This window comes from Hippopotamus amphibius, chromosome 1, assembly GCF_030028045.1.
Source record: "Hippopotamus amphibius kiboko isolate mHipAmp2 chromosome 1, mHipAmp2.hap2, whole genome shotgun sequence".
Lineage (NCBI taxonomy): Eukaryota > Metazoa > Chordata > Mammalia > Artiodactyla > Hippopotamidae > Hippopotamus > Hippopotamus amphibius.
Window position 1 is genome coordinate 94,154,071 of NC_080186.1, and position 566,640 is coordinate 94,720,710.

The following is a 566,640-nucleotide window of genomic DNA, read 5'->3' on the forward strand; positions in this document are numbered from 1 at the left end:
ACAGTTTTACTTCTTTTCCAATTTGGATTCTTTTTATTTCTTTTTCTTCTCTGGTAGCTGTGGCTAAAACTTCCAAAACTGTGTTGAATAATAGTGGTGAGAGTGGGCACCCTTGTCCTCTGCTTGGTCTTGACAGAAATGCTTTCAGTTTTTCACCATTGAGAACGATGTTTGCTGTGGGTTTGTCCTATATGGCCTATATTGTGTTGAGGTAGTTTCCCTCTATGCCCACCTTCTGGAGAGTTTTTATCATAAATGAGTGTTGAATTTTGTTGGAAGCTTTTTCTGCATCTATTGAGGTTATCGTATGGTTTTTATCCTTCAATTTGTTAATATTGTATATCACATTGATTTATTTGCATATGTTAAAGAATCATTGCATTCCAGGATAAACCCCACTTGATCATGGTGTATGATCCTTTTAATGTGCTGTTGGATTCTGTTGGCTCGTACTTGTTGAGGATTTTTGCGTCTGTGTTCATCAGTGATGTTGGCCTGTGATTTTCTTTTTTTGTGACATTTTTGTCTGGTTTTGGTATCAGGATTTTGGTGGCCTTGTAGAATGAGTTTGGGAGTGTTCCTCTGCTTTATTTTGGTAGAGTTTAGTAAGGATGAGTGTTAGCTCTTCTCTAAATGTTTGATAGAATTCACCTGTGAAGCCATCTGGCCCTGGGCTTTTTTTTGTTGGAAGGTGTTTACTTACAGTTTCAATTTCAGTACTTGTGATTGGTCTGTTCACTTTTTCTATTTCCTCCTAGTTCAGTCTTGGAAGGTTGTAGTTTTCTAAGAATTTGTCCATTTCTTCCAGGTTGTCCATTTTGTTGGCATATAGTTCCTTGCAGTAGTTTATCATGATCCTTTTTATTTCTGTAATGTCAGTTGTTACTTCTCCTTTTTCATTTCTAATTCTGTTGATTTGAGGCTTCTTGTATTTTTTTCCTAATGAGTCTGGCTAATGGTTTATCAATTTTGTTTATGTTCTCAAAGAACAAACTTTTAAGTTTTATTGGTCTTTGTTTCCTTCATTTCTTTTTCATTTATTTCTGATCTGATCTTTATGATTTCTTTCCTTCTAACTTTGGGGATGTTTTGTTGTTGTTGTTATTGTTCTTCTTTCTCTAGTTTCTTTAGGTGTAAGGTTAAATTGTTTGAGATTTTTCTTGTTTCTTGAGGTGAGATTTAATTGTTATAAACTTCCCTCTTAGAACTGCTTTTGCTGTGTCCCATAGGTTTTGGGTCATCATGTTCTTGTTTCATTTGTTTCTGTGTATTTTAATTTCCTCTTTAATTTCTTCAGTGATCTCTTGGTTATTTAGTAGTGTATTGTTTAGCCTCCATGTGTTTGTGTTTTTTTGTTTTTTGTTTTCTGTAACTGATTTATAATCTCATTGAGTTGTGGTCTGAAAAGATGCTTGATACAATTTCAATTTTCTTAAATTTTCTGAGACTTAATTTTTTTTTTAAAGTTGCTCTACCTTTTTTTCTATAAATTTATTTATTTTATTGGCTGTGTTGGGTCTTTTTTGCTGTGCGTGGGCTTTCTTTGCGGTGAGTGGGGGGGCTACTCTTCATTGTGGTGCATGGGCTCCTCATTGCCATGGCTTCTTTTGTTGCGGAGCATGGGTTCTAGGCATGTGGACTTCAGTAGTTGCAGCACATGGACTCAATAGTTGTGGCTCACGGGCTGTAAAGCGCAGGCTCAGTAGTTGTGGCACATGGGCTTAGTTGCTCCGCGGCATGTGGGATCTTCCTGGAGCAGGGATCGAACCCGTGTCCCCTTCATTGGCAGGCAGATTCTTAACCACTGCGCCACCTAGGAAGCCCTTGAGACTTGATTTTTGAACCAAGATGTAATCTATCCTGGAGAGTGTTCCACGTGCACTTGAGAAGAAAGTGTATTCTGCTGCTTTTAGGTGGAATGTCCTGTAAGTAACAATTAAATCTATCTGTTCTATTGTATCATTTTTTAAAATAATTTTTTTGATGTAGACCATTTTGAAAGTCTTTATTAAATTTGTTACAATATTGCTTCTGCTTTATGTTTTGGTGTTTGGCCATAAGACATGTGGGATCTTATCTCCCTGCCCAGGGATCAAACTCACACCCCCTGCATTGGAAGGCAAAGTCTTAACCACTGGACTGCCAGGGAATTCCCTACTGTGTCATTTAAAGCTTGTGTTTCCTTATTTATTTTATGTCTGGATAGTCTGTCCATTGGTGTAAGTGGGGCATTATAGTCCCTCGCTATTATTATGTTACTCTCAATTTCCCCTTGTATGGCTGTTAGCATTTGCCTTATGTACTGAGGTGCTCCTGTGTTGGGTGCATAAATATTTATAATTTTTATATTTTCTTCTTGGATTGATCTCTTGAACATTATATAGTATCCTTTCTTATCTCTTGGAACAGCCTTTATTTTAAAATCTGTCTTATCTGAGTATTGCTAATCCAGCTTTTGATTTTCATTTGCATGGAATATCTTCTTCCATCCACTCACTTTAAGTCTGTATGTGTCCCTAGGTCTGAAGTGAGTCTCTCATAGACAGCACATATACGGGTCTTGTTTTTGTATCCATTCAGCCAATCATTGTCTTTTGATTGGGGCATTTAATCCATTTACATTCAAGGTAATTATCAATATGTATGTTCCTGTTACTATTTTCTTTGTTGTTTTGGGCTTGTTTTTGTGGGTCTTTTTCTTTTTTTGTGTTTCCCACCTAGAGAAGTTCCTTTAGCATTTGTTGTAGGGCTGGTTTGGAGGTGCTGAATTCTCTTAGCTTTTGCTTGTCTGTAAAGCTTTTGATTTCTCCGTTGAATCTGAATGTGATCCTTGTTGGGTAGAGTAATCGTGGTTGTCGACTTTTCCCTTTCATCACTTTAAGTATATCCTACCATTCCCTTCTGGCCTGCAGAGTTTCTGCTGAAAAATCAGCTGATAACCTTATGGAGAGTCCCTTGTATGTTATTTGTTGCTTTTCCTTTGCTGCTTTTAATGTTTTTTCTTTGAATTCAATTTTTGTTAGTTTGATAACTTTGTGTCTTAGCATGTTTCTCCTTGGGTTTATCCTCTTTGGGACTCTCTGCACTTTGTGGACTTTGGTGGCTATTTCCTTTACCATGTAAGGGACATTTTTGACTATAATCTCCTCAAGTATTTTCTCAGACCCTTTCTCTTTCTTTTCTTATTCTGTGACTCCTGTAATTCGAATTTTGGTGCATTTAGACTCAGAGGTCTCTGAGACTGTCCTCATTTCTTTTCATTGTTTTTTCTTTATTCTCCTCAGCAGTTATTTTCACCACTCTGTCTTCCAGCTCATTTATTCATTCTTCTGCTTCAGTTATTCTGCTACTGATTCCTTCTAGTGTATTTTTCATTTTAGTTACTGTGTTGTTCATCACTGTTTCTTTGTTCTTCAGTTCTTCCAGGTCCTTGTGAAACATTTCTTGTATCTTCTCTATCCATCACTGCATTCTATTTCCAAGATTTTGGATCATCTTTACTATCTTTACTCTGAATTATTTTTCAGGTAGGTTTACTATCTCCTCTTCATTTATTTAGTCTTTTAGGTTTTTGTCTTGCTGCTTCATCTATAACATATTTTTTTGTTGTCTCTCTCTCTCTCTTTTTTTTGATAGATGGGGCTGTGTTCCTGTTTTACTGGTTGTTTGGCCTGAGGTGCCCAGCACTGGAGTGTGCAGGCAGTTGGGTAGAGCAAGGTCTTTGTGCCAAGATGAGAATCTCAGGAGATGTTAAACCATTTAATATTCCTTGGGGTCTGAGGTTCTCTGTTAGTCCAGCAGTTTGGACTCAGTATTCCCACCACAAGAGTTCAGGCCTGACCCCCACCCCACAGTCATGCGGGGTTTCCTTACATCCCCTTAGGTGTCCAAGGTCCCCCACCAGTGCCTGGTCAGTGCCATAGTTGTGAGAGACATGAACTGCACATCCTCCTACTCTGCCATCTTGACTTTGCCCCAGCAGATACTTTTGATAAAATTTGGAAAATGAAGCCTTCACTCTTCTCCTTACATAGTAGGCAATAAATAAAATTTTATTGAAAAAATATTCCCTCATACTACTTTTTCGAAGTAATCATCACAGTATGTTGTGATGCGTTTCTGTTCATTGTCAGTCTCTAATCTTGTGCACTTCTGTACCCCAGATCTTGACATAGTAGGCTCCCAGGGAATACAAAAGAGGTCACATGTATCTTTTAGAATTATGTTTTCTCTGGATATATGCCCAAGAGTGGGATTGCAGGACCATATGGTAATTCTATTTTTAGTTTTTTAAGAAACCTCCATACTGTTTTCTATAGTGGCTGTGCCAATTTACATTCCCATCAATAGTGTAGAAAGGTTCCCACTTCTCCACATCCTCTCCAGAATTTGTTTGAATAGTTTTTGGTGATGGCCATTCTGACTGGTATGAAGTAATTATGAAACCAAGCAGGATCCTGTGGGTCTCCTGGTCACGGAAGCCTTTCTGTCCCCCACTTTTTGTTTGTAGGCGACAGACTTCAGCCTCCATGACCTTTCCTGAGTTCCAAAGGGTAGATTTGAACAGTTGCTAGTTAGGGAAGGAAGAGAAAGCAGAGACAAGGGAGGAGCAGCCAAGAAACCACCTGAGGCAAGATTAAAGGAACCAGAGAAGCTCATCAAGGTTAAGAGACCACCTGAGATGAGATTAAAGGTGTGCAGGTCCTGTGCGCACCCTGATCTTATTGGTAACCCCACCCTTGAACCATTGCTATAAAAACTCTTTACTCCCAGTTGGGACATAGCTTTTTGGGGCAGGAGCCTACTGTGTCCCCCTTTGCCTGGCAAAGCAGTAATGCTATTCTTTTCTACTTCACTTGAAGCTCTGTCTCCAAGATTCGATTTGGCATTGGTGCACAGAGGCCAAGTTTTTGGCATGGTTGCCTCATTGTAGTTTTGATTTGCATTTCTCTAATAATTAGCATTGAGCATTAACATTGAGCATCTCTTCATGTGCTTTTGGCCACCTGAATGTCTTCTTTGGAGGAATGTCTATTTAGACAATATCTTCTGCCCATTTTTAGAATGGGTTGTTTGTTTTTTTGATAAGGAGCTGTATGAGCTGTTTGTATATTTTGGAGATTAATCCCTTGTCTGTTGCATCATTTACAAATATTTTCCATTCTGTAAGTTGTCTTTTCTTTTTCCAAAAGGTTTTAAGTTTAAATAGGTCCCATTTGTTTTTTTGTTTGTTTGTTTGTTTTTATTTCCATCACTCTAGGAGTTTTATAGTATCCTGTGTTTAGGTCTTTAATCCCTTTTGAGTTTATTTTTGTGTATGGTGTTAGAGAATGTTCTAATTTCATTCTTTCACATAGAGCTGTCCAGTTTTCCCAGCACCACTTATTGAAGACACTGTCTTTTCTCCACTGTATATTCTTGCCTCCTTTGTCATAGATTGATTGACCATTTATGTATGTGAGTTTATATCTGGACTTTCTATCCTGTACCATTAATCTATAAGTCTTGTCTTCGTGCCAGTGCAATACTGCTTTGATTACTGTAGCACTGTAGTGTAGTCTAAAGTCTAGAAGCCTGATTACTCCAGCTCCATTTTTCTTTCTCAATATTGCTTTGGTTTTTCGGGGCCTTTTGTGTTCCCATACAAATTTTAAGATTTTTTTGTTCTAGATCTGTGAAAAATGCCATTGGTAATTTGATAGGGATTGCACTGAATGTGTAGATTGCCTTTACAGTATTGATTCTTCCAATCCAAGAACACATTTGTTTGTATCATTTTCAATTTCTTTCATCAGCATCTTATGGTTTTTGGAGTACAGGTCTTTTGTCTCCTTAGGTAGGTTTATTCCTAGGTATTTTATTCTTTTTCGTTGCAGTGGTAAATGGGATTGTTTCCTTAATTTCTTTCTGACCTTTCATTGTTAGTGTATAGAAATGCAACAGATATCTGTGTATTAATTTTGTATCCTGCAACTTTACCAAATTCATTGATAAGCTCTATTAGTTTTCTGCTAGCGTGTTTAGGGTTTTCTATGTATAGTACCATGTCATCTGCAAACAATGACAGTTTTTCTTTTCCAATTTGGATTCCTTTTATATCTTTTTCTTCTCTGATTGCCAAAATGTTGAATAAAGTGGCTAGGGTGGACATCCTTGTCTTGTTCCTGATGTTGGAGAAAATGCTTTCAGCTTTTCACCATTGAGTGTGATGTTAGCTGTGGGTTTTTCATATGTGACCTTTATTATGTTGAGGTAGGTTCCCTCCACTTTCCGGAGAGTTTTTATGATAAGTGAATATTTAATTTTATCAAAAGCTTTTTCTGCATCTAGAAATGCAGAAATGACCAATGATCGTCATTGATGATCATTTTGTTTTTATTCTTCAATTTGTTAATGTGGTATATCACACTGATTTACAGATATTGAAAAAGACTTGCATTCCTGGGATAAATCCCCATTGATCATGGTGTATGATCCTCTTAAAGTACTGTTTGATTTGGTTTGCTTGTAATGTGGAGGTTTTTAGAGGACATTTTCGTGGAACCTTTAGGTCAAAGGTCAGGTTGGAGTGTGTTCAAGAGAGACTAGAGGAAGAATTAATGGCAGCAACTTTAGCTGTTTTGAGGAGTGTTGCTTTAGAGGACATGGTAAAATGGACAGTAGCTGGAGGGGGACATGGCATGTAAAGGAGCTTTCCTTAATTTTTTAAAGAAATTTGTATCCTGAGGGATAGGGTCTGATAAAGAAATGAAGTCTGAATTTTCAGAATGGAGAGAGATAATCACTGGAATGATGTCCTTGAGCAAAGGAGAGAAATGGGATTCCATGTTTAAGTGAATTGGTGGGCTTTGGACAGGAGCACGGACAGTTCATGTAACAACAAGAGGGAAGGATGTTGGTGCAGATGCAAATAGATGAGTAATTGTGATGGGGAAAGTTTGTGGTTGGTCTTCTGTGACTTATCTCCAATTCTGGAGTCTTCTCCACCCCAGCTGTAAACGCTGGAGTGCCCCAGGGCTCAGTCATTGACTTGCTTCTCCTACATTCATTTGCTAAGATGATCTCATTTAGTCCCATGACTTCAGATATGCTGCTCATTTCCACATGTTCTTATCCTCCCTCAACCTCTCAAACCATGGACTCATACCCAACTGCCTACCTAGTATTTGTGCTTAGGTGGGTAATAGGCATTCTAAGCTTAATGTATCTATAGCTGAAAAATGGACTTCTCATCTCCCTTCCTACTTCAGCTGCTTAGCCTTCATCGTGCATGCATAACACCATGAACGTGGTTAAATACCATTTAAGCCAAAATGTTAACAACAGCCTTAATGATTCTGTTTTTCTCATCATTACACATTCACACTGAAAGCAAGGCCAGCAGTGACTTCAATATATAGCTGAGATCCCAATAGTTCTCGCAAATCCTATGATATCATCCCAGTATGAGCCACCATCATTTCTCACCTGGATTACAGGATCATGATTTTATGGTCTCTGCTTCCACTCTTGTCTCCCTTTAGTAAAACTTCCACCAATAAGCCAGAATGACTCTTCAAAAAGAAAATTGGATCATGCCACTTCCCTGCTCAGAACTCTCCAATAGGTTTTTCAAAATTAAATCTCAATTTCTTTCCATTTATCTGCAAGGCCCTAGGTGATCTGGTTTAAGATTAGCTTTCTAACCCATCATCTGCCCACCTTTCCCTTGATCACTCTGCTCTAGAAACACAGGTCCATTTGCTGTCACTGGGAAATACCAAACCAAGCACACCCATCCCAGGATTCTACACTGGCTCTACCCTCTGCCTGCAGTGCATTATCCTGATATTCACATGGAGACCTCCCTCTCTTCTTCAGGTCTGTGTTCAGATATTCCCCAGAGAGGTCTTCCATAGCTACCATGTCTAAAGTAGCACTTTCCTCCTTCTCTTTCCTCTGCTTTGATTTTCTTCATAGTACCTGTCACTTCCTGAAATTGTCATATGTATTTGTCTGTCTCCCTGTTCTTGCCAATAAAAAGTAGGCTCTACCAGAGCTGAGAGTTGTCTTTTTTGTCCAGCACCCATGCACACAGGTCATACTCGATACATGCATTGAATGAATGGGAGCTGATGAAAATTTTCAAAACACGAAGTGATATAATCATAAGATTGGATGGAGGCAAAAATAGGAGGAGGGATGCCAGTTGGAGGTTCTTGCAGTTGTCTTGGAGTAAGGTAGAGGGAGTAGAGCTATTAAAAAAAAGACTGATTTAGGTCTTCTGCTTTTCAAAGTTGTACACCCCAATTTTGTTTGAGCCTCACTTCTCTGACCCATTTACAAATTTGATTCCTTGGCCAAATACCTATCAAATGTCTTGGCACAGAATGATAGAATGCTAAAATTGGAAGTAGGCGCAGAAATTATCAAATTTGATGCCTTCCTCCTACAGATGAGGAAACTGAGCCCCAGAGAGATTAGAGATTCAACTCAGAGTCTCTTGACTTGTTAGTGAAAGGAGCTGAGACTAAACCTGCTTTGCTTATTCTGATTCCTGTGCTCTTTCACCTCCCTACTCATGCATTACAGAATTGTAAAAAAAAAAAAAAAATTACATGTACTTCTAACATCTTAAGGACTTTGAAACTGCTAATTGTTTTAAAAATAACTTGCTATGTGATTACAAGTTCAAGTTTTGCTTTTTTGCACCATTTTAATTATACTTTGGGCTGTGCTGAGAAGTCCCAGGAGAGTATATCAGATTTTTGTTGGAGTCTTTTTGTTCCGTAGCTTCAGGCTGTGCTGCAGCACCCAAGGCATCATTCCAGGGTTGTGTGTCCCCCCTTTTCCTTTATGACCCTCCTGGATATCTACTCAATGTCATCTTTGAGGCTGGATCTTAAAAAGTGGGATCATGTTCAGCGTTCTAAGGAAAATGAAAAGTAAACTGAGCAGTATCAGTAGACCAGACAGTCTGGATAAAGGTAAAGAAGGTAACTTTTTTCACACTAATGTAGATTCATTTCATCACATATCATTAAGTAAATTTTCACTTTCAAAGCATCCAGGCAACAATATTGTCAACATTAAGTGTAATAAATGCTGAGGGCGTTTTCCCACCTCTCTGCAAAACCACAGCACACTTTTCCTCCCTCCTTCATATTATGCAGGTCTAATTTGCACAGGATTCAGGAGCATTTCACTAGTTCATTTAAATAGGTTGCTTGTTCCTAATGAGCTCATCACATAAAAGTACTTACAAGCTTTCCTTTCCTGGGTAAGATGATGTGTGATCCTGACACACAGGGTGAGGAAAAAAAGGGGTCATTCACTTGGGGCTGATGGCCTGAGAAGCTGAAAAATAAATGGGTGTAAGTAGTATTGTTTCTATTGGCAACTACTTTAATTTCTACCAGAGTTTGTCTTTGGTTTGCATTCCTTGAACCTGAGTAGTACAGGTTTTGGACATGTGCGAGAGGTGTGGCTTTGTACTCCCTTTGGCACACTTTATCTTCCCATGCTGCGCCCTCTCCCTACTCAGCTCTGCTGAAGCTGTTTATTTTTTAGGAAGCTCTTATAATTTGAGAATATAAGGAAGAGAGCTGTTATGGGTTGAATTGTCTCCTCCCAAAATTCATATGTTGAAGTTCTAACTTCCCAGTACCTCAGTGTGACCTTATTTGGAAGTATCCTTGCAGATATACTTACGTTGAGGTCATACAACAGAAGGGTGGGACTCTAACCCACTATGACTGGTATCTTTATATAGTGGAAATTTGGACATACACAGGGAGATTAGCATGTGAAGATGAGTGTCACAAACCAAGGAATTACCAGAAACTCGGAGAGAGCCCTGAAACAGATCCCTCTCTAGTGCCTTCTGGGGGAGCATGGCTCTGATCATACCTTGATCTTGGACTTGTGCCTTTAGAACTATAAAACAATAACTACTTGTTGTGTAAGCCACATGGTGTGTGGTACTTTTGTTACAGCAGCCCTAGCAAACTAATATAGGAGCTACTAATGGAGGAATGGCAGAGTGTTTATTTCACAGGTTTAACTCTATCTCAGGCCAAACCATTCACTGCAAGCTTCTGAAATGTACACGGGATCATGTCACTGCCCAGCTTAAAACCCTCCAGTGGTGCTCACCTCCCTCATCACCAGGCCTACAAGACCTATCCAATCTGCCCCAAGAAGCTCTGACATAACCTCCTGTTACTTTCTTCCTTCTCACTCTCTCCAACCTTACTACCCCTTATGGTTCTACAAACTCTAAGCACTCAGGTATTGATGTGGTTTTCTTCTCTCACTTAAATTTGGTTTTTGTTCAAAAATAATTTCCTCGACCACCCTGTGAAGAATAACACTTATTTTGCCTTTTCTCCCTTCAATAACACGTATCAGTACCTAACTTGATGTTTCTCTTTATTGTCACCATCTGCAAGCATGTAAGCTCCTCAAGTGTAGGAGTTGTCAGGTTTATCGTTGTATTCTCAAAGCCTTGGAACGGTGGAGTACATCACAGGAGCTCAAGGTATATATCTTGAATGAATGAACGATTTGCCAGATACTTGGATTTTGTAAGTTTAAAATTTCAACAGCTGTATTTCCAAGGCATGCCAGTTGCTGCTTTCACTTTTCTGTTAGTGTGAGATTGATTCCACTTCCTATGTGTCTGAAAATTCTCCTTTCTCATTCTCTCCCAACACTTTGAGTCTCAGGAAGGGCATTTCCTACATGAGAAAGGAAAGAAAATGAGCTCCTCTGAGAAGTCGTTTCTCTCTCCTTCTTTCCTGTATCCTCTGCAAAGCCTGGCACACAGTAAATATTGATTTAAGGAATCAACAGGAAATTGTTGTTTGTTTCTTTTTTTAACAAAACTAAATTTGAATCAACTATATTTCTCCAGCGTAACCCACGCTTTCCAGGTGAACCTCATACTTGGCTTATATGCTCTTTCAATTTACCTATGGGTGGTAAGCAGCTGCTGCAGTGGCCCCCAGTGATCCCTTCATCCTGGCATTCACGCCTTGGCTAATCCCCTCCCCTTGAGTGTGAGCTGATTTAGTGGCTCACTTCTAAGGAATAGAATAAAGCAGAGTGGGCTGTCACTTAGGAGATTAAGTTATAAAGAGACTAGCTTGCACCTTGAGTGCTCTTGGTTGGTACGATTTTGGGAGAAGCCAGCTGCCAAGCTGTGAGGCAGCCATGCCGAGAGGCCCCCGTGAACGAGCGTGAGAGCTGATGCTCACCCACTTGGGTGGTGAGATGCCTGCAGCGCTGGCTGACTTGATTGAGGGCTCATGGGAGACCCAGAACCAAAAACCCCCACTAATCTATTCCCTGATTCCTGACCCACAGAATCTGTGGGATAATCGACATTTGTGGTCCTCAGCTGATAAGGGCTGGACTAATTTGTTACATGGGAGTAGATAACTAATATACCATGTTTGATTTGCTTTCATCATGTCTAAAGCACTACTAATGTGCAAACTTATCTTAAGATGTTTCTTCCAAAGGCTAATATACATACAATAGGTTTTTTTCTTTTCATGTCTGAGTTTAGTTTGTAACATTTATTTTTGTATGTTAAATGGCCAAAATGCAAATATAAAAGTTCTGTTTATACATGTTATGCCATTTAATCCTCATGAAAACCATCTGAAATAAGGAGCTATCATCACCCCCCCCTTTTTTTTAAGAACTTTTATTGAGATAGTTAACATACAATAAACTGCATATATTTAAAGTGTACAATTTGGTGGGGTTTTTTTCTTATTAGTAATGTGTGTATGGCAATCCCAATCTCCCAATTCATTCCTCCCCCTCAACCTTTCCTGCTTTCCCCACTTGGTGTCCATAGGTTTGTTCTCTACATCTGTGTGTCTGTTTCTGCCTTGCAAACCAGTTGATTTGTACCATTTTTATGTATTCTGCATATATGTGTTAATATATGATATTTGTTTTTCTCTTTCTGACTCATTTCACTCTGTATGACAGTCTCTAGGTCCATCCTTGTCTCTACAAATGTCTCAATTTCGTTCCTTTTTACAGCTGAGTAATATTCCATTGTATGTATGTACCACATCTTCTTTATCCATTCATCTGTTGATGGACATTTAGGTTGCTTCCATGTCCTGGCTATTGTAAATAGTGCTGCAATGAACATTGGAGTGCATGTGTCTTTTTGAATGATGGTGTTCTCTGGGTATATGCCCAGCAGTGGGATTGCTGGGTCATATGGTAACTCTGTTTTTAGTTTTGCAAGGAACCTCCATACTGTTCTCCATAGTGGCTGTATCAATTTACATTCCCACCAGCAGTGCAAGAGCATTCCCTTTTCTCTACACCCTCTCCAGCATTTACTGTTTGTAGATTTTCTGATGATGCCCTTTTTAACTGGTGTGAGGTGATACCTCATTGTCGTTTTGATTTGCATTTCTCTAATAATTAGTGATGTTGAGCAGCTTTCCATGTGCGTCTTAGCCATCCGTATGTCTTCTTTGGAGAAATGCCTATTTAGGTCTGCCCATTTTTTGATTGGGTTGTTTGTTTTGTTGATATTGAGCTGGATGAACTATTTATATATTTTGGAGATCAATCCTTTGTCTGCTGATTCATTTGCAAATATTTTCTCCCATTCCGAGGGCTGTCTTTTTGTCTTGCTTATAGTTTCCTTTGCTTTGCAGGAGCTTTGAAGTTTCATTAGGTCCCACTTATATATTTTTGTTTTTATTTCCATTACTCCAGAGGGTGGATCAAAAAAGATCTTGCTGTGATTTATGTTGAAGAGTGTTCTTCCTATGTTTTCCTCTAGGAGTTTTATAGTGTCTGGCCTTACATGTAGGCCTTTAATCCATTTTGAGTTTATTTTTGTGTATGGTGTTAGGGAGTGTTCTAACTTCATTCTTTTACATGTAGCTGTGCAGCTTTCCCAGCACCACTATTGAAGAGGCTGCCTTTTCTCCATTGTATATCCTTGCCTCCTTTGTCATAGGTTAGTTGACCATAGTTTATCTCTGGATCATCACCCCTTTTCAACTATAGAAAAACCGAGGAATGAGCAGTGTAAGCAGCTTGCCCAAGGTCATCCAGCTCATAAGTGGTGGAGCCCGTCAGTCCAGTTCTAAGGCTGAGGCCTTGACCACTAATCTTTGCTGCTGCTTAGATGAAAAGGTTGATTATAATATTAAAACAGGTCAAATTGCCTTAAAAACTAACTCAGCTCTAGTGTAGAAGAGTTATTCTCCAGGACTAGAGTTTTTATGATTCAAAGATGGGATGTTACCAGTCTTTGAATTCTCAGAATTAAATGAAATTTTAATAAAATATCCAAATGAGAATAGACAAATCCTAAGTTATCATTGGAAAAACAAAAACTTCTCCCTCTGTGAGGCGAGGTCATTCAGATCACTAGAAAATCCAAAAGCATTTGCTGATCAGACTTGAAGTCCTTATCAGATTTGCTGATGCATCTTAAACTCATCAGTACATGCTGACAGCAAGAGGCACGAGGATTTTGACCTGGCTGCACTGCCACCTGACCTAGGACCTCAGCAAGTGCCCATAGTGTAGGCAGCAGCTCCCCAGAACAAGTGTCTGAAAAAAGGCCTTAGGAATTCTGAAAAATTGGAAGCTCCTGTGCATTGTTATATCATAGATGACGGTTGCCCTACCTGCCTTTCAGGGTTGTGCTGCTCCAAATTCAATGAGGTGAAGTATGTGGAAAGACTCCATGAGCTATAGATTGCAAAGGAAGAGATACTTATTTTTACTTTTTTATCCTTGGCAGAAGGAAAATATGACTAACTGCAGATCATTTGTATTCGGCCTCAGAGCAGTAACAACTGAAATGTACTGTTGGGGTGGCAGGGGTGGTGTGATGTCCAGAGCACATGTGCCAATGCAATTACTTCAGAAAGAGAGAGAGGTGGCTGGTGTCATGACAGCAGCCAAGAACTAGCCCGTTCCAATGTGACCATGAGCAGCTGTGGTTTCAGGGGTTCGATTGTAACCATCCACACAGAACTCAACTGCTAGAGTCAAAGTCAAAGCACATTCAGCTGTGCAGCTGTAGAACCTAGAGCTAGTGCCCACAGGTCCCCACACAGGCATGCTGGGGACTCGTTCACTCTACAACGTTCCCTGACTTCTGGCATGTGCCAGTGGATAGGTGCTAAGGGTACCAGTGTGAGTACAGCAGCCCCACAGAGCTGCCCCCATGCCAGTTACAGCCATGAAATGATTGTGCAAAGAATTGTGCATACAACTTGACAGATATGTTTTTTTTGGGTAAGGATTCTTTTTTTTTTTTTTTTGGCTGTGTTGGGTCTTTGTTGCTGCGCGTGGGCTTTCTCTAGTTGTGGCGAGTAGGAGCTACTCTTCATTGCGGTGTGTGGGCTTCTCATTGCAGTGGCTTCTCTTGTGGAACACGGGCTCTAGAGCACAGGCTCACTAGTTGTGGTGCATGGGCTTAGTTGCTCCACAGCATGTGGGATCGTCCTGGACCAGAGCTCCAACCCATGTCCCCTGCATTGGCCGGTGGATTCTTTTTTTTTTTATTCACATCATACAAAAATACTCTGCATGGCTGGTGGATTCTTAATCACTGGACCACCAGGGAAGCCCTGGACAGATATTTGACTTTCATAGTTAAGTGCTAGCATATTTTAAACCTCTACATTTTGATAAAGTCTTTGAATTTCTTTGTGTTTCCTCCATGGTTCAGAATAATTTCACAAAACCATGAAGCTAGGATGGAATAACAGTTTTCAACCAGTTAACCCCTTCATTCTCAGAGACAAAGACAAGGGGGCTCTGTGTGCTTTGCCCAGGGTCCCTCACCTGGTGGAAGGCGATGGCTCTGCCATTCTGGAGTCAACACGGACCCCAGTGTCCATTAGTGGGCAGGGCATGGAGTGACTTTTGTGTTCGTTCTATTTCTGCCCTAAGGTCTCTTGATGTCTGGGTCACTGTGATTGTATTGTGCCTAGAAATTCTGGAACTTTCTGACAGGGCCAGTGTAGAGTACTTCAAGAAGAGAAGTTGTTTGCTTTTCTGTCACTGTGTTCCCGAATCCTAATTGATGGCATCTAACTAGAGAAAGGATTCCTTTTTGAGCTCCTTTTCAGGACTTGTTCATTACTTACAATAAGGTATCTTCCAAAGTCTGCCAGACAGAGGGCATAACATTTCTAATCAGAGTCCAACCAATCCCAGAAAACTAGTTTCAGTGAAAAATGAAGTGACTAATGGACTAAGTCTAAATGATGATGCGCTGGGTGAAAATCCCATTTTCCTAGTCAAAATAATGTGGAGCTGTTAAATTCAACTTCTGAGGTTGTTTGTGGGTTTGAATATTGATCTTCCTGAACACACACCTTTTTTTTCCATCTGTAATTTGAATGCTCAAAATGTAATCATGTGTAAGAAAGCATGAGCTCTAGTATTCAAAATAAAAGCTGCCAGTCCATAATTTGGTTCCTAAGTATTTTATAATTCATCAGGGGAAAGGGACCAACATTTCTCAAGCACCTACCATGTGCCAAGCTCTTTACTGGCATCTTTTTTTTCATATGTTATGGTTTATTCTTCATAACAGCCCTCTCAGACACTTATAATTATCTGTTTATTACAGAAGATGAAATTGGTGCTCAGAAAGTCACTGGCAGGGCTGGGGTTTGAACCCAAGTGTGACTGCTAAAACTTCCACTTTCGGTGATACCAAATGATTTAACTTCCTTCCTGGAGACACTGTCTAATGGAGAATATGTAGTTTTGCCCCTTAATCCAATTAGTGAGCCTAAATTATATGGAAGGATGCAAAGATTAACATAGCAGCTACCCAAATTTGCCAGCAAATCCATCTGCCAAGAACAGCCACGATGGTGATAAAAGTGGCTTCATGTAAGCCAGGCACAGTTCCACCTTATGTTGTATGTATGGTCTCAGTTGAGTCTCACAGCCATCCCGTGAAATACCTGCTGCTATACTAATTGGCTGAGGCCCTGTGTGGCAAGGATGGGATGTGAACCAAGACACGCAGCCTTATGTCTGGGGCTATGCTTTCATCGCTCAAAGAGAGCAATGCAAGGCACCTAAAGACTAATTACCAACATATTTTACTTCAGTTACTTAATGGAAGACAGAATATTTGAATGTTTTATAAAGGACATTCTCATGTTAACTAATAAGTAAAGAGGGCGTTATTACCATGATTGGCAGTGGTGGTGAGAGCAGTGATAAGATACAAGGTCTAAAGTCACATAAATGTTAACACGTCGAAGAGAATTCCAAAGGAATCAGCCCTTCAAGTGAAGGGAGTTCAGGGCTGGGATAACCCACTGCACTATAGTAAAATAGGGGAGATTTTATATTTCTGAGCATATTTGTGCTGGTGACATCAACCAGAAGCTACTACCATGGAACTGACCTTTCTGCTCCTTAGAAGGAATGGGCTTCCACGCTCTCCTAAGCCAGCCTGCCTCCACCACTGTGGACAACCTGCGGGCCTGCTCTGCCAAGGGAAACTTGCCTCTGAGTCTCCCTGGCTTAGCAGTTCATTATTTTCTGTGCAAAAGTTGAATCAGAATAGAAAAATAAGGTCAATCTCTGACATGTGTCTCTCCAGGCAATATCTGTTTGAGGCTTCCTTTTAGGAGGCAGAAATAGGAGAACGTTTCTGAATTCTGTGTTCATCTTCAATCATTTAAACCACTCTCTAGTATTATATAGCTTCTCAGCTATGCAATCTTAGAAACATCCCTAATTTCCCTCTTGACCCGTTAGGTGTGGTGGTACAGGCTCTGGAGCTAGACTGCCCAAGCTGGAACTCCATCTCTGACACTTGCCAGCTCTGAGAGCTGGGTCGAGCTACAGCCTTTTGAAACGCGTGTTTCTTCATCTGAAAAGTGGAGATAATATGGGTTTATACCTCCTGGGGTTATTGCAAGTTAGAGCACATAAAGCATTTGGAACAGTGTGTGGCACATGGTAAGCATGTCAACAATATATTATTTGCAACTATTGAGTATGTCTTATAGGCCACTGTTCATAACTGTTCAAGCAGCAATCCTGAGCTAAACCAGATCAAAATTAGGGCTTCTAGTCCTGTGTTTATAATATTGGTACATGTTGAATTATGTATGGAATTGTTGTATGGAAAGACTCTTCAACTATCAATCGATGTAATGCAAGTAGTGACTATTTATTATATTGACATATTTACAAAATATTACAAAGTGAAATACCACTCCAATTCACCATATTACACAGGGCTGCATACAGGCAAGACAAAGTATGGAAAAACATTTACTTCTGTCTTTGGTATTAGAAATCTACACAAATTCGCAGCATTTAAAGTTTCCAATATGAAGTATTAAACATAGACAAAGATGTAATTGGTAATGTCATGAAAAGGGACTCTGATATCCTCTGCTGGGAAACCCCCAGGTCCATGAAATGCAGCAAGAAAGAGAGGGAGTCTATTGGCTAAAATAACAATAAAAGAAACAGCACAAGCTACAATACTGTACACAGGAGTGTTTCAATTTGTATGAAGCTGCTCTCTCCATAACATTTGGCAGACAGTAACAGACAAAACATTCCCCAGACACAGTGTTGCAGATAAGACTTTATGGGAAAGAATCCACTCTAAGATATACCTTTGGGGGTATAACTTTACTATACAGAACATCTTATAAAACTCAATTTCATGATCATTTACACATATACAAAAACTTAACTGGTTTTAGCAAATAATAACTTTTCTAAAACACAATCACAGTTTACATAATTCTGAGGTAAAGGTCCTGAATCTATCCTATTTGAGAAGCCCTAGCCCACGAGGGTCTCTAAAGGGAGACATGTCCACTGAACATCATGTTCTGGCCCTCAAGTGGGTTGGGGAGAAGACAGCCACACCCACCTCATTTTAGAGATGATCCAAAATTTCAGAACTAAATGTTCCTAGTTTGGATCTATTAAGTTAATGCTTCTAATGTTTTCTGCAAACACTCTCTGAGTCTTGTCAGAACATGACTTCTGCTATGGAGAAAATATTTCATCAGGAAAGGGCCAAGTTAGTGTCTTAACTTGACTGTCTTGACTGGGCACTCTGTACATCCCAGGAAAAATGTACGTAGACTCCTCACATAAACAGTGAAGACTTGGTCAAATAAATGTACTGCAGATTGACCTTCCCATCAGTTAATACACACCTGGAAATGGCCTCAGATGGGAAGAGCCTCAGTGAGAGCTGGGAGTCCACAGTGAATAAGACCAGAAAAGTCTAGCGACCCTCCTTCTGTCCCTGAAATGCATAAAGGACCTTGCTGTGCTTTCCTTCAAAAATCCTCAACAAGTTTATTTGTGCTACTGTAAATCCTCCAGGAAAATGTGGGAATCAGCAAGTGTATTCCAGGTCTTTTTTTTTTTTTTGGGTGGGGGGCGGGTAGTGGGGGACAGGAGCATCGGGGAGAAAAAGGAATATGTTAATAGATGTTGCTTCTCTAAAATGACTTACTAAAAATCATAGCCCTTGGTCTGTTTCTGTAAACAATACCACCTCAATTCAGGTTATTTGTAACTACCTAAAACATACCCAACCAAGGTTATCTCATAAAGTGAAGTACTACATTTCCAAAATAACCCTATGAAATCATGAAGGTTGTGAAGATTTAACATGAAGATACTCTTTTACACACTCTTTTGTACGTCTTCTTTTTATGAAGATGTTTGCAAATCTCATCAGGACTTCAAATGAATAATTAACTCCCCCCCTCCCATATGTATCACTTCTGAAGCAAACCTGAGCATTTGCTTCATACTTTAACATAAGTAACATCGAGGGGTAAGAGTGTTTGCCAGGCAATGAGTCACCTTGCGAGGCAATTTAAGACAAGTGATGCTGGACCTTTCCAGTAAGCTGCCCCAGTGGCAGAACTCCCATTTTTCTTCACGCTGGGCAAGGCAAAATTAAACTTCTGCTTCTCTGTACCATCAAAACTTCTGGTGGATGGCACGTGAGAAGAAAGTAAAAATGCGTTAAACATTTACTAATGGCTGGCAGTCATGGGGTCTGACTGGACGAAGTAAAAAGAGACATGAGCCAATGTGTCGGCAGGGCTCTTTGGGGAAGAAGAGCTTTTGGCTTTGCCCTGATCCCTGGCGATGACAGACGGGCAGGCTGTTTCTTGCGCAGCTCTAGGCGAGCCATTAATCTGTCACTACCAGCATCTTTAGAAATCCCAGCATTAAGACTTAGGAGGGGAAGAGGAGGGAGGATGTTGAGTAGCCAGAAAGGCAGCTTCTTAAACATGTCAGGAAATTCAAAATGCTGTGCAGGCTTCTGTTTATCCCGTCTCTGAAATTCCTGGTGCGGGGCGCAAGGCTGGGTGGGGGTTATTCATCCTCTTCCACGTACGTGGAGGGGAACCAGCCCACCTGAAAAGGAAAAGCAAGCAACACAGCAGTGTGACTCTGTATCTGGCACTTCAAAGGTCTCTGCAAACAGGGCATTTCATTTTCCTAACACCCCGAATCAAGCTGGGGTTTTATGCCCCCGCAGGTGAAGAGGATTGGTTTAAACTGCTCCTAAAAGTCCCATAGAGTGAGTGATAGAAAGGGTGGAATAAAATATGCTTAAACAGTGTTCTGATACGCTAGCACGCAAATACATATGTAAATGAAGGGGCTCTACTACCTAACGCTTCCTGTTTCTGCTGTAGAACAGGATATAAAGACAAAGGTCCTATGCCCCACTCTTTCCAATTTAGAGCAGCAGCTCTTACAGATAGTTCATACTTCACATAAAGTTGATGCTCTAGATTTAAAAGAGGCTTAGAGACTCAAAAGAACAGATATGCTCAACCCTTTTCTCAACAGGGAGCCACTGAACTTGCCCAGGTAAACTTCATGCCGCTCCCATATTCACTCAACACATTTTTCTAGAGTGCCTATGTTCAGTAAGGAACAGCACCCTTGCAGAGCCAGGGCTCTGGGGGGTTGAGGCTGCCTTGCAGTGTAGGGGTTCCCCCTGCCACAGTGGGCGCCCGCGGCTGCTCAGCCCCCTCCCTTCACTAGAGGAGCACATGGAGAGGGAGGGCTCACCCTGCCGTTTACTTCTCCTCTCCACCAGCCGTTGGCACTCATCTTCGTGTAAATCTTCACCACATCTCCTTTCAGCAAGGACAGTTCTCGCATATCTCTCGCACAGAAGTCATACCGAGCGATGGCAATGCCCAGCACCTTCGGGCTTAACACTGTGAAGAAATGATGGGGCGTCAGAATTGATTTGCAGTTTACCAACCGTAAGAACCTCATCAGATGGATGTTATAGATGCTATCAAAATGCACGGCCGTGATTTCATTAGAGGCTAGTGATGATGGCAGAGGGGCTTGAAAGCAGCAGAACTGCCGTTTCAATTCAATCAGGTGTAGTCAAGTTCCTTTCACAAAGTTTAAAGAACCATTGTTCTGTTTTCACATTCTTCATAGGAACTTCAAAACAGGGACTGGTTTTCATAGTTTAAAAAAAAAAAAAAGGCTAATATCTAAGTTACTGTCTATATCTCAGTTACTGTCTAAGGAGATAGACTCTCAAATAACTATCCTAAATTTCCTATTGATGGCATAGTAACCCATTTTTAACTAGAAACTCTAAGGTAAAAGCTTTGCATTTTTATCTTACAACCTTTCAACTAAGACTCAAAACAACCAACTTTTTTTTTTTTTTTTTTTTTTTTGCTGTGAAGGCTCCTGTTGAATCCATGTCATCACTTCTAGTCAAATGGCACTTCCTCCCTCCTACCCCCAAACAGCCTTTTCTTAGTTAAAACTATTTAGGGACAGTTACTGTTTCATATATAAGCTCATTTGTGAAGAAGCTTAAATCAGAAAAAATAAACACCATCCATTTATCTTTTGTGTTTCAAACGAATACCGCCTTATAGAAAACCTCTACTGAAATACGTAATCAAAAACAAGATTCAGGGTGTTCACCTCCTATATTCAGACTTTTTTGTGTTTTTTTTTTAAAGGTAGGAGAGGAGCTAACCTCCTGCCTGCCCTCACCTGCCTGTCCTGAAAGGAAAACTCTGTTCAAGCTGTAGGTTTGTTTGCCTCAAGTTTCATAACACATTGTATATTAACATCTCCACCTGTTGCTCCTTGGGGTTATAAAGTGCTTTCAATTATATGTTTGGTGATTCTCCGAATCACTCACCTGGGATTGGTGGGACTTTTATAAACCTTAAACGGTAGAGAAACTGAAGTATAAGAAAAAAACGAATGGGAAATGCCACACATCTGTATTTTTAACAGTTCCCAGTGCCCAGGCAGCTGCAGTTATGGCCTGTGTTCGCCTGGAAGAGCCTGCCAACTTGGGAGACTGGGATCTCTGGCCTATTTTTCAGGGCTTTGCAATGACAGAAATTTTTTTAGTCTCCAGGTGTCCATCATAAGATAAACGAATAGCAATGCTGTAGATTTCAGAATTGTAAAGGGAGCAAAAATAGGTCATTTTATTTTACTGTTCAGACACAAACCACTTTAATAGTTTTCTTACTGAAAACCATCCCATTACAGGGGCACTACTCTCAGAGTCGTGCACGTAAAAACACCCTGGTGATGGAAAAACCCATCATCAACTTAACTGTATGACCTTGTATAGGTCTCTTAACCCCTCTGGGCCACATTCTCCTCACCTATAAAATGAAAGGTCCGTGCTAGGTGACTTGTAAGGGCCTTCTAGTATTGAATTTTATTATTCTGTTGGGACGTACAGGTTAATTTTTAAAAATCTGTAAGAAAACATACTTTATCCAGCCATCATGTACTCCTCTACGTGTCACATAAACAGCCCTTACATTCTCTGGCTAATGAAAGAAATCAAGACCAGATTACCCTGCACAAACCAGTGGGCACCGTCAACCTTTAAAGCAATCGGGACTGAATTTTATTCTTATATTTGGAGATAAAGTTGGGATTTTGGTCCTGTTTATTTTCTTAATGGAAATACATGAACGCTGGCTTTTCTCAACTAAAATTTCTGATCCTCAAGAAAACTAGTTTTATAGAGTGCTTCATTCCCCCTTTATACTTTTGGCTCTCAACTCTTTCCAGCTGATGAAAGAGAAAATGTCTTACCGAAACACGTAACATGAGTGCACACGCAAAACCAGAGGAGTGAGATGGCAAGACAAACGATGACTTGATGACAGAGAAAAGGAGAGTGCGTGGTGGGAATGTGACTCGAGGGGCTGTTTGTGAGGAGATGTATCTACATGAGAAGCCATACACAGAAGAAATAAAAATATTTTATTTGCAAACAAAAGCAAGTTGAAAAGACATATAAAAGCAGTAAAGCAGTACCTGACCAGAAAGGAGTGGAAGAAGGGGGAACAAAGCTGTAGTCTGGAGGAGTTACAAAAGAAAAGCCACAGAACAAAGAAGGGGCTTAGAGAAGGAAAGAAAAAGAGAGAAGCAAAGAGCATTTAGGTGTTGGCAAAACATATCTCAGTACAGCTACTTCGTTGTCTATAACCTTAAGAAAACTGTCACATAAACGTTGAAATATCAAGCTTCGTTTTCACCCACTTGCCTCCTATCACCATTCCCAAATGAAGAACAAGCCAGATTTTTACATTTTGATTGACATGAACTCTGCAGTTCAGAGCAGTCTATCCCTTTACAGGTGAACACAGCATACCCACTCCACCCAAGGATGGCCTTCTCCTCTTGATGTGGTGCACAATTCCCACTTTGTCACATCAGTGGAGAGGGGGATCCTGTAAATTCTTAATGTAAAATACGCTTCACATCAAAACTGATATAAAGAAGTGAGAGCCTATAGGGTGGTGTCAGTGAAACGTGCAGCACCCATTGAAATTTGAAGATCACGCGTACAATTTGTTAGGAACCACCCTCGCCCTCCAGCCAAGCATGCACATGCTAGCTTACTTCCAGAAATAAAATATGAACCACTCTCAGTCTTATATCTGGAAAAGAGAGTAAATATATCCCCAAATTGTAGGAATGTACAGGAAATTTCTATGCATTTGGATGCTCAAAAGCTTTTCACTGTACTTTTAATAATAAGAGCTAACAATTATCAAATGGTTTGGAAGTGTTAGACGCCATGCTCAATGTTTTGTATTCATTTAATTATCACAGCAACTCAAAGAGGAGGGTACTCACACTATTTCTTCTTTATATCTGAGAACAACCTAGATTCAGACCTAGACAGTGTGACTCGGGTCGAGGCTCTTCACTGCTGCCCTGCTCTGCGTCTACCCCTGTGCTCCAGGCATCGCCTTTGTTTCAGAACTCTCCCTGCTGATACCATGGTGCCATTGCAATGGAAAAGGAAGGTGTGGTTATAGACTTTCTCTCAATATTTATTCTCCCCTTAATCCATGTCATAGGTTATTTGGTTGGGCGATGTTTGCCCAGAAGGGAAACTGTTACTAAGTTCTTGCTACTGGGATATGAGCAAAGGTACCATGAAGCAACTTCTGGTACCTTTCCTGGGAAGGCAGCTGGCACACGCCTTCACCCTTCTCTTTGGCTCTTTGTTCTATCCTGCTGTCTGGGATGTGAAAGCTACCGTTCTGGTTCTTGAGAAGGCAGACCTCACCTTAAGGATGAGCTTAAAGGAGCCTGGGTTACTGAAAATTTTATGGCAGAGATACTCTTGTCAGGAAGGGGTTCTAGAGATACTAAGAATAGTAGTAGCTCATTAAGGGGATACTTAGATTCCAACCAAAGAGACTGGACAAAGGAATTGGAAGGAGGGGTTCAGTTTTTTGGTTCATATATACTTTGATGCATTCATGACACTATTCTCATAAATGGCCTCACATATTTACTTTTAAGCTACCCTGAAGTATATGCTTGTTGATAATCAAGGTTCTTTTCTAAGCCATTTCATGTTCCAGGTTATACTTTTTTATTTTAAAATGCAGCGGTACATGCCATTACAACGAACTTCACAGTCTGCGCAATTCACTTATTGGCATGCAGTGTAACTGGTTTGTTTTATTTTCCTCGAGATCATGTTATACCCACTATTAGAGAAGGGGATGCTATCTCTAATGATGGAAATGGCACCCTAACTCTACTATTGGCAGAAAATCTGGTGCCAAGATTCCTATCCCATGTTTGTGAGAACTTAAATCAGAACTCTTCCTTCTACCCGTTACTTCTGTGTAATGAGAATTTTTTCTCCTCAAGCAGTTTTCTCAGTGTCCATCCTTGATTCTCTCTCTGGGACTAGTTATCCATCAAGTAATAAAAGAAGACAGTATTTCCCCAAAATATCTAATGAAGGTAATTTCAAGACTCTGAAATATAACGAAAGATAACTCTAGAAGGAAGAAATAAGAAATCAATGAAAACACAATTAAATGCTATTTAAATCTCAAAAATAGGTAGATTAGATTAGATAATCTTTCTCTATTCTTAAAATATCTAACATTCCTGAATGTGGACAATGCCTCACCAAAGGGCTTGAATTTCTGTTTCAGATAGAGAACATTAGTGTGCTACCCCTCTCTCCTTACTCTAAAAGCCTTACAAGTATTTGCATTCATGTCAAGCACCTATAATTCAAACCATCTTAAATCTTATCTAAAAATTATCATCTTTACTGAATGGTAGCTATTCCCACCATGGTTAGGCCTTGGCTCCTGTGCTGGCTTCACTCTCATTTTCTTTCCCCAGTGCATGGAACGGATTCTTGGATATGCCTTGGCTCCCCACCTGAATTCCAGTCTCTGATTTCACACATTTTCATGAGGTACAACCATGACCTCTGATTTAAGTTGTCTGAAACCAAGCTCACCGTCTTCCTCCGAAATATGAAGTTATTCCTTCACTGAATTCTCAGCTCCACCATCCCAATTCAGATACTTATGACATTTCTAAACTAGACAACTGCCTCCCAATTGGTCTTCTTTCTTTTGACTTTCTGTCTACTCTAAATACTGCCTCTCAGCTACGTACCATAAACAGACTCCTCATTCCTTTTCCTATGTTATAAAATCCTAACTCTTGACCTGAATTCCATGGCAGTTCATAATCTGGCTATATCCTGCCTTTCTAACCAAATCTTCCATCATGTAGCCACCCATATGCGTTTCATCCAGACCAGCTTCCTAACACCTCCCCCCACCTCCCCCCCCCCCCACACACATGCCATTCCGACCCTCATTCTGGGATGCTGCCCCTTTACTCTGCTTCTGTGAACCTTAACCTCCCTGTCTCTGAAGCTCAGCTCAGGTCCTTCCCTGACCAATCCAGATAACACTGGCCCCCTTTTCTGTCCTTTGTAGCCATCTGTTAGGCACTTATATCATGGGGCTCTCCGGCCCTGCTGTTTAATTGCTGTATGTGCTCCTGTGTTGTATCTCACTGAAGCGCTGGTTCTGGAGAGCAGGGGCCAGCTCTGACACTGCTTCTGCATCCCCATGGGGTCAGGCCCAAGGCTAAGCAACCGAAGCTGCTGCACGCAGGACTCTCTCGGCAGGGTATTTAATTCTGCAAGCTCCTCGTTTCTCCTCCTCCTATTCACTGAGCTCATCTTTTGCTCACTTAACTGCTCAAAGACTTCCAACAAAGGCTGGCACAACCCAAAGTAAAGGACGTGAAATGTGGTCAGGTGTTATTGTGCCGGATCCCTGAGAGCCATAATCTATCAATGATATTCCTACCATAACAATACTTTTATTCTGAGATGCTGAACAGCTATGAAATACTGTATGTCTCATGGCATTAAGCATACTGTACACTCCAGGAATCTCCTCAGGAGAAACTGATTAACCTTTTACTCCTGTCACCGAGGATGTAGCTCTCAGCCAAACGTTTTAAGGGTTGGTAAGATGCTTTCTACTTTTCTACATATTGTAGCATGACTTATTGTTGTCACTCTTCCTATACATCAGTTTTCACTGCCCTTGGGTCCTTAATTCCTGTTAGGCTGGCAAAACAGCATTCGAATGCCTGGCACCTATGGAGACAACAGTATAAGAGAACGTGTTTCCCTAGGAAAGTATGGATTTAAATCTAGATGTAAGCAATGTCAGAATAAGGTATTTGATAAAAATATTTTGCACAATGGTTTAACCTGCAAAATATATTTGTGTCCATACGGAGAATGTCCATACATCCACCTATTTCTACACACATGTACAGAGACATGTTCTCTTCATCACAGTCCGCTGACTATACCAGGATGCCGCTCATATAAGAATTATTGGTAGGCGCCTATCCGGGAGTGGAACAGAAACAGCTGAGTAACAGTGACATTCAAATGGGAATGTTGAGGGGTTATTAACTCCTATCCTTCTCACTTCCTGGCGTAATATTCACTTCACCATCTGATATTACAGGAAGCCTGCTGCTAGTACATCACATTATTCTGGGAAACCTCTTGAGAAAAAGAACTTTTATTCACATCTATATCCACTGAGATACTATTAAATCTACATTGAGACCTTTTTCATTGAAGTAATCATTTGCAAACTGCAGTCTTTAGTTAAGGGCCTAACTTTCCTCCTTCCTCAAATACTTTCGATTCCTTATTAGCACAGACGAAGGAGAACCTTGCTCAGGGCGACCATCACACTCAGGTAGGGGCTCTGGTTATTCTCATGTGATACCTGGCACCCAGATGGGTTAATGTGCATGGAACATGAGCAAATAAGTGGCGCATGGTTTACTGACTTCATATTTCTCATTAGGAGTTATTAAAAATACGGTCGAATATTCACTTTTCCAAGGTAAACAAAACTTGAAGGACTAACATTCTCTAATAGAAACAGAAGCTATCAGCATAGTCATAATAAACTGGCAAATCATTAGTGAATATTATTCAGTTCTGAGACTTGACTGAGAGGATGGATCCACGCAAGCGTGCCAATTAAAAGAGGCACACAGTGTTCACAAGAGAAAAAAAAAGGACTAGTGAATTGGTATCTGACACCTATACTTCTGTTGTCAAGGTTAACGAAGCATTGCTTTAAAGCATTAAGCTCTGCCCGGATTACGCGGTTCATGTTCACCAGCAAGTGAAAATCCACTCAGTTTTCAATAACGTTTGAAATTTGTGCACAGCAGAGACCAAGCTTCATCAACACTTGTCCTTAAGATACTGGTTATCAAATCGAAGTACTTTTGAACTACTAACACTTCATTATCCATTATATGTATAACTGAACATGATGCTAAGCATTTGCTAATTATTCTCTGGGACAGACGTTACCAAATGCTCAGCCTTAAATTGTAACAACCACATGTGTTCACACTCATTTATGTTAAAAAAAAAAAAAAAGTCACTAAAAATATCAGTCAGTTGTACCAATGGTACCATCATCAATACAGTTATCTCTGCGAGTTTGGGGCCCAGGCGTGGCTTAGAGATTTTTTTGAAGAACTGTGTTCCTATGTGGGGCACTTTGAGGGATCCAGGAGGTTCCTTTTACCAAGATTGTCTACAGATGGCCTAGCAGCAGAGAACATGCTGAAAATTTAATGTGTAATTTAAATTTGTGATCCTTAACCTGGTTTTATTTTAGAACCTAGCCATATCTTCTTAGACTCCCAGCAACATTCACAGACATAGTATCAAACATCTGCTCTCCCATCTCCCTCAAATATATAGTGTTTATTGTATATTTTATATATTGTCACTGAAAAAACTAGGAATGATTCAGATTGCTTTCATTTAATTGAATACTGACATCTGGTAAATGGACAAATCTCTTTTCAACCTAGAATTCAAAAAGATGACAAGGAAAACTTAGAATTATTGTGAAAATAAACAGCTACTTTGAATTCAGTACTGCACTGTCTAACTATATAGCCATTAACAAAGAAACAAATGAGTATAAGGCCTTATCGTTATGCTAAATTAGATCATTTGATATTTCAAGGGATTTCAAATTATTTATAGGCATCTAGTTTATCAAGATGTGAACTTGATTCTAAATCTGTATCCTTTAAAAATAATTGGCAGACATTTATTAAATAACTACAAATGTGCCCAGGACTGTGCTAAGGTGCTATTGGAGATATAATAGATAAGACAGAGCATTGGACTTCAAAGGAGCTTACAAATTAGTAAAGAGACAGACACAGAGATGATACAGAGATATGGAAATTACTCATCTTGGCTAGAGAATGCTATGACCAGACATTAGGCTCCATTTGAGCCCTTCCCTACAAAAATCTCCAGTCTTCCAGTTGCTTGGGCCAAAAACCTTACTCACCCTTGAATCTTCTCTTGCTATTCTGTCTCACATCTGATGTGTCAGAATGTCCTGTTAGGTGATATATGATGAAGGTGACCTATCTGCCTACATGTTTGGTCCAAGCTGCTACCACTTCTCACCTGGATTGCTGCATAAGCCTCCTAACTGGTCTTGCTATTTCTACACAGACTCTAGAACAATTCTATTAAAGTCAGACCATGTCTCTCCTTTGTTTAACTCTTCCCAATGGCTTCCCATTTCTTCCAGAGCAAAAGCTTTAGTCCTGTAAAGCCTCACATAGGCTGGCTTCCCTTACCTCTCTGACTCCATATCTGACGCTCTGGTCACATTGCACATGTCATATATGCTCCTTCCTTTGCCCAGGCTCTTCTGTTGCCACTTCCTTGAGTCTTTACTCGTGTTACCTTCACAAGAGGCCTGCCCTGATGCCCCATAAAAGAGTCCTGAACACGCACCACTTGTGCTATGTGGTGCAGAGAAAAATCTGGGTTTATTGGGAGTGGGGGTGTGTGATACACAAGCAGAGAAGTAGGTATAGGACACTCGATCCCCCAAACTCCCACTGTCCTACCGCTGAGGTTGGGCATGAACGGTCCTTACATGCCACGGTCAAAGTTGCAGTAGCTTGCTCTTCAGAAGGATGGGGTATTTATGTGAGTTTATAACAGTAGACACTCCCTGTTTGCTATGGACTGGATATTTGTGTCCCCCTGCACATCCCCAAATTCATATGTTGAAGCCTAATGCCTAACGTGATGGTATTAGGAAGTTGGGCTTTGGGGAGGTGCTTAGGTCATGAGAATGAAGCCTGCATGCCTGGGGTTAGTGCTCTTATAAAAGCAGCCCTGCAGAGCTTCCTCACCCCTTTCCACCATGTGAGGACACATGGTGCCTGCTGTGAACCGGAAAGCGGGCTCTTACCAGATACCAAATCTGCCAGCACTTTGGCCTTGGACTTCCCAGTCTCCAGAACTGTGAGCCATAAATTTCTGTGTTTATAAGACATTTGGTCTATGGTATTTTGTTATCACAGCCCAAACAGACTAAGCCAGTGGTCATACAAGTGACCTTGTTAGAAAGGGGAACTTCAGGAGCCACTGGTTGGTATTAGCCTGTTCTGCTGTTGAGAAAACTAAAAACTGCTGAACTGGCTCTCTGTTATGCTGCCAAAAAAAAGGAAAAATGAACCTCTAGTTTTGTCCCTCATCATCTGACCACCTCAGTTAAAATCAGAAACCATCCCCAGCACTCCTGAGTAGCATTATATTGTTAAATGATTTTTTTCCAGAGTGCTCATCAACTTCTAATATGCTATATAATTTATTTTTTGTCTATTATCTGCCTTCCCCACTACCATGTGAGTTCCACAAAGGCAAAGACTTGTCTTTTTTTTTTTCCCCACTGCTGTGTATCCCCAGCGATTTGAACAGTGCCCACCCTGCAGTAGGCTCTCATAAAGATCTGTTGAATGAATGACTGTGGGGACCTGTGGGGGTTATTGGTGAGAATGTAATAACTAAAGGAGAGATGAGGAGAGAAGTTCTTGGAGAACTGTCTTGTGAGGAAGAAGGATAAAGAAAAAGGGGGAGACTTCCTAGGTGGTGCAGTGGGTAAGAATCTGCCTGCTAATGCAGGGGACATGGGTTCGATCCCTGCCCCAGGAAGATACCACATGCCGTGGAGCAACTAAGCCCGTGAGTCACAACTATTGAGCCCATGTGCTGCGACTGCTGAGGCCCATGCACCTAGAGCCTGTGCTCTGCAACAAGAGAGGCCGCTGCAATGAGAAGCCCGTACACCACAATGAAGAGTAGCCCCCACTCGCCACAACTAGAGAAAGCCCGTGTGCAGCAACGAAGACCCAACGCAGCCAATAAAATAAATAACTAGATAAATAAATTTATAAAAAAAAAAAGAAAAGGGGAAGATTAACTGGGGAAGCTCGAGCTTTGAATAGAAAGACTGAGCTTTGAATAGGGAAGGATTTGAACAGCAAATCAGATAATGTTGAAATGTTTATGCTCAATTCTGACAAACCTGAGTGTATTCATAGCAGGGTGGCCCGGATGGTGACAGATTTGGCAACCATATGTATGACAAGGGACTGATAAATCTGAGTAGGTTATTGAAAAAGAAAGAAATACAGTGGGGAAGGGGAAAAAGCACATCAAATGAAACGTTATCATGGTAGAGTGTGTATGTGGTCTGTTTCACTTGGAGTAGTTCTGAAGAGATGAACTAATAATGATCGTCAATAGCTACAATAAGTCGAGTTTCTGGATCCACATAAGCATGTTTAAAATTTCGTTCAAAAAATAAATTGGGTGTTTTGTGTGGCTATGGACGTAAAGTCACCTGAGTGTCAAGGGAAGCCTGGGGATGATCTCTCAGGAATGTCACAAAAGATACTTGTTTGAAAAAGCCTCCACCCCTGCGGTCCTGTCTGTTGTTCAGCTGTTAAGCTAAACTGAATGTAACACCCAAGGGATGTGAGCGACAGTGTTTAGTGCAAGTAGATGCTCAAACTGTACTCAACTTCTCATGCTATTAGGACAGATGAGAGTTGCAGAGTTAAGACCTGCTCCCTTATGCAGATGTGGAATTCAGTAGGAGAAGCTGCATATCAGTGGTATATATGAGGAAAAAATGAGCTCTCAGCACTGTTCCTCAAAGCTAGGAGCCTGATCCAAATTTTAGCAAGAAAAAAAAGAATCCATCTCAATTTATGTTTGTTTTACAGGAAAGAGAGGCTAGAAAAACCAAAGCCTTGGATCAGGGCTGCCACACGAGGATACTATAGTCAATTAGGGAACATGACACATATTGAGGCCAGTTTTTAATTCAGAAAATAAGGTTTATAGAAAGAACAGTATACAAAATGAGACATATTAAAACATAAGGACTGCTTTTTGAGCTTTGAAACATGAAAAAAGACAGCTTTGAGTGAGGTTATTTGAATCTGAAGAATTTCAATCTGCAAGCTATAGATTTCTGAAGGGACCCTGGGTACTGGCTGCTAATTCTTAAAGCTGTCAGGTTCAGGATAAAAATGTCTTACAGTAGCCAGTAAAGCTCCTGAAGTAAGTGAAAAAGGGAAACGCAACAAGACCTAATAATGAAGATGTGTAATTGTAGTTGATTAGTTGCCCAAGAACAGTAAATTCTGTGGGCATGATAGACATCCTGAGGAAAAGAATATAAAAATGACAGCAATATGTTAGAACCACCTTAGCCCCTAGAAAAGTGTACGTAGGCTGCTTTCCATGTGCCAGACATTGTTCTAAGTACATCACATACACTAACTCTGTTCCGGCTCATGAATGTGAACATTGCACACTATGAGACGGTGCTGCAGGATGAAAGAAACGAGGGAAACGCATCACTTTCCTATATTGTACAAGCAGTACTTCTGGTGTATCTGTTTAACAAATGAAACCTTTCATGATGCTTCTCAGGGCCGGTGGTTCATGAAATACTCAGTTGGAGATGTTAATATAAGTGAGAGGGGTTTGAAAAATATAGTGTTCTTTTAATCATCAAATTATTGAATATCAGACAGAATTACTACATTCTTATTCTGTATCAAGTATTTTATATAGTGTTTCAGTCGGTCCTGTAGGTTTTTGGAGGAAACATTCATTGGCTAGAAGTGCTCTCTCTCAGGAAGACAGTGCGTTTCTCTGTAGGAAAGTTAACGAGCCATTGAAAACACTTCATTATATAAAGGTAATGTTTCCCTTGTAACTCCCCATCCATTGACTACCTGTCTGCCCTAATAATGCAAAGTCCTTTTATAACTCCAATAAAAAAATATAAGGATGGAAAAATTTGGAGAAAAATTTAAAATTAGTATGATGAGATTATAGTGAGTTGAATGGTGCCTCACTTACCCAAAAATATGTCCACCTAGAACCTGTGAATGTGATCTTATTTGGAAAATGGGTCTTTGCAGATGTAGGTTAAGGATCTCAAGATGAAATCATCCTGTATCAGGATGAGCTCTAAATGAAATAAGTGTCTTTATAAAAGAAGAGAAATGGAGATGACACACAGAGGAGGAGGTGATATAAAGACAAGGCAGAGACTGGAATGATGTGTCTAGAAGCCAAAGGGCAGCAAGAATTGCCAGCAGCCATCTGGAAACTAGAAGAGAGGCATGGAATGTATCCTCCCTCAGAGCCTCCAGTAGGAGCCAACCCTGCCAACACTTGGATTTCAGACTTCTGGCCTCCAGAACAATAAGAGTAAATTTCTGTTGTTTTAATCCCCTTCATTTATGGTCGTTTTTATGGCAGTCCTAGAAAGCTATTACAATGAGATTAAAACAAATATTTAAATTACCAGAATAAAATTAGATTAAATCAAATCCAAATGCCAAATGACCAAGGAAAAAGATGACAAAAGACTGAGGATAAAATTAGATCAGAATAAGAGTAGATGAATAGGGGTACATTGAATTACAAGAGCAAGAAGGTAAAAACTAAGTGGATGTTTGAGGAGTTTGTATGAAGTAGATAATAAATATTACCCACCATTACACTGTGATAAACTAATAAATAGATTGGTGATGACTTAGAGGGGTGGAGTAGGGAGGGGATATGGGGATATATGTATAAATACAGCTGATTCACTTTGTTGTACAGCAGAAACTGGCACAACAGTGTAAAGCAATTCTACTCCAATAAAAAGCAAAAAAGAACCTAATAAATAGTGGTTAGGGCATTATCAGGATGTTTCAAGAATTATCAGGAATAAGCAAGTTTTATATAATGTTACAGTGAGTTAAATAAATGGGAATGATACACATTCTCCAAGTTTCTAAAATACTGGCTAAAATGAAGCTTATGCACCTTGTTAGATGGCTGACAGAATAACGAGGATACCTGCATGAAAGGAAAGAGACCACACTAGGGAGAAGTGGCCAGGCCCCTGTCTGGCTTTTACTTTTTCCTACAAGGTCATTTGCATGGTCCCAAAGACCCAGGAAGACTTTGTCAGTTTTTGAAGAATTGCTATAATATTTGTCAGCACATCAAAAGGATCATGCTGTTCTACATTTTGTTTTCAAACCCACCCAGTACCTTTCCATGCTTTGTCGAATAACTACACATAGTGTTTTAATACCTGCTATGTATCCCACAGACCTGAGGCTCTGACTCCGCTCATTTAGTCCTTTCTGAATGCCTGTTTCATGAAAGGCACTGTGCAAAATGCAGTTTGGGAATGAGGAGCAAAGCAGCCTGGTTCCTAAGGCTTCAGGAAGCAATACACCAGAAAAAAATCATTAAACCTATATACAAATAATACTATATTCTATGTAAACTATGAACCGAAGTGTGAATGATTCATAAAACTCTATCTTCAACCCCAACCACTCTTAGTGTAAATTGCCTGCTGAACCATTGAGTATACACAGGTACTAAAAATTTGTGCAAAACTGAATGTATTACCTTCTCCTCTATACATGTTATGTCTCCTTTGTTTCTTGATCAGTCCAATGGTTTCACCATTTGCCACTCATCCAAGACAAATACTTGTGTATCATACATATACTACTTCTACCTCAATTCCTTTATCTAGTCAATTCGACTTTGAGATTATATCAGAATCTGCCCACTGTCCTGCTCCACTGTCTGTATTCAACTTTTGTCCAAACCTCCATCATCCCTCTCTTGGACGTCCGAAGTAGTTTCCTCACTCATCTCTTTTGTCCATGCCTCCCTCCAAGCCACTCTCACAGAATAGGCAGTGATCTTTCAAAACAATGTAAATCAGTTCATATCATTTTCTGCTTATTAAGCTTCAATACATTCCCACTGTATATATTAGAATCCACTCACTGTGCTTCAAACATTTCGACCTCCTTCTGATTCCTTAAGCATGCAAAGTTATTTCCCATTAAGTGTCCTTCACACAAGCTGCTTCTTCACTGTGGAGTTTCCCTACCCACTACCAACCCACACCCTGCCAATCCATATAGATCCTTTAAGTTTCGCCAAGATGCCACTTGCACAAAATGTCCTTCCTTGACCCTACATAGGTTAAATAGGCCCTCTTGTTGTACCCTTTCACCTGTGCTTCTGCTTCACAAGACTTATCAAAATTTCTGATTATTTATGAAGCTATTTGCTTTTGTTTGTTCCCATCCATCTTATTCACTGTTATATTTGGCATCCAAAACAGGGCTTGGCACATAGTAAGTATTAAATAAACATATGTTGAATAAAAGAATGAATGAATGAATTTAAGTAAATACAGTGAGGTCACAGGTAAGGAAGAGATGGTTTCAAATATGACCTACTCAGTACACTATATATCCAAAAATCAGTCCACCAAGCTCTCCCTGCTCTTGGAGCAGGTGAAAGAGGAGACTGCTGCCATTTTCTTCCAATTCTGTTAGTCCTCTGCAGCTAAAGGGATCATCTCTAAATTTTAAAACTTTTACTTCTGAAATAATTCAGACTTAAAAGTAGCAAGAATAGTACAAAGAATTCTTAAATTCTTTTCACTCAAACTCCTCAAATGTTATATTTTACCACGTTTACCAGTCTCTATATTTTTCCTGAGAATACGTTGCAGACATAATTCCCGTAAGGGCATCTCTAAATATTTCAGTGTGCCCTTCCTAAAAACAAAGGCATTTTCTTCTCATATAATCACAGTACAATTATCAAAACCAAAAATTTATTACTTAATCTAGAAAATTATGCAAAATGTGTTCATTGTCCCATGTGTGTCCTTTATAGCAAAAATAAATAAATAAATCCAGATCCAGGATTCACCCCAGGATCACGTGTTGCATGGAGCTGTCATGTTTCTTTGGTCTCCTTCAATCTGAAACATTCTTCAGTCTGTCTTTGTCTTTCATGACATTGACATTTTTGAAGAGTATAGGCCAGTTATTTTGTAGAATGTCATTGAGTTTGGGTTTGTCTGATGTTTCCTCATGATTAGATTCAAATCATGTACTCTGAGGGGCAGGAATTCCACAAAAGTGGTGTTACATCCTTCTCAGAGCGTCACATTAGGAGGTACACGATATCTAGCTGTCCTGTTACTGGTGATGTTAACTTTGATCACTTTCAAGGTGCTTCTCTTTTCCCTTTAGTAATTAATAAGTTCTTGTGAGAAGACACTTTGAGATCATGTAAATATAGTGATAGCCAACATTTTTTTTAAACATTAGCCAACTCTGGTCCAACTAATTCTCCATTTACTTGGGAAAATGCTTAAGGTCTATTAATAGGTAATGAAACAGCTAATTGTGCAACTTTTCCAAGTGTAATGGTCCATTACCATTCTACCTTACTTCCTTCTCTCACTCATACAAAGAAAGGAACCCAGGATGCTATTTTTAAAAGAACATAATAAAATATCTAATCTCATTCCTTATTCATCAAATGAGAAAGCCAAGGCCCGGACAGGCTAAGTGACTTGCCTAAGGTCAGATAGCTACTCAGTAGCAGACCTGAAAATAATTAAGTGCTCACTGTAGAGCAAGAAAGGCAAAAGTCAATTCAGTGCCCTTCAAATATACAAGCCCTAGGGGTACACCTGCAGCAGTCTAAGGCAGGTTTTCTGCAAAAGTAATGGGATTCTTACACAGATCCACAGAACAGGGCAGAACATCTTCCACGGAGCCAGTGCAGTTTCTAGGGAAGCACAACAGCTCACTGCTGTGCCTTAGTTCTCTTGTTCTCTTCCTTCCTCTCTCATCTCTCTTGGAAACACTCAAGTCATTGCAAAGGCAAAAATAGTCTTACAGCCCTAGGAAAGAGCCTTGCCTACAATGGGCTCCTCACCTAGAAATGCTGTACATTCCTTGCCCAATACTCTGGATGTCTGTTTAATTCTACTTAGTATCTTTATGTATGTTTACAGTTGCATGAGGTAGGCCTGTCATAATCATACCATATTTTACAAACTTGAGAACAGTTTTTAATTCACCCAAGAACATCCTAACCTAGACTAATACAGAAGCAGGCAGCCTCTTCTACAGTGCCCTGGGACTTGCTTTTCCAAGGTGACTATGTGTTATTTAAAAGAATAATATTAATAAATAGTAGGTTTCAGGGGCTGGAACTCCAATCTCATTGTCTGCCCATAACACAGGGTGTCCTAGGTTTTGGCTTGCCTGCTCTGCTTCCTCCGTTACTTAGAAGTAACGGAGACACCATGCCCTGTCCAATCCAGTATCCCAAGGTACTACTTCTTCGTAAAAGTTATTCTGAAATGATATTTAGCTGTACACCCAAAGCTGTGAACCAGAGGTAATTAAGGACTCTAAAGACATCCCACACAATCTTTCTATACAGGATACGTAGATTTTCCTCTTTACCACTTCCTAAGAGACATATGCATAAAAATTGAAGGAATGTTTTAATTAAGGGTTAACCTTTAATCAGGAGTTGTTATAAAATGAGCAAGGGATATGTAAAAAAAATCATAAAAGTAAAGATGTAAATTGCTCTGAGTTAAAACTAGTGATTCAACTATTAGAAATACAGGAAAATGTTTGCTGTGTTAGAGGAGTGACTAGTAGCAGTAGGAATAGCAGCAGCTGTGGTAGAAGTCAGCTGCTTCTGATTCTACCACTTTTATTGGGTGTTTACCATGTTACCAGCACTCTGCTAAATGTTTTATGTATAGCACCTCACTTAATCCTGAGAATCATCTTAGTGTTCTTCTCATTTCATATGAAAGTCAGCATCAAGTGAATAAAACACTGGGATAATATACATTTGATCTAAGATTATAATCCTGCTGAATAATCTTGGAGTGTAGACCATCGAGAAATTATTGCTGACATAACAAGTCATGCCCTCACTTCTTTCCGGTCAGTTTAGGAGTGAGATCTTCCCTGATCATCCTGTATAAAAATATCAGACTCCTAACCCAGACTTGCCAGAGCTGCCTCATTAAAATATACGCCCCCTAAGGACAGGGACTTTGTCTTCTCAACTGCTATATCCCAGTACCTAGAACAGTGCCTCGTTTGTGTTAGGTAATTATTGTATGTTGAAGGAATGAATAACTGAATAATTGAGGAATAAAGCAAAGCTCTAACAAAGATTGCATTTTAAATGAATGATTTGCTTTTACTTCTCGATTATAAAAGAGTTCTCGCAGCATGACTTGTCAGAGTCTCTTAAAAAGACTGGGTTTAGGACGTTGGAATTCATAACTCTCAAAATCTCCCTGTAACTCACATGGATGTTCAAAATCATGTTGTTGGCTATGTTTTAAAAAAGAAAAAGAGCCTCAACTCTATCCCTAGTGACTAAACAAATTTTGAGCATTAAATATTTGGTTAAACACTAGAAAAAAATTTAAACTAGGCAACTTCATTTGTGGTTGAACAATATTCTCTGAGCACCCACATGTGCCAAGCATAAGAAGTGCCTAAGAGTAACCACCTAGTGAAACAGAGGGTTAAGGACCTTCTACTGACATCTGGCTCTCCCTGACTGCCAGCCCCTCTCAACCGGGCTTTCTAAAACTAACTGAACAACTCAAACAGGACTTTTAGTGTAACTGACCTTGTTGGCAACTTTATCTCCTGCTACTGGGAAGGCAAAGTGAAAGAATTGAAAATTATACTTTTCATGTAGGGGAAAATGTCATATCCCTGGTAGACTTTCAAGAAATTTTTAGAATTGTTTTTGAAGGGAGAGCTGCATTTTTGAATGAGCAAAAATTATGGCCTATATGAGCATCTAAAATAACTGGGTAACAGTCGGCTAAAAACATAGATAAATTTTAATGTATTTACAGTTTCAACAAAAAGTAAGCTCTGACTACTCTCACTGCACGAGCTTGTTAATTTATCACTGATCTTTGTGAGGAGAACAGCTATTAAGTTATTCAAATTAAAAAAAACCTGTCAGTTGATGTGACAAATTACTTGTATATTTACTTTATGGAAGTGTTATGAAATTTTATTGGTGGTGTTAGTGCCCTGAGCGTTTCTTGTTTCCCTTTGAGTTTCTGCTTTTAGGGGAAAAAAGTTAGTTATATTACATGATGCAAATTCTTTTTTTCAAACACCTCTAGATTTTCCCGTTTTGCTTAGGCTAAATATTCTGAGGGTAATAAAATTGTACTCCTTTCTCCTCTAAAAAAAGTTTATTAAGAAAATGCTACTAAAATAAGGGGATGAAATCACACTTTGTTCATAGCATTTTTCATCACACTGTTCTCTGTACACGCTATATCTACTAACAGGAAGATTCTGTGATGTTAAGTGGTAATGGGAGAAAAGTTTTTGACTTGAACTCACACTCAGACTATAACATGCTTTCAGTTTGTGTGCTAACCTTTTGTGATTATTTGTGGCACAGCGCTCGTTCTAAAAGGAAGTGGCTGATGTATACTTTTAAATATTGGATTCAGAGGAAACATGCTTTTAGTTATTTCAAAGTTCCGAAAGTAATCACGGAAATAGAATCTATACGCAGACTTGGGATACAAGGTTAGATGGGAGAGCTGTGCACCAGCCTTGCTTAAATATGGTTAATCAAACAGGATCATGACCATAAATGCGTCAGTTAAAAAGAGCTTGGCTAATATAAAAGTCAGTGAAAAGTACAGAACTTACACATTAACATACCCTACATTTCTGATGGATTTAACACAAACATGATTTTTAATTTGGCACAAAGAACCAAATCCAGGCATGTTCATAAACCTGTTGGTCCATCTGATTCTGCTTTGCTCCAGGAAAACTCAGCATATTAGTTGGCTCTATTTCAAAATTTGGAATGAAGATGTTTAACGTTAACATGCCTTCAATCCTTAAGTGACAGCAAATTGTATTCTAAATTACAGTACTCACAGCTGTTGCCTGCTCTATTACCCCTCTGTCCAGTTGAATGTTCTGGCTCCTTATATGGAAACTGCAGAGTTGTATCCAAGGTTCTGAACCCTTCTTTAAGAGAGTGATGCTTGTAGTACTCCACAAGTTCCTTTAGGGAAAAAAGAATCAAACACATGAACTCCTTGACACATAATTAGATACAATATAGGGATGATCAATTTATCGCTAAATTTCCATAAGCCTATATCAGAGTAAGTAAATGGTCATCTCTTCCCGCTGCCTGGATGTACATGACACCTAACTAGTAATAGTCCTTGCTACCCAGGCCATTTATAATGTGAGTTACCCCCTATTGTTGCTCAGCGTCCTGTTAGTCTTCAGTCAGTGTAGTAAGTAAAAAGAAACCATACTAAACCTCAACTTCAGAACAGTAATTATTGTTCTTATTTATGAAATACTTCCCTTTATTTTTGTTTAGAAAGGCAACAGCTGTTTGATGAATATATAGCAATTTCTAGCTTCCTGCGTTTTCTTTCAGCATAGTAGAAAAACAAACTCAATCCTAAATGTACTTTTCCATGGTAAACCAAAGCTATTAAACCACAAATGCTACTTACTTGACTTTGTTTCTGGCTTACAAGGAAGTGTTAGTGCCCTTCTCATAGCTCTGTATGTCATCTGGTACTTACAGAAGTCAATAATGTAGTTCTTTCCAATTTTCTCTTATACTTAATTTGTCCTAAATATATCCAAGCCTACTATAATAACCACCCACCATCTTTCATCCTAAAATTTCAGGAAATTTCTTTTGAGATGTTGTTTTCATAGATTCTGCATAAATCTCAATCCCTCTACTTTAAACAGAAACTGAATAATGATTGTCATACTGAAAAATGCATATTATCATTAGATGAGTACTGTAGATATGTCTTTTAGAAAAACCTGAAGTGAAAATAAAAGCATAATCACTTTCAAGCTAATTATTCAGTGCTTCTACTACAGCACGATTGTTTAAAACAAACATTATAAAAGCAATTCATTTCTTTAAAAAATCACACTGTCGTCAATTCAATATTGCCATTCAACGGTTATGTTCAAAGTTCCCAAAACAAATCAGTCGGGCCAAAAACCACCCGAAAGAAGGGAAAGAGAATCATCAATGATTTATTTATTATTTATGACCAGACTCCGATGAGTTGTGGAATGCATTGTGCAGGGAGTTCCAGGGGTCACAGAGATTATGAAGATAAGGCTCCTAGGCATCCTCACCCTTGAAAGAAAGTGAAGGGTTACAGGAGGTCAAAGGCAAGAAAGAGAGCTTCCTTTTCTGAGTCCAGTGGGGAGGATGAGGGAAGAGTTCATGATGGAGGTAGCTTGGCATCAACTGAAGAACAGGTAAAATTTCAAAAGCCAGGAAGGAGGGAAGGATTATTTTAAGTAGAGCAAGTCAGGCTGGGAACAGACAAAAAGAAAATAAAGACCATGTTCATAAACTAAAAGCAGCACGGTTTGGCTAAAGTGTTGGATAAGGCAAATGGAGATTCTTCACCTTTCACATCTGTAAAATGGGGATAATAAATCATTTTAGCAAAGAGTGTACAAAGTGCCTGGTACCTGTGAATAATCATGAGAGCTACCATGGTCCCATGTGCCAGGCCTTTTATATAGTTTCTTAAAACCTTCAAACAAGAAACAAGAGATGGGCCTTGACCCCGCTGACGCTCAAGGCTCAGTGAGATTAATCCACTTGGGCAAGGTTGTATAGCTGGTGTCTGGCTCCAAAGTTTGTGCTCTCAACTACACCATATTATTGGCAAATAGTACCTGGCAAATGTAAATATGCAGAAAGGGATGCAAAGGGAAGGAGCATTTTCTAAGTATCTGTAGTATACCAGGAATTTGTTTTCTTAGACCCAAGATGTAGTTTTACACGTTATAACTTAAATTTTTTCCCCTTCCATCCTTTCTTGCTTGTTTGGGCCCAGATTATGGGTGTCCTTGATGAAGTAAAGGAATGTGGAATCTGACCAACTTAAAAAAAGTTAAAAAATCAGAAGTTTATATCTTCAAAATGACTTCACTGATCAGAATATGGCATTTATAGTATGGTGATCTTAACATGGTTTGCAAAGGCAAGGTCTGGAATTAAATTTTACATAGAGACCAATATTATCATTTAATTTTTTAAATGCAAAATTTTGTAAGGTCTCTGAAAGAACTGTACATTTTATTATCATTTGCATCAGCAACACTATATATAAAATCATTCTCTTAGTCTTATCACTTAAACTGAGTGAAATGTGTTCTTTTCTTTAGCAAAAATGTGAAAATAAACCTGAGAGTAATTATAAGCAATAATTTTGAACTTCAATGTAATTTTGTTATAAGTAATATGAATTTTAGGCATGACATCATGAATTAGTATGAATTAAAGTTTATGTGAAGTTGGCTAGACACCACAGAATTATCATACTGAAAAGGACTTGGTGATCATTTAATACCTACCCACCTCTGAATTTTATGGAAGAAAAAAATGTCTTCCAAGGCTTAGAGTCATGTGCCTTGGTAAGCTGCAAAACACTCTTTTATCACTCAGTAAGCATGGGAGATATTTTAGTTGCATTTTTACAGCCTTATGAGGGTAAATCTTCCTACATGTTTCTAACTGGGTAGAATTAAATAGTGCCTCGGTGGATCTCTTCCAATTTATGCCTTTCTGCTTTCTGTATTTTAGTCTAATCCACCCCTGCTTTAGCAGTCATTGACCTTCAGGTACTACAAGTAAATAAGAAGACTCTAAACAATGGAAATCGCTAAGCTTTCCTTATCTCACACTGACACAGCAGTGTCAACAATTCAAGGCTCTCTGAAAAATAATGAGTGAGAGCCAGTCATTCCAATTACCAAGGAAACAGGCAATGGAGATGGTTTATAAACAGCATTTGGACATGGATTGTCTGGCATACATGAAAATTAGAACAAAATTAATGCCTTGTAATCCGGATACAGAAATTCACTTAGAATTTGAATTTAATGACTAAGAAAAACAAAGATTTTGATTAACCAAGGCATTGAAACCTGAGGGAAAAAGCTTAGGTCATAACCACCTGAGGCCAATCATCTCTTTAAGAAACTGGCTAATTTAAAACAAACTCTGGATTTTGTTTGCATTTTACTTTCTTTCCAAATTAAATTCCAGACCTTAATGAGTGTCATTAGGTAGATGAATAGAACTTTACCAGCCATGATGGGAGGGTACTGAACTAAAGAAACAACTCCACGAATAGACCATTATGTACTTAAAATGGAAACTGTGTTATTTGACACCAGCATGATAAAAGGTAACTCTAACTCCCGGAGGCTGCAAGGTGCAGGCTTAGAGAAGCCCCTATATCCCGGGAGAGAAGTCAGAGGTGCCTATTAACCCCTTATCTTTCTCCAGAAGGGCTAGGTACTGAGATAGGAGCCATCCGTTCTGATCAGGTATCCATGTGGCATTTCCCACTGTAGAATCAAAGGACAGCACTATTGTGAGGTTCTTGGTACAGAGAGATTTACTAATTTGAAACCTTTTTTATACCGGTTGAGTCCTTTTTGAATTCTGCAAAAACACAGTGACTTCACATAGTGAGGACTCAATATAAATTTGTTCAACAAATGAACAGAAACAAGGATGAGGTGGTAGGTCCAAACGAATTCAATGGTCTCTCCAGCAATTTTTTCAGTGGTTTTCTAGACCTGACAAAAGTATTTATCTAAGGCTGAGATTTTTCAGCTCCTTGTCTGTCTTTTCACAATCATATCCTTTCACTAGTTTTTTGGGGTTTTTTTTGTAGTTTTGCAGTTAATTCTTAATCCCCTCCCTTCAACCCTCTGCACTATGTACCCCCTTACCAAAGATCCCCAGATATGGAGGTAAAAACCTATGCATGTGTCTCTAGCAGTGGCACTTCTGATATTTTACACATACCTATAAGGGGAGTTTTATTTTAGCTCTGTGACAAGTACTTTTAATTCCCTTTCCAGAACATCATTGCAGAAACTTTTACTGCTCTCTGGTACCAATTAATTGAATTCTGGGTCTTTATTGCTTATACTATAATCACAGCTTTACATGCAGATAGGAACCTGAGGATCTGTGTCCACTGATCCAGGTCATGCAGTATTTACTGGCTTTTCACATCTCACCTTAAAGGACGGGCAACTTTCTTGGGCTGAATCCAGGTGACACAAAGCTGAACTGATTGGCCCTTTCCAGTGACTATTCCTTTGATCCTCTTTGCTTATCTCCTGTGATGGGAGTTCCTTTTGTTGCTTTCAAAGTCAGCAAGGCTGGTAGTCAACTTTGGCCCCACGAAAAAGCCTCATATTTACTGTAATACCGTGGAGCAGCTTCATTACCAACTGTCCTAAGTTCTGCAGGTGAGAGTCAAGCTGATGTGTCTTGCAGCGATGTGGAGACCCCCTGTGCATGCTTTTATCATGTCTCAGCTAGGGCTGTCACTCATTATTTATGCATCTACTTGCCACCTCCCTGCTAGGTTTACCTTTTAGGAAGAACCTCCTCAGGCCCAGCTCTCTCTGTGCACAGCCTGCTTATTCTAGCAAAACGTAACTCACTGCCGGCAGGGAGGATACCTGGATCTGGGTTGCCAATTTGACAGGGTTTACATTTTCCAGGACACAGTCGTGCTACCCATCCTTAGCTTTTGAATTGGGAATGTGATATTTATGTCCAGAAAGGTTTTCTTACTTTTCTTTCAACTCAAGATGCTTTAATTTCTTTAAAACACTGATTCCCGTCTTGAAGCAGTGCTAAATTTTTAGATAAGGCTTTCAAACTGGGCTGTTTTGTAAGGCTCTCTTACACTCAGTTTTAACTGTAATGTTAACATCTGCAAAGTGCTTTGAGATGTTTTCCGGAAGGATGCGGTATGTATCATTTGATTGATGGTTCAATCAATGAGTGGTCCTTCCCAGTGTTACTCAAAGTACTTAGCAGAGCGCAACAAATGCATCTTATGTCCTACATCCAAATTCTTCTTTATCTCAAGAAACTCTTTCAAACTTGGGAAACAGACTTGAGACCACTTTTCAGGAAGTAAGAACTTTACTATCAGCAATGCATGTATAATGACATATAGATATATGTATTGTTTATATGACATATACATAATATTCTTATATGCTAAGTTACACTTTTAAAATAATCAGAATTAATATTTATTTGAAACAACTTGGTAACAACATACCGTTCTATTTAAATATAAAATTCCTATGAAATATCACTGTCATGTGGTAAAAATGCCACCTTATTAGTGTTCAATTGCCCAAGGTAATGAAGGAGAACTGTGGCATAGATCACTTAAAAGAGCAGAAAGTACAAAAGAGGTTTTCCATTTGACAGTATATTGTATTTTGCATGAAATGAACCTACATGTGGGGGGTATTTTACAAATTACATCTTTTTAATGTTATAATTTAAAATATCTTCCTCGACCTAAATGAAGAGATAGAAGCAGAAGAGGAAAGAGAAGCATGTTAAAACTTTGCTGTGAGGGAATCCCTGGTGTCCAGTGGTTAAGACTCCGTATTCCCAATGTAGGGGGCCCGGGTTCCATCACCGGTCAGGGAACTAGATCCCGCATGCCGCAGCTAAAGATCCCACAACTAAGACTCGGCGCAGCCAAATAAATACATAAATGTTTAACAAAACAAAAACAAAACTTTGCTATGTGTCATTCGAACAAGGTAAAACACAGTAACTGAAAGTTGATTGTTTTGCATGTGTCTGTGGCTCTAGGAATCATATAGTGTGGACTCTGAAATATTGTCTAAAACTTGCAAACTTAGTTTATAATAAAAATTATGTCTAGGGCAATATACAACTTAACTAGAATTCTTAAAATTTTCAGGATTCTGCTGAAGGTTTAATGTTAATCTTTAAACAATGTTTCAGTGAGCAGAATTTCCAAGAAACTAGAATTAAACTGACCTTTTTAATAAGAGAAAAATAAGGACCACAGATTGAAAAGAACTAATCAATGCTTACCATTAAACTTTTAAACTTTCTATTTTCTGCAATGTGAAAAAAGCCATCTCTTGTTAAAATCTTGATGTGCTTTGCTTCATTATTGTACCTGTGGGCAATGGATAACTTATGAATATAAATGTGTTTTTAATCAGTAGAAATCAATAATTACCAGAGGGCATGCCCCAATAACATTATAGGAATTAATTCTGAAGACAAAATATATACCTATGCCAATACACTGGTGACAGCTAATTAACAAAATATATTCACTAGATTGGTTGAAGATACAACCAATATTTGAAGTGAGATGGGGGTGGGTTAGATCTGACCAATCATTATGCCCAATTTACTTACAAGATCAGTTTGAGAATACAGAAAAACAAATAAAATCTAGTAATTTATAATTCTTAGGATTTGCTAGAAACACACATCAAGTCACCAAAGTACAATGTTATGAAAGAAATCTAGTATGCCAATTAGCAGCCTATAACACTTAATACCATTTTTTCTAACAGATATTTTCAGGTATTAATGAACTGTCTGGAGAGATGATGCATTATTTCTGCTGCAATTAAAACCTTGTTTTTCAACTTCAGTGTTATACATGTCAGATGATCTATGCAATTATGAAAACAGAAAAGCTATTTCTGTAAAAGTACTTGTCCTACTTACTTAATGCTAATTGCATATTCTCCTGACTCTTTGGTCCTGTGCCTCACAAGGTAAGTACTATTTACCCTGTTAATAAGTTCAGTCTCTGCCTGCAGTCTTTCCATTGCTCCAGCATACCTGTAAAAAACAAAGACACAGAAAATTTGGATAATGTACCTGGAAGAGAACAGAGGCTAAAAATGAGTATCTGCTAGGATTTTAATTTAGTGGCAGATCTGAACTGTTTTTTGCTTCTATACTAATTATATTAATTTAAAAAAATGCAGAAAGAAGCCCTTTAAATATGTCCTAACACAAATGCTCTACAAATAAAACAGTGAAGTGAACAATGCCTAACAACAGTAAATATTTGTCAAATAAATAAATGGTACAAAGAGAGGAGTTAATAGGTATTGGGTTAGAGAGGGAGTTGTGAGGAGTTTAGGGACAAGAAGGAAAAAGACTTGTAGGGAAGGATTGCCCTGTGCAACACATACACAGATATATTATACACGTGTACACACATACACACTCCTCCAAAATTTCACCTTTTCTAGGTAAAACAGTATGAAATAAAATCTCCTTTGAGTATTAAGAAAATTGAGAAACAATTTAAATTATTTTTAAATAATTATTTTTTGGATATAAGATTAATTCTTGTAGTCCACAATTTTGATAACCAATTTTCTTAAGAAACTAGTCATAGTGATTAAAATTTTCAAAAGGTGGATATTTTCAAAACCAGAATTCAATCCTCCCTAAACTTTACTGGCCTTACGCATACCCAGATTCCATAACAATAACAATAAAAGGCCCAAATTCAATGTTAAAATATTCTTTAATGACCCTTCGCATCAAATACAGGTTTAGCATTTATTGACAAAATATATCAGAGATTATGGGTAATAAAAGTTAAAGGAAAAACTTTTATGTTGAGATTGGCTATCTTTCAAATCAATATTCTAGAAAATTTTCTGATTTACATATAGACTCTTATAACCCAGTTTAAATACCCACATCTATAATCTATGCTAAATATTGGGTTGGCCAAGAAGTTTGTTCCGTTAGTGAATACATTCAATAAAGTTCTTCGTGAAAATGAAAAATGTCTTTTATTTTTACTTAAAACCAAACTAACTTTTTGGCCAAACCAGTATTTATTTAAAATACACATGGTAAGCATTCAACAAGCTTGTTGAGGGGGGACATGTGAGGTTTCCACCAAGTATAGAGGAAAAGCTAAGGGTATTTTATGTAGATGGTACCTTGGGTTAAAGTTGGGATAACTCATGAACTATTAGTACCTAGTATGATCTGACTCACATCTTCCTCTTCAATCTTATCTCTAACAAGCCCCTTCTTTCAGGTTCAAGGATTCTAAGAGTCTTTGCATAGATTATATTCCCATGTTAGAAAACTCTCACCCTCTATCAACACACATTCCTTCTCATCCTCAGGTTTAGAGTCTTCTCTGACCATCCCAGCTAAGGAACACTGTCCTGTATCTGGCACTCTCCATTATTATCATTACAGTATCGCTAATGTCCTTCATTGCATTTATGGCAATTAGCATATAGTATAGCATTTTTATCAAAGTAACACATGAACATAGTTTTTAAGTCAACTCGTACTATAAAACTATAATGAAAAAGCAACACTACTGCATCTTATCAGATTCTACCCCATGTCCCATTTCAAGTATTTCACCTATATTTCCTTCTTATTTTTTTAATATCTACTTGAATATTTTTAAATAACATGATTAAACTACAATTTATCAATTTTATTTTTTAAAATTTTAATTTTATTGGAGTATAGTCAATTCACAATATTGTGTTTTAGGTGTACAAGCAAAATGATTCAGTTATACATATACATATATTCATTCTTTTTTAGATTCTTTTCTTTTACAGGTTATTACAGAATATTGAGTAGAGTTCCCTGTTCTATACAATATGTCCTTGTTGGTTATCTATCTTATATACAGTAGTGTGTGTATGTTTATCCCAAACTCCTGATTTATCCCCCTGCCCATGTTTCCCCTTTGGTAACAATAAGTTTTCCATATCTGAAAGGCTGTTTCTGTTTTGTAAATAAGTTCATTTGTGTCACTTAAAAAAATTAGATTCTACATATGAGTGATACCATATGATATTTGTCATTCTCTAACTTCACTTAATATGATATATCTAGGTCCATGCATGTTGGTGCAAGTGGCATCATTTCATTTTTTAGGGCTGAGTAATATTCCATTGTATGAATGTACCTCCTCTTCTTTATCCATTCAACCCCTGATGGACATTTAGGTTGCTTCCATGTCTTGGCTATTGTAAATAGTGCTGTAGTGAACACTGGGGTGCATGTATCCTTTTGAACCATGTTTTTATCTGGATATGTGCCCAGGAGTGGGATTGCTGGATCATATGGTAGTTCCATTTTTAGTTTTTTAAGGAACCTCCTTACTGTTTTCCATAGTGGTAGTACCAATTTACATTCCTGCCAATAGTGTAGGAGGGTTCCCTTTTCTCCACACCCTCTCCAGCATTTATTGTTTGTGGACTTTTTGATGATGGCTATTCTGACCAGTGTGTGATACCTCGTAGTTTTGATTTGCATTTCTCTGATAACTAGTGATGTTGAGCATCTTTTCTTTTAATTAATTAATTTGGCTGCACTGGGTCTTAGTTGTGGCATGCGGAATCTTTTGTTGCAGCATGCGGAATCTTTTGTTGCAGCATGCAGGCTTCTCTCTAGCTGTGGCATATGGGTTTTTATCTCTCTAGTTGTGGCACCTGGGCTCCAGTGCATGGGCTCTGTGGTTTGTGGCACATGGACTCTCTTGCTGAGGCACAGTAGTTGTGGCACGTGGGCTTAGTTGCCATGCAGCATTTGGGATCTTAGTTCCCTGACCAAGGATCGAACCCATGTCTCTACATTGGAAGGCAGATTCTTTACCACTGGACAACCAGGGAAGTCCTGAGCATCTTTTCATATGTCTTTTGGCCATCTGTATGTCATCTTTGGAGAAATGTTTCTTTAGGTCTTCTGTCCATTTTTTGATTGGGTGTTTTGTTTTGTTTTGACATAGAGCTGCTTGAACTGTTTGTATATTTTGGGGATTACTCCCTTGCCAGTTGCTTCATTTGTGAATGTTTTCTCCCATTTTGTGGGCTGTCTTTTGTGTTTGTATTTTTATGGTTTTTTTTGCTGTGCAGAAGCTTTTAAGTTTAATTAGGTCCCATTTGTTTATTTTTGCTTTTAATTTCATTACTCTAGGAGGTGAATCCAAAAAGATATTGCTGAGATTTATGTCAAAGAGTGTTCTGCCTGTTTTCCTCTAAGAATTTTATAGTGTCTGGCCTTACATTTAGGTCATTGAACCACTCTGAGTTTATTTTTGTGTATGGTATTAGAGAATGTTCTAATTTCATTCTTTTACATGTAGCTGTCCAGTTTTTTTCCCAGCATCAATTACTGAAGAGACTGTCTTTTCTCCATTGTACATTCTTCCCTCCTTTGCCATAGATTTAAATTTTTTCTTTTTAATTTTTTGATTGTACTGCATGGCACATGGGATCTTAGTTCCCTAACTAGGGATCGAACATGTGGTCCTTGCAGTGGAAGTGCACAATCTTAACTATTGGACCACCAGGGAAATTCCTCCTTTGTCATAGATTAATTGACCATATGTGCATGGGTTTATTTCTGGGCTTTCAGTCCTGTTCCCCTGATCTATATTTCTGTTTATGTGCCAGTACCATACTGTTCTGATGACTGTAGCATTGTAGTATAGTCTGAAGTCAGGGAGCCTGATTCCTCCAGCTCCGTTTTTCTTTCTCAAGATTGTTTTGGCTATTCGGAGTTTTTTGTGTCTCCATACAAATTTAAAAATCTTTTGTTCTAGTTTTGTGAAAAATGACATTGGTAATTTGATAGAGATTGCATTGAATCTGTAGGTTGCCTTGGGTGGTATTGTCACTTTTACGATACTGATTCTTCGAAGCCAAGAATGTGGTACATCTTTCCATCTGTTTGTGTCATCTTTGATTTTTTCATCACTGTCTTAAAGTTTTCAGAGTACAGGTCTTTTGCCTCCTTAGGTAGGTTTATTCCTAGGTATTTTATTCTTTTTTGATGTGATGGTAAATGGGATTGTTTCTTTAATTTCTCTTTCTGATCTTTTGTTGTTAGTATATAGAAATGCAAAAGATTTCATGAATTAACTTTGTATCCTGAAACTTTACCAAATTCATAGATGAGCTCTAGTAGTTTTCTGGTAGCATCTTTAGGATTTTCTATGTATAGTATGATGTCATCTGCAAACAGTGACAGTTTTACTTCTTTTCCAATTAGCATTCCCTTTATTTCTTTTTCTTCTCTGATTGCTGTGGCTAGGACTTCCAAAATTATGTTGAATAAAAGTGGCAAAATGGACATCCTTGCCTTATTCCTGACCTTAGAGGGAATGCTTTCAGCTTTTCACCATTGAGAATGATGTTAGCTGTGGGTTTGTCATAGATGGTCTTCTTATGTTGAGGTAAGTTTCCTCTATTCCCACTTTCTGGAGATTTTTTGTCATAAATGGGTGTTGAATTTTGTCAAAAGCTTTCTCTGCATCTGTTGAGATGATTATGTAGTTTTTATTCTTTAATTTGTTAATGTGGTGTATCACACTGATCTGCACATATTGAAGATTAGGTTATTTATTTGAAATTTTTCTTGTTTCCTGAGGTAAGATTGTATTGCTATAAACTTCCTTCTTAGAACTGCCTTTACTGTGTCCCATAGGTTTTGGATTGTTGTGCTTTCATTTTCATCCGTCTCTAGGTATTTTTTGATTTCCTCTTTGATTTGTTCAGTGATCCTTTGGTTGTTTAGTAGCATATTGTTTAGCTTCCACTTGTTTGTGTTTTTTACAGTTTTCTTTCTTGTAGTTGATTTCTAGTCTTGTAGCATCATGGTCGGAATAGATGCCTGATAAGATTTCAATTGTCTTAAATTTATTGAGATGTGCTTTGTAGTCCAGCATGTGATCCTGGAGAATGTTCCACATGCACTTGAGAAGAATGTGTATTCTGCTGCTTTTGGATGGCATGCTGTATAAATATCAATTAAGTCCACCTGGTCTAATGTGTCATTTAAGGCCTGGGTTTCCTTACTGATTTTCTGTCTGGATGACCTGTCCGTTGATGAAAGTGGGGTGTTAAAGTCCCCCACTATTATTGTGTTGCTGTAAGTTTCTCCTTTTATGGCTGTTAGTATTTGCCTTGTATGTTTAGGGGCTCCTATGTTTGATGCGTATATGTTTATTATTGTTATAAGTTCTTTGTGGATTATTCTCTTGATCATTATGTAGCGTCCTTTGTCTCTTGCAACACTCTTTATTTTTAAAGTCTATTTTGTCTGGTATGAGTATTGTTAATCCAGCTTTCTTTTGATTTCCATTTGCATGGAATACATTTTTTTTTTTTTTTTACATATTCTTACTTTCAGTCAGTATGTGTCCCTAGATCTGTAGTATTGCTGCTACAGCTTTCTTTTGATTTTCATTTGCATGGAATATCTTTTACCATCTTCTCACTTTCAGTCTGTATGTGTCCCTAGATCTGAAGTGGGTCTCTTGTAGACACTGTATATATGGGTCTTGTTTTTGTATCCATTCAGCTAGCCAGTGTCTCTTGATTGTTGCATTTAATCCATTTATGTTTAAGGTAATTATCAATATGTATGTTCTTACTGACATTTTTTTAATTGTTTTGGATTTGGTTTTGGTGGTGGTTTTTCTCCACTTCCTATTTTGTTCTCTTCTCTTGTAATTTGATGACTAAATTTAGTGTTGTATTTGGATTCCTTTTTCCTTTCTGTGTGTGTCTCTATTGTAGATTTTTATGTTTGCAGTTACCATGAGGTTTTGATATAGCATTCTATATATACACAGGATTGTTTTAAGTTGCTGATCTTTTAATTTCAAATGCATTTTCAATATCCTGCATTTGTGCTCTCATCTTTTCACAATTGGTTGTTTTGATATATTTGTGTGGTGATGATTTCCTACCTTTCTGTATATTTGCCTTTACCGGTGAGTTTTTCCATTTGTAATTTTCTTGATTCTAGTTGTGGCCTTTTCTGCCTAGAGAAGTTCCTTTGGCATTTGTTGAAAAGCTGATCTGGTGGTACAGAATTCTCTTGGCTTTTGCTTTTATATAAAGTTTTTGATTTCTCCATCAAATCTGAATGAGAGCTTTGCTGGGTAGAATATTCTTGATTGTAGGTTCTCCCCTTTGGTCACTTTAAATATATCATGCAACTCCCTTCTGGCCTGCAGAGTTTCTGGTGAAAAATCAGCTGATAACCATATGGGAGTTCCCCTGTAGGCTATTTATTGCTTTTTTCTTGTTGCTTTTAATATTTTTTCTTTATCTTTAATTTTTGTCAGTTTGATTACTATGTGTCTCAGTGTGTTCCTCCTTGGGTTTGTCCTGCCTGGGACACTTTTTGCTTCCTGGACTTGGGTGACTGTCTCCTTTCCCATGTTAGGGACGTTTTCAGCTATTATCTCTTCAAATGTTTTCTCAGATTCTTTCTCCCTTCTCCTTCTGGGACCCCTATAATGTGAATGTTGGTGCATTTAATGTTGTCTCAGAGGTCTCTTAGACTGTCCTCATTTCTTTTCATTCTTTTTTCCTTAATCTGTTCCATGGCAATGATTTCCACCATTCTGTCCTTTAGCTCACTTATCCATTCTTCTGCCTCAGTTATTCTGCTGTTGATTCCTTCTAGTTTATCTTTTTATTTCAGTTATTGTATTGTTTATCTTTGTTTGTTCTTTAGTTCTTCTAGGTCTTTGTTAAGTATTTCTTGTATCTTCTCGATGTGTCTCATTCTTTTTCCAAGCCTTGGATCATCTTTATCATTACTCTGAATTCTTTTTCAGGTGGACTGCCTATCTCCACTTTACTGAGTTGTTTTTCTGGGGTTTTATCTTGTGCTTTAGTCTGGGACATATTCCTCTGCTGTCTCATTTTGTCTAAATTTCTGTGATTGTGGTTTCTGTTCTACAGGCTGCAGGGTTGTAGTTCTTCTTGCTTCTGCTGTCTTCCTCCAGGTGGATGAGGCTAAGAGGCTTGCTTGTTCCTGGTGGGAGGGACTGGTACCTGCCCACTGGTGGGTGGAGCTCAGTCTCATTCCTCTCATGGGCAGGGCCATGTCAGGGGGTGTGTTTATCCGGCAGCTGTTTATTCAGGAAGACTTTAAGCAGCCTGTCTGCTAATGGGTGGGGCTGTGTTCCTGCCCTGTTGGTTGTTTGGCCTGAGGCATCCCAGCACTGGTGCCTTCAGACTGTTAGGTGGGGCCAGGTCTTGTTGAGAAAATGGCAGCTTCTAAGAGGGCTCATGCCAGTGAGTACTTGCCAAAACTGCCATCACCAGTGTCTTTGTCCCTTCAGTGAACCACAGTCACCCCCCACCTCTGCAGGAGACCCTCTAATATTAGCAGGTAAGTCTGGCCCAGTTTCTTATGAGGTTACTGCTTTTATCCCTGGGTCCTCATGCACACAAGACCCTGGGTGCACCCCCTAAGCGTGGGGTTTCTTTTCCCCCAGTCCTGTGGAATTCCTGTGATCAAACCCTGCTGGCCTTCAAAGCAAAATTCTCTGGGGGCTCCTTCTCCCATTGCCACACCTTCAGGCTGGGGAGCCTGACGTGGGGCTCAGAACTTTCACTCCTGTGGGACGACTTCTGTGGTATAATAGTTTTCCAGTTTGTGAGGTTCCCACCTGCTATGTATGGGATTTAATTTTATTATGATTGTGCCCCTCCCACCATCTTGTTGTGGCTTCTTTTTTGTCTTTGGATGTAGAATATCTTTTTTGTAGGTTCAAGCATTTTTTTGTTGGTAGCTGTTCAGCAGTTAGTTGTGATTTTGGTGTTTCCATGAGAAGGGGTGAGCTCACATCCTTCTACACTGGCATCTTGTCTCCTCCCATTATATATCTCCCATGAGGTTTTGATACAGCAGTCTATACATGTACAAGCTTGTTTTAAGTTGTTGATCTCTTCAGTTTAAGTGCATTTCCAACATCCTGCATTTGTACTGTCTTCTCATGATAGCTGGTTTTGATCTCATACTTGTGTGTGGATGATTTCCAACATTTACTTTATATTTGCCTTTATTGATGAGCATTCCCATTTGTAATTTTCTTGATTCTAGTTGTGGCCCTTTCCATCTAGAGAAGTTCCTTTAGCATTTGTTGCAAAGCTGGTCTCATGGTGCTGAATTCTCTTACTTTTGCTTATCCGTAAAACTTTTGATTTCTCTGTCAAATCTGAATAGGAGCCTTGCTGGGTAAAGTAGTCTCAGTTGTAGGTTTTTCCCTTTCATCACATTAAATATATCATGCTACTCCCTTCTGAACTGCAGAATTTCTGCTGATAACCTTATTAGGATTCCCTTGTATGTATTTGCTGCTTTTCCCTTGTTGCTTTTAATATTTTTTTCTGTCTTTAATTTTCATCAGTTTAATATGTCTCAGCGTGTTCCTTCTTGGGTTTATCTTGTATAGGACTCTCTCTGATTTCTGGATTTGAGTGAGTGTTTCCTTTCTCACGTTAGGGAAGTTTTCGTCTATAATCTCTTCAAATATTTTTTTCAGGCCCTCTCTCTCTCTTCTCCTTCTGGGTCTTTATCAATTTTAGATATCAGAATGGAAAATCACTTTCTCAACCTATGCTCATCCTTCATAGTGCTGGTTCTCATTCTTCCTTCTGTAACCTCTCCACAGCTAAGCCATCATCTGACATTAGAATGGACAGAAGAAAGAAGCCTTTCATTTATATTCTCAGGATTGAGATGACAATATATCCATAGAAGTGAGTTTTGTCACACTGTCACATTTGAAGAACATCTGACATCAAAGAAACAAATCCTCAAGTTTTTGTTTGATCAAGCTTCTTTGTCTCTACCACAGATTTTTTCCAAATTCTCCAAGAATTATAAACCCCTCAAGGATACCTTTTCAACACCATGTACTGTACCTATTAATTTTTTCTGTGGAGATATTCATTTTTCCCAAGTCCTCCACCCTCTTGGTCTAATTAACACTGCTTGTTCTCTAAGCCTGCCGAATTACTGTCATCCTGGACATTCCTTTGCTCTCATTTCCTAGATTCTGTATCTTGCTCTTTTTCTTGGTTTACTAGCTCATCTTTCAGATTCCTATAAATGAATACATGGATGTAATACTCAGAAGGCCTCACATCTATGAACATATTTTTATTTTATTTTTTAAAATTTATTTATGTATTTATGTATTTATTTTATTGGCTGTGTTGGGTTTTTTTTTTTTTTTTTTTTTTTTTTTGCTGTGCGCAGGCTTTCTTTTAATTGCGGTGAGTGGGGGCTACTCTTCATTGCGGTGCATGGGCTCCTCATTGCCATGGCTTCTCTTGTTGTGGAGCATGGGCTCTAGGTTTGTGGGCTTCAGTAGTTACAGCACATGGGCTCAATAGTTGTGGCTCATGGGCTCTAAAGGGCAGGCTCAGTAGTTGTGGCACATGGGCTTTGTTGCTCCGTGGCATGTGGGACCTTCCTGGAGCAGGGATTGAACCCATGTCCCCTGCATTGGCAGGCAGATTCTCAACCACTGCACCACCTAGGAAGCCCTGAACATATTTTTATTTTACTTAATAATCCTTAATTCACAATTTGGCTGGATATAGAATTCTAAGTGAGAAATCATTTACTTCTCAAGTTTTAAGGCATCGCTCTATTGTTCTAACTTCCAATTCAATGCCATCCTGATTTCTGAGTCTTTGTAATCTGCTTTTTTTTTCTCCCTGGAAACACTCAGATTCTTTGTTTTCTCTATCTACCAAAATTCCATGATAATATGCCTTCCAGTTATATGCTGTACTGAAAAGTTCAATATTGTCCTGGGTTCTCGGTAGCATCTTTGATTTGGAGACATACACCCTTCAGTTCTAAAAAATTTTTGTATTATTTCTTTGATAATTGTTGTTCTCAGTGTCTCCTTCTGAACTTCTGGGGTCAACTGTCTATCTTTTCTCATATTATCTCTCTTTGATTTTCTGGAGGATTTACTCAACTTTATTTTCTAGTTTCTCTACTCAGTACTTAACTTAGAGGAGCTCTTTCAAGTTCTCTGTCCTTTTTATAAAACATGCACCTCACTTCTATGGATATATTATCTTAATTCTGAGACTATAAATTAAAGGCTTCTTTTTCTGCCCATTCTAATATCTGTAATTCTTCTAAGTTTCTTTTTTGCATTTATTCTCTATTTCAAGGCTTTTCTCAAATGTCTGGTTACTCCTTGTTGTCTGCTCATGTTTAAGAGGAAGGCATCCAAGAACTGACTGGAAGCTCTCTGTGGGGAAAGCAGGGGAGGCTCATTGGGTAGGAACCTGATCGTTTGGCAAGAACCTGATGATGGGGCTGGATTTTAGGATTTTTATTCTGAGTCCATTGAGTTTCTTTAGAGAAAAATCTTCCAGACTCCTATCTGGATGCAAGAAGAGAGTAGTACATGTGTGCGAGATGCAGCTATCAGAGTATTGAAACTGAGCTACACAAAGGAACTGGGAACATCATCAGTCTTTATGTTGACTTTCCTTAATTGGACCCATCTGTTTTCAGTATGGGATCTCTCCCAACTTCTGCTGGGCCTGCTCTTTCCAAATGTAGGCCCCATATGGCTCAATTTTTCCATGTAATATACCTTCTTACTCATGTCTCCTGCTAAGGTAGGGAAAGGTAAGTTGCCTGACTACTTGGAGGCTGAGGTAGGGACTTTGGCATCTGTATCCTTTTCTTCATAAGGATTTTCAGGCAGTTCCCAAAATTTAAGCTCATGCCTCATCCCTGCCTTCATAACACCCAGAAACATAAGATTGTTGAAGATAATCATCTTGAATTCCATTTTATTTCATGGCCTATAAAAGAGACAAAATTTACCTTATGGGAACAACTTGTTTTAAAATGTGAAAATAACATAAATACACCATACAATTGGTAATATTCAACTTCTTAATGACTTGAGAACCACAATATAATTTTTCTCTAAATAGTTTAGTATTTCTGAAATTGAAGGTTTCATTTTGTGGTATAGTTGATCATTTTGTTCCTTAGCAGAAAGCATTTCACATGAAACTGCCAGCTTAGTGTGAAGAAATTGTCCAAGTTGCTCAGAAAAGAAAAAAAAAAGTAAATTTGAAATTCGACTATATCTTTATTTCTTACTCTTTTCAAGGGTCTTCCCTCATCTGAACATCTTGATTTTTTTTTTTCTAATCATTAGGAACAATACTATTCTAACTGGTCACATTTTCAATGGAATTTTACAGTTATATTGGCAAGGGTACATTTGGAAACAAAGGGTTCAAAAGCTAATCTCCTGTGCTCTGAATGGTTCCCGGGTACCTGATTGGTTTATTTCATAAAATTCAGGGCAGTAGTATTTCTCTAAAATCATTACTTTTGTAACTATTATGCCTACTTATATGAAAAACAGTAAAAGAAAAGAGAAGGAAACTATCATTACACTCTCATGATTTGACCAGTTCTTGATGATTTTCAGTTTGATTGTCTATGCTATCAGCTCTATTCTCCAAATTTAATTTGTCAGGGTTATAGTCTTTAATTCCACAAAAACTAAGACTTCAGATTTGTCTTAAACTGGGTAAACATGTCACAAAGATTTACAGTTCCATCACACACCTGCTACAATTTCTCCAGCAAGCTCAGTGCTGAAGCCCAGGGAGGGATGTCAGAGAAAGCAGACAATGACTACAGAAGGCAGATGTAGCTGGGGATGGATAGCAAGATGGCTGAAGAGAGGGTCCTATACTATGGACAACGTATTCCTACAGTAACCTGACATTTTCCATGCTTTGGTTATTTAACAGAAAATGACCAGAATTTATAATATCAAATAACTCAGGTGTTAGCTACACTTGCAAACTGAACTAGTACTATATACTCTCAGAATATCTCATATATATACATATCCTGATATCTAATTTGTATGCATATATTTCAATATCAAGAAAATATAAACAGATGTAGTCATTTTAAGAGGAGCCAACTCAAAAGTCAGGAAACAAATATAAATAAGTAAATATGCCCATGTTTTGTACTTTGACAGGTGGTGTACAAACAGCATGACTTGGAATCCTGGCTGTACCACTTACTAGCTGGTTGGCTGTAACCTTTGTTTCCTCATCTGTAAAGATGATAATAACCTTCCTTATACAGATATTGGAAAAATGAAACAAAATGTGTAAAATACTAAGTACATATGTTAGTTATAATATGATAACTGTAACTATTCTAGATTCTAAATAGTTTTTCCAGTTGATATCATTTCCCCTTAAACTAATAATGTCTAAAAAACAGTAATCATTATCTGCTGTTTCCTTGTTTCTGTTAGTGATAATGCTAACCTCCAAGTGGTAAGTGAGCTCCACACAGACCCAAAACTTTAGACGTGGATACATTTTGCTCCTCTCATATTATGTGTTGTAAAATGTATTTTTAGGATCTACTGTCATTTCTGGGCTAAGTTTTAGTTTCAGACAATGGAATCATACTTTTTTTCCCTCAACTTCATGAAATCCACTCTTCTAAAATATAGTATACATATTTGCCCATGTCCCATTCCCCTCTGGCTGTTACAAACTTTGGATTTATAAGCCAAGTACATGCTTGTACATACACACCACTCTCTGATAAAAAATATGAAAAGGTCAGCAATATATAAATTCATTATGGTGTTTTGTTGCATGTGAAAACATCTTTAGCCGGGACAAATGGAAATAGAATGTAGTTTACTACTCCCATGTTTAAGGAGTCCTCGAGCTAAGGGTATGGTATTTCAACTCAGCTACATAAACATTTTTAACACTTACCAAGGTTGGCAAGAATAATCTACTGGTTTGGGCACCTAGAATATAAAAACGCAAAAACAGATTAAGTTTACTTAAGGGAAGCTTTTAGAAATCAATCATTAATTCAGTTCAGCTGACTCAGCTCTATAAAAGCCTAAGTAGCATAGTCCTAGAACTATCCATTGGCAATATTACACAGAGAGAATCATAGCATATGTCAGATACGTAGAAAATAATTCATTTTTCTTTAATTCATTCTTTCATTCATTTTACTGTCACTGTACCTCTAAAGGGAGAGAGAACAGGAAAAATTGAAATCTTTTGGTATTTATTATCAAGGTAGTTGATTCCTAGAATAGAAAATTAAAACTAAAATATTAAGAAAACCAAATAGCACTCTGCTTTCCTAAGACATTGGAAAAAAACAGACAAAATAAACAATATACACTGGACATAGACTCTTATTTTGTAACACAAAACTCTGATTTAGAAATATACCAACTGGAAAATGTTTTCTTTATGAAAAAGTCATGGGAAATATCCATTTTCCCCTTTTTTTCCTATGGAGCTTTGCAAAAGAGGAAAATCGCATTTTCTATGCAAATAAAAAAAAACTTCTAAGTGCTGACTGCAACTAGAAAATGAACAAAACCAAAGAAGCCACACTAATGTTCATAAAATAACAAATACAATGCATACTACATAATTTCATGAATCACCCGAGTCTTTGATACATACATTTAATGGTATTCCTGGGCCTTTGTTACCCTCATTTGTAACTGAGGTCTGGTCAATGTGAATATATCTCTAGCTATGTCTATTTTCATAATGGGCTGCTACTATTTTGACCTTCCAGGTTAAGAGTTATATATAAAAATCTATCTTTCTTGTCAGAACATCTCTAAAGTTATTAATATTTAAATATTTTATCCTATGGATCGCATTTTAAATTTCACCACCATGTAAAATCCTGATACCCAGCAAATAATATTGAAAGTAAATTACACCATTCAAATCCTGCAAATATTTTCTTATACCATTTTGTTTTTGCAAATATAAATCAATCTTCAACAGTTTCCCTTTTCATAAGATAAATATGGCCTCCGAAATCTGATGGGGAAAAAAATTTTCCTCCTTCCCTGTTCTTCAAATGTATGCTTATACCTACACCAGTGTCTCTCTTCCTGGAGAACAACAGCAAAAAGAGGAGAGAAGAGGTAAAAAGCCTCAACATATTTTGCCTGTGGATTTTCTTAACTGGGAAAGATCCACAAAAGTGAAGGGTGACATAAAATTCTAAAGCAGAGCAGAGATTTAAGCCTATTTCATTCCAATGTGTCCTTCTGGAGCTTTTTCTCTCTTTGGTGGGTACATTTTGATGTGTGACAAGCCAGGACTGTCTTCTCAGCTATGATCCCCATCATCAGAGTAGGATCTTGTCCTTTTCCATCTGACATGGGCCCTCCCCATTTCTTTCATGTGCACTTGGGGCCCCTGTCTGGATGAATATCTCAGATATAAGGCTATAAATAATTTTCTTCTCATCTTTGACAGTTTTTCCCTAATGCCTTTTTCTACCTTCATCATAGGCTGTTTACATTGTTAACCTTCGGCTATGGTTATAGAGTTTAAAAAAAATTTATTGGGAACATAGCATACATATAAAATTATATAAGATATATGCTTTTTCTCAAGTACATCTTATAAAAGCTAGATGAGAAGTGAACTTTCTGTGTTTGTTAGGCTAGAAATGTTATTTCATTCTTATTGAGGAAAGATATATTTCTAATTTTCTTTCAAAACTTTGAATATATTATTCTTACTAATTCAAATATTTAAATTTCACTGTATGGAATTTCCATTTGGTTCTTTTTTATACTTCCTATTTTTCTGCTGAGGTTTCCTATCCATTCATTACAAACATACAGTTAACCCTTGAACAAAATGGGTTTGAATTGCATGGGTCCACTTATATGTGGATTTTTTTTTCAGTGGTAAATACTGCAATACTACACGATCTGCATTTGGTTGAATCTGTGGATGTGAAACCACAGATATGGAGGAACTGTGGATATAGAGGGGCGACTATAAGTTATAGGTGGATTTTCCACTGCTCGGAGGGTCGACACCCTAACCCCTGCATGTTTCAAGGGTCAACTCTATTTTCCTTTATGTCCTTGAGCACAGTTATAATAGCTACTTTAAAAATCCTTTCATGCAAATTCCATCATTTGGGACATCTGAGGGTTGTTATCCTTTAATTGTCTTTTCTTTTGAGTGTGGTTCATGTTTTCCTGTTTCTTTGTATACTGGCTGATTTTGGATAGCATCTTGGATGATTTGAATGATATGCTGTAGAGGTTCTGGATTCAGTTATGCTCCTACAAAGAGTGCGGTTTTTCTTAGAGTGGGCAATTAACTTGTTTGAACTCCAACTGCAAACTCTGTCTTCCGTGTGGTAAGAGGCAACTGAATACTTCATTTAGTTCTTTTAGCCTAACCTGAGCTACTTGAAGTCTGCACCATTCAGAGACTGAGGCAACATTTATACCATGTTTCTTTTTTAAAATTTTTATTTTATATTGGAGTATTGTTGACTAACAACATTCTGTTTCAGACATACAGCAGAGTGATTCAGTTATACATATACATGTCTATTCTTTTTCAAGTTCTTTTCCCCTTTAGGTTATTACAGAATATTGAGCAGAGTTCCCTGTGCTATATAGCAGGTCCATGTTGGTTTTCCATTTTAAATATAGAAGTGTGTAAATGTCAATCCCAAACTCCCAATCTATGCCTCTACCCCACCTTTCCCCCCTGGTAACCCATAAGTTCATTCTCTAAGTCTGTGAGACTGTTTCTGTTTCGTAAATAAGTTCATTTGTATCTTTTTTTTTTCAATTCCATATGTGATATCATATGATATTTGTCTTTCTGTTTTACTTCACTTAGTATGATAATCTCCAGGTCCATCCGTGTTGCTTCAAATGTAATTATTTCATTGTTATTAATGACTAAGTAATATTCAGTTGTATATATGTACCACATCTTCTTTATCCATTCCTCTGTCGATGGACATTGAGGTTGCTTCCATGTCTTGGTTATTGTAAATATTGCTGCAATGAATATTGGGGTGTGTGTATCCTCTTGAACCATGGTTTCCTCTGGATATGTGGTCAGGAGTGGGATTGCTGGATCATATGGTAGCTCTATTTCTTGATTTTTAAGGAACCTCCTTACTGTTCTCCATAGTGGCTGTACCAATTTACACTCCCACCAACAGTGTAGGAGTGTCCTCTTTTCTCCACACCCTCTCCAGCATTTATCCTTTGTAGACTTTTTGATGATGGCCATTCTGACTGTTGTGAGGTGATGTCTCATTGTAGCTTTGATTTTCATTTCTCTAATAATTAGTGATGTTAAACATCTTTTCATGTGCCTCTTGGCCATCTGTGTACCTTCTCTGGAGAAATATCTATTTAGGTCTTCTGCCCATTTTTTGATTGGGTGGTTGGCTTTTTCATATTAAGCTGCATAAACTGTTTAAATTTTGGAGATTAATCCCTTGTTGGTCACATTGTTTGCAAATATTTTCTCCCATTCTGTGGGTTGTCTTTTCATTTTGTTTATGGTTTCCTTTGCTGTGCAGAAGCTTTTGAGTTTAATTAGGTCCCATTTGTTTGTTTTTATTTACATTAAGATGAATTGAAAAAGATATTGCTGCTATTTATGTCAAAGACTATTCTGCCTGTATTTTCCTCTAAGAGTTTTATGGTATCCAGTATTACATTTAGGTCTTTGATCCATTTTGAGTTTATTTTTGTGCATGGTGTTAAAGGATGTTCTAATTTCATTTTTCTTACATGTTGCTGTCCAGTTATCCCATTTATTGAAGAAACTGTCTTCTTCTCCAGTGTATGGTCTTACCTCCTTTGTCATAAACTAATTGACCATAGGAATGTGGGTTTATTTGTGGACTTTCTATCCTGTTCCACTGATACATATTTGTTTTTGTGCCAGTACCATACTGTTTTGATGACTGTAGCTTTATAGTGTAGTCTGAAGTTAGGGTGCCTGATTCCTCCAGCTCCGTTTTTCTTTCTCAAGATTGCTTTGGCTGTTCAGGGTCTTTTGTGTCTCCATAGAAATTGTAAAATTTCTTGTTCTAATTCTGTGAAAAATGCCATTGGTAATTTGATAGGGATTGCATTGATTCTGTAGATTGCCTCGGGCAGCATGGTCATTTTTACAATATTGATTCTTCCAATCCAAGAACGTGGTATACCTTTCCATCTGTTTGTGTCATCTTTGATTTTTTTCATCAGCATCTTACAGTTTTTAGAGTACAGGTCTTTCACCTCTTTAGGTTTTTTCCTAGGTATTTTATTCTTTTTGATGTGATGGTAAATGAGATTTTTTCTTTAATTTCTCTTTCTGATCTTTCATTGTTAGTGTATAGAAATGCAACAGATTTCTGTATATTAATTTTGTATCCTGCAACTTTTACTGAATTCATTGATGAGTTCTTGTAGTTTTCTGTTAGCATCTTAGGAATTTTCTATGTATAGTATGATGTCATCTCCAAACAGTGACAGTTTTACTTCTTCCTTTCCAATTTGGATTCATTTTATTGCTTTTTCCTCTTTGATTGCTGTGGCTAGGAATTGCAAAACTGTGTTGAATAAAAGTGGCAAGAGTGGACATCCTTGTCTTGTTCCTGGTCTTCAAGGGAATGCTTTCAGCTTTTCCCCATTGAGTATGATGCTAGCTTAGGGTTTGTCATATGTGGCCTTTATTATGTAGAGGACATCCAGACTGGTCTTTTCATATTTTCTATTTCCTCCTGGTTCAGTCTTGGGAGATTGTGCCTTTCTAAGAATTTATCCATTTCTTCTAGGTTATCCATTTATTGGCATATAGTATCTTGTAGTAGTCTCTCATGATGCTTTGTATTTCTGTGGTATCTGTAGTAACTTCTTTTTCATTTCTAATTTTATTGATTTGAGCCCTCTCCCTTTTTTTTCTTGATGAGTCTGGCTAAAGGTTTATCAGTTTTGTTTAACTTTTCAAAGAACCGGCTTATATTTTCATTGATCTTTTCTATTATTTTCTTCATCTCTGTTTCATTTATTTTTACTCTGATCTTTATGATTTCCTTCTACTAACTTTGGGTTTTGTTTGTTCTTCTTTCTCTAGTTGCTCTAGGTGTAAGGTTAGGGTGTTTGAGATTTTTCTTGTTTCCTGAGGTAAGACTGCATTGCTATAAACTTCCCTCTTAGAACGACTTTTGCTGTATCCCATAGGTTTTGGATTATTATGCTTTCATTTTCATCTATAGGTATTTTTTGATTTCCTCTTTGATTTCTTCAGTGATCCTTTGGTTGTTTAGTAGCATATTGTTTAGTTTCCACGTGTTCATGTTTCTTTACAGTTTTTTTTTCTTGTAGTTGATTTCTAATCTCATAGCACTGTGGTCAGAAAAGATACTTTATGTGATTTCAATTTTCTTAAATTTACTGAGGCTTTCTTTGTGGCCCAGCATGTCATCAATCCTGGAGACTGTTCCACATGCACTTGAGAAGAATGTGTGTTCTGCTGCTTTTGGATGGCATGCTGTATAAATATCAATTAAGTCCACCTGGTCTAATGTGTCATTTAAGGCCTGCTTCCTTATTGATTTCCTATCTGGACGATCTGTCCATTGATCAAAGTGGGGTGTTAAAGTCCCCCTACTATTGTGTTACTCTCAATGTCTCCTTTTATGGCTGTTAGGAGCACCTCAGTATATGAGGCAAATACTATGTTGGGTGTATATATATTTACAATTGTTATAAGTTCTTGGATTGATTCTTGATCATTATGTAATGTCCTTCTTTGTCTCTTGTAGTGGTCTTTATTTTAAAGTCTATTTTGTCTGATATGAGTATTGCTGCTCCAGCTTTCTTTTGATTTCCATTTCCATGATATACCTTTTTCAATCCCCTCAGTTCCAGTCTGTATGTGTCCCTAGATCTGAAGTGGGTCTCTTATAGACAGCATATATACAGGTCTTGTTTTTGTATCCATTCAGCCACTCTGCGTCTTTTGGTTGCAACATGTAATCCATTTATGTTTAATGTGATTATTGATATATATGTTCTGCTATGTTTCTAGCTTAGCATTATTTAGGTCACAAAGCTAATATGAATTCCAGCCTCACATGTGGGTGGTTTTTGGATCTAAAGTTAAGAATTCTCAGGGGAGTGAGACTGTGTTTTTCTTCTCAACCAAGATCCAAGACAAAGATAGGCATATCTTCTTCTGTGAGACAGTTTTCTTCTTGCTCACCCACTGAGGGCTCTGGGATTCACAGAGAGATACCCAAGTTTGCGCTGTGCTGTAGCTCTAGGCTTCATCTCCAGTAAATATATTGCCAGAAATGAAATTGTCTTTTATGTTTCTCTTGTGTTTTCCCTCCTGCTTACCTTCATTCACCTAACTTAACTACAAGCAACAAATGAATCTATAATTTTGTTAAGCAAGCAGTAAAATTTTAATAGCAATTTATTAACTTCAAGCTATTAAAAAAATCATATTTAGTTGGTAGTCCTGCCCATAATTATGTGTTCCTCTACAACTCTTTATCAGCTTAAAATTGTAAGCATATTTCTTTTTATAGTAACTAACCAGATCACCAAATATCATTCAATATGATTCTATAAGCTGATTTAATTAGTATCGTCCATTGTTAATTACCTACATTTAGTTAGGGACTTTTGTTTGCTTTTTCACTCCGTTGTTCATTCATACAACAAAAATTTATTAAATACCTACTATGTGCCAGACTATTCCTAAAATAAAACTTCAACTGCTCATTCTATGCTATTTTCAAGGAGTTGTGAAAAGAAAACAGTACATGGTACATGAAATGCTTAATAGTTTTGATGTCTTTAGGTTCCCAAAGTCTTAATTTTCTGCTACCTGCCTAATATAAATATCACTTCTTTAAGCATAGGAAGCCTTAATCTTATTCATATAAATGACAGAAAACTATCTAAAGAATCATTTTTGCTTATCTAATTAAATGAGTGGTATGACACTTCAATGATTTTTTTCAAGATTATAACATAACCTGAATAATAGGTGGCATTATATCATAGAAGCAACAAAAATAGCAAGAGCCTTTTTTGTTTGTTTTTTGGATTCCCTTTGCTTTTGAAATTAATTAAGCTTGAATGAGTCGAGTAAATTATTCTTCAGACTACATCCAAGGTTAAGGATGGCAGACATTCCCAATTATAATATTAAAAATAAAGAATGTTCAGTTTAGAAATCTGGGAAGGACTGAAATATGGCAAGAAAGATAGTCCAAGAAGGTTTTTTGTTCTGTTTTCCCCCCTCAAACCATTAACTTCATTATATTAGTAAAATAAGTTCATTTATTTAGAGTTAAAAACTTAAAAAGTTTCATAGAAAAATCTACCCTAAATACCAAATTACAGTGATACAATATCACCCTAAACAGAAATTTATAAATTTCATAAAGTAACAGAGAGTACATTTTGTTATATTCATCCATAATAATATTTGAGTAAATACTCATTCTTCCCATATCTGCCTAATGTGTTTGAGGTTTTCAAAAAATGTCATTATGACACTATATAAACAGTTATTGCAAACTAAAGCACAGAAAAATGTATTAAGAGATTTGACTGAGGAATATGTGGAATTTCATGCTTTCTAAGAAGCAGGCTTTCAGACACACTAGTTGAAGTGCAGTATCTCTTGGTAACCCAAAGTGACTGGAAATATATTAGACCATACCATTCTTACCTCAAAGGGAAAAGGGAAATTTGTACAATACATCTGATCAGTTGCTTTAGTTTATTCCCTTTAAAACCTTAGAAGAATTTACAAAATTAAAATTTTTATAATTTCCCTCTTGAATGTATTCCCTTAACATTTAAAAATATTTTCTGACAATAGAATGATCATGATTTTGGAATATAATATTATTAGTAAGAAAATATTAATAAAATTAATGAGGGACCAGACCAGTAACCTTTGTATATTCCTGACAATTAATTACAGCATCAAAAGACAAAGTAGAAAGAAATAAAATACTCATACTTACACACGGGCAAGGCTTGACAGCGTCACTCGGAAAAAGTCCAACCTCTCCAGATGTTAAATTTCTACCCTAAATTAGGGGAAAAAAATGCCAGTGTTGAGAACAGGTTTACCATAATGATAATCCATAACAGTAGATATGTGATGTTATTGATAGAGATCCTCAGAATTACTTCCACATTGTATCCAGTCCTAAGCATTATCTTACTATGGCTCAGGAAAGGGAAGCATAAGCAGAAAGGTTTTAAAATTTAAAATTTACATGTGGCTTCAGATCATGATTATAAGATAAGAATTCAAGTTTCACTTCCCAATCTACCATTCAATGTTTTTAACTTCACACCCCTCAATCCTATAATAGAGATAATAGCATACTGTATATTTCAAATTTATATTCATAAATACAAGTAGATCACACTGGTTTTGTGCAAGCTCATAATGAATCAGGATATTGATATCCCTAACAGAACTCATGAGAATGTTCCTCCAACAGATAAAACATTTCAGGATATGTGGAAGTGGAAAACAGAGCATGATATGATGTTTTAGATAATTTTCAAATTTAGGAGAAAGAAACAGGATATTGATTAAGGGAAGAGGACAGTTAAGATGTTGGAGGAAAGGATTATGACTCAATGGCATTGTAAATGAGAAAAGAGGGAAGAAATTAACAATAATAAAATTATTTTTGGAGACCTTTAGCCAAATTCCTCTTTAAAACAATCTCATAATACAGTCGTTTCCCTTTTCTAGAAAAACTATACTCAAAACATACTGCAACAATCAAAACGTAGTTAAAAAGTTCTTGTGAGATTATTTCTCCTTGTCCAAATACCGGGCTTGTTTTTATTTGCTACTTTAACAGTTGCTTGCTTCTGAGTACCTCAGATGAGTAAGGTGCATTATAAGGATGCTACATGCTCTAGTACTTTTGACAAGGAAGAGTAACAAAAAATGATCAGAAAACATCTCTCTTGAAGCAGTATCCCTTTGTTCCCATGGGCTATGAGTTTGTAGAGAAAATTTTAAAAAGTGGGAATCCAGAATTAAAGACAATGATAAGGAGGAAGACTAAGAGAAAAGGGAAGATGGGGGAAGGGAGAGTGGGAGAGAGAGAAGGTAAGTGGAGCAGAAAAGGGGGGAGAGTCAAGTATGGGGAGAAAAGAGAAGGGCAAAGGGTGGGGTTAGGATAGCGGGAGGTCAATTACATAACCAAGCACAGAGAAGATATTAATTTTGGCAAGGTTCTCAAACTGCACTGCACTTGCATGTTAGGGAAAAGGTAAGTGAACAGGTGGGGTGTTCATCCATTTTGTCAACAAATAAAGATTCTAATGTTTGGTTAGACACTGAGGAAAATGCAACAGTTCATAAAGCAGTGCTTGTTTCCTCCTGTATTTTCAGAAGATAGGTATACATATAATACAAAGTAGAAAGGGTTAAATACTGTTAAAGAGGTACAGGAGAGACTATGGAAATTCAAAAAATAGATGGAGGATTGGGGGGTTGCCTGAAAGCTACATGGAAGAGGGGGCACATGAATGTAAAATGTGCAAGGTGTAAACAAATAGATATGACATGGAGAACGTTCTGAAAACGGAATATGTCGTGAGAAAGGCACAGGGCTAGGAAATTACAGGATGTGCACAGGAAATGCAAATTGTTCCCTTTAAGTGGAGTCTAATAATAAGTAACACTTATTGTACCCCTACTGTATGCTAGACACTGCTCTGAGCGTTTCTCTTAGTCCTTACAATAATCCTTTGTGGTAAGTCCAACTACAATGCCTATTTTAAAGGTGAGAAAAATGAGACCCAGAGAAGTTAAGTGATTTGCCCATGATCACAGAGCCGGCAAGGGATAGAACCAGAATTCAGAGATTTGCACTGCTCTCCCTATGGCATAAGACTCATAAAAAAGCTAAAAGGTACCAAGGAACCAGTTTGATTGTGATATCTGAATTTATCATTAGCTATGGGGTTTCAGTAAAGGGGTTATATTTTATTTTACTTTTTAAAAATGTATTATTTTTGGCTGTGTCAGGTCTTAGTTGTGGCACGCAGGATTTTTTGTTGTTGTAGCATGCAGGCTCTTCCTTGTGGCGCACGGGCTTCTCTCTAGTTGAGGTGTGCAGTTTTTTTTCTCTCTAGTTGTATTGCAGGGGCGCCAGAGCTCAGGGGCTTAGTTGCCCCACAGCATGTGGGATCTTAGTTCCCTGACCATGGATCGAACCCACATCCCCTGCGTTGCAAGGTGGATTCTTTAACCACTAGACCACCAGGGAAGTCCCAAGGGGTTATATTTTAGAATTATGCAAGCTAGCTTACAGATGGGCATACTTTGTAGGTGAGAATATCATTAAAGAAATGGTGTCATAGAAAGGGAAGGAGGCCTGGAGGAGGGGAAATAAGTGCTAGAGACATCATTTAACTGCAGTGTTTGGGACCTGCCTGTGGATTAGATACAGGAAGAGAAGACTGGGAATTAAAGACTAGGGGGAAGAGTCAAGGATGGAGGTGATTATGTAATCCATCCAGTAACACAGATTTAGATGGCAGTCATGTAGAAGGGAAACTTGAAATCATAGGAGCAAGAATGTTGTGGAAGAAAATGTAGAGAGAAGAAAACAAAACTTGGAGAAATTAGCCTAACTAGAAGGAGGAAGGAACCACCAGGAGGGAGGAGAATCAGAGACTAGAGTGTGAGGGCAACACAGTAACTGTAAGGTTTCAGTGATGTGTTTATCATTCAGCTGTATTTACTGAGTGCTTCTTGGTGCTTTATTTTAAGCATGACACTGAGATACAAGTAAATAAGTATAATATTTGATTAGCTAGACCCTTATATATAAATGCACTGCAATGCTACCTGAGTACAAAATATAAGGCTCTGCAGGTGGGAACCATATACTGATGGAGGGTCAGAAGAGAAAAAAATAAAGGTGATTGTTTTAAAGTAAAATAAGACCTCTGAGAGTACACTAAAGGAGGTAATTCATTTTTCAGGGGAAGGGTCTAAGCAAGAGCCTTATAATGGTTTTTTAAACCTATATTTGAAGATGTATCAACAAATTGGAAAATTGTGGCAATTATAAGAATGGTGAACTGTCAATTCTCATTCTTCATCAGAAAAAGAACAAAAGGTCTTAGGTTATTGAAATCAGAGTTCGGGAAAAGCAGTGATATTCTGTGACAGTGCATTTAACACTATTGGAGATCTCCCAGGAGAAGGAATTTTTCACTAAGCAGACTACTAAGGGCATTCTGAATTTTCTCCTTATTGAAATGCCCTAGCAGTGCACGTTACAGTTCCTTAATGGTCACAGGCAGATGACAAAGAGGTGAGAGATAATTTAACATATCTTAACAGATGAATAAAGTTACATTTCCTCACTAAATTCTATGAGATGTCAGTTGTAGCTACGGGAGACAATACGTGCTGTACTTAATGATTTTTCCACTTATTAAGGGAGTAGCCATCCTACAACATTTGGAAGATTAAAAAACAAAGTAGTGTGTAGGTGGGGTGTCTTTGGTTCCCTGGTGGTTGTGTGTGGGCTGTACATTGATAATTCATTAATACTAATAGGCGGAGCAGCTGTCAATCCCCTACGCAGGGACGGAACTGCAGACTTTGGCTATGAAATCAACCATTTTCAAAGCCAGTGATTCTGTGCACTTTATGTGATGATCTATTTATGAAATTTTTACTAACCTTGATAAGAGACATGTAGCTGAATAACCTCCTTCTTTACTTTTCCTGTGTGGGCATTTTATTCTGGGTCAGATAATCAACTTGTCATTCCTTTTATGCCTATTACAAACGCCAGAGATAGGGAGTCTTCTTTTCGTTATCCTCCTGTCTGGTGTTTGTTGTTGTGAGTCCCTTAACATCTTCAAGGTCAACTTGAAAACATTTACAGTTATGTGCCATCTGATGCACCACACAGTGCTGGCTTTATACACATTTATTCTACAGGGCATTCTCTACATTATGTGATGGGATGTGTGTAAATCTAACAGTACAGGTTGGGTCATTCTTATGAAAATATTCTCTTTGGCAAGTACCTGAGAAAATAGGTTTATAGGCAGTGTATGGCAAGAAAAGATGCACCTTTACAGCTATCATTAAATAAATTGTATTTTGTCAATACAAAACAGTATTAAATTGTAATTCATAAAATAATGCGCTTTTCCCTGAAAAGCAAGTTGCTTCCTATATAAAAATGTATCAAACTAAAATTGACAACTATCTCTGAAATTCCTCAACGTCATGAATATAAATGCATTTTCAGACATTTATTCCTAACTGACCTTCGGTTATAAATATTTTTCATTTTTCTTCAATAGGAACCTACAGAGAATCATAGTGAATTAAAACAACTTATGAAAGGCTGGTAGAAATGATATTTACAGCCTACCTATACAGAGAAAAGCATTAATGTATGCTAGAACAGCAGAGCTAAAACTGCATTTTTTAACTCATAGACAAGGATGGCTGAAAATGATAGAGAATATCCTCCAAAAATCTTAATCGTAAATTGCTTGGCTCCTAACTTTGTACAAAGGAGAAAGAATTGGTTTGAGAAAAATACAGAGTGTCTTTTCCCTGTGGCTCATTTATCCCCTTAATACCACCCTGGATTGGAGCTTTAACGCACTCCTGGAATAGCACTGAACAATTTGAAACAGATGTGGAAAGCTGAATGTAAAAGGGACAGATTAATGGTTATTTATGAAAGATTGGAAGTGTTCCCAAGTTACAGTGCCCTAAACACTTCCAACGTATGCATGATGGTGCTGTGGAGATTACTAAGCGATTCATCACACATGTGTAAGGGCCAGAGCAACTGTCACCCTGGCCAGTCACTCTCTCATTGTCAGAAATACACAGTCTGGCAGGGGTGGGGGGAGGGAGGGAAGGAGATGTATAGGGTGGCCATGGATTATGAGAATACAGGTGCATATACAAATAAGTTTACTGACTGGATGGATAGCTTTTAGCAAGCACTATTTTGGGAATTATTCTGACAGGCTTCTTTTTTTTCTTCCTTTCACTTTTTGTGAGTACCTAAAATGGAACCAAAGGACCAGAAAAGGAGAGAAGACCATGACAAAGAAGCTGTCTGAAACTGGCCTTTGGTAAGGAGCAATCTCTGACACTGTAGCCAGTGTCATCAGTTAGATATACATCAGTGCTCGCTCTTGGAAAACAGAAAAAGGCAGTATCAGCCACCAGGGATGTGGCATCAGAAGAGCTCATTCTCTTCCTAGCTCTGCTACAAAAACCTGCACCACCGCAGGCAAGGCTCAATGATAAAACAAGGATGAGGACAAGCTCTGCCACACAGGTCTCACCAGGGTGTTACAAAGATCAAAGCATGAGCCTTGTGAAAGCATTTGGTAAATGCCAAAAAATCCCTATTTTCTGTTTTATTTTACAAGATTGCTTTTTGATTTATCTCAGTTTTTTTTACTCCCAAATTTTCATTTTTTTAGTTGGCCTATTCACCTGTTATTAAAATAGAAATGCCTGGTTCTGTGTATAATCCCACCATCTTCCTTATTTATATTTATGCAAGTTTGCTAAGCCACAAGTAACACAGACTCTCATGGTTCACCTGAACAGGAAATAGTTACATTGCAGATAGTCCATTTCTTTGTCTCAATACTTTCTTGCAAATACATTTTTTCATTGTTAATTGCTTCTTATATGATAAGTGAGATAAGACACACATTTTTCTACCAGTGAACACCTTGAAAATTTGCCAAACATAATTGCATATGGTTATACTGAGTGGTCATGATAGTGAATTCCAAAACATCCATGCACACACACAGACGAACAAAACCATAAACCATGTGCCTTTACTATTTCTCAGTCAAAAGAGAACAGGGTCTTTAACTTTTGTCTAATGTATAAACAGCAAACATGAGGTTTTTCAAAAGACTGTACGAAATTCACATTCCTGGCATAGTTCATCTGTAGGTAAGTGGCTGTCATAGGCTTAGAATTCTGAATAAGTGTAAAAAGAAACTTGCATCTTGATCTAGGATCTTTGAAAGTAAATTTATCTTCAATTTGTAAGGATTTATAATTGTATCAAGTCATCAAAATATACGACAAAGGCCTCTATTCTATTTAATGGTTTTTCCAACGCACACAAAATTGTTTATGTTTACTATATCTCTGAAATTTTGGCAGATGAAAGTGTCAAAAACTAAAAAAAAAGAAAAAAAGTTGTGAAATGTACGCTAAGAAAAAACCCACTAAAAAGTCATAAGCTGTATTTCTTCACTTATTAGATGTGAGATAAATATAACAGCAAAATAAGATTTTGCAGGATATTTTTCTTGTTATCCAAAAAATGTATCCTTTGAGGTTCCTGGATTTCTCCAGCAGGGGAGGGAACTCTCTAGTTATGGTTGTCTTGAGGCTTTTTCTCCAAAGTCTCACTGGGTAAGATACTGTACACAGTGCTGTCCGGAATCAAAATCTTATAAGTGATGAAATAAAAATTAACAAGCACAGACCAATCTGCATGTAGGTAAGCCAAATCCCAATGATTACTCAATACAAAATCTGGAAAGCAAAATAAGACTCTACCACATCTTGAAAGAAATCCTATTTGAGGAGAAGCCACATAACTCCCAAAATAAATCAGGATTAGCAAAGGTCCAAAATATACGAGGGTGAGTCAAAAATTATCCCACTCCAGTTATATTAAAACTTCTGTTAAAACTACAGCCACAGTGTGGGTAATTTTTGACTCACCCTCATAGAAATGTGTTTTTCTAACCCTAACAGACAATTGATGAATATTCTCCTATCCTTGGTGATTTTAAGTAATCACGAAGTAGTCTGAGTAAAAGCACCATGCAGATTAAATGCTCATGGCAGCATTAGGCATTTTTTAAAAATAAATTTATTTTTGACTGCATTGGGGCTTTCTCTAGTTGCAGTGCACAGGCTTCTTATTGCGGGGGGTGGGTGGCTTCTCTTGTTGTGGAGCACGGTCTCTAGGCATGCAGGCTTCAGTAGTGCCGCACACAGGCTCAGTAGTTGTGGCGCACGGGCTTAGTTGCTCCACGGCATGTGGGATCTTCCCGGACCAGGGATACAATCCATGTCCCCTGAATTGGCAGGCGGATTCTTAACCACTGCACCACCAGGGAAGTCCCAGCATTAGGCATTTTTAAAGAATTTACTATTCTACTAAGAACAGAATACTTTATTAAAAAGTGTATTGGCTTCTTAACATGTACTTTTAAACATTTACACTATGCTAAGTTCCAGGGGATTAAAAATGAATAACATGGCTACTCTCTTCAAGGGTCCCATTCAGATCATGTCTTTTCCTTAATTAGCTTTTGATTTGGTTATCTTCATGGAGTTTTATACAACTTTGGATCAGAAAAAAAAAAACTTATGTGGTAATAATTTGATATGTATAGAGAATTAGGAGCCTGGTATTCTCTTTCTGGCTTTCAGACCTTCAGTAAGTCATTTAACCATTCTTGGCTACAATATTCTCAGCTGTAGAATGATAGACTTTGACCCATGAATTTCTGAGGTCTCTTTTACTACCAAAATTCTTTGTTTATATGATCACTTTTCCAAGAACCTACAGTTCTCCAGTCAGTTACTGTTACCAAGGAATAGCTGATCCACAAATTCTTAATTAGGGATATTGTGTGTTGGTAACTTAATCTGGTTGTACTTACTTATAGAAGAGAAGGATATTTCAGGTCCTTAATGACTTTCATTCTAACTCAGTGTGAAGTCCTCCATTTTCTAGGGTACATAGGATTGACTTGTTGTGAATGACATTCCTTCATTTATTCTTCAGGAATTCAGATTACCATGAATAATTAAAATTCAGTGTGTGTTATCATTTGATAAATTATTTGGCCCAAAGCCTTAAGGGCATGTGCACTCTATTGAAACCCCTCATGGTATCAAATCAATTGCAGATTGATGGCCCACTGACGGTATTCTGTGATTGACACAAACTTGTAATTATGACAGAACATAGCTTATATGGTGATAAAAGAATGGAAGGAAAAGGACCATAACAGCTTTCCTCAGAAGTTTTTCCTTAATAATGTTACTCTTTATTTGGAAAAGAAGAGGTAACGCTTCAATGTTGGAATTTCTACTTAGACAGCAGAGTCCTCATCTAGTTATATTATAATCTACATTTTGCCCTGTACCAAATGTAGGTTATAATGGGAAACATGGGAAAAGTACCAGTAAGAACTGTTAACCAAAAATGCCCGTCTTGAGAGTTAACAATTAGGACCTCACCCACTTTGTCAGGAGGTCTGCCAATTCCCACAATACAGTCTGTACACTTGGAAACATTCCTGCAAACTCAGTTTATGATCTATTCAATCAAAGCCAGTTGGCAGTCACCCAGGGAAAACGTTTCTTACAGGCCCTTACTAATGTCTATTATCTTCTGTAATCATCTCTCCCGGGCCTCCCTTGTTCTATTACAGTCACACTCTGCCTCTTTCTACTTTCCTGTAATTAGGGACCCTGATTTAACTCAATATTTTGAAGTAAACACCTGTCAAAATAAAGGGCTCAGAATTACAGGACATACTTATACCAAATCAGCCTCTACTCTTTTCACACAGCTTCCAATTCCCATATCCACAATTTCAATTCTGCCTTGGTTTCCCCTGATTTTACACAAGACATGAGCCAGTGGTGAGAGGCAGTGTAGAAGCAAAGCCAAGGTCACTGAGGAACACCTTGAAACTGCTCCAGTACTGCCTAAAAAGGTATCACTACCATGATAAAAACCAAGTTTCAGATTTCACAAAGAAATGCCCTGGAGTAGGAATCTGACCTAGGAAAAACAGGTCCCAGAGATGTTTACTCTCTGGTTTATAACACCAAAGCAGTGAGTGTTTTGATATCAGGAATCAAGTTTTCTTAACAAGGGAGATTTGATTCTTCTAAAAATATTTCTTTTGTGTTCTCTTTGCTTCTGTGATGCAGTCTGACACTCGAATTTTAGGTCAGGAGAAAAAAATACATAGTTTTAGAAAATTCTATTGCAGCTAATATTCTTGTGTGGCCTAGAAGGAATCAGAAGTCTCCTCCTAACTTAGGGCAAAGGGAAAGAATCCTTTGAAGTGATATGACAACTAAAGTTGCAGGCAGAGGTGTTGGGAGTAAAGATCCACAGAGGGTGTCTGGGTCAGGTCCTGTGTTATACAACAGATGCCCTAAGCACGAAAGGTCAATGTTCCACAAGTAAGCACACCATTCCCTAGGCAAAGTCTGTTTTCTCTAACCCCCCCCGTTTCCTTCCCACTCTCCCTGAGGTATCTAAGGCCTTCCTGGTCCAAACCTGCTGTGAACAAAGGGCTCATGATTTTATCCTGTATATATCAACTATCTCCTTCAGAATTTATCATTTGTGCTTTTATGTTTAATTATAAAAAGCTCAATATCTAATTAAAGAAATTTCAAGAATTGGGGGAGCAGAGTGGTCTTCTATGAGCCTGTGTATATTAGTAGGACTCTTCATATTAAATATGGGGAAGATGAAATTTTTAAAGTTCTTTGAAAACAAAACTGATAATCATTTTCCCACTTTTGGAAAAGTGAAGCATATTTTTCAAAATCATTAATCATACAGAAATATACTTTTTCTCCTTTTCAATTTTCTTTCAAGTTTACTTCCTGTGATTTTTATAACACCAGCACCCTTGTGAGTCATTTAACTATTAAAATCCTCATTTTATAAAGAATTTGAGGACACAAGGTTAAATAGCTTTCAGACTATTCTGAGAGAATAAAGGTGAATTTAAATATGACAAGATGAATGAATACTTTAACAGCATAACCTGTAATTTGTGTTAATAAACAATAAATCTGAAAACTTATAAATAACATATGTATAATGGAAATAGGAGCTCTAAACAGTTATTCATTCTAAACCCATGGGCTGAATGCCTCTTTTGTTCTAGGCACTAGAGATGAAGATGTGAAAGCCAAGGCTCTTACCTTTCTGGAGTGCTCTAACTGGGCAGGGGAGAAAGGTGAATTAGCCATTAGGGTACAGTATGATGAGTTACAAGACAGAAGCCCTTTTGGCTTAGAGAAGGAGACCCCCAAATTGAGTCTTGATGGTAAAGAAGGATTTATCTAAGAGAATGGGGGTAGAGGGGAGATTTCAGGCAGAAGGTAACATATATGTCAATGACTGAAGGTTTAAGAAAACATGTCTCCTATGAAGAAGATCCCTTCAATTGAGCCATCCATTTTTTTCCCCCCAGGTTAGTCTGAGAAAAAATGCACCTGTAACAAAATCACCTGGATTGTTGTTTGTTTGAACACTAGCAGTTATGTGGGGAGCAAAAGTTCTTGACAAGGTGAAATAAGACAAAGGTTAACTTCCTGAAATCACTACCTCTGCATCTTGAGGGCTCAGATGGTGGTAAAGGGGCCCCGGCCAACCCCACCCCTCCCCAACCCCAGGCTCCTTGCCTCAGCACTCAGTATGGGTAGGAATGTTTCCCTCCTCTTGAGAATCTCCCTAAGCTCAACTCATTTTCTGACTTTTTCTTATTTCCTTTGAGGCAAAGAGTTAAAACAATTTGAAAAGCAAAAACTTCTACATAAAGCAATGTTTTGTTTCCTGATTGTTCTACCAAAACAAAACTGCCTTTAAAAATATGTTTTCCTTAAAGGTGTTAAAAATTACAAGTGATTCTCCCAAAACAAAGGGAGGACGGTCTAACGTATAGAACTAAAGTAGGAGACCAGAAGTCTGGCAGAGAGTCTAATTCTGCAAATGCCATCTATAGATGGATGATAAATTTGGCCCTTTAAAAACCACAGTTATAATTTACCTTTTTTATGGAGATTTCTGTGAATTAATCAAAATGCGTGTAAAAACATTTTCACTCCTTTGAATAAAGATCATGTAGGTGCATGATTTCTAAGTGTGAAGTATTACAACTATTTTCTAGGTTATTTAACTTTCATTGTGGATAAAAATATATATTTTTGGCACACTGATTACAGTTCTACTGCTTCTAATTGCCTTTTGGTTCCAATTAGCTTACAAAATTCTCCCTGTGGAACATTTGGGTATTCATAAATGGCACTGAAGCAAATAAAACGCCATGATATAGGACACAGGATCTTCATTGTTTCCTAAGCTTTACTCCTAGAAGAAAACATAAAAAGCACTACATTGTAACGGAAACCATAGACAGCATGGCAGGACTGTATATTTGCCTATTCCTCTCTCCCTCTGTGAAGTAGAATCTGTATCTTTTGATTCTTTTCCACTATGAACAATCTCTTTCAGCCTGAAGGATACTAAGTTACTAAGCCCTTATTATCACATTGCACCAAGTTTATCATCAGTCCAAGGACATGATCAGGATTGTTCCCTATGTTACACTCAGTAGACTGCACCTTACACCTGCGCTAGGAAATGTACCCTAAATGGCCAATTTCCTATTTTATATTCATTTCACTTGAAGACAATTTTACAGAACTTTCAAGGAAAGAAAGAAAAAGCTGTGAAAATGAATCCCTTCAATGCAAAGATTGAACAGAGAACATTTTTACAGCTCAATTGGCAAACTCATTGTTTGAAGGAAGTTATAATGAAAATGCAGATAGCCCACTCATTTCAATAGCATTAGAAATTACTGTTATAATCACAATACAGACTAGACTAATAGCTATTCAAAGAAAAAGTTACTGATAGATAGTAGAAGATAATTTGTATTCTCTAGACATAGAGTATGTAGAAAACATGACAGTCTACAATAAAATCCAACTTTCTACACTAATGAGTGAAGTAACTCACTTGGAAAAAAAGAGGAGAAAACAGTTTAGTTTAGAAAGCATAATTTTTTGAACATTTCCAAATAAGCCAAAGTGCTTAACTAGTACAAAAGACATTTCTGGAATGCAAATGCAAAGCCACTGTACCATCCCAATAACAATTCTAGATTAATATCCTCAGGTTTAACTCTACATATATTTGTAACAATATGATTTACAAAAGCTCTTACTTAAAAACTTAAAATGGAAACCAGCTGCATCACTTTATCCTGAGCTTTGATCATTCTCCAGATCACTAAGGGCACAAAGTTAGAAACCAGTTGTCTTGTTTGTGGTCTTCCTTGTACAAAACACAGTCAGATACACAGTAAGCAATTTATTAGAATCTGGATAGATGAATCGGTAGATCATTCATCCGTGAATTGATGAATGGGTGAATAAGTAGAAACTACTGTTTAATGAGCACTGCTAGCATGAACTCTTTCATATATTATTTATTTTACTCTATATGCACTTTACAGATGATAAAGCTGAGGCGCACAGAGTAAGTAGTCTGTAAAGGTTATGCTTACTAGATGGCAGAGTCAGTAACTAAAACTCAGCAAAATGAGCTATAATTTCCTAAAATTCTAGCACAGGAAAGAAAAACACTTAACTTACTTCTCTGGCGCTAATTATGTACAGTCTCAAGTGTGACCCAGCCAGTTGGGTAGAGACCAAAGAGAGGTGCTTAAAAACTATCTTCTCAGAAACAAAAAAGAAAAACTCCCTAGTGCAGGAGTCACATCCATTAGGATGCAGACCATAAAGCACTCGTCACCTTGAACATGAAAGCTGGCAAATTACTGTACATGATCCAGGGACTTCTCTGGTAGCGCAGTGGTTAAGAATCTGCCTGCCAATGCAGGGGACATGGGTTCGATTCCTGGTCTGGGAAGATCCCACATGCTGTGGAACAATTAAGCCCATGCGCCCCAGAGCCTGCGCTCTGCAACAAGAGAAGCCACTGAACTGAGAAGCCTGTGTCCTGCAATGAAGAGTAGCCCCCACTTGCCACAACTGGAGAAAGCCGGCATGCAACAATGAAGACCCATCGCAGCCCTCTCCCCCCCAAAAAATTGTACATGATCCACTGTAAACACACCTCCAGACTCACATGACTTCAGAGAATCAAATCAGCAACATTCTTTATGCATTTAGACCCACCAAAGAGGAAAGAGTTTTGTTCAGAAGTCTAAAAAACATGTCACTCTAGATCATGCCACTGAGTACACTTTCAGGCCAGTTTCCTGCCATACCTCCCACATGTACAGCACATAAAACAAAAGCTGGTTTTATCATGACAGCTTTAAAGTACTGCAAGATCTGACGTGCCTTTTGTATTAGAGAAAACAATTATATCAAGTTCAGTATGAAGGTTGTGGCAAGTATGTTTTAATAGTATTCAAATTTTTTGAAAATGTACCCTTCATTTGGTCTCTATCAGAGCCAACGTATTGAGTGCAGTTTAACACCATATTTTGTAGCTGTGCTTAGGAAGTTAGTTTGAGATAAATGACCAAATAATGAGCTGGGAATAATGCCCTAATTATCATAGAATCTTACCAATTGGATCATGCAGTCAGTGACTCACATTAAATTTATCTGGGACTCTGTACAATCTTACTCATGCCTGGGCTCAACCCAGACTAACTGTATCCTAATCTCTAGAAGTGGAGTTGTGTGTGGACATTTTACAAAGCCCCCCAGATGACTCAGCCAGAGTTGTGAGCTCTTTTCTGGTCCAGCCCCCATCTTGTACCACATGAAGGAATTAAGCCACATAGTGATTAAGTGACTTGACCCAGGCCATAGCTATTTGGCTACAGATGCATGACTGCCACTACTCCTTTCAATAAGGCTAGTATTTGATAGCTAAAATTCCTTTGACGGGCTTACAGGTACCCTTAAGACCATTCTGACCCACACTATATCCTTATCATAAATACTTGATGAACTTGTAACATATCTTGGAAATTTAAACATAGCACTAACTGCCAGCAAGCATGAAGGGTTCTTCTAAAGACAGGACCTAATGTCAAACCAACGATTGGAGTTGATAATTGAAGTGTGAGCTCTGTCTGAGTAATGAGTACAGAGTTGATACTCAATACACACTTGCTGAACTGAACTAAATGTGCTAATTGTTTTTCTCTGTTCTAGATATTAGCCTTTCTTGTTCCTATCATATATCCTCCCCTCTGCGGATATACACACACATTTTGTCATCCAATGGTTCTCATTTCTCTTGAGAGTTTCCAAAGCCATTATACCATCATGCTAGAAATGCTTCATGTTTCCAGGCTGCTGAAAGGAAATGACAATAATGTCTTTCTTATTGTCTAAAGAGAATCAAAAGCAGCACAATTTAGTAAAAGAGTACTGGGGCTTGCAGTTGGTCACTCTGTCCTAACAAGAAAGAAGCTGAACGGGCTGAAAAATCAACAACTCTTCTTGGATCCATAGGAGAGGGGAGGACACAGGACAAACCTCGGCCCCCAAGACTAGAGAGAAAGACAGGCAAACACAGGGAGTCACAGCTTAGGAGAGACTCAGCGGCAGAGACAACTCCAAGGCCCAGTGCTGAGGCCGGGGCAGGAAAACCTGCACTGTCACTGACGAACAGCTGGAGGCTCAGTGTCAGCAACCCTAAGGGTTAAAAGTTCCCCAGTCACTGGGGGACCCCATCATATTAGAAAGCTTACCTTAAGGCGCTCAGCCAGATGCCCACAGTAAATATGGGAGGAAAAAACCCCTCTTGGCTTCATGCAGAGGGCGGGCAAAAGGCCTCCCCCGCTTAACAACGCCTGCCCTCAGAGGAAACTAATTAACCAGAACACAACCTGCTGGGGTATTTTCAGAGCCTACCTGAACTGGGGAAGAAAAGAGATGGCCAGCCCACTCTAGCCATCCTGTCCCACCTTAGAGGGGAGAAAGAAGACAGACAGACAGACAGACAGACACACACACACACACACACACACACACACACACACACACGTGTGAAGTTTACCATCCAGAGGCACAAGCTCACTAGAAAAGGAGAACCAATCACAGGACAAAGAATATTTCCCCTCCCCCCACACTTCACCACAACACTAAAGGGCTATTTACAGCCGTTCCCTTTACCCAGTACATCACACCTAGCTACCCAAGAAAAGGAAAACAAGACATAGCAAAAGGCTGTTTAACCTCACAGTGCCTTAGTTCACTCATTTATAAAATGGAGATAATAACAGTATTTTATAGAATTTTCATTAGCATTATATGTGTTAATATATGTAGAGTATGCTTAGAACTCTACCTTGTACATAAAAAAGGTATAATAAACATTAGTCATTAGGTCTATTGTTATCACTATTGCAAGAAAGGAATCAATAAGAGGGAATTCTGCCGGAAACAGGACTAGGAGTAAGAAGGTAGGTGGGACAGGAGAGGCTTCACAGAGAAGGCTCCGAGTGAGCCGGAATAGCAGCAGGAAGGGGTGCACGGGAGTGATGCAGGGCACACAGCATGTGTGCTGCCCAACGAGAGATGAGGTCAGAGAAGCAGGCAAGGAGTGGACACTGACCTTCGGGTTCACAAATGCTTCCATTCAAACTAAGAAAAGTGAATTCCGTATGGTTGAAGGAAGACACTGGAAGACTTTAACAAGGGATTATGTAATTCACTGCATGTGAACTTTGCAGTGGTGAGAGGGTAACAGGAAGACAAATTTAGGAGATGAGACTAGTTAAAAGGCGATCTCAGATGTCATGGAACAGCTGATTAGAGTAGAAACTAGGCAGTGACAATAGAGATGGAGAGGAAGAAATGCATTGAGAGCTAGTCAGAGGATAAAATGAGGAACATCTGATGACTGAGGAGATGAGGAGGGGGTGAGAGAATGGAAGGAATAGAGAATATATCAAGATGCCAGACCTGAGTGTAGGACGGTGGATGGATTGGATGGTTACATCATCAATCAATAAGGATACAGACACTTGAACAACAGTATCAATTACTAGGACTTAACTGGCTTCTGTAGGACATCCCACCCCAAAAAGTAGAATACACATTCTTTTCAATTGTACACAGAACATTTCTCAAGATAGACCACTTTCTGGGCCATAAAATAATTCTTAATATATTAAAAATGATTTAAGTCATGCAAACTATTTTCTCTTATGATATGGAGTAAAATTAGAAATTAGAAATGTATCTGGGAAATCCCAAGTATTTGGAAACTAAATAATGCACCTCTAAATAAACCATAAGAAGAAAGTGAAAGGGAAATTAGAAAGTATCTTGAACTGACTTAAAATACCAAATAACATAGCAAAATTTGGGGGACAGGCAGCAAAAGTTGTACTTAGAAACTTATAGTGCTAAATGTCTATATTAGAGAAAGAAAAGAAAGTTCTCAAATCAGCAAGCAAATATTCTCCCTTAGGAAACTAAAAATATAAGAGCAAATTAAACCCAAAGTAAGAAGAAAGGAAGTAATAACCAGACCAGTTCTAGCTACTTTTGCTGTAAGCATTTTTGTTGCAAACATGTTTGCCACGTAACTAACTGGTCATAAGGCAACTTTGCAGCAAAAGATAAAATAACTGGTTGACAGTTTTTGGTTTGACAGTTTGGTTCCAACTGGTTGAGATGTGTGAGCATTTCTTCCAGTCAGCAATGTTTTTGATGGCTTTATCCAGCTGACAAATGAAGTTGATAAGCCCCAAGAGTTCTTATTTTGAAACACACTACATTGGAGGAGAGAAACTGAGGACCTCGAAGGTACAGAGTTGAACTCACATTTCCTGTAGAAATTCGGAATGTCTATCAACAAACAGGAGACAATATACCAAGAACAAACAACAGTGTAGAGGCTTTTACAACACAATACAAATAGGCATTCTAGTGTTTTGAAACTGATACCCCTCTTAATGAAGGAAGAAATTTTAGTGAAAAAAGAAAAAGGATAATGGCAAACAAGGAGACAAATCAACAAACAAGCCATATACAGAATACTATGAACAAAAGACTTGGATGACAAGTGTTTAGGGACAACCCACAAGATAAAACTGTTTATTTGCGCAGTACTGTCATGAATCTACTACACATATTTTATTTTCCATTATTTCATCTTTTATGGCCAATTAGTTATGAGGCAAAAATGCTTGTGGCAAAGATGTCTACAGCAAAGATGCTTAAGGCAAAAGTGCTAGACACAAATTAGATCAGAGCAGAAATTAATGAAATGGGAAACAGAAAAACAGTAGCGAGAACCAATGAAACCAAATGCTGGTTCTATGAAAAGATCAACAAAATTCATAACTGTTACAGGCATACCTTGTTTTTAGTGCACTTGACTTTATTGTGCTTTGCAGATACTGCATTTTTTACAAACTGAAAGTCCGTGGCAACCCTGTGTCAAACAATTCTATCAGCACAATTTTTCCAACAGCATTTGCTGACTTCATGCCTCTGTGTCCCATTTCGGTAATTCTCTCAATATTTCAAACTTTTTTTATTATTATTATACTTGTTATAGTGATCTGTGATCAGTGATCTTTGATGTTACCACGACTCACTGAATGCTCAGATAATAACATTTTTTAGAAATGAAGTATATTTTAATTAAGGTATGAACTTTTTAAAAGACATAATGCTATTGCACACTTAATAAACTACAGTATAGTATAAACATAACTTTTATATGCACTGAAAAATTAAAAAATTGTGTGACTTGCTTTAATTGAGGTGGTCTGAAACCAAACCTGCAATATATCCAAGGTATGCCTGTAGTTAGATTGACCAGAAAAAAAGAAGACACAAATTACCAATGGCAGAAATGAGAGAGATGACACCACAGATTCTACACACAAACTACCAAAGCTCACTCCAAAGGATAGACATAACCTGGATAGCTATATATTTATTAAAGAAGTTGAATTTGTAATTGAAAAAAATCTTCCTACAAAGGAGACTCCAGGCCCAGATAGCTTCCCGGTAAATTCTACGAAACAATTCAGGAAGAAATAATAATGCTGATTCTTTCAGAAGATTTAAGAGAAGAGAATAGTTCCCACTCCATTCTTTGAGTATTAAACTATTACCAAGCCCAGACAAAGACATTACAAAAAAATAAAAGAAAACAATACCACAAAGGACAATATATCCTTACCAACTGGGGTTTATTTCAGGAAAGCAAGATTAACATCTGAAAACCAATGTAATTCACCATATTAACAAATTAAAAAAGAAAACCTATAAAATCATTTCAATTGATGCAGAAAGAACATTTGACAAAATCCAACATACACTACTGATAAAGACTCTCAGCAAACCAGGACTAGAAGGGAAAGTCTTCAGCTTGATAAAGGGCATCTATGAAAAACTACACATAACATAATATCTAACGGTAAAGGACTTAATGCTTCCCCCCTAAGAGCAAAAATAAAGCCAGGGTGCACTCTTTTACCACCTCCATTCAACATTTTACTGGAGGTCCTGGCCACTGTCATAAGGCAAGAAAAAGACATCGAAGGCATCCAGATTGCAAAGGAAGAAGTAAAACTGTGTTTATTCCTTGACAACATGATTGTCTAAAAAACCTGCTTTAATCTATAGAAAAAAGCTACTAGAACTACTGTGTGAGTTCAGCAAGGTTTCAGGATAAAAGATCAATTTACAAAAATCAATTTATTTCTATATACTAGCAATAAACAGTAGGAATTGAAATTTTAAAACTACCATTTAAAATAGCATCAAAATGACATATGAAATAATCATAGACAAATATAACAAAAGGTGTGCTGTCTTCCCCTCTGACAATGACAACATACTGCTGAGAATTTAAAGACCTAAATAAATGGAGAGATATACCATGGTCAATAGTCAGAAGACTCAATATTGTTAAAATGTCAATTCTCCAATATTGATCTACAATTCAACAGAATCCCAATCAAAATCCCTGCAAGCTTTTATTGGTGAAATTATCAAGATGTTCTAAAATTCATAGGAAATGCAAAGCACCTAAAATAGCCAAAGCCTCTTTGGATGAAAGAAAAAATGTGGAAGACTAACACTATCTGATTTCAAGACTTACTATTAGCTGCAATAATCAAAATAGCATCGTAGTGGTATAAAGATGGATAAAAAGATCAGTAGAACAGGGAGTCCAGAGACAGACCTACACATATATGAAGAAATTGTTTTCTACAAAGTGCAAAGGCCATCCAGTGGAGAAATGACTTTCAACAAATGGTGCTGGAAAACATTGACTCGTATGTAAAAAAATAACCATTATTACTATACACAAAACTAGCTCAAAATGAATGATAAACCTAAATGTAAAACCTAAAACTATAAAACTTCTAGAAGAAGACACAGGAAAACATCTTTGTAATCTTGGGGAAGGAAAGGGTTTCTCTGACACAATGCTCAGTGGGTGATTCGCAAAGGAACAAATTAACAAACTGGATTATGTCAAAAGTAAACACTTCTGCTCTCTGCATAACATTATTAAGTTAATAAAAAGGCAAGCCACAGGATAGGGGAAATATATGGAAAAATATAATTTGTCAAGGACTCATATCCAAAATATATAAGGGACTCTCAAAATTCAAAAATTAGAAAACAGACAACCCATTAAAAAACTTGACAAAATATCTGAACAGACGCCACATCAGTGAAGTTATATGCATGGTAAATAAGCACAGAAAAAGATGCTCAATATCAGTAGTCATTAGGGAAATGTAAATCAAAACCACAATGAGATACCACTACACACCTGTCAGAACAGACAAATTTAAGAAGACTGGCTAGACCCAACGCTGGTGAGGAAATGCAGCACCTAGAACTGTCATATACAGCTGGTGGAACTGTAACATGATAAAGTCACTCAGAAAAATAGTTTGCTAGTCTCTCAAAAAATTAAATGCGTATATATTTATGATCTCCTTTCAGTATTTATCTGAGAAAAATAAAAGCATGTGTCCACACAAAGACTTATACTTAAATGTTCATAGCAGCTTATTTGTAACAGCCCAAAAAAGTAATAACCTGAAAGCCCGTCCACAGGCTAATGGATAAACCCATGCCTGGAATAATAATCAGCAATGAAAAGAAAGAATTTATCTCACTTAGCATTCTCTTGCCCAGGTTCTTCCATGTTTTTGCAAATGGCAGGTTTTCTTTCTTTTCAAAGTCTAAATAGTATTCCATTATGTTGTATACCACATTTTCTTAATTTATTCATTCGTCCATTGATGGATATTTAGGTTGTTTCCAAGCCTTATATGAGGAATCTAAAATAGTCGAACTCATAGAAGCAGAGAGTAGAATAGGGGTAGCCAAAGATTGGGGGAAGGGGGAAATGGGGAAGGAGTAGTCAAAGGGTACAAGTTTCAGTTATGCAAGATGGGTATGTCCTAGAGTTCTACTGTACAGCACAGAGTTTATAGTTAGTTACACTGTAATATATACTTAAAAATTTGCTAAGATGATAGATCTTATGTTGCATGTTCATTACAAATAAATAAATAAATAAATAAACAGGATAGGAGGAAACTTTTAGAAGTGATGGGTATGTTTATGGCATAAATTGTGGTGATAGTTTCTCCAAACTCATCGAGTGTATACATTAAATATGTATAGCTTTTTGTATGTCAATCATACCTCAGTAAAGTGGTTTAAAAAAACGATAGAACTATTGTTACACAAAGCAGCACAGTTTAATCTCAAGACAGTTAAGTGAAAGAAGCCATCCAAAAAAAGAATACCTACTATATGAGTGTACCATATAAAATTCTGAAAAAAATCAAACTCATAGTGTGAAAGCAGAGCCATGGTTGCGTGGGGTTGGGGAAGGACAACAAGTAGATGCATGAGGGAGAGATTACAAAGGGGCACACAAAAACTTGGGGGGCTGATTTTATCATCTTGATGGCAACAGTGTTCACTTTATACATTTGACAAAACTTAATCAAATTCAACTGCATTTTAAGTATGTGTAGTTAATTATATATCTCAAAGGTGTTTGGTTTCTTTTTTTGTATTTTTTCATTGTTTTTTTTTTTTTAAAGTGGCATTAGTAATCCAAGTAGGAGTAGTTTCTGCAGGAGACTGCATAATGAAATAGGACATAAGGAGGCAGAGACTGAGTGCAGACTACTCTCTCAAGAAGCTCAGCTGTGGGAACAGGAGAGGGAGAAAATGAGAGGGAATAAGAGACTGACGTAACTAGACAAAACATTGAGTTATGTGTATTTTAAGATGGGAGGAGCTTGAGCATATTTATAAACTGTAGAAAGGAAGCCAGTAGAGAGAATGAATTGAAAATGCAGGGGTCAAGAGCCAGCTGATGACATGTGGGATGAAAAATCCAAGAAAAAAGTAAGTCTTGAATAAGAGGAATCTTATGGGTACACAAGGTATCTTTAGAGGTTGGGCTGGGAGATGCAGGAGTGGATGGAAGAGTTAGTAGAATTTAAGTCTGTCATTCTCTGTTTTCCTTTTTTGGGAAGGATGAGGTATGAGAAGAGTAGGATACTTAAGAAGGATAGTGGAGCTCTGGAAAATCCACTGGCTACAGAAATTGACATGTGGTTGGAGCTAAATGTTCAACTTAGGGGCATTCTTCTGTAACCAGATGGCAGACAATAAGAGAGTTTTGTGCAAACAAAATATCTATCATTTACACATGTGCACAATGGATTACTATCCAGCAGTCCTCTTCTGCTCTCTTTACCCCTAGAAAATTTCACTCCTGTGCTAAGCTTCTGTTGATCATACCCTTTTCTCCCTCAACACACAACAGACTTTTAACACTCTTTCTAAGTTTGTTGGGAAGTATCTCTAACACATACATGAAAATACAGAATAACTCAACGAAAAGCAATGTTCTACCATCAAGCTCTATCAAATCTTAACACTATACCATATTCACCCCAGTTAACAAAACCCTTGCACCAAAGCAGGCTAACTAGACAAGAGAGATTTCATCACCACCAAACATCAACATACTCACTTTTCACATTTTATTTATTTCATAAATAATGCCCAGAGCACCTCTGATAACTTCAGGTATTACCGGGGGTAGACACAAATGAAATATGGCCACTGTCAAGCGAATTAGGTAGTTCCCCTGAAGTGAAGTGCTAATATGTTAAAGCCATGTGAATTAGATCATACCCAAGGTCTTATGTTTGGAAAAAATCCTCTGTCAAAGTATGAATTTTTAATATAAATGGTAATTCTGATTCATGGTACAGATACTATTTTCTTTAGTGTTCTAACACTCATTGCCACTTTAGCATTGGTAAATTTGAGGGTGGTTAATAAATATATTTCCTCACATCATGTAAAATTTCTGAAGCTGAAAGCATGCAATCAGTTTCTAAAGATAAGAGCTTTATTCTCCAAGTGGTAATAAATCATCCGTTAAATCTAAAAAACTGTAATGTGGATAGTACCTGCCAAAACAGACTGTGTGCATCTCCTCTCAGAAGTTCAACTGTATCTCCTGCCTGGATGTGTAACGGGGGTCCTTCATGAAGAGCGGGGGCTGGCGTTCCAGTGTAGTTCCTAATGGCCTGCATCTTTGGTAAACCTGAAAATAAGCAACACAACTCTTAGAATTGAGAAAATAATAAAGTGTGAAGTCCAAATGTACTTTAAAAAAAACCAAAGCCATTATCAACATTAAAGAGTTTTAATAGCACCAAGTCCAAGGAAACATCTGAGGTAACCACAATGGAATGCTTTTCAACTTTCTCATTATTAGAGATGGTAATAGAATAAGACACATTTATCCCCCAATTCCTTACACACTTTTCCTCTCCCTCACCACCAGTCTCTTTTTAGTTGAAAAAATATTTCTCTTTCAGCTGATGCCTGCTTCATAAAAAACACATCACGTACAGTTTAATGGAAAAGAATCAATTTTTTCATCAACTCTATCCTTTCTGCCTATTACTTTCCTCTTGGGCATTGGCTGATTTCATCACTAAGGAGGCTCACCCTTTCTCTGTGTGTATCACACTGCCCAGTAGAAGGCTCATATCTTAAGGTTATCTTTGTAATTCAAAAGCAAAAAGGTGATGGATGTGCCACTGCAATACTTAAGACATTTACAGGGAGAAATTCTTCAGGCTCAAATTTAGGCTTGCAAAACAGACCCAATAAAAGGAACATGTCTAAGCCAATAGCATCAACAAGACTTGAAATACAGATCCAGGCCTTTTCATTGTATTTCTTGGAATGGGCGATGAAGGCCTCAGTTCGGTATTTCATGTTTGCGAACAGCAGCTTCAGTTGCACCCGGGCCTGACTGCACCGACACTGGTCTCAAGTGGACCACCTCACAGTCAGCTTTTCATCTGGAGGTGAAACTGCCCCTGCCTACAAGACAGATCGCTCATTAACGTGATACCTGTTGCACACGGAGGCACTTAAGTCATTGCTTATTACATGTCAAGACTTTTTATTCTAATGATGGAACACGGTGAAGCCATAATTGGCCGGAAATGTGGCACTAAATAGAGGAGGATGAACGATGGTCTTTCAGTTCTAGGTGTCCAAGATACCTTGAAAGGACCTCGATGTGTAAATGAAATCCTCCAGCAAACAGTTTAATAAAGTCCTCGAAATCCTTTCTCAGTAACCACACCAGGAGGGGAGAAAACAAGTGTGTCTACAAACAGAACTGAAAAGTTTTAGTCGACACTTTGTTATCTACCCAGTCAATGAGAACGCAGAAGGACTGAGAGAAGCAACGCGCCCTTCACCCCAGTTTAACAGCTGTAACTGCCGAGACATGTTAGGAGTTGGCACATCGCCCCTTTTGTCACTGCTTGTGCCACAGAACCCTGGAGCGATGACTTTGATCCCATCTCTCTCATGGAGCAATTCCCCACCGGGTGGTACAAGGTGGCGGCACCCTTACACAAACAACAGACTTTGTCTTGTCCAAAACAACAGTCGAAGAGGGCTCTTCTCAGTCAAGTGTTTATCAGACTCAGTCTTAACACACTGAAAATGCCTCGCGTTATAGAAAGAGCTTATTTTTTATTAAGATACTGTTGTGAATATAAAATGGACCCTAAATAACCTATGCACACCAAAACGGATTTAGAAGCTCAATATATAGAAGAGGATGCCGTCTAAGGTAGAATTTTTTCACTGGAGCCTGGTTTGTATGATAGTACTTCCATGTGCAGGGGCCAGAATTGCAGTTAGCCTTGGTTTTACTGAGCATTTCTAAAGCAAGGAAAGCATTTTGTTCAGTAGGCTCCCTTGATAATTTTGTTTTTATGTCAATTTTTAGATAAAGGCTGAAGACAAGAAAGAAGAGGTTTTAAACCTGAAAGAGCTAATGTGGCCTTAAATACTGGGACCAGGTGAGCTGTGGGAAGGGCCCTGGCTTTCACTGCAATTGTCTCTGTAGACAAGACCCACAGGGACAAAAAGAAGCAGAACCCTGTGACAAATGGTGGAAACAGTAGTTCTATTATTGCCGACATGCCCAAGTTACTCATTCTTAAGAAGAAATGATTGAAAATGCATAGAGTATTTGAGAAGAAAGATTAAGCGTGATGACATTTCACCAACCAAATATAGATTAGGGATTAAAATACCGAACACCCAGGCCACATACAAAGGCTGTGAAATGTCGGGTATAGAGCAATGCTGCCTTATTCATCTTTTTTAATGGACTAGAATGCCCATAACACATGACCCTAGTAAAATCATATACTTAAAATTGAAAATAGTGCATATGTTAACATACTTTGATCGAGAAATGAGAGTACTAGTACTAAATCTTAGGATTTACTTTGGACTAAGCAATCTTCAGAATGATGGACTTGGTTTTCATTGTCTTGTTTATTCCTGATTTTTTCATTGACTCTACCTTTTCTGCTATTACTTTCTTCTTGGCTATGAGCTTCATTTGGGAAGTTGATTCAGTAGCACACTAGCACAGGGTGTGTTGCTGGTCTCAATCCTAAAACAGAAATTGTGTGCCCCTCGCCAAGAATTTTAGTTGAGCCCAGGTAATAGTCAAAAGGATGTTGCTACTGGCCTGTGTTCAGCCATACATGATTTGCAAAATACAACGTTTATTTGACTCACATGCTTTTTTGTGGGATGAGTTTACAATATAAAGAAATTTATATCTTTTAGTCATTTGTTAGGATCATCTTTGGCTATTTATTTCTGATTGGTCAGCATGTCTCATTTCAGGATGACCTGTCAGCACTCCAGGGCTACAGAGATCGAAAGATAAAAGGAATGAAGTCAGGGCACAATGACACAATGAATTCTGTCACTCTGCTCCTTGCCTCTGACACCTGCATGTAGTAGGAGTTCTATAGTATTGGTGGGATGAATGGTTGCTTTCTAAAAGGCCCCTTTATATTCCTTCCTTTTATTAAAAAAAAAAAAGACGGTGACATTGCTAAGAAGATAAACATAATCACAGTAACTGATAAAAATGCAATTAAAATAAGAAGAGAGGGAGTGGGGGAGTGGGTTAAACTTCGTGTCAGCACTCAGCCATCAATATAATTGTTGACACAATCTCCTGCCACAGCAGGCATTCACACCTCGCAAATGAGATCAAGGATGGAGAAAAAATTAGATTTACAGATGCTCATATTTCGAACAGCCATTTAGTGTTGATTTAGTGTAGGTTTTCTCCTCTCCTTATACAATATCTCTGACAGGTTTTAACCTCTGTTTAAAAATGTCCAGGACAGAATATTCACTACATGACACCCTAATATTCACCCTATGACAACTCAGTCACTGTAGCATATAGTTTAGTAACAAGTTCTATGTATCTGAAACTTACTCAAAACTCTAATGTCTTTCCGTTGACCTGCCTCCTTCCATCTGGAATTATGCTGAAAAAAGCAAATCTCCTTTTTATAGATTACCCTTTCAAAATTTGTTCAGGCTTAAAATTCCTAGTTCCTTATTAAAAAAAAAAATCTTATTTTGCTTTGGTTATCAATACTTCAAGGGATTCTGAGATGCAAAACAGTATACAAACTACAAAAGCAGAACTGTAGTTTCCCTCATTGATACTGACCAATCAGAAATAAATAGCTAAAGTTTTTCTAAAAGTTGATTAAAATATATAAATTCCATTATATTATAAACTCATATTCATCCCAGAAAGCTACTTTTTTCTTCTTGGGTAAACATGGACCCAATAGTTGTTTAGTTTCTTTCGGATCCAGAATTGCATTTATAATGGATATGTTGGTATAATTACAAGGCTGCTCATCAAAATCTGAAAAGTTATACTGCAACTACCTTCAGATATTAAATGCAAAATAATCACATGTAATGCCAACGTGTACAGGTAAGCAATCATGGAAGTTCCCCAACTTTATATAATCAATTATCATTATCCAAGGGAAGATAATTTAAATGGCTGAGACAAAATTAGATCTCCTGCCAAATGTTTAGTTATATCAGCCTGTTTTATTCAACAAATGCTTTGCTGTATAGCCAGCTATATCCTTAATGTATAACTCGTGGACAACTGTGCCCTTTAACATTTGTTCACACTAGCTATTAGGCTTAGTCTAAAATCAAACAGAGTCCCCAAGTCATTCTCATGCATGAAGAATTAAGAAACAGAAGAATCAGCAATATTAAAATGATGGTTATACTGCAGTAATAGTCATGGGTTCTGGTTAAATAAAACTGAAGCCAATGTAATTATGTGGAACGCTAGACTTTCCTAAAACAACACAGACGTGTTTTTAAAAGGGGGATCTGAAGCAAGATTTCCTTTCAAATCTGAATTCAATGCCACTAAGAGTGACATATGCCAATAAATGATTTTAAATGGACTTTTTAAAAAGGAGTTAATTCTAGGTAGAATTCTACTGGAAAGTTGCTGCCTATAAACTATTTCACTGATAATTTTCACATAAATCCTCAGTGAACTTAGCCTACTGTACCTGCTGTGGCTTCTGAGAAGAGTGATTGCCACAATAGAGATTAGTATCTATTCACAAGGCTCATATCACTGCCCTAATGCAATGGGCTTCCCCGGGGCAATAACTTAGAGCAGAGTGCTGTGTACTAGATAAATGAGCTGTCAGTAATGTGCTGGCCTTTCACCTCTGAGGCCTAATTTAAAATCTAAAACAACAGCCACATTAAAAAATAATTTGTTTTGCAAGATGCCAGAGGATGTGTTACTGATCATAAGCATACATACTCATTCATTCCTTAAATGTCTCAAGCTCTCCCTAAGTGCTGGCCATGGTGGTCTGAGAACACAGCAGGGCCAGGCTTCCTGCCCTCAACGAGCCTACAGTCCCCTGAATAGATGGTTGAATTAAAGACAACAACACAACTGGGCATGGGCTCTTGTCCAGGGCCAACTTTTTCCAAATATGTCTATTAGTAAAAATTTCAGGTAATTGTTTTGGTAAGTCTTCAGTAGACCCTGAAATATGTATTGTATCTTTTCTGTAAGTCTCCTAGGTGCGATTTCCAAATCCTAGACAGGTGTGGGAATCATATTCTCATGGGGACACGAGCATGCACTATGACCAACATCCACCACTTCTGAACTTGCTTTTGAGAAAGTTGCAGTGAAAAAAGTATTGTCTGGCATCTTGCCAACTAGATCCTCTTTAACAACTGGGTTCTTCCAGACACAAGTTTGCCTTCTAACCAGCAGGTCTGAGGACCAGGCTGAGTCTACAGAACCACTGGCAAGTGAGGTGGACTGGGATGCTGGATGCTAGGCTTCCCCTGCCCATCACATCTTCCAGGGCTCTTCCCAGCGAGGCAATGCACTTTCATTCACTTACTGCTCTTCATAGAGGAGCACAAGGAGCCTTTTAATGGGAACCATCTGTTACAACAGAAGCAGACAATTTGGTGGAAAACAAACTGGTCTAAAGAACTAATTGTTCACAGAGGAAACACTCCCCATCAATGATTTTGAGAATTTTCGCCCAGAGAATCCTACTTTACTTTTATAAACAATGATGAGTCAGATGAAGGAAACAGCACTGTCACTGCTCATATAAAAACAAGTATTAGAGATACTTTCCTCCAGCTTTATAGACACTGACTCTTTGGCACTATCTACTGAGTATTAGTAAATCAAGGGTGAAAGATATAAAAACTCCTTTTGGAAATTTCTTCCATTTATCAACAAGTTTTTATAGGCTACCAATTATTAAAGAACTATACAATTTCATGTGTTATTTTAAAATCCATGCAAATTTAACATTCTGTTAGGTTGAATAAGTATGTTTTAGTGACCAAAAAATGAGGTTTCCCTAAAATCTTAAATAAAATCAAAGCTGTAAAAGCACATGCCATTTGTCAGACCCCTAGGAAACAAGCACTTCTCGGGGTGGGAGGAGAGCTGTCTGAGGAGCACAGCCTGAGCTATCACAGGATCTTCCTTAAGAAAAAGAACACAATTATACAACTTCAAGGTAAGAGCTCTGTCACCTAGTCCAACCCCCTCAGCTGCTACCTTATAGAACTCTTAGACTTGCCTCCTACTACAGCCCACCAGGCTGCAGGCTAGTCATTCTCTGCAACCTACAGGGAACAAGGCTGTAGCAGAGAAGAGGTCTCCTGATATCAACTGATAGGTGTTTGGGGGTCATCTGAATCCCTGCTGGGTGTGTAGTGTTATCCTGAGGAGCAGGAAAAGAGGAGGAAGAACCCTCCTTCAAGTGGGGAAAGATTGAGAGCTCCCCAAGATTTACTAAGTTCTAAGAGGAGAGTAATAACTCCCGCTGGTATATTCGAAAGACAGAGGCTTGAGCGCCTCACCTTAAAAAAAAAAATTATCCTTGACAATCTATGGAACTCTGTGCCTGACACGTCCCCATGCAGTTCTGTGGACAAGTGGCCACATGTAGTTCTTTCAACAATAAGTTGTCATCACTTAAACCACATCATTCTGCTATTCTGACCACACCCGAGTGGATTATGGATGGTGACTAATCCCAAGGTTGCAATGAATAGGCTGCCCATGTGAGACACCGGCGGCTGAAAGGGAAGCTTGAAGGGAGGCTGTCCAAAGGGGCAGTCGTCAGTGGAGGATGAGAAACAAGACGGTCCAATTTGCTCTTACAACATGAAAGCAGGAGGCAGATACAAGTCGGCAGGGAACAGTGGTTTCCGACTTCAGAGAAGAAGAGATGACTGGGATTACTAGCTTCCAGAACTGTTGGTCCTGAGAGATTCTTATATAGCCTGCTGTACCTTTCCCCTTCATGGAAAGTACTGCGATCTGGAGTGACTACTGAGATTTCCTCAGCTGTTTTCTTACCCTCTGAGCAGAAACCCTCATCTCCCAAACAACTCAGCATATTTCTTTCTTGCAACCAAAATAAACCATTAATAATCCAGTCCTAAAGGATATCTAAGGAATAAGATAAAGTAAAAGTAAAAATGATTAAGGGCACTCTGCAATAACCTAGTTTCTATTTGTTCTATGAGTTCCTTTATCCAACAGATATTTACAGATTATTCATCATGTGCAGGTACTGGCCTGACCACGGGAATTGCAGCTGTAAATAAGAATGAGTTCATAAAGCTCATATTTTAGTGGAGAAGACACACATTAAAACAACTTAACAAATGCAATAATATCAGACAGAAGTTATATAAAGAAGAGTTTAGAGAAAGGTACTGGATGAGAGAGTGACGAGGGTATGTGTATGTGTAGGGAGGACTCTATTTCTTGAGAAGGTGATCAGGTCACGTTTAAGACCTGAGGAGAAAGCAGTGATCATTTGGGGTCCAGCTGGGGGGTTGGGAGGTAGAAGATGGTAATTAAACAGGCAAGAGAAACAATTAACATGGAGACTCAGACCTGAAGTACTTGAGGGACAGAAGCATGGCCAGTGACACTGCATGAAATTTAAAATTGATATACGCAGTCTTGAGGGTCTGGCCCATTTCATCAGTCCTTTCATACATGCATCCTATTGAATTATTTGAAATTTATTGAACATGTCAAGTTCTCATTAACATGCTGCCCCTTCTTCCTGGCATATACTTGCTGTTGTCTGTACACCCAGCTTACACCACACCCAAAGGAGAATCTAATTTACTCTGCTCATTTTTTTTAAAACTCAGATATGACTTCTACTAAAAAACCTTCTAACATTCTCTTAAGTATGAGTTTAAATGCCTGAAACATGCTCCCTTAGCTGTTCATGCTTCCTGCTTCAATATCACTTACCGCACCAAAATTACTTCTCTAGCTAGTATAAAATGTAAATACTAGACCATAAGCATCTTCCTATGTACAGTCTTTGTATTAAACTGTGACCACCTTGATGACAAAAACTGTGTTATCTTGATGAATTCTTTTGGAAGAAAGAAGGAAAAAGGTAGCTATCCTCTCCCAAAAGCCACCCTTCCAAATACACACTGAATTACACCCAAATCAGCTCTCTATTCAACCATTTCTTCCCATCTTTATTTCTACTTCCCATTCAAACTTTGTGTTTCAAACTGGCCTTTCCTCATCCACTCTTATAATCCTTGACTGTCCTGCACAAAGCCACCTGAATGATTTTTTAAGATATAAATTATGACCTCTCTCGCTTTCTGAGATGGACTGCATTCTGCCTATGGAATGTGTATCTCTCTGAATAACTTGCTTTCACTTAAATATATATATTTAAATATATAAATATGAATATTAAATATATATATATATTATAAAATAGCATTCTCCTCTGTAAAACCCTTCCCACAGCACTCAGAATTAAATCTGACCTTCTGGCCACAGCCCATAAACCCATATATTTTCAGGCCCCTGATAACTCTCCAATCTCATCTTGTTCCAATCTCACACTTGCTCAGTTTTCCATCCTACTGACCTTTTTATAGTTGCTTAAACACACTGAGCAAGTGGGTCCAGCCAAGAGAGTCTATATTATGAACCCTAACTTGTAATTCTGTAGTTACTCATTTACTGGTTACCTGCCTCCTCTCCTTTCATTTTCTATATATTTGCACTGTCTGTATAATAAACATTTATTATTTCCATAATCAAATTTAGTTTTAATAATAAAAGTATTCAGTTTTTATTGAACAAACTACCACTTCATTTTTAGTTTTACTTGCTTTGTTTGTATTTTGTGCTTTTATCTACAACTATCAATATGGTACCTGTAACTGAAATTTTGCAGGAAATAAAATTATTTTTAAGGTACAAAATTGCTAATATATTTCCTAAAATCCCTTAATAATGACTCTCTTAATACTTTATAGTCATCCTGAATATCTTTAAATTAGGTGACTTGCATCATTTATGAGGAAAAAATACTTTTTTTATTCCTATACAACACCAATTGCTTATCAGCATAAAAATAACACAGGTTCTAGCATAAAATGTAGCATATACTTTCTCGAACAGTCTGCCCTAGCTTCTTCCTTTTACTTCCTGGCTCTTCTCTATTATTCTCTTTTCTCTTGACCTCCATCTTCCTGCGATCCCTTGCTTGAGTAGCAGAGAGCATATTCAATTGCATGCCCAAAACATTCAGATGTGTGCAGACAGGGTTTATTGATTTGTAAGTTAAAATGAAGAGTATTCCTGACTGGCAGTTTCAGAGAAAGCAAAGACTCTGGATCATCATTTCGATGTGCTGATTATCTTTTTAAGAGGTCAGTGAGCCCTTAGGTCAGAGACCAACAATCAACACATCTACATAAAAATGCACATAAATTGAACAATCTCTTTACCCTTCTTATGAACATTCTTCTATAATAAGCTTCAGAAACAGGAAAAAGGAAAATTAGAAAAGCCTTCTCCTCTTTCTAAAACAGCACTACACTGAAATTATTAACTTGAAAGAACTTGCAACCTACTAAGTCCTTATAAACTCTTATGAGCCCATTTTCAAACTCTGAGAATCACAGTATAAGACAGGGAACTCTGAGGTTTAGTCTCTCCTCTGTTGTTTACCTTGATTTTGTTTCCTCTTTAAACTTTTCCTGAAATAAAAGTAATTCAGTTCAGATAGAACCATTTAGTTACAATCTTATGAATTCAGATGTGCACTGAGTATAAATTTATCTGTTTGAAATCAAATGATCGTAGAACTATTACTCAAAACCAGCAGTGTTTCATAGGAGCAGGCTGGCTATATATCTTCATTTTAATGTGGGAAAATTGTTTTTGTTTACATTCCTTTTCACTGGGTCTACAGATCAACAACCACCATATCTACATAAGAATGTACACAAAATGAAAACATTGTCCCCTTCTCAGGAACATTCCTTCTTAACAGGATAACAAGCAGAGGGAAAGATAATAGAAACCACACTGAATTGTGTATTCTTTTGAAATAATACTGTTTTAGCAATGCAAACACTGCACCCTAACATGGAATGTGATTTGATCAAAGAAGGTTCTTAGGATAATTTAGTCAAACATTTTCATTTGCATATAAAACAACTCAAGTCCAGTTGCTTACAGCCAACTAAAAGCAAAAGAACAAACAAAACGAAACAAAACAAAAATGGTGTTCTTTCCAAAAACAATCTGTCACCCAGAGAGGGCAACTAGAAAAGACAAGGGAACCTTATGGAAAGGTCATATATGACTGTTTCAGATTTAAGTACTTCATGAATAAATCACTACCTTTCCCCAAGAAAGCTGGGAAAGAATCAGATTCAAAATGTTCCAATGGGAATGATAATTTTATATGCAACAGAAGACCAAACTATTATAGGAAGTTCAGAGATTCCATTTCAAAATCTCTATAGCCCTGAGGTTACCATACTGACAGTATATATTCTGTCTCCTTACTACACATTGACTGGGAATACTAAAAAGTTAAGGTATTAGCCTATAAGCTTTTGTCCTTTATAATTTTTCAATTTAAAATATTTCAAATATATATCGAATATTGACTTTAGAAGTAGTACTGGGGTTTTTTTTCGGCCCTTAATTTTTTTTTCTCCCTCTCCTATCAATTCAAAAGCTATTACTTCTCTTCCTACTCTTTTTTTTTTCTGTTCTTACTTTCCTTAAGGTTAGTCATATTCTTTTCCCAAATTTTTAGTTTCCTACCTTTTTTTTTTTTCCTACATAAAGAGCTTCTTTCATCAACCTTAAATACCAGAATTATGTTATGGTTTCAACTTGTTCAAATTTAGCATAATAGGCTATTTAAATGGTTAGATACCATTGCTTCTAATCATCTAAAAAATGGTAAAAATTTAATGAAACCTATATCCTAAGGGTATAATAAAAACATAAAAGTAATAATTATTAAAATGTAAACTGTGGACTGCAAAGAAAAAAATATAAATGTTAAAAATAATAAGAAATTGTGCCAAAAAGTTGTGAATCATCTGGAAGGCAGTTATACAGCTAAAAACCAGACTGTGCAAAGAAAAGACATACTGAGATAGAATGTTCTGCCTCACTTCTCAAAAGACCAGAGACGCTGAACACAAAGCTCACATGCAGTTAGTTTACAAAAATGCCTGAATATAACATATACCAATATGGCACATAACTCTCAAACCAAACCACTGACTTCTTATCAACTTTATGTATCGTGACAAAAAGGCTGCTCCTAAAGATGACTTTTTCCTGAGTTCTTGGACAGAGTCTGATCACTTCATGTAGGAGTTCCTTGCTTCTCAATCAAGACAAACTCCTACAGAAAAATGCACAAAACTTCTCTTTGCTTGCCAACATCCCAGTGTTCATCCCATCATAGAAGTGTGACATACACTGGATTGAGCCATAGGAATTGGCTGCTGTTGACTGTTTCTGAAGTACAAAAAAGACAATTTCCTATGGCTTAACCTAAATGTGCCAAAACAGTTCTTTCAATGAACATGTACTGAATACCTAATATTAAAGAAGTCGCAGCATAAAGGCCTTCTCAGGCTCAAATATGACAAAAAGCAGGCATAATTCTGTGCAGAAAAGAACACTTCATGTAAATCTGTACTTGGGCATTGGCTCTGTGAAGCAGCATTAATTAGTAACTCTGTTCAATAAATTCAGTAAACATTTGTTGAGGCCCTTGTTCCCATCTACCTTAGAGCCATAACTCTTTTGAAAAACCTAGATACAGAATTTTTTTTCAGGTTTCAACACTAAGGATATCCTATTTTGTCCTTTGAAGCAAGGGAGTATAATTTGTGACAGCAAAGTCTCTATTTGTTTTCTATATAGTGGGAAAAATTTTTTCCCACTATATAGAAAAAATTCTTTTTATCTATTACAAAATCACAAAATAATTTATGTTTGTCTTTAAAGCAGAGACTGCTTAAATCATTCATCTTTGTTTTATTAACTTCAAGCACAGTGCTTGGCATGAGATAACTTGGTAATGAATGATTTAATTTTCAGGAGAAATTTTTGAGTGTTAACTTTAAAACAAACATATATGGTAAAACCGAATTAATATTTCTTCTTACTCTTATCTTCAAGGATTTAACAATTTATGATACTTGTTCTTAAAAGCACTTTGATTTAACCACTAAGAAGTAGAAATTAAGGCAGTAATGTCTGCATTTTAGTTATCAAGTTTAATTAAACATCCAAGAAGGCATGGTAAACATAAAGTCAAAAAAAAAAAAAAAATCCAGTGTCCACTGAGCAATTGAAGCAGTGCATTCTTTCTCAAATTCTAAGATTTCTCTAGGGACTATTTCATCAAACAGATAAACTCATAAGCTGCTTCTCCAGTATACCAGGTATATCAAGCTTTTCATTGTCTTCCAAATTGTTTCCCCTTTTTCTGTCTCCTGAATAGAAAGATCCTTATAGAATAGATCTCTGTTTTTGTCAAATTTCACCAAGACCAAATAAAATGATTTCACACAAAACAAAGAAGTTAAGTTTAAAAATGCTTTGAAAAGTTACAAGTACTTTCCCACGTATATAATACTTTGGAATCTACAGGTATTTAAAACATATTCATTGACAAGTTTGGTAGATTCCCTGACTCACTGGTTGTCTCATTTTGTCGTGAATGTGAGAGGTATCAGAGATGCAATAGTGAGTAAGAGATAAGGTCCCTTTCCTTAAGGAGCTTGACATCTTGTAGGGATAGGGAGGAACACATGCACTCCTACACAGAGTGACACTGCTGTGAATGTGACAGACATGTTGCTATGGAAATGCTCAGCAGGAGCACCTAAACCAGGGAGTTTGGAAGACTTTAGAGGAGAGAAGACTCTAAGCTGAAACTAAGGTATAGGTAGGCATCAGCCAGACATAGGAGTAGGGTGTATACATCGCATCCCACTTAAACAGGCACAAATCTTTGTGCTTGTATGACTTCCTTCAGCAGGACTCTGCAGTTCAGCTGCATGAGCAGAGACAGGCTGATTCAGAAAACAGCACATGAAGGGTTCAAACGTTGGACCACAGAAACTAAGCTGATCAGGCAAGGCAGCGAACGCAGGAGGGGCTGTTGAACAGAAAGGCAGCAGAGGGGCCGAGGACTGAGGTGAAAGAATGAGATATTTGAATTTAGTGTTTTAGAAAGAGCCCATAGGAGAGAGTAGTACATGTAATGGTCATGAACACAGGCTTTGTATCAAACAGGTCTAAGGTTGAATACCATAAATACTTCATTTCCATGTCTGGAAAATAGATATATTGATACTACTATGATTTTTGTGAAATAATATGCATTTAGTACACTGCTGCCATGTGATGTGAGTCAGTAGATGTTTGACCCTTAACTAGTTCCATGTAATCATTTTTCTGTATTAAGTTATTTTCATTAACCTAGTTTACCTAAGTAACTTAGATCCAATATTCCTATGCCTCAAAATGTTGCAAAAACAAGAAACATTTATATTTTATAATGATATCAAGCAATCTTCGCACAAGATACTTTTCATTTCAATGTAATTACTAAAAAGTATAGTAACTAAAATTTTGTGGTATTCATATAAAGATAGAGAAATAGGCCAATGGAACAGAGTAAAAAGCCTAGAAACATGTCATCTATGTAATATCCAGATGAACTAGAGATGAAATGTGAAAAGCAAAACTGTAAAGCTTTTAGAAGCCAATATATTAAACCATCCTTATGAGATTAGGTAGAGAAGGATTTCTTTTGCAAGACATGGAAAGCACATAATGAAAGATGACTAAATTTGTTTCCATTAAAATTCGAAATGGAAAAAGAGAACACTAAAACAGCAGATACATACAATTAAGGTAATCAAAGGATTGGTACCCCAAATACACAAAGAACTCTGAAGCCGTCAGAAGAAAAAATATAAACAGCCCAACCAAAAAATGTGAAAAGAATATGAATAGGGAGTCCCTCCCATCAGGAAGCACCCACGAGCCTCCTAGATAGCTTCCCCCACAAGAGGGCAGACAGCAGTATCAAGCAATATCAGCAGTATTTCATCTTGTGGAACTGAAAACCACAGCCACAGAAAGATAGAGAAAATGAAAAAGCAGAGGACTTTGTACCAGATGAAGGGACAGGATAAAACCCCAGAAAAACAACTAAAGGAAGAGGAGATAGGCACCCTTCCAGAAAAAAGAATGCAGAATAATGATGGTGAAGATGATCCAGGACTTTGAAAAAAGACTGGATGCAAAGATCGAAAAGTTTACCAAAGACCTAGAAGCATTAAAGAGCAAACAAACAGACATATGCAGCACAATAACGGAAATGAAAAATACACTAGAAGGAACCAATAGCAGATTAACTGAGGCAGAAGGGCGAATAAGTGACCTGGAAGACAGAATGGGGATAATCACTGATGTGGAAAAGAATAAAGAAAAAAGAATGAAAAGAACTGAAGACAGCCTAAGAGACCTCTGGGACAATGTTAAATGCAGCAACATTCGCATTATAGGGGTCCCAGAAGGAGAAGAGAGAAAGGACCTGAGAAAATACTGGAAGAGATTATAGTTGAAAACTTCCTAACATGGGAAAGGAAATAGCTACCCAAGTGCAGGAAGCACAGAGAGTCCCAGGCAGGATAAACCCAAGAAGAAACACACCAAGACATATAGCAGTCAAACTGACAAAAATTAAAGACAGAGAAAAGTTATTAAAAGCAACAAGGAAAAAACAGCAAATAACATTCAAGGGAACTCCCATCAGGTTAACAGCTGATTTCTCAGCAGAAACTCTGCAAGCCAGAAGGGAGTGGCACGATATATTTCAAGTGATGAAAGGGAAGAACCTACAACCAAGAATACTCTACCCAGCAAGGATCTCATTCAGATTCGATGGAGAAATCCAAAGCTTTACAGACAAGCAACAGCTAAGAGAATTCAGCACCACCAAAGCAGCCCTACAACAAATGCTAAAGGAACTTCTCTAAGCAGGAAACTTAAGAGAAGAAAAGGACCTACAAAAACAAAAACCAAACAATTAAGAAAATGGTATTAGGAACATACATATCGATAATTACCTTGAATGTAAATGGACTAAATGCCCCAACCAAAAGCCAAAGACTGGCTGAATGGATACAAAAACAAGACCCATATATATGCTGACTGCAAGAGACCCACTTCAGACCTAGGGACACATACAGACTGAAAGTGGGGGGGTGGAAAAAGATATTCCATGAAAATGAAATCAAAAGAAAGCTGGAGTAGCAATAGTCATATCAGATAAAACAGACTTTAAAATAAAAAATGTTACAAGAGACAAGAAAGGACATTACATAAAGATCAAGAGACCAATTCAAGAAGAGGAGATAACAATTATAAATATATATGCACCCAATATAGGAGCACCTCAATACATAAGGCAAATGCTAACAACTATAAAAGAGGAAATGCAAGGCAGAAATAGAGACACAGATGTAGAGAACAAACATATGGACACCAAGTGGGGAAAGCGGGGAGGGTTGTGGGGGAATGAATTGGGAGATTGGGATACCAAATTTTACACTCTAAATATATGCTGTTTATTGTCTGCTAACTTGTTAACTGTATCTCAATAGAAGTTCTAAAAACAAAACAAAACAAAAAAAATCCATGCAGGAATAGGTGATGAATAAGACTCACCCCCCCCCCCCCCAAAAAAAAGGCTGGACCACCACATACATGTGAGAAATTAAATATGAAACCTTTAAACTCCCAACTAGCTATTTCCTAGGCTAGTTGCTATTGCATACAGTACCATAGCTCTACCTGGTTTCTATTCAATAATAATTCATCCATGACACCTTGCTTTTGGAAAAAAAAAGAATATGAATAGGTAATTCACAGATAGGAAAAAAGACTGAATGAACCTTACACATGTGAAAAGATGCTCATCGTCAGGACCAGGTATTTATTTCGCCGGGGCGGGGGAGGGGGGGAGTGGGGGGGCAAAATTTAAAACAATGAAATTGCAATCTGTACTCTTTGTATTGGTAAAATCTTACAAATCACTAACACTGAGCATAGTTGAAGTTTAAGGGAACAGGAACTTTTTGAACAGGATCTAACAAATAGCAAAATGTTAATATCTATTTACTTTTAGTAGTAAGTATATCTGCATCTATCATATTATTTTTGGTGTTTGAAATGTTTCACAAATGTATTTTTAAATTTTATTTAAAGGTCTTTGATCTAACAAAATACTACTTTGAAGAATTTTAAATGATCTTAAAAGTAGTTTATCCTGTATTTATCATGAATGGTATAAGAACCACAGAAACAAATTGTATTTTCAATGAATGTAAACTAGCAAACACAACTAGCTATGCACTGCAACAGTGCTATTGCTACTTTGAACTTTATTTAAATCTTTACCATTTGAGTATGTCTGAACTTGTTGAATACGATGCTATGAATAACAACAGAAAGTACTAAACTGCTAAGGAATGGGAGTTCCAATTATGCAGAAATTATCCGAGCTCCCTGCTCTGGCTGCAGTGTCTTTTCTCCTCTGTATACACTCTGACTGCCTGTGACAATCCTTCAGTAACTCTCTCAACAAGGGTCCCCAGAGAGTGGAAGCTGAGTAACTGTTACTCCCGCATACAAGCCTAATCTCCAGCCTCAGTGTAACCTATCACACATTTTTCAGGGAAGACAATCATTTCTGTTTCTTGAATAATTAATGTGAGACTTCAGTTTATGAAACAAAACAATCTAACAAAGGTCAGGTCAATATGGTAGAAAGGTGACATTTTTGAGCAAATTCCACATCTATAAAGCCACGGCCTAAAAATAAGAATTATTTTTTTTAAGCAGAACTTCAAATTGCATAGCCTATGCTCTTTTTACTTGTCCTTTCTGGCTATCTCAGGTAGTAATGAGTGTTATAGAAGAGGGCAGCTAAGAGAGAATTGTCATACACGGGACTTAATCTTTCTCAACATTTTGTCCTCAGACTGGCCTCTGGGCATATATTCTCTTCGACACTGCAGTGGTTCATATAACCTTGAACACATTACTTTTGATATCACCATGACACTGCTCCAGAGGTCAATTGCAGTTCCACATAGCTGTAAGAGGCAGGGCAAAACACACAATTCAATGCAAAAATTGCAACAAAGTGTTTTCTGGGATTCACAGAATACATCTTATGATGAAAGGTCTATTAACTGTAAACATGAAAACAGAGCTGAAAATTAAAACGGCATTTTCATATTTGCTATTCAGTGATATTTGCAGATGTTTCCAAGAACTACTGAAAATGTATGTCCAGCAACTTAAATACTTAATCACTTTATCAGTACAGTCACACAAGAGAAATTGCCAACTGACTGCTATTAGTACAGCTACACAGGAGAACTATAACTAGAAAATCTATAGTTTGGGTCCTGATTTTTATTTTGGCATAGAATTTATATGAGGACAGGAGCATCTCATTAAATGTCATTTTCCCTCAATTCTCCTACTGGGCACAATACTTCAATATGTCTTTTTAGTAGAAAAACACTCCTGTTCAAATAAATGGCCTCAATAAAGTTACTAACAGGTAAATATAGAGAACATAGCATTATAAACATATAGCTAGAGAATAAAAGGTTTGATTTGTTACTTAAAAGCTATACATAGAAAATACGAGTGGGGATTAGATACATTCATCAAAGAAATTCTCTTGCATAAATAAATAAATGGCTAACAGATGCTCCTGTCAAAAAGAAGAACCACTTACACTTTTAGGCATCCTACAGATTCCAGCACTTTACAATATCCATAAGGAAAACCACCTGGGATTTGGAAGTTTCTTCTTTAAGTACTCAGGAGTACTGACAATGCCATTGCTCTTTTATGAGGAAGCACTTAAATTTTTACGTAAATATAACTACATATAAGTACTAAATATAAAAAATATTTTCTATTTTTACATAATATTCTTAGAATCTATAGAAATGTATCACACATTCTTTTTTTTCTTTCTTTTTTCTTTTTTTTTTAGGAAATACTTACTAAGCAGCTGCTATATATCACCTACTGTGTTAGGCCTTAGGAATACATGATTACCTGTTCTTTGTTTTCTGTTGAAGGTTTCTTTTCATACATGAGTTTAAACACACAACTAGTTTTCTGTAAAATCTATTGACTAGGTAATGAACCCTCTAATGAGGGGGGAAAACGGTGATGAGGACTAAACCAGACCTTTTCTAAGGCCCATCTTCACAAGCTTAATTGACAAACAGCCAGAACAAATGTAAAAGAGCAAACATACTTTTCTTTCCCCCACCTCTATACAAAGGAAAGCTTCTAAAATGTCACCATGTATGAGGGAAAGCTCTCCTACAACTGAAATTAAAATTCTTTGGCACCTGAAAAGTATTCCCACAGATAATCTGATTCACCTTTAATTTACGCACTTCTTTCCCCACTCCATGTTTTATCTTTCCAAGTTTATTCTCTCTTTAATTTCAGGTTATAACACACTGAAAACTCTGCAATACTTAGAGAGGGAGGATTCCTTTCCTTGAAGACCTCTTTCCTGTAGCTATTATTCTTTGAATAGCAGCAGAGACAGTGAACTCCACTTTCAAGGTGCTAAACTTGAAGATTTCTTTTTGCTGGGCTGTTGTATAATTGTTATTTTCATGTTAATTATCTCCAGTGAGTGGGAGGCATGTTGAGGTTTAGCTCCCTTGGCTTTGAAACATAACTAGAAAAGAAACTAATGCACGTGCCAGTTTTTCCAGACATCCATCTATCTCTTCACAGAAAGACAGAAATACACATCAGGTCACTACAGTGACCGTGGCTTTATGGCGTCCCTCTCTGACACACGGTGACTCTCACTTTACACCCATTTACCCCTTTATGAAGCACATCACTCACTGTGGCTGTAAAGTGAAGAGACCTTAGGAGGTCATTTATTTATTGGTACTTTGGCTTTCAGTTTCTTTTATCTTTTCCTAAGGTATCCATTTTATCCTTGTATTTATTAATTAAAAAAAAAAACCTTCCAAATGCTTCCTTTATGCTTAGAATGGGAGTAATAAATAAAACAGGCGTGCCCTTCCCCTATAAAACTTGGAATATAACACAGGAAAAGAAAAGTATGCAATTATTATAAAAAATTTTGGGTTTTATGGTAGAAAAATTGCAAATGCTATGGAAAAGGCAAGAGGGCATAATCTCATCAGGGTTCAGAGCAGGAACCTATGATGGGGAAAAAGCCCCGTTCCTGTGAGAGCTTGTCAGCAGTGACTGTAGTTTATGCAGTGTGATGCGGATGAATTTTTTTTTCTATAAGAAATGGGACTTTAAAAAGTGCTCTTATTAAAATTATAAAAATTTATAAAATTTTAAGTAACAATTTAAAGTATATTTCTAAAAGCATAATTAGGATTATCTTTCAAACATTCATTCCAGTACAGTTTATGATATGAAAAAACTGGAAACAATCTAAATGAATAGCAATAGGGAACTGGTTAAATTAAATTTAGGGTACATCCTTATCATTGAATAGAAAGCTTAAATTTTAAAATAATGTTACATAAGACTGCCTAATGATATCGAATCATGTTCAAATATGTTGTTGGAAAAACAGCAGGTTGCAAAACAGCAGTGTCATAGGAGACCTCATTTCTTTGACAGAAAAAAACAAAACAGTATAGAGAAGCACAGAAGAGTCAGTGAAGACACTTACCACAATGTCAATAATAATTATATTAGCATTAGAAAATTTTGAGAACTTGTTGCTTATCTCAGTTTTCTATAGTTAACATCTGCTTCTTTTATAAAATTTTTTAAACTTTTGTTGTTGTTAACAGAATCCTTCCATGCCCTGACACCCAGGTAGCCTTAGAAATAAAGGCCAAAACTCCTTGTGTTGACCATATACCCAGACTCCGCCCAGCTCTCTCCCACCCTGCTGTTCCAATTGCCATCCTCCAGGGCCACCTCTAGTCAATACCGTACCCTTATGTGACTCACGGTGAGCACCCTCTCAGGGCAGGCCTGGCAGGCACATGGCACATTTACACATAGAAAAAGCTCTCCTGAGATGCTCTGGGAAGATACTTTCCCGTGCCAGGACCTGCAAGGCCCTGAGGAACTCGGGTTGGAACTCCCTTCAGTAGGCACCTACGTGAAGAGCACCCAGGCTGCACCACCCTTTGCCGTTCCCTGTGATGCACCCAAAGTGCACATGACCTTCCTCTGCCAGGTGGACCAGGCACTTCCACAAAGCAGGAACCTGCTAATAATTCTGTGATCACTGCAGTCCCCATGGGCACCAACTCTGGGACGCCTTCCAAGCCCTCTCAGGCAGATAGATGCTCCCCTCTGCTCCACTGTGTTTCCACAACCTTTTGAATTACTGCTACAGAAATGACTGCGTTTAGCATAAACTGCATATTACTATTTTGTTTCCTCCCCAGTGGAATATAAACTTCACAAGGTCAGGGACCATGAATTACTTAACTGTCTATCCTTAGTATGGTGGGTGGTACCCAATAGTATCTCAACAAATGTCTGTTGAATAAATAAAAGGCTGTGTGAGTGTTCATCATTAAAGAAAAAATTTTTAAGAATAATTTTAGGATGGCGGCGAAGTAGAGAGACGTGGAGTGCATCCCTCTCCACAGATGCATTGGGAATGCACGGAAGGACACAGTCATTCCCACAGAGAACCAGCTGAACACCAGCAGACGGCCTCGGACACCGGAAAGGGCTGCGGAGAACCTGACATAGCCGACTGAATATTCGTCTACTCCAATACTTGGACATTAGTCTGAGGCTTGGACAGTCTTCTATAAACACCTCTATCACCAGGACAAGCAACCCCAAAAGCTTGGACAACCATGAGGAAACAAAGAAACACCATGCAGGCAAAGGAGCAGGAAAAAAACCCACAAGACCAAATAAATGAGGAGGAAATAGGAAAAATGCCTGAAAAAGAATTTAGAGTAATGATAGTAAAAATGATACAAAATCTCGATAACAAATTAGAGAAAGTACAAGAAACAGTTCATAAGAACTCAGAAAAACAAACTGCAATGGATAACAAAATAACTGAAATTAAAAATACTCTAGATGCTCTAACCAGCAGAATGACTGAGGCAGAAGAACGAATAAGTGAGTTGGAAGATAGAATGGAAGAAATAAACGCCACAGAGCAGGAAAAAGATAAAAAAATAAAAAGACTAGAAGACAGCCTCAGAGACCTCAGTGATAACCTTAAACGTACCAACATTCGAATTATAGGCATCCCAGAAGAAGAAGAAAACAAGAAAGGGTCTGAGAAAATATTTGAAGAGGTTCTAGTGGAAAACTTCCCCAACATGGGAAAGGAAATAATTCACCAAGTCCAAGAAGCACAGAGAGTCCCATACAGAATAAACCCAAGGAGAAATACACCAAGACACATATTAATCAAACTAACGACAATTCAACACAAAGAAAAAATATTAAAAGCAGCAAGAGAAAAGCAACAAACAACATATAAGGGAAAACCCATCAGGATAACAGCTGACCTTTCTACAGAAACTCTGCAGGCCAGAAGGGAATGGCAGGATATACTGAAAGTCCTGAAAGAGAGAAACCTACAGCCAAGAATACTTTACCCAGCAAGAATCTCATTCAGATTTGAGGGAGAAATCAAAAGCTTTCCAGACAAGCAAAAGTGAAGAGAATTCAGCACCACCAAACCAGCCTTACAACAAGTGCTAAAGGAACTTCTCTAAGTAGGAAACACAAGAAAAGGAAAACACCTACAAATACAAACCCAAAACAATTAAGAAAATGGTAATTGGAACACACATGTCAATAATCACTTTAAATGTCAATGGATTAAATGCTCCAACCAAAAGACACAGACTGGCTGAATGGATACAAAAACAAGACCCTTCTATATGCTGCCTACAAGAAACCCACTTCAGACCAAGGGATACATATAGACTGAAAGGAAAGGGATGGAAAAAGATATTCCATGCAAATGGAAGTCAAAAGAAAGCTGGAGTAGCAATACTCATATCAGACAAATTAGACTTGAAAGTAAAGACTATTAAAAGAGACAAGGAAGGGCACTACATAATGATCAAGGGATCCATCCAAGTAGAACATATCACAATGGTAAATATCTATGCCCCCAATATAGGAGCACCTCAATACATAAGGCAAATGCTAACAGCTATAAAAGGGGACATCGACAGTAACACAATTATAGTGGGAGACTTGAACACCCCACTTACATCAATGGACAGATCATCCAAACAGAAAATAAATAAAGACACACAAGCTTTAAATGACACATTAGACCCTCTCGACTTAATTGATATTTATAGGACATTCCATCCAAAAAGGACAGACTACACTTTCTTCTCAAGTGCACACGGAACATTTTCCAGGATAGATCACATCTTGGGTCACAAATCAAACCTCAGCAAATTCAAGAAAATTGAAATCATATCAAGCATCTTCTCAGACCACAACGCCATGAGACTAGATATCAATTACAGGAAAAAAACTGCAAAAAATACAAACACATGGAGGCTAAACAATTCACTCTTAAACAACCAAGGAATCACTACAGAAATCAAAGAGGAAATCAAAAAGTATCTAGAAACAAATGACAACGAAAACACAACAACCCAAAACCTATGGGACGCAGCAAAAGCAGTTCTAAGAGGGAAGTTTATAGCAATACAGTCCTACCTTAAGAAACAAGAAAATGATCGAATAAACAACCTAACCTTACACCTCAAACAGCTAGAGAAAGAAGAACAAAGAAACCCCAAAGTGAGCAGAAGGAAAGAAATCGTAAAGATCAGAGCAGAAATAAATGAAAAAGAAAGGAAAGAAACCATAAGAAAAATAAATAAAACTAAAAGCTGGTTCTTTGAGAAGATTAACAAAATTGATAAACCATTAGCCAGACTCATCAAGAAAAAAAGGGAGAAGATGCAAATCAACAGAATTAGAAATGAAAAAGGAGAAGTCACAACGGACACCTCAGAAATACAAAACATCATGAGAGACTACTACAAGCAACTATATGCCAATCAATTGGATAACCTGGAAGAAATGGATACATTCTTAGAAAAATACAACCTTCCAAGACTGAACCAGGAAGAAATAGAAACCATGAACAGACCAATCACAAGTACAGAAATTGAGGCAGTGATTAAAAATCTCCCAACACAAAAAAGCCCAGGACCAGATGGATTCACAGGCGAATTCTATCAAACATTTCGAGAAGAGTTAACACCTATCCTTCTCAAACTCTTCCAAAATATTGCAGAAGGCGGAGCACTCCCAAACTCATTCTATGAGGCTACCATCACCCTGATACCAAAACCAGGCAAAGATGTCACAAAAAAAGAAAACTACAGACCAATATCACTGATGAATATAGATGCAAAAATCCTCAACAAAATACTAGCTAACAGACTGCAACAGCACATCAAAAAAATCATACACCACGATCAAGTGGGGTTTATCCCTGGGATGCAAGGATTCTTCAATATACGCAAATCAATCAACGTGATACATCATATCAACAAATTGAAGGATAAAAACCATATGATCATTTCAATAGATGCAGAAAAAGCTTTTGACAAAGTTCAACATCCATTTATGATCAAAGCTCTCCAGAAAATGGGCATAGAAGGAAATTACCTCAACATCATAAAAGCCATATATGACAAACCAAAAGCCAACATTGTTCTCAATGGAGAAAAACTGGAAGAATTCCCTCTAAGAACAGGAACAAGACAAGGGTGTCCACTCTCACCACTGTTATTCAACATAGTTTTGGAAGTGTTAGCCACAGCAATCAGAGAAGAAAAAGAAATTAAAGGAATCCAAATTGGAAAAGAAGAAGTAAAATTATCACTCTTTGCAGATGACATGATACTATATATAGAAAACCCTAAAGACTCTACCAGAAAACTGCTAGCACTCATTGATGAGTTTAGTAAAGTAGCAGGATACAAAATTAATGCACAGAAATCTCTTGCATTCCTATACACTAACAACGGAAGAGCAGAAAGAGAAATTAAGGAAACTCTGCCATTCACCATTGCAACCAAAAGAATAAAATACCTAGGAATAAACCTGCCTAAGGAGGCAAAAGATCTGTATGCAGAAAACTTTAAGACATTGATGAAAGAAATCAAAGATGACATAAACAGATGGAGGGATATACCATGTTCCTGGATTGGAAGAATCAACATCGTGAAAATGACTGTACTACCCAAAGCAATTTACAGATTCAATGCAATCCCAATCAAATTACCAATGGCATTTTTCACAGAACTAGAGCAAGAAATCTTACGATTTGTATGGAAACGCAAAAGACCCCGAATAGCCAAAGCAATCTTGAGAAGGAAAAATGGAGTTGGTGGAATCAGGCTTCCTGACTTCAAACTATACTACAAGGCCATAGTGATCAAGACAGTATGGTACTGGCACAAAAATAGAAAGGAAGATCAATGGAACAGAATAGAGAACTCAGAAGTAAGCCCAAACACATATGGGCACCTTATCTTTGACAAAGGAGGCACGAGTATACAATGGAAAAAAGACAGCCTCTTCAATAAGTGGTGCTGGGAAAATTGGACAGCAACATGTAAAAGAATGAAATTAGAACACTTCCTAACACCATACACAAAAATAAACTCCAAATGGATTAAAGACCTACATATAAGGCCAGACACTATCAAACTCCTAGAGGAAAACATAGGCAGAACACTCTTTGACATACATCAAAGCAACATCCTTTTTGACCCACCTCCTAGAATCATGGAAATCAAATCAAGAATAAACGAATGGGACCTCATGAAACTTAAAAGCTTTTGCACAGCAAAAGAAACCATAAACAAGACTAAAAGGCAACCCTCAGAATGGGAAAAAATAATTGCCTATGAAACAACGGACAAAGGATTAACCTCCAAAATATACAAGCAGCTCATGCAGCTTCATACCAAAAAAGCAAATAACCCAATCCACAAATGGGCAGAAGACCTAAATAGACATTTCTCCAAAGAAGACATACAGATGGCCAACACACACATGAAAAGATGCTCAACATCACTCATCATCAGAGAAATGCAAGTCAAAGCCACAATGAGGTATCACCTCACACCAATCAGAATGGCCATCATCACAAAGTCTGGAAACAACAAATGTTGGAGAGGGTGTGGAGAAAAGGGAACTCTCCTGCACTGTTGGTGGGACTGTAAGTTGGTACAGCCACTATGGAAAACAATTTGGAGGTTCCTTAAAAAACTACAAATAGAACTACCATATGATCCAGTAATCCCACTCCTGGGCATATACCCAAAGAAAACCATAATCCCAAAAGAAACTTGTACCATAATGTTTATTGCAGCACTCTTTACAATAGCCAGGACATGGAAGCAACCTAAATGCCCATCAACAAATGAATGGATACAGAAGATGTGGCATATATATACAATGGAATATTACTCAGCTATAAAAAGGGATGAGATGGAGCTATATGTAATGAGGTGGATAGAACTACAATCTGTCATACAGAGTGAAGTAAGTCAGAAAGAGAAAGACAAATATTGCATGCTAACTCACATATACGGAATCTAAAAATGGTACTGATGAACTCAGTGACAAGAACAGGGAAGCAGATACAGGGAATGGACTGGAGAACTCGAGGTATGGGAGGGGGCAGGGGGTGAAGGGGAAACTGAGAAGAAGCGGGAGAGTAGTACAGACATATATATACTACCAACTGTAAAATAGTCAGTGGGAAGTTGTTGTATGACAAAGGGAGTCCAACTCGAGGATGGAAGATGCCTTAGAGGACCGGGGCAGGGAGGGTGGGGGGGAATCGAGGTGGGGGCGTCAAGGAAGGGAGGGAATATGGGGATATGTGTATAAAAACAGATGATTGAACCTGGTGTACCCCCCAAAAAAATAAAATAAAATAATAAAAAAAAAAAAAAAAAAAGAATAATTTTAATAAAAGTTTGAAATGTATTTCTTGACTAATTCTGCTAATACAAATATAACAGCCACATAGGGCCATTTTGTACGTATTATATGTGTTGCCAGATTCTCTATTTCAACTGAGTCATGACTTAAGACTCTGAGGACTTAGAACAAAGATCATGAACCTGGAGTTCTAGTCTATACGTAACAAACTCTGGGACTCAGCAATATCCGGTTTTTCCAACTGGACATGACAAGAAAATTAAAGTTGGCGCCCCAGATTGGTCGGGAGAAGTATTTTTCTCTCCTAAATGAAAAATAATTATTTATATTTTCTAGTCATTATGTTCTGTAAGCAAAAATTAAATGGCTCTGAGAGAAAATGAAACTATAATTCATAATGTGACTAACTGCTTACATGGTATAGACCTGAAATTTTAAAACCAGAGCACTGTGTTTAAAGTGATTGTGTCATTTAAAAAAAAAAAAAGTTATTTTTTTCAGCATTGAATTCACTTTGCAAAATGAGACTGTCAACAAATTTATATGCCCATAGCATCATCAATACAAATGCATCTAGTCCCCTTTATCCAATTAAAATTATATTTAAAAACATGACAGTGTTTTTAAAAAAGGTTACAGTCAAAGCTGAAACATTAGAGAAGCTCAAAAAACATGTACAGAAGAATACCTTCTCAATTTTTACTCTGCTCGTTTTGGATTTTTCCTTAAAGAATTTCTATGGGGGGGAAAGGTATCTGCCTGATGTAGGGATGATAAGGTCACTGGGGCATAAGTTTTCTCAGATACACACAGAGCGTTTCCAGAGCCCAACTGCTGCTGTTCCTCAATGATCAATGCTGTGGATGGAGGTCCACTAGTTATCTCTTCCAGTTTATTAAAACTGAGAGTTGAATGGATTTTATTCAAGGCCACTGGTCTTCAAGTCTCTTATGTCCCCAATCCAACCAGACTGACAGGTTATATGACAAGGTTTTAGCAAGAACATTTACTAACCAAGTGAAAACCCTGCAATATACTATGCTTTAGAGAAAAATGCTAACAAAAGCATATTCTCTGTGTACCTAATAGGTAGAAAAAAACATATTTAGTCATATGAGTAATGGGCAAGGAAATGAAGCTAAAAGTATCTAACTCTATTTAACCACTGTTTAAAACACGGGCAGTTACAGGCACTTTGAGAATTGGGGTGGATGTCAGTCAGAAAGCAGGAATTCCCCAACATGGAGTGAGACACCTACTATTTACAGCAATGTCCTGCACATCTGTTTCTAACTGCTGAGGCTGCTTTGTCCTCCTGAAGCTTCCCTGGGTTTTTCAATCATTGCTCCTTATAAACTAATCATATTTTAAATATGCCTAGGAATTTATGTTTTAATGAGATCTGTGGTAACTGCTGTATAAACCAGGGAATGCATTTATAATCGGGACACGTGTTACAGCAGCTCAGCCAGTTAGGAGTCATTGGAAGCCTCTGGGGAGGTGGTAATTACCTAATGCAAAGTTCATTCAATGACTTTAAAATATACTTTCCATTTGTGAATATTCAAGTGGCATTTTAATATATCAACTTTTATATTGTCTTGTGTGAACTGGAGTTATAAAGAAACTTTTACAATAAAAAAAGGGTTGAGAAATGCATTGTCATAAACCAAGTATTTCTGGGAGAAAAAAAAAATCCTCCTAACAAAATAAATATATAGACTGTTCCATCAGAGGGGTTTTGAAATATCTCTGGGTCTTCTGTAACCTCTACAGGTTAAGCTTAAACTTTCTCTAGATTTTTGAGCTTTAGGTACATTTGGATTGAAAATAAACATAGTACAAAAAACACGATCATATAAATTCCTCTTTCACCAAACTTATTAAACTTAGAAGAATGTAAAAGGCAAAATTACATGCAACTTGATTTAAGATAATTGCCAATAAAGTGGTCAGAGTTTCCAAAAAAATACCAATTTGCAAAATGAAGAGTTTACTGGTATTTTATCTCTGCTGAAAAATTGGATTGTCTTGCTTTTCTGTACCAGCAAATTCCCTATTATAATTCCAGCAAATAATGTTATAGTGATATTCTATCACAGATATTATAGATCCTAAATGAAACTCCTATTGTTTCAATTTGGCTCTGAGTGGTTGATATTAGAAACAAATGATTTCAATTGAAGATTCTTGTAAAACTTATCAAAATATCACTTTATACACATGCCTGTGTTCTATGAATATATTGCTATGGGTTTAAAATCTTTTATTCATTGTTCTTGTGGTCTGAAAAAAAATTAACAAAGCTAGTGTAGACTCACTAATATTCAATATTTTTATTGTTTATATACAACTAATCTGAAAAGTAAGCATTATTAAATGCATTAAAATAGGATTGCTGACCTCACTAACAAACCATTTTCTTAATTTCCAAAGTATATATTAAAAAAAGAAGCATACAGCAATTTGCCAAAGAGGTTAGAGGATCTGCACACCAGAAATTAGTGTTGCTTTTCATAAAGTTGAGCATACAATTCAGTTCAACACAGTTTTACCGAGCATCAACTATGTTCCAGATACTATGGGTGTAAGTATGAAAAAGATGACATTATCTAGCTATTAATTAAGGAGATTATGAAAATTTTAGAAATAGACATGTACCCAGATAATTTCCAAAAACTTAAAAAATACTGTGGTGGGGTTGTCATGGGAGAGGAACCCATAGAGCACACCAGCTGTGAGATACTGCAAGATGAGTTTCTTGGACTGAGTTTAGATAGATAAATGATAGAAAAATGAATAAGAGTTAACCAGACAGAGAAGGGGGGTAAGGTTATTTTGGCCAGAAGCAAGAGTGGGAGCCAAGGTACAGAGGCAAGAAAGAATTCTGTGCATGTAGAAAGTGACCACATACATCTCTGCTATTGCCATAGAGCAGAGGAGTAGGATTGAGTTCAGTAGGAAGCAGATCTTGGGAACCTTATACACGTAATATCTTGCAGACTGGTTCTGAGGATGTGCTGAACAGGAGAAGCAGGGGGACCATGTTCTCCTCTAGGTTAATAATTTTTCTGATAGAATGGAGGAGGAAATAAAGGAAGGATTAGAAGCAAGAGGAGCAGCTAAGACACTATGACAGTAAATAAACTGAATAATAATTTACTATATACCTGTGGGGTGTGTGTGTATGGGAAAGGTTGCAGGAAAGCAGGGGGGTTGGGAGTGTTCCACACCAGGCCACATAATAAGGGGGGAGAGGCATTGTCTAAGGAGAATTTTAAAGCAATAATAAAACTGACTAAAAGTCAGTTTCATTTTCCTTATCACCATGGGCCAGTGATTCTAAGCAATGTCAGTGATAAAATATTCCTGCCGCCACTGGGTGGACCATTCCCACAGCACCCGCCTCCTTGGTGCATCACGGCTAAGTGCTTCTGTGCAAGGGGTCCTGCACTAAGACTCTCTGGGAGCTAGAAAAATAAAGACCAGGTGCTTGCCCTGAAAGGAGCTACCAGCTTATCAGGGGAGATAAGGCACACGCCCCAATAACCATAACCCACAAACAGACCTTCTACAAACCTGTCCTTCTCCCGTTAGACCACAGGATCAAGGGTGGGAGCCAAACCAGTCTTCCATCCCCTACCTGCACACGGCCATCCCTGCTGAGGGCAGAGCCCGTGTCTTTCAGGTCACTTCTGGGCCCCCTGTGTCCTGACCTGATCCAGAGGGAGGGTGTGATCTTTCTATATCAAGTCCTGCTGTGCACCAGCCACATGACTCCCTTCTGAAAAGTCACAGAGCCAGAAGCGCACGGACGCTTTCACGATTACTGCTTTGTACCCACACTAGCGGTGAATCAACAAGGAAACAAAAGGCAATGGATATTATCTCTGAAGGCACTGTTCAAGGGAGGTGGCTGTAACGGAGAGGAGAAGACGGCACATTGCAGAATCAAAGAGGAAGAGGGAGGAGTGTTTCTGGAGAAGGCTATTGAGGTCTCCGTATTCATAAGCAGCACCAAGTGCCCCGCAGAGGACAGGCTTTTATGGCAGTATTTCTCCCCCCACCTTCCTCTGCAAATATCTTAGGATACTAAGACTAGAATAGGCATTGGAAATCACCAAATTCAACCCAATTTTTAGAAGTAACATAAAGCCCAGAAAGTTTACTGACTTGCCAAAGTCACTCACATGGCCCTCAGGAATAACTAAGAAAGTGCTTACTCTTGAGGGGGAAAAAAAAACAACCAAGAGTTAATGTCTGATGTCTCAAAAGCACAGGCCCTTGGAGAATACAAAGTGACCTGAAGCAAGACAGTGTCTACAGTTTGGGAAGGGCTGTGTGGGCCTCTGGGACTGCAGTGACCAACCCCCGCTCTAAGCAAGGAGGTGAAATACTCGCTGCCTGGACACAGGCCACCATCCCAAGAGGCGGCACCGTGTGTCACCATAGCTCCCAACTTCCCACTCCGTCTTTTGTACTCCTGTAGCCAGATCACTTGTTGAGATCTGAATGTGTACGTGTTCTGCCAGTATTTTCCCTGTCTCCCTCTTAAATTAGGTAGCTCAGGGCTTTGTTTTCTTCCCTTAGTGAACACTGCAGGGTAGAGAGCAAAGGCTCTCAGAAATCACTGATTCTCCCAGCCCTTTGTAAAACCTGCGTGACGGAGGAGATGATGCTCGGTGTGCTCCAGAGGGGAGAGGAAAGAAGAGTCAGCCTTTGAGAAAACCAACAGAGGAAGGAGGAGGTTCCTGGGATGGGAAAGAGGATGGACACGTGTGGATCCCAGAGCGCCCAGCAACGGCGTACTGCTCTGCAGCTTCTCTCGAGGGACAGCAAGACTTCAGAGCCACATGGACACCTAGGAAGGTCGGCCCTAAGCCTCAGACACCCTCCTGGTCAGGAATAGACAGTCTTCCAGCATCAAGGAGAGGGATAAGGCTGTGGAATTAAGCTGATTTTAAGAAAAAAAAAAAATCTAAATGGTGTCATCTCTTGCACTCAAATTTATGGACTGAAATTTCCACCAGCTACCTTCTGAAGTGTGTCATTCTGGAGACAGAGTAGAGGGCTCAGTGTCCTCTAAGACAGTCAAGCTACACCTGGATTCTTATCCTGAAAATGTTACACTACCTGCCTGGCACTGTCGGCTCTCTTTAAATATTAACCTACAGCCTTTTAAGTAGTATAATTATCTCTATGTATGACACACTTCTACCACTATCTCCTGATAACTGAAAATCTTTTACTTTTAAAAATAATAGTGGCTAACACGTGCATCGTACTTACCATGTGTTAGGCCCTAAGAGCTTAATACCCATTAACTCATGTAAGCCTCATAATAATCCTATGAAGTAAGTCTTATTATAATCCTCCTTTTAAAGAAGAGGAAGTTAAGGCATAGAGGGGTTAAGTGACTTGAGCAAGGTCACAGAGCTGGCAAATAGTGGATACGGCGTTGAAATCCAGGCAGCCTAGCTCTGGAATCCATGTCCTATTGATTTCCCCCAAAACATTATCAGTCAAACATGTGGGAGCTAGCAGCTTGTTCTGCTGCCTCTGCTCAAATGGGACTGGATTCTTAAAAGCAGCGCAAACAAGACCACAGCATCGCCACCAGCCTCAGGAGTCTGAAGGCTGGGCCCTGCCTCTGCAGGTCTCAGCTCGCCTTCCACACCTGCTCAGGTCCAGATCCTGAAGACGGTGATGATGACAGCAGGGATGATATGTGCATTGCACACAAAGAGCCAGACACTGGGCTAGTGCTCTACAAATACCTCCTCTCAGTTAATCCACATACAGCAATTCTGGAAGCTGGGTACCCCCACTCAACAGAGGACAGAATAAGGCAAAAGAGGTTGAGTGGCTTCCCAAAGGGGCACTGCTCAGTGGCAGAGCTAAGCCCTGGGCTGGACAACCCCAACAACAAAGCCTTATTTCTTAACTGCTTATACTGGTTGGCCTCCCACTCACTGCACGTAACAGCATACCTGTGAGGGGGCAACAAAGCGGGAAATATAATCCAGCAAGGTCTCCGTATTTGCCTGGGAAATTAGATGCAATGTATACGCAAAATAGTGTAAACAGATTTATTATAAGGAATATTACCATAATTGAAGAGTGAGACCCTTGACTGATGACAGTTTGTTAGGATTACACACACAGAGACATAACCAACAATAGAGCACAAGATGGAAAAACATAATCAACCTCTGTAAATTATTTAAAATACCCAAATCATGCCCGAATCCTGTTTTCTACACAAAACTAATGAAGATATTAAGGGAAAAGACAGTATGTATAGAGAATAAACAGAAGCAGCATTTATTACATTTGTTTGGGGTCACTTCCTGATATTTTGCTATGATTTTATTATCTAATCCTATTAAGATCAAAGCAAAGACACAGTAATGAAAGCTCTAGAGTGCTGTAGGGAATGAACTTCCTTCCCTGGCTGGAAATGTAGTGACCCTAGGTTGGCAGGGACCCAAGAGGCCATCAGTGTGCCTACTTGCCTTGCCCTCCTTGCCCAACTGGTGGTCCTCCTTCATCTAGGACCCAAATATTCATCCATGCAACAGCAAAACTCCCCCTGCCCAGAAACCCTGACATCAAGATCCCACTCCTCCTTTCTCTTGAGATTAGGAATTCAGAGTGCATACCCTTCACTCTGACCAGAATTACCTCCCTGAAGCCTTCCTCAGCCCACTTCCTCCCTCCCCTGAGCACTGGGTGGGATCCCTGGCTGAGGCCATCCTGGATGCAACATAAATCTCCTTGAAATGTGCACTGATTTAGTGAATGCCGTCCCCCCACCCCACCCCACTTCCCACAATAAGAATCCTAATATTTAGTTAAAAGCATTTAATGCTTTTACTGGTTATGGAAACACATATATAAAACTTTGATAAAACTATGATTGAAAGCTAAGCTTCAGTCTTTGCCGTTTATGGAACTCAAACACATGCCTTAAACTCTCAGGGCACCTTCCTCATCTATAAAATAGTATAAAATCTACCTCAGAGGTTCTGTTGTGAGAATTAAAAATAAAGTATGTAGAAATTCCTGTACATGAATAGATATCACTAACATTCAGCCCATGGTGTATGTATGCATCGTATACATTAAGAATTAAAGCTGTGGTATACAATGAAATGCATAGCACACCAGCAACTTTTCCCTTATTGTACTAAGAGGAGGAAAAATTGAAAGCAAGGCCCTGGAATCTACGTTTGTGCAGATGGGAAAAGAGGAAAGTGACAATTCTAGAAAAAATTTACTCTCAAAGAAATGTAGGTGGTTCCGTAGGAATTTCTAAGGTTTAATGCTAACTTTAGTTTATATTTTTAAGTGAACCTACAATTGAGCATGCTACATAGGAAATGGAATTTTCGGCTTTCAGTTGGCAGTGCCTTATTCCAGAAGCATCCTGTAACAGTTCCCAAGCTACTTATTGCAACATATTTGCATTCTCTTCAATTCTTTTGTAATAAGGGTGTGGTGCTCAGGATTTCTGAGGAAGTCAGTGCTCACTGTGCAGAGAAAATCTCAGGGAGAAAGTCAACAGCTGATAAGAAGGTCTAGAGAACACAGGGAAAAAAGAAAGACGGGTGAGGCTGGTTTCTTTAAAACTGAAGACAGAAAAATTCTTGCCTGCACTTTAATTCTACTTCACCTTAGGAAAACCTCTTGCTATTCTGCTCTGCTCAACCTCTTCTTTCCAAACTATTTGACTTAAAAAATGAACCAAGCCTTGCTGCATATCCATGACTTATTTCTTGATCCTTTACTGTTTTATGGGGACAAAAAGAGCTACCTCTGCTATTACTGCTGCTGGACACTACCCTTGCCTGTCTCCTGGGAATTTCCAAAGCCTCACGGCTGCATCTTCAACCATAACCTTAAAATGCCTTGTCCTTCTTTTGGCTTTTAACAATGTTTTTAATAGCAGGGGCCATAGAAATGAACAAGAAAGGGCAAGTCTTCTGATAGCGACAAGTAAGAAATCAACTAGTTTTCTGAAGTACCTGAGAACTTCACCATCCATTCATTGCTACCCCTGACACTTGGTAGCCAACGGATTGTAAACAAAAGCAGGCAGAAGCCACTTTTTCTTGCATGTAAGCTTTTTTTTTTTTCTATTTATGATTGTTGGAATTGGTGCATTTGTCTTCTCACATGTGATTTGTATTATTCTTTTTTTTTAAGATTGTCATCATTTTCATCTATGGGCTAAGTATCTTATTATTCAATTTTTCTTATTTGTAAATAATTTTTAAAATTAGGAGACAAAAAAAAAGATGTAAAAACATACCAACAAAGGAAGAACAGTAAAATTTTCAGTAAGTGGTAATTTAAAAATCGCATAGAGGATGTAACAACTAGATGGCTGACCCTAAAATTCCATCAAAAAATAAATGCAAATGTAAAATTCCATCAAAACTAATCAGCTACATAATTCTAACACTGAGAGACTGAAATATATGGCCAAATGATGAAGATTTCACCACTTGGCACTTATTTTTTACTTTACTACACAAGTTTGTATGTCATGACTAGATTCAGTTTTCTATCTTGATTAGGGCATTATCTCATTTGTGCCAATTGATAATCCTGTGATGTAGGTTAGGCAACTATTTCTACCCCCCCCCCCCCATTTTACAGGTGAAAAAACTGAGGATATTCACATGCCCACAGATTTACACCGAAGCCTGGAATGAAACCCATCTTTTCAAACTTCAAGCCCATACAGCTTCCTACCAGTGAGGTAAGAATTTCTGTCACTGCCAGTTATTAGCCAGTTACCCTGTGCCAAGCAGTGTGGCTGAAGTGCTTTGCATGTTGTAACCACACAGTCAAGTAACACAGCCAGGAACCTGTATCCAGATGTCTCTGATTCAGAAGCCTAAAGCCAATCAATATACGCTACTGCTATATGCTATTCATAGGCATCCTCAGAGCATGTTAAATTTACACAACATTATCACAAATTAAATAACAGCCAAATTAAAACCTTTTCAAATGAAGATAAAAAGTAGGAAAATAGAGGGATTTTTTTGCCTTTCAGAAATGTTATTGAAAAAATTGGCAAGAGACATGAAGTATGTTTGTTCTTGCGCTTCGATGATGATTAATGAACTCCGTTTTGGAGAGGCAAGATCTGCACTTGGCATTAATATTATAAACTTTTCTCATCCCAGTAGCTTCTCTTTAGGTGGGAAAACTGGTTACATAAGGCAGTGATTAATGAGATGCCACAAATGTTGATTTAGTCCCAGATAAGGATTTTTTTTCTCTCTCAAATCTAAATGCTTCACCAAAATTAATTTCAAGTCACACTGCAAATATGAGTAAAGTGCCGATTCAGGTTGAAAATACATCATATGCTCAACCTGAGTCCATATGCTTTTTTCCAATTTCTTCCTGTTTTGCTAGAAAAAAAACAACCTTGAACAGTCTGAGATTCCAAGAAGGTGTTGCCATTTTGATTTTTCAAAACCACTGGCCACATTCTGTTCTTGAATACTGTTGGAATTTACATGGACGATACATAACTTTTAAAAGATGGGATCCCCACACCATGGCAATATGGTTTTTAAATGGCAAGTAACTTCTTCTTCTGGGAGTTAACAGTTATATTAGCAATACGGTAGTAGGTGAACTGGAGAAACATGAATATTTTCATTTTTCATCTATCTAATCCTTATGACATGCTCTAAACCAAGTGAAGGAAGAATTCTTAGTCCCAAGAGGAACAGTTCTGTCATGAATTAAAAGTGGCATCACATGATTTCTTTGGGCCATTTGAAATAGGAAGAAGCTAGGAGCAAAATTGTTGGTATCTGAACACCCAGAGGCACGTTTCTTGAACAGATCGTTAGGAGCAATGTGCCAGGTAGGATATCAAAGGCGCTATTCTGCCTGCTTACAGTTGGGTCCCCCAAGAAAGAATATTTATTAAACACCTAATGTTTTCATGGCAATATATAAAACTTCCTGAATTAGAGCTCTGAAACACAGAATTTCTACATTGTTTTGGAAATGAGGATATAGCTATGGCATTTTTCAAATATAGTAGAAGTGAAATTTTCTTACTTAGATGAAAAATAATTAAAACCAAAGATCTTTTAAAATAATAGGTTTAGGCTTAGCCTTGGGAGCAGCTGTGTAAATTAAAATGAGAAAAGATTGTAAAATTAAGAAATGTATATTTACAAGGGGAAAAGAGATCAACGGGAGGTGGGAGATACTCTGAACTCAAATGCATAGCTACAAAATATTTTGTCCTCCTACTTCCAGAGAAAGCTTAGGAAAGGTAATCTTAGTTTGTAATAGTTTACCAACGAAAAAGCCTGATTATCTCAATATTAAATACCTGTATTTGTTTAAAATATTATTCCCTGTGTGTACAGAGCATATATCGTGACACATTATGCACAAGATAACTTGTGATCGGAGCAAAATATATGTATAATAAAGCACCAAATAAAAAGTAAACAATGCAATATGGTTGTCTGGCAACATATAAAAAAAGTAAATTTAAATTTTGTAAAATGTTGTACTAAAACATTTAAACCCTTAAAAATATTTTGATGTACATCTTGGAACTGCTCACAGAATTTTCATCTATTACTTAAATAAAAATAAATTAAATGGCATGGGTCAAATGTTACATAAATTAAACAATAAGACAAAGTAAATATTTAACAAAATTCAGAATGGGAGGATTTTCTAAGCATAAAAACAACAACAACAACAACAACAACAACAAAACCATAAATAAAATACCAATAACTATGACCACATGGAAATTTAAAACTTTATATAGAAACAAATAATAAGCTAGAAAAAGATTTTGATAAATACGACCTTTGCTGGAGCAACCCTCTTGTCTCCATTCATGTTCTCTTGACCCCCTACTCACAGCGTGGTTTCAGTTTAGACACCATTTCCTGATGTTCACATATCTAAAGTATGTGTCCCTTTTAAGCATAAGCCCTGCATTTCCCTGATCTCAAATCTTACACTGTTACCTTTGCTTCATGACACTGTATGTTGTGTGAGGGAAGATATTGAATATATCTTGTTCATCCTTGTAAACTTCACACCAAGCCTGCATACTTGTCAAATGGTTGAACAAACAAATGAATAAACAAATATTCTCATAAAACAAAGTCAAGTGATAAAAGCAGGATACTAAACTGAAAATACAGACATTTAATAAACATATGGCTACAAAGGAAACCAGTGTTAGAAAAACGTGTATAATAAAAGTATAAAGGGTGATTATCTGAGTGAGGGGATTACAGGCAATTTGTCCAGGAAACTTTTCTATACCTCCTTATGTTTTCTGAATTCTTTAAGAATAAACTTTTCAAAGTGTAAAATTCTTTTTCAATTGAAGAATAGTTCATTTACAATATCATATTCATTTCAGGTGTATAGCACTGTGATTCAGTATTTTTACAGATTATATGCCATTAAAAGTTACAATAAGATAATGGCTCTAACTACGTATGCTATACAGCATATCCTTGTTGCTTATCTAGTTTACACATAGTCGTTTGTATTTCTAAATCCCATATCCCTAATGTGCCCATCTCCCCTTCCCTCTCCCCTTTGGTAACCACTAGTTTGTTTTCTGTATGTGTAAGTCTATTCTGTTTTCCGTATACATTCATTTATGTATTTTTTTAGATCCCACATATTAGTAATATCATACAGTATTTGTCTTTGTCTGACTTATTTCACTAAGCATAATATTCTCTAGGTCCATTCACATTGCTGCAAATGGCAGAATTTCATTCTCTTTTATGGCTGAGTAATATTCAACTGTATATATATATACCACTACTTTTTTATCTATTCATCTGTTGATGGGCATTTAGGTTGCTTCCATATCCTGGCTATTATAAATAGTGCTGCTGTGAACATTGGGGTGCATGTATCTTTTCAAATTAGTGTTTTTGTTTTTTCCAGATAATGCCCAGGAGTAGGATTGCTGGGTCATATGGTAGCTCTATTTTTAGTTTTTTAAGGCACCTCCATACTGTTTGCCATAGTGGCTGCACCAACTTACATTCCCACCAACAGTGTACATTAAAACTCTAATTGAGAAGTTCAAGTATCACTAAACAAAAAACAAAGCATGTGCTATCTCACCTTTAAAAAACATCAAAACAATATATACACATGAAGTATGAAAGAGCGTGACATGAAAAATATGTTGACAACATATACCTATGGTATTTGTCACCACTACCGTTATACAAAAGACAACATTCAAAAATAATGTGAACACAGTTTTCCAGAACTGCATGTTGTTAAAAAACTACACATTAAGTTAAATAGTTAGCTCCTTAAAGTGGCTTTCTTAAAAAAAAAAAATCATTTGCATTCAAGTTTAATACTAAGATTGCCAGAAATCATTCTTTCCATTTCAAAACTGTTAAGCAGAGCGAGTTCTGCTGGGTGTCATCCACACAGCGTGTTTCAGTGCCAGTGTCTACAGTTGTTTGTTTCAGAACCTCTAATTAGCTGCCTTATCTTCTGCTAGGGATTCTTCTGGTGCTAAGTTTTAATCGTCCAAATTAATTGAAATACTGCAGCAATTTCAGATTAACATTTTCAAAATTAACAATGCATAAAATAAAATCACCCATAAATCTGCTTTGTAACAGCAGCCACTAATGAACTCTGCAAAACAGTCCAGACCACATTGCTAATTTGCATGTACTGTAGTATAGCTAAACTTCAGGAAATAAGCTTTCCTCTGTCCAAATGTTGGAATAAGTAGGGTACACAGAAGATCTCTAGAAGAATGAGGTCTCTGGAGCCAAACACTGCAATTAAGTGCTGGTGCCAGCCAGGTGTTGTGTGACCTTGGGTACATTACTTAACCTCTCAGAGCTTTGGTTCCCTCTACTGAAAACTAACAGTATCTCCCGCTTAGAGTTTGTAGCAACAGACTCTAAAATGAACCCCAATGATCCCTGCCTCCTGGTATTCACATGCTTGTTTAATCCCCTCCCCTGAATGTGGGCGATATCTGCGACTTGCCTCTGGACAACAGAAAGGTGATGGATGTCATTTCCATGATCGTGTCATATAAGACTTAATTTTCCATCCTTCTAGGGGACTCTATCACCTTCTTGGCTTGTACACTTTTATAGAGCAAGCGGTCATGCTGGGGAGGCCCATGTGAGGACAGCCTCCAGCCAACAGCAGGCTAGGGATTGAAGACTTCAGTTCAGGAGCCCAAAAGGACCCATACCCTGCAAACAAGTACATAAGTAAGAGGGAAATGACTTGAGCCTTCAGATGAGACATAGCCCTAGCTAACATCCTGAGTAAGGTCTTATGAGAAACCCTGAAGCAGAGGACCCAGCTAAACCATGCCCAGATTTCTGACCCACAGAAACTGTGAAATAAAAAACATGTGCTGTTTTAAGCTGCTAAATGTATGGTAATTTGTTACACAGCAATAGAAAATTAATACGGGAGTGTTTATGTATTAGTAATAACCACTACCACCACCACCATCACTTACTGAGCACTTACTATGTGCTAAACCTTGTTGATAAATGCTCTACCTATTATCTCATTTAATCTTCACAATGACAGTAGGAGGTGTCTACTACTATTACTCCTCATTTTAGAGATGATAAAACAGGTTTACGGGTCCAAGATTACACAACTAGTAAGCGGAGGGGCAGGACACAAACCCAGATCTATGCCACTGAGAGCGCTTGATCTCAATGGCTACACAGGGCTGCCTCTGATGATCAGAAAGTGTTCATGTAAGTGAAAGTGCCTAATACAGTTGGCCCTCTCTATCTGCAGATGCAGAGCCCACAGGTATGGAGGGCCAACTATGCTACACCATTTCATGTTAAGGGACTTGAGCATCCACAAATTCGTGGTATCTGCCGGGGGATCCTGGAACCAATCCCCTGTGACTACCAAGGCACAACTGTACAGGCTAAACTAGGAAAGATTCTTCCTTCTCCTTCCTTCCCCATGACTCCTCTATTGCCACAGAGGAAGGTTATGATCTAAACTTAGTGCCTCAAGGGCTGCATTCTCTGGCTCTCCAGCACTCTCATTCTGACCCTTCCGGTAGGGAGGGAACCTTTCTTCCCACCTGCCTCTACAAAACATGCTGTATTAGGTCTTGTTTCCTCAGTTCTCTAATTCGATGGACCAATCTACATTAACATGTAAATAGGTAACAGTGGAACAAAGGATTATCTCCTTATAGAAACAGAGTACCTCTATCTAAAGGAGAATATCACATTGCTATTTTAGGTATAAAGACAGGGTTATAAGAAGATACTATGATACAAGAACACTTGTTTTTTTGGTATCCCTGCAAAGTAAAGCTGTGAGTGAGGGATGAGCCTTTGTCAAGAATCTCCAGTTCCCATTTTAGGTACATTCCTCAGGATTCACCTTGTCTGATACTAGAAAACAATCAAATGGAAGAGCCTACAGATGGAAAAAGCCCAAGGTAGGAGAGGTGGAAAACCCAGCCACAATATGCCCAAGGAGGACAATGTCTGAAACTCATACACAATAACAGATGTACATTATAATCTGTTCAATCCAAGCTTCTCTTCTTTTCTTCCCCCATTCTTTTGTAAGCATAGCTGTTCTTCCTTAAAGAAAACAAATTTCATGTGAACAGGGGGTCAGCCCCTCTCTGCATGTTGGAGGTGGGCACAGAAGCCAGGTGGCTCATCACAGGTACCCTGGCTGCAGTGATGGCCTCAGAGGTGAGCAGAGATCTGGGCCAGGCCAGTTAAAGACACCTTGGGATTTTTGTTAGATTAATTGGGGAAAAGGTGTCCAGTTTTCTCAGAGATTACAAGCTGTGGGGAACTGAGAGTTGCGGGTGGCCAACTTTGCTTCCAAATGAGATAACTGCCTGAGGTGCCTGTTGACAGAAGGTCAACAGAAAAGAAAGGAAAACTGAGACACAAGGAGAAATAGAATCTGATACCATTTGAGCCCCTGGATCTAACTCTACCTGAAGCCAAACATGCTCCACTTTAGTTACCTAAGTCAGTAAATTCTCCACTGTTTTTTTTCTCCCTAAACTACAGATCTTCCTCTTACAATGGGGTCACATCCCAGTAAACCTACTGTAAGTCAAAAACATCGTAAGTTGAAAATGCATTTAATACACCTAACCTAGCAAACATCAGAGCTTAGCCTAGCCTACCTTAAACATGCTCAGAGCACTTACATTAACCTACAGCTGGGCAAATCATCTAACACAAAGCCTATTTTACAATAAAGTGTTGAATATCTCATGTAATTTATTAAATGCTGTACTGAAAGTGAAAAACAGAATGGTGGTAAGTATCTCGGTTGTTTACCCTGTTGTCCTGTGGCTGACTGGGAGCTACAGCTTGCTGCCTCTGCCCAGCACCTCGAAGAGCATCATGCTGCATATCACTTGCTGGGAAAAGATCAAAATTCAAAATTGGACCTCCAGTTTCTACTGAATGCATAACGCTTTCACACCATCATGAAACTCAAAAAGCCTTAAGTCAAACCATCTTAAATCTGTGGTTTGAAATGGGTTTATGCCACTTGACAAACAAGAGCACACTGGGTGGTACAGAATTGAGGTCAGGATGTCAAACCTAGTAAGAGACGGATACATTTATTTAAATATCTGTAGTTCTATATAAATGCACTTTTATTGATGTACTCGTCAGATACCTCATCTCCCTGCCTGTGCCCTTCTCCCTCATCGTGCCTTCCTAGTCAACACCACCATTCATAACCAACTACAGACGCTTTGGTAGTTCCTTATACACTGCGCAGTATTACTGTTTGACATGTTTATGTTTGTATGTCTTATCTCGCCAACGAAATTCCAAGGTCCTCAAAGACAGGGTAAGTATTTCTAATATCTCTGCAGAAAAAAAAATGAGCCTCAAAAGGAAAGTTATCTGTAAAAAACAATTTAAAAAGACCTAACAAGCTTTTCTTTTCATTCAAATTAAAAATTTAAAAATCAACTTGATTGGAATACACAAAAAAGGTAAATAGTTTTCAGTATGAGTCATTTTGACAGAAGTTCCACAAACTACATTCCAATATTCTAATTAATTTGACAACCATTCTCACTATTTGCATATAGAACAACTATATGATCATAAACGATTATGATACTAAGGATTCCTTTATCAATGTCCTCTTTCCTGGTATCAGGGGGATATTACTTGTATCAAATATTGTTATCTGAAGCCAATACTTTTGACTCAACTGGTTCCTTTCATTTACCTCACTTAAGGCTAAAGTTCTGGAACGAGATTACCTGATTCTCAGAAGTTGTTGGCTCATAAGAAATTTGTGAAGTTTCTGTGTCTACTTAGCATTATATGGAATGTTCTTTTGCTTCTGAAGTGGGATAGTATTTGGCTACCAGGGCCACGACATAACAAAGGAAGTCCAGGCCATACCTGACCTTCCAAGTGAGGAATGATTTTTCAATGATAAATGTTAAAAGTGGTTCACCAGGTTCAAGACTTCCTTTCACCCTAGAGGAGTGGGATAGGGAGGGTGGGAGGGAGTCGTGGGAGGGAGGGGATATGGGGATATATGTATAAATACAGCTGATTCACTTTTTTGTACAGCAGAAACTAACACAACACTGTAAAGCAATTATACTCCAATAAAGATCTGAAAAAAAAAGCATATTTTTCTAAATATGTAATAGATGCATATCTTATTTTCTAAGACATAATTACTATAGTAATAGAAATTATAAATTAGAAGTGCATAAATGATCCAGAAGTGGGTTCTGTATATAATACTCCAAATGTTTTTTAATTTCAATAATCACGTCACTGACACTTGTGTTTCCCATCTAAAGCCCCACCCCCACCCTATGTATGTCTTCAAATATTCACCTTGCCCTTTTTTCCTACGCTGGAGGTACCTGAGCCATGTAAAAGACTGCACTTGGCAAGGTATGGGCAAACCTGCTAGATGACAGCAACAGTGACCCTTTGTGAGCTCAGAATGAGCCTTCAAAGCAAAAAATAAATCCTCCCCAAACCAAAAAAAGATGTGAGGAAGGGACTGTGATGTACGTTTCAGAAAAATATCATCATGGTAAAAGGAATTAGAAAGGAAGTCCTGAAAATAACTACAAGGGGATCAAATGCCTTAGTACAAAACTAGTCTTATTGTCCACAGTTTAATAGAAGCTTGAGAAAATCAGCTATTTTAAAAACCGGAGCAGGCTCCCCAGCACTCGTGCACAGCTTGGATTTCTCATTTCTCTGCAATGAATCTTAATCACTGGGTTCTATTGTCCCAGTTTTTTCAAGTTCATTCTTTCAATGTGAAATATATTTTTACACATTTACAATTATGCTCCCAATATTTAGATTAGGATTTATGTTTGATGAGAAATTCATTTTAAAGGTGACAGAAAAGACAGAGGTAGGTTTGACTGATTAATATGGAAATATTGTAATCTATGGATACTTTATTACTTATTTACTATAGACAAAAGCTCACTGACTAAAACCTTCAAGAATATATATTTGTCTCCCTCAAAGAAAAAAAAAGGAAAAAATAAAAATATATTTTTAGATGAGTAATTTTAAAAATCCTGGGTTGCTATTTTTCTCATCAATGTTTTCTTTAGAGAATTAAAAAGATAAAATTTCTCTATTAGCAAATTGGCATTATGTTTAAAAGCAAATCTAAAAGAAATCAAGAATTCTGTTTAGATTTGGAATGTTTGCCAATAATTTGAAATTAAAGCATTAAGGAAAACTGTATTAAATTGTAATTAAATGCCAAAAAAAATTGTAATTCAATGCAAAAAAACAGCATAACAAAAATTTTATTTATATAAATGAAAACATATATAGACAACTCAGCTTAAAAGCAATCTTAGCCTACATTTGCTTCTCTCTTTTCCAATTCCTTTTGCTTTTTTGCACATATTACATACTTAGATCTTTTTATATGTTTACCAGACTGTTCCCTAATTGTTTTTATGACCCTATGCCATTCCGTAATGAATCAGAGTATAAAATAGAACATTAAAATGTTTTATATGTACACCCATCTACATGCATCTATGCAATCAAGACTTTGTGCCTGTATCTACTCCTTCCTTAGGCAGAATATACATTGTGGAGAGGGGCCGTGTTTTATAATTAATGACACTGCTGGTGCTCATTGTTGTATAAGACACGAAGTTGGTAATGAAAAAAAGATTTCTTGAATTCCTTTCTTTATATAGCAACAAATAGGTATAGCATTATCTATCAATCCTATCCACCTGAAAGATAAAGTGATAATCTTTGAAGATGTCCCCGCTAAGAAACAGTAAGACATCTCAGTGAATAAGAAAAGACACTGTTTCTAAGCCACATTTTTCTCTTTGTAATCAAGAGTTTAACAGTGAGCACATGAGATGCAAGAGTTCTCAGAAAGAACTCTGTTCATTTACTATTCAAGGTTATCAGAAATCACATGAGTAACTTAAGATCAGAAGGAAAATGAGGTACCTAAATGTTTCCCATCTACTCCATCTAATCTTTAGGCAGTGTGACACAGAACAATGGCCTAAATTTTTTAAAAGGTAGTGACTGTGGACTTACATACAAGATGCTATGAGTTCCACAAATATGAGATAATTTTGCAATAGTCCAAAAACATGGACTTGGTTAAAAGAACACATATCCTGGTAATTTGCCACATGCAAACTAAAAGAAATCTTGTATTTTCTATACTCAGACAGAAGGAAATTTTTAAAGCTCAGTATTAAAATTTAATTGGTAACTTTGACCTTGGGTGCCACTTTAGGTGAAAAATATTACACCAGTGCTCAGATTTTCTTGAGGTTTATGATCTCATGTTTTTGAAAAAGGCCTAGCACCTCCGTGTTCCTGAAATAATTGATCTGTCTCTTACAAGTGTTATTTTCCTGAAACCAACATCTGTCTCAGGAAGAAAAGTACAAACTGATGAAAATACCCTGCTATATTTAAAAAAAGAGCTACCAGAATTTGCATCTAACACATTACTATATTATAAAAGCAGTCAAGATCATAAATTGATAAATTTCTTAGTACATAACAAGACAAAAAGTCAACTAAACTGCAAAGCCATTTGTAAATATTATCTATAAAGATTAACTACAATTATGAGTAAAAAGTGAATGTTTTCAATGTGTAAATAAGACAATGCAAACCTACATCTCACATCTTTCATGGTTTGAACAGAACTACACAGTATTTGCTTTTAACCTTGGGAGTTTTTCTTTCTTTGTTTCTTTATTGCAATCGCAAACACTACTAACTTCTCCAAAAAACTCAACCACCACTCTTGATTGTGTCTCTTCTTAAAGATAACAAAATACCATGGAAGCCATCAGGTAAGTAGGGAACAACAGCAAATCTGAAAAGGACTGTGATAGTGTAACTTCTAGCTTCACCTAGAGTTCAATATAAAAATTCTGGGTTTCTTTGCACAGAAATGATTCGCAAATACTTTTGATTCTCCTACACATGACAAAATGTCCAATATTTAACATGCTCTATCACAAAGTATTACAATAACTGCCACCTCTTAGCATTTACTACATGCTTGGCACTATTATAAGTACTTTTCATGTATTAACTTATGTAATGCTCACAACTTGTAAGGTAGCTACTGCTATTAATCTCTTTTTACAAATGAGGAAACTACAGCACAGAGAAGAAGCAAATTGCCAAAGGTCAACTGCAAGTAAACAGCTGAATCGGGTCCCCAGCCTAGGCAATGTGGCTCAGAGCCATGCTTCCTACCATTGGACTATTCCATATTCCTTGTGTATACTGTATACTTTATCAGCAGGAGGAATTTAAAAAGCAAGAGAGCCAGTGCATGCAGAAGAAGTATATAGCCATTCATTAATTCATTTAACAAATATTTATTAAGCATCTACTGAAACGGTATACAAGCCCCTGTGTCTCTGTCCTTTGAAGGAAAAGGCTTTTGCTTTAGTTTCCCAGGCCTCCCTTGAGTCTCAAAAGGCTGGCTCAAGAGTTAATGATCAGGAAATGTAAAGATGTAGAAACAAAGAGTAGCTGTTGGGCTGGGAAACTAGTAACAATTTAGACTATAAATCCATCACATAGCAGAATCACTGAACTCACAGTGCTCTGAAAGATATAGAAAAAGGCCTGACACACATTCCTAAGTTGTTTTAACAGGAAGCAGACCTCCACCAGACGAAAACTGCTGCCACAAAAACACAGACCCTAGACTGGTTGAAACCAGAAGGCTGATGATGCTTGAAACTTCGCCTTGATGCCAACCAATCAGAGAATTATGCAGGAGCTGATCACACACCCTGCAGTCCCCTCCCTCACATTGCCTTAATACCCCTTCCCTGAAAGTCTTTTGAGCATGAGCTGCCCATTCTTCTTGCTTGGCACGCTGCAATAAACACTGCACTTTCCCTCACTACAACCTGGTGTCAGTAGATTAGCTTTACTGCCCAAGGGTGAGTGCACCCCAGTTTGGTTCAGTAACACCACTACTCAAAGAATGATGCATTAAGTTCCTTTCCAAAACAAAAGGTCTGTGGAGAAGATATGTAATTTACCTTTGTATATGGCTCTGAAATTTGCGCCTGGTGAAGTGTTACATCTGACCTCCAAAATTTCTTTAATCACTTTTTTTCTACCAGCCACTCTAAGTGAAGCTCTGGAAAGCAGTCATTGTGTTAACACTTGGAAAAGTCAACTAAAATAGCTAAAAGAAAAGATTAAAGGACCTTTCATAGTAAAAACACAGATAGCAAATAATGCTCCTTGGAAGCAGTCTGTCCATGCTTAGGAAGTCTCGAGTTTATTGACCCTTGTTTAAATATCCTGGAGTGAAACATCTCCCACACAACTGTGAAAATCTCCTTAACAATAGTTACATCAGGATTAACGCAGAATAAGACTGTCATCAAGCAAGGGTTAACCTTGAGCAAAAAAGCTTTGCAATTTGCCAACAGAAAGTAATAAACAGAAATAAACAGAAAAAAGCAAAGATACAAAAGACAACCAACTCTAAACACATAATTCAAGCAGAACATCAAAAGACACTCCACAGGGAGACATGATTATTACATTAGGATCTACAACAGGCAAGATCACCAACTATTTGCTTTCTTTCCAAAAGTGGGGAAAAATGAGAAAACACATATATATTCACTATACCAATGGAAAGCTAGGTATATTATATATAATACATATATTTTTTCCCCAAACATAACATATGGGACTTCTTGTGTAAGTTTATTCTTTATGAAGTTCTAAAAACTTTGCACACATAGAAATACTTACAGAAAGCCATCACCTTTAGGATAAGGGAAGGTAAACTATTTTATTATTGGTCCACTTTGTCATATTTATAACCTGCGAATTCATTACCTCCCTTTAAATTATCTAATAATCTCTTAAAAATTTTGGCTATAAAGTACATTGTTAATAGTCAAGTGTGTTCCTACTGACACACTATAAATATAGAAATGCATTTCCTTGGGGGAAAATAGATTAAATGAAAATGCCCATAGAAGAGAGAGAAAATATTTTAAATATAAACTTTATGTAATTTTCAGAAACAAAAATACTATAACTAATACAAAGAAAACTATTGTGTTCACAGTCACACACTCCTACTAAGTAGAACAGAGGAAGTCACTTTTAAATATTATTGTAGAGTCTTCTGCAAAGGGTATCGTCTTGGGAAAGTCAGAACCAGTAAAAAAATAAACCAGAACCCCTATTTTTTTAATGACCTTAATTTTCTTCTGTACTTAAAAGATTTAAACTGATCTCAAGACACAAGTGAGGCAATTTCTAGCCAGAGGCAACAAAGCTCCTATAAATCTTTTCAAACAGCTCATAAACTGGCATGGCTACCAGGGGTGTGGTTTCAGTTAAAAGCTATAATGCTTTGAAAGCTAAACTTTACAACTAGGTGAACACTGTTTATGATGAGAAAACAAAACATATAATCCAGATTATTTTCCATCCAGACTACATTTCATGTTCCACTTGATATATTATTAAGTTCATATATTTGGAATCCTTTAGTCATGAATATCTTTCACCCACAATAATATGACCATATACATAACAAATCTTTGGTAATTAAATTGTGGAAGACATTGCTTAATGGATGAAAAATAATTATATGAAAATAATGACACGGTCAACCTCATGATATTAAATGCGGAACAACTGAATGCTGTCTACAGACAAAGAATTGGTCTCCAGAGTGGACACCTGTTCACAAAGTCCTTAAACTCATTCTTCTATCATAAAATAGTATAGATATAGGATAAAGAAAAATATGTTCCCAAATGGGGAGGGTACCAAAGTTGTCTGGTTTATGACCTCCCTCACTCTCAGAACATGCTGATTTTTAAAGTGCCAGTTTGCTGGTTGATTTTTATCAGCTTTGGGAGGGAGCAGGGAAAGGGTGTTGCATATGTTAGCATTAATCAGGCACCCTGAGGCTGTTCAGTAAGCAAATAACCAGCTCAACTGCTAACTGTGGAAAGACTGTGGCACTGATGGTTAGTCATCACATGACCCTGTCCCAGGAGATGATTTACACAGCAGACGGTCGCCTCCTGGTCACACAACTTATATACCAAACTGCGAGGAACAAAGGCCAACAATCTGTCTGACTTACTACACAATTCCCATATACTTTCATAATCACTTAACTGAAGAAATGATTATAGATGTTTAATCACACACCTGGATCCACCTGTCTGGGAGTTCTTCGGAGTCCATTGGTCCGTTTCTGTAGAAAGGTAAAACAAAGAAAAACAAAGATTTTGTGTTATCAAATTGTATTATTTTGTGACACTTTGGAAGTCCAATAAATGTTGTACTTTTTCCTTTTAACACTATGATATATAAATAGATAACTAATAAGGACCTATTTTACAGTACAGGGAACTCTACTCAATACTCTGTAATGAACTATATGGGAAAAGAACCAAAAAAAAAAAAAAGAGGGGATATATGTACACCTGATTCACTTTGCTGTACAGCAGAAACTAACACAACATTGTAAATCAACTACACTCCAGTAAAAAATTTTTTAAAAAGTATAAATAAATTTGGTCAAAACACTTGATTCCAAAGTTTGTTTTTATAATTTTTGTTTCTCTAATAGGTCTTCCACTTGAACACCATTGCATTCAATAAATCGTTGATATAACACTATGGCAAAGAAATATCTTTTCATTGACCATCTCTGGGGATTATGACTCATTTTTTTAAGTCATAAGGACTATAGGAATTATGAAAACAAACCCTAGGCAGTCATTTTTGCTTAGAAAATGCTCCCAACAAAGAGTTTTGATCTCCAAATCTTTAATACAGCTTTAAGGTCTAACAGACCAGAGACTGGAGAAGTATACAACCTCCAAACAAAGACCTCAAGCTCTGATTTTAGCAAACACTTAAATGAGAATGGTGTTTTAATTATGGATAAGTGATATCTGAATATTTTAAGAAACAAAACAGGCATGCAGCTTGTGAACCATGAAAGTAAATTCTTATTATAGAAAAGGAATCCATAAGAAAAACTGTGCATTACAAAAATTACAGATAAGATGCAAAACAAGAGGTTTTAAATTTTTGAAAATGTCTGTTTACATGTTCGATTTCACAAGCATTAAATTCACTCCTGCCTAATAACTATGGTAATCTCATTAATTAATAAGAACTTGATTTTCACTTTTTGCTATATAACATTTGGATGAAATGTTCAGTCTATAACAATGCTCAGTTCTCACCATATAATTCAGATTTTGAACAAAAGCAATTTTCTTTCTATGTGTGTTCGAGTTTGTGCCTGTGTGCGGAGACTTGGTTTCATTCAGAGCAGACTTGGCTTTGCCAAGCACACAGTAGCCATGGGTTTTTCTTAGGGTTCCTCCTGTTGTTTTTATTCATAAGCTAAATGGGCCACAAAGCAGATGTCAGAGTTCTCAGGTAAAAGCAAACTGGAGAATTATTAAAAATATAAATTTTGTTTTTAACCCAATACTTTTAAAATGGATCTGTGAAAGCCTAATATGATCATTAAATCAGCTTTGAAGCTACATTGAGCAAGGTGGATGGCTGTACTGAAAAAAAAAAAAAAAAGGAACTAGTATAAAGAGAGCTGCTGTGAGTGAGAAGAAGATATCACACTGGGCTTTTTAACAGCCAAGCACAAAAAGGGGAGCGTGATGAGTTACAGGTTCATATCCAGTAACTTGGAATAAAACTGCTTTCAGAAAAAATCTTTTCCATCTAAAATTTTATAAAATTTTTGGAGCTCCCTATATAAATAACAATATTTTCAACAGGAAAATATATAATCATGGATGTCTTGTGGCTATTTACCTCCTACACTTTCCTCCACCTTCTTCATGTACAACAGAAGCTGTCCTTCTACTACTCTTACTCCTCCTACTATCAGTGTGCTTAGAAGGCAAGAAAGGAATTCAAACCTTTGGGTCTTATTCCTACTATCCCTAAACTAGTCCTATTTAAAAACTATTAATTTAGAAAGTGAAAAAGAGCACTTGAGTTCAAGAGCAACTCTATATGACCCTGAAGTTAGGATTAACTTAGGGAACATGGCGCAATTATTAAGGGTATGGATTCTCCAATCTGACTGTGTAAGTTCAATTTCAGACCCTCCCTACTACTTGGCACCTGTTTGACTGGGAGCAAGTAAAGTCTCTATACCTGTTTTTTCATCTATAAAATGGGAATAATAACAGCACCTATTTCATAGCATTTGCAGTGAGAATTAGAGTTAACTTACGTTAAGTGCTTAGAACAGTTCCTGACACATGGTAAAGATTATTAAGTGATAGCTTATTATTATTACTATTATTGTCATTATTATTCGTTTCATGATATGAATGTTTAAACTCAGGTAAATGATAAATTTTTCTACTAACGTATTACCCTACTATTCCTATTTAAGGTTTTTCCTCCTGAAAGTCATTAAAAATCAGTGACCCTGAAAACAAACTTTTCTACAGGAAGAGTAGGCAGTGGAACAAACTATGATCTGGTGCATTTAAAAAAGAGAGAGAGAGAGAGAGAAGCTACTTAAGCCAAGTGCATTGGAGAGCTTGAGATTTATTATACTTTAAAAGTACCTAAAACGTATTTTATATTGTAAAAATTTGGAAATGTTTAGCAGAACATATTTAAATGATCTAAAGTGCAAATTTCAACTGTCACTCTGTCATATCCCATCCAACATACTCCTTTTCCCCACCTATGTTCTCAAAAGCCTGGGACAGAGCTGGATAAGACGTTATCTCTAGCAGGGAGAGGAAGGCACATCCAGTAGCCACCCCTGGGAGCTCTTGGTTACAGCCCCGTGAGACTGGGACAATCAGTCTTCAGAACATTCTAAACTTCTCTGATCTACCAAGAAGGGGGAAAGGGGGCAACAAACTAACCTAATTTTATTTCTTGCTTCATTACCTATTGTCTCGTCTTTCTCTAAAAGAATTGCCTTTATCGTCCAAGAATCTCTCTTCTTGCCTCTTTTGGGAGAAACCTAATTCTCTCTTGATTTTACCAACACAACAAGCAAAGTTTCATTTGCTATATGAAACTAGTGTTGGTTCCTCTACCTATTTTAAAGGCAGAAAAACCTACGTTAAGGAATAGATTTGAAGTATATATACATTATATAGATATGTACCGATAACCTTGCTTCCTGGAGCTAGAAGTGGTTTCTGAAGGTCCACTCCAGAATGGGATGCAAGATGAACACCCCAGGTTAGGGAGGCCCATGGAGCCTGTGGCTACTGAAAACTGACCTACCTTAAGAATGAAGTATAAAATTAAAAATTCACAATCATGGCTATTGAAAGGGGAACAGAATAGGACTACAAATTGGTACATGGAGAAAAAGAAGACCTCTGGGGGGTGGGGTGGGGGGAGCGGAATCTCAGAGCTTACAAAAGGGCTTTATTGTTTACTTCTGGGAAGACTCCTAAACGTCATATAACCATCTGCCTCAGACAGTGAATATACCTTCCACAAAGTCTTTGTGGGGAGGCATGGAGTCAAAGATATTTAACATTCTTTTGCTATACATCTCCCTTATCCTAAGCTAAAGTTTCCAAATAGGTGGCCAATATAAGATTTTACTAGGATTATCCATCCAAAGTAGAGATTATTAGCTGAACCACACATTAAGTAAAAATTACACTTATCATAATCAAGAATTAAGCAAGTCACTAAAACACTGGTGCTACATTTTAAAAAATCAATGTGAAAATTAATTCCTTTCATAATAGGCTTATGTGTAATTTTTAAGAGTATAGAATGCCTGGAGAGAATTATTTTGTATCATTTTGTATCGGTGTGAAAATTATTAACCACTTCTTATTAGCACACTTTCTTTCTGTAAACACAGCCATTTCTCATTACTTAAATAAAATCAAGTGAAATCATCTTCCCTGGGGAAAAAAAGATACATATATCTAAGAAGATAAATGTAAAGTAATACTGAGTTAAAGTTCAAAGCTCTACAAGGAACTCTGTCTCAATAATCTAATAACAGTGTGAGAGTGAGAGAAGTCGGCTGCTTTTCAAGATCTTCTTGGTCACTGCTGGAAGAATCCCTATAGTCCTGGTGAAAAATCTTACCTGTCGACTAAATACTTAAAAAAAGTTTATGTTAATTTATTTTAGCCCTAGCAGAACTTGCATGACCTATTTTTTAAATATTATTATCCTGTTATGCATCCCTCGAGCTAAATTCTAAAGTCTAAAATATAGTCAACTGATAACACTGAAAGGGTGCATGTGAATTTCCTCACATCACATTCTTGATACCCTACATGTACAACTTATGCGCCTATGCAAAAAAGCGAAAGCAGTTACCTCTTGCTTGACATCTTGCTGTACTTTTCATTATCTTTACCAACTATATAAATGCCAGCCTATTAAAACATACTAATTTATACCACTTTTAATGAGATATAATTGTTAAGTGCTAAAATAATTTGACACTGAATGTTTTTTGTCATTTTTTTATTCTGAAATTCTCATATTACTGTATTTCAGGTTCACGTAACTAATCACAGACATTTTACATTTTAATTTTCTTTGCTATGATTTTTTTGGGAGGTTAGATAGGAAATGTATTACTTTTGGTCGAAGGCCAAGGCACTGGCTGCCTATAATCTCCCATGTTTTTCATTCTTTTATATTTTCTTAAAAGAGCTTTACTCTGAGAGGTGACAGGGATCTCATACTTCTGAGCTATTAGACCGCAGACTGTGTTAAACCAAAAGGAAGTGTTGTCAGATTTTGATTTGATCAATAAGACATGATACGAATCATGTTTGTGTTCAAATGGAAAACTCACAGAAACATGAAGCATGTCCTTAGATGAAGAACGGTAGAACTTTTTAGTACTAGCAAATGTCGGGCAGTGACAGTGTTTCACTGACAGGAGACAGGTCTACCAACTTCCTGGGATGAGTGCCACCCTTCCTTCTGTCCTAACAGGATCAAAGCTATTCATTCCAAGGGAATGCCTTCAGATGCATTAAGTTTTATAAGCTTCAGAGTTTGTAAAATTCTGTAGCTGGGAACTAGGGAAAGGTACCCCCATATTAGTGCCACAATATTGCTACAATATTTATTTGAAATTTACCAGAATAAGTGAGTACCTAAGATTCAGAGAAGTCCCATCTCACATACATTCTTAGATGAAATATTCACATTTCTCCTCTACCTAAGATCTTCAGATGGCATCTGAAAATTCTTCTGATTTACCCTGTGCATTTCACTCACAAGCACCACTCTAGCTCTGTTTCTAACCATCTTAAAAGGCACATTTAACATTCTAGGAGCTCGAGCCTGCTTAAGTTAGCAAACAATCTGAAATGCAAAAGTTATATTAAAAAATGTAAATGCTAATCTTACCTCGGATGGTTTGAGCGTCCCTTGTTCTGAAACAAATGTAAAAATTGGCATTGTCAGTGAAGTTATTTTGTTTGGTTAGCAATCTTAGCTTGTTCTCTGCAGTGTGGTAAAATACTACTGCTTTGTTTTCCTAATGATACCTGTCATATATTTCCAGGGTCCCTCAGGCTGGGCTAGTAATTGTTTTGCAACCGGGTTCTCTTGCCTTATTGGCTTGTCAGGAAAGTGACTCATAGTACTAAATGACTTCTAGGTTATGCTTAACTTTCTCAGTTGTTTATTAAGCAATTTCAAACCAACCACATAAAGCTCCTTGAAACAGGGACTTGCACTAAGTTTATATGCATAAACTCTCTTACATGCCTAAGAGAAAGCTAGGTGGGAACCTTTCTTTCAACACACCTTGTTTTAGGAATCTAAACACAATAAATAAGTTACAAACATAATACATTGACTATAACAATTGCAAACTCAACACATACAATTTGCACATGAATTTTTCTGCATTAAGTGGCTACTGCTTTTAGTTTTAATTTGGGGGGATACCATCTGATTTAAAGATGGAAATTAAAAAAGGACAGGATTCGATTCCAATGCTAATTTTCCTTTCATCTCAGTTTACCTGTCTATAAACAGAAACAACAATTTCCATTACACGTCAGTTCCTGAAAATGACTAACAGTCAGGAAGGGCCCTGAGATCTTCAAGTGAGTAACATGGCAAAGGGCAAAGGGTATCTCTGAGAGGAAAGGCACACACTGCACGTGGAAAAGCTGGTGGGTGATGTTTTTGCTTCCTTTCCCCACATCCAGGAGCACCTACGCGTGCTATAATTTCTCCAGACTGTGAAGGAAAACACCTCATCATTTTGCGCCTATGCCTATACTTTTCCCAGCCAAAATGATCCTCTGAAGAAGAATCTGAGAAGACACTGATGCAAACATCACAAGAGAAAGAGCAGGTCTAAAAGAGAGCTCTGTCAGCCTAAATGAACCTCTTAACAGAGGTTCCAAGAAGCCTCACAACCAGGGTTCAACAGGAAAAGTATCAGAACACCTGACTAGCTGTCACAGATTGCTTTACACAGGAAGACTGCCTGAGGCATGGAACAGGAGGTTTGGGGCTTTTTGTTTTTTAAAGGACTACTCCTGATTAATGGAACTGAAGATGCAGGAGCCAAAAGTCACCTTTCTGGAGAAAAGCAAAGTCTGCATTTCTTCGTCAGCTTCAACCCTATCATCCTAACTTTCATACATAACTGCCTCTTATGAAGGCAGCTCTACCAGGTCTGAAGCTGGCCTTTACAAAGGACAGAAGACTATTTCCCTTTTCCTCTCTGCAGCTTCAGAAGAAAGACTGCGTAAGAGAACAGGGTCTATGAACGTGCAATTTGGCTGGATACTGTGCCCAGACTTAGAACCCAGGTTAGGTGAACTTGGGTTCCTAACAGACCAGTTGTGATACCTGTTTCACTGGTTTGACCAGAAAGACCTATATGCCAGAAGAGCCTTACACTACTTTCTTCTCCTACTGTAAGTTAGAGAAAGAGCCTGAAGTGGAAAAACTGCAAGAAGGATCAAACAAAAGGGGAGACTGAGGAAAGCTTTAATATTTCCAGATGACCTCTAAAGTGGGAAAACCTCAGGTCTTTCATGGTCAGTGTTTAAAAAACCTACGATAAGCCCACATGGCAGTAGCTGGCACAGCACATTCCAGGAGGGCTCTGGGTTTCCTCAGGAAGAGGAAGTGATGGTACCTAAGGTGATGATCTAGCTATGCAGATACTTGCATCTCTTTACCCAGAAAACAGATCCGAGAATAGAAGCCCCTCATTTACAGGCCCTTCCTATCCTGTTGCTCAGTGCAAGCCGGCCAGCGTGAGTAAGCACTGACCACAAACACAAGAGGCATGCCTGGGACTGGCAAAGAGAGGAATAAACTAGACCTGGCTGACCACCTTACCCAACACTCGCGCCTTCATTTCTCCCACCGGCTTTTGTCTCCTGCTTTCTTTCTTTGCATCTCATCAAGCAACGTAGCTTTCCTCATAATTCTTATTGGATGTACCTGCTCTTCACAAGGGCTCCTCAGTGGAACCCAGATAGGAAATGGAAAACGGGCTCCGGATGCAGCTCCAGCTCTGAGGATGTGAGTCCTTAACTGGAGCTTACCCTTCCCTTGCCACCACTCCCTGTCCTCGTGGCCACCACATTCCCACCACCCTCTCCACTGCCACCCAGAAAGAGGCCCATCCCTTCCATGGAGTTGGCATAGAGCAGTTCACACTGTGATCTGCTCGTGCTGGGCAGCACATAAACAGTGGCTCTTGAAAGTCTGAGCTTTAATTTAGTCATATTTCATGGCAGGGTTCTGTAAATATTCTGAGGAAAGGGTAAAAGCCAAAGGGCTAGAAATAACTCTTAGAATCTGTTCCGAGTTCAGAAATTCTTAGCCGGGCTCCTTTATTTATACTTTTACTCTTGTTCCAGCGGCCATACCATCAGACTGATTGGCCCCTTTACAAACACAATCTAAATTCTGATAACCATATTGATGCAACAACTTATAACTTTCATAAAAAAACAAAAACCAAAAAACAGTGATGAGAGAGCAGAAAACCCAACTGCAACACTATTTCACACATTTTCAAAGCAAAAGTCCATTCTGGCTGGGAAAGTTGAATAACACCTCTTCTGATGAAGTATTCTATGGAAAAGGTGCTCTGATTTTGAAGTCTACAACACCATCCTTCATTTCCTCTTAAAATGTGCCCAAAACTACTTTGACAGGCCCTTGGATCTCTAGAAAATTCTTTGTGTGTCACAGTTCCACATCAGGACCAGGATAATAAGAGCTGATGATCATCAAATTTAGTTCAGCTGAGTTCTGACCAAGTAGAAAGGTCGCTGGTTGAGATCTGATGAAAAGGTCTCTCTCTCTTTTCTGTCTCTCTCTTTTTCTCCTGGGAACTTCCTTAGGATAGTAATTCAATTCTTTAATTTTCCAAAAGTTTTTAATTCTCAACTTGTCTTTACCCTGTAGCCGATTTCTCAGTCACCTATTGATCAAATTATAAAATGTTCTTACCCTTTCAAGAACCTTTCTAGATGGTGGTTCACAGGCCCTCAAGGGGTTTATACCTTGTGTTCTTTCATCATGTCCCAACTGGTTTAATGTAATTCAGAGAAGTACTGTTACTGAGGTGCTTGGAGCCTGAGCAGAACACCATCTACAATGCTGGCACAGGGTCAGTAGGAGTATTTGTGTAAGACAAATGACTTTCACTGAGACTTTAGACTCACATCATATCATTCATTTGTTTAAACATAAACTTCAGTCCGACTGTATTTGTTTTCCAATACAAGTGGCTCTCAATGCATACATTATTACACAATCCGCTTTGTCTTTTGTCTGAAGTTCTATTTCTTAAGACTAAACAAATCAATGCCCAGTAAGATCATTTGTCTCAACAGGGGCCACAGAAAAGTAATGATCAGGAGAGCTTTTGAAGCTTCTTTGTCATCATGGCTAATGTGCTATTTTTATGAAACATTAAAACTAAAAGACAGTTGGGCTGGTCAAATTTTGGAAGAAGTTGCACAAATGCTATGTTCACCACTCAGATTTACAGCAATATTTTGAAAAACAGAAACAAAACAAATAATCCCATAACTAATACTTGGAAAGAGGTTTTGATTTCAAGTCTTTTTAGGAACTTTAATAGGAGTCCAACCATGTAATAGTTTTCAGTTCACTGTGATAATTATTAATATGTCATTAAACTGACCCAAATAATTAAATGGAAGGAATAATAACTACCCTTGAGTATAAAATTGTCTTGATAAGTTAAAAAAGATAACTAATTTATATAAAAGGCTTTAAATAATGTTAAGTAGAACCAAAGTCATTTTTTGGTTATGAAATCAATGATCAATCTTCAGTTGATGTAAAAGTCATGTGATAAAATGCCTAGTGGTAGAAGGAGGAAATACAATTATATTCTAAAAGTTTATCTCTTATGATAAACTACTGCAATGCTATTTATAAAAGAGCCATTTCAGATGCCAATTTGGGGGTGCAGGTTCTAGGTAGCAATCTTGCAAATTTTAACCTATACCAAGGCAACTTCCTCCCAATTAGGAGTGGCTACAGCAGCAGCAGGAGCAGCAGCTGGCCTAGATAAAAGAGCCATTAAACAGCTACGCAAATGGGGATCTGCTTCAGTTAAATATTAGAGCAGCTGAGGCTTGCACTCCCACTAAAGGAAAAGATGCATTAAACCAAAGTCATCTGCTCCAGCAATATCTGCCTTCCCACGTTACTTTCTTTGTTTAAAACGAGAGGATGCAAAGCAAGATACATTGATCAACGTCAGGGTAAGAAGGGGACAAGAAGAGTTTAGCCATGTATTATAGCAGGGAAAAAACACACATGCCCCCAGAGGGTGCAGTCTAGGACTGGACTTTCACAGTGGTGTATTGTGAGAAAGAAATGCCACTCTAGAATTACATCATCTTTGCAGTGACTTGTTGAGAAAGTCTCACATAATGGAGTTCATACCTATTCATTATTAAGGCTGGAAAATTTTGGCAGCACACTTGAGAGTCCGTATACGTGTTGATGACTGAGGTTGCCATGGTGAATGTGAAGCAGTCAACTTAAGTTCAGCAGAAAAGAGTGGAACTGCCTGCTCTTTATATCCACGCAAATCCTCAAATGTTAAGACATAAACTAATCACCCACCTTCAAATTTGTTTCCAAGTTGCATAGTTTGCCTTATTAAAAAAAAAATTAAAGGACCTTTTTTAACACTTGAAATGTACTTGAGTTAATAATCTGTCATAGTCAAATATTAATATGAATGAATTACTTCCTTCAGAAATGAACTGAGTTTTTGCCAAGTAATTATCAGGATGAATGAAGACTAGACAAATTTAAGGGATATAGAGCATGAAATATAAAAGGTTTCTGAATCCAGGGAAGACAACATCCAAAGAAGATGTAATTTCCACAAAAAAAGAAGTGCGTAAGAGCTATTTCAAATGCTCAATGGTTAGTATTTTTACCACATTCAACACTATCAAGGATTGTATTGGGGTTGAAATATTTCTATTTAAGAAAAAGGAGTGACAACTTGATATTAAGCACCTTGACTTTGGTCTTGGTACTAGGGATAGATACAAAAGATGAGAAACATTCCCTATGGCGAAGGAGTATATACTCTGCAAGAGGAAATAAAAAGTGGCAGAGGTAATTCCCTAGCCATCCAGCAGTTAGGATACTGCACTTTTACTGCTGAGGGCCCAGGTTCGATCCCTGGTCAGGGAACTAAGATCCCACAAGCTGTGCAGCACGGCCAAAAAAAAAAAAGTTACAAACGTCCATTAAAACAACAACAAAGGTGATTAGAGGATGGTTATTCACAGTGAAAAACTCTTAAAAAAACAAAGTAAAAATAAAAAGTGGCAGAGACAGAAGCACTCACTAACAGTCCGTGGGTTCCACTACTTGTCTAGCTCCCCTTACAATTAAGTTGAGGCCATGTGACCAGTTTTTAACCAATGGACTTCTGATGTTAAAAAATGGATTTGCTCACTTCCAGTCCATAGATCTTAAGAGCAGCAAGCCCAGGAGCCATGTGTTGAATTCACAGTCACAAGATGGAACTAGCTTGGATCCCCAAGCCATTACTTGGAAGGGAAGAAGCCATAGCAAAGAGTGCATGCGTGAAAAATAAACTTTTATGTGTTAAAACCACTGGGATTTTGGGTTTTTTAGTTACCACAACACAGCCTAACCTTGGCAAAGACATAAAACCTATACACAAACTAATTAGAGAACAATTTAATGCAGACTGCTATTGGGTGGACAGGGTAAGGTTAAATGATTGATGAGCTTGGAGAGGAAGTAAAAGAAGGGTAGATCTTGGAACTGTAGGGAGAAAAGGGAGCATATTTCAGGGAGAGGAAACACTAATAGCCAAGCAAGAATTATAAAAATGGGACTGAATGGAATATAAAAATGGGACTGAATGGAACAGGGAGTAGATTTCTCCAGAAATAGAGGTATTTTTGTCATTAGGTGTTCCATGAGCCAGTTCATTTTCTTGCTACTTATTAACCTAACCCAAGTGTCCCTTGTCAAAGGCCTGATGATCAATCCTCAGGGTGTGAACCTTAACTTGAATAAATACTAGAAAGGAATGCAAAGGTCTACTCAGTTTTCTATCTTTCATTCTTAAGCTATCAGCCAGGGATTCAGATCAGGTGTTTATTCCATTTATCCCACAACTACTGGAGCCCTAGTCTCTACAGGGGTAGAACCAGAAACTGTCCAATCCCCCACAGCTTCCTACTTCTGCTTCTAAGATATAGTGATTTTTCAGAGCCCAGAAATCCTTGCACACTACAGTTCTACTCATTAATCTGTCCATCTATTTGGTGGTCACTCATCTATCCATCATGGCTTCCCAGAGGTCAGAACATCAGTTCAGCATGGTTCTTACCAGTGAGAGGCTCACCATCTAATTGAAGTCTGAACATTATTCTGTGAGGAATGGAAGGCAGAGCGAACAAATGAGTGACATGTTAGACTTGATTTTGATAAAGATCATGATGCAAATTGCATAGCGGAAGTAAAATTAACAGCAGGGAGTTTGCAGTTATCCAAACAAGAGACAATGAGTTTTTTTAAATCTATAGCAATACCATATCTGGATTCTAGGGAGACTTAGGAGGAGAACTAAGAAAAATAGGTAAGTGAATGAAGATGAGGGAGGTGGCTAAGTCAAGGCTGACACCCAGGTTTGGGTGTGTGTATGAATGGTGGACCTTTAAGTAAAACAAGGAATAGGAGGAAGTTGGTAGTGATGACTAATGAGGTTGGTTTTACATATGTGAAATTTGAGGTCATTGCAGGACACCTGGCAAGGGATACATGAGAAGAAGATGGAAACCTGGATCCCAAAGTTCAGGAGAAAAGCCTTAAGTGGAAATGGAGCCTGATCTATCTGGGTTGTAGGTTACGGCTAATGCTAGAAAAATTAATCAGATATACAAAGGATGACCTGGGGGATGTGGTGGATGGTTAATTGTGCCAGATGACAGAGAAAGGTCATCACATCACTGCAATGTGATGACAAGTAGAAATGACAATTGCAAGATGGAATGGGAGATTCTTTAGCCTTCATTCAGCTCCTGGGTTACTGTGTCAATTTGTACAATGAGTACTTCTCTAACTGACTGCTCCCTTATCTATAAACATATCCAATGTTGAACGAAAATGCCCCACTTTTTGGAACTTCCACCCCAACTATCCAACGTTTATAACAACCTGGCCATTCCTACTAGCCATGGCTTTCTGGACCACAAGTGGACTCTTGACTCACACTGAGCCAACTGGAATTTCTTTTTGTCTTTTGAGGAGAATACAGACTGTGTTAACCAATGAAGCCATAAAGCGCTATAAAGTTGGAGTCAATCATCTCAAATATCCTATGATTTAATTTTATGGGGGAACCTGGATTCTATAAGAATTTAAGTTTGCTTTAAAACAATACTATCCACTTGCTTTAAATTTGGCTGTTGGGATGATTTTTCCCAAAGTCAAGTTCTCTCTCAAGTTCTCTCCCCCATACCAAAGTCCCATTCAAGTAAACTATATCTTCAGCCTCTAATATATCTTGTCCTGCCTCCTGCCCTCCTTCCTTACACCCGTTCTTCTCCAGTCATATCACTCATGGAAAATTACCTTGCTGAGCTGCTGCAAGCAATTACTCCTAGATGCCGAAATAAAGAACTGTGCAAAGCTTAAACCAATATTGGGAACTGGATTCTTTATAGGCTAGGAAACAGCCCATAAAGTCTAGCTTGTCCATGTTCTCCAAATACTACCTATTTTACCACATTGATAACAGACCCACCAAGCTCAAACTCACACACGACTCATGATCACCACCTACACCAGAGCAGTAAGGGCTGAGACTGAGGAGAGGACATCATGACTTCCAACTTTCAGAGGGTATCTTTTTGGAAGTGAGGGAGAGAAGGCTGCTGATAAAGCTATAATGGAAATTCCTCTTTGCTCTGAGGATAGATCCCATTATTTCTAAGGGCTACCCAGCAAATCGTACTCTAAAGGCCAAAAAGCGGTGTCTCCTTCACTAATTAATTAACTATATACATTCAGTGTCATCCGTCTCTTAAAAATCTTAAGCAGGAAAGGACAGAAAGAGGAGAGAGGATGAGAATAAGAACACAGATGTGAAAAAGAGAAGGAGAATGGAAAACAACTAAGGATGCAAAGCAGAGACAAAATCAAGAAAGCAAGGAAATTATGCTCAAAACTCCAAGAAGCAAATTTAGCCGAGGTTTAAAAAAAACTTTTTCCTGCTTTATAATGAATTAAATAACAAAGTTTAGAGAACAATGCTACCTTTTAATGAATGAGTATATGTAAGCATTATCTATAATCTGCAGGGTACCAAGTGTTATTCTTAGTTATCTCATTTTCATGTTTTTTATAACTCAGTTTCCTCAACTTAAAATAAGAGGCCCTAGAGCTAGAGGTGTCTAAATTTCTTCCAGCTCTTAGACATTTCATGGGGAAAGGGCAAGCATAGTCTCCAGAGATGCCTGAATTTCTTGCAGCACATCAGAACATTTAAACCTAAAGACATTTGGTAGTTACTAACTTAATTGAATTTGAAGTGTTTTTTGCTTTAAGAAAAAACCCTACAGATTAGAAAACCTCTCCCTCTCACAGAGAAAACCAAGCACTTGATGATGTACTTGGGTTGGGTACTATGCGTTTGACACATCTGGCACGTATCATCACAGCTAATTCGCAGGACTGGTTGCCAGCCCAGGGGTTAAGAACAAACTCAGGAGCTGTACTATGCGTTTGACACATCTGGCACGTATCATCACAGCTAATTCGCAGGACTGGTTGCCAGCCCAGGGGTTAAGAACAAACTCAGGAGCTGGCTTGTCTGGATTTGAATGTGGCTCTATTGATTAAGCAACTGAGACACGTTACTTATTTCTCTGTGCCTCAGTTTCTCATCTGTAAGATAAGAATAGCAATAATGTCACCTTTACAAAGTTTTTCTAGGACTACATGAGCTAACAGTGGTGAAGTACTTAGAGCAGTACCTGGCACTATAGATTTATTAAAAAGAAAAAAAAAATTTTTAAAGCTAGGTACTATTATTACCCCTATCTTATAAGGGAAGAACCTAAGACTTTAAAAAGTTAAGTAACTGAGGGACTTCCCTGGTGGTCCAGTGGTTAAGACTGCATTGTCAATGCAGGGGGCATGGGTTCAATCCCTGATTGGGGAACTAAGATCCCACATGCCATGCAGCACAGCCAAAAGATTAAAAAATAATAATAATAAATTAAAAAAAATTAAGTAACTGGGGACCACAGTCACCCAGCTAGTAAATTGTGAAGCCTCATTCCAACCAGACCAAGACTCCAGAGCTTATAGCCTTTAATGCCTTCTCATGCTGTCTCCCTCCAAAGAGCAACTCATCCAGCAGAAGACGACACTGAAGCAATGACTTAGGAACAGGCACTTGGGAATACACCACTCTCGTGTCTGGCTAGACCAGGAATTCCCAACTGTTTCCTACTGACTCGTTTGTAGCATCAAAATTTAAAGTCCTTTTAATGTCATTCTTGTCTATCACTTCAAAGTTTGGTGCTCACTAGTTTCTCTACACACATTTGCTCCACATCATAAAAACAACGAAAATGCAGATTAAAACCCATTCCTTTCAAAAACTGGCTTCTCATCGTAACACGCTGGATGAAAATACTGAGTTTTTATTGCGCCCAGGCACTGTGCTATGCCTCAACATTATTTCATAGGATCTTCACAATAACCTTCTAATTTCCATTTTTCAGATGAATAAATGAAATGGTTACGTACTTTCCCCAAGCTCATGCAGCTAGCTAAAAGCAGAGCCAGATTTTCAGTGATCTCAGCGTGACTCACAACCACTCTCCTACACTATTCCCTTTAGACTGAAAGAACCCTGCCAACGGTGGGATCACTTTATACTCCTCACAGACTGAAACTCATCAGACAGGGCTATGGGGTTTATAAAAATCCATTCATCTACTGTGAGCAAATAACATGTTAATTGTCCTCAAAGAGATTAAAGGACAGAACACATAAAGATGGAACCACAGAAATTTAAGTGCTAAATTGTATCAGGTAGGTGATTAAATAATAATAATACATATATGTAAGGTTTCTTTTATATCTTGTACCTTCGTAGACTGTTTCGGACCTTCAGAAATATTAGTAGGTGCTAATCTTGTCTCCTTTGCCTAACAGACCTTGAGCAAGTCTCATAAGCACTGTGACCCCCATCAGAAACTGGGAAGGGCTCTTCTGAGGACTAAATGAGTCCCTGTGGGAAGGGCCCGGCAGAGGCCCAGGCAGCGCAGGCACAGTGCAGGTGCTCAACTAACGCCGGGCTCTTTCTCCTTGCACTGCCCATACCTGGCATCAAGAACGGCTCATGGGGCCCTGAAAATATGTCTACGGAAGGAGCCGAGTGAGGAATGTGCTGTGATCTCAGCCCTCTAATAGGATTCACACCTTTTGTACTATTGCCTATTTTCTGCACTCAGCTCTGAAATGAGCTATTATCCTCTGTTTCACTCTTCTTCGTATTATACAAAATAATTCAATGTCCACCTTTCCCTTTGGGAAAATCAAAGGTTGACATGGCTACCTTTTGAACTCAAGCTGTTAAAGATCCCTTTCTTCTGTTCAAAAAGTTTTACTGATTTTGAAAGGTCTTATTGATAAAACACAGAGAAACTCAGGGGAAAAGGACAAAGAGAAAGAAGAAGAAAGAGAAAGAATAAAGAGGCCAGAAAAGAAAGAGAAGGAAGAGAGCCCAAGAGGAGCAGAGAGAGGCAAAAGGCTACAGAATGCATAATTGCCAACAGTCTTAGAAACTGGCTCAGGTCACCATCACGGAGCTTAATTTTTAAAAACCAAGGGGAAAATATTTACACAAAATCCAAAGGATACGTGCTCTTTGTTAAATGCTGGAAAATGACAATGTATTCAATTCATTAATTCACAAATTAGTCTGTGTAATGTTTACTCCTGGCAGCATTAGCATTTCGGAGATGAATATTTAGGAGAAAAAAAGGAGAAATTCAAAAATCAAAAACAGAATTAAAGAACCATTTTTTTTGGTTTTGTTTTTATGACTCCATTTGTGTGTTTTGGCTTTATTTGTATGGCGTTGGTGAAATTTAGGGGTTGGGGTGAATGAAATGGATGACATGGAACCTCACAAGTCCCTCTTGAACCCCTCAGCCTCCCAGGTATGTATAAAAGTCACAAGAATTTCAAGCAATTTCCCAATTGTGCTCATAAATGAGAGTTTCAAAAGCCGATATGTTATAATAAACACATATTAAGAGTAAATTAAGCCTTAATTATGTTTAGCAAGTTTTATGTTCTCATTAAAAGCAGAATCACAACAATAAACATGACTTACCAGCAGAATTAACTCTGCCGCAATTGTCTGCTCTTCCCAAACATTCTTTGTGCGCTCTCGCCCCACACTTAACACATAAGTAGCCTTGATAAAATGTTCCCCTGCAAGGTAAAATTAGAGTGATAGGTTAAAAGGTGCAAAATTCTGCCTGTAGGAAATCATTACTGCCAGAAAGCAAAACAAGAGAACACAGTGCTATGCAGAGTCCTCGTCAGCTGAGGAAGTGGACCTTCCTGGGTTCTGAAGGAACGGTCCAGGCACAAGGCCAAGGGAAGACCTGATGGATCCAAACGGCCAAGGCAGTGTCTCCACTTGAGAACATTTTGCTGGGACCTCAGAAAAGTCTGAAACATTTGGTAACTGTACCAGTTCCTTTAAACTGAAAGCCAGGATCACACACACGTACCTCAGGAGCATCTGGCAGACTTTGCAGGATGTAACCCGGTTGAAGGTGTGCATCTTGAACTCGTGGGAATTGGAGTCTGCAAAGTCTGGCCTTATGTTGGATCTATACAAAGGGAAAAAAGTAACATCCTCACGAAAGTTTTACAACAAAGCCACAGTCTAGTTATCTAAAACCTAAATTCATCAGCATTACATTGGGCGGAGAGGTGAGTCAGGCAAATAGGCTACTAAATACACGTTTTCTAAGCCAAAGTATGCTTGGCTTTAAAATAGGCACCAAAATCTGGTTGTGTGAGATCGAGCAACATGTAAAGATTGAAGCAACCTAATCCTCCTCAGAATTGAGTGTTCCCAGGGCACATTACAGAATGGCCACGGAGGTCAACCTGTCAGGAAAAGCACAAAACCAGTTGGATATTCACACTGTGTGATCCTTTCTTTTCTCCAGCTGCAGCACTGAAATAGAAACGAGCTGCAGGGAGCGGGAGGGAGGGGAAGAGGGTGCTGCATTTCCGCAGGGTCCCTGTCCAAACAGGGATGTGGATTATATAATGATCTATAAAAGTGACTAAAATTTTATAAAAAGTGTTGAAACAAAGCATCAGTCTGATCGTTAAAAACTTCCTCCTTAACAAACAATCCACTTTCCTTGCAATCCGAATCAAAACTAAACAAAATTATTTTATCATTTATATTATACACATACTCAAAAAAATACTAAACATAGTGCAAAATGACATTCACTGTGCATTTACTCTGTGCCGATACTGTAATAAAAACATGATTTCTTCATTACATCTCCCTTAACCTTTACACCAATCCTAACTGGCAGACACTAATAATATCACTAGTTTACCAACAGGGAAACGGAGGCTTACATTAAAGGAAATGGCAGAGACGGGAACTCCAACCCACGTCTGTGTTCTTAGCCACCAAAGCTATAGTGCAAGGAGCAATTCAACGACTTTCACCTCATATAATTAGATTTTTGTGTCTAATAGGTATGTTGGAAACTGTTTAGTCATTTCCAGAGGATGTTTTATTTTATTCTTAATTTGTCCACGTCGCCAAAGAAAGCAGAAAAATTAGGAAAGGATAAGTTAAAAACTAATACAGCTCAGAGGTACACCTAGAAAGTTAAGATGACGTTCTCTGAGATGTTACAAGCAATTTGTGAAACTGTAAGAAAAGTTTGAGATACTGATGAGCTAGGATTTCCCCTTTTACAGAACACAGCAACTCTCCACCACACGGAGCCTTGGCGTAATGAAGCATAATGCAGGCGGGCAACCAGGCATCAATCTCTGAGGTACCAGGAGAGGCCTTATGAAAAAACATTCACAAAGGCAATTGGAGTAGCAGGCAGTGATGCAGAAGTGTCAGCAAGGTCAGCCTTCCAATCCATCTGCTGAATATGAGCGTGCTAAAAATGAAATCAAATATGAGTGCCATCTGGGATTTCTCTGCTCTGTGCTTCTGGTGACCTCACTTTTTAAGAAAATGTCCCACTGCATGCTGAAAAGCACAGCCATTTCCATAGAGGCATTTTTTTTTGACGCTGATTAAAAATTAGAGTTCTTCTTCAGGAAGGGATAAGTTGAGAAAAGATAATGATCTAGAAACAAAACTCTCTTCACATTGTTCAGAAAACGTTTGATTCTTGAGTCCATACAGCCAGACATTGATAAGAGCACTGAAACCCATTTCCTCAGCCAGGAAGGGCCATTGTTCATTTCCCTCTGAGCATCAAGGTGATCCAGTCATAGAAGAATTGTCAAATAGCAGCTTTAGTCCTGGGAACTTGAAGAATTCATCAGCCTGGAGTTTTACAATAAAAGTAGGTCTCCTTCGACACAGATGTAGAGAACAAACATATGGACACCAAGTGGGGAAAGTGGGGAGGGTTGGTGGGGGGATGAATTGGGAGATTGGGAGACCAAATTGTACGCTCTAAATATATGCAGTTTATTGTCTGTTAAAAAAAAAAAAATAGACCACATTAAAAAAAAAACAGTAGGTCTCCTTCAGGCAGAAACTCAAGTAAACAGATACCAAAGAGGTAAGAATTTAATTAATTTTAGAAATCTGCCTGGGACATAGGTAGAACGCCTTTCTCTTAGGGTCAACCCAAGTTGTGTGCGTGTGTGTGTGTGTGTGTGTGTGTATGTTTACTGTTTGTATTTAACACTTTCACCAACTAGGAATAAGCTGACTTTTCAGAAGACAAAAGCTGAGAGGAAGATTACACTGAGAGGTTAAAAATAAAAATCTTACATAAAGAAAAAAAAACTCATAAAATATTGTTAACAGTAGTTGCTACAAATTAAGTGAGACCTGAAGTAGCAGGGTAGAATGATAGAAAGGAACTGTTGGAAGTTTTTTTGTTTGTTTGTTTTACTAAAACTGCATATTATTTTAAAAATTTAAAATGAAACACTAAAGAATAAAAGTTAACTCTGTGACCCTGGAACTGCTATTGACACACTATAGAATATAAAAGTATAGTTGAGGGCAGGAATCTGAAATTAGACCACCTGGGCTTAAATCCTAACTTGCAAATCACCAGCAGGGCGACCTTGGGCAAGTTAGTAAAGTATAAAACAGGAATACTAATAAAATCAAACTCATAAAGGAAGGTAATTTATGTAAAGTGCTTAAGACTTTGTCTAGACCAGAGTCAGTGTTCAGTAAGTCTTCATTCTCATTTATAAATCGCTGATTCCAGTTCCACCTAATAATGATGTGATCAGGATAATGCTTTATGAGTGCTGAAGAGTCCCTTGGCAGTCCTGGGACCAAATCTCTAGAGGGTCCCCATTCTCCTGGGAATTTCATTGCAGGAAGGCTGTTCTATGTTCAGTGCCCTTGGGACCAGGAATCTATATATAATGACTTAAGCACAATAAGAAACGGGGTTACTTGGGAGAGAACATGTATGCAAAATGCCCAGGGAATTAGATGAAGTCATATCAAGCACCAACTAAAGAGAAGAGAGACATCAATACACACGGAGATGCAAAAACCAAAGACAGTAAGTTGGCTAGATGGGAAGAGCTGGAAAGGAAGGTTGAAGCAGAAGAGGATAAAGAAACATCAGGTTTATAGACCTGGTAACATAAGGACAAAAATGATCAAAAGTAGCATTTACTGCATACCTCTAATGTACCAGGCACATTAATTGACTCTTCATATATTTTTTCACATTTAGTTCTCATAATAAACCTATAAGGTAGAGTCATTCATTCACTTCATATTTACTGAGCACCTACCGTATACATAGGCCCTGAAGCAGGAACAGAAAGAAGAGTCCTTTAGCTGGAGCCCAGTGGGTGAAGGGGGGCGATGTAGAAGATGAGTAAGAGTGGTTGGCAGGACCAAGGAAAAAGTTGATCTCATACAGGGATTGACATCACATTTAGATGTCATATCTCTGTGGCTACTATGTAAAGAATTCCGTGCAGCAAGAGTGGATATAGCAAGACCAATTATGGGGCTGAGTTGCCTACAGATGAGAACTGAATATCCAATATAGGTCAGCTCACTTTCTTGGTCACTCAGCTATACGGAAAGCATTCCATTTGAGTAACCTGCTTTGATATACTACAGTTTACTTATGATAACTTTGGTGGAATCTCACAGATTCCATTTCTTTTGCTTCATATAGGGCCCATTATTAATATGATTAAATCAGTCAATCAAATATTTATAGAGCAAGGCATTTTGATGCTCTTAGGGCTCCTTTTAACTACATGTTCTCCTCCAGCCACCCCCTCTTGTCACTTGGCTCCATGTGGGAGCCAAGCTGAGGACCTCAGACCTTGGCCTAGCCTGGGCATCCTCTCCATCCTGCAGATTGACATTCCAACCACTCCTCAGGTATCTCAAATGCAGCATATACAAAACTCAACTTCACATCTTCCCTAACATACCTGATTCTTTTTTTTAAAAAAATACAAACCCTTGTGTCGAGAGCTGATTTTCAATACATGACAGCAAGGGAGCTGCTATGTATGAAACCCTGATGTAACATATTTGATTCTAATCAAATTCTGATTTCAATCCATCACCATTCACTCCATCTTCCAGCTGAGAAACTAAAGAGTCATGATGAATTTTTCCCTCTCCCTGAAACCTCCTACATATTCATTTTCTCTTAACCTCTCATCTGTTCCAATTTCTTCTTCCTTGACACTGGGACCAATTTCTATTGATTCAACCTTAAAAATACCTCCTCTAAAATGCAGGTTCCATTCTCTCTTCTCACTACCTAATTGAAGCCCTCAATATATCCCAACTAAATTGTGACAATGACCTCCTTAATTATTCTGTCTCCTACTTTCTCTCCCTATTTAAGGCCATCTTCCATACTATTTCCAGAATCACCATTAAAAATGAAAATATGATATGTCACTCCCTCCTTTGAATATGACTGCTGGTTCCTATTGCCTATGGGGATAAAGTTAAAGCTTTTAGCAACACCATACAAAGTGTTTTAAGCTCTAGGTTTAGCTACCTCTCACCTGCCCCTTCTTTCCCAAAGACTCACAAGCCATATACTATAGACACAGAGATCTTCTCACATTTCTCAACCACGTTCTTCTTTTCTATAACCCTGGGTTTTGTAGTCCATTCATTCTAAATGTTTCCCCTAACTTACAACTGCTAATTTACCTGGTTACTCATTTAGGACCAGATAAAAAAAAATGTGGTACCATAATGTTTATTGCAGCACTATTTACAATAGCCAGGACATGGAAGCAACCTAAATGCCCATCAACAAATGAATGGATAAAGAAGATGTGGCGTATATATACAATGGAATATTACTCAGCTATAAAAAGGGATGAGATGGAGCTATATGTGATGAGGTGGATAGACCTAGAGTCTGTCATACAGAGTGAAGTAAGTCAGAAAGAGAAAGACAAATATTGTATGCTAACTCACATATACGGAATCTAAAAATGGTACTGATGAACTCAGTGACAAGACAAGAACAAGGACGCAGATGCAGAGAATGGACTGGAGAACTCAAGGTTTGGGGGGGGCGGGGCGGTGAAGGGGAAGCTGAGACGAAGTGAGAGAGTAGCACAGACATATATACACTACCAACTGTAAAATAGATAGGCAGTGGGAAGTTGTTGTATAACAAAGGGAGTTCAACTCGAGGATGGAAGATGCCTTAGAGGACTGGGACGGGGAGGGTGGGAGGGACTCGAGGGAGGGTGGGGGGGGAGTCGAGGGAGGCAGGGAATACGCGGATATGTGTATTAAAACAGATGATTGAACTTGGTGTACCCCCCAAAAAATAATAAATAAATAAATAAAATTTAAAAAAAAAGTGACTCCTTTGATACTATCTGCTCTGAGTATGCAAGATAAAGATACTGATTATCACATCATCTGGATCCCCAAAGTACTTTTTCAGCCTTCTGGTATAATACTACACTCTATTATAACCACTTACTATCTGCTTCCAACAACCAGAAAGTTGTTCTACGCTATTTATTTTTCTATTACCAGGACCTAGCTCAGTGTCTCATATCTAGTATACATTAAGTTGATATTATTGAATAAATAAATTAATTAACAAGTATCCCTATCTATATACTAAGTATTCTTCTACTTAGAGGGAAAAGGACCAAAAAAAAAGAAAAAGCATAGTCATCATACCCTCAGGAAGTTGTCCACTGAGTTAGAGAAACAAAAACTCAGATCTATGGAAGAACAAAAGTTTATAATTAAGGACCAAAGAAATAAAAAGGAGAGAGCAATCAGTGGCTACATTAGTTAGAGAAAGTCAGTGGTATTTAGTAGATAAAGGAAAGGGGGAAGTGATATAAGTTGGGGGGGGGACAAGATTGAAAGTTCACAAATGAATTCACAGAACAATGGACAGATCAGGGCATCATCTGTGACACTGTGATGGTGTCAACTTGACTGGTCCATGGGTTGCCCAAACTTTTGATCAAACATCATCCTAGGTGTTTCTGTGAGGGTATTTTTAGATGAAATTAACACTTAAGTCTGAGACTGAGTAAAGCAGACTGCCCTCCCTAATGTGAGTGGGCCTCATCCAATCAGTTGAAGGCCCAAATAAAATAAAAAGGCTGACCCTCCCCAAACTGAGAGAGAATTCTTTCTGCCTGACCACTTTCAAACTGGGACATAGACTCTTTTTGCCTTCAGACTCAAATTGAAACAATGGCTTTGCCTGGGTCTCAAGTCTTTAGGTCGTAGGACAGAACCACACCATCAGCTCTCCTGGTTCTCTGGCCTTTGAACTCAAAATGGACTACACCTTTGTCTCTCCTGAGTCTCAGCTTGCTGACTCACCCTAGAGCTCTTGAGACTTACCAGCCTCCCTAAGTGCATGACAATTCCTTATGACATATAATGCACATACACACATGTACACATGCACAAATGTGTGTGTGTGTGTATATATATATATACACACATATATACACCCCCTATTTGTTCTGTTTCTCTGAAGAAACCTGACTAATACAGAGTTACTAGAAAATAATGGATTAGTGAGGTCCATAACCAAAGGAGGGTGTGGGAGCAACAGAAGTTCAAATTTGTCAGCCTCCATAGTATTTTCCTTGACACCCCAGTGCCAACTTAATATGAACAACCTAGGCTTCTACTAACTTTGTACAACCCCTAAAAGAAACCACATAACATTCAAAGAGCTTGTTTGCATGTCCATCTCCCTGCTGGCCTATGTGGTGCTTCAGGGCAGCAGACATAACTTCTTTCTAACTCATCTCACCTTTACAGTTATCAAACACTGGACTAGGAAAATGAGCTGCTAGACATTTACAGTTGATGGAAATCAGAAGAATATGCTTTTATTATAGCCTTTACTTGACTTGTTTTCAGAAGGCTGCCTTTGCCACATTATCAGATGAAAATCTGGATGGAGGACAAGAGAGATAAAGACATTTTTACCATGCCAAGAAAATTTTATCTCCCATATAAAAGAAAGCTGAAGAAAAACATAATGATTAACTGAGTTTCAATGAAATGTTATAATTTATGTTTATTTACCTACATCCTCTCTTCCTTGTAAGAAAATAATATTTAATCTTTTTACAAGAACTATAATGCAACTCACAGATAAAAATATATTTCAGTAGTAACTATGACAGTGGAGTTAGTAATATAGTCAGCTATTATTTTTAAAATTTATATATTTAAAATTAACATTCTTCTCAATTTTAACTATAAACTGATATCTTTTAGTAATATAGCGTTAGAACACAGGAAGCAAATATTAGCAAAATAAAATAATCTATAATGATCATGACTAATTAGAGAGGAAGACGAGAATCAGTTTATGACATCAGACTCTCTCATGCCCTGTCAATATTACCAACATTCAAATATTCAGCTCATATCTGGGTGCCCACTCCAACAGGGAAAAGAAATCACCATTATGGGCATTGTGACAATTATGCAAAACACAAAATAGTTTATTTCATCATACTGCATTAAAACTCAGGTGAGAGAGCTGGAAGCATTATTTGGTGCTTTGAAAAATACTTGTCTGAATGCAGCAGGCATTTTTGTGTACCAAAAATACACAGAAAAGTAAAAATGTATATACACATAGCTATATGTGTGAATATTGCTGAAACTCAGAAAATATACACGTTGAAAAACAAATGCCAGGCATAAATTACAGTGTAAATGTCCCATAAGAAGATGCTGAACAATCTTACTTTTTCTATATACTATTCTATTAAGTTATTTTATTTTCTATGACATTACAAGATGATGCATCTAATCTTGCATCTTTCTATTAGCCTCTATTACTTAAAAGGCAATAAATTACTATAAGGAATAATACTTAACCTTGTTTTCCAGAGCAAGTTTTAAAACTCATTTAAAATAATATGGATACTCTATTATCTTCAGGATACTTAGTTATATCATGTCTCATTTAAAATAAAATTTTTTTAAAAAATTTTCTAAATTTAAAAAAATTATATGTGTGTGTATATGTGTGTGTGTGTGTGTGTGTGTGTGTATATATAAAAAACAATTTCTCGGATTAATAAAGAACCAAAAATAGCAATGGATCATCTTAATGGATGTCAAGACATTTAATAAAATGTATCACTGTGCTTTTGATGAAACTCTAAGTGAACTAGATGTTAAACTAATGTTAAGGGATGCTTTCATAACAATAAAAAAATATTAAGCTAAAGACAACTGAAAACATATTTCAAACACTATCACAATCATATTAAAGTTTCCTGAAGTCAACTATACTTCTCAACATTGTTCTGGAAGAGCTGATCAGTACAATATGACAAGAAAAGTTAATGTGAGAGACAAATATTGTTACAAAGTACACAGAATTATCATTTGGAGGCAACATTATTGAGACTACTAGGAAAAGCCAAGAGGAGAAACCTAAAACTAATGAAACTAATAAGAGAAAAAGACATATCAGGTGGTGTCAGGAGAAATCCATCTGTAAGCTTCCAATGTTCTCCAGCAGTAAAATGCAGTAACATGTGTGTAGTGCTTTTACCCAGAAAGATTCCTTGAGACTCATGGCTCAAGGATTTTTGGGGGGCTGGTCACACAGGCACTGAATGCCAGCAAGATCAGCCACAATCATTAAAAACTCCCAGAAGGAAAGCAGGTGCCCATCATAAACCACTGTATTGTTTCTTTTAAAAAAAAAGTTTAGGCAGACTTGCACAATGAAATTCAGTACCTCTGGCACACCAAATAACCTTACCACTTAGTACCACAGGGACAGGGAACATCCCAAAACCCAAGTTCCCAAATGCCAGTCAAGGTCTAAGCTTGAAAGCAGACTTTGCTAAAGATAGCAAATTCAAGCCTGCCATGTTAATGCTTTCCTGAACAAAAATGTCTAAGAAAAATCATAGCATGACATATTCAGGTTCTGGATGAATAAAATTTTTAAATTAGCTGAGACAAATAAAAAAACATTCAAGTAACTAAAAGCTACATACCAAATACCTGAGTAAGAAACTTGCATATTTTATTATAAATACACTCTATTTCCTCAAGTTAATTTATAAATTTAAAACAATTCCTCCCAAACTAATGCATAGATATACACACAAACACAAATATACAATACAACGAGAATTTTCTGAACTTAACACATGACTATAAAATTCAACTGGAAGAATAAATGTGTGAGAATATTTGGAAAAATTTTAAAACTAAGATGAATTATTATAGGGGGTATGTGCGAAGCCATCATAACCTAAGAGATACTAAAATGTTTTTTTAAAGCTATCATTATTAAATCTGTATGGGACCGACAACAAAACAGACAGAAAGATCAATAATAAAGTCTTCAAGGGGATCACACATGTGCAAAAACTCAGTATGCAATTCTGGTGGCAGTTCATTTATTTGCTCATTTAAAAAAAAAACAAAAAACAAAAACTTACTCAATATCTAACACCAGGCAATGGCATACAGTGGTTAACAAAAACAAGTAAAGTCTCTGCCTGCTTGGTGCTGGTGGGGAAAAGAAATATCTAAATAGTTCTACAAACAATTGTGAAACTGCAGGAGTGACAAGTGTCACAGAGAAAGATAGTGTTAGGAAAACTTACAATTTGGAATGTGACCTTGTCAAAAGATTATCACATAAGGCTCTCTACAGAAACAATGCTTGAGCTGACATCTAAACGTGATCAAGAATTCGGGCAATGAAAAGGAAGAAGAATGTTCCAGACAGAGGAAAAATAACAGATTATAAACACATTTTAGAAAATACATTTCCAGCTTTCTGAAAATGTTAAGGAAGGACATTTCCATCACCCATTTTATAATGAAATAAAGTTTAGGTAATTAAAGTTTCATATTATTTATTTCATAAATATGCATTACATGCCTGTGATGAGCCATGAATACTGCCAGCAATAAGGAATAATAAGATGGACAAAACTGCTGCCCTCAAGGAGCTTATTTAAATGCCAAACTTATCCATAAATCTATACTTAAATGTAAAATTTAAATAGAAACCTAAAATTTGTTTTAAGCAAAAAACAAAAACATAAAAGTACTTGAAGGAAATATTGATGATGACTTACATAATCTTTAAAGGTAAAAAATACATATGGCAAGGTTTATTTATTTGTAAACCCCCCAATTTTTCCTTGAATCAAAAACAATAAAAATTAAAAGAAAAAGCAAGAAAATATTTGTAATTTACATAATAAAAGATTAACATCCGGGACTTCCCTGGTGGCACAGTAGTTAAGAATATGCCTGCCAATGCAGGGGACACGGGTTCAATCCCTGGGTGGGGAAGATCCCACAGTAGAATAATTTAGCCCCATGCAACACAACTACTGAGCCTGTGCTCTAGAGCCGGCAAGCCAAACTACTGAGCCCTCATGCCACAACTACAGAGGCCTGCGTGCCTAGAGCACATGCCCTGCAATGAGAGAAGCCACCGCAATGAGAAGCCCATGTACCGCAACAAAGAGTGGCCACCACTCACTGCAACTAGAGAAAGCCTGTGCGTAGCAAAAAAGACCCAATGCAGCCAATAAATAAATAAATAAATAAATAAATAAATAAAAGATTAATGTCCTTGCGATACTAAGTGCTCTTGAAATCTATAAGAAAAAAAATGAACACTCCAATTGCAAAATTAGCAAAGAAATTAACAGGGCAATTTATTTAAAAAGAAATTAAAACAATCAATAAATACATGAAACATGTTTAAGTTGTTAGTAACCAAAAGAAATGCAAATTTAAATAAGATATTTCACATATCAAACTGGTAAAAAGAAAAAAGGAAAAGAAAAAGATAACACCTAGTGTAGATGAAGCTACAGAACTACCCAAAACTTTAAAGATGTATTAATCATTTAACATAAAATTCTGCTTATCAGAAGTAATCATGAAGGGCTCAATACAACATATTTAATAATTAAAATTGGAATTAATTTAATTAAAAATAAGGAACTAGGTAAATTATACCATACATGTAGATGGAATACTATACAACAATTAGAAATGATAAAGTGAACAAATATATTAACCAAGAAAGATATCTACAATATATTGAAGAACAACTTGATTCCAAACTATATCGAGAATCATGATAAATATGACATAACTGCTTCCTAACGTACATATGTGAAAATGTGAATAGGTAGAGGCAATATGAATTATGAATGATTTTTAAAAATTTTAGAGTTATCCGTGTTTTCTAAAGATTTGACAGTGAACATACATTACTCAATTTATTCCTTACATCTACTCTTTCCAGAGACAAAAAAGACAAATGCAACCACAACAATCTGTAAAAGCTTTAAAGAGGTTAAGCAACTTGACTAAAATACAGAGGTAATAAGTCACTGAACAGGATCTGAGTCAAAGATTTGTCTCAAAGCCTGTGCGTTTAATCACTATGCTAAAAATATCACAAGGCAATTAAAAAGCAAACTGAATTAAATGTTTGCAGCGTATGTGAAAATATTCTTGATATAAAAGCCATTACAAATCAATGATAATTCAATGATGAACTGACCCATAGAAAACTTGGCAAAAGATATGAACAAAAAATTCATAAAGAAAAACAACTCATTGACAAGCCTGTAATAAACTATTCAGCCTCATTAGTAAATGTAGAGATATGGATGTTCTAGTACATGGAAAGTCTACAGCAGATACACTGTTTGGAAACCATCATTTCTAGACCCTGATTGCTTTGCTCTCCCCTTCTCAACCCCCCTCAGGGGTTGAATTGAATGTTCTGGAATAGGCAAGATGCTGCCCCACACAGACCAAGTGACTGACAGCTGTGGGCCCAAGAAAAGCAGGTTAAACTATGGTACATTTGTTCCTGCTCTATCTGCTGTCAATAAGACCTTCTATCCTTGACGAGTTAAAAAGAATTCTATACAGACTTCTTGAATGTGAGCGGTGGGATTTTTGTTTTGTTTTGTTCTTGTTTTTCCTGCTAAAACAGAACCCTCTAGGAAACCTTGGTTTTTCAAAAAAAAAAAAAAGAAAAGAAATAAAGAAAATTAAAAGGTTTTTTTTTTTAAGTGGTGAATAACTGGTAACAAGCTGTGTCCAATGATAAGGTACTAGGCAAGTATATTGTGATACTTCCACGTAAGGAAAAATAATTGGCCATTTAATCACACTGAAGAAGAGTTTTCACAATAAAACATAAGTGTAAATGTATTCTACAGACAGTGTACACGTATATGTATATATGTGTGTGTTTTCTGTATGTACGCATCTCTGTTACTATAAAAAAAAAGGATATAAAACATACAGGAAAAGAGGAATTAGAACCAAAATAGTCTCATAGCATCATGTAACGTTCCTTCACTGCACCTGTAACAATTTCCTTTTTTACATTTCTTTGTATGATTATTTGATTAATGCTTACTTTCCCCCCAAAGACTATACGCTCCATGAGGTGGGGCTGTGTCAGACTGTGCTTGTCACTAATCTCTAGCACCCTGCACAGTGCCTAACAGACACAGGAATCCAATGAACATGTTGATGTTTAATGGAGTATCAAAAGGAGGTTAAATATATAAGAGTAAAATAAAGTTAACATACAAAATGTATCCCTAAATATAATTAATTGTTAAACATGTTATAAATTTAGTGCCATACTTCCTAGCAACCAAAGCAAAGAGGAAAACAGGATCGCTTGAAAGGTAATTATACTAATTTTCATGCACCAAAGTATAAGAAAAATTGCTCTGATAGGTTTTTATAAAAGGAACACTGTGTGAAATATATGGACAGTGTCTCCAATAACATCCCTATAAATACAGTTGTGTACCTGCCCCTTCTAGCCCTTCTAGGTATGAGTCAAGGGCATATTGCTGAAGTATTGCTCAACAAAAGCAATTCTATGGGGTGCCTTTCAGGACCCATTCCATCTACGTAACTTAACAGCCGTCATCTCCCCCAAAATTAGACACCAAGTTTGGCTAGTCAAATATCTTTCAAATTCAAGTTAATAATTCCAAACATGAAAATTATCTATAGATAAAACAAACATTTGTGCCAAAGCTTCAAATACTAGACCTAGAGGTAATAGTACTCTTTATAATTTAGAAGAAATTTCTAAAACAGATAAAAGGCTGTTATCTTAATTGATGTTAGCTTACAAAAATCAATCTCCGTGAGGACTGCAGACAGGTCAGATAAATACATAAGTCCCAGAGCTCAAAAAAAGACCTAAAATTGTTTGAAATAGAGACACCATTCCCCACGCAGTCCTTACATGCAGGACAGATCCCTGAGCAACTTAAACAAAGGATCTCACTTAGTCAGATGTCTCATACACCCTTAGAATCACCAACTAACATTCAAGAGTGTCCCAATAGTGCATCCAGGTTGTTTCTGGTCATGTTTCAAGCATTTGTGAGGTCTCCAGTTCTGAATAAGCATACTTCAACTAAGTAAAGTCTTAGCCAAAAATCAAAATAAGGTCAATCTTTTTTCACCTCAAATTTAGGCTTTCCTATACAATCCAACTTTCAGTCTCATTAAACAGTATTTTTCCCCTTCCTTTATTAACATGAAAAAAATCCAGAATAAAATCCAAATATTTTTAGAATTTTCCACATTGTGAAATTAAATCTACCAAACAGGTAATACTATAAGTACAAAAGACTTAATTCATACAATCTTTCAGTAAACTATCCTAAATCTTTACCTGTTTCTTCACAATTTGTTCTTACAACATGGTAGCATACTAATGACACTGCTGGCTATCTGAAAGGGCAAAAAAATGAAAAACAAACAGTTCCCTCAAAAGCCAATTTAAAAAAACAGAGTTCAGAAGGGACATCTTCACCTATTCCTAAGGATTCATAAAAAGAATGAAAACAAAAAAGAGATTTATAGATCACATCCAAATCTTATTGTATTCCAAATCATGTACAGTCTTTTATCTAGGGAAATGAATAAATACTTCCAAAATATCAATGAAAATAAGATAATGCTTGGCTCTGAAAAATAGTATTTTCTTATCTGTTATATATAGCACGTCTTTATTTCATTCAATGTTGACTTTATAATAATTTTAAATATACAATCATCATTGAATTTCTGTGACATCTCAAAGAAATTATTGAATGAAGTGTAAAGTCAGTTAAATCCATAATAAATTTAAACTGGAAAAAATGTCAGACTACATATAATTTGGGTCTTTGTTATAAACTTGATGTGTGGCTTTTGGCACACAGCATGCTGATATCTTTCTAGTTTTAGTCTCCTGACCAATCAAAGAACTCAATCTGTCATCCCTGCTATAGAAGGAAGGCCATGGTCCAAGAGTGGGGGAAGCAAAAAGGGTCACCATTTGTTGGATCTTGTTCTATTTATCACTCAGATTTGTTCTGAAGATAAAGTGAAAGCATATATGTGTACATCTTATTAAATTGTATTTATTAAATGGTCAAAAGCATTATACAAATGCTAGATACTACATCTACTATTATTGTTAGTGTTGTCATAAGTGACAAAGATATAGTGGAAAATCCTGAGGCCTCGTAAAGGTAGAACAAAATATATGATGACCTACCCATCACCATATCCTGAATCAATGGGAATAAAGCTCTTCTTGTATTAGATAGTTAATAAGCATATTAAACCTTATTTGTTTGTCCATATATTAAATAAATTAATAAATTAATCATAAATTAATCAACAAATTAACTGAATGCCTATGATGTGCCAGTTACTTTCTAACACTGGGAACACAACAGTGAACTTCTCTCACCCCAACCATCATGGACTTCCAGTTAATTTGGATTACCTTGCTTTACTTTAGTTCTTCCATTAAAATAGATTGTTTATGCTCTTGAGGTGGGAGAGAGAGAGAAAGGGAGAGGGAGAATATGCAGGCGTCTCCCACTGTGTTAGCTATTCCATGTAAGGGATAGGTTCTAGGGAGTCTGGATTTTCCCATTCTCTCATCCAGTAAATCTGTACCATAATTCAAACATTCAAGATAACATGGATTAGAAATGCTGAGTGAGCACAGTAAATTTAAGTTCTTGAGGCACATTTTAAATTAAGTCTGATAATATGAAGTTTGCTGTTGAATTAATGTGTTTTAGAAGCATATGGGGATGGAGATGATACTACTATGAAATAGCATTCAAAAACAATAGAAGGAAATCTGAAAGGTAATCTAACAAGCTTCACAAGAACTTCCCCTTCAAATTCTATGATGACTATATACGAAAAAAAAAAAGTTTTGTTATTAATATTCCAACCTTTGCATGTAAACTTTGTTTTACACTAAACTCCATGTATAGAAGTTCAGTATAAATTGAGCAGGATTTCAGTATAAATTTGTCATGAATTGAGGCTACTACTATTTATCAAAACCAAAAATCACTCTTCAACAAAAGAAGGACTTTAAAATGTTAAATATACTTACTAAAAGAAAAAGCATATTTATCATTAACATTAGTGTGACATAACAGACAACTAATAAAGATTTTTTTAATGGTTTGGTAATATTCTAGGCCTTATGGGACTTAGGTTACAAAGATACTCGTCCTCTCCAAGCTTGCTATAAAGTCGTAGAGACAAGACTCATACATCGACAACTTGTGAAGACGGTAAAAACTTGAGCAGGACTTGGAGAACTTGAGCAGTCACAGAACTAAACACAAGAACTAGAGACCAGAGGAGACAGAGTTTGAGAGGACAGGTAGCTCCTGAGAGCCCCCATGCCAGAGCTGATTTAAGTACAACTTTTATCAAAGTAGAAAAGGAGTAACTGGTGTTCAAAGATGTAAGCTAGGCAAAGCAGAGGCTTGTTCAGGTGAACAGCTTGAGAGTTGATGCTCAGAGTTCTAAACTGGACAAGAGAACCATTTATGGGTTCATGCTTCAAGACCAAGTTTAGGCACAAAAAGACTGAATCAGGGCATAAAAAACAAACAACCAAACAACAACAACAACAACAACAAGGTAACAGAAGTCAAATCGATGTGGATGGAGGAGTGAGGGGGGAATGTGCCCATTCAGCAGAATAATTACAGTAACATGACTAATGCCAAGGTACAGGCTTCTACTGTGTGCCTTGTGAAGATGTTCTCAGAGTAGGTCAGGGGTTGTTCAAGGCTGACAGATGAGAACCACATGGCTGATGACTGTGACCAAGGCCTAGCACCTCTGGGGGGCTTTCAGCACTTGAGCTGGAAAGAATGGAGAAATGGCCCTGAGAAGACAAGGCATTCCAGTGTCTAGAACTACGTCGTGGTCAGGCATAAGTGGGGAGAAAGCTGGATAGGTAATGAACACAGAGCCTTCAAGAGGCAGCAAACATGGCAGGCCTTCAAGGAGAGAAACATAACGATAGCTGTGCTTTCATCTGACAGCAGCTGGGTAGAAACAAACACAGATGTACGTCTCTCTCCCCAAAGGAAGACACAACTCCAGCATCAAGGCTACCTGAGAGGACGGAAAAGCCTGAGGCTTCTAAAGTCTGTTCCTGAGCCTGAAAAAAATGTATGATGCCTTGACATCAAACTACACAAATAGAGCAGGAACCTCAAGCTAACTTCCAGCTTCGTCCAGCCACAGAGCAGCTGAGGGCCACTGCTCACACAACCTGTTGCTTTATGTCTCCAAGCAGTTGGGTGGTGCTATTTCCCAAATATTTCTGAAGAAAATGAATCCAAAAGCCTGAGATTACTATTTGGGGATCTAAAAGAAATGACAGCAGAAGGGGGATGTGAGACAGCCTGTTTCTCTTTTCAGTTAAGAATATGCAGAATAGCCTGAACCCTGCCTCATTCTCCACTGTGCAGTATTAGACTGGTCCTCTATCACTGCCTTTCTGCTGAATGTTGGGTTTTTTTTTTTCTTCAAGACTACATTAGACAAACGCAGAGTAAAATATTCTGCAGAGCACACTTTTCTCACTAGCCTTGTCAATGAACTTCAAATTGTCCTGTGATTTGGGATTCTCTATCCTACAGTCCCTATCCATTGTAAAATAATTTAAACACCCGAATGAGGCCCAAGACACACAGAACAGTAAAACTCAAGTGGCTACTCCCCAAACAAAAATCAGAACAGTCTCACTTGCTGGAAATTGATGCATGTGCCAGTCTACCTCGAAAAAAGAAAAACACAACCAGCCTCCAAAAAATATCAAGACACTCTAGCAAATGGTCTCAATTTCAAAAAATATTTGGGGGCTACTATGCTCTGGACAATGTGTAATAAAAAATACAGTTAAACCCTTGAACTTATAGTGTTGCTTTATGGGTAAAAAGAGGACCTGCCTGAGCCAAAGAGGGCCCTCCACGCCCCAACGCCGGGTGAGAATCAAGGGCGTACAGCAGCATCGGGACAGTTTCTTCCCAGCTGAGGCCTTGCCTCAGCTCCCAGCCACAAGCGTCACTGCCACAACCTCAGGCTCAGCCCCAGATCTGGGCCTATGCCCTTCAGGGTTCTCTCCGCATACAGACGGGCAGAGGTGAGCCCTCTATAGAAATGCCGCAGCCCCCAGCTCAGCCTCAAGTCAGTTCTCCATTGTCTGCCACCACCCTCCATTTGGACCCCTCTTGCTTGTGTTGGTTTACACCTAGATTCTCCCTTTGGGCCTGGTCCCTTCACAGATTGCCAGCTCAATGAGACGGTTAACTTGGTTTCGATTTCTATTTCCAGAGCTTGCCTTTTGGCCTCACACATGAAAGCCTGTGGGAGATGACCACTCAGGCTCCCGGGCGCTGTATGCCACCCTGGCCAGAACTCTGGCCTGCGTTCATCTGGGAGGAGAATCCAAAACTGTCAGCATCAGCATTTCTAAATGCTTAGGATCTGGAGCATCACGATAGCTGCTTTCAACATATCTTCTCATTGAGCATTACAACAACTCTATGAAATACGTATTATTAACTCCATTTGCAGCTTATGAAACGGAGGCTCAGAAAGCCTAAATAATTTTTGGAGGGTCACCTAACTAGAAAATCTAAGTGTCATCATTCAAATGTTGTCCAATGATTTCCAAAGTTGATGCTTCCAATCTCTATTTTACGTGACTTCGAGTTCAAGACAGAAACTTTAGGGGTCTTGGTTTCTGTGAACTTTCATCTGGCCCATCCTTGGTATCGCAATCAAAAGAGCAGCACCAGCCCATGAAAGTGTTCCCAGCAGGGCATGGCCCTCAGCTCAGGCTTGTGGTCACACCAAACCCACTGAGCTCGGAGCTCCAACCACGGGTGTCAGCCTTCTTACCACCACACCCCACATCCCAGGCCAATTCCCAGAAGGACACTTTCAGTATCACAAGGGGTTTCAGGGTGATGTTTCCAGCTTGCAAGCGGAAGCTACGCTAGACCACAGGGCACCAAGCAGCTTAGCAGGTCAGCTCACGATTTAGCAGGCCCAACTCTCCCTTGAACCTGAGGGTGTACTGGTACAATTAAACACTGCTGTCAGCCACCCTATACAGAGGGGCTTATTCCTTTCCTTCCCCAAAAAGAATGTGGGAGCATGTCTCCCATTTTTCCCTCTTTTTGTTTGTGGCATCACCATGTTTCTAATGTTGTAAAGTAAGAACAAAAGTAATATCTAAGCAATGCAGAGTTGATGTAAAGGGTAAAAGAGTTAACACACTTAAAAGGCCCTACACTGAATAGAGAGCCCAGAAAGAAACCCACACACCTACAGCCAATTAATCTTTGACAAAGGAGGCAAGGATATACAGTGGGAAAAGACAGTCTCTTCAGCAAGTGGTGCTGGGAAAGTTGGACAGTCACGTGTAAATCAGTGAAGTTAGAACATACCCTCTCACCATACATAAAAATAAACTCGAAATGGTTTAAAGACTTAAATATAAGACATGACACCATAAAACTCCTAGAAGAGATCATAGGCAAAACATTCTCTGGCATAAATCATACCAATGTTTTCTTAGGTCAATCTCCCAAGGCAATAGAAATAAAACCAAATATAAACAAATAAGACCTAATCAAACTTACAAGCTTTTTCACAGCAGAGAAAACCATAAACAAAATGAAAAGACAACCTACAGAATGGGAGAAAATATTTGCAAACAATGCGGTTAACAAGGGCTTAATTTCCAAAATATACAAACAGCTCATACAACTCAACAACAAAAAGACAAACAACCTAATCCAAAAATGGGCAAAAGACCTAAATAGACATTTCTCCAAAGAAGACATACAGATGGCCAAGAGGCACATGAAAAGATGCTCAACATCACTAATTATTAGAGAAATGCAAATCAAAACTACAACGAGGTACAACCTCACAACAGTCAGAATGGCCATCATTAAAAACTTTACAAATAACACATGCTGGACAGGATGTGGAGAAAAGGGAACCCTCCTACACTGTTGTTAGGAATGTAGGTTGGTACAGCCACTATGGAGAACAGTATCTTCCTCAGAAAACTAAAATAGAGCTACCATATGATCCAGCAATCCCACTCCTGGACATATATCCAGGCAAAACTATAATTCAAAAAGATACATGCACCCCTATGTTCATAACAGTACTATTTACAATAGCCAAGACACAGAAACAACCTAATTGTCCACAGATGAATGGATAAAGAAGATGCAGTACATATATACAATGGAATACTACTTAGCCATTAAAAAGAATGAAATAATGCCATTTGCAGTGATATGGATGCAACTAGAGATTAGCATACTAAGTGAAGTAAGCCAGAAAGAGGAAGACAAATACCATATGATATTGCTTATATGTGGAATCTAAAATGACACAAATGAACTTATCTATGAAACAGAAACAAACTCACAGACATAGAGAACAGACTTGTGGTTGCCAAGGAGAAGAGGGATTGGGGGAGGGATGGCATGAGAGATTGAGGTTAGCAGATGTAAACTAATATATATAGAACAGATAAACAACAAGGTCCTACTGCATAGCAGAGACAACTATACTCAATATCCTATGATAACCATAATGGAAAAGAATATTTTAAAAAATGAGGAATACATGTATTACTGAATAACTTTGCTGTACAACAGAAATTAACACTACACTGTAAACCAACTACACTCCAATAAAAAAGGGGAGGGGGCCCGCACTGTGCCTGACACATGATAAATACAGAAGAAGTGGTAAATACAGTTATTTTATTTAAATGTTACAACAAACAGTGTGACGTAGATATGATGTCTCCATTTTGTGATTTCCTAAATGAGGCTCAGAAAAATTCAAGGCCAAGCTCATGAAGCTATTAATGAGCTGAGCTCTGATCTGACTCTTAAAGACTACCCAACCTTAAGGGGTTTAGAAATTACTATGTAGGTCATGAAGAGCAACTGAAATACCTTAAATCAGCAAATTATATCTCTAGCAGTAGTAACGTGTCATAAGCTCAAAGGAGACTCATTTATCTCACTTCGGTCTCAGCTCTAAATTATTATTCCTGGTCACGAATATCTTTCCTTCTTCCCTCCACTCCAAATCCTGTCTATCTCTGTAGTTTTGTCCTCACCTTTTCTTTAAGACCTTTCCAGATCACTGTAGCCCATATTATCTGTGCTTTATCTAAAATAATGTGGACCTTACTCTTTTACTGTTACTCAGATGTTCTGGTCATTCTTTTAACTGTTTATTAAATGCCTAATGTATACCAAGCACTGTGCTGGGGGAAAAAAGTGCATGGCCCTTGGCCTCAAGGTCCTTTCAAGCTACGATGAAGATAAAGGCTTAAAAAGAAGTAAACCTAATAAAGGGTTCCCCAAAGGTATAAGATACAGTGGAGAATAAAGAAGAGATTGGTTAATTCTATAGTACAGGCTGGGGTGGGAGAGGGCACAAGGGCATGAAAAGAGAGCAACTGCCTTAGATCTGAGTCTTGAAAGATGAAAAGGTGTTCCCTGGCAGATCTCAGGAGGAAATAGGTCCCAGGGCAGTAAAGAACACTGTGATCAAAGGCCCAGAGGAATAAAGGAGCCAAGCATGTTCTGGCAGCTCCCAGGAATTCAGTCTGGTTGCAGCATTGGATGTGGTCAAAAATGAGGCTGGACCTGGGCACGGGCCAGACTGTAGATGCCATCTGTGCCTTCTCCGGGAATCTGATCTTATTCTATGTGCAGTCAGTGACCTAGACTAAAGGACTGTACACAGATAACCAGATTATGCTTGCATGATAGAAAGAAAACTGGCAGCCATGTTGTGGAGGGGGTGCGACCAGAGGCAGGGAGACAGCTCCGGAGACCACTGCAACAGGCTAGGTAGAAGAGTCCAAAGATCTAAGCTAAGGCAGCGACATCAGGAGTGAAAATAGTAGTCAAAATGAAAGATAAATCCAACAAGAGAGAAGCATGCCATATTGGAGATGGGCAATTTAGAAAGGTCACCCTTGCAAAGCCCATTGGGAGCTTGTAGGTGGCTATGCTGGCAGCTGGGAGACCAGTTAAGAGGCTAACAGTAGCTTAAAAGACATGATAAAGACTTCTCCATATTTTCCCTCCTCTTGATTTCACATGACTGGTGTCATCACTGGGCAGGTCTTAACCTCACAAATGGTTTTCTGAATCAAAGATGGCTGATACCTAAACTGAGCTTTTCTTATAGGTGGTAAAAAGTAAATAGAAGCAAACGACATAAAGTGAAGAAAAGCAGAGGAGGCACCTTGGGGTAGGTTGACAAGATCCTCAGGATTTACTGACTTTAGACCAAACTTTAAGAACGTTGCTCAAGAATGGGAGAAAATATTTGCAGAAGAATCAATGGACAAAGGATCAATCTCCAAAATATATAAACAGTTCATGCAGCTCAGTATTAAAAAAACACACAACCCCATCAAAACATGGGCAGAAGACCTAAATAGACATTTCTCCAAAGAAGACATACAGATGGCCAAGAGGCACATGAAAAGCTGCTCAACATCACTAATTATTAGAGAAATGCAAATCAAAACTACAATGAAGTATCACCTCACACCGGTTAGAATGGGCATCATCAGAAAATCTACGAACAGTAAATGCTGGAGAGGGTGTGGAGAAAAGAGAACCGTCCTGCACTGTTAATGGGAATATAAATTGATACAGCCACTATGGAGAACAGTAAGGAGGTTCCTTGCAAAACTAAAAATATAACTACCATATGACCCAGCAATCCCACTGCTGGGCATATACCCAGAGAACATCATAACTTAAAGAGACAAACGCACCCCAATGTTCATTGTAGCACTCTTTACAATAGCCAGGTCATGGAAGCAACCTAAATGTCCATCAATAGATGAATGGATAAAGAAGATATGGTACATATATACAAGGGAATATTACTCAGCTATAAAAAGGAACAAAATTGGGTCTTTGTAGAGACATGGATGGACCCAGAGACTGTCATACAGAGTGAAGTAAGTCAGAAAGAGAAAAATGAATATTGTATATTAAAGCATATATATGGAATCTAGAAAAATGGTACAGATCAACCAGTTTGCAAGGCAGAAGTAGAGACACAGATGTAGAGAACAAACATATGGACACCAAGGGCGGAAAGCAGCGGAGGGGGCAAGGGGGTTGGGGTGGGATGAATTGGGAGATTGGGATTGACATATACATTAATATGTATAAAATAGGTGACAATTAAGAAAAAATATCAAATTGTACAGTTTAAATATAAAAAAATAAAGTTGCTTTGTACAAAAAAAAAAGAATCTTACTAGGGGGAAGAAAAAGAATGCTGATCATACTGGACAAATTTCAATAGCTAATTAGAGCCTATTTCAACTATTTGGTTATCACACAGGAATGTTTTCTGTCAATGACAATTTTTATTGACACCATTCCTTTTCCTTCTAGCAACAAGATAACTATATTGTCCTGGGAAGTATGTACTTTTACATAGCCATTCTGAGAGATGAAGGCAAACTCAAAACTCCTTTAAATTTAGGTTATTGCTGGACAGAAAAAAAAATTCTCTAATGAAAGATTTTAATATTATGCTATCAATATCCCTCTCTCAGAAATAAATGATGATGTCTGACAGCCTATCTTCAGGGTGGTTGAAAAAAATCAATGATCTTTTTAAAATTTGAGCTCTGATATTTGCAAAGTGCTTTTGGTTCAAATGAGAAAAAGCAGTAGAAGAGTACACCAATAGATAAATAAGTCAATCTATTAAAAAAAAGAAAAAGAAATTGCTCACAGAAGATAAACAAATCACTCCAAAGCAGAATTTTATTAAACTCTACTCAGATCTGATCCTCGTACGAGCCACAGTTCTCCAGACAGCGTCTCAGAGTTCTGACTGCAGAGATGCACATACACATCCTTCCCACGAAGCAGTGCTGACCACTAACGGCCGGTCGGCTGACTTCAGTTTCCCCAGTCATGTCTCAGAACTGCCTTTGACGAAGTCATTGATTAAAGTAATCAATCAATTCTCTATGTAATAATGCTCTGGCTTCTTGTGCTTTTAATATCAAAAAGCCTTCCTCTCTAAAAACGAGGAGTAATCAGGTTTCCTGGATCATACACTATCCGTGCTTTTTGATCAAGGGTTCACAGTTAATTTCCTTGGCTTTGCAAGATGATGTGTTCTACTGAATCAGCACAGACTCTCAACCTTATTTCTTTATTGAGATTTTGAGTGTAAGCAATGCCTTCATTTATAATTAAACTAACTACAGCACTTTTGAGTATTACTTTATCATCATTATAATTCCACAGATGGAACAAAGCCCACTTAGTGAATTTTCCTGATGGTTTACAGGATAAGTACACAGAATTTAAAGCACATCATCACTGTTAGGGCACAAAAGCACCAATCTTCCCACAGGGACCACATTATCATTGCCCAGTATGTATATACATGCACGTTCTTGTAAACACACATATACACACACACGTACACACACACACACACACACAGAGTAATAACTATCTAATGTAATTTGGAGAAGCAAGAGAGAACAAGCACAAGAGAAAAATGTCATAACTGTTGTATAGAAACAAAAGAGAATACGATTCCACTATTATTTTTGTATCACAATGAGCTTCCACACTTCCCAGACCTTCTTTTGCCTTTCACAAGCCTTCAACATATTCAACAAAGAGGCTGCACTGAGTCATACATAAGAGCGAATTTTCTGGTGATGCAGAAAAAATACCAGATCACAAATATTTCCGTCTCCCCTTTAACTAGTGAATGAATTAAGTCCCAGAGAAGGAAATAGTCTTGCCTGGGTCCCTTGGCAAAGTCAGTGGTAGGACTCGAATCCTGCCTTATCTATTTTCTCTTTGTCCAGCCCTTTCTGAATTCCACTGAAATGTCTTCTCCAGTTTGTTTCCTATTCTGTTTTTAGGATGATGGATATGATCTCCAAATTAATTCTCAGAATCTTTAAGCCTTCATTACTATTCATCATCAACATTATCCTCAGATGCCTTTCCTTTCCTCTAAATTATTAAAAACATTACTAAAGCATAAATTAATCATTAGGCATTTAACCTCTAAACACCTTTATGAAATCAGGTTTATTGGCAATTTTACATAAATGTGAATTCTCACTTTCCAAATGAATTTAAAAACCAATTGCAAAGAGTCTACTAATAAACAATTAAAATTAATATTTGACTATTTCCCCAACCAGTCAGATATTCAGATTGTCAATCTACCTAGTATATTCAAAATGGCCCGCTAGCCATATTTTAAATTAAACATAAGCCCACAGGATTTAGCCTTTGTGGGCTTTGCACATTTAGACTTGTGTCAATATCAAGAGTCAATATAAATCTAATACTAAAACACTCAATCTCTTCTGTTGAAATTTTATAAAACCAAGGATTCTCTTAAAGCATCAATACCCTTTTAGAATCATTTTTAAACCCCAAATAAACTCAGTCTAACAGGAGTTTCATTATAATTGAATATGAAATTGCAAGTTGGACTATGCAATGCATTAAACAATTAAACAAGCAAGAAGTTTAATTAAATTTCTAATTCACTTTGGGTTTCACTCTATCCTGCAATTATAGGGTTTCATACTGGTATCAAGTATTCAGGAGTCAGGAGTTCCTTGCTGAAAATAAATCCGCGGTGTCAATGGTGAGCAATATATTAATGCCAAATAGACAGTGGGATAATGGTGCCTTTGCTGATATCCACTGGAGGCTGGTTGAGTTTTCCTCCTCTACCCCAAGTCCACAGGTCCCTAGATAGGGGACTGGCAGCTTTTCATGACAGGGATATTGGGGAAAGAGGTAGACTCACCAATTTTATGAAAAAGGAACCTGCTGATAAAAGGTTTGCCTTGGAGGAAGAAGAATCACCAGAATTAAAGCACCTAGGATCTAGTCTAGTTCCTCTATTTGCTACTCCTGTGGTTTAGGGCAAGTTTCTCTGTAGACAAATTTATCTGGGTCCAAATGGATACAAAGTCTGAAGCCATCCAGTACATAGACATTTAAGGAAAAAACAAAACAGAACATGATCTGTTAATTGCTCTATCTGTAAAACTGCTGAGGTTAGAGAGGGATAGGTACTGCTCCTGACCTCTGTGGTTCCAAGTACACGGCTCTCTATCACACTGCCCTGAAGGAAACCTTCACAAGGAGAGGCGTGTGTGTATGTGTTATGGATTGTACATAAATATGCATATGTAGAAATGTGCATAGGAGTAACACACAAAAAGTCCCCAAATCAGCTGTACTGAGGAAGAGGCTTGGCACAGAACTACCTATCAGCTTGCATAAGTCTAATGCCACAAGCAAAAAGAATGCTTAACTATATAACCAGATAAAAAAGTGTTGTGTTTGCAAAACAAAAGAGACATGAACGCATGCCTAGGGCTCAATGTACAGAGTCATCATTGTCACCAAGCATCATTTTAATCTTGATACTTCCTATCCTGAAGGAGTCAGAATGGTTTCTAATTCATCATTCCTGGTCGCCATGGTATGTGGAAAATCCATTAGGTTGCTCTATAGAGTGTTTCTTCTAGGAAACCAAAGCTCTGCAAAACAGTTTAGTTTTTTCTCAATCTGAAAGATGTTTAGGTCATGATAATTAGAAAACCTAATTCAAACCTCTACCACAATTAAACAGGCCAGGAATAGTTTTGCCTTAGTAAACTACATATGACCTCAGGTCTATTTTGTTATGTATGAAACACTATTTCCAAGCTATCTAGTTTTTAAAATGCACTGACAGCAACAGCTTTAATTTAAAATGCCAGTGTTCGATATGTCAAAGCTCAAATATTCTCTGAGAAGGAGCTTTAATGCATATATATTATTAATGCACTATCAGAGAACAGATCCCTGAGTTGATTCTGACCAACGAGTCATTAGTCAAAGACTACATAAAGCAAATTTGGTGTACGATAATAGATGAGAGGATTTTATTTCTGGTTGCTCTTGCTATCCAGGGAGAAAAGAAACAAGGAAAAATACAGGAATTTTTAGAAGATAGAAAAACTGGGCTTAATAAAACATCAGGTTTATTCCTAACTAGCCATCAGGCAAGAAACTCTTTGGAGAAAAGAATGGGGAAAACATGTCCCAGGACATGAACCTGGTGGATGAAAGGAGCATGGCTGGGATTTCAGCTCCATCACGAGCTGTGTGGCTCAGAGCTGTGTGGCTTGGGCAGGTCACTTATATCTCTGCTCCTTAGTTTTTTTATTTGTACAAACAGAGATAACTGTGCCCCCTCGTGAGTTTGGGGAAGATTTATGAGACAAATATCAAAAACATAGCATTGTGTTTGGAATAGAATGTTAATGTCAGCAAATGTTAATTCTCTTATGGGATGGATGCAAGGAAGGACTGAAAGAATAATAAATACAGAAGGTTCTTTGTTTACTACAACAGAATTTATTAAATAAGATATTATTTTTTATGAATTTTTAAATTTATAAAGCTCATTAATTTAGGGCATTTATGACTTTTAAAATTACCTTCCTTTTTTTTTTTCAAAGGGCTGGATGCTTTGTGCAGACAGTGATATTGCAAACATAAAGATGTGGACTGGACTCAACAATTAAACTAAACCCACTGACCACTGGAATATTCTAATCACTTCTGAGGCAGATTATCTGAGCTCCCAAATTTCAGTGTTGTCTTGGAGAAAGATGTTTAGAAGAAAGCCCGCTATTCTAATAAGCGACAGATAGGTCAAACACACGGTTCAGATAACTTCAAATCTCGCTCTCCCCAGGAAGAAGAAATTATTCAATGTTAGTTCAAAGTTTAAGCTGAAGGAGAAAAATGACAGTGTTTTCACAACGCATTCATAGCTCCAATGACTTATGTAACACACAGCCAGTGTTACCTAAGTACTGGACAAACACACACACACACACATATTGACTTAGAGCTCAACTTAATTCACACTGATAACTGGCCAGGGCTTAGTCTCAGACCATGAGGCTTCTCCTTCCCAATTCCTTTACCTCTAAAAAGGGAATTTAAACTTTGAGACTAAAATCACAGTATCTAAATACCATCAAATCAAATAAAATCATAACTTTGCATAAATCATACTGGGCTCAATCCTGTGATAAGGTGATCAAAAATCTTGCCATTAATTAACTTGTAAATTAAGACAATTTACTCTAAGGAAATTCTTTGAAGCCCAAATCATCCTTACTAACGGCTAATAATATTCAATGTTGTTGATTATTTGATTCTGTCAAAACAAACAATTCTTATCCAATGGCATCACTAAAAAATAAGTAGAAAGTAAGTTCTATATCATATTTTTCATTGAGTGTGTGAATATACTCTATAAGAATACCTCTTGCTTATAAAACTGATGGAAACTTTCATCTCTGGAGAATAACAGTAGGTAGTCTTGCTATAAATGAGACAGCATGGTGCAGGGGAAAGGCTCTAGACTGAGATTTCAAGACCAGTCTCTGCCACTTACTAACTGAAAAAAAGCACACAAAATACTTAATCTCTTCTCTATTTTCTGAGTCTATTTTAAAGATAATACCTTCCTGGCTATTTCACAAAACACCTTAAGAATCAAGTGAGGTATTAACCAAAAACACTTTGGAAACTATAAAGCACCATATAAGAGTAAAGAATTATCCTTATATGCTACCAGACTCTAAATGCTCTAACATGAAGGAATAAAAAACTGAAATCTTCCTTATAATACTCAGAACCAAAAAAAAATTTTCATGTATAATTCAATCAGAAGTCCCCAAATTGATTTTTAAACACCTTGAAAATTAAAATTGTCTCCCTTACTTTTTTGTGGGAATGATAGCAGCTAGCATCATACCCTGCCCATAGTATTAGACTGAAATTAAACATTCAGTTTACCCATACCTTTACCTGATCAGATTAGCATTCTACTAAACTAGTTAGTGAAAGAATTTCCCCAAATTAAGTTTCTTCTTTATTTATTCAAAGGGAAAGTATGTTTACAACATGGACTTGGAGGAATAGCTATTTTTAAATATCTAAAGGGTTACCACATAGGGGAAAGAGTTTAGACATGTTCTATTTGGGCCCAAGAAAGAATACTAGGAAGTTATACTTGAATAGACATGTTTCAATTCATTATAAGGAAGAATTCTCTACAGTCAAAGCTAAGCAAAGATGGAGCAAATCATTCCAGAGGCAGTAAGTTCCGCATCACAAGAGGCATTCAAGCGCAGGCTACAACTGGAAAGAAGCTGTAGAAAGGCCCAGGTGCTAGAATAAAGGAACATTAAACACCTCTTCTGAGTGCTTATGAGTTTAAAAAACATTATGGCTTTTTAAGATCTTGATTATTACAAACTGGTATTCAGAATAAGTGGGAGAAAAATCACCTTGAACAAATTATTTTTTCTAAATCATGCATCAGTGGTAAATGGTATTTTTCCTAATTATTTTAAGCAAGAAATGCACATATTTAACCTACAATTGCTTACTTTTCCTAAATTAAAAGGAAAAGCCTTCAGTTGCAAATGCCTTCCTTAGATCCCCAGAGGGCCAATGACTCTTTCAAAATTTGCATCACATGCATTGGGTTTTTCTATGTTCAAATGTCCAATTCCATTCTCCTCACATCAAAATAATGTGTGGCATAAACTATTTCATGTACCTTGCAATTCATCACTACTTTGCATTGACATTATAATGCTGACTTGAAAATATAAGCCTTGTTAGAATGAAATTCCATGAGAGAAAGGAACTTGTCTGTTTCATCATTATATCCTTAGTACCTAGAATATTCCTGGGATGCTCAATAAATACATGAAAAAGTGAATGAATACAGATATACAATATTCAGTCTCATTCAATAATTGTTTCAAGTATGACTTTATCTCTCCAACTAGACTGCTATTGCTGACTATCCCATGAAGAGGAAAACTGAAGTTTCTCTCATTGTTCCCATTGTAAGGATGGCCAACCTTCAACTGCAGCTTATTTTGTATTGTGTAGCCCAAAGTAATAATGCCTATGACCTAACAATTTCTTATCAAGAAACATCTTACAAGTAGTACATGTGACATTAACTACAATATTAGGTTTAGACTTATGAATTAAAGCTTGCTTACTGTTATAGAATTCACTGGTTATGTCATTTTCTTAGAGGAAACCACACACATAGTTGACTCACTACAACAAACAGTTCCAAAACAAACCATTCTTTGTGTTAATTTCTGTATAACCCAGACAAGCTAGAGACAACAGTGACCACCACTGCCCGGTTAAACTCTCCTGCTTGCACTACCATTGTTCTCATATACGAAGGAGAAAACACACACACACACAATAGATCAAAGGCTCTGTTATAAAAGCTCAGGGACGCCAACACTAATTCAGCTTAATTTTATCTGCATTTAGTTTTAACCAGAATAATGCTTATTTGTTGATGGAAATTTTGATATCTATCCTTCATTCTTCCTCCTGCCTATGGCTCCTCCTTCCTCATAAGCATGCTCAGGAATGCCAGGAAAATGTCAAATAAGTGTTAAATATAAGCTGAGAAAAAGGAGAGAGGTTGATCTCTACTAGGCAATAACAGAACAAGAATACTATTTAATATTTACTAACGCTTTGTCATGCATGAAATGCTTTTGCATGTTTCTGGATCAAACAGGCTACTGAAAGACTCCATTTTATGACAGCTGTGATTTTTCTGATCACTGTCCCGTGTCCTACTTCCTTTTATTGCTGCCAGGAAACTGCGGTTTAGTTCCCTATACTGACTTAACTGCCAATTTTGAAAGGTTATAGACAATACGTTAGATTCAGGGAGAGTTGCGCTGGCTTCAACTCGGGAGATTAATGTGAATAGGTCAGTAGCATGAGGCTCAGCACAGCCTGGGGGTGATGGATTGTGTCGGCATGGATTTCACATCCATAAACAAATCCTTCATGTTAAAAACTGGTGATGAAAGCCTTTTAAAGAGAACGAATAAAAGGTTGTTTTTAGAGTGAATAATTTCTCCAAAAAACAAAAAAGCATGTGGGCAGACAAATTCAGAGATGCTTTATGGATTGATACTTTGGTAATTGTGCCTGTAAGGTTACCAGTTTCCAAACAGACACCGATGGGCTTTGAACACCGAGAAAATGCCAAAGCAGGTGTCACCACAGTCAAATGTCACCCCCACACACAGCTTGTCCAGGAAGGCTCACCCTTGGGCCAACTCTTGACACCACCATAGCCTTCCTTCACCCCTTCTAATTTTCCTCAGTGTGCTCTCCAAAAAGGGAATCTCAGAATAAATAACAGGCACAAGTGTCATTATTGGTAAGAAGTAAATGCTTCAAGAGCACAAAAAGCCATCCCTGACTAGAAAACTATCCTTGCAGATGCGGTCGACTACTGAGAACAGAGACAAGCTCACCGTGCTGTTGCTACTGGCCCGGATTCCTGAGGTCTCACAGTCCTTTCCAATAAACCACATAATAAAACCCAATGAAACCAGATACCTGAATAGCATTTTTGATATTCAGTTGGACAGGATAAAATAATGCCAAATACTTATAATTCATCCAGGTATTTTTGTTCTGGTTTTGGTGGAGTAGAGAACATTTTGTAGCTAAACTGTCGTGATGACCTAAACAGGAATTAGTGCTACTGAGAAAATCATACTTCTACAAAAAGCCACAGCATGGCAGCTGAGATCCTTTCCTGGCAACATATACTCACTACATTCCCTAGGCCTGAATCATCATCTCTGTGCTGTAAGACAGGGGTCGCTAACTACAGCCCACAACCTATCGTGTTGGAATATACCACACTCATTCATTTATGTGTAATCTATGGCTGTATTATCACTACAATGATAGAACTGAGTAGTTGTGACAGAGAACATATGGTCCACAAAGCTGAAAATATTTCCTTTCTGGACCCTGTTCTAAGGGATGAAATTCATAGTCTCAGCAGATACTTATTTATATATTTGTCTGGAGATTCCAACAGACCTAATGAAGAAAACAAAGAAGAGGAGGGAGAGGAAGGGAAAGGAAGAGGAGAGAGAAGCAGCAGTACTATTATCCTAGTAGCAGTGGTAGTAGTAGCCATAGCAGCAGTAGTTTGGGCTTGCTATAGAATTCTCTGATTTAGCTTCACATAGACACTGGGGGAATCTCCATCTGGGCAAAAATATAAAGCCAGTTTTTTTTTTTTTAATTATTTGTTTATTTATTTGGCTGCGCTGGGTCTCAGTTGCAGCACACAGGATCTTCGCTGCAGCATGCGGGATCTTTAGTTGCAGTATTTGAACTCTCAGTTGTGGCACGTGGGATCTAGTTTGATGACCAGGGATGGAGCCCAGGACCCCTGCATTGGGAGCGTGAAGTCTTAGCCACTGGACACCAAGGAAGTCCCCATAAAGTTAGTCTTTTAAATTTGCACAATAGGATGTCAACTCTGCTGCCAACCCTTTGATATCATAAACATGGGTCTCTCATCAGTCAACAACAAAGACCACTTCTCTTGAGACACTCACCAGATTTCTTAATCCTGAACTGGTGTGTAACATAACACAGCTTTATTCCTCCAAATCCCAGGATGGCTAGGGGAGGCACTCTCTCTCTGACCTGACAAGCCATTCCCCACAGGAGAAACAGTGAGGTCAGGCATCCTGGTCCACTGCAGGGAGCAACATGCAGTGGGGAGGGTCACACTCCAGGTGCCACTGAGGCTGTTAAGGAGACCAGGGAAATGGCAGAGGGAACAGGCACATGAAAAGAGTCTCCCTTGTGACACCCACCAGTATCACAAAATGTAGACAGTGATTGGACTTCAGGTGCAAAATGGAGAAGCCGTGGAGCCTCTCTTCTACGTCTGACAGGTAGAAAAAAAAAACTGAGCAGGTCACTAGGAGGAGTGTGGACAGAGAGAAATACGAGGAAGTAGGTGGCTTTGAGTACCTCAGACCTTTGAACCAGTCTAAGTTCTACATCCCCTACATCTCCTAGAGGCAAGGAGGCCCCAAATAGCAAATGATTTGCATATTGTTCTGCAGTTTTTAGCAAAGGTATAGATTAGATCAATATTACTTGAAAGAATCTAGGTGATATGAAAATTAGCCATTCGGTTTAGTTCTCTAAGTTCCATCCAAGCATCGAGTCAGATTGCCAAAAAACACACATACCTAGAAGGACAAAAAGAAACATAACCTGGAAGCATCAGGTTAGGTGTCTACAAAAATGCCTTCAAAAAACCTCTTTTTAGAAGGCTAATTTAAGAAGAAAATAATGATATATGACATCAATTTCTAGAACTTCAAAAAGAATCTAATGCTGCTGGTGGAGAACATATCTCTTACCTAAGGAACCACATTATAAAGCCTTCTGATTATACTAGTGGAAGTTTCTTTCCCTCAAGGACTGTTGTATTATTTTGTCAGACAGTAAGAATTTCCTAATGCAACAAGTCTTTTTTTTAATTGCCCTTGTTGTCAGAAAACTTAAAGAATAAAATTTCAAATTTACAATAAAAACATGATTATCTACTATATGCCAGGCACTGAGCTAGGATTGATCATGCATGTGAATAACATTGACAAGATCCCTGCCCTCTTGGTGTTTTTAGTCCACCAGGAGAACAGCCATGAAATAGACAGCTAGATCTAATGGTAATATCATCAATCCAAGGGCCCAGGCAGCTCAGTCTCGGGGCATTAAAGGTACACATAGGGCAACCAAATAACCAAAACGGCGATTTCATTCTTTACTCAGCATTTCAAAGAACAACAAAAGGAATACAATTCAGAGTCTACAGAAATGTATTTCAAAAGTCCCTTTCCTCTTTCCAAACCCCTCAGACCCCATAGCTATTCCAGAGCCTCACTCACACCACAACCCAAAACTTTCTTTCCATTCTCAGATCCATTCCCTTCTGCCAGCATTATCCACGTAATTCAGTTTAGCTTCTCTCCTAATAAGCAATAAAGAATCCTTACTTTTTAGGAGGAGAAAAGACAGGTAAAATACAGCAGGCAAATAAAAGATTATCTTTAACAAGGAGGGGATTGTCAGGTCTAGGGAAGGCTATAAACACTACACTTGGATAAATTTTGTCTGACCATATAATTACAATTGTAAGAGAATACTAGGGAGGCGAGGTTACTCCTTTAGCATAGTGGTCAGGAAGATCTCTCTCACAAAGTAATATTCAAAGCTAAGACTGGTAGGATAAAGAACCAGCTACCCAAGGAACAAGAGGATAGACCATCCTGGCAAGGAAAGCTCACGGTTGAACACCTGAGGCCTGTGCATATTCTCCAAAAACTGAAATGCAATCCATCTAACTACAGCAAACAGGTATGAGATGTGGCTCAAGACATGGGTGGGATAAAACCATGCAGGGCCTTCTGAGGTGCTGGTAAGAATTTTGATATTATACGGAGTGCAATAAATGGCGAACAAAGGGTCTGAAGTAGGACAGAACACAGCAGATCACCCTGGATGCTTCTTGAAGAATGGACTGCTAAGGAGGAGGCAGGGAATGCAGAAGCTAATCAGAGACATGGACGGCTTAAACCAGGGAGGTGAGAGTGAAGATTACAAGCAAGTGGCCAGATTTAATCTGCAGAGATTGGTGAGAAATTGCTTACATGTGGAGGGAAAAGGCAAATCTTGGCCCTCCATCTAATTATTCTTGAACAGATGGGATTGGGAGGAAGAGACTATTTGCATAGAAATATCAAGAGTTCAGTCTTGAAATTCAATCCATCCTATATTAACTGAACATCCTATATTAACTGAACATAAGCTACAATAACTAAATTCAATTGCAATAGCTCCCTCAGTGCTATATGGTCAGGGCTTCCAATAGTGTCTGGCAACAAGGCAAGTGCTCAGTCAATATTTGGAGAATAAATGCATTGACAGTCACCCCTCTGGCATTCAGAATATCTTAGCAATACCTTTAGATTAAAACAAATTATATTGGATAAAATATAATTTTATATTTAAAATGTGAAAAACATACTCATTGCTTTCATATTTAAACTCCAGAAGGTGAATTTCAAGAAAATGTTCTTGTCCAGGGGAGCCTGAGTTTGAGGAAAATGCTTTGAAACATTGTTCTGTTTGACCTCTGATTATTTATATTTTTCTTTTTAATTCTGTGGCATGTGTACTTTTTATGGTGAGTGACCTCAAATTCCTTCTGGAAGTAAATGGGGAATAAATTAGAAAGACACACTGTGGCTCAGATTAAATGGGATTGGTGGAGTTTCATGGCCGAATTCCTGCCCCTGCCCTACCCCACTTGGAGAGCACTCCCTTTTCGGGGTTCATCCTGGGAAACGAAGCTCAGGGGCTGCCCCTCCAGATGACGATGCAGCCTGGTCCCAGAGCCCCTCCCCAGCTTTACAATTTCCATACCCCCTTTTCCTCCTCTTCTCCCCACTCCCACTAGTCTTAGCATTTGACAGATGTATATCCTGGGCTCGTATTTTAGCAGATAGATGTTCATGGCCTCTATGCTGTTTTTCCTTAGGTAAGTCATGTGGGACTGTGCCTGGCAGATGGCACACGGTGAAGAAATCTTAGATAGTGTGGTAATGATGGTATATACACCTTCTTTATTCAAAGGAGTAAATATAAATTGTTAGAATTTCAATAACTGGGTCAAGTCAGTCAGAAGAAATTCCAGGCAAAAGGGCCTTTCAGTTCCCTTCAATAAATACTACAGAGGCTGGTTCAGAACCTACCACTTGCTACCATATGCAATGCTTTTTTCTCCCCCTACTCTACTTTTTCTGTCTCTAACTTTTCCTTTTAAAAATCTTCTTATTGTATTATTCAATTTCTTTACTTCATATTTTACCTGACTTTGACATTTCTGGAAACTTTAAGGACACCGTCTGATCCTCTAGGTCCTAGTCACAGTGCAAAAAAGAAAAAGAAAAAAAGAAACTTGACTCCAGTTTTAGATAACAGGATTTGAGTCCAGGTGCTTATTTTAGCACCTTCCTGGTTAAAGAAAACGCTGTGAACTAAGATCCTGAACTGTATTGTAAATGGTAGAGCACTGAACTTGCACAAATGTGCTGAAATAATCCTGCGATTGCTAGTTTCCTGAGCTATAAAATGGGTATGACATGTTTATTAATTTAAATCTAACAGAAGAAAACATTAAAAACACTTGATTTAAGGGATTTGGGGGAAACAGATCCATAGATTCCTAATAGTATTTTGAATATTGCTATGGGCAATGTTCACATCCACACTTTCCGACATCATTATGAAAACTAGCTGAAGCTAATAACATTTGCCATCCTGTTTCACATATAACTAAATGGAATTGTGGGAGACAGTGACAAAAAGCCCTTTTGAAAATAAATAAGAATAAATAATGTCTCAATCAATCTTTTAAAGATCTAAATATATTTTTTAGAGTGGGATCCCCAGAACTATAGCTCTCGAACACTATTTGGCTCAAAAACTGTTCCAACAACCTCAAGAGCAATCAGTCTTGCTACCACTTCTTCTCACAGGAAAAAAAGAAAAGAAGACATCCTTCGTCCTGCCCTATCCAAGTGGGTCACTGCTGCTTTTCTCTCTGTGAAGCCTTTCTTCTGGAGGTTTGCCAAGTTCTGATGTGGTCCACTGCGTATTTTAAACGTTGGAAGTGGCCATGGCCAAAGAAGGTCAGAGAATAGGGTTACTGAGTGGGGATGGGGGTGTGCTTGGGAAGGGCAGAGGCTAAGATTTAGGTCACCTCTGGGGAGAAGATTTGAGTTTACGGGATAGTTACTGTTTGTTGGTATTCATGCTTTTCTATGGCCTTTTTTAATAGTCTAAGTTAAGAGCAGTTTTTTAAACTCCTTAAAGGTGATTTGCAAACTTTTTAAAATAAAAATGATCCAATCATCCTATAAACAGCAGAACTGCCATCTTCTGTAAATAGAACTGGCAAGCATTTTATCAGTCTTAAAATATCACCTTCCTTGATTTCCCACCACCCTCCCACCAATGCCTCCCTTTCCTTTTCAAAGTTCCTTAAAGCAACATTCCAGAATGCTCTAGGGGGACTTGCAGGACCCTAGTTAATGCCAAAGAGACTGAAAGAAGCTGCTCTGTGGCAAGATGCAGGCTTACTGTCTATCACATATTGTCATGAATGCTGCAGGCGTTCTTAATTTTCCTCCATTCTCCATGGCTTATAGAATAAGAGTACTAGAACTATAGATAATGGATAAGATAGCAAAATTTGAGCCATAGGCAAAGTCTTAAGCTTCAGGATTTACCTAGATTATCCTACTTTCCTGAGCACAAGACAAGCAAGACCTGTCTTACAAAGCTGGACTTACAAAACAGGACTTTCCTGCATAACTAGCTTCAAAAGAGAAGGGAGAAAATAAAATAATGGAATATTCTGATGCTTGAATAAAATCCTAATTTTATTCTGCCTAATTTTAATTTACATGCCACACACGGCATAATCTCTGCTTAAAGAAGCCCTCAACTTTGACTTTGAACAATTCGCAAAAAAAGATACTTCCACCCTCTCACCATCTGCCTGGGCAAGTCAGGGAAATTCTGAAATATAAACAGAGTTTAATGGATGTTTAATTACATTGTTGAGGTGCTTAGAAAAGGCTCCAAGATGAAGAACCCCACCCAGTCTTCCTGTGTGTGGTGCAGCCATCTTTCTTGTGATGGAGCAATTTAAATCTACCCATACTCTTCCACTAAGTATATACCTGTAAGGCAGTGCCTGAGAGTTGCCTACAACTACCCATTTCTCCTTTCTTCCATAATAGGAGAACCTCAATTCATAGCCAAGAGTAATCCTGCCCAGAATGAAGATGGCATTTCTCGGCTCCCTTGTCAGTTGTGGCCACATGGCTAAGTTCTGGTCAGCACTACATAACAGAAGTTTGTAGCATTTCTGCAAAGGATCCTCAAAAGTGAGGATCACCTCACTTTAGATTTTACAGCTGGAGCTCCAGTAGCTATCCTGGACGACAAGATGACCAACTCTGAGCACAGAAGCTGTGCTGACAACGGCAGAGCAGGAAGATCTGAGCCTGGGTTCCTGAGAATACGCCAGGAGAGCCATCACCCCGTCCCCTGTCTACTTATCCCAGATTCTTTTCCATGAGAAAGAGAGAGAAGCATGCATCTTGTTGAGTCTCTTGTATCCAGAGTTTAGCTGTGGGATTTATGGCAAGTGAACAAAATATTAAGTGATATACCTATCAACACAGTCCAAGGAGCCTGCCTACTCTGGACGACAAATTTAACCTCCCTTCTCTGCAGAAATTCCCTCACTCATGTAAAGATTTTATGGGCAGAACCATAAGAAAATACCAGCCTAGCATCCTTCTCACAAGAGCAAATGTGTGAGATCAGCTCTGCCTTGGCACACTATCGGCAGCCCCAGTATCCTGTCACTCCAATCCCAGCTGCTCAAGTCCAAACACTGCCTATCACTAAACCTCACTACAGCAGCACACGAGGTTTATGATGTAGCCCACAATTCATCAGAGACTGCGCAGAGGTCACCAACTTCACCACTGTTACCCAAGCCATAGAGGTCCCTGTCGAAGAGCCGTTTTCTTGATGCACACAACTACTAAGCTCTTTGAATTATTATAATCAATAACAATACATTTAAAAACTACAATAGTATACTGGAAGATGTCCTCTGAATGTATAAGTCCCTATAGGTGTATTAAGATCCCAAATACAAAACAATATTAGTAACAGTGATAACAATAGATACGGCTTATTATTCAATACCATATCATTGCTGTTGTACTATCTGGCCACCATTCTGCTTGACACATATGATCTGGAACTCAAAATGTCATTACCCCTATTTTACAGAGGAGGAAACGGAGGCTCCGAGAGGTTAAATAAATTGGCTAAGACTATGCAGCCAGTTCATGGCAGGGGTTACTGCTGAACTCAGAACTGGCTATGAGCTTAAAAATATTTTAGCTGCACAATCTTAACTCTCAAAATGTTAGAGAAAACAGTCTAAGGAAAATCTCTATTTTTCTCACTTCAGAACTAAAATAAAATATTCTAATCCTATCCCCATTTCATATTAACAGAAACATTTCCAAAAACAAAGGAAAAAGCAAACAAAAAATCTGATAGAATTCGCCCGAAAAAGGTAAATAATGCTAGAATACAAATGAAGCAAATCACAAAAATGTTTTTTCTTAATTCCACCTTTTGCTAAGAGTTTCAATTTCAGGGTGACCTATACATTTCCATAACAAGGGTCATTATACACCTTTCAATCCATGAACCTCAAAACTGAAAAGAAACTCCTATAATGACATGTTCTTGTGTAATTACATCTCTGTATGCCATTCCTTTTGAAACAGGTCTGATTTATTTCCCACCTCTTTGTTGAGTTTCTACTTTAATAAAAGGAAAAAACACTGAGAGAAATCAAGCCCTGAAAGCATTCCTTGAATACGTCAAGCAATTTACCCAGAACTCAAACAATAAATGAGTTAAAAACAAACAGGAGGAACAAAGCGATCTTTCTATTAAAAATAAGATATTTGCATGTATGTATATATGTGTGTGTGTATGGGGATGGGGATATTGCTACTTAAAGACATACATAAAACATGGTAATTACATTGAAAGTTTATCATTAGAATAATTAATATTTTCAGGGTTGCTAAAAGCTAAAGAATTAAATACACCCGTGAGAAGAAAATCAAACAGAAGGTTAGAGCTCCCTCTTTCTCTTTCTTGAAGAAATTCACCAAAACATCTCTCCTAGGAGACCAAAGTTATCAAGCTGACAGCCTAGTAGCATAGCACTCATGTTTAGAGCAAAGTGTTTTCACAGCCTCTGTACACATGTTACAAACATTAGAGTACATTTATTGGTAGTTCATTGTTCATAAGAGAGTAGAAAAAAGAACTTTTACAAGTAGAAATACTCACAAAGCCATTTCAAACTGTTCCAGCCACTTTTTCTTTAAATCTTTTGTTTTGCAATAAAATTCTAACCCATTTTGTCCTTGGATATGGATGAGGTAGAAGCCATAAGACCACTGTTAAAATTAATATTCCTCAGGTTAATAGGTATCATTCATTAATAACATCATGTTTCCAAATTCACTAACACACCACCATAATCATCCACAAACCTCTCATAACATTACCATCAAACTGTGAACAATCAAGATTACTGTAGTTAACTTCATATCTATAACAATTGTTATGCCAAGTGCATTTTGCTGCCTTGATCATTAAGGCATTACAGATGATCATATCACCTGTGGCACTGTCCAATTATTTCTCACAGAGGCTTGCTTCTAATTAATCTCTGGAAACAAAAACACCTGGATCGATAAGCCACCTCTCATATTAATGTATTAGCATACCTTCCTTCAATACTCAAAGTTATGAGTAAACTACAGTTATTCATTTCCAAGAATTTACCTTTTTAGTTTCTTTATCGGTTGTAGGATTGTTGGCTATTTTGTACTGCTGAAGATCTATTATTTCCTTCATTTCATAGTTATCACCTTTCCTTTTACATACAATCACTGCCAAATCAAATAAGAAGATATGCCTGAGAGAGCAAGAGAGGGAGAGAGAGATTTAAATACATGGTTTGGAAGCATGTGTGTTAATTCTTCCCAGGTAAATTTTAGTTTATGCTATGAGTTAAAGACAAAGGCGGTGTTGCACACTGACAGAATGAACTGGGTGTCCTGGCACTGCTCTTTACTAAATGAATGACCCTGCTGTGCCTCAGTTTCCACATTTAAAAAATAGGCAGTGGCGGGGACGGGGGGGACGGTAAAAAAAAAAAAAATAAATAAAAAAAATAAATAAAAAATAGGCAAAATTATAATAAGAACAATACGCACACTGCAGAGTTACTGTCAGGAGCAATTAAGCCATAAACCGTTATTTGTGAGAGCTAGCACTTCTTTTTCCTAGTGTAAAAGCTAACGTTTATGGAATAATATTAATGACAACAATAACAGTTAACTTCTACTGATGTTGCTGGGGGTCATCCAGGTTGCCTTGAGGAGCGTGCATCCCTTCCACAAAGATGATCTGCTTAATTTAAGTCCCCAGGACCATCTCCTGAGGTAGGTATTATTATCATCTACATTTTATCGGGGAGGAAGCTGAGGCTCAGAAAAGTGAGATAATTTTCTCAAGGTCACACTGCTAGTGGCTGCAGAGCAGGATTTCCTCTTGGGTCTACTTGTGGAACCTGTGCTTTTACCCTGTATGTTGCTTCTCGTGATTTAATGGACCACTTCAAACATAAATTGAGTGGTACCTGACCCAAATGTAAGCTAGAGAAATTATGGTTAAATTTACATGTTGATATTTCTCTTCTATCTTATTAAAAGCAATGTAATTGGGGGAGAAAACAAACCTTATAATCCTATCATCCAATACCAGTACTTGTATTTTTTCAAAAACTCTCAGTGATTAACACGCAGACATTTTTTTAAACAATGATAATGATACATTCACATAGCTCTATTACTTGCATCACTTTCAAACCCTATTTTCCAGGAGAGGCGAAAAGGATGTGTCTCCTGGGAGCTACCTTTAGCACCTGGGTATCAAGGTGGAAGCAAGAGCTGATGCTGCCCCCTACTGGTTGACGTTCTAGTCTCCAAAGTTTCCAGAAAATGGCCATTTCAACTAAATAAATCAGTTTAACAACCATATATAGATATAATTAGGGACACTAGGCAAGCTCACTAATCTTTAAGGACTCCACCTACAGATTTCTCACTAAATAGCCCTCACTTGGACCTCCTTCTTAGGCCATGTTGTACTGTTTTTAGTTCTTTTAAAATGCATACCAAAAAATAAAATTAAACAATTGTGTTTTTATTGTAGTCATCTATTATTGCTTTATCGCTACTCTCATTTTAATGTATACTTTTTTTACTCTAGCTGACATTCTATGTTTGTCTCTTCCTTTTTAAGAACTCAAACTGAGGCAAATCAACAGATACCAGAACAAAGAGGGGAATACCTAACATATCTATATGAGAAACTAAAAAACCATAGATTGGTTTGACCCCTTGTTTTTATCCCTTTATTTCACTCCTTTGTCCTGCAGGAACTGTTTTTAAGATTTTCTCAATCTCCCAATCCTAATAACTTGTTTTGAAAATAAGTACTAATCGTTCTCACCTTTCTTGTTTTGTATGCTTGTCTAGAGTGGTTATTCGAATTTCACCATCTCCCTGCGGTCGTCCAAAAAGCAAAACTGGTTGATTCTAAAATATAAAGTGTACATGTCTCAGTTTTTCATAATCACATAAAAACAGAAATAAACATTAGTGAGGATATTTGCTAGGCACAACTATCTTACAACAAATTTTATCATTTTACCTTCTTAGCACACTTACACTAAAAAGCTCAGGTCTGCATGATATGCTTTCAAAAACAGCCTATCCTTGGTCATCCCAGGAGGCATACTGAAGACATTAATTTTATTTACAACCCTAATGGAGAAGTTAGCTACCAAAAGAGAGAATTAATTGGAAAAATGTAAATCACAAGGAAATTACAACAACTAACATTTACTGAGCATCCTCTGTGTGCTAGCCACTGTAATAGGTACGGGACAGACTGACACAGACCCTGCCCTCATGAAACATACTCCCCAGTGGAGGAACACACATTCACAGATGTATATAATTACAAATATGTGATTGCCATGAAGGAAGAGCAGAGGAAGCATGCACAGCTGGGGGACCTAATTTGGCCTAAGGAGTCAAGGATGGCTTCCCTGAGCTAAGATCTCAAGAATGAAAAGTTCTGACTTAAGGATTAAAAATAATGAGCCATTTCCCCAGAGGCAGACAATACAAAGTTTTAAGAACTTATGAGCACCTACTTTACAAGGTACTAAAGGAAAAAAGAACTGACTGAAAATAGCACTAATATCTATGAGATTACATTCTAATAAAAAAGGATGTGTGTCTCCTGCGAGCTACCTTTAGACCCTGGGTAATTAATTATGCAATTAATTAACTGTACTACAAGAGAGTATAAGAATGTTTCCTATCAAAATTCCAATGACATTTTTTGCAGAAACATAAAACTCCATCCTAAAATTCACATGGAATTGCAAAGGACCCTTAATAGGTAAATTAATCATCAAAAAGAAGAAAGTTGGGCTCTCGCAATTCCTGATTTCAAAACATTACAAAACTATGGTAATCCAAACAGTGTGGAACTGGCATAAACACAGACTTCTAAACCAACGTAACACAACAGAACATCCAGAAATAAGCTCTCACGTATGTGGTCAAGTGATTTTTGACAAGAGTGTCAAGACCATTCAGTGGGGAACAGGAGAGCCTTTTCAACAAACAGTGCTATGGAAACTGGATACACACAGGCAGAAGAATGAAGCTGGACCCCTACCTTATACTATTTCCAAAAATTAACTCAAAATGGATCAAAGAGCTAAAAAGACAAAACTTTTAGAAGAAAACATAGGGAAAAAGGTTTATGAAATTGGATTTAGTAATGATTTCTTAGGACACCAAAAGCACATGAAACAAAAGATCGATAAGGTGGACTTCATCGAAATTTAAAATTTTGTGCAAATAACACTATTAACAGAGTGAAAAGGCAACCCACAGAATGGGAGAAAATATTTGCAAACCAAAGTGTGATAACTATTGATATCCAATAATTCATAAAGACAGAAAGTAGAACGCTGGTTGCCAGGGGCTGGGAGGAAGGGAGGATGAAGAGCTAGTATCTAATATGTGGGGAGCCTGTGTTGCAAGATGAAAAGAGTTCTGAAGATGGATGGTGGTGATGGCTGCACAACAACATGAATATATCTAATGTCACAAGATAAATTTAATGTTTTATGTATATTTACCACAGCGAAAAAGAAAAAAAAAAACCCAGCTGTCTAGGCAATGTGCTGTGGAATTACAAGGAAGAGGGGTGATGGCAGATTAGGGAAAGAATTTTTTTTCGTTGGACCTTGAAGAAATTCGATAGGAAATAATGAAAAAAGATATTCTAGTCTTTGACAATATTACAATCAAAGGCAGAACTATAAAAATGTATGGCAAATCAGAGACCTTACAATGCAGCAGGATAGCTATAATGTAAAGTATGTGGGCAGTTATTAGCTGGGCAAGTTTAGGAAAATATATTAAGGCCAAATCACAGAATGCCTTAAATAGCACACTAAGGAATGTTGACTGAATCCTGGAGGTAACAAAATTCTGACACGTTTGGAAAAAAGAGTGAATGAAGAAATCCGTATTTTGGAAATGCAACTACGTGAAGAGGTAATTAAAGTCTACTATGATTGGAAAAGTGGCAGATGAGATCCTGAAAAGTGGAAGTGACTGTATGTGTAGAAAGAAAGAGACCAAAGATGTTTCAGAGAAAGAAACAATAAAAAGGCCCTGCCAAGAAAAGTATCTTAAATCCATTCATCTGTTTTCTCTACCCACAGCTTTATCCAGGCCTCCATCATCTCTCTGGAAACCACCTCAACAACTTGCTGACGGCTCTGCCTGATGAAAGGGTTTTCTTGACACGTAAATCAGACTGTGAAACCCTCTGGCAAGAACCTTTCGCTAGCTTCCTACTGCAAGCACTATAAAATCCCAACTCAGCGCCTTGCCTTCCAAGGCTGCGGTGCGTAGTTCTCCTGCTCCACACCCCCACTTCAGAGCCCACCCTTCTTCCTTTCACTCTCAATTTCCAGCCTCTCTTGTCTTGCAGCTTCTTGGACACCCCTGGCTCTTGCCCATTTCTGGGCATTTCACTTGCTATGGCTTCTGCTTGAGATCTCTCCACAGACCTTTGTGCTACTGGCTTCTTCTCATCCTTCAGGCTCAAGTAGCAAATGCCTCAAAGGACTTTTCCTGAGCATCTTATTTAAACTAGGACTCCCCTCACTATCCTCTGTTGCAGCAACCTGTTCACAGCATTAATCTCATGAATAGAGCATTAATAGAGCATTTGTAGGCTTTTTTTTCACGGTCTCCTCAACCATGAGCCCATGTTGTTCATAGTTATAGCCCTGGCCGCAAGCAAAATGTGTGGCACACAGCAGTCACCCAGTAAATATACATAAAATGAATAAATGAGTATGTACGGGGGTGAGCAAAGGAATAAACGGACTCCAATGTTATTTTTATTGGGACTGCTGGGCGGGAGGGTGGGGGGTGGGGTGGGAGAGGCACCACACTGTGGCTAAGGTGACAGGGACCAGCAATGGCAGAAAGTCCCCAGACAATGACGCATCACAGGTGCCACTGAACGTTCATCCCCATGGATGCTGCTGAACAGAAGTCGGAAAAAACTGAAAATAACAGAAACTTGAAGGTACACTATCTTTTCTTCAAAAACAACTCCTAGAACGTCCCCCAGTTTGTGGGTTAGGGAAGCTGGATGGAATGATAATTACATACCAAGTTTTCTATAGATAGCTGAAACTGCTTAATTTCACGAAGGGTCTCATTATCCCTTTTCACTTCATTCACGTATTGTGCCAAGTCCTAAAGAATAAAGAGAAGGGGAGAAAAAGAAGGCACGATAAGATTAGACAAGAGATGAGCACTGTTTGAAAGAAACCACGTCATTAATTTCATTAGTGGGAAAAGTTACCACCATAACTTTTCAATGACAATAAAATGAATGCCCAGTCAATCAAAGCTGCAACTCCAAAGCAATTTAAAACTGTCTGGAGCACAGCTGGGAAGACTGAAGCCTCGTCATTTACCACACCCCTGAGAAGAGGAAGGATCAAACACAAAAATAAACAAAATATGCTGCCATGTAGAACAACAAAAAGGAAATCAGGTCAAGAGCGTGTAAATTCCAAACACTGACCTTGAGAGAATCACACTTGCACTTGGGTTAGAATAAGGGCAATAGTGAAGGATTAGCGGGGAGGAAAAAGCAACTAAAAGTTACACAAAGAATCTAGCAGCTCTGTTGTCTGCATCCAGTTAGTGTCTTAGTTCCTGAGAACGTGAAGTCAGGGAAGCCAGGTTAATAAAGGGGAAGTAAAGGAGAGGAGAGAAACCAGGGAGCATGAAAATGAACTAAAAAGCACAAACAATGCTGGCCCTGTTTCTCCATGTGCCTTCACCTATTTTAAAATGTCTTTTCTCATATTTGAGGAAACATTAGCTAATCTTTCCATATTGTAACTAGCTATTTTTACTATATGTGCTCCAGATTTTTCCTGTTTTCTGTGTTCTTTTTCTTTTTTCCTGACCCTCTTATATTCACCTGCAACAGCAGGAACAGAACCCAGACAAAAGCAGTTCCCAACTTTCTTCTAAATGAAAGCCCAACTTTTCATAGGATACATCTATAAATGATTTCTTTAAAAAATTGGGAAGTTGATATGAATTTTTTTATAATAATAAATAATTGTATGATGTTTCCTGGCAGGGTAGTAAAGTCTGCTAAACACAGAGCTAACACTGAAACTGGCACGAGGACACAGATAAGGAATTATGCATTGCTCTGGGCAGAGTCACTGGCATTTTTTTAAGTGTACAATTTGAAATTTTTTTCCTTATTAGTCATCTATTTTATACATGTTAATGTATATATGTCAATCCCAATCTCCCAATTTGTCCCACCCCAACCCCCCACTCTGGGCATTTTTTTTTTTTTTTTTGACAACAAATATTTGCATATGTTTTAGGTTAGGGGCAAACATTATTTCTTTCAAAGTCCAGCATTGCGTGGAAATCAGGGTTTTATAGATTCCCCAACATATTAAAAAAAAAACCTGCTTTCATCTATTTGTAGTTCTTGATTTTCAGATTTACCTGAAATAGAAACCCAGACTGATCACTTGTGCTGATGCACAATATCCACAAAGGTAAACCTAGCAGACATCCTCACTTGAGAAAAATAAGTCACACCAGTGTCCTGAAGTCATTAGCTAACCTGCCGCTTGCACAAGCCACCAGTTTTCTACTAGTAACCATAAAAAGAACGTGAAATGAAACTATTCTATTGAATCATTCCTGGTGGTTATGGAAGTTGTCATACTTTCATAAATAACGAAAGTTATTTTAATATACCTCTTGGTTTCATGTTTTTGTCCAACAATTACATCCATGCAAGGGTATCCATTTCAGTTAAAAATATCCAGCTTTCCCCACCAAAAACAAAAGTATACAAATACTTATAGATATAATAATGGATAGCAGCATATCATACATATGTATTAACAATGTATAGTCTATTGTTTTTAGGCAAGAATTAGAAATACAAACAAGTTAATGATGTATTCATCTCACCTTCATTGCATCAAGAGCCAGTTTCAGATTCGCCTTCTCCATAGGATCAGTGGTATGTTTGACCAGCTCCTATTTGGAACATATAGTTTAGTACTACTTTCACCAAATTAAAACCAAAAACATAAGAAAACATTTTACAAATAAACTATTTTTATCATTATTCACACCCTAATGTGATAACTCTGACTTAACTAGGCTCTGTTTTCCTCAAAAATTTCAAACTGTAGGAAGGCCAACTAGACATCAAAAGAACATGAAACTGATCAGGAAGGTTTTCCTTTCAAAGTTGAACCTGAATTCTAACCCCCACCATCACACTGACTCACTTGCCAGACTTTATGAAAGAGTCCCCTCCTTGAAAACTGAACTGACACTTTTTTTTCCCCTCCCGGCAGCACCTCACGGCACGTGGATCTTCGTTCCTGACCAGGGATCGAACCTGCACCGCCTACATTGGAAGCACAGAGGCTTACCCACTGGACCACCAGGGAAATCCCTGGACTGAAACTTTTCACTTGTTATCAAGTTTGGCTTCTCTGCGGCTTTGATTCTGATGACTACACCTCTCCTTTGGCCTCAGGGACATTAGGCTGTTCTGTTTGTTGCTGTTATTGTTATTTGTTAGTTCATCTTAAATGTCACCTATTCATTGGTCTTTCATACTTTCTTCTTTCTTTGTCTGCACCTTAGAAATCAGTTATTATTCCCTAGATCTTCACCTTAGTCTTCTGTTACTCTTACTTTACATACTCTACGACCACTGCCATAACATCATCTATCATCTAACGTGACAGTCACTCTCAAATGAATGTGCTCAACCCAGAATTCACGCCTGAGTCCCAGACTCCACGCCTGAGTCCCAGACTCACATGTCCTATTAAATAGTTCTACCTGGGTTTCTCATAAGCCCCTCAAATCCAGCATGTTCAAACTTAACACACCTTCACTCACAACCCTACTCTTATTCCTGTTTATGTTTTACTGAATGATGGCACCTCCATCACTTAAGCCAAAACCTAAAAGGTGCCCCTGACTCTTCCCTCTCCTTCACTATGTTCTGTTTGTGTTAACTTTAATCCTTCCCCTTGAAACCACCCTCACTGCCACTACCTTGGTTCAAGTCCCTGCTTTTTTTCAAATGGGTCATGATGATAGGCTTCTGACTCATCTTCTGACTTGCAGTCTTTCCTTGCTACAATCTATTCACTTGATTGACATCAGAGTTAAATCTCTAAATGTAAATTAGATCCTGTCATTTAGACTTCCGGAAAGCCCACAAAAGCTGCAGGTTGTCATCCATACCTCATAGATGCTTTATGATCTGAATTCTGCAAACCTCCCCCAACTTCTCTCTCCACTTCCACTCAGACAACCTATGTCCTATTTCTACTAAATTAATTGCAATTCTCAAAATACGTTCTAATATCTGATCCCATTAGGCATGGTGTTTTCTCTCCCAGAAAGCCCTTTCTCTCTGACCCACCTGTCAAACTGTCATTCTTCCTTCAAAGCCCAACTCAAGAATCATTCCTCTGTGAAGCTTTCTATGACAGAGGCCTCTACTCAAGCCATAATTAACTAGGTCTTTATTTGTACCAACTCTGTACCTTCTGCATACTTATCACATTGTATTGTACTTGGCAGATTACATTTCATTTTCCCCATCGAAACAGTGAGTTTTATCAGTGTGAGGGAGGCTGTTTCATACTGTTGAGCCTCACACTGTATGCAGAACATGGAAGCCATTCAAAAATCTTTGCTGAATGCAATACCAGTAGTGTTTCTAGTTGTAAACAGAATCTACAGACATCAAATCTGGTAAGTATAATAAACTTGTCAGAGTTATAGTCTTTGGTTCTATTTTTACTTTTCCTCTATTAAATAATAACAGTATTCTCAAAGTTTCAAAACCCCCACTATAAAATATTTTTATTTTATAAATTTGTGATTTCAAATCATAAGGTATTTCAAAATTGATTTACCCACTAAAATACAGTAGTAAGTAGAAAATATTCAAATTCATACATTTGTTCAGCACATTTCTAAACAGTAGACAAGTTAATTCTACGCTACACTATTCTGAAATGGAAAAACATTTCTAGAATGTTTTATCTAAGTGTGGCGTCCCAGATAAAACTTTTCCTATTTTAAAAAATCATCATGGAACTAAATATACTTTTGAAATTTAAAATATCAAACAACCCAAGAGAAATTAAGAAAAAACATTTAATGACTTTCCAAAAGGTATGGTCATATTTTATACTCTTATAAGTCTGTGCAAAATCTTTTAAGTGACCAAAATAGATATTTCTTGAAAACTGTACCTTTTAAATTCTTCAATCTTTGGTACTTGACTATACCAAAGTTACAAGATAAATTATTATCTTCTTTTGGACATGTTTTTAGTTTCATATCTCAGAAACTGATTGCCTAAGTCTTCCTTATTATTTTTTCATAAAATGCAATTTGATTAAGTTGCTTTAAGTTTAGGTCTTATAAATGTTTTAATACATTTTTAAGGAATAATCAGGGTTTGAATTTTTCTGATTTCTCAGTAGAACAAAAATAGAAATGACTAATAATTTTGCAGCTACAGTTCAAGAAATTTAATATACAAGATGTATAAAGCACAGCAAACTCAGAATTATATTTCACATACAGGTAGTAGATCTTTTTAAAATGACATTTCACAAGCATCAGCAGAGCTGACAGACTAATACAGTAAGACATTTCTTTGGAGCAGAACTAATGAGTCTCCTGGTACAGCTATCAAATTAAATTTATAAGACTCTCCACCCTCATTAGAAGACTAACCGTGGAAACCATAAGCTTTGGGGTTATAACAAGAATCACTTCAAAATAAATGTAGTCTTATTATAATTTAGGATAGCAGAGAGCAACACAGAATGTGACACAATTCTCTTTCGTTTATGGTTATAAGGCACAAGTTCTAACACAATTAACCTGCCAGAACTCAAGTGTATCACAACACTGAGATTCTAATAAATGATTACTGCTAACAACAGTAGACTTGGTTGAAGGGATATTTGTATTCGTGTTGCCTTGTTTGTAAATTTTTAAAAATTTTTTGGAGCCAGTTGTTTGAAGGACACCAACTGTGACTTTGTGAGAGATATACAGAATTATCTCTGCTGAAAAGGAAGAAAAAATTTCCAGCTGCTGTGTTAGCTCCCACTTCGCTATCCTCATAACTGAAAATTGTACAGGGATAGGGCTCCAAACATAAAGTTTCTGCAGCATAGTTGATGCTTCATTAATATTTTGTTGAATTAATGAATGAACACATAAACAGTTTTAAATTACATACCTGAAGGAGAAGGTGATACTTTAAAACACGCTGCATAGGAACCACAAGCAAATCTCGAAGAGTAAATTTCCCATTATTTGCTCTTTTAGAACATTCCTGAAAAATTTTTTTTTAATTTAAATTTGTTAGTATCAAAGGGAATCATAACACAAACATTAAAAGATGCAAAAGCCATGAACAAAACTGCTATTATACAATATTTCGCTGTTTTCCTTCTTAACAATCCTTCTTTCTTAAAAAAAAAAAAGGAAGTATCGTCAATTAAAAATCAAAAGAAACAAAACGTAGCATTTCAATTCTAAATAAGAATAAATACATAGAACTATTTTACACACACAGATTATTTTCTCTAGTGGTCCTCCAGCATCTTTGCCCACTTACCACTTAACCTTTCACCAGTCGCCCCAAGCAGGCCTGTGGACCAGGCATCAAGAACAAGCCCCATTCATCAAACCCACTATGGTGCCTTCCCCATCATCACGCTTTGGTTCATTCCGTTCTCTCCAACTGCCGTGTGCTTTGTCTAGTTTCCAGCAAAATTCATCAACTTCTTGAAGAATTATACTTCCAAGCTGTTAGTAACAGTCCCAATCAAAACTATTCTGTCTCTCTGGGCCTTATGGGTCTTTTAATTATTGCTGTATATGTGTAATATCTTCTCCAATATATTGTGTCTTCTATACCTCTAAAGAATCTATTATTTGGTGAATAAACATTTGTTTAAATGAATGAAATGGAATGAATGACTCTAAAAATTTCCTAAATTATAAACCCACTACTGGATTCAAAGTTTTTAAAGCCTCAGATTTTATTTTTTTAATCTCACATTCTCCTTTCTTAAAAGTTTATTGAAAAATAGCATTGACTGGTTCACTCTTTTGACATTAACTACGTACAACTTTGAGGAAAGTACTTTGAATTTGTAGTGTCAAAGCCTGAATTTAAATCAAGTTTGGCAACTCTTGGCTGCGTGACCTTGAACAAGTTGCTTTTCTGATTTTACTTTTTCTCACATATTTGTGGTATCATTCAAAAAAATAATAAGGTGCCATAAAAATATTTTTATTAGTGAGCAACCTAAGTCCAAAATCCTCAGACAGCTACATAACCCAGCCTAAGGAATTTTCCAGTTCATGGAAGGGGCTGTATTTAAGAAAATACTCTTTTGTTTCCCTTTTGCCCACACTTAGCTTTTCCAGCACATGGGAGGATATATTATCAGGAGCTATAAAAACAAACACCATTAGCTCCAACAACCATATTGAGTTAATGAGTGCTTGACTACAGCTCTCAAACAAGAACTGGGGACACATCCTGCCATATTAGCTCACATCTTGTCAATTGCTGCGGTTCACTGAACAGATAACTATTTCAACTGATTTCCTGCTTCCACAGATTGTAGTGAGTTCTGGATCATGGGTCTCAAATAGGAGGTCAAACTGTTAATATTATTCTAATGAATGGGTCTCATCTTCCCAGCTGCATCTTTAAGTGCCTAGGAAATTGAAGTTGTATCTTACATTTTGCATGTTATGCCATTTTAACACAGTGTTAAGAATAGAAATGTTATACATTTAAAATCTACCTTGTTATGCTATGGAAGTCAGTTTAAAATTGCTGGGGAAAAAATAAGTTCAAGTTCTAAGTTTTAGGCTCAGGAAGTAAAGAAACTAACAGTGCTGGCATTAGCTACAACTGGGGGTCTGAGACTGAAGTGTAAAATGCTTATTAGTATTGAAAGTAAATAAAGGGGAGAAATGATTCTTCCAAACATCCAGTCAAGTGCTTAGCCTCAATTCCAATTCTAACTGAAAAGAAAAGAAAATGGAATAGGGATGAACCAGCTTACAGAGCAAGGTAAAGAGACTCTATTACCCTTCACCCCACGTTATCTTGGTTTTACACTAGGGGTAAAAAAAAGACAAAAATCATCAGGAATGAAAAATAATGACAAAACAGAAGACAGTTCCAGCAAAGACTGTTTGTTGAGGGCTTATAGTAAGTGTCTGGTTAAATACTTCCAAATCAGGCCCACGGTTAGAAATAGGGGCTTTTCAGGCGAGGAAACAACAACCAGCATCACCTCACCCAGGGCCTTTCAAATTCAGTCTGAGGTTCTCTCTCTTTCTAAGAGTTACAGTGACTACAGAAGCTATGTCTCTAGAGTGCTAGAGTATGCTCACTGGGTGGGATTTTGACAGTGACTCTGAAAGAAGAGAGAGTAACGTTCAAATAATGCTGAGAATATAATGGAGGTTTGATTGACCACTTGCTGATTCACCTCTTGAACCAGAATTATATATCTTCACTAAAAAAAAAAAAAAAACAACCTGCCTTAATGGTAGCTCTATTATAAAATTGTTGTGTACGTTGTTAAGTTTTATCTTACCATCGCATCTTTAATTTGAGGCAAGGTGGCTTATAGTTCTAGACTTATGAGGCTCTGTTCTCCAGAGAGGAGCAGGGGCCCTTTAGGCTAACAAGGTTGTAAGGATGTCACTTCGTGGTGGTTCAAACCACCTCCAATTATAAGATCCACATCATCAAGGGATTGTAAGAGGTAAGAAAGAAGGATCCATGATATAGGATTAGTACAGTAACTTGGTAGCCTGTTGATGTGCAAACTTTCTCACCAAGAGCTCCCCTTTGTGGGAATTATGAGTTATGAAATCAGACCAGATATGCTAAACAGTGAAGGGGTTCTGATTCTAAAAATCATCTACCTTTTTGTACCCTATTCATCCCCTGACCTCACTGCTAAACCCAACAAAGAGCAGCAAGGAGGATATGAGAGAGCCAACGAAGCCACCCACAGTCACCTAAGAGTTGACTGTACATCTATCTCTACCTGAAACTTAAGAAGAGCCAAACATACAGATAATATATTTGAGATGACAATGCATATAAAACACAAATAATCATTTTTCAAAAGTTTTTTGAAACTGCAAATTCTTCTTGCAGGGAATAAAAAAAGGGATGTTAAAAAAAAGACTTATCACAGATTCCAGACTTTATTTTCCATTGTTACCATGTGTTCCATTTTTCATACTAATCTACTTGCCATTTCTCAAACTTTCCTGATTCTTCTGGTCAAGACATACCAATTCTTCCAGAATGTGCTACATGGAATCTCATCTATCAAGAGTCACCCCATTCTTCAGTGACCTAACTCAAATGCTGCCTCGTCAGATAACTCTCCACAGCCTAACTATACTGAGGTCATCACCCAAGCTTACTCATGCGGAAGAGTGCTTATCACATACTACTTAATCTCATCATACACGTGTCTGTCTTGTCATCTTATGGGTGATATCCATGCCCTTTTTATACACATGCCCCTAAATGTCTTACATTTTTAAAAAACAATTTAAATCTACATATATATTATCTCACATATATCTTACTCATCCTGTACCTTTTACTACCCTGGGTAAATTATTCATAATCTCTCTGAACCTTGGCTTCCTTATCCATAAGAGAAGAAAGTTAATTGTATGTATCTCACAAAGTCTTAAGGATCTAATGAGATAATGCATGTTAAAAAGCCATAAATCTTATATTTTACTACTGTTATTATTATTGGCCACATTGTTATTTTATAGAGCTATCTATTAAAATGTTTTATAAAATTACACTTAGAATTCATGGGAAATTTGCTGTTGCATTGATCATGAAAAGAAATATATTGTTTTTCATTCATTTTACTCTATGTCATATACAAACAAAAAATAAACAGGCACCTCTAATTTCAGTTTGACATCTTCTTTTGTCTTGGAAATGTAGTCTAAACTAGAGATGGCCAACTCCACTCCGCTGCAGTATTGCCCATAAATAACCAACCTGAAAGGAAAAGTGAGAGAGGAAGAAATCTGAGAATAGGGACTTTCCTGGTGGCACAATGGTTAAGATTCCATGCTTCCAATGCAGGGGACCCAGGTTCAATCCCTGGTCAGGGAAATGGATTCCACACGCATGCTGCAACTAAGAGTTTGCATGCCACAACTGAGGAGCCCGAGAGCTGCAACTAAGACCAGTGCAACCAAGAAAGAAAAAAAAAAACACTGTGAGGGATAAGCAAAGCAAATCTCACTTGTCCTACACCTCTTACTTTCTGGGTAACCCTGGGCAGATTACTCATAATTTCTCTGAACCTTAGCTTTCTTGTTTCTTTTTAACATACACCACACTTACAGTTATAGAATGAGGGTCACTCATACTTATGATATTAAAAGTGACTATTTTTAATTTCCAAATTTGAATGGGATTGATTCCATGTACATTTTTATAGCAGACAGATTTTACAAACTGGCTTAATGACTGTTAATATTGTTTGAGTACCTATATACATCAAAAACAAAATTTTAAATATCTGTTCAAGTTTCCATTAGAGATCAACTTTTTCATGGTTCATGCTCACTCAGAATAGTTTTATTTTCTACTACAGTTTCACTGTAATCACTACTTACAACTCCACTCAGTAATAAATCTCCTACTCCTTCCCACTTTTTAATCAAGAAGAATATATTATCTGAAAAGTGGGAATGAGAGGCCTGAGCTGTGCTGGCTAGCAGACAACTCATACTGCATGGGGTCTGAGCCTGCTTCAGGAAGTGTATCTCTGGAGTAATAGCTATTTTTGCAAAGATCCTGGTTAATTCATCATTTCTTTTAGCTCTCTACTGGAAAAAAAATTACTACATTAATATCTATTTAATATTGATGAAAGCAATTAACTCGCCACTTCTTAGTCAGTACTAGGAACTATATAGTGCTTGATTTAAAATGAGAGCACCATATTTTAAGCAAAGTTCCCTGCTACTTCCAATTCATGTGAATTGCTCAGATTTTTTTCAAACTCAGAAAGGGTAACTGACTTTGCCTGTGAATCTAATACTTCCAAATAGAGAATTATAAGCTATTAGAGTTGGAAAAAGCACTACGTACCAGCTAATCCACCCATAATATTTACAGGTGGAGAAAAGGTAGGCTCAGAGAGTTAAAATGACTTCCTGAAGCCTTCAGGAGTCAAGAGTGACAGGGTCTGTACAAGAACCTGCACCTTCTGGTTTCAATGCAAAAGTCTGAACCCTTCTTTTTTCCTTTTCTTTTTCTTTTTTGTTTTCCTGATACACATATAGAGCTCAACCACCACCCTGAAATTAACTGTACTGTGTTCTAATTACTGCCCAGATAGTATCTTAATGAACCATAATAATAGCTATTTATGAGCAATTTTAATATTAACCCTCACTATAATTACAAACTAATAGCCACAAAACTTAAAATCCAAAAGTTACCTTTCCTTGTAGTTAATGAAAACTTGATACAAGTTCTGGTCGTTTCTATTTACAATGGAATCATGAATCTCTTGCATGAGGTTCCGATGAACTTTTACAAGTTCCTTAGGAAAGAATGACAAAGGAAATTAGGAATCGGAACCAAAAAAAAAAAATCACCCGGAGCCCAGCATCTATATTGTCACCAGACTTGCCATTCAGGAATATGCTGAATGCCCTCAACATATGAATGTGCTACCATCAGTAAAGAGAGTTTAAGAAGGGGAGAGAAGAGACAAGAGAGAAGAAGAGGAAGAGAGAAGTGGAAGGGGAAGAGGAGGGCGAGGTGGGGAGGAAGAAAGGGAAATATAGACAGGCCACGTGCATGGGAAACAGCAATTTCAGATCTGGCTTGAAATGTCAGCGTCCTGTGGAAAAAGAAATTATCTCACTAGTTATTAAGGGATAATTTATTCCTTGTATAAAAATATGTACAGTTCATTTTCTGTCTATAATCACTTTAAATTTTTAAATAAAACTATCCAAGTGCTTAATGTTTTATTGACAGGATAAAGTAATGATTCATGTCCTCGGGACATAAAAATGTAGATTTGTACTTTGGTCAATTAGTGGTGTCCTGGAGCTAAGCTAACAATAATCAGACTAAATTACTTGAAACCAGACAACTAATGGCATAAATAAGCAGCAAATAAATTGTAGTGGGCAGTTTACTAGGGCATCTCTAAAGTCAGAATTTCATATTTTTCCTGATAAGCAAGTAATTTTCGGTCAGACAGTAAAAATACATGTCACAGCCAGGAAATGAGGAGATTCGAATCAAGGTACCAATTCTCCCACTATCTCTTCCCGGGTACCTTGGAGCACACAGTGACTGCAGGGCGTGCCTTTCCTTAGGGGGTGTTAAGTGAAACATGACGATGTTGGCCCTGTCACTTTTTTGAGGAGCATGGAGAAGCCATTAGAATAAGGACTGTCAAATGGGTCCTAAGTTACAGTGAGCGTATTTAGGTGGTTCAAGACCCTCATCTTCCTAGAACGTGTGGTTTGTTTCATGCTAAATATTCATTTGATATTGGGATCTTTTTCTTCCTTCTATATTACAGATCAATAAGAATGTCTTCATTTGGCCAAAATCAGGGACAAGGACAACGTGCCAGAGCTAAACTGGAGGAGAGCAACACTCAACATAAAGGAATCCAAATGTTAGAGACTTTACAGGTAATACAAGCAAGCCTGTACCTAAAAGCTTATACAGGGTATATAAAAGCTATGTATTAAAATCGAGGGCAGTTCTAGAGGGCTAAGAACTTGAATCTTGCCTGGCAAGACCTTACACAGTTTTGCATTGGGCTTGCTTCTATGCTTCTGGGTAAATATTCTTTTAGGATTGTAAGATAATTGCAAGGTACCCTGAAATTTGAAATGCTTATATAAAAGTGAAGAAAAGCTCCTCACGTCTTACCATTAAAATAGACTGTTATACCATAAGGAAGCAATGGACTTCAGAAATGGGAGTTTAGGGTGATAGAACCGGAAGCAGAAAACACCAAAAAGCAGAGGCCCAGGAAGTGTCAGAATACGAGTGGAGGAGAGGGCTGGAGCCAGGACAGTGTCTGTAAGATAGGATTGAGGGGCTGGAAGAACAACAGAGCAGGGGGTGAGGCAGAAGAGGACTCCCACAAGACAAAGAGATAGTAACACCAAGGATTAACTGAGACTACCTTGTCGTGACAAGCAGGTACGTATAATACATCACTCTCACCCTCTTCTGTTCAGTGTCCATTCTGACTGACTTTCGGTTGGTAATACGACTCATTAGTTATTTCCAGAAAATAAGACTATAAGAACTCAGGAGGCAGAAAACTGGGTTAAAATTCTTAAAGAATACAACAAAATCTTCAAATAGGGACCCAATCAAAAAATGAGGATGTTATAGAAGTGTACCACAATTTTAGCTAGCGTATTTTTACTTACAGGAATGTTGATGAATACGGAATCAAATTCTGCTGCTGTCAGAAATCTTTTTAATGGTGCCATGAAATACTACCAGGAGAGAAGAAAGGGGTAATAATTAAGCACAACTTATCCTAATCTATATAATAGTTTTTCATCAATGAGCAATGAATATGTATTGAAAGTTAATCAGTATTATGAACTCCAAGAAAAAAAAGCAGAAACTATTTTCTCTACCTTAAAGATTCTACACTTGAACAGAGATATAAAGATATAAATACAAGTTAGTGCATTTAAAATATAAAATAAAAGAATTTGGGCTATACATGCCTCTAAAAGTAAGGGAAAAAAAGAGAAAACAACATTGGCCAAATTGGCAAAAAATGGCAACATTTTGGAGATATATTTGAGGACTAATAAAAAAAGTATCCCTCGAATGCTCTGTGGAGATTCTAGATCCCTGAGATCAATAATCTGCAGCTGCAACTTATGGATCTTTTCTCTTCATTCCTTGAGCATTTTGGCTCCTGGCCTACCACTTCTCTTTCCATTACTACACCCATCTTTATTTTTGGCCGTATCAGGATCTGTGCAGATGATCCTTCCAAAAGCCCGGCCTCTCGGTTCCTTGAATTCCAACAATCTGTGCCCCATCCTAGCTCAGCTCCTCTTGTGGTCATAGCCCAAGACCCTGTCATGACCAACAGCACCATATGCTGCACAGAATTAATCTGAAGCAAGCGACTCTGATCTCTACCCTCCTCCCTTTACAGCTCATTCCTCCAAGGACTTCTCCGGCCCACAGGGTCTGCCGATCCCCTGACCATCTTACATTCTTCATGTCCTCACTTCCCTTCTTACCCAGTTTACATTCCACAAACCATCATCAGAATCACTGCCCTGCAAATACCCTTACCCTCTCTTCTTTCATTCTGGAAAAATGAAAACCCTGGTTAAATCTAGCTTGCCATATATATTGTGCCTGTACCTAAGAAGTTAAACAGAAGCTATATTGACAGCTAATTCAAAGTATAATCACAAAACCCAACTGAGCCTGTAATGTTATATAATCCTCGTACATGTACCCTCTCGTTCTCCTAAACAACTGTTCCACACCTTTATCTCTTTTTTAAACTTCCAAAACTTTCTCCTGGTTCTCATTCTCCGAGCCTCCAGATGTGGAAGTCACCAGAGGTGACCTCAAACCTCTTCTCTATCAACATCCACTAGTGATTTCATCTAGTACCATGGCCTTAAACACCACTGCATAATGATAATGGCCCAACCTAGACATCAATTCAACCTTTCCCCTGCCTGTCAGACATACCTCACCTCCTCCTCAACACATCCCCTTGGAAGCTAATAGTTACTGCAGACTCAGTAGGTCCCAACAGACTCGTGATTCCCTCACCTGTCCTTCCCCATCTCAGTCACCATCTTCACCATTCGCACAGTTACTCATGCTAAAAACCAAGCGTTGTTAATTGCTCTTTTCCACACCTCCTTTGCTAATTCATCATCAAATCCACTTGACCCTACTTTCAAAATTTATTTGGAATCTGAGCACTCCCTACCACCTCTACCAATACCACCGTTTTCTGTCAACTCAATACTGCAATATCCTTCTAACTTTTTTTCCCAGTTGCTGCCCTTGCCTGACAAGAGTCAGAATGAGCTGCTAAAAACTTACATTAGATCCCATCACTTCTTCTACTCAAAACGTTCCAGCTTTTAGCCATAAAACCTGGCTATATGCCAGCTGTATATGCCCCCTGTGACCAGGGGCTCACCAGGTCTCTGATCTCACTGCTCCCTTGCACTCATCCTGCTTCAGCCTCCGGGACTGTTGCACACTGAAGCATACTGAACACTGTCCCGTGCGAGGGCCTTTCTCCCAGGGATTGTCTGCTCTGGGATATACACATGGCTTCCTCCCTCAACTCACTCAGCTGTCTGCTTAAATATGGCCTGACCGTAGAGGCCTTCCATTGCCACTCTAGGTAAGATAATACCAGGCTCCCCCATCACTCGCTACCCCCTTCCTCTGCCTTATTTTTCTTCAGAGAACTTATCACCACTTGGCATACTTATTTGCTTAAATTATAAACCCTCCTATGGGGGTGTCATGGGAACCAAGGTTTTCCTGTGTTGACAGCTATATCCTCAGTCCTTAGGGTAGTGCCATTCAGACTCTAAGAAGTCAGTAAATCATTGTGGGATGAATCAATCCACTCTGAGATCTTTAAACCCAAAGTTCTACTGAAAATCAGAACACACAGACACAGTAGAAACATTGAGCCTGATGTGTTAACTATACAAGGCAGTATGTGAACATCAAGAATGATACCTGATGACTTACTTTTTCTATTGACTCCAATGTTTCTGTATATTTTTCTTCTGTCTGCTTAATTTCTGCTAGGCAGCAAGTTCGTATGTCATTTTCTGGACATTTCTGCAATTAGAATTTTCAAATTAAAATTATTTCGTCAAATTCATGTATTAATCTCTCCAGTAGAAGATAGAAAGAAATCAAAATTATTGATTTTTTAACCATTCCATTCTAATGAAACACATAGCTGAAAGATATATTTAACTGCATTTGTGAAGGATCTTTGCTTTTTAAAAGAATTTGAACAATGTAAATGAAAAAGTTTTAGATAATTAAAAATATACTTTTGAGTGTATTCTCTTTAAACTTAAACATCTGTTTTATTATAAACGTTACTGAATCTGGAAGCATCACAAATGGTCTAATATAGTTTTCTTAAAGCACGGCGCACTTTAGAAGTGCTGTAGAAATAACTGAAAAAATCATAAAAGGATATTTGGTAAGTAAAAATCTTAAAACATTTTCTCAAGAGTTAACCATCTTGGTGTTTGGTTCTCTTACTGTTTAAGACTAGAGGCAGAAGACCATAGCAGGAAGATCAAAAGTTTGGGGATTAGACAGAATTAGGGTCAAGGACCAGTTTTGCTGTTATTAGCTTGTTATCATGAAAAAGTTGTCTAATTTCTCTGTGTCTCGGTTGTCTCATCTATATAACAGAATTACATTATCCAGCCCAAGGAGCTGTAAATGAGATAACCCGTGCAGTGCGCCAGGACCCTGAGGAGAGCACAAGACGGGCGCTGCACATTCAATCATCATCACTGCTCACCCTGGGCCACATGAACAGCCCAGCGCTGTCGGCTCAGTGAAGACAGTCCTTGGGAAAGACAGTGACAAATCTGCTGGAGCCCAAAGCAGCTGATAATTGAAGGGGGTATAGACGATACTCTGTCACCTAAAGTGCTCTTAAGATGCCGCCACAGGGGTCCTGTCAGCTCGTGCAGTGGGTTAAAGCACACATTCAGGATGCTCACCAAACACAGGCCAGCCAACTTGTTTCCATCCCACAGAAGCTACTGTCCCGTGTGTGAGCGCTGGACAACTCGTCAGCTTTTTATTAAATGCAAGAGGTCAAGAGAGCTGAGCGACCTCATCAAAGCACTGAAGAAACCTGAACTACCGCCCAGCTGATGAAAAAATTGTCTTCTGTGTACAAAAAGACTATGTTAATAAAAGCTTAAGCAACTGACCTTTCTTTTTTCATATCAAATTATAGATGAGAAAATTATTCAAAGTCATATTGAATGTTTTAGATATCGTAATGCAGATAAAGCTTTGTGGACTCCTATTGACTATGGCAAAATCTGAAACTAAGTTTATAAGATAGTAAAAATGCTAGGAGACCCATAATGAAGCAAAAGAAAAAAAAATACCTCATATCAACCCCTAACAAATAGGAAGAAACATTCTTTAACATATATTTTATGCCACATCAAATTTAAAGTGGATTTTCCTGCTTTGTAAGGTAAGATTTCCTTTCATAACAATATAATTTCATGATTCCCTGAAATTACGTTCTATTGCCACTCTGCCATTACTTAGCAGGGTGGCATGCCATCTACCTCTTAGACCTGATGTTCTTACTCATAAAATGAAAGAATTAGACCAGAGATTCCCTATGGTTATTCTGAACTGTAAAATGTCATGTTTATATGTCTCCAAGTGCAACAACACATCATGGTTATACAGTTATAAGCAAGTAAACATAAAAAAGAAAACAAACAAAAAAGATCCCAGCAGAAGTTACCTAAATAATTATAATCATTGTATTAATTATAATTATGTTATTATTTTATAATTATAATTAATAAAATTATAACACAAATATTATTTCATTTTATTAATTATAATTATTGTATTAATTATAATTATTGTATTAATTAGTCTTTCAGATAATCACTTTCCTAATAAAATACTCAGAATAACAAGTCATGGTTATATCGTTATAAGCAAGATAAAGAAAACAAACGAAAAACGACCCCGGCAGAAGTTACATAAATAATTATAACTACTGTATTAATTACAATTAGGTTATTACCTTATAATTATAACTAATATAATTATACCATAAATGTTATTTTTATTAACTCTAATTATTATATTAACTAGTCCTTCAAATAATCACTTTCCTAATAAGATACTCAGAGTAACTTAAAAAACAGGCACGTCAAGTCCTACAGGCTGATGTGCTTCCTCCGCCTTCATCAAGTCCTCGTACACTTCGCCACCTTCGTCTTCCCCATAAACACAGTCGTACAGACCCTCTTCATCTTCCACAAGGGTTTCACTGAAACAAAAGGACCTACATAAACATCCTTTTCTATCATGCAGTAAATACAGTAGTTAGAAACAGCTTACTGGATTTTAGTAGGAAATCCAGAGAGCAAATCAAATAGAGCGGAAAGAGCCAAAGGCTTACATTACACCTCTGCCCCACCCCACCCCCAATAAGAACAATGGCACACCAACAACAGAATCCGACAGTGATGGCAGCAACCTAACATTCACTGGGCGTTTAGGAGCACTCTGCCTGTATTATCTCACCTGGCCTGCCAGGTCCCACAGTAACTGTGTTATCAGGCAGGTGCTGTTGTTTGGCCAACTAAAGTGATAAGGACCCTGAGAAAACAAAAGGTTCTTTGACTTGCCCAGGATAACACAGCTCCTCAAACAGCAGAGCCAAGATTTAAAACCCAGTCTGTCTCACACATTGAGTGTTTTAACTGCTCTGTCATACTACCTCCCATTTTTCATACATCAAGGCCTCAGTTTCATCATCTGTATTGAAAGGTATAATATGGAGAAGACAGGGGAGTTGGGGAGGATCTACTATGCTTTACAAAGATTATTTATAACATATTTATAACATAAGTTTCTGCTGACTGTAATTGCCAATATCTAATGCAATGGTTTTCAAACCATGTTCCTTCAAGGCCACTCAGAGGGTACCCACAGGTCCCCCTTCAGTCAGATTCGGCTTTTATCTGTTTTATATGTATTTTGCTTAAAGAAATGGTCCTAAGGCCAGAAGACATTTTTTTTTTTAAGCCATTTAAATTCTTCTGCTGGTCTCCTGGCAGTGGAAAATAATCCCTATCTCTAAAGCTTTCCTGAGCACTTCCACAGTGACTGATTGATGCATCTTTCCTAAACCCTTCATGTGAGATTGTAAACCTATTGGAAGTAGAAACAGCTGCTTCCACCCATCACCCATTCTGTTACTACTCCTTAAGTTTTTCCTTTCAGTTCAAGAGTTCTATAAATACCTTCTATTAACTAATAATGCCAAAGAACTGAGATTAATACATTTAGGCATGTTGGAAAGATGCATTAATATCTCTCTGAAAAGAAATTCAACTGCCTCAGTACTGCCAGCCCTTAGCATTTCTCTTGGGCCTGTGCAGATAGAACATTATAAATTGACACATACAAAAATAAAAACACTGTAACTATAAATGTCACTCTGCAACTCCGAGCATTTTTCAAAGTAGGTGCAATCACAAGGTTGTCTGTGTTTGTCATGAAGAGTTATCTGGAGGCATTTGACAGAAATGAACTGTCAAACACCCAGAAGAAAGGAAGGTGCCTTAAGGGAGAATGATCTGGTGGTAAGTTTCAGAGAACTCTGCTGTGAGAAAAATTCATTCCAGGATTACCTATCCACCCGTCCGCCCACCTACCTGATTCCTAAACTAAGAACTGACTGATTGCCGGACTCACCAGTGCTAAGAATGCACAGATCTGGAGGATCCAAGGGCTCTGCCAGAGTCTGGTGCGGAAAACAGCGCATAAACACACTGTTCTACGAGTGCAGAGGAAAGAGCAAGAACAACTCTGAGGAAGTCAGGGAGGGCTTCATGGAAGATATTACATCTGAACTGGATCTTGAGTGTATTTATTCAACAGGTATTTGCTGAATAAATACTATGTTTCAGGAGATACAGCTGCAGACGAGGCAGACACAGTTTCAGCCCTCCGGGGTGACACGCTGAATGAGAAGGGGGAGGGTGAGCATTCAGACAAAGGACACCAACCTGTGCGAAGGCAGACAGGTGTGTAGAGGCTGGTGATTTCAGGAGTGCAGCCTGTTCAGTGGGACAAGGTGAGCGAGGGGAGCCCCAGAGCAACAGCTGAACCAACCTGAGAAGGGCCCCGCACTCAGTGAGCTCAACCTTACCTGGGCATCTGAAGACCACAGAGGGTTATACAGGGGTAGTGTGGGAGGTCAAGAAGCCAGGCAGGGAGATGGGGAAGCCAAGAAGTGAAATGCTGTGGGTGAGAGGTGATAAGCACCACAACTAGGGTGAAGGCAGATGAGGAGAGAAACAGACTCCGGAGACCATGTCAGGTACAGCCGACCAGGCTTGGGGACCAATCTGGATTAGGGAGAGGGGCAAGGAGTGAAGGATGCTTTCAGCTCTCTACTTTGGAAAACTGGGGGTACAGTGAGTCATACTGGCAGTTCCAGAAATTCCATACTGAGGGGCTTAGGCAGGCAGTCTCGCCCGAGAACTGTGAGGCAGTTAAACTGGTTTGAGCACTTTCTATAACTCATCAGAGAATAGGAAGGTCTGATGAGTTCACGAAGGAACTGAGATTTAAAAAATGATAAAGGAGTAGGTTCTGTATCAAAGGGCATCCTGTTCAGAAGGAAGACAGGCTATGAAATCCTTTTCCTGCCTCAGACACTCCAACTCCCCTCCAAACAAAAAACAAACAAACCCAAAAAACAAACAAACAAATCTCACCATCTTGCTTAAGTCTTACTGTCGCAGAGGCACACACAGATTTTTCTCTAAGAATTGTAGGAGTGACACACATGCACCCACACACACTGAGACTGGGCTAGAACAGTTTGGGTTTTGTTATTCAGTCCCATACTAAAGCTGTTTTTCTTGTTAACAGTTTGGTCAATAATTTATGATTTGCATAAAATGAAGAAGGGAGAGGAAGGAAGGAGCAGTGACTCTTCAAATGGTCAATAAATCAACAGCAATCTATATTAGCTTTCCTGTGTCCACGCAGCCTATATATGGTCACATCTGATACCCTGGTCATAAAGGTTGAAGGAGCAAGGAGTTCAGCCATCTCACACACTCTCCATCCATCCTGCATCTGTTTCCCTCTACGTGAGGAGAAAATGATTCCCCCTGCAGTGGGAACCAGACCAGTGTTTGGTGTTTCCCTTCAGACGATCCATTCCCAAAGGTTAAAATGAAGTATATGAGCCCATAGAGATAACAAAGCCAAGGCTGAAAAATCAATCAAAGCAAACTCAAAAGCAGGTATTTGCAGGAAACACGCAACATTTGGACCTCCGACCACCAGGTGGAGAGGTGAAGCAGACTGCATCTCCCAGAGCATGAGCTGGCACCTCAGAGCAGCCAATTCAGGGGCCCACGGCTTCTCCAAACCTGCATCCTCATAGGAGTTATCCTGACATCAACAGAACAAGATGAGGGAAAACTATAAAATGAACAGGTAAAAGTGACATCTGGTGGGGGTCAAGAAAGAACGTCATCATAGCACTAGAAAGAACAATATTCTTTCTAAGACTACAGGAATTTGATTATATTGCCAATAATCTTATAGTCACTTTATGAAGATTGTAGCCAATTCAGTGAGACAATCAGCAACTGCCTTGCCTGAGATCAGTGCATTCCTGGAGGTTTTAAGAAGACACAAGAAACCATTCTTGATACACATTTAAAATACAAGACTTCGAGGCCCATCCAAATGCAGCCTACTCTGGGAAGGGCTGCCAGCCATCCCTGTCGCTCTGGCCACAGGGCTCTCCCACTGAAAGTTCCCTGAGGGGCAGGGCAGGGTGCCTCTGGGGGTCAATGCAGTAAGAGCCTCCACACGAGAATAAGAACTGCCTGGGTTCAAATCCAAAGACGACTACTTATCAGCGACATGATCTTCAGCAAGTTACTTAGCTTTTCAAGACTCAGTTTTCTCATTTGTAAACTGTGGTGATACTAGTAACAACCTCATCATGTGGTGTTACATGTGAGATGCGTGTAACACGGTTAGCACAGAAACGCAAACTCAGTAACCTCCTATGAACTGATAGATGTCTCCTGATAGACAGCTCCGGCCCAAAGCATCACGCCCAGAAGACAGTAGATGCTCAATGCAGCTTTGGCCTATTAACTCAGAAAACAGATATTTCCTGAGGACCTACTAGACACTGTTTGAAGCACTAGGAAGTGCCAAGAACAAGGTAAAGTCCCTGACCTCATGAAGTCAGCCTTCTGATGAGGAGGTGGGCCATAAACGAAGCAAACTGAGACTGGCTGAGGCAGAGGCTAGTACCATAAAAACACAGAGCGAGGTAAGGGTGGCGGCGATATTAGGGTAGTTGGGAAGGCCTCGCTGGGAGGGCCATCTGAGCAAAGACTTGAATGGTGAGGGGTCAGCCACACAGGCAGAAGGAACAGCAAGCGTAGACGTCCTAGAGCGAGAACAAGCCCGTGTGCTGGGGTGTTAGGGCGGATACGTGGATGAATTTCCACAGGACTTGAATCTCTCCTGGAGCAGAATCTTTGTCTTAGTACAACTCTTTGCAAACATACCTGATCTTTGGTATCCGTTCCTTGAGCGGTGAGGATCACGTTTTATATTTATTTGTAATCTGCACAAGTCACTCCATCAGCAGAAGAGAATCAGCTGCAAAGACCTTTAGCCTCTCCTGACTATTAAATAATACAGCCCAAAAGGATTCTCTGTTCAGAATCAACACCACCTAATGAAATATCCCTGAATAACTACCACCCACACCAGTCTCCTCCGTCCTTGAACTTACACAGCAAGCACGATCTGTCCTACAAGTCCAGTGGTAGATTCCATTAATACTTCTCTCTTTAATTATTTCTTATTTGTCTGATTCCAGGTTTATCTACTACCTCTATTATGCCTTTGAGAAACTTGCGAATGTTAAGTTACTTCATTCCTGTTTCTTTAGTCTCCCTAGAGACTTGTACAATGCAAGACACACAACGAGAATTAAAAATCAGTTGAAATACATTTTCTTGTGAAGCTTTCCATCAGGAGCTTGAGGTTAATTCTTACATGTCTTCATCACTAAGCCACAGTTCCCCCTCAGAGAGCTATTTTAACACCCATGGTTAAAATCCACAAAGGATGCAAAAATTGGCAGTGGTGTGCTTTTGCTGAAAACACTCAACATACTCTATTAAATCAGGCAGGCCTTTGTAGATGTCCTCATCATCAACGCTTTCTTCTGTTGGGAAGGGCCTAGGAGGGACGGAAAAGAGTGAATAAGCAACAAATAGGCTGGACGTTTACCTCTCACTAAACACACAAGTTCAGGTGCTGCCAAAGCGGTCAGATCAGCCACCACGTTTAACACGACCTCTGGGGCGTCTCCCAAAGCGCCCGCCTGTGACTGTCGGCTCCCCCAGGGAGGCTGTGGCACCTGCTACCCCAAACCACCTACAGCCATCGCCACCGGTCACCACGGTCATGTGAGCCGTTACGGACGTGCCGAGGTGCTCCTCTGACCTCCCACCAGCCACACACCTGCAGGCTCACCGCACCGCCCACTGCAGCTCCCCGGCTCAGAGTGCGCCCTTGCCTTCAGCACCGTCTCTTCGCACTTATAGAATCTGATCTGACAAATAACTTGGTAACAATCATCCCAGCATGACTGAGTTCACTAGTATAGGTGAAAATTAGAATACGAAAATGTCATGCCCTTTATATATGATCACTGACTCTCATATACTTTTTTACTCAGACTGTAGGCTGTGTGAGTTGTATTTTTTATTTTCATCTATTGGAAAAATAAGTCAAACAGGCCTCAGGGAGACTACAGTGTTTTCTATGTCCTCTGGTCACAGAAAATCACTTTCGTTTGCCCCCTATTCCTAGCCACTGGCTTCCTTGTTTGCCTCATGCTATGAACTTCATTCATAACACCAACACAAGGCCCTGAATGTATGTCTAACAAAGTCACAGTGATTATACTACAGGGCCGAAAGTTTTACCCGTTTATACATGCAGCCAGCATGTCACATGTTTCATAGAAACAAGAGAATCCATCCAAATAACAAACAAGCACTAAATAATCATGAAATAATTATATTTAGTATAGTGAAAATATTTTCGCATTGGTTTATGCATTAACTTAAGACATTTGAAGAGCATACATTTTTCAAATAAACTAAAATGTGTAAGAAATGCCAGGTTCAAAATCCTTTAAAATAAATTTTGACACATTTTATTATACTCTTATATACAAGTCCACTGTAGTAAAAATTCAAATTGTAAATAAGAATAATTAAAAAGGAAAAAAACTCTTCTGTATATGCTTTCAGAATCAACAATACGTAAATACATAAAAACAGAATCATGCTCTTTCAAAATCTGCTGTTTGCATATAACAAAATATATGTTGACATGGAAAGATCATCGTGTATTGAAGAGAAAATTACATGGTATGGAGCATTTATCCACCCTACAGACTGCCTCTGTAGAAAGCTGACAAATGCATGGCCCATTTCTGAGAAAGGGTCTGGGGGTGCCCTTCCCAAGGTCACTGTGCTTTGTACCAGGGACTGGGCTGCCCAGCCTTCTAAGACATGCTTGCATCCTCTCTGTTAGAATCTGAATGTGAATAGAAAAACGGAAGCAACAGAAGAAGAGACACAGGGTCACAGAGCCCCACAACTGTGGGGCTGAATTATGGAGCCCTGAGGAAATCAGGTAAAAAATGAGATCCATTCCACTTCCATGTGGCCTGGCTGTGTGGCTCCTGAAACTGTTTTTCTGTATTTCTAACCTTCCTAATAATACAACTTTCTGGCTGACCTAACTTAAATATGCAGTATTTTAAACAGAAAAGGCCCAGCACAACATACACATCTATATTTCCATACTTACTGACTGTATAATGCTTCACTGCATGAAGAAGGTATAATTCAACCAATTTACAGTTGGCCCTTGAATGACAGGGTTGGAACTGTACAGGTCCACTTATGAATGGGTTTTTTTCAATAGTAAATATTACAATACTACACAGTCCACAGCTGGTTGGAACCACAGATGCAGAGGAACTGAGGATGCAAAGGGCTAACTATAAATTATACCCAAATTTTCAACTGTGTGAACAGACGGTACCCTTAATCCCCATGTTTTTCAAGGATCAAGTGTACTTTCAAGTTTTTCATTTAGTTCCAAACCTTCAATACACCTCCTTGTACATATATCATTTTATACCTGTCTGATTACTTCTTAAACACCTAAAAGTTGTGACTTATTGTTATGGCCTACAGGATATAAATGTACTGCAGAATCTTTTAAAATATTTATTTAATTAAGCATTCGTGTTTGTCTTAATGAATCACCTATATAGAAACGTTAGAGAAAGTTAAAAAAAGAACCATTATCAGTGACATTGAGAATAATGTTTAGCTCATGTGTCTCATTCAACTCTACAAATAAGTTCTTACTTGCTCAATACATTTCAAATGTCTATCAAGCACTTATATACCAGGTACTCTGCATGAATGAGATGTGGTTCTTGTATGCAAAGTGCTATGCAAACAGTAGCCATTCAATAAACAATCACTTCTTTGGGCTGAACAGGACACACGAACCACAGAGAAAGTAGCTTACCTGATTCCTGTGGCCAACGCTATAGGTGTGCGAGAAAGTCGTGATAATGTTTCTATAACCTGAGAAGAGAGGAAAGGGTTCATTGCACATGTATTTCAGAAAAAAAAAAAAAAATTTCTTTTTCAAAGATAGTAGTTTTACAATCTAATATTAACAATAAGAGGAGAAATGTAAATTTGCAGATGCCACCAAAGTGCAGAAAGGGAAGACCTATAACTGAGAAGTATAAACATCTGGCTTATAATTTTGTCCCTTTCCTTAATTTTATGACTCTGGGCAAATTACTAACCATGTGGTTTGAGGTTTCTTGATCAGTAAAAACAAGGAGTTAGGCAGGGTAATCCTAAAGGTCTCACATCTCTACTTCTACATGATCTGAAAGACCCTGTAAGACTGTGCTGTCCAAAACAGTCGCCACTAGCCACACATGGCCATTTAAATTTAAATTAACTAAAATTTTAAAAACAAAAAATCAAGTTCCTTAGTTGGACTAGCCACACTGCAAGTGCTCAGTAGCCCATGTGCCTAGTGGCTACTGCATTGGATAACACAGACATTGAACACTTCCATTATCACGGAAAGTTCTATTGGACAGAACCGCTGTAGAGCAAAGTTCAGAGGGCGGGCTCTCGAGCCAGACCACCTGAGTGCTAATCCCTACTTCACCATTTATTAGCCATATATCCTTGGGAAAACTACTTAACTTTCTCTGGGTTTTAGTGTTCTCACCTGGATACTGTCTATAATAATTAAGCTAGATTACTAATAACCATTACAAGATTTAAAAACAATGCATGTAGTTATATGGTAGCTATTCTTTATAATTGCCAACTTCAAGAAAATTACCTTATTCTAATTCTGCATATTTTCGGAAAAAGAATTTCCTGAATTACCCTTAATTATCTGTATCTGTTTCAAAAATTCTTTATAAAGATCTTTAGCTGCTTACCCTCGAGGTGCCCTGCCAGGGCTTTAGCATCAGTACCCAGCAACTGTGCCCTTCCTGCTCACATTTACACCTAACAGCATCTCTCTCAAAGACTTGGTGAGGAAGCTAATAAGCGAAAATGTATTCTTCTCATGAAGATGGTTTCTATAATAATAGATACAATTTGTCCCAATTCTCTAAGCAAAACTTGAAGAGGTTCTACTACAAGGCCTATTCAGAATGAGGAAAAAAGAAGGTGAAAAGGTAAAAATCTATCTCTGTGTGGAGGTAATCTTTGACTTCCTCAGTTCAAAGATGGAAACAAAGTTTCCAGGACTAGGAGTCTCATAAGGGTATTAGCCACACATATACTTGTTTATCACCTACTTTAGGAGGCAGTTTATTGTTGTGGTTACAAACTCTGAACTGAGAACGCCTGGATGAGCTGGGCCCACCTTTACTAGCCTCTATAAAATGTGGATAAGGACACCTACCTACCTGCCTCATGGAGTTACTGAAAAACTTAAATGAGACATGCCCCTCAAATGCTTAACTCAATAAATGTGAACTCTGATTAATATATAAAATAAGATTAATATATAAAATAAGATTATTATTACACGCAAATGAAATTTAACTGAAAGCTTTATGCAATTTCTTCCTGGTTTAATCTTGCTGAAGAGCAAAAAACAACCACCTAGGTAACACTTCCTATCCATAATAAATATTACATAATAAAGATAAAGCATCTTCAGTGAGTCTGTAAATTCAGATCACGAATGAACAAATACTAAATTTATCAAAGTAAACTGATTCAAGAAAAAAATAACCACTTGATAAATTTCCAAAAATATGCATTATTGAGTGAAAAGTCTAGTTATTTGAGGATTCCAGGATAATCTGTGGACTAATATTTAGACTCATGAATTATCTACATTGCTGAATTTTAGCATGAGCCTTATCCTGATGTAGCACTGTTCTAAACTTATGGGGTGAAGTCGGTTTCTAATTCGTTTTTTCACAGCATTGCCACTACTCAATTACAAGAGAAATAGCAACGGCATTAGTATTGCTATGTGTTTTACTACTGCTATGATTTCTTTTAACACAAATGTTAAAACACCAGAACTATTCACAGCCTGTCTCCACCACACAAGACTATATGTAGTTTGATTTTTTTCATACAATTGTCCACCAGAGGGAGCCAGACGACAGTCTATCACTTCACTCCTGCGTTGAAAGTAAGTGTAGGACTTCCCTGGTGGTGCAGTGGTTGAGAATCCGCCAGCCAATGCAGAGGACAAGGCTTCCATCCCTGCCCCAGGAAGATCCCACATGCCACGGAGCAACTAGAGCCTGTGAGCCACAACTATTGAGCCCATGTGCCACAGATACTGAAGCCCACGCACCTAGAGCCCATGCTCTGCAACAAGATAAGCCACCATAATGAGGAGCCCACGCACCACAATGAAGAGTAGCCCCTGCTCGCCGCAACTAGAGAAAGCCTGTGTGCAGCAATGAAGACCCAACACCACCAACAAAAAAAAATAAACAAATAAATAAATAAATTTACTTTTAAAAAAGTACAAACATTTCTGAAAATTAACAAGCTGAAACCAACTCCTGTTATTCACTTAAAAGGATTATTTATTACTATTCAATGATAGAAAAAAATAACAAAAAGATGTAAGTTCAGTGGATGAGATGGAAGGATAATATGTAGCAAGCCTTAAAGTGAATCTCTCAGACTAAGATCACTCAGCTTTGTATCTATCTCATTGTACATCAAGTCCATCCATTAACTCTAAGTTTAGCCAAAGCAAATAGACTGTTTGGTCAATGAGTGTTTTTAGAACAGTGTGTATTCTATACACATGGAGTGTATCCGGATTTGGAATAGAAAGTACACAAATTAATTCCAGATTCTCAAGTCCTCTGTGTGGAGAATGACCTGCCTTTAGGAACACCCATTCAAGTATAAGTATGAAAGAAAATAGCCCCAAGGGTGGTAAGAAGACTATTTGCCTTGAAAGGTCTTAATTTCTAAATTGTTGCCTTAAATAATATGACATATGGACATTAACTCCCAGAAAGGGGGACAACAAGTTAGAATATTTGCAAGTTAATAGGCTGACGACCAACTACTAAATCCATATCATGGATTTTCTTTCTCTACCTACATCCATCCCCTGTTTGACAAGAAGAGTGGCATTTGTAAAGATAAGAAAAAATTCCAGGTAACAGGAATAAGAGTTACGGCGTGAGGAAGGTGGGAGAGGTGAGCAGGGCTTCTGTGTGTCTGCTTTAGAAGGGTGGGCTAGATCCCAGAATCTATGAAGGGTCATTGGACAAGTTTAAGGAAGATAGCATTTTTACAAGATCACTCAGCAAAGTGAAGCACAGACCAGGGTCGGAGGATGTGGTATATAGACAGGGGCCAAGAGACCCACGAGCGGGGTTTCTCAATCATCCAGGTGAGAAATGAGAGGTCTGTGGGAGAGCTAGAGAAGAGGTGGAAATGTGCCAAGTATTTAGGAACAGAGGCTGACACACCGTGGAGGCTGAGGGAGGAGGAAGAACCCAGGACCACCTGGGCCGGCTGTTACAGCGGGGAGGAGCCAGCTCCTCTGCCGTCCACCCAGAAAGCTCCAGGATGCTCTCAAGCAGGAAGCTCTCCTCTGTTCCCTCCGAACGCCTGACCATGTTCACCCTGAACTCAGCCAGGCTGATCTCCACCCAGAGCCTTCTCTGACCATCTCCCTCTTCCAGTCTGGGTTCTTTCTGTCCCCACATAACCCTGGACAGGACTCTGCCCTAGCACCTATCACCTTGTTTAAAATTTATCTGCTGTTTAAAATATTTCAAAATAGTTCGTGTTTATATTGTCCATTGAAATAATATAGAAATACACAAAAGCTGTCCCCTCCCACACGCACACCTCTTCTCACCTTCTGCCTAAAGGAGCCCAGAGCTAAGAATCTGGTATGATTCTTGCAGAATATTTTTTCTTTTTCTTTATGATTATTATTTTAGGTAATGTGTTTCTCTTACACATTCTTCTACAAACATGCTTTTGTCATTTAACAATATATCACACACAGTGGTGTCAACAAATACAGCTCTACTTTATTCATGTTAATGTTGTATCACATTCCAGTGTCTGCGTAGAACATACAGATTTAACCCTTCCCCTGCCAGTGAGCTTTTTCAACATTTTACTGCAACAACATTGCAATTACCATCCTTGCCAAATACCTTTTCAACTGTGTGCAGGTATTTCTATAGGAAGGATTCCTAGATGGGTTGACTACAGTATAACCATTGCTCTTCAATAAATTTGCACAAATTCGCATTACCCCTGCAGAGTGTAAAAGAATATAACAAGGCATTCTAATGACCTGTTTATTTGTCAGTCTTTCCCATCCAACAATGGAAAATACCTTAAGGGCAGGGAAACTGCTTCTTCCCTGTTCTATTCCCATCACTGAGCTTACAGCCAGGCTCTTAACCACTTAACACAAAAATATTTGTTGCTCAAATGAATGACTAACACTCACCTTGCAAAATTGTTGTGAGGATTAGGGATAATGTGTGTAAAGATATGTAAAGAGCTTAGCCTGCCACAAGTGAGGAATGAATGAATAATTGAAGCAGCAGCCCATTATGAAAATTAAATATTAAGTATGAGAAAGAGTTGCTTATCGCCTCAAATCTAGAGACAACATACACAGTGGCACACATACCCCCATCAAAATATTCCCCCCAATGATAATTTTTATTTAGTTTGGGCTCATTTTTTTCCAACCCCGTTAGTCAGTTTAAAAGCCATGGAATAAAAACAGTTTGCAAAAACAGAATGGCAACACTGTACACTAATAAAGCTAACCATTTTAACTCTTCTCTTCATGAGACCTTCTGGCTAATTCTCACCCTCTGCTTATCTAGCGCATTAGCGCTGTTGATATTGTAATTTGTGAGAAAAACAAGTCCACTATGCAGGAGCAGTTTGTCATAGCTCCTTCCAAGGTCCTGAGTTAAGGAAGCCATGGACATAGAGAAGAACCAGAGGAACCACAAGGACCAGCACACAGGTCTGCCCAGGAGTGCTAATTAATTATGGACTTACCTTCTTGAGCTCTCTACTCAAGCTTTATCTCTTTAACCCTCTCCCTGACCCAATGAGAAGGCTACAAAGATTCCTGAACAGAGGGCCGTATTCAGTACGAGTTCCTGGGGAAGTAATCCTTCCAGGAAGGTAGGTTCTGAAAGGGCAAGCAGGTGGCTGCAGGCTTGAGCCCCAAGCGCCAGACAAGCTTAGCAGTTCAAGAAGGGTCTGCAGCACTGCAGCCCCACAGCACAAAGCTACCATCTAGCAGCTCAGCTACGGGCAGGGATACTGCATCGTGGTTCCTACAGGCTCAGAGCAAGTGCCCTGTGGGTTCATGGAGGAAAAACCCAGGCCCTAGAGGACATAATTGGAAGCAGCCCAGAGACCTAGGCACCCAATTCTCTAACAATGAAGCCTAACTCTAAACCCAACCAGATGGTGAGTTTCAGACTAACAATATATCTCACCTTCTCCTAGGAAATCAACAGAACTCATTATTTTAATTTCCTTTGCAATTCTAATCTTACACAGCAAATTACCCCGTTAGGATACACTGCAGCTCAGTGTCATTTCTAGCAACGTTTACATCTTTCCTAAAATACCTGGTTGTTGCTTTGAATACTGTAGAAGGCTGTCGAAAACCATCCCTAGCATTTCTTCTGTGGGTAGAACAAAGCAGTACAACCGGAAAAGATGAACGAAACATTATTTCTGTATCAAGAAGATTATGAACTATGGGAAATTCATCTGTATTGTTCAAAAGAGTAGAGATCTACATGGGTTTAGGTGGTCCAAATTACAGTTTGTACAGACCTTGATACTGATCATAAATGCAAGAATTATTCTGTATGTATTATTTTGAGGCTTCAAAAGTAAAGCTCTATAGAGAAAAAGAAGCTCTCTTTAGGAAAGTCATATACTAGACTGGTTAGGATACAAGCTGAAGACTCACATTTCCTGGGTTCAAATCCCAGCTCTACCTCTCACTAGATGGGTGACCACAGAAGAATACCCCACCCTTCTACTGCTATTTCCTAGTGCCACTGTTGCCATCATCATCATTGGTAAAGTAAGTTTGGTCTTTGCAAAGCACTTCAGAAAATAAAATGTGACACCTCAAGTTATCATATGATACAAAAGAAAGCTTTCCAATGGCTGGGAACACATTTAATAAATTATGGTGTCCATTCGAGTACACGATGGCCAGTGTTTGTTAATAGCTGCCAACAGTCGCTAAGCTTATCTAATTATAACACTATGCTTTTTAAAAGTGAGGACTGTGGATAGTAAATGCTTTTCTTTTATTTAGTATTCATTTTCTGCTTCTGTATAATTAATATTTAATCAAAATAATCAAATAAAAAAGTATTTCTCAGAGCCTAAAAACAATTGCATTTGCCCTTGCTACAGTGAATTTTAGTAAAAAACAAACACACGTTCCACACCTGGTCTGTTCATGAAGATAACACTGCTAACGACCAGAATCACATCCAACTTGTACGGAATTAAAAGAGCTCTAAGAAGTAACAGTACCAAGGGGTGGCTCAGAGAAGCTTCAGCATCCATCACCTCCACACCTTACTGCCTCAAATAAATATAAAAATCCATGTAATTAGAGGGTGTTTGTCATGTAACCACAGTTTTAGGACAAGTCCTTTAGCTGAATCCCTACCCCCAACCATATGATGATCCCTCCCAGCTCCATCCTATACAGAAAATCCACAGCCAACACCACATTTTATTCAAGTGATTCTTAGAGAGTCTGATGAAAGTTCTTGGTCCTTCCTCAGGGGGAAGAAAAAGACTATATATATACTAATACACACATACACATAGATATGTAAGTATACACAATTCTGCATTTCATCTCAAGAAATCCAGGGACCTCTTGAAGACCAATCACGGATTTCCTAGATTCTCACTCCATCTCCTTCTTTGCCTATAATAAAACCAAGGCCCAGAAAAATCAACTAGCTTGTCCAAGGTCAAAGAACCAATAGCAGCAGAATTGGTACCAGAACCCAGGTTCCTTCTCCTCTACCCAGCCTATTGCTCCTTCCAATTCACTGCCCTGTCCATGAATCTCCTGTATTTACTCAATGAACATCTATGGAACACTAACTACAGGCTAGATACACCTGACAAACTCCATATACTGAGGCTAACAAAATGGAGATTATATAATGCCTACTCTCAAAAAATCGACCGTCTGTTGGGAAAGACCACAAGGGTGGTTAGTGAAAACACATACCTCGTGTTACAAAATACATCCACAGCCCAGTGGAGAGAGCAAGGCCAGCTGTCCCCCACAGCCTGAAGGACAAAGTCAAGGAGGCTCAAAAGACTCTTTAGAAGAGGTGACCCTGGGCTGTATCTTGAAGGGCAATGGGGAATTTCCCAGACTCTCTGCAGGTTAAAAGAGGCTTGATGGGTGAGAACCACCACCTTCTGGCCCCACCCCCTCCATCATCACATGCTCCAGTGAGATCACTTGCCCCTTACTCTCTAAGAAGTTCTTTGTAGTTGCCATTTCCTGAATAATATTTTCCTTCTTTGGTTGACAGTGAATAGTTTCCAGGTTCTAAGAGACAAGGTCATTAAGCGAATTTTTTCTAAACCAAACAGACCAGCACTTGTCTCATGAGGCACTTCCACACCATTGTGGTCTTGCTGCCTGTGTTCTAGGCCTCTGCCCACCACCTCTGAAGACCCCAAACAGAGCATCCTTCCTTTGAACCTGTTTCTGTTCCCTATTCCCAATGAGTTCACAATCTCATGTCTCTCCCTCAACTGACCAGACATCCAGGAAATGTTCTAGACTGGCACTTCTCCTTCACATCCTATCCTATCAATTCACCCTTTTAAATGGCCCTCAGATCTCTTCCCATGCTTCTGCCTTAGTCCAGGCCCTCTCTATCTCTTGCCTCAATTATTGGAACAGCCTTCCAATTCGCCTCCACACTTTTAATTTCACTTCCTTTATCTTCTACTTGGCTACCATCAAGGTGGTAAGACACTTCCAAACTGTCAATCTGAGCACACCACCATCACCACTATGCCCACCTTAAAATTCTTAAATGTTAGTCCTCACGCAGAGATGATTATTCAGCAGTGCACTCAAGAGCCTTCTATTGACTGGATCTGCTCCCTGTCCCCTTCCAGCCTTACTCTGCCTACTCTCCTCACCTCTCCTGTTCAGCCCTATCCAACTACTTTACCTGCTGTGCTCTAGACAGACTCCAGAACCACGTATATAAATTCTAGCAGATCATAAAATTCTTTTCACTAAAATTCACTGAGGTGGTTTCAAAATGAACACTCTCAGACTAAAAAGCAGGCAGGAAAAAAAAAAAAAGCAAACTGGTACCAGGCATGCTAATCTTCTCACACCAAGTAAAAAGAAGTTAGAACTTTTCTTATACTGTTCTAACCATCTCCTGAGTCCAAATACCAAACCAGATGAAACCTGAAACTCATGAGTGCAGAGTTAGGTGCCTAAAAGCACAACTCTCTAGTTAGAACTCAGAATAAACATGAATACTGATATGTGTATAAAAACAGATGATTGAACTTGGTGTACCCCCCCCCAGAATAATAAATAAATAAATAAATAAAATTTTTTTAAAAAGTTAAAAAAAATAAAAAATAAAAAAAAAATAAACATGAATACTGCTTCTGCTAAATTTACACTGGTCTGTGAGGATGTGTTGAACTTAGTACACAAATAATTAAGAATTCAGTTATTTGTATGCGACTAAAAAGAAATACTTTAGTTTTGAAAATGTAATCATATTTGCAAATCATCCCCTGCCTTTACACAGGGTAGAGATACAATCCACAAAAATTATGTGGCATTTTTAATATGTTCACTACTACAAAAGGGAATTGATTTGTGGACCCTGTAGGTAAACACTGATTACTCACTGTACAATTATAGTAATGACTCTAGCTCAGCACTTGAGGTTGTAGCAATGTCATTACCAGCTCACTGAGAACCCACTGTGGCTTTCACACAACTCACTTTAAATAGACGTGCCCTATGTGTTCGTATCGGGCCAGAGGAGAGGTTGTTTATGTGATGAGAAATAGAGTGGGAGAGTTCTATGTGACTTAAGGGACTTGGAAAATAGAATGAATTTTCAAAGCTGCCCACAAATCATTCAGCTGGGTCAAAGTTAACATATTTTCCAAACCCAGCTCACTTTCAAAGTCACGCAGAGATCTCTGCTTCCTGCATGCTGCCTACGTGGCTATTCCCACTTTAAAGGCTGAAATCACACGGAGTGCAGGAACAAACAGGCAATGCCAGGATGACAGATCCAACGGTGAAGTAGAACGTGTCCCCTTCTGCCAGCCTGGAGATGCTCCAGCTTTAGTCCCTGCCCTAGGACTGCTCATAGAACAGAAGGAAATGTCTGCAAAAGCTATTCTCATATGTCAAATCACCTAACAGAAATTGCACCTTGGACTACAGGACGAGGAGAAGAAAATGACGGCCCCTAAAATGTGTCTTTGCTCTGGCTGGTTTGGTAATAACATTGGTCATTTCATACTACTTGGAAGTGCTCATTTTCACACGTGCTTGAGCAATTAAAAAGCAGGTAAACTCATTCTTTATTATGTAAGAAACAGAGTTCTAGACCAGAGCTGACCAATAGAAACATGTGAGCCACACACATAATTTTAAAATTCTAAGAAGCTACATTAGAAAGAATAAAAAGAAAACAGGTGAAATTAACTTTAATCCTATATCTTATTTAATTCATAATGTATTTATAATAGTATCATTTCACTATATAATCAAGATTAAAAACAAGACTTTTATATTGTTTTTTTATTCTGAATCTTCAAAATCTGTTGTGTATCTTACAGATACAGCACATACAATTCAACCTAGGCATATTCAAGTGCTCAAGGCCACATGTGGTGAATGGCTATAGAGTAGAGCCGAGTCCTGACAAAGACCTTCCAAGCGCTCACAGTACAGAGGAAAAGGAATCAGGTCCATCGTGAAGATAAGGTTGGGCCAAATCTTTCATTTCACAGATGCAGGTGGTAGCTACAGGTGACAAGGCCCCCTCGGACTCCACAGCTCAATGTGCTCAAAACAGAGCCAGAGCCTACACTTCTGGATACCCAAGGCCCGTTTTAGTAGAACCAGGAGAGTGCTAAAGGGACCCTGAAAGGGAGTGGGGAGCCCCGGGGAAGGAGGAAACTGCCCCTCCACACAAGCCTTCTCTATTTCACATTGCCTGCCATCTACAAGTGCCAATTGTTTGATCATTCTCTCCACCTGTCAATCTGACAGTCACGCATCAGGATATTCATCACCTATCCCATGGCAGGCTCAGCCCCATGGACACTCACCAAAAGCTGGGCAAGTCCTCTGCCCCAATGTGCTTGCAGTTGGGTAGGGAGACAGACAAGGAAATAATTACAAAGATGCAAGTAAGCCATTACACAGGTAGTGAGATGATGTACGGCGCTTATAAGAGCAGAAGGACAGACCGTCTTTGTCCAAGACTTCAGGGGATGCTTCTCTGAGGAATGGACATGGGAGTTGAGATCTGAATTTCTAATGAAGTTTTAAAAAATTTTATTGGAGCATAGTTGCTTTACAATGTTGTATTAGTTTCAGGTGTACAGTAAAGTGAATCAGTTATACATGTACGTGTACCCACTCTTTTTTTCAGATTCTTTTGAGCAGACACTCCATTCCAGCATTTTTCACACAAAAGGGTGAATGTTTTTAGTGTGTGTTGTAGCTCGAATGTGTGCATTCCCCCAAAATGAATATTTTGAAATCTAATCCCCAGTGTGATGGTACTGGGCTGTGGGGCCTTTGGGAAGTGATTGGGTCATGAAGGCTAATGGGATTGGTGCCCCCATAAAGGAGACCCCAGAGAGCTCACACCCCCGCTTCCACCATGAGAAGACACAGCAAAAAGACATCTACGAACCAGGAAGCAGGCTTCACCAGATACTGAATCACCTGGCACCTTGATCGTGGAATTCCCAGCCTCCAGAACTGTGAGAAATAAAATTTCTGTTGCTTAAAGCACCTGGTCTATGGTATTTCGTCACAGCAGCCCAAACAGAATAAGAAAATGTCTAACATCATTCCTTCTTTCCATTTATTTCTAACCCTATTTCTTCTTGTTCTTTCTCCCAAACAGGGAAGGAGAGTGAGTTCCAGAAGTCAACACATTCACTGAAGTTGGTGAGCCAGTCCACGCCCCAGTGAGAATGGGCTCCCAGATATCTGCCTCCAAAGAAGGTTCCTCCCCTCTGACTTGGCTGCATTTATCAGACGTGACGAGTTACAGTACAATTTCCCAGGCATCCTCACGGGGGTTAGAACCAGACTGCCAATGGCCATGTAGAAGTTAGGACTGCATTTGATAGGCCACAGAGGCAGGTGAGGTGTTTAAAGAGGGCAGTAACATGTTCAGATTTGTTTTCTAGGATAAGTGTGCTGGCTGTTCAACAGATTAACTAAAAGAGAAACAGACTGCTGAAATGGAGTCTAGAGAAGAGAGACAACCGAAAGTTCATGTGACAAAGTACACACCGTGGCCCAGGGCACCGTGATGTGGACGAGGGAACACATTCAAGGGCATTTCAGAACATATTCAAGTAAGGTGAGAGAGCTACACAGCTGTGGTTCTCAGATGGCCAAGACCCATGTTTCTCAACACTGGCTGAAAGTCAGAAACACCTGAGGAGCTTTTGAAAACCACCCATATCCAGCCCTTACTTTCATAAAATATGACTCAGACAGCCTGTGATGGGGCTGCAGCCTCAGGACTTTGCTGACGCAGGTGGTTATAATGTATAGCCAGGGATGAAAACCACTGGCTTGGATACCAGCACAGCTTTTTGAATCCCTAAAGTCAAACAGAAACAGTATGGTTTCCTTTTTTTTTTTCAATCTTTAATCTAGCAAATAAATATTTGAGTGCTTAAGATAAGCACTAAATTAAGTGCTTAGTTTTACTTACTCTCATAAAACCTATGAGTTATGTGATGTTCTAATTTTAATAAAATAAGAACCCTCTAAGGGTCAAGGGTCAGAGGTGGAATGAATTCCAGGAATATGACAAGCCAATATCAGAACCTAGATTTGAACCCAGAAGACTCAGATCTGCTAAAAGCAGATGATGCTGCCAGTACCTTTAGAGTTGGACCTTTAACTGTACTTTGACTTATAGTGTTCCTTAATTCTCAGATATCTTGACCCTCAAGGAGTGTAACCACCTCAAAACCTAACCCGTGCTCCATGTTCCACTGAACCCCGGCTATGTGTAACACCATGGCAACAACTGTAGCATCTAAACTCACCTGCTGCTACATTTACCAGCACACTGCTGAAACACGGTGGGGGGGGGGGGGCAGCTATCTTCTCCATTTTTTGCCAAAATAGAAACCTTGACTATATTTTTACAGAAAACCTTTTCAGGGTTACATTACACTATTATGGAAGTATAAATCCTGTATATTCATAGTGTAAAACAATTCCTTTAATAGTGTAGTTCAAATTCACCTGAAAATACGAACATGTCATAACAGTAACTTCTTGCATCTTTTTGTCTGAACAATAAACAGGAAACATATACTATTAAAGTAACCACCTATAAAAGCCCATGCACATTTCAACACGTAACAAAGATATTAATATTTACTAAACCAGGACTGCCTCCTGGTTTAGTAAATGCTAATTGCTTATGAAACTTTATTAGTACATTTAGTATATAGCATTTGGGTATAAATTCATGTATAATAAAATGTCCAAGAAAATGTGTATGATCAAAATTAATTCTAACTTATTTCTACATCTTGTTTGAAACTCAAGGCACAGTGCTTAGCTGCAGAAATAATTAATTTATATGTAAAACCTTCTTGTACTGTCAAATTGAATACAAGAGAAGCCGGTCTCGCAACAGAACCCACTTAGAAGTGTATGACTGTTCAAAGCTAGAGCCCATTAGCTTATGTTGCTCCATCTGGTTGGCAATTAAGGAGACTGTAAAGAAACATAGTATTCTAATTTCTTTAATGACTATTTCTCTGTTTAGAAGTGTAAATATTTATAAGGATATAAACTTAATGTCACCCAAACAAAAATAACAGTGGTAAACAACTGAGTGCTATTATTTATATATATATATACATGTTACACACCACACATACATGCCAGTTTCTTATGAAGACGATAACATCATCATGTTCATTTTAGGGACAGCTAAACTGAGGAACAGAGAGGTTAGAGAGGCCATACTCCAGAGGCAGCGAGCAGTAAAGCCAATATCGACGCACAAGTGATCTGACCCAGAATGTGTGCTCTCTTGACCACTACACATGCTGCCTCCCATATGAAAGCACTGATGCCACATGGTTTGGGAGCTGCAAAGAGATGAAAGACACGGTCCTTGTGGTCCAGAAGCAAGAGCCCTACCTGGTGAAATCAAGCATGTCCACGCATACTCAGACCCACATGCTGGAAATTAAAACCATGAAAATAAAGAGAGCTCATGATTACTGCTAGATAAATCATAGAGCCAGCTATGGTTATGGGATTTCAAGGAGAAGGTGCCTGTGCTATAACTCATCACCATTTTCATACCTGTCATGACCTCTCGCATTTGAAATATTACATGTCTGTTTATTACCTGTCTCCCTGAACTAGAGTATAAGCTCCCTGAGAGCAGGGGATTTGTCAGCCTTGCTCACTGCAGTAGCCACGGCACCTAGAAACCACAGAGCTCACAGACGCTCAATTACTATATCTGAACAAGGGGAGGACTGAGGGGCACCCACAAAGAGAAGCACAGTGAGAGGAGATGGATTCACGATGAGGGATTTTGAAATAGGACTGAAGAGGCTAGTTGGAGGCAGAAGGTAGTGGAGGCTAGGCTAAGTTTATTTATGGGGAGCTAATAAAGGTTTCTGAGCTGGAGAATGAACTGTCAAAAAGCAGTATGTCAAGAATACTGATCTGGTGGCTGTGCAAGACAGTTCAGAGGAAGGAGCTTGAACCTAGGAAGTTGTTTCAACACTCGCCTAGCTCTGAAATGATTAGAGTGAGCCTGGGAGATGGCAGAGGAAATGGATGTGGTAAGTGTCATGAAAAAGGGATCAACCCAACTTTTCCACTACTGGATACACTGAATCCCAGAGGAGCAGGTTCAGCTCGAGCAAACTTCAGAAAATCTGATCTGACTCTAGTTCATCACAGTGTAGAAGATGCACTAGAGAAAGGATTAAATCTAGGCATTTTTTAAAAATATGATTCTGTTTCAGTGGGGGCCAAAGATAGCTCTGGTTGACAAAGGTTGAAATAGCTGACCCAGAACTGTCTTGAATCTCAGAGACCCACGTGGCTGGGACATTTCACATCAGGGCTGCTGACCTGAACCTGTGTCAGGCTGGATTCACAAATCTGGGGCTGGCCCAGAAGTAGCGTGACTCCTACTGAGGGATTTGCAACTATTTGTGAGTGTGGGTGTGTGGGGGTGTGTGTGTGGGGTGGGGCGGAGAGATCACACATGGACCAGTGCTAATAAAAGAAGATTTTTAAACAAATATATTTGAGTCACAGTTTTTTTGTTTTTTTTGTATTTTTCCTTCATCTTGCTTTTCATCTTCAGCCTTTTCTGAGGATCATGTGCAATTATGGTACATTAAGTTTTCCTTCCACCTAAATGACACTGGATTTAATCAGCTTTTTGAAATTCACTTGATTATGATTTAAGAAAAAAAGCTGAAGATTAATTTGTTTTTATTATTTAATTTCACTTTCAGATGCCTTCTTTCATTCCAGGTGTTTGCTGATGTCCTCTTTAGGAGTAACTTTAGCCAAATTACTTAAAAAGCTATTTTTGAAGCAGTACAACAATATCTGCTGCTTTAGAACTCTGTTATCTGTGGCATTTAAATCCGGAAAGGGATTTTACCTTAGAAGCCCTGGAAGACTTCTCTTCCAGGAACTCGGATACTTTGCAATGAGCAAGGAGTACTTTTTAGTCATTAGCTCCTCTGAGTGCATGTGGTTAATCCAGGATAATCTGAATTTCCCTTAGAGTCTGAGTATTTACCAAGAACTGGCAGAGACAAAATAATCCTCTCAAAGGCTGCAGAAATGCAGCTCAGCCCTAATGGGCAAAAAGACACCAGTGAGCATAGAGGGCCACGCTCTGGTGGTCCTAGTCCCAATTTTTCCTCTGCTGCAGTTTTTCATTTGGTATTTTGTTTCCACTTAACCTCAGACAAAGTATTTCACCTGAAAGAACAGCTACAGTTTACTTAAACGACAAAAAAAGAGAGGAAGAAAGAAACAATAAATTTCATAACTCTTTCACCAGTTATTTGGGAGTCATCTGCCCTCTCTTCTGAAGCTGTTTCTCAGATACTCTTTCTAGCCAACCTTTGAAAACAGACTCAGACATGAACTATACCAGACACACACTGCTTAGCAGCAGGACAGATCTTGGTTTCATCTGCCAAGCAGATTTGCCTCGTGGCAGTCCCCAGGAATGGAACAGAACTCCCAAGTGAGAAAAGTTATATACAGACGACATTATTGAGATAACTCATGTCTAAATACCTTACTAAATTATATCCTTTAAACCCTTGCTGTCATGGCAACCTTTACATACCCATTGTGCTGTATCAAAACCTCTATGCCACATTAATAAAATTCCTTGGATGGAACAAGGCTGGATCTACCCTGTATTGGCTTCTATGCAACAATAGGTTGTACTCTAGTAATAATAGTATTCTGCTGTAATACTGCTGTCTTTTTTCTTTTTACAATCTTCTGTTTTAAATATCCCCCCAAAATGAATCTCCAAGTCAAAATATGGCATATTAAGAGGTTTTAAAATCTAGATCATCTTTTATGGTTACTTCCCCAAGAATACTTGATAGCACCCTGAATTAAGAGGATAAAGCCCTGGAATGGCAGCCCGGACTCAAACATGTGTATCCAGTTATAAAAATTTGCACAATGGGCTTCCCTGGTGGCGCAGTGGTTAAGAATCCACCTGCCAATGCAGGGGACATAGGTTCAATCCCTGGTCCAGGAAGATCCCACATGCCACGGAGCAACTAAGCCCATGTACCACAACTACTAAGCCTGCGCTCTAGAGCCCGTGAGCCACAACTATTGAGCCCATGTGCCGCAACTACTGAAGCCCATGCGCCTAGAGCCCACGCTCCACAACAAGAGAAGCCACCACAATGAGAAGCCTGCACACCACAACCAAGAGTAGCCCCCTCTCTTGCAACTAGAGAAAACCCACGCACAGCAATGAAGACTCAACACAGGCAAAATTTAAAAAAAATTTTTTTTGCATAAGTCATGGGTCTTTTAATACTATAGAGAGAAGAAATGTGAGCTGATACAAAGAGCCCTCAATGAAGTAGAACATTCAGATCCTTACGCTTTGTCCAAAGAGGCATTTTGAATTAGATGTTTCAAAGCAGCTATTTTGACGAAGCCAGACCAAAAGAGCTGTGCTTATTAGGAAGTAATGAACAGAAAGATACTCCTGACCCCAACAAACCCCTGATGCCTGCACTGATCCTCACCTCATTCCTAACTCCCATTCCATCAAAACCTAACTCTCAGAACTGAAGATGGGGTAAAAGTTCAAGAATGAGGCAACTGATCACTCACTTGATTTAAAACAAACAAAACCATACAGGACAGCTTCATGTTATTATTTTCCAGGCAATATCAGAAAGTCCCTGGAATCAGATGGTTTATCAAAGTGGCTCCTACACAATGGCTTTGTTAATATGACTGCCTCAAAACATCATGCCAAGAGAATGGGACTCCACAGAGATTCTGATTCTGGTTCCAGCCGTGACTTGACATGAGACCATGGACAGACCACATGGTTTCTCTGGGCCCCAGGCCCTCATCTCTAACATGATGGCCTAATTGGGTTGCTAACTCAACTCCACCATCTAAGCGGCCACACGCCTACCTCTGACAGGGAGCCAACAGCGGCATAATCGTGCCACTTTTTTTTTTTTTTTAAGTATAGTTGATTTACAATATTGTATTAGTTTCAGGTATACAGAAAAGTGATTCAGTTATATTTTTTTCAGATTATTTTCCGTTATAGGTTATTATAAGATATTGAATACAGTTCCCTGTGCTATATAGTAAATCCTGTTTCTTACCTACTTTATACATACTGGTGTGTATGTGTTAATCCCATATTCCTAATTTATTCCTCCTCACTTCCCTTCCCTCTTTGGTAACCATAAGTTTGTTTTCTCTGTCTGTTGTCACTTATTTTTTCATGGCTCAGTTCTCTTAGAAACAAGACGTGTATACTGGTGCCAGTGTACTGGACTGTCCATACATGTTATAGAACTTGATGCAAACAATTCAGGGGAAAGGCTCTATACATTTTTTCTACTAAAATATATTAAGCTTCCCTGCTGGCACAGTGGTTAAGAATCCACCTGCTAATGCAGGGGACACAGGTTCAAGCCCTGGTCCGGGAAGATCCCACGTGCCACAGAGTAACTAAGCCCATGCACCACAAGTACGAAGCCTGTGCTCTACAGCCCACGAGCCACAACTATTGAGCCCACGAGCCACAGTTACTGAAGCTCGCACCTAGAGCCCATGCTCCACAACAATAGAAGCCATTGCCATGAGAAGCCCGAGCACGACAGCAAAGAATAGCCCCCGCTCACCACAACTACAGAAAGCCTGTGGGCAGCAACGAAGACCCAGTGCAGCCAATAAATAAATAAGTAAATATTAAAGAACCACTGATATAGAGAAATAAGCCATGAAGAGATTAACCAAGAACACGGTTTTTAAAGTTACTCCCTTTAGCTCTCTGGTTTCCCCTAAAGGTTAACCTAGAAAAGTTCTTGATTTAAAAAAGAAAAAGTAACTACATACAGATCTATTTGATGTGAACAGTCTTGTGGAAGGAATAAAAACCAACAGAGGAATAAGGAACTGTATTTTTTTAGCATTTTCTCCAATCCTACCTTCTAAAAGTGAGGTTGTCTGAGAAGGTCTCTTGCCTTCCCACTGCTCTATCAAGAGTAAGAGGCCTGTGTAGGAATAGGAAAGGGGTCTATTTCAGACCCTCTCAGATATGGCTACTGCACCAAAGTGGGCCCCTGCTCCCATGCCTCCCACCCAACCCTCGGCCAAAGGCTGCCTATCCAATAAACAGGATATTCAAGGGCATACATTGCACTGTCAACAACAGTGGCTATCTGGGAAGTGGAGCTGCAATGCATTTCACTTTCGTTTTTATTTTTTGACATTTCTATATTGTTCGACGGTTTACTAAGAGGTGTACATAAACTTTTATCTGAAATAAAAAATTTAATGCAAAAATGCTTTCAGAATTGTACAACAAACAGAAATGGTTTTTAAACTCTCTTACTGCTCGGTGGTGCCAGTCCTTGGTTCAAATAAAATATTATCAGAAGCCCAAAACTTAAAACTGATAAAAGAAGAGCTGGTCAGGAAAAAGCGATACTCTAGAGGTAAAAGACCTAAAAATTCTTTGAAGAACAGCAATCTTACTGCTTCCCGAGATAATTACAGTACTTTGAAAGAGTACTTTCCATTTGGCTATGTAAGGCCTGGATTTTACTTTAAGTTATGTCATATTTGTACCTTATACAATCTATTGGCATATGCTGAAACATCAATCACAAAAAATTTCCTGATTCAAAATGTTTCCTTATTTGCCTTTCCTGTTTCTGGTGTTCACTCAACAAAAAAGAAAACAAAGATGTCAGGTTCTGTCAGGTTGAAAAAAATCTAAAACTATAATAACACAAATAGAAGTTTCACTGTCCTCCATTTAATTTTTTTAATCCAAATTTGTCAGAATGGCAACTGAACTAAGTGTAAAACAAGTCACACACACACACACACACACACACACACACACACACACACAAGCACACACACACACGCATATAAACATGGGGGAAGTTTGGCATAAATATAGACTAATATGTAAATTAATACAGTAACTTTCCACTAATAATGACTTTCTATTTTCAGTCCTTGAAGGTAGGAACATAATTTGGGATATCTGACACAATTTTCCTTGCTGTGAAAATATATTTCTAATTTGAATCCTATACAATAAAGCACAGCAAACAATTCTAACTACTCATTATATTTTTTCTCCAAATGAGGTTTTACTCATTCTAACACTGTAGAGCAAACCTGATGTAACCACAAATGTGATGAAGCACAGTGGATTTTTTTCTACAGCTCAGCACCATCACTCAAAAAAGAACTGCTTTAAAGCCACTGAAACTCTTGGTGTCAAAATGATCATTTCAAATCAGAGTACTTTTCCAAGGCAGATTATTTCAGTGCAAATGTTATTGCTTTCTTCTCCATCCTTTCTCAAATAGATATTTGAAAGGGGAGGGCTAGAAACTACAGTAACTTTCTTTCCATTACAGTCAGACTCAATATTTATTAGAACTTAACTCTGCTGCTTCTCTCCTTATATAGTGGAGACTGTCACTAATCCCTGTACTAAAAGACAATCTGATTTGTCTTCTGTTCCTACATACTGAAACAGGGTTTTTAAAGAGAATCACGTGAGATCTGATTATGTAGCACCGATCTGATTCCACATAACACCCCTGCTCCTCCAAGGGACAAGCCAGAAGGAGGTCAGGGTAATGGTGCTGGAGGGCCACTGCACAGGGCCTTGTACAGTGTGCACATAGTAAATCAAGAAGGGCACCCCCTAGCGATGAATACTGCACAACTGGCTTGATAGCCTAGCCCCACTACCCTTCACACCCACTCCTACTAACTGCCTGCCTAACTCTGCAAAAGCCAGAGACCAACCCCGGCAATCCATACACATCCTCAGCCTTTTGACTTTGCCTTGAAAAAGCATTAAAGAAATGTTTCTTTAAAGGCAATAAAATATTTTTGTTGAATTTTCTTTCTCCTCTTTTATAGGGAATGTGGCAATATATTTCAGTGTCCAGGTCCAGGGGAACAGAAACTGAGCAATGTTACTGTTCCCCAAAAGAAACTTATGCATTTACAAATATGGAGCAAGTGTGGGGATTTAATAATTGACAGAAATGTAGTACTCAGATGATCAGGCAAGACATAATTTTGGCTGTTTTCACACACTTGAACGATGATGATTGATTTCAGAATCCAAATGCTTATTTAAAAAAATGCTTTCAACATACATATTTAATTAGGTCTCAAAATGGAGATAATTTACACAGTGGCCTGGGAGGCTTAGCTGACACAGGATGTCTGAAAGTTTTGATGCTAAAATGTCCATCTTTAGGAGAAATATGGAACGCATGTGGGCTAAGCAATGCTAATGCTTAGCTTACATAATAATGCTCAGAGCCATTACTGAACACAGGCATCACAGATATGAATAAAGAGAAATGCACTCTGGCTGCTAGATCTACAAAGAAAGTGCTTTTAATGAAAAGTGATTAGAGAAAGAAAGAGAAAGAAAGAAAGATGATTAGAAGAGACAAAAGCACTGAATGCACACAAAATGGCAAATTCTAAACAGCCACATTCTTTTTCAAATTGCTTTTAAAACTCTATTATTTTCTTACAATATAATATTTATGTTGGCATTTTTTTTTCCTGACTACTGGAAAAAGGAAATTGCATTAAGTGTAGAAACTAAGAAATACTCTGTCACTTTAATTACATCGGAGGTCACTTTTGGCCCTTGCTCTCACACCTCACAGTGAGGGCACTTCAAGCCCCAAACCCTACAAGTCACCCTCAATTTCAAAACACTCTGACATAGGGCACATGAAACTGAGAGCTGTTCCAATTTCAGATGTTGCCTCAATGACCCAGAGCATACCCTATATTTTTATACATATATAATGATATACACATATGTATATATACACACAGGATGATTGTCTTAGGGCTACACAGTATTCTGTAGAAGAAGAGGTTATAATGCATTTAATCAACACCCTATTGTTGAACACATGAGGTTTTCTTCCAACTTATCACAATTACAAACAATGAAAAGAAGAAAACTTTTGAATCTAAATACTTGCCCCTGTGTCTAATTATTTCCTGATAATTATTCCTAGAAGTGAAGTTTCTGGGCCAAAGGGTATGAACATTTTTAAAGTTCCGGATGTATACCGCTAAACCATGAAGGATTTCTTTTTTTATAACTTCCCTACAAATAAGCTATTCCAAACTGCTCACAAGGTTGAGTGGAACTTGCCCAAAGGGAAGGGGATTGTTGTAGTATCCAATTGTGCCTTTGATCCTTAAGAAACATTCTGAGGTGCTCCTGTGATTTTTCTCCCCCTTGAAGCCATTCTTGTGTTATTCTTGGCAACTTAAAAATAAGCAAATCCATACAGTTCCTTTCTTAGAACTATTTCCTGAAGGTTTCCTTTGTCCACTGTCAACTGAGCAATGTTCTGTGGTGGAGTCATCACTATAATTAGACACAACCTAAGAGTCTGGGAAGTTAACACTACCTAACTCCCAATGAAAAGAAGAACACAGAAGGAATAAAATATTTAACACATTCAACAAGGAAGATTACGTTTCTAGGCAGAAAAGAGCATTGTTGTGTCAGCGCCAGGTTTTTAGTCCCTGCATGGTAACATGGCATAGGCATCATCTAGATTCTTGGGATCCTTAATAACATCTCTAATTTACAGACAAGTCAAGTCACAAATATCTTATGAACATTTATAATATGCAAGATCCTGTTTCTAAATATTATGAAGGAAACAAACAAAAAATAGTCTATAAGCCAAGCAGCTTATAACTAGGGTAGGAGACCAGAAAAATACATTCAAAATGTATTAAAATAGAGGAGAAGATATTTAAACATTCCAAAACAATACATAAAAGTCACTAAACAAAGGCACTAATTTGTGCAATAACCGTAGATTACAATCGTTTTGTGGACACATCTTGTTTTATCTTCTATCTTAGAATCAAAATTTGCAATCAGGTTACAATTCTTTCCCAAATAACCCCAATGTTATGAAATTGAGGATGACAGAAACAATTTGCGAAACATCTTTTTATTTTTATACATTAGAGCAAAGGAAACTATTTGTAAAATAGTCAGTGACTTGAATTTCCTAAGGAAACAGTGCTAGAAAGATTTTAAGAATACTCAAGTTACAGCATAATTTATTGTTACTAGAAAATGTCATGTCATAGTAAAAACAACACCTTTGCATTTGCAAAATGTTTCTAGAGGCTTATGTTTTTATAAAGACCATATTTTCTGAAATAATTTTTCTCCTTTTAACAAACATTTTGCTACACAAGAAAAAGGTGATAAAATTCTGCTGATAAATTGCTGCTGACAGGACAAACTCTAGAGACTCCAACAGCAGCAGCCTGGACAGGGATTCTCAGCTCCAAACCTAAGCTCCAGCCTGCGGCAGTCTGGGAGCAGCCACTATAAGAGAAATGGGCGGTCCTGCTCTTATGGGGGAGTTCATGCCTCCCCATCAGCCCACTTGCTACAGCTTCAGAGCCGCAGGACAGAAGAGAAATACACAGAAAGGAGTGGCAGGGGAGCTGCATGTTCTCAGAACCAGAAAAGAATGACGCTCTGCATAGAGAACTGAGCTAGTCAGACTTTCCAGTCGCACTTTCAATTTCACTTACTCTATTTGCATCTCTAACTAAAGAAATCATGACCATTTTCTAAACTGGTATAACCCAAGGAAATTTTACCATTTCATGAAAATTCATAAAATAGTCTCATTTGCATGTTGCTTTAATCATTACATTTACATGACAAGACTAAAATGTGTTTTCTTATAATCTGGGCTTTTTCAGTTAGTAAATCTATTGGATAGTTTATTTTCTTTCCCTCAGCACTTCAGCTGGACAATTTTTCCTATCACCAAATAGGTAATCATGTTACAGTGAAGCTCCCAGACACATTTTTTTCCATTCATCCGGATGTCCTGAGATCATCCCACAATGAACAGTAAGATGACAGCAGGAAAATGGGTGAAAAACAGGAACATTAGGTAAGAGGACCAGACGTCAGGGAAGGAAGATGGACGATAAGGGAGAGGCAGCATGAGAACCACCTGGATAAAAGAAAATTAAAAGAAAAAAAAAAAAAAAAGGAAAACATGTAAAAAGCCCCAAAGTAATTTTAAGAAACAGGAAATAAGACATTAAAAAAAAATAGTATTCTCAAAAAGGTCTCTTCATTTCAGGAACATGTGTATAGTTCAACTTTTAAAAACCCCTTCCTGACTCAAGAATGTGTTCTGAATTAACTGACAATTTAATTTTTTTCTAAAACAGATGCTGAAGGCCACATAAAGAAGATGAAAAAAATAAAACTGACAAGGTTTGGGGTTTGCTTTTGTTTTTTGTTTTTTTTTCCTTTTTTAATCTCATTTCATGCTCAGGAAACAAGGTCTTAATCACTGTAAAGCTGTTTAAAAGGTGAACAAATACCTTGAAGTGATACCCCAAGGCTCATTCTCTGCCTTATACTCACAGATGACCTGGACAAAGGAGCAAGGTGCCCGACAGTCAGACCTGCACAGGACGTGCTACTGAGCATGACATAAGGAAGCTGACATTTTATTTAAAAATAGGACAACACTTTGGGAAAGGCTCATATAGACAGCAAGGTAGAGAAAAAACTGACCAGGCATCAATACTAAATAAGAGAACTGGCTGAATATGCTCTGATCTGTAAAAAAAAAAAAAAAAAAAAAAAAAATCAATTACTTCCTCACCATATACCAGAGAAGTCCTAGGTCATTAAAGATTTTTCAAAAATGTTTACAGGATTAAAAATATCTCATAATGGGGAGAAATCACAGTGGAACATTTCAACAGATTAAAATTCATTAAAATGTAAAATAATCACAAAATCAAACATATTAAAAGACAGTTAATGCTTTTACTATCCAAAAAATCTTACAAATCAATATGAAAACTATTAACAACCACAAAGAAAAATGGAAAAGAACAAATCTAAGGAGAAGAAATATGATGGCTGTTAACATACTATATGAATCAGGGCTCCCCTGAGAAATGCCTTTTGACTTCTAAAAGAGATTTCCATGAAACAAGAACACTTCTTAGATTACATAATATGGACTGAAATTTTTATTTTGTTTTAAGGTTTTTCAAGTTGTAACAAGAAGGCATGAGTTCACGTCATTTTCTATGAGTGGACAAAGCCACCACACCACACTTTACACCAAAATGCTTGCCATTATAAAAGCCATTATTACCTCTTCCTCTGGAATTAAACACAAAATTAAAAACACCAAGTATAACATTAAACAAAATCACATATTCTTAGAATATTACATTAAAAAATATGAAAATAGTATCATTAACAAAAATTTATAAGGACGCACAGCTCTACAAGTTCTGGCTTGCGGAAGTTACTTAGCACCATAGCTGAGTACACTAAATTACAGTTCTGCCACATGCTGCTGGCAAAGATGACACTCTTGTGCATGGACAGGATCTGTGCACAGTGAGTAACAATCCCAATGTAAAGATGCGTTGAAGAAATATAGAAAGTGGGAAATCCTACAATAGATAGAAGGAAAAATCCAAGGAAAAATGACCTGTCAATTCCTTTGTGTGTTACATGTATTTTATTACCTAAAATACCCTGATAACTGCTGTGCTTTTTCTTTATTATTTCTTATACAAATTCCTGAAGAGTAGGAATAGTGGACCCTAATTTTATGTATCTAGTCGATATCAGACGTGAACAGTTGCAGTTCAGGTTATACATAGCACTATTTTTAATGTACTCAGCATAAACTTCCATATGGAGAGTAACATGCACAGAGCTCAGACGTCCAAGCAATGACTAATCCAGAATTGCTAAATCAGATTCCTTTCCTCCGATATCATTAAAAAATATAACACTAACTAGAACATACATCCAAGGTTATATAGTTTCCATTAAATTAATCATCAGTCCAGAATCTGTTATGCGTTTAACACCAAGAATAGGAGAAACATGAGTACATGTCATGGTTCTTCCCCTTAAGAACTTGGGGCGGGGGGGGGGGGCAGGAAGGGATAGAAGAATATGAGAATTAAAATTACTTGATGAAGTTAGAAAATGCCACTAAATAATAAACTATGAAGTACAGGTTATAAATATATAAGTAGCAAAGAAAGAAAGGTCAACAGTAAAGTCTGGAATGAGATAGGGACTTCACAGAAAAGGAGAGACAAACTGCACTCAAGAAAAGGTAGAATTCAGACATCTGAAAGAACAGGGATCGCACTCCAGAGAGGGGACAGCAACAGCATGAGCAAACTTCCTCCCTGATACTCTCTTTCAACAGCCACTAAAGGATCCAAATCAGAAATGATCCAAATTGGCAGATCACTTATTAAAGGTTACTGACTCCTGAATCAGCCGATGGTTACCCATAATAATTGTGAGCCACAAAGAGGCATGATGAAAACAGCACTACGGAATAGTACTCTGGCAGGAATTTGCAGGATGGATCCAAGAGAAGAAACTGGTATTGGAGAGACCAGGGAAAGAGATTACGGAGAAAATTCAACCTCAAGGTCTTGAAGACCCAGGCTAGAGTGATGCCCCAGTAACAGAGAAGAAGTGGTGGACCTGAACCTGACTTAAAGCATCAGTAGAATTTGGTGATAATTGGTTCCAGATTATGAATGAGAGAGAATGCCAAAGTTTCATCTCCCAAGAGAATGAAAATTCCCATCTCAATTTTCTTATTATGAAAATGAGAAGAAAATTTACTCTGTAAGATAAATTATAATCTAAACATGATTCAATGCTACAGTGTCTATCTGTCATTCACTTTGGCTACTGTGTATCTGAATCACCTTCCTATGTTTGAAGAATGCCTGCCGATCTTAAGAGGAAGAGCCCACTTCCTACTATATGAATAAAAATGTCCCATTCTTACATCTCAGCCTCTACTGCATGGCCTGGGCTCACGACCTACTTTCTGCCAATCAGATACACCAGCCCCAGACTCTGACTAGGAAGTTTAGAAAAATAACAAAGCAAGGCATGTTGACACGTTATCATGTCAATTGGTGGCAGCATCTCAATCAGGGTTCCAGCAGCAGTGGCTGGAGTCCAGCAAAACCATCAAGTCGCAAGGACAGTGCCCCTGGCCAACTCATCACCAGGCAAGTTCAGTGGTGTGATTTTAGGCACGAATCCTAGCTGCCTGCTCCTTCGGCCCTCCCAGAGACCCTGTGAACCACTCAATGTGCTTTAGCTGACTTTCTTTTCTATTTAAGTCAGCCAGAGTCTGCTTCTGTGGCTTACAACTAGAAATCCTGATTGACAGAGATGCTAATGAAAATAGCCTGTGAAACAGTAGTAAAGTGCTTCTTTTAAGAAGATGGGATATTTGGAATGAAGTTCAAGCACTGTCTGCCAATAATCAAGGCACTATTTGTTTAAGATACAGATACCTCCAAAACCCTGGCCTCTTCCACAGGCACCCATAGGCACTTATTCCATTGCCTGACAGAGAGGCAACGTGACGTAGCCACAAAAAGAATCATGGGCTTTAGAATCTGATGAACCTACGCTCGAGTAATGACTCGAATATCTGGTGACTGAGTGACTTTGGGCAAGTAACTTCCCTTCTCTGAGCCTGTTTGCTCATATATAAATTTGAAATAACCATGTCAATTCCACAAAGTGATTGCTGGGATTAAATGAGATAGCTGATGCAAAAGCCCTCATCTGGTGCCGAGAATATAGTGGTACTCAATTAAGTAACTGTCAGTCTCTTAATTGATTTATACTGGCCACATGCAGTCTTCTAGTTTCACAATCCTGTCCTGACCCATGTTATACAATCTTGTCTCTGTCCCTGATTCTGCAAACCTCCCAGCACTGTAACATCAGTCACTTAGAAACTTCGCTCCAATGCCAAATGGGCCTACCTGTAGGGACTCATTGATATTTAGGCTTAATGTTTTTTCTTTTGACTCATTTACTTTGGCCTGCTTTGAGTCATAAGAACATCAACCTGGCAGCTCAAGTGTCTAAAGTAGTATATTATCATTTTAGATAATTTGGGAAGCATAGAAGAGTGTTCAAAAGAAGAAATATCATGAAACTTTTAGATTTGGAAGAAATCTAAAAGAATGACTATTCAAACCCTCATATTTTTGAAACAAGCAAACTAAAGCACAGAGAGGTTCAAGGATGGTTCCAAGTTTGCCGGGATCATCATTTCATACATAACAAGCCTGTACTGAGCATCTATCTGTAGGTGGCAGCATCAGTGAACAGGGCCAGAGCCCAGTCTTTAGCCAGTTCTCCTGACTCCAGTGCAGTATCCACTCCACTCCACGTCCAGAGGCTGAGGCCACCTACCTCCCACCAACCCCCCACAGCAATAGCCCTTCAATAACAGCTGCTAAATCCTGAAGAGAAAGGAGGGGTTCCCAGGGCAGAGAAGGACACTTAGTGCAGAGGCAGCGACACAACCAGAGGCGTGAGGCATACCGGCACACAGCAGGTCCACGGACGGTGAACCACCAGCCACAAAAAGGCCTGTATGGCAGAAAAGTCAAGACATGGAACTGGCCAAGCTGGTCAGGACCAGACTACGAGGACCCTTCAAGGCTGCTCTAGGGACCATGAACCTTTTCCTCTGCAGCAGAAGGAGACATCAAAGGCTCATGAAGAGCAACAGAGAGGCAGGATCAGAACTGAGTTTCAAAATCACCCCAACTGGAGGAGAGACAGAGGGAAGGAAGGAAGGCCAGGTGAGCGACTACTGCTGTGACCACTGCAGCAGCCCAAGTAACAGGAGAGGACACCTTTCCACGGAGGCTGAGAAGATGGAGACAGGAAGGAGAGTACCTCTCGAGTGGCTGGCAGAACACAAGAGGGCACTGACGACAGGACAGGACCATCTCTCTGGAGGCTGTGCCATGAATCTACAGCAGTGCCAAGGTCAAACACTTAGGAAGAGAGGGGGAGTTTTAAAAAGGCAAAAAACCTCAGGAGTTAGCAAACGGCTTATAGAGAAGAAAAATGCAATTTACTGCTCTGAGTTCACTCTCTGGCCTCAACTTCACAATGTCACCTGGAAACTAATGACTCAGGAGACCCGATCCGCAGGGGCCACCCCCACAGGCCCTAGACACCATTCGCATGGAGGTAATTAATTCAGAAAGGGTCACACGGAGCACACTTGTCAATGAATGGCACGGGGGGACTCCTGACCAGGCCAACTGCTCTGATGAGGTTGCCACATGGGCCAAGTTTTAGGGGGTGAGGGGAGTGCGGCAGGCTTATCTGGACCTTGTGGTAGAAGCAACCCTCTCCCGGAGCTGATCTGAAAGCCACAGCGATTTAGCAGGTCATGGAAACGCCCAAAGGCAGGTCTCCCAGAGGAAAGAATATCCGCCTCCCTGTTTAATCTCATAGTCTCCATGGGCCCGACACCAATCAATCAGGATCCATCTGGAGCGCGGCTGCATTCTCTCAGATGTATTCTCCTCAATTAAGTGGAAATGCACCCAGAGCATTTTTGACCATAAAATGCTGACGGTGCTTTCAGTAATAACTACACAGGAATCATACAGACACAAATTTATTTGTTTCTTTGGAAGGAAGGAAGGAAGGAAGACTAGATAAACAATATGATATGTCCTATATTGGTATTATCTAGAATAGTTAACCTCGTGTACCAGAACTATATATACCACCAGAGATTTATCTCAAAAACATTTTTTTAAAAAATGCTGAATTGTATCATTTATGTAAAAAATACATGTATGTAAAACACAAAACTAGCATAAAAACTAGTTATGAGTATACACAGAAGTAATAAAAGTACAAAATAGACATTCCCATGAAGCCAGGTCTCCAAGCAGCTGATTATTTAGTCTCCCTCTAGATCCCTTGCTTTTGCCATTTCACTCTCACCATTAGGGGAAAAGTTAAAAAGGCATTTACTCCATAGGCCTCCACTCAGGTACTCCACTCAAGTACTTGAGAATTTTTATTCTAAAAAGTCAAAATATTTTTTTATCCTAGGCTTTTTATAATAAAAATTCTAAAAGTCAAACTATACATGGAGTTTTATTCAATTAAATTTTATGGCATCAGAATTTTTTAAAATCACGTATTACTGTGATTTTTTTCTGTTTGTTATATTAGTGATTTTTTTCTTGAAATACAATTGATTCATAATATTATATTAGTTTCAAGTGTACAGCATCGTGACACAATATTTTTATAGATTGTACTCCATGTAAAGTTATTATGAAATAATGGCTATATTTCCCTGTGCTGTACAATATATCCTAGTGATCTCTGTTTTCAACTCAAGTTGTAGGGGAAAAAAATAGGCTATAAATTTTTCTGAACCTTTGATATAGGGCTCCAGCTTAAAGAGCAAAACATACTCCATCAAAGAAACTAAAGATTTTGTTTTTAACAATTTAACTTTCTTTCTCCTTCAAAATGTATTACTATCAACTTCTTACAAACAGGGACTCCTACTTCTCTTGGCATCACACAGATTGAATATATGAATATATTCAACTCCAAGGAAAGAGAGAAGAAAAATCGTAGGTCGTATGGAAGCTTTGGCTGTGTATGTAACATGTTTTTACACAGAAAGGAAAATGATGTGAAACAAATATAACAAAATGTAAATAATATTTCTTAAATCTTGGTGATCAGAATATGGGTGCCTCAAACTGTATTTTCAGAGTAATGGAAATATATCATTTTTAAGCTTTAAGTGGAAAAATACGAGGGTGGGGGAATTTGTTACGTAGCTTTTTGTAGTGCCTTTAAATATATATATACTGCCCAAGTACTTCCTCCAAACTGTTTTAGCATCATAGAAGTATGATGAGTGTAGGATTAAACTCTATGACAACACAACAACAACTGCCTTGTCCTTTTCTCAAGCCTGGGGTTGCCAGACAAAAATATCTGACCTTCATTTCTCTGATAATCAATTTTTTAAAAGCTTTCCAATCCGATATACTTAAAAGAGGAAACAGTAGTCTAGGTCCTTTTTAATTCACAGTGAGGAGCAAATGTTCCTTAACACCTATGTAACAGAAGGAAAACAATGCAAACTTCCTAATGACTTCAATGACTAAAACAATAAAAATGCAGTTAGTATAAATCCACTGTCTTGTGTTAGTCATGCATTGGTAGGTACCTCTTCGACTCATGAAGCTGTCTCTGGAGAAATACAATATAAAGAAATAACCTTCTACTTTAGACTTACTATGGATGAAGATCTAACAAGAAGCATTTCTAATCGTAGCATTCAAGTTTCCCAAATAATCATTTCTGATGCAGATCAAAACTACAATGAGGTATCACCTCACACCAGTCAGAACGGCCATCCTCAAAAAGTCTACAAATAATAAATGATGGAGAGAGTGTGGAGAAAAGGGAACCCTCCTATACTGTTGGTGGGAATGTAAACTGATGCAGCCACTATAGAAAACAGCATGTACGTTCCTTCAAAAACCAAAAAGAGCACATGATCTAGCAATCCCACTCCTGGGCATAAATCTGGAGAAAATTCCAATTCGAAAAGATACACGCACTCCAATGTTCATAGCAGCACTATTTACAATAGCCAAGACACGGAAGCAACTTAAATGTCCATCAACAGATGAATAATGAAAACGTGACATACACACACATACACACCCCCACCCACTCACAACGGAATACTACTCAGCCATAAGAAAGAATGAAACAATGCCATTTGCAGCAACATGGATTGACCTAGAGATTATCGTAAGTGAAGGCAGAGAAAGACAAATATCACTTTACATGTGGAATCTAAAAAAAATATACAAATGAAATTATTTACAAATCAGAAATAGACTCACAGACATAGATTTCCAAAGAAGAAAGGGTGGGGGGGATAAATTAGTAATTTGGGGTTAACAGATATACATTACTATATATAAAATAGACATACAATGAAGACCCACTATATAGCACAAGGAACTATATTCAATATCTTGTAATAACCTATAATGGCAAAGAATCTGAAAAAGAATATGTGTGTGTGTGTGTATCTGTATCACTTTGTTGTACATCTGAAACTAACACAACATTGTAAATCAACTATACTTCAATTAAGAAATAATCATTTCTGTTATTACACTCTTAGAACACAAAGTTCTGAAGACAAAGTGCTTTCAGACACCTAAAGAAAAGTACAAATGTTATAGCATGTGTTCACTGTTTTGGCAAATAAGCATAAATTGCCAGGAATTGTGATAAACACTAAAATATGATCAAGAATAAGAAAGACAATGTCCCATTCTAATGATGCCAACTTGGGAAGGAAAGTTAATAAACAAAAATATAAAACAATAATAGATTAGTGTTACAAAGAAACTTTTCTTGCTGCTAGAACAATGAAGGATGGAAAACCCACCTCAGCTAGACAGGGCCTTTCTGAGGAGATGACATGTGAAGTGTGACATAAGTTTCAAAGAAAAGGGGCCAGCCAGGTAAAGATCGAAGAGGAATGTTCCAGGAAGAGGACCAGCAAGTGATAAGACCTAATGTTGTCAGAGTGTGATTGGTGTATTCTAGGAGCCATCGGACAGCCTACACATCCACAGAAAGAGCGAGAGGAAGTAAGATGAGGTTGAAGGGATATGCAGGGGCCAGTTTATCCACGGAGAAGCCACTGAAAAGCTTCCACCCAGGGAGGGCATAGCCTGAGATACAGTTTTAGAAGATCATGTTGGCTCCTTTATGGAAAAGGACTGGAGGAAGCCATGAGAGGAAGTGAGAAATGGAAAGTTAAGAGGCCACCGTAATAGTCCAGGCAAAAGATGGTATTGGCTTGGACCAAGGTGGTAGTAAAAGAGACTCATTTCTTCTACAATAAGTATTTTTTGGAATGCCTTCTGTGTAGTAGCACTATTCTAGGTGGTAGAGACATTGTGAAGAGCCAGGCTAACAAGGTCTTTTTTCTTGTTACGATGACATTCTCAAAGATAACAAAAAAATAAGTAAACGAATCACAAAATGTTAGATGGTAAGATGCCTTGGAGACAAAAAACCAAGTGGAAGTGACAGAAAGGAACGGAGTGAACGGAGATCCATAGAGACTATTTGGCCTGTGAAGTCAAGAAAGGTAATCTTTCACTGAGATCTGACTGATGAGAAAGTGCCCAGAAGTACAAAGGAGATGGAGAGAGGTGTATGGATGGAATATTGCCTGCCTTCTGGGAAACAAAGAATGCTGCCTGCCATTCCAGTAAATAACGATCAAACCATCAGGCACTGCAGCCACCCACCTCCCCACCCTGAGGGGAAATCAGGATAGAGAAATCAGGAAGCATTATGTGCTTTGGATACTGGCCCTAGATAGTTAAGATGTATATCTACAGAATAACTTCAATGAGCCCAGAGCCTTGCACCTTCCCATACACAGAAAAGCTCTAAAGTCATCAACTTAAGATGTATGTTGTGATTACCAGTAATCTTTCAATGTTTGACTACACATTTTTTCCCCAGAAAAACAAACAACCCTCCTATATATCCTGCCCCTCCTTACCTCTTTAGAGCAGCTCCCCAGAGCTTCTGAGAGGCTGTCTATTGGGCTATGTAGTCCTCAGTTAGATCCCCAAATAAAACATAGCTCACAGCTTTAGGCTGTGCGTTTTTCCTTCAGTCAACTGGTGGAACAAATTCAAGATGAATCTTGGAGATAGAATCAGCCACACTTGCTTACATGAGCGGTGAGAGAAATAAAGGAATCATAATAATGCCCAGGATTATGATTTCAAAAACTGCAGACAATGGTGCCATTTTCTAAAATGAAAGATTGGGGGGGAAGTATCCATAGGAATTTTGGAATTAAGGGATCTATTTTGGACATACTAACTTCAAGATCATATGAGATGCATGTTGGATGTGAGTCTGGAGCTTAGAGAAGAGGCCCAGGTTAGAGACTAAAATTGGAAAGAATCTTTATAGAGATGGTAAGTGAAGCCATGGGAATGGATAAAACTGTCCAAGTGGGCTGTGTAGCATGAAAAAAGGACAGGACTTAGAATAATACGGCCTGAGGAACTCCAAATTTTAGAGAGCAAGGAGTGGAAGAGTAGCCAAGAAGAGAGGCAGAGGAATGTCTGGTAGGGTAGATAGGAAGCCAAGAGAATGTCTGTATCCCCTCAAATCTCTTATTTTGAAACCCCAAACACAAGCATGACTGTGCAGGAATATTTGGAGATGGGGCCGTGAAGTAAGTTAATTAAGGTTAAATGAAGTCCTAAGGGTGAGGCCCTGATAGAACAGGATTAGTGTCCTTGGAAGAAGAGACACCAGAGAGCTCCCACTCCCTGCCACCTCTGTTTTTGTAAGCAAAGTTTTATTGGAACAAAGCCATGATCATTCAATTATGTACTGTTTATGGCAGCTTCCCTATCACAGTGGAAGATCTGAATAACTGCCACAGAGACCATATGGCCCCAAAAGCTTAACATATTTACTATTTATCCTTTACAGAAAAAGTTTGCTGACCCATGATCTAGATAATTTACAAAAGGGTAGGGCCACCACATAGAGATCTGTCAGTCTAGAATAGCTGTGTAGTGAGTAGCATCAAGCTTATCACCAATAACGGGTATTAACTGCATTTTCATGTGATTTTTCTGTAAGTTTTAAAAGTTTCTTTCTTTCTTTCTTTCTTTCTTTTTTTTTTTTTTTGATAGGGAACCAGTGGATTTATTTAGAGAGAAATACACACTCCACAGTGTGAGCCATCTCAGAAGGTAAGGGCAGCCCCAGCGTATGGAGTTGTCAGTTTTTCTAGGGGTGGGTAATTTCATAGGCTAATGAGTGAGAGGACTATTCCAGCTATTTTGGGGAAGGAGTGGGGATTTCCAGGAACTGGGCTACAGCCCATGTTTTAAAGATTTCTAAAAATAAAATGATGAAAGTGGGGAGGAATAACAATGAAATAACAGATAAAAAGAAAAATGAGAATCCACATAAATACTCTTTACCAAATATGATGACTAATTCCAAGGACAACACCCTAGTGGGAGTAAATTCCTTCTCAACAGACCAAGGAAGAAGGACATGTAGGAAGACTCATGATAGAGAAAACTCTAGCACTTTTTCACTCCCATACGAATAATTATAACTATTCTCCTACAGAAATCTTCCCATTCTATCAAATTGGTATACTGTCCTACCCCCAAACACATTGACTCTTCCTATCTCAATGCCTTTGCCCAAACAGAATTCTCTTATTTCCCATCAAAATAAAATAGCTTCTCTTAAAATGTCTACCAGTCTAAACCTCAGTCACCTTTCAAAGCTCACTTAAACATCACCTGCTACCTGAATCTCTCTCCCTGTTCTTGGCCAGGGGTGCCTCTTCCTTCTGGAACTTAGGTTATCTCATCTTACTCAGGACACTTACCAAACATTGCTTTACTATATTGTCAATTACGTGCATACCTACACAACCAGGCAAGCTAGAGGGGAGGAATCATTTCTTATAACCTTCCTATCCCTTACAGCAACAATAACAGAAGAAATGCCTAAAGGCCTATATCTTCTTAATAAAATGTGAGGTTAATGGAAACAAGATCTTTAGCTATAAATATTTACCTTGTTATTGTCTTAAGGTTAGTAGGTTTAACTTGATGAGTTTCATTGGTGTGAAATGTTAAGTATTTTCAAGTGTAATTGTAATGCACATGTTTACAGCTATGTACTTCTCTTTACACCACTGCTTACTAGCCTTCGAGAGACACTAACCCTTCTCAGTTATAGTTGTAAACAGAAATAATAAGAATATGCGCCCTTCTGCCTAATAGTTTACAGTGGGGGCTCAAAGCAATAGTTTTAAGTGTAAGTGTTCAGAAAACCTGAAAATGCCATATAAGACGTAAGGACTTTTTTCATTATTGCTCTAGTGTGCTGCAACTCTGCAAACAACCCACTGATTGATGTTGTGTGAATGCTTCTCAGGAAGAATCTCCTTCCAATCTTGGTGAGAAATCAAGAGCTTTTATGGGCACTTAACTTTATGATACTCAACAGACAGGTCAACTGATCATTACAGCCAAAGAGCTCTCACAAACGGCCTTGTTACAGAGGCTGTGAAGGTGAAGTCTTTGAGATCACATCTACGTTAATCAAATTGATTTTCCTGATAAGATCCGAAACCAATATTAATATAAAAAAGGAAACAAATGGAAAATAAATGGCACAATGCTAGCCTGAATTTATATTTTCTAAGCAACTCACCGTCTCTAAGCACAAGATATTATCACATTTTTCTAGATTTTTGTCTTAAAGGTGTTAAAGTTTTCATGGTAACTACCATTTGCTCTATAAATCTAATAAAAATCATTAGTAAAAATTAATATATTAATGACCTAAAACAATATACTATAATAACTTCTCATATATAACCTCCCATAAATTTTTTTCTTCTCTCCAATATTTTAATATAAATATATGTTTAGTTTTATCTAGTTTTTTCCTACTCTGAATCACCCATGATGACATTCAGTCAAGGCTTCTTTAAGCGAAATAAAATTTGCTGTGACTATGCCAGACAGAAGTGAAATGAAAGAACTGCTTGCCACAGGTAGGAATGGAAAGAAAAGCACTATTTGACACTTACTGGTCTTGCCTTCCTTTAAACCCCTCTTTCTGTTCTCCAGGTGTGAGTTTATAAAACTAACCTACAAATGAAGTTAGCATGCCTAGCACTTCACATTTTCAAACTGTCCTCACACTAATCATTCCAACCCAATGAGGGAATGTGAGTGGACTCCTGTATATTCAGTTGGATTTATAATTGGCTGAAAAATCACACTTGAGAAATAAGGATTAAAGAATTGATTGATATCTGGAGAAAAATCTCTAGGAAGCAGGTTGGCATTGCTCCAGCTGCCCAAATCAGTCAGGATCAAAGAAGTCTTCTTATCTGACCAAGGTCATAGCCACAGAATCCTTTTCAACAATGTTCCATAGAGCTCTTACCAACAGGTCATATTTGGCAGATGAGCTGAAACATATTGAAGTCCCTGCATTAGATTTTCTGAGGGATATGTCCTTGCCCTCATCCAATCTTAGATTTTTTTATCATTGATTTTATTTTATTTGAGATACCCATATTATTTCTGTCAAGATTAAAAACATCTTCTAAAGGGCCTTGGCGGAAAATCAGAATCAAAATTTTTTAAAAAGCCAAAAGAAAAAAAAAATTTTAATACCTTGAATTTATTTTACGTTTATTCATGGCCAGTCCCTGTTCTAAACTAACTGGGGGCTTTAGTCTGATTCGGGAGGGTACCTATGAACTGTATATCCATCCACAGACTATCTGGGATATGGGAGTCAAGAGAGGACTAGATTGGACACACCCCAAGACAGGCAGTCACAAACTTCTAGGTACTCCGGGCAGAGTTTTAGATACTCCTGAGTCAAAATGGTTTTGGTGAGTTTGAAGAACTAAACAGTGCAGCAAGATTGATTCTGCCATTTAGTTTCTCTCTGGAGCATCTGGTGCTTAGACATTAGTCCTCAAGCACTTTCTGAGGGGCTCCCATTCACCCACTCCTGGGTTACATCTTGGGGAAGAAGAGCAAAGTGGTTTCTGCCTTCCAGGAGTACACAACTTGGTGATATAGAGGGCACGTACCACCTGAGCAAAGATGGAGACTGTAAGGCAGAAGGTCTGGGGTTTAGACCTAGTTTTATCCGTAACGTGAGCATATTAGTTTTCTGTGACTGTTATAACAAATTACCACAAATGTAGTGACTTAACCCGTATTTATTATCTTACATATCTTACATCTCTGACTCATGCTCATGGGTTGCACTGGGCTGAGTTGAAGGTGTCCGCAGGGCAGTGGCCCCTGCTAGTGGCTCTAGGGGGGAGTCCATTTCCTCATCATTTCCAGCTTCTAGGGGCTCAAGGCCCGCTTCCCACATCTTCAAAGCCAGCAATGTTGCATCTCTCTCTGACCCAAACGGGAAAAGTTCTTTGCTTTTAAGAAGCCACGTGATTAATATTGCGCCCACCAAATAATGCAAAATATCTCCCCATCTTAAGGTCCTTAACTTAATCACAACCCTCTTGCCACATAAGAGAACATATTTGCAGTTTCCAGGAATTAGGACGTGGACAACTTTAAGAGGCCATTATTCTGCCTACCCCCCTGAGCAGCCTTGAAAACAGAAGTTTACCTCTCAGTGATAGACCTGCGGAATGCAAGGTGTGGACTTGACCAGTTCCAAAGCTCCTTTCAGCCCTATTTTACACAGGCGTGCCCATTTGAAGAATTCTAACAAGCAGCTTTGCACATCACAAATTACAGATGCCAGAGAGCAGCAAGCACACTGCTCTCCCTTCCAGCCGTGCTCCATCTGCCATGATGAGCCGATCACACAGAGAAATGTTAGTAAAATAGACTAAATGATTTGTGAAAAGAATGACAATAGGACAATTATAAATCTACTGCTCGTCTCCAGAGAGAATGGAAGAGGGTGATGCTGCTGCTTACTACAGCACTATTGTGTTTTAAATCTGGGTTGACTCCTTGTGTGATACTGTCAAAGTCAAACAATTGTCCCTCAACCATCTGTTCCCATTATTTACGTAGCCTTTATGTGGTCTCCTCTCCTGGCTGCATTCTGCTAGCAAGCCACATAAAAATACAAAGTCATTTCATGCTTTACATTAAAGTGCTTTAGAATTAATTCTGAACATAAAATCTAGGAGTAAGGTTTATTTATACCAACTCATTTTTACTTCAAGCGCAAAGTACATCATTAAGCACTAACAGTGTTTTAGTTTCTTGATGGGCATTTCCTTTACAGAAACCACAGTCCTGTACAGTATTTCCTGTAAAATAACCACATGATTTTTTTTCTTTTTTCTCAAAGTCGGGACATCTGGCAGCTGAAGTTGCAAGTAACCTACCAAAGTTCTCTATGTATTTACTGTAGCCCAATATACCTACACAAAATGTCAGCTGTGCATATAAGAACAAAATTAGGAATTTTAAAACCTTGATTTTTAAACTTAAAAAATCTTCTAATGCAAAAAGTATGGCTTACAATTTTTTTTCTAATATAATTATGGAACGTGTTTAATGTCAAAATAGACCACAGTCTTTCTCTGTAATCATTTAATCAGAACAAACGACCGGCCTGTCACGAAGCCCTTTTGAATGAGATTTAAGGATCTCAGAGTTAAGAGATCTGCTATTTCACACACTCTGCACATGTTTTATTTCATTTAAAGAACTAAAATTTCAGTGAAAGTGTATATGGGGAAGCACTCCTTGTTAATGTAGCAAAACTACTTGTAACTCCTTCACCAAAGATGACCGCCTCCTTTCAAGGGAAGTTCCTCTTGACGGTGGATGCTGCTTCAGGAGGACCGTCCTACAGGAAAAGCCAGACAGCCCTCACGTTCAAAATGAATACCGGGCACTTTAAAATCACGTTTCTCACCATCTTCTATATTTCGTTATTTAGACTCATCTGTAAGGTGGCTGAAATAGCTTCAGAGATAAATTTTAAAGTATATGCAAATATACTTAAAAATGTCAAGCATCAACTAGAAAATAGCTAATCAGATAATGTGTGATAGATTTAAAAAAGCAAAGATATATTGTACCCAAATATCGAGAGAGGGAAGGTGCAGGAGTAATAAAAGGATAAAGGCAACATTTTATTTAGGTTAAAAGAGTGCCTTTCTTCCATAAGTGAGATGGAGAAAACATCTAGAATTTAAGAGAAACAATAACTGATTAGAGGACTAGGGGGATTTCCCAGATCTTATCTTGAATTTCAGACCTCACAGTTCATTATTTTTCAGGTGGGTTAAATTTAGTACTAAAATGTCCTTTCTTCTAATAAGCTAGACTCATATGGCTTCTGCTTCTTTCAACTTTCAAAACTCAGTATTTCTATGCCATGGTTAGAGAAGCCTGACAAACAGAAACTCCAGAATCCGGAGTTTCTCAAGCACATGAGAACATTCGCTATGTTGTAAATAAGATCAAATTAAATAAATGCTCCTTTAAGTAGTCTAAGAAAACTGCAAATCCAAATAAGGAAGGCTTACTTTGAGGTTATATCTTTATTAGTTCAAAACTAGTTTATCTCAAAACTAGTGGTAGCAACTTTCACTTAAAATCTTTACTCAGTAGAAGTAAAGCTCAGGTGTAGGGACTGATGACAAATATTTCTAATAAGAACTTGCTAAAATAGTGGGTAGATGGTAGAAAGAATTTAAGGTTTTTTTTTTTAAGCACATTAGTACTTCTTTTCAGTATATAATCTTTTAAAGCGTTCTTATGAATAATACATAGAAAACATGTGGAAAATAATGTTTTAAAAATTATATATGAAATCCATCTCAATAAAATAATACCAATTTGATATTACCAATTTGAGATCAAGGGAACTGAGTGAATTGAGACTGATTTAGTATTATTGGATTGGCCAAAAACTTCATTCGGGCTTTTCCAACAATGTTACTGCCAACCCAATATTTATGAGAAATGGGTTGGCTATAAAAATTGAAATGTAACAGAGCAAAGATAAGCAGAGCTCACATGCAAATAAACATTATTTATAAGAAATCATCTTTCCATATTTATTACAAAGTTTATTCCCAATATTTTCCTTTCAAACTGGTCTTTCCTTTCCCTATTCCAAATCATATCTGACCTTAACAGCTCATCTCAAGCTTTACTCCATCTATAAACTTTTACATAGTTTACCCCCCACCCCCTTATTTTCAGCCCTTTGGGTCATGCTATTCATTTGGGTACTTGGATATATTTTTCCTTACACATTTATGAGCATTGTTTCATCTACGATGAGAACTTAAACTTGTTCAGAACAGACCTTATACTTTAAATCTCTATTTTTAGGGTTTTCTGGCCCTTAACATCATGCTAGTATAGACAGTAGCCCCCAATACACTCTAAATAGATTTAGATTGGTTTTAGAAATATTTTCACGTAACCACAGCAACAACCAAAATTTTATCCACAACTCAGTAGGCGGTTCTGCTGAATTTAGGTTTGTAAAATCCCCTCTGAGTGGGAAAAGCTCCTTGAGGAACCCTGACCAAGCACTGATGTGAAACCTAAACCACAGCCTTGCCTATAGTATCAATTCAGTCCCGAAGGGCTTGTTGAATCAGATCACAGGACTGATTTAAAACAACCACGTCAGGCTGCAGGCAAAGGCAATCATCCAGGTATGACGTAAAGTAGGTCTAATCTTTCAAGGAGCCGTGAAAGTGAGGGTGAAGGGGTGACAAGGGTGCGGATTAAATCTGGGGGTATGTGTGTGATATTATGATATAATAATAAATATATATTTGGCCTTCAATCCCAGTTCCTGGCACAAAGCTCTTAAAACCCTTGTAATTTTCTGAGTGAAAGGGATGAAAGGAACATCTTTTGTTACAATATTTGGTTTTGACCCCCAGTCCTGACAGAGCTTCTTTATCCCTTGGAAGTTCACAAGTGACGAGACCATCTTTTGTGCTAATGAGATAACTCTTGTTGGGCCCCTAGATAGCTTCAGAATGGGTGCTGGTTGCCAGAAAGACCAAATTTTGATTAGAAGCTTGGAACCTTCAGCACCACCCTCAACCTCAAGGAAGGGGAGAGGGTTGGAGATTGACTTATTAATTAATCATGCCTACATGATGAAACCACGATAAAAAGCCCTAATGACGGGCTTCAGAGCTCAAAGAGCTTCTGGGCTGGTGAACACACCCACATGTCAGGAGGGCGGCACACCCCACTCCACAGGAACAGAAGCTCCTGTGCTCAGGACCCTGCCAGACCTTGGCCCTATGTACTTCTTCATCGGGCAATGCCATTTGTAGCCTTTATAATATTCTGTATAATAAACCAGTAATAGTAAATAAAGCAGTTCTCCGAATTCTGCATCTAGAAAAATTATCTAATTTGAGGACGAAGTTGTGGAAACTCTCGATTTTATAGCCAAAGTGGACAGGAGTGTGGGCATCCAATTCTTGCGACCGGTCTCTCAAGTGGAAGCAGTCTTGTGGGACTGAGCCCTTAACCTGTGGGGTCTGCACTCACTCTGGGTAGTTACTGTTGGAAGTGAACAGAATTGTACAACATCCACTTGGTGTCAACAGTGAGAGAATTTGTTGCTGTGGTGGGGGAAAAAAGAGAGAAACCTACATATTTGAGGTCAGAAGTGCTACCAGTAAAAACAACTCAGAAACAGCAACAGAAGAATGAGTGGGGGAAAGTAACTAACCCTCTCTGGACAGTTCCCTCCTCTGGAAACCTACATCAGAATTTAAGATGTCTCAGGTCTCCCTCAGCTTCTAAATCCAGTGCCTGAGGAGGCAGAGAGGCTCACCGTGAACACACAGGGGCTAAGAGTACCCCCAGAGCATAAGCAGAACTGTGTGAATTAGAACAACAGAAGCACCTTCAAAGATAACCAGAACCCACAGGTCTGGTTGTTAATCTCTGAAAATTAACTAGTAAAGCTAGTGGCAATCTGAGAGGTAGTCCCACCAAGGGCCCTCTGTTTTATCATGGCAGCATTTTCAAATTCATAGTTTTTCATTTTTATGTGAATTTTTATATACACGAATTTACAAAGCAAACCTTAGCTAACAAAGTTTTTTCTTTTTTTAAATAAACTCTTTCAACTGACCAATCCACAGGATGTAACACAAGTGTCTTTAACACCTTGCTAGAAATAGCTCGCCTTATCTCTATCTTCCAGCTAATTTATGTTTTCTAGAAGGTGTTTTATGGTCCAGTGTGCATATTTAAGCCACAGCAATTTCAAAAATATCATAGAAAATATAAGTCCCTGAAATTATACTGAGAAAATAACATAAGTTGTTATATGAATCCACTCACGTACTTTTTCTGATTTGTAGAAGGTATAACAACTATTCTCAGCACCCACAGAAAGTTTTCTTTAATTAATTACTAAGAATATCAATCTTGATAAGAGAGCCTCACGTGTGATGTCTAACTAAAAATAAAACAAGCACTAAAGGAACCTTTCCCAAATCTAAAACGTTATGGTTCTATGATGAGACCTGAAGCCTCACTTTAAAAGAATCAGCTCAATTCCTGATTACATATGCCTGACTACTCAATGGAAAACACAAATAAACAGAGACAAATTGACACACTTTTCATTAACTTCCATTAACAGAGCCACCAGCTTGCAAAAGCTGAGTTTATGACTGTCACTGGTGGATGATGGGTGTCTCCTGTATTCTTCCATTTTGTGAGTCTGCAATTTTCACCAGGTTTTTAAAAGTCTGATATGAAAGTGGAAACCTAGTGAGAAAAGCACAGAACTTTTTAGCATCTAGAAAATACAGGAAAAAAATCATGTAGATAAAAGAATTGCATTAACATTTACATTAGGAGGGCCTACTAAGAATACAAGCAAAGATTAGAGACCCTACATGTTAATTAAAATTATTTTAATTATCAAATAGATATGCAAATTGGCTTATAGCAATGACGCACTGCAGAAAACCAAAGAGGTAGGCAAAGAACTAGAATATAATCAAAGTTAACCTAAGTTATCAATGGAAATAGAATACAATTCCAATTGCAAATCAGGTTTCTGACACCATAAATTAAGTCATTTGACTAATTCACACAGAATGAAAAACTCTCAAATAATTATTCAAAACAAAAACATTCCAAAATTCCTAGGTGGTGGGAAAAGGAGCAACTTTCATCCTTGAATAGTCTAAGATACAATTTCTTACATCCTTTCTTTATCCTACAACTAGACATTACAAACTCCTATTCATCTAAAACTAAACTCAGACCCAAATAGTATTTTCTTTTATCAGTTTAGCTCAGCACACATTTAGTGCCAATTATATTCCAGGCACCATATTAAATACAAAGATGAGTTTACGACCTTGGAGAAACTGGAGTTCATTGCTGATAATGTTCACATCTGTGTCCAGGTTTGACTTTAGCTGGACCTTCAGTGACACGATTCAAGGTTGATCTATTTCCAGGTCTGCTTATACAATGCACAGACAGCACACACTTCTATTTGAAATGATACTTTATGAACATTTGTACTGCTATGAAATCAAGATAAGGTTCAGCTTAGGTTCAACACGAACCTACAGCATGTGCAACTCTGTTAATACACAAAACACAAAAGGAAAAAAGGTGAGGTTCTTTTCCTCTGCCAACCCCAGTGTCATTAAAGCGCTCCCAGTTTTGCCTATCTGGATCATTGCTACCTCTTTTAGAGCTCATTTCTAGCATTAACTAGCCTAGGAATCCCTTGCTAGCCAAAGTAAACAACTTCCTTTTGAATTCCTTAGCATTTCGTAAACCTTTATTATCACTTTTGCATCTTCTCTTTCACAAACAAGATCTTGAGCTCCTTGAGTACAGAAACTGATTCTTCATTATATTTTGCCAATATGTGGCACTGAACTTAAGACTAGGGAGCCCTCAGTAAATACTGAAAGGACAGATAAACCAATTAATTAGGATTTTTAATAATTGTGATAGTACCTGGGCACCATAATCACTATGCAAATATTATCCATTACAAAATATTTAACATTACATAGTATCACCATTTACATGGTGATAATAGTATAAAAGCACTATCACTTTAATTTTAAGTAGCAATAAAGCTACACGGCAAAGAAACAGAACATGAAAAATGTAAGAAAGTTAAATCCCTGGTTATCATATTAGTCAATAGTTCTTTTTTAATTAGTAAATTTAAAATATCAATATAAATATATTATTTAATGACACAATGGTAAATATCAAAAGGCATAGGTAAAAATAATTAAAAGTAGTAAGGTGAGGGAGAGTGGCACAAAAGACTAATGTTTTTCTTTTTTAAGTTTTTAAAATATAATAGGTACCACTTTGATAATTTAAAAGTTTGTTAAATTTTCTAATAAATATCATCAAAGTCTGTCTACAAATATCACTCACATACATAGAAGCCTAGTTCAAGTTCCTCTTGATATGTAAAACACAAACTACATTACCTTAAATATAGTCTACCATTTCAGATTTATTATTTATTGAGACTGTCTCGTCCTCTTCCCACTGAGCATCATATGCATTAAAAGTTAACCCAGAACCTAATATATTCAACAGTTTGACTTCTGAGTGGATTCTAGGATGCCTGGAATTAATTTCATAATAAGCTCTGTACTTAGCAATTAAGTAGTTCATATGGAAGTCTATTATCACATATTAAAGGAAAATAATGAAGAAGCTAATTTCTATGAGTTCACCCATTCAGTTGAAATTCTCTACTGTTCTTAGTGTTTATCCTAACATGAAATCAGGTAATGAAATCCAGCAATGTACGACAGCATTTCCTGATTTGTTAAAGAAATACAACATTTAGACTCCAAGGATGTTTCTAACAGCACAGGGAATCTATGAAATGTAATATTCAATGACTATCAAACATACTACATGTACACAGTACCTGCCAGATATCAAAGGGAAATTTAAAAACTGGAGTTAGACCAATATTACTATGCAGTTGCCTATATCTCTTTCTCTACACTTTCTCACTTATAATTGAAACCAGGAAATTTTTTAAAGTTTTATTTATGTATAATTAATACATACCTACCAATATTCTATATTTATTCATTCCAAAAGCTCACACTCTTTTGAAAAATAAATAAACTAAGTTCTCAATATTCAGGAATCAATTATAGAATATGTTTATTACTCGTAGTGCCCATTTACCCCCTGGATAACATTTTGCAGCCCCACCAGGCCACAGTGAAATTTAAATCATTCCACTGTCCTTGTTATTTTGAAATTAGTAAAGGTCTGGTAAGCCACTCAGATGACAATGATGGCTTCAAAAAAGGGCGCTGAAATTATCAGTGGGCTTTAATTCATTGTCCCATTTCAGCTCTAGTCTGACTACCATGAATAACGAATCACTGGCTACAAGAATGCTTATTCACAAGCAAACTTATGCATCATGTCCACATCCTAGGTTCATCTCACATATGAAACAGTACCAGATTTCTACAAACCATAATGAACTTTTGGTTCTTTTTCAAAAGTAAAATACATTCAGTGTGGAGATTTTTTTTTTTTAGCTCTTTATCAGAATATAATTGCTTTACACTCTTGTACCAGTTTTTGAGGTACACAAAAGTCAATCAGCTGTATTTATACACATATCCCTGTATTCCCTCCCTCCCTCGACTTCCCCCCACACTCCCTGTCCCGGCCCTCTAAGGCATCACCCATCATTGAGTTGATCTCCCTTTGTCATACAGCAACTTCCCACTGGCTATTTTACAGTTGGTAGTATATATATGTCTATACTACTCTCTCACTTCATTCCAGCTTCCCCTTCACGCCCCGCGCCCCCAACCTCATGTCCTCCAGTCCATTCTCTGCATCTGCATCCTTATTCTTGTCTTGTCACTGGGTTCATCAGTATCATTTTTTTTTTTTAGATTCTGTATATATGAGTTAGCATACAATCTTTGTCTTTCTCTTTCTGGCTTACTTCATGCTGTATGACAGACTCTAGCTCTATCCACCTCATTACATATAGCTCCATCTCATTCCTTTTTATAGCTGAGTAACATTCCATTGTATATATATGCCACATCTTCTTTATCCATTCATTTGTTGATGGGCATTTAGGTTGCTTCCATGTCCTGGCTATTGTAAATAGTGCTGCAATAAACATTACGGTACATGTTTCTTTTTGGATTATGGTTTTCTCTGGGCATATGCCTGGTAGTGGGATTACTGGATCACATGGTAGTTCTATATTTAGTTTTTTCAGGAACCTCCAAACTGTTTTCCATAGTGGTTGTACCAACTTACATTCGCACCAACAGTTCAGGAGAGTTCCCTTTTCTCCACACCCTCTCCATCATTTGTTGTTTCTAGATTTTTTGAGAGTGGAGATTTTAAAACTATAGGGAAATGTAATAAAGAACAATTTTTAAACACTTTTAATACCATGGCCCAGGGGTTATAATTACAGTCAATATTTTGGTATAAACTCTTCTTGTCCTTTCACTATGCATTTGTGTGTGGGCATGTATAACCCCTTTTTAAATGGCATCATTATGTACATACTCAGCATGAGCAGCTTTTAAAGGGAAATAAATGCATGTCACATCCACCTATGATTCAAACACGAAGTATTCTCATTGTAAACGTCATTAGTGAGCAACGCCTCTGATGTTATCAAGTCAAAAATCAGCCCCCTTAGGGAATGGTTCTCATACTTTTAAACCATTAGATCCCATGTAATGCTCTAAAGCAGCAATTTTTAAAGTGTTCCATTGCAGAAAATCAGTAAGGACACAGTACTATCAAATAACTTGTTCTAATTGACATTTATAAAATATCCATCCAATGATAGCAGAATATACATTCTTCCTAAGCTCACATGGAGCCTGACCACATTTTGAGCCACGAAACACATCTTAACAAATTTAAAAAAAAAGAAAGTATACACAGGAGGTTCTCAGATAACATGGTAGTTATACTAGACATCAACAAAAGAAAGATAGCTGGAAACGCCCAGATATCTGGAAATCTGACCAGATATTTATAAGTAACCCATGGGTCAAAGAAGTCATCTCAAGTAAAATTTAAAATAGTTTAACTTCATGAAAATGAAAATACAACTTACCAAAATTTGTGGACTGTAGCAAATATATGTTAAAAGGGAACCTCTATAGCATGGAATGCGTATATTAGAAGAAAAGAGAGATCTAAAACCACAAACCTACACTTTCACCTTAAGAGCTAGAGAAAGAAAAGCAATTTCAGCCTGAGCAAGCAGAAGAGAAATGTTAAAAATTAGAGCAGAAATCAATAAAATTGAAAACAGAAAATCAACAGAGAAAATCAACAAAACAAAAAGCTGATTCTTTGAAAAGCTCAATAAAATTGATACATCTCTAGCTAGGCTAACCAAAAAAAAAAAAAAGAGAGAGAGAGATGACACAAATTACCAATATCAGAAATTAAGAAGAGGCCATTACTACCTATCCGATGAACATTAAAAGGATAATAAAGGAATACATGAACAATGGTATACACACAGAATTGACAACTTAAATGAAAGAGACCAAGTCCTTGAAAGACATAAATGACAAAACTCACACAAGGAGAAACAGATAATATTAATAGTTCTCTATCAGCTAAAGAAATTGAATCACTAATTAATAATCTTCCAGAAAGAAAACACCAGGCGCCCATGGTTGCACTGGTGAATTCTACCAATTCAAGGAAGAAATAATACCAATTTTTCACAACATCTTCCACATGATAGAAGCAGAGAGAACACTTCCAAAAGTGTCCTATCAAAAGTTGTAAATGTTTTGCTGCTAAGGAAGTAGGTGTGACTGTTATAAATTCAATCTATGAAAAGCTGCTTCCTCAGTACACTACAAGGCATTGGGGTTACTTTTTGCTTCCTATGAAACAACATATATTTTACGGAAATTGTACAAGGACCTTTTTTGATTAGCAGCACGTATATTTTACGAAAGTTGTACACGGACCTTTTTTGATTGGCAGCACTTAAAGACATAACGTACTTGACTAGACAATCAAAGAATAATAACACTGTGCCCCTTTTCTCTACAGATCCCATACTTTGACAGATATTCATTTTTTTCTCAACCATAAATTCTGCTGCATTCCAGGGTACATGACCATTGGTACATATGCCAAGTGTCTTGCTTTGATGACATTTCATTGTTTATTCTTATCTCATAGGGTTTCTATAATCCATCAGTGAAATGCTCCTAAGTTAAAATTCTTTACAACACGTTCCAAGGAAAGCTAAAGAAGTAGCAAAAGTTGAGTCAGGGGGTCTGGTCAGGGCACAATGGGAAAAGGGCATCTAAGAACAGAAAATAATATGTGCAAAGAAATAGGAGAAAGCCCTGAATGCATTTAAAAAAATCAAACTGTCCAGTTGGTAACAGCACAGGATACAAATATAACACATTACAGATATCCCTAAAAGCCACAGTGAAGAAATGTAAGCCACTGGAAGGAACCGAAAATTCTGAGCAAGGATCTAACATATTCAAAGATGCTTTTTTTAACTTTCACGTGCCAGTCATTTGTCAAATGGCTTGAAGAGAAAGGCTGGAGGCAGAGAAATGATGACAAGGCTACAATAATGGTTTTGACTATAGGAACTAAAACCTAGAGTGACAGTGATGGTAGTGTGATGGGGAACAGTGTGGATAGCAAAGGAGGGCTATATAGGATGATGATGATGGTGAGAGTATCTGTGTACACAGCAGCAGTGAATTACATGTGTCTCACATCTTTCATTCACACTATCAGGAAATACTAGGCACCTTCTAGTCTATGTGCCAGGGACTGTTCTAAGATGTAGTGACATAGCAGTGAATACAACAAAGTTCTTGCCCTAAAAGAGCTAAAATTCGTGTGTGTGTGTGTGTGTGTGTGTGTGTGTGTGTGTGTGTGTGTGTGTGTTGGGGAGAAGGGGGTGATAAAGGCAAGCAATTTTTAAAGTATATACAATATGTCAGGTGTAACGGGAATTATGGAACAGACTAAAGCAATGTAAAGGGCACATAGGAATTGTCAGAAGGGTGAGGAGAAATGGTATAGGTTGCTGTTTTGTTTCAAATGTTAACAGAAGGCAGCTGTAATGAGGACATTTAAACAGAGACCTAAAGGAAGTGAGGGAATAATCTTTCCACTACATCCCTATTGTGGTAAATTTATTTCAGAACTAAAAGAAAAGTAGCAATACTGTTTGGCTATAGACCAAACTATAATGATGCTCCAATTTAAAACAGGTATCATCAACATATAAAAATCACAAAGGAAAAGCATTAAATAGGGCATAATGTACCTGTGCCAAGAGGTATAAATATACTGTCACGTATAGTAGTGTGTTTTAGGTGTCAAGTATTATTTTCATCAATTACCCTAAAATGACTAGATGACTAACCCTGTCTCTAAATCTGAACTGTCCAATATTACTGAACACTTGAAATGAGGCTAGGCTGAACTGAGACATGCTGTAAGTATAAATGCAAACAGTATAAGGAAAAAAAGAATGTAAAATATCTCATCAATGCTTTCTACGTGATTGCATGCTGAAATAATACTTTGCATGAACTGGATTAAATAAAATATACTATTGAAATTAAATTGACCCATTTCTTTACTTTTTTAATGTGGCGACTAGAAAATTTTAAATTACATACACAGCCTGCATTTGTGGCTCATATTTCTGTCAGACAGCCCTGTTCCAGACAGTTTCATGACTTATTAATCAACTTGTCTATACTTGCTGTTCATGCAGCAAATCACTTAAAAACAAACATCAATTTAGCAAGAATATGAAAATCAGAGAACACTGGAAAACAATTTCTAGAAAATGTTTCTTTTTCTTAATATGTGTATTGTCTACCCAATACCATCCTCTTCTTCCAAAAAACAGAACCCCTCTTCTTTCAGCCATTGTTATAAACACTTAGTCCAGAGGAAGCTATCAGGAAATACTAGGCACCTTCTATGTGCCAGGGACTGTTTTAAGACGCAGTGATACATCAACCAAGAGAAAGCTCCCAAGTTCTAATGAGCCCACCATCCTGGACATTGGTGAGTAGCCAAGGAAGGGAGTGGGGGATGGGACGGCTGAACCAAATTACCCTGCACTGTTGGCCACAGCTGAGTGGATTGGGTGGACAGCTGACCCAACCTGGGCCAATTACAGCCTTTCCCATTATAAGCCTTTAGTCTTCCTGAATCATTTTGTTTTCGGTGTGTCTCTTGTATACAGCATATATTTGGGTCTTTCCTTGTGAATCATATTGGAAATATTTTCAGTATTTTTACCTAGAGAGTGGACTTTCACATTAATCTCAGGCCCAATCTTCTCTCTTGCATTTTTTTAAAACCATTCTTGTTCATGGCAATGGTTTGGGCAAAAGTATGAACAATAGCTTAATGAGATTTGGGTGTTTTTGTTTTGTTTTGTTTTCTTTCACTTAGAGTTAATTTGAAATTTGGGTATCCTTGATCCCTGAGTTTTTATTTTTTTCTTCTTGTTGCTCTGTATTGTTTGGAGGACATATTGGGAGTGGCACAGATTCAGGCAGCTGGTATTATGTATCTAGAAGTTTTTCCCACTGATTTTTTTTATAGCTGCAGCTGAGAAAACGTCTTCCAAAGGGAGAAGTTGTGAAATACTAAAGTCAAGATCTACCAGTGAACATCTAACATGCTAGTAAACAATGAGAGCTAAAGCCAGCATACTGGGAAAAAGTATACATAAAAGACAGTGAGAGAGGAAATTCCCTGGTGGTCCAGTGGTTAGGACTCCGGGCTTCCAATGCAGGGGGCCCAGGTTCCATCCCTGATTCGGGAACTTAGATCCCCCATGCCTCGCAGCACGGCCAAAGGGAAAAAAAAAAAAAGACAGCAAGAGAGATAATGGTATTTGAACTCCTGGCTCCAATTGTTCCTGAAGCCTACCTCTACTCTGTACTTTCCAATGGTTTAGTTGTTGCAATTTATAGTGGAACCTATGAGTCAATAGATTCTCCACATTACGCTCATCCTAGGGCATAATGCTCTGGAGTCAAGACAACTTGGATTCAAATCCTGGCTCTAAAACTTTCTATCCTGAGCAAGTCGCCTTTAACCTCTTTGTGCCTCAGTTTTCTCATATCTAAAATGGGAACAATAAAAGTACCAACCTAATAAAGCTGTTATTAGAATTAGATAGGATAATATGTGTGAAGTTCTTTAACACAATACAATTGCATATGGTTAATGTTTAATAAACATTAGCTCTTAGTACTAGCAGTAACTCAAATTAGATTTCTATCATTTACAACGTTAAGAGTCCTCACTAATCCAATACAGAGTTAGACTACTGTCCCTCGGAATTATTTTTTGGTATGGGAAAAAGATAAATCTGTGTATATATGTTTTGGGGGATGTGGTTCCATTAACCAGAAATCTGCTGCAAGAATGAAGAGGCATATTTGCAGCAACATGGATGGACCTAGAGATTGTCATATTGAGTAAAGCAAGTCAGACAGAGAAAGACAAGTATCACATGATACTGCTTATATGTGGAATCTAAAAAAGGCTACAAATGAACTTATCTACAAAACAGAAATAGAGATACAGCTGTAGAAAATAAACCTATGGTTACTGGGGCTAATGGGAGGGGGTGGCATAGAGAGATAAATTAGAAGATTGGGATTGACACATACACACTACTATATATAAAACAGATAATTAACAAGGACCTACTTTATACCATAGGGAAGTCTACTCAATACTCTGTAATAGCCTATATGGAAAAAGAATCTAAAAAAGAGTGGGTATATGTATAACAGATTGACTTTGCTGTATACTTGAAACTAACACAACACTGTAAATCAACTATACCCCAATAAAAATTCAAAAAAAAAAAAAAAGAGAATAAAGAGGCATATTCAAATCTCCACACTAGCAAGGAAATGCAGACAGGGTTGGAATATAGAAAGCCAAGCCTCATCCGATGCTGTCTGCACCAAATTCTTCACCTCTCTCTCCCCATGGTGTTATTCTGAATTTATAAATTCAGACACTGGGAAACATATTGTTGGAGGAGTCTTGTGTCCTGTGAATTGCAGTATATAATCCTAGGGTGAAACATAACCCTACAGAGGGTGGAGATTTCCACTGTGGAGGTTGAAAGAAGAGGATTTTTTCCATAAGGCGGAGAAGAGAAAGAACATCAACAAAGGAACAGGCTGGGAAATGAGGAGTATTTGTGATGGGACTGTCTTAAAAAAGGTTTCAATTTCTATTAAAGTTTTCTTGTTTTGAACTTGGAGAATTATCAGATAGATCAACTGATTTTTAAGATTATTCTTCCTAACTACAATTCCAATTCCTTCCTGTTATCTAAAAACACCTAATAAAGTCTATCACGAATATATTTCCTTTTGGATAGCTGCATGGTAGGAGAGCAGGTAAACATGCCCTTGGCATACACAGCAATGTAGCTACTGAAGAACTTGGAGAAGAATTCTAGGTGGTGACCAGCAGCACAAGCAGAAAGGGCCCAGGTGCAGCTGGAAACAAGGTAGAGTTGGATAAAGTAGAGAAGTAGCCCTCACATGGAAACCCAACAGACCTTCATTCCCAAAGTTAGAGGAAGGAGACTGGAAAGAGGAGGTAAGGTTGTGGCGGGGGAGGGGGGGGGCTGACTTTTTGTTGGCTTCCATGCATTTTCCATCATCGGAATTATCTGGCCTTGAATACATTTTTCTAAAATGGTCATTCCTGTATCTATTCAGTTTTAATTCAATTATAACAACTAGTCCAACTTAACTAGAAAAACACTAAGGGAAAAAAGGCCAATTTTATGTTTCAATAGTGAATTTTTATTTTGCCTTTAATTTTAAATGTTCTTGCCAACTAACTTGGAAAGCATTTTATTCATTTTAGATTTAGGTTCAGGGGAAGATATGTATTTGCAAGAGAAAAAAAAAGTCAATACACCCTATACTTGTTAAGAGTTCTTTAAATAAACAGGACGTCAAAGGGAAACAGAAGTGCTCCCACAGGATGCTGTCCCCAAAGGGAACAGGCTCTGAAAAATAATTCCTCCCAAATCAGGATGTTGCTGGAACTAAATAGATAATAGATGAGTGCTTTTTAAACGTATCTAATGTCACCATTAGGTAACATTAGCTAAATGTCTTTCAATAAATACATGAATCTACCCACTCACAAAATGTGTAATCAAATCAATATAGTATTTTCATATACTATTTTGAGAAATAAGGAGAAATTGCTTTCACTTTACTCATTTGCTGGTTTAAAAAAACATTTTTCAACAGTTTCAGGTTTTGCTAGATATTGTAAAATAGAAATATGATATTCAATTACACTATAGTGATTTTTTTTTTTTAAATCTGTAACTCTCATTTAGGAGGAGCTGGCTGCTGGAAAGGCCATGCCTGAGGGGCACAAATGAATTATTATACCTCCAACCAGGGATTCTGGTGCTAAGCAACTAATACCAGAGGAATGACTACCAGAGGTGTGAACTGTTTATTAAAATGAAACTGGGTTTGTACCTATACCTTTAATACAAATTTTTGATAGGAGTATAGGAAGTGTTTCTCCCCCATAAGAATACTGAAATTCCTAATTTTTTATCTCTCTTTTTTGTTTTTATCCCTTTCTAAGAGTACACAATCTTCCAAAAAATAATCTGAATTCAGTTATTTTTCTAAAAGACTTTTCAAAATCTTGTGTTTTTGAAATAAATTTTCTTTCTTATTAAAAAAAAAGTAAGGCATATTCACTATATACAGTTTGTAAAATATAGAAAAAATAATGTATAATCTAACCACTTAAAAATAAACACAGTTAACATTTTGGTAAACTTCCTTCCAGGTATATAATTATGATCTCAGTAAAACTGGGATCATAGTCTACATGCTGTTTTATAACCTACTTTTCCTTAATATGTTGTGAGGGATTTTTTTACTAGTATTCTACTATTCTACCAAAATAGTAAATGACTGCAGAGTGCTCCATTGTATATACTTTTGAAAACTCATTTAACAAATTCTCCTACATGGAATGGCTACTGAATTGCTTCCATTTTTTATAACAAATTATTAAATTAACATTGTGTCTATCAGCTAGTATCTAAATAGGTGAGACTTTATGAATGTGTATTTCCTTAAATTATTAAAAGTATATTAAAAGACTATTAAGTCAAAGGTTTTGTATATACCATGAGAAATCCTGATCAAAAATGACGTACCAGAAACAACTTCATACATGATAGTAAAAAAAGGAACATTTTGACTCCAGGCCAAGATGGAGACACATGAATTTCCCTCTTCCCACAGATGCACCAAATAGTATACAGCTATACATGGAGCAACTCCCTCTGAGAGAAATTCAGAAAAGAGCCAAGGGATTCCTATACACTGGTTGACTGAGAAGATACTTAGAAACAGGTAGGAAAGGCTGAGATACACTCTCACTATAAACCCCACCCCTGACATAGCACCACACAATAAGAAGGAAACCCTACTCCAATCTCCCTGAGGAGTGAAAGGCTTGGAACTGACACCTACGACCCCAATTTTTAAGGGATGTTCTCCTCCAAATCACCTAGCTCTGAAAGCCATCAAGGCTTATGTTCATGAGTCCCACAGAACCAGAGCAAACAAAATAGCAGTTGTTAATGAGTGCATCAGCACTTACCACAGTCATCCTCCCAGGACTTAGCACAGAAGGAGCAGGCAAAAAATGCCCATCTCCCAGTCCTTCCCTGAAGGAGTCTAACTGCATACTTTACAAGCTGCTGCCTCAGAGTCCAGCTTCTAACTAGCATGCACCTAAATGCCATCCTTGCCAGAGCCCAAAAGAGACAGTAGGTACCTCCCCCATGTTCTCCCTACAGCTCACTCCAACATTAAAACCAAGTCACCAGTGCCTCTCTGGAAGGAGCTTGCCCACATATCTACTACCCCAACTTTTACAGCTCCCACCCAATACACAGACCCCCAAATCACCTAGCTCTGACAGCCAATAGGGCTTGCATTCACAAGTCCCACAGGACTACCTACAGCACTCAAAGCAGACATTTTTTAAAAGGCACAAAAGTACATGCTGCTTCAGCACAGAGGAAACAGGCAAAAATGCCCTTTACCTAATTTTTCCCTGAAAGGGGTTTGACTGCATTCTTTCCAACTGTAGCCTGAGGATCCAGCTTGTAATCAGCCTGCATCTAGGTGCTGACTGTGATCTTCCCCTTTGGGACAATGACAGACCTTACAAAAACCTTGACTACTATGAGCCACCTAAGAACAAAGACAGTGACTTGGACAATCACAAAGGTTTGAAAGGCAACCAGAAGCTTTGGCCAGGCTGATTGATGAGATTCATCTCCTATATGAGACCACTCCGTCAAGCCTGGGAAAGGAAGCTGTTTTATCTAATGTGCAGAAACCAACACAGAGAGTCAAGAAAATTAAGTAAATAAGGGACCATGTTCCAAACAAAAGAACAAGATAAATGTCAAGAAATTGATCTTAATAAAAAAAGAGATAAGTGATTTACCTGATAAAGATTTAAAAAATAAGAGTCATAAAGATGCTCACAGGGGTGAGGAGAGCAATGCATGAACAAAGTAAAACTTCAACAAAGTGACAGAAAATATTTAAAAGCAACAAGCAGAAATCACAGAGCTGAAGAATACAATAACGGAACTGAAAAATACAATATAAGGATTCAAAAGCAGACTACACAAAGTAGTAGAAAAGATCAGTGAACTTGAAGACAGGGCAGTAGAACTCACAACCAGAGCAGCTAAATGGAAAAACAATGAAAAAGAATGAAGATAGTTTAAGGGACTTATGGAACAACATCAAGTGAACCAACATTTGTGTTATAGGGGTCCCAGAAGAAGAAAGAAAGTGCCAGAAAACTTATTTGAAGAAATAAAGGCTGAAAACTTCTCTAACCTGGGGAAGGAAACAGATATCCAGGTACAGGAAGCCCAGGGAGTTCCAACTGAGATGAACTCAAAGAGACCCATACGAAGATACTTTATAATTAAAGTGTCCAAAGTTAAACAAAAAGAGAATTTTAACAACAGCAAGTGAAAAGCAAATTGTTATGAACAAGAGAACACCAATAAGTCTGTGGGCAGGCTTTTTCAGCAGAAACTTTGCACGCCAGGAGGTAGCAGTAGGACATATTCAAAGTTCTGGGGGGAGAAAACTGCCAACCAAGAATACTCTATCCTGCAAAGCTGTCGTTCAGAATTAAAGAAGAGATAAAGAGTTCCCAGACAAACAAAAGCTGAAGTAGTTCATCACCATTAGACCAACCTTAATAGAAACTTTAAGGGGAGTTCTTCAAGCTGAAACAAAAAGATGCTAATTAGTAACATGAAAACATTAATGTATAAAACTCACTAGTAAAGGTAAGTACATAATTACCTTCAGAATACTCTAGAGATGGGAAAAACTCTAATATACAGTTAAAAGACTAAGTGTTAAAACTAACTACAATTACAATAATATTTTTTAACAGATACACAGTATACAAAGATGTAAATTATAATATTAAAAACATAAAATGTGGCACCTTCCTGGTGGCATGGTGGTTAAGAATCCACCTGCCAGTGCAGGGGACACGGGTTCGATCCCTGGTCTGGGAAGATCCCACATGCCGCAGAGCAAATAGGCCCATGTGCCACAACTACTGAGCCTGCAAGCCACAGCTACTGAGCCCACGTGCCACAACTACTGAAGCCTGTATGCCTACAGCCCATGCTCTGCAACAAGAGAAGCCACCACAATGAGAAGCCCATGCACAGCAACAAAGAGTAGCCCCTGCTCACCGCAGCTAGAGAAAAAGCCCGTGCACAGCAACAAAGATCCAACACAGCCAAAAAAAACAAAAAACAAAAACAAAAACAAAAAACCATAAAATGTGAGGGAGGGAGTGTAAAAACATAAGGCTTTTGTATGTGTCCAAAGTTAAGTTGTTACCAGCTTAATACAGACTGTTAGAACTATAAGATGTTATATGAAACCCTCTGGTAACCACAAAGCAAAACCTATAATAGATACACAGAGATAAAGGAAGTAAATAAAGGAATCAAATAAAGGAAAGAAAGGAATCAATCTGTCATCATTATAGAAAACCATCAAATCTCTCTCTCTCTCTCTTTTTCACACACAAACACACACATGCGAGAGCAAGACAGGAACTAATAAACTACAAAACAACCAGAAAACAATTAATAAAATGGCAAGAGTAACTCCTTAAATATAAATAATTATTTTAAATATAAATGGATTAAGTTCTCCAATCAAAAGACAGAGGGTGGCTAAATGGATTAAAAAAAAAAAAAAAACAAGACCCAACTATATGCTGCCTACAAAAGGCTCACTTCAGCTTGAAGGACACATACAGACTGAATATGAAAAGATGGAAGAAGATATTCCTTGCAAATGGAAACAAAAAGAAAGCTAAAGTAGATTTACTTGTATCAGATAAAATAGCCAAAAACTGTAATAAGAGACAAGCAAAGCCATTATATAATAAGGGATCCATTCATCAAAAGGATATTACAATTGTAAATATTTATGCACCCAACATTGGAACACCTAAATACATAAATATTAACAGATCTGAAAGGAGAAATAGACAGCAACACAATAATACTATAAGGGGACTTCAATACACACTTTCAATAATGAGTAGATCATTCAAACAGAATAAAGTGTATTCTGCCACTCTTGGATGGAATGTTCTGTATGTATCTGTTATTAGTTTCATTGATTTAACATGTAGTTTATGTCCAATGTTGCTTTCCTGATCAAGATCAGCTGCAAGACAACAATGCCCACTATCGCCACTTTTATTCAAAATACTACTAGAAGTCCTAGTCAGATCAATCAGTCAAGGAAAAGAAATAAAAGGCATCCATATTGGAATGGAAGAAGTAAATTTGTTTCTGTTTGCAGATGACGTGGTATTATATATAGAAAATCCTTAAAATTCCAATAAAAAACTGAACTAATAAATGAATTCAGTAAAGTTACAGGATACAAAATCAATAAATAAAAAAATCAGTTGCATTTTTCTACACCAACAATAAACCACTGGAAAGAAAAATTTTTTTAAAAATCCCATTTACAATAGCATCAAAAAATAATAAAATGCTTAAGGATAAATTTACTCAAGGAGGGAAAAGACCTATACAATTGAAACTGGAAAACATTGGTGAAAAAATATTGAAAAAGAAATAAATTGAAAATATATATGTTCATGGATTAGAAGAATATTGCTAAAATGCCCATACTATCCAAAGCAATCTACATAGTCAATGCAATTCCTATCAAAATACAAATGGCATTTTTATAGAAATAAAAAAAAAAAACCCTAAAAGTCATATGGAACTACAAAAGACTCCAAATAGCCAATGCAACCCTGAGACAGAAGAACAAAACTGAAGGCTTCACTCGTCCTCATTTCAAACTATATTACAAAGCTGTAATAATCAAAACAGTATGGTACTGGCATAAAAGCAGACACATAGATCAGTGGAACATAATACAGAGATCAGAAATAACCCTCCCCCCCTTTTATGGTCAATTAATTTTCATCAAAGAAGCCAAGAATATGAAATGGAGAAAGGCTAGAATCTTTAATAAATGGTGCTGGGGAAATAGGATAGCCATGTGCAAAAGAATGAAACTGGATCCCTATCTCACATCATTCACAAAAATCAACTCAAAATGAATTAAAGATCTGAATATAAGACCTGATATCACAAAACTCCTAGAAGAAAACATAGGGAAGAAGCTCCTTGACACTGGTCTTGGCAACAATTTCTTGGAATGAGGTCAAAAGCAAAGGCAACAAAACCAAAAACAAGTGGGATTAAATCAATCAATCTCACTCACACTCTCACTCTTGCTCTCTTTCTCTCAAATACACACACACACACACACACACACAACACTCTCTTTACACATAAATATTTATAAAATATAAATATAACAAAGTTATATATATATTTATTTAAATAAAATATTTATAAAATTATATAATAAATAAGAGGGACAGAAACAGAGATGGGGCAGGGGTTGGGGAAGAATGAAATATTTTTCAACCTTAAAAAAGAAGGAAATGCTTCCATTTGCAACAAACATGAATGAATCTGGAGGGTGTTATGCTAAGTGAAATAAGCCAGACACAGAAAGACAAATACTACATGGTATCACTTATTTGAGGAATCTGGAGGGGAAAAAAAAAAAAAAAGGAAAAAAGTCTAACCCATGGAATCAGAGAGTAGAATAGTAGTTACCAGGGGGTGGAGTTGGTGGGGGACATGGGGAGAAGCTGGTAAAGGGGTACAAACTCAGTTGTTAGATGAATTAAATTCAGTTTAAGGATCTAATATACAGCATAGTGATTATAGTTAATAGAATATCTTACAATTGAAATTTGCTGAGAGTAGAACTTAAGTGTTCTCACATAAGATAAAATAAAATAAAACAAAATAAAATACAATAAAACAAAATGTGTGGTGAAGATGTGTTTACTTGATGGTGGGAATTCTTTCGTGGTATACACATATATAAAATCATTATGTTGTACACTTAAATATATTACAATTTTATTTGTCAATTATACCTCAATTAAAAAAAAGAATACATATTGCCACAAAAATGCTATGAAAAGGATATTGGATCACCATCATTTTGTTCCACTTTTATCAATTTTCAGTATTTTCATTTGGAACTAAAGATTTGGTAATCTCATATACAAAAATTAAGCCTTGTAGTTTGTCCTTTAAATTTGTTTGTTTTTCCCATCATTTTCAATAACTTTCAGGATTTTTATTGGTCATTTGTATTAATAAGTGTATGCACATGAGTGTGGTTCTATGCGAGTAAGAACTGGCTCCATACTTGAGCATTCTTCTTTTCACTTTCTTTTGTGTACTGAAGAAAGTAGTGATTAAGAGCTTGTGTTCTGGAATCTGACCACGTGTTGAAACCCCTGCTCTACCCCTTATTAGTCACGTAGCCATGGCAAGTTACCCAACCATCATTTGTAAAACTGAGGTAATAAAGTAGCTAGTAGTATCAAATTCAATAACCTATGCTGGAATACAGGAGGAGAAACATGTTTTCTATTATAATCTATATTTACTCTTTATGGAAAATAAATCTTTTAACACTGTATTTGCACTAAGTATCACATTTTGTCCGAGTCTGCTATACACGCCCTTTATTTGGGGATACTTTTGAGATTCATAAGTTTTCCTAAATTATACAGGAACAAACTATCAACATTCTCTTTGAGTTCTTGTTATTAGAAAGGTCTTTACCATCCCACATGCAGAGAAAAAAAAAAATCATCTATATCGCAGATAGTTCTTTTAACAAGTCATTTTTTTTTAAAGTGATTCTTTGTGACAAAGAGGACACACAAAAAAACATCCAAGAGAATAGCCAGAGAAACAATAAAAAAAAAACTGACTAAAAGATAATCAGGAGCAGTGAAAGTTACACAACATTCTTATTCCTAATATAACCCTATATTAAAGCTAACTCTACAATATGATTAAAGTAAGAGAAAAAACACAATCTTTCAACTCCCTCATTAAAAAGTAACTAAAAAAATTCCACAGAGGCAATGGTAACTTAGTTAAATTTCTGTGTGCTTAACAGCTACCCCTGTACTCAGATGAAGTTGTAAAGTGTAGCAATGACGGTATAATATTTGTATCCAAACTAGCCCACTGCTAAGAGTGAAAGGGCACTATGAATAAAGATGCTGAGTCAAAGGCAAAAACCAAGTTTGCCCTGGCCAAACACAGATGTAAGTACGATTACCTAACACCAGGTCAATGAAGATGCTCACCTTTAGATCTTTCATCAAATGGCTTCAACAATAAACAATTCCCTTGTTTTCCGTGAATGTTACAATCCTAGGGTTGTGTTGCTGGAATCTATCACAGTCAATGAACTCCCGCGCTGTCTCCATGAGCTCATCTACCACTCACTTTTCATCCTCCTGCAACTATGTTTCTTGCCACCCCTACTCTATGGAAACTGTCCTAACAGTGGTCTAGTCGCTGCTAAATCTAAAGGCATTTCTCTGCAATTTTTCTGCAACATGTGATTATAGTGACTTCTCTGCCCATCTTGAAAATATTTTCTCCCTGCCATAGTGAATCATGAATACTGATGTGTCTCATCCCTCAAGTGTATGAGGGTGAAAAAGGTTGAGAACTACTGAAAAATGATGTGAAAGGATATCACTAGCTTCTGTAACAAACAACCCCCCAAATTTCAGTGTCTTAACATGCTGAAAGCTCATTTTTGTTCACATAATAATCCAACGAGTGTTCCTGGTCAGCAGGCAACTTTCCCCTATGTAGTGATTTCAGGGACCCCGTACCCACACATCCTGTGGCTTCCCCATCCTCTAGTGCCTCAAGGGCCTCTGTGTTCAGCTGGTGGATGGGAAAAAACAAACATACATGGAGGAGAGCAGTTGGAAGGTTTTTCTGGGTCAGGCCTGGAGATGACACATATGACTTCTACACACATACATGTAGTCATGTGGCCACATCAAACTGCAAGGGAGGCTGGGAAATGCCATCTAGATATGTACCCAAAAGCAGAAGAAACAGGTTTGGTGAATAGCATGACAGTGTCTGTCACAAACAGGCTTTTCATGAAATCCACGGTATTTTAAAACTTCATTTATGTGGTAAATTCCTTAAAAGCAAGAGCGACAATTGTGTTATTGCTAGAACCTACACCAAATCTTTGTGTTTCAACCATGCCTGACTTTCTTGTTATGGCTGGTAGGTGACTCACCATAAATCTAACTGCATGAGGGGCTGAGGAACCTAAAGAAAAATAATTCATCCTAATAACAGTATAACCAGAAAGAAAAAAGGGGGACTCAAGAGCAAGTCTCCCACACACAGAGGGTGGAGGTCCCACAAGAGCATAAAGTGCTCACTTGTTCTTTTGTCTCTCCCCTAGGGACACCTGCTGAGCCCAGAGAGGGCACAGACTACAAGAAAGGGGAAAAGCACTGAGAGTGCTGAGAAGGGCAGTCTCTGGCCACTTCTGCCCACAGCACAGTGTGGCTCTGCTGCCTTGTGGGCTTCAGATGGCCCAACTGGGCCTCAAAGTCTTCCCTGTGGTATCCATCAGCCTTTCCTGACAGAGGCCACAGAGGCACCGAGTGAGCAGTGGAAGAAAAGCCTGGAGCATCTTCTGAAGCATCAGCCTATCCTGAGCACACGCACAAGCCAGTTCACAGGTGACACTGATGATACCAGGTGGAGTAGGTAAGGAACAAGATGATGGACACAGAAAACCTTGTAATCCACTATAAGAATGGTCATGAATTCTTCCCCATGTTTTGGTAATCAACCAACAGCCTCAGAATTATCCTTCTAAAAAACACTGCTAAAGTGACAGGACTACTAACTAAAATATTTGATAATCTGAACAAGGTTAGCCTAGCTGATTTTTTAAATGCTTAATAGGGAATGACTATCACTTTCAAATTCTCCACATGATCAAGGGAAATAGAATTAAGTACAGGGAACATCTGTAAACTTATGTCATAACTTCCCCCCCACAGCCGCGAGGTTTATCTTCAAAGAATAATAAATCATTGCTGGATTTGCTCTTAATAGATCTGCTCAAAGACTGTGACACAGTTATATGCAACAGAAAGCTATAAATTCATTTGCATGTAATTTTGATATATTTACATAAGACTTCAAAGACCTATAACATATTCTTTATTGATTTTCAGTTTGTTTCAGTACCACCCTTTGAAGCAGACTACTGTTTTGACAGTTACAAAATGAAATGTGCTATTAAAAAGAATGCCAGATATGGACTACTTTGGATGTTACCACTGGTGAACATGTGGAACACCGAAAAATGTTTTCCAAAGTTCGTATCCTAAATTCCTGTATTAGAATTTTTTTTCTTTTCCAGAAAGAAAAAAAAAAATCTAGGAAAAAACTTAACTCTATATCTTTGACACCACAAATCATTATTATTGAGGGAATTAAAGTCTGGTAGGGCAGACATAATATTAAGTAGTAGTTACAAATGTATATTCATTTATCAACATAGCAATACAATTTCACAAAGAATGATGGAGAAGAAAACAGACCTTATGTTAAGTAATACACACAGCTACTTAAAAGCAAGCCCAATTCATGATAACTTGGATTTCCAAATAAAGAATCAACACTAGATTTTTGTTGACTAGCCAAGAAATAATTTAACAAATGAGAGGGCAAGCAATCGTAAGAGACAGAACTGGAGAACTTTTTATTATGCCCCACCCAGGTCTCCTGACTAATTCCAAGATGTTTTTTACTATTACAGAAAGAGAAGCAATACCGTTACTATTTCCAAGTTCCCCTTTATGTTAAAGGACAACCATACTCCCTACAACATACACTCATTTGGTTCTAGTTTTACCAAAAAAAATTTTTTTAAAAAGAAAAAAAGAGGCCACGCAGAAAATATGCACTCCATCATCTACACTGACAGCTTTCACTTTAAAACAATCAACTCTTCTTCATAAGCCACCTAGAGCCAAAATATTATGTTAAACCACACAAAACTGCAACTTTTGTCAAATATTCACAACTTCATCTGGTTCAGCCTATATATAAGATAGTTCTAAGTGGGCCATGAATTATAACTTGATTATAATTATTACTGATTATTACTGAGCAATCAGCAGTAAATGTTTTACACGTTGTGTTTTATCTGTTTTCACTGCTCTCATATTTGGTTCCTCAGAGAGATTAAATGTGTAACTTTGACCTCAAATTGATGCAAATTCAAACTGTAGTGACAAGAGAGGTTTCATTTAAGGAAAGAGGAACAATATGTAAACATACAAAAAGAACTGCTTCTGTCCAATAAATTATGTTTAAACATATTTTATCAGCTAACATTTTTCTAGCACACATTCGTGTGTCAGGTATTACAGTGAAGACCTTACATAAAACATTATCTGTTTTCATCATCTCAGAAATTGTGCAAAGTAGATAAATTGGTTTTCTTGCGTGATTAGCTGATATCCCTGCTGAAATCCTGCTTGCCTTCATATTTTAATCACCCTATAGGCCTACGTTCACTTAGATCAAATTTTTTAATTTAATAAACTCTCACAGATATAAATATACACACTCAAGAGAAGCTACCTACAAAGGTAAAGATTGTCTTTGTCTTGTTATTATTAAAGTGCTAATGTGTTACTTTTATTCTTTTCACACACACACCCAGAAAAGCCCATTTTCTTTGGCATGAAATAATAAATTAGTATCACTCCTAGTGTTTTACTATTCTTATTGTAAGTCCTAAATAAACGAACTAGGGAATTTGAATTCTGTTGAATCTTTTAAAAGTTAGTAACATTTTCCATCATAATGAACAGTGCAGATTTAGGAGCAATAGAAGATATTAAGTGTAGAAGAGTTTATATTTCAGTACCTTTTCAACTGCTGTTTCACTGTTGTACACCTTCTTGTGGGTACTTTGTAGGTGTTTTTTTGTTGTTTTGTTTTGGGGTTTGGTTTTTTTGTTTTTTGTCTGTTTTTTTGGCAAATCTGGGCATTGGTATTTTTTTCTACAACAAAACTAAATGGCTTTTTTCATGAAATATTCAGAATGAATGCAGAATGAAAGGGGGGAAATTACTGACTGACTGTGCCTGATTCTTGTCTCAGAAGAAGTCCTAACCAAACACTATGCTGCACTTCCTAAAGATGGAAGGAAGAACACCTTCCAAATTCCTTTTAGATCAGCTGGTACTAGAGAGAGAAAGAATGTGAAATACGGTTGTATCGATTACATGGGAAATTTTTCATGGAAAAGAAAACGGTATAACTATTACATTATATTATTGACAACACCAAAATTAGGAACAGGTCTTATGTACTTAACAAATGATATGTAATAACAACACAGAAAGAGAAAGGGTTATCCTGAACACCTACAAGTACACTGGCCTTTTAATGATGAAGATATGCCTATAAAATTTTATGACTTTTAAATTATGGGAATTCTTGTCAATGTAGTAACTCACTCAATATTAAAGATAATGAGATAATAATAATAAAATTTAAATTAAAGGGGGGAATCCACCCAGTTATAAGAAAACCCCCTTGTTTCCTTTCCATTTCCGTGCTATTAAGGGGATAAGACTAATGATCTTTATTTTGAGACTGATATACGGTACCAGTGAAATACAGGATCTTTCTAAAAACTATTCTATTCTCTTCTAATCTATTCCCCAAAATTGCTTTTGAAATTTTAACTAACATATTCCTTAACACCAAAATTTAAGAAAATTTTAAATATAATACCATACAAGGAAAAATAAAAATAAAAACTGTGAAACCTCTAGATCAGAATATCCTGAAAATGTGAGTCATACCTAATAATATTTGGGTCAACTCTCCATGGGAATAAATCCCATGCGCAGGAGTATGACATCTAACTTCCTAAGTGTTCCTGAAATTACAGTGTTCTTTCATGCTGACATTTTTAATAACATTAAAATGGCTTAAATGCTTTCTAGATAATATTTTTTGAGCCAGATGAAAATCTCAGAACTCAAGTACCTATGACTCTCTCAAGGATTCTTGAGTTTCTTGACAAAAGAACATGTTTTACCAATTGATCTATTTGTCTACAAGAGTATACTCACTGTATTGAAACTCTGTATAAAACCATATTGAATAATTTCAGATGGTTGTTTCAGAGCTTGGTACATAGTAGTCCTAAGATACTTATAAACTGCTTAACACTATTGGATTTCAGTTATTTGATTCTTACAAAAACACTTACTGAGCCCCTCCTTTAGTGAGTGCAGCCAAGACTTTTAAAAATGCCCCAGATTACAGGAAACTCAAGTATGACTCTAAACTCAAAAAAAGAACAGTAGTTTTAGTCCAATAAAAATCCATCAGAAATGATCAATACCTTTAGCAGGTTATCAGAAAATTAAAGACAAATGTGTATAAAACTGAAGAAAACATTTTTCTTTGATTTAAGAGACAGCAACCAGATAACACTGACTCAATGCTAGTTCAAAGAAACCAGCTATAAAAGATATTTTAGGGATAACGGTTGAAATTTAAGTATGGTCCAGACATAAGAGATATGGTCTACTGGTATTAGTGAAATCTTATTCATAGTACGTGTGATAAAGATTATTATGGCTATATAGGAAAATAGCCTTATTTGGGAGTTATAAAGCTTGAAGTATTTAGGAGACAAATGCATCGTTCTTACCTATAATTTACTTTGAAATGATACAGGAAAAATAGCAAATTATGTATATATAACAATACTAGATAAAGTAAATATGGCCAAATGTTAACAGTTTTTGAACAGTGGATATATGAGTGGTCACTGTCATGGTCTTTCTACATTTCTGTATGTATGCTTATTTCCATAATAATTTTTTTTAATTCACGGGCTTACTTTATTTTCCAGATTCCACCAGGCATAAAGGTTTAAGGCTAATTCAAAAGCTCCCTTTTTAAATTAATCGGGGTTTTTTTCTTGACTTCAGGACAGCTGAGAGATAAATGTAATCCTCAGACTAGCTGGTATGATGATAGCGTCCCTTCCTCTAAACAGCTTCTAGTCTCTTTCAATTTTCAATGTTTTAATCTTTAACTGCTCTGTTTTATAGGTCTTGCCATGGTAAGATGTCTCCAATTATTCTTAAACGTGAGGAGGTTATAAACAAAAAGGAAGAAATGAGGATATTAGGTTCATTTCATTTTAAGAAGAAAAGACTTAGAGGAGCATGAAAACAATCTTTACATATTGGAAGGATTTTTCTACAGAACATTTATAAATTAATTCTATTCTGCTCCAGGATCAATGACTAGAAAATTCAGGAAGATAGATTATGACTTATTATTAGTGATGGTTTTCTAAATAGTTCATTATCCATAACTGGAACTGTTGCTACTTAGGCAATTTCTGTGCCATCACTTGGAACCTTCCAAATACTGTAGAAGGGAGTAAAACTATGGGCCCAAAACAGTATAGGAAAAAGAATATAGGTTTGACTGCTTACTTACCTACCTAAATATCTATTCACTTATGAAAATCTTAGGGGCAGTCTACTGACCAAAATCTAAGTTACAACAAATGTGAAAAACCCTTAGCGATTGTTTGGAAAACAAATGCTAATTATTATCATCTCCCTTTCATCATATTTTATAATAGTTTCACTATAATGCTCTAAAACTTTCCATTAGTAGCTCCCCAAGAAATTGTACTTTATCGTCCAGCAGTAATAAATAAGTATTTTTCTGATGTTTCCTCCCCAAAACCTAATAGGCTATTAGAAAAACATCAGCAGGGATTTTGCTAAATAATAAACTTCATAGATATAAGGAGTAGACAGAGTTAATTCTAACCTGAATCTGGCCTTCTATGCAATTTTTTTTATTACTTTACCCAATCCAATGCCACTGCTATCAATCATCATCAAAACTTGACCTACACTGACCAATAAAAATGGTGGACTACATCCTCCCATATCATAACACAACCATTCTAAGGTGATCACTGTATAAGATGAATTATGAATAGGCAGCTACTTTAAAAAGACAACTTCAAGAGTAGAAACTACCTATAAGCTACCTGCCCACTCAGAAGCAGCAAGTATCATCCTATACCCTTTACAGAGAAATACAGGATGAAAGTAGCATGATAAAGCCTGCCTAGGCTCACCAAGCACATTTAGTGTGAAATTGATTGTGTGTGCGCACACACACACACACACACACACACACACACACACACACACACACACACACACACACACTCTTCCAGGGGGACTACTCCAGAAGATTTAAATGCCATTCATTCTAACCTGACGATTTCTGACTGCTCTTTGCACTGGCTTGTCCCGACACTATTAGCCCTTCAACACCATGTTGACTCAGCAGGACTTTTCACACCCAGAGGGCACTATCACCGGCAGGGAGGCAAACCAGAGAAAGGCCCATAATCCATTAATACTTCCCCAATGCAGTCCTCCAAAGACACAGGTGCTTTAGGTGGAAAACAAGTGACTCAGAAACTAAACTATCCAGAGGAAGCTTGTGTGGCCGGAGTCCACACAGCTGCAGGGACTGCCAAGCACTGTTTCCTGTCGTTTTCTGGTGTTCACGGTGCTCCAAGGCGCACTTCCTCTGCTAATCCTGTGCAGATGAGAGCGTTCCTCCAGCTCCACCCCCGCACCACTCCACTCACGGGGCGTAGAAAACAAATGCCAGCACTCCTTTACCCCTACAGATGTGCATAAGCCATTAAAAAAAACAGGGAGAAATAAAGATGGAAAGTGACATTCCCCTCTTCTAGAGGATCCTGTTGATAAGAAATACACAGACTCAATAGTTAAGGACTAAAGGCCAAGAGTTTTGCATCAGTGCTGCTTGTAGAGACAAGTAAATTGGTGATTATAATATCATGCACTGGGGTTAACCAATTCTCCTTGTGGATTTCTCAACTGTCATATTCACAATAACAATTTATTGAAAGCAAATTAGACGCGATGAACACCACATGTAACTTGGAAAAACTGTACCTGACCTTTAAACCAATGTGACTGGGTTAAGGACCTCTGAACACAGCTGAGATGGAATAAGACCCAATAGCTAAGCTAGGAATAAGAATGTGAATATTAATCAGCATGTATTTGTCACAGCCTTGGAAATGCAAACAATTTTCCTAGAAAGCTTCCTATTACAAAAAAAAAAAAAATTCAATATTTAAAAGAAATCATGAGAACTAAGATCCCATGTGCTGCAAGGCAGGGCCAAAAATAAATAAAATTAAAATTAATTAAAGAAACAAATAGGATTGTATTTTTAAAAAAATAAATTAAAAAAATAAAAGATATGAAACCAGGAAAAGGTTTTTAAGTGTTACCAGAGACTAAGCCTCCAGTAGATAATCAGCAAGGGCAAAAAAACATCAAAAGTGAAATACAGGGAAAATGAAGAATGGTCAAACCCACTGAAAAATAAGACACAAAATATACCTAGTGGGTTGCAAAATATATCTACAGAAAGTTAGAAATGCCATTAGATAGCCAATATTTTATAAGAACTATAAATCGAGTGTAACTTTTTTTTTTTTTTTTTTTTGGCACACGGGCTTAGTTGCTCCGGGGCATGTGGTATCTTCCTGGAGCTGGGATCGAACCCGTGACCTCTGCATTGGCAGGCGGATTCTTAACCACTGCGCCACCTAGGAAGCCCCGAGTATAACTTTTAAAAATTGTGAATCGTTATGTTGTACACCTGAAACTTACAAGGCATTATAAATCAACTATACCTCAAAGAATAAATATTTTTAAAAAAAGAATTGCCATTAGAATTCTCTTGTATTTAAACACACACACACACAGTCAATTGCACCTGCACCTGCTCCTGTTCCTGCTCCATTATTTCCCCCTCGCAGTGAACTCTACTTCCCTCCAGTCATCCAGGAGCAGCTCAGGAGTCAGTGTTCTCTGTTCTCTATCCTTACCCTTTCATGAGTCACATCAATTCCTAAACATGCAAAAGCTCTCCATCTCTGGGCCTCTCTTTCTGTTGCTCTAGTAAAGGTCTGCATAGTTTTCAACCACACTGCTTGGGTCTCACACCTGCTCTTCCAACTGCTGCCATTACAACCATCCAGTACAGCCTCCCCCCTCAACCAACAGAGTGCTTGGCCCAAGTGTACAGTGGTCATCTCTTGTCTATCTGCTAAAACCACTCGTTGGCCCTTCATCAGAATCAATGCAGACCCTGCAAGACTCCAGAGCCCTCCCACCCTGGCCCCCATCCCTGCGGGACCCTGAGATGCAGTTCGCCCCAGCTGCATCTTAACTCAAACTACGAGGATCTCTGCAGAATCCCAAACATTCCACGTGGAGTCCCTCTTCCGTATCTTCCTACTTGATGGCCCCTCTATCTAGAACGTGCTTCCCCACTTCTGCTTGGAAGCAGTGCAGTAAAATCACTAAGCCCGTGGCTTCTGAAGTTAGACATTGACTCAGATCCATGCTCCATCACCTACAACCTAGGATTTTTTCTTAAATGTCTGAGTCTCAGTTTCTTTGGCCATACAATGGAGATAAATACCAACATCATAGGGTTCCTGTGAGGAGAGAGAATTAATACAATGCTAATATAAGGACATGGCATCAGTAAGCGCCTAATGAATAACAGTCAGCCGCAGTGCCCCTTCCTAATTTTTGTCTAGATGAAGCATGAGGATAAACTCTAAGGCACGTTCCCTAACCACACCGAAGATGAGCTGATCCCTTTCTCTTGAGTTCCTCCACAGCATTTTTTTGTTTTTAAGAACTTTTATTGAGATATAATTGACATACAATAAATTGCATATATTTAAAGTATACAATTTGATATTTTTTTTTCTTATTAGCAATGTATATATGGCAATCCCACTCTCCCAATTCATCCCCCACAACCCTCCCCCCCACCCACGCTGTCCCCACTTGGTGTCTATATGTTTGTTCTCTACATTTGTGTCTCTATTTATGCCTTGCAAACCAGTTGATTTCTACCATTTTTCTACATTCCGCATATATGCGTTAATATATATTTGTTTTTCTCTTTCCACAGCATCTTTTGTCAATAATTGCATTTAGCATGTCATATTGTAATCATTTATTTAATTACTTATATCATCTACAACGTGGGGGCATTCCTTAAAAAGGATTAAAAGCACGGCAAAAACATGCTGATTAGTACACACATTCTTATTCTTTTACCTTGCTACTTTGGTTTAAAAGCCTCTTCAAACAGGCTTAAATTACTTATAAACAACATTAACTAAAGGTATAACAAGGCTCAGACAGGTCATCACGTGACAGGAATTGCACTGTCTAGCCACATAGTAACAAAGAAAATATACACGTGTAAGTTAAAAATCATAAATTATGTTTATGCATACAGTTATAAGCATAAGGTTCAATAGGTTACTACAGACAATGTGTTTTTAGATGCATATACTATATTTTGCTGTATCTGTAAACCCATATCTGTGTGCCTATTTACATGTATATTAAGAACCTAACCGTGAGAACTTAACAAAACAAAAACAACTACCCCAAAGATTCAGTCTTAGTCTCAGGAGGAACCCTGGAGACAGCAAAGAGAAGTTGCACTTCAGTTCTCAAACTAGATTTCCATTTCTGGAAATAACATTCTTATAACTATACCAAGGGAGGATACAAAATCAAAACAATATTTTTTTATCATGCTTTTACCTCTTTATAACATCTTTATCTCTCCAAAGTACATGTCTTCGTAATTTCCAAAATATTAAAAAAATGTCAATGTTACCGAAAATACAGTAGACTTTGGCCAAAAAAACAAAAGAGAACAAAAAAACCTAAGCCTAGGGGTTTTCAGAGAGGATTACACAACTAAGAATTATCAAAGCAAAACATTACTTTATGAAATACTATGTGTACATATTAATTTACCAATAAGTGACATTTTAGAATTAGAAGGGATTTTTAGATTTGACAACGCGTCAAGTTAATGGACAATCCCAAACAGGAAGATGTGGGACTAGAACAGAGTTAAAATGTGTTTTATCGGTTATGTAAAACTCAGTGTGAATAAGCAGGCAGTAGTACTCGTATCCTCCCCCAGTGGGTCTCCAGTACTTCAGAAGTTCTTCTTTCAACCCTAAGGTGGCTTTGTAACCAACCAGGACCCTAAGGGGTCTTCCAGGGACAGGCCTCCCCCCAATATCCTCTGCTCTGCTTAGATCCTCTCTAAAGTACCCAGATAATAGTATCTGATGCACATTTCCTGAGTTGTTTTACAGATGCAAAAACCCCCACCAAATAGAAGACATTAACTACTTGCTGGCCATGAGCATGCAGCCCCCAGGCTGAGGGATAATGTCAACCCTTGTGACATTGCAGCCAACTGAGTGATAATGTCAACCCTTGTGACACAGCCCTGTTACCTCACCATCAACCGGTCCGAGAACTGTGCACAAATTCTGGGACTCCCTTCTCTCACCGCACCTTTAAAATTGCTTTGCTGAAATCCATCAAGGTGTTCCCGGTATTTTGAGCACTACTTGCCTAGACTCCTCCCTTGGTGCCCTGCAATAGATGTTGCATTTTCCTTCACCACAACCCGGTGTTAGTAGATTGGCTTTATTTCAGGCAGGCGAGCAGACCCAAGTTTGGTCTGGTAACAACTTCCTCCAGTAGTTCATCATTTTAGTCTGTTTATTTCCTTAATGGCACTTATCACTGAGTGTAATTATCTTGTTTATTTATGCTTTACTTGTTTTGTTTCCTGAACTTAAATAGCATCTTAAGGGAAGGGGACTGCCTGTCCACACTGATTAAGCAGCACTGGCCGTGAAAACATGCTCCTTCAGATGGGACTTGAACTCACAGTCTTCCAACTGAAACTGAAACCACACAACTCAGATGGGACTTGAACCCATATGTTGGGACTCGAACCCAGCAAGAACCTAGACTGGGACTTGAACCCACACTCTTTTAACTGAGATCACACACCTGGTCTCAGGACTTAATGAAGCTCAGGTTCTTTACGTATCAAAGAATTCAGTGAGAAACAAAGTGATAGGTAAGAAGTGGATTTATTTAGAGATACACATTCCATAGACAAAATGTGGCCCATCTCAAAAGGCGCGAATGGACTTGGGAGAAACATACTGCACAGAGTATGGCCATCGCAGAAGGCGATAGGCTCGAAAATACGGTGTGGTTAGTTTTTTGGGTTTTTTTGTTTTTTTTTTTTTAAAGAATTTTTATTGAGATACAGTTAACATACAATAAACTGCATATATTTAGAGGGTACTATTTGGTATCCCAATCTCCCAATTCATTCCCCTACAACCCTCCCCACTTTCCCCACTTGGTGTCCATATGTTTCTTCTCTACATCTGTGTCTCTATTTCTGCCTTGCAAACCGGTTGATTTGTACCACTTTTCTATAGTCCACTTATATGTATTAATATACAATATTTGCTTGGCTCTTTCTGACTCACTTCACTCTGTATGACAGTCTCTAGGTCCATCCATGTCTCTACAAATGTCCCAGTTTCATTGCTTTTTTACAGCTGAGTAATATTCCATTGTATATATGTACCACATCTTCTTTATCCATTCATCTGTTGATGGACATTTAGGTTGCTGCCATGTCCTAGCTATTGTAAATAGTGCTGCAGTGAACATTGGAGTGCATGTGTCTTTTTGAATTATGGTGTTCTCTGGGTATATGCCCAGCAGTGGGATTGCTGGGTCATATGGTAGCTCTATTTTCAGTTTTGCAAGGAATCTCTATCCTACTCTCCATAGTGGCTGTATCAATTTATATTCCCACCAACAATACAAGAGGATTCCCTTTTCTGCACACCCTCTCCAGCATTTACTGTTTGTAGATTTTCTGATGATGCCCATTCTAACCAGTGTGAGGTGATATCTCACTGTAGTTTTCATTTGCATTTCTCTAATAATTAGTGATGTTGAGCAGCTTTCCATGTGCCTTTTGGCCATCCGTATGTCTTCTTTGGAGAAATGCCTATTTAGATCTTCTGCCCATTTTTTGATTGGGTTGCTTGTTTTTTTGATATTGAGCTGGATGAACTGTTTATATATTTTTGAGATTAGTCCTTTGTCTGTTGATTTGTTTGCAAATATTTTCTCCCATTTGGAGCGTTGTCTTTTCATCTTGCTTATAGTTTCCTTTGCTGTGCAGGAGCTTTGAAGTTTCATTAGGTCCCACTTATTTTTGTTTTTAGTTTCATTACTCTAGGGGGTGGATCAAAAGAGATCTTGCTGTGATTTATGTCCAAGAGTGTTCTTCCTATGTTTTCCTCTAGGAGTTTTGTAGTGTCTGGCCTTACATATAGGTCGTTCATCCACCTTGAGTTTATTTTTGTGTATAGTGTTAGGGAGTGCTCTAATTTCATTCTTTTACATGTAGCTGACCAATTTTCCGAGCACCACTTATTAAGGAGGCTGCCTTTTCTCCATTGTATATCCTTGCCGCCTTTCTCATAGACGAGTTGACCACAGTTTATCTCTGGGGTTTCTATTCTGTTCCATTGATCTATATTTCTGTTTTTGTGCCAGTACCATACTGTCTTGATCACTGTACCCTTGTAGTATAGCCTGAAGTCAGGGAGCCTGGTTCCACCAACTCCATCTTTCCTTCTCAAGATTGCTTTGGCTATTTGGGGTCTTTTGCGTTTCCATACAAATAGTAAAATTTCTTGTTCTAGTTCTGTGAAAAATGCCATTGGTAATTTGATGGGGATGCCATTGAATCTGTAAATTGCTTTGGGTAGTATAGTCATTTTCACAATGTTGATTCTTCCAATCCAAGAAGATGGTATATCTCTCCATCTGCTTGTGTCATCTTTGATTTCTTTCATTAGTGTCTTAGTTTTCTGAGTACAGGTCTTTTACCTCCTTGATTAGGTTTATTCCTAGGTATTTTATTCTTTTTGTTGCAATGGTGAATGGGATTGTTTCCTTAATTTCTCTCTGATCTTTCATTGTTGGTGTATAGAAATGCAAGAGCTCTCTGTGTGTTAATTTTGTATCCTGCAACTTTACCAAATTCATTGATTACCTCAAGTACTTTTCTGGTGGCATCTTTAGGATTTTCTATGTATGGTATCACGTCATCTGTGAACAGTGACAGTTTTACTTCTTCTTTTCCACTTTGGATTCCTTTTCTCTCTTTTTCTTCTCTGATTGCTGTGACAAAGACTTCCAAAACTATGTTGAATAGTAGTGGCGAGAGTGGACATCCTTGTCTTGTTCCTGATCTTAGAGGGAATGCTTCCAGTTTTTCATCATTGAGAATGATGTTTGCTGTGGGTTTGTCATATATGGTCTTTATTATGTTGAGGGAGGTTCCCTCTATGCCCACCTTCTGGAGAGTTTTTATCATAAATGGGTGTTGAATTTTGTCAAAAGCTTTTTCTGCATCTATTGAGATGATCATGTGGTTTTTATCCTTCAATTTGTTAATATGGTGGATCACATTGATTGATTTGCGTATATTGAAGAATCCTTGCATTCCAGGGATAAATCCCACTTGATCATAGTGTATGATCCTTTTAATGTGTTGTTGGATTCTGTTGGCTAGCATTTTGTTGAAGATTTTTGCATCTAAATTCATCAGTGATATTGGTCTGTAATTTTCTTTTTTTGTGGTATCTTTGTCTGGTTTTGGTATCAGGGTGATGGTGGCCTCATGAAATGAGTTTGGGAGTGTTCCTCCCTCTGCAATGTTTTGGAAGAGTTTGAGAAGGATGGGTGTTAGCTCTTCTCTAAATGTTTGATAGAATTCACCTGTGAATCCATCTGGTCCTGGACTTTTGTTTGTTGGGGGATTTTTAATCACAGTTTCAATTTCTTTCCTTGTGATTGGTCTGTTCATATTTTCTATGTCTTCCTGATTCAGTCTTGGAAGGTTATACCTTTCTAAGAATCTGTCCATTTCATCCAGGTTGTCCATTTTATTGGCATATAGTTGCTTGTAGTAATCTTATGGTACTTTTTATTTCTGTGGTGTCCATTGTAACTTCTCCTGTTTCATTTCTAATTTTATTGATTTGAGTCCTCTCCCTCTTTTTCTTGATGAGTCTTGCTAGAGGTTTATCAATTTTTTTTATCTTCTCAAAGAACCAGCTTTTAGTTTTATTGATTTTTCCTATTGTTTTCTTTGTTTCTATTTCATTTATTTCTGCTCTGATCTTTATGATTTCTCTCCATCTATTAACTTTGGGTTTTGTTGGCTCTTCTTTCTCTAGTTTCTTTAGGTGTAAGGTTAGATGGTTTATGGGGGATTTTTCTTATTTCTTGAGGTAGGATTGTATTGCTATACACTTCCCTCTTAGAACTGCCTTTGCTGCATACTGTAGGTTTTGGATTGCTGTGTTTTCATTGTCACTTGTCTCTAGGTATTTGTTGATTTCCTCTTTGATTTCTTCAGTGATCTCTTGGTTATTTAGTAGTGTATTGTTTAACCTCCATGTGTTTGTGTTTTTTACAGTTTTCTTCCTGTAATTGATTTCTAATCTCATAGCATTGTGGTCAGAAAAGATGCTTGATATGATTTCAATTTTCTTGAATTTACCAAGGCTTGATTTATGACCCCAAATGTGATCTATCCTGGAGAATGTTCCATGTGCACTTGAGAAGAATGTGTAATCTGCTGTTTTTGGATGTAACGTCCTGTAGATATCTATTAAATCAAGCTGATTTATTGTGTCATTTAAAGCTTGTGTTTCCTTATTAATTTTCTGTGTGGATGATCTGTCCATTGGTGTAAGTGCGGTGTTAAAGTCCCCCACTATGATTGTGTTACTTTCGATTTCCTCTTTCATAGTTGTTAGCATTTGCCTTATGTATTGAGGGGCTCCTATATTGGGTGCATATATATTTATAATTGTTATCTCTTCTTCTTGGATTGATCCCTCAATCTTTATGTAGTGTCCTTTCTTGTCTCTTGTAACATTTTTTATTTTAAAGTCTATTTTATCTGATATGAGTATCACTAATCCAGTTTTCCTTTGATTTCCATTTGCACAGAATACCTTTTTCCATCCCCTCACTTTGTCTGTATGTGACCCTAGGTCTGAAGTGGGTCTCTTGTAGACAGCTTATATATGGGTCTTGTTTTTGTATCCATTCAGCCAGTCTGTATCTTTTGGTTGGGGCATTTAGTCCATTTACATTCAAGGTAATTATCGATATGTATGTTCCTAGTACCATTTTCTTGATTATTTTCCTTTTGTTTTTGTAGGTCCTTTTCTTCTCTTATGTTTCCTGCTTAGAGAAGTTCCTTTAGCATATGTTGTAGGGCTGCTTTGGTGGTGCTGAATTCTCTTAGCTGTTGCTTGTCTGTAAAGCTTTTGATTTCTCCATCGAATCTGAATGAGATCATTGCTGGGTAGAGTATTCTTGGTTGTAGGTTCTTCCCTTTCATCACTTGAAATATATCGTGCCACTCCCTTCTGGCTTGCAGAGTTTCTGCTGAGAAATCAGCTGTTACCCTTATGGGAGTTCCCTTGTATGTTATTTGTTGTTTTTCCCTTGTTGCTTTTAATAACTTTTCTCTGTCTTTAAGTTTTGTCAGTTTGACTACTATATGTCTTGGCATGTTTCTCCTTGGGTTTATGCTGCCTGGAACTCTCTGTGCTTCCTGGACTTGGGCAGCTATTTCCCTTCCCATGTTTCAACTATAATCTCTTCCAATATTTTCTTGGGTCCTTTCTCTCTCTCTTCTCCTTCTGGGACCCCTATAATGCGAATGTTGCTGCATTTAACATTGTCCCAGAGGTCTCTTAGGCTGTCTTCAGTTCTTTTCATTCTTTTTCCTTTATTCTTTTCTGCATCAGTGATTATCTCCATTCTGTATTCCAGGTCACTTATTCGTCCTTCTGCCTCAGTTAATCTGCTATTGGATTCTTCTAGTGTATTTTTCATTTAAGTTATTGTGTTGCATATCTCTGTTTGCTCTTTAATTCTTCTAAGTCTTTGGTAAACTTTTCTTGCAACTTTTCGATCTTTGCATCCAGTCTTTTTTCAAAGTCCTGGATCACCTTCACCATCATTATTCTGAATTCTTTTTCTGGAAGGGTGCCTATCTCCTCTTCATTTAGTTGTTTTTCTGGAATTTTATCTTGTCCCTTCATCTGGTACAAAGTCTTTTGCCTTTTCATTTTCTCTGTCTTTCTGTGGCTGTGGTTTTCAGTTCCACGAGATGAAATACTGCTGATACTGCTTGATTCTGCTGTCTGCCCTCTTGTGGAGGAAGATATCTAGGAGTCTCATGGGTGCTTCCTGATGGTGGGTTGGGCTGGGTGGGCGGAGCTCAGTGACACTTTAATCTGCTTGTTTGCCAATGGGTGGGGCTGTGTTCCCACCTTGTTTGATGTTTGGCCTGAGGCTACCTAGCACTGGAGCCCACAGGCTCTTTGGTGGGACTAATGGCAGACTCTGAGAGGGCTCATGCCAATGAGCACTTCCCAGAACACCTGCCACCAGTGCCCTGTTTCCTCGGTGAGCCACAGCTTCCCCCTACCTCTGCAGGCAACCTTCCAACACCAGCAGACAGGTCTGGTTCAGTCTCCTATTGGGTCACTGCTCCGTCCCCCTCCATCCTGGTGAGGAAACTTTTTTGTGTGCCCTCAAAAAGTGGTGTCTCCATTTCCTCCAGTCCTGTGTAGGTCCTGCGATCAAATCCCACTGGCTTTCAAAGTCTGATTCTCTGGGGATTCCTCCTCTCATTGCTGGACCCCCAGGTTAGGAAGCCTGAGGTGGGGCTCAGGACCCTCACTTTAGTTGATGGACTTCTGTGGTATAACTGTTCTCCAGCTTGTGAGTCACCCATCCAGCATTGATGGAATTTAATTTTAATGTGATTGTGCCCCTCCTACCATCTCATTGTGGCTTCTCCTTTGTCTCTGGATGTGGGGTTTTTCTTTTTTTTTTTTTTTTGGTGAGTTTCAGTGTCTTTCTGACAATGATTGTTCAGCAGTTGGTTGTAATTTCGGTGCTCTTGCAAGAGGGAGTTAGTGCACAAACTCCTACTCCACCATCTTGATTCCTCTGAAATCCTTTTTGGAGACTTACAGTGCACATTTTGTGCAACATTCAAAACTCTAGGAAGTCCCATTATTTGGGTCCCAGTAAGAGCCTGACCCTTTGAGTTCCAACCCCAGCTGCACCATGAAGGCGCTATTTGATCTTGACCAAGTTCCTTTTACTTCTCTGTCAGCTTTCTGGTCTGGTATAAGTAAGAGTTCTTGACTTGGAGGCAGAAAGGCAGCATCCAGTCTGGGTTGTTCACTTCTGACCTGGGTGTCCTTGGTCAAATGACTTGAACTTCTGGTGTGGTTAGTTTTTATGGGCTGGGTAATTTCATAAGCTAATGAGAATTATTCCAACTATTTAGGGAAGAGGCGGAGATTTTCAGGAATTGGGCTACCGCCCACTTTTTGGCCTTCTATGGTTGGCCTCAGAACTGTCATGGTGCTAGTGGGTGTGCCATTTAGATGCTAATGTGTCACAATGAGCATACAATGAGGCTCAAGGTCCACTGGTAGTCGATTCTTCCGCCATCTTGGACCTAGTTGTTTCTAACTGGTCTATGTCATGTCCTATGACTATGTGATTGTTTTAAAAGTTATGCCCTGCCCCTTCCCTCCTGTTTCAAAACCATACAACTTGCCTCAGGACTTAACGAAGCTCAGGTTCTTTATGCCTTGGCACAGAAAAAAATTAAGCAAGAGACAAAGTGATAGGCAAGAAGTAGATTTATGAATATCCTTTGTAGAGAGGTTGCAGGAAAATGAGCCATGAGAGGATGATCATATCCCAGGTCTCGGGTGAGTCCCTGGGACAGGTGCCAAGTGAGGGTGCTTGGCATTGCACAGGAAAAAATTCAAGAGTGAGCCATAGTAAAGTGAAAGCAGAGATACACATTCCATAGGCAGAATACAATCTGTCTCAGGAGGCGAGAGCACCCCGAGCGGTGGGGGTGGTTAGTTTTTATGGGCTGAGTAATTTCATAGGCTAATGAGTGGGAGGATTATTCCAACTATTTTGGGGAAGGGGCAGGGATTTCCAGGAATTGGGCTACCACCCAATTTTCGGCCTTTTATGGTCAGCCTTGGAAATATCCTGGCACCTGTGGGTGTGTCATGGAGCTAATAGATTACAGTGAGCGTATAATGGGGCTCAATCTTCTGCCATCTTAGGCCTAGCAGGTTCTAACCAGTTTTTGTTGTGTCCTTAGTGGCTGTGTCATTCTTTTAATGGCTGTGCCCTGCCCCCTTCCCTCCTGTCTCGGGCACGTGCTGGCAGAGGAAGCATGCAACCATTTGCAGAAGGAAGGAAGGAAATGATGGGTGAATTGCTCAGGAGAAGTTACCACTGACTGAGCCTCTGCTGGACACTGCCAACTGCTTTACCACAGAATGTGATTCACACTCCTCACTACAATCTTGTGAGGCAGGGATCATCATCGGGGTCCTCGTACAGATCAAAACGTGGAGGCTCTGAGAAGCTGAGCAACCTTCCCACACAAGGAGCTGTGAGCGGGGAGGGTGAAACCCAGGTTTACTCGATCTCAAAGTCTCCGGAGCTGGGGAAGAGAGCCTGTGTCATCTGTCATGGCCACACTTCTGTAGGACAGAGAAGGAGGACAAGGGTCCAGATAGAACGGAGGGAATGGGCAGGAACAAGTCAGCGGAGTCAGCCCTGGAGGGTTCAGCACATCCAGGAACCAACCAAAGCCTGAGCTCTGGACGAAGCAGTGTGTGTGTATGTGATCTTGAACTAAGTCACCGGAAATGAGGAGCTGAGGGATGTGGGGAAGAAGGGGCATGCAGGCAAAGAAAACAGTATTAATAAATAGGAACCTGGAGAATGACAACAACTTTGATGATTTGGTGGGACTGAAACAAGGAGGGTTAGGGAGCTAGGAAAGCAAGAAATAAGGTTAGAAAGTCAGACAAGGGGCCTGATCATGAATAACCTTGTGTGGCTTGTAAAAGGGTTTGGATTTTATTCTGTTATAAGCAGCAGAGATCCACTATCAAGTTTTAAACCTCTGAGCACCATGATCAGTGTTGCATTTCTGTAATATTACTCTGGAAATGAGTTTGGAGTGATTCAAACCTGAAGGCAAGTTTGGGAGACTATTTCAATAATCACGGGATACCTAAATTGCTATTCACATATACATTTGAGAAATCCTAGATCAAATAAAAGTTTAACTGTTTTCCACACTTCAGCACTTTTCACTGCCTTCACCATGCTATATCTCATACATAGAGGGAGGATGTAAGATGCAGCGTTATCAAACTTATTTGAATATTTTCCCTAGACTATTAACATTTGTCAGGACAATGGGTATGCTTGGGAATTGCTATTCCAGACGTTTTCAACTGTATTAAGATTAGAGGACAGTGAAGAGTTTTTTGAGCTGGCTCAAAAGCAGTTAGAAGCAGACCAGAAAATGAACTTGAATAATCACTAGGGTGTAAAGAATGAGCCTTGCACGGCTCAGGTTCTTAACATGGGGTAAGAGTGGGGAAATCTGCCCAAGAAGGGCCCCTGTGAAATATACTATTTCAAAGAGAGTGAAATAGATAGAGAGGATGCTTAAAAAGCCAGCTCTGTCCAAAAACAAAGGAGAAGAATACTGCTAATGACGCAGAAATTGTGTTAACAGCCAACCAGACATAAACATCAGGGAAAGCTAGAAGCTGTTTCCTCTGTCTCTGCCTAAATAGACACAAAGGAGGCCCTGGAACAAGCTTTCTTTGTTCAGGAAGGAATCACTGGAGAGCTCTCCCTTTGTTCTGTAAATACAAGCAAGCCACCTACTGCTGGGGGGTGGTTGGGGGAGTAAAGGAGGCCTTTGTGGGTGGACAGAGGTTGACGCTTCACAGTATCCCTGCTAAGCTGGGTCTGCTGGAGGCTCAAAGTGGCTGATGTGCAAGAAAAAGTCCAGGCCATCTTAGAGGAAAGAGACCAGAGATCCTGAATGCTGCTCTGAGAATGCAAGTTGGTACCCCTGTAGGGACTGAATAAGGAGGCCCTGAGCCAAGATTACTGGCAGAAAAGGATATCAGGCACTCCAGGACAGAATTCACTGCACAGCTAGGGAAATTTGGCCTGGCCAGGCTCAATGCAGAGGCTAATATGCTGTGGAGACAGTAGGACACAGGTTTGGGGCTGAGCGTAAAAGCTGTCACAGACACCAAGCAGGGCCCATCTTCACCAGCACCAGGCTAGAGGGCTATTGCCTGGAGCTTGAGCTTCTTGTGGAGCTTTGAAGCAAGGCTGATTAGGGTCCAAATGACCACAAAAGCCCCAGAGACTCCTGAATAATTTAGGATGGGAAATATTTCAAGAGAGAAATGTCAAACTTCTAATAAGAGTAGGAGTTCAAACAAATAATTATAAAAAGAGAGATTATATTTAAACACGAAAATGATTCATTCTGGGTACACAGGGATATGAGAAAAAATGTTTTTAGTTGTTTATCGACGTGCATGCACGAGCCGATAAGGATCTTTCAAACCATGCCAAGGTGAGGTCCCCGAGGCCACCCACGCCCAAGAAAAGCTCAGGAGCCTTTGGGTGGGAGGGTTTTCTTCTAACCAGGAAAGCCAGGTGGAGTTCCAAAAGATACACAGGTCTTAGAAAACCATTACAGATTTTCAAGTATCAAGTTTCACTGTGTCCAGATGCAATGAAATGTGCTTTGGAGGGTGAGCTTCCCAACACACACACAGGACTGGAAGCAGGGAATGAGGATATGGAAATTAACCAGTCATCCAGGTACCAGCACTGAGGGGCTGGCCTGGGGTATCGGTACACACTGGGCAGGTAGAGGTCTTTGTACCCTTCTTTCTACATACACCCTGAGGTGTACAAGTCAGGCTGGGAAGCAAGAAAAAGTGAAAACACACAAACTTATAGGACACATCCTGAGCAAGCACTCTCTTAAGACATGATACAGCACTGCAAATGGGACAGAAATTGAAGAAAGAAATGAAGCCCTATTCATTTCCAGATGAAGGACTTAGTGGCTTCTTTAAGTTCTTTTTACCCTGAAGTTTTACGGTCATCTTCAAATCATTCTGTAGGGTCCAAATATACCTACTCAGCTGGGGGCCTCAGGAGGAAGTGAGTTCTCATCTGAAGAGGCATGCAAGCCCATTTTCTTGACCCTGTAGAGCACAGACAAACATGGGAAGGATGTCTGATGACTCAGAGCCTCCTTCAAACCTGAAGAGTATCTATGATACTCCTTGGGTCAATGGTAAGGAAGAGAAAGCATTTACCATGAAGCTGGGATGGTCCTTCTATGTAATTATTTACATGCTGCAAAACAGATGTTCTAGGACTCTGTCTGTATATCTCCTGTATATCATAGAAGATGTAGACACTATAGAATGGTCTCCAAGCTGTGTGGGACATTGGTAAAAGAAGTAAGGTTAACCTATCTACACAACCGAAATCCTGTGACGGACAAAACCAGGTGAATCACTTAGATTTCTCTCACTGCTGGTTGAAAGAACTAAGGATAATGGCCCTGCGGAAGAAAAAAAGGAAGACTGTCTTGGCTCCCGTCACAGAAAAACCCACACATACGTATATTTGGCTTTGGGCACAGCATGAGTCCAGCCTCACATGGTGCCACCTGGATCCTCCTCAGCTCTGCTCTTTCTGAACTGGGTCTGTTTTGAAACTCCATGTGGTCCCCAGATGGCTGTAGCTCCACCAAGCCTCATATCCACACACTTCCATGGCAGGCAGAAAGCAAAAACAAAACTGGCCCTGTCAATGCCTCAACCCATCATACAGATCCTAACTGAGTGATGTGTCCCATCCCCAAACTCATCACTATGCCCAAAGGGATGGGATACTCTAATTGATTAAACCATCGAAACTACATGATCAGAAAAGGGAAAAGCATGCTTTCTCCAAGGAGATGCAATGTCACAAAAGGAGGGAGAAAGCTGTGCAGGATAAAATAGATTAATGCTATACCACAATAGAAAGAATAAAGTTTATTTCCTAAGCTTGCTTCTCCAATATCATTCATTCTTGCATTCAATTCAAAATTCAACCCCTGAATCTGAAACCCACTAAGGCCAATAATGATAGTTGTAATAATAGAAACAATAAAAGTAAGAACAGCTAATAGTTACCAAGTACTACATACTTTGGAACTGGATACTCTTTTTAAACACTTTACACACATCATTTCATTTCTCACCTAACCTCAATTTTATAGATGAGGAAACTGAAGCTCAAAGAGATTAAGTAGCTTGCCCAAGATCACATATTATAAGGAGTATAACCAGAACGCAAACTGTGATTCAACTCAGACACCATGTTCTTAGCCAAAATACAAAAAACACTACCTCTTCTCAATAACGTTCTTACCTGAATCCCCGATCCACCCCTAAGCCAATGCTCTGAACTCCTTTAGACAGGGCCTGTCCTGAACCTGAACACATGGAAACCACCCTATCACTACCACTACCAGCTGGAACTGCCTTAGACCAGGTGTGATTCTCTCTGATTCAAGAAAACATATCACCTTACACTTGCCAGGTGCTTTACAACACTTGAAACAACAGACGTGACATCTGTGGGTAGCGGGAAGCAGGCCCTTATATCCACCCAGAGCCACCAGGGGAAGGAACTGACTTCATCACTCATCTGGACAGCAACAGCAGCCTGATTTCTGTTACTCAGTAGAAATGGTCTCATTAAAGAAAAATCCCATGTGTTTCTGCACTGTAAATGTGCCAACAGACAGCTCAGTAGGAAAGGTTTCCAAACAACAAAAGCGTTCATCAGAAAATGACAATCTGAACAGAGGAACTGAAAATCCTTTATATGCAGCATGAAAGTGAGCAAATTTACAGATCCTGTCGTAATGTAAAAGGTAATATAATTAATGATTTCTAACAATCCTGGGGGGAAAGGATTGTTTTTTATTAATAATTACATTTCTCAAGCAAGGAAGTCAACTAACAAGATTTTAGTTTTTGTTCTTGTTGTTACTAGAAAGCCAGAAAAGAATCCGTCTTTTTTAAGAGTAAGAAAGTAAACGATTTGTCAGAATCACACAAAAACATAAACCCAAAGGCAGAGAGAGGGGGTAAAGCTTCCTCAAAGGGCACCTAAGCTCCTCCACCTCAGAGCAGGGAGAAGACTCAGCAGGCTCAGGCCAGCACGCCACCTCTGGCAAGAACCTTGTCGTTGACCCTTGAACAACACAGGGCAGGGGGGTGTTGGGGGCCCGGACCCTCTCTGCAGCCAAAAATCCATGTATAATTTAGTCTGCCCTCCATATATATGGTTCCTCTGTATCCACCGTTCTGCATCTTCAAAGTCAATCAACCACGGATGGCATAGGACTTACTGGAAAAAAGCTACTACAAGTGGACCCAGGCAGTTCAAACCCCTGTTGTTGAAGAGCCAACTGTAGCAATCCTGAGAGTGAGAGTCAGAGTTAACCTCAGGGAGGCCTCTCTCTGCTGACCCGAGCGAGTTCAAGTTGCTAAATTCATTCCCCATGCCTGTGTGATTTTTTAACCAAAGTATAGAAGGTGTTCAGAACTAGTCTGATTTTTGTTGACATGATTTTGAATTAAAATTAATACCCTATTTTCAGTGGGTAAAGAGCTCAATACTTGAAATTAAAGGCAACGCTGAAAGGCAAAATTAACATAAGCCCTTCTCGAGCATCCAAAATGTGTGCTCTTCATCTCACAAGTGAAAAGCAAAATTACCATTCATTCTTATTGACTAACACATGCAGTATACTAAATCTAACTCATGCAGTAGCCTAAATCTTTCCTCTCTTTCTAAAGTGTCATTAGATTCCAAGTGACAGTGCTTTTAAATTTCGTATATTCCTTCGGTTTTTATCCTGTGAGCTCAGCCTTTTCCCTAAGCAAGCATCCACACAGCAGCAAGACCCAAAACATAGGCAGCAGATAAGAAAAGCAGAGGGCTGGGAAGTTAAAAGCTCTGAGCTCCAGATCCTGCTCTGTCCCCAAGTAAGGAGACCTTCAAGTCACCATTTAACCTCCCCACCTCCCAGTTTCCTCAGCTGAAAATTGGAAACGCTTGCTTCCTTCCTTCACAAGAATATTATGAGAATCAAATGAGGTCAGTGATCAGAAGCACTCTCCAAGCTTCAAAATGCTATAAAAACAACACATACTGTTATTGCAATTAACATATTCTAGGCGAAAAGGTACCAAGTATACACGGATCCTAGATTTACTATTTGTGTGAATTAGGCAGACGGAGCCCACAGAGATATTTTTCATTTTGTTAATTTAAAAATTTAATTACTCTTCAAGGAACAAAGAGAAACAAACTAACCTGTCCACACCCTGTTAAAATTGATACTCACAATACCAGGAATTACTTTGTCTCTAAAGTAACACCCTATTCACTTTTTTTTTAACTTAAAAATATTAAACTGCATGCAATGTCCAAGTTCCATCACTTACAATCTAAGATCTGTAAATAGGAACAATAATAGTACCTACATGGTGGGACTGCTATGAGAACTGAGTCAATAACTTGCAAAGCACTTAGGCCCACGCAGGTGCAGAGTACTGGCTGTGGGAATGTTTGCTCTATTGTGCAGCAGTAGAGAACCAGTCAGAGCTGGGGTTTGCTTATCTGTACAAGGAGTAAGATAATAGTACTGGTACTTACGCCTCATAGGGTTGTTATAAGGATTAAAAAATATATTTGAAGACTGAAAAGATATCTGCTACATCAAAAGGGTTCAATACGTGGTGGCATCAAACTACTATTGTTTCACAGTAGTAATACTGGTAAGTTATGGAACGGCCCCTTAAATTCTTTAATTTTCAGTGGTTTATTTAGGTCAAATACAGTTCTGAAGAGATAGCTGCACCACTCTTGGCAGAAGCAAAAATGTATGTGATTTTAAAGTGGTAAGTATAGGATCAAGTTCTCACCCACAATTCCAAGTTTAATTCTGTTTCAGACTTACTACTGCCAAAATATTTTCAGAAGCCAGAACTACAATCACCCATGAGAAGCATACGGTTAATTCCTTTACATTCAACTTTCTATAACCTCAGCTCTCCTACACAGCTTCCATTGTCTAATCAATGTAGCACACAATGTTATTCCACAAAAACAAAGCTACGAGTTTCTAAAGAATTTTTATGTCTTCCTAGTCTTTGTCAACATCGTTTCGTGTAAACTCAAAGGAAAAAAAAATGAAGAGCTTTTTGAAAAACTTTAAAAAGTCAAGACTTTCCTTTCATTTTTTTCATTTCCCCAAAAGAGAGAGGCGAAATAAAGGAAAATCGAGGAAGTTTTTTTAGAAAAAAAACAGGCAGAAAGGTCAAAGAATAGCGAAAGAGGTCTTTACAAGCTGTGCAGGCATTTTTCTGGGCCAACAGCGTAGAGGACTGTCCACTTCACCTGGGGTCCTATCTGGTTCCTCTTGGTCTTCATGGCTTCCCTTCGTGGCCGTAGACAAACGTGCCCCCACCTCTTTACGAGGAGGCTTGGCTTTCAGTCCCTTGTGACTATCATGTTATCCTCCATCACTTTTTTGGACCTCAAGACAACTAATCACAGCTGGCCAGAGAAAAGAGGGCTCCTAGAAACCATGTCCTTATACTCCTTTTCTTCTGCACAGACTTCTAAGTGGGCAGGTGGTCTGATGATGTGGAGAGGACTCCTGCAGTCCAGAAGATCACAAAGTGGCCAAGAGCGAATCCACGCCTTCTCTCTCCCTGGGGCAGGGTGGCTTCCCCATACTTGCTGCATGTCAGCATCAAATTTCCTACATCTCTTTTTCAAGTTTGTGCTATTTATTCCCATTGCCAAGCAAGCCGATCCACTGCTTGACTTCGTAAACAAAATATTACATCTTAAAAATCAAATGAAGTGTCACTCTCACACAGCCGTTTGGTGAGATACTAGAACCTGAGTTACCAGAGTAAGAGCAAACTTCTCAATATCTTTTAGGTTTTTCTCTTCTTCTGTGCTTCTTTTCAAAACGCAATTATGTCAGCAGGGGCTACCTAACTGCCTGATTCTTTTATGGCTTGTAGATGCAAGAAGTTTAACTTTATGCCCAATTGCTTCAAAATAAATAAATGTAACTTTTGAAAGGATGATTTCTATTTTCCTTTCGATTCTTTTGAAAGGATGTCTCCTATTCTACACTAGTGCTTGGTGTACATACAAGTAATGAGAGCAAACATTAAAATCAATTTACCATTGAAATCTAACAGTCTAACATATATCTGCTGAACTCCAAGCAATATCAAACATTTCAATGATTTCACATCTTCTGCAAGTCACCTTACCCAAGTGTCAAAACGGGCAACAGAACATGCTCAACTTCCAAAAAATTAGAGGCCTTTCAGGTTTGGAGAAGACTGAATACTGGCCCTTAGTCACGACAGCCCAACAAACTAGCTAAAAAATGGAAAACAGAAGTGCTGCCCTCTGAGATAACCAATATGAAAAGTTACCTCTGGATAGAAGATTCCCCTTATACTGCTTTAAATAAAAAAAAAAAAATTCGAATCTCATTTGGACAGTCGTTGCTATTGGTTTTTTTGCCTAAGCCGCCTATATGTAAGATTTAACTACATAATACAGATAGCACTTCAGTCACAAGTCCTACTTCAAGATAAGAAACAACAGTATTTAATAAAATGTTCTCAAGTTTTAAAATATATAAAAAATAAAACTTAATTACCTTTCCAAAGTCACGGACATCAAACAGGTCAAACGCCTCGAAGAGTTCACTCTTTCTCATTCCAAATGTCTCGCAACAGGCCGTGAGGAATGTCCTTATGTTCTTCAAACAGAGAAACTGAGGAGTAGGAAATAGCTATTAGTATACAGCAAATCATTCTGAATGCTACCTATCCTTGGTCACACCCAGAAGGCTGGGGAAATGCCAAGGAAGAACCCATCCTGGGCACCGGTGACACAGCTGTGAACAAGGCAGACAAAAGTCTGCCCTCCTGATACTGATATCCTAATAAGAGGAGACAGACAAGAACCCAGCAACAAAAAAAAAAGGAAGTATTTTTATTTTCGTACGGTGATAAATGCAATAGAGAAACATAAAGCCAGGAGGAGGCATTAGGAGTGCTGGATGCAGGTGGGGGAGCGTCAGTGAGGTGGTTAGAGAAGGTATCAGTGAGAAGAGGACAGATAAGCAGCAGAGATTCGAAGGTGGGGAAGGAGCAACCGGGCAGAATTACAGGACAGCCTAAAGTAGTATCCCATGCCAAGGCCCTGAGGTGGAAGCTTCTGAGGAAGGGGCCAACGTGGCTAGAACAGAATGGGTGACAAGGAGAAATGTAGGAGGTGAGCTGAAAAGGCAATGAGGTCAGATGATGAAGGACCCTGTTAGACAGGCTTTTTACTCTGAGATGGGAAGTCATGGCAAGCCTTGAGACAGAGTCAAGATATGACCTGATATTTTTAAAGTTTTTTTATTTTTCTTTTAAAAAATTTTATTGAGGTATAGTAGATTTATAATATTATATTAGTTTCAGGTGTACAACAGAGTGATTTGACATTTTTATAGCATATACTCCATTTACAGTTAAAAAATAATGGCTTTATTCTGTGTGCTGTACAATATATCCTTGTAGCTTTTTTTCCCAATACTTAACTCTATATTAAAAATACTATTATTTCAACAAATGATCAATATAAAACACTTAAAGGAGATTAATTTTGGTACTAAATCTTTGAAATCTAGTATGCATTTCACACTTACAGCACATCTCAATTCAGACTAGCCCCACGTCAAGTGTTCCACAGCCATACGTGGCTAGTCACTATTACACTGGACAGCACAGTCCTAGAGTTTCAAGTATAGGTTTGTAAACAGGCCCCTCTCATGTATACACAATATGCACTGACATAGCAAGTACAAACTTCTCAGCTGAGCTTCTGAAGGCCCTGTAATGTGCCCCCCCATTGCAGACAGGCTGATCTCCTTGCTGGGGCTCGTTATGCCATGTTCATTCCTGCCTCTGTGCTTGAATTTTGCCGTTCCTCTAGCCAATAACCCTCTCTCTTTTCCCTTTTCTGTTCTAACTCCCAGCCCAGCTACAGTTCCATCTCCTTCTGGACTGCAGCAGTTCCTACTGCTCTTTCATCAGAGTTTTTTTAAATTTTTCCCCCCGAATATAGATTGAAAGGGGCTGGAGCAAGACTGGAGACAATACAGATAGGAAGCTATTACAATCATCTGGGTGAGTGACAGTCGTGGGGAGACCAGGCGTTCAATTTTGACTCAAATTTGAGATGCCTATTAGTCATCCTATGGCACACGGGGTAGCAGACAACTGGGTATACATGTCTGGAGTCCAGGGCACAGGTGTGTACTCCAGACATAAATTTGAGAGTCTTTAGAGTATACAAAACATTTTTAACCATGATATTATCTGAGATGACTCTGGGAGAGAGAAGCGGGGAGGAGAGGACCTGTGCAGGTCATCTTAGATCAGGAAAAGAGGAGGAGCCCACAAAGGGGCTGAGAAAGAGGGACCAGTGAGGAAGGAGAACAACCAGGTGAACAGGAGCTTCCTGAAGCCAAATAAAGAAGGTGTTTCTAGGAAGAAGGAGTGATCGGCTGTATCAGCTGCTGCTGCTACTCAAATAAGATTCTGACCAGGTGCTATCCATGGAATCTGGCCGTATGAAGGCTACGGGTGCAACCTGACAAAAGCAGGTTGGTGAGGAGGATGGAGGTGGGGAAAGGCTGCGGGAGCACTTTCAAGAGACAATGGGAAGAGAGAAAGTAAAGATAGGATATAGATTCTGAGGAGTTTTGCAGCAAAAGGAAACAGAGTATTGAGGAGGTAGTCAGAGAGAAAGAGAGGTCAAGGAAGGGCTTTTTAACAATGGAATTTGTTGCAACATGTTCCTATTTTGACTGGAATAACTTGATACAGGGGAAAGATGGATGAGCAAGGGGAGAGGGACAGTCACCCAAATGAAGTCCTTGAGTGGGCAAAAGGAGAAGGGTCTGACGCTCAAGCGGAGAAGCTGACCTTGGAGAACCTGCTCAGCGCATTGATACTAACAGGGACGAGGGGAAAGGCACACACTTTCACAACTGAAACGACCAACAGAATTTACTGTCAGTGTCTAAGACGCAGATCAACGTAAGCCAAGAACACACATATCCTGAAACTGAATTTCGGAAATAGGAGCTGCAATGACACCCATACAAATAAAATTATTAACCTCCAATAACTGAGACACCTATTAGTTAATTATTGCATCTTTGCTTTTTTTTTTTTTTTTAAGCCACGGTCAACATTTTATTTTGTTTTTCTGTTTTCCATCTTGGTTTGTTTTTTAATTTTCGGAAAGCATATTTTACTTCTTCTACTTTGGAAACATTCAGATTTTCTGGGCTTAACCCAGACATAGTCTTACCCTTTACGGGAATCCTTCTTGAGGCTTAAATATTTCAGGAGGGGTTAAAACCACAGGGGAAGCATCATAAACCCTTTGAAGCACACAGGCAGCAGCCAATCTGCACATACAGTTACTGCTTTCATTTTAAAATATTCATAAGAGACCTTTACGACACACAACTACTCTGTATGTAGCTCTTTCACATAGAATTGCTTATTTACAGATTAAAAGCCTTGCATTCTGCCAAGACAGACAATAATTACTCTCTTGGGGATTATGCAACGGCTCTCTTGCAATATTTTTTACATAATTAAGTGCCCAACTCATAGCTCACCAAGGAACAAAGCGGAATTGCACATGCTACCCTCTGAAGATTTCACACCACACTCAAATTTTCCCCTGTGTAGGAAAAATTACAGTAGACCTCCATTCAAGTGCTTTGATCATTAATTCAAAAAAGTATTATTACTGAAAGTAAAAAAAAGAAAAAAAGAGATGTCATTATTGTACACACGAGATGATTTAAAAACAGAACCTTCCCTCACTTCTGGAACCAACCTTAACCTTATTTGCCCCTTAACTAATCCAATTCTATTAAATTCCACAAATATTTACTGGATTTTAAGAAATCACTGGTACGCTCTCACATTTCCAGGCAATCATCAAGTTTGGTCACCACTTTATTTATGTATTTTTTCAGTCAACAGTTTTTGAAAGCCTACAATGTTCCAGACACTGGAAATGCTAAAAATGAATAAGACAAGCTTCTCTATTAATCATGGTTGGCGATTTTCATAGTTACCCCAAAATTGGCTAATAAGACTAGGATCACACTTCCCTTAATGGCTCTGTGCAAGTACAGGAACAGAGTTGAGGGATGGAGGGAGTGGGCTCTAATGCCATCACAGAAGTGCTGGACAGAGCGGGGCCTGCCAGCCTGCCTGCCGAACCCCCGACTTTTGCTTTGTTTTCCTTACATTGAAATTTTTCTTTTTCCAGTTTATTTTCTAAAATTTCAAACCAAAAGAAAAGTAAAAAGGATAGTACAATGAACACTCCATTTACTCAACAACTGTAACATATCGCCATATGGGCTTTTGTGTGTCAACCATACCTCTATATATTTATAAAAATTCGTATGTGAAAGTTCAGACACCGTGGCACTTCACTCCTAAATAACTCAACATGCATCTCCTAGGAATAAGGATATTTTCCTAAATACCTACAATACCATTACCACACCAGAGCAGATAAACAACAATTCTATATTATTGCATACCCATCCCATGTCCAAATTTCATCAATTGCCCACCCAATGTCTTTTTACACTATCCCCCGTAACCTCACTAGGGTCCAATTCAGTTTTACCCATTACATTTGGTTGCTTCATTTTTACAGTATCTTTTAATCTAAAAATCCTGCTGCCTACTTTTTTTTTTTTTTTTAACACTGACTTTTGGAGTCCAGACCTAGGTAGAATATCTGACATTCTGCATTTGTCTGATTATTTCCTCATGGTATCATTAAACTTATTCCCCCATCAGTTATATTTCCTATGAACCAAAGCTTAGCCAAGATACAAGTTAAACAATTTTGGAAGAAAATATTTTACACTATGAACTTCATATTTCATCATATCAGAAGATACAGAATATTAGGGTAATCCATTTTTGATGCTAGGCTTGATCACTTGGTGAAGATGGTTATTGCCACATCTCTCTATTGTAAAGGTACATGTTCCCCTTTACATCAATAAAGCCTGGGGGTGATAATTTGTTACCATGTGGCTGTCCTATTTCCCAATAATTTTTCACCATGGATTTAGTATACAAGATAACCTTTGCTTTGATTATTCCACTCGGGACTGCAAAATTCTATCATTCCTTCCACATTTATTAGCTGGTATTCTCACCTAAACACAAGCTTCCCCTGCCCCCCCCCCCTTTTCTTAATCTTTGCTTGTGTAATAATTAATTGCCATCATTATTCTTTTTGATGTTCATATTGTCCCAAATTTGGCCACTGGGAGTCTCTTCTGTGACCTTTTGACATGACTCCATTAGTCTTTGTTTTCTAATATAAAGCTGTCCCAGGCCCACCTCATATTTTCTCTGTCCATGTTCTGTAATCAGCCATTTCTCCAAACAGTTTCGTTTCAATTTGTACGGTAAGTGGTAGTATTTAGAAACCAAAGTCTGAGCATCAGGCTGCTTCCAAATTACACTATATCAAATGAACCAATAACTCCACCCTTTGCTTAAGCAATCTATCACTTGCAACAGAAAGAGTTAATGTAAACAAGAATGGTCTAACTGATCTTCAAAGTACCTCTCCAAACACTATCCTTTTCTTTTCGGAATGCCTAATAAGCCAACTCTTATTTCACTCTGTTAAGACAGAGAAAACTTGAATTCACAACAACTGAAGAATACAAACGTTTTATGCCTAGAGATATTGTTGGTGTTGTGACACACTGATAGACCTTTGTAGCATCAGGGTGGCAGCTTAAAACCTTCTGCCTTCAGATCTGATGCACAGACACAAATACATCTCATTATTTCATTTCATAACCATACCTTATGTTTGACCAAAACTTATATAACTTTGCTAAATCACCGAGCTTATTTATAAGAGAGAACGTTAGGATTTTTTTAGAATTTAGGATTAGGATTTTAAAACCCAGAATAACTCCAGGATTTTTTAAGTATTAAATATATCCACACATGATAGTTACCAAAATCAAGGATACACAAAAGGTCTAAATAGCATTTTCTCACTTAACAAATATTAATGAGGTGCCTTTTATGAACTAAGCATCATAAAACTTCATAAACACCCCCCATTGGGTGCTTATTTATTAAACACATATTAATTGAGTGAAACTGCCAAGAACAGGGTATTCAAAAAAAAAAACAAATATGACCCAAACCCTGCCCTCAAAAGAGATATTCTCATCAGGAAAAGTGTACAGACAAGTGAACATGCAGTTACACAACAACATAGCAAATGCTATGAAGACAGCATCCACAGGCCCCTTGGGAGTCCTGGAGTACCAGGGACAGCCTTCTGGAATAAGTGATCGAGGAGATCCTGCAGGGTGAGTGGGAGTCATTCACAAAAAGAGGACAGTGGTTGATGTTCAGGGAGGGGAAGGGAAACTGCTAGATTGGGGTGCAAGGCTGTCCAGGTAAACGGCACAGGATGGACATGAGTATGAGATAAGACAAAGAATGGACAACTGGGGGCAGGGGAAGGGGTTCAGAAGGGACACAGCTCTCTGGGAAGCAGTGAGAGCAGGGCTGGACAGGGGAGCTGCGACTTAATGAGCAAGCCCAAGGGATGTGGGCTTTATCTTAGAAGCAACGTTGAGGTTTTAAATAGGAGAGTGTAATCCTCAGTTTTGCACGGTATGACTACTGTAGTCATTTTTGAGTGTTTGCTCTATACCAAGCTCTATGCTAAATGTTTGTCTTTTTATCCTCACAACAACTCAATCAGAAAAGTTTGTTTTTTCTTTCAAATATACAGAGCCTTAGACATTTACCCAAGTTTATATAACTGTGTATGCCAAAGTAATGGAGTCATAGTTATTCATTTTTTTATTTTTTTAATTTATTATTTTTTTTGAGGTACACCAAGTTTAATCATCTGTATTTATACACATATTCCTGTATTCCCCCCTCCCTCGACTCCCCCCCACACTCCTCGTCCCATCCCAGTCCTCTAAGGCATCATCCATCCTCAAGTTGAACTCCCCTGGTTATACAGCAACTTCCCACTGGCTATCTATTTTACAGTTGGTAGTATATATATGTCTATGCTACTCTCTCACGTTGTCTCAGCTTCCCCTTCACCCCCCACCCCCCCAAACCTCGAGTTTTCCAGTCCATTCTCTGCATCTGTGTCCTTGTTCCTGTCCTGTCACTGAGTTCATCAGTACCATTTTTAGATTCCGTATATATGTTAGCACACAATATTTGTCTTTCTCTTTCTGGCTTACTTCACTCTATATGACAGACTCTAGGTCTACCCACCTCATTACATATAGCTCCATCTCATTCCTTTTTATAGCTGAGTAATATTCCATTGTATATACATGCCACATCTTCTTTCTTGGAGTCATATTTAAATCCAGACATTCTGGCTACAGAGCCTATATCCTTAACTACTATGTTATACTAGCTCCATTCTGAAGTGTGCAGAATTAACTTTTTCTTTTCTCTTTATTAAGGAGATTATGTGGGGTAGATAAGACAAGAACAGAATGCTCTCATATTCACTTAAGGAAAAAAATCACAGTGATTTGGACTAGAATGGTAGAAGGAGAAAGGGAAAGAACTCTAGAAGGTAATATGGAAAGGAAATTCCTGGAAATTGATTGAATATGGGTGGGGTGGAGGGAGTGAAGGAGCAAAGAGGAATTAAGAATCACACCCATAGCTCTGTCCTGGGCACTGCACGGACAGTGGAGGCGTTCCCTGAAAATGGTAACTTAGCAAGTTAGGGAACAGGGGATGTGAAAGGGGGCCACAGACTGAGTCAGTTCATTCTCACCTTCATCTGGAAAGGCCCTGTAAGGAGATACTCCATAGCCTCTCTCTCTCAGGTATATCAGTGACAAGTGCTACACATTCTAATGACACAGCCCCCAGTCTTTAGCCACCATGCTCACCCTCTCTGCTCCTTAGGAAATACATCAGCAGCTTGCTTATTTATTACAGGTTGAAAACCACTCAATAAAGATGCAGAAAACCTTTAAAGAAGAAAGCTTAACACCATCAAGGTCTAAGACTCCCTAAAAATTATACATCGGGCCAGAGCTCTCTAGATTAGAAAATGTTTCATAACCAAATAGCTATCACAACAGATGAAGCTAAGTGGCTTTTCATGGCACTGCCTCTTCATCCTTACCACTTCAATGCTAGTGATACTGATGTTACAGAAAGGAAACATTTAAAGGTCAGTCTGCTAAAGTTCATTATAAAACTCTTCAAGACTCTCTTTTCCCTCTACTCCTTTTAATAAAGTGTATGGTTGCCTTTTCCTCTGTGTGTGTAGAAACCATTTTGACTTCTCTCAATGATGAGAATGCAAACAGGATTGCTTCCCTCTTTTACTTAAAAGGACAAACACGTACTTCTCTAAAATTGTTAGCAATAATGGTCTAGTGGCTACATAACAGGAAAAACCTCCACAGCTTATTATGAAATGAGTTACTTCAATCTCAACTGAGAAATGGTATATTGTGGGAAGGTCAACAGTTTCTAATACAGCTTCACAACCATGCAGACGTGCTGACCTACTATAATTTTCATAGGAACTACCAACAGCCAAGATGTCACATAAAGAAAGAAGTCTCCAGGGTCTCATTTCTTGGTGGGACACTCGTTATCTCATTTGAAGGAAAGTCTCTGAATTTGACAGTTTGGCATAATTTGAATTATGAGTGGCCATTAACAGGCTGATTGACAGTGCTGAAGGCACAGACGAGACCACGAGGAAGACCACCAACACATATTAAGGAACAAGAAGAGTTTTCTGTCTTAGCTGAGCCTCAGCTTAGACTTAGTCAAGTCTCTGCCTAGTATCCCTGTCATTCTAACTCCTCCCCCTTTGTAGAGCTAGCAGGCAGGAAGGCACAGAAGGGAAATATGGATAAACCAAGCTTCTCCCTGACTAGGATTTTCTATTTCTGTCCCTTTTACCATATCTTCCCCGCTCTCCCGCTACATCTGTCTTTTAAAATTAGGTCAGCTACATAAATCAAAGCAAGATCCTTTCTGACCCACCTCCTAGAATAATAGAAATAAAATAAAAAACAAACAAATGGGACCACATGAAACTTAAAAGCTTTTACACAGCAAAAGAAACCATAAACAAGACAAGAAGACAACCCTCAGAATGGGAGAAAACATTTGCCAATGAAGCAATGGACAAAGGATTAATCTCCAAAATATGCAAGCAGCTCATGCAGCTCAATATCAAAAAAGCAAATAACCCAATCCACAAATGGGCGGAAGACCTAAATAGACATTTCTCCAAAGAAGACATACAGATGGCTAACAAATAAAGGAAAAGATGCTCAACATCACTAATTATTAGAGAAATGCAAGTCAAAGCCACAGTGAGGAATCACCTCACACCAGTCAGAATGGCCGTCCTCAAAAAATCTAGAAACAATAAATGCTGGAGAGTGTGCGGAGAAAAGGGAATCCTCCTGCACTGTTGGTGGGAATGTAAGTTGGTACAGCCACTATGGAAAACAGCATGGAGGTTCCTTAAAAAGCTAAAAATAGAACTACCACATGATCCAGCAATCCCACTACTGGGCACATACCCTGAGAAAACCATAATCCAGAAAGAAACGTACCACAATGTTCATTACAGCACTATATACAACAGCCAGGACATGGAAGCAACCTAAATACCCATCAACAGATGAATGGATAAAGAAGATGCGGCACATATATACAATGGAATATTACTCAGCCATAATAAGGAATGAAATTGAGTTATTTGTGGTGAGGTGGATGGACCTAGAGTCTGTTATACAGAGTGAAGCCAGAAAGAGAAAAACAAATACTGTATGCTAACTCATATATACTGAATCTTTAAAAAAAAAAAAAAAGGTACTTACGAACCCAGTGACAGGGAAAGAATAAAGATACAGATGTAGAGCATGGACTTGAGGACACCAGGTGGGGAGCAAAGGGGAAGCTGGGATGAGGTGAGAGAGTACCGTTGACATATACACACAACCAAATGTAAAATACACAGCTAGTGGGAAGCTGCTACATAACACAAGGAGATCAACTCGATGATGGGTGATGACTTAGAGGGCTGGGATGGGGAGGGTGGGAAGGAGTCGCAGGAGGGAGGGGGTATGGGGATATACCTATAAATACAGCTGATTCACTTTGTCATACAGCAGAAACTGGCACAACAGTGTAAGGCAAAATCCTATCCCAACAAAGAGCTAAAAAAATAAACAAATAAAATAAGGTCAGCTAAATCTTACATCTTTTGGGAATTTTTTTTTTAAATAAAGGGAAGAAGAATAATTTTTATTTGTATGAGGACCTCATTTGTCCCTTTTGCTTGTGAGTCAGTAGGTCCCCACAGAAGGGGCATCATTGCCATTGCTTTATGAAGAAATCATGTCTACAGATGCCTTCTGAAAAATTATAAAATAATTATGCTGCACTTAACATCAATTCAGGACTGCACAATATCTTCAGTTTTCCTCTTGATTCTATTATTACAAATAAATGAAGGCCTTAAAGGACACTCAGGAAGAAGGCCAAAAATGGAAGAGGGCCGTTTCTTAGCTCCAATTTTGTGCTTAAATCCCTAAACTAAAACTGCTCTGTTTTCAGTAAACTAAAAGCCAATATTTCCATTGTGTTATTGTCCAGGCTGCAATTCATTTTTAGAGGATAAAATTTTAGTGACTTAATCAAAGATATAATTTAATAACATTTAAGGTTATAGGGATTTTTCTTCGTTTGTTTTTCACTTTCTCCAACGATGAGGCACTTTCATGGATTATATGTAAATCCTGAAATGATTAAGCTCATATACATAGGGCTAAGTTGTAAAAACATGTGCATCCTACACACCCTGTAGCACCTGACTCACACCTGTGATAATAACTGTCTTGACTACATCTGTTTGCCCAAACATTGCTACATGAAATAAATATTTTTTAGATCACAGACTACATTTATTTCATCTATGTATCCCCACAGCTTTTATAACAGACACATTTTTGCATAAATTGATGAATGAATGATGACACAGTTTATCTGCATAAAAGAATAAATAATCATCATTCCTTGGTAGCCAGCAAGCTCATATTGAAATTTTACATTACATTGTCATCATATCCTCTTACTTACATGTTAATATATCAATATATCTTCATTACTGAGTTACCTCAAAAGCCTTTTTAGAAGTTGGTGATATTAATAATTATAAATAAAGACTTCAAATTATGAAGCAGTTATGTTCCTAAGCATTATCTGGGTGGCCAGCCCAGACGAAAGTGTGTACTCAGTGCGGCCTGCTGATCTTCTGGGTCCCTGGCCAGCTGTCAGCATCACACACACACACACACACACACACACACAAGCCCTCTGCTGCTTTCAACAGCTTGTCTTCATAAGAAGGAACACTGTATCCCTCCCCTTTGGCAGGAACTTAGACCCTCAGTTTCAAAGGCTTTCTGTCAACCCCAGCATTAGCCCTTGGACCCAGAAACAAAAAGGTTAACAAACAGCACCTTTAATCCTCCTTGTGTTTTTCTAGTCTTTGCACTAGAAAACTGGCTGGGAAGTACAGAGGGTCAAAATTAGCCTATTTAAATGTGTTCCTTAACCTGCTAATGAAAGCAGTACATGCTATGGCCTTTAGTAAGAAAAAGTAACACTCAACCACACGGTTACCTGGAACACAGCTAGCATGAAGCACTAAAAATGGCCCAAGCCACGTTCCAGAGAAGCCTGGCTTGCAAGGCTCCCTATTATGGGTACAGAAAAACAGGCTCTTCTTTCTGCACAGGCCATTACGGGACAGTAGAACACAGTAGCTAAAAGTCAGGGTTTTGATATTGGCGGGAGTAGCCACGGCAATCGTACCAGTGACGGCAATACCCGTGGCATGGAAGTGGTGGTTGTGGTGGGAGTACCAGTGATGGCAGAGTCAGCTGCACAGCCAGGAAAGCCACTCCCTGTGAAGCAGGGGGTGAGAGCCGCCATGACGGGGTCACCCCAGGAGGCAGGCAGCTGAGGTGGGTCCTCACTAGAAACAACACTCAAAATGAGGGAAAATCTTGTGGTGACACAAATCTGCACTGCTTCCAGGGATGAGCCTTGGAAATCCATTAATCCAGAGAACGGGAACAAAGTTTAGGGTGAGTCAGATCTGAAAGAAAACGAGCTGTATGCAAACAAGGAGGTCTGCTTGCAAAGGACCCACCGCGTTCACCACCCGGTACAGACAGCCACCTGGGGAGGCAGCCGCAGAACTCCCCACACTTCACGGAAGCACGACGGAGGCGCCCCCGCCTCTTCACCCTCTGTGGCTGGACCCACTGCTGCCTGCACGCCCCCGCTCCCCCTCGCTCCCCAGCAGGGCCAGAGCAAGACTGAGTCGCAGGACCAAAGGGAAGGAAAGAGCGGAGGGGCGCGAGAGCCTGCATCGCTCCCTCTTCGTTCCCTCTACCCTTGACTCCGTGGCCTGGGGAACTATTGTAATCCCCACTTGCAGATGAGGCATCTGAGGTACACAGGAAAATAACTGGCTCTAAGTCACATGGTGAGTAAGTGGGAGAGCAAGTTTCACAGCTGGCTCCAAAGACCATGCGTCCAACAACGACCTCCTGTCTCCTATGTAGCAGGCTCTGCCCCAAGCCAGGGAGCGGGCAGGCACAGCTCCTGTCCTCCAAGGGAGGACAGTGCTGTGAAGGAGAGAGACGAATGAACAGAGAACGCACTGCAGTCCCCGGGTAGTGAGTCCAGAGGCGAGAACTGGGTGAGTGAGAGCACAAGGGACTCGCTCCATCTGATGAAGGGGGCAGGTTGAGATTCATTCCTCCGAGGAAGTGGCTGAACTGAGTGTCAGAGGATGAACAGAAGGTCATGAGAAACCATTGGGCGAGGAGCAAAGGCCTGGCCTTTTGGAGGAAATGCAGAAACTCATGGGGCCCCCACAGCAAGAGAGCACAAGAGATGAACGAAGCTGGAAAAGTCAGCCGGGCCCAGATCCCACGTGGAACTCGGGAATGCATTTCTCCAAAAGCACAAGGCAATGCCTCATAATAATGCCTACGGCTCTACAAACAGTGAGTGTAAATCTATATGTCCCAGGTGTGGCGCTAAGCACATCCATGCAGAACCTCAGTTAATACACAACATCCCTATGAGGAAGACACTGTTATTCCATCCTGTCCATGAGCGATTGAGAGAAAGCAAATAACCCAAGGTCCTGGTAGCTCACAAGTAACAGAACCAGATCCGAGCCCTGCCAGGACTCTTTCCTACCACTCTGTGTGGCCTCCGCGGAGCACGTGGGTGCAGAGGTTCTATAGCGGGGTTAGCACCTATGACTTAGACTTGGGTCTACCCAAAGGAAAGCCTAGGAGGACATCACTCCACAGAAAAATATTACAGCCACTTCGACTGTTGGACTTCCTTTATTCTCCTTTGCCCCCAAAAGTTTTAAGAAATCTAAGAGGAGGACTGAGCTAAGATGGGTTCTGTACCGTGGATGATTTCCAAAAATGTCTTTTGTCTTCCTATAAATCTTATTCACCTAGGTTTATGTAGACTTGTACTTTCTTCCTTCAACTCTGCCCATGCTGGAAACTCTGTCACACTGTTCCCCACAGTTCACAGCCCCTAACACACGTCCCAGAGATCACACTTTTATATGCCATTGTACTGCACCAGTATTCAGTAGATACTAACATTTTTAAAAACCAAAAAATCCAAAAACCAAACCCGGACTTGGGGAAAACTTTAAAAAATGGGGATTTTAAAAAAAATATGACAACAAAAACGTATCTGAAAGCATTACATTAAAAAACGTTCTACCAATTACATTTTTTCAAAAGCAAGAAAATAACTACAATTTGCCTCCCTTAAATACAAGCTATTAAGTTCAACTAGAAACAGATGGCGTACTTGTTAGTGCTTTTTCTTGAGTCTAAGAAAACTCTTGTCCGAGGTGTGCCCACAGTGAAGGTTCTGGACCAATACATACCTCCATCGGTGTCAGAGCCGTGGCCTGGGGCCCCGCCCTGCGCTCGGGAGGCTCTACAAGCCTGGCCAGGGAGCAGACGTCACAGGGACTGCCGCCGATGCTTTCAGGAAAGCTGGTTTCTAACTGAGTCACTTTGATCACGGGCTGAACTTAGCACAGCTGACCCTTGAACAATACGGGTTTGAACTGCGCAAGTCCACTTATATACGGATTTCTTTTTCAATAGTAAATATTACAGTACTGCACAATCTGTGGTTGGTTGAATCTAGGGATGTGGAGGAACCACAGATACAGAGGAACCCTGCATCTTCTGTACAGAGATAGGCTGGAAACTCCCATATGGAGGAACCTCGGACAAGGAGGGCCGACTAGAAGGTACACGTGGATTTTGACTGCGCGGAGGGTGTGTCCCAATCCCGGAATTGTTCAAGGGCCAACTGAGGTTTTTTTTTTTTTTTTTTGGCTACGGTGAACTACCAAGTGAATGTTGTTAAAACAGCAATATCAAGTACCCTCTTAAAAATAAATTTAGTTTGAGGAAACCTAAATTCTAACATTTTGTCTTTCTACCGCCACAATAAATGCCTGCAAATCCCCATATCTGAATATCCAAACTATATCTCTCATATTACCTTTCACAAAGAAAAAATTTTTTTCATATTTGCCAGGCTCATGCCTTAATTTTCAGTTCAAAACACTTGGTTGCTGTTCACATAAAGCCAGGGCCACAAGATACCCCAACACACACACCAAACCACCCACAGCTCACACACTTGACTTTCTGAAGTTTCATGACTCCCACTTTGACCTCCTTATCCAAATGATATACATTTTAATTTTTTCGGCACACCTTTAATTTTTTCAGTTCATTTTCTGCTTTGTCATTTCTTTGTGTTATAATGAAGTGGAAAAGTCACACTGTTAAATTGGAAATAATTATTAACTTTATAAAATACCAGATTATCTGGGCTCTAGCCAGTCTGTTAACCTCAAAATTTTTAGAGGCTTTTTTGGTAAAATATTCTTAGGAGTACACTTAAGAATACTGTGTTAATTCCTATACGTAAAGTATATATAATTCCTGTATATAAAATGAAATGATTAACGGCTGCTTCATAACCTTAGCGACATTATTGTACCTACTGGCATGACGAAGTAATTTGGAGAATATTGTTATTAACTATATACTGTCACATCAACTTTGTTGAAAGAAGTCATCTGTAGTGCAACGAAAACTGAATCATGACACATTTGCCCAAGTAATTTCAACTTCAGAAAAGAGATGCATTTTGGAGAAAAGAAAACCTCAAAAATGTTGAAACTGCCATTCAGATCAGCAGCATATTTAGCTCTAGACTAAGCAACCTACTCCCCTTCCTGCTTCCCTCACTCCAAAGAACATCACTTTCTTTTTTCTTGGTACCTTTCAGTAGGCTTCTTCTGCACACTGAACAACTTTGAACAAATCTGAATAACCGAATAACTTTAGAACAAAAATTATTCTCATATAGATTACTGTTGGTTTTTTGTTTTTTGGGGTTTTTTTGCCAAATTACATTCTATTTTCTGCCCACATTTCTAACCTAATTGTTATTCTATCTGCACCCACACCCTTCCCACTTTAGCATCATCCCCAAATTTTATGCAAACTATATGTACCACTTTTGATTTTATTTCCTGACAGACATGTCTTTATGATTTATGCTCCAGGTTTTAGCTCTGCCCACGATTTCACAACATAGTTTATTAAAATAAAGTTGTAGTTTTTTCTAAATTAGAGTATGTGTAGAATTTGCACTAAAATCACGGTATTATCAAGAACTGAATTACAGGTCAGATTTTGATCTAACCTATATACGTTATCTGTATGTTTATACACACACATGCATACACAACTTTTTTTCAATAAATACCGCTACTCTATATAATATTTTCTTCTGGAAATATTAACCAAGTAGAATTCTTAACCAAGTAGAAATACATCCTAATTAAGTACAGAAAGTGCTCCTTGGTCTTTCCTTTTTCCCACCTTTTTCTTAGTCTCCCAGGAAACTCTGTCATCTCTAAATCCAGGAGATGTGTACTCTGTTTAGAAAACCTGTTAATCAAACAATCACCAATACTTCCCACCACACCTTTCTTGAGCTCAATATCAAATTAACAGTGTTTTATTTCCGGGGCAATAGAAAAAGTAAATGGATGTATTAGTCCAAGTTGTTAATTTCTGAAGCCAGATACTTTTAGTCTTCCTTCCTTGAGTCAAGTCTCCCAGTGAACTTCTGCAAGCTCAACTCTGTCCCCAACTTAGCCTTTTTTCCACCAAAGAATTAAAAATACTTTCAGATCATACAATTTAAACAGACTGTACTACATCATTCTAGAACTGTCTTCTAAGTAGATGTTCATAGGTTGTTTCTTCAGTAGTAGTTACCTATTGCCATTCTAATCCTATAAGACAATTGTGGACTGAGGTTTGTTTGTTTCTGTTTTATCTAACACCAATTGAAACGCCGTTGTATGATTTCTGAACAGTCATTTGTAAATGTGGTTCCCTCTGCTTAAAATGGCATTTCCATAAGAGGACCACTGTCCTGATTTACCGTAGATGACTTTTAAGCTCTACTGTCCTGCTGCAACTATTGATACTGTTCCTATCATTTAAAAAAAAGTTCCTGTTTGTACAATCAATTACATTATCATTCTTCTTCCTCTTCCTCGAACATCCCTTACCCTTCACAACACCACACTCATGTGTTAAGGCTTCCCTGGCAACTCCAGGTAGAGCTGGTCATTCTCTCCTCCTGTTACATCACTTTCATAAAAGTGAAAGCGTTACATCTTGTTACAGCTTTCATAAAATGTACCATATTGTGTAGTAACAAGATTTGACTATGTATTCATTATTATATATCCCAAACATAGACTAACACAGCGCAAGCACTGTATATGTATTACATATATTCTATACACACACACATACAGGAAAGCACACATTCATTCATTCATACACACACACATACAATACACACACACAATACACACTGGATACAAAGGGCAATAAGAACCAGGAACAAACGTCCTGGGTGTAAATCCTGGCTCTGCCGTCAAGAACTATGTGGTTGTAAGGAAGTTATTCAGTGTAATGATTAAGAAAGGGTTCAGGGGTCAGAAAGCCCTGCACCCAAACAACCCACCCACTGGCCAGGTGAATTTAGGAAGCTTACTTGACTTCTCTAAGCTCCAGACTTTAAGTGTAGACACATTCTATCTTCTCATAGGATAGTACTTATTTTAGTGAAACTATGTATGTCAAGCATAAAATTTTAGTAAGTATTCCTAAATATAGCTCACTGCTTTTTATAATAAAGTGATATGCCAATGAAATAAAATACATTCCTAATTTTATATGAGTCATATGTCATTATGGAATACCATTGTTAGCAGAATTATCATTATTACGCAATTACTTAACCCATATGAGACTTGGTTTCTCCACTTATAAAGAGGGGATAATCATACTTCCCCACAGGTCTGTTGTATTAGGTGAGCTAACCTGTGAGAAATCTAAGTTCATTCATTCATTTCATTCATTAAGCACTGACTGAGTGCCCAATAAGGGCGAGGCATCATTAAGGACAGGCTGATGCCAAAGACACCAGGCTGATTCAAGGATAGATGCCAAAATAGAAGAGAAGATAAACAAGCCCCTTCTTCCAGGGAGTTCACAGTCCAAGGATTAGCACTTAACCTTGAGAAGCTGTAGAAATGTAAGCATCATTACTGTTCTCCTCACTTTCCTATAAACTTCCTTCCTCTGATGCTCTCTCTCGCTCACTCGCTCGCTCCCCCACCCCCATTCTCTCTCTCTCTCTCTTCAATTTCTTCAACCAACTTCTCTTGCTACCTGAATTTAGGCAATACTTAAAATATTACTTTTGTTAAAAAAAAAAAAAGACAAAAAGTGAGTTATGAAATCAGTAAGGGGCAGACTACTATCTATCTATCTATCTATCTATCTATCTATCTATCTATCTATTTATAAAGAAGGCAATAAATGCACTGAGTTAATACACATTTATTAAAACTTATAAGGATCCCATGAAATTCTTTTGGGAATGGATATTTTCTCCTTGAATTTCTGCAAATCAAGTATTAGCCTTCTTTATTTCATACTCCTGTTTTCAAGTTGTTTTTTTTTGGGGGGGGGGTACACCAAGTTCAATCATCTGTTTTTATACACATATCCCCATATTCCCTCCCTCCCTCGATTCCCCCCCCCGAGCTCCCCCCCACTCCCCACCCCAGTCCTCTAAGGCATCTTCCATCCTCAAGTTGGACTCCCTTTGTTATACAACAACTTCCCACTGACTATCTATTTTACAGTTGGTAGTATATATATGTCTGTGCTACTCTCTCGCTTCGTCTCAGCTTCCCCTTCACCCCCCGCCCCCTCCCAAACCTCGAGTTCTCCAGTCCATTCTCTGTATCTGCGTCCTTGTTCTTGCCACTGAGTTCATCAGTACCAGTTTTAGATTCCGTATATGTGAGTTAGCATACAATATGTCTTTCTCTTTCTGACTTACTTCACTCTGTATGACAGACTGTAGTTCTATCCACCTCATGACATATAGCTCCATCTCATCCCTTTTTATAGCTGAGTAATATTCCATTGTATATATATGCCACATCTTCTGTATCCATTCATTTGTTGATGGGCATTTAGGTTGCTTCCATGTCCTGGCTATTGTAAATAGTGCTGCAATAAACATGATGGTACAAGTTTCTTTTGGGATGATGGTTTTCTTTGGGTATATGCCCAGGAGTGGGATTACTGGATCATATGGTAGTTCTATTTGTAGTTTTTTAAAGAACCTCCAAATTGTTTTCCATAGTGGCTGTACCAACTTACAGTCCCACCAACAGTGCAGGAGAGTTCCCTTTTCTCCACACCCTCTCCAACATTTGTTGTTTCCAGATTTTGTGATGATGGCCATTCTGATCGGTGTGAGGTGATACCTCATTGTGGCTTTGACTTGCATTTCTCTGATGATGAGTGATGTTGAGCATCTTTTCATGTGTTTGTTGGCCATCTGTATGTCTTCTTTGGAGAAATGTCTATTTAGGTCTTCTGCCCATTTGTGGATTGGGTTATTTGCTTTTTTGGTATTAAGCTGCATGAGCTGCTTGTATATTTTGGAGGTTAATCCTTTGTCCATTGTTTCATAGGCAATTATTTCTTCCCATTCTGAGGGTTGCCTTTTAGTCTTGTTTATGGTTTCTTTCACTGTGCAAAAGCTTTTAAGTTTCATGAGGTCCCATTTGTTTATTCTTGATTTGATTTCCATGATTCTAGGAGGTGCGTCCAAAAGGATCTTGCTTTGATGGATGTCATAGAGTGTTCTGCCTATGTTTTCCTCTAGGAGTTTGATAGTGTCTGGCCTTACATGTAGGTCTTTAATCCATTTGGAGTTTATTTTTGTGTATCGTATTAAGAAGTGTTCTAATTTCATTCTTTTACATGTTAGCTGTCCAATTTTCCCAGCACCACTTATTGAAGAGGCTGTCTTTTTTCCATTGTATACTCGTGCCTCCTTTGTCAAAGATAAGGTGCCCATATGTGTTTGGGCTTACTTCTGAGTTCTCTATTCTATTCCATTGATCTTCCTTTCTATTTTTGTGCCAGTACCATACTGTCTTGATCACTATGGCCTTGTAGTATAGTTTGAAGTCAGGAAGCCTGATTCCACCAACTCCATTTTTCCTTCTCAAGATTGCTTTGGCTATTCGGGGTCTTTTGCGTTTCCATACAAATCGTAAGACTTCTTGCTCTAGTTCTGTGAAAAATGCCATTGGTTATTTGGTGGGGATTGCATTGAATCTGTATATTGCTTTGGGTAGTACAGTCATTTTCACGATGTTGATTCTTCCAATCCAGGAACGTGGTATGTCCCTCCATCTCTTTGTGTCGTCTTTGATTTCTTTCCTCAATGTCTTAAAGTTTTCTGCATACAGATCTTTTGCCTCCTTAGGCAGGTTTATTCCTAGGTATTTGATTCTTTTTGTTGCAATGGTGAATGGGAGAGTTTCCTTAATTTCTCTTTCTGCTTTTCCGTTGTTAGTGTCTAGGAATGCAAGAGATTTCTGTGCGTTACTTTTGTATCCTGCTACTTTACTAAACTCATCAATTAGTGCTAGCAGTTTTCTGGTAGAGCCTTTAGGGTTTTCTATATATAATATCATGTCATCTGCAAAGACGGACAATTTTACTTCTTCTTTTCCAATTTGGATTCCTTTTATTTCTTTTTGTTCTCTGATTGCTGTGGCTAAAACTTCCAAAACTATGTTGAATAATAATGGTGAGAGTGGACACCCTTGTCTTGTTCCTGTTCTTAGAGGGAATTCTTCCAGGTTTTCCTCATTGAGAACAATGTTGACTTTTGGTTTTTCATATATGGCTTTTATTATGTGGAGGTAATTTCCTTCTATGCCCATTTTCTGGAGAGCTTTTATCATAAATGGATGTTGAACTTTGTCAAAAGCTTTTTCTGCATCTATTCAGATGATCATATGGTTTTTATCCTTCAATTTGTTGATATGATGTATCACGTTGATTGATTTGCGTATATTGAAGAATCCTTGCATCCCAGGGATAAACCCCACTTGGTCATGGTGTATGATTTTTTTAATGCGCTGTTGGAGTCTGTTAACTAGTATTTTGTTGAGGATTTTTGCATCTATATTCATCAGTGATATTGGTCTGTAGTTTTCTTTTTTTGTGACATCTTTGCCTGGTTTTGGTATCAGGGTGATGGTAGCCTCGTAGAATGAGTTTGGGAGTGTTCCGCCTTCTGCAATATTTTGGAAGAGTTTGAGAAGGATAGGTGTTAGCTCTTCTCAAAATGTTTGATAGAATTCGCCCATGAACCCATCTGGTCCTGGGCTTTTGTGTGTTGGGAGATTTTTAATCACTGCCTCAGTTTCCGTACTTGTGATTGGTCTGTTCATGGTTTCTATTTCTTCCTGGTTCAGTCTTGGAAGATTGTATTTTTCTAAGAATTTATCCATTTCTTCCAGGTTCTCCAATTGATTGGCATATAGTTGCTTGTAGTAGTCTCTCATGATCTTTTGTATTTCTGAGGTGTCCGTTGTGACTTCTCCTTTTTCATTTCTAATTCTGTTGATTTGCATCTTCTCCCTTTTTTTCTTGATGAGTCTGGCTAATGGTTTATCAATTTTGTTAATCTTCTCAAAGAACCAGCTTTTAGTTTTATTTATTTTTGCTATGGCTTCCTTCCTTTCTTTTTCATTTATTTCTGCTCTGATCTTTATGATTTCTTTCCCTCTGCTCACTTTGGGGTTTCTTTGTTCTTCTTTCTCTAGTTGTTTTAGGTGTAAGGTTAGGTTGTTTATTCGATCATTTTCTTGTTTCTTAAGGTAGGACTGTATTGCTATAAACTTCCCTCTTAGAACTGCTTTTGCTGCATCCCATAGGTTTTGGGTTGTTGTGTTTTTGTTGTCATTTGTTTCTAGATATTTTTTGATTTCCTCTTTGATTTCTTTAGTGATTTCTTGGTTGTTTAAGAGTGAATTATTTAGCCTCCATGTGTTTGTATTTTTTGCAGTTTTTATTTTTTCTGTTTTCAAGTTTAAAGAAGACAAAGATAATTTTTTCTTGGACTAATTTTTCCACATTCCTATACCCATTTTATTTTTCCAGACTTATTAAGATATAATTGACATAACTTTGTGTAAGTCTAACACGTACAATGTGTCAATTTGATACACTTACATATTGCAAAATGATTATTACCACCACAGACTTAGCTATCACTTCTATCACACCACATAGTTGCCATTTTGGTTTTTGTCCTATACCCATTTTAAGAGTCAGCATTAGTATTCGAAGGTTAGCTTTATTTGTCTCTTTCCCAGCTACCTGCCTGTATGGGGTTTAGGCTAAGTGCTATCTGGCCTCTATGCCATGACTAATAAATAGGATCTTCCAGATGATTCTGGATGGAAACTAGAATAGTTCAGCCAAAACCAGGAAGTACAAAAATTTTTAAATGTATTTAGAGTAAAAAGAAAAGCTTGGTAAAGCTGCTAAAAGCTCAAGTGTCACCCTACAACTAATACTCATGAGTCACATGTTCATACTGTTGGTTATTCTGTCACTGAATATTTTCACTTTAAGCACTGTAATTTTCTTTTAGAACGCTTTCTGTATAGGATTCTATAAAAACATTTAAAATAATTTTTCTATGAATATTTTGCTAGACTAAACTTTAAATGTTTGCTCCTTTTTTGTTGTTCTTTTTTTAATTTTTAAATTTTTATTGGAGTATAGTTGATTTACATTTTGTGTTGGTTTCTGCTGTACAGCGAAGTGAATCAGTTATACATATACATATATCCACTCTTTTTTAGATTCTTTTCCCATATAGGTCATTACAGAGCATTGAGTAGAGCTCCCTGTGCTGCATAGTAGGTCCTTATTAGTTTTCTATTTTATAAGAACTTGTTCTCACTTCTATTTAGAACTAAACACCATCTTTCTGTTTACAAGCCTTTCTGTTCAGATAGACTTTCATGGTATCTGTTTTTGCTTACATGTGTGTTCACACACCTGCAGGCTCCTTGAAGGCAGGAGGTACCATTTGCCTTTGTACTCTATTGCTTAACCAGTAACTTGCATGGAACAAGCCTGACGCATAGTAGGTGTAACCCCCAAATGTTCATTGAATGAGTGACTGTAATCCTCTTCCTCTTACAGCTTATATATTGACTATTTTTTAAGCTCTTCATTGAAGTATAATTGCTTTATACTATTGTGCCAGTTTCTGCTGTACAACAAAGTGAATCAGCTGTATTTATACATATATCCCCATATCCCCTCCCTCCCACAACTCCCTCCCACCCTCCCTATCCCAGCCCTCTAAGTCATCACCCATCATTGAGTTGATCTCCCTGTGTTATTCAGCAGCTTCCCACTAGCTATCTATTTTACAGTTGGTAGTGTATATATGCCAGTGCTACTCTCTCACTTCATCCCAGCTTCCCCTTTACCCCCACCCTGTGTCCTCAAATCCATTCTCTACATCTGCATCTTTATTCTTGCCCTGTCACCGGGTTCATCAGTACCATTTTTTTAGATTCCACATATACGAGTTAGCATACAGTATTTGTTTTTCTCTTTCTGGCTTACTTCTCTCTGTATGACAGACTATAGATCCATCCACCTCATGCTCCTTTTTAAGTTTGATTTTTATGTGCCTAGAAAAACTTTTCCCAGGAGTGCTCATCTCCAACTTTATAATAAAAATCAAAGGGTAAAAAAGTGTTTTCTTAAATGCAATCTATTTTTGCAGAACCCATGTGTTCTGAGCAATCAACTGCCAAATATGGCATTCTTCTGATTCACCATACCCACCCTTTTTCCTAAGTAGGTGTCTATAGTCATTAATATCCACCACAAGATCACAAAACGACGAAGTTCCCACACAAGATAAATGTCAAGGAGTGTCATCTGCTACTGTAAAAATAATCCAGTAATCAGAATAATATTAGTAGAACTTACATTTATAGAGGTCTTACTATGTGCCAGGTACTATTCAGTATACACACACATACACGCTCACTCAATCCTCCCATCAATTCTTAAGTTAACTACCCCCATTATACAGATGAAGAAACAGAGGCAGAGAAAGGTTAAACTCTTGTCCAAGGTCACACAGCCAATATGTAGAGGGAGCAAGGGTTCAAACTGAAGCAGCATGGCTTCAAAATTACTACTCTAACCACCACATTATTCTAACAGCACAGGAAAGAAAACTTTAGGTGCTTGCCTACTTTACTGACTTCTGTATACTTTTCAAAGGCTTATAATAAAAAGAGTAACATTATTTACATTTTATTAAATAGTAATCTCATTGATCATGTGCCCCATTTGCTCAAAAATCAGTTACATATAGACTTTTACATACTTCTGCACAACTGTTAAATTTTATATCTAGTAAACATGAATCACACAGAAATATAAGAGCTATTTTTACTGTGCGTATGAGGCTCACAGGAACTTACCCACGAAGTGATTCAGCAGAGAAGTGCTGCTGCATAGAGAGGTGTGTAGTAAGGTGACACTGGAAATGCCATGCATTTGCTCCAGTGGGGATCCATTCTCACCTACCAGAGCAGGGGCCTCATACTCCCCCCACTTCCCCTTGGCCACAGCACGTGCAGGACTCTGATTCCAGCAGGACAGCACAGACACATAATGTTCAGGTCAGGGAGCCAGAGAACTGCAGAACCACAGAGCCATTTCAGTAAACTATTAGAAGGCAACGTGCATTTGGCAGAACGTACGGGATACAAATCAAGTGTTAAAAAGAAATCAATTGATAAAGCTCTCTCTCCACATAGAGACTCAGACTTCACTTGAACAGGTCCTTAAACTGGCCTTTGCAAAAAGACAAGCATGCAGAGTGCCCCCAACCCTGTCTCCACTCAACAATTATGCCTCTTCTGATATCATCAGAATCACCACTGTCTTCACGCATCAAATTAACTGCCTAGCAGCCAATATCACCAATTTGATGTCTGCAATGCTGTGTGTATTCTCTTTATGTCGTGTACTGCTTTTATTGTTCAATGTTAGTCAATAAAAAAAAAACTTTTATAAACTTTAAGCTATTTACACACAAATTTGCTCCCATATAATCTTTATTTACTACAAAGTCCTTTAGTTCCTCAAGTATGACATCTCCTACCGCAAAGAAACCTATGAACCCAAGTCTAATATACTAGAATGGGGAGGGGGTGGTATTGGGGGTGTGCTTCAATATGGTGTTTAAAAAGCCTTAAAAAGGCTGGTATTCAGTTATTAGTCAGGGATACAATGTCTAAAAAATTACATTTATAAGAATGTCAGATTCTATTTACAACACCTTTTCAGACCTATAACCCACTGTTTTTATTATGTACTAGGGAGGGAATCTGATGCACTTGCAACTTAGTCTACGATTTAGGCCACACACGTGACTAAAGAGTTTGACTCTAAACATTGATCAGATCCTCAAAAAGCCCCTCCCCAAAAATAGACAGGAAAAGAAATTTACTCTGTACATGACACTGCTTGGCACTCAACAGATATAAGCAGGAGAAAAACAGACTGACCCAAAGAAATCTAAAACCTTCTGTAGGGACTTCCCTGGTGGCGCAGTGGTTAAGAATCCACCTGCCAATGCAGGGGACATGGGTTTGATTCCTGGGCCAGGAAGAGCCACATTCCGAGAAGCAACTAAGCCTGTGAGCCACAACTACTGAGCCTGCACGCCTAGAGCCCGCGCTCCGCAACAAGAGAAGCCACTGCAGTGAGAAGCCCATGCACCACAACAAAGAGTAGCCCCTGCTCCCTGCAACTAGAGAAAGCCTGCGCGCAGCATCAAAGACCCAACGCAGCCAACAGATAAATTAAAAAATTTAAAAAAAAAATTCTAAAACCTTCTGTAAAGCTTAAACCAGTACACAAAGCGCCATAACACAAGGAACAGGAAGCAGCCTGACAGCTGCCCATGGTGCTAAAGACCCAAAGCCACCACCGCAGCACCGAGAACTCCCACAGCAGAGGCTGGGTTGTTTTTGCATCTCTGTTGCCTAGACAGACACAATGATATGTATATGTTTGATGAACTAAATTAATAAATGCCTTTGAATATTTCACCGACAACATAAGGAAGGAGGACTGTGTCTTAAAAGATCAGCTTTTCTTTGCAGGGGAAACCCTAAGAATTGGAAAAGCAGAGAAAGGACAAGCAGAGGCAGATATGAGGAGCAACAGGGAGGAGCAGCTGCGACGAGACCAGGCATGCGGCAGGGCGTGTGGAAAAGTGAGACAGCCAATACCCGAGGAGAAGGAAGAGGTGAGGCAGGAAGGGGCTACCCACACAGCGACAAGGATCCCACAGTCCCAGCTACTTCCGGAGGCCTTTATCCTACTGGGCAGCAAGCACATCATTCAACCTCATGCCCCACATCATATGCACACATCCTCTTATTGCACAACAGCTATCATAAGTACAAACTGTGGTGGTTCCTCAGAACTGCCCAGCTGAGCCCTCCTGGTGGTCCTTCTAGCATTACGAGATTATACCCTTCCCACATTGATGGTGTTAGAATCGGTCCTCCCTTTTATGAAATGAAGGCGATAGAAGACAATAAGATATTTTCTATGATTTTATTACTGCCCTTCCTTGCTACAACTGTCTCAACCTTTTCCCCACAGTGGTCAACAAAATCCAAATTCTCAGAAACTTTTGCGTGCCACATTTTAGAAACTTTTTTTTCATTAAAAGGAAAAAAAAAAGCTTAAAATATAAGTAAGGAAACCCTTACCTAACTTGGAAACTATTCGGTATTATGTTTTATTCTCAAATGATTTTATAGATAAAGGACATTTTATTATACTTGTGAATAAAGAATGTCAGTACAATTTGGAAAAAATGATAAAATCACTGACATTATTAAGTTTAAAAAGCAAGAAAGCAGATAAAACTCAACACCTGTAGAATGACCTCATTTTGTAAAATATGTGTGGGTGGCTGTGAGCATGTGAGCACACATATACATAAAACAGATGCATATATACATGTATACTTGTGTGGAAGTATGTACAATAAATTTGATAATGGTTACTTCTGGGTAGTAAGCCTTCATCTTGTTTCCACTTTCCTCATAAATAGAAATTACTTTTATAAGAAGATGTATTCTTCAACTATAAGTTTGAAAAACAAAGTTGTTTTAACTTTGGAAAAATAAATGTGTGAGAAAAAAAAAAATAACATAAGAAAATAATAATTACCATCAACTCCCTGAAGAAATAGTGAGTTTCCACCATGGCCAGTGACCTTCTGAGTGAAGCATGGTTTTTCTCCCATATACACCAAGCTAGGTAGACAAGGATTTCTTTATAAGTGCATTTAATACATCAGTTTACACTAATAATGTAAAAAGATGACTTTCCTAAAATAAAGATTTCAACCTCCAGGGTCCCTGCAGTGCAACAGGAAATAGTCGGCAGATTCCTGGCTTATTCTAATATGTTTTATTATACTTAACAACACAGATACTTCACAGCACTAGGAATTTTGTTGGTATTTAAAATATATCTCCTGTAAAATACATCTACACAAAACACACCATCCATAAAATATCTAAATAAAATGTACATGTACTAGATTATATATTATTCATGAATACAATAACTGAATATTATATTTGGATGTGTCCTGAAATGAAGAAACAAGCACTGGACAGCTTTTAAACTATTCTATACCATGTAGATCAATTTGAAAACAGTCTTTTGAGTAATGGGAAGATTCTTCATCCTAACAAAAAATTAACAAATCAGCATTTTAGTCTGAGAAAGGAATACAGTCAGGCCATCTGTCAACAAATATCCTCTGAGTACTGAGGATGCAGAGATGAACTAGATACAAGGCTTACCCTCAAGGAGCTTATTATCCATCAGAGAAACAAACACACAAACAAATACAAGTTCAATAAGATGGTTCAAGTAATATGATGAAGATGATGGAAGTATGTACATGGTTCTCTAAGGGCACAGAGAACAGAATGGGTATTCTACCTAGAAGGCAGGGTGGGGTCAGAAAAGTTTCCTAGAGAACTTTTTCAATGCAATTATTATTTCTTACAAATGAATTACAAAGGCATCTATTTCTTTCACTGAGGGCTCAGAAAGATAGAGTGTCAAAGGCACAGTCACACAGATACAGTCACACAAAGAGCCTGAGGAGAGCTAAGCAGAGGTAAGCAGCCGTGCCGCCATGTCATTCACTCCATATCACGTTTGAGCACTTAAGTTCTGTGAAGGGACTGAGTAAGGCATGGTTCCCTCCTCAAGAACTGTACAGCCCACTGGAAGAGAGACACAGGGACAAATCATCACACTACAATTTGGTAATGGCTATAATAGGGGTGTGTTCTCAGCTATGGGAACACAGCCGATGGCAGTGAACTACACAGTGCGAGTTCAGGGAAGGCTGAAGAAACAAGGAGCCATGTGTGAGCTTTGAGGACAGGAGAGAGTTCACTCAGTGAACTTTCTGAGGCAGCAGGATGCATCACATCAGAGCTGACCAAAGTCCTTTGTGCTAGAACTTCATCCACCTTAGCTCATTCTATGAAACAGGTATTGTTCCCATTTTCTAGGTGAGATACATGTGGTTAGACAGGTGAAGTAACTTGTCCAAAGCCAAACTAATAATAACAGGTGAAGCTGGGTTAGGAAGCAGATCAAAAGTCTTACTTGGCTCCTTTGGCTTTTCCCAGACAGGTAAGCAAAAAAAAAAGGGGCTTATTTATCTTCATTGGTTTCAACCTGATCTCTTCAGGAATCTCCTTTAGGTCTTTCAACAGTTCTTTCTCCATAAAATTTCTATTTCTTCTACAGGTTCATACATTTTTAGCATACTTATATCAGCAGGCATTTGTAACTCCCTATTATCCCTACTTCCTCCACTTTTCAAGAAACTCAGACCTGCTCTAGACACACTGCAAGGTAAAACTCAACTCTTGATATTTCCAATAATGGAAACAAACAGTTATCTATGGATAGACATCCATTTGTTACATAGTATATAAGCTACAGCACTTAGGCAACCCACCAAACATGAACAGGGCGTATGAAGTGAAAACATAATACAGTGTAGTCACAAAGTAACACTAGCTACAAGTTATGCACAGGAGGTAAAAGTTATATGAATGCCCCCACCCCTGCAAGCAAATTTGATATTTTCCCTATGTTCTTCTGGGAAAATGTCTGTGCTACTTGTTGGCAGCCACCACTGCATATCAATTTAATACTTTTCCTAAATTCTTCTGGAAAATGTGTTTGCTACTGGTCATCAGTGCAGTACCTAAAAGTTGTTTTTAGATCTTCACCATTAATAGGTAGAGATGAGTTTTCTTTTCCACACAAACAATGAAATGTCACACCTCATAAAGTCTACACATTGAGGGGATCACACATCCAATCTGTTGTCAAGACAAGTCTCTGAACTGTGAGAGTGTAGGAGTTGATGAGTACGGTCTTGTTACAGAATGACCACTGCCTCTAAACCACAACTAAAGACTGCTAAAATAAGCAGTGTGATTGACACTATTTTTCTAAATGGCCTCATAAAAGATGTTCTGAAATAGCTATCTTCACATTGACATGAAGAAGAGATGACAGCTAACAGAGGTTACAACATCACAGTAGGGGCTTTGTGGCCTCTGTGAACTTACCAGGCTTATGTCTTACACATAACTATTTGTGTTGTTGTGTGATTAAACTCCCAGGAAAATGGTCCACAAGTTCTCTATTCATTCAGTCTCATGTTGTTAATAAGTTTTTTCTGCCTTGTGTGTTTTATGTAAATACAATTTCTATAAAGCCATCTGCTTTATAGCAGAGACTCAGTAATAACTGTCACCCACTTACACATAAAATCAAACAATTGCCAATAAAATTCGTAATGCTGTACTTAGTAAAGATTACTAGACTGTAAATACGTAGAAGTCAGACCACCAGGGGAAAATATGGCTATAAAAACTGATGATATGACAAGGGAAAGATCATTTATATTGGCTGAGCACTCGGGCAACATATCCGACAATTTACCTATATCACACAGCACTTGGGGGCAAGCAATTTCCAGTCTCTCTACCATGATCTACCAGCTATAAGATTATTCATCTATGGTTCCCAGGATATTTTAAATTTTCAAAAAAATTCCAGGAATACTCCACACCTGTCAGACACTGCATGAACTACTGGCTCAAATTAGTATGCAGTTCCAACATTAGATCACACTGCATTCCTTTCAATGACATAACTTTGTGAAGTGGATATTCAGCATTTGCTGTGATTTTAAAAAATAATACAGTTGAACTTGAACAAAGCAGGGGTTAGGGGCACGGACCTTCAGTGCAGTGGAGCGTCAGATTATTACTTTATAGTCAGGCCTACGTATCTGTGCTTCCACATCCGTGGATTCAACCAACCACGGATCATGTAGTACTACAGCATGTATTTAGTGAAAAAAGATCTGCACATAAGGGGTCTCACACAGTTCAAACCTGGGTTGTTTGAAGGGCAGCTGTGCAGCATATCAATCAGTGTGGAACAGGAAACAAGGATATGGTGATGTATAACCTTATTCCAAGATTTGAGAAGCTGTGTAGTGGCCAACAGGCATACACATCCCATTAGCAAGTAATTGTGAGTATATAAGAAATAAAAATAAAACTTATTCTTCCTTTCAACTTATGTGTGTTATTTTTTTTTTCAAGCAACTATTAAGTTGTCTAGAGCTAACTACTTAACAACAAAAATGCTAGGGCTTTTTGTTTTGTTGTTGTTTTGACCTAGGGGTGAAGTGGGGAAAAAAAAATCACAAGCACTAAATGTGCTGTAAACTGAGAAAGTCTGAGAACCTCTGTTGTAGATGGATTCTAACCTTTCAAGCCAAAGGAGAGGAGGCTGAACTGAGGGTCGCCAGAGGTTTTACCTAGTTTTCTGAGCTAAGTTTCTGAAGTGATTGATAGAAAGGCCACCTGTGATTGAATGTACACCATCACTTTACATTATCAGTGTAACAGATGACAATGTAACTGTTATCATACTTCCCATCCTTACACTGACTTTACCCATCATCCACTCTGTGCCGTTTGTCTAAATACAATGATTAACAGGATGTATAACTTTTATTTCACATTCAGGAAGAATAAATTACATTTCATTTTGGTAAGATCCCATCTCCCGACTTTTTAACAACTGCCACGCATAAAAGTACTGCTTGGACAATAATCACACAAAGGAGTTTAGATGAATTTCCTCTCTAATATGCATACATCTCTAAGTAGACTGTTAAGATTTTCTCTTGTTTTCGACATGTTTGAGGTCCTACATGTTCAAACCTTCAAGAAAATATTTATGAAATTATGCTAAAAGCTTATGAAATTATGTCAAGTATACATCACCTGCCATAAGATTATAAATCTTATTATATAAAAGGCAGTAGGATGCCAATGAAATTAAAATTAAGAAAATAACCTTCACTAACATAGTTGTAGAGTCTCCTGAAACTAGGCAACTTGCTTATATACAGTCATACTGTGTTTGCCATACCAAATAAAGAACTTATTAATAATTTCCCAGCCATAGTTACCAATACTACCATACTAAGGGATAAATCCCAATGGCTAACATACCTGCATTATTAAATTAGTCTTAGGTTAAAACTGTAAAGGCAGGACTGAAATGAAATCATCTACTAATGTAAAATAGTTTCACTGACCAGGCAGAGATAGAGGTGATCACCCTCCTTCTCAATAAGATCAGGTGATACACAAAAAGGAAAGATAAATCAAAATTAAGGTGTGAAAGTATGCTGTTAAGAAAAAAAGAGAGAGAGGTAGCAGGATATTTGATTTTTAAAATATCTGAACAATTGGTCTATAAGAAAAAGCACCTTGGGTCTTTCAACAGAAAACCAGCATCTCCAAAAGGATTCTTCTGACAGCAGGAAATGTCTGCAGCTGTATCAAAGGTTTGACCAAATAAAGTTTGAAGTAACGAATGGAAAACATCTGTGAAAAACAAATACTGTCTTTGCCAGAGATGTGTTACTAAGTCCCAAAGACTCCCTGATCAGCCCCCAATGTGACGACCAGGGATGAAAGCAGAAAGGAATATGGGTTAATGATGAGGGCTTTGGAGGCAGAACCCTAGTATGACCTCCTGCTCTGTTACTTATAAGCTGTGGGATGCCAGGCAAATGATAAAATCTCTCTAACCTCTAATGGAAATTATAACACCACCAATCTCACAGCGTGGTGTGAAGAGGGCAGTTTCCTCACAAACTTACCACAGAGGCTAGAGCAGAGCCTACATATTTGTGACCATCTTACAGCTTCAACTAGAAACTGACAAAACTGATTCCGCTCCTTTAAGTTGGTCAAAAACTTCCTCTATCTACCAGAAATTCCTAGCTTAACATCCCCCTGCCACCTCAAACTAAGCATAACTAAAACTGAACTCACATTTCATGAGAACCAACACCTCCATTTGTGTTAAAAAAGAAAATTAATTTGCCTCATCCTCCCACCCTTATGACCCTAAAATCATTCTTGACCTCCTTGTGCTCTCAGTCCCACCCAAGCCCTTACCAGATCCTCTCGACCCTTTGCATCTGCCTCACGCTCCTCTTTTGCTTTCCACCCCCGCTTCCTCATCAGCCTGCAGCTGGATCCTCTACTCCTTTATCAACTGCTGCTTTTAGCTCCTTCTCAGCTAACCTGTCTTACCTGGAACTGTAGATAACATGTTTCTCCTACAACTTTGTTACACAACACTTTCCTCTTTCTTCTACATCAAAAATCAGTTCCAGTAAGAACTTGCGGTGCTGGCTCGACTCGGGGGCCACTGAATGGACACCGCCCACCCACAAGGCCCCTTTGTGTGAATCAGAAGAGGCACCCTTCCTTCCTCGTACTTTATTTCCATCTGCTAGAAAAATTAGCTAAAGTACTGATTTCGTTTAAGAATGCCAGATTACTTCTCTGCGCCGAGATGTTGCTCTAAATAAGCGCTAAAGTGTGATGTGATTGAATGATGAGCAGCGGGTGCAACAGCCATCATGCACAATCTTAAGGTGGTGTCCTCGCTTCCTTGGTTCTTCTCCGGTACCAACCACCCCCACCCTGCCGTGTCATCCACACTATCTGAATGAAACAAAAATCACCAATGACATCCCAACTGCCAAACCCGATGGCTGAATTTTTATTTCTTTTCTTATTTCACTGCTGTATGATTCTGCATTGAGATCACTGTAATTTTTTGTGTCACAGTTTCACTTACTGTCTTCTGCCCTTTCTGCTGTATAAATGTCACACCTCAGGGTTCCATCCTTGCCATTCCTTTTTATCATACATACAATCTCAGTCAATGACTTCATTGACTCCCAAAGAAGCCCAGATGTCCTAGCTATATCCCCTACTGATACCGCCTATTATAATTTCCCTCTAATATATACCAAGCTGAAATCCATAGTTATAAACAGATACAATATCCCCCACCACCACAGAAAGAGAGAGAGAGGGAGAGAGAGAGAGAAACGTCTCCTCATAACCTTAGTTAATGGAGTCACTATTCTCGATATATCCTAAGCTAGAAAGAGCAGAGACACTTCAAGTTCATCCTGCACTCATTCATTCAAGAAATATCTGAGTGTGTACTGTGTACACCAAGATGATGTTCCAAGCACTTCAGATATATCAATGAACAAAAAATGGATAAAAGAAAAATTTCCCTATCATCACAAAACTTGAATTTTACTGGGGGTGGGGGATAGAGAAGAGAAGCAGACAATAATAAACTTACTAATTACATGTCATATAATTACTCATTATACTCAATATTTATAGACAATGTTACAGCACGGTAATATGGGGATAAAGGAAACTGTTACTTTACACCCAGGTGCACAGGATAAGCCTCATCATAGAGATGATATTTGAGCAAAGGCTTGAAGTAAGCAAGAGGGGTGACCACATGGAAATCTGGGGAACGAGCAATCCAGGCAGAAGGAATGGCCAGTACAAAAGCCTTAAGGCAGGAATCTGCCTGGTATATTCAAGGAACAGCAAGGAACCAGAACAGGTGGAGTAGAAAGACTATCTACCTGAACACTGCCATAAACAGGCACAAATCTGTGATGTCTGTGATGGGAACAAACCCCTTGAAATGGATCGCCTTGTACACAGCACAACCTGGTGTGTCAGCCTTGCCCAGAATTCCTCCTCTCCTCTGTCTCAGGTCAACCCTCACTTTATATACCACTTTCTCCATGGAGCGCTCCTACCCCAAATAATGGCCATCATCAAATTCTCTACACTCCTGCTTGCACGTGGTTAACCACTGGCATACACTACCATATATTTATATGTATTTTTTCTTTCTAGATATAGCCTTGGTTATATCTCTGACTAGATTGAAAACTGCTCTAGAGTCATACCTACCAAAGTGCCTTATATATAGCAGCCTCGTAACAACTAGTCACTGAGATGCTAAAGGCCTCTTGACGTTTGAAAATAAAATTCCAGAATACTTTTTGATAAATCTAACTTTACATGGACACCCAGACAGCAATCCACTGAGCCAAGATACCACAATGATAAAGGAAATCCTTTAAAAGCCATATCTATAAAGCACACTGATTTTTTCAGTTGATTCCATTTTATTGATTTTATGAAATAATAATCATTTATATTTCATTTCAGATAATGGTTTGTTTTAATATTGCTTCTAAGATACAAAATCTTTCATCTTCCTAATAAAATTAACCCCTTTTATAAAAAAAGAAAGGAAAATAAAGTATTCCCTTCTAGGAAGGAAATGTTAAACATACATGTAACAAGCAAAAGACTAGTAAATATATTCAAAGTGCAGCTTGGCTACCCATGTAAACACTAGATAAAAGCCGATATCGTAGAGTTGATGTAAACACAAGTGAAGAATCTACTGAAGACCAGGGTTCCACCAGAATGTTGAGATTATCAATTCAATTCCGTGATACCATTTTATGATATTGTTTCTATATATCATAAAGGGAAATCTCCTATAACAGAACCTGACCATTTTCTGATCACCTTAGCAAGCGCTAAGACTCCGACCAAGTCTTAGCACCAATGATGAAGTGCTTATTCCTAGTGGATCCTTTGACGACCCTGCAGAAAGGCTGGGAAAGAGACCTTCCAGCAACCCTGGTCCATCAGAGCTACTTCCAGAAATGCAGGGGGCTTATAATTATAGCCAGAAGTCACAACTCAGCCAAGGCTTCTTAATCACAGGATGGCTTCCTGAGACCTCCTTTCTTGCTGCTGGAAATGGCTGGCAAGAAACACATGTTAAAGTGAGCTCTACAACTGGGAAGTCTCCTCTAAAACAACAGAGGTAAGTCTAAATACTTAGCACCTGGCTCAGGACCCTGAATGAATGTCTTTTGTTTGTTTATTTGTTTTTAATGACCCCAAAATAAAGGATGGCGGAAGGGAGGAAGACAAAGACAGAAAGATCCAAAGATGTGACTTGGTGTCTAAGGTCTATGGAAAGTGCTTACAAGCACTTCTCATTACATTCCTGAGAGGCGCCTCAGTGATCATTATAGTAGGAATTATGGTAATCAGAACTTTAAACTGCTATTTAAATGACAAACATCCTACATATCACTTACAACAAAACATGTAAGACATGCATTTAGGGTTTCTTAATTTGTGCAGTCTGATATCTGCCAAAGCGACATGACAAGCCAGAGGCTTCTAAATGATCCTAAAAAATAAAAATAATTTTTAAAAAAACTAAAGGAAACTATCAACATTGCCCTCAACCTCTGTGCAGGCCTATGCAGCCATTCAAAACTGGTGCTTATTTTACAGTTAATGTTATTCAAAAAAATATTATCTGAACTATTTGAGCTTACTCCTAGCTTATCAACTTTAGCCATTTCTTAATTTAAAGCCTAAATCAATTTTGTTACAGTTAAAAATGATTTCTTATTCTACTAATGTGACAGAGAAGCACTATTAATTTTTGTATAGGTATCAAACTTTAATATTCTTAAAAAGTATTATGTGATTTCTTTCCTTACCTAAAAGGTCTTCTGCTCTGTAGCTTAAATAATACTTTTGTCCTTTCTCAGAACTCAAATTAGCAAATAATAGGCCATGTTGGGATCAACACCCTCTCATCATACACACACACACACACACACACACACACACCCCACCCCCCCAAGTCACGCAGTGAAAACATCAATGTATTTCTTAGGGAGCCAAGAAAATTCACAATTAGAAAATACTGGTATTCACTCTCTATAATTAACATTTGTAAAACACTTTTGTGAATTCACACTTCAAGTGTAATTCTTAAAATGGAAAGCTGTCATTATCACGCCAACCGAATAGGAAATCCCACACGAGAGGTGCCATCCCAGGAGTCTTTGTCCGTCCCAATCTCTCCAGGGCAGAAAGAGAGCAAAACTGGCCCCACTTCTTGGTCTAGCACAATGCAAGGCAGGGAACGCCCTCAACGAGCACAGTGAGGGCCACGACGAGTCACAAGCCACATCCATAACCGCTTCGTTGGTGTGTGTGGAGAGCTTACCGAGTGCTCTCTGTCCGCTTACCTAAGTAGATACTCACAGTAACTTTACGAGGAAGATAACATTTCCCCCATTTAAGAAATAAGGGAACTAGAGCTTAGAAAATGAAGCAACCGGCCCAAGATCACGTAGCTTTCAAAACAGTGCTGAGATTTGAAACTCCACAATCTGATTTTATTTGCAGTTTCGTTTTTGTTGTCGCTATAAATTACCAACACTATTAAATTACAGAACATAATCTTTAACCTCACAGCACTTTTCCATTTAATTTTGCCCTTAACCACCATATAGATTCCCTATCTCTGTCCTTGAAATGCTCAGAGGACCACGCTGTTAGGGACCATGCACACGACGCCCTGGCCAGTGAGCTGTTCTCGGGCCTGTGGAAGATACCTGAGGCTGGCGGGGGAAAAGTGTATGGTCTCAGAATTACTGAACGCACACTTTCAAACTGCAGTTAATAAATGTTTACCTTAAGTGTCATGAATGCCACAGGATCTAACGACAATTGCTCAATTTAGCGTTCAAGAAAGTTTATTTTTGAAAACAGTTTTTAACTTAAACTCTTCTTACTCTAAAAGAATCCCCAAGGACACACAATGATTGCAGAGAATTATAGCCAACTGTACATTAAATGTGTTATTTACACCCAAATTAATAATCAAGCCCATAATTATATTATTATTGTTAACATTTATTGAGCAATTACTATATACAGACACTATGCGAAGCACATCACATGAGTTCTTTCGCTTAATCCTCACAACTCCCTGAGGAAAGCATGATTACCCTCGTTTTACAGATGAGGAAATAAACTTGGAGAGATTAAGCAGAATGCCCAAGATCACACAGCTATTAAGTGGTGTCAGTGGAATTTATATCCAGGCCTATATAATTCCAAAGCCTTACCAATCTAAATCTTTCCATGCACAGATAAGAAACAAGCAAAACTCGGCATCCTCCCTGGGCCATCAGTTATTAAAACACAAATCACAAAGCCCCCTCTCTCTGATGCTGAGGAAGGCAACCACATACATTTCACTCCAAGAAGAAAGCTCTCATACTACCCTTCAGGATTTATAAGTCAACCATGTAAAATGTTATATGCTATTGTCTTCCCTAACCTACATGAGTAGAAGCCCCAGATTAGCACTGCTGTAGTGGCAGCTGACAGCAAGGGAAAAGTCAGAAGAACAATACTGGAAGGTCACAGGGTTGACCCTGGCTGCAGAAAAAAGTCAAACTCAACTCAGTATATTGTCTTTAAATCACAATAAATTTAAACATATGCAAAAGTTTTCATCTCAAGTTTGAAAAATTTTTAATTTTGGCTTTTGAAGGGTAGGCTTGAGTCACATGAAATTTTCTTAGGCAGAATCTCTGACTACTTAACGCCAAACAAATACAACATTACTCAATTGCTTATTGCACTAAAAATAAAGCAGATTCTCTTCTTCTCCCAACTTCTACAACCCAGCAGCAGCACACAAAAATATAATACATCATAATCTTTTACAGTTAAGGTTTTTAACAGATTTTTCTGATTATAAAAGGAATATGAGAAAAGCATGAGTTCAAAAATATAAAGAAGTGCAAATTAGAAAATGTTACCTATAATGCTACTAACATCTGTATCTGTATATTACATTTTTTAGTCTTTCTTGTTCTTGTGAGCAATATATAAAACATAAGCTTAATATAAGTAACCGGCAGACAAAGAAATAAGAAACTGAACATGGGGGAAAGTTCCAGATCACAGTGGATCACCCAGGCAGAAATTTCTAATGGAATAAAAATGCCATGACTCCCAGGAACACCACTGCAAGAAAACAGATTCTGAAGGCTCTGTAGCAAGAGTACAGTACCCTCTGAAAACTGCTTACACCATTTTTAAATCCTCAAAATGGTTATGATAAATAAACATATCTAATAATTTAAAGGTACATTTGTTTTCTTCATTATATTTTAAGGAGAAATGTTCTATTATGAGTCCTGGAAAAACAGGCCACCACAGAGATAGCTGCTGTAGCAAGAAAAGGGACACTCTTATCAGCCTGGTGAGAATTAACTGTTAGCAGACTGGTCAAGTGAGAACGAAATGGGTTCTGCTATAAATAGTCACCCAATGGAGATGTAATACCAAGGAGGAAATAAAACAAAACCTCCTATCAGCCTGAGTTTAAACATTCTCTAACCCATAAATTTATTAAAGACAATAGGACAGGTCCTTTAGATGCCTCTGTTCTTCAACTATATTATCTAGAAGCAAATGCTACATACTTACCACAAACAGCACTAGTTTAGACAAAAATGTAGTGAATGTTGATAGGAGATATCAAGTGCCAAGATACCGTAATAAGATAAAGCAGCCTCACTGGGAGGAAGCAATTTGGGAGTTTAGAAGAAGTTTTGTTTTGTTTTCCACTATTCTTCTATGAAAAATGAAAGCTCTGTGAAATCTGTGGAATATACTGAAAACATACCTAAAACTATCATGTTCTAAAAAGCAAATGTTTCATAAAAATCTTTTTCTTTTTGACACAGAAATAACAACCTCAAGGACAGACTGATATTTTCAAAAGAGAATCGACCCATCAATTTAAATAAATTAATAATAAATAAAAATATTGATTTTTGTGTGTTTTCTAATTCCTTTAAAACCTCGGCTTTTAAAAATGTGTAAGGAAATACCACCACGAGCAGATAGTGACTAATATTTAATAGCTGTATCACTGAAATTTTCCCCCAAGCAACCCTGTATCTGAAACTTAAGGGCTTATCCTCTGACTTTCCAACAGGTCTTGGAAAATAAAATCCCAAGAACATTTAAAAAGCATTGTGTTGAGATTGACCAGGACCTCAGGACTCTGACCTGCTGGGACAAACTGTAAAGAGAAAAATCAGAGTTGTTCCCATGCGTGGTCCAGTTTCCGAACCAATCTTTCTGGCAGTTCAATCTCTGCTACTCTCTCCCTTGTCTCATCTTTCATGTCGCTAATATTAACCACCACGGACCTTAGATCTAATTTTGCTTCTTATTTTGTTAAAATTTTATCTTCCCCAAATATCCACTAGCTTCTCTAAGAGCAGGACTAGATATCTGCATCCACACTGAGAATGATACCATAGGGTCCCTCCCAAAGTACCAAGCCTATGATAGGCAATGGCAAACTTGGTGGACCCTCAGGAATTGAGTCTCTCTAGCAAACTCCTTTGTGAAAAGGTCGTCTCAACTACTCAGCTCTAGTTGAACTAAAAAACCTGAGCCACACTTTCCATGGCACCAAAACCACTTGGTACAGTAGTATTATGCTTAGAATCAGGTCAACATGCCTTTCTTGTTTCTCTCCAGGGCTAAAATGAAGACTTCAATCTCATGTTTACCTACTTCTAAGCTAACCTATTACAATTTCTTCTCCTGTAGGTTTGTTAAAAACTATAAACAGACTACATCCCCTGAAGAACACAGACATAAGACTGTCTTTTCTTTGAAGAGTCTATACTGTCTACAGAAATCCATGTCTATTTCTAATATTTTAAAATTTTAATCATTTTTAAAATGCTTTTGGCATCTGACTGTACAAACCAAAAGCAAAGGAAATATTTAGGATGAATTTCACAAGCTATATTCCCCCAAAGAGATGTCAGAGGGCCACAGATCAGCTTCAGTGTGAACTACCCAGTTTGATGGTCCTTGGCCATTTCCCTGGTGCCCAGGTATATAAAAAACCAAGAGTATAAAAATGAAATTACACTGCTAACCACTCACAGAAATAGCAACAGAAAATTTAAATGCTACAAATTTTAATCAGACAACTAGACAAATGTTTTCCTATCCTGCAGCAAAAATTCAATTCATGAGACAAAAGGAAGGAACTACATTTGATCTTAAAAGTAATCGTAAATTTCCAAGGCTAGATCCAAAGACTATCAGGGATTTTGTTTTGGTTTTGTTTTGTTTTGTTTTGTTTTTAATCATTCATGAAATACATAAGAGCACAAAAGGATCTTTCTTTCTCAAAATACTGAAATGTGAATTCTCTAGCCCAAAGCTGTTAATGTGGTTATCCACCAATCTATTCACAGTAACCCTCAACCTAAGTAGATAGTTAAGGAAGCACTAACAAAAAGTTTATAACTGTCACAACTGAATTTTTTTCTATATAATTTTTAAGACAGATTATTTTATACCTAATAACTACAGCTGTCTATACACGTACATACACAGAGATGATGGTGACCACCACAATGAAGATGATGATGGAAGAAGAGAAGGGACGGTAGATCAATACAAATATTAGTTATTTTATGATTACCATATAGCTAATTGGTAGTGAAATTCTAACAGCAGAAAACCAACTTGATTGTGCCAGCAGAGCCGGACAGATCAGAAGTACACACATGGAAAGAATCAAAGGGCAGCTGCCACGAGAACCTCGATTTTATGTTGCAACAGTGATGTGCAATCAACATTCCTGGGCCCTGCCCTCTGGAGCTTGCAGCCCAGTTGCTCCAGTCCCTCCTGTGTGCACTGGACTCACATGAGCTGTCTCTGGGTCCCAGCTCCAGCTATCTGCTATATAAGCAAAATTTATGAGCCCTAGTGCTATCACCTCTCAATGAGGATAAAATGATCCCTCTCCCACAAAATTATTGCGAGGATTAAGTGAGCTAATATGCACATGAAAACTCTGTAACCCTTCATGCACAACACAAACGGGATGCATCTCTGTTCTACTACAGAAGACCATCTCCTCCAGCCACCTTTCTCCAGGATGCCAAAATGTCTGAAAAGCACTGAGGCTTTCAGATATAAGTAGGAAGTGCAAACTATAATTAAAGTTACTTCAACCAACATTTGAGCACTTAGTAAGCACAGTCATATGTCCGGCACTGTACTAGACACTGTGAGAGACAGAAAAAACAAAAACAGGATTTAGTCTTTTAACTCCAGAAATTAAGTTGCACAAAAATAAATTATTTTCTCTGTGTTTCCAAATTTACTAAAATAAATACTATACAAGTCTCGTCTGATTTGGAAACAGATGCAAGAATTAGCTAAAGGATGTGAGTAGCTTTCTCCTACTTCGAATCAGTCTGAAATTACTCAGAAAGATGATTATGATCCTGCTTCAGCAAAAGGAATATAATTAGGGCTTGTCATATCAATCTACTTAAAATCATGTTACAATGCAAGGGGAATTTATGATTTTTAAGCTGAATCTCATGTAATGGTTTAAAATAAATACGTTCTTCATCAAAAAAAAAAAAAAAGAGAGAGAGAGAAATTAAGTTTCACCAGTGAAACAAAACCAGTACACATGAAATAGCAACAAGGCATAGAGGCCAGCATGTGACTGAGGGGCTGAACCTGTAGGTGGGACTTACTTTAGAACCTAGAAGGAAGGGAAATGCATTTGATTTTAATTGAAAAAGTTTACAGAAGGCATCCCACCAGGAAGATAGAGCCTAAACACAGGTATAAAGGCAGGAATGTATCTGTGGGTCTGATTAGGGGTTGTCTTAAGTAGTAAGAGGCAAAGGGGCAGAAACTCTTCAGGCTGTGGGGGACCCAAACACCAAGAAAAAAATTTAAACTGAATCTGACAGGCCTAAAATGAAGAATAAATAGATCTAAAGGTCACACAAAAGTATCACCATGGAAAATTTTGCCAATGGTAAGAGTCGCAAAGGCAAAGAGGCTGAGGCTGATTGGGAAAGTTTAATGAGATGCAAAACCTCAATCAGCAAGAGGCTCCAAATCTAAATTCCTTGCCCCGCTTTAAAATGCAGACCCCAAAACACATGAGTGGAAAGAAAGAGATGTAACTTCTGATAAGCCAGGACAGATGTAAGGTGTGATTGTCACTGCACGTGGCTTACCAGGCTGCAGGCAGCACACACTTCAGGAGAAGCATCTGGAGATCAGACAGAGGTAGGTTCCAATCCTATGTGAACCTGAATAAATTACTGGATCTCTGTTCCTCAGTTCCCTCATCTATAGAGCGAAACTGTACATCTGCCAGGGTTATTTTGAGGTTTAAGTTAGAAACAAAATTCTGGAAACTTTCAGCAGTAAAGAAATATTAATTAAATAAGAATTAAATTGAGCACATTTTGAGAGTTGATGAGGACTCTGAGGAGAAGGGCTGTGTTTTGTTCTCCAGTGCAAACCCAGAACCGAGCTCAGTCTCTCACATCTACAGGAAGGCAACACCTCTTAGGTTGTTGGACGAGTGTCAAATTTAATGCAATGCATTTTTGACGGGCACGCATATGTTCGGTGCACTGAGTAGGTCCTGGGTCTAGTAGGTCCTGGGTCCTTCTGCCCTCACAGAGCCTGTGGTCTAGGGAGGAAGATGGCACTATATAAATAATTACAACCATAGGATGAATCAAAACAGGAAGTACAGGGCCGTGGAAGTCTAGAGCAATGAGGAGAGCATTTAACCTAGTCTACAAGGTCAGAGAGGAGCAAGTAACAGTCATCAATTACTTCTATGATTTCCCAGAGTAACAAAAGCTATTAAAAATTAACTGCCTATTGATTTAAATATAGATTTTTTTTTCAAATATTGATTTGGACATCACATGGGGGGGGAGGTTGCACAAAAAAGTTAGATGGAAGAAAAAGGTTTCCATGTAAGTTCAAGTGGCATCTAATGTATCCTACCTACCACATGTAGGAGTAACAGAAGCATAGTGTTCACCCACAATCAACTTTTTACCAGAAAAACCACAATTACTATAAGCAATCTGCCTGTGTAGTTATAGATCTTTCTTCAAAGGGAACCTGCCCCCAAAGCATAAAGACGTATGAATTTCTCACTTTAAATACATTCCCAGTAATACTTCTGATTTTGAATCTGTAGTTTTAAAACTCGAGCCATGAATGTGACCCTCCAAAATTAACCAGGATTAACCTCCTCTGTGTAAAACATCAATAAGACATTAAAGAAAATATTAAAAGTCTTAAAATAATACCCAACTATCAAGAAATTTACAATCCATAAAGAAAAAATACTATAGGAATTCAATAAATAATATGCAAGCTACAAAGATATCACAAGACATGATGCCCTGTCAACTCTGATACAAACCCAAGTTCCAGGGAGGCCGCAGTCTGTCTTTTTTTGTTCACTGGTGCATGCAAGTGCCTAGAGCAGCATGTCTCAGCAGGCAGCAAGTGAGTGAGTAAGTGAGTGAATGAAATCCATAGATTAAGCAGGGAGAGCAACATTACAAGAAAGGGTTCAGGAAAAATTTCATAGAAAAAAAGAATCAGGGGCCTTAAGGGCCAGAGCCCACATACCACAGCTACTGAAGCCCATGCGCCTCGAGCCCGTGCCCCGCATCAAGAGAAGCCACTGCAGAGAAGCCCCCACACTGCAACGAAGAGTAGCCCCCGCTCACCGCAACTAGAGAAAGCCTGCACGCAGCAAGGAAGACCCAATGCAGCCAATAAATAAATAAATAAATAAATAAATAAATAAATAAATATTTAAAGGGAAAAAAAAGAATCAGGGGCCTTAAATGACAGGGAATCTAGACAGAAAATAAAAATGGTGGCAGGGGCCGGTGGAGAAGAGTAGTGTCAGACACTAAGTTGAGGAGATGGAAAGTGTAAAACTGTGATGAGAAATTCATGCAGAAGTGTCCAAAATAAGGCTAGAAATGTTGGTGAGGATCAAACTGTGCAAAAATTTAAATATCAAATTGAAGTGTACAGACTTGACAACCTGAGCTACAGAAAGTCATCACAGTTTCTTGAGAGAAGGCCAGTGTGACCACCATCTGCCCACTGGTGGAGTCCTGTGTGGCCGGGAGTGGACGGCACTACTGCAGTCACTCACGCGAGAGGTGAGAACATGGACTAGGTAGGGCAGAAGTCGCCTGACTGGGAACAATGGGAAAGCTCAAAAATCCTAACAATCCTCCCATGACTCACTGGAAATCACAACTGTCTGTCTCGAGACAACTTACTCAGCATTGACCATGTGCCGCATGTACCACACTAAGCACTTTTGTGCATATTTTGACATAATTCTCAAAAACAACTCCAAGGAGATAAGAATTTTATAAGGAGAAAACTAAGATTCAAGGAAATGAAGTAACTGCGAGGAGTCTAGCTGTGGTCTGACTCACAGCTCACTGATCTGAACCAATATGCTCTATTATTTTTAAATCCAAGTGACTACGAGAAAGATGATACCATCTATAAAAACAGAGGACACGAGAAAGACATTGAGATTCAGGCACATCATGTCTGGGGTTACATTAGACAGCTAAGGAGAACAGTCCAGCAGGCACTTGAAAATGAAGGAAGTCCAAGATCAAAGGTGGAATACATATTAGGGCTGGGATGTATAGACCTAGGAATTAACTTTTAAATGGCAATAATGGAATAATACTCAATTATTTCATCAACAAATATTTTGTGAGCTTCTTTCCTATGCCAACCACAAAGCTAACTTTGGGAGATAAGTAAAACCAAAAGTTTCTGCTCTCTTGTAGCTTAAATGGCTAAAAGAAGGGAGTTAATGAGACCTGAATATACAGAGTGTAAATTACCTTTGGTGAACATCTACATGCAGGGTTGGGAAAGACAGCACAGGAAGAAAAGGACACCAGACTGGAAAGTAAAATAGCACAGAGTGAGATGAAAAACCCAATCCCGTGACTTCAACAAGGCAGCTGAAACAGAAGCCATAGTACAGGAGACAATGATTTTGGTAACAACAAACCTGGTAAGTGGGGCTATGGAGCTCAGAAGGTCTCTTTACAAACTTTAGTGGATGTAAGAAAAATCCTCAGCTTTCTGTGAGAATACAATGTTTCAAAAATATAAACCTAGATTGTTACAAACCAAACCAGGGTACACAAAGAAGAGGAAGCTAAGGATAAAGATAGAAGATACAGAAGAAACAAAGTATATTTTGGTGCATCCCATTTCAGAAGTATTTTCTTAGTGTATCTGAATTAAAGTAGCTGGATATTTTGATAGAAAAAAGAAACTACCCCATGAAAACAAGCCACAAAGTAAAAGGTTCTTTTAAGGCATATTTTTCAATGTATTTCCAACTCTTACATGTGCCATATGAAGAATTATACCAAAATATAACAAAGTACCAATATCTACTAACAAACCAGATACAGTTTCACTCAAGTTATTCTCCAGTTTATGCTTTAGTTAACAATTTATAGAAATAATAAACCATTACTTATTTGGCTATACGTTTATATTTAAGTAAAAACAAATCACTGACTTGAAATATACTCTATATTTGTCCTAAAAAGTGAAACTTACATTTACCTTTAGATGACAATATATTAAGTTTTTATTGAACAGTAATGTATTTTTGTAGAGAAAATTTAATATAAATATTGCTTAAATCAAATTCACTATGGAATTATTATACTACTATTCATCACTTTAAACATGCAATTTCATCCCTAGAGGAATAGAATATAAAATATATTGAATCTAGACTAATTCTATTACTTGGCTCCAATGAACCTATTTTAATGATACGTCCATGTAGCAAATCAATTCTAAGAGTTTATCTTTTAGCCTACTTTAATATAAATTGGGAATTTGTCTATAATCCTGGGTAAATCAGACATCTTGAAATACAAATTGTCTAAGAAATTCCTTTTTTACCCCAGTGTGTTAAAGACAAGAAATCAAGACCAGGGGAGGTTAAATGGCTTTCCCAAGTTGACAAGCCTAATTTTAGGTGGGATGGATGGATGGATGGATGGAAAGGGGAAGATATACATTATGTATGTATTTCCTTTACATATTATGACATACTTTATATGCATATTTTAAAACAGTTATATGTGTAAACATAATTATTAACACATATACAAAGACATATAGAATGCTTATTTCCATAAATATATGAAACAGTTTATTAACATCTAAATCAGCTTACCACATTACACCATATGGTACCTTAATGAAAATGACATAAAATTAAAAGAAACAGAATCAACATCTCAGAAACAGAACTCAGAAAACACAAATATTAGACACATAATAAAAGTAATCTAAAAAAGAAAAAAATCAGTAAGGGAAGAAATTGACCCTGGTTTTCATCAGTTAAGACAGCTTATTAATGAAATAATTCCTTGAAATCACTTGAATAAAGGAGGATGGGAGTTCAGTGATAATCTTTTCTTTAATAATGCCTGGTCTTATCTCATATTGCAGAGGCAGTTGTAAGGTCTTTAGTTTGTATTTAAACCAGACAGGAAACTGCCATGCTTTCCTATCAGAACACTTTGCATGAAAACATCTTCAAGATCTACAGCTAAGGGAAAGGGATGCCCTGCCGAATCAGGCTCAGGCATGTGGTAAAATGAGAACAGTACAGGTACAACGTTAGCATTCAAGAAATTCATTCAACTGAGGTTCATCTAACAGTTGAAACACTAGATAAAATGCACAGGAGTTCACTGCTACCACCAATGACAAAGATATAAACATGGCCATCCACTATGAAAACTTTGGGACAAACAGGCACAAAACTCTTCTCCACTAAGCAATGAGTAAAAAAGAGCTATTAAAAAACAAACAAATAAGCCATACCTGGGAGAACTGTCACCTATAAGTCAACATTGCCTAGGTACCATTGAAGGGTAGTAAACATGTCCAGCAACTGCTGCCTTGGAGGGAGAGACAGCATTTTTCTCATCTAAAAAGCTATGAGACAATGATCTTTAAAAACTTATGTATCTCTGGATAATCTACTTTTAAAACAGAAGAAAATGCTGCCCAACTAGTTGAACTCTCCAAAACTATTTCTCTTTGATTAAGAAGCTCCCCACTTACCCCTTATGTTTTACTGTAAAATTATTTTATGTTTTTAAAGAAATGATTGTAAAATTTTAAAGTGAATGCAAAGAAAATGCAAACATTTCCCTCTCCTCTAGTCAGAAAGAATCCTCCTTTTACTGAGTTTCCCAGCAAGTTGTTTGCACCTCTTACAGTGATGATCATATGTTCCCTTTATGATTGTGTGTGTGTGTGCGTGCGCGCATGTGTGTGGCTGATTTCCCTTCCAGCTTTTAAATTAGCTGAGAACAGACAAGAGCCTTATCTACATTTTCTTCTCCACACGATATCTTACACTGTCTTGTACACACATATAAATAGCATAAAATGCTTATATCTTTTAATCAACATTTTATTTTGTACAGATACCATCACAAAACTTTTTAACTGGCTTCCATCTCCACGGCAATTCCCCTTTCACACTGTTCCTTAAAGGATTATTCTAAAACAAAGCCCCAATAATATCATTCCCCTACTTAAAATCCTTCACTGGCATCTTACTTCCCAAAGGATCAAGTTCACAGACATGCCGTATACGGCTACTACAATTCCATCTCCTCTCTTATCACTGCCACAGAGGAACCACAGCCTGGGTTTCAGAAGCATGCATCGTTCCCCCATGCCGTTGCTCTCTCATCCTGATCCACCAGGCACATTCTTACATATCAACACTCAACTCCAATCTTCAAATTTCATAATGCACTTTCCTCAAACACAGTGCATACTACTATACTTGTGCCTGTCCTACAGCACTTCTCATACTGCACAGAGCAGGAAACTGGGAAGGTAAATATGGCTTTGTCTTCCCTCCAAGATATAAGAAGGCCATTAGGTGATAAAAAGTTAGAAACCATCTGCAAGAATGTGTGCCTAAACACCAGAATTAAGCATAAGACCTGGCACCAACAAAGTTCTAGAAGTTAGTAGGAAAGTTTATTCTACTCAAGCATGGAACCTGCGTGACAACTGAACCACCACACTATAACCAGTCATCCCTTAGGGATGCATTTCCTAATCTCAACAAAGCACCTGGGGTGGGGGGAGAGGGGAGATGGGAATCTTAAATGGAAATTTTGATGGTAAATGCTCCATAAACACATAAAATAATTTTCTAAATATTTAGTTTCTAAAGTAAAATTATCTACTCTAACATGCTAGAAAAATCTGCAAACAGGAAGGCATTGTATTTATGGTTTTGATTTTTTTAATCTACAAATCCAGGTGTTAAAAGCATAAGAAAATTAGAAATATTAGTGCTGTTCCTCACTACAACACTAGTTAACAATGCAAAACCATAACCTAGTTATTTAATGTCTTAGCTTTTTGTGTGTAAACCAGCTTTTACCTCACTCACAAACATGACCCACAGAGTAAAGACTAAGTTCTTCTGAGGAGGTTCAGTATTTACGAAACACATGGATTAGATTATTTATCCTCTTGATCTGTCAAAATTGCACTTGGGAGAAGGACCATTTCTTCATACAGTTCCCTCCACTGGGCTACCACTCAGCCTCACACACACCTCAAGTATTTGCATATTAAGTTGTATCATAATACATGTGTATACCTAACTGCCAAGAACAAAAACAGAAAGGAAAAAATCTCCATGGGGGTAGAAATTAATGTTTTCTTTTCTTTGTATCTCAGGAGAAAGAAAGAAAGAGAGAGAGAGAAAGAAAGAAAGAAAGAGAAAGAAAGAAAGAAAGAAAGAAAGAAAGAAAGAAAGAAAGAAAGAAAGGGAAAGAAAGAAAGAAAGGGAAAGAAAGAAAGAAAGGGAAAGAAAGAAAGAAAGGGAAAGAAAGAAAGAAAGAGAGAGAGAGAGAGAGAGAGAGAAAGAAAAAGAAAGAAAGAAGGAAAGAAGGAAGGAAGGAAGGAAGGAAGGAAGGAAGGAAGGAAGGAAGGAAGGAAGGAAAGAAGAAAATGAAAGAAAGAAAGAAAAAGAGAGAGAGAGAGAGAAGGAGAGGGAGAGGGAGAGAGGGAGGAAAAAAAAACCTTAATCTACCCAGGGAGTAGGACATCAAGGGATATTTTGAGGCAAATTTTACCAAATGAAGTTAAAAACTTAAAGTGTATTATCTAACAGAAATCACCATATGCTGAACACACTGTGAAATTTGTGCTGGGTCTTTCACCTTTTAAAGATGTATATGGATATCTATTCAAGATACACTGTACACAATTAAATATATTAGCCTCATTTTTGTTCTTATAATATAGCCTAGAAAATCATGATTTTCTAAGTATCACTATAACTTAATTTTTAAGAATATTGAGAAAAAAATTTATATCATGCCTATTTTACGACTTAATACCGATGCCTAAATAACAAATGAACTAGTAAACATTCTGAGCACATAAAGAATTTTGACTGTTACTAAATGATAAATGTCACCTTGATAACCAATTTTATCTTCCAGTCAATATTATGACAAAAACTATTCACTTACATTTTTTTTAATGTTTTCTGATTCTCTGGATGGCTAACACGCTTCTAATGGCATAAAGGTTGCCTTATCAGCAAAAAGCAATTTTGTCTCCTGGCTCTCAGCTTTTGCCAACTTCTCACCATATTATCACCAAAAATATCTATGGCATTTGAATTTTTGATTATGCATGTACAACATACACTTAGAAAATTTAAGAAGCTGTAAAAGCTCATATATGACCATGTTCATTTTATTGACAGCAGCTATGACTGGTGCCTTCATACCTATTTGGAAAGTTGAGGTTATGATGAAACTGTTGATTCTGTTCCTTTACAGGTTCCATGGGGGTGGGAGGAATAGGACCATATGCTCCTTAAGAGTACTTGTTGCCAAAAAAAAAAAAAAAAAAAAAAGAGTACTTGTTGCATTAAATATTAAATAGTATTTAAGAACAGAAGGAAAGTGAGAAGAATAGTTGGAGAAACCCTGGCAAATGCTGTCTGGGATAGTAATACATCTAGAGTTACATGAAAAAGCCACTCCTAATTCTACACCCAACAGAAAGATGTATATACATCCACTAAATTACATGTACAGGATGTTCAAAGCAGTATTTGCAACACCAAAAATTGGAAACAGTAAAATGGATACACTGTGGTATATTTATAATATGAAAAACATCATGCTACCATCAACAATGTAGATAAATCTTGAAACATAATATTGAGCAGAAGATGCCAGACACAAAAGACTACGTTATGTGTGATTCTATTAATATAAAGTTTAAAATAAGAAACAAGAAGAACTACAGTGTTGAAAGTAAAAACAGAAGCACCTTTGAGGGCTATGGGGACAAAAGTGGAATTCTGAGGTGCTAGTAATATATACTATGCTAATCATATAGATGAGTTTGTGGAAATTCAGTAAGCTCTATACTTATACACAGAAAAGTGCACAAATCATAGTACACTTTAATAAAAAATTGAATTCGTACCCCCATGTTCATAGCAGCATTATTCATAATGGTCAGAAGGGAAAAGAAGCCCAAGCGGCCATCAGCTAACAGATGGACAAACAAAATGTGGTCGAGATGCACAATTAAACATCATTTAGTCCTAAAAAAGAAGGCAATTCTGACACACGCTACCGTTGGATGTAAGGATAAACTTTGAAGGCTAAGCCAATCACAAAAGGACAATTATTGCACGATTCCACTTACATGAGGTACCTACAGTAGTCAACTTTAAAGGGACAAAAACCAAAATGGTCGTTTCCAGGGCCTGAGGGAGGGGGAATGAGGCGTATTTGTCTTATGAGTACAAAATTTCAGTGTTGCAAGATGAAAAGAGATCTGGAGATGCCTGGTGATGATAGCTGCATTACAATGTAGATATCGTTAATGCCATAGGACTGTACCCTTAAAAATAGTTAAAATGGTAAGTTTTATGTCATGTATCTTTCACCACTATTTTTAGCAAGTGATGTAAAACACAGTTTCCAGAGTCAATAGGGGTTCCCATTGGCCAAACATAGGACAGAGTATCAAAAAGAATAATGACTACATTGATGAAAACACATTCAATATATAAAAACCCACTAATTCAGAATAAGACTAAAAACAAAATACAGAGAAGCCGTACCCCTACCCCACCGCCAAAAGAATTCATTGGTCATGACTGGAAATAACTAGGGCACCAACTCCTTACTCTGAAAATTGGTAATCAAAGGGAAAGAACTATTTTTTCCCATCTTTCCCTTATAAATTACATTTCAGAGTTACCAAATACTTAAGATAATGGCTCTTCTTTCTTTACTGAAATACTCCAGTCAAAAAATGTGGAAGAAATAATGGCAATTTCTTAAAAACAAAACTTTACAAATCAATAAAATAACTGTTTTAGGCAAAGATTAATCATCAATGACACAGTTGATGAAAAAGTAATGGAAAACTTCATACTGGAGGCATGAGGCTGCCACCATCTGAATCCACTGATCAATCTTAGTATGTCTATAAGTGGGGCAACTAGACATTATGTGTCTATGAGATGATTTAAAATGAAGTGCAATGCACCATCTTTGCAAAAACAGGGGAACATGAATGTATTCAAACCTCTGGGGCTAACAGTCAGTTTAAAAGAATTCTAGTGAATAGAGGAACAAGTCAATGACACCATGAAGAAGCAAAACAACAAACCCAGAATGCAGGATGTTGTACAAGTGACCAGGTTTATTTATCATGTCATCTGCTTGGAGAAAAGGACCACTCTAGAGTAAGAGACTTAGGACATGTAAAATCCAAATGCAAAGTATACCCTGATTTGAGACAGACTAAATGTAAAAAAAAAAAAAAAAAAAAAAATTGAGACAATCTAAGAAATCTAAATATAGACCATATGCTAGATTATATCAAGACATTGTTCATGCTAGACGTGATAATGGCATCCTGGCTAGTTAAGAAAATGCTCAAATGTTTAAAGATGCATATCGAAGCATGAAAGGATTAAAATGACATGACTTGGGGGAAAAAAAAAGGCATATCATTGAAGCACATATGGTAACCTTGATAACTGTTGAATCCATATGATGTGCTATAGGAGTTCATATTCTCTCTTCGTATATGTTTGAAAATTTTCATTGGAAATAATTTTAGATTTTTCAGTTGATACAGACTATGCTTACATATACTTCAGATTGCCCATGGATATTAAAACAAAAAATTAAAATATTCTAATAAAGAACTGTAGTCAGATACTCCATTTTATAAATAAGGAAACTGAAGCCCAGAGAGCTTAACTGGTCTGCCGGAAATCTTAAAACTATCAGTTGCTGGTCAACTCCTGAACAACTAACATTACACCATGGAAGCCTAAATTCCGTGTGTCAGATTTGGGGGTTTTGGTAAAGGAAAAAAGGGATGAATTCTCAGTAATTTAACTCTCATACTATTTTATTCCAAATTTGTACTTTTGAACATTAAGCACTGCCCATATGTAACTCATTTGAGAAATAGCTCTGTTTTTACATTAATATGTATGTATTTTATATTACTATTATATATCTATCACATGCTTAAATATTTTTCTCACGGCCAACCGGTATAGCATATGGAGTGAGCTGTGATGCTCACTCAAGAGCCAGGAACCTGCGTGGCACACTGTTCTGGGCATTCCTGGTGGCTGCACTGTGCCTTCCTCTGTTTCAGTGACCTATGCTTCATTTACTCCACCTGCCATTATTTTATGTGCTAGTGGTGATTTTAATTCTTCATACCAACTAACAAAGACGTGCAAATTGTAGTGCTGGACGTGCCCCCACAAGTGCCAAAGTAGATATTAAGACACACCTTTCGGGGAGTTCAAAGCAAATGACAATGTAGCTGAAGAGACTGTGATCTGGTGAGCTGTGAAGCATCATGGAGGGACTGGCAGAAGGTCTCTGCCTAGGAATGAGGGAGGGAGGGAAGGTAGTTCACACAGACAGAACCTGAAAAATATGCCGAGACTTGTCAGACCTGAGGTGATTTGAAAGGAAACAAAACAGTAATCATGAAGTATGTTTTGGAAAACCCAGCTCTACGAGGACTATGCTGTGAAAACTTGTAAAGTACTCTGTGGTGCGGCTGAAGGACAGCCCCCAAAGACACCCATATCCTAATCTCTAGAACCTATGAACATGATCTTATGGCAAAAGGGATTTTGCAGACATGGTTAAATTAAGGATCCTGAGTTGGAGAAGTTATCCTGGATTATCTGAGTGGGTCCTAAATGCAATCACAAGTGTCCTTATAAAAGAGAGGCAGAGTGATCCCTGACCACAGAAGAGAAGGGGATGGGAGGATGGAAGCAGAGATTGAAGACACGTGCTTTGAAGGTGGAGAAGGGGGCCAGAGGGCAAAGAATAGAGGTGGCCACTGGAAATTCAAGAAGGCAAGGCAATGGATTCTGCCCTAGAGCCTCTAGAAGGAACTAGCCCTGCCAAAACCGTATCTTTAGCCCAGTGAAAATGATTCTGTAATTCTGGCCTCCAGAACTGTATGATGATACATTTGGGTTGTTTTAAGCCAGTAAGTTTGTAGTTATTTGTTACAGCAGCAATAGGACACTAACATATACTCCAATGATGAGGAACACATCCCCACAATAAGTAGACTATGACTGTATAAAAGAAATTTATAACAAAGTAATGAAAAGTATATGAATATATTTTTAAACCTCTTAATATTTTGAAGCTTAAATGAAAATAGTATCAACAGTTTTTCCAGAGTGTTTATTTGGTGTGGGGTGATGTGTTTTGTTTGTTGTCTTGATTTTATACTATTCATATTTGAGAGAGCCTAAGACGTTTGCTTTGTTGATAGTGGTATGGTGGTGGTATTTCACTAAAAGACAGACTTTGTCCAGAAACTACTTGGTTCTCCTCTACCTTCATCGGCAAAGAACATCTTGGACCCGTGGTTCTTTAAAAATCTGCTTGTTTCAAATTCTGAATACAAATGTCCTCAGAGTCAGTTCACATTAATCAGCTCACTTCCAAATTTAGAGATTATTAAGAGGGGGGAGAAAATGAGGGCTCATCCACCCATTTCCTGTAATCACATTTGCAACACTTTAAATTTTAACTGAAGCATAAAATTTCAATCTCATTATTTGATAAATGTTGAAAAAAATGAAGCATACTATCAGTAAGTAAAGAAATGTTCCTGTATACACTGCTATCTTTAAAACAGATAGGACTTCCCTGGTGGCACAGTGGTTAAGAATCTGCCTGCCAATGCAAAGGACACGGGTTCGAGCCCTGATCCCACATGCGTCGGAGCAACTAAGCCCACGTGCCACAACTACTGAGCCCACATGCCACAACTACTGAAGCCTACATGCCTAGAGCTGGTGTTCTGAAACAAGAGAAGCCACTGCAATGAGAAGCCTGCACACCGCAACAAAGAGTAGCCCCTGCTAGCCACAACTAGAGCAGCTCGCATGCAGCAACGAAGACCAATGCAGCCAATAAATAAATAAATAAATATTATATATATATATATAATGTCTTTTAAAGCTAGTAAGGGTAAACTCTTTAAAGTTATTCTGTGAAATGGCTACATATAAATGTTGCAAAACTCGAGACTTTCCCAGACATCATCTCTAGGACAGAAGCAGATATACCTCTACTGAGCTTAAAATTATAAATTCTTTTAGGTGATAGAAAAGAATCCTGAAAAAATTGTTGATCTGGACCAAAACCCTGAGAACAGAACAGAATATTTTCCCATTCTTCCTTGCCCTATAAAAACACAAACAGAACTAAACGGATTCCGTATCTTTCATATGTGGAATTATTTTTCTGAGCCATTACCACTGAGTCATAGAAACAATTACTTAAGAATTTCTAATTATTTCAGGCAAAGATAAGTCCCCAGGAGAAATGGCTCATAAGAAAAGTATAGTTCTAAGCAAAAAGTCAAAAGGCTCTGTTAAAAACTATACCCATCTTATACAACAACAACAACAAAAAGTCCTGTAAGGCTCAAGATGGAGATTTCGAAGTCCCTGGTCTTAGCATCTGGACAGACCTGTTGTTAGCTCTTGGGAGTAGTGCATGATTTTGCATTTCAGCAGAGACAAGTTCTCAGCCCATGCCCCAATTCTCTATGGGCAACATTCTGTTATTGATTACTTGAATATATGGTTTACAAAATTCAAATTCCTGTGTTCTCACCAAAAACAAAAACAAAACACACACACACACACCCACACACGCCCCTAAAGCAAACCCTCTGCATCCCAAAAACAAGAAAGCCTGCATCTCCAAAACAAGTTGCGATGAAAACGTAACCACTTAAATTATATGCTGTATTTAGAATTTCCAAATGTTACATTCAGAAAATTTCAGACTAAATACATCCTCTTTGGGGAATTTTATAAATCATTGGGTTATTATTAAGACAAAACCATATGCTAAACAAAACATAGATGCGCACCAAGGCATGTAAGACGAGAAATACTGCAAGAAAGAAAAACAAACAACAACAACAAAAAACCTAACTATATCTACATCTATAGCGTTGAATAGATCACAGGAGGGTGAATAAGTTTGTCTAAGAACCCATCACGCACTAGTAACAATAGCTTCTAAACTTCCTCGATCCCTTTCCGCCATACAATATACTCACCTCTTATAGATTACGCTAATTGATGGAGCCAGGTTACAGTTGGCAAATATTTGTATGAGCCAATTTGTCAATGAGAACGTTGGAAGGATTCTACTTTCAAGATAAATCCCTAAGGCTTTCTTCTTGGGCAATAACAGCTGCACAATTCAAGTTTCCTACAGCTCCCCAAAGCAAAGCAGTTGCTTCTAATTCATTCATTCATTTTAAAGCAATTATGTCAAACGTGATTTGATTCCATTCAAGTCAAACACTGAGCTCCTCCTAAGGTAAAAACCCTAGAAAAACAAAGAACTTACACATCAAGCAACAGCTGAAATGCAGAATGTTGAGGTTTAGGAAAGAGGTAAAGATAATTCTACAGGAATAAAGAGAAGCAGCAGCATCCACTGTGCAGAAACCACAGTAGTCTCTCTTACAACGTTCGGGACAGTAAAATACTCAAGGAATAAAGGAAAAAGAGAAGAAAGTGTCTGACAAATACATAAAGCTGGTCCTCAATCACAGAAATCAGGCATACATTTCCTCAACAGAATAACAAAGACAAACATTCCATCCCTTCAGTCACTGACTCACTGTAGTTACAGAAATGAATATGAAATCCTCTGTGCCCTGAAGAAGTTCACAGCCCAGCTGTGGAGAGACAGGGGACAGTAGGGCGTGGTAAGTGTTATGACAAAGAAAGCATGCTTGGAGGAGCAGAAAGAAGAGTCATCTAAAACTGCATGACATCAACCAAGGCCAATTCCTGTCTAAGTTCTGAAGGCATTTGGGGGTTGACCAGCAGATCTGAAGGGGAAGATGTTCCCTTTCATAAGAGTGGCGTATGCAGGGACAGGGAGATGAAGGACAACATGGCCTATTCAGGCCAAGTTCTGATGGAAGGGGCAGGTGTAGTAAAGGCAGGGGAGTGATGAAGTCAGTAATGTAGGCAGGCCTTTGTGGAGTTAAAATATTTGGGATTTTATACTGAGGATATTGAAATGTTTCACGCAAGAAATATCAAAAAACATAAATGTTTTAAGAAATGTCACTGTACCCAGAGGCTAGAGAACCAAGCAGGAAGACCACATGTGAAAAGAAATGTCTCTGAACTACAGCAACATCAGAGAAGCAGAGACATCAAAAAGGTGAAAATACCTGAACTCCGTTTTGCTAAATCTGAAGTGGGCTGACTGATAAAGGAGAGTTTTGTTTTTTCAAGATGAAAACACTGAAAAATGTATGTCCCTTTTGGAAACCTTAATATAATTCTATGATGGGGAGGAGGGGAATGAGTGAAGGACATAATTAAAGTTCCTGGATTGGAAGAATATTTTTAATGTGAATTGCTACATAAAATATCCTGAAAGTATACAAATATGTTTTTAAATACTTGGAAAATAAACTGGAAAATAATCTAAATAAGCAACAAATGCCTTAATGCAACTTACATTTATGAATAGTGCTGGAAAACCTCTATGACTTAAATTTGAGGAAACTGCATTAGGCCAATGAAAAATTCTATATTTAATGTATGAGTTAGTTGTGCATAGGATTAGAATTAGAATAGGATTAGATTAGAACCAAAAGGTAAATCAGATTCCAGGTCTGATTTTTAGACTATAAAAAAGAGATCTAGATTCTAACACTAACCAATTTTTCTTAGAGAATTTTTAAAAATAGGACAATCTGTAGAAACAACAATGACACTATACACAAATTACTATCCTCCATTCATTAGCTTTACTTTGCAACTTGTGCTTTTAGTTGTTTCATTCATTCGCTTAATTGACTGTAAGGAAACCAAAACTGGCCAAGTGAGTCATGAATGAGTCACAGCTCACCTCCTGGAGCAGCCACGAGGCTGACAGTGGCTCACTGCACCAAGCCTGAATTTCAAGTTGAAGAAGAACGTTGGAGGCGGGGCGGGGGGGGGGGGGGTGGTGGTAGGGGAAGCCAAGGGTTGCCGAGGATGCCAAAAAAATTGTTGGGAGCACAAGGACATCTTGAGGGCAGGCTTCCCTGCATATCTTTTTACGGGTTGGAATTTATGGGCTTACACCTCATCCCTAACCACAGACAAGATAAACCTGTATCCAATCTGCTCCTTTCTCAACTGATATTGTGACTTCACATATGGTCATTCGTTAAAAAGAAAGGAAGGGCTTCCTAGGTGGCGCAGTGGTTGAGAATCCGCCTGCCAATGCAGGGGACACGGGTTCCATCCCTGCTCCAGGAAGATCCCACATGCCGCAGAACTAAGCCCGTGCACCACAGCTATTGAGCCTGAGCTTTAGAGCCTGTGAGCCACAACTATTGAGCCCATGTGCTGCAACTACTGAAGCCCACGCGCCTAGAGCCCGTGCTCCACAACAACAGAAGCCACGGCAATGAGAAGCCGGCACACCACAACAAAGAGTAGCCCCCACTCACCGCAACTAAAAAGAAAGCACGCGCACAGCAAAAAAAAAAAAAAAAGACCCAACACAGCCAATAAAATAAATAAATAAATAAATAAATTTATAAAAAAAAAAAAAGAAAGAAAGGAAAACTAAGAGTGCATCCCTGATGCTACCCTCTTAATGCCGCCAATGAGACTTGCGAACACTGTGTGAAATGGGAGGACCAGAGTGACTACCCAGACGGCCACACCTTACAAACAGGCAGGTAGAGGATGCTTCGCAAGGGTAACACAGAGTCGATACACCCCTTCCTCCTCCCCCCCAAAAAGCTCCATCATTCACACTATAATTCTGTTTTAATAAATAGTACACATGACCCACAAAATCACAGTATTTGGAGATTTGAAAAACAGATATCACAAAATACGTATGATGATTTTTTTAAAAAAGGAAAAACAACAAAACAAAACACCACCACCACTGAGGTGTTACTTCCTATAGAGGCAGGGATGAAACCAGTGCATGACAAATTGGTTCCTTCCAATTTGTCATGCTGACTCAGGAACGCTCCTGCCTTTGTACGAAAGTGTGGCTAGTGACTACGGCAGCTATAAACACCAGCACAGAAGTTTTTCTTCACACATCCATTTCTGCTTGCCAGATACTATGTCACGTCCTTGCTGCTGGACCCTACCATTTCTTCTCAAGGACCAGAACCATGTAATCCTTAAACTTACACCGCTGGCATCCTCCACCATTTGAGTTAAGCAAAATGCATCCAACAAACAAATGTATGTGGAATGGGAAATGAGTAGGAAAAGCCTACAACGGTTTCTTGCCTGTTTACCTCCCAACCACCATGTTAGCACAATGCTAAAGAAAATATATCATTCTCCTACTTTCAAGCATGACGGCCAAAGCGCTCTTTAAGTTCACCATAAGGTTTTCAGAGGTCAAGTCTATGACTTCATAAAATGTTAAGAGACTCGGGTTGAGGCTCACAGTACCAATTGCTAATGCAATATAGGTAAGATATAACATCCGTATAGGGATAGGTAAGCCTCAATTTAACAAAATGTCTAAATACAGTCCGTTAAAGTTTCTAGTCCTTAGAATTTAGAAAACATTTTCCAAATAAGGCTAAGATGGTCAAGCTTTTAGGCCAGCAGCCAGGAGCCCTCACTTCAAAATAAAGACACCCAAAAGTGAAATCATTTTGGCTTTACTTCCTTGCTTTCCAACATGATGAAATGCATTCATCACATCAGAGCATGACCGCTGTCTTCTTTACATGTCTGGTGTGGACCTAAGCCCTAGCCCTCACGGGAAAGCCAGGGACGGGGCATCCTTAGGGCTATAAGCATTCCAGACCCTCAAACAGGAACAGATTGGGGAAGGGAGTGAGACGGATGAAAACAGGGAAACACTGATGGGTAAAGAAGAGGGGGAGATCCTTGAACCAGAAGACCAGCCAACTAACTTAAAGAGATGCCTCTCCCTTCTATACTTCAGGCCCAGGGCCAAGGGAACCCCAGCCCAAGAGAGGCTGAGGAGGGAAAGAGCTGCCAGCTGGGACCACAGAGGCCAGAGGCCAGAGGCCTTCTGGGATCTACTAGGGGGGCCTAACTAAAGCAACAGGAATAGCGGGGGTTACAAAGGGTGAACTCCCAGAAGACTAAAATATCTGTTTCCTGCAGAAGCAGGAACGTAGACAGGAAAGGGGAAGGAACAAGAGAAAGGGAAGAGGAAGCAGGCATGGAGGGAAGAATAATTCTTGCACTTAAAGTAGTGAGTTAGAGCCTGGGGACATAATGGGGATATTAAAACCATTCCGAGATGCCCAGTGCAAGACTGGCTGTCCCTTTCCTCGATGTTTCCTGCCTGGATAAGCCCAGAGCGCTTGTGTGCTATCATCTCATACCACTGAACCCATGACATATTCAAACGCCTTCATGTCTCCAAGTAGGTATGTAGCTTTGAACACCTCAAGGGCTCCCAATGTACTGTGCATTTAATAAGTACTTACAGAACGAGAGAGAGAGAGAGAGAGGATGATGTTTTGTCCCTTGTGTAAAATGATGCTCCTTTAGTATGCTCTCAGTAATGCTGCAAGTGAACTTGCATGTTTTATCACTGAGTAGTCAAAATACGCTGATTACCATGTTAAGCAGCTCCCTCTCAAAAGGAAAACAAACAAAGAAAACAGCAGAGAGGAGGAAAGGATGGATATTTTTGTTTCCCTTTATTGCTTTTATAGGTCATTTACATTCACTATAGTACATCACATACGTATATTTTAATTATATGTGGGCACATTCATTCTTCCTAAAAGGTCTTCCCTCCCCAGATGCCAATCACCTCCATCTTTTATAATTTCCAATTTGATTTAAATGTCCCTTCCACAGTGACACCACAAGAATGCCCCTTAACCTTTCAGCCTCAAATGCTCAAACATTAAGAACTTAGGGCAACTGATAAATGACATTCGTTGTCTTCGTCTGAATTTAGAACTAAATGAGCGGTAAATGCCTGCATCAGGGAGAGAGAAATAAAGTTAGCTTTTTATTCTTTAAAACTATATTATATATTATCATCTCAAGTCTTTGTATGCCCCTACTTTCAAAGAACCCAAAGCATTACAAGTCACTGTGTCCACACCCACCACATTTTAAAAGAAGTCAATCCTCAGGCCTGGGAACAGCTATCCCAAGCAAAAGTGTTTCCAGAACCCAGTACTTGGTATAATCTAGACCCATTCAACTGCTTCCAAAGGCAATGGCAGAAACTCCAGGGCATCCAAGAGGTGGAGGTGAGAGATGGCAGGTCAACAAGAAGAGCACGATCCTTTGCCAAGACGCCTGTAATACTAGGCCAATTTTCCAGAGCTTAACACTCAATTAGAAGACAAGTATCCACCCATGGATAAATGGATAAATGTGGTACATACATGCGATGGATTATTACTTAGCCTTAAAAAGGAAGAAAATTCTTATAAATGCTACCACAGGGGTGAACTTGGAGAATATTAAGCTAATCGAAATAAGGTATTTGTCACAAAAGGACACATACTGTATGATTCCACTTCTATGAGGCATCTAGAGTAGGCGGATGCATAAATGACACTTGCCAGGAGTTAGGTGGAGGCTACTTAATGGGAACAAAGGAGTTTCAACTGGAGAAGGTGAAGAAGGTCTGGAGACGGATGCCGGTGATGGTTGTACAACATTGTGAAGGTACGTCATGCCATAGAACTGTACCGTTAAACGTGGTTTAAAAAGTAAATTTTATGTGTATGTTACCACAATTCTAAAAAAGCTCACCTCGGAGGAATCTCCAAGCAGGTTAACTCGGGCCCAATGCATCTGCATACGAGAGGTACAAATCCAACTGTGCACAGTCTTCTCTCTCAGAGAGCGTCACTGAGGTGCCTTCGCTACAAGTTTAGACATGTGCAAGGGTGGCAGCCCCAGGCCCCTCAGGCCCTAACTGTGGAAGCTTTCTTTCCCAACCTGCATGTTCAAAGCTTCTTAGCGGCAGTTGCGCTTTGAGCCCCCATTTCTGGCACTCACATACTGAATGAACGGGGGCTCTGCCTAGTACAGTCAGCACCTCCGCAGTCTTTTACAAGCAGGAATGTTTAGTCTTGAGCCACAGCATCTGCTGCAACTGCCTTTTCTGTGTAATTGCTTTGGGCTGTGAGAAGTGCTTCCTGAAGAAGATTGTCTTCCGCCCCACATTTCTTCCAACTCAACTTCAGCAGATTCCAACACTGTTTCTACTGTTTCTGAAGCCCACATCCCTGGAGGACGGCAAGGACCTACCTCTTTGTACGGGCATCTCAAGGCACTAGAGTTCCTACATCTTTTAATGACCAGGTCCTCAGGACCTTTCGTGTTCTTTCTTTCTTTCTTTTTTTTTTTTTTTTTTTTTTTTTTTGGCAAAAGTAGGGCCTATCCCTCTTACTTATCTCTGCTGATCCCAATCTCTTTTGAGAAAGACTCAGAGGCCCCTCCCTTCCCTTCTATTCCCCTGTGAGTTGTTGGGTAGAAATGAACAGTTTACTTCCCAAGTTAGATAATCCCACCCAGGGGTTACTCCCATCAGGCCACCTCCAGCCAGGCCTGGGCTAGCTCCCCAAGAACACGCCTCATCTCTCCCATACCTTCCCTTAGAATCCTAACTCCTTAAAGAACCTGATCAGGGGCCTTCGGTGCCTAGGTGATACTTGCCAGCCGGATTAAAGTAGCTCCCTCACCTTGACACTCACTTCCTGACCTCTTCAGTACTTCCTGCTTCCCTCTCCAATGCAAATTTTCGTAACCACTTGGGGTTAATATCCCAGGGCCACCACCACAAGCCAGTGAGCTGAAGAAGGCTTTGTACACAGGGGAAGAAGGTGCCACCCCAGGGGCACAAGTAAAGCCTGGCCTGGATCCACGCTGAAAAGAAAGTCAGTTGCATTTCCACCTCTACCAGCAAAAATCTTTATGCAGGACACAGAATGCAAAACCACACCCAGCTCTAAGCTTTGAAAATTTCGTTTCCAGCTGTTCCTACTTCAGATTCTAGCTGAGTCTTTAAAGGGGCACTCTGTAATATTTTCTGGGTCTTTGTGAAAACCTTTCAGAAGTTGTCCCATATGAGCCTATATTTCTACAGGTCCCTTACCCTTTCCAATTGTTGCTGTTAGGATGAATCTCCTTTCCTTTCTGTATCTGTCTATCCTGGCTTAAGACCTCACTTCTCCGATCATCTCTCTCATAAGACGTGAACCTCTCTCTCCAAGCTTCATTAGTCCTTTCAGTCCATCATTGCTCCTTTTCTCATAAGACCAAAGCATATTTTTCAAACCACTTTCGTTCCTTCTTGATTTCCTAAGAAAATCTGACATCTAGAATCTGAGCGTTGCAGGCACAGGCCTTTGTCATCATCGTTTTAACGTTTGGGTTTGCAACAATGTCACTGACTCATTGGTCCATCTAAACCCAAGAATGCAGCATATGCTTAAGCAAGGATGTTCCCCTTCCTTTTCACTTGCTTCTTAAGAAAATCTACAACTCTTCTATAGGTGAAGCCACAGTTCTATGATCCAATGGTGGGAAGTAAGGTAGCAAATCCAGAGCAAACCTAAGTCATGTTTCCCAGAACAGAGGAACTTGTTAAGAGTGTCAGAGCACTGCTTCTGTCCTGCTAGGCACTGTGTGCCTCAGCTCCCTCCCAGGGCTGTCTCTGAGGCCTGCCCAGCTGCAGAGATAGCACCTTCCAGGTCTGCTAGAGGTGGGTGGGTAGGTCGGTTGAGGTTGGTCATATGATAGATAGGTGGTCTATTAAGATTTTAGATAAACAACAAAATTACCTAAGATTAGTCCCTCCAGGGCCTTCCTCTGTTTGGCCTGGAATGAAATTAACTGAATGTGGTGAGGCCAATTTGTCACTTCCTACCTTGGCCTTGTTCTCACAATTTAAAGGAGGAACCTCATACAATAGCACTCTTGAAACTTTATCACCTTTGCAGTTTGAAGTCCTGGCCTGCAGCTTTGACTGAAACACAGTAAAAGCAGCAAATGCTCTTCCACCCCAAATAACCAAAAAGATCTAACCCCTTCCCCAGCCTCACCTGCAACAAAAGTCCAAGCTGAACCCACAAAACCCAAAGTACATACAAGTGCCTCAGCTCACCCGCAGAGCCCAGCAAGGATCAGTGCATCTTGCACTTGCTAAGGCCTAAAGCCCCATAACAAACAACTGTGTCTGGTAAAGTCATTTACCTGTGGACGAGGCCATCAAAAGCTTCACAGTCTCCCAAGGGCAAAGCAATAAATGTTCCCTTCCTACTTAGTGAGAAACTTAATAAGCAATAGATAAAACAGATGCAAAAATAAGATGACTATGTAAACTTTTTATTGATAAAAGCTAATAATATATATTGGAAAGTGTAGTTTAGGGATGCAGGTTCTCCTCTTGTTCCCCTCCCCCTCCAAAAAATACTGTAAGCCTCCCCCTCGAGGACAGAACCTGCTCTGCTTAGCCTACCTTATGAATGACACTAGACCAGAAAACCACCACCCTCTTTGCAAGTAAGTAGGTCTCAAAAAGAAGATCCAGAAGAAGCTGAGCTGCATATACCCAAGATTACTCTAACACTTTAACACAAGTTTTTCCACATGGAAACAAAGGATGGGGAGAGAGCTTATCCTCCAAAATAGACCTGTCTTATAATTTGAACTCTTTTTTACATCTTCAGTGCCAATCACAGTTGTGAATATAGTATAAGTTCAATAAATTGAAAGAATGAATTCTATTTCTGAATGAACAAAATAGTTTTGCACTTGCAGAAGTTCACATGCTCTGTGAAACATGACTTAGGTTTGCTCTGGATTTGTTACTAAAGTTCCTACCACTGGATCATAGAACTGTGGCTTCACCTATAGAAGAGTTGTAGATTTTATTAAGAAGCAAGTGAAAAGGAAGGGGAACATCCTTGCTTAAGCATATGCTGCATTCTTGGGTTTAGATGGACCAATGAGTCAGTGACATTGTTGCAAACCCAAATGTTAAAACGATGATTAAAAGGTATAATATAAAACAGTTTGCACTTCTGGGAAACGCAAGCCAAAATGATCGGACGTCTCAAGTGCAAGAAAATGGACTGAGTATAATCTAATCTCTTAGGAATGCTCATCTTCATCAAGTCCTTCTGCTGTCTGACTCAGGATGGTTCTGTGCCCGGCCTCCCAGACGGCTCAGGTAATGTTATCACAGCTCTTGGATGAAGAGTGTTGGCGAAGACGAAAGACTGCTAGATGCTAAACTATGCCTGACACACGAATGCGCCCTCTCTTCCTCAGACCTGTCCTCATGATTGTGAAAGATTATATAAGAAAAAAAGCAAGCAAGATCCTAACTACAAGATATAGTCAAGTTTTTAAAAGGTCCTTGGGAAACACCTAGACATTTAATTTCACAGAGCAATTCGAAATCACAAATGCTTTTAACAAATTATACCTAAAATTATTCTATCCTGTGTTTATTGCTAATAATACGTTACTATGTATTTAGTTATTTATACTTTCCTAAAGATTTACTGAGTATTCCATGCCAGGCACTGTGCTGGGCTGGCAATTCAGCAGTGAATACAATCTCAATGGTCCCTGCCATCACGAGGCTTAGGTCTAGAGGGAAAATCGGTCCTAAAGCAAGTGTCTCTGCAGATGATGAGCTGTGCAAAAGGCAGACCTAAAAACCAAGAAACAAGACAAAATGGCAAGTTTCAAGTCTAGAAGAAAAAGAGCAGGTGACAAATTCTGGTAATGGAAAAATGTCCAACGTGGGTGCAGCAGCATGAGCGAGAGAGAGGGAAACTGAGGCCGGAGAGGGCAGCAGGGTCAGATCACACAGGGCCCAATTCAGGATTTTGGACTTCACCCTCAGGGCATGGGAGGCTTTCTAAGAGTGCTAAAAGGGTTCACACGATCAGATTTATGTAGTTTTTGCTGTTGTTTTAAGGTTGAAGATGCTGCTGGGAGAACACACTGGCATACTGTAGACTGTCACTGCATATACCAATTAGGAGGAGGCAGAGGTCCACGCGAGAGATCACGGAGCTGGGGAAGAGCACAAATGGACTCAAGACAATGAAGGCTGAGCACTAAACACCTTGCACCAACTAAGTACTTGATAGTTATCGTGAGGTAGCTACTTATAACCCATTTTACAGATGAGAAAACAGACTTCGTGAGGTTAAGTAATTTGCTCATTCAGCAAATAAGTAGCTGAGATATGAATCATATCCAAATGACACCAAAATCCTTGTTTTTAACCAAGACTTTGGAAATTTGCGATTTTGGTCCATTAAAAAATATTTCTCTACAAACTATCTGCCAGTATGTTAACAAGAGCTGCAAAAATGTTTATATCCTTTAACCTGGAAACTTCACTTTGGAAAATAAAACTGAAGGAAATAATCCAAGCAGCAGCGGGGGAAGAATCTCTACAAGAGCATTTATAATCATGCTATCTGTAAAAGAGAAGTATTGTAAGTAACCCAAGTGACTAATTATATAAACAGGAAGCATATTAAGAAAGCAGACCCATCATCATGTTCACAGCTACATACTACTCCATTATCACTTCCTACGTGATCCTGAGAAACTGCTCGGTCTTCTCTAAAATATTCAGCTATAATGATTAAGTTCTTTTAATGACTCCCTCAACCATCTAGGGAAAATGGCATTAATAATACTAACCACAGTTGTATTTAGTGGAAGAATTGTTCTTACCGCTCTCTGATGATGAGTTCACAATGTGCAAAGCTCTGAGGCAGGAACTGTCATACATTATCTCATCTAATCCTAACAACTTGCAGCGCAGAGGGTGCTGTTCTCCACAGGCAGCTGAGGGAACAGAGAGGTGAAAGAGCTGCGCTAGAGCATACAGCAAATTAGTAGCACATCAGAAACTGGAATTCTAAAGCCTGTGTTCTCTTCACTATACAATGCCACCCACTGGTTATCAGAGAAAATGGAGGTTCAGATAAATTGAGTGACTTGAGGCTCAGAGATGACAAAGCTAGTGTCAGAACCAGAATTTGAATGTAGATCTCCCAATTCCTGGTAGTGTTGTTTTTCTCTCTTGTTATATCACAGTTGTCACGTATGAAATCACCAACAGATAGATAAAACTAAGTAAATTAAAGCACTTTAAAGCCACCATATTCTAAAGCTTAGATTCAATTGGCCTAAATAAAACATATGCAGAAAGATAGAATACTACAGAAAAGAAAAATCTGCCAAAGACCAACAAAAGGTTATCCGTCCAAAAGAACTGTGGGGAAAGCCCTGTGTCATGAAAAGATTAGATGGGGTGGAGACAAAGGACCTCCCATGATTACTAAGTGCCACTATGTCCTAGTGCTGTGCTAGATATTTTGCCCATCAGAGTTCACTTGCTCTTTGCACCACTCTGTGAAGAACAGGAAGAATTCTATTTCACAAGCAAGAAAACTTAGATGGTGAGAGATTAAGCGATTTGCCCACAGTCACTCAGCCAGGGGGATGTGATTTCAACCCACGCCAATCTGATGCTAAAGTCCATATTTTTTCAATATACCATGATGCCTCCCACTGCAACACGACTGACAGAATTATATTTTTTGCATCCTGTGATTAAAATGAAGGACAGGACTTCCTAGGTGGCACAGTGGTAAGGAATCCGCCTGCCAATACAGGGGACACGGGTTCAAGCCCTGCCCTGGGAAGATTCCACATGCCATGAAGCAGCTAAGCCCGTGTGCCACAACTATTGAGCCTGTGCTCTAGAGCCCCTGAGCCACAACTACTGAGCCCATGTGCCGCAACTATTGAAGCCCACGTGCCTGGAGCCTGTGCTCCGCAGCAAGAGAAGCCACTACAGTGAGGAGCCCCCGCTCGCAGCAACTAGAGAAAGCCCATGTGCAGCGGCGAAGACCCAACACAGCCAATAAATAAATTAAATTAATTAATTAATAAAAAATAAATAAAATAAAATGAAGGACACAATATCTGGCATTCCTCTCCAAACAATATTAAGGCTAATGATAGGGATTCATTAAATAGTCACTCAACAGCCACTCACAGGAGCACTCACTCTGCTGGGTATGAGCTAGGAACATACAGTTGAACAAATGGTCCCAAATTTCATGGAACCCTAGGAGAAATAACATGTTTTGGTGAAACCATTAGTGAATATGTATACTCTTGGGAATCTGGGACACATTTGGGTTATCTGGTTTGAAATGGCAAAACCCCAGCTCTCTTACGAACTGAGTGATTCTGGATGACTATGTGTCTGGATAGCTGAGAATTTACTCTTCTAAGCATCATATCTTTGATTTCACAATTTTTATTGCTTAATCATTTCTCAGTGCTTTGTCAACTCTCCCAGGACATTCTGAGCTCCAAAGTCTGAGATCGTGCATTCCCCATTCTCAATGACTCTCCTTTATTATAGCCGATGGATTGATAGATGGATGGGAGAGAATAAGGTCTTTATAATAAGAACTTCACATGAGAAATTCTGCACTTCAGCACTTTCCAAACTTGCTTAAAGAATTTTTAAGATTTGTTTGTTTTTAAGGAATAACACAATTTAAACTTCTGAGGAGCTGGGTCATTACTAGCATTCTGTTATGAGAAAAATAATGTGCCATGATTCAGGAAACCAAGCAACCTTGGGCAAATCACTGCATACATTAGGAACCTTAGACTGCTCATTTTTAAAGTGAAGGAGCTGAGCTAAAACTATCTCTGAGGACTTTTCCAGCTCCATAACTGCATAACTCTTTGAACAATAAAATTAGTTACTATAATGTCGATTCAAACAAAACTATCCTTCTCCAGAGCCTTGTGCAGTATGTGAATTAGTTTGGCTGCATTCTCCAAAGTCCAAGATTAACATGGTTTTCGAGTTCTTGAGTCCATGATTTACAGTATTTACTACTGCCAACCTAATGTCCAGCTCTCCTTTTTTCTCATTTTAACTTGCAACCTGTAATCTCCTTCAACTAAAAAACAAAAACAAACAACGGCAACAAAAAAACAGGCTTAATGAAAAGATGAAAAGTAATGGAACTACATTTACTGAGTACCTTCCAAGTGACAAATAAAATACGCATTACTTCAATGAATTTAATCTTTACAACACTGCAAATAAGTATTATCTCTACTTAATAAATGTGGAAACCCAAGATCAGAGTTAAGTTGCACAAGACTTTAAGTGGCAGAGCTAAGAGTCAAAGCCAGGTTGATGTATCCAAGGCTCATGTGCTTTCTGCTACACAATGTTGTGTATTGAAACGGGGGTAAATTAAAAGTCCTCAGCCTTGAAGTCAGAATCTAGGAACTCTCTCTAATGGTTACATAAATTAAGTTTAGCTTATTACATTTACATGGAGTTTAAGACATTCATTTTCTCTTCTTCTGTAGAGAAGGGCTTTATTATTATTATTTATTATTTTTCAAATGCACATTTTTACTTAGCTTATTTTATATAAAACTCAGGAGGGCTTTAGGTAGTTATCAAATGGGCAAGGATGCCAAAAAGCCTAGTGCTTGCTAGGTAAGAAATTAATTTATATGTATTGTTAAAACTGGTGAATCATTTATTAAACAATGAAGGGGAAAAAAATTAAACCCTTTACCAAATTTTACTACTCTTAACTAAGGTCATTAAATACAACTATATATTCGAAAAGACTGAGAGCTCAATAAGGTTTAACTATCAGGGCTGCTGCAAAAATACACTTAAGAATCCAGCTTCATGTTTCAGAATCTACCGGGATAAAACTGATAAACAACAATTATGTCACATTCTTTCCTTAAACAGTGTCTCTGGAAGCACCCAAGTCTTTCATGTTGGTGCTCATCCTGAGCTCCATAAATCTCAGTTCTTGCTTCCCCCTCACTGAGGATGAATAAATATATTCTACTGAATCTCCAAGTACAGTTTACAGGCAAATGCAAGACTCTATTTTCAAGTACTCTGTCATCATAAATAATCTGAAGTCAAGCATTTCTTGTGTGGCTGACTATGAACCAAGCTTACTAACTCTCTCTAGCCCCACAAATGCTTTCTTATATTTGCAGGTCAAATGCCAGGGAATTTAATAACCTTCTGCTGAATCTACACTTTGGAGTGTCAATAAGTGATGAATTATTCTAGATCCATGCTCCTTTGTCAGGTACCACATATGTGATTAAGTGAAAGTTGCACTAATTGAATGATAATATTACCATAAAAAAAAAAAAGGCTTACTAAAATAAGTAGACACTATGAGTTGGTTGCAAGGGGGCACATGCAGCCTCAGTCCTGCTGGGAACTGATAAAAATGGCTCGAGAGCTTCTGGCTTGTTGGTGGATGTTCACGTAAGCACTGGGCTCTGCAGACCACAAACCAAAAGAAGTATTGCTAGTGCACAGTGTCAAATTTCTCAGAATCAACGTTTTCATAACACCTGGTCCCCTCTGGGATTTTCATTGATTAAACAGTCCCTTCAAGACCTCTTGGTAATCAGAAGGCCAAAAAATGTACAAATGTAACTTGTAAAGTTTGGAACAGTCGCTCCCTCTCATGACAGTAATAATGGCCACCATCACAGGGAGTGGATGAGACAGACTGAGGCCAAATCCAAACCCAGGAGGGCTGGGTGGTAATGATGAGAGCCAGGTGAACTGGCAGGGACTAGCGCAGAGTCGGGGACTCAGGGTGTCTGGCTTCAGAGGATTGGAGTCTGACTGCAGGAACAAGAGGAAGCCAAAAGGATACGAGGCATCGCAAAGAGGCAAGAAAAGCAGCAACAGGCTGCAGTGAAACCGGACAGTAAAAACAGGCTGGTGTGCCGACTTTGACAGCTCTCTTCAGCTCAGCCTCGAGAACAGGAAAGCCTGTGGGGAAGGGTGCCACAGGCTGGCCCATCTGAGGTCACAGAAGGTGAAGGGAATTTGGGGTGAAAGTGGAATAGCTGACCGCAGATCCAGAGAGGACTTTGGAGTATACAGCCAAGGACAAAAGGACCACGGAAGGAGGAGATGTCAATCAAGTAAAGAGCACAGGGAGGGTAAGGAATGGTACAGACAGGTGTGAGGGAGGGAGGGAAGCCAGGAGGTTAGAGGGAGAGTGAGCAGGCCCTCACCTCTCCATGCTTTCTTTTTTTAAGGACTTTTATTGAGATATAACTGACATACAATAAACTGCATATATTTAAAGTGTACAATTTGATATTTTTTTCTTATTAGTAATGTATATATGGCAATCCCAATCTCCCAATTCATCCCACCCCAGCTCCCCCCCACCCCCACCCTACGTGCTTTACTTTAGATGCCCATTAAGCAGTCTGACTCCAAAGTCTCTGTTCCCTCAGCTTTTAAGACATTCAAGAGAACAGGCCATCCTCTGAGGCTCCAGGCCACACACCAGACAGATGTAATTGAACACCTTCACTGTCATATGCAAACGGTACAGCCCTAATCCAGTACTAACGTTATCAGTGCTCAGAATAACTGCCTTGTTTGGGGACATCACTGAAGTCAATATCTTTGCACATCCTCCATCCCACACGTGCTCTCCCCCACCCAGTTTTCTTTCACAAACCTTCTTCCTCTCTAGTAACCACTCATGTCTGTCCTCTTCCTGGTCTCGTCTCTTTCACCCAGCTGCCTGCACTTTTGCACCAGCCTTGTAGCATCCAATGACTTACTTCCCTTCTCATTCTTGCAAAAGCCTCACTCCAAGGTCAAATCTGCTTTCTCCCAGCCCCTCAAAAGCAGAAACTCCCTATGATTTACCTTTACGCCCTCAGGGCCCTGCACACAGGAGGAGGTACTAGACAAATGTCTATGGAAAGAAGTACCACGAGCCAGGCACACACATAATCCGTTCTGTGACATTAATGTCTGCCCTGCAAATCAGCAAATTAAAAAGCATCCACAGAAGCATCACCCACCTACCAAACATCTGCCAGGCCCATCACTCTGACTCAAGCCCCCCTTCCCATCCCCCTGTTTCATAAGGGCACGTCTGAGGTAAAATCCACACTGTGTAGACGAAAAGCAACACAGGCTCAGGGACTGAGTTTTATTCACCTTTGAATCCTCAGCATCTACTACAAAGCCCAATATTTAGCAAAAAAATGCATAATTTGATTAATCAATCAATCATGCAGAAACTCCCATGAAAACAGAAACAGAAAGCAGAAGAGCTTAGAAATTACCAAAAAGCAAATAATCCACAAACTAGATAATCAGACTCTAAAATAACTGAAAACTAGTTTCATTATTTTAGACGTTTCTGTTTTAAATACAGCAAACTTTAGTGCAAAATAATAATGTCACTTTACATTTGCAGAACAGGCCTTGCTTTCTACAATCAATTTCCCAGTCATTTGCTCATGTAATTCACCATCTATCAGCGGAGCTTGGTAGCAGGAATGGGAAACTTCACTGAATTTGGAATTAGGACAATTGGACTCAAGTCCTGTCTTTACCACTTCCTGTCTGTGACCTTGAGAAAAGTCCTTTAGCCAGTGCACATCTCAATTTCCTTGTCTGTAGAGCAGAGATAAGATCTTGTTCTTCCTGCCTTTTAGACTGATGAGGATCCAGGAGGTGAGGGGAGAAAGAAGGAAATAAAATCTTGCTGAATACCTACTATGCCTAGCATTTTACATATATTATTGAATTCTCACCACATCCTGCAAAGTAGGTTTGACTATTTCTTGCCTATTATAGGCGGAAACTGAGACTCAGCAAGGAAACTAGCAATTCTATGACCTTGGGAAACTTAAGTGCCAGAGCTGGGATTCAAACACTTCTGGCTTGTCCCAAAGCTCTCCTCATGAAAGGTAATGCCTCCTAAATGAGATCTAAATATGTGTAAAAAAATTAGTTGCTTTTTAGCATCTTACCGCATATGTCAGTATTTTCTATCATTGCTTTAAGTATGGAAGGTGGAGACAAAGAGAAGCAGGTGTTTGCTAAGGTCACATGTCAGAGACAGAGCTGGGAGTAGAACCTGGGTCTCCTGACTCCTGGCCTGAAGTCTTTCCATTAAGCCACGCCCCCAGGAAAAGGCTCCTGGCATTAGTGGGCACTGAGGCATGATGCCTGTTTATTCAGACCAGCTGTTACAGATCTATTTTAAGACAAGCACTTTGAAAATCATGGAAGGTGAGTATCAAGTGTTTCATTAAATATTCCATATTAATTGACCCTTTAGAGAACTCCCATGTGAGCAGCACATGCTGCCAGCTTCCTGTTAAGCAAGCCACTCAAAAGCTGACTACAACTGTGTCTTGCAACACATATTTTGAAAGCACATTCACATAGCAGCACAAAATACAATTCTAAAATAGTTTTCCATGGAAAATCAGAAGTAGCTGCTTCTTCGCTGATCATGGTTCTGTCCATTAAATGCTTGAGACTGACTGGAGAAAGGCAGAATGTGAATCTGTGACTGTCCTTAATACCATCCAGGGTCTGTGCGAACAGGGGAAAAAGAGTGGGATATAATATTCCAAATAACAGCTAACAATAGATGTCTGTGAATTTACAAGAAGAATGGTTATAACATTGGGGGGGGGGGGAACAGATAGTCACTTGTAAACATGCCATTGAAAACAATGGTATTCCTGCTGCCCAGGGAGATGTAAGCTGTCCTGACCCTGCTCAAGAGTCGGGTATTAAACTATGTGCTCGAGATCAGCTGTCACGAGGCACAGCGATAAAAGGCCGAAAAGGACCAGCTACACTCGTTTTCTCCTTTCCTCTCGTTAACTTGCCTCAGTTTTTCTGCTTTTATTTCCTCTCCCCATCATATACCCATCTCCCATTTCACACTGCTTTGTGTGATAAATGTGTATAAAACCATCCAGCTGGTACATTCAATACCCTAAACCAAAATTATTACTCAATATCCAACTTAGCATGGAGGTGCAATAATCAACAGCCACAAAACCAACCAGAACGTTCCTCCACAGGAATGCCACACGAGCATAAGACAGTGAAAACAAGAAAAAGTCCGCACAGGTCACATTCAGATGTGCCAATTGCCTTGCAGATAGGAACTCAGTTCACTTTAAATGCTTTCATTCCAATCTTGCCTCTACCACGAACGACTTGTTAGTACAAGTTACGAACTCCCCTCAGCCTTGGAGAGTAACACGGGGATGAGTACCAGTGCCCGTCTCCCGGTGCTGTGCTGACGGGATGAGATAACGCGGGGACGGCGTTAACACATTGCCTGGCATGTTGCTGCAGACACAGCAGTAATAATCGTAGTCAAAGTAGTTGACATTTATTGAGCATTTACTCTGTGCCAAGCACAGGGATAATTAGTTCATTTAGTCCTCACAACCACTCCAGGAAGCAGGTTCTTTTATTATGCCTGTTTTTGAGATGAAGAAGTTGAAAGACAGACAGGTTCGGGGAGTTTCCGGAAGTCACTCAGGTGGTAAGCAGAGGAGTAATGTTACCTGCTGTTGTTAGTAATGCCACTTAAAGAACATCTGTTTTTGGTTTTCAATGACATAGTGCTTAATGCATCTTACTAAATTCTATATAGGTGTGTTTGACAAGGTAGTAAACAGTTACCATTTTCAATAAGTTTCATCAATGCCTCCTTATGCACACGTGTTTCGTAATGAGTCCCTTGGTCAAATTCTAGAGATGTATATAAATAAAAGAGCCTATGATAGCCTCAAGCAGGTCACAGCCTAGAAGGGAGACAGATATGAAAAAGATTGCAAAACCGTGCAAGGAATGCTGCCCTCCACCCTTGTACACAGTACAGCATGGCCCCAAACAGTAAGTGATCACTCACACCTGCAGGAGAAGCTGGGCGGCCCTCACGGCAAAGGGCCCTTGAATCAAATCTTCATTCAGACAAATGAGAAAGGGCATTTCAAGTAGAGAAATGGGCAAATGCAATAGCAGAGAGACACTTAACAGTGTAGTTCATTTGAGAAGCCACAAAAAAGGTCAGGAGCAGACTTGAAAGAGCTTTGAAACATGAAGCAGGACCAGCCCATGGGCCCCGGCATGCTTACTAAGGAGCCTGGATTTTATCCCATGGTCCATAGGGAAGAGTCATAAGGATGTTAGACTGACCTGACCCAGTAGTTTAGGTCAAACTTTAGGCGTCCTTAGTCACTCTCCATCACACCCAGTGCTCATCAGCAAGTCTTTGTGGCTCTACCTTGAAAATGTATCCCATGCATGCAAACGAAAAGATTCAGGAGAGAACGGAAGATGCAGGAAAGCAAAGAAACAGAGTGAAGGAGGAAATGGCCTTTGCCGGGAGCACTGATAATTCACTCATAGAACAGGAGAGAGAAAGCATCGTCTACGGAAAAGATGCAGGAAGGTGGGAGCCTGAGTAAGCTCCGCTCTGATTGTGTGTATTTTCCGGGTAGAACAGGAAGCAAGATTACCAGCTGAGAGAAAGAATGGAGATGAAGGTTCAAGAAGAAAAGGTACCAGATAGGTACCTGGGAGAGTCAGAAATTGAACGGTCTAGGGCAGTTTTCAAATTTGCCTCAGTACCCCTTCACATCCCTAAAAAATAATACTGAGAATCCTTAGCAGCTTTTGTTCATGGGGGTTAGGTCTATGAACACCTAATACACTGGAATTCTAAAATGAGAGATTTTAAAACGTACACAAGCACACCATCACAGCCATGACATCAGCAGTGTCATGTAGCTTTCAGAAAACTCCACTACATGCTTATGAGAAAATGAGAGTGAGAAAAGGCAAGTAATGGCTTAATCATATTATAAAGAGAATGCTTGACCTTAGGGAACCCCTAAAAGCGTCTTAAGGACTGTCAGAGTCCCCAGATCATTAAGACTGTCTAGAGAAATGTAATCAGATGGCTGCGTCGCCTAAGGCACCCACCTGAGGTTAGGATCCTGAATTTAAAGTGAGAGCACTCAGGTGGCATAGGTTTTCCTCCATTGGGTTCAGCAGCTGAACTGCAGGCAGGAAGTAAGTAGATTTAACCAGGGTTGTATTTTACCGAAATGAGCATCACCAACCAAAAGAAGCTAAGGAAGTAACTATCATGGCCACGGTATTTAAGCTGAGTAGGAAGGAAATGAAGACACGAAGGCAGTGAAGAGGTGGTGGGACCAAGAGTTCAAAAGATCGTTGAATTTTAGGTATTAGTAGAATAATCCAGAAAGGAAGGATTAGTAAGAGAGTAGGATGCTTGAAACAGAATACAGAAGGTAACTGGCAACGACTTCAAACTCAACATACAAAACTAACTGTGCACCCTTTATCTCTGACATCTGCACCTCCCCTCTATCCCCCTAGTCACCCAAGTCTGAAACCTGAGGCTCATCCCAGATACTCTCCACTTGCACTGCACCTAAGAGGTCCCAAAGTCTGGTGCATTACAAGTCGCCATCCTCTCTCATCTTTCTCGCTCCTCCCTATTCCTCTACTCCCACCCCTTCTCTGGCCTTGCATCTACTGGCCTCATCCTCCCCTAACTGAACTTCAGCAGGAGTCTTTCTCACGCCCAGCTCCACCCCATCCAATTTATCCTTCACTCTGCTGTGGGTGAACTTTCCACGGTGAACTCTGATCATGTGATCCGCATCCCTCCATCCAAGAAGTGACTGTAACCACAGAGCAGGGGACATAAAACAGGCAGATATAGGCTGTCACCATGAACGTGGGGTCCACCAGGGTATGAAAAGGAGGTAACACCACAGTGTCATGAGATGATACAGGGAAGAGGATATGAAAAAAGGCAACGAAGGACAAAACTAAAATTCTTAAGGTATGGTTAAAGAGAAGCCAGCAAAGGAAGCCGAGAAGGAATATAAAAGGCACAAGAGAACCAGGAGAGTCTAGTGTGGTGAGAGTTAAGTGAAGAGTTTCAGGATGCAAGGAAAAGTCAATGATGTAAATTGCCACTGAGAGATTAAGAAAAATAATTTTTAAAAAGTCTGTTGTATTTGAAAATTTGGAAATCAGTGGTGATCTATACTGGATCAACCCTATTTGCATCACAAAAATGATACAATTTTCCCCATCTTAGAAAAAAAAAAAAAAAGCACTTGCTCATTTTGTTCATTCTGACAAGCCACGGAATTGTACCTCACCAATACAGTTTCGGCACTTCAATCCTTTACCCCAGGCTCTGGTTCCTCGAGAGTCCAGGTTAAGCCATCAAGTATGCAGACAGCACAAGTGCTTAACATGCCTGGGCTACTTCACATGAAAAGATCTTGATTGGTGTCAAGTTTAAAATTATGCTGGCCAAGAGAATAATCCAACAAATGGCAAAGGGGTTACTGACTCCTGAGAAGAAAGACTAAATAATGACATTATTTTCTGAGCTGACTAGCTAAAAACATAACCGGCACACCACTCTGTTCAGACAATGACAGCCTTTTTTCTCTCTTCCGTATCACCCTGTAATCTCCACATAGCAGTTCCTTTTGGGGGGGGGGGTTTAGATACAGACATGCATTTGGAAAGCACACCTTAATGCTAAAACTAATATAATCATATTTTTACAACAATGTACAGTTATGTATAGCAGAAATAAAGTTCTCCTTAACTTTAAGAAGTAGTAACAGCAGTAAAAACCCAACTGTGTGTTAGGAGCTTAGAAGGAAATCCTGGGGACAAAAGCGGTGAATTGTTTTACAAATGCTGCATCACCCACACTTGGTGCTCAGCGGAAAATACACATGAAATGTATTTCATGTATATTTTCTTATATGCATACATATTTTATAAGTGTGCCCTATGGTAACATTTGTCTAAATCTGAAAGAGCTCTTATAATAGGTATTAAATAAAAATTCTATATAAGAAAAATAACCCTCTTGATCTCTTTTCCCCTACTAGCCACTACCCCATTTATCTGCTCTCTCTACAGCAAAATTAACCCCAAGCACATGTCTATACTCGTGGTCTAGATCCTCTCCTATTCGCCCTTCTTCTCCAGTGGCATGTTTGCCCATCACACACCAAATCTGTTTTTGCCAAGGTCACCAAAGAACTTCATGTTGCTTAATACAATATTCTATCTTCAATTCTTTTTTCACTTGAACAGCAGCATTTGACATGTCTAATCACTCCTTCTAGAAACACTTTAATCGCCTGGTTTGCTAGAACCACACTCTGCTGGCTTCCCTCCTATCCCATGGCCATTCCCTCCCAACTCCTGTACAGGTTCCCATCTCTCTACCCTTGACACGTGGGCAGGCCCATGGTTCACGCCTCTGACCTTTTCTGTCTACACTCCTCCCTAGGGGATATCGCCCAGGGCCGGGATTTTAAATACCACCTATACCCAAACTTTTCCTCTCTGTCTCCAACCTTTCCAGCTGCCTGCTCAGCATCTAGATGCCTGCTGGGCATTTCAGACGTAACTAACTCCAGCTGGTCCTCCCCCACCCCCCAAAGCTCTTCTTCCTCGCATCTTCTCCATCTCAGCAAATGGCCACTCCATCAGTTCAATTCATTGGGCCAGAAACCCGGGAGTCGTTCTTGGCTCCTCTCTTCTTCTCATACCTCTCATCTGATTCCATTTTAAAAACCCTTGCTGGCTCTACCTTCAAAATATACCTAGGGTTGGATTCTTTCTCATCACCTGCCCTGCTATCACACTCTGGTCAGAGCCACCATCATCACTTGCCCAAATGACAGCCTTAGCCTGACTCTTCCAGTCTGGCTGCTCTGAGGTCTATCCTCAATACAGCAGCCAGAGTGACTCTGCTGAAAAGGTAAGTCAGGCCACATGATTCCTATTTCACTCAGGGTGAAAGTCTAAGTCCTTACAATGGCCCACAAGTCCTAAAAATCTGGCTCCCATTTTCTCTCTGACCTCATCCCTACCACTCCTTCCCACTCTCACTCTCCTCCAGCCACTGGTCTTCTGGCTGTTCCTCCAGTTTACCCGCCATTTAACTACCTCTAGACCTTTGCTCTTGGTGTCCCCTCCGCCAGGAATATTCTTCTTCCAAACATCCCTGCCTTCTCTCACTCCTTTCAGGTCCTGCTCAATCATCATCTCCTCAGAGAAGCCTTTTTTGATGACCTTCCATAAAATCAAATCGCATTTCACTCTAGTCCCTTATCCAGGTTCATATCTCTTCATAGCACATCATATTATATAGCCATTTACTTATTCATTGTCCCCCACTAAACTATAAGTCCTTTTAGGGCAGGGACTCTGTTGAGTTTGTTTACTGCTCCAAGCCAGTGCCTAAAACAGTGCCTGGCACATAGTAGGAACAAATATTTGCTGAAGGAACCCTTGATATCTGAATAACCCATTTTAAGAAAATTCAAAGTTTGCCTATACTGTACATAGCAGTCAGTACGTTTATCGAACGTGTTGTTCCCATCCTAAGGCATAATATAAAGTAAAATTTTAAATTACAAAATAGTAATATCAAGATAATTTCATTGATGATACAACCATGGTTGATTACAGGCATCTAAGGAGACCTTCTTAATCACCAAAAGTGACATCAAGCCCACAACCCACAGTCTTCCACAATGAACCCCTAGTACAACTAGCACAGGAAGGCTCTTCTCTTCCAGGATCATGTATGTGCTAGATATCCTGGCTAAAACACAGTTTTGGATGAAAAATAAATCTGTCTACCATCTGCAAAGACCAGGTTTCATGGATTGCGTGGATTTTCGTGGATCATCTGGGTTTTATTTAACTTTTATTCTTTATAATAAAAGGAATATGTTAAATGTGTAACTAAATGTGATGTACTGTTTACCGCCTTAACTAATAAAAACAAATCTAAATCAGGGTTAAAAAAAGAAAGACCTATTTTGAACTGAAGAAGACTGTTCTCTTACCAACACAGCAAGACCCAAAAAAGGCTGATGTCCACAATCAAAAAGAATAGTTAGTAAGAGAACTGGGGTCCCATTTATAATTTTATTTTGAAGGATAAGACTCCAGGATTCGAACATATAATGGTTTAATTATTTGCAGGGTTATTATTTTTTAACACAAACAACGCAGAAGGCTAACAGAGAGTGTCAGAAATCTCACTCATTGGAGATAAACACTTATTAACAGAGGCTACTCATAGCCTCTTTCTGAAAAATTAACACAAGCAATAAGCAAGACATCAATACACTAAGGTTTCTTGTGTCAACATCTGTTCCTAACAGTCTCAAATACCACAAAACTCTGAAGTGAGAGCCTCCAGTTTTTTTCTGGCTCAGAAGATCAGGTGCTATAAGGAAATAGTTTATTTCAAGTTAATATCCTCAACAGCACCTAGGTCGGGTGGATGGAATGAGTCTTAGACATGGCAGAAGCCACAAATACTAGTAATGACAGCTCTAAATTCAAAAGAGTAAAGTCTGCCAGGACATATGTCAGGGTTTCACTGGGTTATTAGTTTCCTCACTAAACAGTATGAAGAGAGCTGATGGCACAGGAGCTTTACAACCAGAAGCAGCTAGAACCTTCGCCAAGAAACATATGAGTAGTTAGAGGCAGAAATAGAGATGCCGGCCCAAAGGAACTTGTAGACCTTGCAATTGTTTTAAAAATTTTAATTGTAATATATTACTCTTAATGTGACAATAGCAGAAAAAAATGTTTTAAGTAATTTTGCTACTAGTGAACACCTATTAAGTGCACAGTATCCGCTGGTCACTGTAGGCATGTTAAATATGTCAATGAATTACTTAATGAAAACGTTTACTAAGTCTCATTTAAGGATTTAAGGACAACCTCTATAATACAAGCTCACCTGTCCAGCACTCAGCTGTTCAGTAACCTTACTGAGGTTAAAAGAGACATCAGCATATTCAGGTACTAGCCTTCCACGGTGCACTTTTGGGAGAAGCCTGCGCTCACAGAAAATTACCACACTGAATTGGAACCAGAAAGCTCAGGGTTAAGAACCCAAAAGCACAAGAGCCTAAGGAAGGTCATTCAGCTGTTTAGCTCATATAACCTGGTGGCTTATCTGACAAAACAGTGTAATAATTCCTTTAGGGCAAGGATCCTGAGGCGTTCACTGTGGTACTCCCAGTAGGGAACAGAGTTCTTAGAGCAGCATACGTGCTCAGTTTTCATTAATGATGCTTATAGTGACAATCTTTAGTCATCAGAAAGATTAAATGACATCTATATTCTACAGGGAGAAGAAAGCAAAAAACACATTTGAAAAAATTTTCATCCATTGTTAACATTCAAGTAAAGTTTAGAAGGTTCAAATAGGGAGATCCTCAGCTATAATTATGATTATTGAGAACAACTTACTGAACAACCCCCAAGGGATCCGGGCAACTGAAGTTTCAGGACATGCGCACAGTACTGTACCTCCCTGCTGGTGGGCCGAGGCATCCTGGGGCCATAGGCCAGGGGGAAAATGGGAATCTATCTGCAGACTGGATAATCAACTGCAGCTTCCTACAGAACTCTGTTCAGAGCAGCAACTCCCAGCTTAATGGAAATGTCTGTCGAGCTCTTGGACAGGATATCCTGAATTGGGACAACTCTTAAGTGGTCCATGGAGTTAGCAATTACCACCCAGGATTTTGGGAAAGTAGGAAATAAATTATCTCACTTCTAAAACCATATGGCTCTCATCACTTACAAGCCTCTTCTTTCATGGGGACAACTAACCAGCAGGTTGAAGGCAGACAGGCAAGGGATGTAGAATTGGAGGTGCAGAGGGGCCCTGATGAAATGCTGACATCAAGAAAAGAGGAATGTGTGTGCTCAAACTTTAAAAACATAATTATTATGTTATATAAAGTCAGTTCCTCTGTAAAAGGCACTGTTCTAGTTGCTAAGTAGCTGAGGCTCTATATCATTCAGGATTAGCGCTAAAGTGTGTCATGGGAAGAACTGTTTCCTCTCCCTTTTAGGTTGAAAGTGGTTCTTTACATTCCGAAAGAGAAAATAGGTGTACTGAGTTGTGTTTAACAGCTTTCTGCATGAAAACTTTCTGACGGGACCAAGAAACCACCATTCCACTGAGTTGTGACTTTTGAGTTGACTGTAGGTTGCACACAGCCTTCCAGAGTTGCATTTTTTTTTAACCCCTCAAAGAAGCACCTCCAGGAAAGGCTCCAGCCACAGGAGCCAAGAGTGCACCACACCACCTGAGCAAGCACTGAATGAAGGAAAGCGGAATCTGGAACGAAACTTCTCGTTTCCTGTCGCTGCTGAGAGAGGCTGGACTGGCTCCTTTTCACATGGCTTAAGACTAACTATAAACCCAACCATGCAGCTTGCCAGCTGGCCGCAAACTCAGGGGGCTTTCGGGGCAGCCGCTGTGTTGTGATCCCTTTTCCGCCCTTTGGCCAGTGTCACTCCTGTACAGATAACGGTCCCGGAACGCCCTCCACTTCCTAGGGTTCTCATTTATGCCACGGTTCCTCTTTCGAGAAAACATGGGGACGAAACGCAAAGCAAAAGCACAGGCTATAGGCAAAATTACCCCCATCAGCTCCTCGCATGCCTCTCCACCGTTATTATAAAAGAGCTGGATCAAATTCCTTTTGTTACCCCCGCCACACACACACACACACACACACACACACACACACACACACACACACGTAGGTGCAAGGGCACCCTAAGACAGCTTGTTGTTTCCCGCCTCACAGAAAGCCCTTACAAAATCTTCAAACCATCTCCGGACGCAGGGCTCTAGCCTTCAGCTAAAGAGCTAAACCATCTCAAGCCAAGGTACAAGAAACCGAAGTGGTCCGCAAAACAGAAGGCTGCGAGGCAGGGCAAGCGGAGCGCACCTAGATGTTTGCATTCGCACAAAGAAATTAGCCGGCTGATTAATGGGAGATGCCGGCTGCAGGCGGAGGCGCCCGCGCCGGCCTCCTTACCTGGGACATCTGCGGTCTCAGGTTGATCTCCTTCAGGTTGATGGAGTGCGCCCGGAGGTTGTTGAGCAGCTGGCAGAGCAGGACTCCATCGCGGAGGGTCTGGGCCAGGTCGAACACCTGCGCCGAGTCCCAGGTCACCCGGTGGTTGGCGGGCAGCACCTTGCAGTGGATGAGCCACTGCGCGCACTGCTTCCACGGCTCCATGCCCGACGGCTCCGGGAAGCTGCCGGGCCGGGGCAGGAGGCGAGGATGCGGCGGCCGCCGCCGCGGTCCCTCCGCCCCCCGACGCCAGCCGCGGCTGGCCCTTCCCCTGCGAGTGTGCGCCGGTGCGAGGGAGCAGGCGCCGCGGCCGGCGGGTCGGGGGCCCAGCGCGGGGCTCGGTTCGGGTCCCGGCCGGGGTCCGCCGCCGCCCGGCCGCCGCTGCAGCAAGTCCCGCGCGCTCTGCTAGCGCCCCGGCCGGCTTGGCGGCGGCGGCCGCGCACAGGCTTCCGACTCGCGAGCCCGGCGCCGGGCCACTGAGCATGCCCAGCGCGCCGGCCCGTCTCGCTGCCGTCTGCGAGTCCCCAGAGGCGCGGGTGGGAGAGCGCGCGCCGCCCCGGCCTGGGGTCGGCGGCCGGGACCGGGAAGGGGGTGGGGAGGGGAGGGGAGGGGGGCGCGGCCAAGGGCATCCCAGGGCCCCCGCCCACCTCGAGCCCTCATATAGACGGAGCTCGCACAGCGCCAGGCGTCCCGGGATTTTCTCTCGGGACGCCTTCCCGGTTTGGGCAGAGTGGGTCTGAACCGTGTAATTCGGTGGGGGTTCCTATTAGGACCTCCTAAACGGCGAGTGCAATTTTTAAAGGATCCGAGAGGAGAGAAGGATTAATTGGGGCATCAGGACTCCCTAGAGAAATGGAGGGGAAAAAAGGGGGGGGGGCGGGGGGGCATCTTGAGAATGCAACGCTGAAAGTTATAGAGATCGTTGCCCCCTCACCGCTTCCACCCTCTAAATTCTCTTCCTACAGATAATTCCTGTTCCTTCAAGTTAGTTGCTCGTAAATATGTTTTGGCACCTTAAAAGTGAGGGGGTGCCTGCTCAACACCCCCCCCCCCGCATATTTCGACGCCTTTTTCACTTAGAGACGGTCCCCCTCTCCCCTCTCAGGCTGGGAACTGTTCGGCGTGGCAATACTGGCCCCTTTGCTGACCACACAGAAACCTGCTCAGGAGAAAATAGGCCTGCGAAACGCCCACGGAGCCACGGCGGCCACACTGCGCATGCGTCGGCGACCCGGCCCGGGTGAGAGCGCAGTTAACACCAGTCTTCAGCTGCACCGCTTGGGCTAAGCTTTGGGACCCTTCGTGAAAGGTGGAACACGATCCCAGAACTCTTAGTGCTGGCTGAGCAGCGCATTCACATTTCTTAAATGTTGGGGGGACTCCTAACTGCCCCTTTTACTCCCACTGCTCCTCAAAACCAAAAATGGTGTTTATTTATCGCAATATATTACCACATTGAACTCTTGCTGTTCTGTGTACATGTGGTCCCGGGTCACCGTTTCGAGGTATATTCTTTTAAATTTTGAAAATAAAAATAAAATATGAAACCAGTTGGCGGGATTTTAGATCATTTTTTATTTTACATTTCTGTAGCTCAAATTTTCTATTGTGAACCATATTAATTTTATAAGCAGGTCAAACTATTATTTTTAAAAGTATATCTGATCTGTTAAGGACAGGAACTGCGTCCTTTTCCACAAGCCTGTGACAAGCGTAGCACACTGTGTACACTGAGCCTTAAACAATAAATCAGCCTGAGGATTTCCTTTCCTCACTCTCATCCTTCCCCAGCAGCTTCCTCTTGTGTTCAAACCAGATTGCATCAATGGTACAATGTTTCCTAACTTGTAATTTGGGGAACTACACCATACAAAACTTTTTTGCTGTACACCTGAAATTAACACAACATTGTAAGTCAACTACACTCCAATATAAAATAAAAATTAAATTTAAGAAATAAATAAAATAAATAAACTGTATGTATGATCTTTAGAAACAAAATCCAGCACATCTGAATCACTATGTAATACAAGGTCCTGCATAAAGAGAAATTAAATTAGAAAAGAAGTTTCACCAAAAGGAAGAAATAGTTAACAAAAATATACATTTTGTTTCAGGTAGCATCGGATCACCTTTGGGTGTTGCAGGACACTTCCAAAGCCCAAACAATGTATACCAGGAGGCAGACCTGGGTTTAGAATCTGAACACTGCTAGTTTCTAGCAACATGACCTTGGGGAAATGATCTAATTCCTCTAACCTTTAGTTTCCACATACATAAAATGGGAAAAAAAAAATTCACCTCGTAGTGTTGTCATCAGGATCAAAGGATACAATGCACTGCTATTCAAGATGCAGTCTATGACCGACAGCATCACCCAGTAGCTTGTTAGAAATGTAGACTCTTGGGCCCTACCTCCTCCCCGCAATGAATGAATCAAAACCTACATTTTAAAAAGATCCCCAGATGACATATATTTACATTAAAGTCTGAGAAGCACTGATATAATGCTTAGGATATGATGATGCCTAACACTTAGTAAGAACTCAGTAAACATTAACCAACAGTTTTTAGTTCACAAAAAGGCAGCAATGACCTAATAAATTCTATTTAACTTTTTATGATTTATATATATTGCATACATGACATATTATATATATATATATATTTAAAATATAACTTCAAAACATATCTCTCAAATACAGTAAACCAGAGAGTGGAGAGAAGGGCAACAGGAAAATATATGGAAGGCCTAGAAGAGGAGGAGGCTGGTGGAAGCGCAGGGTTCTTCAAGTAAACAAGGAGCTCAGGGGCAAAAAGTGTCATGCGGAAGACATTAGTGTCAGAAATTCGAATGAGAACAAAAACAGCAATGGGCTCTTTTGAGCTGTCAGCTGTGGTCCTTCCTTTAAAAGCTTACTACCTAAGGACAATGACACATTTAGTGATAGGGGACTAAATTCTGTCAGTAGCATTTCCTTGTCACTCCAGGGGCCCAGAGTTCCAGTGAAGGCCATTCTTGCACATATGACATGAGACTCAGGACTCAGTGGTCCCAATACCCTGCAGGCCCACGTGAGCACCTGAAGCACATCCACTCTCTACTACTTACTGAATGCCAAGCCCTCTATTGGGTACTTTACATACATTATCTGAAAGTTAGAGGAAATCACCATCACCACCCTAGATGAAGAACCAAGGTCAAAGGCATTCATCACCTTGCTCCTGGTTACAAAGTTCAGTAAGAGTCTGACGTTTCATTGGCCTCCATGATGACGCTGTTTCTGTTTGAAGCTGCTCCCCATTGTAATAATTACCTTAGTGAGTTTAATTAGTTTTAAATGTCTTTCTCCCCACTAAACTGAAACACCTTGAAGGCAGGAGTGATACCTTATTCATCTTCAAATTCCCAGAACCAGTCTTGGTGCTTGGTGCACCACAAAAACTCAATAAATATCAGTTGAGTAAGTGAATAAATGAATGAACAAATGAGGTACGTTGCCCCTTTCTACCTCCTTGGCTTTCTCTTCCTGGTAGAGCAAAAAGATCAGGACGTATTCACACCAGTATTAGTTTCACCAGGTATCAGGGCCCCATGAAGGGAAGGTCTGCTTCTTCCTGTGCGTCTCCTTACCCTTTCTGGACCCTCCAGCATAGTAGGCAACCTGCTCCTTTCCTGCATGGCTCTGTGGTTTGGATCTTTGCCTCAGCCCTATACTTTATACAAATGGGAAATGGGATGGGTGGCATTCTGAGCTGCCAGAAAGACAAGACAATAAATGATGGATGTCACATTCTAGGTTCAAAATTACACCATCATCAGAAAAATAAGGATTAGAGAATTCACTAGGTTATGCCTCAGTCCTAATGTACTACACGACTGAAGCAAAGCTGGTGAGAGCCACATAAATCCACTGCTTTCTAAAATATGTGATGTCACTCAGTCGCTACAATTTTTTCTTCTTATTCCTTCAACTCCTAAATTTAGAAAAGCACTAGGATCTATCACCAAGAAATTCAGAAACTCAAATTTCTTATTCCTTATTTATTTGTTATTTTATGACACAAAAGAAGTACACCATTTTGAAGCATATTGAAGATAAATCAGTATAGGAAAGAATTAAAAACGCAAAAATGTAAATATTATGTACTGCAAACTGAAATCCACCCCTCCGTCTGTTAGGTTAATTTTCTTCAACTACAATCAAATGTTGGTCGGTTTCACATAAACATTACATATGCAGTCTTTAAGTTTCTAGTCACTTGATACTGTTTTAAAAATAAATACCAGGAAGCCATTGTGAAGATAGGATAGGTGTAGAGTGGGATTTCTATAACAATCACTTTTTAAATAAATGTTCCCAATTCGGTGTGAATTTAAAGATTTTTAGGTACAACTGAGCAGGATCTTGTTAGGACCTCAGGATTTTTTTTCTCTTCTGACATGTTTAAGTCCTGATAGTAATAAAAACAACAACAGTGACAATAATGGCCCTTTTTCGAAATGTCACTTAGAATCTAACGAAAGAAATTTACTGGAAATAATTTATGACACAAATAGCTTCCAAAGAAGCAGCTTAAAAAGGAGCAGAAGAACATGACTGTAAGTCTTTGTGTTATAAGGGATGGACTAATTAGGTAACTAATGTGCAAATAAATGAAAATACAATTTTCCCCCTTACACACACACACACACACACACACACACACAAAATGAGGTTCCAAAGGTTTAATTCACCGAGTTAATTGCACCTCAGCTGGGTCTTCTCAGAATCTGGTTCCCATTAAACATGCTGTACCCCCTCAAGCTCTGCTTGAACATTCATGCATTGTTAAACATTAGCTGTGACTCGTACACGTTATGTTTTAAAGATGACTAAGAAGGTCGAATTTACAGGGAAAAGCTAAATAGTTATGTATTCCTGTGAGCAACCAAAGGCCTTAATCTAATTTGTAAAACATTTCAATTTCATTTGCATGTTGGTATAAACAAACTGTGAAAGAGAGAGCTCTTCATACTTCAATGGTGAATATTAAAATCCAATGTGAGGAAACTTTTGTGGGAAGTCCTTGGTGCTCCTGTTTCCACAAAATTCTATGCGTATCTCAATCATTATACTAAGTTCCTTGCAGAATAATTATCTCTTTGTCTGACACCACAACTACCACCATCTTCCCTGTACCCCCACCATGACCCTCCTATGAGCTCCTTGGGAACAGGGATTGTAGCTAATTCATGTCACATCTCCAACGCTTAGCACCTCATAGGCAATGGAGGGAGGGAGGCAGGGAGGGAGGGACGGAGGGATAAATGAGAAGAAGAGGATGCAAATCATACGATGACAGCAATGCTGGGAGAGGAGAGCAGCAAGGCTGAAGTTCCCATCACCATTTCCACATTTCGCCCAGATTTATTCCTGTCACCAACAATGTCCTTAGGAAAATAAAGCAATTCTGCAGGACCAATTGGCTTTATCCATGTGAAGAGAGAACAGAAGTATTAAAAAGCCCCCTTATTTTTGTTTAAATTTTCTTTAACAATTGAAATCCATTATCACACAGCTGGAAACTCCCTGGAAAAGATGACGTTTAGTTAAATTCATACCTCATGCCTGAGATCAAATAATGACAATGACACCTATTGTTTACTGAGGTCTTATTACAAGCACTGACAGCTAGCTATTGAATTTTCTACGCATTGCTCGGATTCTCACAACCTCTCTGCTGTAAGGACAATTATTTACCCCATTTTATGGATGAGGAAACTGAGGTTAAGAAAGCTCAACTATCTTTCCTAAATGCAAGCAGCCAGTAAGTGGCAGAACCAGCTCTGGAGCCCAAGCGTCTTAATGCCATGATCCATACAAGATCCACACATGTACACATGATACCATTCTGCCTCTCTGGAGATTTATACAGAGATTCCCAAGAGCAGACTGCAATGAGATGGCTTTATACATAACCAACTATCAATGCTCCACACCTGTGCAAACTCATGAATAAAGTACAGTTTTATTATTGACACGAATGACATTCCCCCTACTGCGATTCAACTATCAGGAAAAGAATCTGTCTGTTTGGTAAAGCCATGTTGTTTTAACTCTTTATTTTTAGTCTTAAATATTCCATTATTTTAATTTTTAAAATGTTAAGCATTCCATTTATTCTTTTCTGACATACCCTTTGTTTTATTTTGTTGTATTGTGTTTTGTTATGCTTCAGACGCACATGAAGTTTTGAAACGCTGTGCTTTAGAAAACCTGTGGGCATCTTTTTTGATCATCAGACTCATTCTGACAAGACCACAAGACAGGAGTGATTTAATAAAAAGGTTAACCAACTTTTCTGGGAACTGACATGAGAATGCTAAAAAAACACCAACATGGAAACCTAGTTTGCCTTATCAACCTCACACGTGTGCACACACAGACAGACATTCTCACATTCATGTATGTGTAGACTATTTAGGGTCCACTCTGTAATCGTGGCATGAGCTTTCCTATAAAAATCCTAATCTGGTTTTCATTGCCCAGACACCAAAGGGAGACACGGGCAGCACTAAAAGAACACTATATCTGGTCAGAATGAAAACACAATAATTATTTCTGTTTCAAACTGCTTGATTTGTTGCTGGCTATAACTGTCAGGTTGTTCTTACAGAAATTTCCTAGATTTAGGAAATAACTCATGTGTTCTGCTAACTTTGTTTTGCCCCCTTGCTGACATTTTTCAGGAACTAACATTCAGGGCTGTTTAGATCCAAGCATGGTGTTAGAGTCAAAGAAAGAGGTAAGTCTACAAAGGGTGGCTATGAGAGAACAGAAGTACTTCAGAGTACTTCAAAGAGGGAAGAGGATGAAATTGGTAAACCTGAAGAAAAATAGTATAATTAGTTTTTGTATATATTAAATGTCATTACAATATAGGAAGAACAATCATTTCCCAAAAAAAGGAAATTATTGTCCGTTACCAAAAAAAAGGTTAAAAAAACATAAACCAAAAACAAAACCTATCCCATATCAAATCTGACTTACCTACCAAATTTAATACATATTTAACATTTTCTAAGTGCAAAAACACTCTTTTGAATTTTATGTGAGTTTACAGAATAAAAGTGACACAGGGTTCCATTCTAAATCTCGGTGAAAATTTAACACTACAAGGCAAAGATATGAAAGATGGCACAAAGACCCCAGATCTTTCTGTGATGCTGTTTTTATATTTAATGTCAACTGCTTATAGTGGTTGAAGCTAGAGTAGACTTATGAACAGGTACTGAACTAGGATTTCTAGATAAATCAAGCGCAGAATACGTTTTTCTTGAGGTCTGCCATAGGCCTAGAAGAGGAGCCAGCTAAATGAAGTCTATTATCTTCTAGAATCCTGCTATCTCCACATTCCTGTCCCTTTCCCTCTGTCTACTTAGTCACTCCAAGTATCAGGAAACAGGAATAACTTCTGGGGTGCCCCACGCACAAAAATATTCACACTGATGCAATTCGATGAAGCAAAAAGTGTCGACAGCATTAACGAAAAACTCCAAAGTGTTGAAAATCCTAACTAATCGAGGTAATTCACAACAAAACCCCCATCCTCCCATATCAGCACGAATCTCACAAGCTACCCTGTTTCAGCACTAAATGGGCCAGCTTTCTCACAATACAATGGGAAAGGGGCTGGTGCTGGCCACTGGGGAAGACAGGTGATCAATACTAGCACAAGGGCTGCGGTCTCCCAGCCTCTCTCCATCACACAGACGGGGAATTGAGTTACTTGAATCAACGTGAATGAGATTTTTGCTTCTGTTTGTCTATCAATGCCTTTCATTTTGATCTGTCTCTTATTTGAAAATGCCTGGGAAGATGTGGCCGCTGGCTGAAATTTCTGTTTATAGTGGCTTGCTGTGATCTGCATGTAGATGGTAGATAACTGTGGCCCCACACCTCCATTGAAGCTACCAGTTCAATTCACAGGAAAAGGAAAAGGAGACAGTTTCTGCTGGCCCCAAGCCAGTGGATCTCTAGCACTGGAACAAGGATGATCAGAAAGGCCTTTCCTCGCTCCCGCATCCAGTTCAGACATTTTATGTCTGCCTCATAATTGCTTTTTCATTCTTATTACATCTCTCACATTCAGAGATTAAAAGTTCTTTAGTGACGCCTTTCAGAGTACATACAAAAGTGGCAATAGTTTCTTTACAGATTAAAAAGTGTTTATCTCTAAAGAGCCAGAAACTAGTATCAGTGAAGAAAAGACTCATATATCTTTTATATAATAATCTAATTATTTTTGAAGTCAGCTTTAACTACCGTTTTTCACTTCTCTGCATTTAAAGAGAAGTGCTGCTTGCAAAAACAGATTGAAAGAAGATACAGGTTTGAAGATATTGTCTATGTCTGATCTGTCTTTCCCTCTAGATTTTCTACCCAAAAGTTCTCCACAATATTCTCAGACTCTGCAGATAAACTGGAGAAAATCCAAGCCCTGAATTCTACTTTTTCAAAGGATCTTTCAGGAATGAGCTAAGCAATGGTCCATTTGCAGCTGGATTTAAAACTAAACGGGCATCTCATTCCAGTTACACGCTGTGGCAAATGAGAGCAGCTGTTAAATTAGTGTTGCCTGTGGACTCAGTTCCTGTATCAGCCATGTAAGACTCACTGTGCTACATGGCCACAAAACGTGGCTCTGACCTAAGCCAGATCTGTAGCATATGCATATGAGCTCTAACCCACGCTCTAAGCTATGCATATGATGAGAGTGTGGGAGGGTTCAGCTAGCCTGACACATCTGTCTCTGCCCACATCAGACTCTTGCAAGCCCAGGTAAAGGTGGCCTCCTCGAAGGACCCTCCCTGATAATGAGTGACAACCTCATCCTTGCCTCACCACCACCACTGTTCACCCATCCCCCCCAGTGTCATTTCTACCTTGTTTTATGGTTGGTTTTACGAGTCCTTAAGGAAATATAGTGTCTGGTTCATCTGGGAATTCCCAAGAGCTCACTAAATATTTATCGAATGAATGAACAAATGAATAAGCGGTCTCAGAACAAATGAATATGTAGTCTTAAGCTATGAAAAGTTTTCATATTATTTTCAGCTTTCTTACACATATTTAACCTTCTGATGCCTAGATTTTACATTATTGAGTCAGTTTTCTCTTAAAAATTTGGAGAAAAGTGTAAGAAGAAGTCTAGAAGGAGTGAAATGAAGGTTTAGGGGTTAGTGGTGGCTGAAGATGGAGAAAAAATATAACTCAGAAATGGTATGCTCCATCCAATTAAAAAACAAAATTATTCCAAAAGTGCTAAAGAAGACAAAATATCTAATGCGATCGTGGCGGTAAATGTAATCTACTTAGTTATTAATAAGCAGTTACTGTAAACAAGTGTCATTAAAAATGTTTATAGAAGTTTCAGAATTCTTTTTCAATAAGCCTAAATCATACTTCACTCCAGACGACCTAGTTTGTTTGTTCTTCAAAGGGATTTTCTCCATAATGTCACAACTATACACGATTTGTGTGAGAGAGAGAAGCTCGTCCAGCTGTTGAAAATTAGCTCAGTCACCAGTCTAGTCAGACGTCCATAAAATGCCCCGGTTATTGGCAATGTGTTATCTCTGAGCTTTTTAAATTAAATATGGTTGCAGTTATTCCGAGAAGAGGTCAAATCACTTAGCAGAGCAGAAAGAAGAGAGCGTGTGTCAGTACCACTCTTACTCACGTTCTTTCACTTTTTAAATTCTTTTCTATTCTTGCCCTTGGTTGCCTTATTCATCTTCAGGGCTATGAATGGTCATTGGCCATTTATCAGAGCAGGAGTCCTTCTTGAAGTGTGCAGGATTCCATTATTTTAAGCATATACTGGGCTTCAGATTTTGAGCCAGGAACCGAAATACATGCTTTTACACATCTACTCACAGTAGATCCATGGAGAAGATGTCGTGTCCCAATTTTACAGCTTAGGAAAAAGACCCAGAGAGATAGAGCAATGTTGAGAGCAGCTTGACGATAAAACACAAGATTCCCGAATTTTACCTCAAACCCCTAAATCAGCATTTATGGGGCATATCTAGGAATCTCTTAAATGAGAATTTCTGCATTTTTTACTAGTGCTCCAGGGTGACGATGATGACTATTTATTATGAAAAATTTCAAACCTTTATAGAAGTAGAAGGAACTTTTACTAAACTGCCAGGTACTCATCACCCAGTTTCAACAGTTATCAACCAGAGGAGTGGGTATCTTCAATTGTTCAGGCTTTGCCCTGTGATGCTTTAATTTCTATGTCCGTTGAATGAACTATCCAGGTGATTCTTCAAAATAATACAATTTGAGAACCAGCGGGGTTTCGTGACCTTCTCATTGTCACTTAGCTGGGGAGCAGCAGAGCTGAGACGCAAATCCAAAGTATGAAACTCCAAATAGGGTTTGCTTTCCATTAAACCGTAGCTGTATTCATCAAGTCCATAAATATTTATTGAGCTCCTTTATATTCATACAGCATCAGATTGAGGACTAAAACGTGTAAAGAAATAAATACATATTATTGTTTTTAAAATGTGTATAATTCGGAAAATGAAGTTAAATTATATTTCAAAATGTCCTGTGACCCAAAAAAGAGGTGTAGATAATAAGCATATTAATGTATCAGAAAGTAAATCAAAGAAGAATGAAACCATTCAAAAGTCTTTATAGAAAAGGTTAAGACTTGACCTGAACCTTTAGCAAGAAAAGACTTTACAAGTGAAGAGTGACATGAGCAAAAATACAGCATTCAAAACAAATTATTTTTGGAGGACTAGGGAATGAAAAACAGGCTGGGTAGCCCAGAGGGTCATATCAGGAGGCAGTAGAGGATTGTTTGAGGGGCCAGATCATGGAAGTTCTCAAAGGCAAGAAAAAAAGGGGATAACAAGAAGCCACTGGGAATTTTTGAATAGGAGAGAAATATGGTCAAAACGGGAATTCAGGAAGAAAACTCTGGCCACAGTATGTTTAGAAAAGATAAACTTAGGCGTCTTGGTGACCAGTCAAGAAGTTATTGCACTGAATTGGGCAGATGAAAAGGATCAAGACTTGAGAGATGGCTGTGGAGCATTTTATAGAGTCAGCTGAACTCGGTGGGGACAACGGGGAGGGAAGAGTTAAGAAGGACTCTGAGGTTTTGTAACTGGGTACTTAGAAGAACTCAAAATGAGCTTTACTGAAGATAGAGAGATAGGAGAGGATCAGAAGATAGGAGATTAGTGTGTGGGTGAGAATTAGGATGGGAATGCTAGGGCTGAGAGTCATCAGCACAGGGAATAGTTGAAAGAGTGATAGACAGGAAATCAAGGGACAAGCTCACTGGAAAGGAATAATGAGCTTCAGGGGACTGTTCACAGTGACGGATGGAGAGAAGAAGAAGAGCCGGGGAAGAAATGGTTAGTGGCGCTATAGACATCCCGGGGGGCTGTCGCTGAATGACCACAATCCAGGTCGATGCCCACCGGAGAACTACTTCAACATGCGTCCCTGTGAGGATGCCCTTGATAAAGCTGCCCCTGGCTGTGTGCTAAGTGGGTAGAAAGCCCTGCCTTATAGCTTCTGTAGTGACTTCCAGATAATCAGTTAGGGCCAACCCCCATTCAATACATCTGACTTGCAGAACATGTCTTTTAAAATTTGGACGGTAAAGGATAAAAGAAATTAGCAAAAAATAATCAAAGCAGCTTGGTGGTAAATTATACATGTTTCACAAAATATTCATTCAGGCCTTTTCCATAGGTGTCTTACAGGCGTGGTCTTGTTGACCTATAATCCCCCCTCCCCAGGGATTAGGAGATCTACACTAGAGGAAGCTAAAGGCAGGTCTCAGTTCTGCTTTAGGGGTTTATTTTACTTATCTGAGTCCATTTGTTCCCCTTCTAGGATTCCAAACTTGTCTGTGACAATTAACTCATTTATTAACTAAGTATTTATTGATCACAATCTTTTCTAATGTTAGAGGTTCCATGGTAGATAGTACAGACAAAATCTTCATCTTCACGGAGGACACAGTCTCCCTTTGACCTTGCTCAATGACTAATAATGATTTATGAGTATATTCATCCAAAGTAAAGCAGACAGCTGCTAACTGTATCACTTGTATGTGTTACCCCTGCCGTTGCCCTTTTGGGCTATATGCACATTTGAACTCGGATTTCACATTTGAACTCAGCTGTACTTTCTCCTCTGCCTGCCAAGAACAGCATTCAGACCTTTTGAATTCAAAGGCGTCCACATTCAGTCAAATTGCCACAGGGTCAATGGCATCCCACCCCCAGTCTCCTGAGCAGCCTCCCTTTCTGCTCACACTGAAGGCACCGACGACTCCCTGATCCCTCGTGGCTGCAACGCTTCTGTTCAGTTCTCCTTCCCAAGTTCTCATGACCCCTGTGTTTCCCATGCGGTCACCTGCTGGAACAAGCGGTCTTACCGTATGAGGCCTCCGTACAGCGCTGCTAGGAAAAGTGACACTGCCACCAAGAAACAGTCTTCCCCCATTTGTACTTCTCTCTAAACCCTATGCAAATTCTGAGCCCACAGAAGAAAATTTTAAATCAATGATTCTGACTACAAGCAGTAAAAAAAATACTTTACTTTTTTCTTTCCTCCAATATCCAAGTTGCACTGTACCTCAGAAATCAAGAGGAAAGAGAATTTCAAGAAGGAAGGGGTGGTGGTGATAAACTCAGAGAACTGGGCTCTATTTTGTCAGGGCTCTCTGGTGCCATCTTGCACTTTCCCATCGGCATATTAAAAGTTAGAGCAAATCACTGTATAGATTCTTTTAAAAACGCCAACAAGTTTTGTCACTTTTAATTAAGTGGATTGTATTTATCCAGGAAAATTAATATTTTCAAGAAAAATGCAGTACTTAAAAGGATATCTACTTAGATAAAAACCACTGTATATAAAATAAACAACAAGGTCCTACTGTATGGCACAGGGAATTATATTTATCTTTTTTTTTATATTTATCTTGTAATAAACTATAATGGAAAAGAATCTGAAAAATAATATATATGTATATATAACTGAATCACTTTGCTGTATACCAGAAACTAACACAACATTGCAAATCAACTATACTTCAATTAAAAAATAAATAATTTTTTTTAGGACTTCCTTGATGGTCCAGTAGTTAAGACTCCATGCTTCCACTTCAGGGGACACGGGTTCAGTCCCTGGTCAGGGAACTAAGATCCACATGCCATGTGGTATGGCCAAAAAAATAAAAAATTAAATAAAAATAAATAAAACTATTAAAATAAATAAATATCTTTTTTAAAAAAAGGATATCTACCCAGCCTTGCTAATAGATTAAAAGAGAATGTTGACTTTAGTGAGAATACATTTTTAATCATATCCTTTTAGAAACAAGCATTTCTATATTTTCCTAATCATATGTGAGCTAATATTTTTACCATTCATTTAGGAAACTTCCCTGCTTAAGTTATCCAGACATCTTTTATTTTCTTCTAAACGATATTGATTACAAAATTATAAAGAATTTTTCTAATTAACACATGATAAATTAAATCAATCCTGAAAAAACTTTCTGAAAAAAAACATAATATTTTATGCCACAAAAATAACAGGACTAAAATCCAAGTTAAATAATTCTCAAATGAATTTTTTCAAAAGGAACACTATTTCCTTTCAAGACACACCCATGAAAAGTAAATGGTTTGCTTGACTGAGGTTCCCAAGGGAAAAGGATTGTCCACAGTCTTGAGGTTTATCATTGGAAATAAATGCTGTCTACATTTGAAGCTTTGTTCTTTGTCTAAGTTTTGAGGAGGCTCAGAAGCTTAAATCTTTTATTAAAAATTTATAAGGCAATTGTTACTACCTTATTTCATTTTCAGTTTTCTTTTTCTTATCTTCCATGAATTTTGTATGATAAGCAAACAATTCCTCTGCTATTAAAAAATGCTTTTAACAAGACAGAGATGTTATCAGCTACAAGAGGAAGGGATCAAATGACAGATTCAATTCCAGTGTAGAAAGGAGAGTTTTCCTCAATGGTCAAGAAAATAAATACATTTTAAAACACACAGTCAATTTTGTAGTTCTCATGGCTTCACAGCAATTAGGATCCCATCAAGAACATGTTTTCATGTGAGGATTTATAAAGTTCACAGCATGAAGTAAAAAAGGTTTTTTCTTTCTGTAAAGAAAAATCAGCAACCAAATTCCCACCAACACATGCTGAATGAAAACTTTCATGTTAACATGGATTACCTTAACTTATTTTAGCACAGACCTCGTAACAATTAAATCCAGAATACATATTAAACTATAAAGTGTTTTAAGCACTAAGGCTTCTATATAGAAGTTAGAAATTAATCCTGTAGAACCAAATTACACATTGCTATCCTCAGACTCTAACTCAAAACATAAAATGTACCAGAAATTCAACAGAGGGTTATAAAGAATTATCAAGATATAGAGAAAAACATTCATTAACATACTCTCTAGATAAAAGTGAATTTCGTACAGTTTCTAGGTGAATATCAATTCTTAATAAAGTAGATATAATTCTTAATAAAATTACATGCATAATATCCAAAGTTCTGAATCTCTGGAATTAAAAGAAAAATGCTCTTCCTTCAAAATAAACTGGTTTCAATCAATATTCATCCAAATCTGCTAACTTCTGAGAGCAAACTTTAACACAGTTGACATTCTTTTTCTACATTCAGAGAAACCGTAAGCTCAAAATCATCATCTGCACCTTACCTCTTCCTTTCCCACCAAGAAATAATCTGGTAAGTTTCTCCCAAAATGACTCTTCTTCTCCATTTCCCATTTCAGTCACAAAGCTGGTCATGACTTCAGAAAGTATGGTCCTGAATGCCTCACACACAGACCATCCACTTGGCATCCATTTACTAAAGCAATGCTGTAAATTCTAGCAAGTGTCAGCCAATCTGTAGAAGATCAATATCAGGGTAACACTGTAGATCAAGGGCGGAGAACCAGGGTTCTAGGCCTAATTCCCCCACATCTGCCACATGACCTGGGACAACCTCCTGGGTCTTGGTTTTCCTTGACCTACTGATTATTTCTAAAGTCTCTTCCAAGTCAAAATTCTGATTCTAAAGGCACCCACACTCTCTCCCAGTCCGTCAGACTCAAAAACATGGGATTTAACTACATTGTTTTCATCTAAACTGTCATCTTTTGTGTGGTTGGTTGGTTTTTCATCTTACTTGGACCTTATCCTCTTAGGCATGCTCTATTACCTTGTTAATTCATTCTTCCCATGGTACATATCCACTTCTCAGCATCTTTCCTAACTCTGAGTCTTCAGGGGTTGGCTATAGCCTATCCTATTAGAGGTTCTTCATAAGAGTTTGATAATGTGAAACATTTTGAGAAACATTTCAGCTCCAACTCATCAATCAAATCTTATTCTCCAATACAGCAGAGACCATTGGCTCATCTCACCTCCAGCCTTTTATTTGCCATGGTCTCTCATCTTGAAACTACTCCATTCCTACTCCTAAACCTAGCCTGTTATAATTCATATAAAATATGTATAAACTCCTACATATTTTCAAAATTCTTTATTCGAGTACTCAAGACCTGCTGCCTTCAAGTAGTGCGAGGTAGCATAGCATAGTGGTTACAAGTGCCTTGGTTGAAGTCAGACTGCCTAGATCCAACTCCTGGGTCTGCCACCTGCTAGTTCTATAACTTTGGATATGTGATACAACCTCTCTGTACTTTGGTCCATACAGTGGGGATACGTTAATACCTACTGGATTGAGTTGCAGTGAGGTTAACAAGTTAATGTGTGTAAAGCACCTGGAACGGTGCCAGGCACACAGTACACATTCTAAAAGTGTCTGCAACCACTATTACACCAGCTCCTTGCAGCATGCTTGGTCAGCAACATATATTTAGGCATGTATACTTAAACTGTCATCTGCTGCTCACTTCTCTTTATCTTGACTAACTACAAAGAGAAGAGGAGAGCAAGAGTGATGCTACTCTCTCCACGGGCACAGAGTACTGTTCAAACTTCCAGTCCGCAACCAGAGAAAGAAGTATGAAACAACAGAGGAAAGCCGTAATGATGATTAAAGTGTTGGAAAGCAGTGATTACAAGGAAAGACTACAGAGCAAGGACAAGTCATCCCCAAAAAGGAAGTTTAAAGGTTATTTAAATACAGGTCTTTAAAACACAAAGTGCCCTTGAAACCTAACTGGGAATTGTTTGCTGTCCATTTTCAACTTTCATATATTTCCTGCTTCCTTTCCCTCCCCATTAGTGCATTCCTGCCAGGTATCATTCTGTTCCTCTACCTGGGCTTACCTCAACCATGTGCCAGACACTCATACATCATGCTCACTACTACTCTGGAAGGTGGATTTCATTAAGCTTTTTATTGGAGCTTATGATGATGAAATAGATTACCCACTGCCACACAAGCGAGCCAATAAGTAGCAGAACCAGAATTCAAACCCAGCTCTGATGCTAACACCCAAGATCAGCCCATGACACACCCCATCACTCTTATTTCTCCTTATAATTCCTGCTGCCTTAAGCCCACCACTCCTCCCAACTCCTCCAGCTTTGCACAGTAATAGGCATATTTTAAAAACTTCACTAAGAGCTTGCTGCTTCAGAAATAGTACTGAGAGTTTTACATACTGCAATAATCCAAGAATTTGGGAAATTTTTTTTAATGATCATCATTAATACATTGACTAATTAGTTAGTTGTCTCTCCCATGTGTGAGCTAGATCAAGATTCTATCAGGAAAGCATCTGGCTTGACAACTTTTCAAGTGCTTTTGGAACCAAAGCTTTTATGTTCATAGAAAATCCAAGTTGTAGAAAATTCCTTAGCCAATAAAATACAATGGGTGAAAATGTCACCAGTTTATAAAACCACATGAAGACTACTGGGGGTGACACAGATAATTAATCAAGAAATTTCAATTCTAAGCATTTTAATCCGCCTAATACAAACAAGAGAAAAGGGATAAAATGAACACTCTATTTATGCTAACCATTCATGCAAAGGCTAGTGGGTCTGTGAACTATAGAACTCTCTCAGTAAATCGAATCTTTATAAACTTTGCCCAAGTTTCAGGAAAATCTATGTGACAATTACAAAAGATTACCCACCTGAAAATATTCCACTATTTCATTTAATGACCACAAAATAAATAAGATATGATGGAAATCTTGATACTGTGTTACGATACATGAAATCCATTCTGAGTCTACTAATGTCTTTGTATTTAAACAAAGCAAGCAAACATCCCAATACAGCAGGTTCAGATAAAATGAAAAGCTTCCTTTATTCCATCAGTGTATGTTGATTTGATCCTTCGACCTCCTTAAAATTAAAATTAAATTAAACATGCACTGTATAAACTCAGGAGAAACCTACCAGGCACTACAGAGCTGACCCCGTTAAAAGATTTTCTTTGAGTGGAATATAAAACAAATGATAACCACTTTATTGTCATAAAATCAATAGTGAAAAGAAACCCAGCAATGTCTTTTACTACTGCAGCTCTCAAATATTTTTCTCCTGTATAATTATTTAAATCTAATTTTACAAAAGTAATATATAATCAATCCAGAGAGTTAAAATATATATATAATATAAATAACCAGGAATTTCACATCCAAAAGACCTTTAACATTTTGGTGTGCATTCTTTCCATTTTTTCTAATAATACATATATTTTAAAAAATAATAAAAAGGAATGAAACGAAGCTATATGTAATGAGGTGGATAGACCTAGAGTCTGTCATACAGAGTGAAGTAAGTCAGAAAGGGAAAAACAAATATTGTATGCTAACTCATATATACGGAATCTAAAAAAGAAAAACCAAAAATGGTACTGAGGAGCCCAGTGACAAGACAAGAATAAGGATGCAGACGCAGGGAATGGACTGGAGGACACGAGGTTGGGGGGCGGGGGACGAAGGGGAAGCTGGGACGAGGTGAGAGAGTAGCATAGACATATATACACTACCAATTGTAAAATAGATAGCCAGTGGGAAGTTGCTATATAACAAAGGGAGATCAACTTGATGATGGGTGATGCCTTAGAGGCCTGGACGGGGAGGGAGGGGGGAGTAGCGGGAAGGAGGGAATACGGGGATATGGTTATAAATACTGCTGATTGACTTTGGTGTACCTCAAAAACTGGTACAAGAGTGTAAAGCAATTATATTCCAATAAAGAGCCTAAAAAAATAAATAAATAAAATAAAATAAAATAAAATAAAATAAAAGTGCCCGTTTACTGTACACACTATTTTAGAACATTTTTTCACTTAGCACTCTAAAGTTTTCTTGTATTTATGTAATCTATTATTCCTTTTATAAACTCTCTTGATTCATTTAACATGATATATAGAATAGTTGCACTTTTGTATTTTTAATGTATGTAAATAAGTCAATAAGTTGTTTGGAAACACAATTAGCTTACCAGCATCAAGATATTCTGGTTGTTTACTCGTATAACTGCGCTATCGTGCTCTTAGATCCAAGAGTATCTGGCTTTAAGCAAACCCACATATCATGAGATGGAAAAAAAAAATTGTGTAGTTAACTAGAAGGAAAGTACTTTTTAGGTAGAGAAGGCCAGCCTGGAGCAAGAGTACAAATGGAAGCCACATATCACATATCTAAATATTTAAAAGTTATAAATCACAAAAGAAACTTGTACCATAATGTTTATTGCAGCACTATTTACAATAGCCAGGACATGGAAGCAACCTAAATGCCCATCAACAAATGAATGGATACAGAAGATGTGGCATATATATACAATGGAATATTACTCAGCTATAAAAAGGGATGAGATGGAGCTATATGTAATGAGGTGGATAGAACTACAATCTGTCATACAGAGTGAAGTAAGTCAGAAAGAGAAGGACAAATATTGTATGCTAACTCACATATACGGAATCTAAAAATGGTACTGATGAACTCAGTGACAAGAACAAGGACACAGGTGCAGAGAATGGACTGGAGAACTCGAGGTATGGGAGGGGGCGGGGGGTGAAGGAGAAGCTGAGACGAAGCGAGAGAGTAGCACAGACATATATATACTACCAACTGTAAAATAGATAGCCAGTGGGAAGTTGTTGTATAACAAAGGGAGTCCAACTTGAGGATGGAAGATGCCTTAGAGGACTGGGGCGGGGAGGGTGGGGGGGACTCGAGGGAGGGTGGGGGGGGAGTCAAGGAAGGGAGGGAATATGGGGATATGTGTATAAAAACAGATGATTGAACCTGGTGTACCCCCAAAAAAATAATTAAAAAAAAAAAGTTATAAATCAAACTAACAAACTGTTGAATAAAATATGTTCTACACTTCCACCTTGATAAAGGTACTTTCAAAATCATCTGAGAGTCAGGTTAGAATGAAGACGCTCAGACCAAACATGGAGGTACAGGGAGATGAGCCTGGCCTCTGTCCGTGGCCTATAACCTGTGGGCTACTTCTCCTTCTCCTCACATCCCTGGCTCTGTCCCACCCCACCGGGGACTCACACACATGCCTGTGAACACCTCAGTTTGTCTACAGCTCTGCCCACGGCGCACCCACCAGGCCTGGGAGCATGCATGCAGCAGCACATCAGTCCTTGGGAAGAAAGGAAGGGCAAGGGGAAGAGACCTGTGCAGGCCTTTGGAAGCAAGCTGGAGGGAGAAATGGCAGGGGATTGGGGGACCTTAGGTACCAAAAGCACAGTGTAAAAGAGGAGGGCGCAGATTCCCAGGGGAGACATCCCCTAGCCCTGTAACTTCTTGCTCTTGACGTGTGTGTGTTAGGGTGTCAGGTGTGGAGTGCAGACCCAGGGTGGGCCTTCTGCAGCACAGGGCCCAAGGCAGGGACCTCTCCTGCCTGTGTCTGAGGGAAGTACCAGGGCAAGCCCTCCTTTTGGAGAAGATTTTTATTTTGACAAGCTCATTCGAAGTAGATGTTAAGACCCTGAAGGACAAAGTCTGGGGAGAGAAGATCTAAAAGAGGGAGAATGATTAAAAGTCTGGAGGCAGAGCCCATGTGATTAGATGCTAAAAACAAAACCCTCTGGTAACTCATGAAACACTTGTTGGTAATGGGAATTTTTGCACCAAAATGGAAAGCCATGTAAGTGTTTGAACTTAGTTGACTTAGGGTTACATTAGATTGACAGACAGAATGGGCTAAGAGGAAATAAGCTCTCTGGAATTTTCAAACACCGTAAAGAAATCTCTGGACTCTCGAAGACCATGAAAACAGTGGGCCATGGGAGGGAGAATATTAAATTGTTATAATCTGACATCTTGGTAATATCTGTATGAAAATTCTCATTTGAATAAAGTATGAGTGCTTTTTCACTTTGCACATATGATCATTCTGTGATTATTTTTAACGGAATGGTTTAGTGCTTTTAAATGATTACATTTAAAAAATCAGGGTGATAAAATAAACATATTTCTAAAAGGACATGTAAAAATCTCAGAATCAGAGGTAAACAAGGCTCTGTATAGCTTTTGTATAGCTCCCTTGTGCTATACAAAATCTGAAACTCATCCTCCCTCTCCCCCTTTAGGACAACAACATCTTGTCAGTTGAAGCTAAGGTTTTCAAATAAAGTTCAGGAAGCAGTTTTCAAGATTTAACACAAGATTTCATGCAATGAGCTATCCGTGTCTAATAAGTTTTTAGGAGCGTTCTTTCCTCTCACAGAGCAGAGCAGTAAACCACATAGTGATGGGTTAGCTCCACGCAGCAAGGTGGGAGCACAATGTCTTGTCCATTTCCTTTAATGTACCTTGTGATTTTAGCCATAACAGACCTGACTATGATAGCACCAATAGTTGGGGCTTGTTCCCATTAGTTCTGGGCCTGCAACCACAGCTCCTGTGAGAGAGCGCTTAAGAAATACTCCTTACTACCCAAAGAAGAAATGCGGGAGACATCCAACCCTTCCTAGCCAAGGCATCTTCTCAATTCAAGTACTGCCGTCAGTAGTTTTCAGTTCTGACAGTTCCTTTGGATCCTTTATGACCTCTGTGAATGTATGTTGACTGTATTTTTGCCTAAACTGCCTCCCATTGTGATCATTCAAATTCACAGAGCATCTGCTGTGTGCCAGGGAAACAACACAAATGCATGATTATAAACAAAAAAGCACCAGGGTAGAGGTAGAGTCAACTGCTACAGAAGCCCAGAGGGAAGGAGGGACCAGCCGCCCAGGGTGGGATAGGTGAAGAGGTGAGGAGAGGAGGTTTCACGTGGTGGAAAAGTAGGTGGACGCGCATTATAAGAATAAAACAGCACACACAAAAACTCGGAGGCCTAGAGGTAGTCAACAAACTCAGAGACCAGTCAGTTTTGTGGAGGGCATGATACACTGTGTGTATGAAGTGAAGGGAAAGGATTGTGTGAAGCTAATGGGTGGAGATGAGGACAGAAGACAGACAGAGCCAGACTGTAAAAGGTCTGCAGACGAATCAAGAGCCTCACCAGAAAGTTGTCCTCAAAGCCCACACCTGACAGGTGAAGTTACCTTACGGTGAGAGTCTTCTGACATCTTGCCAATGAGACCCAATCTCCCAATGAGTAGAATTCAAAGTTTATGCTGAATTTTATTTTCTAAGGAATTGTATTAGAACATGATTCCACAGCCATCTCAGAGGAGCCAACGGACTGCAGACTGTTCCTAATACCGCGCTGTGCCTGACCTCACAGAGGAAGAAAGTTGGACTCACCAAACTGTTACAAAGACCTCTGTTTAACTAACCTGGGAACACGGGGAACCACGTGATAACAGAGATGGAGAGGCCCGGGGCCAGGATCCTGGGAGAGATTTCAGGAAGGGCAATTACTAATGCAAACTGTGAGAAGGGCATGGGCACTCCTGAGAGATGTAGAGGCTCAGCCTCAAGTATGTCAGTTTAAACATCTGAAAGCTGCCGAAACTAACAGCATACAAAAACCCTCTACGTGCAGCCTTGGAGCGTATGGGTTCTTGCACGTCCCTGCTCTGTCACACACGTAGCGGAACACAGATGTCACTGCGCGGTTCCACCAGCAATCCAAATATTCAAATACGAAAGTTTGAGCAAAAAACCTAACTCATTGGCAACTTTCATTTTTAGAGAAAGTTGTTTATTTTTACTGCCCAAGTTGAATTCTAGGCTATGAAGAAGCTAAAATTAAGAAAAGTTTTCATAGCAATGCCTAGAGATGCTTTAGAAGGTGACAAAGCTACCTCCATTTTCCTCTGGTGTTCATTGGCTATTTGTGCCTAAGCAGCTTTCACTTTCCCTTCTAACAACTCCTTTAGGGCATATCCTACTCTCCATGGCACACAGTCTTGGTGGATGGTCAACAAATGTGTCCCACCAAGAGCATGTGGCTCCAGCTAGACCAGTGTCCTTCCCGAAAACGAAATATTTAGTAGAGTGACAGAAGAGCAAGAAATAGATGGAGTTTTCACTCTTTCTCTCTCCCCTTCCCCTCCCCCATCTTTTCACTAGAGTCACCCCCTCCCACCTCTTTGACTCTCTCCCTCATTTTCCCTGCATTAAGTTAGCCTGGCTTGGTCTCTTGCTTGCAACCAAAGAATCCTAGAGAATACATTGCAATTCACGTATCTCAGTAATCCTGTGACTCTAATGGAATGATCAGAAGGGCAAAGCAACCACAAGGGAAAGATAGGCAAGGGAAACTTGGACACTGAGTTTATAGCTTTATATAAAGTTTACTAGAATTTCCAAGTTGCTTCAAAATGGTGTGAGAGGAGGAGGCAGGTGGTGGAGATTGGGTGTGGAATGGAAAATTCTGCCAGTGTGAGCCCACAGAGGCGCTCTCGGGGGCTAACCCAGGTTCTGAGGGGCACCTTGGCAAGGCATGGCGCTCACAGGAGTAAGGACAGTACCATGGGCCAGCTGAGTCACCACCAACGCTAAGGGAAGGACAGCAGCAAGAAGGCGGAGTTTGCCCACCAAGGTGGCGTTACGGAATCATTCAGGGCAGTATCGTATGGAGGAGGCAGAGCCCCCTGGAACTACCAGCCAGAGCCACGAGGAAAGGCATACAACATTTGCTGCAGCAAGTGCGGGAGCTGAGGGCTGCTTGCTCAGCCATGGCGGGAGCCTTCCTCTCATTTCTGACTTAGTGTCCCCACTGGCAGTTTTTCCAGAAAATGCTAGAGTTCTTAGGGCAATGCAGGTGCCTCTGAGGTTCTTCTAGACCACTGCTGTTGCCCTCCGGTGGCTGGGGAGAACCCAGGACCTCAGGACTCTTCCATTTCCTCTACAGTTTCCTTATTCAGACACACAAAGAGCAGGATCCCCCAGTACCACACACTCTAGAGTCTTTGTCTGTAAGGGAGAGTAATATGGCACAGAGGGCCAGGTCTTACATCCTCCCTCCTCTGCCGTCGCTGTACAGTCCAGAAGCGCACAATAGCCATCTCGTAGGGTTTTTCTGAGGATAAATGAGGCGGTGCATATCACGTATTAGCACAGAGACCCACACACAGTAAGTGCTCAACAATGCGAGGGAAACTGCCAGCAAAGACGCTCAGTGAGGCAACCAGGAGCAGCTCCAGTCCTTTCATTGCTCCTTTCAAAGTCCTATGCACATTCTGCATAAGAGAAAAAAAAAGCCTGCTGCTGTGTCCTGCGCTCCCTGAGACCGTCAAGTGGCCCTAGAAGACTTCACTGCAGGTGGAGGGGTCAGGAGGGGGCTTGGCTCTTGCCTCAAGAGGGGGGAAGGGGAGCATCTGGCAGCAAAGTCACTTGAGGCCAAGTGGCAGCTGATTCACACAAATGGCATTTGGATCGAGGTGGAAGGAATAAGAGAGGAGCCTGCCCCTGCTTCCCGGAAACTGGCTCCTCTCTCATCATCACAGCTGCCATCTTTCATCACCCAGACCTCCCCCAGATGTGGCAGCCAACTCGCTCACAGAATCCCCTCCCATACCAGGAACGTGTCGAGATTTCACTGCCTGCCCAGTACTCCTCAGAGCTGTGCTCTTGTCCCTTGTATAAGAGGCAGAGAGCAACAGAGAAGACATGCGGGTTGGAGGAGGATTAACGATTGTTTCTCTCATTCAGCTGGACAAAAAGAAATACATGTGACATTTAGGTAGTTTGAATATTAGGACAAGAGAAAGCGCCTTTTGAGAAGACAAGGATCCATGTTCGCCGAGAAAAATCAGAAGTTATAACAACTAACGGTACAGAAACACAAAATCCCTCCACTTGTACAATTGCTTCCAGTGAGTCATGGCTGGGACAGTGTTGGTTCCAGCATCAGTGAGACAGGGATGTTTATGATGGACACAGTGAGAATTAGTTGGTTTTATTCAAAGTCACACTATAGCCATTGGGAAAAAAACCTAAACTTTATTTGGGTATTTGCACTACATTTTTTGAAATACAGAAACTTCCAACGATTTTTCCTATGTTTATGTCCAGTTGTTTTTACATCAGTAAAATCCCACTTGCAAATGGTTCTATCATCACACTGTCCCTTTGGAAATGGTCAATGGGAAATTCCGTGGTGCTGAATTCCTATTTCACTCTAAAAAGTTCCCTGGAGGAACTTAAACTCTCATATCCAGTGGCATCATACCTGAACTCCAATAACGTGTTTTCATTTGATGCATAGACATAGATTTTTTTTAAGTGCTTTTATTTATTAGGAGTCCAAATCCTGTGCTAAGCATTACAGGCATTGTCTAATTTTGTTGATTACAATCAGAAAATTCAGAGCGGTTAACAGTGTAGAGTGGAGGAGCTGGGACTCAAATCTGCCCTAGTTCTTTGCAATTGTTATGTGACCTTGACAGAATTAGAGGGACATGTTCCACAGCCCCAGTTTTTGTATTACTGTCTCTATGGCCACAGTAACTGGCATATATTAGGTGCTCAATAAATCTTTAGTCTTTGTCATTGGTTTTACTTCTGTTAGGATACACCTGAACTTTACCACCTGTTAGTGAGGTGATCTCAAGATAACCAAAAGAAAGCACTCAACATCTGGATTTCTCTCCAGAATTCTAGAAGGAAGATTAGAGTATAAAATAGGAGTTATACAAAAACATAAAATGAACTTTTTGGTTGATTACTGAGAGAAGTAATTGGAATTCACACTGCTATTTTGTTGTCATAGATTTCATCATAGCTTTTCAGTATTTTCAAAGTCAAGGAGGGTAAAGGATGACGGGAAACAAATTGAATTGCTAAGGATGCAACCTTAATGGGAAGAACCAGATGGTTTGGATGGACCACAAGTGAATGGCACTCAGGCGCCAGCCACCTAGGTATCCATCCATGTAGCTGCACTTTCTCATGCCACATACCAACACAGTCATCAGTGATTCTCTCCTCTTCATCCCTGCCCACACCTCATGGATGGAAATCAAGCAGTTTACCTAAAATCACAGAGCCACTGAGTGGCAGAGATGGGTTACAATCAGTTCCCTCTGAGCTCTTAGACTGTTAACTAATACTCTGTTTCCAAAACCTTAGCCTGTTAAAAAAAGTTACCCTTCAGGAACCTTCTTGGCTGAGATGGGTAATGACCTACAGATTGCATTTCTGATCCAAACCAAACCTAGGCTTAAGAAGACAAAGCAAGGCCCCAAAACAATGATTCATTGCCTACCTTGTGAAAGATGATGGTAATTCTAGGTCAAAATCGAATGAACGGATGTCTGCATAGCAATTAGCCCTGCCAGGCACCTCGGCTGGCAGTCTTGGCAGAGCAGCTGTGGGTCGTCATAGAAACGGACTCCTCTCTCTCCTGCACAGGAATCCACTCAGCTGATCCAGGACAGGGCAGGCTTCTGCCAAGGACACCCCTTTTCCCCCAAGCTGGAATCCTGCCCCTCCAACATCTCCCCAGACAGAAGCAACTCACAGAGGGAAGGTCACAAGAATATGAGAGAGCTGTACCTGTTAGTAAAAATATACTTCGCCCTTCATTTCATCTACTTGCTTTAAAACTCGAACTGGCAGTTCACAATTGCCCCCAAGGGCAGCATCTCAAGTCGGCTAAGAAAAATTTAAGTAGAATCAACCTTTTTCAATATAGCCCATTCTGTAAGATTCATCATTGGTAGTCAAGAATGACAGTATTAATGGGACCAAAAAGATATCCCATTAACATTTCATCTTATCTCTATAAATGTCTGAGTCTTCCTGATTCCCTTAAAAGTTTTTCACCAAGCAATATTAATCTCATTAGCACTCAAGACATTAGTTATATATGTTATCATATATAACTAATGTTATATCTTTACTATTATTTATAGTATATGGCATTACATTATAAATCTACCTTCTCTTTTATTGGGAAGATTAGGTGAAGGAACCAAAATATATAGAATGCCTAGCATGAACTGCGCATTTTATTGAATCTGAACAAGTCTATGAGAAACTTATTATTATCTTCACTGTATATGAAAAAAATTGAGATTCAGAGAAGTTAAATAACCAGACCTACATCTCACAGAGAGTGTATAGAGCCGGGATTCAAAGCCAGGCCTGACTCCAAAATCTCCATTCTTTCTACCACAAAATTTCGCATATATTTACTTTACTTTGCAAGTGTTTACATCTGGGATTACCCTGCAGTATATAAATTATAGAAAAACTCCAAAATTCAAACTAGTTGGGGGCTTCCCTGGTGGCACAGTGGTTAGGAATCTGCCTGTCAATGCAGGGGACAGGGGTTCGAGCCCTGGTCTGGGAAGATCCCACATGCCTCGGAGCAACTAAGCCCGAGTATCACAACTACTGAGCTTGTGCTCTAGAGCCCTTGAGCCACAACTACTGAGCCCTTGTGCCACAACTACTGAAGCCCGCACACCTAGAGCCCATGTTCTGCAGCAAGAGAAGCCACTGCACTGAGAGGCCTGCACACAGCAACAAAGATTAGCCCCCACTCACCGTAACTAGAGAAAAGCCCACATGCAGCAATGAAGATCCAAAGCAGCCAAAAACAAATAAATAAATAAATAAATTTATTAAAAAAATAAACTAGTTGGAACCCAAGTAATTAGAATTTTGAATTACATGATTCTTCCTCTCTCATCCCCCAGTCTTTGCTACCATCTCAAACTCAGTGTGTGGGAACAATAATCAAATAGTGACAAAACAACTAGGACCCATGATTGTTTTTAATCCTTAAGGTCTGCCATGTGGTAACACAATATTTAGCCCAACTTCCTAAAGATATTTCATTACGCTGCTATTCAGGGATTGCTGAAATGAGCCCAAGGCATTGTGAGATTCTAAATTGCTTTTCTTTTCTTTTTTTTTTTTTAGTTTTTATTGGAGTATAGTTGATTTACAATGTGTTATTTTCAGGTGTACAGCAAAATGAATCAGTTATACATATACACGTATCCATTCTTTTTTAGATTCTTTTCCCATATAGGTCATTACAGAGTATTAAGTAGAGTTTCCCATGCTGTACAGTAGATCCTTATTACTTATCTATTTTATATATAGTAGTGTGTATGTCAGTCCCAATCTCCTAATTTATCCCTTCCCCTCCTTTCCCCCCAGTAACCATAAGATTGTTTGCTACACCTGTGACTCTATTTCTGTTTTATAAGTAAGTTCATTTGTACCATTTTTTTAGATCCCACATATAAGTGATATCATATGGTATTTGTCTTTGTCTGACTTAGTTCACTCAGCGTGACAATCTCTAGGTGCATCCATGTTGCTGCAAATGGCATGATTTCGTTCTTTTTTATGGCTGAGTAATATTCCATTGTATTTATGTACCACATCTTTATCCATTCCTCTGTCGATGGACACTTAGGTTGCTTCCATGTCCTGACTATTGTAAATAGTGCTGCAATGAACATTGGGGTGCATGTGTCTTTTTGAATTATGGTTTTCTTACCCAGTGAGATTCTAAATTATTGAAGAAAGATTCAGTTAAGTTCAGAATACACTACTTAGGCAGTGAAATTTCCCACAGTTTTTGGTAGCAAGCTGAAAGAAAAGCAATTTTGAAGGGCCCAGGGGGGCTATCTAGAAAATTCCACTACACAGTTCCTTGATCATATAGTCTATATAATTAGATACATTTTAAAAGAAACTCTTTTATATTCTTCCAAAGGCCTAAATTTTGCCATGTAGTTGAGGATAAGTGCCATTGGGCAATAAGGCAAAGTGACCAGGTTTAAATCCTCACTCCATCACTAATCAGCCTTTGGACTACTGGCAAGGCTTTAAATCTTTGGACATCAGATCCCCCATCAATGAAATAATGAGTTAGAATAAGACCATCTCTAAGTCTCCATCTAGGGGTATGCATTCATTCATCCAATAAATATAAGTAGTTCCAGTGCTTGATGATATCATCTCGACATTATTACTACCATCAACATTACACATTTATATTTTAGGCACCTGCCATATTGGGCATAATGAATACAAAGAAATGACTGATTCCTTTTTAAGGAGCTCACAAGTGGAAACGTGACACATACAATTGCAGAAGGTAGCCCAAGGAAAGCGCCAATGGTTGGTTGGGGAGGAAGCACTGCAGGATTTCCCAAGAATTATTTAAGTTTCTTTCCTTATTTCAGTAGTTACGCTAAGGCAAAGGTGATGATCTGTGGAGACCTCTGTAACCTCCACATTGGACGTGGGATTGTATTTGATATTTCCTCTGTATTTCACCCTCACGGTGCAAAGCATGTATATCCAGAACAATAATTAAATGCAATCAAAGGCAAATAACTACATACTCATAGAGAGTCTCCCCAGAAAAATGTGAACAATTACATGCTGAACATTCATACACCATATCTGCCTTCAATTTGGTGTTCTAGTGAATGCCTGCTATAGGCTTGGTGCTGAGAGGGCTATAGAGGTAGAAAAGACAAGATCCTGACCCCCAGGACCTCACCCTTTACTCAGGAAGACAAAAACGTAAACAATTCCAATAGGTGTGATGACAGTGGTACTAAAAACACTGTTTCCAGACAGTCAAAAGGAGAGATTTAATGTTGCCTGAAGCATCCAGGAAGACTTCTCAGAAAAGGTAGGACTTTATCTGAGCTGTCAAAAAAGAGGACTTTGCAGAGTGATATGTGTTAAGTATGTCTACAAAAGCAAGAAAGCGTATTCTTTCAAGTCACAGCAATCTGTGCCAAGATCTGTCTGGACCAGAATAAGTAAATCCATATGACTGCAGCATTAGGTGCTTGAGGGAGTTAATGGAAATCTAAACCCAAACCCACAGGGCTTCCCCCCAATACTGAGTAGCAACTAAGAGCATGAGATCCAGAGCCAGGCTTCCTGAGTGTGAATCCTGGTTCTAGGTGACCTTAGGCAAGTTCCTTAGCCTTTCTGTTCTGTTGCAAGTATTAAATGACGTAACAGGCAGAAGTGCTTAAGCCTGCCTGGCACTTAGTAGGGGCCATATAAATGTTTGTTATTCAATATACAATGAGGAGTCCCTGGAGGTAACGAAGTTAGCATATGAGCTAAGTGGCCTACTTACACAGTTACCCTTACTGTGCAGTGGCTATATTAAGGAGTTGAAAAAGGAGTCTGTGGTTGTAATTGTGTTGCAAAGTTTAGAGTAATATATAGTTAATCCATATAACTATTAATGACAGTCTCTCAGCCCTGGGAGCTCTCAGCTTGTTCAGTTTCCAAAGACATACCATGAAGGATGGTTCACATTCTCAGGAACTCCCACGATTTGGAGGGGACATTTCCTTTCATTAAGACAGTCAGGGTAGGCACTTGCTTTTTTTTTTTTGGCCACACCATGCAGCTACGCCCCCTGCAGTGGAAGCATGGAGTGCTAGCCACTGGACCACCAGGCAATTCCCAGGCACTTGCTTTAGTATGAAATGATTGTCCTATTTTCCTATTTCTTATTCACTCTTTCATGATTTTTATCATATTTGCTTAGAAAATGCTAGTGTATTGGAAAATAAAGATTATTGCTCATAGAAAAGAATGTAGAATGTCTAGCCAGATTGGCACACATGATTCTTCTAAGAGATGCCAAGGATATTTTCCTCTTAGGAGAACCAGGAGCCACAGGCTTAAGGGGGTTCTAGAGAATGTGTGTATTAATTATAAAGACTATTCTTTGTTCCTCTGTTCTATTACTCACAGGTGACCAATCTTAAGAAGAAAAGTCATTGTTTACAAACAGCAAGAAAAGAGAAATTAAGGTGAGGATTGTCTTAGAAGACTCCAAAAATGTGATTTTCCCTTTTTTGAGGGATAATGCAGATATTATAATTCATAAAGGTTATTCCTTTAGAAAATTGTGGATCAAAATCTCATTACTCTCATCACTGCATTTTCAGCAAGAATTGAATTTCTGGATTACATAAGTTTTATGTAACGACACTTCACTCAAAGACCTGCAGGTTGAAGAAAAATAAGTAGGGCAGCATTTCTATTCCATGCACTGAAGGAGGGCTGGAACAGTAAGCAAAGAAGCATCGCCCTCCAGGAACTGCAGCAAGGCAGTATGACCTAGTTGTAGACCCAAACACCTGGCATTCTAGTCCAGTTTTGCTGTGATCTGGGCCACATCATTTACTAACTGCCCTGGGCCTGGTTTTCCTTCTCTGTTGAATTGTACATTAATGCAGGGGATAATCCCAACTAAAGTAGCCAGGAATGGTGTTTCTCTCTCTCTCTCATTGCTATTTTGCTTCGAAAAGGCTCAAACTAGGAAGATGTTAGATTTTATGTATACATTTATGAATATGTATGTATACACATATGTGATGAAGATGTATCATACATAATGATCATATATGTCATTATCATATATATATCATACATAATCATTTTGTAGCTCTTTGGAACTAAGATACACACTATATAAAAAATAGATATACAACAAGGTCTTACTGTATAACACAGGGAAATATAGTCAATATCTTGTAATAACCTATAATGGAAAAGAATCTGAAAAAGAATATATATTACATACATCTGAGTATCTTTGCTGTACACCTGAAATTAACACAACATTGTAAATCAACTATACTTCAATTGAAAGAAAACCAATTTTATATATCCATTACCTTGTCTCAGGAGGGGGTACTTCTTTGTTGTTGTTGTTGTTGTTGAGGGGGTACTTCTTAAATGACATATATTTTAGGAGGACAATGTTTATTACCCTGGATAAGTTTAAATTTGCAAAAGGAGGGAGAGAGGAGAACACGGTCACCTTAGAGTTAACACCAGACCGGGTCTCCTCTAAAGGGCAGCAAACGCAAGTCAGCTAAGCACTCACCTGGGCCGCAGCCACTGAAAATACATAGCCTGGGTGGGTTTGGACATTTCTAGATGGAGCGTCTTCCCAGGCATCCCTCATTTTGTACTGTGTTACGTTTCTCTATTCCTATTACTGGTGCTGCTGCTATCCGTAATGAAGTTAACAACATTTTGGCCTCTTTAGCCATCTCAAGTTTCTGTCCATTTTAGCCCACAGGAGAGATGGCCAGCCTGTGACACTGCCGTTGAATCGTAATTAACTGATCTTTCAGCGGCACAAAGGAGAGAATCAAAGCTCTGTTTAAAACCATTCCCTTAGATCTATTCTAGATAGGAATCAATAAGGCATCCCTGCTTAGGGTCGCACATTGGCCAGGATAATAGACCCCACAACGGCACACCCCATGGCTTCTCTTGGAGGACTCCAGACCAGATCTCTCTTTGTCTGCTGACAAACTCCAAGAGCCAGGCTAACCCATTACTCACTCTTAACCCTTTTTTTTTTTTTTTACTGTTGCTTGACCATGAGCCAAGCAGAACGAACATTCATGTGGTGGACTTGGCAGCTGCCCCACTCCAGACTGTGCTTTTCCACAGGCCAAGACAGGCTTTGAAGCTGGCCTTCCCTCTGCTTTGCCCCAAGCTGGGGAATCACCCTTGGAGGAGCAGAGATCAGCCAGCACTGAGTCACGCATGCTGCCCTTCAGGTCAGGCGACATTCAGGAAGGGCCTGGCCTATTGGCCTCATGACTGAGCAGAATGACGTGGCCAATTCCTTGGACTTCAAAAGAGGTCAGACATCATGCAAGAGCCTTTTTGCTGCTTTTCTAGGGTAAAGAGTTCAGCAATTTACAGTCATACTTTAACACAAGAAGGTCCATCTTTTTGCCTATATGTATTGAGTTGGAAGAGTGCCCCAGTGCAAGGCTTTAGAGATGATTTGCAAACTCACACCCAGTTTACCAGTGATTAATTATAGGACACAAGCTCGTATATGGTCAAGATTCAATACAAAGAGCACAAGAGTGAATGGATGGGTAAAAGAACAAATGAAGTTAGAACACCAAATGAGGGAAAGGAATAAATGAACTGAGACTCAACAACTGTCAAAGAATCTGGGTTTTAGTCATGGCTCTATTCCTTCTGGCCTCTTATTTAACTACTAGGTCTTCAACAGCCCCATCTAAAAAATGGCTCAGGGCAATGATTATTGGCATCTCGTCCAGCTAGAAATGGTTTATTATTTCACTTGTGTACATACATGGGTTAATAATGAAAAATCAAACCAGTTTATAATTCACAGCTATCTGTAATATTCAACAGCTTCTGAATAAGCCAGAATCCAAGAGCATCCCAAAGTTGAATTATTTTACATGATAAACAAATTGTGAATTTGAGTTTTGATTCTGTCATAGGGTCAGATAACTCAATCTCTGTGACACACATCATCACCTATAAATATTCTAGACACATGTACTCCCAAACTAAAGTATTCAGAAACATAGCAAAAAGAGTATATTATTTACCCCAGGCTTATCCAGGATGGCCACATATGTGCTCTTCAATACTGGCTTCTATCTGAAGACTCTAACACTGGAGGAAATAATAAGTTTGAGTCAGTTTAGTTAATTAAAGGTCTTCCAATTAACAAACAATAAAAGGAGTGCCAAAGTTAGTATAATGCTTAAGATTATTCAGATTTGTGGTCTTTCTACTGCTATCATAATTTAGAAATATGATCTACTCACTACTTCTGGTTACTCTTTTTCCTCTACTCTTATTAACATAAATCACTGTTAATATAAATCACTCTGGAAGCTGACATTTCAAAGAAGTTGAGGATAAAAACATGTTCAGGGTACCTAAAATAGTCACCAATCTGTAAAGTGGACCTGGGACTCCCCAACATCTCCCAAGTGATGTTTCCTTCTTCCAAGCTGCCCTGCACGTAATTAAACTACAAGAGCAAAAGGGCCACCTGCATCAAATGCACAACCTTTCTTGGCACACATACTTCCAATGGAAATCCAAGCAGTTATTGGAAGGGATTAAGAAATGGTCTTTAGGATCAAATGCCTCCAGCACTTATTATTGTAATAAGAATAAATTTTAGCAAATATTAAACTGATAAATTTTACCTCCCCAAAAATGTTTTGCTTCAACCATTTTTTTTAAGAACTTTTATTGAGATACAGTTAACAGACAATAAACAGTATATATTTAGAGTGTACAATTTGGTATCCCAATCTCCCAATTCATTCCCCCCCACCCTCCCCACTTTCCCCACTTGGTGTCCATATGATTGTTCTCTACATCCATGTCTCTATTTCTGCCTTGCATTTCCTCTTTCATAGTTGTTAGCATTTGCCTTATGTATTGAGGGGCTGCTATATTGGGTGCATATATATTTATAATTGTTATCTCCTCTTCTTGGATGGATCCCTTGATCTTTATGTAATGTCCTTCCTTGTCTCTTGTAACATTTTTTATTTTAAAGTCTATTTTATCTGATATGATTATTGCTACTCCAGCTTTCTTTTGATTTCCATTTGCATGGAATATCTTTTTCCATCCCCTCACTTTCAGTCTGTATGTGTCCCTAGGTCTGAAGTGGGTCTCTTGGAGACAGCATATATATGGGTCTTGTTTTTGTATCCATTCAGCCAGTCTGTGTCTTTTGGTTGGGGCATTTAGTCCACTTACATTCAAGGTAATTATCAATATGTATGTTCCTATTACAATTTTCTTAATTGTTTTGTTTTTGTTTTTTAGGTCCTTTACTTCTCTTATGTTTCCTGCTTAAAAAAGTTCCTTTAGCATTTGTTGTAGGGCTGCTTTGGTGGTGCTGAATTCTCTTAGCTGTTGCTTGTCTGTAAAGCTTTGGATTTCTCCATCGAATCTGAATGAGATCCTTGCTGGGTAGAGTATTCTTGGTTGTAGCTTCTTCCCTTTCATCACTTGAAATACATCATGCCACTCCCTTCTGGCTTGCAGGGTTTCTGCTGAGAAATCAGCTGTTACCCTGATGGGAGCTCCCTTGTATGTTATTTGTCATTTTTCCCTTGTTGCTTTTAATAACTTTTCTCTGTCTTTAATTTTTGTCAGTTTGACTACTATATGTCTTGGCGTGTTTCTCCTTGGGTTTATCCTGCCTGGGACTCTCTGCACTTCCTGGACTTGGGTAGCTATTTCCTTTCCCATTTTAGGGAAGTTTTCAACTATAATCTCTTCCAGTATTTTCTCAGGTCCTTTCTCTCTCTCTTCTCCTTCTGGGACCCCTATAATGTGAATGTTGGTGAGTTTAATGTTGTCCCAGAGGTCTCTTAGGCTGTCCTCAGTTCTTTTCATTCTTTTTTCTTTATTCTTTTCTGCATCAGTGATTATCACCATTCTGTCTTCCAGCTCACTTATTCGCCCTTCTGCCTCAGTTAATCTGCTATTGGTTCCTTCTAGTGTATTTTTCATTTCAGTTATTATGCTTCACATCTCTGTTTGTTCTTTAATTCTTCTAGGTCTTTGGTAAACTTTTTGATCTTTGCATCCATTCTTTTTTCAAAGTCCTGGATCATCTTCACCATCATTATTCTGAATTCTTTTTCTGGAAGGTTGCGTATCTCCTCTTCATTTAGTTGTTTTTCTAGGGTTTTAGCTTGTCCCTTCATCTGGTACAGAGTCTTTTGCCTTTTCATTTTCTCTATCTTTCTGTGGCTGTGGTTTTCAGTTCCACAGGATGAAATATTGCTGATACTACTTGATTCTGCTGTCTGCCCTCTTGTGGAGGAAGCTATCTAGGAGGCTCATGGGTGCTTCCTGATGGGAGGGACTGATGGTGGGTAGGGTTGGGTGGGCGGAGCTCAGTAAGACTTTAATTTGCTTGCTTGTCTGCCAATGGGTGGGGCTGTGTTCCCACCCTGTTGGTCGTTTGGCCTGAGGCTACCTAGCACTGGAGCCCACAGGCTCTTTGGTGGGGCTAATGGCAGACTCTGGGAGGGCTCATGCCAATGAACACTTCCCAGGACCCCTGCTGCCAGTACCCCCTTCTTCTCAGTGAGCTACAGCCACCCCCCAACTCCACAGGCAATGCCCCAACACCAGCAGGTAGGTCTGGTTCAATCTCCTATGGGGTCACTGCTCCTTCCCCCTTGGTCCTGGCAAGCACACTTTTTTGTGTGCCCTCCAAGAGTGGAGTCTCTGTTTCCCCCAGTCCTGTGGAGGTCCTGCAATCAAATCCTCCTGGCTCTCAAAATCTGATTCTCTGGGGATTCCTCCTCTGGTTGCTGGACTGCCAGGATGGGAAGCCTGACTTGGGGCTCAGAACCCTCACTTTAGTGGGTGGACTTCTGCAGTATAACTGTTCTCCAGTTTGTGAGTCACCCACCCAGCATTTATGGGATTTGATTTTAACGCGATCGCGCCCCTCCTACCGTCTCATTGTGGCTTCATCTTTGTCTCTGGATGTGGGGTGTCTTTTTTGGTGAGTTTCCGTGTCTTTCTGTCGATGATCGTTCAGCAGTTAGTTGTAATTCCAGTGCTCTTGCAAGAGGGAGTTACTTCATCCACTTTTGACATCAAGTCATAAAAGATCCAGAGCAGAATAAAGCAGGCATGCTAAAGGAACTTAGACATCCTTTCTACGTCCAAGCCCTTGTCAGAAGATGTTTCAAATTCCTCTAAGATATCAGGAACCAAGCCTGGAAGACCTAGATCATAGGGTTTCTCCAGTTATGTGTAGGATTCTTCTCTACCAAAACTTAGCCACAAAGCTACAGCTGGACCAAAGGAGGCCATGAAGTAGAGGCAGAAAAAGAGAAGCCTTTCCCTCCTAGTGACTGGAGGATGGTGGTTGGATGAAGGAAGGCAGTTAGATATGGGAGACATGGAAAGTATGGAAAAAAAATAATAAAACACATTGTTTGATTCAGTCTGTGTTAAAATGGAAAGACTGCAGATATGAGTGATATTTAATGAGAAAACATAGGAGAAAAGAATCCTTATGTCATATACACTTTAAGTTCTCAAGGTAGTGTGTTAGCTGTATTCTCATACGTTAACAAATAGAATACTAAGAAATACTTGCACCCCATGCCTTATAGGAGCAGAGGGAACAAAGATCCCTTTTAAGAGACTAGGCAGGGGAGCAAAAAATGTGAATTTGAACAAACTCCATCGCCTGTTATGTTTGTGGAGAAGGAAGAGGCCTTTTGTTTAATCCTCTAGGAATGAACCTTCTATTGCAAAGCACATGATAACCACAAAGGTTGTAAAACATATTGAGTATAAACGTTCATCATAGGAAACAGAAGTTGTTCATTTAAACTGCAAATGTAATCACCAGCTTGTGTCAACTGACATACCATTGTGTAAATTGCATGGAGTCTTTCATAAATGAGACAGCTCCAGACTCCCCCATCTAACTTTTCCTTTGCAGATCAAATGATTAAATGTTGCTTCTGGAAGCTTCCAACCTTAATAAACGTGAAGTTCTGTTCTCCTATAATGGTGTATTTGTAGAATGAACCACCTAGGCCAGGGGGCCAGATGGAGGATATGAAAGAAACTCAGAAGATGGACCTCAAGAGCTGGGGTGAGATCAACCAGCTGGAACTGAGTATGAACCCTGACAGAGGACAGCAGGAGTACCTGTGAATTCACTGGCCTCAAAGATCTGCACCAGATGTCAGGAGAGGGCCGAGTTGACTCTCTGCTACCCTAAGTTTACATAAACCACCCCGCACCTGCAAATGCACTCAAGTGTCATCTATCTTGCGCTTACCTGCCATCAAAGAGGAGGTAGAAGTGAAAATATGACTGAGAAAGCGATTATTGCATAGAGAAAGACTGAAAATTACCTAAAGGGCTGCTTACATTATTGGTTCAGGCTAAATTTAAAACCATTGAGGACCGTTTTCCCCCTGCTTCACAGTGAGTGGGGATCACCAGGAAGACTAGATCAGTTATAGATAAAGGAAATAAAATATATTTACTTTGTAGTTGCAGAGTGAGTGATTTGTCAACTATGTGAAATTGCCTATGAAAGTAGACAGACAAAGATGACTCTGATTTAAGGAGCATCCGTGAAGCCTCACCTTCCCCCAAAATCACCTTGCTTAGCTTGCTACAGGGTAAGTCAGCTTCTCTTTATCCCGGCCTGAAACTCCGAACTTTTCAGTAGGTAACAAAGGTAGATGTATTAAGTATAGGTGGTGTTAAAAACGAACCTTGGGGGTGAGAATAAGCTCAATTAGTTAATCTGAAATTAATTCAGAATTGTTACCCTTCTAGTTTCCATGAACCTGCCATAGGGGAATAAGACACAAGGAGGGTAATAAGTGAACATCGCTGAACACCTAATATACACCAAATGCTGTCCAATAGAACTTTCTGTGATGGTAGGAGTGCTCTAAATCTGCATTGTCCAATATGGTACTCACTAACCACATGTGGCTTTTGATCATTTGTATGTAGCTAGAGTGACTGAGGAAATAAATTTCAATTCTAATTAACTTAAACAGCCATGTGTGGCTAGTGGCTAGTGCTATTGTATTGGGCACGTTTATATAAATGTTATATAAGGTTTGGAATGTATATAAATGTTAAAGTATTTGAGGCTCTAAAGCTTTAAGGAGATTCAGGGCATGGGAAATATATTAACTTCAATCTGGTATTTCAAAATCAAAGCAAAGATTAAGTGTAAATCAAAAATGGTACCCACTTCCCAATTTGCATAAAGCTAGTTCTGAGCTAAAGTATCAACATCCATGGTTTGAGAAACAATTATTTAGGGAAATTATATGTATTATATTCTCCCTTTGAATTCTGGTTATGAATGGAAATGGGCTGAAGTTCTGTTCCTGAAAATGCTTATAAAATGCTTGGGGGCAGTAAAATATTGCAAGCAGCAAAAAGATGCTTATCCTTCTGAGTTTCAAAGATTATTTCCTCCCTTTTCTTAGTCCCATGGGCTTTTTGTTGTTGTTGTTGTTCTTTTGCTTTTATTTCTCAGAAACTAGGTGGTGAGAAATAAAATAAGAAAAGCTAAGCATATAAATTTTACTAGAGCTTCATGCAGCTCAAACAATGAAGAAGCATTTTGAATATTACCTACTTAGCCACAACACTCAGCTCTATCCAGGAGATTCAATTTTACAGTCTTAGTGACTCCGAAGATTTACAAATTAGATTTGGATTTGATAAGGAGAATAGGCACATGAGAATGTTAGCATCACGCTTGATAGGCTAGAATATGAGGAAGGAAATATGCAACAATAGGGCTGGCATATTTTGTCCCTATATATTTAAATTGAGAACCAAAAATTCTAGTAAAAAGGTAGAATAGGCATAAATACCTTTTAGAAACAATAGTGCATATGGTCCCCAGTATCTAATATTGACTATTCAATTAAAACAATCACAAGAACTTCACTGATTAGCAAAAGGAATTAGAAAAACAAATACATGTAAAACAATAACTGCTCTGTCAGTCAATTTGGAACCCAGTTGGGTGATGGCCTCAATTAGATAGAAGCACTGTAATTTGGCATTTGATGTTTACTCCATCTGTCAGGTTCCTGGAAAATTTCTTTAAGTATAGTTGGAGAAATTATTCTAAATGATAGTCAGCACAAAAAGGCATCTGAAATACATTTCTCACTGTCTGGAGGAGTTGGCTCAGCACAGATTCCAGTGTTATAAATAGGATCATCAGCATGTCCTTGACAAGAGTATATCAGGAATCTTAGCAAAGATGTGGCGTTTTCATTGTCTCATGCAGTACAATTACCAGCTTCATCTACGAGTTGGTCGTACCCTACATTGCAGGCAACTGCAACTCACCCAGACACACTCACTCAGCATTCATTCTGAATATTCATAAATACCTGTAGTCAAGACTCCGGTGAAATGATACATGCAGTAGGTAGGTTTAAATGGTTCATTTGGTGCCCAACTTAATGGATTTTGAAGGCTGAGATGTGGGAGAAACACACACACACACACACACATACACACACACACACTCTAACACATTTTACACAGGAACTCTTTAGTAGCTAATTCTTTCTTTACTTATAAAGCTCCTAATACCACCTTATTCCAAATGTGTTCATGCTGCCCTCAAGAAAAATAAAGGCAAAGGTTTGTTTAAAACTCTTTTCAAAAAATGTAAAAGTTCAAAGTACTTACTAAAGATTGATCTATTTGATTACTCCTTAGATATTCAATTTAAAGAGTATAAGCAGAGACTGGATAAAAGAGGGGTGGAAGATGTCAAGGGAACTTAACTGCCCCAGCTGTGACCTGTAATAGTGTGCATGTTCAGTTCTATTTGCTTGGATAAGTAACACATGCTGTCACCCTAGACACTTAAATGCAACCAACAGCAGAATTCATGAATAAATTTTAAAACATAACTCTTTGGAAAAGGTGAATAAAATACCTCTGGATAATTTAAGAGAATTTAAAAAATGGACTTAACAATAAATTTTAAAGATATTTTAAAAGAATCATAAGTAAATGTTATGCAAAATGGTATACTAAAACTTTTGGAAATCAATGAAATTGATGATTTCCTGGAAGAACTGAAATCAAAATAGACCCAAATTATTAATCCAATGAATAGAATCAAGAAAAAGTTGTTGATTCTTAGTCAACAATCAAGAAATAAAGAGGAAATTTCCAAGATTTATCTTTCAAATAGCTTCAGTGTTCAAAGACCATATCAATGAGTTAAAAATTATGATTACATTTAATAGTTTCATTTATGAGGCATTTACTATCTGGTTGAGATTGCACTAAGTGACTTACATGCTTTATCTCTTTAATTCTCATGACAACCTTATGATAGGAATTATTTTTTCCAAGTTTTACAAAAAAAAAAGAAGAAACTGAGGCTTAGAGAGAGCTTATGAAACTAGTATATGCCTGATCCAAGGTTCAAACACGAGGTACAGAAAATGTCTTAATAGATAAATTATTTCACAACATGGAAACATAGGAAAAGCTACAAAATAATTGGATGAAATAGAAAAGCCTGAAAAGAACAATATGAGAAAGAAAACTAGTTTCACGCATGAATATAAACTGAATTCCAGTGTATTTTTCCCCAACTTTATTGAGGTATAATTGACAAATAAAAATTGTGTATATTTACAGTGTACAATGTAATGTTTTGAAATATGCAAAATGATTACCACAATAAAGGTAACATATCTATCATCTCAAATAGTTGTGTGTGTGTGTCTATATCTGTATCTGTGTGAGTATGAGGTTCTAGAACATTTAAGGCCTACTCACTTAGCAAATTTCAAGTATACAATATGGAATTATTAACTATAGTCACCCTGCTGTACATTAGATCTCCAGAACTTATTCATCCTGCGTAACTGAAACTTTCCATTTCCCCCACCCTCCAGCCCCTGGTAGTCACTATTCTACTTGCTGCTTCTAAAAGTTTGACTCTTTTAGATTCCAAATATTAAATGAAATCATGCAATACTTGTCTTTCTGTGCCTGGCTTATATCACTTAGCATGTCCTTCAAGTTCATCCATGTTGTTGCAAATGACAGGATTTCTGTCTTTTTCATTGCTAAACAATATTCCATTTTACATATACACCACATTTTCTTTATCTATGCATCAGAGCTTATACACTTTAATTCTATATCTGACTGTTGTAAACAATGCTATAGTATCTCTCTGAGATACTGATTTCACTTTCTTCAGATATAAACCCATATGGGATTGTTGAATCATATGGTAGTTCTACTTTCGATTTTTTGAGCAAACTTGATCATGTTTTTCATAACAGCTATACCAATTTGCATTCCCACCAACAAGGGTCTCACCAACAAGAGTGACAAGGGTCCCTCTCTTCTGCATCTTTGCCAACATTTATTATTTCCTGTTGTATTGATAAGAGTCATTCATACAGGTGTGAGGAGACATCTCGTTTTTTTTTTTCATGGTTTTGATTTACATTTCCCTGATGATTAGTGATGTTGAGCATTTTTTCATCTACCCATTGGTCATTTGTGTTTCTTCCTTTGAAAATGTCTATTCAGGTCCTTTCCCACTTTAATGGGGTTGTTTTCTTGCTATCGAGTTGAGTACCTTATATATTTTGGATATTAATCCCTTACCAAATGTATGGTTTATAAATAATTTCTTCCATTCCATATGTTTTCTCTTCACTCTGTTGTTTCCTCTGCTGGGAAGAAGTTTTTCAGTTTGATTCAAAGTCATTTCTCTATTTTTGCTTTCCTTGCCTGTGCTTTTTGCATCATATCTAAAAAATCATTGCTTGCACCAATGTTTTCTTCTAGTAGTTTTATAGTTTCAGGTATTATATTTAAGTTTTTAATACACTTAGATTTGATTTGTGTAATGGTATTAAATAGCAGCTCAATTTCATTCTTATGCATGTGGATATTCAGTTTTCCCAAAACTATTTATTAAAGAGACTTTCCTTTCCCAGTTGTGTGTTCTTGGCATATTTGTTGAAGATCAATTGACCATAAATGTGTGGATTTATTTCTGGCTCTCTATTCTGTTCCACAGGTCTATATGTTTGTTATGCCAGTACCATACTATATTGATAACTATAGCTTTGTAATATAATTTGAAGTCACATAGTGTGATGCCTCCAGTTTTTTCTTTTTGATGATGATTGCTTTGGTTATTTTGTGGTTCCTTGCAGATTTTAGGACTGTGTTTCTATTTCCGTGAAAAATGTCATTGAAATTTTGGTAGAGATTGTGTTGCATCTGTAGATCACTTTGGGTAGACCTCTATGGACATTTTAACAATATTAATTCTTCCAATTCATGAACATGGAATACCTTTCCATTTATTTGTGTCTTCTTCAATTTCTTTCTTCAGTGTCCTGTAGCTTTCAGGTGCAGATCTTTCACCTCCTTGATCATATTTATTCTTAAGTATTTTATTGTTTTTGATGCTATTACAAATGTGATTGTTTTCTTAACTTCTTTTTTTGGATAGATTATTGCTAGAGTATAGAAACATAACTGATTTCTGTATGTTGATTTTGTATCCTGCGAATTTTACTGAATTTGTTTGTTGGTTCTAACAGGTTTTTTTGGGGGGGAGGGGGAGTTTTTAGGGGTTTTTTTTTAAGTCATGTTGTTGGCAAACAGAAATAATTTTAATTCTTTCTTTAGGATTTAGATGACTTTTTCTCTTGTCTAGTTGTTTGTGCTAGGACTTCCAGTATTATATTCAATAGAAGTGGTGAAATTGGACATCCTTGTCTTATTCCTGATCTTAGAGAAAAAGCTTTTAGTTTATAACCATTGACCATGACATAAACTGTGGGCTTGTCACATGTGGCCTTTATTATGTTGAGGTACTTTCTCTACACCTAATTTGTTGAGATATTTTATCGTAAATAGATGTTGAATTTTGTCAAATTCTTTTTCTGCATCTACTGAGATAATGATTTAATTTTTATCCTTCATTCTATTAATGTGGTGTATCACATTTATTGATTTGTGTATGTTGAACTCTCCTTGCATCCCAGGGATAACTCCCATTTGATCATGGTGTAGGATTCTTTTAATGTGCTGTTGAATTTGGCTTGATAGTAAAATATTGAGGATTTATACATCAGTATTCATCAGGGATATTGGCCTGCAATTTTCTTTCCTCATTGTGTCCTCATCTGGCTTTGCTGTCAGAGTAATGCTGGCTTCATAAAATAAGTTTGGAAGTGTTCTCTCTTCTACTTTTTGGAAGAGTTTGAGAAAAAGTGGTATTAATTCTTTAAATGTTTGGCAGAATGCACTGGTGAAGCCATCATCCTGGGCTTTTTTTGTTGGAAAAATTTTTATTAATGATTCAATCTCTTTATTTGTTATTGTTCTGTTCAGATTTTTTATTTCTTCATGATTCAGTCTTAGTAGGTTGTGTATTTCTAGGAATTTATCCATTTCTTCCAGATTGTCCAAATTGTTGATGTTTAATTGACCATAGTACTGTCTTATGATCTTTTGTATTCCTGTGGTATCAACTGTAATACCTCCTCTTTCAAAAATAATTTTACTTATTCAAGTCTTTTCTTTTTTATTCTTAGTTTTAGTCTAGCTAAAGTTTTGTCAATTTTGTTTAACTTTTCAAAATCCAATCTCTAGATTTGTTCATCTTTTCTACTGTTTCTATAGTTTCTATTTTATTTTTTCTGCTCTGATCTTTATTATTTCCTTTCTTTTGCTAACTTTGTGCTTAGGTTATTCTTTTTCTAGTTCTTTGAGGTGCAGAGTTAGGTTATTTATTTGAGATCTTTCTTTTATTCTTAATGTAGGTGTTTATTGTACATTTCCCTCTTAGAACTGCTTTTGCTGTATCCCACAAGTTTTGGCATGTTGTGTTTCCATTTTCATTTGTCTCAAGGTATTTTACTTTCATACCATTGTTGTCATAAAAGATACTTGATAAAATTTATCTTCTTAAATTTGACAGGACTTGTTTTGTGGCCTAACATATTCTCTATCACGGAGCATGTTCCATGTATATGTGAGAAAAATATATATCCTGCTGCTGTTGGATGGATGTTCTATATATATCTGCTACATCCATTTGGTCTATAGTCTTGTTCAAGTCCACGTTTCCATGTTGATTTTCTGTCTGAATAATCTATCCATTGTTGAAAATGAAGTTTTGAAGTCCCCTACTATTACCGTATTACTGTTTATTTCACCCTTCACTTCCATTAATGTGTGTTTTATATTTTTAGGTGTTCCAATGTTGGGTGCCTATATATTTACAATTGTAACATCCTCTTGAAATAACTCCTTTGTCATTATTTAATGACCTTCTTTGTCTCTTATCTCTTGATTTAGTCTATTCTATCTGATCTAAGTATAGGCATTCCTTTTCTATCTCCCTCTCCCTCTCTCTCTCTTTAATGCATATTATATGTTTTTCCACTTCTCCACTTATGTGTGTCCTTAAAGCTAAAGTGAGTCTCTTGAGAAACATATCCTGTTTTTTTAATCCATTCAGCTATTCTATGTCCTTTGAAAATTTTAACATATTTACATTTAAAGTAATTATTGATAGGTAAGAACTTACTCCTGCCATTTTCTTGTTTTCTAACTGTTTTGTAGTTCCTTTATTCCTTTTTTCCTCTCTTACTGTTCCCCTTTGTGATTTAATGATTTTGGGGGTTGTGGTATGCTTTGATTTCTTTCTCCTTATCTTTTGTATATCTTCTACAGGTTTTCCTTTGTGATTACCATGAGGCTTACATAAAACATCTCATAGTTATAACAATCTATTTTAAGCTCATAACAACTTAACTTTGATCATATACAAAAAGCCTACATTTTAACTTTTTCTCCCCCCATATTTTATGTTATTAATGTTATTGATATTATTGATGTCACAATTTATATCTTTTATATGTTGTATGTCCATTAACAAATTATTGTAACTATAGTTATTTTAAGTAATTTTTTCTTTTAACTTTCTACATTAGAGTTAAAAGATATTTATGAACCATCATTACAGTATTAGAGTATTCTAAATTTGACAATATTCTTACCTTTACAGTGAGTTTTATACTTTCTTTTTTTTTAATATTGTTAGTGTCTTTTCATTTCAACTTGAAGAATTTCCTTTAGCACCTCTCATAATGTAGCTCTCATGATGATGAAACTCAAATGAGTGAATGTTTACCTGATATCTGAACAAGGAATAACTATCCAAGCACAAAAATAATAAAAGAAATCATAAAAGGAAGGTGACAGATTTGACATGCAAAAATTCAAAATGACTGAGTAATATTCCATTACATATATATATTCCATTATATATATATAATATTACAAATGGCTGAGTAAAATTCCATTATATATATATATTCCATTATAAATATTTATAATATAATATACCACACACTCTTTATCCATAAAAAAGAATGAAATTCTGCCATTTGCAGCAATGTGGATGGACCTAGACAACTTTATGCTTAGTGAAATAAGTCAGACAGAGAAGGACAAATACTGTATGATATCACTTACATGTGGAATCTCAAAAATAATACAGACAGATGTATATGTAAGACAGAAACAGATTCATATGTACAGAAAACAAACTAGTGGTTACCAGTGGGTAGAGGGAGGGGTAAGGGGCAAATTAAGACTATGGCATTAAGAGACAAACTGCTATGTGTAAAATAGATAAGCAACAAGGATATATTGTATAGTACAGGGAATTATAGCCATTATTTTTAACAACTTAATGGAGTATAATCTATAAAAATACTGAATCACTATGCTGTACACCTGAAAGTAATATAATATTGTAAATCAACTGTACTTCAATTTAAAAAATTCAAAACATTAGCAAATCAAAGATTATTATAAAATAAATGATGCACACAGCAAGCTGAATAAATATATGGGAAAGTAGTAGCTGAAGGGAAAATATTCTCACATTAAACATTTCATCCAAATTGAAAATAAAAAGCATAAAACTATTACAGAAGATGAACAAAGAATATAAATAGACAATTACCAAAAGAGAAATTTTAATGTTTATCAAAGAGATGAAAAATTGATTTCACACAGAAATAAAAATTTAAACATTAATAAGATTTTGTTTTAGTTCACCAAACTATCAAAATAATGCTAATTCTAATAAGACTACAATGAAATAGAAGCTACATACACTGCTGATGAAAGTGTGTACAATTTATCCAAAAGCCATTTGGCAATATAGTATGAAGAATCTTAAAAATGTTTATACATTTTGACCCAATAATTCCAAACCTGAGTTTAAAATTCAGGCAAAACTTTATATATAAGGCTAATATATATAGCATTATTTGTGACAGTGAAAAATTGGAAATAACCTAAATATCAACCACTAGAAATTGGTTAAGTCACATCCATATGATGCAGCTATTAAAAATCATGTTCTAGGAAATATTTACTAACAGCAAAAATCTTCACACTACTAAATTTATGTTCATACTGTAGAATGTTCATATTATTAATACATATTTAGGAAAAGACTAAAAAGAAATCACCTAGATGCTCATAAGATAAATATCAATGAAATCAATTTAAATATTATGCATAATTTTTAATAAAATGAAAAAACCTGTTGTTTTAAAAATGGAATATAAAATATGTACAAATAAATGCAAAGAAAGATGGAAAACAAATTTACAGTCTCTAGGTACATACAGATCAAGCAACAATCCAAACAGCCTGGGATTCCAGGTAGCCAAGGAAGAGGCCAAGGAGACACAGTTATCTGTGAGAGGAACAGGTGAGGAGTTTGAGTCCAGGAAATGAAATATTAAAGATAGATACAGGACCACTGTTTAAAAGCCGCCTAATGCCGGGGCAAAGGGCATCTGGGCTAGCAGTTCCTAATATACTATTTCCTGTAAGGGCAAGAATTAGGGTCTGTGTGGGGCTAAGTCTGAGTCTGCAGCTGTTTGAAGAATGAGAGAACCGATACTGGATAAGACAAAAAAAAAAAAAAAAAGAGGTCTAATATTGCAGGTGGTTTCTGACAGATATAGAAAGCAAGCTTTAAATAAAAGGCTTGAAGTTTTCTACCAAGTGAAGAGAGAGAATTATTGATACCAAAACAGTTCAACAAGCCTTCTAGTGCAGCCAAATAAATCAGCACATCTCAGGATCACAATGCATCAAGCCAGGAGCCCCACGAAATAAACAAATGATCTGAACTAGACTCACAGAACTGGCTCCGTGAGGCTCCAGGCTCAAGGATGCACTTCAGGCTGGTGATGGAGTGTGCCAATAGAGGGGCTACACACTGGCTTCTTTTTTAATCAAAGGAATAATTTTTTAATGCCATTTTAGTGCTACCTTTGAATGCCTAGTGCCATGACAACTACCGATCCCTTAGGTCCAGTTGCCTAACAGATGGGGAAAATCAGCTCATTTCTCTCGCTGAATTACCCCAAACAAGCTTCCAACAGTTTACTTTGGAATCAACCAGAAAAGAATGGTTTACCTACATTTTGCTCAATCTTTTGAAAGAAAGATGGAAAGGAAAATTTCTGTAAGAATTGCTGCCTAATGCTTTCTTCAGCCCTGCAGTAGAGAGACTGAATTGATTTTTTCAACCACACTTAAGTTCTTTCTATACCACAGAATTTTAAAATGCATCTTTGACACACTACACATTCAGGAGGTGGAGGAGGAGGTGGGCAGCTTGTTTAACCTGAGGAGGTTTTAAGAAGTCTGTGGCATTATGCTTTCGGGAGTTTAACCCTTGGAGCAATTGCATTCAGTTGTTCTGTAACCACATCAGATTGTTGATTTCCCTACTATAGGACAATTTATAGCACTCTTTTCTCCCCCTTAAGGAAGATTTTTCAAGTTTCTTATTCCTAGAAATTAACAGGCATCCTAGGTAAAGTTCCAGGAAATGACTTGCCTCTGATTTCCAGATGTGCAGACAGTGATGAGCGAAGACAACAGACTTCTTGGGGTTGAATTACCCCAGGGGATGCTACACCCACCCCCACTCCCATCCCCACCACCCAGAAACTTGTTTTTGGAAGTGATTGACTTTAACCTTATTGATTATTGACTCAGAAATGTAGAATATATGGTTACACCTAATATTAAGACCTTTCTGAGCAGTGGAGAAAACTGTAATAACAGAGCTTCAAAGGTAAATTACCACCTCAGATTTACTAAAAGCTCATTGTATGCATAGAACTAGAGTGGAAGGGCCCTTAAATAGCCACACAATCTCTTTCTGTGCCCAAGTCAAACTGAAATCAAAATCAAATAAATGTGGGCATTCAACATTCAATAGGCAGTTCTGCCAAGAATTGGAGTTAGACCACCTAAAAGCCTGCCATGAAGGGAGTATTTCTTTAACTAAAAGGCTTAGGTATCCATAACACCTAAAACTGGCTTCTTAGTCTTCTATGAAATATCAGCAGCTTTCCCCACATGAGCACTCATATCGAGCAGCTGTCTACCCTCTGCCGATTTACCAGCTCCTGCACAAGAGCCTGAATCATGTACCCCAGCTATGATCAAGGGCAATAACTCTGTCATATCTACTGACCCAATGTGTCCACAATGTTTCTAGAAATGTCCACAGAGGAGGAAGCATTTCATTTTCTCCCTGATAAATGGGAACATATAGGTAACTATAAACACCATAAGCATTGTCTTCAGGTTCAAAAATTTCAACCTTCTACTTGTTACACTAATCCACAATGCATAATTCTGAGTTAAGAAGTATAAAGCAGTAGTCTTTGTGATACTTTATAGTCATGATACAAAGTAAGGAAGCACATGATGGTTTTCTATCTTTCCAAGTCATTTTCTAGAAACATTCATTCACTCAACAGGTATTTATTAAGCCAGCTGCTATTTTAGTTAGTAGAAACAAAATAGTAAACAAAAGAGACATAAAACCTAGCCCTTAAAAACTTATATTCTGAGGGGATTTGGTGGGTGTTATTTATCCAATTGATTGCAGTGTATACCTTTTCCAAAGTGCATTTACCACTCAAAGTACAAGTCAATAATACGAAAAATTATCACGGCTAGCGTTAAAAGGGACAGTGCTCACCAGATCCTTTAACGTAAGACCAAAATTGTGGTAACAAACGGCATGAACTTAGGTATTCTACTTAACATTATATAAACGGGTCTTTGAACTTGGCGTTTTATTTCCCAGAGTCTCTCCTGGGAAAGTGGGAGTCCATACTGGACCTGAAACATCAGAATTGCTGGGTCAAAAATAGGTACATTTTCAGGTTTTTAATACATGGTATAAAATGTCCCTTTAGAAATTCTGAGTCAATTTACCCTTCTAGCAGCAATGCATGACTACCCATTTCACCAACGTATACATCCTTGTCAGTACTGGATGCTTTTTTACTGGATCTTTTTCAACGTCATAGGTGAAGACAATATCATACAGTTATCATAATTTGCATATAGCATGGCCAGTTGTCCATAGACTTAGCCGTTGGAATAATCAGTGAGTGAGCGCTGAGGATCTCCAGTGTGATTATTCCCTCAGCATAGTCTTGAGTCTTATAAACTTTATTTCTATCTGAGAAAGTGGAGTGCCTTTGATGAGTTATGAACGCCTAAACATGCCCAGCATTCAGTGCCTGAGTTCCTAAACCATCCAATCTGGCTCCATTTACCCTCTGGCCCTCCTTGGCAATGAAATTCATCAAGACTCCTTTGGTTGCAAGTGAAGGAAACTAAACTCTATCTTATGCAAGGAAAAAGAAAAGGTATTGGCTCAACTGGGAAGTCAAGGGGTAGATCTAGCATGGCTGGGTCCAGCTCTAAGGATGCCAATTCATATTCATTCCCTCTCTCTCTTCCCCCTCCCCACCCTTTCCTCCACTTGCCTCTGCTGTTCTTTACTCCTTAGGCTCTCCCAGGCTCCCCTGCCAGCTCCCTCAGAGATAGTCCAAGGAGAACACTGGCCTGATTTAGGTGTGTGTCTATTCCTGAATCAACAAATTTGCCAACTTGAGTCATCTGCCCATCTCTGTGGGTTTTGAATAGGGGGAATGGGGTAGGGAAGATATACATTCTATTTAACAACTTTACTCAGACTATGTGGAGGGGAGGAGGAGTTCACCAAAGGAAGTAGAAAAAGGAGATAGCAAAGCTTGTTGGACAGAGAAAACCTATAGTTACCACTGTTCACTGTAGTTACCAACCTTGTCTTCACATTATGCCCTGTCAATTACATGTACCCCAAATCATACCACCATGTTTCTCCTGGCCTCTGGTCTTTGCTTTCTTTCTTTCTGGCTTGTTGCACTTTGTCCCACTCAGCTTGGGCTGTCCACGGAAGCCAACCGTCAGAGTCACCTCCCTTCCAGATCAACTATCTCAGCTTATGACTGAGGCTGATAAATTCCATGCTTTTCACTCCAGTCAACAACACCAAACTAGAGTAAGAGATACAGCCTGGATAAAACAGCAGTTTCTCTGGCTTCCAAATGTTCATCCCTGGTCAAATACCTGCCAGGATTTTGAGGCAGCAATGTGGGATAATGCCAGGTAGGGGAAGACTGAGTTTGTTCAGGGATGTGAGATGGCTAATTAAGCTGTGGGGTCTGGGGGTTGGGGGTGGAGGTAAGAGGGAATGTGAGTAGAAGGGAAGAGGGATGGAGAGAGATCAGTGGGATATGAGCCTCCCTGATGGTAGCTCGCATTGCCTCTCTGCTACAGACCCGCTCCAGCAGGAACCCAGGACGCCCTGCCCTCAAATTCCCAAACTGAGCCCTCCCACTGCGTTGGTTCTCCACTTTCAGCACTGCCCTCAGAAATAATCCTTCTCCAGAACCCCAACATGGCCACCTTGGCTGATCAGGTCATTGTAGGCAGGTTTCTGTCATCTTCATTACAATAAACAGATTTGACTGGTCCTTGAAAAGACATTTTATCATTTAGTAGAATGTTTATTACCATATTAGTATTTACTATTTTGCTTGACTCCATTTCATTACTCTCATGTCTATTTTTAACTCCATTATTTTTATGCTTTTAAATGGGGAACAAGAAAGAGACACTCCCAAGTTAAGGCTATACTGCAAAGGGGGAAGCTGGATGCCCTTTCTCTGGTTCCCTCTTTTCTCAATAGCCACACCTCCCCCACCCATCCGACCCTTCCAGCCAGTCTCTGCAGTGGGCCCTTCAGCACCCCTGTCTATCTGTCAGTCACTCAACAAATGCTGTGCCAAGGTTGGGATTTCAGAAGTCAGCTCAGCCCACAGTAGTGGGGGATTCCCATTCGAGTCACAGAGTGACTATTTGACCTTAAAGACCCATCTCTAGAGAAAAATGATCATATTATTTGTATCTTACAAATGTGGAAAGTCAGATACAGTAAAGTTAAATAACTTGTCTAGATCACAAAACTAGTACAGCGTATTGAGACCAGGGTTGTTTTTTTTTCACAGCTCCTGCTCTTTCTTTCCACTAAACAGTGCAGTCTCTTTCAAAATGCAAGTTCACTGGGGGTGAGTTGCATTTGACTTGGGCCAAGATTTTCAATCCATGTTTATTTCTTTCTGGGAGTTTTGTCTGTAATTCTGACACTGGGTGAAGCTGTCTGCCTGGTTGAGAGTAGATAACTGAGAAAAGCTCTTAAGTCTCCCTGGGTTTGATCTAGAAATAAAACAATCCATGGCGATTTTCCAATATTACCCTTCAAGTAGCACATTGATATGTGTGAGTCAAAGAACAATTTAAAGAAACAGTAAAGCAAAAAATTTAGAAAAGGTTGATAGAAAGAGGCTTGCATTAGAAATGAAAAGATTTAGGTTTAATTCTTAGTTTCACCATTGACAAGGTATGTTGGGCAATTTATTTTATTACTTCTTAAGTCCCAGGTTGCAAAGGAAAAAAAAGAGAGATTTAAATTAGATTCTCTCTAATACTCCTTCCAGCTCTAAAATTCTATGAACCAGATACATACTTTATGAAATGTAATCTATCTTTCCTTTCCCTTTTTCTCCTCTAAAGAGAGACTTCTGGCTTTTTCTCACTTAAGGTATGTTGAAAAGCCCCTGTATTTAAGGAACCATTTTCTTCCACTGGACCTCTGTCAGGTTCAGGCTCTAATTGCCACTGTCAATCATCTGCAGATCCAGGTTGACCTCTATCCCTTGTTCCACTGCCACTGACTCACAGATGTGTTCCCATCCCAGCAGCAATCACTCCCCTTAAAATATCAGGCTGAGCAGGGGCTCTGCATCAGGTACATGCTGATGCTCTCATAGCTGTGAGATTAACACGTAGTGGAAGAAGTGGGCTATCCACTCTGCCCCTCCTCTTCTTCCTGGGAGACTGGGAGGAGATTATAAAGAACATTGATAAAGCTTGTGGGGACACTGGAGGTGCCCAAGCAAATGACAGTTTTTCCTTTTCTGAAAAAGGGCCCTAATCTTTGGGTTTAGGAGTCTCCCTCTCATGAAGTCTTTCCTAACGACAGTACAATTTAATCAAAAGCTAGGCATTTTTGAGCACCTCATTTTCATCTAACATTTCCACCAAAACTAGCATTACACTTTAAACATAATATGGAGCAGTTGAATCAGCCCAGACTTGACCAGTTGTGTCCAAATGTAAGCACTCTTGGCCTCAATAAATGTACACTCCACTGGGAAAAGAAAGCCACCATTTGTAAAACAAATTTTTTGGCTCCCTTAACTTGGGTGCTGATCAGAAAAGTGAATTGGTTTTAGATGTAAAAAGACTGAGGTGTGGGCTTCCCTGGTGGTGCAGTGGTTAAGAACCCGCAGGGGGTTCCTGCCAATGCAGGGGACACTGGTTTGATCCCTGGTCTGGGAAGATCCCACATGCCACAGAGCAACTAAGCCCGTGCACCACAACTACTGAACCTGTACTCTAGAGCCTGCGAGCTGCAACTACTGAGCCTGCATGCTACAATTACTGAATCTCGAGTGCCTAGAGCCCGTGCTTTGCAACAAGAGAAGCCACCCCCATGAGAAGCCTACACACCGCAACAGAGAATAGCCCCTGCTCACTGCAACCAGAGAAAGCCCATGCGCAGCAACGAAGACCCAACACAGCCAATAAGTAAATAAGTAAATAAATAAATAAATTTATTAAAAAAAAAAAAAGACGGACGTGTAAGAGATGGTTTGCCTGGGGTCACGAGAGTCAGCCTTTCGAGCTCTAAATCAGACCTTATTTGTATCTGCTGTTGTCTCTGCCCAAATCCCTTGGCTTCTCATGTAGCAAATTCCTTTTATATGCCCTTGGTACTCCAAAATTTGAGCACACAGACTCCCACTTTAACATATCAGGATGGATGGGTCTCATGTTCATCCCAAGACCCTGCCCTCAGCATAGGAAAATGAGAGTGGGTTAATCTGAAAAACCAAGCATGAAGCCACAGAAGATGCTAAGGGCTTCTCTTCCCCTCCAGTTATTTGAGTACCCTTCAGCTTGGTCATCTCAGGGCCCTTTTACATGCAGTTTCCTCTGTCTGGAATGCTCCCTTTTCCCCAGTCTGGACACTTCAGTTTAGCCTTCAGGTCTCAGATGTCATTACCTTTTGGAAGCTTGTCTGGGTCAGATCCCCTGTGATCTCCTAATGTCCCAGCTTATACCTTTTACAGCACATATTACTCTCTGTTGACCTGCCTTCTACCTATCTAGATCAGCACTGTCCGAGGGAAGTTTCTGCAGTGATGGAAAGCTTCTATATCTGCACTGTCCAAAATGGTAACCACTAGCCATGTATGGCTATTGGGACACTTGAAATGTGGTTAGTAGGGCTGAGTAAATACATTTCAATCTATTTAAATGTAATTAATTAAATGTATATAGCCACATATGGCTAGTGGTTGCCATACTGGACTATGCAGGTCTAGACCTTATGTCTCTTAAATACAAGTGCTGTGTTTTGTTCACCTTTGAATCCTTGGTACTTAGCTGAGAGCCAGACAATCAGTAGGGGCTGGATACATATTTGTGGAATAAATGAATTTGGCAAAAAAAAACCCTGTTTTGTTGTCTCACTGAAAGAGCTTCCACAGTGGGACCTCTAGGCCAGGTAGAAAGAAAGAGGTGACTTGACTGACAGCAAGGAAACTTCTAAAGGGCAAATGAGATTGTCACCCAGAAGCACCTCTAGGCAAAATTCTGAAGGATGGGAGTACCATTGGTGCCTCCCTCTTCTTCTCTCAGTGCCCTTATCCCCATCTTAGGGTGTCTCACCCTAAGCCCCTAGTCTCCCGTGGCCAATGCACTGCCTCCTGCCCACCCAAGCCCTCACGCAGATGCAGTGAGAATATTTGGCTGCAACTGGCAGAAGCCAACACAGGCTCATTTAGGAAAAACTAAACAAAACAAAGAAAAACCTAGAAGGATATGGGTTAATTCATATAATTGAAGAAGAGTGGGAGACTTGGACTTTATAACAGACAAGAACCAGAGCAACTCTAAGAATCTTGGTGACAGGTCCTAATGAAGAGTGTCTGGAGGGAGTTGCCCTTGGGATGATGGGATCCAGCTGTTTCTTTTCATCTCTCCCAGGATTAAAATCTAGGAAGGGTATATTTGATTGGTCTGGCCTTGGACAGGAGAAGGCAGGCACCCTGATGGACTATTGCCAGACATAAATCCAATAAGAGGCAGTGATTCCCCCAAAGCAAAATCAGAGTGCTCAAACTAGAATAGACACTGGCAGGCAAAAATGACAGATGTCCATGACAACTTCCATTGTGACCAGTGCTTCATAGTCATGTGCTCCTAGATCTTTCCTTTCCTGTTTCACCTTCATCTCACCCCCAGCCTGGTCCACCCAAGAAGACCCAAACATCCAGTATCTCAATTCCCCTTAGTTCATGGTATTGAAAAGTTTACCTGTCAAGTCTTTAACAAATTTGTTTTTTTCAGAATACTTATGGTCAAAAAATTAATTAGTGTGTTGCCAATACAAATATTACTTTCATTTTAATAAAGATTCTCTTTAAAACTCAAGGTGATGTGAGACTTTCAGCAACTGTGCAGAGCCAGGAGGAGACAGATTTTCAGGTAGAGGGGTGCTCAGACCAGTCCTTCAAATCCAGTACTTGGTCTGCAAATAGGTTTTGTCCTGGTTCTCACTTTTTTCATTTCCTCACTCTAAGGGGGGAAAAAATCATCTGCAACTACTTCTTCAGAGATAATAGCTACAAATATTGTGTGTGTGTGTGTGTGTGTGTGTGTGTGTGTGTGTGTGCATGCGCGTGCGCACGCGCAATACAGCATACAGTTTATATGTAAAAGATTCTACACTTGTGTTTAAATACTTGTAATGCATTGGTGAGAATAGTTGGTCAACCTTAGTTATCCATCACCAGGAGAGTGGCCTGAGAAGATTTAAGGGAAAATTCAAAAAGAAAGTGACATGTGAAGGACTAGAACAACTTTGCCACGTCCCTGGTCTCTGCTTTATCAGGCTGAAACCCTCCAACCTTGAGGTCTGGAGCCCTCAACGTTGAGACACAACGCCCCAAGTAAATAGTGCCTGGAACCAAAATATCATTCTTGCAGGAATGTCCATCCAGGTCTCTGCTGATGTAGATGGGTCATTCCCTGTAGAAAATGGTTCTCCACACTGTGGCAAGGTGATGGCAGACATTTAACAACCAATTAGCGGCTGGCTTCACTATCCCAGCACTGGAAGAGAGAAGCAGCAGAAAAGGAAAGACCGGCAGAAGCCGATGATAAGAACTCACCAGACCAACAGATTTGCTCACACATTCCCTGAGGATAATGTAAACCCAGCTGTTCAGTCTCTGGCTGGGTGGCCAGGCCTCTCTCTCCTGCTCACAATTGTTCTAGCTGTCAGCTGTGGCCCACGACGGCAGAGAGACAAGCGTTCTGCAGCGGGGACAACCCCTGGGAATGCTTATCCTTGTTTTCTCACACCATGTATGTTCCACTTGGCTTCTTCCATCTGGCATTTCAGCATCTGAAACGTTTCAGACTTGGAGTGCGATCCATAATTGCTTCTGAGAGCTTTGAATCTCGTTGGAGGCTTCTGAATCTCGTGATGCTGCCAGGAACTCAACACGAAGAGCAGTGATCATTGCACATTAATGAGCCCTACTACGGATAAAGCCCTACATTGTGGTGGCCATGCAAAGAGTATGGTGCCCAGCACTGCAACGTGGCAGGGGGAGATGAAGAAAGTTAATAGAATTACATAGCAAATGAGTATTAAATGAACAATAAATACCTTATATGCTACAGAAACGTAAACAGAGACATACATCACTCAAGATGAAACTATTGAGGGAAGAAAGGAGAGTAGACAAAAGAAGTAAGGACGTGACATACCTTAAAACATACTCTGGCATAGATGACCCATGAAAACTTCATGCTGAAAGAAGCCAGTCACAAAGAACCACGTGTTGTATGACTTATAGGAAATGTCCAGAATAAGAAAATTCATAGAAACAGAAACTAATTAGTGGTTTCCAGAGCCTGGGGTGAGGGAGGAAATGGAGACTGATTGCTAATGAGAATGGGTTTCTTTTAGGGGGGCAATGAAAGCATTCTACCATTAGATTGCAATCATAGTTGAAAATTAGATTGTGGTGATTGTTGTGAATATACTAAAAAACATTGCATTGTACACTTGAAATGAGTGAATTATACGGTATGTGAAATACATATCAACAAGGCTGTCTACAAAAATATTCTGGGAAGTTTTTAAAAAATAAACTTTTGATAATTCAAGTTGCTTTCGTACTATTTCTTTCTTTATTTTAAAAATCAGCTGCCAAGAAAAATTAATCACAATTTTATTTTACGCTCTCTCTATCATCCAGAGCTAGAAAAGGTCTCCAGAGCTGCCCAGTCTCTGGGCACCCACAGCACAGCCACAGGCGCTACAAGCTGCCCCTGCCAGCCCATAACACTCCCTCTCTTCATCCCCTCACTAACCTATCCAAGAAACCGCGTGCCTGCAGTGCTCTACGTCCTGAGGAGATAGTGCTGAGCGAGAGATAAGGTCCCTGGTGACTCGGAGCTTTAATTTCAGCAAGACAGGGGAGCAGAGGTAAAGAGTGTGTCAAACAATCCCTGGGAACCTGAGGTATAGAGGATGCGCTCTGGAAAGATTTTAACCTGAAAACATTCAAGTAACCCCGTGAGCTGGATTTTGGTCACCCGCTGTGGTCTTCTGCTATGGACTGAATGGTTGTGTCTCCCCCAAATCCAGGCTGAAACCCTAATCCTCGATGGGGTAGTGTTTGGAGATGGGGTCTTCGGGAGAGTAGCCTCACAGAGTGCATAATCTAGTTTTATGTCTCCCCAGAGGACGATAACTCCACCTTGCTGATCACTTAGTGTAGATCTTGAGATATGTACATTTATTTTTGTTTTAACTCGAAAGTCCATTACATTTGAAGGGAGCCATATATACACACTAATATATATAAAAATAGATAACTAACAAGGACCTACTGTAGAGCACATGGAACTATACTCAGTATCTTGTAATAAGCTATATGGGAAAGGAATCTGCCAAAGAATATATGTGTGTATATACATATATATTCTACATACAGAGCAAGGAGATGTGGAGGCAAGCAGGGGCCTGCCTGCCTGGCACTGGTGAAATTGGCACTGGCTTCCTCTGACCATAGTGTATGTTTAAGTTGGCTGACACTGATAGATAGTCAAAGCTGCCTCTTTTCGGGACAAGCTAGTGATTTCTTTAGAGACATCCCTGCCTCCTGTTTCCTGGGATTTCTATCAATTTCTTTATGGAAAGCTGTTCCTCCTCCAGCCGTTGCTTACAACTCCCCTCTGAGACTTCAGATTTACTCCACACTGACTCTCTTTGTTGGGGTCCTGCTGCCTTGCACATTTAGGATTCTTGGTCACAAGTCCAGCACCAGCCTCAGTGCCCCCAGAGACTCCAAAGGACACGGATCAAACTCCCTGAGTGATTGCCGCCAAGCTCCTCTCACCAGGCTTAAAGAGATGGGAATCATTCTCACCCTTACTCCACCGGGGAGATTGAAACCCACAGCACACTAACAATTCTCTCCAAAAAGCATTCACCTTCTAAAATCTCCTACTCCTTTCTCAGAGCTGGATGGTCACTGAAAGTTGCAAACTCAGCTCTCAATCCGCCTGCTTGGGTGATCTAGTACCTTTGGTATGTGAAGCAATTGCATCCACTATCTCAGCGCCTCATTTTATTATCCTGCTGCTCACTGAGAAGTCACAAATGGAGTGCAGAATGGGTAGAGACGGGATTTTCATTCTGTAGAATCAGGACTCCAAAAGAGAACTGATTCTCCCCCTTAGAATCCTTTCCTTGGATTCCTAGTCATTGGATTCCTGCAGGAGCAATCAGAAAGGAAGCATATGGGGTTACGACTTATCTGCTCATATTAGAAAATGTAGCAGGCACATTTATCATTTGCCAGTGGAAGATTCACTAACATTTGAGCTGCAGGTGCTCAGAAAAACTACGATGAAAGCTCTGAGTCGTGAGACAGTAGAGACAAGGACTCTGCTGGCCACTGTGAAGAGAAGGGGAAACAGAGTCTGCATAATTTATATATAGCAAGCCAGAAATCTATCAACAGATTCCACACGAAGTGAAAAATCAGGGCCAGCATGTGGAAAAACTGTAGAATAAGAGAAGTTCATTTTTCAGGGTATACCCACCTCCCCTTTCTGAGGTCAACCCTTACTTCCCTGCACTCAGGAAGCTCTTCATTTTGGGGAAATAAATCTCTTTCAAGACATCAGGGGCAGCGGGGGGAGAAATTAGGAGGTTGGGATTAGCAGATACACACCACTATATATAAAATAGATAAACAACAAGGACCAACAAAAAGCACAGGGAACTGTACTCAATATCTTGTAATAATCTATTATGGAAAAGAATCTGAAAAAGAATTTCTATCTATCATCTATATGAATCACTTTGCTGTACACCTGAAACTAATACAACATTGTATATACAACTATACTTTAAAAAAAATAAATTCAGGTGATAACCCTAAATGTTCCACTCCAACCAAATAAATCTCTGCCTATGTTCTTTGCTCTAGAATAAGGATGAATATCAAGATTTGATTGATGGACAATGCCTGGAGTTGAGATGGCAGCGCAATAGGAGACAGAGGTTATTTTATTTCTGGGAGCCCTATCCGGTGCTCTGCTGGAGATTTGTCCTTTCCAAGCTCAAATATGGGGAACCCTGAGAGACACTCAAAGGCAGAAGAACCACAGAAAGACAGAACCTGAGCTAATGAAGGCACAATTGCCAGAATGAACATTGCCCTAGGACAGAAGAGAAGGAGGGAGAGAAGAAGGACAGGAGGAAGGCAGGGAGGAAAAGAGGGAGGCAACAGGGAGGAAAACAATAGCAAGAGTAGCCGCAGAGTGGCACTAACCACTGAAGGGAGAGGGGGGAAGAGGAAAGAAAAAGAGGGGAGAACGATAAAGGAGGGATGGGGAGAGAGAATGAAAATTTATCAAATACTATTAATTCATGGAATAAATATGTAATAAATACCTTCTCTGTACCAGGGACTGAAGCTACAGTGATGAACGAGACAGCCTGTTTCTGCTATCATGGAGTTTCCCTTCTAAAAAAGGGTAAAAGATTTTTAAAAGTTACTACCCTTGTGATGAGTGCTAGGAGAAGCAGCACATGTCACCATTTGAGTGACAAGTGAGTGACCTAATTGAACTCAATGAGTTGAAGAGGAGATATTTAAGTAAGACCAAAGGATGGTGAGGAATTAGGTGGAGGAAGAGTGGGAGAACTGCTCCAGGCAGAGAACTGCGTGTTCTCAGCCGAGTGAGGGGGAGGCCAGCAGGAGGGGTGGGGGAGGCAGGAACTCCCTGGGGCCTCAGCTCCGCGCGAGGATGTTCAACTTTCCCTAAAATAATGGGAGGTCATCAAAGGGTTTAAGCGAAGTACCGACGAGGTCACACATACACGGTCAAAGGATCCCCCTGGTCCTAGAGTGGAGCACGAGCTGAAGCGGGCGGGCGTGGAAGCAGGGAGATCAGGAGGGAGGCTCCCCGTATCAGGTTTGGGGGATCCGAAGAGGGCGGTGGCAGCGAGGCTGGGGAGAGGTACACGGGGTAAGGATGGCTTCCTGGTTGCACGTGGGGGATGAAGGGGCGCCATGAGTCAATATGACTCTTAGATTTCCAGTTTAGGCCTCAGGGCAAAGGGTGAGGTCATTTTCTTAGAAAGAGAAAGCTGGAAAAGGAGGTTGGGGGTGGGAGGAGAAGGGAAGGCCATGAATCTGTTGCAGGAAGGGGGACCCCTTCCAGGGCCCGAGAGTGGGCTCTTGTCTAATGCTCAGAAATGAATTGTCCAATGAGACACACGTGCTGACAAAACAAAAGACTTTATTGCGAAGGGACGCCCTGGTGGAGAGCAGGAGGGTGAGGGAGCCCAGGGGGACGGCTCTGCCACGTGGCTCTCAGTCTCAGGTTTTACGGTAATAAGGTTAGTTTCCTGGTTGTCTCTGGCCAGCCATCTTACTTGGCCCATCGTCTGACTCAGGGTCTTCCTGGTGGTGCACCTCTCTCAGCCAAGATGGATTCCAGCCAGAAGGGCTCTGGGAGGTCCGTCCCCGCCTTCCTCTTTTGGCCCCTCCCACATTCTCCTGGTTAGTTTTCAGTGGCAGTACCATGTTCCTTATCGAGACTTCCTGTTGTGAGACAACTCAGGCAGGCGGGCCTGGCCAAGGTAGGTGATTTTGGTCAACAGTTTCCTAACAAATTCAGTTTCCTACAAACTGAGCCGGAGGGGCCTATGAAACAGTCAAGTGGATGCACGGCAGACAAAGTTGGATATAGGGGTTTGTATCTTAAAGGAGAGTCTGGGCTCGAGATGCAAGTTGGGGAATTATTGGACCATTGGCAATACAGACATACCTCATTTTGTTGCACTTTGTTTTACTGTGCTTGATAGATATTGCAATTTTTTTTTTAACAAATTAAAGGTTTCGTTGTCAGGTGATGGTTAGAATTTTTTAGCCATAAAGTGCTTTTTAATTAATGTATGTACATTTTTAAAGACATAATACACTTAATCAACTACAGTAAAGTGCAAACATAACTTTTTTTTTTTTTAATTTATTGGCTGTGTCGGGTCTTTGTTGCTGCACATGGGCTTTGTCTAGTTGTGGTGAGCAGGGGCTACTCTTCATTGTGGTGCGAAGGCTCCTCATTGCCGTGGCTTCTTGTGTTGCTGAGCATGGGCTCTAGGTGCATGGGTTTCAGTAGTTGTGGCACATGGGCTCAATAGTTGTGGCCCACAGGCTTATTTGCTCCGTGGCATGTGGGATCTTCCTGGAGCAGGGATCCACCCAATGTCCCTTGCATTGGCAGATAGATTCTTAACTACCGTGCCACCTAGGAAGTCCCCAAACATAACTTTTATATGCATTGGGAAATTTAAAAATTCACTTTATTGCACTACTTGCCTTATGGTGGTGATCTGGAACAGAGCCTGCAATATTTCCAAGGTATGCCTGTGAATGAAAGATATAGGACTGAATAAGTTCACCTAGGAATCATAGCTTGAAAATGGTCTCAGATGAAGTCCTGAGAGTCTCTGAGTTTTAGTGGGAAAGGTGGCAAAGGATACAGAGAAGTAGATTCCAGAAAAGCTTTGGTTGCTATTTGCCCAGGAAAATAGACATCACTTTAGAGATTTTAAATAGGAAGGAATAGATCCAGGAAGTTGGGTGCTCACAAAACTATCAGAAAGTAAGGAGAGCAGGGAACATTGCTCTCAGATTTATTGCTATCTTTCAGAAAATTAGGAAATTGTTAGAAAATGAAAAGACGCTTGAGGTGATCACATCTACCTGCTGCATGGAGGTGATGATTTGCAGGAGAATGTTGGAGGCAGCTATAAACCTCCCATGTGCCTGCTGCTGTTAAAGGAAAAATAACTTGTTTCATTTCTGCCTTCCCAGTCTCACACAAATACCTGTCATTGGCAGGACTTTTAAGACAGAACCCTTCAGGCAAGGGATGTTAGAAATTTAGCTGCCCAGACTTACAGCCCCTGTAATACAGGGAGAGCTCAAGAAGGTGTGGGGTTGCATGCTGCAAACAACAGCAATAACAGTAGCAGCAACAATAATAATAACAGTGTCCAGCCTGAGTAGGAAAGTGTAATGTCTCCAGTGGCTCAGGAAAGAGTTTCAAAGAGTGAGCTTTACTCCTCCAGCCTTTCTAAATGTTTCCTAAGTATCCAGTCTCCTGTGTTAAACTCTTTACTGCTTGTAATACCCAAAGGGACTTCTATTTCCCTGACAAAAATGACCTCCCTGACAACTGCTCCTCTGCAGTTCTGCCTCCTCCCCACCCAACATGGCTGTTACTATTTTCCAGAAGAAGAAAGGAAGCATGAGAGAAATTAAATAAATTGCTCAGGATTACAGAGCCAGTAGTAGCAAAGCTAGCATTTTAAGCCAGACTAATCTCAGTCCAAATCCCATGCTCTTTGGATCACACTGATCTTTTGTACACAGAGGGTGGAAAACATAGGTTATACGAGAGAGAGAGAGAGAAAGAGAAAGAGAGAGAGAGAGAGAGAGAGAGAGAGAGAGAGAGAGAAGTATAAGAGAAAAAGTAAAGCAAGAGACAACAGCTCCATGAAAACAGAAAGTACGGAAGAGGAAACAATACCATTCCTTTCTTTTCTCTCCCCACCCCAAACCTTCTCCTTGTCTTCATTCTTATTTAATGCTCCCAAGATCACCCTGCATCCACTTACCATGCTCTCTCCCTTCCCCCCACCCTCTTGCCCTCACCTCAGCTCAGGGCATCAACTTATCCCCTGCTTTCCAGCCCTGCCCTCATCTCGTGCATTCTTCACATTGTCACCAGAGTAAACTTTCCAAAGCAGAAAACTAACCCCTCTGTAATCTCTCAAAAGGGTCTCATCATCTTTTATATGATGTTAAAATTTTTTAACCTGGCTTGGTCTTGTCCCAACCTAACCACTCCATCTTCCTGTCATCCATTTCCCTGCACGTGTCCCACGGGCCCACTTTGCCAACTTCCTCACCGTCCATACGCAAGTCATCATTTCTTTGACTCCTAAGGAGTCTACTGATGCTTTGACTCCACTGGTGTTGTTCTCTCTGCCTGAAAGGTCCTTCCTTTTTCCCCTTGCCTGTCTGATTCTTACTCCTTCTTCCTTCAGTGCTTTCCCTGACTTCTTGGGCTGTGCTGGTGTCTCTCTTCTCTCTGGCACCTGTTGCTAACCTCTACCAGAGCACTCACCACACTGTGTGGTAACTACCAAGTAGCTTTTCTGTTTTTCTAACAAACTGTGAGCTCTTTAAGGCAAGAAATCATGTTTCCCAACAATAGGCACCTTCTGTATAGTCGATATCTAACTAGCGGTGGAATGAATGAATGAATGAATGAATGGATGGATAGTTGAAGCTGTTTGTGAGGACTGTGCAATATGAAGAGACTATCTGTTGCCATAGTAACCTACTAATATAAATAAAAATATCCTCAGGAGATGATCAATTCCATGAATGAAATCAGTGAGGATAACATAGCATATAAAAAAATAAGTCGACCAAAGGCCAAAAAGCCAAAGAATTGGACTGAAACACAGACATATTACCCTTGGCCATCAATCAGTTACCAACTCCCAAGCAAGGAGGAATCGGTGAGTGCTCAGCTTACATTTATGCACTCCGTTTACCGTAATATAAGAATATAATGAGCTACATATATTTGTTTTGATTGCTTAGTAAATCTGTTTATGATTTTGTCCATGTTGTATAAATTGAATTATTGTGAAATAACCCAATTTGTTAAAATTCTAAAGTTTAAATCTCTAAAAAGACATTGAAATTAAAAACCACTGACTCTATCAACCATCTAATGGCTACATCCTAGGCAAGAATGGATGTCCTACAGGCAGGTTCTTAGGTCACCACCTGGAGTTGGAGAAGCACGTAGGGAGGAGGTAAACATTGTATCTAAATAATAATAGCAGCGTTTATCGAGGACTTTGGAGATGCCAGGTAGTGGGCTAAATCCATTCCAATCACTATCTCAGTAAAGCCTCACACCAATCCTGTGGGATTTGTGTTATTATGCCATTTTACTGAGGGGGAAAGAGAGGCTTTGATGGGGTCAAGCAAATTTCCTAAAGTCAGGGAGCTGTAAGTGGCAGAGCTCTGATTCCCAGTCGTTTAGACTCAAAGCCTGTGCTTCCCACCACTCATCTGCTACAATCTCTGCCTCTCTGAAGTTACTCAGCCAGGGGTCTCTATAATGGGCAGCAGAGATGTTTGACTAAGAGAAAAAGCAAGCACAATAAATAACATATTGATGCGTCATGATTACTTCACAGTAGAGTCACCCAGTGAGAAATGATTTTACCTGGCCTGGCAAACTGAAGCTCATTCCTCAACATTCAGCTCAAGGGGCCCCTCCACTGTGGGTGGGGGCCTCCTCAGTCCTCTTACATAGAGCTGATTGCTCCTCCTCTCTTCACATTTCTGTATGTCTCTATAAGGTGGTTTTATTGTTTTGTTTTGTTTTGACCTTGTATTGTTATAGTCTACATGCCTGTCTCCTTAATGGAACTGTGAGCTTCCTGAAGGAAGGGATGATGCCTCATCCATCTCCCACCTCCAGCACCTCTCACGGTGCCTGGTGCATACAATCCTAGCAAATGTTTGTAGAATGATGAAATGAGTGAGCTATATAAACAACAGAGGCAGTAGTACAATCTGAGACAAGGGGAAAAATGAGAACCAGCATCTGCCAGCTTCTGCACACAGGATATGACCTAGACTTCCTCTGCTTGAAAAGTGATGCTCATATTTTGAACCGTTGCAGGAGCAAAAGGAAGAAAATAGAAGAGAGATTAGAAAGATAGAAGCAGGAATTTTCCTATTCCTGGGCTCCCTCTGGGTGGCATGTGCTTCTGGCTGTGATGAGATTATCCCTTTCTACCTCAGGGCACTACTGCTACCCAGAGGAGCTGTGGTCACCTTCTAGTTGTGAAATATGTGATATCAATCCTGAAAACAGCCTTCTAAGCAAAACAACACACACACACACACACACACACACACACGCACACACTCACAAAGTCCAAAACAAACCCAGCACAATTCAAGTGGCAAGCCAACCCACCATTTCCACGTTTGCTTGCTTTCTCTGTAAACACCTCAGAGACAGATGACACAAGCATTTTTGGAGCTGACAGTCTTTTCAGAGCCATGTATCCTGCCAACTTGGAAAACTCGCAGTCACCCAAACTGGCAATCTCTTAAATCGTCATGACCTAATTTTTAGAGAAGGAGAGGTCTTCTGGAGCCCATGCCTCCCTGGTGTGTACTAGAAAAGCTCTTCTGTCATAGGACTTGGCACAGAGTTACTGCACTTAAATTGTTTAATGTTGCAGCCACAGTTTTCAGCCCCATAGACTAAACTTTGGAGAGAAAAAATGAATACGAAATACCTGCTGTCAGCTCTGGCACTCAGAGCTGGAAATGAGAACTTTCCCACAAGAAATAGAAATAGAAACAAACCACTCAGAGTGTCTTGGCCTTTATTTTGGTTTATGGTCATAGTCTCTCTATTTCTCTCTCTCTCTCTCTCTCTCCCCTCTCAAATTCTCTAAGCAGAACAGATTCACCTTAAGGAGAAGTGGTCTTGAAAATCTAATCAAAGCAGAAAAGCAGGCACCCTCAGTCTCCAGGACTTTGCCACACCTGATATAATTTTTATCTCTTATGCTTTACCCACACTTCCTTTTATCCAACAAGAAGTACAATGTACACAATGCCATGAACAGCACTATTTTGGAAGTCCTTTCCTTCCAACTGAAGATGAAATAGGACCAAGATTTGTAAAAAGAAGTTAAATCATCTAGTTATCACCTCATGTAACAATTGATCAGTCTTTTAGGATCTTTGCTATACTGATTAATAAAAAAAAAAATACAGTTTTCTCAGTAAAGGGTAATGCCTGGCATTCAATAAGTGTTCATGAATGAATAAGCAGATGAGAGCAAACAGTCAACCATAAAGATAAAGATGGCAGATTTCATTAAAACTCAGTACTGTTTTACAGTCTTTTATTAGCTGGAAAACAAAGAAGGAAGCCACCTGAACAGAATCATAATGATAGACCTGCCACAAATTTGCAAGGTTTTATGGAAAATGTTTTTTGGCTCTCGCACGTCTTTTATAGCGGGAGCAAGGCATTTATCTCTTTCTTCCTCACAAGGATGTTATAATTCATCATGGTATTGGTGTGGTTTTTAAATTTCAATCTGTAGCTTAAAACTGCCACAAGCTAAACATCCCACTCACAGGTAGCAGTAACCCTCAAGGGACCCTTTATATAGTCAACACCAGTTCAAAGATCCCACTGTGGCCCCTGTCCTCACAGCTCACCAGGACCTCCTGGGAGTCAGTAAGAAAGTCCAGCTCAGTCCAGAGCCCCAGGACTCCCCCTGAAAGTCTAGAGTCTCACAACTGACCAGTCCTTGGGCCAAGAAAGCCAACACGCCATCATCTATAATCGCAAGGGCAATTCTAAGGCACACCTTGCATGAGCGCTTCATCAATTTTAACGAGCACTCTCTGGGGTTATCTGGGAATCTTGTTACAATGCAATTTGGATTTAATAGGTCTAGGATGGGCCTGAGATTCTGTTTTGCTAATAAACTCCTAGGTGATGATGATGTCATTGGTCCATGGATGGCCACCCTGTAGTAGCAAGAGTCTGGAGTTTTCTGGAGCCACAAGTGTGCCTCCTAACAGTGCCTCTGGATAGCAATCACAGAGGTGCCACATGGGCTCAGATCAGAGGGTCTGCTGAATAACTTTCTGTCTTAGTAACAGCCCTTCAGAGCACAGTCTCTAGAGCCAAACAGACATGAACTGGAATCCAGAGGGCCCCCACATTCAGGAGCTTTGTCACCTTAGGCCAGTACTCTTTGGACCTCAGTTTCTCCATCTGTAAAGTGGAAATAATAATACCTACATGATAGAACTATTGCAAAAATTACCAAACACACCTAAATTTGATATCCAACTCTCCCCTTTGATCTTACTAGTTATGAGATTTTAGAAAAATTGCCTGACCTCACCAAGCCTCGGTTTCTCACCTGAAAAAGAAAAGATTTTAATACCTAACATGCACAGGGTTTTTTTGTTTGGTTTGGTTTTTTTGTTTGTTTTTTAGCTCCTTATTGGAGTGTAATTGCTTTACACTGTTGTACCAGTTTCTGCTGTACCACAAAGTGAATCAGCTATATGCATACATATATCCCCATGTCCCCTCCCTCCCGCGATTCCTTCCCACCCTCCCTATTCCAATCCTTTAAGTCATCACCCATCATGGAGTCGATCTCCCTGTGTTATGCAGCAGCTTCCCACTAGCTATCTATTTTACATTTGGTAGTGTATATATGTCAATGCTACTCTCTCACTTTGTCCCAGTTTCCCCTTCGCCACGCCTGCAAGTCTGTTTTGAAGATTAAGTGAAATAACCCAGTGTCCCCAATATGGGACGCATCCCTGAGGTTCACAATTATTTTAAAATACTATGAATACAGGATTTCAGAGGAAACAAGTCATAAAGCTAAAATATTCAGAGAAAGTTCTTGGAGAAAGCAGAATTATCTGAGTCTTGAAAAAATATAAAGATCTACAGAGTGGGTGAGAATGTTGCCATTTTTTAGGCAAGTCAGAGCAGAGAATATAACTCTCCCCCTCTTCACTTGACTAATTCTTACTCTCCTTTAGGTCTCAGTTTAGATGTTATTATCTCAGGGAAACCTTCCCTCCCCCTGCGCCAGGTTAGTCTCTACACTCTATGTTATTACAGTATTCAGTACTTGCCACCATAATTAGGTAATCCGCCTCCCACACTGGTCTCCACAGTCCATGATGCTGGTATCGTGTCTGCCTTGTTCACTGTTGTATCCCTTGACCCCACACAGGATCCAAGTACATATTAGCCATTCTCTCAATACTGTTTGCATAACTGAATGAAACAGAATGCAGAACTCAATGATCAGCTTTCAAACTATATTTGAAAGGAGACGTAACTTCCTTCCAAAAGTTATACATAAAATATCATAATTTCCACTCGTTCAACTCAACCACAGAAATTACTGAAGGTCACCAGCACTTGAGGCCTTGCAGGAGACAGAAGAACACAAGCATGAATAAGTCACGGGCCTGGAACTCTCAGACTAGCAGGGTGATGAATGCACCGAGAATGGTGGGATACGCCTTAGCATCAAGGTCTGTATGAGGGGCTTCTGGAGCACAGATACAGCAGCAATCTCTTCTTCAGGGGAGGAGTGGGAAGGAAGCAGAGAGAGCTGCAAAGAAGAGGACAATTGAGCTGGATCTTAAGGGACGAGCAGGAATGAGCTTAGTGAACGTCTAGATGGAGGAGTATTTGTTTCATCCTAACATTGCTTCCGGAGCAAATTCTGAAACCCAGCTCCGCCACTTACTATTGGCGGAAACTTAGGGAATGTACTCAACCCCTCTATGCCCCAGGCTCCTCATCTGAAAATGGGATTAACAGTAGAATGTACTTCATTAAGTCTTTCATGAGGATGAAGTCAATTAATACCTATCAAGTGCTTAGAGACGTGCCTGGCCCCTGGTAAGAGTAATAGACATGTTTTGCTCAAAATAAAATTAAATAATAAATTTATTAATTAAGAAAAAGAAAAAAAAAGAGTAATAGACATGTTAGTTGGTGCTGCTGCTTTCATGGTTATACTTAGGTGTAGCCAAAATTATTTGCACTTGTTACTCAAAATTTGTCTTTATGCCTGTAATAGGTTCAAGTTCACCTGTGTATCTGGGTACAGCAGTTGAAAAGAACTGATCTAAAAAGAATGGAGTAGAGACAAGGACGACAGAGGAAGGCAAGGTAGATATTAGTAGCTGACTGCAGTGACTCAGGTAAACAAAGCCAGGACTGCAGACAGAGCCATCAGCGCTTTGGGGTGTGATATTAGAGACTGGTGCTGGGTTAGTGCTACTTAGGAGGAGAGAGGCCTGAAATCCGCCGTGCATATTTAAGTGTGACTGTCAATCAGGCGAGGAGTCCTTCTAAGAATGGTTTCTTTTAATGGCTATTTTTTGCCTCACAATCTTTAAGGCAGGAAGATGGCTTAACACATCAAAGAACCATCATTCATTCTGTATGCATTGCTCTGAAGTAATCTCCTCTATCAATATTTCATGAAACAGACTCCCTGGAATGAGAGTGCAGACTGAAGGTCAGAGAGGGTTAGTCACTGCAGACGTTGGGAGGCTTGTCTGAAACCCACTCATGTCACGTTTAGAGGCCGTTTATAATCGAGACAAAGGCTAGGACATCCTAGAGCAGAGGTTTAAAGAGAGAATTCTAGACAGACATCTATTTTAGAAACAAAAAGCCCTGCAGTTTCTTACATTCGTTACGTGGTCCAGTTCCCCACTGTAAACAGTGTTCCTGTTATTACTCAGCTCTTGGCTTTTCCTATTTCCACCGATTAATGGTCAGATGATTCTTAACCATAAGACAACTTTGTCACATAAGATGGTCTGTGATTGCTACATACTTCCTCGTTCCACCCCAAAATTTCACCAATGTGACAGAATTAGTCTGGTGAAATTCTCAGAGTTTATGACAACCTTTAGCTCACCTACAGTTCTGTTTTCTAAGGTTTTTTGGGGGTTTGGGGTTCGCGGGGGTTTGGGGGGGATGGGGTTGGAATGAAAAGAGCAGAAGGCCCACCAGAGGTAAACTGAAGATTGGTCAGTTACATGTCCACGCCTTCCCCCAGGCATCATCATGAACTCCAAGAACAGGAGCCACATCCAGTTAGCTTTCCTTGTAAGCATTTAGCCCAGGACCTCACGCAAACTTCTATTTTTCATATTATTTGATGATGACTGCAACCCTTGGTTTAAATTGTTTTTTTTTTTTTTAACGAAACCTTTAGTATATCTCAAATGCTTCAATTGATACCTCTTGTTTCAATTTTGCTTTATTAATAGAAGTATTCTTCCTGGATCCTCTATAGGCAACGAACCCTTTCCCAAAGCAGTAGTTCTCAATATGTGACCCCAGACTAGTTGCATCAGCATCACTTGGGAACTTGTTAGAAATGAGGATTCTCCAACCTCCCTCAGCCCTACTGAATCAGAAACCCTGGGGGTGGGATCTAGCAACCTGCTCGTTAGCAAGTCCTCTGGGTAATTCTGGTACATACTGAAGTCTGAAACCACTGCTCTAGAGGTATGAAAATTCATTGTTAAACAAGTTATATTGAGTCCCAAAAGGTTAACATCAATATATCCACTTTGTTGAATCTTCCTCTATATGCCATTTTACCTAATTAAAATCCTCTGGTGGCCCCCATTGCCTACATAACAAAATACAAGTTCCTTAGCTTGGTCACCAAGACCTCTACAAGCTGGCCCCCTACCCAGCCTTGCCTCCCTACCACACCTCCCTGTCCCGGGCCCACTGTGCACAGTCCTCTCTCTGTGCTCCACAAACTCTGGGTCTTCTCACTGAAATATTTTTCCCTTCCTTCTTCACTTGGAAGACCCCTCCCCTCCTTGAGGACAAAGCTCTGATATCACCTCCTTCCCCAACTCCCCTAAGTAGAATCAGATGCTGTGTCCTCAGTGTTTCCAAGGCTTGTTCATACATCTCTAACAGTATCTATTATTTTGTAAAGTATCCTCCCATGGCCATATCCCCTGGGATAAACAGCAAGCACATCAAGAACAAGGGCTGCATCTTCTAGGTCTTCATAGTCCCAGAGCTGAGTTGAATGCCTGACCTTATCAGATGTTCAACATGTTCATTGGATAATTGCCCGATGCCAATCTCACGGTCACAGAAAGAACATCCAAACATTTATATACTCTACACTAAGACAAATACCACTAAGGTCAAGGAGATAGTTCTTAGGATTAAATCTTTTATACATGGGCCTGAAAGTGTATGAATGGAATTTAACAGTAGAAAAAGCAAGTGTTTCCAAATCAGAAAACATGGGTTTTGATTCCATTTCTTGCAGTTGTTTAACCTTGAGCAGAAGAGTCCCTGGGTCTCAGTTTCCTTGTGTGTGGAATGGGATGGAATAACACCTGCCTTGTTTACCTCACTAAGGTTTTTGTGATGACATGAGCTACTGTAGCTTGTGAAAGATGTTGTTAACATAGCAAGTTTCATCCACATGCAGTTTGATCTTATTATTGTGTCACAACATTAACTGAAACATTAAAGCACACAAAGTATGAAGATTTCAATCCATCCACTAAACATGAGATACTGTGAGAAGAGGAAGGAGGAAAAGAAAAAAGAAGTTCACCAGTTGAAAAACACTTCTTTGAACTTAACCTAGCAGAGGTGCCTCAACTCGGGAAAACTTCCTGCAGATATTTGTTCTACAGAGTAACCATGTTTGGTTTGGTTTTGTTTTTTTGTTTTTTTTCTATCCATCTCCATGCCCACTCTTCACATATCCTCCAACTTCTGAATTCTGAAGGTGAAAACTGCAAGGAGGATTTAGATTTGTGGTTTCCTTTCCCACCTGCCTTCACACACTTTCTACCCCCACTCTCCATCTCTGGGAAGGCAGGGGCAGTCTGCCAACTAGGTTTATCATCATCCTCCCAAGAGCCTCACGTTATACAATTACGCCAAGCTTCAGATTGCCTGCAGTCAGGTTATCAGGCTACTTTCAACTCCTCGCTTTTTGGCATATATAAGGCATCTGGCAGTACTGGGCAGGGTCTTTAACTCTCAGCCTGCTCTGCCAAGTACAGCTAATGCTTAAGGCCAGAGTAAAGGAATTTGAAACTTGACTCTAGCTCTGGAAATTCTGTTTAAGGGATGTCAGCAATTTATAAAATTTGGTCATTGTAAAATTAAATTTACTGTTTTGTTTGGTTGGTTGGTTGGTTTGGTTTGGTTTGTTTTTGGTGCCTATTTGTAATTGCCTTATTTTGGGCAATATTTTCAGCCTATTTTGATAGCCCTGTTCAGACTCCATTAATTATGTGTTGTGATGACTTTCCTACTTTTCAACGCTGAACATGCTTCAAGGAAAGTCTGTCTCCCCAAACACTTGCCTGCTGTAAGACGTTGTAGCTATTTTTACTATGAAGAAAGTTGTAGGATTAAATATGGGCTTTCCTGTGCTGACAGTGAACGCAGATGTGGGCCAGGCGGGCTTGACCTCCTGCAATAAGGATGGTGAACAAACAGTATAAGCAAAATGCAGAGAAAATGAAGCAAAAAGAGGAAACGGGAAGGTGAGAGAGTAGAAGTGTGGGAGGGAGGGGTGGGCAGGCAATGTGTGAGGTCACCATAAAAGGGATGTGTTCAGTGACCAAAGCAAGATCCCTAGAAGGGGCTCTCAGGCGTAGATAGAAACACGTGGGACTGTTCTCTCCAGTAAGGGGTGCATGCTGATGACAGAGAGGAACTTGTTAAGAGAAAGTTCTCAACTGAGGCAGAGTCCAGGAAATTTGCTGAAGTTTGAATATCCATGAGATAGAACCAAGCAGTGGACCCAAGACCCCTATAAAACGTATGCTTCTTCCCTGTTGAAACAGCTTGCAGTACATACAGGAATAGAGAGAAATAGCAGTCTTAGGAGAGCCAGTTGGCCTATTAGCTTGCACCACCTAAAATAAAGATCCTGTAGTTATACCTCTCTAGGTCGATTCTCTCATGCGCTCTCCACCCTGCCATTGTTTTTACCCTCTAAAAGGCTGATGATGCGTGTGCCTTGCCACAGAGGACGCTGGAGAGCAGGGGATCTCTGAAACAAGTGAAGGGAAACCCCCGTTTCCACCGGTTGGTGACAGCAAAGATATACATAAATACCACTTGTCAACTGGTGTTCCCCAGACTCTAATAGCTAGACAAGACTGACTCAATTCCCATTCCATTAATTGGGAAATTTCCATGGCCTCTGTAACATTTCTCAAATCCTGGAAGGCAAGGGGGTTAAACTTCTTGTAGTCACTGCCATCTCTGAGCGCCCACTTACACTGACGTGTTCATTTTAGAGACCATCGTTTTATAGATTATCTCACTATGTCAACTGCACGGTCCCAATTCCTCATCAGACTGACCCAGACATTGTATTCAACACCTTTCCTTAATTTCATCACCCCCTATCAACGAATCAACAAAATGAATAAAACCATCACAGAGGTATTTGTGCCTCTGGAAGCCTTTGCCAAAGGTTAACAAGGCAATGGCAGGATGTACATGACAGATGTGCAACTTAAAAAGAAAAAGAATATGTATATGTATAACCGAATCACTTTGTTGCACATCTGAAACTAGCAGAACATTGTAAATCAACTATGCTTCAATAAAAAAAAATCTTGATTGATATTTCTAGTCCTACAATTCTCTTGGCCACTTCTAAGACTGGGACTCCATGTTGCTTCACCCTCTTTTCTCTCTCAAGCCCACATTCAGAAACTTCTGTTCACTTCTAACGCAGAGAAGGTCAATTACCTCTTTCGTTACTCTGGCTCTTACCAGTCCGTCTTATTAGGAGCTCATCTTCTACAAAAAGAAGCAACTTTAGATCACATACATAAGCTATTCTACATTTCCAGTAACAATGTCACTTCAAAATGTATTGAAGAACGATTTATTTGGTGTCTCCTGTGTGCCACAAGTTTAAATGCACACATGTACATTTAAATGTTCTTATAACCTCTCTAATAATGCAGAAAGAGGAAAACAAATTCCAGCCAGAAGGGGACGGGCAAATTCTTTATGATTTTGTCACTCACTGAAGTAATGTGTTCAGTAGGGATCACAATATTTAACTCACATTACAACTCGTATATACCAAGAACTCTGATTGCTTTATATAAACTCAAATTCCTCTGGTTTTGCTCCACTGGTTAGTGGGGGGAAGATAACTCATTTTCCAATCTGATTTAAAGCTTAATCTGCATTGATAACTTCGGTAGTAATTGGTCTCCTTGGAGAAAAAGATCAAATCTCTCACATGGTTTCATATCCCCTGCTTCTCTCATTAAGGAGACACCTGGGGAGAGGGGCATCCCACACGTGCTTTTGGCAGCAGAACTGCGGGGCCCTCGAGCGCAGTGCTAGTGCCCTCCTCAGCCCTCTGGACGGCTTGCTGCCATTCCCAGGTGCAGAGGCTGCTCTGCTTGTTTTGCTCAGTCTCATCTCCAGGCTTGGCCAAGCCCCCGTGTGCTCCTTGGCTGCCTAGGCCTTGCTTCCAATGGCTGAGCACACCTATGCGGTTGTCTTAGGCTCCATCCAGCCCCTGATCTGCAGTTCACCCCCAGGCTTTGCTGCTGGGTTCCCTTGTTCTGCCACAACAAACCATTACAGACTCAGTGCTTTCAACATTACAGGCTCTCTGGGAATGAAGGGGTGTTCCAGAAAGTGCCAACTAGACCCCTCTCTGGTCTAGTCTGACCACACAGCTCCCCTTCGCAATCACAGCCAGAGCTACCCTGCTATGCACAGAAGTCTCCTCCCAAGACCCCAAACATATGTGAGGGGAGAGGTGCGGGGGGAGCGTCCCAGAGTCTCTTTGCTCCCTCCAGTTACAAAATGCACAGTACATTAGGACCCACATTTAATTCTTTCACTTTCTTCCCTTCCCCTCTCCTCTCTGCCGCGCCTTCCTCTGGGACAGAAATCGAACGATCTTACATTTTGCTTCCTTTTGTCTTAAACACAGCCCTGCATCAGTAGAGCAGTGAGTTCCGTGCTCCGCTCCTGAGGGCAGAAGCAGCATCTCCACGCCACAGGAGGACCCTGTGGCCTGGGTCACCCGCATTTGGTTGTAATGTGCAAGAGAGAACATCAGCCAAAGGAATGAGAAACCCTTTCTCCTGCCACTTAATCCTATTTGCATGTCAGAAACTAAATATTACTTGTCTTACTCCTGACATGACTCCCATGCCAAGGTGGAGGATATCTTGGCCAAGAAGAAAAGGCGAAGACAAAGGAGAAAAGTACATTAATAATTTAAAATGTATCTCCATTATAGAGTAACCAGTTAAAAATATGCTTCTGAAGTTTTTAATAACATAGAAAAATGCATGTTAGAATGTCATTGGAATGAAAGCAAGACAAAAAGTTATGAGAGAAATAAAATCACAACAACATTAAAATGTATCCAGAGGAAAGGTTGAAATGAACGATATCAAGATGTTAACAGTGGTGGTCTCTGAATACCCAGACTGTGATTCTTAACTTCTCTATTTTCCGATTTTTCAAAATGTTCATAATGAGGATATTTGGTTATAAATAAAAGTTTTTAAAGTAAATTTAAACAAATATTTTCCTGCAATTTAGTCACTCATTCAACCAATATTTATTGAACACCTGCCATAGTCCAGCAAATGCTCCAAGTGCTGTGGGTCAGGGGTACAAACAAAACGAAGTCCCTCCTGGAGATGATCATACTAAATGAAGTAAGTCAGACCGAGAAATACAAACACCATACAATATCGCTTATATGCAGAATCTTAAAAAATGATACAAGTGAACTTATATACAAAACAGAAACAGACTCAGAAAACAAACTTATGGTTACCAAAGGGGAAAGGTGCGGAGAGGGATAAACTAGGAGTTTGGGGTTGACATATACACACTACTATATTTAAAATAGATAATCAACAAGGACCTCCTGTATAGCACAGGGAACTCTACTCAACATTCTAAAATAACCTAAATGGGAAAAGAATTTGAAAAAGAATAGGTACATATAAATGTATAACTGAATCACTTTGCTGTACATCTGAAACTCACACAACATTATTCATCAACTATACCCAAATATGAAAACAAAATTAGCAAAACAAAGACCAAGTGCCTGCTCTTAGGGAGGTTTACATTCTAACAGGAAAGTGGGGGAGATGATGGCGGTGCCAAAATAGATCAGTCCTGGGGGAAATGAATTATGAACATCGATACCAGAGACTACCAGGCAGAGTAGAGTATATACCATACATACTGTACATATACTGTACACTGTGCTATGTACTTTAATACACTATATTGTAATATACACTAGTATTATGCTACATCATGCAGTACATACTGATCACACAGCCTCTCTCTAAATATAGATGTAGAAAAAATATATACTATATAGAGATATGTAGTAGTATCGTAAACTATGGGTATAGAGTATACAAAAAAATACTATGCAACTATTACCTATAATTAAACAATGATCCAGAGAAATTTTCAAAATATAGTCATTAGAACAGTGAACAGAGCACACTGCACACACACGTGCTTGTTTCGGTGCATCTCTTTCTGGAGGGATACTTAAGAAGCCATTCACAGTGGTTGCCAGGGGAAGGGGTCACTAGAGAATTAGAGGATGAAACAGGAGGCAGATGTGCTTGGTATATTTGAATTATTTAAGATGTGCTTGTACTGCCTATTTTTAAAAAAGAATAATTTAACATAATTTTTTTAAAAATGCCTCCATAGGAACCTATGCAGTTTGTTCCATCTTTTGAGAACAAGTATTTAAAGATAATTTTAACTAATCTATCACTCAATTCTATTTAAGTTATTTCTGTGAAAAGAGTGCCAGTGTTCAGAGAAAGCTATATTTAGATAACGCTAAATATCGACTTAGTCTCTCAAAGACAGAAAACTTGTGGACTCAGATTATCTTTGGGGATACTTTTATTCACATCTGCCTAGTAAGCCAAAAAGTTCTCAGGGGAGGGATTCATTTTTGAGGGGCTTGAAAAATAGAAACATGAAGTTGTAGGGAACTCTGTGGGGCATGTAATCCAAACCCCAAAGCAAGAACCCCGATAACCTGTGGCCCTTCGTTCTTTACATAAACTCCACCAGAAGCTCCCTTGCTCGTCAGGCAACCCACCCCGTCTGGGGGAGGCTCCAGTTACCACGAAGGCCCTGCAGGCATTAGGCAGAAACCTGCAATTCCCAACTGAGTTTTATCTGATACCTGGACTACCCACCCTCTGGCACCACCTTTCAGAACTCTACCAGTTTTTCTGGACGCACAGTTGTCCTTAGGCTTATCACGGACGGACGATGGTCCAGGCCAGACCCCAGGCTCCTGGGGGCAGATCTGTGCTTCCTTCTTTTTTGAAGCGCATTATGCAAGGAGCGCACAGGGGGTGCTCAATTTTTGTTGCACACAGTAGGTGCTCAATTTTTGCTGCATGAATCGAGAGCTTTCTACGTTCCATTTTCTCTCTGGACCCTGAATTCTTTAAGCAAATGGCTCAGCAAGTGCACAAAAAGGAAGCCCCGAGGCAGTAGGACTATCCCAACTGCGAGGACAAAGGGGGTGTAACAGACAGGAAAACAGTGATACTTTCTGCTCTTTGTGTGGCTGGACCACTCATGGTGCATCCTTAGCAGGCTGGATAAACGGAACCCTTTCCTGCGGCAGCCTGCACACCGGGTGCTGTAGTTAATGCTCTTCAGCTGTGCGACAGGACCCACGCCTGTGATCTGCCTTCATCCTTATCTAATCATTTTATGGGGCTTTAAGCTGCCTTCGGCTGAACTGGTTGCCAGCTGCAACAGCACTCCAGGAAAGGACACAGTCCCCTCTTATGATAAAGCAAGCCACATGGATAGAACCCGTCTATATGTAGCTCAGCTCAAGAGCTTATATAATTTATCTTAGGCTCACCCTCTCTCTCCTCTCTGGGGTGTGGAACTACACCCACTCAGCTAGAGGCAATTGCTTTTTGAGGGTACCTGTGCTACAGCATTATTAGGTTTTTAGATAAAGTTAGTGAATCTTTCCCCCTTGGCAAGGCAACTTTCTTAAGGTGAAATACACACAGTGAGTTGTATACCTTTAAGGAACAGTTTCCCAGTTTGTAAATGCTAATGAGCCCAGTTTTACTGCAAAAGGTGGTTACCTTGTTGATGGGGTCAGCCTCCATCTGTGGGAAGGCACTGCCTCCTAGTAAATGAAAGCATCTCAGGCAAGTTTTCGCTTGAAGGGATAACTGCTGCGTGCCTCTCCTCATTCTCACCCTCTTCTGCATGTGCTTTGCTTTGCTGCTGGCACATGTTCCTTCCATAACTCCTGACAGCTGCTCCTCAGGGCAGTAGGATGCCAGCAGGTGAGGAATGTATATCATGCAAACCATGGTAACCAGAAACACCAACATCTCCTGTAGTGCCTTGAAAACCAGTGGGCACAGCTTTTGCAACAATGTCCCTGCATTAAAACAGTCCATGTTCTCAGAATGAGCTGTGAGCCTTGACAGAGAGGGGCAGTGCAGAGACGTGACTAACAGCACTGGTATGGGAGCCAGCCCGGGTTCAGATCCTGGTTCCAAGCCTCACTAATTGTTGTAACCTGAGCAAGTTATAGAAGGTCTCTGTTACCTGTGTCCTCATCTGTAAAATGGGGAAAATATCTCAAAAGGCAGTTATGGAGATAAAACGAATTAATACGAGTAAAGTGCTTAGAATTGAGCTTGGTGTGGAATAAGCCCTCAATACACGTTAGCTTGTCCAGAAGACAATTTCACCTAAGTCCAAGTAGTTATTACCTATAAACCCATGATGCCCAACGTTCTAAGTCCAAAGCAGACCACTCCTGAGTGGCTCATGGAAAGTCTCCTCTTGGCGGTCGCCAAGGCTGCTCAAACTCAGCATGTCCAACACCAAGCTCATGATCGCTCCCCATCCAATCTGCATTCTCTCCCGTGCTCTCTGCCCCTAGTTCGACACCACCATCCATCCCAGAGTGCAAGCTGAGACCCCTGCCTCTCTCTCGGCCTCCACACCCCCTAATCCAAGCTCTCTTCCAGGCTCTCCTGGAGGCCACGCCAGGCACTCCCAGCTGGTCTCTCCTCATCCTCTCCGGACCCTCTCCAATCTGTTCTCCATGCAGCAGCCAGAGTGAGCTTCTGCTAAATCATAAAACTTCTCTCATCACACACACAAACACACATATACATACACACACTGCCCAAAATCCTTCAGCGTCTCCCCATTGCATCAGCTCTTCACGTAAAAGCTAAAATCCTCATAAGGGTTTGAATGGTCTGACCCTGACTACCTACCCAGCTTTGTCTTGTACTTTCTTCTTGCTCCTTGGGCTTCTTTGAGATCCTTGAACACAACGTGCCGTTCAACCCCAGGGCCTTTATACTGGCTGTTTCCTCAATCCCCTTACTTACTTAACTCCTGGGTAGTCTTCAAATGATAGCCCACGTGCTTTCTTGAACCTCTGGTTGAAGTCAGGCTTCTTTGTCATATGTTCTCAAAGAACCATGTACTTTTCAAAGATATGCTTGTAATTAGGTGTACATTTGTTGTGATTATTTGAATAATGTCTATCTTCCCCATAAATCAACATCCCCACAGGAACAGGGACTTAGGACAGTAACCAGCCCATGGTAGGTCTCTAATTATTTTTAGAATTAACCAATAAAAAACCTACATTTACTTAGCACTTCTCATATATTACCTCATTTAGCCTTCATGCAAACCTTTGAAGTTAAGTATGATTGTCCAATTTTAACAGTTGAAGACACTCAGGCTGAGAAACTAGGTGATTTGTTCATGCAGAGAACAAATGCACGAACTTAAATCTAAGTATTCAGACTAGAAGAAATGCCTCTTCCCACATATACTTTTGATAGCATCTCTTAAGTAGTCCTTGTCCACAGTCCAGAATCTTTGGTTAGGGAACTCTTCATGTCTGCACTGAGATGCTGAACTGGTCTACATCAGAGGCCCATGTACCTCAAATCACCGCCCATCCTTCCAACAGCTCCACCGTGCTCGCACATCCTGGCCTTGAGAGGGAAGGAGAGGGAGAAAACTCTTGCCAAATGGAAGGTGGGGCCTCTACTAATCCTGATATAATCGTGCGAAGGTCTGTGGCTCCCCAGGTGCGTGCGGCCACGGCAATCTCCAGTGCAGACCATCAGCACTCAGGCATCACCACTTCGCCTCATTAGTCAGACTTCAACCAAGAAAACAGAAAATAACTTTCAGTATTTCAAACAAAGGGAATTTGATGCCAGGAATGTTACACAGGTGACCAAAGAGGCTAATTAGCCACGCTGGGGATGAGTGGCACCCGGAGATGAGCAACAGCAGGAAGCCATTGCCACCCCCAGGCCATAAGGACCAAGGGAGCAGGAGCCTTACCAGAGGGCAGGGGCCTGGGTCACCTGCATGGATGGGGATGAATACTTTGGTGTGGGAGGAGGGATAATGGCCCCCTTCCAAAGATGTCCATGTGCTGATTCCCAGAACCTGTGTGTTACCTTACAAAGCCAAAGGGGCTTTGTACATGTGAGTAGGTGAGGATCTTCAGCTGGAGAGAGTATCCTAGATTACTCAGGTGGACCCACTGTCATCTCAAGAATCCTTATAAAAGGGAGGCGGTGGGGGGGGGGCCCGTCAGAGAAGGCAATGTGACAACAGAAGCAGGTGTCAGAGTGCTGTGGCCACACATCAAGGAATGTGGCAGCCGCTAGGAAGGAACGTGTTCTCCCCTAGAGCCTCCGGAAGGAAGGCAGCCCTGTTGACACCTTGATTTTGGCCCCATGAAACTTATTGCACGCTTCTGATCTCTAGAACTGTAAGATAATAAATGCGTTGTTTAAGTCACTAAGTGTGTGGTAATCTCTTGTAGCAGCAATGGGAAACTGAGACACTCGGCTTGTCCCTTCTTCCCACAACTTCAGCCTTCCCGCTAGCAGAACCCAGCAGGAAGCCAAGTGACAGGGAAGCCAGGGAAACACAGCCTACAAGGGAAGGACTAGGAAAGGGTCTGGAGAACATGCCCAGGACCACTGCAATCACTTTCCCACCCCTGCAGGACACTCATGCCATAACAGACATCTGAAACTCATTCTTCTGAATCTCATTTTAAAATTCTATGTATATAAATCATCCAGCTGAGTTTATTCTAATCTATATGAGGAAGAGACTGGCATATTAAAATCTTTGCAGGAACATGTATATAATAAAAACAAGGTTTATTCTCTCTTGATTTATTCAAATTCATCATTAATTATTAGCACCAAGGAATGACATCTGGTCAGGGAGTAATTTTCATGAGATGGCCTGATAATTTTATGGACTCCATTTGATTTTTCTTCTTTTATGAGCATGTAAATCAAAACAGATGCCATCACCTCTTTCTCAACTGCACGAGTAATAAAGCACAATCTATGAAATAAACGGAGCACTCCCCAGGTTATCACGTGTGCAGGCTGCCGCCTGCTACTCCCTCCTCTGAGGGAGGCGGCCTGGCTCCATCAGCTCTGTGGTTGAAAAAAAATGGGTCATTGCACTGCGACAAAAGGACATTCACTGCAAATACAGCAACTAAGAAAAGTTTGAGCTCCAATGGTCTCAAATGCCCAAAGGAAGCTTGTACTTGCAGCGTGTGGGTGCCAGAAGTAGACAGACTGACAAAGCAACACAAGCTCCACCAGCAGCCCACCAGGGACACGTTTAAAAATTCAATCAGACAGAAGGAAGTGGCTGAAAGCCACTGATGGAGGGGACATGAGGCCTTGAAAAAGGCTGTTTTCTACATTACTAGCATTTAATTGAAACATTCTGGAACCGCCAGTCCCAGGACCTAAAAATAGGGCATCGTAACAAAAGACTCAATGGTAACATTTTCATTTAGGAAATTTTATTTGTGCCTAAATGATATGGAAGTAGATAGGACTTGCATTATGTAAAGGCCAAGTTTCACTGATTTTCTCACACACACGCAGACATGCACACAAAATTGGAAGAGTTCACAGATGAAACTAACTAGTGAAACACTGATGGTTGTGGAAGCTTATGATGGGTACATGAGTGTTCACTGTATTAGTCTTTGCTTAGTCTTTGCGAGTGTTTTAAATTTTCCATAAAAAAGAGGGAAAGGTGTTGATTTCATTGGCTGCAGAAAATTTTTCAGAGTTATTCTTCCCTCACATGGCTCATTTTATAAAAATTTTCACCAAGCTTCACCATATCTCTAAGTCATGGGGCCCACAGGCAGTGCAGATATTGCTAAGTCCGCTCCAATTCTCTCCATGCTTGTGTGGAAAGCAGAAGCCTGCTCTGGCAGAGGAAGGATGGCGCCCAGGCACAGGGCGTGGGAAATGAGTGGGCAGCAGGCTGAAGGGGCTGAAAAAAAAAACAAACAAAAAGCAGGGCAGGAGCAGCCCCCTCACTGAAATGCACTGGGAAGGTCCACAGTCTGGGAGCAGCTCACCTGCACTAGAGGGCCCCCAGCACCCCACGGGACACAGACACTAACTCAAGTTCAATTCTCACAGCATGTATTGAACACCCACCATGAGCCAAGTCGGAGCGCTGAGCACAGAGCATGTCGCTATGAAGACGTGCCGCCATCTGCAATAGCTAAAGCTTTGTTGTCTTTAAAAGTTGAAGAAAATTGACTGAATTCTCCGCAGTCAGTCATCTTAGCAGTGTTAACCTAAGGAAGAAAAATCTTAAAGGACAAACTCTCCACATGTTGCTGTTCCACACCACTTCCACCGCGTGCAGAGCAGGTGAGCTGATGACAGGCTAGCCTCCTTTCTGAGCAACAATTTTTAAAAAGCAAGACAAAACTTTGCTCTTCTAGAGAGTACCGAGGTGGGCAAGATCCGCGCTGCTGATGGGCTGACTCATTTTCAGTGTTCATAGCACATCACCGTGAAGTGGAACACAGTGAGAAAGAGATTCATGCCAATCCCATTTTGGAACGAATGTCTGAAAAATCACAAGGGTCATTAGCCTCGGTCATGCTTGGTTCTGTCGCTGTGGGGAATGGAGAATGGCTTAGAGAGGAAATAAGCCAGGATTGATAACAGACAGCGCAATGCCTTATCCATCTAAAGCAATGTTCCCTTCCCCCTTCTTTTCCCTCTTGACAGCTGGCCCAAAGAACCTAAACTTAGCAAGGGCGAGGTGTAGGAAACTAGATAGTGCATTCTACAGTTGGATAGGAAATACTGGGCTCAATGTGTTTAAGGTTAAGATTAATTCCTCACTTCCTCTGAATCTATTTTAAAAACAGAGCAAAGGATGGCATATGCTTTCTTCTAACAAAATGACAGATGATCAAAGGATAAACATAATCCGTATGTCAAACCCTCCTACTGCCGTGGCCCTCTGCCCACAGAATTTTTTTCTTAAGTATTTTATCATTGTGGTTAAAATTTGGTTGCCTGTGTTTATTCAGGAAACTCAATAGTGGCAACAGCCAGAAAAATAGTGAATGGTGATTGGTGGAATTGACTCAAGCCAGTAGAACAAAGGAAAATTTTAGTGGTGCTGTTCTTAAACATCTACTTCACGGCAATAAACAAAGACCACAAGGCTCTCTCTCAAGCCTGTGAGACTTGGTGTCTGAAAGCAGAAATCTGCCTGCTGTTGAGGTAGAGAATCGATTTTTCTGATTTGCAGTAACAATCCTAATTAAGGTCGGCTCGTTATTATTCCTTGTATTCTGTAAACAAGAGCTCCCTTTCTGCATAGCCACTCATTAGGGCTGATTTAATTGAATTTCAGAGGGAAAGGCATGACTGCTTCAGGAAGCAGAGGACTGGAAGCTTCTGAGACCAGTCTTTCACAAGTGACTCACGAGTTACATGGTGTCAAACACGTGGGAGGAAGAAGTAACAGACTCTCTCCCCTCCCCCTTTTCCTCCAGAATGGTGTATAGGGCCCATCACTACTTGTTTTCCTCACAGCCTGCCTTTGCCCTCCTCCTCTAAGGTCTTCATTTTTTACGTCCCTCAAGCTATGCCCCCCTTTGAGTTTTCCAGGACTCCATATCTCCAGGAAAAATGTCCTTCAATCTAGGATGCTCCCAGCATAAAGAAAATCAGCTCAGAAATGGACAGGCCCTAAGATTCTATTGATTCCAAATTCCATTGTTAGCGCTCCAACTAAAGTGCTTTTATTCCATCGAGGCAATTTTAACTCTGGGTGGAACCTGATCTTTCTTTGAATAGGGTGTCATTATCAAGACCATTCACGCCATCGTTCATTCACGGATCCTAAAAATACTTCTTGAGTTCCTAATATGTGTTGGGTTCAGCTGCGGACACTGGGGGTTAGAGCTGAACAAGACGCCAAAGGTGCTTGCTCTCAGGGAGGTTACACCCCAGTGCAGGGAGACAGACGATAATGTGAAATCAAATAAATGAACAGAAGGACGATGCCACATAGAAAATAAAACATGATGATGCAATTATAACTGCCAGGAGAACGGATTCGATGAGATCTTCAGAGAAGGCTCTCTGAGCAGGTGCCATTTAAGCCGAGACACGGGTGATGTGAAGGAGTCAGCCATGAGGAGATGGGGGAACATTCCAGCTGGGAGCACAACAAGTACAAAGACTACAGGCAATAAGACGCATAGAAAGTTCAAGGGGCAGCGAGCAGGCCAGCAGGGCTGGAGCGCCAGGAGTGTGGGCAAAGGGAGGGCTGGCTGTCCTGGAGGGGACGACACCAAACCCTGCAGGGCCTTCCTCGTAGCAGGAAGGAGTTTAGTGCGGTGAGAGAGCAGTGGTGGGAAAAGGCCTAAAACAGGAGTGTGACATGATCAGGTTGGAATTTTGAATTTTCTGGCTGCTATGTGCGGAATATATTGGAGAAAGAGAAAGAGTGAAAGTAATGAGACTAGTTAGGAAGCTGTTACAACACACAGGAGAAATAATATAAAGATAACAATATAAGGACAACACTTAGCATGATTGCGTGCTCACTGCATACCGTGCATCGTGCTAAGCCCTTTGCATGTGCTATCTCATTTATTTCTCCTAATACCCCTGCAAGAAGTTAGGAGAGATTAAATAACATGTCCCAGGTCACCAGCAGTGATCTGGATTCAAACCCAGGCAATATGACTCCCGCATTCACCTGCCTTGGAACTTCAGCAATGAACACTATGTGAGCCCTGGAAAGACATCCATTTAAGACAACCATACAGACCTCTTCTTACATGTCTGACACAGTCCTGGGATTGGAAAGTATTGACTCTGGTAATTCTGATTTAATTGTTGTTACATGGTATGTCTTTGTGGATATGTGTATAGTTACGTAATTTACACACTTTTCTGCCTAGGAACAGATTTAGCTTTGAGGATTTCCCTGAGGGACTTTATTCCAGCCTCTGATGGAAGCAGGTGAGCACTGTTGGAAATCTCAGCTATTTTTTTAGCCCAATCAGTGACTTAACAGTCTCCACCTGGGTAGCACCAGAACAGCAGTGCATGCTTTGGAGTGTTGCCTAAGTGTTCCTGGGGTTCTCTGGGGACAGTACACACACTCCACAATCCCTGCTGGGACTCACTGGTCACCTCTCCTGGACATCTGCTCTCTCCCTTGCCTGACTTTCTAAGCTGGGACCCATCCTCCTCCACAGCTACCAGGAACTCAACCCCATTGAGGGTGCCTGGCTCCCAACAGCATTCCACCCTTCCTCTTCCCCGTGGAGAAGACCTAAGAGAATACCCAGACTCTCAACACCTGAAAGTCCATCTTCCAAGGAGATAGTAGTTATCTAATTTAGAAATACTTACCATCTGAGTCTGAAGCATTTGGTTTACAGCACTAACTTGTGGATTTCCCCAGAATCATCAGTGCATATTTATTCTAAAATTATGTGACCATTGTGTGTGGGAAATAAGCAGGTGGGCTCCTCTGTGACTGACCTGATCCTTCTACAGCTAGAAAATGCTGGCAACTTTAAATATGGCCCTCTCTTCAAAAACCACTTTAAGTTTCCTCTTAGCAGCTATTCTGCTTCACTTAAGATAGAAAAATTAAAAAATACTGCCCAATCCACAAAGACTGGCAAGTAAATTATGGTATACCTTACAAGAAGATATTAGTTGACTTTTTTTTAAAATTGTCACAGAAGAATACGTAATGACTCAGAAAGATGTCTGTGACATGTTGGAAAGTATGAAAAGCAAGTTACAAAAGAGTAACAGTTAAAAGGGGCAACATAGGGATAGGGAATTAAGAGGTACAAACTATTAGGTATAAAATAAGCTACAAGGATATATTGTATATCACAGGGACTATAGCTGATATTTTAAAACTATAAATGGAGTATAACCTTATAAAATTGTGAATCACAGTATTGTACACCTGTAACTTACATCATATTGTACATCAGCTATATGTCAATCAAAAAGAAAAAGTACTATATGCCCTATCATATATATATTTATGGATTTCTGGTCATTTTATTAACATTTTATAATCTGCATTTTCTAACATTTTATAACAGAAATGCTTCACTTTGTAATATGTAAAAAAAATCAATTAAAGTATTTTTTAACTCATGAAAAAGCCTCAGCCAGTACAGGAGCTGAAGGAAGACCTACAGACCAGAGTCTGAGATGCACACAGGCCTTGGCAGTCCTCAGAGCTGTGCTGGTCTATAGAAATACAATGACAGGAGGCACAAATAGGAGCCATTTATGTCACTTGGAATTTTCCAGTAGCCACACTGAAGGAACAGAAAGAAGTGAAATTAATTTCAGTAATTTGTTTTACCCAATATATCCAAAGTATTATCCTATTTCAATATGTAATCACAGGGCGATCAACTCGATGATCGGTGATGACTTGGGGGGGTGGGACAGGGAGGGTGGGAAGGAGTCGCAGGAGGGAGGGGATATGGGGATATATGTGTAAATACAGCTGATTCACTTTGGTGTACAGCAGAAACTGGCACAACAGTGTAAAGCAATTATACTTCAATAAAGAGCTTAAGAAAAAAAGTGAGGTAGTGAGCTCAGAACTCAAAAAAAATGCAGTCAGTATAAAAATATTGAGACATTTTGTATTCTTGTTTACTAAGACTTGGAAACATTTACATGCATGGCACATTTCAGGAGTTCCATAGGCACCTGTGGCCAGTGACCACGGTTGTGAGAGCGGGGCGGGGTGGGGGGGGGGGCGGAGCTGGGCTACAAGAGCCTCAGAGAAAGAGGGGGTCTCCTAAGGGAGCACCCGAGAAAAGACGCTGAGTAGCAGAGGGAAGCTGAGAGAGAGTTCCTGCTGCTTCTCAACACTGTGGTCTCTGGGGCCTGGGAGAAGAAGCAAGCTCTCTTTGAGACCCTTGTCCTTGGGGGAGAGCGGGGTTTCAGCTAAGGTGAGGAAGCGGAGGGAACATTCTGTGACAAACAAGTGTGTGAGGGGGCGGGGGGTTACAGCTGGATGGGGATTGCAGAGGGCAGGCTGGGAGGGTTGGCAGAAGGCACAGCAGTGGGAGGATGAATCAGGGGCTAAAATGGACAAAACAACACGGGAATGAGCACACGCAAGGAAGCGTGTCCAGAGGGCTTGCATTTTGGGAGGTGGCCAGCTCAAACAGGGATGAGAAGCAGGAAGCTAATTGGGCTTATAGTTCCAAACAGAGCTTTGGCAAGCAGGTCTCTCCTTGTCCTGCTGGGGAGGCTCGTGGAAGTCTCGACAGCCGTCCCGGTCCTGCTGTCGTTTACCTGCCTCACGTCAGCTGACATTAGCGCCATACACACAATTGACATCTTTGAAATAGTCAGATGCTCCAATGAGCTCTGGTTGTATAATCTAAGAATTTTGAAGTTGAGTTTTTTGGGCTCATCCCTCTCAAAGCATTCTAGATCTTCCTCCTCTCTAGGCCTGTCTTGATGAAAAATTTCCTCAACATGAACTTAAACTTAATTTGGAAAATATTACCAACTACACATGATAACAGAGAGCAATGGGATAAAATGGAGCTAGACATCGGCAAGATTTTTTTCTGCTTTTCTAAAATATAGATCTATATAACTGACCCCTTAAATTACCAATTTTTCCAATAAATTCAGGAACTCACATAGTAATTATTAAGGTAATCCTGATAAATATCAAGTGCTCAATAAATATTTGAAGAAATGAAGTAAATTTATATATGTTTTATCTCTGATCACATCAAATGACTACATTGGTGTTATTTTGACTAATCCCATTTTATTTGGGCACGTTAAACAAAAAGCAAGTCCAAGTAAAGTAAATACCACTTCTGCATTTGTTAGCAAACTCCAGTGGAGAACACTGTTCATTGCATGGTTCAATTTTCCTTGCAAGATCCACAGAGAATTGTTGGAAATAAACCCCCCAAATCTATAACTTTCTTGAGGAGCTAATATTCTCTTTCCTTCCTGTTCAGAAAAACCTCAGAATAAAGGAATCCTCCTCTACAGAGGAAATGTTTCCTCTGTAATGTTTCCTCCTTTGCAATAGTGAGAACTTGTTTCTCGTTTTGCTCTGGACACCAGGAAACTCAGAGCAAAATCTGATGTTGAAGCAGAAGTTCATATGGGATTGGTTACTCTTGCAATCCATGCTCCTAATTTTCTATTTCTAATATATGATTGTGCATACAATACACGTACGTGTGCACACAGGCCGACAGCTTTTTGGAAGAGATGGGACACAATTAAATGTTTTAAGTTAATTGCTGCATGATGGAAGTTGCCCAGGACTTGGGCTGAGGAGAGCTGACCATGAGGCTCACCTTGCCAGACACCAGTTGGGTGACTTCGGGTAGTTCACACACCTTCTCTAAGTTTAGTGACCTCGTCTACAAAATAGTACCTAGTCTCTCCCTCATGAAGTTTTGAAGATTAAATTAGATGACACGTGAAAATAAATAGCAGATAGCGTTACTTCTCCCCATACTCTTTTCATCCTATTCCATCCATTTGCTCACCCCGGCTACACCCCAGAGCCAGAGTAGCAGGTTGTACTCTAGATCTACTGAACCAGAACCCAAGGGTTATGGCTCAGGCATGTGAACATTTCATACATTTTCTTAAAACAAGCACCAGAATTCAGTGTGTGCTCAGGAAAGGAGGCCACCTAGAAACCTCCTGATACATGTTATAGCCCCAAACCCTACAAGTATATGAATCATGGCTGTTCTTTGGCTCTCTCCAAAGCTTCTGGAAAAATCGGTATCTTCTACTTCAGTCTCCTTCTTGGGTGAGCAAGGGTCCTAAGAGCTGTGGCCTGGCAGAGGTGTGAAGGGCAAGACCCACCAACAGGTATCATTTCCCCAGGGACGACTCCCTGGTGCCCCCACCACCACCACCACACACCATCCAGTGTAAATTACTGTCCACCTAAATTCTAAGCTTTCATCTGCCCCCTGTGCAAGTTTCTGCTCTCATCCTCTTCAAACCTCTCATTATTTCTCTCTAAATCTTACTTCCAAGAGTGTGAGCTCTTTCAGATTGGAGTGTGTCTTAACTCACCTTAGAATCCCTAATACATCTATTCCAGGTGCTCAGTGCATGATAAAAAAATCACTCCCTGGGCTTCCCTGGTGGCACAGTGGTTAAGAATCTGCCTGACAATGAAAGGGACATGGGTTCGATCCCTGGTCCTGGAAGATCTCACATGCCGTGGAACAACTAAGCCCATGCGCCACAACTACTGAGCCCTCACACCTAGAGCCCGTGCTCTGCAAAAAGAGAAGCCACCACAATGAGAAGCCTGTGCACCACAACGAAGAGTAGCCCCCCGCTCGCCACAACTAGAGAAAGCCCACGTGCAGCAACGAAGACCCAACGCTGCCAAAAATAAACAAAATAAATTTTAAAAAAATCACTCCCTTCCTTCCATCTTTCCATTTCTTACTACCTTGTCCTGGAATATTGGTTTTACTCTTCCTGCTTTTTTGGGGTAGGGGTAAGAGATTCTCCAAAAAGGAGGGTGAGATCATTTTGCTGAGAATTTGGAGAAATGGTAATTAGGAAGGAAGCCAGATGAGGGAAGAAAACTAATATTTATTGAGTGCCCACTGTGTGCCAGGAAATGTATGAGGCAGCCCCACCTGTACATCTCATTTAATTCTTCCAAACCCTCATTCCTAAATGCTTGTGCTCTCATTAAAGCACTCACCCATTAACCCACACAAAGACTTCAAGTCAAAAACTTGACCGAACTTGAGCAAATTACATGAGCAAATTAATTACATGTTACAGGGATAGCAAAATAGGTTTTTAAAATAGAATGACACCCATTCTGCTGATCCCTAATCCCCAAAGAGCAAATCCGACATCAGAAGTCAGGAGCCCATTATTTGTATCTGGATCATCCACCCCTGGGCAAAGAGTCAGAGGATTAGGATAATTATTACTGTCTGGTTAATCATCTGAGATGAAACATCCTACAGATATGTAAAATGTCAGTGGAGCTGCACTCTGGTGCAAGCTATCACAGGAATCTGTTGCAAACTTCCCTGATGCTCAGCAAGGGTCGAACAGACCATATACCTGAGCGTGCAGGGCTAGAACTCCACCCACTGCTGCCTTCCTGGGCTGCAGCCGCTCTCCTTCTGTTAGCCTCAGCCTTACTCTCAACCTCCATCTGGGCCTCCCCTGCCTGTTCTCTCAGTGTGGGTCTCTACCCTTTGCTCTTACGCCACACCATCCACAGGCCCAACTTCGCCTTTACCGGTTGTTATCCAGGGCCCTTGGAAATTAAGGGGAGTGGGTTAAAAGCATGAAGAGGGAGCACCCCTACATATGTACATGTGAACAAAATACCTTCCATAACTTCCCTTGCAGTTAGATCTGTTGTCAAGTTTCTTGGCCAGAAAAGATGAGACAGATGTAACTGACTGCCTCCTCAATGCATTCCCACCACCCTCTCCTTTCCTGACAGGATGTAAGATGCTGCTTACATCCCTGAGCAGCCACAGGCTCAGGGATATAACACAGTACTAGCCTGTAAGAGGAAGTCTGCTGGAGGCCTCAAAGAAAGGTTTCCTCCCTAATAAATAGAGGTTCATGGAGACAAACTATCCTTTCTGCCTTTGGACATTTTCACATGAGGACCCAATGCTTGTAGCTGCTGCAGCCATTTTGTGCCCATGAGGGGAAAGCCAAGAGGTATGAAAGAAGCTGACCTGGAACCCAATTAACCAATTCTGATACTACGTGAGAAAATCGATTCTTTACTGGTTAAGTCACTTTGAGTTGGATATTCTGTTACTTACAGCCAAAAGCGTCCTTACTGAAACAATGGAAAAGCCTGGAACTTCTAGTTTGTTATGCATCCTAAGGAGCTAGACAGAGATAAAGACTTAAGTAACAGGAATACATCTCTAATTCTGGCATTTCTGGTTTCATGGCAGGTTTTAAGGAAGAAAGACTTCCTTAGGCCAGGCCCCTCCGTGGCTCTTGGAAATGGCCCAAAACATCCTGATATGTATTAAGAAATAGAAACTATGGCCAGCCTCTGTCTAGCAATCTCAGCATCTCAGAACCCAGTACAATATTGAAAAACCAGGTTCATGTGCCTTACAACAAGTCTTTCCATTGGGAAAGAATTCTATTTCATAATCATCAATTATATTTGAGCCTTATTCTTCTGGGGTATAGAAATCATGACAGACTACAGAATCCTAGAATTTTAAAGTTGGGAAAAAGTTGGAGATTATCTGTAGCAAACATTTTATTTTACAGATGAGGAGATAAATTGCCGGACGTTTCTTACAGACAATTACTGACATCATGAAAACTAACAAAATCCTCTCTATTTAGTATGAGGGAAAATTTCTTCACTTTCAGACCATCTATTTTAAACAAGACAGTTTATTTCTATCAGGTGGTTGGAATGTAGAATCCTCTTTATAAGTGTCTGCTGAATACCATGGAAAGAATGAACTCACACAAAAGGAAAATAATCTGGCTTCCTGATGCTCTCAAGATGTTGTCACATGAAAGAGACCCTGGGTTGCTGTCCTAGGCTGCCACGTTTCTGAACTGCTGCCAGGATAAGCTATTCCTTCAAATAAGTAAACCAGAATGAGTAAACTACATTAGCACTTGTGCCTAGTTTACTCCTTTCCCTCTAGTACCTCACAAATACATGAGCATAAGCTTATTAACCATATGTAGAATGTTGTCTTCCTACTTCTATTTTACCAACTACTTAACACCACCACACATGAGGGAATCTCTGTGCCCTTCTCACCTCTCAATTCTAAAATGAAATCATTCTGAGACAGCCTTTAAGTCAAATTCAGCTGCTCCTCTCCCCCGGCAAACAATAAGAGAACAGTCTCCCCCTCAGCTCTATTCCCTGCCTGCCCGCAGGAATCACGAGTTTCCACAGCCGGAGGGGAGGCAAGACCTAAGTAAAGTTGTCAGACTTGTAATAAGCAACATGGATAAAGTTCTTATCAAGATAACAGCATTTGTACTTTGGCAAGGTACATATGTACTAAAAAATTGAAATGAATTTGAGGAGTTTTGTGATCCCACATTTGGTGAGTTCAGAACCAAGATAATTATAAAGGGGGGAAAAAACCATAAAAGTATCACCTACTTTGTAGTGAGCCCCACCCTGATGGTCGAAAAGCCACCATCCTGAGGTAATTTCAAGAGTATAAGGGTGTGAGAAAATAAGGCTTTAGTGCAAATATCTTAGGTAGAAGTAACATGCTGATTGAAGTGCATACTCAGATTAAATATGGACAAAATTACTCCGAACTCATTTGGCTAACGCAGACAGAAGAAAGCCTGAGTTAGAGGAAAGGATGTGCAAATGCCAAGAAATGAAGAAATCAACAGCAGAAAATGGATCTGAAATAAAGGAATTCTCCCTTCAGCCCCCTTCCAGTTTGTTTTTGTTTTTCCTATTTTTATAAATGTATTTATTTATTAGCTGTGTTGGGTCTTCATTGCTGCACACGGGCTTTCTCTAGTTGCAGCGAACGGGGGCTACTCTTCATTGTGGTGTGCGGGTTCCTCATTGCCGTGGCTTCTCTTGTTGCAGAGCATGGGCTATAGGCATGTGGGCTTCAGTAGTTGTGGCACACAGGCTCAATAGTTGTGGCTCATGGGCTCTAGAGCACAGGCTCACCAGTTGTGGTGCATGGGCTTAGTTGCTCCGTGGCATGTGGGATCTTCCTGGAGCAGGGATCGAACCCGTTTCCCCTGCACTGGTAGGCAGATTCTTAACCACTGCACCACCTAGGAAGTACCCCCTTCCAGTTTTTAAACATGACATTCCTCAGGGGCTTCAAAACGTGAGTTACAGGAGCAGACAGTGCATTCCCTCCAAAAATGTGGCCTGCCCACCAATTTCTAGGCAGCAGAACGAAACCATTTATTTACATTTATCTCTAGTGCATAGTTATTAGTCAGAACTTAGATGTGTTTCTCTGAAGGAATATGTGAAGACTATTATGGTAAAACAAAGAATATACCTGGTCTTTGTCCCTGGTTCCTAGCACAGAGCTTCAAAAATCTTTGGGATTTCCTGGGTGTTATGGGCTGAATTGTGTCACCCCAAAGTTTATAGGTTCAAGTCCTAACCCTCATTACCTCAGACAATGACTGTATTTGGAGAGAGGGTCTTTAAACAGGTAATTAAGTTAAACGAGGTCGTAAGAGTGGAGCCCTAATCCAATATGACTGGTGTCCCTATAAGAAGAGATGAGGACACAGACACACACAGAAAAAAGGCCTTGTGAAGACATAGAGAGAAGAGGGTTATCTACAAGACAAGGAGAGATGCCTCAGAAGAAATTAACCTTGCCAACCCCTTGATCTTGAATTTTTAGCCTTCAGAATTATGAGAAAATACGTTTCGGTTGTTTAAGCCACCCAGTCTCTGGTACTTTTTTTATAGCAGCCTCAGCACATTAATATACAGAGTGATAGAAGCGTCTTTGTACTGAGGTGACTCCTGGTGGATGCCTAGATAACTTCAGGATGAGGGCTGGCCATCAAAAACAATAATCACGTGATTAGAGGGTTGGCACTTTGGGCAACTGACCTCCAGGTAGGGGAGGGGTGCCCGAGATTGAGGGCAATCATGTGGCCAGTGATTTCATCAAGCATGCCCCAATAATAACTCTGGACACACACTTGGAGGAGCCTCCTGGTTAGTGAACATATTGATGTGCTGGTGGACTGATGAGCTGGGAGTTGATGAGAAAAGGACACAGAGAAGCTCTGTGCCCCCTTCCCCAGGCCTTGCCCCACGTGTGTCTTCCATTTGGCCGTTCCTGATCTGTATCCTTTATAATGAAATTATAATGGTGAGTATAACATTATTAGTGAGTTCAGTGAGTCATTCTAGCAAATTATTGAACCTAAGTGTGTCATGGGAAACCCAAAATTTACGGCTGGTCTTCAGAAGGGGAGATGACCCCCAAGACTTGTGGCTGGGGTCTGAAGTGGGTGCAGTCCCATAGAGGACTGAGCCCTTAAACCTGTGGGGTCTATGCTGACTCTGGTTATTACTGTCAGAGTTGAACTGAGTTGCAGGACACCCAGTGGGAGGCAAAGAATTGGTGTCAGAACAGTTATGGTCTTCTGAGAACCCTGTTGTTTGAATTCTTTTCACAAAACATTTCTTTTTCCTGTTGTTCCAAGTGTAAAGCATTTCTTTCTTAGAAGAAATGTTCCTCTGAAATTATTTAAGGTCCTAAAGACATTTTAGAAAGCACATCTGAATTACATTAAATGCAGCTGACTAGATGATTTTTACAGTCTCAAATGAAATCAAAGGCTGAAAATAAAATACCAATTTTGGATTATTTTGAGAATTCTTCAAACACCAATACTTCAATATGAATAGAAATAATATTTACTGTTTTATAATATTCTCTTATAACATCATAGTTGAATGATCTTATGACATGTAACTCTCAGATAAAAAATGTGATACAGATTACAGCCTTTTTATGACAGTACTTAATGTTTCATGATAGTACTTAGATCATTTTTTTTTCTAGATGAGGCATACTTGTGACCAAAATTTATGGTGGGAATCAATAGATTCAAACTCTCATGTTTACTCTTGGCTTTTTAAAGCTAAAATAAGAGAGAAACGCAAATCAAAACTACAGTGAAGTATCACCTCACACCAGTCAGAATGGCCATCATTAAAAAGACTACAAATAATAAATGCTGGAGAGGGTGTGGAGAAAAGGGCACCTTCCTACAGTGTTGGTGGAAGTGTAAATTGGTGCAGCCACTATAGAGAATAGTATGGAGGTTCCTCAAAAAACTAAAAATAGAGTTGCAACATGATTCAGAGATCCCACTGGGCATATATCCAGAAAAAACTCTAATTTGGAAAGATACATGCATCCCTATGTTCATAGAAGCAATATTTACAATAGCCAAGATGTGGAAGCAACCTAAATGTCCATCGACAGAGGAATGGGTAAAGAAGATGTGATATATATATACAACAGAATATTACTCAGCCATAAAAAAGAATAAAATAATGCCATTTGCAGCTACGTGGATGGACCTAGAGATTATCATGCTAAGCAAAGTAACCAGAAAGAGAAAGACAAATACCATATGATATCATTTACATGTAGAATCTAAAACATGACACAAATGAATTTATCTATGAAACAGAAACAGACTCATAGACATAGAGAACAGACTTGCGGTTGCCAGGGGGGAGGAGGGGTTGGGGAGACTTGGATTGGGAGTTTGGGACTAGCAGATGCAAACTATTATATACAGAATGGATAAATGACAGGGTCCTAGTGTATAGCACAAGGAACTATATTCAATATCCTATAATAAACCATAATGGAAAAGAAAATAAATACATAAATACATAAATAAAACAAAATTCGTTTGTATACACACATAATTAGAGTTGTATTATCTTAAATTCTCAATTTTTCTCTAAATACACACTTGCATCAGAATAGCCAAAGCATTGAATCAGAAAACCTACTTGTATTTTTGTAATAAATGTTGATCTAATCTAAAAACAAAAAAGAAGATAAAATAAGAACACTTAAAAACAGAAAGGGATGAGGGTTTTCACTCTAATTAAAGCCAGGAATTACGCTAAAAATAAGAGGAATTACCTGAGACAATAAAAGCTCTAGGTTACTTTGTAAAACATGTTAGATGACAATGCTGGTAGAATTTTCCTATGATTGTTGGTTAAATCGAAGTTTAACGTCTTGAGATGGAAAGAAGGAATAGAGCTTGAGAATGTCTTTGATAAAGCATAGAAAAGGATTTTCATTTAGAAAGACAAACCATTTTACTAGAATAATGACCATGAGACTTCTCACCTAGGCACAAGCAAAGCCACTCTATGAATCTGTATCCTAACTTGCAGTGGAGAAAAGCAGGAAGGGAGAGGGAGACTACTAACCAATTTTACCTCCTAAATATTTTCTCAAACAATATACTTTCCTCATCCAGACAATCCGGATTTCCAACTACAGCAGCAATCTGACTCACTAATAGCCCAATTTCTAACTTGGAGAGTTTTGCTGAACTTAAATTTTGAAGTGAAAGATGTGTGTTTGGGAGGTAATTTGTCACTCTTTGGAATGGGAGATTTAGAGCAAAAATGCCAATGCTTTCTTTACTTGAAAACTGTACTTTCATCATTCTTTTTTTTAAATTGAAATATAGTTGTATATTTCAGGTATACTAGGTAATGACTTGACATTTGCATACATTATGAAATGATCACTGCAGTAAATCTAGTAATCATCTGTCCTCATACAAAGTTATTACAACATTATTGACCATATTTTTTAATCTGTGTATTACACCCTGACTTGTTTATTATATAACCAGAGGTTTGTACCTCTTAACCCCCTTCACCTATTTCCCTAATCTCCTTACCCTTCTCCCCTCAGGCAACCACCTCTTTGTTCTCTGTATCTATGAGTCTGTTTTTATGTTGTTTTATTTGTTTTGTTTTTTAGATTTCACATATGTGAGACCATGTAGTATTTGTCTTTCTATGACTTATTTTACTTAGCATAATATCCTCTAGATCCATCCATGTTGTTGCAAATGGCAAGATTTCATTTTTTATGGCTGAGTAATATTCTGTTATACGTGTGTGTGTGTGTGTGTGTGTGTGTGTGTGTGTGTGTGTGTATGGTGTATGTATATACACCATACCTTCTTTATCCAGCTCTCTATAGATAGACAATTGGGTTGCTTCCATATATTGGCTATTGTAAATAAGGCTGCAGTAAACATTAGAGTGCATATATCTTCTTGATTTAGCATTTTTGTTTCCTTCAGGTAAACTCCCAGAAGTGAAATTGCTAGATTATATGGCAGTTCTATTTTTAATTTGGCAAGGAACCTCACTACGTTTTCCATAGCGGCTACACCGATTTACAATCCCACCAAGAGTACACAAAGGTTCCCTTTCTCCACATCCTTGCCAGCACTTGTTATGTGCTGTCTTTTTGATGATAGCCATTCTAACAGGCGTAAGGTAGTATCTCATTGTGGTTTTGACACTTTAATTATTCTTAAGGTTGACATAGGGTGGTTCTAATAATGCCAAAAAATTTTGGAGAAAGTTGAAAAGGGTACCCATAATTCCCTTTGTAGAAGGAAGGGCAAAGGAATTGCATAAGTGGATATTAAGTTAAATTATGTCCAAATTCTTTTTCTGAGAAAGAAACAAAGCAGACAAAAACTGGTACACATATGACAGGATAGAAAACATCAAGACCAAAGCAATTACGTCTTTAGTTTCCTAGCATGCAAACATTGCTGTAACAACTTGGAATGAGATTTGACCCCAAATTAAATGGGAATTAAGTGATTCTTTTCCAGGAAACTCATTGAGAAATTAAGAGGAATGTGGAGGCTGTGGTTATTGAAATAAAATTTACTCAAAGTCAATCATGTGTTTGAAAGAGAAAAGCAGTTGTTTACAGATGTTCTAGCGGGTGAGAAGAATGCCTCAGTTTATAGTGACCTGAAGCACATCAGATATTTTTTTAAAAAGGGGAAACCTATAATATAACAAGGTGTTCACCAACTCCAACCACAACTTAATGAGCCTCAAGAAGCAGAGGAAATGTATATAAATTGTCACTTTTTTAAGGCATTGAATAAAAATTGATTATTTGTAATTTATCTTAAAATGGGTCAGCCAAAAAAAAAAAATTATGTGTGTATGTACATGTTGCTCAATCTAGGTTGTGTGTATCTGGGTATTCGCTGGACAATTCTTCCTACTTTTTTGTGTACTGAAATTTTTTTTTATGAGAAAAGCCTAAAAATCAATTAACCAAACAAAAAGTATTTGAAAACAAATGTACAAAAGCTAAATAATTCAAACACCCCATTACTTGTGCCAAAAAGAACTCTTCCTAAAACTTGGTTAAAAGGCACTAATAAGGACAACTTTCCATTTAGGCTTATTATAAAGAGTTTATATATTTTTATTACATAATGAGAATTGAGACCTATGGGAAATAAGCAAAGTGAATAAATTTTTATGGTAGTCAATTAAAATAAAGATGTTTTGGTGTTTGTCTTTACACCAAAGAGATAAACAGTATTTGTCAATGAACAGAATGAAATTCTAAAACCAATAGGTACATGCCCAGCTGTGTGGAGAATGTATGCCCCAAGGGGATTTATACTTGGACAAGAAAATGAGACTTCCGCACAAAATAATTAGAAATAATATAAAATACAGAGCTAAATTGAATGTAATTGTGGATTAAAATGTATTACAGACACATAAGGATAAGGTATATCTGGCAGATAAAATAATGATCCCCCCAAAGATGTCCATGTCTTAATTCCTGGAACCTGGGAATGTGTTACCTTCCATGGCACAAGAGACTTTGTAGGTGCGATTAAATTAAAGATCTTGAGATGAAGAAATTATCCTGGATTATTCTGGTGAGTCAGCTGCAATAACAAAGGTCCTTATAAGAGGACAGAAGGAGAGTCAGAGATGTGACAAAAGAAGCAGAGGTTGGAATGATGTGGAGTGACAAGCCAAAGAATGTGGCAGCCTCTAGAAACTAGAAAAGGCAAAGAAATGGATTCTTCCCTAGAATCTCTATAAAGAACACAGACTTACCATCTCATTTTAGATTTCTTCCAGAACTATAAAATAACAGATTTCTGATGTTTGAAGCCACTAAATCCATGGTAATTTGTTACAACAGCAATTGGAAACTAATACACCATATTATAAATGGGGGTGCTGCAGTGGTCAGGAAGAAGAGAGAGCAATATGTATTAAACAGAGAGGGCTTCATGGGGGAGATGAGATATGTGAAAGGCTTTGAAGGCTACATCAGTTGGGGATTGTCTGTATGCATGTAACAGAAAGCTGTTACAATGATGTAAACAAATAGAGCCACTTAACGTTTTCACACCACAAAGAGTCTGAAAGTGGGCAAGTGAGACTGATTACAGTGAATCTGTGATGTCAAGTCTTTGGGATCCTTTTAATTTTTGGCTTCTCCATCCTTAACATGTGGCTTTCAGCCTTATGGTTGCCTCATAGCCAAAAGATGGCTGCTCCATCTCCAGCCTAACATCTTCATCCCAGACAAGAAGAAGAAAGCAACAAAGAGGAAAAAGTGGTACCTATATCAAGAAAGCAAAAATTTACTGGAAATCAGCAGATAAACCAGAATTGTGTCACCTAACCATTCTTAGCCCTAAAAAAGCTGGCAAAATGTAAATTAATGCCCTAAACAGAACTAGGATTCTGCTAGTAATGAAGAAGAGGAGAATGTATGTTAGGTAGGTAACTAGGAGCATCTGAAAGAAAGGACCTACAAGTTCTGAATAGTTGCAGAAGCCAAGACGGCATTCTAAACAAGTCAGTGCATCACAAACTCAGGCAGAAGTAAACCATGAAGGGGGTGAGAGAGAAGGCCATTATCACTGGCCTCCAACATTTGATTCTCCTTATCTTCGCACTGTTTTCAAGCCTATTAATTTCCTGTAAGCACCTTTACTCTTTGTGGTATTGAATGTCAACAAGAAGGCACCCCCACTTTCTACTCCGCCACCATGTCAAAACTCCTGCTCTAGGGAAATTTCCAGGATTCTTTTTCTTCCTCAATTTTCTGCCAGTCAGGAGGAAACTTTCCTTTACTTTTCCTCAGCCTGCTTGTTAAGATGGTGCCAACAGAGACATAAAAAGAATGTGTGCGCTGGAACTTGCCACCTCTTGCTGCTTGGAACCTCTTTGCTACCATGAGAAGAGCCCAGGTCAGATTCTGGGGGAAGAGAGACAACGTGAAGGGCCTGAGCTACTTCCAGCCATCCTGGCTGAAGCCCCTGATACAAGAGCAAGGCCACTGCAAAACATCCACTCCAGCTGAGGAGTTTTGACCAAAAGAACTGAGCAGCAACCCACAGAATCCTGAGGAATAGTAAATGTTTGTTGCTTTAAGTCACAATGTTTTGGAATCATTTTCATGTAGCAAAAAACTAACAGATGCTCAGAACATTAAAAAGTGTCATTTCCCTGGCCTTCTACTGTAGATTGTACAGTGGGGTTAAGGAAGAGGACTATAGCATCACAGGATTTAGGTGTTTGGATCCCAGGCCAAACTACGAGTAGGGATTAATGGGAGAAAAGATGGGCTAAGTAAAATGGAGCCAGATTATGGAGAAATTATGAAGAGCTAGTCTTTAAGGAAAGACAGGAAAAGGACATGATGAAAACAGTATTTTCAGAAGATATATCTACTGAGGCTCTGTAGGGTGTATTGGCAGAATGATAAACCATAAACAGGGAAGCCATCATGACATCATCACCATAATTCAGGCATGAAGGGGAAACATAAAAGGCGGAAAATTACTTTAAAGCAAGATATAGAACTCTCAACAAATCTTATATTTTATATCACTATATAAACATAAACAGTTATAGCAGAGACTGGCTGGTTGTTTACCAATTCTGTTTCTCTTTCCTCCTGGGCTCACAGCTAATTTGCATTTCCCAAACTCCTTTGCAATTGGGTGTAGCCATGTGGCTGAGTTCTGGCCAATGTAATGAGAGCAAAAGCAATCTACTCCACTTCCAAACCTGACCTAGAAAAACTGCCTGTGGGATTCTCTGCCCTCTCTCTCTCTTTCCTTTCTACTGGCTGAATGGGCAGGATTCTAAGACTATTCCACAAGATTGAGGTGACTAGGTCTCCAAACAACCATGTGGAAGCCTGCCCACTTGCTTAGTAGAAACATCTGCTTTGTTCTTTGGTGGGGGGTGGGGTGGAGGGCAGGGAGCAAGGATCAAACCTTTATTCTATTAAGCCACTGAGATATGGTGGTTTGTTTGACACAGCATCTAGCATTTCTTACCCTATGTAATATGGCTAAGTAACTTCAAACCTACTGACATAACATTTTAACAAAAAAGTGTGGAGGGGGTGCTGTATTCAGAGCACAGTGAATAAGCCAAGTAAACAGGGAATTTGCATGGTGTGCAGTAAACACACCATGAGACTTGTAAAGATGGAAAGCATAGCCCAATATTGGAAGGGTTTATCTTATTAATAAAAAGTAAATAGACAAGAAAGGAGGCAGAGAAATGGCAACACTCCAGAGTAAATCAGTAAAGCCCTGTCTGGGAATCCAGGATTCTGATAATACATGCAAATTAGAAAGTATTTTGTTGGGGATAAAAATAGAAAGAACACAAATTAAACGGCTGTGGGCGTGCCACACAGAGCGCCAAGCTAGATGAAAGCCACTGCTTTCTAAAAGAGACGAACAATTCAGGGTAGAGTTCAGTTGTACTAATGACATCAACAGCTTCTAAAAGTCCCCTTCTGCTGAAAATCAAGTATCAGATTCGGTCTTTACTTGCCCTGCTGGTAATTTCATCTCTTGGAAGCCACAGGAAGCCACAGAGGGAACTGATGTTCCAGACCTAATTCTGACAAATAAGGGAAATGTGGCTGGTGATTGGATATGAGAGGAAGTCACCATGTCATTTTGGAGTCTTTAATATCTCCGAGGTATGCCTGTAGGAATCACCACCCATGCATCTTTCAAGTCTTTGCTGGTAGCATTAATCTCTGCAGTTCCCCTCAGGATTCAATATTGCTTTCAGTTTACAAATTGGTCTTTTCTACTGTAATAAATCTTAACCTACACAACAGAGTGAATATTTTGCTAGTTTCTTAATACGTCTATTCCAACTATCCATTCAGGTCCTGGGGAAGTAATCACAAGAGATCTGTGGATCTAGTGGGACCACCATGATGAAGACTTAGGGTAAAACTCCATTTAACATCTACACTAGTCAAAATGGTCTATGTTATGCAACAGTGACAAACAACCACAAATATTGGTGCCTTACAAAAACAAAACATAATTATTTACTCATTTTACGTGTCATCGTTAATTAGGTATGGTGTCATGCCACAATGTCTTCACTCCAAGACCCAGGCTAGTAGCTGCAATCTGGAGCATTCTCTATCGTGAGAGGGGAAAGAAACACGGCAAAGCACTGAAAAATGTGTCTGTGTCTTAAAGCTTTTGCCCAGAGTGACATATGTCATTCCTGCCTGCATTTTGTAGTCAGAGCAAATCACATGCCACTCTAGAGTTCAACGCTTTATAATGCTGCCATCTTGAAGGCACTGCAGAGAGAGACAATGGAGTATTTGGCAAACAATAATAAAATATACTACATCTGACCTGCATGGACTTCCACCCTAACTGGTGGACCACTGTGGCATTTTGGAACCCTAGGAAGTAGTATCACTTCAGAGGCAGGCAGTGTACAGCAATCCCAGAAAAGTCTGGGGATTTTTCTGTAGAAGACTTACATGGTTGTAGCAATCTCACAGGATTCTTCCTCCAGGAGATAGGTCTTTCCTTCTATTCAAGGGGTTTGAGATTTGAGAACTGGCTCAGGTCTGAAAATAGAATAAATAGTATTAACTCTGCATTGTGATTAAAACTAAGCCTCCACTCACAGACCTAGAACTTTTATATTTTATATATAAAGTAAAACCTTGTCACATGGAAGTAAAGCTACCCATCTGTTTCAGTCTTAGGGATACCATAATCACTTGGCCATATTCAAAAATGCCTGTAATTAAACCATTCTAATTATCACTATTCAGTCTCATCTTGGCTTGGCATTATCTGCTTGGCCTGTCACTCTGAGATTCATCATCCACATTGAAATCAAAGAGCCCATTTCTATGGCAGCATCTTCAGCTGCCAGTAAAGAGCTTTCCAGTAAAGAGCTTTCCAGGAAAGCTGGTGCTCCTATGGCCAATGTCTTTTCCCAAGTTTTGATGAAGGCAGTATCCTCTAAGAGGATGTATTAGCTTGCTAGGGCTGTCATAACAAAATACTACCAGTGGGGTGACTTAACAGGAATTTATTTCCCATGGTTCTGGAAGCTGGAAGTCCAAGACCAAGGTGTTGGCAGGTTTGGTTTCTCCTGTGGCCCCCTCCTTGGCTTGCAGCTAGCTGCCTTCTGTGTCCTCACATTGCATTTATTCTGTGCCCACCCTTCCCTGGTATCTCTTCCTCTTTTTGTAAGGACACCAGTCATTTTGGATTAGGGCCTCACCCTTATGGCCTCAGTTAACTTTAATTGCCGCTTTAAAGGTCCTATCTCCAAATATAGCCACATTGTTAGTTAGGGCTTCATGAATTTTGGAGTGACACAGTTTGGTCCATTACACACTTTCCTAATATGTCTTAAATTTCACATAATAGACCTTGTAAAGTAGTGAATTCAGTTGCTTTGCAATTCTCTTTCGTGTGCAAAAGAGAAAGCTTCTGGTCTGGTTTTTGGTTACTTTGGTCCTGTAATTCTAAAAGATAAGATTTTATTTGGGGGCAGCACAGAAACACTCTGGTTTTCTGAGAGGGTCTTAAGCAGACATTTTTAAACCCTGAGCTCATCATTTCTTTCTGCAATCTCTCCAGGGCCCTCAAAATATCTGCTCTACCCTACAGTCCCCGTGGTTCTCACTCCAACAATATCCACATATCGCAGCAGCTACTTGGTGTCCCAAAACTGTACCTTGACTATTAGACACTTCATTGTATGCAATACAGATAATAATATACGTAACTCATAGATGTAGAGAACAAGTGGGGAAAGCCAGGGCGGGGGTGGGGGTGTTTGGGGTGGGGAATGAATTGGGAGATTGGGATTGCCATATATACATTACTAATAAGAAAAAAATATCAAGTTGTACACTTTAAATATATGCAGTTTATTGTATGTCAATTGCATCTCAATAAAAGTTCTTAAAGACAAAAAAATACATAACTATTTTGTCATTAATAATATCACTGCTAAGTAGGTCATCACTATTTCAAATATAGCAACTCCAATAACAAAGCCTAAATTCCTATTTTTAAAGGCCTTTTCCTCAGAACCACTCTTGGTAAGTGTTCAGTCAAAAAAAAAAATTATAGGTAGTGTAAGCAGGAAATGATCTAATATAGTGATCTCATATTGTTGAAAGGTCTAGAGGGGTGGGTAGGAGCTACCCATCAATCAGGAAACCACATAAATCTGCTGGTAAAGCTACAGCTGCTAGGTCTAATAACGAATGTGAGAAAGCCACTTGCAGAAGCTCATATTAATCTGTCACCATTTCTGATGGAAGAAGAAAAAACCTATCTCACATCCTCCTTCCAAATCTTATATAAGTACCTTTCATTAGCCTACTCTAAACAAGAACTGTTGGCAAAGAATTCTGGGAAATGTAGTTCTCGGGATTCTTGCCTCCACCATACAAGGGGAGACCATTGTACTGAATGCCAACAGACATATACTTGGCACACATCTCTTTCGAGAAGCTTTCGGGGGATATGCCCCACAAAAATGAAAGATTAAATCAACAAAGGAGGAGATCGTGAGATCCTAGAAACCAAGAATTCGGGACAGAAAAGAAGCAAAGAATTTTCCAAGATAATGGGAACAGGAAGTCCTAAGATGACAGCTGTGTTAGCTGCCTATAGAGAAGTCAGCCAGATTAGAATAGGAGGTTATAGGAACTTAAGAAATGACTCCAAGGAAAACAATGGAATTTATAGAATAGTTTGACTATATTCAGAGGATTTTTACAGTTCTGTTGGAGAGATAAGGAAGAATTAGATATAGGTAATAGGTACATAAAAACCTAAACAAATAAAAAGCAAGGCAATAATTAACTCCAGGAAAAAAATTTAAATTATACTACTCAGTTCAATGAGCAATGTTTACAGTCACAACACTATAAACACTAAATATTAGTTTAATCAAAATTGTACATATAATTATTTTGGAAGGCAGAGAGGGAAAGAAAGTCAAAATGATTGTGTAAAAAAGTTAAATTCTTACTTTCTGTGATAAGAAGGATAGGTTAGTTCTAAAATGAATAAATCTATAAATAGTAATATGATCATATTGATTTTAGAGTTGTAGTTAAATATCAGAAGAAATAGCTAAAAGATGTAAAAGTGTTTGATTCTTGGAAGTGATTAGTGGGGATGCGAAGGAATAGAAAAGGGGCCTGCCATTTTTTGTTAAGAACCTCATAGAATTATTTGATTGTTAAAACTATATATGTATGTACATTAGTTAGTTATAAAATACAGTAACTCTTTTTAAAAGTCTGAATGGGAGATAAGGAAATGAAGACACGAGTTGTAGCCCAATGCCTCTCAAATTTTAATATACATACAAATTACCAGGGAATCAGTAATTTGCACTTCTAAAAGTGTTAATGCTGCTTCAGTAGATTCAGGGTGGGATCTGAGAGTCTACATTTCTTTCATGGACTTTTCCTGGTCTATGGACATACTTTGAGAAACAAAATTGCATACTATTCCTTCTCTTAGGGAAAGAGAAAAAGGGAGAAATAATTAGAGGGATACCAAGGATAAAATGAGGTTTCAATCATGAGAGCTTCTATTGTACTGCCGTTACTTCTTTCTACTCTACATTTCCTGCCTGAAAATCTACTCATTCTTTGAGACCTATTTCATATACCATCTCCTCTATGAAACTTCCCTGATCTTTTGCCCGCTCCTAGTCCCAAGCAAAATTAATTATTTCCCAGTTTGGGAGCTTCCAGAAAAATCTATACCTATGAGAGTCCTTGTGTCACTGTATTGTTATAGTTGGCATCTTGTCTGCTTCCTGCACTAAGGTGTGGGGACATAAATCACACCATTTCCCCCAAAACTGTGTACTCCTTGAATTTAGCATAGTTTAAGTGCTTAGAAGAAACAAATCATTAAGGAATGAATATAGTAGCAAATTATAGTCATTAGAACTGTTTGGAAGACAGGTGCACGTTCACTGGCCACATCAGAGAAGAGATTTCTCTAATTCATAGGAAGTTGATGACCCTATAATTCCCCTCCTAAGAGTCCATAATTCTATGCCCTGGATGTTATGAAATAAAAATAGCATGAAGATATGATATAATATCTCCAGTGGAGATGTTATCATGCATTCACTAGTTTATTCTGGGGAATATTTTTAGCTTTTAACATATCTGATTATAATTGATAACCTAAGTGATAGGAAAAATATTCTTTAATATGGTATAAATGTCCCTTAATATGTTAAAAAAAAGAAATCCTCCAATAGAATAGAAATAGGAACCTACACAGGTCTTAGCTGTCAAGGTCATTTTGGAAAGATTCAGATCCTACAAACAAAACTGACCTCAACTTGGCAGCTTTTACACCCTAAATTACAGGACTGAAAAGAAAGTCAACACATGCTAATTAGGGTAATAACCAGCTGTTAGTAGCAAGCAAATGGGCCAAGAGAGGGCATACTGCCAGCACCGATTTTTAAATAGCAAGAAGTTCATTAAAATGATAAGGAAAGAGCAGTAAGGGACTGACACGTAGTTCCAGCTAGTTCCTCCCTGTCCTGGGAGGTGGGACATTCCAGTCCCGGGCTGGATGTATCATTGCAGATCCTGGATTGAAGCCTGCAGATGTCTCCTGATGCAGGAGCTAATGATTATAATTAGAAAAATAATTAAGAAAAAAATAAAGTAACAAGGGGAAGGAGCTGGGACAGCTGATGGTCGGGCATCTGCCAAAATTTGGGTTCAATTTGTACTTCAGGTCTGGAAGGGAACTTACAGATCAATTACTCGTCAGTGGTTCTTGTGCCTGGATCCACATTAGAATCACCTGGATGCTTCCAAAAAATGACTGATGCTCCAGTCCCACAACCAGGAATTGTCTCTACTGGGTCCCAGCAGGGGTCTGGGACTCAGGGTCATTGATTTGCTCCAGATCACCCAGGTTTTAGTTAGTTGCAGGCTAGAGATGGTCATTGTTGGTATCCAGGTCTGCATGTGCTTCTGTTGTAACCACCCCCTGATATGCTGTAGATGCAATGGACAGCGTCGCTCAGCATTTCAAGAACATCTTTCATGTTGAGATCAAAAGCATACTCAAAACCATGGGTGGCTCAATCCAACTGGAGAGACCATGTCAAAAGAGCCTTGTTTCTATCGGGTAGAAACTTGTCCATTCCTCTTCACTCACATCACAGGCCAATCTTGCAGAAGCCAGGAAGTTCTGAGTAAGGTCTGGGCAAAGAAATAATAATTCTATAATTCCCAATTGGCCTGCTTCATCCTGTAACCAAACAGCTGTTGTCTGCTTGCTGAGTGTGCATGCCCACACACACACACACACACACGAAACGTAACTCACACTGAGCTGTAACCAGACCATTCTCTCAAGCCATTTGCAGCTGCTTCTAAAATCCAAAATGATTTTTATCATTGATGTAATGGCATTTACCTAAAAATATCAATACTTAGTTTCATCTAACCCTGATAAACACCTCGAAAACTATATTGTAAAGAAGCCTAGTTGGCCAATAATTTTTAAATATATTCCAAATGAACAAAAATGCATCATGGTAACTGTGACTCATCGTGTTACCGTTACCTTGACATGGACCCTGCCTGCCACTCCAGCATCAGACAGCATCTTGCTGCACCTGATCCATGTGGCTAAGCGAACAGATGTCAGAAAAACCACATATGCAAAATTCACTAAGATTTTATGTTTGCTTTTTAGTATATTAAAAAAAAAAAGACACTGACCCAGTAAGAGGTCTAGAACTTAAGGTTTCTCTTAGCTTTGAAGCACTTTTAATATAAGTAGTTTTCATACTTTGATGTATATCAGAATTACCTGGGGAGTGGGAGCTGGGAATATGTATTTTTTTAATTCATTTATTAATAAACTTTATTTTTTAGAACCGTTTTAGGTTTACAGAAAATTAAGGGGATAATACAGAGAATTATATATACATGTGCTCCACACACACAGTTTCCCCTATTAACATCTTACACTAGTTTGGTAACTGTGTTACAATTAAGAAACCAATGTTGATACATTGTTATTAACTAATATCCATAGTTTATTCAGAGTTCCTTAATTTGTACCTAATTCCCTTCTTCTTTTCCAGGATACCACATTATGCATGCAGTTGTCATGTGCCTTTAGCTCCCTCTTAGCAGTGACAGTTTCTCAGACTTGTTTTGATGCCCTTGACAGTTTTGAGGGGTACTGGTCAGGTATGTTGTAGGAAGACCCTTTATTGGAATTTGCCTGACATTTTTCTCATGACTAGACAGTGGGTTATGAGTTTGGGCAGGAGGATCATAGAGGCAAAGTTCCATTTTCATCACAGCATATCAAGGGTGTATACTATCAACATGATTTATGACTGTTGTTGACCTTGATCATCTGGCTTAGATAGTATCTGTCAGGTTTCCCCTCTGAAAATTTACCTTTTTCCCCCTTTCCACATTGCACTCTTTGGAAGGAAGCCACTTCAGGCAGTTCACAAGAAAGGAATAGGGGTTACACTCTCTCTCCTTCAGGATGAAGGGTCTGATAATCGTTTGGAGTTTGTCTGGATGGAAAGTCTGTCTCTCCTCAATTTATTAATTTATTCAATAATTTATTTATATCCGTATAGACCTGTGGATATTCATTTTAATCCATTTTATACTTTGGATTACAATCTAAAGGCACTTTATTTTGTTGCTAAAATGTTCAAGCTTTGGCCATTGGGAGTTCTTTCAGTTGGCTTCTGTGCACATTTGACATATGCCTTCAGAGTGTGTGTGTGTGTGTGTGTGTGTGTGTGTGTATCTATAAATATTTCTACATTAACCATTTGTATCAATGTTAACATAGGTTTTTAGCGGAGCTTCCAATTCTAATCCATTACCATATGGATCATTCTCTCCCTTTTCTGAAATCTCCCACTGCAACAGCAAGAACTTGGAACCCACCAGACACCATTCATTTACTTAATTGTTTGATTCCAACATACATGTACAGCAGTGTCAGAATTGTTAATGCCTACCTCCATGAGAAACAACTTCATTGGCTGGAGTTCAGTATGTGTGTGCATTCGCTTTTGCCTTTGGTCTTAAAGACTCCACCCATTTCCAGAGTTCCTTAGGTCAGCACCTTTTCCCTCATTCCTTCAATGAGAGTGTTTCATATGCTTGTAATACAGGTAGATTCTCTTGTCACAGTCTGCAACCTTTTCTGGGATCCCCTGACTTCCTAATCTTTTTATTTACATATATTAAGGTTCACTTTTTGTGTGGTAAAGCTATAACAGGCTTTGACAAATGCATAATATCATGTATAAATCATTACAGTATCATACAGAATAGTTTCATCACCCTAAACATCCCCTGTGCTCCACCTAGTCATCCTGTTCAGGACCCCCCAAGCCCCCGGCAATCACTGATCTTATATACTGTCTATATAGTTTTGCCCTTTCTAGAATGCCATATAATTGGAATCATATATTATGCAGGCTTTTCAGACTGGCTTCTTTCACTTAGCAATATACATGTAAGTTTCCTCCGTGTCTTTTCATAGCTTGAGGGCTCACTTCTTTTTATTGCTGAGTAATACTCCATTGTATGGATGTACCACAGCTTGTTTATCCATTGGCTTATTAAAAGACATCTTGGTCGCTTCCAGTTTGGGGCAATTATAATTAAAGCTGCTATAAACATTGTTGTGCAGGTTTTGTACGCACATAAATTTTCAACTCAGTTGAGTAAATACCTAGGAGTGTGATTGCAAAATTATATGCTAAGACCATATTTAGCTTTGTAAGAAACTGCCAAACTGTTTTCCAAAGTGGCTGTACATTTTGCATTACAATGAGCAACGAATGAAAGTTCTTGTTGCTTCTCATCCTCATCATTATTTGAAGTTGTCAGGGTTTTTATTTTTATTTTTTTTAATTTTAACAGTTCTAAATAGGTGTGTAGTGATATCTCCTTGTTGTTTTAATTTGCAATTCCCTAATGATGCATGATACTACTGTTGAGCATCTTTTCACATGCTGCCTTGCCATCTGCCTATCTTCTTAGGTAGTGTCTGTGAATGTGGGTTTCTTAACAAGACTTTTACGTTATTCCGATGAAGACCAAGGTTAGAGGACCATTGTTCCACACCCAATGTTTGCCACTAGCCTTGACTTAATTCTTTGTCCCCATTACAGTCATCCTAGTTAACAACAGGGACATTTTTCCTTTTCCCTCGTTTCATAGCTAAACATGTTTTGTCTTTGAAATTTTACCACTTACCTGAAGAGTGATCTGCACCCAAAGGCCTCAGATGCAGGTAAACGTGAAGATGCCTGTGCCTGAGGATGGGCTCTTGGTTTACCCTCTCAGCTTAGAGACGCACTAATTTCTATACTTTGATGACTTTGTACCCAGGGAAGTGTGATTCTATGGGCCATTGTCACCTGGGCCACCTGCCCAGGTGGGGATAACTGGTGCCACAGCTTTCAGTTCACAATTCAGGACACATGCTCTTTCTGTGGAAATATAATGGAACATGTAAGTTCATTTGTTTTTTGTTTTTTTAAGATTTATTTATTATTTATTTATTTATTTTTGGCTGCAGTGGGTCTTCATTGCTGCACACAGGCTTTCTCTAGTTGTGGCGAGTGGGGGCTACTCTTTGTTGCAGTGCACAGGCTTCTCATTGCAGTGGCTTCTCTTGTTGTGGAGCACGGGTACTAGGCATGCAGGCTTCTGTAGTTGAAGCATGCAGGCTCAGTAGTTGTGGCACACGGGCTTAGTTGCTCCACGGCATGTGGGATCTTCCTGGACCAGGCCTCGAACCCATATCCCCTGCATTGGCAGGTGGATTCTTAACCACTGCACACCAGGGAAGTCCATTTGTAAACAGTGTGACACACAGTTTACAGTAAGGCTTAAAACTTAAGTATAAGCAGATAGCTTCTCTTCTCACACTATAAACATCAATTCTTAAACAATGACCACCGAATCCAACACTGTTTCTATTTTTTATTTGAAGGAGAAACATTCTACCTTCTCTAAAGTCTGAAGTCAGGGCCTGTGCAACCCTGACTTCCTCAGGACTTATCATTTCATACCGCGTTCTCAGGAGCTTCAGAGAGCATTATTGTTTGCCTAGAGATGGGATCCTTCACCTCTTTCCCTCTCTTAATCTATGAGAGGGTATTCTTATACCTACTCAGATCCTCTCAGAAAGGATTAGCAGTTTGTACCATATTTTCTATATACTCTCTTTAAAAGGTCAGGACAGACCAAAAAAATAATAATTTGCATAACAAAAATAATTATGGATTCCTTAAAATCTGCAGGTATCACTAATTGCCTTCTCCTTGCACCCCCCAAAAGGGAAGGTTTGCATTCTTGGAGACCAAGTTCCTATTCTTCTAGCTACCATCCCCCATGCTTTGCAGCTCTAGGCAGCTGTGAGATTTTTTTCATCTAATTCCTTAAAATTATCTAGTAATTAGTCCTACTACCTCCTCCTAAAGCCACCCCTGTGTTGTTATTTTTATTCCAGCTTTTGACAAGCTATTCCTTAAACCTTTTTTTTAAAAATCTCTCCAAATTTTTAAACATGTTTACAGTAAAACCATTTTTTAAAGGGTTATAATGTAGTTTCTTCACAAGGTCTTGAAGAATCCAGCAATGGAAAACAAAGTAATATCTACTGCCTCTCCCTAAAGAACATAATTTCTTTCTGTATTCATTGTCATCTGCCTTGGTTTATATGGAGATCCATTTGAACAGGAACTATATGCCCTGTGTTATATATTCAGTTGGGCTCACTGTCAGAGCTTTATACCTGTCAAATTATGGCAATTGGTTTTTTTTGGCTGCATTGCTGACTTAAGCTATGACCTTCCTCAAGTCACATAGATTTCTCTCTTTTTCAAGTTTCTCCTGTAAAAATACTGACCTACTTAAACAGAAACACTGTGAGGATTAACTAATAAATTGTTCTGAAAATGTCAGGGCCTATCAACATTGTTACTAATGTGTTAAGCTACAAATATATACAATGAAGGAAGTATTTGCTTTTTAATTTAAAAAAAAAACCTGCCAGCTTGAATAGTTTAATATTGTTACCTATATTTCCCAAGTACAATGCTAGATTAAAAGAAAAAGAAAAATCTAACACTTTGTTTTCCCCAAGACTATGGCCAAGGGTTTTTTTCAGGTTTAGTTGTTTTGTTTTGTTTTAATCTTTAATGTTCACAAAGGAGAATTTTCTAGAATCTAAGACTAGGAAGAGACCATAAAGATCATGATCTTAAGCCTCCTACCCAAAGTAGGGCTGTAATGTTCTTAAACCACTTAGCGATCTGGCCATCCAACCCCTTAGTAAAGTCTAGAAGAAAGTCCTACTTCATAGAGCGACCCTTTCAAGTGTGGTGGAAGGTAGTTATTAAAAATGTCTTCCTTTAAGCAGAGATGGAAATGTCTTCCTTTGAATTCCTACTCTTTGGTGTGCCTTCTGGAGCTAAACACAGTAAACCTAATCACTCTTCTACAGGACAGCCTTTCAGCTCCTTGATGACAGTTGTCAGTGCCACTCTAAGGTTTTTCTTCTCCCAGTTTCCAGTTCCTTCTTTCATTCCTAATGTGACATGGTTTCCTGAACTGTCTCCTTCCTGTTTGCCCTCTCAAGACAGGACTCAATTTCTCATGGTGCTTTTCAAATGTAGAACCGAGGACTGACGACAGAACTTACGTGAGGTAGCGTCCCAGTGGGAACTCTGGCTGAGGCCCGCCTCCCTTCCTGTCCTCCCTCTGGCGCCAGGGCTCAGCTGCAGGCAACGATAGGATGCTGTGCACCTGGGCCGCCGGTTGCTTCCTGCCCGCCGGCCAAGGGCTTCAGCTGCAGACCATCAGAGCTCCCCAGATCCGGGGGGCCCCACTATACATCCTGCCCCCTGGGTCCCAAATGCAGGTGCCACTGCGCATCCACCCCCCACCCGCACCTCCAGCTCCCAGAGGCCCCGGTCAGCTTCAGCGCCGAAACCTGCTTACTCCCAAGGACTCCCTGCTTGTCAGTGATTCCCCTGACTGCACAATGGAAAGCCCTCGGGTCCTTTAGAAGCTACTGCTGCTGCTGCCCTACTCATGATGCTGTCAGAGGTTCTGACAGAACTGGGCTGGCATAGGACGTAGGTGTGGTACATTTTAAGAGCTCCCCAGGGAGTCTGAATGTGCAGCCAGGGTTAAAAATTGCTAAGGACATCGGAATCCTTCTGAAGGCTGCTGCTTCCTCTGTGAAGATGTTTTATCGCCCCCACCCCACTGAACCTTCGGTAGGTGGTTCCCCTAGTTATGTGCCACCCGTGCTCCCAGGTCACTACTGTAGGTGCTTACTATTGAGTATCGAATGAACAACCTCATGTTCCTTTGAGACCCCGTCCCTCTGAGAATGGCAACCTCTTCTCTTTGTCATCCCTGCAATATGCTAATCTCTTGCACTCCCTCATATCCACCATGAACCTGGGGTCATCACTTTTCTCACCATCTTGTCATCCTCTGCTAGGCCACCAATGCCCACATTGACTGTGTTTCTACATCTTGTCTTCCACTTCCTTGATCTCTACTCTGGTGACTCCATCTCCACTCCCCCTTGGCCACCCACTCCCAAGTCCACACTCAGACTTTGTTGTCATTCACAGCAGCTTCCCCTGTGAAATTCTAAACCCCACTGTCCTATTCCAACCATTCTCTGTCCAGTTATACTCTTTTTTTTTTACTCCTATCTCAATCTCTCTTTTCTTCCACAGCCAAGCTTCAAATGAGCATAATTTTCACCCACCAACACCCATCTACTCCCCAACTCACTTCACTCTGGTTTCTCACCCCAATGCATCACAGAAACTACTCTTTCTAGGGATACTTCTAAGTCTTCATCCACTTGTAGTATTTGATGCTTAGTGATGCTTCTCGGCATTTGATGCTTCTCTCTTAAAACCATTTCCTCCCTCAGTCTCTTGAACACACTCTGGCTTACCTGTTACTTCACCAACAACTATTTTAAGTGTCCTTTATAGGCTCCTCTTCTCCTGCCAGACTCTTGGCGTTGCTGGTCCCTAAGTCTTCAATCTGGTCTCTCAATCACCTTTAAACTCTTTTAATCATATTCATTGCTTCAACTACTGCTTTGACACAAACAGCTCCCCAGACTAAATCCCCAACCTAGATCCCTTTCCTGGTGTATGAATTGAATGTCAGTTTGCTATAGACCTCCAAAAGCAATATCTCACAGTCTTCTCAAATTCAGTATATTCAAAGCAGAACTTATTATCTTCTCCCCACTATATCAGGATTCTAAGGCCAAAAGGAACTGCACAGTCTGTCTGATTCAATCTCCAATCCCACAACTTCAAAACCTCTCTAAGAATATAAGCATTCGTGCATAATAAACTGGTGGTTTATTCAACTCAATAGCATCGTAGGAAGAACCCTTTTGGAAAATACACCCCCAACTGATCCCCCTTCCAGGCCCCAGTCTTAGCACATGGCATCATCTTCACCTACTTGCCCAAAGCCAAACACAACAGGATTCTGCTGGTTTCACCCTTCTTTCTCAATTTCTCACCCAAGCAACCACCAAATCCTGTTAATTCTGCCTCCTGAAGCTCTCGCATTATTCATCCTCTTCAGTGTTTCATCCAAAAATGGCTATTGAACATCTACTATCTTCCAGGCACTATTGTAGACTCTGGGGACACAGTGGTAAGTAAGAAAGTCACAGCCCTGCCCTCACCATCTTCATACACAATATCAGTCAGGGTTCAATCAGAAAAGCAGAACCAACTCAGAGTAATAAGAGACTTATTATAGGGATATGAAAGTATGCAGCTTGGAGAACTGATTAAACAATTTGTGTACAGTCATTGCTCTTTCATTTGGTGCTGGTTTGAAGTCAGCAGGGCAGGCGGTTGGAAAGGAAAGATGGACAGGAAGTGGGAGAGCAAGGACAAACCGGAACCCACAAGGTTAAGTTGGAACCTAAGACAAAAACTGGGATGCTCATCAGTCTCCCATCCCCTCCAAGCCCTCACCTTTACCCAGAATCTAAACCACGTTTGGCCCAGAAGTCAGAGGGGCTGAAAGCGGAAACTGGCAGTAGTTGAAATAGTTGCCATCCCAGCTGCTGCCTCAGGCAAAAAAGGGTGAACCAGCAGATTCCTGACTGTGTTTGAGCTGCAGCAGCACCTCGCCCTATACCAACTTGCCATGTAAACATGGCCACTGCTTCACTTCCCCCTTTCAAATTCTTCTCTCGAAGCCAATCTTGAGAACTACACAGGGAAGGGGATTCTGGGAAGTTGAATTCCCATTTAAGCTGACCCAGTACAAAGCCACTACATAAGCGTGTGGCTCTGCCCACCTCTCATCTGTCCCATTCTAATCCATCCTTCACAGGGTCTTCAGGAGAGGATTTTCACATGCAACTTCAACCACATTGCTACTTCAACTGCAGCACTTCCCCACGGAAATTTCCCACTGCTTCTTCATCAGCAATAGCTCAAAATCTAAACTCGTTTGCATAATGTATTAGGATCTGGTGTGTTTGCAAGAGACAAATACTCAAAATAATTTTTGTTTAAACAAAATAGAAATTTATTTCTGTCTCCAGTAGAAATCTGGGTAGGTGGTCCAGGGCTGTAAGATTTTCTGTGGTATCAGGAAACCAAGGACCAGGCTTTCTATCTTGTTCTGTATGATCGACATAATTTGCTTTCCAGAATTTAGATGGAGAAAGGGACAAAGACTAAACAAACAAACAAAAAGGAGGCACTCATGCTCTACAGTCTTTAAGGGCCTAAGAGTAGATTTTCGGGAGCCAGGTGACACAGTTTACAGAATTTAGTTACTTGGCCATGCCTAGCTTCGAGGGAGCTTAAGAAATGTAGTCTTTAATCCTAGCAGCTATGTGCCCAGCAAAAATGTCTATTGCTAATTGAAGACAGGAGAAAACAAATATTGGGAGACAATTAGTTTCTCTCACATGTGACATATAAGATCCCCCCATCACCTGTCCCTGCCTATCACTCCAACTGCATTTCCTGCCCATCCAAGCCTCATATTTTGATAGCAAAACTAGAATACGTGATGTTCCACCCAACACCACATGAGCTAGTATAGTTTCATGACTTTGCACACGGTGTTCCCTTGCCTGAAATTCCCTCTTCCACGTGCCTATTTATCCTCCACCTATTTATCCTCTAAGACCTCACTGGCTCTTTGCCCAGGTACTCCACCTTCTTAACTACCTCCTGCCCTTTGAACAAATACTCATTACAATAATTATATCATCATATGACAATTGTTTGTTGCCACATCTGTCTCCCTTGCCTGGGTTCCTTAAATGTGGGACTGTCTTTTTAGCCCTGAATCTCAACATTTGGCCCAGTGTCCACTGCATAATGCAATGTTTGCGGAATGAAGACTTGCAGAGCACAAAGGGATTGGTATTTTACTCAGTCCATATGCTGTATTTTTATTAATGCAGTCTAAAGTAACTAGGGGCAACAGCCAGCCACAGGCTTGTATGGCTGTGAAACTGCTACATTGCTTTTACTGTTTACTAAAGAGAGATCAAGGCAGAGGCTGGACAGAAAAAGAGTTTGCCTGAGGAGAGAAGTAATTGCTTCTTTATCTTTTAAACACAGTATTGAGGACAAGCACAGATGGTTCCCTCACTTTCCCTGTGCCTTCAGGGAAAAAGACAAAATGTCACAATTCTAGAGCCAAAATACTGCAGGAAGTATAAGAAGGTTAGAAAAGGGTCCCAGGAGACAAACTAAAAGCCAAGATGACAAACATCACTCCACTCATCATTTAGACATAGTATTCTTAAGGCTACATACAATATGATGGGGGAGAAAGCCAGCCCTGCCCCCACCAGTAAATATTATACTTCCTGGCCTCTCTAAGACATCTCCCCAACAGGAAGGCCTTTGAGATGCAACTTTGTCCCCACCCTCACCCCGTCATATTTGCTGTTCTTTTGAAAGGATATAAAGGCTCTTCCTTTGACACGTAAATACTCAGAGTATTAGGGAAAACCCTTTCCTACAATTAGTATTACAGCTGTCACTATGTTTTGCTGAAAAGCAATTATTAAAAATATATTCAATAAAAGATATTTTGAGAGAAAGCAGTTAACAGAACTGTACAATCCTAGCTTGTTATTCAGAGATCCAGTATTAGCCACGTGTGTGTGTGTGTATGTGTGTGTGTGTGTACAATTCTAAGCCTTGATTGCATTCTCTTATGGACCATTTAAAAGAAAAGCCAAGGGAAAACATCTCTTGAATTATTTTAGATGACTACTGACAGCCTTTTGCAAAGCCCCATAAGCTGCTGGTGTTGGTGTTACTGCAGTGCCATTTTACCCAGCAAATTCTACTTCTAGGAAATCATCCTAAGGAAACAATCAGTGATGTCCAGAAAGATGTTTATTAAAGGGTATACATCTCATCACTGTTTGTGATAGTGAAAAAATGGAAATAACTGTGTCACACTACAGGATTAGCAAAATGCACTATGCAGCCATAAAAACAATACTGTAGAAAAACACTTATTGTCATGGAAGGATGTTCATGAAGTTAAATGAAAACATGAAGGCTAGAGATAGCTTCCTCCACAAGAGGGCAGACAGCAGGATCAAGCAGTATCAGCAGTATTTCGTCTTGTGGAACTGAAAACCACAGCCACAGAAAGACACAGAAAATGAAAGAGCAGAGGACTTTGTACCAGATGAAGGGACAGGATAAAAACCCAGAAAAACAACTAAATGAAGAGGAGATAGGCACCCTTCCAGAAAAAGAATTCAGAATAATGATGGTGAAGATGATCTAGGACTTTGAAAAAAGACTGGATGCAAAGGTCGAAAAGTTTACCAAAGACCTAGAAGAATTAAAGAGCAAACAAACAGATATGCAACACAATAACGGAAATGAAAAATACACTAGAAGGAACCATCAGCAGATTAGTTGAGGCAGAAGGGCGAATAAGTGACCTGGAAGACACAATGGTGAAAATCACTGATGCAGAAAAGAATAAAGAAAAAAGAATGAAAAGAACTGAGGACAGCCTAAGAGACCTCTGGGACAATGTTAAACGCGCCAACATTCACATTATAGGGGTCCCAGAAGGAGAAGAGAGAGAGAAAGGACCTGAGAAAATACTGGAAGAGATTATAGTTGAAAACTTCCCTAACATGGGAAAGGAAATAGCTACCCAAGTCCAGGAAGCGCAGAGAGTCCCAGGCAGGATAAACCCAAGGAGAAACACGCCAAGACATATAGTAGTCAAATTGACAAAAATTAAAGACAGAGAAAAGTTATTAAAAGCAACAAGGGAAAAATGACAAATAACATACAAGGGAACTCCCATAAGGGTAACAACTGATTTCTCAGCAGAAACTCTGCAAGCCAGAAAGGAGTGGCATGATATATTTCAAGTGATGAAAGGGAAGAAGCTACAACCAAGAATACTCTACCCAGCAAGGATCTCCTTCAGATTCGATGGAGAAATCCAAAGCTTTACAGACAAGCAACAGCTAAAAGAATTCAGCACCACCAAACCAGCCCTACAACAAATGCTAAAGGAACTTCTCTAAGCCAGAAACATAAGAGAAGTAAAGGACCTACAGAAACAAAAACAAAACAATTAAGAAAATTGTAATAGGAACATACATATTGATAATTACCTTGAATGTAAATGAATTAAATGCCCCAACCAAAAGACACAGACTGGCTGAATGGATACAAAAACAAGACCCATATATATGCTAACTGCAAGAGACCCACTTCAGACCTAGGGACACATACAGACGGAAAGTGAGGGGATGGAAAAAGATATTCCATGCAAATGGAAATCAAAAGAAAGCTGGAGTAGCGATACTATCAGATAAAATAGACTTTAAAATAAAAAATGTTACAAGAGACAAGAAAGGACATTACATAAAGATCAAGGGATCCATCCAAGAAGAAGAGATAACAATTATAAATATATATGCACCCAATATAGGAGTACTTCAATACACAAGGAAAATGCTATCAACTATGAAAGAGGAAATGCAAGGCAGAAATAGAGACACAGATGTAGAGAACAAACACATGGACACCAAGTGGGGAAAGCAGGGAGGGTTGTGGGGGGTGAACTGGAAGATTGGGATACAAAATTGTACACTCTAAATATATGCTGTTTATTGTCTGTTAACTGTATCTCAATAAAAGTTCTAAAAAAAAAAAAAGGAAAGAAAACATGAAGGCTATAAAAGGGAATATTCAGTGTGATCATATTTTACAAGATGCTTTAGGGAATGGGCATGTGCTGGACGTGTGCTGGCCCAGACTTAGGAAGATGGCAGATTGGCATGATGTGTCACCCAGTATGTCCATTTGTGTTAAAGCTTGAGAATTAATGAGTGTCTGACTACAATCTTTATGTACCTATACATTAAGAAAGAGAGAATAAAGACTTCTGAAAGACCCCAAATCCTTCCTTTTGAGATTCAAAGTTTTTGTAAATTGTCTGGTGGATTAGGAGTGAGAGGGTCTGAGTCTGAATTAGGAAAGAGTAGTGAGAATCCTAAAGGGAACTTACCGTATAGGTGGAAGGAATCCAGCACAGTGGACTGGGCTTGGCGTCAAGGGCCAAGGCTGCAGATAGTAGCCTCTGTCTCAGAACTTCTCCCCAACCCAGGTACCCTGGAGAAGGACTTGTATTAGAAGGGCCTTAACCCTTGGGGGCCAGAGTGTATTTCTGCAGGGCACAAAAGGCAAGGCAGAGAGAAGACAAGGAGTCCCTCTTTCCAGGAGGTATCACTACTGTCATTTGTCGCCCTGGTGTTGGATAACAGAGCAAGGCAGTGGGGCCTGCAGGAGTGGGGGGTCCAGCTGGCCAGATCCCTGCAGGGCTGCCAGAGCCTCCACAGAGCTGGCAGAGGCCACCCAGTTTGTCCCAGTGGTAGGGGCAAGAGCCACTTCACTACAGAAACAAGACTCATTGGAAACAAACAATCTTGCTTAGGGGCTTCTCTCTACCACCACCTAGATCTCATTTAATTGAGCCTATCATAGAAGGAGCTATCCCCATGAGAATGAAATCTGGGTCTCTGGAATAGCAGACAACACTAACATTCCTGCTCTGCCAGCTTCAGAGAAAGTCATTCTCAGTTGGTGGCAAACTGTCTGGAGGCTATTCCCGTGGCCAATAGGAGGCTCAAGAGGGCATCTGAGTTCCTAAACTACCTGCAGGTACCACTGACCCTTGAACAACACAGGTTTGAACTACAGGGGTCCACCTATATATGGATAAATAGTAACGACTACAGCACTACAAGATCCCTCATTGGTTTAATCCACAGATGCAGAAATCCAGATTCCAAGGAAAAGCCTAGTCAGAGGCCTGACTATAAATTATATGCAGATATTCAACTACAAAGAGGGTCAGTGCCGCTAACCCCCCACAGTAATTCCAGAAACACCAGGAAGAAAGAGGCTAGGAAAAACTGGACTTTCGCTAGTTTGGCTAATGGGATCTGGGGGTCATCTTTTGAGGTATCAATGTGGGGATGATCAGGACAGGGGTGGGAGGGCACTGTCCAGATGATGATGAAACTCTGTCTAGTATACACTTGCCCCCCACACTAATTACTCTATCTAGAACAATAATTGTTTGATATTTGAAACAATTGTATGTGCTTTTATGGTACAGAAAAAGTGTGGACTCTCAGAGGTAACTGATATACTCCAGTGAAAATGAAGTTAAAGGAATATTACAGATGACTTTCAAATGTTTACTTATGGGAGGCTCAAGAGAAACAAGGAAGAATTTAGCCCTATTAGAAAAATAGAAGGGACTTGGTACTCCAGAGGTCTTAACTGGGACAAATGTCCTGATGATCACCTAAGCCCCTCCCTTAGATGGGGCTTGGGATTCCATGCCCAGGTCCAAATGTTTCTCTCTTCTCCAGGCTTGTGAGGGTGGGCCTCCTGAAGAAGGGGTGGGGATAGTGAGGAGACGGTTACAGCATCAATTGCCAGCCCGGGTTGGGGTTGGGTGTGTGAGGGGCGATTCACCAACAGAGGACAGCCCAGCCCATCTGAAGTGCTTGCCAATAGGAGAGGTGAGAGGCTGGGGAGCTTCCGGATATTTTTCTCATCCCCGTCTTGAGTGTAGATTCTACCAAGAAACAACTTCCTCTCCTGAAGCTTTCACAACTAGGACACCTTGTTTAATTCTTGAAAACTTGTGACTTAAAGACTCTTCAATCCCAAGAGAAAGGAGGAAGAGATTGAGGAGGAAGATGCAAGAAAGGACAAATGTTATGCTCTTTCTGAGTGTAATAGAATCAGTGTTCAGGGAAACAGCATATCATAGAAATACAAGAAACGTGACCCTGAAAATAACACCATAGAAAAAGTGATTAATGATATCATCTCAGGGGTGATCATATACTTCATTGTCCAGATCAGGATAATTTGAGCATGAAAGGAGACCCTACTAATATTTATACCCAAATAACAGCAGGATTGTCTTAGCCCAACCAGAATGTATGGTCACCTAATTGTTTCTAATTCTATAGTTCATATGCTCCTATTGGGTTACTGAAGAAAATCAAGGAAAAATTTAAAGGTCATATGAACTAGTGCATTCTGAATAGATGTACCAAAATAGATTTGTGTACTGAAACCATAAATTCAGGATATTCTAGACTAAATGCTAAGAAGCCAGTTGTTTGCAAGAACTGTTTTAAGAAGTGGGTGTTATCAAATGCATAAGACTTACCAGGATAAATAAAATATATCATTCTTCATCTCATAAGGGTCCAATTTAAAAGGAAGGCCCAAGGGATCTTGGAGCTACCGCTATTTTCTAGAAATTAATGGTAAAATGACTAATGACATAAATTATATGAAAGTTTGTTTATATGACCTAATTTTATTTGGCAAGACCTTGGAGGTTCATGAACATAATTGCTCTCTATCTAGGAGATATGAGTTTACAGTTACACCATGACAAATACTAGTCCTGCTAGGTCTTTAGTTTAAAAAAAATGTAGGAAATAATAGAATTGCAGCAGTGATGAAAATAACTCTGCCAATGCTGTCAGCCCAGGTTCATCAGTGATAGAGAATTAAAAACCTTCAAGTTCAGGGATCTGAGTGGCAGCAATTAGATCATGACTGTGGCACTATTGTGGTAAGGCAGACCAAAGGGGCAGCCCAAGGACAGGAGCTCCCAGAGGAACCCTATTGCCCCAGCCCTCCTGGAAGGAGAAGAAAGACTTGTGCACATGCATTCAAAGCCATAACAAACTTCTAAATTTGAGTTCATGAGCCAGCATTTGCTGACACACCTTCCCCCAAATCTCTTGTTTTACACCCTCACTCTGTCTCTGAGGGTTAGGAGCTGTGCTTTGTCCAGATAATTTCAAGGAGAAGAAGCTCAAGGTTTTTGCCAACTGGTCTAAGATTGAAACTCAATACACTTATCATAAATTAACTTTCCTGCTGCCAAAATACAAGTACAGCTGAGAGTCAGGAATGTGTTCATGGAGTGCTTCTCTAGATATTGAATGATAACAATCTCCTAATGTTTGAACTTATTACTAGTGTTAAACTGGATATTACTGGAAGGTAGTAGAACACAAAAAGGGAAGGCAGAATCCTAAAATTGAGTTAGGACTCTGCTGAGAATGTATGATGCCACAGTCAAGGATGTGATTCTCTCCACTTCACCTTAGATGAGATGAACTATTGCCTCATCAAGGACACATGAATGACCTCAGCACAACAAAGTATGGTCAAAGAGAGACAGACAGCAGTGGGAGACTGCACTACAGTAGCAGGGAAGTACCTGCCCAGGGCTTGCTGGTCAACTGCAGCCTGGGAAGTTATATCTAGAGCAGCAGAAGAAGATGGCATAGGGAATGCTATAGGCTGCTATCCTCCACAAATTCCTATTTTGAAACTTAATCCCCAAAGTGATGGTATTTTTAGGTGGGGCTTTTGGGAGATGATTAGGGTAAGAGGGAAGAGTCCTCACGAATGGGATTAGTGCCCTTATAAAAGAGACCCCAGAAAGCTCCCTTGTTCCTTCTGCCATATCAGGACACAGTGAAAAGACAACCATCTATGAACAAGGAAGTGGGCCCTCATCAGACACTGAATCTACCCTCACCCTGATCTTGGACTTTGCAGCCTCCAGAACTGTGAGAAATAAATTTCTGTTGTTTATAAACCACCCAGTATGTAGTCAGTCCAGATGGACTAAGACAGGGGATGAGGCACCTGAGCTTGCTGGGTTCCCAAACACATATGAGATGTCCCAAGGGCTCCATAAACAGATGTAAGCATCCGCCAAACAGTGGAAATTCAGAGAAAGCAAGAAGGGTAAATTTTTAAATATCGTTCTGATGTGGCTTGGTTAATACACGTTCTATAAAGAAGACACTCTTTTTTTCTTTTTCCTCCTACTTGGATGATTTTATGAATGATGTTTTCAGTTACAGTTATAGTCAAAAGAATTCTGTTTTGATTACTTGCTATTTTATCTTCTATTGCCAAAACAAAGGCAGAATACAAAGCAGTATGTGCGTTGTTAATCAAACTATCCAAAAATTTGCAAGTGTAAGGACAAAAACTAAAAGGTAAGATACAGAGAAAGACGGAATTGCTTTTAAAACTTAGAGACATATGATATTTAAAATAAAAACTTGTTGTCTTTATGTGTTTCTAGTCATGATAGTTCTTAGCCACTGATATTTCAGAACAAGTTTTATTCAGAAATCTTTTTTCAAAGCAGTTTAGAAATACCGAATCTTTAGAAAGATTACTTTTTCCATAAAAATGTCAGATTTTGCTAGGGATTATATACTAATATTTCAATGAATGCCCCCACCCTCTCCTCTAAATGTTGTCATGTGGAAGAACTTGTGCTCTGTGTGCTTTGAAAGCTTCTAAGGGAAACACTATGAAGGGGACAGTGGGATCACTGGCAGGAGGTCTTGGGGCACAGGTTTCAGCTTGATACACTGCCAGCTTCAAATGTGTCTGGAAATAGGATATGCATCTGAATAAGAAGCAGTTGTTCTTAAAGGAAAAGAAGTCTTTCTCTTTGAGTGTTATCAGTTCAATATTGACAATTACAAAAGGTTTATCCAGAAATGTTTTTTTTTAATGTGACTCAGAGTACGTTGATTATTAAATGAAAGGGCGAAGCTGTAACTCTGGTCTCCTATCTCCTAGCCCAGCACCACTCCTAATTCCTCTACTGCTTTGCAGCACAGCTAAACCCTCTGTTCTTGTGCTACCAGAGGACAAATGCTCTTATTCCAAAAGATGTACACATTGCTCACTGGACCATGCTAAACCTGATGGTCAAATAGTACAGAGGAAGTTTTTATGCCTGGGAAATTAGAGGTTTCTAGAAATGAGACATATTCTTTCAACCCTAGTAGACTAAATCAACTGAGAATGAATGAACCATTTTGGTTATCAGTGTACTTAGATGTACAGGAATCCTCCAGAGACGATGAACTGGCAGGAAGACTTTCCCAGGAAAAACATCTGTTTGCAATATTAGGAACCCAGGTCACTGACCTTATGAGAAGCAACTTACACCATTTCTCACTTTAGCAAATAGCAAGGCCCAGAGGTTGGGTCAACAAAGAAGACTCCAAGGAATTGTTTTACATCAGTGCAAGGTCAGGGCCTGAAGACAACAAGCTATTGGCTGGATGTTACACTTGGAAGTCTAGTATGGAAGCCAGCATGAGTCCCAATTCTCCTGCCAAATACAACTACATGCTCTTCCCCCAGCAGTCTGGGTTCCTCTGCATCTGTTTGAATATTGGATTCAAGAATTTCCTCAAGATCAAGAATTTAAGACAAAATAAATCAATAGATAAATTAAACTGTATTTTATTATAGTCAATGCCTGCCGCAAACATTTGACCTTAGGGAAATAAAAAGCATTCCTGTAGGAAGAGAATCCAAGATTGGAGTGAAATTAAAGCTGTTTTCGTGGGTAGTGAGGGGGACGGCCCACCCTCCTTTCATCACACAGGTGAGTGGTGACCCAGAGAGGCAGCTGGAAGGATGAGGGAACTAAAATACTTTCATTTATGTATAAATTAACCTAAACCACCTCTCTATCTGAATTCTCTCTTCCTCTTCCCTCCCTACCCTTTGCATGATACACCCACTAGTATAAAAAGGGACCGTAGAAGGACGTTAAGAATTAATGTTTGTTGTACACCTACTAAGCGCCAGAAATTCTAGTAAGTGCTTCATTCATTTATGCAAAAATATTTTGAAGCATGCTCTAAATGTGAGGCGTGGTGCTAGATATCAGAGAAACCATGAAAAAGACACAATCACTGGCCTCAAGAAGCTTACCTTAGAAGACAGAGAGGCACATATGTAATTACAATTCAATTAATGGCTGCTTTCTGGAGGTATATACAAACGATGATACAGCATAGAAGAAGGGAGTACCCAACCTCGCCCTTGGGGAATCAGGGAAGACTTCTTAAATGAAGCAGCATTTGGATTGTTGTTTAAAGGATGAGTGGGAGTTTTATAGGTGGACAGTGTTTATCAGCATTCTTGAACTTCATCCTTACAATCCTGTGGAGTATGTATTTATCACCCCCATTCTTTGGGTCAGGGACCTGAGAAGCAGAGATACTGTCTCAGGTCCCCCAACTGGTAGGTAGCAGAGCTGGTTCTTAAAGCCAAAGTCCACACTACTTCTACTAGGGAGATGACCGCTCTTCAAAACTATGTTTTCGAACATATGCCCCTGGGTGGGGGGAGGGGGGTTGTCATTGTTTTCGTTTTTGGGTTTTTTCTCTTTTATAACTGCTCTTGATGTTCATTTTATCTAATTTTACTGTGTAAAGGATAGAGGAAAGGATGGTCATGGGGAGATGTGTGGTATGGTATTGTTTATCTAAGCTGATACATCCTAAAGATGACCCTGGGCCTTTTATCAACCAACCTAGGAATGATCTGGAAAGAAACATCCCACCCCCCAAAACCAAGAATATCTGGTGATGTCAAAGAAAGCTCTATTTACTCCATTTCTCTACCTGGGGACTCCCATGCCTAAAAGTTGACTTCATAAGACTATTGCCTAAAAATCAAAGAAACTGTAGCATATAAAATGTAGCCAGACAGTTTTTTTCCTGGCTCCCCCAAAATTACCTATTCAGATCTCCTCTTATATCATGAAGTCCTTAATGCAAGGTCCTTAATATAACAGGCTTAAAAAAAAAAAAGAGGCGGTGGTGATATCTGTTCAGTTCTCTCAGTAACTCTTATGTAACTTCTACTTTGAGGCTCACAACGTCTTGATATCACCTGCAAGTAATTTTTCCAAGTCCCAAACCGTTTAGGATTACTTCCTCACACTGATCAGGAACTATTCCAGTGACCCCTTATTTTGGAAAATTAAACTAACTGAACATGCAGGAGAGAAGCAGGATCCTAAATTATCACACAGCTATTAAAATAATGAATGCCAAGTCTTCATCACATGAGTGTTATTGAAACTTCAGCTGGAGTAATTCTTTAAAATGTTTTCTAGCAGTATGCATTTTCTTCATCCTTAATGTGAAAGTCCAACATGTGGAAAGTAAAGAGAACCCTTTCCTATTCATATACCCAAGACAGCTAACTATACGTGATAGTGGGTAGCCAGAGGCAGGCATAGAGTAATGAGAGGAGAGAGAGAGCTTAATCCTGGAATCCCCTTCCACCTCCTCCTCTTCCTCCTCATTTTTCTTGCAACTCCTCTTCTTCTCCATCTCCTCTTTCTCTTCCTGTTCCTCCTTATATACTTGCCTATTATTATTTTTCTTCTTCTTTTAATCCCAGTTATCACAGAAGTTAAGATTGATGTCAACTTGGAGAGAGGACGCCTATATTATGACTCAGTACCCTTGGCCACAAAACAATGGGGAGAACACTGGCAAAAAGTTACTTTCCCCAACCCATTCTAAGTCTCCCAGCCACCTCCAGCCATCATGTTTCCATTAGAAATAAGATGTATGGATGACCAGCTAATGCTTCCCCTTAACTACCTAGGAAGGTTCTCCTCAAGAGATAACTAAGAAAATTCTCACCAATAGAGATTGCTCTTTGCTAGCACAAAGCCTCTACTACTCCTTAGCTCAGCTGCCCATGCCAAACCCCTAGTCTAATCTAGTTTAGCCTAGATATAGTACACATAGTATAGATGTACCTGGTATAGTATAAATAACCTATGACTTCCATCCCATTCTCAGGCAGCCTCCAATCAGCTCTCAGTCCTCATATTCTAAGAGCACCCATACTCCACTGAGTCTCTTCCACACCTACCCCACACTCAGACTCCTTTTATTACTGTCACTTAACTCCCACAACCCATATTCCTCAGGACAATTTCTAGTTCTCCACTACAACATTCATACCATTTCCTCTCTACCATCTTCCACCAACTTTTTCTCCCAGGATACACATGCCAGCTGCACTCCATTCTGTCCCTGCCCCTTGCTGCTATTTACTCGTGGCCAAAATCACCAACCCCCGATCTTATACTGAGGACTTCAGAATCTTGCTGTCCTCCTGAACAACTTTAACCTTCATGTGATCATCTATTCAACAATTTAGACTCAAAATTTATTAATATTCTTGGTGGTAGCAAACTTCATTCACATTCCACTTCAACAACTCACTCTGAAAAATAAGGTCACTCTAAATAAACATTTGATTCTCAAGCTCTAGCAAAAATAAAGTGAATTCTCCTAGCCTATCTCTATCCTGTTTTTTTCCCGGAGTCAAATGGGACACAAGTTGTTAGAACAATCATGCAAAGAGTCGGGATCATGGCCTCAACAACAAGCTCTCTTCCGTTAAACATCATAAATAATCACTTCAGGAAGACTTTTCCCTCTCACCAGCACAATTTAATCAACCACCAAAGTCCTGCTAACTTTATCTCCTAAATATTTCTTTAATGTTTCCCTTACTTACCATCCCTACTTCCATAAAATCAATTTAAGACCTCATTATCACCTACAGTATTTTAATAATCTCCAAATTTGTCTCCTACCTCTACCTTTTCCCCTCAAGTCTGTTCTCCAATTAGCCAAAAGAATGGTATGTATGAATTGTAAATCTGACCATGTCACCTCTGTGTCCTATACAAGGGTTAACCCTTGCACCCTTGCTAGGCTCTAGAGAGCCTAACCCTCGCACGAAGATGAGGAAAGAATTAAGAAGCATAAGTAATAGCAAGAAAAAGTTAGAATTACTTTCAGATGTTATAATTGTCTATCAAGAAAATAAAATCAATTGAAGAACTGTGATAACTAATAAGAAAAGTCACGTGACCAGTTATAAGCATGTGCAGAAATTGCTTTCTTACATAGTAGTAATAGCCAGATAGAAAATAATAATAATAATAATAATAATAATAATAATAAAGAGACACCATTCATACTAGCAAAACAGATATCTAGAAATAAATGTTAAAAGATAGGTGCATATTTTTAATTCTTAATGTTTTAATTAAGGTTATTTTTAAAAATTAAAAATAGAACTACCATATAATCTAGCAATTCTACTCCTACGTATTTACCCAAAGAAAACAAACACTAATTAGAAAAGATATATGCATCCTTATGTTCACCACAGCATTATTTACAATAGCAAAGATATAGAAATAACCCAAGTGCCCATCAATAGATGAATGGATAAAGAAGATGTGATTTTTATATGTTTTATATATATATATATATACTCAGCCATGATAAAGAATGAAATCCTGCCACTTGTGACAACATAGTTGGAACTGGAGAGTATTATGTTAAGTGAAATAAGTCAAATAGGGACAAATATTGTATAATTTCACTTATGTGTGGAATCTAAAAAACAAATGAACAAACATAACAAAACAGAAACAGGGTTATAGATGCAGAGAACAAACAAGTGGTTGCCAGAGGGGAAGGGATTGGGGAGAAGAAAGAAATAGGTGAGGGAGATTAAGAGGTACAAACTTCCAACTGCAAAATAAATGAGTCATGGGTATGAAATGTACAGTACAGTCAATAACTATATAATATCTTTGTATGGCGACAGAGTGTAACTAGACTCATGGTGATCATTGCAAAATGTATAGAAATACCAATTCCCTGTGTTGTATAACAGAAACTAACATAGTATTGTAGGTTAATTACACTTCAAAAAAAAAACAAATACGTAGAAAAAGAGATAAGACTTTTGGTTACCATAGGCAAAGGGGGGCGAGGGGAGTAGAAGGCGGGGGAATTGGGTGAAGGCAGTCTTAAAAATCTTTTGAAATAAAAAAAATTTTAAAAGATAGTTGTATCATTTTTAAGAAAATAATTTTTTATTTTTACTAACAAAATATAAAGGAAGACCTAAACAAATTGAGATTCAAGCCCTGCTTCTATGATATCATAACAATAGCAATTACCCCCAAATTCATCTATAAGTTTAATATAATTTATTATTATATCAAAATCCCAACAGGAGAGAAGAAAGTATTGTAGAGACTGCTAGTTTTCCACCCCAATATATGTTCTTTAAACTCACTTCTTTAGTAATAAAGATTCAAAATTTAGGCTGGGTACTTGGCCACATAAAACAAAGAATATATTTCTAGGCTTCGTAACAGTTAGGTATAGCCTTGGGACCATGTTTTGCCAACAACATGTAACTATAAATGTTGTGTACCAGCTACTAGGAACCCCTCTTAAAAGGTAGCTGGCACGCCCCCTTTGCACTTACTTCTCCCTCCAGATATTATGACTGGAGCTTGAGCAGCCATTTTAGACCATGAGGTAGAAGCCAAATGCTGAAAATGGTGAAACAAGAGGATAGAATATACTGATGTTCTATTAACCATGGACCCACCACAATGTCTCTGCTCCAAGTTTTGTTTGATAGAAAAATACACTTCTATCTAGTGGGTTTTGGGTTTTGGGTTGGCTTTGGGTTTTCAGCTGAACCTATTCCTAATCAGTATTATGCACAAGAAGAATGAAGGCACAAGAACAGCCAAGAAATGTTTGACAAAGACGAATGAGAGAAGACTTGTCATCTCAGATGTTTAAATATACTCTAGTGATTAAACAGAGTAGCACTGCCACAGGAATAGACTAAAGCTCAATGGAACAAATTTTAGAGGTTGGAAACACACCTATGCATATATGGGGACTTACTATATAACAAAGCAAACTTCTTCAAACAGTGGGGGAGGAAAAAATAATCCAATGGGAAAATAAATAAATAAATAAATATCATCAAACCCCCACCTCATATCATACACAAAATATACTACAGATGGACTTTAAAAAAACAACCTAAATGTAAAAATAAATGACAGTAAGAAATATTTTAAATTGTGAGATGGAAAAGGGCTCTTTCAGCAAAACATGAAACTCACAAGTCATAAAAAAAGATAAGCAGATCTTACTTATAAGTATTTAAATTCTATATAACAAAAGACACTATACTGGAAATAAACATTTGGAACATTTTTATAGGCAAAGAGTTAACACCTATAATATTCAACAGCTTCTGTAAATTAATAAGAAAAAACCTGAATAGAAAAATGTACATAGTATATAAAAAGAAATTTTATAGCTAAATAATGGTGGCCAATAAGAATACAAAAAGATAATCATTCTCATTAATGATGCAACATTATAACTGAATGTGATATTTTTACCCTTTGTATTGGCTAATATTTTTAGAGATTGATAATATTCTGGAGAAATTATTGCTCACACACTATTGGTTGGAGGGCAAATTAATAACCGTTTTTGGAAAGAAATTTGGTTTTTCCTTTTAAAATGTTCATATTTTACTCTTATGAATTTATCTTTCAGATAAGTAAATACTACCACAATTGCCCCCAAACCATACATTTTAATATCTTTACAAAACTACTTGTAACTGGAAAACTTGGAAGCCATGCTAATATTTATCAGTATGGAAATAGTTAAATACACTTGAGTACACCCACACCACGAGCCATGTGTTCTAATGTAGAAAGATGCCCAAGAAATATTACCTAACTTAAAAAGCAAACTGCAGAAAAATATGTATGTAGCATAATCCCATTTTGACCAAATTATAATACATACAGAAAATAATTGGAAAAGTGTTGACCATGGTTATTTCAGGGGTTAGATTTGGTGGAAGTTACTTTGATATTTTATTCCACTAGTGTTTGAATATTGCCCATGTATTGAGTTTGTAATCAGAGAAAAAACAAATGGCTTGGCTTACAAAACCCTTCATGATCTGGAAACTCTCTCTCTCTCCAATCATCTTCACTTCTCCCTACCTGCCAATTGATGATCTAGCTGCACAAGATTACATACAACTTGTTTCTTGCATCCTTGCCTTTGTCGATGTGAAAATTCCCATCCCCCGAGCCACAAAAGCCTCAGATACAAAAACATATCCAGCTTATTCATCACTTCATACTCAACTGAGTGTCTCTATCTCCAGAAACCCCCCTTAGACCCCCACTCTCCACTCAGGCTGGCTTAGGTGCCCCTCATCAAAACCATCATAGCACCCACTTCTTTTGTGCTATACGCAAGATTGTACTGTAATTAGCACTTAGTGTGTCAATCTCCCCTGCTAGACTGGTAACTCCTTGAGGGTAAGAATCATGGTTTATCTAATCCTCAACATTTTACACAGTGTTTAGGGCTCTTAGATTATAACTGCCAGAAAGGCATGGGTCACAGCACCATTTTTCACGAACCCAGCGTCTGGTAGTTAGTAGGCACATTGATGAATGAGCAATGAACCAGGAATGAAGCAACTGCTCAGCTGACTGTACTCTTGTCATCATCTCTTTAGTTGACCTGAGTCAATGCCCAGCCCCTATTCAAGAACTCGACTTTCAGGAATTTATGTCATAGGCCTAATTCAGAAGAGGCAAAGAAAAAAAATGGATACACAAAGATGTTCACAACAATATTTTAAATAATAGAGGGGGAAGTGCAGGTAACCAGACAACCAAAATGTCTAACTTTAAAAAAGATGGGCCTCAACTGAGCAAACATTTATTAAGCATCTACTCAGTAGCAACAGATAAATGAGATATAGTTCCTGTTATGGGTTGACTCGTATCCTCCCCCAAAATATGCTGAAGTCCTAAACTCCAGTATCCCAGAATGTGACCTTATTTGGAACTAGAGTCATTGTAGGTATAATTAGTTAAGATGAGGTTGTACTGGATTAGGTTGGGTCCCTAATCCAATGACAAGCATCTTTATACAAAAAGGAGAGAGACACACAAAGAGAAGGCCCTGTAACCACAGAGGCAGAGACCGGAGTGAAGCAGCTGCAAACCAAAGAACACCAAGGACTGACAGCCAGTACCAGAAGCTCAGAATAAGCAAGGAAAGATTCCTGCACAGATTTCAGAGGGAGTACATCTCTGCCAGCACCTTGATTTCAGACTGCTAGCCTCCAGAACAAGACAATAAATTTCTGTTGTTTTCAAGCCACCCAGTTTGTAGTACTTTATCACTGCAGCCCTAGGAAACTAATACAGTCCCTATCTTCAGAAACTCATATGCAATGAGACAAACATAGAAACAAATATTTACACAATGGAGTGATAAAACCAAAAAATAAAATTATGTACAGTATTCAAGGGTAGTACCAGGTAATGGTTAACTCTACTGGGGATACAGATTGGGGTGAATTCAGGTGAAACTTTAGAGATACAGTGATGTTGGTTTGGGGCATGGATAATGGCTACATGAAGGCCACTGAATAAGGAAGGGATGGGGAATGAGAGGATATTCTTCCAGGCACAGGGACCAGGCTGTGCAAAGCCCAGACAGTGTGAAATGGTATTGTGGCTCCAAGAACTGCAGGTAGCTCACTATTGCTGTCTTTCAAGTGTAAGTGGAATAAGGAGAGAAAATATTAACCAAAAAATATGCAAGAAGCAAGAACCAGATCCTACAGCACCTTGTATACCTTGCCAAGGAAGGTGAAATTTGTGTATTCCATGATGGGAAGCACTAAAGTTTTGAAGGGAAGAATATTTTCAGATTAGAAAGGTCACTTTGTGGGGCAAAGTGAAGACAGAATTGGGGAAGGGTATGTATGTTACAAGCCAGACAGAAAGACAAATTGCTAGACTGACATTTTTTCTATCCCTCATGATGCCTTCTCTTTCCACCCATACCTTCCAACCCTCATCCCAGTCCTGAGGGGACCACTGCACATCAGGTCTTTATATAGAAAGGAGATTACTCATTTGTCTCTGTGCCTCCAGGTTACAATTAAGACATATTAGTGTAAATACAAGAGAAGATACAAAAGCAAAAAATTGTCTCATTAGAAAGAGCTTTATAATTATTGCAGCATTTCCCCAAATATGACCTCAGATCACTGCAGGGACAAGGAGGAAAAGTTCCATGGCTAAATGTTTGGAAAATTCTGGGTTAAACAAAATAGAAAGTTTTCCCCTTCTGATTTTTGCAGAGCTGTTATTATGCTAATTTACATGATGACTCTCCAAGAGGGGCAATTTCATATGACATTTCCCTAATGTATTTGACCTCATAACTTTTTCCTGCAAATTATCACTTCCCAAAGTAAAACACACTTTGAGAAATATTGAGGTGAGTTAGAATTTTCTAATGAGGTAGTGATCCCACCTTTGCTGACATGTTTTGTGAGAGATCAGCCCTCTTATGGATGAAGGAAAAGGGAATTTCTCCATTGAGCGGGGTGTTAGATTAAACTACTTCTGAAGTCATTTTCAACTCAACATGACATATTCTGTGGCTATTGATGATTTCCTAATGCCTGAAATCTGATCTGTTCTACCTCCAATATTTCATTTTATTATTGATTTTTTTAAAGGGTAAGAAATCTCACCCATTAATTAAATGGCAAATATAACTGGGCAATGATGATTGTTTTTTTTCCCTCAACCTGCATAAGGTCATTCAGTCCCAGGATCAGGTATAAGAGCTTTCTTAGGCAAGAAACCCAATCCTCCCCCTACCCCACCCCAGAGAGCTTCCCAGCTCCAACACCAAGCCCAATTGTGTGGCTTCCTTTCAGAAATGCATCTACAAGACTCATGTAACATAAGATACTCCTGATTTTTTCTAAGGCAATTAAAAATCAAATCCTTTACTGTCTCAGAGGAGTGCTGTCAACAATAATGTGAGGAGGGCTGCAAAGGGACAAAGCCAGTCCCTGTCTAAGGACATGCTAGGAGGACACCCTGTTGCCACCAGAATAACCAGAGAAGCTATGTGGAGTGGAATCATTTAGAACCAAAGATGAGGGGCAGGAAGAAGGGTAGGAAGAAATTAAGGAAGAAAAATAATTTCTTGGCTGACTGAAGAAACTGCTAATCTTTCACAATCCCTGTCAGCCCAGTGGTGTTTCAGACCCTTGACACTCTTCCTACCTAACTCAGTTCTGAGTTACACAAGTGTAACCTAAATTACAACCATAACCTTAAGGGAGTCTTAAAAATGTGATTTTTACCTTTCTAGCCTAGAAAGACATTACAATGGACGTGGAGACGGCCAAACAAAACACAGTATCCCACACACACGTAGATACAATACTTAGAGATAGCAGGTATTTTGGAAAGAAAACAAAATAGAATGAGTTGAGTGAGGTTCAATGACAAGATATAAACTACTTCAGGAAGTCCCTGGTGATTCATTTACCCTACCAGTCATTAATAGCCAGTCACACTTAAGTTGAGTCTGAGTAAGGATAGGAGATGTATAGCATATATTCTTTCACTTTCCCTTTCCACTCCTGTGGCAGGCATTAATAATCAATCCCGTTACTTCGGTGCTAAACCTAGACTCAGTTTCAAATTCCTTTTTAGAACAATGCATCAGGCAGGTAGTAACATCAATCAGAATTAAGAGGCAAGTTGAAAACCATCATCCTTCATTCAATTGTTACAACAGTTTACTTTTAAAAAATTTAGGGAATTACTGGTCTATCATCTAGTGCCACAAAAATGATATGAAAACAAAACAAAACAAAACACTCGCCAAAATTCAGAGGTTTGAAGCAACACTCATCTATTATTGTTAATGCATCTGCATGTTGGCTGATCTAGATTAGTTCTGCCTGGGGCAGCTCTGCTCTCCAGGTCCCTTATCCTCCTTGGAACAGTGGGCTAGTCCAGGCATGTTCTTCTCTTGGCAATGACAAGGGTGCAAGAGGGGCTGTGAAAATGCACTGCCTCAGTTTGGAACTCTCACACTACCACCTCTGTGTATATGCCATTAACAAGAACGAATCATGTCGAGCCCAAAGTCAAGGGTAGGGAAACACCTTTCAGCCACAATAAGGCCATGGCAAGGGTGCAAAAGCAAGAAGCAGTGAAAAATAGGGTATAAAAATGCAATCTACCACACGTACTCATCAAGCATCATTGTTAGCTTGTAATAAAATTGAATATAATCTCTAAATTTCATTGCCAACAACCTTGAAAAATTCTTCCCTGCATTGTAAGACATTGACCTTTGTCAATTAAGAATGTGGATCCACAGAGAAGTGCAGATTGACCCTAGGAGCATTGAGGTGAGCAAGAAATCTGCTGGTTGAGGAAGTGGCACCCTTAGAACTCCAAGCCAGCATGTAGAACTGCAGTGAGTGGTGGTCATACTAAAGTGGCCAAGATAAGGCCCTTGTGTACTTGGAGCAGCTCTATTTGCTCTCAGCAAGGCACTCACCATAATATCAGAGGCATGAGACAAGAAGTCACTTTCATGTAAAGGCACCAATTTGCTTCTATTACTCAGTGCTATTTATAAAGGAAGTTAACATGTTTGAATTTGTCTTTTTGATAGTCAAAAGCAAATGTAACTAGAGTATATAGGGTGCTGTAAATTCTGATGTTTCTTTATGCTATAACTAAAAAAAATAACAAAAATGTTTTAATCATACAATATTATGAAAACATGACATTTTGACTATAAATCTTCATAAAAAGCAACTACATAATTTGATGTTATATATTGTGTTTGTAATCACTATTTTGGTATCAGTTAGAAGAAAACTGTGAGTACATTTGTTGGATCCATCAATGCTATAAATGCCTTTGAATAATTTTTCCATCAATAAAACTAAATTTCACAACACTCAGTGTTCCTAATTCCTTTCACTACAGCTTAGTCTCAGTACTTCCATTAAGGATTTTTCTTTCCTCTCTCTCCTTTTATGCTCACATCTATAAACACCAAAGACCATGCAGGGTGGGGAGGAGGGGAAGAAAAGATGTTGGTTTTAAAAACTAGATGGCAGAACCCTTCTAAGAGAAAAATCTCTTTTACTTGTAACATCTTGATTGTCCTTTGGTCACAGAAGGATATTCCTTAAGATGGGTGCAGGATGGGGGGAGAATGAAGAAAAGAGAATTAAATTGCCCTATGTGATAAGTAAGAAGTTTTTGTGAAAGGGGAGTGGGGGGGGTGAGAACAAGGTACAAACTGAGGGAGGAGATAAAAGAAGATGGTATCAACCAAAAAAATAATGCAGGAAGCTGCAAATAAAAATAGAATTTATTTGAGGTCTTAAGAATTATAATTCCAGAGATACAAATTTGGGTTACCCCAAAAGAGTATTCTGAGGAAGAGAAAAAGCCAAGGGCTTACAAAGACAAAAAGCCATGAGGTTGTTAAGGTGCCCAGCAAGAATTGTGATTGAATCTAGCTAGAGTTAGAAAATATTCATTCCAAGGACTTCGCTGGTGGTACAGTGGTTAAGAATCTGCCTGCCAATGAAGGGGATATGGGTTTGATCCCTGGTCTAGGAAGATCCCACATACCGTGAAGCAACTAAGCCTGTATGCCACAACTACTGAGCCTGTGCTCTAGAGCCCATGAGCCACAACTACTGAGCCAATTCACCATAACTACTGAAGCCTGCATGCCATAGAGCCCACACTCCGCAACAAGAGAAACCACTGCAATGAGAAGCCTGCACACTGCAATGAAGAGTAGCCCCCACTTGCTGCAACTAGAAAGAAAGCCCATGTACAGCAACCAAGACCCAATGCAGCCAAAAAAAAAAAAAAAAAAAAATTCATTCCAGGATTGCCAGGATGGTTCAACACAAGCAAATCAAAGCGATACACCACATTAACAAAAGGAAAGACAAAATCACATGATCATCTCAATAGATTCAGAAAACGCATTTGACAAAATTCAACATCTATTCATGATAAAATCTCTCACCAAAGTGGGTATAGAGGGAACGTATCTCAACATAATAAAAGCCATTTATGACAAATGCATAGCCAACATAATACTCAATGGTGAAAACTTGAAAGCCTTCCCACTAAAATCTGGAAGAAGACAAGGATGCCCACTCTCACTGCTTCTCTTCAACACAATATTGAAAGTCCTAGACATAGCAATCAGACAAGAAAAGAAAAGAAAAGTTATCCACTATTTATAGATGATGTGATATTCTACATAGGTTGATACTCTATATATATGTGATACTCTAAAGTTTCCACACAAAAACTATTAGAGCTAATAAATTATTTCAGCAAGGTATTAGGATACAAGATTAATATACAGAAATCTGTTGCATTTCTTTACACCAACAGTGAAATATCAGAAAGAGAAAGTTAAAAAAAAATCCCATTTAAAATTGTGTCAAAAAAATAAAATAAAATACCTAGGAATAGACTTAATCAAGGAGATGAAAGATCTATATGCTGAAAACTGTAAAACAGTGATAAAATAAATTGAAGATGATTCAAAGAAATGAAAAGATATCCCATGCTCTTGGGTTGGAAGAATTGATATTGTTAAATGGCTATACCACTCAAAACAATCTACAGATTTAACGCTATCTCTATCAAAATACCCATGACATTTTTCACAGAACTAGAACAAATAATCCTAAAACTTACATGGAACCAGAAAAACTCGGAATTGCCAAAGCAATCTCGAGGGAAAAGAACAAAGTTGAAGGAATAACACCTCTAGACTTCAGACAATACTACAAAGCTACAGTAATCAAAAGTGTGGTATTGGCACGAAAACAGATATATAAATCAATGGAACAGAATAGAGCCAAAACTCACACACCTATGCTCAATTAATCTACAACAAAGGAGGCAAGAATATACAATGGAGAACAAAAAGAGTCTCTTCAACAAGTGGTGTTTGAATAGCTGGACAAATACATGTAAATCAATGAAATTAGAACACTCCCTCATACCATATACAAAAATAAACCCAAAATGGCTTGAAGGCCTAAATATAAGACACAATACCATAAAACTGCTAGAAGAGAACATAGGCAAAACATTCTCAGATATAAACTGTAGCAACATTTTCTTAGATCGGTTTCCCAAAGCAAAAGAAATAAAAGCAAACATAAACAAATGGACCTAATCAAACTTAAAAACTTTTGCAGAACAAAGGAAACCATCAACAGAACAAAAAGACAACCAAATGGGGATTCCTAGGAGGCGCAGTGGTTGAGAATCCACCTGCCAATGCAGGGGACGCAGGTTCGATCCCTGCTCCAGGAAGATCCCACATGCCACAGAGCAACTAAGCCCGTGCGCCACAACTATTGAGCCTGCGCTTTAGAGCCCGTGAGCCACAACTATTGAGCCCATGTGCTGCAACTACTGAAGCCCACGTGCCTAGCGCCCGTGCTCCGCAACAAGAGAAGCCATGGCAATGAGGAGCCCGTGCACCACAATGAAGAGTAGCCTCCACTTACTGCAACTAAAAAGAAAGCCCGCACACAGCAAAAAAGACCCAACACAGCCAATAAAATACATAAATAAATTAAAAAAAAAAAAAAGACAACCAAATGGGAGAAAATATTTGCAAACGATGCAACCAACAAGGGACTAATTTCCAAAATATAGAAACAGCTCATATAGCTCTATATCAAAAAAATAAGCAACTCAATCAAAAAATGGGCAGAAGACTTAAACAGACATTCTTCCAAGGAAGATATACAAATGGCTAACAAGCACATGAGAAGATGTTCAACATCACTAATAACAGAGAAATGCAAATCAAAACAACAATGAGGTATCACTTCATGTGGGTCAGAATGGCTATCATCAAAAAGTCTACAAAAAATAAATGCTGGGGAGAGTGTGGGGAAAGGGAATTCTCCTACACTGTTGGTAGGAATAAGCAGCCACTATAGGAAAACAGTATGGTTTCTTAAAATAGTTTCTTAAAAAACTAAAACTAGAGCTACCATTTGATCCAACAATCCCACTCCTGGGCATGTACCCAGAAAAGACAAAAACTCTAATTTGAAAAGATACATGAACCCCAATGTTCACAGCAACACTATCTACAACAGCCAGTACATGGAAACAATGCAATTGTCCATCAAGAAATAATTGGCTTAAGAAGATGTGATGTACATATACAATGGAATATCACTCAGCCATAAAAAAGAATGACATTGCCATTTGCAGCAACACGGGTGGACCTAGAGATTATTATACTAAGTGAAATGTTAGATAGAAAAAGACAAATATTGTATGATATCACTTATATGTGTAATCTAAAAAGTAATACAAGTAAATCTACATACAAAACAGAAATAGACTCACAGACATAGAAAACAAACTTATGGTTACCAAAGGGGAAAAGGGGGGATAAATAAGGAGAGTGGGATTAACAGATACACACCACTATGCATAAAATAAACAATAAAGATTTACTGTATAGCACAGGGAACTATATTCAATGCCTTATAATAACCTACAATGGAAAATACAATATATGTATATATATAACTGAATCACTTTGCTGTACACCTGAAACTAACGCAATATTATAAATAATTATACTTCCATTAAAAAAAAGAAAGAAAATATTTGTCCTTAAGGAATCACAAGTTGTTTGAGGGTAGGTGTCCAATAGGTAGATAGACTGTCACAAGTTATTTTGGGCTAAGAGTCTGATAAGCGTCTTGAGTTTCTCACAGATGTTCTGATGACTTCATCAGGTGAAAGGTCAGATTCCATCCAGGCTGAGACGTGCATAAGTCATGCTTCCTTAATGGCCTCCCAGCGCCATTTTAGAGAGCTCACTTAGCAAAACCAACACCATTTTGAGTTTCCTTTCATCATGGAGAAAGAGAAGGCCAGTAAAGTAACAAGAGACCAGAGAACAGATGGCTGTGCAGAAATTCAAAGCTGTGGGCATAGATGTTGATCCTGAAGAATAGGGATGGCTAATATTCTACTTTAAACTGCTTGCTGGGCTCTGCTGCAATATCACACAAACTTGACATCTACCTCCAACTCATGAGTAAACACCTACAATGTATTTCATAGAAATCAGAGAACTCTTCCCTTCAGGTTAACCAAAGGCATAGAGAAAAGTGAAACAGAAAGAGGAATTTATGAGCAGAATATGCTGGGCAAGAGGTGACTAGGAGAAAGGCAAGCAGGGTGGCTAGATAAAATAAAGGACACCCAGTCAAATTTTAATTTCAGATAACAACATTTTTTGGCCTAAGGATATCTCAAATATTGCCTGAAACATACTTATATTTAAAAAATTAGTGTAGTATTTGCTAAATCTAGCAATCCTAAACGCAAGCCTCCTCTACCCAAGAATCTTTGGATCTACTGTAGCAAGCATGTGTTTCTCTTTTTAATTTGAGATGATCCAACATTTTCTCCCATCTTCCAACAGACAGGAGGACCAGAGGAATTCCAGACAAGTGACTAATATGTAAACGTATCCATTTACCTTGTTACTAGTTAGTAATCGATACTAAACCAGTCATCTATTTCTCCTGTCTTTTTAGTGTCATCATGGTACTTTAACATGGGGACTATTGCCCCAGCGACTTTTGCTTTCTGTGCTACAGAAGGAATAAAAAGTAAAGACTAGAAGTAGGCTTCCTTTTCTGGCATTGTGGACAGATTAGATACTCTGACTAACCCTCACAATTGAATCAACTAAAATGCAGGATAAAATGTTTCCTAAAATATTTTGAATGCGTCACTGAGCTGCATTCAAAAGAATCTATAGAATCCAGAAATGAAATGAGAGCAGGAATTCTGAGTGGTAAAGCAAGGATAAAACTCTGCCTGGAGGGCTTGTGCTAATCCTGGAGACAAATTTAGAAAAATTGCAGAATGTGTGGGGGAAATACTAGATACTCCCCAAGGTAGGGCATTGAGTAGAAGACCCCTACACGAAGCTGAGGTTGCAAAGGGCTACAGTCTCAGAAAAAAAGTACCGAAAACAAACTCCTTTATGCTAAAAGGAGAAGTCCGCCTCCACCTCGATGCTGGATGGAAGGGGAAAAAATATTCCCCTTAAGATCTCATAACCAAAGGGCTCTCCCTCATGGGTTCATAGTCTAAGTTCACAACAATTCTGTGGTCCAAAACCTCAAAACAGAATTGGTCCCAGGGGACTTCCTGAAAAAGAATGATGGCAACAGTGTGAAGTTATTGAATCTCTCCAAAACTCATTCTGAAACCAGACTGAACAACCTAAAGATGCTGGCAACTGCTCACCACCAAAAAGAGACCCTACCCAAAGTGGAAAGCTGGGAAGCAGACCTGAGAACATGTGTAACTGAGAGGAGTCCTCACATGCTCCAAGTCTTGGTACAAAAACAACATGTTGGGGATGGGAGAGGACAGTAGTCTCGGCCTTTCAGAAGCTCAGATACCCAGTAATTTCCTGCCAGTGTCTCCCATTGACAAACCCACAAGCCAGCTGACATGAGAACCCATGAAACAAGGCCTCTGGTGTCAGCTTCCTAACGACAGAGCAAAGCTGGGGAGGGACAAAGAACAGGGCCACAAGCAAACAAAGAAGTGACCAGCACAGCCACCCCTTCACTTACTGCTGTTATCCTGGCAGCACTTGTCAAGGAGTGACTATGAAAGGCAGAGCTTCTGCCCATCTACACTGACCTCAAAAACTTGTGTGAAGCCACCGAGGTTTTGAAGTCGTTTCACCCAGGCTTGCCTTGAAAGACACAGAAATTGGTATTTTACCAATTAGCAGGAGAACTCTGCTAATAACAAAATACCCTCAATAGGGGACATTGGCTTAGTGGTCAGTTGGTCAGCAGCAGGGAAATTAATTAGAAGCTAGAACAGCAATTGGTTTTATACAGTGGGAAGTATTTGGTAGAACTGTCACTATAGTAACCCGGAAGGCAGATCCTGTATCTAGAGAATTTATAACTCTAGGGGAAGAGTTCAGAAAGCAAAATGTTAGTTATATGTTTTAGTTACAATTGGCTGCATTCAACAAGTTGCCACGGGGAAGATGAGAGCTCACAGAAGATTTAGCTGGTTTGCAGAAAAGGGCGAGAAAGAACAGAGTCCACAAATTGAGGGACTTGTACAGTGTCTCTCAACCTTGGGATAAGATAACATTGAGGCAGTTTTGGTACAAAAAAGGCCAATTAAAACTCAGCTTTGGGGCAAATATCCGGTCAAGGTACAGACATCTGAATTAGTGATCAATACCTTCAAAATGATATTGGTGGCTGGGAGTAGAGGTTGAATTAGCAGCATGCTAGCCAATGAATCCTCTCATTGGAAAAGCGGCTCAGGGAAAAGATAATGCATCTATCTGGGATTTGGGGCTATTTTTTAAACACAGATACTAAAAGAGAATATGATAAACAGCTTTTTGTAAATTTGAAAACCATATAAACGTATCAATCCCTGGGGGGGCGGGGAAGGTCCTTACCAACAATAACTGAAGAAATAGAAAATCTGAATATTCCTACAACCATTAAGTAAATTTAATCAATGTTTTAAAACCTTTCTACAAAGAAAACTAGACCCAGAGAGCTTCACAGTCAAATTCTACCAAACATTCTAGTAAAAAATAACTCTAATCTTATTGAGTTGGCCAAAAAGTGCCTTCAGTTTTTAAGTAAAAATAAAAGACACATTTTTCATTATTACCAAGAACTTTATTGAACAACTTATTCACTCTTTTGTTCCACTACCTTCTGCCATTTTTCAGGCCGCTTCATAATTCCATCTTCCCAAAAACTTTTTATCTTTTTGAGCAAAGAACTGTTCCAGGTACCTTTTACAGTCTTTCAGGGAATTGGAATTTTTCCCATTAAGAGAATTTTGTAAAGACTGAAATAAATGGAAATCCAAAGGTGCAATGTCTGGTGAATATGGTGGATGAATCAAAACTTTCCAGCCAAGCTGTAACAGTTTTTGCCTGGTCATCAAAGAAACATGCAGTCTTGCGTTATCCTGATGGGAGACTATACATATTCTGTTGGCTAATTCTGGACGCCTTTCATTGAGTGCTGCTTTCAGTTGGTCTAATTGGGAGCAGTACTTTTTGGAATTAATTGTTTGGTTTGCCAGAAGTTGCTCATAATAGAGTACTCCCTTCCAGTCCCACCGTATACACAACATCACCTTCTTTGGATGACCTTTGGTGTGGTTGGTGGTGGTTCATTTCACTTGCCCCAGGATCTCCTCCATTCCACATTATTGTACAGTACCACTTTTCATCGCCCATCACAATTTGTTTTAAAAGCAGAATGTTTTCATTATGTTTAAGTAGAGAATTGCATGCAGAAATACGGTCAAAAGGTTTTTTTCACTTAACTTAATGTGGAACCCAAATATCAAAGCAATGAACATAACCAAGCTTGTACAAATGATTTTCAACCCTTAATTTGGATATTTGAATAAGTCAACTACCTTCCGCGTGGTATAATGTTGATTGTTCTCAGTTAATGTCTCAATTTGATCACTATCAACTTCAACTGGTCTACCTGACTGTGGAGCATCGTACAGTGAGAAATCTCCAGCACGAAACTTCGCAAACCACTTTTGACTCATGCGATCAGTCACAGCACCTTCTCCATACACTGCACAAATTGTTTTTTGCATTTCGGTTGCGTTTTTACCTTTCTTGAAATAATAAAGCATAATATGCCAAAAATGTTGTTTTTTTCTTCCATCTTCAATGTTAAAATGGCTACACAAAAATTTTGATGTCATATTTTAAATACACACTGATATGACAGCTATCATATACAATTTAACAAAATTGTTTTGAATAAAGTTAAAGACAACTAAGTGCTACTAGAGCCATCTTACGGAAAAAAACTGAATGAATCTTTTGGCCAACACAATATATTCATTCTTCCAGAGAACACAAAAAGAAAAATAATTTCCCACTCCCCCTCAACAACTCATATTTTCAGGCTACTGTAATTCCATACCTAACCCAGACAAAGCCAGTACAAGAAAGAAAACTGATCACCAAGTTAGGCTCTACTCATGAACACAAATAGAAATATCCTAAGGAAAATATTATAACTGTGAATCCCAAAACTTATAAAATGATAATGTAACATGGTCAAGTTGATTTTCCTTCTCATGAATGAAAGTTTCACCTAAAATTAAACATTAATAAATCTAAATGATTATTTCAATAGCTATAAAAAACAATTTAATAAAATTCAATATCCATTTATTTTTTAAAAACCTTTAAAAACAGTAAGTCTCTAACTTATTGAAGAGTATCTAAAAATAAACAATATTCAACGACACTTAATGCAGTGCTTTCAGGACAAATACTGTATATGTGAAATCTAAAAAATAAATAAACAAACATAACGAAACAGGAACAGACTCGTAGATACAGAGAACAGACACGGTCGCCAGAGGGGAGGTAGTAGCAGGATGGCAGGATGGGCATAACAGGTGAGGGGGATTAAGACGTACAAACTTCCAGTTATAGAATAAATAAGCCACGAGGATGTAATATACAGCACAGGGAATATAGTAAGTAATATTGTAATAACATTGTATAGTAATAGAAGGCAACTAACTTATCATGGTGATCCTCTTGTAATGTGTAAGAATATCAAATCACTATGCTGTGCACCTGAAACTAACACAAAAATGTAAGTCAATTGTACGTCAACAAAAAATACATACATAAATAAAAATAAAATTTTAAAACGTGGTGCTTTCAGTATTTCACTGTCAGTCACTGTCTGGCACAAGACATGAATGCCTATTTACCACAACTTCTATTTAACATTGTACTAAAGATCTTAGCTTGTACAGTAAGACAAGAAAAATATTTTCAAAAGGATTTGAAAGCGATAAATATGCCAATGTTTGCGTATCATATGACTGTCCACACATAAATTCAAAAAACAGCTACAAATCATTAGAGTTTAGAAGTTCCTGCTGGCAAAGTCCCTACAAAAATGTCAATTGCATTTCTCTACACCTTCAATAACCAGTCAGAAATTATACTCTTTAATAGATACATTGTAAGATATTTTTTTAAAAAAGATACATTTAGCTAAGGGAAAAACTTAACAAAAGATGTACATCCTTTTACAGAAAAAAATATAAAACTTTATTGCAAGAGTGTGAAAGACCTAAACAAATGGAGAGACATGCCCTATTCTTGGAGAGAAAGATTTAATATCATACTGAAGATAATTCTCATCAAAGTGAGCTTTAGATTCACTTACACACTTTGCAGATTTCCAAAATATTGTTCAGAGAAACATACAAAAGGAAAACAACTAGGAAGAGAATACTTAACACAAATTTTAGGGTAGCTATTTTTGGGGGGCCGAGAAGAGAATTAAATAGGGAAGGTATTCACTGGAGGCTTCTAAAGTTTTAGTACTGTTCTGTTCCTTACACTGGGGCATAGCTACACAGGTATTTCTTATTTTTCATTAAACTGTACATTTGTGTTTTTTACACTTCTGACTGTATGTTTCAAAATTAAAAAAAAAACAAAGAACAAGAATATTTGCCCAAATTGTCCACTAGCCTATAGTTCTCTAAAAAACTCCTGATAATATTAACAAATTAGACTTCATAAGTGCCAAGAGGGTTGGCCCTAAATCTTGTTCTTCATACCTTTTTCCTGTCTAGTACAGTACCTAGGATGAAAAAAATTGCTCCATAAAAATTTTTTAATGAGTGAATAAACAAAGACTCATTAATTCTCTGTAATGGCATGCATCCATCCCCAAACCAATTATCCTTATCCTAAGAACTATGCTTTGTGTTCATGTATCTCTAGACCTTGCTGGTGTTGCTATTATTTCCTGCCACCGTCTACTGGATTTCCTCTGCTGAAATGCTTGACTCACTTCCTCATATATGTTTAATGAAGTTGTCAGCAAAGCCCTTTTTCATCAGACAGCCTGGCTTGTGTTTCACTTAAGGTCTCTTAAGGTCTTACTAGCATGCCTAATTCTACTTCCTGAAAACACAGTTAATGAACCTGCCAAATCTGTGAGTGTGGCCCAGCATCACATTTAGTTTGCATTGACACTTCCTGGGACTTGAGTAGCATGGCAAGCGCACCTGGGGCTTTCTGGGGAGTCCATGAAGAAGGAACTGAGGTGGTAGTCAGAGCACCGTAGAAGACTGGGCTCAGCCTTCAGCAGCAACAGCAACAGGAGCCCATCTGCTCCAGCCTCTGGCAACAAACTCCTGAGCCCACCGTGACTCAGGGTTCTGGGCTCAGTCCCCATGGAAAGCTGCCATAGCACAGATGATTTCTCCCCAGGAGGTTACTGCATTTTTAAAAAGAGACTGATGGTCCCCTCCATACTTCCCAGGCACTCATGCTCATGAGTGGCTCTGGGATGGGTTGTCTTCTGATGACCTTGACGGAGTAACACCAAGCAACTTGTGGGTCTCCATGCCATTTGGGGAGAAACCTGGGGCCTGGGGAAGATGAAGCAAAGCTGACACACCTCCAGACTGGCCCACCCTCAGGCAGCCACAGGACCACCTGACTCTATCAGAGGCTCCTCCCCACCCTCCCCTCCAGGGTCCAGGACTACCAATGAAAACTCAGCTCCTGTAATAGGCCCAAAGCGCCCCATGGAAGACAGACAGATTAAAATCTAAATGCGATTCTGGGCTGATTAGATACATAAATACAACAAATACAGAGTAGGAAAATAAACTTAACAGAATTCTAGTTCTTGGGTCCTAATTGCTTCCCAAGGTAGTTTATGCCCAGAATCATGACGTGGCCGCAAGGCCACTTCCTGCCTCTAACAGCATGTCCTCTAAGCAGCACCGGCAGTTTACGGCCCTGGGGACAGAATACAGTGGTACCACTTTGCCTGGCAATCCAAGCTGCCTTCTGGACCCTGAAGATGTGTAACTTTGAGCATGTCATGCAACCTTTCTCAGCCTCCCTTTTCTCATCTATAAAATGAGGACCACACACCACCCCCTCTTCTAGGGTTGTTAAAAGGGTAAATGCTATGACATGTAGTAGATGGTTTGTACTGAGTAAACCAATAAACTGCAGCTACCTGACTTAATGTTATCATTGTTATGTTAAATCCATCTCCCTCTCACATTGCCTTCTGGCCTTCCAGAGATACTGTCTCCCATCCTTCCCAGAAATGTCCCATAAAACTAAAGCATTGACCCTGAGTCAGAATGTCCTGGGTTCCAATCACAACTCTACCAACTGACAGAGGTACAACCTTCAGCAAGCCACTTACCTTCTCAAAACCCACTGGAATAATAGTACCAACCTCAAAAAATCCTTGTCAGATAATTCATGGAAATCAGTTAGTTCAGTTCCTGGTAAACAACAGTCATTGTTATCACTCCCTCAATGTCTCAACTCAAATTGCTAGTATCCCAATGCAGATTATCTTAATTTATACCAAAAAATAGATTATTAACAGATTTAACCCTCAGAATCAGTTATACATAAACCAAGAAAAATTTCTGCTCAGTGGGAACATTGGAAAGACACTTTTGAACAGGAGGCTCTCTCTGCCTCCTTGAATCCTCTCTCCACACCCACATGCTTTAGAGCACAGCTTGAGAACTGCTCCTGACTTCTAAGGGGAGCCTGACCCCTGCACTGAATCTCCAAGACCAAAAGAGCGTTCCTGTTCATATTCTTAAAAAAGCAGAACCACACGGGGTGATTAAGCAATTATTTCCTTGATGCAATGCTTTTTTCAACTTGTTTCTTTCTGGCAGTTGTTCCCTCTTCTCTTAATTTGGCAATTTAAATCTCTATTTAAAGACACTTCTGTAACCCAGAACTACTATGAGTGTAACTTCTGTACGTACCCCAGGGACACCTAAGAGTATTTCTAGGGCTCACTCTGCTCGGTGTCCCATGCCTTGTGGGAAACGGGGTGTGGGAGGGTGTCTTTGAGGCTATTTGAGGGCAGGTGGATCTGGATGAGAGCAAGTGACTCTTATAGCACTTTTCCTTCATAGTAAAATTCCTTAACATTTGTCATTAACTAATTGCGGATTCTCTGTTTACTGACCTTCCCCCCTCCCCACCCCCAACACACACACACTGGATATCACCTCTGTGATGCTAGATTTGGTCACCGCAACATAGCCTGCATCTAGCACCATATGGTGCACCTAGTGTGCACTTAATAAGTATCTGTTGACTAAGTAAGCAAATTTAAAATTTCCTGTAGAAGAGTACATCCCTCTCTCCTTTGGAATAAATTCCATTGTTGGGTTAGGATTTTAGGGGCCATTGAGGTGAGGGGAAAGGCAACCAACAGCTTTATTATTGATGTAACTGGATTAGAGCATGTGGCCTGGATGTGTAAGTATGTGGACTTCCTAATGCCCCCAGACTGAAGAGACTTATCATCATCAGTGTATGGCAGAAATTAGATCAAAACAAGCCTGTTCTGATCAAGATGGCGGAGTAGGAGGATATGCGCTCACTCCCTCTTGCAAAAGCACCAGAATTACAACTAACTGCTGAACAATCACCAACAGAAAGACACGGGAACTCACCAAAAAAGACACCCCACAACCAGAGACAAAGGAGAAGCTGCAATGAGATGGTAGGAGGGACACAATCGTGTTAAAATCAAATTCCATAAATGCTGGGTGGGTGACTCACAAACTGGAGAACTGTTATACTGCAGAAGTCCACCCACTAAAGTAGGGTTCTGAACCCCACATCAGGCTTCCCAACCTGGAAGTTCAGCAATGGGAGGAAGAATCCCCAGAGAATCAGACTTTGAGAGCCAGTGGGATTTGATTGCAGGACATCCACAGGACTGGGGGGAAAAGAGACTCCACTCTTGGAGGGCACACAAAAAGTGTGCTCACCAGGACCCAGGGGGAAGGAGCAGTGACCCCATAGGAGACTGAACCAGATCTACCTGCTGGTGTCGGAAGGTTGCCTGCAGAGGTGGGGGGCAGCTGTGGTTCACCGAGGAGACAGGGGCACTGGCAGCAGGGGTTCTGAGAAGTGCTCATTGGGATGAACCCTCCCAGAGTCCACCATTAGCCCCACCAAAGAGCCTGTGGGCTCCAGTGCTAGGTGGCCTCAGGCCAAACAACCAACAGAGTGGGAACACAGCCCCACCCATTGGCAGACAAGCAGATTAAAGTGTTACTGAGCTCCACCCACCCAGCCCTACCCACCATCAGCCCCTCCCTTCAGAAAGCACCCATGAGCCTCCTAGATAGCTTCCTCCATAAGAGGTCAGACAGCAGGATCAAGCAGTATCAGCAGTATTTCATCCTGTGGAACTGAAAACCACAGCCACAGAAAGAGAAAATGAAAAAGCAGAGAACTTTGTACCAGATGACAGGACAGGATAAAACCTCAGAAAAACAACTAAATGAAGAGGAGATGGGTATCCTTACAGAAAAAGAATTCAGAATAATGATGGTGAAGATGATCCAGGACTTTGAAAAAAGACTGGATGCAAAGATTGAAAAGTTTACCAAAGACCTAGAAGAATTAAAGAGCAAACAAACACAATAACTGAAATGAAAAATACACTAGAAGGAACCAATAGCAGGTTAACTGAGGCAGAAGGGTGAATAAGTGAGCTGGAAGACAGAATGGTGATAATCACTGATGCAGAAAAGAATAAAGAAAAAAGAATGAAAAGAACTGAAGACAGCCTAAGAGACCTCTGCGACAATGTTAAACGCACCAACATTCACATTATAGGGGTCCCAGAAGGAGAAGAGAGAGAGAAAGGACCTGAGAAAATACTGGAAGAGATTATAGTTGAAAACTTCCCTAACATGGGAAAGGAAACAGCTACCCAAGTCCAGGAAACACAGAGAGTCCCAGGCAGGATAAACCCAAGGAGAAACATGCCAAGACATATAGTAGTCAAACTGACCAAAATTAAAGACAGAGAAAAGTTATTAGAAGCAACAAGAGAAAAATGACAAATAGCATACAAGGGAACTCCCATAAGGGTAACAGCTGATTTCTCAGCAGAAACTCTGCAAGCCAGAAAGGAGTGGCATGATATATTTCAAGTGATGAAAGGGAAGAAGCTACAACCAAGAATACTCTACCTAGCAAGGATCTCATTCAGATTCGATGGAGAAATCCAAAGCTTTACAGACAAGCAACAGCTAAAAGAATTCAGCACCACCAAAGCAGCCCTACAACCAATGCTAAAGAAACTTCTCTAAGCCAGAAACATAAGAGAAGTAAAGGACCTACAGTAACAAAAACAAAACAATTAAGAAAATTGTAATAGGAACATACATATTGATAATTACCTTAAATGTAAGTGGACTAAATGCCCCAACCAAAAGACACAGACTGGCTGAATGGATACAAAAACAAGACCCATATATATGCTGACTGCAAGAGACCCACTTCAGACCTAGGGACACATACAGACTGAAAGTGAGGGGATGAAAAAAGATATTCCATGCAAATGGAAATCAAAAGAAAACTGGAGTAGTGATACTTATATCAGATAAAATAGACTTTAAAATAAAAAATGGTACAAGAGACAAGAAAGGACATTGCATAAAGATCAAGGGATCCATCCAAGAAGAGATAACAATTATAAATATATATGCACCCAATATAGGAGCACCTCAATACATAAGGGAAATGCTAACAACTATGAAAGAGGAAATCAACAGTAACACAATAATAGTGGGGGAATTTAACACCCCACTTACACCAATGGACAGATCATCCACACAGAAAATTAATAAGGAAACACAAGCTTTAAATGACACAATAAATCAGCTTGATTTAATAGATATCTATAGGACGTTACATCCAAAGACAGCAGATTACACGTTCTTCTCAAGTGCACATGGAACATTCTCCAGGATAGATCACATTCTGGGTCATAAATTAAGCATTGGTAAATTCAAGAAAATTAAAATCATATCAAACATCTTTTCCAACCACAACATTATGAGATTAGAAATCAATTACAGGAAAAAAACTGTAAAAAACACAAACACATGGAGGCTAAACAATATGCTACTAAACAACCAAGAGATCATTGAAGAAATCAAAGAGGAAATCAAAAAATACCTAGAGACAAATGACAATGAAAATACAACGATCCAAATCCTATGGGATGCAGCAAAGGCAGTTCTAAGAGGTAAGTTTATAGCAATACAATCCTACGTCAAGAAACAAGAAAAATCCCCAATAAAGAATCTAACCTTATACCTAAAGAAACTAGAGAAAGAAGAGCAAACAAAACCCAAAGTTAGTAGACAAACTTGAACATTTGTAGAGACATGGATGGACCTAGAGACTGTCACACAGAGTGAAATGAGTCAGAAAGAGAAAAACAAGTATCATATATTAACACATATATGTGGACTATAGGAAAATGGTACAAATCAACCAGTTTGCAAGGCAGAAATAGAGACACAGATGTAGAGAACAAACATATGGACACCAAGTGGGGAAAGCGGGGAGGGTTGGGGGGGAATGAATTGGGAGATTGGGATACCAAATTGTACACTCTAAATATACGCTGTTTGTTGTCTGTTAACTGTATCTCAATAAAAGTTCTTTAAAAAGTAAAATAAAAAATCAAAATTAAAAAAAAACAAAAAAAAAACCAAGCCTGTTCTATGGACAGGTATCTCCAAAAGAGAGTGAAAGTGGAGGGGGGCTGGCTGAGCCACATGTGTTCAGGTCCTCCCAAAGTCAATCAAATAAGTTGCTTCCTCCCATTCCCCATATGTGGGGAGGAATGAGCTAAGCAGTGGATTAAGTACAAGGCCAGATGCATCATTTCATCCTGGAAAGACCCACCTCCATCAGATGAGCAATCAGTTAGCTAAGGGTCTGGTGAGCTCCAGGCTGGGGTCATGATGGTAAGTCTACAAAGGGCCAGTCCAGCTCAATGTGACAGGTGACCAATAGAGGGCCCTCCAGCCCTGGCCTGAGCAGCCACATCAGGACACAGGGAAGACGAGGTTTACATGTTGTGAACCAGGCTGATGGCCTTCACAGTGCCATCAGAAACAGAAAGGCACACACACACACACATGCAGCTCCTAAGACCCTGTCTAGCCAGCTTGGGAAATGTCCCCAGGTTCCCATGTAAATGTCAATGGAACCACTCACTGGAGCAGGTGAGAGAGTGGCCACAGCCTGAAGGTCAGATGATAGTTCAAGCTTGTCTGGAAATGAGACCCTTATCCAAGGTCCTGAAGGGTGAGGAGGGAGCAAGCTGGTCCTACACACTCTCCAGCAGTCAGTGCTCAGCCTCCTTCTCTTATGTCTCTCTTTCCTCTTCCTTCCTTCTGACACCTCATCTCTCTGCCCAAAGTTCCCAGTGCTCTTGTACCTCTGGCTTCCCAGAGTCCATCCAATCCTGCCCTCTCTGAAATGTCCCCCAAATCACAAAATTAAGCCTCCACTTTTCCTATCATCATTCCCATCCCCAAAACTCAATCTTCCTCAAGGAAGCTCAACCAGATACTAGGAAGAAAACATGTCATTGAGTTAATTTACACAAAGTCTCCCCTTTTCTGTCCAAAACACAACTTAGTGGAATTTCACCTGCAGGTGTGTTCCCTCTGAATCTAATTCCTGGGATGTTACAGCAAGCTGCAATCCCATGGGACACTAGCCTTGGGCTGAAGCTGCCACTGATGAGAGCAGAATAGAAGAAGAAAGAAATCTGGGTCCTTGATGACATAATTGAGTTGATGATTGTAACATGCCTAGAGCTTACCCTTTTCTTCTTATAGATTTCTTGTCACATCACATAGTAATTTATTACTATATTACTTATTACTGAATTCCCCCAGGATTAGGGGGAAGTGTGTAAATCAAGCAAATGTAAGATCAGATTATTTAAGATTTCAATATTTTGTTCATTGTGGATTTTTTGCATAAATGTTGGCTTTTTTAAAACATTACATTTAAATGGTATTAATCTTTATTACTGACTTTTTTGGTGTCTTCCTCCAAATTTGCACTCAAGGTGAGTGCCTCAGTTACCTCACCCTAGTCCTAGCCCTGCTACATTTAGTTGCAATTTTTGTTACTCATGACAAAAATCATCATCAGAATGAAAAAAAGGAGGGTGGGTAGAATTTGATAAAAGCTGTTAGGGAAATTGGTAAGAGGTAAATGTTAAAGTGGAATTCTAGCTTTAGACAGGCCTGGGGAAAAGCCTACATGCTAACCTTGCATTACAGGAAGGAGTGAGAGCAAAGGCATGGAGGTGAGTTACTGAGCCACAGCTTTGCAACCAGCACAGCTCACTGCTCAGTCTGGCAGGATGTCTCCAAAAAGTCAATATGAAACCACTGTGTCTTGGAACTCCACAAAGGAGGATGGTCAAGTAATCTAAAAGCTGGCTTTCCCCTTCCTCTCTTCTCTGTCTTGGTAGAAGTCCACCTGCTGGGCTTTGACTCCCTCACACTCCCTGGTTTTGTGTGCCCCCAGGCAGCCCATGGAGAAGTTCAAGCCTCCCCAGGTCATAATCAGGGTGCAGGTATGACAGACTTTCCTCTTCGGTCAGTGCCACACAATAGCTCCTTAGTCTATGGCCTCAGTGGCCATGCCTTTATGACCATGAGAGCAAAGAGAGCCACTGCCAGGGTCACTCTGGCCAGGAAACAGGGCGGGTGGCCAAGATACAGGCAGAGCCAGGTAGATCTGGGATGGCACATAAACTGGCTCTACTGCAGATTCCCATCTCCCATTTTACACAAAAATAATTTCCAGGGCATTAAAGACTAAACTACTCTTCAAAGAACAATAAACCATGAACATACTAGAGGAAGACAAAAGAGTACAACTGTATTATTTGGGGGGTAGGAAAGGCTTTCTTAAACACAATGCAAAAAAGCAAAATCATAAGAAAAAGCATTATCAGTTTAATTACACTAAGAATTAAGCTTTGTATAAACAGTGGTTCTCAACTGGGGGTAATTTTGCACCCCCCAGGGTGGGGTGGACATTTGGCAATACATTTTTGCCTGCCAAAACTGGGAAAGTGAGGTGGGCTACTATTGGCATCTAATGCACTGAGGCCAGGGTTGCTGTTAAAAGTCCTACAATGTACAGGACAGCCCCCCACAACAGAGAGTTCTCCAGCCCAATCTGTCAATAGTGATGAGGTTGAGAAACCCAACCATAAACAAGGTTAACAGACAAGCTAAAGACAGAAAAGCTGTGTGGCATATATATCTCCAATAAAAGATTAGAGTCTAATATGGAGAGAGAATTACAAATGAATAAGAAAAAAGTTCAACAGAAAAATGAGATATTTCTTATCCTTTCAACTGGCAAAATTTTAAAGAAAGCTAATCATATCAAGTGATAATGAGAATTTAGGAAAAGAAGACTTTCATATACAACTAGCAACCATGTAAATAGGTGCAACTGCCCAGTACAAAAGTTACTTGATAGAGTTTTGTTTTTGTTTTTGTTTTTTTGAAATGCTCATATCTTACATCAGCAAAGGGAGGTGTGCTTTTTTCAGGTCTGTTCCTTAGAACACAAGTATGAGCTCTTCTAGGAATCTTCCTGATGATGGGATTTGGAGCTATCTTTGACTTTGACTTACCTTCAACCATACAAACAAGAATAAAACAGACAGAAGGTCTATGACTGACCATGTGGACAAAGCCATCTTGCTACCGGAACTGTTCACCTTGCAACTATTATGTGAGAGAATATAAATGTCTACTTTCTTTAATCAGCTTTATTTGGGGTCCTCTTTGCTGAAGTAGCTTGCTTTCACCAAACTGATACAGTTGACCCCTGACCAATGTGGGGGTTAAGGGTGCCTACCCCCTTGCAGGATCTTGAATCCATGGTTCCACATCCAGGGATTTATGTACCTATTTACATATTCTGTGGTACATATTTAGTAGACCTGCACAGTTCAAACCCAGGTTGTTCAAAGGTCAACTATATAATGTAGGTACATGCAGCATATGTAAAAGCACAGAGAAAGATCTGGAAGACTACACACAAAGCTCATAGTAATTTTCTCTGGGCTGGGAGATGGGTTTGGGATCAGTGGTCAAAGAACTCTTTCTATGATGTTTTTCTTCTTTTAAAACAATTGACTAAGATTATGCTGCCAAAATCCATTCAACAAATGGTAACTACCATTGGTAAGAAGCAGGTACAACGTAACTGAGAGAGTACACCTTGCTCTCAGGAGACCCAGGTCTGCAGGCACATTCCAAAGTCTGCTGCTGGATCTTGGTCAAGTTGCTTCATCTCTGAGGCTTAGTTTCTTCAGGCACAAAATAAGGAAAATAATGCTTTGCTCACATGGCTGTTGCGAGGAATAAAGGAGATGAAGTGTGTAAAATTCTTAGAATGGTGCCTATCATTTGAAAAGCATTCAATAAATCAAAGCTATGATGATGATGATGATGTCGACGACATGTGTAAAAAGCAAAAGAAGAGCTCTCTATTTTTATTTGTGAGAATAAAAATGAAAGAGTTATAGAGCTAGCAAAGAAAGAAACAAAATGTAGTTCCATTTCACTTGCATCTATTGAGCACCTATTATGTGCCAGATGAGTAAGACCTAGTCTCCTGCCCCTAAGAAGCTCAGAATCTAGTTGTGGAGACAAATAAAACTAAACCTGTAAATACGATGTAGAACCTCTAATCTGCACAACGAGACAAATTGGCTGTGCCTTCTGTAGTTCACTGGAGAGACTGGAATAGGAGGGCTTTCAAAGGGAAGATGATAGAAACATGAATAGAAGTTTCAGAGGCAGTAAAATTCAGGACAAGGGCAGTCCGGGCGAGCAGAGGGCACGTGCAAAGAGATGAAACAGGGCACCACCACTGTTTGCAGGAATCTAGACATGAAAGTCGTAGCAGGGGTGAGAGAGAAGACTCTGGAGGCTTCAGAGGCCCAAACAGGAAGGCCTTGAATGCCGTCCTTAAGATCTGGCAGGAGGGTGGAGGGCAGATGTGAAGGGAGCAAAGCTGGGAAGCAGGAGAAAAAGGAGGGAGCTATTGCTGAAGTTAGAGCAATGAACACAGTAAGAGCAAAAGGGACCCAGAAGAGAGGCTATGGAGGCGGCAAAATCCAAAGTAATGGATGCATTGGACATGAGGGAAGAGAAAAAGGAAGAAGCTGAGGATGGCTGTCAGGTTTCTAGCTAGTGTGACTGGTTGTACCTCTAAAATACAGAGTTCAGGAGGTGGAGGAGAGAGCCGTGCAGCAGGTCTATTAATAAGTGTGGTGTAAGGACAAGGCAGCCGATTGCTGTGCTGCCAGGTCTGAGGGTGTGAATGCTTGGGTGGCATCACCAGATCCTGTAGTGTGATGCTGGACAAGGCAGCTGCTGGCCTCTGCTCTCCAGAGAACCCTGAAAATGGCATCCACCCCATGGCCCATGACCAAGTGCTTAAATATGTCCTAGAATGGCCCCACTCTTGTCTAAATGCAGCTGTGTCTTTCATGAGTATTTCTGTTTTCATTTAAACCTCATCAGCTGCAAGCGTTGCAGAGACAAAAGATGGAAATGTGTTATCCTGTATTAGAGTCCCTGGTATCTGTGTGCCTAATCTTTAATATTTTCAGTTAAGTCATGATGAAATAATTATGCAAACCATAATTTCACCATCCACAGGGAAATTATTAGTTTATTATCCTTGAGAGGTTTGTACCAGGGCATCTAAATCTTTAGATAAGGAGCTAATTTAATTTTAGTTCCCCTTCTGCTAAGATTTCATTCTCTGGGGTAATATATACAAAAAAGGGAAAACATGTGAGGTCTCTGGGTCAAGAATAATATCATTATTAATGAGTATAAATTTAGCTGTTTTACTTCTTAAGTCTCCAAAGTTTCTTCTCACACACTATCTCATTTACTCTTAAAGATAATATAAAGCAAAAATTCCAAAAACAAAATACCTGTTATGCTTGAGGCAAACTGTATTTGGGAAAAAGTCTTATTTTTATGTGTATATATTACAAAGCTTATACCACTTTGAATTACAGAGTTCTATGGCTGAAACAGACCATTCCAGAGAGCATCACTTGTTTTAAAGGTGAAAGGAAGGCTCAGAGCAGATCAATAGCTTAGTGAAGCTCACTCAGTTGGGTCATAGCAAAGAAAGGACTAGAGCCCAGGTTTTCTATCATCCATCCAGCATCCTCTCCTCCACCCCATCCTATTTCCATTACTGACATCTATTCATTCTTTTAAAATGCAGGTTTCAGGTTTAAAACTAAAAAATTTTCATTATCCCTAGTTAGCCAAACCTATCTCCCTTATTCTGTAATATCTCCACCTATTGGCTTTAACTTCTGCTCTCCACCGGTTTTTCTGAAGTTCATAAACTTATCATAATAAAATAATAAAATAAAATAAAAAACAAAACAACATCCCTCTGATCCTGCCTTCCCCTCGAGCTCTCTCCCCCGCCTCCTCCCTTCACAGCCCACCTTTCTGAGCGAAGGTCCACCCTCACACTCTCCCCTTCCTCCCGCCCCGTTCATTCCTCAGCCCACTGCTATCTAGAACCTGCTGCTGCCACTCCAGGAAACTCTTCTCACTGCAGTCACTCAGGATCTCAGACCTGGCGATGCCCAAGGACCTGTCCTTGTTGGATGTCCCTGCTGCATGTGACGGTGTTGGCCATGTCTTCCTTTGTGAAACTCTCTCATCCTGGGCTCTATGATGCCAGCTCTTTGGTGCTTCCTTCCTTCTCAGCCTCCCTAACGGGCACTCTGCTTTCCTGAGTAGGCAGGGATGTGAGGTATGGTGAGTGGACCTGGCAAGCGGCAGAAGGGAGACACTACCATCCTCAGATACAGCTCCTCTCAACATGCTGCATCCACCACTCCAACTCGGTAGTCCTTCCTTTCTTTCTTTCATTGATTCATTCAACAAGAATTTGTCAAGTACCAACTACATGCCAAATGATGTACTTGACCCTGGGGATGCAGCTCTGAAAGATGAGAGTGTAGTTTCTCTGCCTTCAGTTTGTACCTGCCTCCAATTCACTCCCCTCCACCCCACCCATCTTCTGGAAAGATTTGGCAGGTCCTGTCACTCCCTTCTGATGAAATCCCTCCAATGGCTCTCTTTTCAAGCCCAACACACACACCCTCTCATGCCTCTCTGTCCTTACATTCTCTCTCTCTCTCTCTCTCTCTCTCTCTCTCTCACACACACACACACACCTATCTTCTTTGTGTGGCAAAATTGTCTTCATCCTTCAAAACTGAGCAAAAATGTCATCTCCCATGTGACGCTTTGTCAACACCCCATCTGGTGTTCCCATTGTACAAACATTAAAGCAGTTATCACTTTAAGTTGAAACTGTTTTCTCATGTCAGCCTTTTCAAAAGCTGTGTGCTCTGAGAACAAAACCTACATATTATTTATTTTCACACATGCCTAATGCCTAGCAAAGTCCCTGGTAGAGAGTTATTAACGCAGACATCAACAAAGACGTGTTGAATTAATTACTCTATTTTCAGTGGTACCACAAATCCTCAGTGCTTGTGCATCCCATCAACATATAATATGTCCTGGGTTGATTTCATGTTCTTTACCGTTGTCTACATCTCACTACTTCTTTTTGTTCTATTTATGTACTTCAAGAGGAAAAGCAAAACCTGACCTCTTTTCTTATCCCTCAGGCTCTTCTTCTTTATTAAACTGAAACCAAAAATATTAAACCACAAAACACTTTTGGTTCAAGCCCCTCCTCCTGTAGATAGCATTGAGGACAGATTTCCTTTCATTGGATTTGATTTATTCCTTCATAATGGAATAAAAATTAACTTCACGGAAACAGTACATACAGCCAGAGGTAATTCAACGACTAATGAATGAGATACTACATAACAAAACAGCCTAATTGGCTATTCTCGATTCAAAAGGCACAGCCTCTATAGTTTACAATGTTTAATTTGCTTTCAGTCTTTCTAATTCTGTCATTGTGTAGTAATTACTACATACCCCTCTGTGAAAACCGTGCCTTCCAGCTCATCCTATTCCTGCCCTGGTACGTGAACCACGCCCACCCACACTAGACCTCATTGGGATTGAATTAAAAAGTCACTTCACAAAAAAACAGGTCACGTCTCTGCCTCCAGGATGCACGCCCCTCCCCTGCCCACTTGCATATCCCATTATTTCCCCCACTCCGACCTTAGGATCCTTCGCGCTCCCTCATCTGGGGTTTGTACCGTGGCCCTATACGTCCTTAGCAGCAGGAGTCAGGGATTCTGTCTGGACGAGCTGTCCCTCCCCCGTGATAGCCCCAAGCAGTGCCCTGCCTCAGGCCACGGAGAAGCGCCCTTGGAAACCCAAGCTTCAAGGAGCCACTCCCACCCCAAAAAGGGAAGGGAAATGGACAGGTGTCATTGCTGAGCACAGCCCTACCTCCACACGTTTTTAACGCTCCCTCTCATGGGCTTCCCGCAAACCTTAGCCTGATAAAGGTCTACCGACTCCCAGCCTCTCCCACCCTCCCTTCTCCTACTCCAGCCTCTCTCTGCAGGGTGGGAGGCAGGACATGTGTTCTCCTCGCTGTCCACTTCAACTTCTAGACCCTTCCCCCCACATGCACCTCTGTTAAACCCCATCCCACAGAAGCTCCGGCCATCTGACCACTTACTCCCCTGGCTGTCAACATTTTTTCCCAATTTCCTGGTCACTTGCCCTCGTTCATTAAGGACTTTACATAGCTGGGTCATGAGAAATTGTCAGCTCCCCAAACTGTTTCTCTGTCAGATTTATAACTCAAAATCTGTCTGACCCCCCCTCTCTACTCTCAATTTATGTGCCAATCATTCCCACCACCTTTGTTCTTCAAATTCGTTAGGACCTCTGGTCCATCAATCCACACACTTCTCTGTGCATCCATCTCCTCCTTTCCCCTTACTCTGCTTTGACTCCACAGTCCTGATTTCAACAATTCCCTCTCCAGTATTTGCAATTTCCTTTCTGGTCTGTGTTTTCACAGCGCCTGCCCAGTTAAACCCTAAGTGGTAAATCAATCTATCTGCTGTCTTGGTGCTTACATCAGGACATAAATACTGGAGTAAATTACGTGTGCGGGGCAGGATTTTCTTTTCTGTCACCCTCTTATCTTCTTCCTCTCATTGCCCAGGCGACCTTCGTGGAGGGAAAGCTAACAGCCCATCCTCAGTCCTCTCCTTACAACACAGCCCATGCTTCAGATTTTCCTCCAGCCTCACTGCTGCTCCTTCTCATCACCCAGACTGCTTCCTCCTCATCTTTCTGACCTCTTACTAGAGGGAGGCACCTGGCTTCAGTCTTCATCCCCCATCCTCTCCTCCTTATCTGTACTCACTTCTCTGATAATTATCTGATCTCCTGGCTTTAAATACCACCTGGATGCTGATGACTCCTCAATGTCTATGCCTACCTCTCCCCTGAATTCCAGCTATGCCTCCGTGAATTTTGCCTTAGCCATCTCAGATTTCAAATGCTCCAAACCCGATTCTCCACCTTCCCATTCAGCCCCACCTTTTGGGTATGAACGTAGTCTACCCACCTCAATAAAAGGCAACTTCATCATTCTATCTTTCTTGGACCAAAAACTTAATCAGCCTTGACTCAACAATTTCTCTTAAACCTCTATCTAGTCTGTCAAATTCTGTCAGCTCTCCGTCCTGCTCTTCTCTGCGTAGGAGGCTGGAGAACATTACCCTTTATTTACAGTCCTTTCGTCTTAACCATTAATAACATCATTTATATGCAGAGGTCAGAAGGAAATCAGTTTGCACTGGTTCTCAACCTTGGCTGCACACCGGACTCACTGGGGTGTGGGGGTGCTTTAAAAACTCCTGGTGCCTCTGTCCCACCTGCAGGGATTCTCATTTAATTGGTCTGGGGTATGGCCCGAGATTTTTAAAAACCGCTCCAGGCCTCCACCCAGGTGATTCCAATGTGCAGTCAAGTTTTAGGGCTTAAAAAGAGAGACGGCAAGAGAGACCTGGTGAAAATCATTAGTATTAATCAGTGTTTAAATGTCAAGTAGATTACAGAATCAGTATCACTAAAAACAATACCCCCAAATTAAAATAAACAATAATAATAATTAAAACTGGGAATCTATATCAATATGTTCTATTCTTTTTGAATAAGCCTTATAATTTCAATCTTTACTTTTACAATCTTTTCTTTCTCATTTTTATAAGAATCTTTTTTATGAGATCTAATTACTGATCATTTGATGAGAAAATTTTACTCCTGGCCACAAATTGGCCAGAATATCACCAGATCTCAGCTCTGGATCCTCTCTGTGTTTTCTTTTCAATCACCAACATTTTTCTGAATTTTGAAAAGCTCATCTCAATTTTAAGCAGGGTTGTAGGACTAAATTTAAGGAGGTCAATTTTATTACCTTGATTTTCTTTTTCAGTTCTCGAGCATTTTCCTCCGAAAGCATCAGGCTGTGGGGTGACCAGTTTGCAGTTTTTAATGATAAGTTAACGAACAAGGGGAAAGAGACAATTGAGAAGTTAAAAAATGATAGGGAAGAGAGGGAAATGCAACTCAAAGAGAGGAAGGAGGAAAGAAGAGGCCAAGGAGGCGAGGGCCAGCACTTCTCAGTGCCTGCCATCAGAGGGAGTTGGGAAAACAGGTGAGCAGCTGGTGCACCCTGGGAGGGGAGCCCATCATCACCCGTCAGAACCTAACATTTCTCCTCCCCATCCTAACTTCTGTTTTTCTCTGCTTCAAATTTATGTTTGTTAGGATCTGAGTAATAAAGTGTTTGTAGTCTTATTTCCCCTAAGAAATTCCCTATGGATGTCATACTGTATATTGAACAAATATTTATATTTATGCAGTCGCATAACATTGAAATAAAAATTTAGAATTTAAAAAACTGTTTGCTAGAATTGAAGGATATTTTGGATTAATCCAAAAATATAGATTGAGTTGCCTAATAGTAATACTAAATTCTTCCCATGATGCTAATTATTCCAGGGATATGCCAGAGCAAGCTTAACTTAATCTGAAACCTAAACTGTATTTCTTTTAAAACATGTCAACCGGAGTGCAATCAAAGAGAACAACTTCTTGTTTAAAAAATAAAAGAGAGAGAGAGAAATGGAATAAACTCAATTCTGTGAGTAAACTCAATTCTGTGGTATATTTTACTTGTTTGTTTTATTTTATTTTTACACTTATTTTACCTCCCTTGTACTTCAAGCTTGAATTATGAGTACTCTTCTCAAAATATTTTAAGCAAATGAAAAAATATTCATCACACTATAAAAACAAATATCCCCAAATATTTTCTATGGTCAAAATTTTCATATCTGAACATTTAAATATAACTCCGTGTATGACCAGTAATGCTTGTTTTTTTTTTTCAATCATTTCCAATTTGACTTGTAAAACATAGACTCTATTTTTGAAAAATTGTGTAAAAAAAATAAGAACAAGCCTTCCTCCTCAATGCTACATATAAAGGACCTTCTTTGTCACCTTCTCTCCTGGAATGGTAACAAGCCGACCCTACCTACCCAACTCTAAACAAGGCAGTGTTGGTTTGTGCAGGAAATTCAAATCTGGCCTGAGGCAGCCCAGTGATTTTCCAGATGGAGGCAAAGGGAGAAAGCGGAGAGGCTCCAGGTACCTGCAGTCTGCAGAGCTGGGAGAAGTCTGCCACCCAGTGGACGATGGAGGCCACGAGGGTTACTTGCAATGGTAGTTTGGTGCGAGCCTTTTGGGGCATGAAGAACTGCTTCTACATAGTCCTGGGCCAAAGCTTCCCTTTGAGACATTGTGTACTATCAGGAAAATGCCAACAAGAAGAAGCCATATTTAAACCCAAGACACAAGATGTTCCTTCCTATAAATGACAACTTCGCAGTACTGCCCTATACAAGCGCATAAGGTAGTGCCACATAAAGTAAGTACTGAGTGCTTAACAAATCCTGTCTCATTTCTACAGCGATTACCAATGTATTCTGTGTGTCTTTCCCTATTCGGTGGTGAAAACACAAGGTGGGAAGAATATGTATCCCCCAATATTGTGATTAAAGTTGCACTTTTTCAATATCTGTAGAGAATATTTTTCATCCGTTCAGATCCATGCAATAAACTATCTCCGTTTACAGCTTTCAAAAGTAATTGACATGTTCAAGCAGAGTTAAGGGATTGGGAGCTAGAGTCCAGGCCATGCCACCTGTGTATACTTGTGCTCTCTTCTTTTAATTTCTTTTGTCACATTATTCCAGTTTGCTTTATGTTTTAAATGATTGTTTTTCAGGTACACATACAGCATCTATTTGAAGGCATCAGTCCCCCATTCCACCCCTTCCTACCTCCAGTCCTGGTCCAGGTAGAAGTAACTACCTGTACTTCTGTCAGCTGTTTCTCTAAATAAAATGCTTCTGCTGCTACTTCCAGATCTGTCGGGGGTGGACTGCCTCAGTTTGGGTTCCCTCAGAAGCAACCACGAGGCAAGGATCCAAGGGCAGGATGGGGAAGTAAGATGAGGTGAGGAAGGCAGCCAGGAAAGGGTACATCACCAAACCAGCTGCCCCTGTGGGCGCCTGGAGCCAGACCCCAGTGCAGAAATGGAGCCAGCGGAAAACAGTCCCAGGTCACTGGTTTAGGGCTGCTCCTGTCCCATGGGCAGCAAAGTGAGTTCCGGCAGGAAAAACCCTGGAGCAAAGAAATACAGAAGCTGGCAATTGGACACAGAGCCACTGTGTGCTGCGATGGGCAGACCAGGCATCGGGGCAGGGCGCTGGTAGCACCTGCTACAGCCATCTTACCTAGATGAGCAAGTCACTAGCACACACCCTTCCTCTCCATTCCATCCTCCCAATACCACCATTTTTTAATCCTTCTTTAGAAACCCCTGTAACTTTCAGTACATGCTAGCAGCTTTCTTTTTTATTCCATTCACAATAGGCAGTATCTCATCATCTAAGGTGAAGACTTTCAGACACCACCCCACCCCCCAGCCTCCCACCTCTCAACTTATGATTATATTTGCTTTCTCAGTTGCTTTGTTCTATAGCTATACTAAGTCCTGGGAATTCAGCCTATAGTTTAATTTTTAAAGTGCATTTTTGTGACCACACAGTGTTTTTCACTGCAGAGCTAGTGTTCACTATGATAACATTTCTTTTGTATTCAATCTTTTTCATTTTTCCTGAAGTTTGTGTCTTTCAATGTTCTTGCACTTTTTTGCCTTTGTTCATAATGACATTTTTTCCTTAACCTCTTCCATCCATCAGGGATCGGGTGTTGTGTTGAGCTCCTTTTCTCTGTAGAGTTTCTTTGTAGTGCCCTCCATGGTGCTGCTCCAGTCTGGGGTCCTTCTCTCCAAACCTATTGTCAGCCTCAGACTCCTGACGCTGCTTTCCCTGGTTGGATCCACGGTTGCCTGTATCCCATTCTCCTTTTTTTCCTGGTATGTTTACTCCCTGGTTTTACTTGACTATATCCTAAGAAATAATATATGGGAAGTAAACTTCCTTTCACTTTGGAAATTTATTGTTCTCATTTCAGCTTAATAAACAGTTGTATTGCTTTTGATTCTAGATGATTGCTTTTCTACTTTCTAGGGATACAGCTGCAAAATCTGATGCATTTTGATTCTTATTCCTTTGCAGATGGTCTGTGTTTCCTCTTCCATTTTGGAAGCTTGTAAGGTCTTTTCTCTTTACCCTTGATGTTCTGAACTTTGCAGTGGTGGGTCTAGACTGTGTGTGCTGCGAAAGGTCTTCCAGAGGCAGAGGCAGGGGAGAAGTACCCTGGCTCCCTCTTGCTCTGCCCTCCAGTCTTTTGCCAGGGCCCCAACTGGTCAGCTCCCCCTGGAAGCAGCAGACCTGGGAGCCTGGGAAACATTACCTGGAGGAGTCACACCCAGGAATACAGAGCAGGGCAGGGGAAGGGCCAGGAACAAACCTGAAGGCAGACAAGCCCAGGACCACGGCAATTAAGATGACAAAAGGTCATAGAGAATACAATCTCACTTTGCTTTTTGTGGTTTAAAAGGTTATAAAGGTAAAACATACCAGTTGTGCAAATCCAAACAATATGCAGGTCTACATTAAAAAGTGGAAGTCTTCATGCACAGCCCACCCGTGATACTCCCTGCCCCAGAGAATAACGTTGTGTGTTTCAGCAGAGATCCTTATCTGTGCATTTACAAGCTTTATAAACACATGCACATGTGATATGTAGGTAACATTCTCACTGTTTCTTTTACATCCCCTTTGCTCAGCTCTGTTAGGCTGGTTAAGTCCTCATGTTTCCTTTTGTCTTCTTCAAGTAGATTAGAAATTATACAGCTATTTTACAGTTTTGACTCAAATATTGCACAAAATATTCTATATAAAAATATTTTTGTATATATAAAATAGGACGTGTCTCTGTTACTCAGTCTAATATGTAACAGTACTGCTGAAGTATCCAGAGTGCCCCCTAAATTTCAACCCCCTCCCACGCAACCACCACCACTAATCTAAATGTTGCTTTTCTTAAAACTATATTTTAAATTATATATTATTTTTAAGTACTATACTGGTAACTAATTGTGGTAAGTTTTTGAAACATATAAAAGGTGACAGTCTTATACAACTTGCATTTTTTATTCAATATTTTGGCTTTTTGTTAGATTCACACATATCACTATGAAACTACAAAATATTATTAAGAAAAAAATTTTAAATTAGTAAGTGGAGAGAGATACCTTCTTCATGGGTCAGAAAGATGTCATTTCTCCCCAAATTAATCTATAGATTCAATGTAATCCCAATCAAATTTCCAACAGGCTTTATTGTAGACATTGACAACCTGATTCCAAAGTTCACATGGAAACGCAAAGGACCCAGAATAGCCAAAATAACTTTGAAAAAGAAGAACAAAGTTGGATGACTAACAGTACTTGATTTCAAGATTTATGAAGCCACAGTAATGAAGACAGTGTGGCATTAAAATACACAAACAGATCAACAGAACAGAATAGGGTCCAGCAACTGACCCACATATATATGGAAAACTGATTTTCAACAAAGGTACAAAGATGATTGAGTAGAGAAAGAACAGTCCTTTCAACAAATAGTACCAGTACAATTGCATATTCATATGCAAAAGCTAGAACTTAATCCACACCTTGCACCATACACAAAAATTAAAACAGATCACAGACCTAAATTTAAGGCCTTTAAACTATAAAACTTGTAAGAAATTTTTCTTAGATATAATTTTATGATTCAAAAAGAGCAAATTGATAAATTGGACTACATCAAAATTAAAAACTGCTCTTCAAAGACATAGCTAAGAGGATGGAGAGAGGGTACCAGATTAGGAGAAAATATCTGCAAAGTGTATACCTGATAAAGGACTTTCATACACAATATATAGAGAGAACTCTCACTACTCCATAATAAGGCAAACAACCCCCCAAAATGGTCAAAATATCTGAAAAGACACAACCATGATGAAACATAATTTGATAAGCCTTGACATATGTATACACTCATAAACACAGTTTTTACCAAAACTGGTGGCAAAAAAGCACATCATTAGGGAAATTACATTAAAACCACAATAAGGCACCATTACTCCTATTAGAGTAGCTAAAATTGAGAAATATCCACAAGGCAAGGATGTGGAGCAAGTGGGACAATTATGCCACTCCTAGGTATTTACCCAAGAGAAATTAAAAACATACGTCCATACAAAGCTTGTACATAAATGATCATAGCAGCTTATCTGGAACAGCCAAAAACTGGAAACAACTCTAACGTTCATCAGTAGGTCAGTGTCCATAAGCAAATCGTAGAATATCCTTACGCTACTCAGCAATGACAAGGAATGGACTGTGGACACGTGCAACAACACAGGCGAACCAGTATGCGGAGCCAAAGAAACCAGATATTTATATGAAATTCTATAAAAATGCAAGCTAATCTACAGTGATAACAAAAAAGCAGATAAGTGGTTTCCTGGTGCAACAGGAAACTTTTAGGGGTGATGGTACGTTCATCATCTTGATTGTGTTTATGGGTATATACATAGGTCAACACACCAAATTATACACTTTATAAGTAGTTTATTGAATGTCAATTACACATCAATAAGACTGTGTAAAAAATATTACTTTTGAAGGCACAACTGTGTCTAAGAAGATCTGCTTCAGAAGTTACAATGTCTAAAGCGATCCTTAAAAATTAGTTTACTTTTCTTCTTCCAAACAATTTTATTAAATTTGTAACTTCCTCCTTAATCTGTATTACTTTGTATGTATTATATATGCAGTTGGTATGATGTACATACTTATTGGCTCACTTTGGAAATCCTGGAGTTTCCATAAAAGTACCTGGCTTTGCTCTAAGTGGAAATATGCACGTCAACGGATGACTCCTCTGATAGCAGGGAAAAGCCTGGACAGTTCATTCTAACATTAGATTGGCAATTATGTCATGTGTCCATTTAATTTACCCAGCCAAAGCTGTCAGCATCCTCATTGGGGCCACAATCAACAAGGATACAGAGACCACCCCCCACCCCAATTAAAGTCACCATTCCATTGCCTGGTGAAAAATGACGCCCCTCAGAAGGAGCATACAGCATTTGGATTACAATTTATGAGTCAGGAGTGTAAACTTTGGACCCGACAGGCTGAGGTAGACTTGGCCTTATCTCAGTTTATAGATCATCTCAATCTGAATCATCTGAACTGAACAATCGTATCTGGCACGAAATGAAAAACTTATACAAGATATGCCACAGTGTTAAAGTTAAATCAATAACTAGGCACTAACAGTTTATACTTCAGGAATGGTGGCCAGTGGGCTGCTGTGGGGAAAGCTCCCATGACCAGCACCCTTGAAACCTTGCTCTGTGGGCCAGGGGTCACGATTTTACTAGTCCTGTGCTATACCACAACAGGGAAAACCAGTCTTCCCATTTCACTTTGCAATGATTGGATGATAGAACAAATACAAGGATCTACTTAAAGAGTTTTGTAGCTCCTCTGTTCCCAGTCAGGAAGAAAAACAGCAAAATATGGCAAGAAATCCTTGGAAAATACTGTCCCTTTGGGCTGAGGCTGCTGGCCATTTGCAAAATGACTATCCATCCATCTGGGAAAGGATGAGCTTGATTGTACGAGCGCCCCAAAGGCTGTACTATTTGTTTTTAAAGAGAGAATTTATACCAGCTCAACAAGGGAAGGCATGAAATAGGCTGCAAGACTCATCAGTCAATTCCCTCTCCCTCTCTCAGAAATTAGGCATGCTTGATACTTGGAAAGTCTGTATTAGTGACTAGAGAACCGTATTTATGGCCCGTGGTGCCCCAAATGGGCAGATCTACAGCTGAATAACATCATAAGCAATCATCATGGTGATAAATAAGGCTGTCGGTTCCCTTCTCACCTTGAGGGCGTGTCCACAGAGCTATACTGAACCAATCTCTCCAGGTCCTTCTTCCTGCCGCTCCCGACCAAGGGTACTGCGGGGAATTCTGAAAAGGGGAGGGAAATACCTGACCAGCAGTCACCATCTGCTTATAAGTTAAAAGCACCTTAAAAAAATAGAAAGAACTTTACTGAATAACACTCTTGGCCAACATATGTCTCTTGATGTTCTGAATCTTTGTGCTCATTGCTTTGTAAGAAGAATAAGTGAATTATTAAGGCTTGGCAAAGAGAGAAGCATCTCTCATAATCCAGTCAGAATTCCCTAAGACAACAGCCACACATTTTTACTTAGTCAAAGAAAACAAACATATGAAATAGCAAAATCTTCAAACTACAGCAAAATTCTTCAATCGTTTACTGACTTTTTCCTCTCCTTGATATAGTTTTATTACCTTATGGAAGTTTTTGTCGTATTCCTCCAGAAGGGAGGGGAACAAAGTCAGAGGAGGAACAAATCACACATGGATGGACTTTAAAACGCCTCCTCACCTTCAGTTTTCTTGCAGATTCTTCTACTGTAAAAGCCTCAAGTACCTGAGTCATTGTTATCACCTGTGAGTCTGCACCTGCATCTTATCACCCATGCCTTCTGAGGGCTTACACTCACAGTGCCTAAATCATCCAAACACAAAACAGATGTAGAAACAGTTCTAACTCCGAAGAATCTTATCCTTTTCCACAGTACAATTAATTTTACCCCCTACTTCCCATCTCCTCCCAAGGCCTTGAAAAGTGTCAGCTCTCAATTATACTGTTGACTTTTCATTCAGGACACTGTTGACTGAACCATCTGGCCGTGAAGCTACATTGCCACATTCAGTAACATTCTGAGGATTTAGAGATTCACTAGGCGGAAGGATGTGTTGTTTCACATGAGCAGAGCCCACCGCTCTGCGGCACAATAAGACTCATTCCTGAGACACAGAGGACAAGGGGCAGGAGGTGGTTTGAGAGCCTATAGCAAGATAACTGAGCGAAAGACTAATTTCTATTTATTCCCCCTATGTGTTCCTTTTCATCTCATTTCAGACAAGGAGTCAGGGCTTTAGTATCTCCTTCCCTCAGTGATTTTTAAAAGTGGAAAACAGAAGTCACTTTCAATCAGAGACTCCTTTATCTTTTGCAAGCATCTAAGCTACCTGCAGAGAGGATGGCAGGAGCCCCAGGGGATGAGCAGATGGGTGCCTTTAAGAGCAAAGAGAAAAAGGGACAAACTCAGGGCCTGGGAAGGAGACTTATGTTGGTGGGTCCCAAGGTAATGCCAGATTCACATTCAACTCCTTACCCTTGCAGCCCGGAAAGGCCAGACCCCAGATGCCCCATGTCTTACCAAGTACTCCCGTGCCAAGCACAACACAGCCACTGGATCCAAGGGACTATGCAGGCTGCAACAATGGGCCCCTTAGCAGCTACTGGTGGACCATGACCAGTGTCCATTGGACCTAAGATCCCAGCTCACTGGCACAACACTGAGTGGTACAGGAGCTTCCAGCTGAATTTAAGCTAATTTAAAGAAAATTCAGAAATGTCACCTTTTTTGCACACCCCAGTTGGCACACTAAGATTGATGTGGGGCCCTCCCATGGGGGTTGAGTGGTGTATATCTGTGGCTGACATTGGCTATAGGTGCTGGACCCTAAGCTAATTCATCCTGACTGTCATGACTGTATTGCAGAATGGTGTGTAAAGAGATGAGTGTAAACCCTCGGAAAACACACCTGATTAGCAAATACCAAGAATCTGCAATAAGTTTCGGTTTGAAAGAGTACTTTAGAATGCTTTAAAATCCCTGGCCCTCTTTTAAAAGTAACGAAATACAAATCACTTCTTTGGTTAGTTATCTTGACTTGGTGGAAGTAAATTCAAAGCAAGACAGTATCAACTAACAAAAAATAAATAAAAGGACTGTTTTCAATATTGTACAATTTGTATAAATTATAAACAAACAAATCCTGGGCAGTTACCAGGTGGTCAGAGAAGGAAGTGAGCACCACAGCCTTGCTCGTTTGCTAAGATTCAAGTTCTCTAATTCTTAGGAAAATATCTAGGAAGATTTAAAGATCTCTAAGTTAATTTCTCTTTTTAAAAATTAAAATCCTCCCTGGAGAGGGAAAGGCACAGAGTAGCCAACAGACATGCCACGTAGGGAAGGGGCCACTATATTGGGACAGCAGTTTCAGGGAAAAAACATTGTGTGTGTGATGGACACAATGGTTACGGAAACTTCGGGTGTTTCCCAACGATGTTTCCAATAATAAAATTCCCACCCCCAGAGGAGAGACATCTGAACCTTGATTAGGAAACATCACCAAGGAACTGTGGCTATTGCAGTAGCAGAAGTGCTCAGCGGACAGGCCTCCCTCCAGCCCTCTGTGGTTTCTCTGCTTACCACCTTCTTTCCTGCTCACTGCACTCCAGCTACGCTGGCCTCCTCGACGTTCCCCCCACCTGTGGCCCTTACCTGCGTTCCCAATGCCTGGAATGCCCTTCCCGGACATCAGTATGGCCCATTCCCATGCCCCCTTCAGCCCCTTCCTCAGAGCACTTCTCAGCGAGGTCTTCTCTACCTAAAAGTGCCAGCTCATCCTCAGCAGTGCCTTCTGCACTTATCACCATCTGACATACTCCGTAGTTTACTTACTTTGTTGTCTGTCCCTACTAGGTAATCTCCACTAGGAAAGGCATGGAGTCCTGTTCCATGCTGTGTACTCAGCCCCTAAAAGCGTCTGACACACAATAGGTGTTTAATAAATACTCACTGAAAGAACCAACGAGCAAGTGAATGTTTACGGACTAAATGCCAAGTGGCCCAGGCGAGGGGCACGTCTGCTTTCACAGCCATCAGTGCTGCAGTGGCTGTGGCCCAGCACCCGAGGACAGGGCTGTGGAGCCCCGCGACCACCAGAGAACACGTGAATTTGCAAACAAACAAAACAATCAAAAAACAAAAGCAAACCCAGAAGGCTGTCAACAGGTGTCTTCAACTGCACTGCGGTCACAGGGTGGCAGCAGGTCCAGGCCCGGGCAGCTTGGACCTCAGCTCAGCTCTGTCCTGCGTGGAAGGGGAGGGCAAGTGGGACTTCACAGGGCGTGCTCTCCCGGAGAGCAGTCTGCATGAGCTCAGTCTGCTCTGCGCTTCTCCCACGCAGGGAACGTGGCAAAGGAGGAGGAGGAGGATTGTTGGTTGCTCCCCCTACACAGATCATTACTCCTTTGGTGCTCTTCTCAAAGCGAAGAAACTCCATGAGAAGAAAAGAGCTGGGAAAATTATTTGGGGCTAGGGAAACCATGCCATACATTTTACACATGTGACCTGATGTAAAGCTCAAAGAACAAAATAGTATAAAATACAATGCCTGCTCACGTGACGCTTCCTCTCTGGGTGGGGGTACAAGACAAACAGGTAAGAAACAAAATTGGCGGCATTTTTCTAATAAAGGGTCCCTGAGAGCCAAGGAGGGCTAACACGTTTTTCCTGGAGGCTGGGTAGCATTCAAGTTGGAACGCAGAATTTATTTGCAGTCGTATGTTTTATTTTTTTTAATCAAATTTTGTAATCTATAATTGTATAATCTGCATTATACAATTGCTTTAATTACTTACCTGTAAACTTGCTTAGTTTTTGTCTCCCACGACTTCGAGACAAACTGATAGGCCACCAAGATGTGCCAAG

At 39.2% G+C, this 566,640-nt stretch overlaps 1 protein-coding gene across 8 annotated transcripts; it reads right to left on the reverse strand.

The window, feature by feature from the left end:
* Positions 1-17,604: 17,604 nt before the first annotated feature.
* VAV3 (vav guanine nucleotide exchange factor 3) lies at positions 17,605-394,507 on the reverse strand. Of its 8 annotated transcripts, XM_057720914.1 has the most exons (28): positions 378,062-378,103; positions 338,606-338,691; positions 312,296-312,412; positions 224,215-224,273; positions 221,767-221,832; positions 216,751-216,859; positions 214,543-214,635; positions 212,205-212,273; positions 210,231-210,334; positions 208,674-208,773; positions 204,934-205,029; positions 201,606-201,674; positions 199,752-199,838; positions 196,486-196,571; positions 194,752-194,884; positions 194,251-194,360; positions 154,887-154,988; positions 154,481-154,581; positions 142,951-142,976; positions 137,740-137,785; positions 89,079-89,215; positions 66,770-66,835; positions 58,678-58,712; positions 45,776-45,892; positions 45,122-45,209; positions 39,088-39,217; positions 20,095-20,246; positions 17,605-19,428 (listed from the first exon to the last, which is right to left on the reverse strand). In XM_057720914.1, exons 2-28 carry the CDS (start codon positions 338,639-338,641, stop codon positions 19,387-19,389), a joined length of 2,376 nt encoding a protein of 791 aa, XP_057576897.1. In that variant the 5' UTR covers positions 338,642-338,691; positions 378,062-378,103; the 3' UTR covers positions 17,605-19,386. The 8 variants fall into 8 exon arrangements, with proteins under 8 accessions (XP_057576897.1, XP_057576773.1, XP_057576808.1 ...); XM_057720790.1 differs by lacking the exons at positions 338,606-338,691; positions 378,062-378,103 and adding an exon at positions 394,172-394,494; XM_057720825.1 differs by lacking the exons at positions 338,606-338,691; positions 378,062-378,103 and adding an exon at positions 373,103-374,699.
* Positions 394,508-566,640: the final 172,133 nt, after the last annotated feature.

Coding starts and splice junctions, on each gene's coding strand:
- VAV3 (XM_057720790.1), bottom strand. CDS start 394,375: ATGGAGCCGTGGAAGCAGTGCGCGCAGTGGCTCATCCACTGCAAGGTG. Junction 205,030..208,673: donor ATGTCAAACTGAAATTAGAG/GTGCCTGTTTAT, acceptor AAAATTTTTCAG/GAATGTTCTAAAAGAGCAAA. Junction 39,218..45,121: donor GAAAGTTTAAAAGTTTAATG/GTAAGCATTGAT, acceptor TTTTCCCTAAAG/GAACTTGTGGAGTACTACAA.